At 38.5% G+C, this 576,716-nt stretch overlaps 3 protein-coding genes across 13 annotated transcripts; 1 reads left to right on the forward strand and 2 right to left on the reverse strand.

The window, feature by feature from the left end:
- Positions 1-16,651: 16,651 nt before the first annotated feature.
- Positions 16,652-90,082, reverse strand: PUDP (pseudouridine 5'-phosphatase). Its single transcript, XM_049834697.1, has 4 exons — positions 89,970-90,082; positions 63,196-63,414; positions 48,951-49,180; positions 16,652-17,060 (listed from the first exon to the last, which is right to left on the reverse strand). The coding sequence occupies exons 1-4, from the start codon at positions 90,034-90,036 to the stop codon at positions 16,884-16,886; spliced, it is 693 nt and encodes a 230-aa protein (XP_049690654.1). The 5' UTR covers positions 90,037-90,082; the 3' UTR covers positions 16,652-16,883.
- STS (steroid sulfatase) lies at positions 89,916-390,006 on the forward strand. 7 transcript variants are annotated; one of them, XM_049834686.1, is made up of 12 exons: positions 89,922-90,000; positions 90,739-90,909; positions 99,585-99,683; positions 114,688-114,831; positions 116,557-116,678; positions 119,372-119,494; positions 125,183-125,606; positions 134,225-134,361; positions 159,859-159,996; positions 171,705-171,864; positions 174,435-174,556; positions 201,931-205,275. In XM_049834686.1, the coding sequence occupies exons 4-12, from the start codon at positions 114,695-114,697 to the stop codon at positions 202,311-202,313; spliced, it is 1,746 nt and encodes a 581-aa protein (XP_049690643.1). In that variant the 5' UTR covers positions 89,922-90,000; positions 90,739-90,909; positions 99,585-99,683; positions 114,688-114,694; the 3' UTR covers positions 202,314-205,275. The 7 variants fall into 7 exon arrangements, 6 of the variants coding, with proteins under 6 accessions (XP_049690644.1, XP_049690643.1, XP_049690645.1 ...); XM_049834687.1 differs by lacking the exon at positions 90,739-90,909 and having other exon boundaries at positions 89,916-90,000; XM_049834688.1 differs by lacking the exon at positions 99,585-99,683.
- Positions 390,007-462,262: 72,256 nt separating this feature from the next.
- PNPLA4 (patatin like phospholipase domain containing 4) lies at positions 462,263-486,422 on the reverse strand. Of its 5 annotated transcripts, none has more exons than XM_049834691.1 (9): positions 486,294-486,422; positions 484,747-485,060; positions 483,902-484,028; positions 478,001-478,185; positions 474,209-474,303; positions 473,899-474,034; positions 470,421-470,486; positions 465,065-465,217; positions 462,263-463,097 (listed from the first exon to the last, which is right to left on the reverse strand). In XM_049834691.1, exons 2-9 carry the CDS (start codon positions 484,903-484,905, stop codon positions 462,966-462,968), a joined length of 1,053 nt encoding a protein of 350 aa, XP_049690648.1. In that variant the 5' UTR covers positions 484,906-485,060; positions 486,294-486,422; the 3' UTR covers positions 462,263-462,965. The 5 variants fall into 5 exon arrangements, with proteins under 5 accessions (XP_049690648.1, XP_049690649.1, XP_049690651.1 ...); XM_049834692.1 differs by having other exon boundaries at positions 486,157-486,422; XM_049834694.1 differs by lacking the exons at positions 484,747-485,060; positions 486,294-486,422 and adding an exon at positions 481,994-482,141 and having other exon boundaries at positions 478,096-478,185; positions 483,902-484,009.
- Between the last annotated feature and the right edge of the window lie 90,294 nt (positions 486,423-576,716).

Here is a 576,716-nt window from a genome sequence, read left to right on the forward strand (position 1 = left end):
AAACGAGGTGGAAGGAACTGTTTACTTTGGAATATTACATAATTGTTTTTTCATTCTTTAGCTTACAACCCCGTCCCCCCGTCCCCTTGGGTGGATCCCATCTGGCCCCACAGACCTGTGTGTCTGTCTAAGTGGTGTAGCTGGTCACTAACCATTTCCCCTTGGGTTATGGGGGCTTCATTCTGCTCCCCATCCCTGTCTTCCAGCTCAGGGGGCTGGGTACCCCAAGAACAGCTGGTCTTACTATTAAAGACCAAAGCAAAGAAGGCATTAGGTACCTCAGCCTTCTCCTCATTCTTTGTCACAATATTTCCCGCTGCATCCAATAAAGGATGGAGATTCTCCTTAGCCCTCCTTTTGTTGCTAATGTATTTATGGAAACATCTTAATGTCTTTTATAACAGTAGCCAGTTTAAGTTCTGGCTGGGCTTTGGCCCTTCTATTTTTGTCCTTGCATAGTGTCACAACATCCTTGTAGTCCTCCCGAGTTACTTGCCCCTTTTTCCAAAGGTCATTAAACCCTCTTTTTTTTTCCTTGAGTACATACATAGTATTTCTTATGTTGAATTATGAACTTTTTAAAATAATGGTATATGAACCTGATTAATTTGAATATGACATGGTGAATTTGACAATGTTTAGAAAGAGTAGTCCTCATCCATCAAACTTTTAAATATCATTACAGATGAGGTAGGCAAAATATTTTCCCCTTCTCATCAACTCTGGTATGACTACCTAATGCATTTTTTAAAATATATCTACTTTAATAGAAATAAAGTAAAGGGTTGGGAGATTTTTTTAAGCAAAATAAGAAAATTATCCCTGGAATCCTTGCTTCCCCTCCCCCTGGTCATGCTTTTCAGTTTTTGTTAGTATGCTATTAAAAGCAAAAGGATTAATATTTTTGTAGACCCTTTACGTCAGTGTTTGCAGTGAGATCATAATGGGGCGACCCTTTCATTTACCTTGTTATTTCTTTCTCTGTACTGAAAAAATGATGGTTTGTTTTTCCTGAGGGAGGCAAAATTGATGGCTATATTGCCACCACTGTTCTCAGCATTCTTGTGAGCAGGGGCATTTCTAAAATTCCTGTTTGGACAAAGAAACTCCACAAAACACAAATCCATGCAAATTCATTGTCAAGGCATTTCCTGAGATACTACATTGTACATATTATACCTTTCTACCATAAGAGATTTAAAGCTGAATCTAATTTGGAAAAGTGAGATTGTATTTTATAGTGAAAATTTTACAATACAATCATGTGTCTCTAATGCCCATAGAGAATGATGGTTGTCCAGGTAGCTATACTATTCTTTTTAAAAATTGCTGAATTGCTTTTGAGATTAATTCATATATCTGGTACTAAAAACGCATGAAGGATTATGTCTGGCTGGTTTTTGGTTAGTAAAAATACTTCACTTAGCAGACCTGGACATGATGTAAAAGGATGTTTCAACTCGATGTTTCAATGGGAGGAAAGACTGGGAACATTTTTCAGCAAGGATTAAACAGCTCCTAAAGCCTAATTCCGTACATTATAAGGCAAAGTAAACTTATTATGATCTTCAGATCTGATGTACTCCTTGACAGAGAATGAAATATTTCCCTGAATTAGGTTTTGCATGAATTATGCTTAAACTTAAAAGAACACAAAACCCAAAAAGACTTTCTAGTTCTGATTTCAACATTTCAAGAAATAGTGAATTCAATACATCAATTGACAAGTTGCCCTAGCAACAACATCCTGTTCCAAACATGCTTGCTTTCTAGTCTTAATTTATCCAGCTTCAAATTTAAGACTTCTAGCTTACAAAACTCCTGCTAGACTGAAGAGCTTCTCAAAGTTTCCTTTCTCATAGCAGTGGCACCAGTACCGAACCCAGAGGCTGCTCTCCGCTCCCGCTTGACATCTCTCCGGGCAGTTTTTCTGGGCAGACCCGGAGCCCAGCTGCTGGAGGGATCTACATTGCAAACGTGTACATAGATATTCTCAGTAGCCAACCTCCACCCTGCTCGGGCAGAGAGAGGGACAGGATGAGTCCCTTGGTGCTGCCTGCATTTGTGCAAGCGCTCCGTGTGTCTGTCTGTGTTACCTGTACGACTGGCAGTTTACCGAGCTATACTATACTGACCAACACATGTGGTGTGTGCGTGCGCTCTGTGGGCACGTGCCGGCTGGGAACACGGGCTCAGCATCACTGCTGGCTGGACGCGGGGGCACGGAGCTGCAGCTGCCTCCTCACTGCAAGATTTGGCAATTGCTAACCGCTGCATCTGCTTCTGCACCAGGGACTTATTTCCCACAGACCCACCCAGCGTGATCCTGAGTGTTTTCAGAGCCGTGGCTTGCCAGGACAGAGTTCTCCATCCTGTGGGAACGGACTGCGTTCATGAACGCTTTGCTGAGGAGCACAGTATGCAAACCGTGAAGCTCGTTCTTGACCAGTACCCAGTCATTCTTCTGCCTCCACCTGCTTGTTTCCTCCTGTCGTTTGTGCATCATTTGAAGACTGTATCAGTAATTATTCTCCCCCAAGACATTCATCACCTCACTGAGTATCTTAGAGCCAAAAACCGATCCCTGTGAATCAACCTCCATAGCCACTTAACAATGAGTCCCGCTTATAATTATATTGAGATAGATATTATTTAGATAACTTTTAATAGACTTTATGTATAGCTTGCGATTTTATTGTTTCACATTATTTATCAAGACACTGTGCCATATCAAGTCAGAATAGAAATCCAAGAATATTACAGCAACAGTATCTTTACAAGTCAAATTTGTATACGTCAAAAAAAGCCCTCAAGTTACTTTGACAAGATCTGTTTTCCAGAAACCTGTGTTGATTTGCATTAATTAAATTGCTCTCTTTTAATTTTTTATAAACTGAGTCCCATATTAGGTGACTAATATTTTTTTCCTCAGACTGATTTTATGATGACAAGCTTGTAACTAAATAGGTTATTCTATTTATTCTTTTTTAAATATTGGCACAACATTCATTTTACTTCCAGATGATTCCTGCATGTCCTCCATGTTTCAATATTTTTGAAAATCAACCTTGACAGCGTAGAGAACTCCTCTGACACTTCTGTTATAATTCTTTGATGCAAATTACATAGACATGCTGATGGTACATCCAAGTGAGAGGCAGAAAGAGCTTAACATCCTTCAGAATAACTTTTGTAATGGAAATTTTTTTATCATCGATTATGATGGGACTATATTATCTGGATTTTTCCCCCAGAAGAATAGAAATAGTGAAGTAAACTTTTTACTTTGTCCAACGAGAATCATTGTGTATTCATAATATTTTATTTTATTCTGTGTTCAAACACAGAGAAGCCATGCCCAAATGAGAAAATTAGCCACATATTTTCTTTGCCGATTTGCTACCCTGGAAACTTTGGGTCCATGACTTAGGACAGTGTGTTGAAACATCTTTGCCATTGTTTTGGGTTTGTGTGGTGGGGTTTTGATAGCAGGTGAGGGTCCACAGGGCCGGCTCCTGTGAGGATCTGCTGGAAGCTCCCCCGGCTCCAAGCCGGACCCGCCTCTGGCCCAGGCCGAGCCCCTCAGGGACAGTGGAAACACCGGTGGGAGAGCAGATTTCAGAGGGGAAACCTGCAGGGAGTGGGGGATTGGAACGGGAGAGGAACCCCTCTGTGGGTACCGAGGTCAGGGAGGAAGGCAGGAGGGGATGCCCCCGCAGCCCGCGGTGAGGCGGCAGGCTGTCCCCCCCAGCCATGGAGGGGAGCGGGGGCCCCCCAAGATGGCCGCCGCTCCGTGGGGAAGCCCGCGCTGGAGCAGGCTGGGACTGAAGATTGGCCCACGGAAAGGACCCACGCCAGGGGATTTTGTGAGGAACTGCAGCCCGTGGGAAGGGACCCACCTTGGAGAAGTTGGTGGAGGACTGTCTCCCACGGGAGACCCCCCACGGGGGAGCAGGGCCCGAGTGCGGAGTCCTCCTCCCCTGAGGAGGAAGGAGCGGCAGAGACAAGGGGTGAGGAACCGACCCCAGCCCCCATTGCCGGGGGAGGAGGGAGAGAGAACCGGGAGGGGGGGTGAGCCGGGCAGGAGGGAGGGATGGCAAGGTGTTCTAAGGTTTGGGTTTACTTCTCAGTATCCTTGATTTGATTTGATTGGTAGTAAGTTAAATTGACGTTGTTTCTTCCCCAAGTTGACCCCGTCTTTTGCCCGTGCCTGTCCTTGTCTTGACCCACAAACGTTTCTTTATATTTATATATTCTCCCCATCCCACTGGGGCCAGAGGGGGAGGAGTGAGCGAGCGGCTTCATGGCACTTTGTTGCTGGCCGGGCTTACACCATGACAGCCATGATGGGCACGGATGGGGGCATCCCCAGGAGACCTCCTGAAGCTCCCCAGTCACATTAGCCCACAGCCAACACATAGCAGGGGAAGGCACAGAAACATTAACTTCACTAAGCAGCTGAAGAGTTGCAATTACATTCAGCTCACTTCACTTTTTCTTTACTTTTACATTGTGGTTGGTCACATTTGCACTGGAACAAAACTGAAAAAGAAGCTGAATTGACACCGTAAATGAAATCCAGCCGATGGGTATCTTAACTTTTCTCCATTCACCCTAGACCTGAAGTATGCATTGCACCTACCTACAGTACAGAAAAACAACTCAACTGCATTGCTTCCAGTTACCCTGGCTTTACGTAGGCAAAGTGATTTTTTTTTTTTTTTGTTCTCCTCAGTCTTCAATACTTATTATTCTGAGATGCTAACTTCTTATTGTGTTGATCAGAGGGAGTACACATACTAATCCCAGGTGATTAAGTTCCATATTTGAAGGGATAAAAGAGAAAGAGGGATAAAGAAAAAAGGGATAAAAGATCTGTCTCTTCTTTGTGAAGAGAACGGACAGCTAGGGATTTGTGTATCTCGATTTAGGAGCCATTTTTTGTTTGCTATTACAGGTTTTACTATATTTTATATTAATTTTTAATAGTTTGTCTTTGTAAAATTTACAGCTATAACAAAAAATGAAATTATTTGGAATATGGGTAAAAGACAGCACTTGTGTAAATTTGACATTTTCCTTTCAATGGTCATTAAGTTTTGCAGGTACAGTTATTCCTCGCAGCAATGATCTTACAAAAAATGAATTAAAATTCTGTTGACTTAAAATATTATATAATAGTATTAAAGCAAATTTCCTGTTAAAAAATCCAAATGCTTCATTATTATTTTCCCCAAATTTCAAATCCCTGTTTGCATTCTGGCTTACAAATTTTTAACTTTTATGATGCAGAATTATATTTTTGTGTGTGTGTTTTGTGATTAACTGCATCTGCAAAGCTCATGTCTGCTGATTGTTTATGTCCGTAATCAGCTGTGCAATCAGACAACTAAAGGAGTTGAGTAACTCAACTAGTATACATGTACTTCCAAAAAAACCTGCAAGTACAAGAGGGGAAAAGTATTGCGCTATCATTAGTGAACTATAATCAAAGACTTCACTGCTATGCTTTGGACTTTAGAAAGGGGTGTAACTCTGTAATGGTGACGATTCTTACTGCAAGCATTTTGGATACACAGAAAGTTCTGCTTTCTGGTGTAAGGTACACTGAAGGTGGCCACAGCTCCCCAAGGGGATTCGGCAAGGTCTGAATTGCCATCTGGCTGCTCTGCAGTGATCACTGTCACTGACTGTATGCAGATTTTGCTCATAGTGGATACATTTTTCACGTCTTTCCCTCCACATAACATGACTAACGGCAGCTATTTTACCATGTAGAAGCTCTCCTAGCATATGATAGTCTAGTTATTCACCCTGACTGCACATGGCAAGTGTGGCCCACGCAATGGGTTGGCTTTTTATTTCCAGAAGTCCCAGTGTATTAGTTTTAATCTTCAACATCAAAAGTGATTTGTGTTCAGATCACTAGGGATAACTGTGCCAGCACACTGGGCTGTAAACTGAGAAATTGGAGGATGAGATTCACTGTAAAACAAAGATCTAGGTGGCGTTTCCCCAAAAGACCCCTTGTCGAGGTGACAAATTTTACCTTTTGACAAATAAATCTCAGGTTGTTTTTCATTTAATTACTAGAATGCCCTTTTTCCCTTTTCACATTTGAAATGGCTTGTGTTTTCCCTGGATACCTTTTAGGTCAGAATCTGATATCAAAGACAAGGTCTCCTGTCTAATGCATAAGTGCAAACAACTGTGGTTACCTGGAATTCATAGAATCTTTAGTTTTGAATGGATTGTCTAAAATTTTATCAGTCATTTCTTCAAGACATTTTATTTACAAAGACATGAGTTACTGAATAAAACAGATAACAATTTTTTCCTTTTTATACAGGTACAAACCTCAAATATTAAAAAATAATAATAATTTGGCAAGAATAATCGAAGGTTTTTTAATTATCAAGGCAAGTAGGATATTTATCCGATGAACATCCATACATTTGAAGAGAGCATTTATCTTAATGATTTTGATGTAAACCTAACAGAACTGAAACATATTGTCCCAAAAATGACACCTCAGCTGTGGAACCGAGAAGTGAAGATGGCATTTAATCCCTAATTTTACAGTCACATACATGTTGACAACTTCTTACCTTCAAAGATGAATTCATATGAGCTGTAGTGTTCAATCATGTCAAAAGTATTCACCTACTCTTAGGAATTTAGAACCCAGTTTAATCCTTGCATTTAACTTTTAGCACATGCTAAACCCAAATGTTTATATGTGGCAGGGGGAGGAGAAGAAGAAGGTAACAGGGGAGAGAGGGAGATGGGCTAAAAGGAAATCGCCTGCGTTTACTTATGTGATATATAGCCTATTTAACAGAGGATTTTATGAGCTGCAATTACCTGTACCTCTCATGAGAGACCTTTTTCTTTCATTCTAGCCATCACAGTCAAACAAGAAACGTGTGTTGCACCCTTTTAGTCTTATCACTACCACTGAATCAGGTAGGAAGTTGGTATCATGACTTGTCATAAATTGTCATAATCTGCAGTATTGTTTTTAAATTTTCTATAGAATTGTATGAACAATTCTACAGTACATGTTAATTTCCATCAATTAAGTGTCGATGAAGTTTGCCTAGTGTCATGGCACAAAGTGGATTGGACCCTTAGCTACAGAACAAATTCAGTGCAAAGCAGTGTTAGAAGCCTTCCAGTAAAACCCAGTCCTCGTGGAGTCAGAGGTTTGTCTAGTCTGTGATGTTCACTTGCCCCTAACCAGGGCTTAGAAACAGCATGTCTGAGAAAATACATTTTACTGGCACTTTTCTGAAGTGACTACTTTGTTCTGCAGTTACTTACCTCTTATAAAAAAATACCCAACAAGCCCAACCAAACAAACCACAAAACTAATACTCTTGTGAAAAAGACATCTTAGTAGCAACCCACAAGGCCAATACTGTGGTAGTAACTTCAGAATGGAAGGAAGGGTCTAAACAGAAAGGTTTGTAAATCATTGAATTAAGAATGCAGGGAGTTGTATAAAAATCATAGGCAGACTAGAACAAATAACTGTGATAGCTCCTGGTGGATGGTCCTGGTCACCTTTGTGAGAGGATATCTTAGACACTCAGTATGTAATCACTCACAGGTATACTCTCCTAAATGTGCAATCTTGGGTGTGGTCGTTACAGCAATTAAAAGCTGATATAATATGCATCCAGCTTATCTATGGAATAGCTAGACTGGGTATTGATACTACCATAGAAGCACAGAGGTAGAAGCAGCTGTAAATCTTAAGAGCACAAGTGAGGTAAATATTAACACAGTTAGCTTGCTCTGAAAAGAAGGCTGCTTCATGTTAGGTGCTGTTATTTGCTAAACATCAGATAGGTCGTCTATACCTGGTTCAGTATCACTGGAAAAGGGAATCTAAACCTCCCTGTGGGGTGCTCATACCAAGTGCTTAGTCCTTTAAGCAGTCTCTCTCTTTAAAGCAGAATTTATAGTGGAAAGGGTTTACTTCGATTTCCTGGGGAAGGCTGGTAATCTAAGTAAATGTCACTGAGAAATACCCTGTATTTTTAAAGCCCATGGAGTCTCAGCTTGGAAGGAGAAGAGCCAAACAGATCTCATAATCATAAATGTCTTCCATGTCCAAACCGATGACTCACTTGACTGAGAAGGCTTGGAGTCAGCTCAGGGGGCAGGGTGGTGGTCTGCTGCTTCCCTTCCCTCGCTCCCTCCCTTCCTTCCTCGAGCTAGATTTGGCTGTTCCCTTCAGCAAAATTTCACACAGGTGTGAACTTCACTAAAGGTAAAGCACTCTCTGCTGAGTTTTTAAGGAGTACTAATTTCATACCACATACAGCAATGGTTTTAAGAAGTGCAGATGACAGCTGGGCACCAGCTCCTTTCATCCAGATGTCAAAGTCCTTTGTATCAGAAGAGGTTTACAAGCTGCTCCTAATAAAGTTGAGTCTTTACTAGAAAATCAGAGCTGAAAGGACCTATGCCCCATATACAATTTCACAAACCACCTTCCTTCAACCATACCCACAAAATCTTAACAATAATTTGATAAAATAGCCATGCAATGTGTTTAGTACACTCCAAACAACTAAATTCATCTCCAGCCACAAACTTCAGTTACATTATGTGCTCTGTAACTTTGATAAAATCATTATTAACCAGAGTTATGTAACATAGGCTAAAGAAATATGACAGGATGAAATTATATGATTAATAAATTTCCTTACAGTAAGATTTGCTTTAGAGAGGGGAAAAAATCCACCGTGCTTTCCTGCCTCATATTTTACTGAAAAACATAAAGTCACTTTCCTAATGTGTTTGGTCTGAAGAAAGTGAATGCCATGGGTTTTCCAATGTTTCAGATGCAGCCATCGATAAGAACAATGTTGAGGGCCATAATCGATAAGTTTACAAGGCCGCAGTCATAGGCCACCAGGAAATCCATTTTGACTTAATCAGCTTTCCAATTTTTCAGGTAAAATATAGCACTTCTGGATCATATCCAAGCAATGAAGACACAGTATTGAAATGATTAGATACAGTTTGAACAGTCTTCACAATGTTTAAATCAAGATGGTATTTTAGCAAACATTAACACTTGGTTTTCCCCATCTTGTGTACCCCATTCCTCCCCTTTTGGCACTGCAAGGAAAACTGTGCTCTCCCTACTTAAAACTTAGGACATCCGTGTCTCTGGATGGATATTCTGCAACAGGTTAAATGTGTGAAATATCTGTATGTGATAAAACTGCTGTTTGCCAAAATTACGTTCTGCTACAGCAAAAAGACATTTCACAAGGTATAACACTATTGAATGATTTTCAGCATTTTCTGAAAAGGGAAAACATCCCCCCCCCCCCCCCCCCCCTTTTTTTTTTCCTCCAGTTTAGCACTTACCTTTTCTTTCTTGAGCTTACATACCATGGTTCAGTGCTTCAGGTGCCGAGTGTCTCAGCTGACTAAAGAGCATGAAAAGCTGCAGCTGGGGCAACCACTGAGAACAGCGGTTGTACTGGTATGTCACAGAGATACTTGTTTGCATTTCTGGCAATGTCTACAAAGAATTTTCCACAACTGAAAGCTAAGCGCATTTCACATATTTTTGTTTACCTCTAAAGTTCATATGCAATAGAGAAAACAGTGAGAACAGAGATAAAATTTGTGTATCTGAATTTGTTATGCCAAAGCAATACTTTGGTTAACAGCTAGAACAACTCCTTTTCTTGGTCTCGGGCACCTTCTCTGGGAGAATCGAAGGAGGCTGAGAATGGTTTGATCTGTGTGTATCTTCTTCTTGCCCCTGCATGTTTCTACCCTGCCTTTGGAAAAAGCATTAGGAATAAAACTATTTTGTGGAACTATCATATTTACATTCTTCCCCAAACAAGCTGCATCTTTCTACGAGGAGCCCGTGGGGAGTGTGTTGTTCTATCAGCTGTAGATCTACATGATCCCCTACTAAACATTTCCTTTTCACAGAAAGTAGGAGGATGATCTGGACAATGAACCTCTAGTTTGAAGTTCCTAATTCTTTATCATGTTTGAGTGTAAGTTAGCAGTTTTAGTTGCAGTCATACAGTGATTTGGGTTGGATACTATTACTATTAGACACATTGCCCACACCCTAGGTATGTAGGTAGTAGTAATCAAATGAATAGCAAGACATCCAGATGATACAGTGGAAACTCCTTTGTCAAATCTACAGGAACTTAGTTTTAAACCTCTGTTCTCCAGCTTCCAAAGTTCTTTAACTGAGGAGGAGTTGCTGGCTATATAGTATTACTACTTTCTGTGAAATGAGGATTAAATGACACCACCACAATACACTTTTTTAAAGTAACCATGATTATAACGGACTAAAGACATTTAAAAGTCCATTTCCAATATCCCCTTCTATGAGCAAATTGCTGTAGTTGCCATAGGGCTGTTGTTGACTTAAAAGAAATGAAGAATTCACTCTATCAATATGCAGTTTGTGCTGAAGATGATGGAGAAAAATGGTACGCAGCAGTTTTTTTCAGTTGTCTTCAAGCTGATGACATACTCTTCCATTTTGTAGTTCAACAAATCCAAAATTTTGAAGTCATAACTGGAACGATTTCACGAGTCTTACCAGCATCTGAACTGAGGCATCTACTGATATATTTCCTACATTTAGTTGTGCTCTGTTGCTCGTCAAAGGCTATTTACGCATCTTCTTTGATTCTGGATTCCAACTACTTCATTTTCTTTAGACCTTGGTTTTAAGAAATGTGCTTCAGGAGGTTGACTTTTATCTCTATAAATCTCAGTGCCTCATAACACAATGTCTTTGAATATGTTTTTGACCTCGGTTTTGCTTCTGTTAATGCAAAGATTTTCCCCCATAATTACTGATTTTACATTTTTGCTAAGGACAAGTGGAAGACTTGACTCTTCTGTTTCCTTTTCCTTCATTTCATTGGAGCGTTTGGTCCTAGATGGTTTATACCACAGGTTGCTGCATTTGCTCCAGCTCCTTTCCTCTACCATTTTGCTTTTCTTGATTAAATAATGTCCTCTCTGCTCTTTTTTGAATCAAAGGAACCTTGGATATTGACAGTGATCCTGTTAATATTTTGATTCATGTTCCGGTTCCACATTGCAGATATTCTGGGGAAAGAGAAATGCTTTTTACCTGCTGAGGCTTGTTTTAATCACGAGAGTGACTCAACTCCTGACATTTTGAATATGATGGCTTAGGGCCCATAGGTCAATGGGCTGAAGAACAGAAGAGACCAACAGCCTTTCTCATGCTACCCCCTGCCCTCTAAAATCTAGGGGGGTTTTGTTGCACTGAGCTACCTGGTGCGGACACAGCCACCGGCACACTTGGGGAGCCCTGCTGCCAGGGTACGCTCCTCAGCTCTTGGAAGTTCTGGTATGGGCTTCAGTTTGAGTTCTTATCCTCCTTCTAGTCTCTACTTTGATAAGGCAATTAGACCCACAATTTGTGAAGCATCAGCCAAAGGGAAGGTTAACATGAAGTGTTGACAACAGTCATGTTTCCCTTGGGACAGAGAAGTGTTCTGAGAGAGCTCCTGTTCCTCCACTCCAGTCTTTCCATTTATTTCCACGAATTTGGCAAAAACCCAGTTCTACCCTCTCCATGTCAAAACAGTAAGTTCAGTGAAGTTACAAAGTGGTAAATTAGAAACAAATAAAACGGAAATAAATTAATTAGAAAAAAAAGATTCCTATTTTTTCCTTTTATTTATGTTATTTTTGGTTATTATATTATACTAATATTAAAATGTTAGAAACAAATAAAATTCTCCTATGGCCCATGAAATTGTGGAATTTAGTGCCTAGCTAGCGATTTTGGTGTCTAAATTTATCAAGATAAAAAAACTCTGTGGATTTCTCTATGGATAACCAGTATCTAGAGCTAGTAGTAAAGCAGAAAATGTCAAGCTTTGTTCTCTAGTTGTTAAAGATACAGATGAATTTTAATGCAGTGGAAAATAATTTAATTTCTTCTTACTATGAAGTTTCTTGTGATTTTTCTTCTAATTTATCTGGTTTGGCTTCTGCTGAAGACATTTTTTGGAATATATGCACCATGAGCTTGATTCTGGGCAGAGGTTTCTGTGGTTTTTAACTATAGCATTCTTTAGAAAGACATCTAATCCAAATGAGGAATGAACATCTCAGCTTTTTCTGATCTTTATTTGTAGAAGGCAAATGCCAGGCTTCACAGAAATCAGACTGCATTTTGAAATTAATCCTGTTCCAATGCAATGAATTTTCACCTGAATATATTCGATGAAACTCCTGTTTATGTGAGTCTTTGCAACCTGGAAATTCTACCGAGATTAATCCCATTGGAGTTCCAGTAAAATGTAAAACCTAATTCACTTGTGAGGAAGAAAGGAGTTTAAGTTCCAGTAAAACACTTCATACATCACTAACTTGCCTTTTTTTTTTTTTTTTTTTTAGTATATTTTCATGGCTGACTATCTCCGTTTTGCTGCACTTATTGTATTTTCCAATGGTAAAATCTTGGTCATGAAGTTTTGCCTTTATTTTGTGGAAGCTGCAAGTCTTCTCAGGATGTGCTTGAACCACATAATCTATATTAAGCCAAATAAAACTAAACGCATCCTTAAAATTAAGCTGGTGCTTACTTTCTATGCTTAATAGAAATGAACTAAGCATGCGTCTAAGTATTTGTTGGGATTGAAGTCTGCTTGCTGAGTTAGAGGATAGAGTTTTTGGATTAGTTTTTAACAGTCCTCTTCATACAAACACAGATGGAGCATTTAAATGTCCTGATTGCTCACATGTCCTCATGATCTGTAGCCAGGATCTGGTACGGATTTTTTTAGTTCAGTCAGAACAAGACTTCATCTGGAAAGCAGCAGATGGAAGGAAGGGAAGGGATCCAAGTTTTTAGTCCTTTTTTTTTTCTTTTCTGAACAGATGTTGTTGAGATGATCGAGCTACAGAGCCACAAATCCAACCAAAAAGTGGGTAAAGAAATATATACAAACATATGTTGATATTTGGTGTATAGTTAATCAGGCAGGCTACAGGCACCTACTGCTGACAGAATATCCTCCTCACATATGATGGAGATGACAGGATTTTTAAGATTACTACAGATGAAGAATTTAATTTTGTGTACTCTTTTGCTTTCTCTTTCAGTCAGGAAAACAGCTAACCACAACACTGATACTTTAACAGTCAAATGGTTCAGCACAGGACCAGGAAGTTGGCCAACAGCAAGCAGTCAAGTACATGGAAGGGAATTTTACTAAAAGGAGGGGAAAGTTCTACCATATGGCTCAGGTTCACAGATTTCAGTTTGGTGCAATAATCTCACTGACAACTGTCAGGTGGGATACTAAATGCATGGAGGAATAATTGTATGGGATAGGATTTACTGATCGGTTAAGAAGTGATAGTTCCCTGACTACTCATTCTCAGCAGAAGATAAGATTATTAAATTAGACTTGCAGGATATACTGATCTCATCATGGTGGTCATGATAAAGTAATTCTGATTTTGTCAATGATACATTTATTAATATCTCTACATCTTTAAAAAAAATATTCAAGACTTTGATGACAGTTACTTCGAAGTAAACTGTAAATGAGACATGCTTAATTTTTATTTTTTTTTTTAAACTCCCCAGTTAAATTAAATATATGCAAAACTTTAAAAAAGTTTCTAATTACAGCTTATTAAAGCTTGTTCTACCTAGTAACTTCCCTGTTGGAATTCAGTAATTATGAACGAAGGGGATCCCAACAGGCACCTGTTTTACACTTGAAAGCTCAGAATTACTGCTCTACAGTAACACTTTGTGTTATGTAACGTAAGTCAAAGGAGGAATTATACAGCAGTATTTCTCTTATCTTCTCTGGAAAGACCAGAAATTGAATTCATATTGGATGGGACGGGTTGTTGTCACTGTACAAACACTAACGACTGCCATATCCATGGGCCTAAAGAAATAACATAATATGCAAAATACCTACACTGAAACAATATTTACCCTTTTTTCAAGAAAAAGCTTCCAGATCCTTAGATGAAAAGTATTTAACTGGAAACCATTACACTGTATGTACTAAAAATCTTCTCGTATCATCTAGGTCATATTTGACTGACCATATAGAATAAAATTGTCTTAATTTTTTGAGGTATGAACAGGCTACAGTAACAGAAAATAGTAACAGTCTACATAAAAGATGTAAAACTCTGGATTTTTTTAAATCCAGGAGGAAAAAAATGTATGGAAACTCACCCTGCAGGGTCTATGATTCATTAATTTTTATTCCTGACAAACCCCCCCTTAAACCTAAAACAGTTAAACACCAGAAATGCCTAGAAAAGATTTTTGTGAGGAAGATAATAGATAAAGAAATGATATTAAAAAACCCATGAGGTCAGAGAAATCTTCTCACAATACATGGAAATTCTCTTATTTGACATATTTCACATTCCTTGTCTTCATGGAGTTTGATATTTTACCAAGATTTTGGAGTGCCTCATGTACATTCAGTTCAAAATTTAGTTTTTAAAATGCTGAATGCAATAATTCTTTTTATAAAACAGTCATAAACTCTACATGATCTAGCTTTTTTAAGACAAAAGACATTGCTTCCACCATGTCATACATGTACTTGTAGATTCCACCAAAACCTGTCTACATCTCTAGCATTTTCTGAAGAGACCCTTACCCTTGTCCTGATGAAATGCCAGAAACAGACAGAAGTAAGAGGGACAGATAACAACATAAACATTTTGTGGAAATTATGATAGCCAGGAAAAGAAATTTTAAGTATTTAAACAAACCAAACCTACAATTTCTGTATTTTAAAAATAGATAGCAAAACCATCTGTAGGGAACTTGGCAAAAAAAGGGTTCAAGAATGTGGTAAGAGGTAAGAAAGTAAGGACGGCCTACAGAAAGCTATTTGGATATGAAGGAGTTAAGGCCCTAACTTTATCAGAATTGAAGCAGGGAGACAGGATAGATTAATTTCACAAGAATGAAAGGGAAGGCTACATGGCACATGGAAAATGAGAAGAGTATAAGGAAATAAAAGAAGGTGCAAAGCATTTCTGTTAAACTGTAGGATCACATAACCTTGTAGAGCTCCTAGCAGGTGATCACCGTGCCAGAAAAGATATTGACAGCATCAAACAGTAATGGAGATTGTAAGGGTCCTCTGGAAGTTGTCTCATTCAACCCTCAAGAAGAAAACAGAGTAAGAAAACACAGAAAGTACAACAAAACCCCTGCAAATAACTGGGGGGGAAAAAAAGACAATACAATAGAACGGGGAATAGATGGGCAACTATAGGATGAGGAAATAGATAAACATGTTGATATCAATAATGTTATAAAAAACAATGTAATGGGATAAAAGTCAATCCAGAACAGATTTCTGGTTAAAATCTAAACAGTAAGTCATACAAGGGGAAACAGAACAAGACTATTCCAATGCAGTTACAACAAATTATCCAAATAGTTTCACAGTATTCCCAGATGTATTGGATTTGCATGGCAAGTTTTTGCTAGTGGGGGGGGGGGGGCTACCGGGGTGGCTTCTGTAAGAAACTGCTAGAAGCTTCCCCCATGTCTGACAGAACCAGTGCCAGCCGGCTCCAAGATGGACCCACCACTGGCCCAGGCTGAGCCCATCAACGACGGCGGTAGCGCCTCTGGGAGAACGGAGTTCAGAGGGGAAAGAAAAACCTGTGCAAGAGCAACTGCAGCTGGAGAGAGGAGAGAGAATATGTGGGAGAAACAACTGCAGGTGCCCAGGTCAGTGCAGAAGGAGGAGGAGGAGATGCTCCAGGCGCCGGAGCAGAGATTCCCCTGCAGCCCGTGGGGAAGACCCTGGTGAGGCAGGCTGTCCCCCTGCAGCCCAGGGAGGTCCACAGGGGAGCAGATCTCCACCTGCAGCCCGGGGAGGACCCCACACCAGAGCAGGGGGATGCACAAAGGAGGCTGTGACCCTGTAGGAAGGAGCAGGCTCCCGGCATGACCTGCGGATCTGCGGAGAGAGGAGCCCACGCTGGAGCAGGTTTTCTGGCAGGACTTGTGACCCCGCAGAAGACCCACGCTGGAGCAGTCTGTGCCTGAAGGACTGCAGCCCGCGGGAAGGACTCACCTTGGAGAAGTTGGTGGAGGACTGTCTCCCGTGGGAGACACCCCACGGCGGAGCAGGGCCCGATTGCGGAGTCCTCCTCCCCTGAGGAGGAAGGAGCGGCAGAGACAAGGGGTGGCGAGCTGACCCTATACCCCAACCCCCGTCCCCCTGCGCTGCTGGGGGGAGGGAGTAGAGAAAATTGGGAGTAAAGTTAAGCCCAGGAGAAGGGAGGGGTGGGAGGAAGATTTTTGTTTATTTGTTTTAAGATTTAGTTTTATTTCTCATTACCCTACTCTGATTTATTGGTAATAAATGAAACTAATTTCCCCAAGTCGAGTCTCTTTTGCCTGTGACAGTAATTGATGGGTGATCTCTCCCTGTCCTTATCTTGACCCACAAGCCTTTCCTTGTATTTTCTCTCCCCTGTCCAGCTGAGGAGGGGGAGTGATAGAGAGGCTTTGGTGGGCACCTGGCATCCAGCCAGGGTCAACCCACCATTCCAGAAGACTTCATGATGTGCAGAGAACAAGGCTGGATTCACTTCACAAGATGAAATGCTGCTTTAATTTAGCATTTATCATTAGGACAAATCATAAACAGTCCAGTCAAATTTCAAAGGTACTATGTGGAAGACTTGGTGTTAACTGTAATTTTGTGCTCTAGTTTTGAGGAAGAGAGGAAAAGATGCAAAACAATCATAAAACCATAAAACCATTTAATTCCATTTTCCTGATCGCCAGTCAAATATATGCTCATAGGCATTGGGCACTAATCATATGCTGGTAAACCAAACAGCTCTGGTTTGAAATCCTCCATGGAGTTCAGCAGTAGTGTCGCTTCCTTTTTAAGATCCGGATTTAATTTTTCATCTGGAATCATAACCACTTGCATTCCTGCTGCCAGGGCTCCTTTGACTCCAAGTGGTGAATCTTCAAACACAAGACACTGAGAAACAAGGAGGTGAGGGGAAAAAATTAAAGAATAATGTTACTATGAACTTTTAATCTTTTGTTTGAAAAGAGAGAATGATCCCAAATAAAACTTGGTAGAAGAGCTAAATTCAATTCCTGGCTTAGACACCCCTAATTAGAACAAGGGCAAACCTCTCAATTCGAACATCTGCATAGTAATTAACCTTAAATTCATTTCAATTCAAAAAAACATCAACATGCATACTTAAATCCCAGCAACTGGTTATCCAGATGTTCCCAAGTGATTTGTTTTATAGGGATGGGTTTAAGCACAAGCTTAAAGTAAAGTTAAGCAAGTGCTTAAATACCTTTATAAGCAGGCAATTTAACTCTTCGAGACCAACTTTTACAACCTGCAAAATGGCAAAAGCAGTGCTTTCACTTACAAGCGTGGCATTGCCTACATGCAGAAGAGGGTGAAGAGTACTGCCTAGGTCAGTGTTAGGACTTTGGATGAGTGGAGACTAAGACAGAAGTCACTTGTCAGAGAGTGCTGTTGAATTCATGCTCTATTTGCTTAATTCTTCCAAAGCAATGGTGAGAAAGAAAACCAGCAGTTATATTGGAAGGTTACTTTCACAGAAAAGACAGTTTAGTCAGGTAGAAGTTCCATGTCTTACAATAGTCACTATCATTCAAGATTGCAGTTTGGAAGTAAAGTTATTAAAAATAATCAATACATTATTTATGTGAATTTTGTAATTTATCATCAGTTTATTTAATAATAAATATATAACATAAATATGTAACAAATCATCTAGTCTGAACTGTCATATAATAAAAGATAATGCTTCTGGAGTTCATTCCGGAGCATATATAATGAAGCACCTCTTCCTGATGTTACCCAGTCTTGAGTCTGAATTTTTGGTCATGGCCAATCCAGAGAAACCTTTGGCATCCAACCATCTGAAAAATTCTGATCTACGCTGACAAGCGGTTTCTAACACTTCTGCAATTCAGACTGCATTTATTGTCAATATTATTAGCACTGCTGCTGCTACTACTACTACCAAAATTACCGCCACAAGTAATTTAGCACAGATGTTGGGATGGTTAGTGCAATTTTCCCCACACCCTTCAGACAGTGCAACTCTGCCTTATCACCACTTTCTCTCTCATGCATTAAGCCCTTCTCTACAGTCACTATCGATCTACCAAATCCCTTCCTACATACCCAGGATGGATTTTCTTATCCTTTTCTTCACAACACAATAGACTGTGGCAACTAATACCGAATGGGTAAAAGTAATGATTTACTAAATTTAGTTTAACTTTTGACTGAATCCAGACATGACACACTGGGAGAACATACAACAGCATACTGTATCTTTTAGGCTAACACACAACTATTTCTCCAGGGAAGATTCGGTATGCACAATGTTTGTCTGTTCTGGCTGTGCTCTAAAAGAACCGAGTTGCAGCCTGCAAAAAACTTTATTATCTTCAAGGAAACATTTTTGCAAGATGTATTAAATGTCTGCACTATATATACCCATCTGTATCAGATGCTGTGGAAGAGGGAATTATCCCTTTCTTTCTGCTTTCCTTTCTTTTGAAAATATTGATTCTTGCCTGTCAACATGTCAGCAACCACTTGGAGTCTGCCAAGAGAAAGTAAGAGCTGCCTTCTACCTTGCATGTAATAAAGTAAAACTTAATTAATGATTTTTAGTGAGCCAAGAGAATCACACCAATCTCTTTTGTGCTCATTTCCTTTATACAGTCACTGAATTCCAGTTTGAACAATGGGCTGTTTTCAAATGTTGATCATTATCACTGTTATTAACTACAAATATGTAACCAGCTGATCCTGCAAAGCTTGGAACAACTGCTGTTAGAACGGAAGCACGGTTCTGCCTATAGGTTTTGTTCTTAACAATACCTTAGTTTGTGACCCTAAGCACTTTGAGTAAATGAAACCCTGACAGGCTTTGCCTGTTGAAGACTAAGCTTAAATGTTGCACAGAACAGCATTATCAAGGCCTTTCAGAAACCTTTTCTAATGCAGCCCATACAAAGAAATGTACTTCACTGCTCTGCCTTGAAAGACCTAATTGACTTCCATGATGTCACTAAGCTTACTGTACCAGACGAGCAGATGATTTTGGAAGGCAATATGCATAATGAAAAGCTTAACTAATTCCCTGGAACTAGAAGCAATTAAAACTCTTAATTACCAAAGAAGCCAGGCAAATGACCCATAATTACAGTGGCTTTAACGTTACAGGAAATAAGTGTACTAGGTCTTCCTCCAGTCTTTCTTGCTACTGACACTTACTGTCAACAGCACAGCAACATTTTTAATGGATGACGAAAAGATTGCAGAGGTTCACATACAAAATGGATTTATTAACTTTGCTGCACAGAGATGTTATAAACTGTTCACTGTCCTGGCCCACCCACATACTAAATTTAGAGATATGAAAGCAGCCAAGTTCTTCCCCGTTTTGCATAAGTATTGCAACATCAGCATCACTCCAACTGAGAGAGACAGATGAGATTTATACAGACTTCAGCTGAGATTCTGGCTGCTTCTCTGCATTATTTCTGTAACTTGTGTCATTGATCAATACAACTGGTATGAGATCTCTCAAAAGGTCATACTAATATAGGACAGTTTTCACTTTGGAATGAACTAGATGCTTAAAAAAGTAAAGTAGTAAAGCATAGTAATTTATATTTCACTCTATGAACCTGGAAAAAGAAAAATTAATCACTTAACCAAAGGAAGAAATAATTAAATCACTGCAGCACCTCATTACCTCATCTTCCTACATGAAATTTAAGAATATAAGAAAAGTGCCAGTTAGCCCTTGGTATGTACAGCAGGGCCTCCCCAACCTATAAACTGTAAATGTCTGTCTGGATGGAATATTTACGTAACTAACAGGGATATCCACAAGTGTTACTGCTATTAGTGATAACCATGAAGTCTGGAAGGACAAAAGATTAAAATCAGTTTTGAAATTAAGATTTTGAAAAACCTGTGAAGATAATACATATGCACAGGGAGGGCTTATCGAACAAATATCCTCGACCATGTATGACCCTACTGTATCAACTCTAAACCAGAATGAAGGATGAGACTAAAGATGGCATAATTTATACACATAGAATACATCTGCAAATTAAACACTACCACTGCATGTATGCACTCTGACTTAAAACAAACAAACAAAACCAACCAAAACCACCCTCCAAAAAACCCCAAATCAAAACACATTCTGGAGACAGAAGTGGTTAAAAAAATAAAGACTAATAATTTTATTCTTCCCTCCTGCTGAATGAAAGCAAAATGGGAAAACGGTGGAATTTTGAGGTTTCAAATCACAGGTTCAAAAAGGGCTGGTAAGACCTCGAAGAGGTTATCCGTCTGCTCATTCTCTAACTTCTGAACAGGACCACTCTCCTGTGCTTGGTGAGAAGAGACAGTAGAAGATTATTGCATCTTCTTTCCTCAAATGACACAGAAACATTTGGTATCAGAATGTGACACATTTTGGGGGGGGGGGGGGGGGGGCTTCTTATGGACTGCATATTATATGTCTGTAACTTCTTTACCTACCATTGATTTTTCTCCTTCATGATCAAATCAAGTGGTCAAAAGCGAGATGTGTTATTTGTAAAATTTGCACTCTGGAAACATTTGGTAACCTTATACATTAATTTACATATACACGCACAACGCAGACTTCTATAAGCATTTAAGGGCTAATTCAAATTCCATCTTATCACTAAAAAAATCCCCATTGATTTCAATGGGCACCAAAGTGAGCCCCAAAACAGGCTGCAGGAAGAAATTCAAGTACAGCCAGCTCATGTCGATTTCAGAACGACATTGCTCACCTCTGTGAACCAGAAGACGGTCAGGCCTTTCATTTCTACAGGTTACTTGTTGACTATTCACTTCCAAAAATATTTTTACTTTCCTCATTGTGAAAAACTAGCCCATACTCTGTGGTCATAATTCAAAACTCAGTAGTATCTAAGAAATAAATTATCAGTCTGAAAGATACTACTACTGCAATCACGTGTTTTGTTTTGTTCAACAACTTTCATCTCTTTTTCCTTGCTGACTCTTTTTTTTCAGATTTTCAAAATAATTTCACTACTGACCAACTGTGTTACTAGTGTGAGTGACCCAGGAATTTTCAAGAACCATAATATAAGTCAGAATACAACACAGATCCATCTATAACCCTTACAATGGATATATAATACTGTTTATCATTTATGGGAGGTGGTGGAAATGCACAAAGAGAGGAAAGACTGACAACTTCAACAACATGTCATAACACAGATGCTGGGCTATTTTTTAGGTAACTTGTGTTTCCTTTTTTCCTATGCTTTGATATACAAAGTATCTAGGAACAAGCAGAAAATGTATTTCTGGGTGACCCATTTACCACCAGAGTTACTGAAACATTATTGAATAAATGCATTTTAAGCAGCTACAGTATTTGCAATTTTGGCCTCCCACTGTGTTAACTCTCTAAAGAATTAACAAAAAACAGTAATGAAATAATGTTTCTCTCCTGATCTTTCCAGAAATAGTTCAGAAAAGTCTCAGTAGCAATAATGAATTACACTTCATTTTATTTTAAGGACATATGCCAATATGACTAGCTACGGATAACAGAATCATATTAAATATGCTGTTTAAGAAAGTCATGCAGCTTACAGCCGCACAACTTGGTTCCATTAAGAAAAATGAGGAGTAAGCCAAGATGTTTTTAAATGCTATAACAAATGAACAAACAAGCTGGAAACTTACAATCAAATGAATTAAGCATCAGAGTATCCAGAATACTAACTACCAGCCACCATTCTTCAGGATTCAATGATTCATATTAAGATCTGTTTGGAAATTATACGCACATATGCTTTTTAATTCAGATTTTTATAGACTTGCTACTAGGAGTATGTTGCAGACCAGTACAAGAATCAAATGATTTACCGGAAGGCTTGTAAGATAAAAACAAATTTAATTAGCATAATTAAAAAAAAATTAAAAAAGGAAGTATCTTACATATGCACATAATTAGATCACTCCGCATTTCCAGCTCTTTGCATAAATGTCGCTTTACATTTTGGCCCACACCAGTAGCTACCCTCTCACAAACCAGTTGACGGGACGTTATCTTAAGGTGGGCCAGAAGGAGTAAAACAGTTTGGATGGGGAAGGAGGAGGAGAAATTTCAAATGTCTTGCTTGTTTTGAAGACTCGACCAAGTGAAAGAAAGTGCTTCTGTGAGTGACAGTTGGACCCAGACACAGCGGCTCTGTGAGGCAGGGAGAAGGTCACATTTACATGCGGGGTTACTCTGATCATTCCGGATGGCTGGAGCACTCTTTTCACAGAGGACTGTGTGTTTAGAGGACAGCACACTGGGAACTTTGTATGGCAACTTGTGTTACAGGCCTCAAGAAATTCCCAGGCGTTTCTGAAACAGTGTCCAATTATCCCGGCAGCAGAAATCTAACTCAATCAACTGCAGCTCGGATTAGCCATAGAAGAGTATTGTTCTTTTACGGAGAACACAAGGCAAATACTCAAGATGCTCTCTACTGAGGCTACTCATACCACGTAACATGCTGGGGTTTTTTAGGCCACGTACCTCTAAAAGTGCCCTAAAAAGAAATCCTGTGCAATGACATAGATGATTTGTGCTGCCTTCCCTCCCACACAGAAGTACCTTTACTAAAACAACTGACTTTCTTGACATGTAATACACAACGTATTCAAGTAACTGCACCTTGCATGCAGAGCGCAGAACCGCAGGATAATTTACACCGGAAGGGATCCCTGGAGGCCATTTGGAAACACCCCTACTCAACGCACATCCAGCCAGAGCAGGCTGCTTAGGACCTCGACCGGGTGAGCTTCGAGTATCTTCAAGGATGCAGACTCCGCATGCCTCCTGGGCAACCTGTTCCCGTATTTCAGCACTCCTATGGTGAAGATGGTTTTCCGAGCATCTAGCAGGAGTTTTTCGTGTTCCAGCTTGTGCCGGTTGCCCACTGCGCGATCACTGTGCACCTTGGAGAAGAGGCTGGCCCCATCTCATGAGCAAACACATCAGAGATACAAACCAGGTACATCCAAAGGAGGAACCGTTTTGATGAATCCAAACTCTAAGTCTCAAACTGAAACTGGAAGTAGGTATCAGAAGTATTTCCTGAATAAATGCAATGACCTTTTTGCCACAGGGAACGTCTGCGAAGTTGCAGGCGCAGCACAGCACGCTGAGGACGGCAGGTACCTGCCTGTTCCGTGTAACTGGATGCCACCGCTTGCCCCGAACCAGCTCAGCAGGTGCTGCAGAAGGCAGCTGATTCTCATGGAGCAATCAAATTTCTTCAAGCAGAATCATTTTTTGGCAATAGTTTCTTTTTGTTCTATAATATCTCCTTGACCAGTGTTACTTTCCTACACAGAAAGACCAGCTTGCGTACTGAAATTTACCGTAATCTGATCTAAACATCCTAATTATTGTATAATCTTTGACAGAAGTGTTAATAACAATCCACATATGCTTCAGACATAAAGTCACTTCCTCCTTTAAACAGGTTTTCATTGGGAGTGAAAAAAAGTCATGGAAAAGGTCTTTTTTTTCTATTCAGTACAAGCTTCTCATTGAACCATACATGACACAGTGTCACCGGTCTGGAGCGACTCGGTGAGACGTAGCTGTGTTACACTTTAACTCTTCACGATCAGAAAGAAAAGTGATTTTCTTTCAAACTTCAAACAGCTGAAAGTTATCTTTTAGAGAATATTTAAGATTAATAGCATAAAACTCCAAGTGCGAAGCCACAAACTAGCACCTTACAGCAAAACAAACAAAACACTAACAAAATTATAATTTTCTACATATTTCAACTACAGAAAACAAATACTTATATTAAAAATGGCAATTCTCTGTTCTCAATAGAGATTTTCTAAGAGGAAGGTGGACAACAAAGTACAAAAGTAAGCTGGAAAAAATATTAACTCCTAATTTGGGTAAACACCTGAACTGAATCTTAAAGAACTTTTGTTGGAAATTGGCTTTTTTAACTTTTAAAAGAAAAAAATAAATAATTTTTTATGACATCTGAAAGAATAACTTCATAGTACATGAAAGCAGGAAATTAAAAGCTGGTTTTACTCCAGCAGAAACCAAACCCAAGAATGACTCCTAAAATCTTTAAAAAAATGTACTATCTTGGAGAGTGTCACACCCCATAAGAGGGTTAAAGAAATGCAAATCCAAGGAGGAGGAATAAACTTAAGATAATCAGCACTAGGAAGAACCACTGAATCTGAAATAAACACACTATTTTGAAAAAGGAAATAAATTATCATCATAAAGAGATACAAACGTGTAAAGCTTCAGATTCTGAAACACAACAGTATGAAGGTTTGACTATGGGTCAATTCAGGGGTCATTTTCTAAAACAGAATTACTTCAATGTTTTCATTTGAACTCACTGATATTCAAAGTACTATTTCCACTAAAATATGAACTTGTAAAATAGCAGTAGTATTAACAGTAATTATAAGATTACTGTTACATCCATGCAAGGATAATACATGCTTCAATTAAATATATTTCCATCACATGCCATTAGATTAAATTTCATGTACATATTTAAGACAAAAGCAAAAGTGACCAGATTAGCCAATTTTCTGCTAATCAGGCTCCTAACCTGTTCCTAGGAGGTAGTTTCAAAAGTAGCTGAGCCAAACTAATGGTTTGCTGCCAAGGAAAAGTGTTTCTTCCTTCTATTTCTTTAACCTCCTGTTAACTGGTGTATGTTTCCATCTGTCTCCTAGTGATGGGTGTTGTGTTTGTGTGTCCTTCTGTGGATCAACTCTGTAGCCTAATAGAAAACTATTCTCCTATCAGGCTCATAAACTGGAGAACAACCACGTAACAGCTGGGAGTGAACTGGAACACTCAAGAGGAATAGAAATCCTCCTTTTTGGGCAGTGTTTAAATCGCAGAGGGGTTCACCCCTTCAAAATACAGTCTTATTCCTGGCATGCCTTGCATTTGCCTAAAGCAGACTGTCAGTGAAAAATCACAAAATGGCTGTAGAAAGTTTTGCAGAGCCTGCTCTTTCAACACAAGCCCAACTGTGGGCAGGGGATTACAGTTATAAACATCGCAATTCCAAAATTTATTTTGCCACAGTGATCTAAAAATATCACATCTGAAATGAAATGCCTCATTACATCGATAATCAGATCTATTTAAGTAACCGCCCTCATGATTTCAAAAGATGATTTCTCAGCCTCTTAGTTGGCAAAGCTGCTTTGACCGTGCAGGCAAAACAGAGCTCAGAACTCAAAATTTCTTACATTTTCTCTACCTAAGAAAGTATTTCTCTGTGCTAAATATAGTACTTCTAAAGAACATGAAATCTACCACCAAAAGTAACAGAATTAATACTGAACACCATATTCTACATACACTATGTATGATATACCCCTTTTGAACTATTTATTATGAGAAATAATTAATTCAAAGGAGAGCACTTTCCTAACCCTGAATGAGGGATTAACTTTAAGTGCACAGCAAGATCTACTAGATTAATACAGTTATTACTGGTGAGAAAAATATATTAAGAATAGGAGGAAAATTAAGAAGAAAATGTCAAAACTATTTTTTTCTGAGTTCAGTAGAGAAGTAATCTCTTTCACAATCTCCAGCTTGTTTTTATCAGCTTGCTTTATTTATTTTAGGGAAGCAATAATTATCCAGGTATTTCAAGCTATGAAAACTGTAGGAAGGAAAGCCAGTGAATATCAAACAGTTTTATGGTACTCAATCATTAAAACAGTCTACTCTAAAAAATTTCTTTCCACTGTAAACTCCAGGTTCAAATATTTCTACAAATATGAAAATTAATACACTCTTAAAATGAATTCACATATAGAAAGTTATTTAAGTCTTAATCTCCTGTTGCAATATATTTCAAAACACTTCTGTCAAAATTACCCTAATAATATCATCTAGCTATTTAAAATACTGCATGGAAACGCTTTTTTTTTAAATTCATTGATGACCCACAGTTATCAAGCCGTACCTATTTTTCTATTAGACCAGCTCTACCAGATATGAGAACGGTACTAGCTGCCTCAACCAAAGGCTATCAGTTCTTCTTTTGACTCAAGCATGCCTACAGGCAGAATAACAGGTCATTTTCAGTGAAAGGAATAAAGGGCATAAGATGTAAAAGAATGTTTCAGATGAACAATGAAAATAGAAAAACATGCTTATTTAACTCTGTGATGTATGTGTGTGTATAAATACATGGTGTATATATGTGGTGTCTGTACAGATAGTCTTTTTCTCTGTAGCCTAAGGCTTATTCAGCTTAAGATATATTAGATTAGTAACGAACACAGCCATGACACTGGCTTAACATTAACATTAGCTTGGGAATACCAGCCATGGTATCAGCAACTACTAACTATGCTTGTCACACAACTTCTGCCATGAGTAACTTCTTTTGGGTACTCAGTTCTTCAAAGAAACAAGTTTATCATTATCCGGGTTCTCATCAGCTCTTTCTTAATACCATTTTTATTTAAAAACCCTCTCATCTGTGTATTTCAATCAGAAATAATGTCCAGATGTCAACAGGGTATAAAGCTGACAGATGGCAGACTAATTTAAAAGGAAAACTACCACCTATCTGCCTGTAAATCGACCTCTCATGGGCAAAGTCCTCAAAACACTGCAACAGGCCATATGCTTAAGTGAAAACTACTTGCTCATCCAACACAATAATGATTTTACATTAAAAGTAAGAATCACCACTTACCTAACGAATCCACTGATCTGAAGTATCCTGCCTTTGCTGACCTTCAACAGTTTGAGCGAGTCTTTGGAAAAGGGATGAGGGTTGATTTCCCATTTAAACTCAGTGCGTCCATTTCTCTGTGACTGTTGAAATTGTTACTCTAAAGCTTGCTGCCGTGTTATTGTGCTACTATGTTATGGATTGCCCACGCATAATGTACATATACACATAATATACATACACGCTCATACAGAAAATAAGCAAATGCTCCATAAATCTTATATGGACTCACAGAATCACAGGATCCCAGGATGACTGAGCTTGGAATGGACCTCCAGAGATCACCTGGCCCATGCCCCTGGCTCAAGTGGGGACACCTACAGCCAGTTGCCCAGGACCATGTCCAGACAGTGTTTGAGTATCTCCAAGGAAGGAGACTCCACCGCCTCTCTGGGCAACCCGTGCCCGGGCTCAGCCACCCGCATGGTAAAAAAGTGTTTCCTGATGCTCAGAGAGAACCTCCTGTGTTTCAGTTTGTGCCCCCTGCCTCTGGTCCTGTCGCTGGGCACCACTGAAAAGAGCCTGGCTCTGTCTTCTTTGCAACCTTTCTTCAGGTATTTACGTACATTAATAAGATCCCCCCTGAGCCTTTTCTTCTCCAAGCTAAATAGTCCCAACTCACCTAGCCTTTCCTCATACAAGAGATGCTCCAGTCCTTTAATCATCTCTGTGGCCCTTTGCTGGACTCCCTCCAGTAGCTCCATATGCCTCTCCTACTGGGGAGCCCAGAACTGGACACAGTCCTCCAGGTATGGCCTCACCAGTGCGGAGCAGAAAGGCAGGATCACCCCCCTCAACCTGCTGGCAACACTCCTCCTCATCAGCCGCCTTGGCCACAATGGCACATTGCTGGCTCACGGTCAACTTGGTGTCCACCAGCCATCATAATTATCTTTTCTTCTGAGAGTATGAAATCAATTTGCTTTTCTCTCCTCTTCAAAAGCGTGCAGCCACACTCACTGGTGCAGAGACAGATGGCACTGTAATGGAACTTCTAAATTTAAAGGTTTGAATGACAAATGTGCAAAAAACCCAGACAAAACATATTGCTAAGTGACCATTAGAGAAACTATGATAAGAATAGAAAACACTCCATTAGGAAGTGTCTCAGTCACCCCAATACTGACACAAAGACGTTTCTTCACAGTTAAGGCAAAGGCAAATTGCCTTCTCTGCAAATGCTTGCAGTCAACTTACAAGCAAGCACCTGAATGAGAGTTAATGTGCTTATAACACATACTTATTTTGGGAAAAAACCTAAGCGGTGTCTGCCTAAGCACAGGCCACCCCTCTTTTCTTCTTTTTAAAATCAAATTATGTGCACCTATATATTAGTAAGAGTACCACGGCATACCGCAAACAGTGATTTTACATCGCTCTAACCATCACAACACACGACCTGAAAGAAACCACCTCTAACACAGCAACACGATCAGTTCAGAAATAGACGCTGCCACAGGTATTGCCAAGAATCTGGATAAATTGACAGGCAGCAGAGTGCTACAAGCAGCATTTTGCTGATAACTTGGAAGCTTTGGCTCCCAGACAGTATATAAGGATTCCCTGGGGAAACCAGACTGCAACAGGTATGTCAAGGTGACAAAGTATCACTGCCACACAATCCACTGAAAGATATGTTCTGGCTACCATGTAAAAGATGCTGTGAGTACAAAAAAAAAAAAAAAAAAAAAGAGGACAGGGTGTCAGGTGAAGAAGCAAAAGAGAATCTCAACCACCATGGTTAAGTATACAGGAAATATCCCCCATTTTTTTCTGTTCAGAAATTGTAGTGTTTCCTCTCTATTACATTTACGAACTTTGCTAATTGATTTCAACTACTTCTACTGAGATACAGCTAAGATTCATTATATTCAATAATGAGAAAATTTATAAATCAGATAGAAGAGATGTCTAACGAGTGAAGACTGACATTTCCCATCCATACATAAAGATTATCTTGGGGATACGTGTTCAGGGTTTGCACGTCTTGAAGGTGTAGCTAAAGACATCTGTTTTGTATTCTTCAAAGGTTTGTAAATTCTAGTCTTAGCAAGGAAAACAATGTGAGAAAAGACACTAAAACTTCCATTTTTTCCACTGACCCTGCACCTGCAGATAAAACACTTCAATACTTTCAAAGCCATAGAGAACAGTCTCCTCACTGACAAGTAACACAGTAATTTAACAAGTAGTTCTATGGAATATCAAGAGATAATGGGTTAAAACCAGAAAGAAACAATTACTCTATCTAGAACTACTGTTATTATAATCTCAACTAGATAAAGTTCTAACTTTGTTACCAAAAGAAACAGGAAGAAAAATCTTACAAAATCAAGTGGCAATTGTCACTTTGACCTTCTTCAGATTACCAGCATCTTGCATCTAGATGGAGAGCAAAGACATTGCTCAGGACGCTCTAAATGCTTTTCTCAATCAGATGGTCTTGTGCTTAGCAGTGGCAGCGCTGCAGGCTGCCAGCCGAGGTTCTCCACTTCCACGTGTTTTCCTACTTCCCTATCAACTAAAAAAGTTCCTCTCCCTGCTATGGGTGCCTTCCCAACTACCCTCCTCAGAGAAAAGCAGCACAGCTTAGATAGACAGTTTTTAACTAATAAGAATCTTTCCTTCCAATCTTCTGTGACTATGAAACATCACATTACTAATAAGTCCAAAGAGCATCTATGGAGCATTACCACTTAAAATTGCCAAGTATGTTTCTACAGAGAGGGATCTGTACATTTTCATATCTGGAAATACATATATACACATATGCGCACACATACACACACGTTGGTTTATGCCATAGAAGAGCTTGTCTTTGCACGCTTCTAATTAAAGTCCATTTCTGACGGTTTTCCTGGCAAGGGCTTACAGCTGTACGTGCACATCTGTGTGGAGGTCTCAGTGCCGGCCCTGCCGTGGGACCAGTGGTCCCACGAGCCCACAGCGCAGCACCTGCAGCCAGGGCGGGTGTGCAAGACAGCGTGCGAGCACCAGCGAAGAGCACGCTGGACTAACTGGCAAGTCAGTGAAGTGGCCTGGAAGTCAGGCGTGTCTCTCCGGGCGGGAGCACCGGCAGCGTCGGCTCTCGGAGGGATGGGGTAGGCATAGGGTAGCCCTGGCCAGCCGCTGTAGAGACCGTGGCACCTGGGGCCGTCCAAGAGACCTGTCTGCGTGTGCACGAGACTCGCTGTAGGAGGTGACGGGACGAGAACAAGGATCCAGGACCATGGGATGGGCCGTGTCCAAGCCATCCGCTGCGTGGGTGTGGGTGGGAAGAAGGATCTGCGCCGAGCACTGGCGTGGGGCTGTGGCCTTGGGGGCTCACCCCTCCAGGTGCCAGCAACTGGGGAGGCTGGGACCCAAGGCCAGCTGGGTGCCTCAATCCAGCTGCTGGAGAGACCCTCATTGCACAGATGGATATGAACAGGATGAGGCCAGTGGTGCTCTATGTGCTTGGGCCAGCGCTGAGTGTTTCTGCTGCGCCGCGCTGCGAGGGTGGCAGGTGTACGTGCTTATATGCGTCTGTGCATCCTCGTGTGACGACTGGAAATATGTTCTCAGCCTCGCCACGGGATGGACTTGGGGCCGGGGAGGTGCAGCAGCCTCGCTGCTACCGGGCTCCTGGATTCAACACGTTTATTATATACAAATGCATATACGTATTATTTACAGTTTAAAATATACCTCTACACATATATTTATCTCTCTATACAAATATAAACCTGCATGCATTCGTAAAGCTAACATCAAACACAGTAAAATGTGAAGAATAGTAAGTCGGGAAGGGCTGGAGAGAAAAAGGTGACTTCCACAATACTTTGTCAGGACTGAACCAAACTCCCAGGATGATGGGGATTTGGCAGGAACTAAAACTGTTCTTCAATTCGATATAAAAGTACCACCAGCACAGCATCAAACATGTTATGGGAAGGCATTGATAAACCAAAGTTAGTACTCTTTAATTCTACATTATCTCATATTTCATTGTTATTAAATGTTCAATCTAATTCAAACGTATGCAATGACACTTTGCCTGTCTGAATAATATCTAATTGGAAAAATGCAGTGTGTGAAGTCATTGCTAAAATTCCTAACAAATTTAGCAAAATAAGCTGTAATTCATATTCCACACTTCCATGTAACATTGCTGATACATATTAAAGTATCTCCAACATGACTGAATTTATGTATCAGACACAGTACAGTGTACCACTGATATTTGTACCCTGTTTCCCATTGTTTTCTCCAATTGCTTCCATTCCAGAAACTGTTGCTGAATCTGAAGAAGACACACAGGAAAAATTAAAGACAGATTATTTGTTTTTATCCATCCCAGCATCCTTCTGCATTCTAGTGAAAATCTGTTTCTCAACAACTAACAGATAACTTTCCACTTCTTAAATTAATCATGACATCAATATCCAAGCCCTAAATACTCTTACGATACTGCTTCCCAAGCCTTTTATCAAAAGGTATCCTAGTCGAGTGTTACTGCAGTTGAAACAGGGTAGATTTGTCTCGCACGTCTGTGCATGAAAGTGACAAAATAGATGAATCCACAAGATCAATATAGGTCTAGGTTTGAAAACACAGATTTAAGTTCTCCAAATCCATAAGGTTATTGAAACTAGCAAAAGTCAACAGAAGGTTTGGCACTGCATTGTCTGCACCATGAACACGTGTACTTGTTGAAGAACCATGGCATTTTTAACTTTTTACCAATTAAGGTGATTTTTTTGTTTATGCTCTCCACAAAAAAAAAAAAAAAAACAACAAAAAACCAAACTGTGCAGAAGACCCATAAATAAAGGCATTTGCAAATAAAATGAGAGCCACAGCCAACTGGAATACTACTGAGGCCTTTGATGTATTTATAAGGAAATACAAAAAGGTGGTTGGTTGGTTTGTTTTTGTCAAGCAACACAAGCTTTTAATATCTCTAGTCATTCAAAACTTCCACTGAGATTTATTAACTTGTCAAACAAAAGCAATTTTACAACTTATACAACTGCAGTTCATTTCAGAACATTTATTGCTCTGTAAACAGAAAATCCAGATTCTCCTTAAACAATCTGTCCCTTTTCTTCTTGAAGTAAGAAGAAAAGCATGGTAGAGAAAGAAATTCTAAGTGAAACAGAAAAATATTCATGAACTTATTTCCACAATGATACAAAAAGCATAAAGTTAGAAATTAAAACAGACTTTTACAGTGACTACCTCTATTGAAAAAAATCTTTGGTGCCAGTAACTTACATCAAACAAAATCACATAGTGGCACAGAAATGAGAAACAGTTTAAATTAAAGGCAGCCATGATACTGAAAGGAGGATGGCCTCTGCCCAGGAGATGATGTAGAACGTCCCCCACGTTTGGGCAATACAGATGAGAGGGGAAGGGGAAACAGAACAGGGCCACAGCTCCATGTTTACGTTGTGTATTTTGTGCTATGCAACTCCCTAGCCATGAGTTAAAGCTAGAAGAAGTGTCAGGTTTCTGTATGCTCTTCCAATCTTTAAACACACAACAAAATGACAACTCCAAGGAAATCTAAATAATTGTGGAAAGCTATTTGTCTCATAAGTTAATCGTATCTGTTGAGCAGAAGCTTGACTATGAATTTCTGTTACTATTTAGTCTCAAAATTCTCAAATACACAAGGATTATGTTTGAAAAGTTCATTAGTTATTAAAATTAGGAAAGAAGAAAACAGAAGGATGATGATAAACTTCAGGAAGTCCAGCAGAGGGTCACGAAGGTGGCTGGGGCTGTAGCTACTTGCCCTATGAGGAAATGCTGAAGGAGAGCTTGGCTTGTTCAGCCCAGAGAAGACTTCACGACGACCAAACAGCAGCTGCCCAGTATCTCTCAGGACATTACTGAAAAGATGGAGACAGCCTCTTTACCAAGCTGCATAGTATGAACATGAGATGATGGTCCTAAACTGAAATAGGAGAGGTTCTGTCTGACTAGATATGAGCAGAGGAGGAAAAAAAAAAAAAAAAATAAAAAATCACAGCAAGAATTAAGCACTGGAAAATGTTGCCCAGAGAAGCTGCATGGTCTCCACCCTTGGAGGCTTTTAAGACCTGACTGACAAGCCCGGAGCAACTTGCTCTGAATTCCGTATTGACCTGCTCTCAGAAGGTTGGATTAGTTACTTTGCAAGGTTCATTCCAACCAGAATGACTTTACAGAAGAGTTAAAACAACTTATTAAGTATCATTAAGCATTCTTCTGCTTCAGTTTTCAATCCCTCAAAGCATTAAGAATAATTTTAGAATACTACCAGTATACTGCATATTGACCTTTTGCACCTACTGCATGTTAGAGCAATTATTACCTAAAAGACGCCCTGCCTGCCAGGCCAAAGTAAAATATTTTCTTTCTTGTACACTCCACTTCCTGGCATCTCTGCAATACAAAGCAAAATCAACAGATATATGAACAACTCAAAGATTTTTTTCTACCATAAAGTAAGATGATTCTATGATAATATAATCAATATTAACTTTAGACATTTTTTGATCTCTCAGTCTATGTCTAGACTATGAGGACATCCCGTTACCTGAGTCAGGGAGTGGGGAAAGTAGGTAGAATAAGGCGATGTGCCCAGATGGGAACAAACGGGGCAAGACTTGTCCCAGCAGAACTGCAACAGAAGGTATGGGAGAAGATACGATACTGTAGATCCTACAGTAGAAACTAAGGAACTAGGGTGGAAGAGCTCAAACGGCTCTGCGAGATGTTTAGAAAGGAGGGGTTTTATTAGGAGACTGAAACAGAAGGACTAAGATACCTACCTGGAACATCTACACCTGAACTGATTATCTAGTCTGCCTTTATGAAAGGAAACGTGATCCAGGGAACAGGTTACTGCTGTTTGGGAAAAGGGCCCCGTCTGACGGAGGGGAGGCAGCCGCAGCTCCATGCCCCCTGGTCCAAACAGTCGGGAGGCTGAGCACGTATCCCCAGCAGGCACACGCACACAGAGCACATAAATATATATATATATATATACATGGTTAGCCACACAGATCAACACAGTTACACTCGGCACTCACACGAGCCCACAGGCTTGTTCAGCTGGCTCTTCGCTAGCGTTCACGCACTTGCCGGCGCTCAGTCTGGCCACTGGCACTGCAGACCCACGGGCCAGACCCCTGTGACCCGCGGTCCCACGCTGGGGGCTGCTGGCCCCGTGGTTTTGCCCAGTCGTTGGCACCCGGACCCTCGCTCGCTCCAGCTGCCGGCACTGCGGACACATGGGTCTCTGCCCGGGGTCTGGCTCCAGTTGCTGCCCACACACACGGAACGGATGCCCTTCAGCCAGGAAAAGAGTCAGAAACGGAATTTGATAAAAGAGGACAGACCGCCCTGGTCAGGAGCGGGGCACGGCCAGACGAGCGTGTCACCTATTTACACACATCCAGCCCTTTCTATCCCCTCATCCCTCTATCTCCCTGTCGCAAATCCCGAGCGATCCCCAAACGCTCGTCCCCAGCACCCCGTAACGCGTCCCACGCGCCAGGCAGCGTCTCCCCTCCGTCCCGAAGGGGATCTGCCTTCGATTCGCCTTGATGGGTCCCACGGCCGGGCCGCGGGGCTGGGGCTCTGCTGGGACAGGCTGTCCCTCTCTCCCAGTCCTTCACCCGGGCTCCCGCCTGCCTTCGGGACTCGGTGCTCCCCTGGCCTGGGGGAGATGGGCCGCCGGTGGGCTGGTGGCTGTTGTGGTGGGGCTGGGAGCCGCCGGGCAGGGTGAGATTTGGGATCCCCCCCCCCGCCGTTGCCTCTCTGAGCTCTTTCACCAGTGTGCAGACAAACTTCTATCACACAACCTAACAGCTGCGTTCTGTGGTGGATCTTCCTCAGGTTCTATCCAATTCTGTGCAAGTTTATGCATCACATGCTGCTTGATTCCTAACATGCAAGACCAGGAATCCAAGAAGTTTCTTTCACAGGTCTTTATAACTAGGGCCTGGTATACCATACACTGTGCTAAATATAGAAATCAATAGGAGAAAAGGAGATGCTCAAATCAGACAGCCTATTTTTTTTCTTTCTTCTCGATGCTGCTATTATTCCAATGTTCAGTCTGATCCTGAAGCAATACAGCACAGCATGTCACAAGCATTATTATGTCTTCATACTGCTGAGTAACTGAAATCCTTTTATTAAAATACAGCGTTCTGTGATGGATTTCTTCATCCTTGGACTGACATTGAGCCTGAAGCTCTTACTAGTAATCACTTTACACAAAGCCAGATCACATACTCAACTCAGACAGAGAAGCTAAGGACTCAATTCACAGATTTTTAGAAATGGTGTGAAAGCTGGTGAGACTGAATTGTTCCTGCAAAGAATGGACACATTTCAAAATTTCTAAGAGAAACTACACTGAAGGATTTTTCTGAATAATCGACTTACTGCACGTTTTATTCATTCTTCATTAACAGTGTCTTACTAAAACAAGATCAGTTCCCCAAAACATCAGAAGAACATTATTCCACTAAATATTAATCATCTTAAAAAAATTTAAGGCTGTCATGTGCTAACACCACAGCTGCAAAGAAGATCTGTAAATAGTAAGATATCAGTAAAACAGTCTTCCACCAGCCTACTCAAAGTCAACCATCATCTTTCAAGCGTACTTGCTCTTCAACTGATTGCTAAGATGGTAAGTAAAAAAACCAAGTGACAGGAGGAAGGGACAGTAATAAATTGTCCAAATGCCTTAGAATTACTAGTTAATGCAAGACAGAATAGAAGATGAAACTCCAACATCAGTGTTTCTAAAGAAAACCTCTTTACTTTGAGAGACATGCCAAAGCACACATTTGCAGCTGACTTCTTTCCACTAACTTCAGGAGATTTTAAATTTAGACATGTAGCATCCTAAATGTTTGAAGAGTTTTTGCTGTAGTGTTAGCCCTGTTACATCATCTACCAATCCTCTTGAGACAGAATGCTTAGCCTCAAAAAAGTAAATGCTTTTACTATTTCAGTATATACATCATTAACTTATCTACTGTTTCCTCACTCTTCATCTACACTCCCTAAAAAATGTTTGGGGAAGCGTTAAGGACAAATGGGCTACTGCACACTATTAACTCTTCATAATTTATAATGAAGCTATACAGATTACTTAATGCAGTCACAAATTCAAGTTTTCATTTTCACCTTCATGGCACTGTATTATCTTACCCACAATTACTGTGTGTCTTGCTTTTATTTCCTTCTACTCCCTAGACATCATCTATCCTTTCACTTAATTGCGTTCTTTATCTCTTTCTCCCACTTTCAGCTGAATGTCTTATATCATGTTGACCTCTGTGCCTTGTACAATCTCCATGCCTACACTCTCCATCCTTCTTCAGCAGCATCTTTAAAAACACAGTCTTTCAGGAATCATTGGTACATTCTCTTCTTACTCCCCTTCTTATTGCTGAGCTATTAACTGAAATTTGTCTTGCTTAAACCACTTTTGCTCCTCGCTGGATCAAGGCAGCAGAGAATACAGTTAAAAGCTAACGCAGAGCTGGCTGATTCACTTAATTCTATCAGAAATTACTTCTGTTAACTCTTCACTCTGAGGAAAATTGAGGGATAATACTTGCTTGTCCTCTAAAATAGGAACTTGGAACCTTACTCACCAAAAAAGCCACAAGACTCATTAAATAAATGCCAATCATTGTGCACGTGCATGAAGTGATTAGTTTCTACAAACTACACCTGTACTTCTTACAGTCTTAGATGTTTTACATATATTTCATAGTGCTCTGACAATTGTCCAGAGCAGGCTCCGTGCCTATCATCCAGCATACGTGGATCTGATGCTTTTTTTCCCTTCAGGGTTTAAAGCGTACGTAAATATAAATATGATGTACACAGTGAGCAGCCGCGGCACACAAGCATCAGGAAGCTCAGGAGCATTCCCAGGTCTAGTAGTGGTATGTTAGAATAGTATGTTAGAATCATAGCATTATTCCTGACTCCTAGAACACCTGACTGCAGGACTCCCAGCTTCCCAAACTTCAAACACCTGCTCTACACAATATAACTCTTCATGGAGGTTATCATATGACCATTGTACTAGTTATTACTATAATTAAAAATATTATTATCATCTGAGGAAAACAGTAAAATAATTGCAAACACTTTTTGCTGAAGTTTAAGAAAAAAAAATAACCCTCTCAATGAAAATTTTCGGCCTGAAAAGTTAAAAACTCACAACTAAAAGCAGTTTTCAAAAGATATGTCATAGCTAACCTTAAAACTGCAAATGCATTCTACCTTAGATACATGATCATTCTTTGTAAAATAAAAAGTTCTGTTGGCATTCTCTTGGGATAAATGCATTATTGAAAGTGGAAAGCAGTAAGATAAGTTACGTACTATTATGCTTTTTTGCCCATGGCATTTTGTTTTGAATCAGTTGTATTTTGAGTCTGTAATAGCTTTGAAGCTCAGGACAATAGGCTGCAACCCCTAATGTTTCCACTGTTTAGTCTGAAGCTGCAGGATGCGATAATGTGCTCTGGCAAAGACAACTGAATGGATCACTGTGACCAGGTGTCTGTTCAGGAGAAAGAGGACAATTTCCTAATGGAAGAAAACATGTTCTGTAACAGAAGATATTTTCAGTAATGATGAAATCTCATCAGCTAGTCTTTGCTAGGCAGCAAGACCCTGAGGCTTTGAAGCAACTAAACTATGAAGTGAAAGAGTTACTAACATTAAAAACCATTTCTCATTACCAGGCTACTATTTTAGAAAGTAGTTGTAGATGCATTTTAGAAGAATTCTGGTCTTACTCAGGGAATTATTGACTAGTAATCCTTACCCCTATACTCGGTAAAATCTGCTGATGGCACAAAGTTGTGTTGGTTAGCTGGGATAAGAAACATCTGTAAGAAACTTGGAGTGACAAGGTAGTCTACCAGGTAGTCAAGTGTCAAATGAAATAAAATGGTCAAGAAATGTAAACAATACACACTAGCTGGAAAAAAATAAATGACATATGCATCTTGTAACCTTCAGTTTAAGTACTGGACATCACTGTAGACAGCTCAGTGAAAACTCAGATCTTGGGTGATATTGTATACGTGCCGTCTCATCTGGAATGCTAGAAGTACTGTATGCCACAGACATTATTCTATGTTAAAATGTTTTTGATAGGAAGGGTCTGAAGAAATGCAATCAGAGTGCTTATGAGGGGGAAAAAAACCCCCAAACAACTGACCCCCACCCTCATCACCACCACCCAGCCCTCCCCCCCCCCCCCCCAAAATCCCAAACACAACCCTTTCAGATGGTGAGAGGCTGAACAAGCTGTAAAGTGTTTTACTTATAGAAATAAAAAGGGATGTGATGAGTAGTACTTAAAATACTGAGTGGCAGATCAATTACTTCTTATCTTTCTTACTCATAACATAAAAAAAAGCTGACATTCAAAGACGTTAAAAGGTGAGAAATTCAGAACATATGCAAAAGATTTACGGAATTCATTGCCCCAGGTAGTCATCAGCATCAAGAAAAAAACCTGAATACAGTGAAACAGTTACTAAAGCCCCCCTTTAAAAAAGAGCCTTCAATTACTTGATATGGGAGCAACAGAATTTAAGTGGACAAATTAACCCCCTCTAGCTAAAAGGCGATTATTAAGCCTCTGGTATTAGCTGTCATCAGAGATGGTACTGATTAAGACGGACACTGAATCTGAGCATGAAGAGCAATTCCTATATTCAATACTATTTAGACAAAAATGAAAAGCTTGCTTTGATGGAACAGGAAGACAGCATTTCTACCACTGCCTGGAATTGTTTTCTACTTTAAATCAGAATCACTTCAGTCTTACTGAAGCTTAACTTGAACCATTTCCTTCTTGGCTTTGAATCACACTATTATTCTAAGATAAAGAGATGCTGGAATGGAAATGTTAAGCATCCTTTTTTAGCAGATAAAGCTGTCACTTCTTCAGCTCTTGTGTGTGCTACAAGGTCTTTTATCTTTATACCACCAGTCTATCACAATAATAATAATAAAAAATTCTCAAACATTGCTTTATGGAGTACACTTTGTAATCATCTTGTAAATGCACTTATTTTGTGACACAGCAATCAGCCTGAGCAAAATGCTTTGCCCTGTTTAGACTATAAATAATTTGTCAGTGTTAATTGATGGTCCTGCATGTAGGTTTTCTGCAACCGTGCCAAAAACTCAGGCTCTTACAAATTCTTTACCACACAACAGAATAAGCAGAACCCTACCACGAATACCAGCTCTCTGAACATTACCTACAACAGCATCTCCACAAAGAGCAAGCAACTTAAAAAAAGAAGCAAACAAATGAACTCTCTCTCCTCCAGCCTTACTGCATTAAAGCAACACATAGTTGACCTTAGGCTTTCAGAGGTTTCCAGGTCTTTCCATGACAATAATTTACAAAGAAACAACCAAAAAATACTGCTAACACTTCAATTCCTTGTTTCAGTCTTCATTCTTTGTCCTGAAACTGTTGAAAAGCATTGTTACAAGCTCTGGGGTGATTACAAAGGTAACTTGAGATACAGAGAGGATCAGTGCACTAGATCTTTTTGAAAGAGGATTTATTCGTGCTTGCTATAACCCAAAAGACATTAAAAACATTTTTTTAAAATTCTTGTTAATTAAAATTTAATTATTCAATGACTGCTCTGTTTGGCATCTCCAAAAAACGCTCAAGGTCTTGAAAGAAAGAAAAGATAACTCAGTGAGCAATTTATCATAGAAGAAGGATTTCCCCCCCCTCTTTTTTACTACTTACCATGCATAATTAATATGTGATAATACCCATAATGAGTTCCCTAAAACAATTAGCAACGCATCTCCAGTGACCTGCTAATCTGAATATAATGCTTTTAGAATTTGGAGGTGTACCAGTCTCTTTGTGCTTACACACTCACCTCACGTAGAAGCAAAGAAGGCTGCAGAACATAATTTCTTATTCTGCATCACATTTCATCAAGTCCCTTAGCAGCTACTTGATACATTATCAAGACAAATGCAAGGAAAAAAAAAATTATTCCTGCCTCCCCACCCCCCAAGTAGGGTACCCCAAAGACTAAGAACCAATTATAATCCTTCTTTCCTCTTCCAGACAGATACATTAAGTGAAAGCAAACCTTGACCAGGTTATTTTTCGCATGGAATTTCAATGAGTTTTTTCATCTCCATAAGACAAATACATCCATAAATAAACATGCACTGCAGTAACAAGGGCAACGTCTGGAACACTTAAGAGCTAAATTACTTTCAAGCCATGCAACATCTCATTTTTCTTCCACAAATATATAATAAAGACTGCCAGCATGGAGGGGGGGAGGGATGTGCACACGCAAGCACACATGCCTCAGGAGAAGAGAGAGAGAGAGAAAATCAACCATGTGAACCGAGAGCACGATAACTGAAAACAAACCAAACCAAACAACTTTATAACTGTCTCCTTCCTTTCATTGTCTTGTAAATATAAAATAGTGGCCTATTATGGATTTAGGGAAAAGGCACATGTGTATAGCAGATCTTCAGAAGTCATGGATTGTTAGATGTGGTGTAATAGCTCACATTCTCTCTACAGCCATGTCCATTACACTTACGAAGCTGGAAGATGAGCTTTGTAATCACAGACTTCATCAGCCCACCCAGGAGACACAAATAAGAGCTACAGGTTTAGACTACTTAGAAGCTGAGGAAGGTGCAGGATTCAGCCAACAGACTGTCCAGCAGCAGATCACATAAAAAGTACACTCCACTTGAGTGGTGTGATCTTCGCACCCCAAGCTGTAAGCTTCTAGTAGTATTTCAAGATGGAGGTGCCAACACATAAAACTCTACATTGTTCAATACCTACTTACTTTCAATTGCCTAACAGGCAATTTAAAGGTACAATTTATTAATAATTTATTCCTTTAAATTTCTCCAGTGTCTGTCTGAAATCAATAGCTTCTCCAGCGGGGCAAGGTAGGAGGGAGGTAAAAAAACCACATTCTGCTGTTTGTTATTTTTCAGTGCCCCACAATAGCAGGAATTCAAGAGCTAGGCCAGCAACACATACTAAATACTCAAATCACAACTTGCCATCCAGAAATAAGTCTTCAGTCACACTGCAGAACAAGAAAAGTAAAGGCTTTATAAATTCAGGAAAACATTCTAGTCAAGAACCTTCCTGAATAAACAGCTGGTGTACCATGTGGTAACTAGAGTAATCCCCAAGGAAACCCCAAAAATGGAAGGCTGAACTCCTCAGGTTGAAGAGTGCTCAAAAAGCTGTTTTCCCCAATTCTTTGAGGAAGTATTTCACACAGTGGGCAAGATAAAGGACGACCCTCTCTTCTGACCTGCTTTAAAACGAAAACAGAAGTCTCAGATCACTGTTATGTTCTCTGTGGAGTCAATTTTTCCTGACACTTTAGGAGCGCGCTGGGTCTACTTTTCCAATTATGCTTTACAGAAGATTAACTGCAAGAGATGTTTAATTCCTGAGAAATGGACATAGGCTGTTGAGTTTGAGCAATTTTCGATGCACACATGAAAGCAAAAAACCTCGTTTCTCAAAAAACTATAAAGTCAGAGAGGGAGGCTCCTACTGAACTTAGCACCTCATCTTGGTTAGAAGGCAGACAAGTGGAAAAGTCCCGTTCTCAAGCCAATAGATGTACCCTTTCAGATTTCACTTGCTATCACATCTCAACACTTCAGGGTATGCCTGCATGGAACAACTAAACTAATCTGGGTACACACAAATGATGCAACATGCTTCATTCACCTCCCAGTCACCCCATGTACAGTAACAGTAAAATCTGCCATATGTCACCTAAATTCGTCAAGAGACCGAACCCTGCTTTTGCTGCAAACTTAAGCACGCCGTGTGTACACGGGAGCAGTGGTTTCAAGCTCTTGTGGCACCGAACGAGTTGCCCAGCAGTCCCACAACCTCCCAGGGAGCATCGTCCCCACCAAACACACTTCTGCCAAGGAGAGTCTGCTCTGCTCTGCTCTCCTTGGAAGCTGGCCATTCCGCAGCACAGGACTGCGAGGCTCATGGGAACGCGGAGGGAGCACAGCCTTGCAGGTAAGGGACTTCAAATGGGCACTGTGCAAGTAGTGAGGAAACTCTCTCCAAAAAAGCCCAACAAGAAAACACACAGAACAGAAACACCCAAACATCTCAGACCTTCAGTCAGCGCACTAACCACCTGGCTACCCAGGAGCTGGCACCAACAGATCAGATGATGCAGGAAGTTCTTTATTGGCTCTAACCCATCAACTGCCTAATTTGAATTAATGAACTAAAATGACATCAGTAAAGACAAGAAAGTCAACTGGCTTCTTAAAAGAAAAGCCCAATTTCTGCTTTCTACCTCAAAACGCACCGGCAGCTAGAAAGAGTGGTGGAGCAACAGTGATCCCTCTGCATGCAGTAAGCAGCCGCTGGCACGTGCTGTATCTGGTTCTGTACAGACTGCAGTGTACGTGAACAACAGTCATCTGCTACAAACTCTTCTTCGTCCATCTGTCCCACTGAATGCAGCCTTAAAACGCTTTAAAAGTCAGGTGTATTACAACCGTTGTGATCGCAGGCTATACCGCTGGAAAAAAGCAAGTATCTAGCGATGTGCTAAAATAACTGGTAAAAATTGTGAGTCCAAGGAGATAAGTGAGCAGAGCTTGGGTGAATCAGAATGGTTTACACCATGAACAGCTGTTTAGAAGAGTGTTTCAGCTGAGGAAAGATCAGGAACATAGGCCTATTCAAAGGACAGACTAGAGCCAAGGTTGAAGAGGTAGCCATTGGTGTAGGTTTGAACTAAGTTGAAAAATGTCTGTGTATTTTTACATTTAATGCTTTTGTTATTTCTAAAATAAAATGCCTGATTTGAGAATTGCAAACATTCAGGAAAGAGTGCAAGTCAATTTATTTTTAAAATGGAAAAGGGGCAGATTTATGATGACTAAAATATGTGATTCAACAGCAGGGATTCCAATTTACAGCTCAGTACACCACCTAGAATGGCTGTTCATGCCTTTGTAACTTCTGTACCTTATTTCAAGTACTCCTAATAAATTCAACCACCAGGTATACACAAGGAATAACAGAAACATCACTAATAAAATAACTGCTTATCTGAAAACCATAATAAGTGAAATACATACACTACACACATGCACTAAAAGTGGTGCAGTTGAAGGCGGGGAAAAAAAAAAGTAGAAACAGGAAAAAAAAGGAGGGGAGAAGAAATAAAAATAGGGTTTGGCATGCTTTAACACAAGATCACAATAATAATAGTCACGTTAAGTGCTAAATCAGCCTTTTTTACCCTCTGTTTTCCTTGTACAACATAGACTAAAATTACAAAATGGTCATAATGTTCTGACTCTCTCTTACTCTTTCACTACATCTTTTGTAGCAAAAAAGTCTCAGAAAATTTCTCTTTGAACTTCTCTTTTCTATGACATAAAAAGTCCACTGAGACTCATAAATCCTAATGCCATTTAATCAGTCTGAAAAATTTTAATGAGCTCTCACTAGATTTGGTACAGAGATTATTCGTAACTATGGGATCAATTAATGAATTAGAAATGGAAGAAACTACAAAGAAATAGTGTTTTAAATTAAGGCGATGATTTACATCACTTGGAACTTTTTCAATAGAACAGATTGATTCTTCATAAGAGAGTTATGACCATTTGTATTACTATAATGTTTTCCTCTTTTTAAACAATGGATATAAATGGTATTTGTTTGTTTTTAAATTGTACTACTAGTAAGGTCCTTTATTTTAACAGAAAAGCCATAGGCAAACCAACCAAAATACTAGAAAGAAAAACCTTGACCCACCACATCCTCAAGTAGATAAATAATGAATTCATGTGGTTTTAATGACATGAGTATATTGGAAGTATGTATAAATGTTTGCATGGGAATGTCTGAAACCCACTGAGTTAGAGCCATATTGGAAAGAAATTCAGTACCATAACATTTTTGTTACTATGAAACAAAACTGGTTCAAGATAACATTGAAAAATTGTAGTTGATATATCTTATATACAAATACACACAGAAACACACAATCAGCAAGGTTATTATGAACTCTTTTAAAGCAAAATTTAATATTCTAATTTTTATAAATTCCAAATTGAACAATTTGAGCCCTTTTATTCAAAATGGAACAGAAAAATTTTGTTTAGCGAAAGCACTTTTGTTCCCTTCTTTTTTTTTTTTTTTCCAGATCAAATCTGTGAAATCTGTCACCGAATCACAGGATGACTGACGTTAGAAGGGACCTCTGGAGGTCACCCGGTCCAGCCCTCCTGCTCAATATCTCCAAGGAGGGAGACTCTACCACCTCTCTGGGTAACCTCTGCCCTTGCTCAGTCACCCTCGTGGTAAAAAAGTGTTTCCTGATGCTCAGAGGGAACCTCCTGTCCCTCAGTTTGTGCCCCCTGCCTCTGGTCCTGTCGCTGGGCACCGCTGAAAAGAGCCTGGCTCTGTCTTCTTTAGCCTCTCTCTTCAGGTATTCACATACTTTAATAAGATCCCTCTGAGCATTCTCTTTTCTTCTTCAGCAAACTGCCCCATCAACCAGGTCGTTAATGAAGATGTTAAGCAGGACTGGAGCCAGTACCGACCCCTGGGGCGCACGACTAGTCACTGGCTTCAACTAGCCTTTGTGCTGGTGACCACCACTCGCGGGGCTCAGCTGTTCAGAGAGTTTTCAACCCACCTCACTGCCTGCTCATCTGGCCCATACATCAACAGCTTCCCTATGAAGATCTTGTGGGAGAGGGAGTCAAAGGCCTCACTGTAGTCCAAGCAGACAGCAACCACTGGTCTCCCCTCATCTGCCAGGCCAGTCACTTCAAAGAAGTTTATCAAGTTGATCAAGCATGATTTCCCTTTGGTGAAGCTATGCTGCCTACTCCCGATTAATTCTTGTCCTTAACGTGGCTGGAAATGGTTTTCAGGATTAGTTGCTCCATCACCTTTCCAAGGATCGAGGTGAGGCTAAGTAGCCCGTAGTTCCCTGGGTCCTCCTTCTTGCCCTTCTTCAAGATAGGAGTGACATTTGCTTTCCTGCAGTCTTTGAGCACTTCTCTCAATCACCCTAATTAATCAAAGATTATCAAGAGTGGCTTTGCAATGACACCTGCCAGCTCCCTCAGCACTTGAGGGTGCATCCCATCAGGGCTCATGGACTTAATTCACGTCCAGTTTGCTTAAGTAATCCCTGACCTGATCCTCTTCCAACAAGGGCACATCTTCCTTGCTCCAGCCCTTTGCTCCGGTCTCTGGGACCTGGCATTCCTCAACTGCTACATTCACTACTTCAGCCTTTTTCATGTGCTGCGTAACCAAGTCCCCCATCTCATTCAACAACAGGCCCACATTTTCCCTAGTCTTCCTTTTGTCTCTTACGTACTTAGAGAAGCCCTTGTTGTCTTTAACGTCCCTTAGCATATATAGCTGAATATACCAAATTCCACAGTGGTGTCATCAATGAAACTCTGCAGCACATTTTAAAGTTTCCCTTAAAAGGAATGCCCATTGTAAAAATCTGAAACATAGTAAAACGTGAAACAACTTATTTTCCAAATTATGATCATACAAAGGTAGGAAAATAATAAAAAAAAACCCAAAATAATACTTTGGTAAGTTTTTTTCAATTGTCCAAATAAAATGTATGGAAAAGAACATAGTGTTTTGAACACTGTGGCCTGAAATTTCTACAATATTCAAGCACACATTGTTTCTACATGCGTAAGGCTCCAGCTGGCTTTCATACAAGTTGCATCTGTGTATTTGAGAGCAGAACTTGGCATATATTTAAAAAAAAAATTTGAATGTTAGTAAAAGACAGAATTTCTAGTATTTAATCTACAGATCACATTTTGATTACCTGACTGATTGAATTAATTACTCAATATGACAGTGCATTGCTACTAGTGTTGGAAGTTCATATGAAACTTCATGCATCACATGATAGTAAGACCTAGGCTGAATCTGCAGGATGTATCTTGTTTGAAATTCCTGTGCTGTGGTTTCATCATTGTGCTTATTAAGTTCCTAGTTAACCAAAGACTGCAAACCAGAAGGTCAGCAATTAAGAAACTACCAGGTGCACAATTATGACATCCTTCAGTGATAGTAAAGCAGACATCATATCCATTTTTATATCATTTTAGAACAGCCTACTTGTGTAAGTATGCGTGCACAGCAACAGTCTCAGGCTGGTATGCCACTACAGCTAAATTCTGGATTTGGGCTTCTATGGCTACACTGTATTTTTCACTTGGAGCAGCACTGAAGTTCTGAAGCAAATCTGAGAGTCCTCAGTTGCTATGTGATGGTTTGTTTCACTAAGTAGTTTTGGTGTGTACTAGGTTACTTTAGCAAGAAGCTGAAGTGGAAGTCCTCTCCAGGTGCCTATCAAGCAATCTCCAATGCTTAAGCAGACATAAAGCTCCAAAGAACCTTATATAGCTTTCAGCCAGGGATCAGAGTAAATGTAATCCAACAAAAAACATTCAAATCCCATATAGCATAGATGTATGGGCCTAAGCCCCAAATATACTGCTCTAATAATTTGTTTCTCTTGAGTCCAATTACTCGCTTATGCAGACATTACCTACGCCTCCTGATATTTTGCTGCAAACTTGCATGTTACTGATTTTTACCATGAAATCCAAACCTGTAATTTTATTAGTTCACGGCCTGGGACTAAACACAGCAGATGCCATCACTACGCTGCAGTTGGTCATGAATGTTTCAGATAGTTTCGCATGTACTGTTTTGATTTTTCTTCTTGGGAGTTCTGTGCTTGTGCTAAATTCACTACAACATTTGTGACGTTTGTAGATACGACAAAAAAAGTTCAGCTGAATTATCTGCACTAAGGGAACTCTGCTGTTAAACTTCAGATAAAGGAAAAGCATGGGTTCAAACATTTATGCTCTTCTTCAAAGAAAGGTTGAAGAAGATAACTATACAAAACCACTATGAATACTCTGAAATTTTCTTTGTCTAACATACCTTTAAAGTTTAAAATTGTTAACTGTAATGCAGATGCTACTATTACCTTCAAATATTTTTTCATTATTAATACAGCTAAGGCTACTCACTGCTGAATAAATAAAAACATCTACATTACAGTGTCACTGTTTTTGTTGTTTGGTTTTGGTTAGGTTTTTTTAAATGTTTTTGTCCTTCTTGATTATTACCAACTTATGACTTTTCTGAAATAGAGATAAATAAACTACGAGCTTTGGGAAAGCTTTCCCTCTGGATATTACCATTCTAATGAAGTAAGCTCCTCACATGAAGTAACAGTTGAATTTGTCATTAACACAGCTGACAATCAATTTCCTCATCTCTCCTTCAGATACCCGTTACAACCCAGCTTTATATAAATTCTGAATACTTTTTTCTCTTTTACTTTCAGAATTACAGAACAGCTTACAGCCACACCTCCATCCAATCGAAAAGCATGCATTAGACACCTCTTATCCTGTTTCAAAAAACCACACTATACAACATTAAAGGAACACATCCTGATTTTTTGTTCCCTAGACAACAGTTAAGCAAGAAAGAACAATTTTAGAAGAAAGCAACATTAAGCTGTGGTTTAAGCTTGTTTTCAACTCCTCTCATACTCCCTCCAAAACCTTGGGCTTCTTCCCAGTATTTGCTCTCAACTGAGTATTAACATGTTCGAAATTCGTAACTACCTGACTCTAAGGTGAGATTTACAGCCTTGCTGTTCAGATTCTTCAACATTTATATCATACCATACATACAAGGCCAACTCACACAAGTACCCAACATGTCCATACAACCGCCATCTGCATGAACATGACCATATGCATTTATTGTATCTTTTCTGAACATCTAAGTTTCCAAATGAAGTTGATGGCACACAGAATGTCAAGAGAACTTCCAACAGAAAAAAAGAAACCCAAATCAAAACCAGTTTGGTTAACACTGTTCATAGTACGCCACCGTGCATCAAACTTATTTCACTTTGTATTCCCAGGCAATGCAAATACCATTTAGACTCTGGGTGAGACCTTGAGGTATGAAAGGCTGAAGAATCTCAGCTAATCATTCTGTATGTATTTGTGTAACCATTTTTTCTTCAACAATCCTATCAAGAAAACAGTAATCACAGTCTAATCCACTTAAAGTTGTTTCTTAACAATTAGTATGTCATGCATTTTTCTGCAGTAATGAAACTCCAAAACTTCAAAACTTATGTTCCACTCAGGACAGACAAGAAGTGAGAAAAATATTTTAAGGAGAAAGGCAATTTAATTTAAAATACAAGTGAAGACATTATTTTAACTAACTCTCAATTTATCTTTCAAATATTCTCCCTACAGATTTCTATTTCAGAATCAAGTTTGGGAAGTTATATATAAGAAAGAAAACCTAAACACCTCTACTATTTGAGAAAGATTGCTCAAACTGATCGGTTTTAAATCAGAAAACAAGAATTATGATCTCAGAGATTTAGAATGCAACAGGAAAGAGATGGCTTAGGAAAAATATATGCCCTCTTTACAAAGAAGTATCTTTAATGTTTAGACACTTAAGAGGTAAATCAGCCACGAATGTATGAAAAATAAACTGATCTATGTTTAAATAACTGTTTCCAAACTTTGAGTAGTGAAGTTAAGCTTGCAGATTTATGCACAGAGAAAAATCATTACACTTCCTATTACTGCACACTACCATGTAGTAAATCAGACCAATCTGCATTACAAACATTATACGTAGTGGGGGGAAATTATGTTTTCCAAAAATCTCTTGCTTCAGCAGCATAAACACCTTTGAAAGCAGAGGCTGCTGATTTTTATAATATTTATATTAAATCTTAATCTAAGTATTTATCATGTTAAAAAATCCAAATATCCAAATATAGCCCAAAGAGAGTATTCCTAACTTTTCAGTTAATTTGCTCCCACCCCTTCTTACCTTCTCTGGAGGTGCAGGAGGGTGAAATCTCTTTGCACAAACTAGAAATGCATCAGGCTCGGGCTTGCCACACTTCACCTCAGGGTCATCTCCCAACACAATATGATGAAAAAGACCAAAGAAGTCTTTGTGTCTGGCTGTTTTCATCTGAAATGTCACTTCAGCTGAGCTGGTGGCAACAGCTATGGGTATGTTGTGTTTGTGTAAATGACGTATCAGCTTATCAACCCCTGCAAGACAAATACATACATTTTATTTTTATATATATGCATATATGTAGGTACCTACTTACAATGTAGTTAGCAGTACTTCAACAATGGTGTCTTACTGGCTATAACAAGCTATTTCAATCAGTTAGTGTAGAAGAAAATTCTTGCAATATCTGAAACGTTCCTTCTCCACACAAAAATCATGGCATATTCCTCAAGGTATATACTTGTTCTGTCATCAAATGATGCTTTTCTCGAAATACGCCAAAAATGGGTTCAACATAATTGCCTAGGTACACCCACCACCCACTAGAAGCTCCTTAAGCAATGTCCCCCAAATTACGTGTATTTATTACTTCAAACTCTCTGTAAGTGAGAGAAAAGCACACAGGGGAACATTTTCTTTTATACACAGAGTTACACTACTGAAAAGGGGGAGGAAAAAAAAAAAATCAAAGAAATATACTCTTCTCACTGAATTGTATAGTTTTAATTTCTGAAGCAGGTATCCAACTGGCTTAAACCAGCCCCTAAGAGAGCTCAGTTTCTCTTCTGCAATTACTAAAGCAAGTAACACTGGGCAGAGGAGGGGAGCTGTCAGTCACAGTTGTTAATACCAGAGCTTTATCTGATTTATCTTTATCTGATGCTGTGAACCCAGAGTAATGAACACCTCAAGCCTAATGGGTAGAAACTTCAATCTGATCCAGTCTTCTAGAGAAGGTTAATGCAAGGAACAGTGAGAACACAGCAGTCTGTGTAAGAGGGAAACATACTTCATTATTTGGTGCAAGTTTTGAGTTTCCTATGCAGAGGTTTCAATGCAGCATTCTAAATGCTGGATACCTGTCCCAGACAAAACAATTAGCAGTGTCTAATGAAGAACAAGAGCAGACACCCAGTCTTCACCAATTCACGCGAGAAAACCCCGCCAAATCTGAAAAATCATTTGGGCTCTGCTTCTTGGCAAGAACCCAAACCGTGTTGGACACCAGATATTAGTTTCAGGTAGCTAAGCCTCCGACTGACTTCCATCTCTTTGAACCCACCTGAGAACAAGTCTTTGTTTTCATCTTCCAACTATATGAATTTTTACCCCACTTTTCAAGCCTGGTTATACTACAGTAATCTTACTCCCTTCCTCTTGATTCACTGTCATACTTATGCCTAGTCCCTGCTCCCTCAAAGCATTCCTACTCCTCATGTTAATTTAATTCTTTCCTGTGCCACCCTGTCATCTCTAATTTGCATATCCCATGTGATCCAGCCTTTCTGCTCCATTTTGACAATTCTATAAACAACAACCTTATCTGCAGTACATTTTTCCCAAGTATAGTCATACGCCCAACTTTGAGAATTAACAATTACTAGTAAATTTGTGCATTAACTAACCCATCTATCTGGAAATATGACCTGTAGATGTGGCCCTCTGCAGATTTCTTCTGTATTCTCCAGAACCTAATCAACCAATTAGTAACTGACATTTCCAGCTCCATGCTTGTACTTGAAGACAGCCTTTAAACTATAAATACATGCACTTCTGTGATGTTAGATTTCCAGTTGGACAGAAGTAACAAGTGTTGTTCCTCATCTAATGTCAATGCATCCCCCATTTAAAAGCCTTCCTATGCCCCCTTAAATGGTTATACTAACAGTAAGCAAGTGCATTTTTTCCCAAATGATGCTACTCTGTCCTCTTACTGAAATACGATGCTAAATACAAGTTAACTTTTTATTCCAGATACAGTTTCTGTCTTCATTCTGAAACATGTGAACTAAGTCCATATTAAATTAATGGAAGTACTAAGATCTCTCAATGTAAAGCAGTAGCCTAAATGTCTTTTTTAAAATAAAATGCATTAATTCAAAGGAATTTATTCTAAATAATCTGCAACATTTAGCAAGGCTAGCATATCGTGTCTGTAGTAATATAAAGAAGTTGAAAGATTACACAAGAAGACTTTTCCTATCTTCTATGCCCTTGCTACGATATTGTTAGTTTTCTCTGAAGTTGTGGTCTTTTCAAATAGCTGATTTTCTTCAGTCCCACTGCATCACAGCTTCAGTTCATCTGTCACAGGGTATGTTTATTCTATGTTTCTATTGGAGGTAGCACTGCTGCAGAAAGGTTATTTCTTCAGGGTTCTCTCTTCTATACCCCCACCGCATCATGATTTCAGCATGTAAATGTGTGTGTGTGTGTGTGTGTTTACTTTCTCTTTTTCACTTCCCCCACTACAAGGGAGCTAAAATGCGGCTGTCCCTAATAGCTCCAGAGAGTAAAGACTTACATTATTCAGAAAGTGCACTTTAATAAAAATATGCTACTTAAAAAATGATTATTTGCGTATGTGTGGACATAGCAAGACAGATTAGAAAAAATACAAGGGGAAGATCAGCTGCATAGAAAAAAAATTAAATTGCATATGGAAGAATAGCTAGCATAACTTAACAAGCTCAAGACAGTAGCAGTTGAAAAATATTTTCATTCCAGGTTTGTTATTTCTTTGTAAAAGCTATAGATCAACGAAGTCTATTTTTGTTTGCATCAATTGCCACCAGTATAGCTCTAGACACTTTGCCACCACATCAAATTACTGACAATTATTGTACTAATTCAGCATGTAATTCTTCATTAGGAAGATAGTATCTTTCTTAGTATCTTTCTTGTGCTTTTTGTACAGAAAACATCAACAGAACGGGAAGTAGGAAACTGCTTTACAGATCTGTAAGAAACTTCCCCTGGCATATACTTTGTCATATTTTGTATATCCCTTATAGCTACACAGATATTTTTCCAATCAAATGAAGACTTCAGTTACATGAAAACCAACCAATTAAAAACTAAATGGCTATGAAGAAGCACGGTGAAAATTCCTGCAAACTCGCTAACTTCTAACTTACTTGTAGCTACCACGTAAGGGATTGATGCCCATCCATCAGAGAGGGACCCATCTGCTAGGATTCCTGGGACCATCCTCCACCCCTCCTACTGAAAGCTTAGACACATGCAGCAAGTTCTTTTTTTTTTCCCCCCTTTTTCTTTTTTCTTTGAGCATCTTTGATTAAAAACAAAAAAAATAAAGAAAGATCAAAAGAAATAAGGATCTCAGTTTTTCCAGCATAAGGATATGCTCCTAATGTGGTACACATGCAATTAACGATGTTAGGCAGTATAACATAAATTCTTCAAGTAGTCTTAAAAAAAACCAGGAATAAATATCCCACATTGCTATGCTTTATTTCCAAATGCACCCTTTCATTTCAAATAATCAAAAAGGTAAATACTGCTTCTTTATCTCTTAAAATATTAAGTTTTGGAATAGACACAGAAGTATACTATATTCTAAATGTAATAGTTAAACACCAGTGACTATTGGAAAGAAAAGGTGAAAAGAATTCTAAGCTGAATTTAGTTACAGAAGCTGAAAAGAAGAAGGATCAACTTTAAATGTCAGCATCTTTAAAACCCGATTAATCACAAATGTCAATGAAGTTAACAACTTTGGGAAAAGAAAAAGAAAACAAACCAAACCAACAGAAAGGAGATTTCTTCTGAGACCACAGATGCATTTAAAAGGAAGAGATCAGCAATTTTGTTCTTAAAGTTGCAGAAAAGCATGTATTTTATATTTTATTTTTTTTAAAAAAAGGAAATATTATTCCTTCATTAGACTCCCAATGTGGTGTTTGTTCTCCTTACATTCAGCTGAAACCATGGTGACTAATACATTGGATCAACTGACAAACTAAAATTAAGACTTATACCGAACAACAAAACCCTTGGGCTAACTGTCACATTTTCCTTTTCATTGACTAATACAAACATGTACAGCAGGAGTTCAAGAAACCAAATAACGCTACGCTAAAATGATCTAACGATAGTCCCTATCTAATTATTTATATGCTATAACAACACTGTTTTCTACATGATTTTTGTTTTTCAGTTGTCACATTTTATAATCAAATGGCATTATTCATTATGAAGTGAAAATTAAAAAGACATAACTCCTGAGAGCTAATTCAAATTGATGGAAAACAAAGGGAATTTTTATTTTCCTTTTAGCTTTATATAGACATGAGCTCTGTGTCATATAGAATACTTCAGAATGGTGAACAACACATACATTTTTGCTACATTCTATTTGACATGCTTTCACATTTTTGTATCATCCCTTTTCTTGTGTTTGTCTACCACTGAACAGAACACTGTTCTTAACTTATGCCACTTCTGGAACTCCAGATTCAGACCTATTTCATGTGAAATGCCTCCAGACAAATAATGAGATAATATAAAGCTCTTCTATTTTTTTCTAAGTCTCCAATCAAACTTTTGTCTTACAAAGCATTTTTTTATTTTTCTCTTTTCCTACAGTGAAGTTTTATGAACATGTTATAGTAGAGTATAAGAATGCTTTTCAAGATAGAGAAGAAAGTGATCTCCATCATAAACTGGGCAAACATATGAGACAGGGAAGAGGATTATTCATGCCGCTTCAGCACTGAACCATAATTTCAGTTTCCTCTCTTCACCAGTTGAATGATTTCTGGTGTTCATATTTCTGCTTGCAGTTGATTCATTTGAAGGCATAACTACACCATCATGCAGACAATCACACACTAAGCTCTGCCAGTACCTTAACCTGAAAATCCACTCTTTGATGGTCTTGAAAGCACAAAGTCGTACAGTCTTACAGCTTCAGGAATACACCTGGCTTGTGTGCTGCCAGCATAGGGCGCAGGAAAAAGGTCAAAAAAATGCCCAGGCCTACACAGACCGTCCCATGGTCTTTTCTAAAGTCTGTTTCAATCCTAAAAAGATGAACATAAGCTACGTAAGAAAAAGCCCTTAAAAAATGAACGGAATTCCCCAAGGCCTTATCTTAAGAAAAAGCATACATTGTAAACAGGACCACAAGAAGTTAATATCCTACAATTTATGAGGTAGCTTTTATGAAAGTTAAGCTTCAAAATCACATTACAGGAGCTCCTACCTGGCTGAGATGGCCTCAAATAAGCAAAAAGTGGTGCTTTTTTTGTGGCAAATCCTTTCATGAACATCACAGCGTACTATACCTTTCTTGCATCTCTTTAGTCCTTCCATGGGTGCCACCTAGGTACTAACTATATCTGATTTCTAATTAGTAGTATTTAAACCACTATGTAATCCCAGGAAGACAAACAGGAACTCAATGGACAATGGGGGGGAGCGGTGGGAGTGGAGGAAGTGCGCGTGTGCGTGCACGTGTATATGTTTTTAAATTTGTTCTTTGAATGCTAACATGTTCTGCTAGAGAGGATATTTAGCAGACACATCCCCATTTTTCCCACCCTCAAACAAAACCCAGACAGCTTGCAGGGGTTTCGGTTCTGCACCAACCATCATAGATAATATTCCTTCATAGTTTTCAACTAATTTAGTTATGGTGTTAACCAATTTAAGAATATTTGGGGCAGGCTGGAACAGACAGCTATCATATACATTAATACCTTATATTTTTCCAAATGAGTGTTGTCCTTATTCAAACAATTACAGTGTTGGACATCTAATAATTGGAGAAATAGTATAATGTAGGATTACTTTGGTTCGAGACAGTAAATAATGAAAAAAAAAGCAACCAAACCAAACAAAACACCATAACTACAGCACATTCCTTATACTAATTAAAAGCAAGCATCAAGTAGCCAATGATACCAGGTTATATTGTGAGGTTTCCATAGATTCTGCCTGTTCATTTTCAGATTTAAGTGAAAGTTTAAGCTAAACTATTACAAAAAGCTAAAGGCTACATGTACAGAAATTATAAAAGCTTCAGAAAGACTTAAAATGATTATTTTGTGTCTTCCTCTGCTGCTTTTTTAGAAAGCAAACACATGTGAACTCTTATATCATAGAATCGTAGAATGAATCATAGAATGGTTTGGAAGGAACCTTAAGGATCACCTAGTTGCAACCCCCCCTGCCGTGGGCAGGGACACCTTCCACTGGACCAGGTTGCTCCAAGCCCCATCCAACCCGGCCTTGAACACTGCCAGGGATGAGGCATCCTGGGCAAACTCTCTGGGCAACCTGTTCCAGTCCCCCAGCACCCTCATAGTGAAGAAAAAGCCCCAAAATAGCAAATGGGTATTTTAAAACTGATATGAAGATGACTTTCTATGCCCAAAAGCTTCTCCACAGTTCAGTTACTTTAATGAAAGATATTTTCATTTAAAACCTCTCTCACACAAGCCTCAAGTCATTGTGATTATAGTAACAGCATTACTGTTATCTACAACTGCTGTGTATCCATAGTTTTGGGGACTACAGAAATACTTTAGAAAAAGTGAGTTATTTAGGACATTTTACTTTAAATTGTGTTATCCCTCTTCCCAGTTATTTACTAGTTATTTGATTATTTATCCAGTTAAACTCCTGTGCTATTCTTACTTTTTGTCTGTATTTTGTAATCACAATATGTAATTGGGTCTCCAGTTAATTTTAATTGTTGAAAAGATACTCATTCTCCTTACTTCAATAAGCTATACTGGCCACTCTGATTTGAGAATTTATTCATGAGTAGTGCTAGTCAAATTTATTTTATTGTCAACTGTAATTACAAGCCAGAGGAACAATTCTCTCCCTAAACTTTTTGATAAGAAATGTGCTGCTTTGAAAAATGGGGTGTGGTATTGAAACATGGTACAAAGTTCTTTTTAATCAAGAAACTCCCCTGTATTTCATCGGCAACCAAATCTTTTCCTATGTATATTTTATTGTATCTATATATGCTTGAGTTTTCTTGGACTTTTTTTTAATGAGCCACTTACTCTCTTCCAAAAAATATTCATTTTTCTTTTCGTTTTTTGGAGCTCAGCTACACTATGTAGCCTGTGCTAATAGAACTATACTTGCTAAGTCTTGTAGCTGACATGCAGCATATTCTGCAGAAGAAAAAACATGGCTACAGGCTTTTTTTAAAGAATACTCTCTTGATCAACAGATTTTTGCCCTGTACACTGAAATTTCTGTTGGAAGAACTATACTGGTCACCAAGTGCTTTTTTCACATAGCTCGCACACAAATAATGAGCCCAAATACAACTTCACACTCTTTTTGCAGACTTTCAGCACTCCCTCTAGATCTTCATACCTATCTGTCACAGGGTTGCTCCTCATTCACCCCAGTGTAGCTTTCTACTCACACTAACAGCATGAGAACAGAGGACACCTGCCCTCTGGGGCACCAAAATCAAGGCTCTTTAGAAACCCATATTCAAGTCCACTTCATTTTGTTGTAATGTTACACAAAACAAGCTGTCTGAGAGCTTTCTGTGTGTATTTGGAAAAGATTTACTGCTGAGAAAGAACCTAAAAGAAACCAAAGTGCTCCATGCATTGTTTAAATTATGTTTAAATTATTGTATGATTTATGTCCAGTTGTGCACAAATGGAATTCTTAAGGATAAATATAGCCTCTGTATGAAAAGACTACTCCTCTTTTTCAAAATTATTTACAGTTTCTACACTGACTGTGGTATCAGACCAAACTTAAAAGCTCTTCAAGATTTCATCACTCTCTTTAATCAAAGAAAAGCTACCATTTCCACTCAGAGCTTTGTCAAGTTTATTAGATTTCTAGCCAATTCAAAGAGAAGTCTTTAGAATTCATAAAGGTGATCCTATGGTAAAAAACCTCAGCAACCTCCGAACACTAAAAGCACCCAACAACAACAAAAATAATCTCACGTAGAGGAAGCAACTGTCTGTTCACTTAAGTCACAAACTGATTAAAAAAATGTTTTTAATGTAGTCTGGTGTGTTACAACAGTTGCAAGCCCATCAGCACAGTGCTATTGATTATCTACACTTGCTCTCAATTCTGAAGTGAAGTCAGCATTGCTGCTGTGACGGTGAGAGCGTGACAGAGGTGGGGCTATCCATCATTTGGTGTAATTGCCATGAATCTGATCAGACTATGGAAACGCTACTCTCAGATCCACCCGTTTCTTTTTTGGTCTGAGATATTAAAAATGCTATCTGCAATGGTATGTTACCTTTTCACTGAGCTACAAAAGCAGAGGTGGAAACTAATAATCTGTTTACCAATTTGGAAGGTAATTGGCTATTAATAAAGAATTCTACCTTCTGATCTTACTGCTCTCTAAAAAGTACCAGAGATCCTTTATGGTGGCAGAGACTCCCTGTTCACCAAATTGATAATCTCATTTAGTCTGGACATACTGACACATACATGGCCATTCAAAAAATATAAGTACTAAATTTGACACAATTGAGAACCTCTGTCAGCTGTGTTGCTGACTTCCTGGTAAAAGCATTTTTGGGATGCAATCCTTTAGGACTTAATGCAAAGGCCAATGCTTGAAATCAGCCAAACAGACAGCATCATTCTGTATTTGCAACTAATTGACTGATCTCTAGGGGTTACAGGCTCACTGAGCCCAGCATGGACTCACTAAAGTTTCCTACCATTAAAACAATAATAGCAAGGAAAAGAAAAGATAACATGGTGGGAAGTCTGTTTAACTGTTAAGGGCACAACATGAATCATGGAAACAATAGCTAAGCAAACCTGACTGCTAGTTGAATGGAACTGCTCAAGAAAAAAATATGTATGACTTTTAGAGTGAGCTGCCATTGAGCAGCTGTTTTTCTTTCTTCTCTTTTTATGATTTCTGACTGGCTTCATTTGGTACTAAAACTGAGCTATGAAATTACCTCTTCATGTCTGCAAGAGACAGTCAACGGTACTTGAACTGGAAAATAGTTTGCACATCACATTCTGCACTGGCTGAACAGGAGCTGCAACAAAGAAATCCCAGTTATCATGAAAATGACCAAAGAATGGAAAAGATCTGAAAGGTATACACAACCACAGAATCCTTAAGGATCTGTGCTTTGTGATGCTGATGAGCCAAAAACCAGAGACTGCTATGAAAGAATGGCATTAATTTCATAACCCTGACATGATTATACTAACAGTTGGCAGCTACGTAACTTGGAGTTAGGTTTTTCTGACTCTGTATATTCTGGGTTTATGTTAAGCAAAAGCACACCAATACATGTATAGGTAAGCATACATATGCATGGTTTTCTTCTGCTCCACTTTTCACTCCTTATTCTTCTGACAATTCACTTCCATGCAATATAGTACTGCATTTGCAGAAACAGAAAGTCTAGTATGTTACTCTTGCAGATAACAATGTCTGTACTCTGACATAAATATTTAGAAAAGCAGCACAAGTGGCAGCCCTGTCATTCTGTCAGCGTTGTCTTGGATTAATTCCTTCCTCCACTGAAATCAAAACCAGTCTTCCCTAAGTTTCTTTCAGAACTAAAAATAAATCTCACTGTAAAAAACTCTCAAATAGTTATCAGAAAATTCCACATTAGAAATTGATATACCATCTTCATAGATGAAATCTGTATTTTGACCACAGCCTGATGTACTGAAGCTTGTCAGTCACTTCAGCTATACCGAAATAGTCAAAATTCCATCTTCAACCACTAATGTTTCAGAATTGTTGTACGTTAAGTGGCACGGCTGTGATACAGTCTGTCAGGCAAAGAGCTGCTTTGCCAATCGTATATTCATACAACTTCCACACCATCCTTATCCATTACTGACATACCTGTCAATTACTTGAGTGGGAATTAACAGTTATCATTGCTGGCAAAACGTGTATAGCTCATTCTGTGTCCAGAAACAAGTGCTCCTTTGCTTGAGTCACTTTTTCAAACATAGCTGGTCATCATTCACTGCTCTCCACCAAACCAAATCTGAACTTGGTTTTTTGAAAAACTGAAGAAACTGATTGAAAAATAGAACCTCACCTGCCTATTAACTGCCAAATGATGGCCAGAGACTCAGCATATCAGTCATCTTATTCCATTAATAAATATGACAATTAACTTTCACTTCCCTGCATTTACCTGTAACTATCTGAACGATCATTTTAGCCGGAGAACATTGTAAATTCAAAATGACACCACAGTCTTACATCTTAAACACCTGCATGAAGTCCATTCTTGATTAAAGAACATTAAGAGGCTGTAGAATAAATCCACAAGGATCACCTTAAATATCCTCAGAAAATACAAAAGCACAGAAGAAAAGTATCAGGTTAAAAAATCTGGTTATCAGATTGAAGAACAAGTCAGTCCTTAATGAAACTAAATAGTACGTAGCTGGAGCCACTTTTTTCTAGATTGTTAGCTGACATCAACCTGGTTTTCTCAAAATTCATGGCAAATTCAGCTTGTATCTCATATGCTGCTACCAAGTAAAGTACAGATTCCATTACTTCAGTGACCAAAGCTGCCTTTGCTCCCAACAATGGCCAGTGAACATGAAGTACTGAAGTTCATATCAATTCTGCTTTAGAAAATAGTCTGAAGAAAGTTATCACATGTATTTAGTTGAACTGAAAAGATAATCGGTTGAACAATTCTGGAGATGATAAAAATGTTTACTTGCTTGTCCCAGTAAAAATGTTGCTTGTTTCACCTATAATAGCCCAGCTTCAGCAAGTCCAGAATTCACTTTTTGAAGGCAGGAACAGCACAAAACTTCATGTTTCCTTCAGCTAATCTGTTCCATCACCTCTCCGCAACTCTGTTCAAGCCAGCTCAGCCACATTATCACAATCCTCAGCAAGCACAGAATATCCTCTTAATGGCATCTATGCTGTTATATTACAGCAACTCTTCTCTGTGTCTCCTAACATTTCACCCAATATGTCCATCTGGCATTTTCTGAGCCCAGACTAGGGTTTTTTTGTTTGTCTTGCAAAAGATACAGCTGCAAAGTTAGTCCCACAAGTTTGACATGAAAAATGAAAAACACATCCCTCCATCTTTCTTGTTTTCCTGGAGAGTTTAACTAGGCTTACAGTTTTAGGTGGATCTGTAAGTGAGAAAGATGCCATTTGAAAAATCTTGCATATAAGACATCAGAGAGATGACTAAAATTGGCTGCGCAAAATACTCAACTTCTTAAGCTGCCTAAAAGAATTACACCTTTTCTTTTTGCTGCCTGTTATTTATTCCTAACATATCACGTATTTTTAACTTTCATCCTCTTAAGGCCTTATGAAACCAGGTATAAAAAAGCATCTAAAAATTAAAACATCATTAATGCGCTGTAGAGATTGTCAGAACAAACAAGCGTGCATTCAAAAAGAAAAAACTGTAATAGTTAGACTTGTTATAGTGACATGTAGTTATTTCACTTCTAATACTTTTTTTTATTCCTCCCCCTTTCCTCCCTCCTCCCTTTTTTTTTTTTCCTTCATAAATTATTGATATTTGCTCCAGGAAGTTTAACACTGTAAAAAAAGTTAATAGCAATACTAGCTTTAGGTATTGCTTGTCTCACATGGCTGAGGATTCTTCTCTAAGCATTTCAGATGTAAATGTAATGGAATACAAAACCACAAGTTCACACCACAGGTAAGATTCATTCTCTTGCTTATCTTGGTTTAAGCTACTCATGTGGGCTTCCTGCATAATCACTGGCAAAAGACACGTATCTTCAGAAGATGATGAAACTTACCTGTTTTAGGATAACCTGAGAAACTATGTTAGGGAGTGTTTTGATTGTACAGAGCTCCACGACTGTGATGCTAAGGTCGACTGCTTATGGGCAGGTGTGAGGGTGAAGGCCAACAAGGCAGATATCGTGCTAGGAGTCTGTTACAGACCACCCAACCAGGTTGAAGAGACATGAAACATTCTACAAGCGGCTGGCAGTAGTCTCACAATCGTGCGCCCTTGTTCTTGTGGGGGACTTCAACTTTCTGGATGTCTGCTGGAAATACAACACAGCAGACAGCAAGCAGCCTAGGAGGTTCCTGGAGTGTGTGGAAGAGAACTTCCTGACACAGCGGGTAGGTGAGCCTACCAGGGGAGGAGCTGTGCTAGACCTACTGTTCAGAAACAGGGAAGGACTGGTGGGAGGTGTGATGGTCGGAGGCCGTCTCGGGCTTAGCAACCATGAAATGATAGAATTCTCAATTCTTGGTGAGGTAAGGAAGGGGGTCAGCAAAACCACTACTATGGACTTCTGGAGGGCAAACTTTGGCCTGTTCAGGAGACTGGTTGAGAGAGTCCCTTGGGAGACAGTCCTGAAGAGCAAAGGGGTCCAGGAAGGCTGGACATTCTTCAAGAAGGAAGTCTTAAAGGCTCAGGAGCAGGCTATTCCCATGCGCTGCAAGATGATCTGTCCAGGAAGATAACCGGCCTGGCTGAACAGGGAGCTTTTGCTGGGACTCAGGAAAAAAAGGAGAGTTTACCATCTTTGGAAGGGCAGGCAACTCAGGAAGAGTACAGGGATCTTGTCAGGTCATGCAAAGAGAAAATTAGAAAGGCAAAAGCTCAGCTAGAACTCAATCTGGCCACTGTCGTAAGAGACAACAAAAAATGTTTTTGCAAATGTGTTAACAACAAAAAGAGAGCCAGGGAGAATATCTCTCCTTTATTGGATACAGAGGGGAACATTGCCACCAAAGATGAGGAAAAGGCTGACATACTTAATGTCTTCTTTGCCTCAGTCTTTAATAGCGAGACCAGTTATCCTCAGGGTACTCAGCCCCCTGAGCTGGAAGACAGGGACAGAGAGCAGAATATATCCCCCACAATCCTGGAGGAAGCAGTTAATGAACTGCTACACCACCTGGACACTCACAAGTCTATGGGTCCAGATAGGATCCATCCAAGAGTACTGAGGGAGCTGGCAGAGGAGATCAATCTGGACAGGCTGGATCCATGGGCCGAGGCCAATTGTATGAGGTTCAACAAGGCCAAGTGCCGGGTCCTGTACTTGGGTCACAACAACCCCACGCAGCGCTACAGGCTGGGGGAAGGGGGGCTGGAAAGCTGCCCGGCAGAGAAAGACCTGGGGGTGCTGGTCGACAGCCGGCTGAATATGAGCCAGCAGTGTGCCCAGGTGGCCAAGAAGGCCAACGGCATCCTGGCCTGTATCAGAAACAGTGTGGCCAGCAGGAGCAGGGAGGTGATCGTCCCCCTGTACTGGGCACTGGTGAGGCCGCACCTCGAGTCCTGTGTTCAGTTTTGGGCCCCTCACTGCAGGAAAGACATGGAGGTGCTGGAGCGTGTCCAGAGAAGGGCAACCGAGCTGGTGAGGGGCCTGGAGCACAAGTCCTGTGAGGAGCGGCTGAGGGAGCTGGGGTGGTTTAGTCTAGAGAAAAGGAGGCTGAGGGGAGACCTGATCGCTCTCTACAACTGCCTGAAGGGGGGTTGTAGTGAGGTGGGTGCTGGTCTCTTCTGTCAGGTGGCTGGAGATAGGATGAGAGGAAATGGCCTCAAGTTGCGGCAGGGGAGGCCTACATGGATATTAGAAAAAAATTCTTTCCTGAAAGGGTTGTCGAGCATTGGAACAGGCTGCACAGGGAAGTGGTGGTGTTCAGGACGTGGTTTCGTGGGCATGGTGGTGTCAGGTTGATGGTTGGACTCAATGATCTTAAAGGTCTTTTCCAACCTAAATGACTCCATGATTCTATGAAACCCTCCCTCTCCATTCACACAGCTGGCTCAGACACCACGATTAAGTTTCAAGGTTCAGGTTAGGTGAGATTAATCCCAGCTGAAAGAACCCATGGGCTCATATGTTTGCCTGCACATTTAAAAGTGTATTTGTGCTTAAAGTCATACTACACTCATAGCCACAGAAAACTTGCTGAGTTATGCAGCTGCCAACAACAATTATAAAGAATGTCTAGTTTACAAAACAGAATTCATGCACATTTACCTAGTTTTTTTTCTTCTTTTAAAACTTGTAGAAAAATAGCTGTTCTCCAAGTAAACAAGAAAAAAAAAAATTCAGTACCCTTTAACAGGTAAAATTTCTCTTTAACAGGAAAATAACATGTAGACTTGAGTAAAACTTGCTAAAGCAAGAGTGATGAAACTGAATCTGTAAGGGGAACTGTTTTGTGGAAGGCAGATTAAAAACTTCTACCTTGGTTAGCATTTAAGTAATTCCATAAACAGTTTATAAATACTGAAGAGAAACATACCTGGCATCAATTCAGCTGTAGGGAATATCTTCTCCTGCTTTAATTTACTTTCACGTAATAACTCTTCTTTGGTTATTGGAAGATCCAGAACATCTCGAATAATCTGTGCCCCTTCTAGGGCTTTTTTACCCATGACCAAGGATTTCACATCCCAGGTATAAGTCTTTCCAAAACGCCCACAGATCTCTTCGAATACTACTGTATAGAGATGCTCCGTATCTGCCAAAAAATAAATTAAAAAAAAAGAAGATTAAAACCATGTATAGCCAGCTGAGCAGCCAGTCTTACAAGGAGGACCCCATAAATGGTTACAGAGTGAACTGCCAAGAGCCAGAGGGCATATTAAAGTGGACAAAATTGCCTCCCTTTATTTGCAGAAGGGAAGCCAGACTGCTAAGATCACCTCAAAGGTACCTAGGTATGTCAAGCTGTCACTTCTGTGTTAAGAAAAGGTTATTGAGGGTCACAACAAAGAACTACCTAGACCTGCCCTTTCATCACCTTTCTTTACTATACAGGTTAGAAAGCAGTGTCTTAATTAAAATACTCTATTTATTCTTTGCATGAGAAAGAAAAGGGAAGGAAATCTGGTACTTGGGGATGTCATTACATATTCCATGTAAATTGGGAAAAAAAAAAAAAGATTTAATTATTTAAGAGTGTCTTTGAACGGAAGCTTCAGAGTGCCTTCAAAGACACTACAGTCATTATTATAGCGCTGCTGGCACCTCTGCATTTACATGTGATTACTCAAGCAGAACACACCCACTTGTATTTCCAGGGGGTTTCTGGCAAGAGTAAACTTCAAGCTCAATTTTGCCAACGAAACTATCAGCTTCCATGTCAAAGGTGGTTTTAGTTTTCAAACTAATTTTTTTTTTAAATACAAACAAACAAACAATCCTTCCTGTCTTTCCCCCGCATACAAATCTTTGAAAAAGAAGGTCAATAACGTTTATTTTAACACTAAAACAAGGAAGAAAAGTCCTTTCAACTCTTGGCTTCAGAAATTTCAGCAAAGATCTTGAATAGTGGCTTTTCTACCAGTCTGTTTATCTTTAAGTAGTCTCCTTTGAAACACCAGTTACTGCTCTTAACCATGCTTTAATTTCTTTCTCATGCATGTCTTTGCTTTCTTTACCTCTAAAGGTATGTTTATTATTATCACTTTAGCTAGGAAAGGCAAAAGCAAGGAAAAAAAAGTAGTTGCTCTTACAGGATTTATTTAGAGAAATTAGAGACTTCACTTATCAACATGTCCTTTGCCACGTAAAAATATATTTTATAGGGATAATAAAATAATGAAATTAATGCGGACATTGCCTCAATTTCTGAATATATAAGAAGTATGCAACAGAGTTTAAGCTTTAACATAGATACTATGAAGAAAGACTGAAGAAAGAAGAGCAGAGCCCATGACTACAATATACACAAAGATCTTCTCTGCGGTCTGACAAATCTTTACTGCTTAATCACAGTAATCTGCTTGTCTTGAGATCAGCAGATGACTCCGATCTGAAATCAAATAGGAAACATAACGGCTGTTTCCTGTCATCGCACCTACCATCATGTGAACACACAGCAGTGCAGAAGACATGCTCTGCTGCCTGCCAGAGTGCTCTTCTCCACGTTCCCCTTCAGTAATTAGAAGGGACACTGAGGCAAAAGATCATCTAAACACCTACTGTACTTGTCTGGGCTGCTTAACAGGGCAAAAAAACCTCTTAGCTTAAAAATGAAAGAAAAAAACTCCAAACATCTGTACTACTCTTTGCAAATGCTTCTTAAGACAATGACACTTACGGAAAAAATTTAAGACTAATCTTGGAGACCCATAAAACACACAGAATAGGTAACACAGCAGAAACACAAGCAACTGGGCTTTGAAAAGTGTTAAGCTGGCTAATACCAGGAAGGAAAAAAAACCCCACACTAAAAAAATACTCCAGTTTGCTTAATACTGCCAGGTGGTAGCCTCTGAGCTGAGAAGGCAAATTAAAAATACGGTGTTTAAAATTTCACAGTTCTTTCTTTCCTTTTTTCTGATACACTGATTGTTCTTCTATATCTCAGATTTACCAGGTGAAAGACAAAATTCTTACCCTAAGTTTAAAATTGAAACTGAAAATTAATCCTTATCCTGTTAAGTAATACATAGCAAACTAAGCAGAAAAAAAAACAAAACAAGGAATCAAAAAGTGTAATGGTAGAACACGAAAATTTTCCTAAAGGTACCTATGACAATTACTTGTTAATCTATTTGAAAGTGAAAGACTCAGCTGTATTGCTAGAGATACTCAATTTAATGGCCTCCTGCATTTTAAATATCACATACCAAACTTGTGAATAAAATTTTCTTTTTCTTCTTAAAGAAATGCTTGATCATGTCCAGATTGCAGACCTAAAAATAATCTGTTATGCAATGTTGCAGTTTGCTAACTGAAGAGCACTCATGAACAAGTTTGAGTCAAATCTATTAAAATAGTTAATTGTTATCCTATTTGTTTTGTGTTACAACTTAGTTTTCTCAGTGCTGAGGGAAAAAAAAAACCCACAACACAAACAATAAAACCCCAAAACTAGTCAACGCACCAGATCACTGCCTACATTTAATTTAAATGTATGTTAGTCTCACATAAGTGTTTAAAGCAACATACATGCTTAAACAAGTAGGATGTCAGAAAGCCTTCTTTCCTTCCCTTTCCTCATTAATAACCCATTAAAAGAACTGGCTTACAAAACTTCCAACTTTTCTTTCAAAGAGATCACTTTCACACTGCCTGAAGTCATAGCATTTGGACCCTGGACATCAACTCGGTTGCAATGAACTTTATCATCGTCTCAAAATTCATGACCTCTTGTAAGATTCCACATACTTGTAATTCTTGAGAAACAATGTGACTTTAATTCTCACAATTGGATGACAAAAGCATCGATGTGGACATTTTACCTGCTCGAACAGACATGTTTCACTACAGCACATGAATAAAAACTGAAATCCAGGGAAAAAATTTACACCTGCACGAGCACACACACAGAGTGAAAAATCTTCAGTTGGAATCTGAGGACACCACGTCTGAAAAAGCTGGACTTCCTACATACATGCATAACAGATAAGGACATATGTTTCTTTTGATTGAAGACAAAGAAAAATCTGTATGTCCCCCTTATAATTAGACAGCAGTAAATAAATACTAAATAACGATACAACTTCAAGATTTCTTACTCCCATTGAAGTGGAAGAATCTCAAAAGAAGTCCTTAACAGACAGGAGGTAGGCTAGCTTTTTTGCTTTTGTAACAAGAAATGCACCACAGCACAACCGATTGATCAGAGCTTAAGTATAGCACTGAATCATAATTTCAAGCTACTATGTCTGCAATACAATAAGAAATTAAATCTAATGCACACACATGAATATAACACATCAATGAAATAAAATAAACAAGAGGAATCAGAAGTTCAATTCAAGTGCCTAATTATAGGCACCTGCTGGTATCTCAGACACCCTAAAATGTTCAAGACATCCACACACAACTGACGTTAAAAAAAAGTCATCTGGGTGAGACTCACACCTTACTGCATGAGCAGCCAGATGCCCTACAGCATCCCAAGTGGTAATAAATGCATAAATTTCAGCAAGTGAATCCAGCCCCAGCTGCCAGCTCCCATCAGGAATACAAGCTGAGCGCTCAACAGAACACCCGTGACAGTGGCCTGTTCTAACAGGGGGAAGGAAAAGCAAGACTTCTTAGTTCCTGCAATTTGCAGTAAATGTATAACCTCAGCTTCATTCTCTTCTGCCTTTCAAAATGCTCATCTTTCTAGCTCTTGTCCCTTGATATACCTTTTACATGGACATTATCAGCACGACATACTGTCCATCTACTCACTACATTTCACTGGGAATGAGTAATATCCATTCACTGGCCACATATCATCTTCTAATCATTTTTATAGCAACCCTTCTTCTATATAAAAAGCACAGCGAACTCCACTGATGCTGTTTACAGTGTGTAAAAGCCAGTCACAATAAATACAAATAAAGTGACAAGAATGACAGAGGCACTGGATTACTCAATTTGTGATCTGGCACAAAAATATGCTGACGCATATTCAGAAAAACCTAGACGTCACTTGGCATCAGACGCCGTGCATAACTGGAGTGTATGATCTGCTCAAATCACTGCAGAGTCAGAATAAGAAGTGCAGATCTATGTAGGTTGGGGGTACAGCAATCATCAAGGCAGTGAAGACAGCTTAACACAGAAGATTATGACTTCATGAATGAATATGGAACTTTGATTTTTTCAGAAGGTCATACACCTTCTTAATGTATTAAAATTATGTTATTATAATTCTAAAATAATCTCTAGTTTATCAAGGAGATAGGGTTAGTAGGCATGAAAGCTCTTCTGAGACATAGCTCATCTTAATCATTAGTTCTGAGTTCTTCTTTGTTTAAATAACCCATCTCATCTTTGCACCAAGCTTCCCAGACGAAATACACCTATGATTTATCCTTCTGCTAGGAATCTAAACAGAACTTTAATTGTGCACATTTAATATATTCCAGTAAGTCAAAATCAGATCCTGGACACCTAAACTCTGCAAGATTTTTATTCTGTTAGGGATACAGAAATGGTTAAAGGAAGAATTTTAATTCAAGCAATAGGTTTCTTGTGTCCATACCTGGTAGGCAGATTTCTGTCCATATGTAGAAGAGAACCATCTTCAGAATTCAATTTAGCCAAATTCAAACACAATTAGTCATTTTTACCAAGATTTTGGCCCAAGACTGAGAAAATCTCATTAGATTGTCACCATCAATACTGAATGAACACACAGATGACTATGATTTTGCTTTCCTATCACTCTTTCACAATATTGCCTTAATCTCTTTAGGGTATGCAACAGTATAAGAAGCCATACAAATTACTGAAACACTCATTTGGGGTACAAGAGATAAATATAATTATAAACCAGAACATAATTACAGAAGTGGAAATTTTTGCTTTGCTTTTTGCAACTCAATTGGTGGCATTTAGCACAGTATAAAGCGTTAACTTGCAAACAAATCTACACAATTGTTGAAATGGTGGGGTAATCAACATTCCAGAGAGTATTAGATGTTTCCTCTACTCATGGAGCTACAGTAATAGCAATGGCATTTACAGTTTCTCTCATTTCTAGATTTAAATGTAACACAGGCCTTTGTGTGTTTATTCTCCCACTATATCAACTGAACGGTGTTAAAGAACACAGGATTTAAACACAGTAATGGCAAAGCCAAAATAGTGACAGATTTTCCATCAGAAAGACTAACTTTCTTGAGTCTTGAATATCACCTGCAGAACTCAGTCAATGGTCCTCAGGCCCACCTACTTCAACAAGAGCAAAATCATGAACTCGCAGTTCCCTTCCCTCTCTCCCCATCACACAAGAGACACGGCTGATCAGCTCACTGAGCAGTTGTGTCAAGTCTGAGACTCAGGAGTATAACAGATGCTGCAGCACCGCATGAAAGCCAGGGAATGGATGCTTCTCAGTAAGGCGCTGTGCTTTAAAGAGATCCGTCATCAAGCCTGCCACTCTACAACCCTTCTCCTCACAGGCAGAATATGCTCTTAGCCTGTTCGATTACGCAGGTGAACCAATTCTTGAAATATCCATATAACTGAGGATATGAACTTCAAACAGCAGTACGTTCACCACATTTCCAAATGGTATGTGGACTATCACAGAGTTTAGGAACCACCACTGCCAAGATAAAACCCACGTAACTATCCACAAAACTTGCAAGATCCTGCTAGTGGTTTTGGTAAGCAGGAAAAACAAAAAGAGTGGGAAACCACTGGCATCTGAATAGCAAACTTCGAATGGAACAAGGAACATCCTTTCAACCCAAAGAATAATTCAAGATATTACTATCCACAGTTTATCAATTACAGCTCTGTCTCAAAAAAATTAAGAAGGAACAATACATTATGACAAACTACTGAAACATAAAAATACAACAGCGTTATAAAAAATGGTCACTGAGGGAACAACAGACTATGCCACTGAATAAAGCATAATTCATTCCCCATTCTTTTTCTATCTTTACCATTTCTTTCAGTGGGAATCTGAGACTTTCCCCTTAAGATATCAGCAAACAAGACAGACAAAACCAGTATAAACAATGCAAAAGACTAGCAACTATACAACTGTCACTGGAACAGGTCTGAAATTGCAAAACTTAGTTTAAGGCACACAGAACCACTGAAGAATTACAGCTGAAGGCTCCTGAGTTAGCAAAACAATCAGAAAAAAAGTAAAGAAAAATTTGAGTTTTATTTTTTTTTTAAATAAATGATCTTCAGTAGAAAATTATCTTGCTATTTGTGGCAAAGGTTCAGTCTTGCGGTTTATTCCCAACATCCTTCCATTCACACTTTCACTACTGTGAAAGCTAGTTTAAGAATGCATGACTATGGTTACCCATGATGGCTAAGAGGAGAAAAAACCCAGCAGCTTAACAGCTGACCTCAAAATCGCTTACAGCAGCTTAGCAGGAGTGGGGATAAGGAAGGCAGACAAGAGAAATTACTTTTTTGCACAATAGCTTACGTGTTACAGCACTAGTCCAGAAAATTAGACTCAGCCTTTCAATCCACCCTAAGGGCCCGAGCCTACTTCTCTAATATCCCATGAAATTTTTTTATGCTATGTTATATACATATATATACACATATATACATATAAACCATTTATATGCTTGTATATATATTTATGAAAGCATATAAACATATATTATTAAATATATACATACATTGTGTTTGTGTGTGTATACAGTACTGTGTTTTAAAGGCAAAAGCTGCCTTTTAAAGAATAAAACTCAGAGGAGTGCTAGCCAGTGAATACAAATCAACCTGGAGCCTGTTGACTTAAGGGCTCATTAAAGGGATGTCAGTTCAAACCTCTTAGCAAAGAAGGCCTCCTGAGCAGATGAGGAACAGGAATGTTCTATTCTTTGCTGTAGTATTCCTGCCATTCCTTCCAGATGATCTTGCTTATGAAGAAAAATGAAATCTAACTTTATCACGTTACAGAGACACCCACTTCAGCCACTGTCATAGGAGGAAATAAGCACTGCTTTCCTGCATGCTGAACCAAAATACTTGAGCCATGCCCAAATTTCAAGGCATGTGATGCTGATGTACCCAACCAGGAAGGCCAAACCTGAATGTAGTCTGGCCCATCAAACCAAAGGAAATGCTGCTGCAGTGTTCACGTCTGTATTCACCTTTTGACTAATCTACCCTCATAACCAGTATCACTTAAGTTCATCTTATTGTTACCTGGAAATTAAAGGAAGGTAAAGCCTCTATTAAAATAAATAGCAAGCACCAAATAATGGCTACTTCAAAATCATAAGCTAGTTATAAAGAGCAAATTATCTGGTAAACCATTTTACATGATTGATAAACCATAACTTCCAAAGATAAAGAAAAAATAATTATTATAATTGCTGAAAATTAAAATTACTGCTTCCAATTTAATTGAGTAATGATTTGCAAATCATTATATTTTTGATTAGCACTTAGAAAAATTCACTGAAATGATCCATTATTCATTTTAGTAGGCAGCAGGTAGAAGTCTGTTCTGGAGCTTTAATTTTTGCAAATCTGTTTTTTTTTTTTCTGTTGTACTAGAATATTAATATAAGTACACTCCAAGAAACATGAATATGCTACATGGTGATTACTTCACTAAGTCCAGAGAAACACACTGCCACTGGCTAACTCACTCAAAGTGCTGTCAGTCTGTTTGCCATTCTCTGATATGAAACGTCCTACCATGAATGCAAGTTATTGCTAACAGGCTTAAAGTTTGGTGCCCAAAAAAATAATAGCTGCATAGAACTGTTCCCAAATGAGTATCACATATTTGCCCCTCTGGGCTTCTATTACTGGGAGAATTCTTCAATGGCAGCTACAGAGGAAGCCAATTTCTCATTTTATATGCACAGAAACATTTTACTTCTATGGGGAAGGGAAGAAGCTTCTGAACAAATTCAAAAGGCTTTTAGTTTACATTAGTATAGCAGACATATCTTAACGCTATCTTGTACTCACATATGCACTTTATCATTCTTTTTAATGCCACAGGGAAGTGAAAGATACAGTTCACGAATAAACCATGCAAACACTCTTCTGATGTGGACCTGTAAAAAAATACTCCATCACCAATACAAAATAGCACATGAAAAAGTAAAGAGAAATCTGTATTTCAATTCCAGAGCATGAGGGAATCCAGCTTTGAAATACAGGCAATATATATGATTTCATTTAAAACATTCCAAAACTGTACTTATTAAACATCCGCTACGTGACAGCATCTCATTGGTTTAAAAATAGAAAAGCTATTGATTCACAGAAACTGCCCGATATGCTTTCTTAGGCATTCATGCAGGCCCTTAACCATTAAAAATAGAACTATGCAAACAGCAGTTGATATGGTACCTACACAATCCTGCTTGTTGAGCCAAAACCTATGGCTAACAGAGATGTAGCTTCTTAAAATGTGTATGAGAAGGCCCAAGTCAGGTAACAGTTACACTGTCATTATTAGCATATGAACTACTATAACAAGGCAACAGCATTATATGAGGACTGCTCTCATCCAGAGGAGCAACTACAAGCTCTAGGAAGAACAGCTTATAGCCTGTTCACAAGGAAGTTTGCCTTTCACCAAGGGGCTATTTCTTCTTCTCTATACATTGCCGACAATGCATGGCAACAGTTCACTGACCTGAGGAATGCAAAATAGGGGTTTAAAAGTTGTTTTGAAATGAGATGTTCCAGGGCACTTGGATAACACTACCACACAAGGTAAAGGAAAGCAAAAAGGTCATTATGTTATCAGAGAGCATAAGATTAAAAAATACATCTTCTTAATTAACACTGTTGTGGGTTGACCCTGGCTGGATGCCAGGTGCCCACCAAAGCCGCTTTGTCACTTCCCTCCTCAGCTGGACAGGGGAGAGAAAATACAAGGAAAGGCTCGTGGGTCGAGATAAGGACAGGGAGAGATCACTCACCCATTACCATGACGGGCAAACCAGACTCGACATGGGGAAATGAGTTTCATTTATTACCAATCAGAGTAGGGTAATGAGAAATAAAACTAAATCTTAAAACAAACAAACAAAATCTTCCCCCCACCCCTCCCTTCTCCTGGGCTTAACTTTATTCCCAATTTTCTCTACTCCCTTCCCCCAGAAGCGCAGGGGGGGCAGGGAATGGGGGCTGGGGTCGGTTCCTCACCCCTGGTCTCTGCTGCTCCTTCCTCCTCAGGGGGAGGAGGACTCCGCACTTGGCCCCTGCTCTGCTGTGGGGTGTCTCCCACAGGAGACAGTCCTCCACCAACTTCTCCAACACGTGTCCTTCCCATGGGCTGCAGTTCTTCACGAACTGCTCCAGCACAGGTCCCTCCCGCGGGCTGCAGTCCTTCAGGCACAGACTGCTCCAGTGTAGGTCCCCTGCGGGGTCGCAAGTCCTGCCAGAAAACCTGCTTCAGTGCAGACTTCCCACGGGGTCACAGCCTCCTTCAGGCATCCCCCTGCTCCGGCGCGGGGTCCTACCTGGGCTGCAGGTGGAAATTTGCTCCCCCGTGGACCTCCCTGGCCTGCAGGAGGACAGCCTGCCTCACCGTGGTCTTCCCCACGGGCTGCAGTGGAATCTCTGCTCCGGTGCCTGGAGCATCTCCTCCCCTCCTTCTGCACTGACCTGGGCATCTGCAGTTGTTTCTCCCACATATTCTCACTTCTCTCTCCAGCTGCAGTTGCCCTAGCACAGGTGGTTTTTTCCCCTTCTTAAATCTGCTCTCCCAGAGGCACCACCACCATCGCTGATGGGCTCGACCTTGGCCAACAGTGGGTCCGTCTTGCAGCCGGCTGGCACTGGCTCTGTCAGACATGGGGGAAGCTTCCAGCAGCTTCTCACAGAAGCCACCCCTGTAGCCCCCCTGCTAGCAAAACCTTGCCACGCAAACCCTACACAAAGATGTACTTTCTCCAGGAAAAGCTATAAGAAACATAAGCTTTCCCTGAACAGACAGAGCTGCTCTGTTTAACCCACAACCTAAAGCAGCAAGAATGGAAAAAATAGTCAAGAGAGGGGAAAAGAGTCACAAAACTTTATTCCTCCCTCAAAAAAACCCCAGCAAAATGAGACCAAAGAGGAAATTCTCTTCAGCATGCCACAGTTCTCTTCTAATACCAATTTCCTTATTCTCAGAAAGCTTTTGCTTGCCCAAGAGACTATATATATTTATTAAGACTCAGCGAGCTGCGAATTCAAGTTGTTTGGCTTTCAGTGTTACGTGTTTCTAAATCACTTTCTGTAATTCTGTCCAAAAAGTCAGTTTCCTATACAGTGGAAACATTTCAAAAGACAGAGTGACTTTAATAGAAAAGAAAAAGATTATTTTTCTATTGTAGTCTTGGACAATGTTCTAAACTTAATTGCAGCAATGTATCAAACATACTACCAGAAAAGAAGTGTAAAGAACTACAGATTAATAAAGCTAATCTCTTCCATCCACTCAAGAGCGCCTAAAATTTTTGAAGTAAATCTGATGGAGTAATTTCTCTGTGGTGATAACACTAAGAGAAGAAAACCAAACATCATCAATGCGCTTGATTTTCCACGAGAGAGGACATTTCATCATGGCTGACAGCCTACAGTCAAGAGGAAAGCATCAGAGCTACCGCAAGACCTGATCACAGTATCTCTTTAATAGCTGTATACCAAGAACTCCTAATCCTAACTAGAATCTAAAATACAAAAAAAGAATCAGACCTTTGAGATTCATGAGGCAAGTGTGATACAGCAAACTGAAAATTATGTTTTATGAGCTGTAATCACTGTTTGTTTTAAACTGTAATGAATCCTCAAAACCATGGTATAGATACCAATTAAAGGGACTTCCAACACCACGGGCTTGTCTGAAGTCGCATGACCACAGCCCTCGCTGAGGATCAGAGTAGAAGGCTGTTCTCACAGAGCACTGAAAAGCCTCACACAGTGACAGCGAAAGTTGTCCTACCTCCAGACTCGGCAGTGAGCCGAACTGACCCCTAAGTCAAACACAGCCTGCAGCCCGGAGCGGGACCACTCGAAGTTAGTGGACTGCCACGACTGATGGTACATGAGCTCTTTTTGGTTTGTAACACCATGGGCAGAAGCACAGAACTACTGGAAGACTGTAATTTGGTTTAGACTATAATCAGCTTGCTTATAATTGGCATGGTGAAATAAAAACTTATACTTGGCCACAGAAGCTTTTAACCAAGCCCCACTGAACCCACTGAGAGATAGGTATCTAAATCATAGAATGGTTTGGGTTGGAAAGAGACCTTTAAAGATCACCTAGTCCAACCCCCCGGCCACGGGCAGGGATATCTTTCACTAGATGCGGTTGCTCAAAGCACCATCCAACGCACAATGCTTCTGTGTTTCTGGGCTCAAACACCGTTTGCATTCCAGCACCTGAACTGCAGATGGTGTGTGCTGAGGACACCTCGTAGGCCAAAAGGAACTTTTCCTATTCTCAGGAAATTAAGCCAGTCTGCTACTCAACTGCAGTCGGACTGTATCAGTACTAGATCTTTGTATTAATATTCCCAATAAACTGCCACTAACAGAGTTCAGTACACAATAACAGTGGTTTAATAGGATTCCTTTTATTTTCCCTATGATTATTTATGCACTAATTCTCAGTCCTGCTGCTGAAGAGCTGTATAGTTTTCTTCCCAGTATATATCTGAAATTTTGCTGAAAATCTTTAGCCTCTCTGCATAGATGATTTAGTCTACCTAGTAATACTAGTATACACAATCACACTAAAAATAGAGATTATGTTAGCCTGTATTAACTGGAAAATCTTATCAGCATATTTTGAGTAAGGCTTCTGTTGTGAAAATTCTTGTACAAAGTTGTGTGATCTGCCCAAGAACTCTACCGCCCATCATACAAAGTCTCTACTTAATATGGCAGATGCAGACTGATTAGGAAGCCTGAAAACCAAATACAAATACAAGGCATCAACTATAGTTCCTGTAAGATGTGGAGGAGACATTTCAAAATTAAACATTTGATGCAAAATACCTGTGAAAGGGTTTCAAATCACCTCAGTTTGAAACCACCCCAGGGACCTTCACCTGGGAAAAAAAGTATCAATCTCTTAACTGCACACAAAAATTACTTTATGTTAGTGAAGTGCTATAGAGAACACTCAAACATTTGGTACACATCAGGTACCTAAAGCCAGATGTACTGGACCAAGCCCCAGATTTCAAGTAAATTACTTTACCTTTTAAAGCTTTTCTAAGAGTGGCATTTTCTGGCAGAGAGGAGGTGACTGAGAACAGATCTGCCTCTTAAGTTCTGCGCTTGGATCAAACTCACCTAGTATTATTTTAGCCCATTATGTCAATTCTAAACTAGCATAAGGTCAGCCTTCAAACATCAAAATCCATTTAACCTAAACTCTACAATCTCTTGTTTAAAACAGGGGAAAAGTAACAAAACAGTACCAGGGACGTTTTATAAAAAGACATAAAACTTACCCACACTACAATCCTGGAAGAATACAGTGATTACAAAAAGGTTCAGACAGAGAATCTCACTAACACGTCAGTGAACCCAATTCACATGAGGACTACAGGAGGAATAGAAAGCTGGAAGAAGACTCTCCAACAGCAGCTATTAAGGTTATATTTTCAGCTCTCTCAAAGGGGAGAGGCTGAATCTTATTTTGCTAGAGAGTGGTTCTGAGCATAATGGAAATGTTATGTTATGACTCTTTTGAGTGTGACAGCTTAGAGTTACAAGGAACACTGCTGTGTATCCTACTAAATGAAATAAAAAATATGTGTTCAGAGACTCGGAGAGTGCAAGAAACTTTAGTCCATCATTTCATTCTTCCATATGATTAATGTGCTAAAAATAAAAATAGATATTGTGAACTGAACTAGGAGTCATTCCATTTTCACTTAATCTTTCTTCCCTCCTACCTCAGTTCTGCAAGCTGAGGTCAAAGTTTACATTCTGAGACACAAGCAGCTTCACTCCCCTGTGGTTGGAATTTAATAAGCCTGACACAGGAGTTACTTTCCTAGGATGTGCTTAGTACTACTGCAACAGCGCTTGCAAAAGACAGGTTGGCAAAGCATATGCTCAATAAGCAGATAAGAGGAGACTTTTTACTTTATTTCCCAAAATAGCCCCAACTTTCTTCCCTCCATCCAAAAACTAAAAATAAATAAATAAATAAATAAAAATCCAGTAGCCTTTCTCTCACTAGCCAGAATTAGGTACAAATCTTCTGAAATAAATTAAGTCACAATGGTACAAGCAAGAGACAATCAAGCTTGGTTTCTGAATATAAACATGTTGGATAAGGTACACATTTCCATTTCCACAGTAACTAACCCAAACTTAGATTTACAAAAAATTTCTTCGCTCCATAGCGACAATTTGCTATCATTCTGCTTGTAAATGTGAAAATTGTTTTTGAAGGTGCATTGCAGGCAGCTTCATAATTAGAAAGAGGCAAGAACTTTAAGGAAATTAGGAAAAAAATTAGTCTCTCTGATTAACACCCGACAAGGTGTGGCAAAAATAATAGCTAGAAATTATTAATATAAGCATCACTTATGCAACTATATATAATAACTATGAAAACAATTATAAACAGCCATATTTAGCAGTATCCAAACAGAACTGACACACAAAATCTCCAATGAGATTTTTAGAAGTTACTAACACCTGAATATGAAATAACTCTGAAAAACGCCATCTGTAACAGACACCGTTCACTAAATAGCATCCCTGACCCCATTCCAGTAGTTTAATTCTGCTTCATCTAAAATCAAGCTTACAATCAGCAAAATAAAAAATGTCTGCTTCATTTGCTGAATACAGTGAACTGAGCCACTGGAACTTAAATGACTTCTAGACAAAAACATGAAGTCCTAAGGCTATACCTTTTGACATGTTTTGAAACTGTTAGAAGGAATAACACGTCCCAGGCGTACAGTTAAAGTTGCATATCCACTTAAACAGGGTAACTTATGTGTTTCCTAAATGTAAAGAAGAAAGAATTAGAAGGTATACAAGTTGCAATAATAATGGAACAGTTGGTCACCAAAGGCCCTTCTCTTCTGAGAAGAGGCCAACGCAGTATAGGCCGCATCTTTCTAACAGCCTCTGGCTAGTAGTTTTCAAAGAGATTGAAAACTTTGCACAAAAATGCAAATCTGGTATTCCATTAACAGGCTGAAAAGCCTTTTGGATTTTTCTGTTGTCTGAAGAGCAAATTAACTATTAATAGAAGAATCCAATTATATGAAATGTTGCAATCAAAGAAAACAGAGCTTAACACTGTTGAACATGGCTACGGTCTACCCTCTAAAACGTAAAGGGCAGCTTTAGTCACTGAGCTTGTCATAAGCAAAGAGGTTGGAGGGGTTTTCTTCTTGTGTTAGGTTGACATGGTTCATGGTGGTATTGCTACAGGGCTGTCGGCCTGTCATCACTTCTGTTACGAACTTGATTTTCTAGAGTTTTAAAGCTTTGCCAGTAGCAAATAAATAAAATGAAATTATACAAGAATTAAAGCTGTTTTCTTCAGGAAAGGGATATCTTCTGAGATTCTAACCTCTAACCTATTATTATTATTAATTATAGAAAATGCAGCATGTCTCTTGAGAATTTAAATCCCTTTCATGGACTGTCAGAGGAGCTTAAGTAGGTCTTGAACTACAAATGGGAAGCATCTACACTGTCAGTACTGAAGCCATTAAATTACATCATCATCATCACTCTGTGAAAAAGTAATTTCCTTGGTAGTCTATAATTGTCTCAAAGGCTCCATTATAGACAATTCAAGTGGGTAGTACATTTTTCAAACTTACAGCTACCATTGAGTACAGTTATACAATACCTGTAATCATTGACCTTTGTAAACTATTTTGTTGAGTATTTGATTTATGCTTCTGGGCCTGTATTACCAATAAAAACTTTCACAGCTTGGAGGAGAGGAGTAGGTACTGTTATTTAAACAGAACTGTAGGATTTTTTAACACCTGTATGAACTCCTTTACTTCCAAGCAAAGAGTGGTATCTATAAGGTACACCTTATTATACCTCTGATATGGTACACCACCTATGTATTGGGCGCCTTGTAACAACTCATGAGTACAAATACAATCTTTCTGAATGATGCATTTCCATGCAGTGCTCACCTCTAAAAAAAGAATGGCATGAAAGAACAAGGTTTTGGGGAAAAATTATTGATAAACCCTATCAAGTCAGCTGTCAGGTCAAGAAGACTTGGATAAGTTGAGGATTTCAAGACTTTAGTGAGAACAATTTCTAGGAAAATTATATCAAATCTCAGCTGGGCCTAAACTTACAGAGTTTTTTCAAAAGCAAGACTCTTTTTAATTAACAGCACAAGAAGGCTACTTTAAAGAAGGAGAAAAAAGACAAATGTAGGATCCAACCCAGAAAGAAGAAATGGCTATTGGAAGTATTCTTCCTACTGTAACTCTTCTGAGATATACTTAGGAATAATGTTAGAACATCAGTGAAATGTAATTCCTTGTACATACAATTAGAATATAAAGCAGAGAACTGTAGCTCACAATTTCAGTATGCAAGATGCTATGAAGAGAAAGGTAAACTAAATATCTTCAGAAGAGTACACCGAGGAAAAAAGTATGCTGTCTTCCTTTTCTTTATATACAAACACAGAAACATTTGGGTCAAATGTAATATTTGTTTTAGTCCCCTGAAAGCTGCAATTATAACAGAAGGAAGAAAAAAGAAAACATGTATCTATTCCATGTTGAACTACAGTATTAGAAAAGGGAATGGGTGAAGAAGGGAATAACTTCCATGGTTTTGCTATAAATTTTAGAATATGGCTTTTCTTTTTCCCCTCTTAGTAGAAACTTCTACAAACATATAGCCATTTCTCAATTAACCAGGGCAATGAGGAGAAAAAAAACATGCCAATATATAATTTAATCATCTTGTATCATTGCCTGGGGGAGAGACGGGGGGAAACATAGATTTACGTAGGTAGCAGCCTTAACCAGTATAATGCAGACAGAAACCAGCTACAAGTCCTGAAATGCCAACTCTTAAAGCCAAGAGCTTTGATTTGGGAAAAACAAGGGCCAGTTAATTTATAAACCATATATTCCAGTTTTATTGTTAACTCCTTCTTATGCAAAGAGACTTCTTCAAGAAAATTTTGACATATTTTTAAGGCATTTTTCTTTGACAACTTCAGAGTTACTGAGAAGCCACTCATTATCTTAATAGTTATTTTAAATGGAGGAAATCCTCTCCTTTGTATACATACCCACATCAAAAAACTTTTCCTGTATCTCTACAGCTTTATCCAGGATTTGTAGAGCATTGGAAATTTCCAAACTGGAGGAATATTACTTGAAAGATTCTGAAGTCCGTAAAACAGATACCTATAAAAAAATTTAGCATATACAGAGAGCCTAATACCACGATGAACACTTCACAAACTTTCTTCTATTTATGAAATATATTTTGAGATAAAGCAATACTAACATAATATATCCAAGGAACGATAACTGCAGAATTTAGACCATAGGCTTAGAAAAACCTTAACAACAAAAATAAACATAAAAGAAGAGAATTCCTAATGCTATGGCACTTCCCAAGATGCCATCAAAATTCAGAAGTTTTCTCAGAGACCAAGATGCCATATGAAAACTGCTGTACGAAGTATATTTGCATTTACGCATAAGTCCTGGCATAAACTCTTACATGTTGTTAACACTGCCATTAGTAAGTACAGTTACTTCTGTAGGTCCAATGTAATACATTTTGGAAATCATAGGCTATTTCTAAACCCTGGGACCTAGAAGCACTCAGGTCATGTTATTTCAAATCTTGTCCCAACATATGTGCAGACTGCCTCCTCTCTCCCCCATCCTGCTTTCCATAGGAAAAGAATGGTCTGGACAGCAGCAATGGTGCTACAGCAGACTCCAGAAAGCTCTCCTCTCAGGGCACTTCAGGGACCAGCCTGGACAGGGGACGTTCTATGTGACAGATCACAGCCGCCCAGAAATTTTGCAGTGGTGTAAGTGTGAGGTTTTTAGGACATGCAGCTGTTTCTAATAGTATGAAGACCCAGGTAATAGGCAGCTAAAACCACACCGAAAGTTCTTTAAAACTTTGCATATAATTAGCAGGTAAAACCAAAACCTTTTTTTTAATCTGTATGAGATTAATTAAAAATAAATAGTAGAACTGGCATTAGTATAACAAGTAGTATAAAGATGCAAAACTTTTTTTTTTTTAACCTAACCCATAGAACCTAGAACTTCAATTTTATCTTGTTATTCTACAGTGCTTCCATGTGCACACACTAATTACCTGTTCTCTGTCACAAGTTCCAAAAGAGGGAAGGGGAATAACTCACTTCCTTTCTGAAAAAGGCAAAGCCATGATAAACAGTAAACTATGCAAAGTCAATGGTGAGTCAAACAATTTAAGAAACTAAATTTTACAATACTGTACAATTTGCAATCAACTGCCACATAAAAAGTTTAAAGTTCTAGAACACACAAAACAAGAATAGCAACACTACTTCTTGCTTTTTACTCTTAGATTTCATTCATAGAAAATGAAGATGTTCAAATTAAATATGGGAGAAGGATAAATATCATAAAACTATGATCTACAACAATAATAACAATGCAAGTTAGTAGGCAGTGGAGTAGCAATTAGATATACTACAATACCTCAGTGGCCCAAATATTTTCATTTTCCTGATATATGTTCCCCATGAAACAGCAGTTTTAATTTTTAAAGACTAGAAATTTATTGCATTGTGATACGCTTCTTGTGGCTCCATCTCCCCTGAGCAACAAAGCAAAGAACGTGTTGTTAGTCCAATAATAATATAATGCTATAGAGAGAATTCAGTCGGAGCATAAAAAGATCCACCATTTCACATGGTTTAATTTTTTGCAGTAATAGTCTTGTAGCAGAATGATGACATTATCCAAGGTTATGTCACTTTAGGGGCATGCATGGGTCTACTCTTTTTGCCCTGAAGACACAGGTCAAAGGAGCTTTCTGTATGTAAATTACAAAACAAAACAAAAGAATCTTTACCATAGAACAATTTATTCAAATGGCATTACGTCTCAGTGTACTCATGCTCCACCTTAAACCCATTAATTTCTCCTGCTTCAGACCTTCTGATACACCATAATCCCAATTTTTTCATTAAACACACATTATCTTTCATTCCATTCTTCTTCCAGTACTAGTGCAAATTTTTTCCTCTTCATTAGAAGTGTTCCCAAATAAGCAGTACCAGCATCAAACTCATAAAACATCCCAATCCAACAAAGACACTTCCCTCATGGCTGGTCAGTAATCAAATGAGGTCTATTAGTTTGAATACACCATTTACATTACAGCCAAATGGACCGATTAAAGCAGAACACAATTTTAAAGACATAATGTTCAAAAAGATGCCCTAACACAAGCAGGCAATTTGCAGTATATGGCGACACTGTGAAAGAGAACCTGAGTGAACTAATATTTATGCACAGCAGACAATCAATGCCCAGGAGTGAACGAGAGGGCTGAGCTGCTTGGCAGCAAACCCAAGCAGTTCAGCACCCGCAAGCACAGGACTGCTGCAAAGGACCAGCATGTACCTATTCTTTGGAGAGCAAAGGTTACACAGGGGCTGCTGGAACTATTACACCAGGTCAGAGAACGCGTATTAATGAGCTGGGAGAATGAGACACCGTATAACGCCATACATATTATACAGTGACAAAGGTCATGAGTAAATTCCTATGGATGTTAGAAAGACTGGGCTGACAAATAATAAACTGGGCTTTCCTCTCAGTTGTCTTGCATTATCCCGAGACAAACTGCACATGAAACTTGCCGAAAAGAACGACACACAGGTACAGCAAAGGTGAAAACTAACAGCAGAGGAAAAAAGTAATATATGGAGTGCTGTACATAACTGTTGCCCAAAGGAAAGCTTTCAAGAACTAGAAATAAACCTGTTTCATCAGAGACACACAATCTGCTAGAAGTGGGACTTATTTGATGACTTTTACAAAAATACTTCATATACCTCAAAAAGGAAGGAGGAAGAAAAGTAAGAATACATTTTAAAAAGAAACCAGCTATTATATATAACAACAGCAAAACCATACCTGGGAAAGAGTAGTGTCCACTTAGATGCAATTTTTTCCAAATTACAGCATCAGATGTATTGCCAAACTACTATGGAAAATGGTATTTATTATAAAAGGAATTAAAAATTATTAAAAGCTGCACAAGAACAGAAAGCATACATAGAGACAGCAAGCGCAGATACTGTCAATAGGTGTGCAACCCTTCAAGAAGCAAAATATTGCCAAAAAAAAAAAGAAGAAAAAGAAAATTGTCAGCCATCAAAAAAAGAGCCACAAGAGACAAGCATTCCTCACTGGTTATTGAAGTAAAGGAAGTCAAAGTGAGATAAATAAAACAGGATGGTTTTCTCTGGTCTAAGTACCAAGAAAAATCTTGATGAAGGTTGGCTTAAGGAGCTTTGGGTCAGAACACTGTATTATCATTATTATTGTTAAGGGGGAGGAAAAGGATAAATCAAGGTCAGGAGTCTGTCAGAACCACTGTAAGATACAAAAATGATCTTGGTTAAATACGTCTCTGTAGTTTTGTGAAAGTAATGAGGATCAATACGGAGAGGTACAGAAACACATAAAAGAAGCAGCAACAATCACCAGCAGTCTCTACATTGTGTGAAAGAAAATCAGTTGTCCATAACAAAAGCAATAGATATTAAGTTTGAAGCCAGAAGGTATTTAGCTTAATTGTTTTTGTGTTGTTAGTTAACATAGTTCCTGTTCTTTAAAAGAGCAATGTTCACATTGTGAAAATTATCATCACCATTAAGGTCTTTTGCCAAGTGAAAAAAAAAAAAAAAAAATTAGTTTAAAATAGTAACAACCAACACCCCCCCCCCCGCAACATTATAAGTATAAATGCCAGTATTCAAGAATCAGATTGTCTCACAGAGAAAATACACCAGCAGAACTCACAGAGAAGAATGTTGCTGGTAAACTGTCCTACCCAGACAAATTAAAGTGTCCTTAAAAATTCCACTCTCAAAGAGTTCAATTAGCCAACTCACAACAAGGCTAGATGAATGAATTACAACTACTCAGAATAAGAGCTGCAGAGTTGGGCCCAAGATAGCATACAGTGTAACTCCTGCCAGTATACAGTATAATAAATCCAGGGCTGTTAATGTTGTTTTCTTTCTTAAGTAAAATGAAAATTGGAACGCAGCAGCTGGAAACAGAGTTCTTATAAGGGAAAATTCTATACATCTTTTCTTTGTATGAAATTCTATTCCTTTTATGACACCTTATTATTTACATTCAAAGCAAAGTAATTGCAACTTTATACACAAAACTATATACACAGCCAACAAATATAAAACCTTATCATCTAAAACCAGATTTGAAAATCTGCATTTAGGCACAGAAAAGAATTTTTATAAATGGTCAAACTGCTGTGTACATCTTTAAAATCACTAAATAGAACCTTTAGACTCCCAGCACCTTCAAAACATACCTCTCCGCTTGCTAAAGGTCCTCTATACAACTGAATGTGTGTAAAAGTCAGAAAATGAAAGCCACATTATTAACAGTGGAAATTTGAAATGTCTCGGGATTAATTTATTTAGCACGTTTTTTATTTTCTTTTAAAACCAAATGCTTTGGGTCTTATGCAACTAATAAAGAAATAAATAAGCACAAAAAATACATTGCATTTGTGTGTAACTTACGTGCAATATTAAAATCAAATCATGGATCTTTCAGCTTGGGAGCATTCCTTTGTTAACTCCCCAGGGAGAAAAAAAGATCATTGCTAATGCTGCCCATGGCATTTTGAAATGTGTTAACCGTTACAGAAATGAAAAAAACCCAAACCTGTTCTACAGATGCTGAACTATGCTCCAATTCTGAATTACTCTAACTGCAAACAACAAGCAATCACGTGGATGGACAATCTACAAATCGATCATGGGAATAACAGAAGTTAGACTCTACATTAGTATATTTGTTACGTCCTTGCCAAAATTTTCCTTGCTGTTAAATTAAAACGTTAGGTTTCAAGTATATGACAAATCTTATTTACTGTATTTATGGTTAGTTAAGTCTCAATGAGGAGCTGTTTTACTTATCTCCAAAATTTGCTCACGAAGCATCTATGAGGTATTTTAATCTAATAATATCCTTAATCTCATTGGTTTTGGAACAAAATACAAGTACAGAACACAGGGGCAAGACAGTATTTTTGTTTCCTTCTTTGTTCCCCCAAATCAGGTAGAAATGGAGAATGGCGAGAAAGTAAGTTTCCACTACCCAGAAGCAGAAAATAGGCTTACAAAATTGCCAGTTCATAGCCTAAGAAGATTAATTCCTGCACTTAAACCATAATAGAGGACAATCTAGAGAGGACTGATGTTTAGTTGAATTGGCGCTATTTGCTCTGATGCAGAAGAAATAGGAAGCTGTTTTAACCTCCCATTCACACTGTAAAATAAAAGACAGCACGCACGTAAGTAAACTCCAGCAAGGAACTCTTACCAGTTTTCTTGCAACAGCAATCTCCTAGGCAACTTGTGCAAGGAAACGAAAGTAAGAGTACGTTTTTGACTTCTGACCTTGTGACAATGGATAGGTAACACTGGGGAGAAAGAAAACATGCCCAAATCTTGTGAATCTCACAACACTGCAATGAATTTAATTGCAAGTTAATTTCTTCTATATTATAGACCAGAGATTACCTGTGTGACTAGCCATGCAGGAGCTGCTTAGAAGCGGCACACAAGAATCCGGCGGTCTCCTCCACACAAAGACAACAGCAGCTGCAAGAGCAGCAACTTCTGATCCCAGCTGCCTAAACTACTTCTCACCCCTCTGCGAATGGTCACAACAAGCTGGCATACCTGTGCCTGCCTATACAGTCCAACACGACTTTGAGTTATGGTGAAGGTATCTTGCAAAACTAAGCTGCTTTAGAAACCATCTCTCTCAGATGTGCTTGCATATACTGACTTACCTTATGTTAAGGATGTTGTTTCACAACATTAAGGGACACCAGCAAGGATAATAATTTACATAAAATGGTCACTATTCCTAACAAAAAAATTAAACAAAAATAAATACATGACTAAACTTTCTCTACTGAACTGTCGTGTTCTCTGCATGTTAATTAAGCTTTAGTTCAGCTTTAAGCACAATGCTAAGAAACATCTTATCTTTGCAGCAGTTTTCGTAAGTTCATTAGTCAGTTAGGAAAGGTTAATATTATACATGCAGCTTGTAAAGCATATAATTTCTAATTTAAAATATTTTCGGCCCCCTACATGTTTAAGCACTGATCAACAAAGGCAACATTCAATTCTATTGTGTTCTGGTGGTAGGGTAGCTACAATTGGCTACAATTACATAACAAAAACACTTGTCACAGCTCAAAATACAACCTACAAGTAAGTTGAGAAGATAGATCTTAGGGGCATTACTCCAGCTGTATGTTTTGTACAAATTCAGTAGATTTTTCCTTCTGTATCTTCAGCGTTTGTATGTTTTTACAAAATGCTAAAACGACAGGATCAGATATTAAACAGTACAACTATAACAAAAGTATTTATTTAGGTATCAAAGACCTGTAGTTTCTGTTCTGTTTTTTTTTTATTTTAGCCAGCTAACCCTGTACTCTGTGTGTTGGATAAGCGCACACATAAGTAGGTTTAACAGTTTTAATTATACTACATACTAGCAGTTATAACAGTAGTCTTCTGTAGGAAAAGACTAAAGCTTTTTAAGAAAACGTACAGTAGTACAAGTTCTGAGCATTTATTGTTAGGATTTGCTGTAGGAAAGCAAGTAGAAATTTAACACTACAAAAGGGTTGGGTTAAAAAAAACAAGTACAGCAGTACACCAAAAATTAAAATTTTGTTACTCCTTTTCCTCTGGTTTAGACCACGCAGTGAAGTGAGCACCACTTACAAACTATGTTAACTAAACCTTGCTGCATATGTATAATAAAGCAGGATGTAACTGCTGTACGCTAGCACAAAGGCTGTTTTTTCTATTACAGCTGGAGCTTCCTACAAAAAACAGTCCTTCAATTAATTTTACCTATTAAATAACAAGCCATCTAGAGGTGCTGTTCACATATTTTACTTACTAAATGAGAGCATTACTTTCCAGTGTGCTAATTCCCTGGCAACTGGAACAAAAGAGAAAAAAAAATAAGACTTCTTCCAACAGCTCAAAGGGAAAGAAAGTAATCCAAAAGGAGAAAACCTCAGAAGGGTGAACTGCACTGATTATAAGTGCTGAAAAAATGGCGTTATATAACACTCCAAATAATGATACAGAAGGACTCCGAATAAAAGGGATGAAGTACTTCCACTGGCAGTTCAGGGGGAAGAACTCCCCTATTGAAGGTAACCTGATATATCAAGGTGGGACTCAAGGACAATTTAATCAGTCTCAATTATGCTAAAGAGATGGGGGAGATAAAATCACAGAAGATGAGACTCAGCAACACACTCAGATAGCCTAGCCTTAGCGACTCAAGTATATGGATGCAGGTTCTACAGGGTAACACTTGGGATTGTTTCCAAAGTCAAGAACCTTGTAAGTGCCTCAGACCTCATTTAAGGATTCTACACTCAGGTATGAAGTATTCACAAACAGTTCGGAAATCTTCCTATCAGAAGATATCTTACATTCTTAATCAAAAGCAGGTATGTCAGCTATAGGAAGCAAGTTCATGGCACATATTAGATCAATTTAATGTTCAATTTTTTATCATTTATAGATCAATTCATATTTGTTCTATAAAATCAGCAAGGTTTAGGTGAAAACTTCCAAAAAACAGTCACATACATTTTCACACACTACTTTGCTGTGAAAATTATTGCAAAACCTAAAGCTTCAGATTTTGAAAAATGCAACCAGCTATGGAGGTACTTAAAGTTACAAAAGTGTAGTTCTAGATATCCAATACTGAAATTTTGTTTGTGATCTTTCAAAGGAAGTAATTTTATGCAGATTTCTATAGCTTCTAGAAGTATGTATGCAATTCATTTATCATCCTTGATTAACACTAGGTGACATTAAAAATTTCATATGAAAATTAAAAGGGATCTTATTTCTCATGTAGGTTTATACCAATATAACCATTTGTCTCATTCAGAAGACTTACAGCAGACAGATTCAGCAGAAAGCGTCTAGCCTGTGTGCCCCTTATTTCATGCATTCCCTAAAATTATTCCAAATTTCTTGAAAAATTTAGGAATCTTGGGGAAGTCCAAGCAGTCTCCTGACTGCCTTTTTGCCTCCTAAGGGTCACAACTCATCATGAAACAAACAGGTTCACCAAAAACTATGTTAAAAGTTGTGACACTCAAAGTATTTAGAGGCTGAAGCATACTACAAGTCCTCTGAAAGGAAGTGTACATTATGAAAATCATCAAGGTGGTGTCCCTTTTATGCCTCTGTACTGGAAGACGCTTAAGAGGATTTTCAGTTTAATTTTACACATAATTATAGCTGTCATCACAGCTGAAAGATCACTGAAATACAACACATTCTTTCTCTGCAGCTTTTTGAAATAGAAGAAATCACATCCACATTGTAGCGTAACAGTAACTAGGGGAATGGAAACACAACACAACAAATATTTGTAAGTGCAAAGGATGCCTCATATGTAGGGAAAAAAATAATTTATACCAGCATGCATAAACTCCTCATGTTTATATACGTGGTTTTTTTTGTATACCTATATTTTATATATAAGCAACCAAAATGCCATAATTTATGTCTGCTATTTTATTTGAATCCAGAAAGTGACAAAGTATCCAAGAATTATGGATCCATTATAATTACTTTCCCAGTATAAGATACAGTTCGTAATCTGGAGTATTTTTAATCCTTCTTCACTGTATGAATCCCAGGAGTTTGGAGACCTAAAACACAACTCAGAAACTCAATTTGTATTGGTTTTGCTTGTTTGGAATGTTATAGAAAGGCAATTTCTAAATATAGACAGGATAACATCTGAGACAAATGTCTTTAGTTCCTAGAATATTGGCCAAAGCTAAAGCACCTATCCTGTAAATGCCTGTGCATAATAAATTCACTTAAAACTGATACAGAAATCTTACATATCCATATCAAAGCCTAAATATTCATACCGCCTACCTAGACTGTCCTGTTCAGGGGGTTATTCTGTGTGAAGCACATTTTCAAATTCTGCTAAAAAGTGGTAGTAACTAAAAAAGCTTTCCTAAAACTTCTAAATAAGAACGAAATTAAAATAATTGGTCCTGGATTAAAAGAAAAAGAAAAACATAACTTCAGGCTATTTGAGACTCCAGTGGTGAAACTGAAAATGAAACTGAAGAAATTCAATCGCTGTTTTGCATAGCGTATTGAGAGAACAGAATAAACAAACAGAAACCAAAGGCTCTAAAACACTTGAAACTTTTCGTGACAGTGTGAGTAAAGCCATTTTTGTTTTAAACCACGATAACTGAATTGCCTTCACCTGTTGTAGGTGTGAAGGAGGGAAAAGCGCACATTTCTCGGAAACAGAGTAATTCATCAGGCTTCACAGCAGTCTTCCCAGAAACTGCAACAATTTGAGTTTTGCAGAAGGAAGACACACACCTCAAGTTCACACTTTTTTAAGAATCCGTCTACATCCAAAGCTGCTTCCCGTGTGATAAACCACATGGACTATTTCAAAAACCAAGTTACCTACAAAAGTACTCCATTATTCCCCAGCAGAAGGGCCTCATTCACGAAAGTAGTTAAGAGCAGACTTAAAACACTGCCCTAGTCGCACTGACTGTGACAAGACCCAATCCAGCTGTAGCAAGGGAGGCGAGAGACCGTAGAACAACCCCGCAAAGCCCAAAGTCTGCCGATACAAAAACCGGGAGGCGGCTATCCCGGTGGTTCCCAGACTTTTCAGTTGGAGACTGCACCTCCAAACGCTTAAAAAATGCTCTCCCGCACCCTGCGCGGCACAAGCAGCCCCCAGGGCAGGGGCCCGGCAGCCTCCCGCAGAGCTCCAGGCGGCCCTCGGGCTCCCCAAAACCGCCAACGCGCCCTCGCACCCACCTTCCCCGGCTTTTCACCCCCGTCTGCCCCACGCCTCTCTCCCCACAGCCACCCTCACCTCGCTCGGTCCGCCGCCATTAAGGGTAAGCGCCCTATTCGATCTCAGTCCCGGATTTTTTTTTTTTTTATTATTTTTTTTTCATCCAGGCGAAATTTGCCCGCGAAAAGCAGCGGGCTGGTAAGGACGAGAAGAAAGGAAATCAATCGCTTCCTTGCTGCTTTTAATCCCTCAGCCGGCTTTAAGCAACGCCGCCCGGGGCGCCCTGGCCGCTCGCCCGGAGCCAGCCGGCCCTGAAGGGGCAGCCCGCCCCGGCCCGCTGCCCCCCGGCCCCGGGAGGCGCCTCAGCAGAGAGGCGGGGCGGCGGGGAGGGGGCCGCCCGCTACGGCCCCTCACTGCCCGGAGCGGGACCGGGCAGCGCGGGGTCGGGGGCGGGGGGGGGGGGTCCAGGCCGCGGCAGGGGAGAGGGGTGAAGGCTACACACCCAGCAGCAGGCCGTCCATGTCAAAGATCAGGTGAGTGACCGGCCGCAGCGCGGAGGAGGAGGACATGGCGAGGCCGGAGCAGCCGGGAGCCCGCCTGGCAGCGGCGGCGCAAGCGCGGTCGTGGCGGCGGCAGGAGCCGAGGGGAGCGGTGCAGCCGCGGGGCAAGGCCGGGCCGGGCCGGGCCGGGCCGGGGCGGGCGGCGGAGCCGTGAGGCGGTTGGTAGCGGGTGAGGGCGGAGGGCGTTGGGGCCTTCTCTGTTTGTGGTGGTGGTCTTTTCTTACGACAAAGTCCGTTTCTCTTCGTGGGGCCTCGTCTGGAGGAGGACAGTTCTTTCTAAATCCCGTTTGGTGCTGCTTACGGGAGAGACTGGGGAGCTGCTGGCGTTGTGGTGTTCTGGACGGTGTTTCCTCACAAAACTTCTGTTTGCCTGTGTGGAGGTTTACCAGGATAATATTACTGCTGGATCACGGTTGGAGCCATAAACGAAAACGTACAAATCTATGTACAACTGTGAGGAAAGAGTAAAGTAGTGGTGTGAAAACCCATCTCCTCAGGGTTGCTGAGTGCGAGAATAGTTAATAGTGGGTTGTTTTGGGTGGGTTTTTTTCTGAAACATTCAAAAAGTTCTGAAGTTGAAGAAACAAGCCAACGTTCTTGAGACGAACAAAGTCTTCCTGCACGGACACATCATCTGATTTTGACTGGGCGCTTGTGGGGGAAGGAGGTAACTCTCCTCATCAGTCTTCCCTCTTTTATTTTTTCTTGCAGGTAACTAACCATTGGGCATCAAGATCGTTGAAATACCGGTTGCAGAAGCAGACATGCTAAGAGCTGTGACATACTGGCTTGGAGATTTGTACTGCTCTGCAGTTCTGTGTGAAGGCAGGGATTATTAGCTGCAGCTTCGCGTAAGGGAAGTCCTGTCTCTTTTGTCTGTAGGTAGGCCTCTCGGCAATTCATTTTTTTTCCTGACAGTGCTTTCATTTGAATTGGCAATACTTCACCATTTTAGCAAGTTAGCGGTGGTTGTTAAAGCCCTAACTGTAGGTGTCATACAGTCATATTTGAATTTTAGTGTATCCTCCTTACACATATTACCTACCCCCAAAACCTATCCCTTTGAAGAATCCTCACCCTATGTTTGTGAGAAATATCATAGACACAAAGTCCTCATACCTTCTCCTATCTTGGAAATAAGAAGACAAATAAAACATCCTTGGCCTTTACTGGTATCTTTTTAATAATAAAACTTGACTTTCAAACAAAGTTTTTTGAGTTTTGGATTGGTTTTCTGTTTTGATGGGTTTTTTTAACTTGTCTCATTTTGTAATGATTGTTTGATAATGCTGCTTAAGCCCTGCCTATGTAGGCTAAGAAAAAGAGAGAGCACAGTGCCTTAAATGTCTTTTGAAAAGTCATGTGTAGTCATGACATGCATCTGTTAGTTCTTGCCTACATTTAAGAAAATGGGACCTGTGCTTCCAGATGAAGTACTTTATTTTAACCTTACAATATGAGTGTTAAGAATGCACACAGCTGTTTTGTTTCTGCAGTAAACACTGTGCAACAAGTCAATATTCCAACTTGTTTCAGACAGCAAATGTGTTAGTTTCCTTAGTAGTTCACTTAGGTGGGAGCATAGCTAGAATCAGTAGAAAGGTAAAATCCTCAATACAGTATGTCCCAAAAAGTGTGACTCTGTTAAAAGAAATAAAAAAATCATTACAGTAATTTCAGTACTTCTAATGGTAGTATTCTGTTATTATAAGAAAGAGCATGTTTCCACTGTAAGAATGCATGCTGTTGCGGCAAAAAATTTCAAGACAGTAAGTAATGAGAATGTGTGGCAGTTGTACCTGAGGTGGATTCATCCACTTTGTAATTATCAAATATTCTAAAAAACCTGTCTTTAATTGTATTTGCTGGCATAGTAACACCTGTACTTGTTAACAAGAAAAAGCTACATCAGTCAGGTATCTTGATTCATTGTTCTAATTAGAGAAAGGTATTTTGATCACAGCTCCACCTTCCTCAAAAGGGGAGGTGTTTACTATTATTAGTAAGTAAACCACCAGTTCATCTCAGAAAACATAAGGCTTATGCAAAACTTTTGCATATTTAAAGTGAAAATAAATCCTGAAGACAACCTTTATGAAAAAAGCCCACAAAATTAAAGTGTAATACACAAGATGAACCTTTCAGTGTTAAGCGGTCTGTGTTGCAAATCTTGCTTTGCACATTTTGAGACTTGTCAGGTTACCAGACAGGCGGATGACTTCAATTTGCTTTGGTTTACTCTGGCTCATCAGTGATAATCAGTGTTATCTTAGCTTGATTCTTCAAAGCTGCATTCAAACACAGGAAAATCTTCCCACTATAGACAAACTGTTTAGGTTTATTCAGCATGACTAAGTCTTCTTACTAACGGAATGAAATTGGGTGAAAGTCCAAGCAGAACTTCTCATTCATGGTGGAGCATAGTTTTCTAGATGCTCAAGTTAAGTGAAAATGCTGATTTAAATTTTATTTGAGCTGTCTTAAATATTTGTCTCAAACATCTCAGCAGTAGTATTTGATTATTTTGGATTTTGGTTTTTTTTAAGGAGTGAAACATTGAGATTGAGAAATGTGCAATTGATTTTTTTGTTTATGACTTCTTAAAATTATTTATTTAAGCCTGTTCCAAGTGATGAGGACTTTATTTTAATAACTTTTGAGTTGTGGAAAGCGTACTGTGGTGGACATACAATGACCATGAAGACCGATAGTTAATTATATGCCTATGAACCTGATATGTGCTTATTGAGAAGGGTGAACTTGGCTTACTGAGATGTAATTGTGCAGGTAGACTTGAATCCTGCAAAGTCTGAAGAACACAGTTAATTTCATGTACATTTTAAAATGAATTTAACTTGCTGTCTGGGCATATACCAAAGCAGATGAATAGATCTTTGCTCAGTTTTAAATTTTTTGGTGTTACATGGTATGTATACATGCTGGATGTCCAGGTTTTTTAATGGATATTAGCTGCCTACAGGTAGCCTTTCTTACCCCAAACAAGTCTATTTTCTCTGGCTTTGTAATAATGTGTTAAAATCACTTTGGTTTTGTTCTTACATGTGTGATAAGGTGAAAATACTCAGGTGTGTATCCATAGAGTTGTTAAGTATGCAACACAGTGTTTACAAACACAGTCCTCATAACTTTTTAACCTTTGTATGTTTGTTTGGGTTTTCTTTACCTCAAAGCTAAAAATCACTGAAACTAAGCTCTTTTCCTGGAGAGTAAAAGCTTCAGAATATGCTTAAGTGTTTTCTTAGGCAGTACATGTGACTCAAAAATTTCAGTTTCCTATTTCACTACTTCATATTGTGCTCGAAACATGGATTCATTTACATATTTTTATACCATTGATAGGAGCATCAAGCACTATGTGTTTCACACAGAAATGACTGACTTTATTTTCTTGTTCTGCAGGCGCCTTGGCAAAGAGGATAAACAGATTATAATCCATTTTGGTTTGAATATTAAAAAAGAATCTAAAGGCTTGAATAAATCCAGTAATTTAAAAGCTTTCACAATGATTTACATGATCAGCTGTTAAACCTGCTATTAGTAACAAATTACTTGGAATGACTTAGAGTTAAATGTAATTTAATTCAGGTATCAGCTGAGATTCACAACAGTTGCTATAGTTGAGCCTATAAGCCCTCAGAAAATGAAATCCCTCCCAGTTCTGGATGTCACTGAACAAGAGCTTGTCACCCTAATAATATGAATTAAGTGAATTTTATTGTTTCAGTTCGTGTTTTTATGGTTGCAAAAGGAAAAATAAGCATATGTCTTAAGGCAATTAAATACCATACACCTGCTGATCTAAGTCATGTTTTATTGATTTCATAAGTCAAAAGGGGAGTATATCCTCTTTAATCAATCATGGGTCTTACAGCCATGTAAGAGGAGAGCCATCCATTTTCGGATTTTGATATTTGCCACCAATTACAAGTGGGTTAGTTACAAAGGCAAGAAAGATGATGTGTTATGCTTCAGGAGAATAAAGTGAAGATATACGTTGGTCATCTATAAATTTAGATGAGGCGCTATAAAAAGGTTCTTAAGCAGCAATGAGGGGTGAAATTCTAGAAAAGCCAACCAAGCACAGGAGAGGGAACAGGGGATCTAAGATATTTTTAGATGTCAATTGCTGTATTGATGGGATTGTACAACAGAACAAACAGTTTCTGAAGCTGGGAAACGAAGCCTTAATGCCATGCTTCAGGGCCTTTTTTTGTTTTGATTAAAGTCAGTGAGAATCATTTTCTCTCCTCTATGGCTTGTGAATTAGCTTTCTGACATAATTTTTTGGTCTTCCAGTAAAATATTGGCTGCACACAGGCAAAGTGTTCAGGTGATGAGCAGTGTCATTGTAATTGAAATCCTGGAGTGCTTAATGGGTGGGGTCCTGCTTAGCCTTAAACTATTAGAAAGATTAGGACAGAAGGGATTGCATCCCCAGATAAGATCTGAAGTGTTGTATCTTGGTTCCCTTTTCCTGTGTGATATGGGCTTCCTCTGTAGGATCATTTGCAACTTTTATTTATTTATCTAACTTTCCATTGTTGCAGGACCCTAAAATATTAGTTATACTCTTGGTTTTCTTTCTTGTCTGCATGTAAATTTTATGGCTATATTTTTTTCATTTTACTATAGTTTGATTGTTACAGATTGTAGGAAAAAATCTGTATTTGTAGTGCCCTGTGGAATACACATTCTGTCAATCTTCCTGAACAAGACATCTATCACTTGGTTGCTGGCAATAAGGGTGGAACTGAATGCAGTCACCCTTCCAGTAGTCCCTCTCAGTCTTGTGTTCCTAAGCTCAACTTCTTCAAAGGCTGCAGTAATTACATCTTCAGATGGAAAAGAGAGAAGGAATTGTGATTCTCAGGGTCACAAGGTCTCTAGGCCACTGATCCGTTATGTTCCACATTCAGGTTTCATGTGCCTATTCCCCACTCGGCATGCAACAATCAGTTGAATCTCCAGAGCTCATTCTGCCTGCTTTGTGGGTGCATGCCCTTACAATTCTGCATGTCCAGAAGGGTCAAGCAGAGATAAATGACCTTGCTGACAGCCCAGAATGTCTACATGATCAGAGTAAACAAGCGGTAAGCCTAGGTAGTGCAGGGAAACTGTTGGAGGCCAGCTACTGTACAGTACCACAACCTTCCTTTTTTTGCAGTGATTTTAGCAGTCCGAGTGTGTAGACCTATCTAGCCAGAGAAGCTGTAACACCATGCTGGAAAATATGAAGTAGCAACACTGATCAGGAAGCAGAAATGGTGGGAAAGGAGAGGAGAGGGGACAGTGCCAAGCAGAGTTAGCCAGTTGCTGCTTGAGTCCCCATTGCAGCTGAGCTGTACTACATGTATAGGTTGTTCTTAACTAGGGGAGTTGGGACCTTTTCTTGGCTGCAGGAGTTAGTGTAGCTCCCAACCAAGTCACAATTCCATTTTTGGCATTCCTCTCTTCCCTCCTGAAGCTACTGCCCTGTCTTCCTCCCTACATGTCAGCCATGCAAACATGCTGTTGTGGACAGCCAATGTCAAATATGCTCTGCGACCACTAGCATGTAGGGTGCTGACTAAGTTTTGGGTGAGGAAATAGTCCCTTCATTAGGTTGTCCACCTACTTTAACTTAAGCATATGTTTACATACCTTGAGGAATTAGGTTCAGTGTGTTATAACAAAATAGATGAGAAAAACGATGTAGCCTTATTTCTTATTTTATACTTTGAACTAAAATTTTCTTAGCAGAAGCTCAATTATAGATGCTTGTTCTCAATAAAACGTTTGTAAAACAAGAAACACCACTTGTAAATACTGATACAGTTAGGTATCAGGGATACATAGAAGGAAGCATTGTAGTCCCAGTGCTGTCAAGCCAGTGAGACCAAGATATTTTTTTTTTATTTTTTTTTTTCCCTAAGCCAGCTAGCTCTACCTACTAAGTGCATCTTGAACATTTCATCTTGGGTTCTGTAAGGTGAATGATGCTCACAGTGACCTCATCTAGAAAAAGTAGACTAATGCAATTTTCCAAAAGCTATTAGCAAGACTTCTAATATTAAGATGGCTGTATGTCCTAATTAAGTAGGTTGTGCAATCCAGAGACTAGCTGCCTTGAGTTGCAGTCATGAAATGAGCTAGAGTTAGACCGTATTCTTGAGTTGCAGAGCTCGGAGGAAAGCCTGTGTGCTTCAGGAAGCACGGAGCTTCACTCAGTATCTGTCACTCTTGTCACTGAATCTCTACCAGTGTCTTCTGGGGTGGTGTCTGCACTAAAGCTTTTTAAAGTTGGTAGAAATACGTGAACCCTTGTCCACTTGCAATTTTTAATATATTTAGCTGGATGATTGTTGCTTTTTGAAGCACTTGACAAAGGGTGGGGACCTGCATATTCATTTGCTTTTTCTGTCTTCATCACATCCAGGAAATATTATAAACTACATTATTTAGTACATCCAATGAAATAAATATTTCCTGTCTGTTCAAGCCCATCTTTAAAGAAAGATCCTGTTCTGTTTGTCTCATGAGGTAACTTAGACAAGTATTATTTGATAATCAGAAACTATGGGCTATAACGACTACAAAATCTGGATCTTTAGTCTTACATGGCATAGCCCATATGTTCTTCCAACTAAACTCCTGTATGTAACTCTTAACTGAAGTTAAGCACAACTATGAAAAAAACAAACCAAACCCAAATCATCAGAATCATTAGTCACTGAGTTCCATAAATAAAAGCCATTGTGACTTCCTCAGAACTGCAAAAAGTCCTCTGCAATCCACAGATTTCACAAGTTCATACAATGATTCTCCTACATCCTTCAGGATAACTACATGGCTACAGAATTTTTAGAGTGAAACTTGTCACTGATATTTTTGGACTAAGCTAACAAATGAATCAAGTTTAAACATCTTTTTTCAGTGAAGTTTTTTCAGTGAACATCTTTTTTCTTCAGTTGTTGCAGAATAAATATCCTCTAACATCCAATAATCTAATTTGTACAAAGTCCCTATACAAAGATATAGCAGGGCTGTATCTTTTAATTCTGGATATGTGTGACTTTCAAAAACACGTTCTGAAATTAGCTAAGTTCCTTGGGTTTTACTATGATAAGAGAAGTTAATATCTTTTGTTCTATTTTTAGCTCTGTAACTGGTGTATTTCATTTGAATCCCTGTTAAATACAAGTTTGTGTTAGCAGATTTATGTGGAAGCATAATCATTTAGATGTGCCCCAGCATTCAGCCAGGCTAACATAGCAGTGTATCATGTTTTGTTTTTACAAGGATGTATGTACTGTATCTGGTGGGTGAACAATTAGTGATGTGATTAAGTTTGATCCTAAACTTCTAAAGCTTTGGCAGAGATGTTTTGATGAACAGAGACAAAAGGTCTGCCTCACTGCAGCTCTGCCCTTCCACTAGATTCCAGTAAATCCAGTCATGCAGCCTTCTATCTCCTTTTCTTCCCAAACGCTATTTAAAAAATAATTTCCTTTACCAATTTGATGAATTGAACTCTGGTATACACATGAATGTTCATATATAAATGAGTAGTTACTGTCTCCCACTTGGTGACCAGAAGACCAAAGTATCTTAAAAAACAGTGTTTCTAACAGATTATGAAAGAAAACAAAGTTGGACTCTGTGTTCATATCCATGTAGGAAAAAAACAAACCACCGAAACACCTATTGATCAAAGCAGATAATATAATCCATTAAACAACACAGATCTGTTCCATATCATTGGAGAATATATGACTAGGTAACAGAGTACCCTATTTACCATAGCCTAAAAGCAGCCTCCCTGTTAGCATTTCAGTTTTCTGTCCTACTTATGCTTTGAAGTCACTGAGTAATTGTCACTTTAGGACCCTTTAGTGATTTCTAATCAAACATGGAGAAGAAAACCAAACAAAGAGAAACCCTCAGTTCAGTCTTGAGTGCTCATATTTGGATAGGAGAGGGGGAGGATGTTTGGTTGTTTGCTCATTAACTCATAGTTTTTTGCATAGTGTTTTAGTTAGAATGAATAGCTCTTTTTTACACTGCATTTTGGTTTTCCGTATGAGACACCTTGAATGATCATGTTAATTAGCACAGACAAGTCTTCTTTTCCTTTAATCCGTCTTTATTTTGTCGTCCTTGTTTTATCGCTTTCTTCTAATTTACATGATTACAAGTTTTTGAGTTAATGTTAATAATAATAATTGGTTTTAATAAAATTTATTGTAAGTAAATATTCTACATTTCTGAAGAGTTGCGGTGTATGTGCATAAGAAACTTGGTGAAGTACAAATATTTTTGCTTTGCGAATGGATGTTGCATCTCATCTGTTGTATCTCATACTGTTTATGCCTATAGGAAGGATTTTTTTCTCAGTACCTTCTAAAATATGATTTATTTAAAAATACGATAATCAAAGAGATTAAAAACTAGTGGTTATTTTAGGGAGGTTGACAAGATTTTTTAAAATTGTCTTTTTTTTCACTTGTTAATGCTTTCAACAAGTGCAAGGCAATAGATGCAGAGTTTTTCAAAGGTTTAAGATAGAGCTAGCATTTCCTATTTGTATTTGAGACAGAGCAAAGGTTGGCAATTTAAAATTGTTTCAAAGTTGTTACAGTACAATGTTATTCTAAAGTAGAAGGAGGAAAAATGCAGGAGAAAAGCTCTGAACAAGCTGTACTGATCAGTTTCTTGAACCACAGAAAAAAGGTAATTTAAACTTTGCATTTAGACAGCTGTTCAAAAACATTGGTTCAGTTTGATTTCTCCCAGTCATTGTTACCTTCAATATTTTGCCTGGAAAAAAAGTAAAATTTTATATTTAAGATGTAAGGCTTGGATTCTGTTAAGTTTCGTTGGCATCAGTTGTCACACATCTTTGGACATGCATCTTTATCTTCCTGATCAATTTTCGTTGTGAAAAATACATAAATTGGGGTGGAGGGAGGAGGATAATACATAAACTAGCTAGCACTTTTCAAGGTTTAACAAATGATTTTTCATGTTAGGGTCCTTGGACTTCCTGGGAGCAGTGATTTTCTGGGAGCACATACAGTTTCTAGGGGAACGCATAATGAGCAAACCAGGATGGGCTATGGTGTACAGTGTTTATATAGAGAGAATCTCTAAATAGTTCTGTACATCCAGTGGAAGAGTTTGAAAAACGCTGATCTTAAATGATGCTTAAAAAGTTGTTTTAATGCAGTTTCTCAGAAGTTGCTATGTAGATATTCCGCAAGAGCCCTTACCATGTGTACAGAAGGCAGAAATGTACCTGAGATTTTTGGCACTGCCCTTGTTTTCCAAAAATATGATCCAAAGTCACTAGCATTTGAAAAGCCTAACAGAACTTCAGCAACAAACATAAACAAGTGTCTTGGTTAGGCATGCGTATATATGCATTATGAAAACATGTTGAGATTATTTCCTACTACTGAAGGTAGTGTCTTATTAAGAAATATTATCGGTGTTGTAGAAAAAGAAGTTGCCTTTTTCAGTGTTGTCCTTCTCTCTTACCCTATACCTTTCTGTTTCAGTTCACATGACTGGACTTTGTACCCATTTACCAGTAATAAGTGTGCAGCCATCTTGTTTGAAAACTAGAGGCAGAAACTGACACAATTCCGTGCTGCAAGGTAAAATGCCCCTCCTGCCCCAAAGTTTGTCATTTATATAGTTTCATTGTAAACATTGAGGTTATATGTAGTTGGAGTTCATATTCTTTCACAGCTCAAAGCAAGTTCTTCATAACAGGAAATTAGCAATTTTGAGAAGTAATAACATATGCAGTGTTGTCTTTTCCTCATTAACCTTAATACAATGTATTTTATATAAGAACGAAAAAAAATGATGCTAATACTGTTTACTCTTGTCTGTAAGATACTATCAGCTGTAGTGGCAAATTATTTTGTAACAAAATGCACTTCATTATTAAGTATTGCAGTAGAATAGAACATTCTCTGCCTGCAATGGGTTAAAAAGGTGTAAGTTTTACTTGAATTGTGAAAGCATTTTGAACAAAAAAGAAAGGAGGGTGTTTGTGAACTAGAACATTTTCCAGCTGTGCAATAGTGGTTTTTCTCTTACCACTTAAGCTCTGGTTGTTTAAAAAGTAATGTTAAAAGTGTATGTAATTTTGATTATGGACTCTGTTTCAAGAATCAGATGGAAATTAATTCTTAAATAGTTTTGGAGGGCGTTAGGTTCTGAAATAAGCTTGTAGTTTTGAAGTGACTCTGGTTTACGTGCAGTGTATGTAATCTGACAAAATCTCTTTGATTCAAAAGTGGAAACCTGGAAGACTTAACTGTAACTGTTTAAGTGGTATTAATAAATATAATATCTTCCTTTGTAATCTAATACATATCCAACCTGCTAACTGGGGGTAGACACAACTACTGAAGGGCCAGTATCTGTAAGAGGTATCACTGAGATAGTATGGCAAGGAATAATAGAGAAAGAGAAAAGGTAAGGAAAAAAATTATCACTTCTGAATAGGTTGTATCTGCCAGGCTTATACAGAAAGACTGCATTTGGGCAACCACGCTGAGACAAGAAGGAAGATGAAAGAGGAGAAGCCTATTTAACCAAAACAAGTGTTGAACAGAATCTGACCCCGCATACTGCTTGCTATGCAGTTTTGTAATGACTCGTTAATAATATGGATTCCGTACATCCTGTTTACTCATAAACAAATCTTCTCTTCCGCCCTGAGGGTTCTCTCTAGGTGGATTTTAGTAAGTGCAGACCTGTATCTAGATGTTAAATCCCTGTCAGACCAGCAGCTGAGGCTGTCTTAATACCAGGAGAGCCACGGTAGTCAATAGGGAGCACTGTATACTGCTTGCTGGTGGAAGAACGTATGTTGTGGGGAGAGGAGTTGTGGAGGAGGCAAGCAGAGACGCAGCAGCATCAAGAGTAGTAGTGGTAGTCATAACAGGAGTACCTGGGCAGGCAGAATTGGAGGTGTCGAGGAGCTGCATCAAAGAGGTATTCAGTCTGAGTTTGTATCGATGGCACGTTAATATGGGATTTTTGAGTAGGAAGGGGTTTGGAACAGGGAAGGACATGGTTTAGAAAGATTAGAATTGCAGAAGAGTTTGCGGGGTGGCTTCTTGATTGAATGAGAGGAACTTTGGGGATGAGGAGGAATGAAATAAAATTAGTTGAGGGTGAGAAAAGGGGTGGGAGGAAGACAAGACATTTGAGATGGATTGTTAAGTTCTTAACAAGAATTGTGGCTATGGCACTCGGAGCTGTGAACATAAAAGTTTGAACTGCTTCAAGTTCACAAAGATAGTGATACTGGATTTTTTTATATCCTGGACAAAAGTTTTAAATTTGAGAGGTAATGGTGTAAAAATGGCCTCATCTTTTTTCTACCATGCTAAAGAATCAGCTGATCAGCCATACTCATAGGGAAATCTTAGGGCACAGAGCTCAGACAGACCTGTTTTCCTCTGACATTGTCTTAAACTAGCCAGATTGGTGGTTATATGGTTTTGTATGCAAACATGCTTTCTGCAGGAATCTCTAGTGTTGCAAAATTTATTTCATTAGAAGTCAAAGTAAGTAAACTAGAATGCTTCTTTATCCTCTTTTTTGTCTTTTTTTTTTTTGGTAATGTTTATATTCTGCACTGCTGACAGAACTGGCAACTATGATAAAGAAAATTAGAAGCTGTTGACATGGATTAGTCATTTATAAAAGTTAATCTTAGCTTTGTAAGAAACATCACGTCTCCAGTTCATATAAGTTATTATAATAGACAACTGGCTATGTTGTCTAATAACAGCAGTAAAGTATTAGTCCTGAAAAATGCATGTTGGACAGAGGGAGTGGTATGTTCTTTTTCACTAATGAACAGAATCCATCCTTTAAAAACATAAGGTTGTGTCATAGCTAAAGGCACAGAGTGAAGGAGAATGCCCTTTCTTAAAAACTTGTTTAAAGACAATCTGGTATGATTGAAAAAGCATGTTAGTGGTTTCAAACATACTTGCAGCATGCTCCAGTCCAGGCCAAAAGATAATGAGACCCCAGAGCTATTATTGAGAAACTGTTCAAATGCTAAAAGGAGGTTAATATGGGTGTACCACAAGAAAATGCGTACAGCAAGATGCCTTTTTGGAATACTTTTTATATTTATTTATGCTCTTGAAATGTATCGTGGTTTAACCCCACCCAGCAACTAAGCACCATGCAGCTGCTCACTCACTTACCCTCCACTGAGAGGGATGGGGTAGAGAATCAAAGAAAAGTAAAACTCATGGGTTGAGATAAGAACAGTTTAATAGGACAGAAAGGAAGAAAATAATGATAATAATAATAGTAATAAAATGACAATAATAATAATAAAAGAATTGGAATATACAAAACAAGTCATGCACAATGCAATTGCTCTACTTGCTGACTGATGCCCAGTCAGTTCCTGAGAAGTGATCCACCCCCAGCCCACTCTCCCAGTTTATATACTGGACATGACGTCCCATGGTCTGGAATACCCCTTTGGCCAGTTTGGGTCAGCTGTCCTGGCTGTGTCCCCTCCCAACTCCTTGTGCCCCTCCAGCCTTCTTGCTGGCTGGGCAGGGGAAGCTGAAAAATCCTTGACTTAGTCTAAACTCTGCTTAGCACCAACTGAAAACATCAGTGTGTTATCAACATTCTTCTCGTACTAAATCCAAAACACAACACTATACCAGCTAATAGAAAGACAATTAACTCTATCCCAGTGGAAACCAGGACAAAATGTCATACAAAGTAAGGTGAAAATGAAGTGAATTACTATAGTCTTGAGCTAATGATAATTTTCATTCATTTTCTCGTGTTGGGATTTTGCCTCTTAGCTCCTATGTGTGAAGGGATTGTGTTCTGATTTAACAGCAAAAATTTACAAGTTTCCTAGAGTCCCTATGAAAGAGAGAAAGAATGAACTAGACAAAAGAAGGGGAAGGGGAGGGAAGGAGCAAGAGTTTTCTTCTCACACATGGCAGAAGGAACCTGGATACTTTGTGGGTTACATTGCTGTTTTTCCTGTATTGCTGTAATGCAATATAAGCATTTCTACACACTTTGTTCAAGATACCTTTTCTCCTGCCAGATTCTAAGGACCCGTCTAGCCTCTTCTTGTATTGTAGGCAGATATTTTTAGTCTTAGAATTATTTGCTGTTTTAGATACCCTTCATTTTAAGACTTTCATTCTAATTGTTGCCCAATCCTATGATGTTTAAATTCTGTCCGTTGAATATTTTGCCAAGCTAAGTATATTCACAATTTATATTTTTACTTTTTTTTCTTGATGGGGAGGTAAGTCAGCTATTCCTTTGTATACTTACTGAAGTTAGTAAATTATTAAATCTTTGGAATTGGGATGAAAGGTTGGCTAATGTGTATGCCTTACTTTGTAAATGTCTTTGCCTTTTGGCTTGCACATTTTTTAGAAGATTCTGATCTATGTAGTTTGCAGTCAGGCAGCTACATAACCACTACATAGCTCATAATCCTTCTTTTACTGGTTGTACAAGTGTTCTTTCTAGGTTAAATATTTTCCTGGTTTGTAAGACCTCCTTATTTGATGATCCATGTCTTTTGTTTCCAAGTCTGTTTTCCAATAATTGTATTTGATTTTAAAGCTATTTTGTACTTTTAGGGTTTACAGTGATTAAAGCTAGTGGAGTATCCCTGCATTAACACTGGTTAGAAAATAGCTTACCACCTTACTGTTTTTATATATATATATATATATATATATATATATATATATATGTTTCTGAAGCTCTTTTTCACCATGCTAATTGGGGCAAAATAAAAATTATGAATGGATAATGCTATTATCTTTGTTCTAATATTGCATTAGATCTTAAAAAAAAATGAGGGATTTGGGGGTAATCTTTTAATCCTGTTCAAAATAACATAGTAAAAATATCTCCCTGCCCAAAAGAACAACAGAAGTCATTTGCTTTCCCCTTATAAATGCTAAATAGGCTATTTTTCTAGGTGTAAAGGTAAAGGAGAACAATTTCATTTTGAAATTGTGACATTTTAAAAAACTTTTTTTTTCCTTTAAAATTTCTTTTTTTTTCCACTAGGAATGATTTTGTCAAAAAAATTCCAAACAATTTTTCATGAGACATATTCATGACTATTTGCAGACTAAGGATATACCATTCCCTGAATACTAGTTGTATGACAGAGGTAACAAAAGACCTTTTCCTTTGTTTTAAAAACGGTAGAGAAGGAATTTGGTCTCCAATAAGCAGTTACACTTACTTATTTTAAATGTCTCTTACTTGTGCAAATGAAGAGGAAGGAGAAGCTATTCTTTAATGTCTTGTGAGCCTCCTGCTTACACCAGCAACACCGTAAATCAGCTGAGCTCAAACTGAATTGTTTTTTACTTAAAAAGCTTTTCCATTTCTATCCCTGGTAGAAGGCTCACATTTAGAATCTGGATGGATTGGATCACAGCAAAGAAACTTTGGGTTAGTGGTAATCAATGAAAGTAATTTGCAATTGGATCCATTCATCCCTTTTCATTTTAAGTGTGGTGGGTTGGCTCTGGCTAACAGCCAAGCACCCACACAGTCCCTTCCCTTTCCCCTTCCCCTTCCCCTTCCCTTTCCCCTTCCCTTTCCCCTTCCCCTTCCCCTTCCCCTTCCCCTTCCCCTTCCCCTTCCCCTTCCCCTTCCCCTTCCCCCTCCCCCCTCCCCTTCCCCTTCAGATGGGGGAGAAAATAGGAGGAGCAAGAGTGAGAAGACTCATGGGTTGAAATAAAGACAGGGAAATCACTTACCAAGTACTGCCGTGGGGAGTTTAACTTAATTTATGGCCAGGTAGGATAAATATTTAATTACTGATTGGGGTATTGGGAAACAACAAAAAAGGACAAACACTTAAACGTCCCAGAAAAACACCTTTCTCCCTGCTTTCCCCAGCTCACCTTCAGGTTTCTCTCCTCCACCGTCCTGGTGTCCCCTTCACACGTTCCCTCCAGACATCTTCTCCTGCCGTGTTTCCCTCCGCCGGTCCTTGCTGCTCACTTTTTTCCTGTCCTCTGGCGTGGGCCCTCCTCGGGCCGCAGCCTCCTCAGGCACCTACCTGCTCCAGAGTGGAGCATCTCCTGCCACCCCGGCCTTGTTGTTCCCTCCTCCGCCCGTCGCCCTTCTCTCTGGTCCTTCCTCCCCGGTGTTTTTTGCCCTTAAATATGTTCCCCCACGGTGCCACCATCTTGGCTCGTGGGTCTAGCTGTGTCCTGCGGCGGGTCCATTGCAGAGCCGGCTGGACGTGACCGTGTTTGACACATGGCAGCCCCCGGTCCCTTCTCACAGAGCCCCCCCCCGCCGACACGTTGACAACCGCAGCCAAGACATGACCATGAAAAAGTGGTGGTGGTTTCAGTAGCTCCGTAAACTCAGATAATCCGAATACAGGTAAAAGCGATATTTTGTTTTGAGAAACATGGGCGGTGTGTTTTTTTTCTTATACTTTAATGTTTTTTCTAATACATGTTCTTTCCAATAGTGTTTCTGGGAAAGAACGCAAAGGTTGGACATCAGCAATAGTCCAGACACAACCATTTCTTCTCGATTAGTTTACGTGCCTTCGAATACAGCCATTCTCAGTCTCTGCAATGGGACAGATAGAACAGCTCCTTGTGGAAGAAAAAGAGGGCTGCTCGCAGTATCCCTTCCTCAGTCAAATGGTCTGAGTATATCTATCTCGTGTGATAAGTACGCTATTACTTTCTTTTCTCCTACCCTTTATGTGATAGGACGAGCATGTGCATCGCTGTCCCACGATGAGAATGAACACGCCCCCGCAGTGTGGCGGGGGTCAGGGGAACTTGTCCGATACTTGCGCATGTGAGTAGGTGCGTTCCAGTGGCATGACCAAAATGTACACTATCTATGTGAATTTCTGGACAGTGACCATGCACGTTGACAGACTTGTTCTTGTTATACGTCAGAAGCCAAAGTGTTTTTTCTTCTGTGATGGGGACCTCATGAAAGAACGTAATAGGTTCTGTTTTGGTTGCTTTGTGTGTGTGTGTAGCCCTTAGGGAAGAGGGCAGCAGGGAGTAGGCTGTGAACCAGTCAGGCTGAGCTCGCCGTTTCTTGGTTGGTCACCTCTGACAACAGCTTCCTTGCAATATCATCTGGCTTGAGTAACAGTGGGGAATGTAATTTCTATTCTGTCAGAAATCTGTAAGAGAAAAAGTTTATTTGTCTGATCAGGCTGGTGATCGTAACCTGAACACAGGGTTGGCTATAGCTGACTTCAATTAGAGAATTACCAATGTTCCCATAAAGTAATCCTTGCTATTGGATGTAATTACTCTTATATCAAATATCTTTTGTTTGAGAGTAATGAAAGAGAAGATTGCTACACAGTCTGGAAAGGAAAAATACTTACATGCATCCCTTGGAGCAAAATTTTGCAACTAAAACTCATGAAGAGTTGTCCCTAGTTCTCAGATTTCAGTGGAGTTACAAACTGTTAGGCCAGTAAGGTCGGTAGAGCATGTTGTACTAACTGAAAAAAACGTAGTGGTGGTTTATTACACAAAGTTGTTTTTCCATGGTTTATGCTGAGCACACACAGGCAATTCACCATCAAGGTGGGATTTACTTCATGTAACTTTAATCCTTTTGTATATATCTAGTCTAAACTAGATGTGTAGGTTCTCTTTCTAGTTAGTGGAAGAAGATCATGAGCATCACTTCCAACATTTCATTATACCACTCTTAAGAAGAGATGAATCATCCTCTTAAGGTGCCTGTCTCTTCCTATTAATTAGGGAGGAAGCCTAGATAATTAGCTCAGACTAAATGCATAACTTTAAGGTGAATAAATGCAGATGGATTTGTTTGGACCATGAGTGCCTAGTTGATATGGGCCATCTAGGCATTTAACTTCTACGTGAGTAAAATTAATATTGGCTGAATGCAGCCTTTTCTCAATTTTTATATCTGGTACAGTCAGCTCTACTGAGAGCCCTTGAATGTTACCATAATGCAAGTTTAAATAACAATAGAGCTGTTTTAAAAATAATAATCCCACACTTTGAGAACAAATTAATGCAAATGCAACCTCTCTTTAAATGAAACGTCCTTTTGGAAGTAGTATAACGTACTGGATCATTTTACTGATGTGCTGCTTGCTAGCTTCATGTAGCAAAGAAAAACTAACTGGCCATTTCACTGCAATTTCTCTGGTAAACCACTTTTCTAGTCGAAGTGGTTGTAGATAGAGGAGAATGCAATACTGTGTTATGAAATCCAAAGCTTTGATCTTGACAGGCTCCAGGGGATGCCAGTGATTAATTCGGGGGAGAGAGATGGGGGTTTGGGGGTTTTTAAGGGGTTTTTTTCTCCTGTTAGGTTTCTTGTTTTCCTCAGGCATTTAAAACCTACCATTTCAGTGAAAAAGGCTTAGAAACTGCTTTCAAATTGAATGAAATGAAAATCTAGTGTTAAGTGGTTGGCCATTTGTCTTACTGTCCCTCTAAAGACTTACAGCTGGACTTACATACCAACCTTCACATCTGTGCACTACCCCTGTGAAGGCAACGTATTGGTGGAGTTCAGTGGCTTAGTCCAATGTTATGTGTAATTAGACTTTTTTGTTTGTTTGTTTTCCTTTTTTAAACATTTTGTGGACCATTACTTTGAATGTGATTGGAAACTTGGAAGAGACCAGTTTGGCTATAGTTTGGTGAAGGTGAAGAGACTGTAACCAGTCAATGAGAAGAAGCTATGATTTATATGATGGTGCAATTCAAATGGACATAACAAAACTCTTCCATTAATTCCATGTGTAAGACTCACAGTCCTGCAGAGCTGTACAGTCTTTATCTGCTTGCTTATCATAAAAACAGAAGTACAAAGTTTTAGTCACACAAGATCTTCTTCCTCCTGTCTGTTTGACACTCTTGAAAAAGGCAGTGTCAAAAATAGTCATTTCACACATCATCTAGCTCTGGTATATTAAAAAAAAACTGACTCAAAGCTTTCAAAACTATTAATTAAGCTAGATATCATGGATGAGTTTAGCTAAGCTCTCAAAGTATGTAAGCATCATGTTACATTGGTTAATATAGCATTATAAAGTTCTTATTCTAATAAGCATACACATTAAATCATACTTAGTAGTAGCATGTCAACAGCTTTACACATGTTGTCAGTCAGCATCATGTAATATTTACTGAAGTTGGTACAGATTTCAGAAACTAAGCTCTTATCTCTCTAATCATTCTGTTTCATCAACACCTAACAGTAATTTATTGTAAGTTTACGCTAAACACAAAATGTATGCAGAGAGATACAGACCTAAAATCCTTGTGAAGTGGTGAACTGTAAAGACAGAGCAGAGTTGCATCCTTCATACATGCTCACACAATTCAGTAATGTGCAATTACTGAATCTGAAAGATTTCTTTTAATTGTTTAGAACACTTGTCTCTGGTTTCCAAGAAATGACGTGACAGAGTCACTAGTAGTTACTCGTGATCAGCTTGCTTTTTGTTTTTTAAATGAAAAGATTTTTCTGTCTCAGGGTGGTGCATAACTGGCAAATAGAATGACCAGCTGGGTTATCTTGCGGTTCTCTTTCATTATATTGCTGACCGGAGCACATATTCAAAATTAAGTTTCAAATGAGCATTTCACTCACAGAAGGAATAGTGTGAAACAGTAATCATAGAAAAGAGTGTTAGTCTAATATGTCTATGTAATTATACAGGGTTTTTTATTACAAATAAAATAATGGCATTATATCACAAAATAGAATCTTATCTTTCATTCAGGTTATAATTTACTACCAGAAATAATGTTTATTATTTCTTACGAATGCCATTAAGTTCTGTAATTTACTTGAGATAAAACTAGCAAAATCTTGAGAGACCATTTTAAAAAGATACCTAAATTGAACCTATATCTGATGGAAGCTGTGTGGCTTCATCACTGTTTGATTCAGACCCAGTAATTATCATGCTTGAAAAAGAAACATGGTTATTTGTTCTGGTGTTTTTCCCATCTCATGTTAAGTGAAATTTCTGTCTTAGAGTGAGACAACTTTTAATAAATTAAATACAGATTTTCATTTATGTACATAGTTACCTGAAGATGCATATTGAAATCTAATGGCACTTTTCAGAAAAGCATTCTGGCTTTTTTACGGACACAGATAATCGGTTTACAGATACAGACAGACCCATCCCTCTTTGCCCATACGGTGAGACGGCTGAACACACATCAGTTCCAACCTGGGAAACAAATAGTCATCCTAATCTGGCACTGAAGATCTGAAGTGCCTAACCAATAGGTAGGATGGAAGATTCCTGTGTCACTTAAGCTTTTCCAAAAAAAAACCCTCACAAACTAATAAGCACATCAAATGTGCCTGGACCTGAGGAAACCAGAGGAGCACGTCTGACTGTGAGGGCTGGAGAGGATTCTGAGAAGGTATCTTACCAGGGTGGGGGAGAAATAACAAAATATTGAAAAACCAGCATTAAAAAAACAGTGAGTTTACACTATAAAAAATAAATATTAGGAGTAATCATATTACTGAGATTGAGTTACCAGTGATCAATTAGGATGCCGTAACTGGCTTTTTGCATTGTCTTAGCTTGGTGCAAATGCAAAGTAATGTTTGTCTGAATGAATTAGCATCAGGAGCAGGCCAGAAGCGTATGGTTTTGTTTCTCTTTTCGCAGTCATATGGCATAAAAGATGCAACAGATACGACTTAACTGTAAGAGAGGAATTAATTGAGAGATTTGAACAAATATTAAGCTGATATCAGAAAATTATTAATACTATACAATATTACTTTACCATTTGTTACAATTTAAAAACTTTTTTGTTTCTCATGAAGCTGAGGAATTTTCTCTTTGCAGAATCTTATGGAGGGCAGGCTTGTCTTCTAGTTTGTTTACAGTGTGACTTTTGTGACTCTTAGGGAAATTTTTGGACTTCTGGCATGGTAATTTTTTATTATTTTTTTTTCCACATACCACCTAAGGCTAGTACATCATTTTTAATGAGGTGAGTATCTTTAAATGTTGCTTATTTCATCAGAAAATACTATACCTTCAAGGATAAAGTATATTAAGCATTTTCTTAAAGGATTCTGTTACATTAAAAGAGCAGTTTAGAGATAAATTGCTTAATCAAACTGAATAAAAATGCTGGGATAATTCAGTTGGGAAGAGGGGTTTGAAAGAGTTTCATATTATTGTTCTTGTAAGACATGCATGTGTCTCTAGTAATCAGGGTAAGGATGAAACAACTAGCCATATCTTGAGTCAATTATCCTGAGGGGTGGTGGTGGAGAAAAAGACAACTCTTTGGCTTCTGTATGATCTGCCAACATTTTTTAATGCAGAAAAATAAAACTTAAAATAACTGTTTGGTAAATCCATTGAAATACTAACAAGGAGAGGATTATAGCTATTATTTGTTTTCATCCATTTGTTCTTACACATTTATACTTAATTTTTTTAATACAAATAGAAAATATGTATTAGAATCCCCAAAATGTAATTTGAAGATATGTAGAAAAAGTAGGATATGTGTGTATATGCACTCACATACATGTGTATATCAACACATCGACGTATGTATGCATGTATATAGGTTCATATGCAATGATGGAAATATTGTAGTTTGAAATAGCATGTGTGAAATCCAAATTCTTACATGGCTCTTGTTGTAGGAAATTAGGTACTTCTAAATCTATTCAACTTAGCAGCCACCTTGGGAAGAAAGAAGGTACTATTAGTCCTATTTTATCACAGCGAAAGTGAAGCAGAGATTAAAAATTGCCCTTATGTGCCCTACATGCAATTAAGGAAAAATGTTGCCACCTGAATCTAAAACGCAAGCCATCAAAAAGCTGAACCCTACTGCAGGAACATCTAAAGCATTTTGTGGAAGTAAAAAAAAATCAAACTTGTTCAATGCCAAGAACCAAAACCAAAGTTAATTCATTCAAAATGGACTAAAACAAATTCATGAAGGTAAAAAGATCCATGGAGAGCTACTGAGTACAGTGCTCTCCTGTCCAAAATACCCTAAATGCTGACTGCTAAAAGCTAGAAGGGTGCACTAGTAAAAGAATATACTTGCCAAGTTTCTTACATTCTTTCCTTAAGCATTTGGATTGGCTGCTGTTGGAGACCAAATACTAGGTTAAGTGGAAGCTTCATCTGATTTGGTGTAATCATTTTCATGTTAGGTCTGCACATGCCTGTCTTTTCACCACTAAAAACCCTGGTGTGACACAGACGAGCCTCAGCATTCTCAGAGCTTCATTCTTCTCACGTCCTTCCCTTTTTACTCCTCCAAATTTCTTTGCTGTTGTCCGTTCCACTCAATTTCATCCATCCAATTTTTCTTGCTTTCCAAGCACATCCCTTCCAGATGCATTAAAGTCTGCTGCAGAGAGAGTACACCAGAGAAATCAGAGTTGTTGGGATTATTTTTTTTTTTCTGTTTCCTTGTTGATTCCACTTCAGGGATGTGTTATCAGGCGGAGGCAAACAGCCCAATGCATGAGAGTGTCTACAGATACTCCTTCAGAGTGGAGGAGTATCCAACAATATTATATCGGAGGCATCTTTCAATAACATTTTTTTTGTTGATTTGCAAAATGAGAAATGGAGGTACTAAATGAGGCTAACTTCTGCAGGAATAGATCCAGCCAGTAAGAGTTTCAGCCACTTTGCAAATGACAGTGATCCAGTTGATATTGAGCACAGCTATTGTTAACTTTGCTGTTTAGATTTATTTAAAATATTATATGAAAAGGCTGTATAACATACACAGCAGAAGATTATAAAGTTTGACCAAGGTGATTAGTTTTCCTAGGTATTTTGGTGAATAGGTTGTTTTCCTGCTGATGTCTCTACACACACTTGAAATTGCTTTAAAATTCAGATAAATTGTAGTCAGCTAATTTCTAAGATATTTCACTCATTTTTTAGATTTCTTTCATTCTGGGAAATAAAATACAGCTACTACTCTGGTTTCCCACAGTAACTTTGCTCAGTAAAAGGAAAATTAATTTGCTCTGTTCATTAGTGGCTAAAGACCCCATACACATTAAAAAGACTACGCTCCATAGCTCCGTACCTTCTAATTAAAGCACAGGATGTTTTGTTTGTACCAGTTGAATTAAACCTTGGAGTTGCTGTTTGTAAAACTTGCAAAACCAGCTAACTTTGTGCCTTTAAAACGATGGGTTTGTTAGTGGCGGGAATATATATTTCCAGGTTTTATTCGGACAATGCGAAGCCTACAACAAAACTGAGGGCACTCGGTAATTCTATGAAATAAATGTGCAGGTCCTGCAAGCATCCATGCAACTCTATATAATGTCACCAACGTATATGTCACCCTTTTCAACATCCCTATTGCCAGGGGCCTTGAGACCCTCGCAGTCTGAACAGTGGAATAGGAACATGAGATAAGGCAGCAGGTTGTTCCTATCCTATGGGGTCAGCATGTTGTTCTCTTGCGAGGCGTGGGAAGCAGTTCACGCTTGTTTATCCTTTCAGGGAATAAAGGTACATCTCTCGCGCAGATTAGAAGTCTGTACTGTGGCAGGTGCTACCCAGCTTCATTAGTGTGGTAATTTGATGAAGCGTTGGTTAGATGCATCCCACCAAGCACAGCTGCATTTAGTGTTTTAGTCTTAAAAGTTTGTGTATGTTTTTCCCATGTCTGAAATGAAGTAGATTGCTTGCCATGGAGTAAACCGGGGAATGGTCTGTTGCCACAGTGATAAGGCTGGGATCTTTAGGTGTTGCCGGCTGAAGTCTAAACCAGAACTGTTGTCATCAAAGTGAGGTCAATGGGTTATAAAGAGTATGTTAAGCAGTAAAAATCAGCTAATATACTTAGTGTTTTACCTGTATGTGAACAAGCACTAAAGGAGTTAAAATCCTCTTTGCACCTATACTTTCTGACAGAATGGCAATAATGAAGGTTGGGAATCAGACGTCCCAGTCTGTGTTTGTTGATCCCTGCTATTCTGATCTCTTCTTACTTGTGTTAATCCCAAGTCTTATCTGCCCGGGCTATTTCCAATCAGCTCTCTTCATCTGTCTTAATCATAACTCCTCAGCTCTTTCATCCCAGACACTCCCAGTTCTCCCACCTCTTTTCCTCAATTTGTTTTCCTATCCACTGTCATGCTATCCCTTCCAGTTTTTTAAACCCTCTACCATTTCTTCTCATTTCAACCTGCGGTTCTCATTCCAGCTGGGTCTCAAGCTTCCCTTCTTGCTCTTTATTCAAGTTGGTGCAAGCTCCTCTAGTTCTGACTACTTCATCTTTGCTACGGATACTTTTACCCACCGCACCTCACTGATCTATGAATCTCTCTTGATGTCTAGTCTCTTTGTACCAGCTCTTCCAGTTCTGGCTTCTTTATCTTCTCTCCACTTGCTTTTATCTACCATAACTCACTGATTGACAAGTTTTTTCTTTCTTGACCTGTTGTCCCCATTCTCTCTGGAAATTCTTGTTTCTAGTTGCTTTTCCAGTTCTTTCACTTTCAAATTTCTACCTCAATCTTGGTTTCCTCCCCTTTCCTTCTTGTCCTGGCATAATCCAGAGTGCAGGTGTGACTCACGCCTCATCTGCATTTGAAAAAGGCTGCCTGCATCCAGGAAAGGTGGGAGTATTACTGGGGGCAAAGGAGGGACAGTCTTTTTTCTTTTTTTATGTATATGCCTGGCACAGTCGGTCACAGCCTAGAGGCACTCAATTTTAGCCAGGGCATGCAGTCAATGCAGTTTAAACAGCTATGACAAGTCGCTGTTTGGGTTAAATAGCATGCACATCTGCAAATACACTGTGCTTTTATCATAAAAACATATAATGGCATGTAGTATTGTGATGGCATGTAGTATTGTGTACAATACATTCTTCCTGTGTTAAGTTGGATACAGCATGAGCATTGTTTATTGAACATTGTGATACTATATCAAATATTTTTACATAATTTTTCTATAGGCCCTGACATTTAAAATGTTTGTGAAGAGCTTTTTCTTAAACATTCTTTTCAATAATTTCATAGTGCATCTCTTCACCCCTTTTTCCGTAATGCTTATTCTTGTCAAGAAACTCGAACTGGCTTTTTTTTTCCCTTGTTGAAGAGAAATTCAGTCATTTCCTTCAATAGCAGAATGATGAAGTTTTTTTCTGCAATGAACCTTGGAAATTTTGGTCCTAAATGATTTCAGTTTCTGTGTTCCTCAAATCACATTTATACCTAAAAAAAAAAAGCCTTATTTGCTCTTATGATTTACTGCTGTATCTGTGTATGCAAAAGTATTGCCACTGAGGTTTTAACTACTTGTTTGTCTTTTAAGTAAAGGCTTTATCTGTGTAAAGGGATGGAAGGAAAATTTAGCTATATATTAAAGATGCATTTTTATTTTCAAGAAATATGGGAGAGAAAATAATGTTTAAAAAAATCTCTTGAGGAAAAAAAAAAAAACAAATAAAAATATACCATCTAATTTTCTTTTTTTCTTCTACTATGCAATCCAGTGCAATAATAGGAGTAAATTAGCTTAACAGTTGAATTAACAAAAGTCTGTTATGTTTTCCACTTGTTCTTACACACCAGGAAGAAGATGAGACTCCTTTTATTTCTAGTAATTTGCCAGTGTGCCATAAACAGTGTCAAAACAAACAATCCCAATGTCATTTTACTGATGGCTGATGATCTTGGCATTGGAGACCTGGGATGTTACGGGAACAGAACCTTAAGGTATGACGATACATTCAGGAAAGTCATAGCTTTATGTTTAGTTTTTCTATGGATTTGTGAAGTTAAAAACCCCCAAACAGTCAGAGATTTGATTAGGTTCTTCATAAGTAACTGAAGTTAATAATCTTTCCAGAGAATAGAATATTCAATCTTTGTTTTCTTTTCTTAATAAGAAAAGAAGACTTATCTGATATATTTATCCTGATGAAAAGCTGCATCATAAACAGAGAATTGTGCAACCAACCAAATAAGGGTAGGTCTAGAGAAGCAAAGTATAATCGGTAATCTTCTTTTAAAATAAACATGATGCAACTTTGAAGCACTCATGATTGGAGATAAACTTGTCACTAACCAATTGGAAAGAAAGTGCTGATTTTTTCCTCCATTTATCTTCATGCTGTAGTCAATAATTCATTAAAACAAATGTTAATATACCTGAGTAATGCAGCAGTGTTCCCCAGTATGATCCTTACTACCAGCTGAGGTATGATGGTTGTGTAAACAGCGCAAGTTGTACCTAGTTATTGTGTTTTAGTGGTGCAAAGTCTTTGATCAAGTTAAATAAAACATTCAGACTAAAAGCACCATCTTGTCAAGTGTTAAATACTCTTGTTCCTGCTGAAGTTAGAAGTAAAAACTCCTTGTAATTCAAACTCAAAAACCCCCAACAACAACAAAAAAAAAACCCCAAACTCAAGTTACAGCTTAATTTTAAACAGGAAGAAAGTATATACAACACTGGTGCTTGGATCATTCCCCTCACAAGGACCAGAACTGCTCCAAGGTCTATGTTCTCTGATGTAACAATTCAGAATTAGACCTTTGGAGTATGAAGAAATCTCATCATACTGCTTGTTATCAGTAGGTGATGCTATAGATTGCAAAGAAGTCTGTTGTAAAATTAATGTTTCTGACTATTCAGACTTAGATGATGGGAGCACTAGTGTGCCTTGAGGTTATGGTCATTAATCTCCCAGGTCAGGGACCTATTGGAGCATGCTGCAGCTCCTGGTCAGTATGCATTCCTCCTTTTTTTTCTGTAGAACCAAGGGCACAGGACTTCTTCCTGCAGGAACCAATTTTCATCTGCGTGATGAGCCACGTCACAGACAAGTTTCCCATGCAGATATGGAAACTTGGATGTGCTCCTGGGTCTAATACTGCAGATATAGTCATATCAGACATGTAAGCATAGTTAATATAGAGCCTGACGCAGTCATAACTGTTTGAATCTCCCCTAATAACTGATACCACCGCACAACATTAACCCTACCCCAAAAAACTTCTGCTGGGGAAAGGCGGAAGTGACACCAAGTAGGGATTAAGGAAGTACAACCTTTATCCAGTCTCTTCTGAAGCAGAAAGGTCATGTAAGTAGCAAAATGACAGTTCTGGGTCAAGGAATGCATTAAAAAGGGTTGCAATACAATACATCCAGGTGTCACAGTTTATTACTGGCCATGAAGAGTGGAAGAAAGTGGGGAAAAAGATTTTTGGCACAATGCCATAGTGTCTCAATTCAGTGTTGACACCTAATTAAAAATATTTGAGATGATAGTATTTAGAATTGCAACACCACCATGGTTTTGATAATTTGCATACAGTAAGTGTTAACTTGATTTTCCTGATAGTTTTTGCCTCAGATGCCTTGATCTCACCATGCCCATTTCCAGATAATCATCTTTGTGTATTCTTTTATTTTTTTTCCTGCTTATGTTTTTCTAGGACCTCTAATATTGACAGGCTAGCAGAGGAAGGAGTGACACTTACTCAGCATATAGCAGCATCTCCACTTTGTACTCCAAGCAGGGCAGCTTTCCTGACAGGGCGATATCCTATCAGATCAGGTAAAATCTCATTACTTTATTTACATATAAATATCATATTTTATTTGCAGTAAACTGTATACATTTTTTTTCTCTGGCCTTTCTTGATATCTTTAGCATTACTGGATTAGGTACTCATTTCAGTGACTACTCAAGCTCAGCAGAGTACGTCAACATTTGAAATTTTCCCTTTATATGAGAAATTTTGACATTTCAGAAGAATTAACACAAAAATAAAGCTTTTTTTTAATTGAGAAAAAAGATTTTTTTTTTTTAATACTGAGAAAAAATATCTGATTGTGGTTATTTAGTGTAAGGAGCAGACAAATTCCATCAACTTCCTCCACTGTCCAAATGACCATGGGCTCTTTGCCTACCTCCCCAGTTGCATGCAGGCTGCTCCCAGGATGTTGATGTGCAGCCTGAGTGTTGAAAATCACAGAGATGCATCTAGAAAGATACAGTGGAAGAATGCAGTGCAAATCATTCTGCTTAGACATTTCTGTTTCTAGAAAACCTTTTGGTTTAGACAAATTGTTATTTTGGGGGGGGGGGGGGAGAGGGCAGACAGGAAGGACAGTTCATTAATTATGTCAGCAGCCCTTAAAAGTTCATTAATTATGTCAGCAGCCCTTAAAACTGGGAACAAGAAAGCAAAAAGTCTCCTTTCTTTCTAAGTATTTTTGTTCCATATCTACCCATACACAGTGTTAAGTATCCTAAGAATACGTGCATTTAATAACTTGTCTTTCTTTTAAAGTACCTGATCCAAAGCCCATTTGAGTCAGTGAAGATCCAGTCTGTTTATTTTAGTGTGCTGGGACCGAACCCCTTAGTGCTTAGCCATGCAACTTTAACATTCCCTTAACATCATTTTTAGCAAGGATCATTATACATTAATCAGATCACTTGTTCATTAGTGATAAAACATCCTGTCCTTGCTTCTGGGAATGAAAGCAAAGCAAGACTCTGGAGCCTACTTGATATGTTCGTGCTCATTCAAATCAAGTAACAAGCTTCTGCAAAAGTGCCAGCTAATATAACTTGCTAAATTTTCCACTACATTCAGCTGCAAAGGAAAATTTTATATACCTGTTACAGCTATATTGCTATTAATATGTAGTGTAGGTAAAGCCACAGGTCACTTTCCATTACGATCCTTGTTCTTATTTCTGAAAAATTAGCATTTGAACTGATTTTTTTCTTAACTGATCTGCCCTCAGTCATACCTAATCATTTCCATATAGGTGCAAAAATTGAACTTTGTCTTAATTAAATTACAAAATTGCTAAATACGGACTACTTCCAAGCATCATTGAAGAACTAGTAAAAGATTGTTACAGAAGATACTAGAATCATGATGTGGAAAAAATTTTAGAAATTTAAAACTCCTGCTAATAAAGCTGAAGAAAAATATACCAAAATGCAGTATTTGATAAGACACAAACTCAGAGAAAAGTAATGATAAAAAAAAAAAAATCATGGTTCTGTACTGTCATTTTGGTAGCTTAAGGGAATGACACTGATTTCAGTTATAAGAGACTGAAGTACATAAAAATAAATATAAGTAAATATTTAATAAATAAAGTATAGATATTTATACTGTATGTGAGTGAGCGGCTGCGTGCTGGCTGGGCTTAAACCACGACAGATGACTAAAAATACCTAAAGTGTTATCAATAAAACTAGCTGGGGTGAAAAAACTGAAGTCAACATTTGAAGGGTAGGTTGAGCTGTCTTTAATAAACCAGTTTAACAAGTCTTTTTCTCATCTAACCCCAAGGGATACCTGAGGGAAGATTCTGGTTGTCTACATCAGTCATGTAACTTTGGCACTGCAATCATCCAGTTGTGTAATTCAGTCTTCCTGAAGATATATCTGCACAGATTTGCATAGATACTCTGTGTTCTGTCTGTCTATACTTGGAGCCAACTCTGATCTGGAATCCTAGTAATCTAATTTTCATGAACCTGAGCTCTCAAGTTCCTCATCCTGAGAGTAATTTATAAGCTCACGTTTGTGTTCCTCAGGCTCTGAGTATATAGAAATTACTGTGCCTTATTTAGATGTTGTCTTGTTAGCTGATACCTGATGTTGCTTTAATGCACTCTGTGTGCATTGAATCGTGAATCGTGCACTGGAGCACTGGTCCTGTCCCATCAAAGCTGAGTGCCCTAGCCACTCTGTTTCCAGAATCAGACTTTCTCTTGCTCTTTTTTGACCTCATGGTATTTACATGCACAGCTGTAAGACTGCCCTATTTCAACTGCCTTCTCTCAAATAACCTTAAAGGCTTGTAGAAAACCACTTATGAAGAGAGTGGAAGTTCTGAGAGTGGAACTTGGGAATTCTCGCTTTGTCCTCAGCTCCATTCCTCCCCATGTACAAGAAAAATAAACTACGCAAGCTCAACTTCTTTCAGATATGTTATACCTTAGAACATCTACAGAATGGACTGAAGCTGTTATGTGATGGCTGCCCCCAAGGTTATAAGCAGAGAATTTTTTCTCCTCTTCTCAATTTCTATTGTTGATACAGAAGTGACCTCACTTAGCTAAATGGATGATTGTATCTGCCACGTGCAACATTTAGTGTCTGGTGGTAATATGTCATTTAAGTGATTCCATCTAAAGCAAAAAAGTGCATGCAGAAAGAATGAATAGGAATTGTTTTACTATATTACCCAAGTCTCATTCATTTTCATTGTATTTAGGAATGGCTGCCTTCTCACGAGTTGGTGTCTTCTTATTTTCTGCCTCTTCTGGGGGTCTTCCTTCTGAAGAAATAACTTTTTCCAAACTCCTGAAGCAGAGAGGTTATGCAACAGCTCTAATAGGTAAAATTGCATACATACGCAGCATTATTTTTCGTTCATTTCAATCAAAAGAACATTAGCTTTCCATATAGGCTATTAAGGGTCTGCATTAAGCTTCTTTCCCCCACAGCACAATGAGTTTATTTTTCTGGCACAAAGCTGAGCACATTCCCACGTGTATGTGAAACACTAATCAGGTAAGTATGCCTAATTCACTTGTGTAGTTACAGTCTCATTGTGCAAGGTACTGAAGAAACGTGATGAACAAATTTAAAATTAGTCAAGCTCTTGAAAAGTTTTCAGTATAAATAGGAGTTTGATTGCAACAGAGAGACAATGAGGGATCGATCACAGGGTACAAGTCAGCACAGTGGTGGGATTAATTTCACCAGTTTTCAAATATCCATAAAGTAGATAATGCAGTACCTAGGCTAACCGTCTGGATTCTCTTCTTAGTCATCAGAGAGAAGTCAGCATTTCTAGGAAATTTGTCTCATCCTGTGGTAGATGTTTAATATAAAAATGTGTTTCTCTCTCATTAAAAAGATAGTTCAGACAACTAACTGCAGCATAAATATCCAGTGGTGGGTAAAAGGAATCCCACTGGATGAATATAAACAGAATTGGAATGAATATCATAAAGGTATAACATTTAAATAATGTGATTATTTTTTTTCCTAATTTGGCCACTAACTTATTCCACACTGCTTCCATTTTAGAAGATTTTTGTGAAATACAACTTGTATTAGACAATGTATTTCTCTACTGGAACTGCCAGGAAATAGTTGTTTAGAGAACATCATACCAGAATGTTACTACATTAATTTAGATGATGGATGTACCCAATTTGATTTTTAAATGTAACAAAAGCTTGCAATTCTGGGAGTAATTTTTGTTTAAAAAATAAGGCTGTTTAGCAAGGCTTACAATTCACAGCACTGTTCAAAAAATATCTATATTATGTAGATAACTGATGTCGATGTTCCTGACTAAAAATCCTGCTTAGCTATACCCCAGTCTTTGAAAGTACAAAATACCTTGATGTCCTGACAGATTCAAAACAGAAAACCAGAAAATCTTAGCAGAAGTATATTTAGTGCAGGTAGTGCAAAAAAAAATAATTCATAATTTGTCATGTTCATCATGGAGTTAATTCCTATTGCTCCATATTCAATTAAAGACTGCAAAAAAATCATTTTTCTGTTTGTAACAAGCACTGTAATACAACTCATTTTCTGGGGCTGACCTAGTTAATGTTCTTTTTTTAACTACTTTCGCTGCAACATGACAGCTTGCCACTTAGATCTCCAGAAGTTATCTCCATGATGCTTAATGAACAATTCTTCCAAGTGGCCTGAATGATAGCTATGAAACCATAAGATGTAATATTACCATATCCTTAGAGTATAATGAAGGCTTCCAAAAATCAAGAAGTGCATTAAAATTAAGGATAAAGCATATGTAAATGACAAAAAGAAAAATTACATAGATTTGAAGACTAGATAGGCAGACTCTGATTCCCAACCAGCCCATTTTCTGCCTCTGCTGGTATTCTTATCACATCATATTGGTCTAGGTCAGGGAGTCTTTGCTTAGTTCAATCTAACTCAGCAGTTCCCAAACAATTAATTGTCAAATCCTGCGCCAGTGATGGATTGGCATAAGGGTAATTTGAAGCCATTCGGTTCCTCAAGCCTGTACTGTCACTTTTTTTTTTTTTTTTGTCAAGTTTCTCTCCCCTTTACTCTGTAAGGACATTTTTTTCTTCCCTAAATGCATTTTCCTTTCTTTTATAATTTTTTGCCCTCCTCTGAGTATATGCTTCCTCTTGCTTGATACTTCCCTAAATATATTTTAGCTATAAATCTACTTTATGTATACACTTTTTTACTTCATTGTTTTTCCCCTGTGGCACAAAAAAGGTGACATCCAATAGATCTGGCAGGAAGAGACACAGTCAGATCTGCAACAAAACCAAGTTTTCTCAAAAAACGCAGATGCGTTGAATATGTAATTTTTCACCAGTTAAGGATCCTGGAGAGTAGCAAGAAATGTTGAAGTTTTGTAGGAAATAGCTATTCATAATGCAAAAATTCCACTGAAGGTAGATGGGTATTATTTTAACTACTGCTATACTTGATTACAGTTGAGTAAAGGTCAACTTTTCCTCACTACTGTTATCCAGTGTGTTGTCTAGCATCCAGAGAAATTTAAAATCCACCTATGTAGCTTATCTCCAAAGTTTAAAATACTAATGGTTAAACTGGCACTTGTATCTTTCCTCCAGAATGAGGAGGAATGTTGTAATATTTGGACGCATCACAGTAATGATGTGTCCAATACAAGATCAGCTGAGTTTATGGAGTAGGATTAATAGAACAGTTATTAACAGAACAGCTTAAAATCTGACCGTATTAATAATATATGCATATATACTTTATATTATTATTGCTGTGTACTTTACATGAATATATTTCTTTGAGCACATAAAATATTTGTTTGCATCTTGCGTCTTACCATGTACCTGAAGAGCACAAAATCATACCAAAATAAATATATAACTGTATACAACTGGGTCTTCAGTCTGCTCCCTTTTCAATTGCCTGAGGGAAAAGTAGAGGAGAAACATGGATTTTTGCAGCCTTTCCAGCGTTCTGGGTTTTGAAAAACTGAGTTCCAAATGAAGTTTCTTGGCTAAATAGGACTTGCCTCTCATTTCCACTTGCCTTTCATTGCATTGCTTTTGCTCTGCAGAAATCTTAATTGTGGCCAAAGGAGAGGCAAAAAAGCCTAGGTCTCAAACTATTAAGGTACTCCTGATTTACAATTAGCATAAATTTCACTCAAAAGCTTGGTAGAATCTGCTGAAATCCATATGATGCTTGTGTGAAGTGTCCAGACTATGAAGCTTCGCTCGGCAACGAGGTGAGAGCATTTTGCAGTACTCTCAGATTCAGAAGGGCCCCAGAACTTAAAGCACATTACAATAATCTGCTCAAGACAGGGGTTATTGTCACAAGGAATGAAACAAAAGGTGTGTTGTAGTCCCAGTCATCACTTGCTTTTTCAGAGTAGTGCAGGATCTATCAAAACCCTCTACCTCGTCAGCCATTTGAGAATGGCAATTGTGTCTTTCCGTCACAGCTGCCGATATAATTTGAACCAGTGCTTCTGTTGCTTTTCCCAGCTAACCTGCTGTCGGCTTCGTTTGGCTTAAGTTGCTTCTGAAAAAATCTTTTTTTGAGACCCAAGTTCATTCTGACATTGAACAATGTGTTGTGCTTGCTAAAACCCTTTCGATAAAAATAGGTCCTATATTTTCGCCCGTACTAATTTGTTGTTGCAAGATTCTTCTGTCCTGGCTTGCAATGTCTAGTTTTATCCAGTTTAAAGAAAATTCTTTATATCATAATAAATTACCTTGAATGTATATTTAATGCGTTTGAGTTTCTTTTTCATATCTTTTTACTGAATTATTGGTGCTTTGAGATTAACAAATAACAGCGAAAAATTAAAAATTAAAGCTTGAAGATCATTTCTGTTTGTGATTATAAGCCTCTAATTTCAGTTATGTAACTTGATGAGAGTTGTTTCATGCTCACCTTGCTACACATCTGGCTTTACGATTATTCCAGAAAGACAGTCCTGTAAACCTAAGAGAAAACATTGAAGCATTTATTTTCCAAAACCTGTGTCTTTGCTTGCTGGGAAAGAAATTCAGAGTTGCAGTCTTAGCTAGCCCTTTATGGCACCATTATAACATCTAAAAATTCAGTATGAGGTCTGCATTGCTGTTTTTGTAATCACCCACAATAACATTCACTGGACCCTGTCAAAAGTAGTGACGGGAGCGATTCTGCCCGCAGAAAGCAGACTGCCGCCTCGGGTGAGGGGCCATCTGACAGTCAGTGGGAGAACTTCTGGTGGGGTGGGAAGGCTGTAGAGGCCTCCATTTCACTGGCACATAAGCAGGCCTGAAAGTGCTTTTTCATATCTGCTTCTGTGATATACAGAAGGTATTTCTAACCTAAGACCGTCAAGAGATGTACAGGGAGAACTGGACTCAACTAAGAATTCAGTTGGGCTCAATATTTCTGTGGTATTTTTCTCCACTTTTGCTGACTGGTGAACTCACGTTCACACGTTCCCATCCCATCCCTTAGTTCTGTCGTTTGTGAAAGAGAAATAATGACATTGAGCCCATTTACTAGGTACTATTTGAAAGAATCAGAACTGACCCCCGTCTCCACCCTCTTTGGTACCGCAGTACATGCATTTGTCATTCCCAAAGGCAGAAGTGCAGGATGAATATGCCGCTTTCTAGACCTGGGAGATGCTCAGGACTGCCTGCATCGGGACTCTTTCTTACAGATGTGTAGAAGCTGGGATGGTTCAGGAAAGGGGAAAATTCTATTTATGTTCTTTTCCTTTCATGTACTTTCTACCTTGTGTATCCTGAAGTCTCTAGAACAAAATATTTCAAATTTCTTTGGGCTAGGTTATGGAGTTGAGGACTTACTGGGTTTGTGGGGCTTTTTTGGTTGTTTATTGTAAGATCATAACCCCTGAATTACGCTGGTCATGTTTAGGTATTTGATTCAGAAAAAAATAAATAAAATTTGGCCCAGCAATATATAGTGTCATCTGTTTCATCAAGAGTGACGTGTTTTGTCAAATACTCAACACATTTCTTTGCTGAGACCAAAGAGCATAGCTCTAGCCATAATTTGTGTCAATAGGCTTTATGAATTTGAATTTTTTTAATTTATGCATTTGAATTTAAATAACAGCTACCAAACACTTAGGTCTGTTGCACTAAGCAATGCATAAACATATGGTAACGGGTTGTACCTGCATCATAGAACAAATTATCTATATATTTTCAGTAATCAGCATGAACATAGATTACGCTAGTATAATGCAAATCAGACTCACTGTTTTCTTGTGTCAGTCAGTGTCCAACATTATTGCAGAATTAGAGTGATTTCCTAGTGAGACAAAATGCTGTGACAGATAGTGTTTGGCAATACTTTACTTTGTTTCTTTTACTGTTGTTTCTTTTTTTATTTTTAGATACGTAGATATGTAAAATTATATATAAATATATATATATTAAAAAATTCTCCCTCGCTCTCTCTCTATATGTATATATTGAGGAGGATTGGCAATTTCAGAGATTCTGCACTCATTTAAATAATAAATGCTTTGGTAATTTCACTATTCTTGATTTATTTCCTGTTTGTTACTGTTTTCTTCTTTTTTTATTTAAAGTAGCCAAATGTGAATGATTTGCCAGAAACATTTCAGAAAAGATATTTTGTACTCCATATTGGCTCTTCCGAAGAAAGCAGTACCTGCTACAAAATGGCATTTGCTTCTGACTACCTAACTACACATGCACAGAGACTTCATTTTCAAAGTTAACCATCTCTCAGGGCTCTGTTGCTCTTCAGTGACCTGCTAGCCCACTCAGAATTTAATGGCCTCCATCAGGAGCTGTGCCAAACTATTTCTAACTAAAACGAAGAGGCAGACATGAAACAAAGTCTTTGATGAAGGCATAAAGAAAGATTAGATAGAAAATAGGAATCCACACAATAAATGCTGGGGGTGGGGGGTATCAGTCAGATAGTGACAGTTTCATGTTTGGAATACTTTATAAGTTTGATGATTTAACTACAAAAATACTCCCTGTCCTTCTCTTTGTAGGAAAGTGGCATCTTGGGATGAACTGTGAAAGCAGTAATGACTTCTGTCACCACCCCCTCAGCCATGGATTTGATTACTTTTATGGGCTTACCGTGACCAATTTTAGAGACTGCAAACCTGGCCAAGGCAGCGTATTTTTAAAAGGGGCTCAGAAATCCCTTGTCATCCCAATCCAAATCACTGGAATCACCCTGGTCTCTTTGGCGATAGTGCAGTACCTTGGCCTTCTCAAAGTACCTTTCCAAGCATTGGGTTACTGCTTGTTAATAATCGCCGTTTCACTTGCGGGTTTGATTTTTTTCTTTTATCATTTTCGACACTTGAACTGCTTCTTAATGAGGGACCATCAGATTATCCAGCAACCACTATCCTATGAGAACCTTACGCAGAGACTGACAAAGGAAGCCATGCAGTTTATACGAAGGTAGGTTTCCAACTGTATTATGAGTTGATGCTGGCATTTCACAATGACGATACTTCCAGAAAAATAGAAAAAAAGTGTGAACCGGTGGGCACAAGGAATATGTCATTGTATATTACCATCATTTTTTTTCCTTTAAAAGATGACTGAACTTAATTTCTTTAGTGAAAGTGGCTGGTTTTTTTCTATCAGATATGTCAGTATTATCTCTATAAAAATTAAAAACTATTTATGTTTACATGCTTCAGAAAATTTTTTCAAAAAACATCTAGGTTTTTTAGGACTTTCATTCTTGAGGATTTCATGTAACTTCAATATGAAAAATCTTTTGTGGTGTGACTTAATGATGTGAAAGCACAATGCAGAGTCATAACCCATGACTTTTCTAGAATGGGAAACTGTTCTTCATCGATTTGGTGCATCCATTAATTGGCATTCTTAAGGCCAATTTTTTAAGATACTGTCATTTTAGATGCCTCCATTTTTATGGCAGATTAATTTTGAAAAGATTTGATTTATAGAAGTTAGGAAAGAAACGTTTTTGTGAAAGCAGTGATTTTTTAATTGCCATCAGATTGGGTCACCCAAACATTGTATGTACAAAATCGTCCTAAGTCATTCTTAAGTTTTGCAAAGTTAGCTACTTTGGTGTCATTGTCACCACAGGGCTTTTAAGGGGATCAAATCATAAAAGTGTACTTTTCTATATTCTGAAATACAAATCAATATAATTGGAGCAAAAATATTTCATCCATTTAACGTCTTGAAAAATATGCCAAAGTATTTTTCTCAGTCACTTTTGGAACAAGTTGCACCATTTCTTAAAATAGTTAATCAAAAGTAAAAACATGTTCTAAGACATAAGAAGTCCCTTAATTACTATTCTGAAAAGCATGTACCAGGTAGTTACTGTGAATACATTCACATGCTGTCATGGCCGAATGAAAACTTATACCAAAGAATCAGAGGCTAAATTTCCTAGATTTACTGACTGCATGAAGCAGTCATCAAGACTGTTAGCAAGAAAAAAATGTTGATCTAAAATCTTGATCTCATAGTGCAATTTTTCTATCATTTCTATCATTATAAATACTTGATGTGGTTATCTCTGCTCATTACACCAAAACAAAATGGGGTTTATATCAAATTTCTTTAAGTGAGTAAGTCTTCCCAGCAATCAACATTCTCACGAGTATTTATAAATAAATGAAAACATCCTTATTTTCTCTTGGCAGTGGTGATAGATTTAAAGATCCCTTCTCACCTACATTCTAACTAATTTAATAGTGAAATATTTTGTTTACTACAAACCCACACACCCTGCTTTGAAAATTGTTGAGAGGTTATATGCTTAGTGACCAAGCATTTGGTGATTTTTAAAAGATTCTTGAGTACATTAATTATACGTTGGCAGTTTCTTCCGTGATTTGCAAGTATGTAATGTGTCTGTAGTGATTCATACTGTTTTGGATATCTCTGAATGTTTCATTGATTTCAGTGCAATGACAATAAAATGGTAGCCCCAAAACAGGTGAGTTCAAGATTGGAAATCAATGCTAGAAAACAAGTAACTCTTCTAACTTTATTAATATTCATAATGTGCACAGTGTTATTGTATAGTTTAGTCAGTGTTTAGAGCTGGCAAAACAATGTATCATCTAAGTCAGCATAGCTTTTTTAGCTCAGCTCCAGGTAAGTGGCTATACATCAGCTGGGCACTTGGCCCCAGTTCTCAACATAGTTTCCAGACAAAAGTCATGGTAAATTGAAGTCAAGGTTAACAGCACAGATTCGTAATTTACAATAAACTTTGTTACAGGAATGCTGCAATTATAGTGAGAATTATAACCCAGACAATTCAGAGTCAATGTTAAATTAAAGAATATCCAAGCACATTAAGGTATTGAGAAGCAATTAAGGCATTCGAGCAATCTTAACTATGCCCTGTAGTGAATTCGTATGCAAAGTGTATGACCATAAAACTTGCTCCTGGGGATAGGAGTAATTAGATTAATATTCACTGAACTGATCTCTCCCATATATTAGCGCGAGCAACAAAATCAATATTTGCTTTGACACACTGGTTCTGACATTATATAGTTCATACCTGTCAACTCCAGAGCACCGGTAGACCATTGCTTTTATGACTAGTCTGCTGACTTCGGCCATTTGTAGGGGAATAGCCATCAAGAGGCAACCAGCTTGCAGAAGCACTCAGACATCTGCGCTCATAAGTGAAAGGCCACCTGGTTTTTGGAAGCCACGGCTGCTCCACAGCATTCTTGTTCCACTTCTTTCAGCGAGCAGTCTCCCTCAACCCTCTTTTAGCCAAATGTTTGACTCAACACTTGATTTGTCGTACAGGCTTCTTTTGTTTAGACAATACGTAAGTAGCAAGCTCAGCCCTGTACGCCAGTAATCCTTGTGCACAGCTATACCAGAGTTCAAACAATTAAAGAATTCAGAGTCATTCACCTTAACTGGTTCTTAATACACATTTTATCATCGGACTAAAAATCATCAGCTATCATGCATGTTTTAATTGGTTAATGATCTTTACAGTAAATACACGATGAAGCTCCAATCTTCAGTAGGACTGGTACTTCCCATATAACCCTTTTATGCTATATTTATATACAATGTATATGGATATATATAGTTACATAACAATTACAACAGAAATATTTTGTCTATGTAAGTTTATTATACCTATTACCTTTATAAATTCTTCAGAGTTCAGGCAATGGACTTCATGACATTATTTTCTTTTCTAGCTATTTCTCAGTCGTATTGTCAACTTTATGAATTCTTACCATATATATAGTCATTAGATTTTCTGTTTTTCAAATCTTCTTATAATTTCTTCCTAGCTTATAGCTATGTGCTGTTACACTTACTTTGGTCTGGTTTTTGGAGAGGTGGTATTGTATGTGTTCTTCCTTAGTCCAGTATATGTGTATTACTGTTTTCGTTTGTTCCTAGGTAGACTGAAAGAGAGCAAATACGAGATTCAATGCTCAGAAATGGCACTGGAGAAGAATATATACAAGTGTCAGATCCAGTGTGTGAAAACAAATACTAATTTAGTTGCTCACCCTAATTGTAAGAGGGCAAGTCAGCTCAATGTATGTTAATTCTAATTAATTTTTCCCAAGAGCAAGTGTGCGTACGTATTGTAAACCTATCAGAACACTCTCTAGACATTGCAGTATATTCGAAAGTCAAATGGATCCTAATTATTTCATGTTAAGTTCAGTGTGGTTGTCACTCATACATCTTCTGCACATCCTTTAATGACCAGCTGCACTGACAATCCAAATTTGGAAAATGCCAGAGACTAGTTTCTAACATACCAGAAATTAACAACACAAAAGTACCACTCTATGATATTGAATGCCTCTCTGACAAATTCATATAGCTGAATACAATTAATAATAATGTAAAAAAAAAATCCTAATGAAATCTAACTTCTGGACAACAGTATTTCATACAAACATGTTTATATTCGAAAGCTATGGTGAAGATGAAGTTGAACAATTTTCATGCTTTTTTTTTTTCACTCATAGATTGTATAGCCATAATATTCAAAATTTTGTGATGACAGTTAATATTTTTTTTATTTTCTTTTTATCTATTCTATTTCAGTCCTTGAAACACTGTTACAACACATGTTCAGATTTTTTTTCATCTACTCTAGCAGGTCGTGGTTTAGAGGTTTTTTGTATTTCACTAGGTTTTAAGGTCAGGCAATTGGCATGTTGTGCTGGAGTTACAGTTCTGAAATCAGATGTTTTTATGAATCCTAAAGACTATTCCTTATAGTTTACAGCAAAATACAAATTACAGAGAAGAGTTTGTGTATCTTTGTATACACAGGATTATAAGCCATAACAACTCTGCTGGATCTTTATCCCTTTTTCTCAGACTGCTGCTTGTTCCTTTTGAACAAAAAGCTAACAGGAAGAAGCTGTGAATTCATATACTTTAGGGCCATCTGAAAATGAAAGATTTAAATAATTTAAGAATTATTAAGGACTTAACTAGTTCTGCAGTGAGTGAGAGACTACACTGTAAATGGAAAACTTCTAAAACGCAGCGGATGTGTATACTGGGCTCCAAAATTTTGCAGGGGAGGAGGATTTAGTAATGAGTATAATTTGTAGTAGATGAGAAGTGTCTTTTTTTCCCCCATCCTTACGAGAATGTACTTTTTGAAGGGGAGAAAAAGGCTTTATAGAAGGGAAATAAAAACATACATGAATCGTGTACCTTAAGCATTCAAAAGAAGAAATCGGCATGAAATTAGAGATGTCAAAAGTATCTTTTCTATTTGCGTGGAAGAATCATTTCACAAATGCAGATGTGGTAACACATCCTACTTTTAACATCTTCTAGAAAGAGTCAGATTTTCCATATTTTTACCTTTTTTTCTCTTTCTCATTCCATTTTCAACACCCTTTCTGGTTTTGATAAGTTGCTCCCAAGTGGTCTGGAGCTCTCTTTTCTGATTGTGTAAAATTTGGAAAATATGAGTTCTGTGGTTTAAGGTGTGTCCTTTAAAATAGTAACACAAATATTCATTCATGGATTCAGTCATGCGAGCAAGGCTTTTAACACTGTTGGCGGTCAGAACAGAACAAAATCCAGCTTGTAGGACAAAGTCCTGCTTTTATACAACTAGGCCAAGGTTTACCTTTTCCTTCTGCCGGAACAAGAAGGCTTAATGAAGTGCATTCAGCCAGTCCCACCCCAAAGAGCAATGTCTAATTTGTGATCTAATCTGGAAGTAGGGAGGGAGCCATGGGGAATAAGCGCTGAATTAATTTATCCACTTGGGGGGATATTGAATAGGAAGAATGTTTTTTAGTAAAAGGGCTACAGGGAAGGGAAAGTTAGGTTTGCATCTGCCTGTGTCGACACACTGTTGCATACTTGTGCTGAAAATGTGTCTTCAGATTATGTACTTCAGCATTTTTGTTTTCTTTCATCTTAGCTGTGACTCTGGGGTCCTGTGACTAGGTGAAAATGACATATTCATACACATTCAATAAGTATTATTAAATCATAGGTATTTATCCTTATAGGGAGTAATATATTTTACCCCTATGTCTATTTCAAATAGTTCTTTGCAGGCTATTTCGGTTTTATGGGTGAATTAGCTGGAATTTATAAGACTTTGGGGATTACAGAAACAATTGTTAACCCAATTTTAACACACCACAGTGTTTGCCTACCTCAGGCAAAGCCAAGTATTTCTGCTTTTATAGTCATTTGCTGTGAATCATAGTACCTTCACTGGTACGGGGGGGTTTAGTGGTCTGACAGGTTAAAAATACGTACTTTATGACAGAATGTGAGGATAATTTCACATCTAGCAAAAAAGAAAAAAAAAAGTTGTTCAGAAAGATCGTACTTGTACATCATATTAAAGGTTAATTTAGAATTTATTGTGAAAAAGTAGAATGGATCCCTGTGGCGTGTTCCCATCTCGTTTCCAGTACAGAATCATACTTGAAATCTCAGTTTGATGTGACAAATGCAGGCCAACAAATTTAGAGTCCCACCTGTTGCTCTGCTGCAGTGGTCTTAGATTAACATCAATGCACAGAAAAGCAAACAAAATTACCCAGGGAGTTTTCAATGCAGCAAGCACTTAGAGCAAAATTGGAGGAAAAAAGTTAAAAGACCCATGTCTGAAGCACAAAGTCAGATTCGTTGTAACTTGCTCTCTCACCCACTATAAAGCTGTGTTTTACAGCTCAAGCCTAAACTGAATCCTTGAGTAATGTAAAGACTGCTCACACTAAAAAAGAACCTACTACTATGTAATGCAGAGGAGTCACCAGCAACGTGTTGCTTTTAGATGTTTTCAAGATCAGTTAAACCCACATTAAAGAATATCTTATGTCAGATGTGTGTAATCTTTCTGGCTACTCAGTAAATTCAAAAGACTGTGTGATTCATGTTAGGATTAAAAAAATTTACTGTATTTGAGTAAGTGAATCTCAGATCATTTGAAACTGAAGTTCCCTGTGTTTGAACTGTGTAAAAGATAGTGGCAATACATTTTTGAAGGAGCTGTTTACTGAAGTGGTTCAGGAGTTAAGCTGTTATTGTCAAATTTCTCTCCTGCCTACTAGCTGATATTGTCATTCTGTTTTCAAGGTCACGGTAAAGGTAGTCAGTTATGATTCTCCTCAAAGAGTTTTGGCAGGAGATAAATAGCTGCCTGTGATCTTTTATAGGATATTAATAGGTGAGACACTTCTCCACCTGACAGCGAGCTGTCAATCAGAACCTGTCAATTTGAGTTGCAAAGAAGAGAATGATGTAGTGCCCTTCCATATCAATCATTGATTCGATGACTCTTCGTGGAAGTTAGATCTTTGTGTCAGTTCCATTTCAAAAAAACCCCAAACAAACCTGAATTATTATCTCTTGAAAATAACATCTATGGCAGAGGCTTTTGATACTCACTTTTAGCAATACATTTAGAAGTATGCACTACCTCTGTGACAGTAGAACAAGGCAATTTGTAGGAAAAGGAAATTGTGCCTATGCCATTATAAGTATAAAGTAAATTTTTGTGGTGTTTTACCCTAGAATTTGTATATTACTCTCAATTCAGTGAACTGTGTTTAAGGAAAAAGTCAAAGATAATCCCATGCAGTAAAAAATGCAAGTTGTAAAATAGAAATCAACTGCCTTGCAGAAATGTTCTTTAATGAAAGGTCAGCGTTACATTAATGTACATATTAAATATTAAACTTATAAGTATACATCTTTTTTTACTTGGAAGTGCTGATATTTTCAGTCTTTTAAATTGACTCAGAGGTCTAATGTTGTTTGCTGCTACAGTAATGAAAGTTTCTCATAAGCATGACCTCTCAAATAGCAACAAATACAGCTTTGTGGAAAGTGCATCTTTTATGAAAAATATTGTCTTTATTTTTTTGACTCTGTACTTTATAATACTTATACAGGATACATACAGGATACATGCACAAATATTTGAAGGGAATTCGAATAATTTTGTTTTCCTTTTCCACATGAAAAATGTTCTATTTATTCTGTCATTTTTTTAAAAAAGGAGAAATGTTTTATGAAGAAAAAGTCTCAGTCAGAAACACAATTATCAAACGAGTAATCTGGATAGAATTTTCCCATTTTGTGTTTAGGTACTGCTGCATATGCCAGTAAAAAAGAAAGCTTTAACCACGCAACTTTTGTAAAAACAGATCCAACCAAGGAGAGAGGAAAAATGGATAAAAAATATACTAGATTAAAACTAGTTATTTTTCCTTAAGAGTAAACTATTGATACCAGATGAATCCCTTTTAATAAAAGACTTTGGTTTCAGGTTCTAAAGGTTAATTTTTTTTTTTCATTTTAAAGAAATTGTTTGTGCATGTCTGTATTGTTCTCCCTTCTTTAAAGTGTGGATGAATCAGCTGCATGAGGAAATATAGTCTCCCTTTCATGTTGATGTGAATCACAGGTATTATCCACCACAGATTGGCAAGGGAAAATATGCTAAATAAACCCCCAACTACTCTGTAATTAGCTGTGTGCTGTAAGATGAGATCCAGACAAGTTTTCTGGGTAGTGCTTTTGTGATTCAACTGATACTTAAAATATGCATAATGTACTACAAGTGCTGTTAGAGAGTATAGCAGTAAATTTGGCTGGTACTGCACAGTTTTAAGTAAAGTTCTGTAAATAATGCATAAGGAAAAGTTCTTACTTGAGCTGTGCTTTCACAGCCTGCTGGAACTGATCATAAATATCATGTTGACAGATCACATGAACAGCAAAATTTACAGAGTCTGTTTATTGCCCTCTTTCTTTTGTATCAGTTCAGGAAATAGACTGAAGTCAATGCAGACTGTTCATTACTGTGACAGGAAAAATCTTTATGTTAGTAGATACTTTGAGATTACCTATTCTTTGGTACAACATATTTGTAGTGTTATGTACTGATCACATGCATACACACACAGAGGACTAAACGACAAGAGATTTGGTCAGATGGCTTAGTCCAGGATAAAGAAGGAGGAAAAGTACTAATATTTAACGTATTTAAAGTACTTGATTTAACATAGTTAATGATATTATGGTATGTTTGACCCTGGTCCTCATAATAGTGTAGTTGATCAGCTTCCATATGAATTTGTGAGGAAGGTGATTGTGTTTCACATATATATGTAGTTCTGAAGGTATATTTTTGAACAACAATTGTATTTGGGCTTTTAAATATGCGCTTGTAAAATGAAGAGAGGTGTTTGTAGCCAGAAACTGCTAGGTTCCTGGCTTTAAACAAGTCCTCTTTCAATATATATAGCAAACAGTAATTGGTTAGATTTTGTTGTTTATTTTTGCTTTCAATTCAGTATACAATTAAGAATGGCATTTTTACTCTGTGTGTGTGTGTGTGTGTGTGTGTATGTGTGTGTTTTCAGGATTACCCTATAATCAGTTACAGAATTCCTTTTCCTCCTTTTTTTTTTTTGTTTGTTTGTTTCGGTTTTGGTTTTGAGCTCTATTGTAGAAGATTTCTTTGTAGAAATTCTGTTACAAAATATACTAAGGGTTTGGAGTTTTGTTTTGTTTTCTTTTTCCAGGAACACTGATACACCATTTCTTCTTTTCCTGTCTTATCTACATGTCCATACTGCTCTATATGCTTCAAAAGATTTCAGAGGAAAGAGCAAGCATGGTTTATATGGGGATGCAGTGGAGGAAATGGACTGGAGTGTAGGTATGTTACATGTGCTTCTAACAGCAATGATGGGAATTCATGGAAGACTTCATGTCCACCAAATGCAGACTTCGGCAGTTTGGATGTCTATGGTATATCTGACATACTTGTCCTTTATACTTAGGGGAAAGAAACAGTCATTTTAAAGGCACAATAATCTGAACTCTTGTAATATCTACTTTATGACCAAATTTATTGTGACCTACAAATGCCTGCTCTCTTCTTTGACTATGAACAGAGTCTATAAAGTACGGACTTAGCAGAGATATGGACACCTGTCATGTCCCAGTTTCTCAGGATGACGACTCAGGTTTGCTGATTCCCAGGTCAGGATTAAGGCGAAACAACACCAGGGATTCTCTAACTCACAAAACTCAACTTTTATTCACTCACAACAAGAACTGGCATGAAACTATGTCAGTAAACTGTGTAACATTCTAACCATACATCATCAAACATATACTACAGGCCTTGCTTATTTGGGAATCAGTTCAGGGAAGAAAATAAGGAGAGCCCTCCCGTTGGGTCAGGAGGTTCAGAGCAGACCCCCTTGCTTTCTAGACTCGTTCTCAGAGAGGAGCCCAGGGGCGGCTGGATCCGCTCTTAGTCCCAGAGTTGGTCAACGGTATTTTGTCTAAAGGGATAAGGTGTAGGAATTACGGAAAAGGAAAAAGAAAGAGAGAAACAAGATAGAGAGAGAGGGAGAGAAAGATTTCAGTGGCCCTGGGTCCAGCATTGGTCCAGTCAGCCGCGGGGTCCGGTTCGGTGGGCACGCGCACCTGGGGCTTCAGTTTGTGTCCTTTTATCGTCCTTGCCCCTCCTTCGGACGGGCACTCAAACTCGTTAGGCTAATTAGGTGTTATGAGCTGTTTGTGAGCCTTTGGGACTTGGGGGTCGTTTGGGGAGTAACTTCCCCTTCCCTGCTTCTTTTCACCTGGGGTTCCTTGCTAGGCGGTTCCTTGTTAAGCAGAGTTCGTTGTTAAGCAGAACTTGCCCCGCCCCAGTGTTTGAGACATGAACTCTTTCAGTCCCTCACACCACCATAACTGTGGACATTTGAAGGAGAGTAGTTAAATCCAACCCTGTGAGCTTCTGGCTGCCATCTGGCCTCTGCAGGTTGTCCTCATACAGCAATATACTAATTCGTAAAGTAACAACATGATATAAAAATATTTTCAAATAAAGTGACTACAATATGCATTGTTGGCAAAAGTAATTTGCTGATTATTTTAGTGAGTTCTCCGAATTAGTGAAATCACTCCAGTGAGGTCTACTTCTGTTCATGAAGAATAGTCAAAGCCAAACAATTTGCCCTTCAGAGCCTTCCATTCTCTCTGAGGCTGGAGAGCAGCTGATCATTACATCTTTCAACAGGCTTCTGGTATCTCTAGATGTATTGGAGTGACTCTCTGATTCCAGAGATAATCACCTGTGAAAACAACTAACAGTTCTTATTTGAAAATAATCGTATTGGAGAATAGCAGCATTAGGAGCTAAAGATGAGCTTACACTCCTCCTTCCTGTGTACCCCAAGTCGATTCTGTTCTCAGTACAACTCAGTGCAAATTGGCTTTCTTAAAGAAAATGTTGCTTCCTTATGAAGTTGCTATAAGCAGATAGTCAGCTTTGGTACATACATATTTTTAAACTATGCAAGCATGTGCAATTAAACATCATGTAAGTTTCTTTGCATATTTTGCATCAAGAAGACTAGTTTCAGAAGCTACAGGACAAAAGGCAGCACAGCACATTTAGTGTTGCGTAATGTATGTAGTGCAGTATTTGCAAAAATGGGAAGAACCTTGTGGGAAATTGTGATACGCTTAGGAAGGGTTTTCAGTGTGGGAGACAACAGAAAAAAAACCTCCTTTGTAAATCAGGTTTTGTAAAGAGAGAGTGGCTTTCATTCCAGTTGTATTACACTCTGAATCTTTATCACTTCTGTTAGTGGCCACCAGCAGTTGGTCAATCAAGTACTTGCATTAGATAAAAGTATGCATGTGTTGTCATATCTGTTTGCATCCACATTGTAGTAAGCTACCGAACATTAGCTGGCCTTACTATTTTACTATTTCTTTTTCTGTTCCATGATACTTAGCTTATTCCAGCCTAATTGATCATTTGCTGTTGCCATTGCATTTTGCTTCCTCCTTCAGGAGAGTGGCTCCGGGGTTTAAACAAGTTGGAAACCAAGGCAGCGACATGCTGCTGTTTCAGGCTATTTAATGATGCAGAGGTGGTAACAGATTAAAAACCGGTGCTGTCTTCCAGAATGACCACAGGCTTTTAGGAGATGTGTCAAACAAACCAAACTGTAGGTCAGAAGCATATCATTAAAAAAGCTTGGGATAAATCAGAGGTACAAATTTAGTGGTGATAACAAGAATTTTGAACAAACTCAGAGGAGATACACAAGTTTCCTCATGTATTGTCCTTTACAGTTCATTAGAGGAGCATCAGGGGCGGTGGAGCTAGCTTAATCAGCAAACAGATCTTTGTCTGTCATTTACTAGTATACAAGCATCAAATTTTGTTTCAGCTGGGGATCTGGTTACTTGGTTTTGCTTAAGTCTTGTAAAACTCCTCTGTTGACAGATGGCATATTTGCTCCAGGAGGTAGAAAATGTGTTTAGTTCCTCTGTTACTTTCTTCTCCATTATTAGAATGATGGAAAAAAGTTAAAGGCTGGCATTTCCAAAGGAGTCTGAAGGAATAATACAGCTTCTTTTTCTTTTTTCCCAGTTGAAGGGAGTACTTATTTCCATTAACCTCCACTGAAAGTACCAGTCTTAATGCGTCAACTATGTCAGACAAAGTAGATTTATTCACTGTACTGCTGATGTCAGTAACGAGTATTTTCTGGGAATGCCTCTGAAGATGTTACAGTAGAAAAGTCAAACAAAATTGTCTGGAAAAGCTGAAAAAGTGAAAACTATAAGCTTTCCACACAGGGAGGTTTTATCATTCACTAGACAGAAATCAGTATTTATGCATAGATGAATGTAACATGCAAAACCAATAAGAACAAAATAGCCCAGATGTAACAGTATGCTGCAAAACCTTCTGATTAAAGACAACACAAACATAGAAAGTAAAAATGAGTGCACGGAAAACTGCATTATAGTACAACATCAGAAGTGTTTGGCATCTGGTAGGAAAAGAAACACCAACTTCAACTTAGTTCTAAAAGAAACTTACAATGTGTTTTCTGCTGACTGGGAAATACTGTGCTTAAAGCCTTGTGGATGACTGCAAAAAGAAAAAAAAAATAAAAAAAATAAAAGAGTAGAAGTCACAAGTAGAAGTTAGGACTGTCAGGTACCAGTAAGGAAAAAGTTGTATCAAGATTGGACCATGAAATGCAAATGAAATATTGTTCCTGGCTTGAGAGATCAGCTGGAATAAGAAAGAAGATTGTAGCTGCCATTTTTAAGAGAAAAAGCAACAGCTTTTCTAGTAAGACAGAGAAGTCCACTCAGACTGAAAATTCTAAATAAAAGACAATTCCATTTTCATTTGTTTATTTATTGAGAATCAATTACCTAACTGGACAATAATTCAATTACAAGGCAATCTCCATGCTAGGAGGAGAAAAAACTGTAAGGCACATGAGTAAAATACTCCTTTGAATATTTCATGTTTGTGGCTTCTTAAACCAATACTGAAGAGTATGATTACAGTCCATGTTAAAAATACAAAAGCTTTGGGACGATTTATGTCTACTGGTTTTGCATACTGACATGTGTATAACAGAATTCAATGTTTAAAGCATTCACAGTTACAATGTCACTGCACGTGACATGCCTTAGAGAGTTATTCTCTGGCTAATAACATTAATTTTCTTTCAGTGTAGGCTAAGCACCTTATTAATGCTATTAATTATAGTTCATATGAGAGCAGATGAAATAATCTTACAGTCTAAAAATGGAAAAAGAAATGATGAATGAATGAATGAATGCAATATTATCCTTTTCTTCCTTCCTCCCTTCTTCCCTTCCTTCATTCCTGATTGAGTATAGGAAGAGAAATGGATATGTTCAGAAATTGTTTTTGATGTAAATTGCATTACACTAATTTAATCCAAAACAGATCACTGCAAAGAGTTTTGGAGCCCCCTGTAGACTTGCATGCAAGCTGTGTAAAGGCACACAAATTCAACACCACTTTTGCAAATGGGTGTTTATTGTTCTGTTAGCAGTAGCAAAACTACGTATCAGTTCTTAATCCTTTGTGGAACAATCAGAAGTGAATGGCTTAAGTGTAGAAAAGTCTCAGGAATTGTAGTCTGGCACAAGCTAGGTAACGGTAGAGTGGGGGCCTTGTCTGGATATCTTTATTATGTGAATTTCCTGCAAGCTGAAAAAAACTTAACTGCCTCTCTGCCATGATCTTTTGATCTGTCTTAGGATCAAGTCGTCGCAAGAAAATATTACCATCCTGTGTCGTTAATTAGAAGAAAGGGAGTGGAAATAAATCCCAATGCATCTTACATGTAACTTGTGTTTGAAATATCTTAAAAAGGTTTGGTAGAGTTATATATGGAGAGAATAGCTCTGTCTCCCCAGTACAAGAGGGATATGGAGCTACTGGACAGTGTCCACCAAAGGGTCATGAAGGTGATTAAGGGACTGGAGCATCTCTCCTGTGAGGAAAGGCTGAGACGGCTGGGACTAGAGCTCTGTTCAGCCTGGAGAAGAGAAGGCTGAGGGAGGATCTTATCAATGTATAGAAATACCTGAAGGGACGGTGCAAAAAAGATGGGGCCAGGCTCTTCTCGTTGGTGCCCAGTCCAACCTCAATGATTCTGTGATCCTGTGAGATGCTGAAGAAAAAAAAGCTATTCACTAAAGTCAATTCATATTTTGAAAGAAAATCAGACATAACCTTTAAGAGTCAGCCTAGAGGAACCAAGGAACTCTTCACTGAAGCAAACAGAAGCAAGATACTCTCATGATACACTCCTCTACTCCTCTCTTGTGAGAGCCCACCTAGGTAGTACATCTAGCTCCAGGGTTCCCAGCATAAGACAGACATGGATCTGCTTGAGCAGGTCCAGAGGAGGAACACAAAAATGGTCAGAGGGCTGGAACACCTCTCCTCTGAAGACAGGCTGAGGCAGCTGGGATTGTTCATCCTGGGCAAGAGAAGGCTCCAGGGGGACCTTATTGCAGCCTTTCAATATATTAAGGGGGCTTATAAGAAAGACGGAGAGAGACTTTTTACCAGGGCCTGTAGTGACAGGACAAGGGGCAATGGTTTTAAACAGCTAGAGGGGGTACATTTAGATTTGACATAAAGAAGAAATTGTTTAAAATGAGGGTGGTGAGACACTGGACCAGTTTGCCCAGCGAAGTTGTGGCTGCCCCGTCCCTGGCAGTGTTCAAGGCCAGGTTGGATGGGGCTTGGAGCAACCTGGTCTGGTGGGAGGTGTCCCTGTCCACGGCAGGGGGGTTGGACTAGATGATCTTCGAAGGTTCCTTCCAACCCAAACCCTTCCGTGATTCAGTGTTGCTACAGTGATAACAATTTTTGAGGATGCTAATGATATCTGTAATAGGTTTTCCTTACAAAGAAGTACAGTGCCTAACCTTTTTTAACTGAAAGTAGTTATGTAATTAAAATCTTGGATAGCTGAATAAATCAAACCTTACCTGAGGAACATTTATGACTTGTTAAAGCATTTGTGATACTCTGCTAAACAACTCTCTGGGGCAATATGTGGCAGTATGAGCCTATAATGAAATACGGCAAGACAGAAGTAAAGTATACTTCATTGAGAAAGGCCAGCTAGGGTACCATCTAGTAGGACTAACTGAAAATCAGACCACTTTTCACACTATTTTTCTTTAATTCATCTGTTATCATGATTAAGAATCGTCTATAAACGTGTTATGTTCACACAGCACTTTCAAAGAGGAAGTGAAGGGCAAAAGCTCCACCAAGTCAACTCCAGATCTTTGTGGAAACATCTAATTTACTTGTTCCATAATTAGATTTTCCAGTGTTGTAAAAGAGATTATATCAATACGTATGTGCAGGATTGTGCTGTGGCTTTTAATTCCAACAGTGCCTAATCGTGAGATGATAACAACTAAATGCTTATATGCCTTTTATCTGATGAATGTGTGCATGTTTAAATAGATAATAGGCAATGTATGTGGATTGATGATGTCCTCTGCTTTTAACTTCTGTTCTACTCGGGAGTGATGTCAACCAAGGGTCTAAGTGAAAACCATTACAATTTAATAGGAACCATTTTTATTGACCCCTGTGGCTTTTTTCTCTGTTTTAGTAATAGATGTACCACTGCTCTAGTAATAGATGGAAAGAATGTTTTCAGAAACAAAACAAAAGCTACTTTTGGAAAATTGTAAAATATTTAGGAGACAGAAAACTGAACTGTGCCCACAAGGCTTTTAGTAAAGTTCTTGCTCTGGTGAAGGTATCATAGTCTAAAGCAGTCACAAAAGAAAAAGAAGGGTCTAAATGTTACAGGCAAAGAATTCTTGAGGTTCTGAAGCATGTTACAGTCCAATTTTTCAGTTCTTATATGCTTTCATAATAGCACGTGATCTGCCTTCAATTTCTTAGCAAAAGCATTTTCTTTCTCATTTTAAAATAATTATTTTAAACTTACAAGCCTGCCAGCTCTTAAACTTGACTTATTATTTTTAATTACAAAGTAATTAAAATATAATTTTAATATTTATTTCACGTTATTCTGCCCTGAAATTGTATTCCTAGATGTTTGGGTTTTTTTAATGTTCTTTCCTATATTGAGCAGTAACTATTCTCCTTCTCGGAAACAGCACTGTATTGGTAAGTTTCATCTGAAATCTATGTCTCTTCTTTTACATATAATTGTTAGTAGCTGTTATGGTAAATTCTTACATTTTTCTTTTACTTTACATTGTTTGTATGCTTTCAGCCTCTATTTAGAATCCTACTCTATTAGGATCAATCTAAAAATGTACCCCAAATCTTCTAAGAATTCTGAATTATGCTAAAAATCAAAATAATCATTATCAATATGAACGGAAAAATAAATTCCTATTGCTTTGAGAAAAAAATGAATGTGCTATCCTTAATACTTTTTTTTTTTTTCCAGAAAAAAATCTTGTATGCAGAGATAAGCCTAATTTATCATGGCTTTTCACCTGATGTAGTCATTTGTAACAGTGCAAAGTCGATTTAAAATATGAGCAAAGCAGAATGATGCTATGTTATCAGAAGTGGTGGATAAGCAGGCTTGTTTTATCCAGCTGTTGTGAATGTGACGTGAATTTAGCTGAGCCTGAAACCATAAAGATGGAACTAAAAATCTGGAGAGTGATGCCTGATGCTAATGGTGCTTTCCTTGACCTTGCTTTCCTGAACTTACACCAGTATACATCTCAAGTGTAGAAGGTTTATTTTTAAGCTTTTTGTTATCATTAAAGGTGTTCAGCAGGCATCTCTTAGGAAGAAGGTACTCGGCCAATACAGGCACTCTGTGACTAGAAGAGCAATTTCCCACCCTGTTCTGCCATCCTGCTCTTACCCTAACATTAAGAGACTGTTTCTTCAGCTAAGACAGTAGTTAAGCTCTTGAAGCACATTCATTCTTTAGGTCAGATCTGGGAAAATTGTCAATAAGGGTGCAGATTAAAGACAGTTGTGGTTCTGCCTTTTATAATGTGGATGCTTTCCAGTTACGATCTGGGCTAAAACCCAAACTCATTTCATATGTCACTAAGCAGCAATGACTTTCAGTCACTACTGAACAGGACTGAATTTAAGAGGTGACTAAGTGATGGAAGACTCCCATTTCCACTATGATAAGCCTCCTGAGCTACCTAATCCTCCTTAAGTACAGTTTCCTTTTTCTATATTACATCTTTGTACACAGCAAAGCTCTTTCTTAGAACATTATTTACAGGATTACAAAGCACATCTTAAGCAGCCATTCCTATAGCATTTTTTTAATCAGTCAAGTTTAAATAATGTCTTAGTAATGCACATTCCATGATGGAAAACTTCAGTGTAATGCAGCTTGTGGTAGTAGTGCTGGGTTGTTCAAAATTTGCTGCCAGCTGCTGAACAGATTTCATTTGCGTCCGATATTGCAGGAGTTAAATGGTCAGCACAGAATGTGTTAGTGCATTGTGCATTTTACTTTACAAAAATGTAATATAACTTTCAAAATTTTAAAGGCTTTCTATTAGTTATAAACCTCTGAAAATTGGGTCTAATACAAAACCAGTGAAATGACATTTAACATTGTGATCAAAATGCTCTAATCAGTGAAAAGATTAGCATTGCTCTTGAGACAAGCTAATTTCCATTAGTAGGAGAAAGGTCAAAGCTTGTTTTAGATAAGCTAGGGATACGAGAATCCCAACGACTCTCCAAGCAGTGAGGATAGGAAGTTCTCTAATGAAATATACTACCAACCTTTTGTCTAACTTTTGCCCCTAAAGTTTAATTTCACATATAAATGGTATGGTTAGATTTTGCTCTTTGCTTGAGGGGGGTGGGGAAAGTCATTATCAGTGGGATTAAGAACACAGTAAAGATTTAAGCCAAAATTGACCTGCAGGAATACAGTGATTTCTATATATCCTTGGATCAAAGTTGCAACAATGAAACTGAATGGGGCTAACTTTATCCAAATTGTAGACAGTCTCCAAAATACAGACTGGGAAAACAGTTTAAAGGAAGATACTAAAGATTTTGCTGGCGGAGTGCCTCTGCATAGCAACCTTTTTGGTACAGATACTGTAAAGCTAAGAGAAATTTCATTTGCCTTGTCCCAAAGAAACTCTACAGGAATACAGTAAGTCAGTTGCCTGGAACAAGGGATCAGGAGAGCAGACTTTGCTTGCTTTGGCAAAAGTGTCCCTGTTGTGAACCTGAAACCTTCAGCACTGACTTATGAACATGATTTTGCCATCCTTTTTCTTCAGCACTTGGACACTGAAAGCGGTATCTGTCTAGTATTTCTAGAGCTTGTAATCATGGTTTTAAGAAAGGATGCAACTGAGCTAGGAGGTGAAGGATGTTGCTGGCAGAAGTTGTATCTCTATGAAAGAAGTCTAAATGTGAAACAGAGGAGCAGAGAAACTAAAGATGTTAAGCATTTTTAATCTGGGCATTTACAACTTCCCACCTGTCGTGGTTTAACCCCAGCCGGTAACTCAGCACCACGCAGCCACTCACTCACTCCTTCCCACCCAGTGGGATGGGGGAGAGAATCGAGGGGAATAAAAAAAGTAAAACTCATGGCTTGAGATAAGTGCAGTTTAATAGAACAGAAAAGAAGAAAATAATGGTAATAATAACAATAATAAAATGACAATAATAATAAAAGAATTGGAATATACAAAACAAGTCATGCACAATGCAATTGCTCACCACTCGCTGACCGATGCCCAGTCAGTTCCCGAGCAGCGATCCCCCCCCCAGGCCAATTCCCTCCAGTTTATATACTGGACATGATGTCCCATGGTCTGGAATACCCCTTTGGCCAGTTTGGGTCAGCTGTCCTGGCTGTGTCCCCTCCCAACTCCTTGTGCCCCTCCAGCCTTCTTGCTGGCTGGGCAGGAGAAGCTGAAAAATCCTTGACTTAGTCTAAACTCTGCTTAGCAACAACTGAAAACATCAGTGTGTTATCAACATTCTTCTCATACTGAACCCAAAACATAACACTGTACCAGCTACTAGAAAGAAAATTGACTCTATCCCAGCGGAAACCAGGACTTGACCCATACCCCTTCCTTGTCCCTTCAGATAGTTTTGTGGTGAATTACCCAGTACCTTAATATAACTGATAGAGTCCATGAATTCCTACGAACACGTAAGAAGGCACAAGTGAACATTGTGAGGCTATGAAGTCAAGTACTCAAAGACAGGAAAAATCAATCTTCCTATGCTTGTGTCTTATGGTACAGTTTTGAAACGTAAGTTTACATGCCATTTCTTTTCCCATTGGAACCCCGTCTCCTCATCACAAAGTGCCTTCTTAATGAGCAGCTACTCAACAGTAGGTGTATTCCTCATTGTTAAATATGAATTCTCATGTTTTATTTAACACACACTATTGAAGTTCCCGTTTTGAAGCCAGATTTCTGTGACATCTCTCATCATTTTTTGTGGCATTACTTCACTGGAGTATATAACAGATTCGCAAACAAGCATTTTCACAAAGTCTTTGTAAGATAGGGGAATCTCATTAATCTGCTTCCCAGAAGAAAAAGTGAGTCACAGAGATGATGTTCAGATTTACCTTCTGAGGTACAGCTTTGGTGCCAGTCACCCACTAATCCAGCTCTGGATCTATAGGAAAGCATTAGGACTTTAATTCAGCTGGTATGGGAATGGGGAAGGGGGGGAAGCAAGCCATTTATTCTTTCAGGTCTTGATCCATGTTGGAGGTGGGAAGTGGTTAGAATGTGCACCTGGACTCAGGAACTCAGATTTTCTTCCGGTCTTGGGGATTAAGTGGTATTTTTTAAGGATAATTAAATATCTTCACCAATGTATAAACTATAATGATATGAACAGTTTCTGTGATGATTGTGGAAATGTCTTACAGCCTTTTACCATTTATTCATAGCTGGCTGCATCTCATTTAGCTGTAGAAAAAACCTAAAACTGACCATGTGCATTTCAGTTTCAGTGATGATACTGAGAATCGTAGAGGTTCTTTTAAAATCATCCCTTCAGTTTCTCGGAGAGAGACATGAAACCTTTTCATGCTTCTTTTGAAATGTATGTTAATTATTTTGAGACCATACTGTTAAAAAAGAGGGGAACTAATTCTCAGTGAAAACAGTAATCATACAATAAAGCTTATGGCAAAATCGATTCTGCGTTGTAAACTACTGTTCATTGGCAGGCTGGTTCCTATTAGTGAATTGCCATGCAGAAATTTCACACTGCTGAATCACAAAACTCCAATTCCAGGTGGTAATAAGCTCTTATTGATGAGGTTGGTAGACCTGCCTTTTTATTGACGAAGGCTGCGTTTTCTTCAATGGTGCATTTGACTGCTAAAACAACCACACTATATAATAGGCAGGCTGGTAATACTACCAAAGATTGTGATTCTTCTAGAAACCAGTTGTGTATTTTGCATTGCAGATAGCTTTTTATCACTTTCTATATAATAATGAAATATAATAATGACATAAATAATGAATTTTTTAAGGTTAGAGAAAGCACTAGAGTGATGATGCTGTGCCTAGTGAAAGACAGGCTGGTAAAGTAATACCTTTGCTCTTCTCCAGCATTTTCCCTCGCTACTTGATTGTAACATAAGGCATTTATGTTTCGATTTAGGGTGCTGTTTAAGAAAAACTGATACTGAATCTTTATTACGCTTTCCTACATGTTGTTTGGGGTTTTTTTTCATGTTACTGTTTGGAGGTGTTTTTGCATATTTCATTTAGTGTACTCAGGGTATTTTTTACTATTTTGAATGCTTTATTTTTGTTTTGTCTTTCTTTTGGCTTAGTTCTTGTATTTGTATACACACTTCTCTTTTTAAATCATTCCCTCTTCCTATCCACCCATGGAAGTTTCTCTATAGCATTTCCTCACAAAGAACACATTGTAGTAACCCTGAGAACACCCAACAGATTTTATGTTATAGTAGTAACCTATCTCAACATCCAAAGGAACACCTGACCCCTAAGGGCTGACGTGCTTGCTTGAAATGATGAAAGAGAGACTCCAGAATAATCAAATCCCTACCTCAGACCAGCACGAAGGTACTTTCCACACCTTCAGTGGATCTTGCAGCGTGCTGCCACCGCAGGAGGGGAGGCAGAACATCCTTCCCTCCCTTCCCTCCTTCTCCCTAACCAGCCTCCAGGGAAAGCAGAAAGAGGAGAAGCATCTTCTTTTTTCAGCAAGCGCCCTTTTAGCAAACTACTAGATGGACTCACCTATAATGCCACACTTAGTTTCCATAAAATTATGTGTGATTAATTTGACTCTTAGGTAGGACAGTTTGCATGGTTTTAAAGTACTGCTGCCATTTCTGTGTGATGAGGATAAAGGATTTAGGCTCTTCAGGCTCTTGTATTTCAGTGGATGAGATATTTGTGGGTTAGAAATTGATTTTACTTCCACTTCTGAATCAGACTAGAATTTAAAAAACAAAGCAGGCAAACAAGAAATAACACAAATGTAAATGTGCTTTAATCTTAAAGAAGAGAATGGCCTGACCCAGAAAAGCAGTATGAATTTTGTCTTCCTGCAAACCCAAAGAAAACTTAATGCCAGATGTTTGAAATAAATGAGTAGCTCAGGATGTCTCAGCATTTCTAGCAAAGTCATGGAAGATACTATTTTTGGCAGTGTGAAGAGTATAGGCATGTGTATAGTATATGGCTGTGTGAAAGGTATCAGAGTGCTTCTAACCCAGAGTACAGTTGATTTTGGCACCACAGAACAGCAAAGCACACATTAAGTAAGTGATAAATGAATACGTTTTTTTCTTTACAATTCGAAGAGATACAATTTATCTGTTCAATTTGGTGAATGAAAAATGGACATGAGCCAGCAATGTGCACTTGCAGCCCAGAAAGCCAGTCATACCCTGGGCTGTATCAAAAGCAGCACGGCCAGCAGGTCGAGGGAGGGGATTCTCCCCCTCTGCTCTGCTCTGGTGAGAGCCCACCTGCAGTTCTGCGTCCAGCTCTGGGGTCCTCAGCACAGGAAAGACATGGACCTGTTGGAGCAGGTCCAGAGGAGGGGCACGAAAATGGTCAGGGGGACAGAACACCTCTCCTCTGAAGACAGGCTGAGGCAGCTGGGATTGTTCATCCTGGGCAAGAGAAGGCTCCAGGGGGACTTATTGCAGCCTTTCAATATATTAAGGGGGCTTATAAGAAAGACGGAGAGAGACTTTTTACCAGGGCCTGTAGTGACAGGGCAAGGGGCAATGGTTTTAAACAGCTAGAGGGGGTACATTTAGATTTGACATAAAGAAGAAATTGTTTACAATGAGGGTGGTGAGACACTGGAGCAGGTTGCCCAGCGAAGTTGTGGCTGCCCCATCATTGGCAGTGTTCAAGGTCAGGTTGGATGGGGCTTAAAGCAACCTGGTCTAGTGAAAGATGTCCCTGCTCATTGCACTAGATGATCTTTGAAGGTCCCTTCCAACTCAAACCATTCTGTAATTCTGTGGTTCTATGATCTTTGTAAAATCACCACATTATACTGCAACTTGCAGAAACATTTAATAATGTCTAATGTCAAAAAGTATAAAAGAGCCATTGTCATTACATTTTTTCAGATGATCATTTTGTAAAATTCTGGTACTCCTTAGCTCTGACGTTTGTAAATCTGAAGTTAGAATTTCTTTTGTCAGCTAAGGAAGTCAGTGATTCAATTTCTTGCTGACAACTTGGGTCAATAAGAAACCTTTAATGAATGTATTCAAAAGTTTGCTATGGGTGTTAAATAGTAAATAGCATTGTCTTTAAAACAGAAACAAGGGATAAAGAAGTAAAATAGAGTACCTTGAGAATATCAGCAGCTTTGATAACCGATGTTTGAAAACAGGCCTGTTCTGTTTATAAAACTCTTTCATACATAATTGAGCTGCTTCAGTGGCAGCGAGGAAATGGATTTTAGCAAAATGTCTGTGGTAGGTCTGTTACCATCTCTGAACATGAGGCTTCTTTCCCTTTTGGTAGATTCTTTTCTTTCGCTACTTGTCAAAAGAGATCTTGGCCCACCCAGTAGTGTACATACAGAAATATGGTCATGATGCAGTGGTCCAAAATGAGAGCCTTAGCACCAGGTTCCTCTCTCCCATATTGATATCAACAGTCCCATCGAACTAAGTAGTCAGGATAACTTTAATGTGTTTCCATAGCTGCAATACTAGTTTTATCTTCCTATAAATAAATCTTTGCCTTCCTGATGTGAGGGAGGTGCACTTTCCTCTAAGAGTCGAATCTCGCCTTCTTTTCTTGTCAGCTCCTCATATGCCACAAGCAGATAATTTATTCTTTTTCTTTCTTTGCTGTTATTCTTTGCTAGTTCTTCCCAATGGATTGTCACAGGAGATCACACTGTATTTTTTTCCCTCCACTTGGCTGCTTTTCACTACTTGGCATCTCCTACAATGATCAGTCCCTATTGATAACAGCTTATTGGAACATCATTATTTAAGCAGTTCTGGAAAGACTAGTTTTTAAGAAGGAGGAACAAAAGTGTCATACAATTGAGAGAAAAAGGGTGATATCAATTTGACATACTTTAATATTACACCTTCTTTTCGAAGGTGTCTCTTTTTAGATGAGCTAACAGAACTTTTTTACTTAAACTTTCCTTTTCTATATAAACATTTCTCAGTTCCATGAAACTCATGTATTAGTTGTTCTTCCCGAAGAGTTGAAGAAGATACCTTCCTAAATCCAAAGAGAATGAGATTAAATTAAGATCAGGACCTTAATGTAGCAATATAGACTTGTTTGTAGTTGGCAGATAGCCAGGTCCTTCAAACTACTTTTGTTTTTTAAAAAGAGGCATTTTTTTAGGGACTGAGTTGGAAAAAAAGAAAGCAGTCACTCGACTAAGCAAGATGATAAGTACCCTGATAAATATCTGTTCTTTTTAACCATGCTGGGATACGTCTTCTGTTTGCATAGGTTCATGTAACTGCACTGAAGTCAGTGGAACTGGGCTGACTTGAAGTCAACAACTATGGGTGCTGTTTGAAAAGGCTGTGATTCTTTAAAATAATGGCACCACAACCTTCCAAACAATCTGGGTTTTTCGGTTGATTTATTTTTAATAAAAAGGGGAAAAAAAAAGTGTACACTTAGTTTCAAAGTTTAACCGTAATGTCAGAAAGATAGTAGACAAATGGTCCACCTTTCTAATATGTGCAGGACAGTGCTAAGTGCGTGGCTAGCGATAGCTGGCAAAGCAGAAGAGGAAAGCAGAGGTGGCTGCCAGAAGCTCGCAGGCAGGGAGCAACACCATACAAGTGTCAAATTCCCGTTAACAGGAAGGTAGAGGGAAAACCAAAGCCAAAGGTAAGGATGATGTCAATGCAGCTGAAAGTGGGCTGCAATTCTCCATCTGTCTCATGAAGTCCTGACTGGGGCCGAAGATTCCAACAACATAAAAGGATATGATTCAGGACAGAGTGAAACATAATGTAAATTCCATTGTATCTACCACAGTACATCCTACAGGACAAAGTTTGAACATCTTAGCATGTTGTTATGGGCAAAGTGCTGCTATGATGGCTTTTTTACCAGTATTATCTTAATAAGGCACAAAATTGACAGTCGTCCTTAAAAAAATCCCTAAAACATTTCTACAGGCCATATACTAAATACTCTTGCCAATTTAAAGCTGAGGTGGTCAAGCTCCACATCCCAAATTTCTCAGTCCACTTACATTTCAACTTTTGGGTGATTCTGCTGTAGTTTGTTAACCAATTGTTGCAATAACCCCCAGGTGCTGCTCATAAAAAGTAGATGGCCAAGTTAAAGAGAGCTTTGAGGACTTTCTTGGCAAAAAATACTAGAGAATAATATCACATTTCTGTCTCAGAATGTAAAGTGATTTTCTGTTGTGACATTTAATTACTTCCCTTGTTCTATATTAAATTTAGGAATACACAGTAAGAGAGTAGGAAATAATTGTTTTAAATAGGAGGCACTGGTATAATAAATACACTATCAGGAAACATGCAAATGCTCTATCCTACTGTTGTCGCATTTAATTGTTGAATTTTGATAACAATACGGTCAGTTGCTGAGTATAGCTAGCCATGCTTTTCCAGCACCTTGAAGAGCAGAAATCTGTTTGCCATTGTGTAATTCCTTCTCGCTGTATGTGATCCTGAAGCACCACTCCATTACAGAACTATTCATGTGAAAAGCGGAGATTTCAAACCTTTCCTGTTCAAGGGTGTCCATCTATATACGACTTCCTTAGATTTGATGTTATAGGTTCAGAAAGAACTAGTCCTTTAAAAAAATACATTAATAGGGAGGGACTAACCCTGTACCTACATCTCTATCCATAGGAATCGTGCTATTCCCATAAGTAAAAAATGTGCTGGTTGGGGCTTTTCACGGGTTATTTGCCATCTGTGCTTTGGGGAGTTCACCGTGGCAGTAACTCCTCTCTTCCCCAGATACTATCTATTTACAGTTAGATTAATTTATTCCTTGTATCTTTGTTAATATTTCAGTTGATCTGCGGTGGTGGTATGTGAGTGATCCTTTCTCATCTCAAATTGAGCCTTCAGATTTATCCTAAACCCCACATCTTGCTGTGATCCTTGTATGCAAAGCAGAGCCCTTCCAGGAATCTGTCTTGCCTTCACACAAGCAAGTCTTATAGGTCCATTTTTGTAACTTCCCATGACAAACCAAATGACACATAGCATTCATATTGTTGAACCTTTGTAAACTCAGATTAATAACTATATTAGTAATTTCATGTCACATATTTGCTTTATTCACGAGTAAGAATTAGGTAGAGAAAAGGCAAAGAAATGGGCCTGATGATCTCAGGGCCCTCCGTGATCTTACACCCCCACCATGTCTTGGGGGCATCAAATACATCTTGGTCTAAGCAGAGACCTCAAGTATTTTCAAAGCAGTTTAAAATGAGAGTGACGTATTTCTCTTTCCAGGCCTCAGACCAGAAAAAGGCAGATTTTTTTTTTTTTTTCTTGCAGACATCTGCTGTGCTACTGAATATTACTCTGAAGCTTCTACAAAAGCTCTTTCCAAATAGGCTGGGAATACTTTTTCAAGAGCACTTAGATGAATTAAGGAATCAAAGTCCCATTTCATAAGCTAGTGAGCAATCTTCTGAGCTAGTCATCTATGATCAATGAGGATGACCTGAAAAATTATTTGCCTTCCCTTGTGAAAGGATCCTCTGGAGTTTAAATCAGCATAGATACTGTCATATTGAACACACACATATACCAGAAAAAAAAAAAAAAAAAAAAAAAAAAAAAAGAAAATAAGAAGAATAATTTGGAAAAAAAGCTGACTCATAAAGAAAGATTTCTGGCCTTCAATTTATTTGTTGTTTTTTTACTAAGTTCAGGATGTCATCCAGAGAAGAAAAATTGGAGTTTACATTAATTAGTGGAAAAATCCCTTGAGGACAATTTTCACAGTCAGGCTTGCTTTCTTATTGGTATTAACAGTGTCTATACAGAGATTCATTCACAGCTAGCATGGTTTGGAGATGGTGATTGCACATTAGGCTTCAAGTGTCTAGTAGTACTAAGGCACAAAAGCCACTGAGTTGCGCAAAAGCAATTAGAGAAGTAGGTGAGTTAGCAAGTGTGGATGGTGATGGTCATGTCAAGGGGAAAAAAAAATCTTGTGTTTTGTGGGTGAGTTAATACACAGCTACTTTCATATAAGATTAGATTTGCACAATTAAAATCAGAAAACCGGGAAATGAAAATAATTAAGATTTCATGAGGAATATTAATTTGATCTTGATAAAATTCCTCTTAACTTCATGGTATATGATTATTGCAACTGTTTAAAACCCACTCCGAAATTCAGCAAAGATTAAAAAGTTTGGCTGTTGAAAGACAAGAAATGCATAGGCTCTAATGTCATCCAATTTTATCACAGTTCCAATTTTATTTAATGACAGTTATAAAAATGAAACAAACACACTGACAAATACTTTGAAATTTTCAGAAAAGTGCAGAGGATTAAAATGTGGGGTTAAATTACTTGCCCTGTTTTAAATTCTTTGTAATTCTTCATATTTTAATCTGGCAAAATGTTGGTATTATGCATTTGGATCTAAGAGCATATACATATTCAGTTTAAAACTGAGTCTGATGTTAATAAATGTTTAAACCTTTGAAGATATAGAGAAGAATTTCTTTTATCACTCCACAATTACTGAATCAATCACCATCAGCATATATTGGAATTATCAAATAGCTGAAGCCTTAACTTCACCTGACATTCTAATTCAAAAATGAATAGCATCCTTTGGTTGTCATCACAGTTTGCCTAGGTCCTACCTAAAAAAATCCTTTCCAAAATTTGAAGGAAGACATGGGAGACCTCAAAGTGGGAAACTAGAAAGTGTCTTTTGCATTATGCATCTTAGTTGTATGTGTGAAATGGCATCTTATTCTCAGATGTGTGCAGAATGAAGATGCAAATTTACCCAAAAAGTTATCACAGCTGTCATGCAAAATGCAGATTCAATGGACCCGCCTAAAATTGCATGACCATCTCTCATATTTTAGCATTTTAAGCAGGCTAAAAATTAAGATTTACATTAGAAATACATAGCCTTATGTTCAACAGATGTAAGGTCTAAAAGTGAATTTCAAGCAATACATTTATTAGCTAATTTAAATACTAATAAGGCGATAGCCACCGAATAGTTATACTTTTGACTTTAATGATCCATCATTAGTGTTGTAGTATTGATGTAAATACGAAAACCTTTCCATCCTGCATTGTCTATATTGCAGCTATACTTACAGGTCTTCACAACTTTCATGACCCCCTCTTAAGTCTGGGCTTTATTATTCACATGTATTTAGATATATCTGAAGTATCATTCCAACTTTCATGTTTACAAAATAATTTGAACCCTATATGAATAAGAAAAATAAGAGATGTGGTACTCATCTCTAGGAAAAACTTATACTTAATTATAAGTCAAAATTTAGTTTAAAATTTTAGGTTGATTTATTTGTAGCTGTTAAGCAGTGCATACCTAATCTGCTGTGCACTATGCTGAAAATTTATCCTGAGGGTCTGAAAGACACATTATAAGACTGTATAAACAATCACAAGCCAAATAAAAGTTTACAATTACATGGCAATCCAAATCCAAACAGAAAGCAAATTCACACTGATAGCTTAGCTGACCCCACACCAAAGTTGCTTTGTTTTTTTTAAAGACTGCCCTTCTCCCAGCGCTTACGCTTATTTTACTTGTCTCACCTTGAGTCTAGGGGAATCCAACAGAAGAGTGTTTGATGTTCTACAGACTGTCTGGACCTAACAACTACTGAGTTGAATGGTAGTTGGAGGTAGTTAAATCTGGCTCAATTGCCTCACCTTACCTCACTGTGAAAAGAATTCAGAATTTTGGGGGCCAAATTCATTCATCTTAAGATAGGTGAGCTGCGCATGGAAATGCTTCTTTTGCTTCACTGACTTTAAAAAATGTTTATAGTAACTATGTCAGCTATAGATGTGTACACTGTGTGTAAATCCCACCCTCTGCGTATCTACAATATGCACAGGTGGAGGAGCTTGATTGTGCAAGCACCAGAGTTTCAGTGTCGGACTTGTCAATCCTACCGTGTTTTGAACTGCCGACAGCGGCGGGTCTGAACTATCTTCCAAGCTGGGGAGAGGCTGTCAGCACACCACCAGAGACAGGAGACCCACGAGTGCCTTAGGTGCATCCCCAGAGTCCATCCTTGAGTTTAGTTTAATTTGAAAGGATTCCAGGTCATGAAATCCAAGAGGGCTTTGCTATGCAAATAGAAATATATCAACTGTCCGCGATTGGATTTACTGTAAATATGCACTCCTGATCTGAATTAAAACACTAATATAGATGTGCTTTTTCAGAACCAGATGCTACTTTTTTGGCAGAATGTCCTGTTGACATTGAAGATCCCACTAACCTATCGTAGGAGGAACTTGGCACATTTGAGATTCCAGCTTTGTACTGTAGAGAAAACTTCAGTGTGTGGGCTGTTTCCGTAGCGTAACTTGAAAAATAATGGTAGCACAGTACGACTGATTCAAGACTTTGCGCTGAATCTACACTCCACTTTCTTCCTGCAGGAATTATTGTACATTTTATAATTAGTTACGCATTTATCTTCTGGGCTAGTCAAACAGTTATACTAGCTAGTATTCATTCTCACCTTTGAGGTTCAAATGCTAATGCTTCCCCTGTGCAGAATCACCCATCGTCTTGGGTGTATATGTTCTGTTGACTGGCTAGATAATGTGCTGCAATATCAACCTATTGCTTCATCCCAGAATTTCCACTTTCCAGTGGTTGTGTTCTATCTCTGAATGTTAAACAAGTTGCATGTGGAGTTTATGTACTGTTCACCATATGTGCAACTACTTCTTGTATTGCTGTCAATGGTTTTATTATTTTCCATCTTTACCTCAAGTGTTGTGCTCAATGACTAGGTCTGAAAGTGATAATTACTTCCCCACTGCAGAGACAAGCTGATTTACATATTTATCAAGGGGAAACTGGATGGCTCTGAGCATACCACAGAAACATTTGCATATTTATAACCTGAATTGTACAAACGCTAAAATTAAGATAGGGATGTCTTGGTCTTAGTTACTAAGCTTGTTTTTATACAAAGGTTTTAGTCAGTGGATTTTGTCATCAGATCAGTGCATTAAAGAGTGAAGTATCTTTTTTTCATCATACAAAACCAACATAGAGATTAAAATGTTTGTTAGCTTGTGAATGATGGGGTGTAAAAGTTGCAACATTAAGTTCTCATGAGGTGAAAATCTTAGCCTTTGAGCCCTGAAGAGATGAACTGTGGAATTACCTTAATTTAACTCCTGTAGCAGGAAGAGGGTCCCAAGAGGTTTACTATGTAGTGCCTATATAGTTGGATGGCATCGATATCTTTTCTGGGAGAAATACAGGCTTCCAGATACTTAGGCATGTAGGGTTAATTTGTAGGAGTTTATGCCTGTATTCAAAGCACTCCTGGCTTGCCACTCACAGAGATGAACCCCTTCAGCTGACTACAAGTTAGTTGTGATTCTGGTTAATGATGCTATTCAAAAACAAACATTAGTATCAGTAGGGAATTCTGAAACAGCAAATAATAAAACAAACAAACAAACAAACAAAACCCAAACTGCCTCTTCTAGGCAGAGGTGTGGTGGCTGGTCTTCCCAGATCACTCTGTCCAATAATTGTCTCAAGCTTACTGTAACTTTCTGGATACATCAGAGGCATGTGAAAGTCTGCTGGAATGGGAAAAGAATATTTATATTATATTTACAGGAATTCCCTTTATCGTCAACTGTTTTGTCCTGAGACAGATCCTTAACCCTCTTTCTGAACCCTGTTGTTTCTTCAAATCTGGCAAACTGCTCTAAAGCTTTCCTCACAAGTAGAGACTATTTTGTCCTAATGCCTAGATTACACAAAAGTATTCTGTATTCTAGAGCTTTTTACTCATAATTTCTGCAAGACTCTAAATTATTTCAAATTAATACAAATAACATTTCTGTCCTATTGACTTCAAATGACAGTAAGCTAATTTATGGATCGAATGCATTTGTTCATATGCTTGCTTGACTAAACCTTTGAACAATTTTCCAAATCACTAACACATTTGTAAACACATCATTGTTTTTCAATGTTTGTACCTTGTTTTCAAATGAATAGTCATTTTTTATATATACTCCAGAAGTTACAGTCAGCGTTAGAGAGGCTGGTTCAGCTACCATTCATGCTGTGTTAGAGAAGTTGAGTAGTGGCATGGCACTCTCACTTTCCTTCTAAAGAACAGAGCCAATTGCCCTTACCACTTTCACATAGCTATTGCTCCATTGAAATTGGCATTTTCATTTTAAGAGTGGAACAACACTTTATAATTTAAAACTTGAAGCAAGAGTAAAGAGCAGAATGTAGAGCAGTCCTCAGTATATTTTGGAGGAAGCTTTACTTAAATTTTGGAACATTGACATACTTATTATAACAAGTAATATCTGAATGCTGTCCTTAATCTGGTTTGCATCTTAAAAAATACAAATGAAAGAAAACTGTCCAATGATCTAATGCCTTTGCTACAGTGTTAGCCACCTACATTGGACTATACATTCCTAGAACGGCAATAGTAGGAGAAACTTGATCTGAAATTCTAGTTGCTAAATAGCTTCAGAAATTATGCAGTTCCTTCAGTGTTAGATTGATTTTGTTGTTCAGAAATGTTGTCTTTCCAAATCTGTTCTGTTCAAAGCAGAAAAAATGAAAACAGTAGCATCCACAGGGATCGTTGCAGCTGTTAATTTCTTACAACATGGCTTTCAAGTGAGTCTTTTCAATAAAGAATCCTTCCATTTTTATTGATAATTTCCTACACTGGGGATAGCAGCTATTGTTGCTTGAACAGACCTACAGTTTTCCCAGTGTTTTGTCTCATTTATCCTACACTTTTGTATTCTGTGTAAACTCTTTACATCCAAAAAGTCTTTTAAAATTTGTATTGCTTTCTGCAACCGGCAATAGGACTCAAAGGGGATACTAAACCAGGTGAAGCCCTATTCTTGCAGTTCAAGAGCATATGACATATGATACCCTTCCAATCATATTTTATTGGTGAAGCAATACAGTTTTACCATCTTCTCTTACTCAGACATCATTTATCTGTTCACCACACTCATTAAAGTGTGTTGCTCATGTAGTTGCACGTCTAGCACTTTGGGTAGGATTGATCTTACTGTCCGTGATGTCTAATATGAAGGCATTTAGTTCTGAGCTAGTTGCCTGTCTTCTCTTTTCTAGTCAACTGGTAAAAAAAGCCTTTTTGCAGTTGTGATTCATCTCTTCCACAATTAGGCAGCAAAAAAAGGTTAGATGAAACTCCTTCTTGTTCATTAACTGGCATTGCCTGGGAATATTTATACATCAATTTTAACTTAATTCTAAAGTCTCTGTGAAATCTACAGGAATAATAAGAGTGGAGGAGTTAGAGTAAAAAAGGAATTAAATTGTTATAAGAAAACAGTAAAGGATGTTTTTGCCCACTTTGTAGTATTTGCTTCCAAAATTGATAAAATACTGCATGTGAAAGGTATCTGTTCATAGAGATCCACAATACATTCTTTGCATTTTTCTTCTGTATTGGTTACCATTTAGAAATGCTAATAAGTGAATGTATTGCTTGTGTTAACAGTAGCCACATCATTCAAATGCACTTTAATGGGGCTTATCTCCTGGTAGCACACACTTTATTGCTTATTTATAGTTTTCATTCTAGAAGGTGTCAGTGTTCAAGATGAAAATAGAAATGGAAGTTCTGCTTCATTTCTGCGAGTGCATTGTGATTGCCATTTTCTGACAATAGTGTTATTGAATTACCACTGTTAGTCCATCTGCACTGAAAAATGTTGTTGCTAAAATAAATTGCCATTTTAGCATTTGTTAATTAACCCTAATGTAGCCAGTCCTCTTTGTGTCTCAAAATCCAAATGAAGGAAATGGAAGTTTTACCACTGAGTTCAACAGGCTTTGGATGAGATTTTCTATGCATTTTATTGGGGTGTTTTTTTCTGAAATGGGTAACATTTGAGTGTCAGATTTTTTTATTTTTTCAGGCCAAGTCAAGCTACTCAACCTTGTTTCAAAAAAAAAAAAAAAAATCATAATGATGACTGCTTTATTTAATTATTTGTGATAGTGAGACATTTTTCATTGCTTCTTATTTTTTCCCAAATTAATTAGGAAATCAAAATGGCCATTACTGAACGACAGCAGATGTCTCTGATCACCAGACATCATTTAATGCAATGTACTGAGTGCAATTCTTTTTTTTATTTTCATTTTGTTTTATATACAGGATGAATTTGAAAATCCAATTTCATCAAAGAAAACAGTGTAGGTAAAAAAAATGCATCTGTGCATGTCATTGCACATATATTTCTTCATGCAATCCTATTTATTATTATTGTCATAGAATCATAAAATCATAGGTTGATATAGGTTGGAAGGGAACTCTGGAGGTCATGTGGCTGAATACCCACACATAATGTCCTAATCTATCTATATACTCCACTTTTTTATCATCATTGCCACCTTTCCAAGGGATATTATAATTACTTAGCAAGTACACTCTCCAAACAATCTCAGAAGCCAATGGGAAATTGCCTCTTTCTTTTCTGGCACTAAGTCCACCTGCTGCAGCAAGCGAATGGCTTGTCAGATGGATCTGCATGATTTTCCCTCAACCCACCAACTTTAAAATGTCAGCCTTTGTAACAGATTTTCCTCGGCTCTGTTGGGAAATTTCAACTCCCACGAGGTTTCAAAATTTACATAAACAAATTCTCCTACTCTTACATTTCTTCTTTGCTCCTAGTTTACAAACAAGACCAACAGGTATTACTTACTTAACTGCTGATGTGCCTTTATTCATGACCCAGTCATTTGAGCTGATGAGAAATGAAGACAGTCAACCCTTTTAACGAGGCAGTTTTAAAATGCTGTAACATTAAAAGACAAGTAGAAATAGTAGCAATAATGTGAGGTAACTACTCCTTATCCAGAAACAGAGCATAGCAACAGAAGCGATGATCTGAAAATCGTTAAAGGAGGCTCTGTATTTCAAAGTTCTTATCTGAACCTCTTTGACACAATAATTGGGTATCAGCTGATGAATTAATTCTTACTGGACAGGTGAGCAAATCAAAATTAACATTCAAATTGGACCATTCTTGGATGTTTAAGTAAAAAGAATAAAGATAAAATGGTTGTGAAGACAGAATTATCTTTATATGCTCTGAGATCCCTAAAGGACAAGGTTAAAGCTCATTTGCAGGCTGATGTAGAGAAGTATATTCTTATACTTTGGTCGGTTTCCAGGACCAATAATTTTAGATTCCTAATCAGTATAAAATTTGCTGGAGCAAGTTAAAAAGAGTGGCTTCACTCTCATTCATACAGAAACCCTCTTTAAAGAATTCAGTCTAAAGAGGTTTGAATGTAATTTACGTTCAGTGCAAAGCTCTCCACAGTGCCAAGGTAGTGTGAGGAGCCCTTTGTGAAAATGAAATGTGAGCCCATGATGCCTTAGAGTTACGGAGCATATCCACGTGGATGCCTCTTTTAAATACATGCGCACGTGTGTGTTTATTGCCTTGCACATTTTGAGTTTAGTCGATGTCTGTTCTTATTTGATGAGAAGTTAGGGACTAATTAGTAGGTTTGATAATGAAACCGTGTGGTCTCCAGAGGCACTCCATGCATTAACTTCCTTTTTTTTCTTGGAATGTCTTATTCTAACACTCACACTGAGATTTTTGCCATGCTGCCTCTATAGGTTGCTAGGCAGCAAAGCTTTACCCCCAAACTGTTAGCTCTATTCTTCATGCTGAGACTCTTTCAGATATCCTCAGCGGTTTGAATCTTCTTGCTGAGGGGTTTCCTTGATTGAGAGCAACTGCTTCCAAAGGTCACTGGCTCTCTGTGGATGAGCCCTTTTCTCTGATGTGCACAAATCTTCTCATTTTATACTTCCAAGAAACCCTGCAGCAATTGAACCATGGTCCTGATTGCAACAAGCCTTGTGCAATCGTCCCCTACTGTATGCTGCCTGGTGCCAATTGCTATGTATAATAATGTTTGTATGGAAAGTGATCTTAAAAAGACAAAAGGACAACAATATTTGTATGTGCCAAGACTAATGAAGAAGCCACTTGAAGTCATTCAAGCTGTTCTTTTTTTTTTTTTTTTTTTTTTTTTTAGGGCAGGTTCTGGATGTGCTGGAGAAATATAATCTGAGTGATAAAACTCTTGTATACTTTACGTCTGACCAAGGGGCTCATGTTGAAGAAATCTCCAGTTCTGGAGAAGTCCATGGAGGATACAATGGCATATATAAAGGTGAACATTCTCTCATGATTCTTAAAAAACTGTGTCAGAAACTATCATCTCCTTGGTTTTGCTCCAAAACTGTAATGTACTTTGTGGCCAACGTCAAAACCCCATGACTGTCATTCTAAATTCAAATGTAGGCAGTAATATAAGGGATTTACTCATCAAATACAACAGCTCAACCAGACTACATGCTCAGCCAGAGCTCTGTGGAGTTTTAACACTAGCAAATACATTCTTGAACTGGGCAGAGATACAGCTTTGGAAGGATATCAGTTCATAGTACTTTACTATAATGGCTGAATAGCAGAATAGAAAGGAAAAAAAGGTGGTTTGTGAGCCATCAGGAATTGTAAATAGGAACTAAATATGATGGAGTGAGTGGGATCACACAAAGATAGAATATAGAGAAGATGGGAGAACCAGCAACAGAGTCCAGTGTGTTCATTACAGAAAAAGTAGAAAAGTAAAGTTAGTTTAAAAAAAAAAAAATTAGAGGAGTTGGATTGAGTTTGGGACGGACAAGTTTGACAACAGCCAGAGGAGGACAAGATTTCAAGCAGAAAAGACTGAGTTGGAGAAGAGAGTTTTGAAACTAATGCATAACACCCTTACTGAATTGAAGACTGATTGGGAAATGGAGACACTTTAGTTAAAAGGACAGAGTTTAGTTGTATTCTTTTAGTGCAGGTCTTGTGGAGATCAGTACTCCAAAATCTGTTCTGTGGAGACTTAAAATGTGTTGAAAATCTACCTTACTGTAATACATTTATTTTCTCCCAGTGATATCACACAACAAAGCTGGAAGATACTGCTTTTGTTGCAATATTGTGATCTTGTAGAAAAAAATTCCAGCTTAGCAAACAGCCTTCCTCATTTTGTCCATTCCCATAATCCCTGGCATGGTGATCCCTTCAGTCAGCAGGAGTGTCATACACTACTCGATACCTTTGAGAACATGGTTCCAACATGGGGATAAACATAATTATTGTCAGCAATGTATTTTTGAGAAAAGCAGACAAGAAGAGATAATAGGATGAGAGAATGAAGTATGTAGAGATGAAGGAATTTTACTGCATAGATTGGTCATAATCAAAGATTATGATTATTCAGTCACAGACTGCTCATAGGCATTGTCAAATATGAAATAAAGGATTCCCTTTGACAACTACAGAAAACAGTGTTTTCCAGCATGCAAGTGGTGGACACACAGCATCAGGAAAATAAATGTCAAAATGTTTTTAATAATCTTCAATCTTACTGAAATAGGGTAGGAATGCTTGTTTTTATTATTTTTAATGAAATGCAGTGAATATTCTTGTCCTTTTACCGGAGGTAAAGTTCTTTCCATTTTTTCATTAGGAAGTGGCTGTGTGATTTGTTTTCCCCTCATATTTCCGGCGACAAGATGAAAGAAATCCAGCAGTTTATGGAAAGCATTTACCAAACTTGAAACTTTTAGTTGCAGAGAGAAAGAAGTAAATTGCCTTTAGGTATGATTTTTTTAAAAAGTAGTATAGCAGAACTACAAAATTACATAGTAGTTGAGTCTGGAAGACACCTCCCAAGGAAGACACCTGACCAAGAGCAGGGTCAGCTAGAGCAGGTTGCTCAGGGCTATGTCCAGTCTGTGTCCAGTCAAGTTGTGAAAATCCACAATGGTGGAGATTCCACAGCCTCTTTGGGCAACTTCCTCTAGTGCTTGATCTCACTCACTGTAAAAAAAGCTTTTTCTTATGTTTAAATGGAATTTTCTGTGTTTCAGTTTGTGCCCATTGCCTCTTGTCCTGTCAGTGGGCACCACTGAGAGGAGCCTGGCTCTGTTCTTTTTACTCAGGTAGATCCATGTATCCATACAGGCGGGTAAGATCGCGCTGAGCTTTCTCTTCTCCAGGCTGTACAGTCCCAGCTCTCTCAGCCTCTCATATGTCAAATGCTCCAACTGCTTAGTCATCTTCCTGGCCCTCCTTTGAACTCACTCCAGTATGCCTATGTCTTGTACTGGGGAGCTCTGCACTTGGACCCAGCACTCCAGGTGTGTCTTACCAGTGCTGAGCAGAGGATAAGGATTACCTCCCTTGAGTTGCTGGAAATGTTCTTCCTAATGCAGCCCAGGCTGATGTTGGCCTTCCTTGCCACACGGGCACATTGCTGGCTCACGTTCAGCTAGTTGTCCACCAGGACCCCTAGGTCCTTCTCTGCAGAGCTGCTTTCTAGCCGGTCAGTCCCCAGCCTTTGCTGGTGCTAGAGGTTATTCCTCTGCAGATGGAGGACTTGGTATTGCCCTCTGCTGAACTTCATGAGGTTCCTTTTGGCGCATTTCTCCAGCCTGTTGAGGTTCCTCTGAATGGTAGCACAACCATCAGTGGATCAGCTACTTCTCCCAGTTTTGTATCATCTGCAAAACTGCAAAAAGGAAGAAAGATAGACATATACAGTAAGCAATAACAATACAGTGAGGTTTTCAAGCGAGAAGACTCCACAGTTTTTAGTCAGTAGGTATCTGTCTGAGAAATTACCCTTATATTTTAAGAGAGCTGCAGAGGAAATGGTATGCAAGCAAAACAAGCAATGCCGAAGTCATGAGGTTACAAACTATCAGATGGGTCCCCTTGGGCTAACACCAGAGTGAAATGTATCTTGAACGTTAGCACATAGGCCTTGCATAGTGATTTAAGTAATTAAGGAACCATATGGTTACATATCTGTAGCTGTAGGCACAGCCTGAGGTGTTTTAGAAGGTCTAAAAAATACTTGCCTTCTAGAATGCCAGACATAAGATACAGGATAAATGACAAGGAGGAACAAAAAGACAAATACACTAGGGAAAATGCCTTCCTGAGGAACTTTGATTGAATGGAGTCTTTCTACAAAATTCTGTATTCATACATAAAGAATGGAGAACAATTTGAAATAGATCTTACCTGAATTAATAAAAAATCTGACTGATAGGGTTACTTGGGGAGCGATGGGTCTTCTTATTTTTAAAATGAATCGTGTGGTTTACAGTTACTACCTATAGTATGCTGGCAAATGTTGTAATACACTATGGTATAGAAAATAATCACTATATAAGAAACACAATAATTATGGTATGATAGACATTCTTAATAAAATAAAAAGAAATTAAAAGACCCATGCAATCACTTGAATATATTTTTACCATTTTAAAATACAATTATTTCTGCTTTATCTTCCACCTTCTCCATCTCCATATCAGTCCTTAATTTAGCAGGTGTATTATGCATAATTTTCAAAAGGGCTGAAGTGGAAATGATCAATTAATTGCATAATTAGCAATTTTCATACATAATAAATTATTCGTATTAACAGTCATGTACAATGAAAAGTGTTAGCGGTCTGTACATCTCTGGCAGATTTAATGAAAACGAGACCTGTGAACCCCTAAGTCTCAGGCACTGATATAACAATGTGCCTAAAAAAACAAAAGGACAATCTTGTGCTCATGTGTGCACGCACTAGGAATTTGCTTCATCTGATGAGTAGTTTACAAAACTGGGAGACATGCACGTCCTTTCTCCCTGTTTCTGCTAGACAATCTCCACAACTTATCTTTTTATATATCAGCACTGCATGAATGTGAATATGAATCAAGCCACTTCACGCTCTTGTCAGAGCTGGAGCAGTATGCTCAGCAATAATTGGTTCTGCCCTAAAATCAAAAGCTCTCAACAGATCTCCACAATTTGAACTCACTAATTTGTCTTGATATCCTGCCAAATGAGCCCCAATAATAAAATTTAAGAGGAGTTTGGAGAGTTAGGCTAGCACTGCAAGACTGAATGCAAAGAGGGGAAATTTCTATTTGAAAGTTTTAGTACTCTGGATTCTGACTGTGGAACAGTCACTGTAAATTTGGATAGCCCTTGAAATTAGAAACCAAAGCTAACACAATGTTTAACTAGTTGCTGTCAAACACAGTCTGGTTCATCTCTTCAGTAGCCTTTTTTAGAAGACATTATATAGTAATATTGAAGTGATGAATCAAAATCACAGCCTCTCTTTCTAGTGGCCTTTTTCTGACAGTTATCAGGAGCAGAATCCTGGGAGGAAGATGCAGGAGCTGTGTAGTAAATAAAGATCCCTAAGATCTCCTCCTAATCCTAGATATTATGACCTTGGTGTGAGATGTGAATCCTGACAATTTAGATTCTACGAAGAGTTTTAGCATGACTTATATACATTTTCATCATATGAAGATGAAATTCCACTTTGAGTCTTTGTTTTGGGTTTGTGTGGTGGGGTTTTGGTGGCGGGTGAGGGTCCTCAGGGCCGGCTCCTGTGAGAAGCTGCTGGAAGCTGCCCCGGCTCCAAGCCGGACCCGCCTCTGGCCCAGGCCGAGCCCCTCAGGGACAGTGGAAACACCGGTGGGAGAGCAGATTTCAGAGGGGAAACCTGCAGGGAGTGGGGGATTGGAACGGGAGAGGAACCCCTCTGTGGGTACCGAGGTCAGGGAGGAAGGCAGGAGGGGATGCCCCCGCAGCCCGCGGTGAGGCGGCAGGCTGTCCCCCTCAAGATGGCCGCCACTCTGTGAGGAAGCCCGCGCTGGAGCAGGCTGGGACTGAAGATCGGCCTGTGGAAAGGACCCACGCCAGGGGATTTTGTGAGGAACTGCAGCCCGTGGGAAAGACTCACGTTGGAGAAGTTGGTGGAGGACTGTCTCCCACGGGAGACCCCCCACGGGGGAGCAGGGCCCGAGTGCGGAGTCCTCCTCCCCTGAGGAGGAAGGAGCAGCAGAGACAAGGGGTGAGGAACCGACCCCAGCCCCCATTCCCTGAGGAGGGAGAGAGAACCGGGAGTGGGGCTGAGCCGGGCAGGAGGGAGGGGTGGAGGGAAGGTGTTCGAGGGTTGGGGTTTACATCTCAGTGTCCTTGTTTTGGTTTGATTGGTGGCAAATTAAATGGATGTTGTTCCTTCCCCAAGTTGAGCCTGTCTTTCGCCCGTGTCCATAAGTGGTGAGTGATCCCTCCCTGTCCTTGTCTCGACCCATGAGAGTTTCTTTATATTTTCTCCTCATCCCACCGGGGCTAGGGAGGAGTGAGCGAGCAGCTGTGTGGTGCTTTGTTGCTGGCTGGGTTTAAACCACAGCAGTCTTTCTGAATTCTTAGCACAGCCTAAATCATTTGGCAATGAGAACACGGTGCTTTCATTTACTATTTTGAAATGGGACAGTTGCAAATTTCATGGAACATCTTGAAGTTTAATATCGTTTTCTCAATGAATAGGATAAAGGAGGGAAAACTTATTATACTTCATCTAGGTGACCATTGTTTTGTATACTTTCATTATGCCTCTTTCCCTTTAATACCTCATTCAGAAGAGAATTGTCTTGTCAGTCTCTCTCATCATTCTTAACTGATTAGTTTTTCCTTGTCCCTAATTTCTTGTTATTTTCTTCTGTGAACTCTTTTTAACTGTGCAAAGAATTCTTCTAAAATGACTTCACAAATATTACCTTTTGGGTTTTGCCATGAAGTATCACTACCTGTTTATATACTTACTTTTTAATATTATCCATTTCATCCTATAGACTGCCTGTTGTCTTTTCATCTTGCTGATTACAGATGTGCATTAAGCATTAGTCTTTGCGTAGCCCTTCTTCTTAAGTATGCAGTGAAGGTTATGGTATGAATAACTAAGACCATAGACTCTAGTTCAGTTATTTTTTCTTTAATGTTCATTGTACTGCAAATATTTTTACAGAATTTGCACTTGCGTCTTGTTTCCTGTTCATCCAACTTGGTCTGAATCCATTATCTTTTCTTCTGAATTTGATCAACCTGTGATACTTTCTGTCATATGTGGATTGTTCAATTCCACAGCTCACTTCCTTTCCAAAATTGAAGTAAATGTATTAAAATAGCAAGGGACTTAAGACAGAGTAGCATCAAGGTACTTTACTACTGCCTTTTTTTGCAAAGTGTCACAGGGTGTTTGTTTTATCTCTTTGTTTCCTGCCTGTTAGTCAGATTTTGATTCATGACAACCTTTTGTCTCCAAAACCATGATTAATGTTCCAGAAACTTTTCCTGAAGGTCCTTGTAAAAGATATTTCAAAGGTTTAAATCTAGATACAGCCTCTAAAGCAAAAAAAAACCACAACAAAAACCAAAATCATAGCTGTTTTAGGAGGAATTTCTTTCCAACAACTCAAGATGTTAGTACTCCTAGATGCATACATGATAATGCATTTTTCCTGGCTACTTAATGTTTTGATCAGAAACAGTTTCTCTCAGAAACCTAATACTTCCTGTGGACCTGTTGGGCCAACAGGTCCTTTGAGTCATTTGGGCCTGTTAGTTCCTTTGGAAACTACCAGTTCGTGATACATTTTTTTGGAAAAATCTTTGTTTCTCTGTTTTTTCCTATTTAGCTCTTTATCATTCATACCAGATCTCTAAATGATTTATCCTATATTGGCATATAAGTTGTATCTGATGTATAATTTATAACCTATATGTTATTATGACTTATAACATATAAATTATGGTCCTTCTTATCCTGTTAACATTTTCAGATTGAAATATGGAAAACTATCTTCTTAAAACTTTCTATGTAATTTTTCCAGCAATTTTTTTTTAGTTCTGTGACGTTTGTCTGTTGAAAAGTGTGGAACTTTGAGGTTAGTTTTTTAAAATACTTGAGATCTCTACTTTAGAATAAGTAAATTAATAGAATAGGTAAATGAATAGAATATTCTCTCCATTGAATAAGCAAGCATCTTAAGTGGACTGGTCTAAAGGATTTGCCATTATATTCTTCTTTGGTACCATGAGATATTGAATCTCATTAATTTTTGGTAATTTTTATTTAGTTGTTTAGTGACTGATTTCTTGAACTAGCTTCAGTATGTTATAAAATATGTCTTCTCTGTTACATACTTTATAGCAGTAAACAGCGAAGGCATTAAAAAGGTTTCTCCACACTTTTTCTCAATATACTATTTCACTGGCACACACACAGACAGTAGAAGTCCTCCCGCGTTACCACTCATTGACATCTATCCCACTGTTACATATGGGATTTTCTATGGAGTCTCCTTGCATCTCTTATAATACTTTTACTGTCAGCTTCTTTTGGATACATCAATAAATATATTTTGCCTGTACCTTGGACCTGCACATTAGAAACATTGTCTTTCTTTGTATTTATGAAGCATTTAGCACAATGCATACAGGCACTTGGCTACTGTCATGCTGCTGGAGTGGGTCATGAATTCTGTTGCTAACGGAAATGCAGTCAAACACTGATAATGGCAAGCCTTTTGAACAACATTAATTTTAAGTGCTTTGTGTCTCAGAAATACGTATATTCATAGTTACCTTGTTAATATCCATGAAAAATAATGTTTCTTAAGGGCTTACACCCTGATTTTTTTATCTACTATTGGTCTGTGAGAGCTAAACAAGGACTGGAGGAAACAATTATCCAATATTTTATTTAAATTTATTATTTTTTTACAGTTTCTTCTATTGCAGTGATAAGTTCATTCAGCATTGTTTCTTGAAGCTATTAGTAAACTGTTTCCTATCTGTAAGTCCCAGAGAAATCAAGTTGACAGGCATTATGCTGTTGCATACTTAGTGATACTAGTTGGAATTTCACTTTTGACTTTGACGAGAGCAGGGATTGACCTTTTTTTCAAATGTACTGTATTTTTATATTCTCTCTCAAGTGATCCAGATTTTTAAATAATCAACCCATCTTTTAATTTGACTGAAACAGAAAATATCCCGAGAGACAATTTCATTTGATTGGAAGAAAGGTCAGATGAGAAGATGTCCAAATGAGCTATGTCTGTTACGTTCACCTGTACAAGAACAGCTCAGGTTGAAAACTAACAAAAGCAGTACATGAAACAGATTAAAATCAGTAAACTAAAGAGAGAGCTTGCCATTGAAAATAAATTGTTGTTTGATCACTTTATAAGGTAAGCAATAGTAACCAGTTTTGATCATTGATATTTGTAGCATAAAGTCCATTACAGATAGGTAGAATAATTAATTTCCTTGTATTTTTCTATCATGCAAGAGAATAAATTGGGTTTGGAAGCTTTGTTTGTAGAAGAATGTAAGAAGGAAGGAAAGGGTAGTATGGTTATGATCCAAGTGATCCAAGAATGTTATTTTAAATAGTTTTCATCATTCAAAATATTAAGTGATACACCACAGAGTTCCCGTGTATATATCATCCTTTGTAAAAGCTCTATTCCCAGAGTTAGGTAATAGTCAGTTTAAACCAGAGGGAGAAGAAAAAGAGATATTCTTTTAGCTAAGATTTGAAATGAGGTTAAAATGGAAATTTGACATCATGTTGTGGATGACTGCAGAGAGTTATGTCTGTACTTTGCCTGCTCCTGCAGATTTTTCAGGAAAGGTGAATGTAGGCTATTGTTCAATATAACACTGAAGGGTGCAACTACTCAGAAAGCATAGATAGCTAAGCATGAAAATACAGCCTGGGGTGTTTTATGCTGTTTTAAAAACATTTTTAGAAGACTTTAAAAATAATATATAGCTAGGTGGCCTAGATTTTGCCAGGCATACAGACTACTAGGTTGCTGCCTTTTCTCTGTTTCAGTGTTAAGTCCAAGCAAAATACAAAACTAGTGAATCAGATCCTGAAATATCAAGACATTTCATTTTAAATTAATGACCTTCTGTGGATTTTTTAATTTTCCTTCTAATATTTTAGCTGTTTGGATGTTTGCTTCCTGTTTCAAGCATTAGTAGTGAAACCTTGTTTTATTTTTTAAGGAAAAAAGAATGCAGATAATTTGAACAATGTTTAACAGCTAGAGTTTTAAAGAAAATGTATATCAAGGGATTTGTAATCATAGAATGGCATTAAGCAACTGTAGTGATGTCAGTAAACACAGTTCTAATAAAGATGAACACCACATAAGCATAGATAATAGAAGACAGTCTTCCGCAATGACCTGTAATTCCTGCCCTGGTTCCCTGCTATTCCTAACCTCCAGAGATATCAAAAAATTATGCTCCAATTAGTCTTTTGAAAGGAAAACAGCAGTCACTTCTTCCTAGACATGAGCGAGGAGATAGCCCTGCTGTGGAGTCCATTTTGCTTTTTGTACCTCACAGCAGGGAGGCAGAGTTTGCTGAGTGCTCCCTTTGTGCTTGGGTAATGTGCAAGTTTTCTGTCCTGTTCTGTAGTGATTCAGGAAAATTGTACTGTGAACCTAGGAGCTGTGAAAGCGATCCAATATTGAGGTTTCAAGAATTGCAACATGTATGGGAATGGGATTCACCACTTAGCTAGAAATTGCTCTGTCTTCAGATTACACAGGAGGCAACAGTAAAATGAGAATTTATTTAAACAATCCAATCTAGCTAGCGCTGTTACTAGGTTCAGACAGGTATACAGAAATAAAAAGAACCTCACACTTAAAGCTACCTCTGTTATAGTTCAGCTCAGTTTTGTCTGTCTGCACTGTCCAGCCAACAAGCTGCTGTGATGTGTACACAGAACTAGGATCTGGCTCATGAACTAAATCATCTCCTTGGCATAACTGTTCACTGAAAATATCTTAATTTGAGGATATCTGTAATTTTATGCCTGCATACTTTTCTTGTGTTTTTAATCAGATTTAACTACTCCCCCTCAACAAGATTTTCTGTGAACCATAGTTCAGTCAGGATATTAATCTTGACACTTTCCTGCTAGGTAACACATAATCCCCACCAAACTTTTAAAATCTTAATGACTGTTATACATGGGTAGAGTGATCTTTTCTACAGAAGATGCACACAGTCTATTGACATCTAACCTGGTCTTGACCCAAGTGTATTAACAATGGATCGGCATACTGTTGGGTGAACGCTTCCTTCTGCTAGGTGACAAGTGTTTTAAACCTCACCAAATAACACCTTTATAAATTAAATCTACATTTTCTTTAGATTTTTGTGTTGAAAATCATCTTTTTTACAAGAATGTAAACAAAAATAATCCATGCATCTTATTCCTCAGTTTTAGAATAGGTGGCCATGTGCTTTATCGTGAGAATGGAATTGCATTTGACGCAGTGGAAAGAGTAAATTTTTAAGACTGCTCTGAAAGACCGTCTTGTTGAGTTCTGAACTTGGCACTGCTTTCCAAAAACAACTTAAGCAAAGATTGTTGCTTGACGTAATGCTGGATATTAGAAAGTCTAAGTTTTCTGACGTCAGACTAGATAATTAAGTGTCCCTGACTGTTCAATATTATGAATTCTGATAAAGCCCATGAAAAAAATAAGCAAAAATCTGATATAACAAAGAATCACGAGCTAAAGTTTTTTCAGCCACAAAACTGTGTGTGTGTATATATATATATATATATATATATATAAAACGGGTAAAGATCTATGCAAAGGAATTTTCTTTCTTGAAGTTGCCACTTACCTGTATGAGCAGTGAAAAACCTGTAGAAAAATAGGTGGGTTCTGAACTGCCCAATACTGAAATAGAAAAGATCACTGAGGAGTCAGTAAGATAGACAGCATGTATGGTAAGGCCTGGGCTTGACACCAAAGATATTAGCATCTAGGTGGTGTTTTGAAGGTCTAAGAGGCTGAGGAGACAGAACTATTGAAGTACTTTGTCATAATACTTTGTTCTTTTGTGGGATTTTTACTTGAAAAAGGGAGATACAGGAAAAATAGGCTCATAGTAGTTTAGTTTGAACCATGAATTGCTGTTTGATTCAGTTGATGTTTAACTGCTGTTTAATTCAGTTAATTCCTCTTCTTTCAGACATTTATATTATATAAAACAATATCAATTTAGTTGTAAATGCCTGGCCCAGACCATGCTTAACTACATCCAAATCCCATCTGTTTACCGGAAATATTTTTTTCCAAGTGATATATTAATTTCAAAGATCAACCTGAAGTGCTGTACATAGTCACATGACTGTGGAAGATATCAATAATGGTACTTGTGATAGCTTTTCATACAGAGTTGTGTCAATCATATATTAAGTAATGGTAGAAATATTGTCATAGAATAAACACATTGTCCTTCTGCAAAGATGTCAGGAGGACTGGGCAGTGATGGATATTGTAAAAAAAAAAGGAAACGGCTGCAATGTTGTATTGAATACACAATTGATAGCGCATTTGATGCAACTGTGTTGTTTTAGAAGTCAAAAAGGTCTTCACGGCGTCCTGAGATCTACCATCACTGTAGCAAATTTCTTCCTAATGCGTTGAATTGGAGAATTCAGTAACATACTTAAGTTAGTACTTTCTTCTATCTAAAGTCATTAAGCACCATTTTTAATAAAATACTGTATATCCTCTCTGGGTTCATACCTCAGACATCTATGTATACCTTAATTTATTTTTGATTCCTGTTTTTTGGTTATATCTTCACATAGCTGTGTGGCACACTATCTAGACGAAATTCTATATGAAGATTCCTGCAAAGTGCCTTTTTATCTCCTACAGCTCTTATTTAATTTTGTTTGTAAACTAAATACATTTTATAAGCTCTAATACATTTTAGTAGATTTACTGTGAGAAAGGTACTGTTTGTAGGTGGAAATTCTAAACCTAGCAAATTAAAAATAAGATAAATACATTTAATGAAAAGATTCTAGCTAGACAGAATGTTTAATATTTGGAAATTGAATCTTGGGAGGGGAGTGTATTTTTCTAAGAAAGTGATTTCTTAGCAAACGAAACTTTCATTTTTCAGGTGGAAAATCAATGAACTGGGAAGGAGGTATTCGTGTGCCAGGGCTTCTCCGTTGGCCTGGAGTGATACAAGCTGGTGCCTATATTGATGAGCCAACAAGTAACATGGATATATTTCCTACCGTAGTCAAACTTGCAGAGGCACAGTTACCCTCTGACAGGTATGGTCTGTAGTTATCTCTGTTTTAGAGAAAGTCTTATGAGTGTTTTATACATTCTGGTGATGTCTATTAAGATAGAGGTGAGAATGAAAAGAAAAAGCTAGATTTTAAAGCACTTTTTTGTCATTACTTACAGTAGAATGTTGTCTCTTTTCATATTGACATACTGATATATTTTACAGAAACATCGTATGTAAATACAGCTTAACTTGCAGAACAAGCACCAAGCGGCAAGAAGAGAATACCACCAAGGGCAACATACTGTCAAATCAGGCCTAGAATTATTTACTAAAAGCCAAAATGAATGTATCAAAAAAGGCTCTGTTCTGCCTGAGTGAAAGTGGTAGAAAAAGGAACTGCAAGTGTAATTTATTTTAAACTTTATGAGCTCAACCTTGCCTGCTTAGTTTAACAAACCACATCAATTGCCAGCTAAGCTTTTCTCAGGTTTTTTTCTTCTTTAACCAAGTTAGTGAAAATAATTCCTTACAGAGTTTTGCAGCCTGATAAGAAAACCCACTGGACTTCTAAAATTCATAAGATGCTTTATTGACACTCCTACATCCCTGTGCTTTGTCTTGTTCAGGAGGTAGCCAGTCTCAGCAGCAAGGTGCCTCCACCTAAACTCTGTTGCCATCCAAATCCAGTAACTGGAGGAACCTGCTGATACACTTATGTGTTGAACACATCTACCACACACAAACAGCTTTTGAGCCCAAAAGCATCCAGCATCCATGTGGGGAAAACCAGTGTTGAGCAGAGACACTCTGCTAATGATGGTTCATTGAGTGCTTGAAGGAAATGGCAGGGCAGGACATGTGTAAGTTGTGAGAAATTAGTCAGGCTGGTCCTGTGAGATCCCCTACAAGCAGTAACTGTCAAACCTAAGCAGTTCAGATTGTTCTTAATGTGGGCAGATCTTACACACTTTGTTTTCATATTGCTTGAGTGAAGACTAAGCATCGATGGTTTATTTTGATCTCTTTGATAGAAATCCCAATATACTTGTGTAACTTCTGCTTGCAAGTTGCTCCACTCTAGTTCTTCTGTGTAGACTAGGTGCCATAATTACTGCTTCATGGTAGGTCATGGACTAGCATGAAGAATTTTGATCCAGCAGCTGGATTCCTATCACTCCACTGAACTCTTCCTGAGAAATAAGGGAAATGACTATGATTAGGATTCAGTCACTGGGAGGGAGCAGGTTAAAAAGGAAAGGGGAAGGTGCTCCTAGTTAAAGAAGAAAAACAAGTCATCAGGAAGAAAAGTCTCATATATCCCCCTGAAACCAGCAGTTGTGGGAATGCACTGGAGACACCCTTCTCCTCATCAACAGGCTGTAGAACAGAAAGTCTCCAATAGACGTGCATCTACCCTGCTCTCAGCTTTACAGTGAGCAAGCCCGCAGGGGTGAGACAAGAGTGCATTACTCAGGCAAGAAAACAGGACAAATTGGAAGTTGGAAAGACTGATTCAACAAACTCCCACAGACAGGGATGCACCCAGAAAGCAGAAGTTTTGGACAACATAGCTTTAGGAATTCCAGGATGTTTTCCTGTCCATCCTTTGAGAAGAGTCCTACTCAGAATGGTGCTGTTGCATACAATTGCTGCCAAGAATTTCATAGTCATATGTAGCTCATGGCTTAAAAAAGTGAAGTTAGTACCTCTCTTGTAGTAGTTACACTAATGAGAAAGGGGTTTACATGGTAATGAAAATTAACATAGACATTTTTAAACTTTTTAAAAGCTTCCAAAAAGTTTTTATGAGATGTTGCTCAAAATGCTTTAAAAAGAATTGCCTGCTGATCTGTATATCAGCAAAATGTAATTTCCTATAAAACTTCTTGTAAATTTTTAATTCACACCAGGTCAAAAATGCAGATTGTGATTTCTCCCCTGCCAGCTGATTCCAGCAATTCAAAGGCTTAATTTATGGAAACATTTAAATGCCTTGCTTATTGTATAACTCCATTTTGATGTAAATTGACTGACTCCTTAAAAGCACCATCAAAATTGTCCAGCAGCATTTAGAGTATTTTTTTATATATATATATTTCTGTGTATGTAGTTGATAAACACCTATTTAAACATAGTTCATTTTCAAATTTGAAATGACTTCTTCTGTCTTAAATTCTGGCATACATAATTTGCTGGACAGAGTTCTTACCGTTACTTCTGGGGATGCTAGCAGCAAAACATACATTTCTCTTGTCTTAGGGTTACTTTGGCCAGACTACTCCCAAACAGCTTGAGCATATATGCCTGGAGGACTGTGTTGTAGCAATTTATTCATGACTGGTCACTTTCTCAGGAAAAAAAAAATAATAAAAAAATATAAAAATGGGTTGAGGAAACAACCATTCCTAATGTCAAAATGTAAAATTAATGTTTCCTTAAATAATGTAAAAATCAAAGGGGAAGAGCACCTGAGGGTTTTTCTCCAAACTGACCAACTGGGGGTGGCCATTCAGATTTATTTTTTAAGTATTGGAAATGCAGAGTTATAATATCTTCTCAGTAAAATGAATTTTGGTTATTCTTCTGATTTTGAAATGCTTTCTTACTCAGAATTATTGATGGACATGATCTGATGCCCTTACTTCAAGGAAAAGTAACCAGATCCAAGCATGAATTTCTCTTCCATTACTGTAATGCATATTTAAATGCAGTGCGCTGGCATCCAGGAAACAGTAAGTAAACTTGCCTGTTCACATTTTAAATATTTCATATAATTTTTATTGCAGCTTGAAAAGAATCACAAAAAAGCCCTGGGCTATAGTAGCAAATAAATTGTTTAAAATATCTAGCCTTTATCCTTCCTTTTCACTTTTCTTTTTGCCAGAATGTGCCTATTCACCATTTTGCTGTTTGACATTAGGTTTTTTGCTATGCATTAATGATACATATCAATACAATACTGAGATCTGTGGTATCTGAAGCTATTTTTTTTTTTAAAACTTTCTGTCCTGGTTTTGGCTAGGATAGAGTTAATTTTCTTTCTAGTAGCTGGTACAGTGTTATGTTTTGGATTCAGTATGAAAAGAATGCTGATAACACACTGATGTTTTCAGTTGGTGCTAAGCAGTGTTTAGACTAAGTCAAGGATTTTTCAGCTTCTCCTGCCCAGCCAGCGAGAAGGCTGGAGGGGCACAAGGAGTTGGGAGGGGACACAGCCAGGACAGCTGACCCAAACTGGCCAAAGGGCTATTCCAGACCATGGGACGTCATGTCCAGTATATAAACTGGGGGGAGTTGGCCTGGGGAAGGGGGGGGGGGCAAATCACTGCTTGGGAACTGACTGGGCATCAGTCAGTGAGTGGTGAGCAATTGCGTTGTGCATCACTTGTTTTGTATATTCCAATTCTTTTATTGTTATTTTATTATTTTTATCATTATTATTATTATTTTCTTCCTTTCTGTCCTATTAAACTGTCTTTATCTTGACCAATGAGTTTTACTTTTTTCTGATTCTCTTCCCCATCCCACTGGGGGTGGGAGGAGTGAGCGAGCGGCTGTGTGGTGCTTAGTTGCTGGCTGGGGTTAAATCATGACACTTGCCCAAGAGAGAGTCTGTGTTACAGAATGAAGTAGTCAAGGTTAACTATTACATCTTCCTGAAAACATACAGGTAACAGGATGGCTTGCTAAATAACAGCACAAGCACAGGTGATGTCAGCCTGGCCATTTTTATTATTGGGATAGCAAAGTATAGGAGAATCGCTGAGTCAGTCATAATTATCCAGTAAATGAATACAGTATTGCAGGGTCCCTTTTCATGCTTTTTATGAATGATATAATTCCATTTTGTAGGCCAAGGGAAAAAGCATCTCCCACTGATTTGTTCCTTTTTACCTAACAGCTCACTGTTTCTGGTAGCAACCTCCACATAGAATGAAGTCAAACACACATTTGTCTCATCTCAGTTGACACTCAAAGTGATGACTTGTGCTACAGCTCCAAGATGATGAACCAAGGCAAGCTTTGGTGTAGCATTTTTTGGTTTTAATACCTTGGGAAAGGACTTGCTTAATAGTTAATGTGCAAACTTAAAATGAGTTGGAAACTTTATCTTGGTCATTTGTAGGCTGACTCTTTACCAGTCTTGGACTTTAAACTAGGAAAAGGGAAAATGTTACATACAACATTTATTTACCACTACTTTGCCTATATATCTTGCATTTGATAGTCATAAGGAAGAGCCAAGCAATTGGAAGACGTGGTTATCTAGTACCATTTTGTATCTGAGGTTGGATGAAATTACTCTGTGTCATGATGAGGAGCAGACAGAGCTCCAGGCAGGCAGAGAAACTGTTTTTCTCAAACATGCACCTTTACAAGATGACGTACACCTTGTCTGAGGAATGGGTCAGCTTTGTTGTTCACTGAAGGGGAGTTTAGTGGAAATGAAGGGGAGCAATGAGGAGGGATTAGTCAATTGTATTTATTTGAGGGGCAACAATGTAGACTGTGATTCTCACTTTATCCTTTCTCCAAGGCAATCAAAAGAGAAAGTCCACTCAGAACTGGGCAATAACATTTTCATAACACTGGCCTGTTTTTGTATGGAAAGTTGTCGTGGTTTAACACGAGCCAGCAACTAAGCCCCACACAGCTGCTCCCTCCCTCCCTCCCGGTGGGATGGGGGAGAGAATTGGAGGAGTAAAAGTGAGAAGACTCAGGGGTTGAGATGAAGACAGTTTCATAGGGAAAGCAAAAGCCACACACGCAAGCAAAGCAAACCAAGGAATCCATTCCTCACTTCCCATGGGCAGGTAGGTGTTCAGCCATCTCCAGGACAGCAGGGCTCCAGCACGCCTACCACTTACTTGGGAAGACAAACACCATAACTCCAAATGTTCCCCCCTTCCTTCTTCTTCCCCCAGCTTTATATGCTGAGCATGACATCATATAGTCTGGAATATTCCTTTGGTCAGCTGGGGCCAGCTGAAGCAGAAAAGGCCTTGACTGTGTAAGCATTGCTCAGCAGTAACGAAAACATCTCTATTATCAACACTGTTTTCAGCACAATTCCAAAACATAGCCCCATACTAGCTACTATGAAAAAAAATAACTCTATCCTCGCCAAAGTCAGCACAAAGGGGTTTTGATATACTACCTTGTCAGCCTACATTGTAGTGTGAGAGTAGGCAATAGCCAGATATTCCTCTTTACTCTCTTTTGTACCAGTCCCCTGGGAGTGCTCAACACTTTCTTCTTTCTTCCTTGTCCAGTCTCAGATCTTAAAAAGTGCCTTTTCCATGTAGACAATGCAATCATATTTATAAAGTTATTTCTTGCAGTCAGCTGAAGGTTTGCCCCTGTTTATCTCTCTCCCATGTGTTGTTATTGTATAAATATACTTGCATTACAGATGTACACACCTGATGCTATCTGCGTTGCTGTGGGTATTCATGTGGAAAAACAAGTATGGTTGGTTTTTCTTCTGATATCTCAGGAACTCTATATAAAGCAACCAATTAAGTTTAAAGTGCATTACATTACTAGTTAGAGTATTGTCTTCTAGCCTCCCACCACAGTTCACTCTTCACAGCTAATCTCAGGGTCCATCCATAGTCACTGTATCTGCTATCATTAAGTGATATTTTAGTATGGGAAAATGAACACAAGTAAAGCAGAAATATAATGCAATGTGCTTTTTTTTTTTTTTTTCCTGGAGAAGCGATTATTTCAAACATTTAATTCAAAATGTTGCAGAGCTTTTGCTTAGCAGCAAAGAACTAATTTAGAAGTATCCTATAGCAACAGTTCATTCCCTATACTTAGGAATAGATCCAGGAAAGTGAATGAGGCCATGTTCATTAAAGGCAGACTAGAAAGCTGGGAAATTGTGCAACTTTCACGTTACCTCAGCATGCTACTATTATCAGGACAAGGCTGTAAGTCCTCAGGGTTTGGGTGCAGACTGATCACCATGTATTCCATGTCAAATGTGCTTTATGGCCTAAATAAGTACCACATTCCTCCATGAGTATACACATTTTCCAGTATCCAGAAATGACTGTAGGATCTCTCATCTTTTAGTTTCACCTTGGCAGTGACTGTAGTCAGGTGAATAGCACTTGATTCACAGAGGACCGCCAGAAGCAGATACTTAATATTCTTAAGGGTAGTCCTGAAGAGGTGATATTCCTTATCTAAGAAGAATCAGGAAATTCTTGAAAAAAATGTCATCAAGGAACAGTTGTCTCTTTTGGTGTACTGTAAATGATCTTTTAGACTAGGAAAGACCTGTGTTGTTCTTGGTCTGTGTTCCCCAGATAGTTAAGAAGGTTGACTAACAGCTACTTTGGAACTGTGTAATAACTTATTACCTGCAGATTATGCCTGTACGTATGGGCCAAATGCTGACCAGTGCTGCCCTCCCACTAGACCTGAGGGTTAGCGGAAGAAACTGTGATAGCATGAAATGAATAACCCCAGCCATGTTCAGCATATTCTGCACTGCTCTGGTGATGGGCCCTTATTAGAAGGACCCAATTGTCCAACTAGTCTGAGACTACATTATAGACTGCTGATCCCTTCATTAAACATGTAATTTCTATGAATTTTAAAGATGCACTTTTTGAAGAACAAAGCAGCAACAGCCAGAAATTCATAGAAGACGAAAGCTTACAACTGTTAAGGAAAACGTTATTTATTTATTAACTAAAGTACAATCCATTCTAAATAAAGGGTAAAGGTCCATATATGGCATGTATGAACTTAATAACGCATATATTCTCATATTTCTTACTCTATTTGTTTTGTGTGAAGTCTTAGTTTGTATGTCAGCTTCAGCTTACATATTCACTTTTTTACCTAGACACTCAACGTGTAGGATTAGCTTTGATCCTAAGGATAAATGCATATACCAGGAAGTGAGAGGGAAGCAAAAGTTCTGCTTAACCATTTGGTCCCTTGTTGCCTCCATCACTCCACAGTTCCCTTAGTAACTTTATCGTTGCCATTGTTAGATTTCCACTGTGCTTCAGTCCGAAAACCCTATTTCTGACTCTTAGGCTACATATATGAAACAGGTAAATTTAGTGTCTGTCAAATTTATAGTACGTGCGCACCTTTCCCTTGCTTGCAAGCTTCTAGAGTCTGACTTAAGCAGGTGTATTTCTCGCATCATTCACAGGTCAGAAACTTCAGTGTGAACAATTACCATTTTACATTTTTATATTTAGAGGCTAAGCATTCCTCATAACCAAATCAATACACATCTTCATTAAGATGTATTACTTAGGTCAGTTATTGCATACACAATATACTTTCCCTTTCATCAGCCTTTTGAAGGAGCATTTAGAGGACGTGCTATGCAATGCTCTTCTCAACCAACACTTCAAAATTTGAGCCTTATCCTTTCTAGAGAGACATGAGGAAAAGAGTCTCTTTTCTATTTCCCTTTTCTTTCTCAGCCACAGTAAGCTAACACCACTTTTTTCTTCATCTCTCTTTGATTCACGTACATTTTGCCTGATAGTAAAAAATAATGCACATTATTCTTCACATTCTGAATTAAAAAAGGAATGAAATACCAGGCAATTTTCTTTGCTTATGATTCATGTCTTGCTCTCACAGACTTGTGCATGCTGACATTTGCTATCAGTGCCTTGGAGACAGCCAAGACATACAGTCCCGGTCCTTGGAGTATGATTTCCTGTTATTTTGAAACCTCATAAATATGTGTAATTTAATTGATCTGTTCAAAATACAGAGAGGAAGACATGCTAAAACAGTGTCAGCAAAGTACTGTGATTTCCCATTATTAATGCTTATTCTCCAGGCTCCCTGGTGTACCTTATAAGTACCAATATATGAAAGCAACACATTTGGAAGAAAAACGAAACCTTTTCTTTCTGCCTAGTAAGGTGTAATAATTTAGGGGGGTTTAATCATTAAACGTTTACATTTAAAACAAAGGAGGTGTGGGATCTGCCTTTACTTTTTTGAGCTGAGCCACCCAAAGTTTTATGTAGCTTTCTGTTGGTTGTGTGTGTCAGATGATGCTTTGGCCTGTTTTAAGTCTGATCATGTGTTCTGCTAGTGCAAGGAGACCAGTACTTGTGTATTTGCTATAGTTACAATTCAGCATAACTGAGTACTGAAAAACTATCAAGAGCTCTGTTTCCAGAACATTACTGGCATATGAATCAGTACTATTAAAAATGCATTGCTATGACAACTTAATTATGAGGAGAGAATTCATCAAATACAGAGCAAATCTACAGTTGAATGGAACTACTGCATCTTTCAGACTCCTCTGATTGTGTGCAAAATTTTCATTTGATGAGGAAACGTCTTGTAATCCTGTGTAATAAACATTGAGAAATGTAATGCAATGCAGTCTGTACTACAAATAAATAATAATCTTCACAGTATTTTGGTACTTCTAATAAAAATATCCTAATGTTTCTGATAAATGCTGCAATGACTTTACTAGCAGCACTTCACCTTTTCTATTTCAAGATGGATTTCATTATTCAGTGGTGAGTGTCATTCAGTAAACAATAGAAAAAGAGACTTGCAAAGGCAAGTTAAATTGAAGCACACCAGACAATAGAACCAAACTAGCTTATCATGCAAATATAATGACTTTTAAGGACAGTAGAAGTTCACTGAAAAACTCTAAAGAGAAATATTGCACTTTGCCTGACTTAACAAATAGGATACATTTCAATTAATGCTTATTCTGAGTTTGCTGTATGTTGTGATCTACTGCAATTACTGAAAGTAGTTCAGTCAAACTCACCAACAAGGGCTTCTTTCTATATTCTCACAGAGTTCATAGCTATTCTGACTTGTGGCTGTTGCAATGTCCTCCAGCATCCAACTGTCTGCGGTATTTCATGAGACATATTTTGTTCTTTGGCTAGTGATGATGGGATCTTCCCAGTCATGCATTTAGCCTTTTCTGCAGTTTCAGCTGTTACAGATTAAAAACAAACAAAAAGAGAAGGAGAGAGGAATATTTTCTGTTTTGCAGTTTTCAGGCTGGATATGTAGGATAAATTTACAGAATAGTGAGGTTTTTTAAAAGGTTCCTCCAGGTGTAGTTTGACTAAAGACATTGGAATCATAATAAAGAGAGGACAAAGCAGGAAAAATCTGCTCAGAAGAGCTGTTTTGTAACAACTTCTGGTTTGGACAGCTACAGCCTTTCTTGTGAAATGGAATTATAATGAGATCAGTTTCTGAAGAAGTGAAAGAAAGAAGAGGAATAATTTGCACTTTTCCTTACCTCTCGAAAGGATTATGATATGCACTCTGTAAAAGGTAATAAGTGTTACCTTATTAATTAAGATGGCTTGCATTATTTACAATGCTATTCTTAGCTTAATTTTTGGTAATATCACATTGAGTCTCAATAGTTAAAAACTGTAAACCGAATTCATATGCTTAAAGAATGCTAACTTGTGAACACAATATTGTCCTGAGAGAGAAAGTGCAGGAGACAGAGTCTAGGCAGGTAGCAAAAACTGGGAAACCTCTATGAAGCTCTACAGAACCAGCTTAATTTTTCTATGGTCAAGTTCTCAGTGTGAGAGAAGGTGAGGCTAGCAGTTGTCACTAGCAAATGGACATGCATTAATTTGTACCTGAGAGATATTTTGAATTGTTAGTGGTGACAATACACCTTTATTTGAAAATGCCAGCCCTTTATTGTTCAGTCCTCTTGGAGCATTTAGGAAACATAATCATTCAGACATCCACAAAGTAAATTAGCAGTTCTGTTTTCTGTGAAGTAGAAAATATTAAAGATACCTCTAAATATTTGGTATTTTAAAGACATCTCTTAATACTGCTTCTACTTTCTTAATATAAACAAGAAATTTCACTTCATACATTCTCTGAAGCCTCATAAGTAGGTTTCCACCCTCTTTCTCATGACTTTCTTAGTAAAAGGAGAACAATTTTTGTCATTGTGTTCTTTGCCATGCGGTGAATGAATGCTGTGGTGGCTTCATATGTAAACTGTGGGATGTGCTTGTCATACCCAGTAGACTCATTGGCAGAACCCATACCCTTGCCTAGGTTTTTTCTATTCTTTTCCTTGCTTCCCTGAGGAGCTTTTTCCATTTATGGTTTACTTGCCTTCTTTCTGGTGAACAAAGGACTTAGGATGCTGTTACAGATTAGTAAGGATTCACATCAACTCTGAGAATGCTAGCAGTTAGTTACTTGCTTTCATTGCTTAACAATACAAAGGAAGGTAAATTTAATCGAAGTTTGATCCAGGACTTTCTTCTTTTGCACAGCGTCTTCAAAGGGAGAGATAATACTACCATGTGACTATAACTGCTGTCAAGGAAACATTTTGTTTTCTTACAAAGAAATATCTTTTTTTAATCAAATCTTATCGTACCAACCTCATATCTTTTCTCAGAAAAGAACAGATGGGAAAGGATAAGAAAGAAAGGATAAACATTTGAAGGAGTAAGATTTGCCTATTGTCACAAAAATTTTTGCTTTATAGCTAGAAAGAATAGACTTCTTTAGTCATAATAAAATTGAGGTAGGAACACTTTTGTCTCAGAGAGCCATTCCCCCAGTGAAAGACCATGGTAAATGTCCTTTGACATTGTCATTATACACACAGACTTTCAGTGATCATATCATAGTGCTTTTTCTTCATATAAAAATAGCAACCATAACATACTGGTCTATTGAATCCAAGATATCCTGACCTAAATTAGTAATGTTCTTAGTGAACAGGGAAAGGTTGACAAGTTTCAGTGATCGTATAAAGGCAAAGACATTTAAAGTAGCTAATTCAGTATTATTTAAACTTCAGCTTGAATGGCTTGCTGTCAGATATTGTGTCATGCACTTGTGACAGTAGAAAAGAAAAATCTACAGACTTTTTTTCTGTATACTCCACAGCTAACACTTAAATAGAAAAAAATGTCTGAGATAGAACAACTGTCATAATTTTTTATCTATTTATAAATTTAGCAGTAGTCAAAACAAATATAAATAACAACAACTACATAAAAAAGTAGGTAAAAATGCACTGCAACTTTCAAAAATTAATTTCAGCTTACCAAGTAACATAAAAAGTGGGTCTTTAACAATTTCTGGAGCATTACACTTCCAAACATATCTTTAGTTCAGTGTTGGATTTGAGCCTGCAGCATTCTACATGTTACATTCAGAACATAGCGCTGATTCATCCTAATTTTAAAATTGGATTCAAATGGCATATGTTGTCTTAGGCAATGCTCTTCAAGGGAAGTAGTTAATGAATGCTCAACCTACATTGAGTATTCTGTGTGCCACAGCCTGTAACATCCTATTACTCCTAGAAAATAAAGTATTTGTTTATTAGACAAATTCCCTGGAAACCTGACTGTCACGAGCAAGGTGACTTCTCAGTATGCCATAAAAGACAGTGCCATGAAAGGCAGAAGAAATAATTATAGAAGAAAACAGTGGATGCTTGGAGGGTGGGTGCACTTGGACAATATTATGCTGGAGGCCAGTGTGCATCTGTGGATGATGTGCACTCTGTACTGTGTAGTTGGTTCTAAATGTACGTCGTGATCAGTACATTGAAAAGACAACACAACCAGAATTATTCAATAATCACTGTAAATGGCCTCAGCCTGAGAAAAGCTCACATCCCAGTACAAACAGTGGCCTTTCTGTTGATTTCAGAGCTTTTTATGTGGTCTCAAACTATTAGAGGACACATAATGCATGACATTTTTCATGTCTCATTTGTTAAGACATCCAGAGTTTCCTAAAACTAAAAGGAAGAAAAAAAAAAATCCAGCTTTTTAAATTTGTTCCTTGTTTTGTTGTTCTTGGTAGGGAAACTTTGTAGATGGATTTGTGTAAAAGCTTTTTGAAACTGAAAGAGATTGCATTTCACTAGTAGTTTTTTGTCATAGTTCTTTCAATGACATCTTAGTAGAAATGCAAAGTCCATGAAGTAGTATAGAAGAAGTTCCTACAGTTTATGACATTTTTCAGATTTATTCAGTTTTACCCAAAAAATTATTGAAAATAATATTTTAGCTGCAGTTCAGTCATATTCAGCAGAATAATAAATAATTTTTTTTTTTTTTTTTTGACTCCATGGTCTCCTAGATGTGGGACTCTAATGCAAACATTTGAGAGACTCACTCACTCACTCCTCTTCAACATTGGCATTTTAAAGCAAAATAGGTTTCTACCATTCATACTAGGAGGGGGAAGTTAGAAATTGTGGTGCAGCCACAATATTAAAAGTCAACAAGGCCATAAAAACCCCATAAAGTTCATGATAACTTAGCACTTAGAATTAGCGGTAGTGCAATAAAGAAAGGCTGACCCTTTTAGTATTAGTAAATATTAGTCATCCATAAGATAATTTTGTCATTACCAAGTGTGTGCTAATTTTTCATTTACAACCTGTTACCTGTCTGTAGTTTTTTAAATGGTATTGTATCACAGAAGCAAGCTTCTCACTCATCTCACTTGCTCAGTGAGAAAAGGAGAGTCTTCAAGACTCAGTAGAGTCTTCAAGATTAACTTAATTTTATTATCTGGACTCTCTTCAATGCCATAGGCTGTTGTGCAGGCAGGTTTTCAGTCTGAACCTCTGATCCATCCGTATGGTACTATTCAGTGACAAGTGGAGATTGAATCTCAGTCCTAAAAGCATTATAGTTACCTTAGTGTCAGTTCATATCTTTGATAGCAAAACTACTTAGCCAGCAAAGCTTTAGAGTTTGGGCTCAACAATGTCTTGATCCACTATGCTGCTGCTGATTCCAAACCAAATGTAATTCTCCACTCTAGCCCTTCCTTACAGAATTGTCATTTTGGAAGGTTTGAGTTGATTCACACCTTTTTCTTTTTTTTGTGAACAGACAAAGTGTCCCCCCATACCCAATTCCAAACTCTAAAGACTTAAATCTTCCAAAAGCCAGCACTGTTAATTAATCATTTGGTGGAGCTGCTAAAACACTATCATGATATGTATACACAAGGTTAATTAGAGAGAGGGAATAGCAAAATGTAAATGATCTCATGAAGATTTTGGGACTAGTGCTACAAAAGTATGAGGTAGAAATGCTAGACAAGACATTGTGAGTAAATAAATCTACCTGAGTGAAGAATTACGTATTCTCTAAAAATGGTATCTCAATGCTCTGTTGAGTTTCTTTTCAATACATTTTTCTCCAATTCTGGAATGCTGTGGAAAACATTAAAATTAGGACTCATTAGTTACTGATGGCCACAGTGTCTTAGAACTGCAAATCCTTTAGTCTCACTAGGGTCTAGGTCCACTTTTTTTCCTTCAGCTGGTCATGGAGTCACTTTCATGCACTTCCTTTACTTCTCCATCTCTCAAATTATCCCAACAATCAGCCTAGCAAATGGGGATTTGTTGCAACTACATTGCTGTTTGCTTTGAACCAGCCATTTCTTTTTTGTCCTAGACATGGTTAAGTTGTATTAAGGGAAAATGCAATTCCTGCCTATAGGATGTAGACTGTTGATATTAAGGCATTTATATAAAAATGGAATTTGCTGTAGCATTTCCTTCTCTGTTTTATGCAGCATACATAACTTAGAACCTAAACCAATGCTTTTTGCATGAAAGCTCCTCCCATTTTTTTATCTGCATCAGGTGCTCTATACGATATCATGTTTTTATTGTCTGATTTCTCAAAGCCTAATCTTCAAACTCAATTTTGATTCAGAAGTATTATATAGAAGTTTAAAGTTATGAATTGCACCTATAGACGATGATACTGACAGTTCTGTAATACTAAGTGGTAGATTGCTTGTAGTATGTATAGTTGACAATAATTTTTGGATTCTGAAAACAATGCAATTGCTAGTAAAGACAGTTTTCAGCTGTAGCCAGAGGCTCTAAGAGCACATATCTTTATGATTTAGAAACAACTGTAGCCCATGAGCGTTAAGGTCAGTTTTCAAAAAGCAACTTAGAAGAAGGCTAAAGATAAACAAACCTTTTTTTTTCTAAGGAAAATCAGTTTCATCGGTAATGACTATTTGCATGTATGTCGTGAAGGCATGAGGTTATGTGTAAGTATGAGGATAAACTTATCTTTCACAGAAGATAAGATGGTTTGAATTGTGCTGTGAAAGGGAATTTTTGCTGTAAAAGCTTGGAATTTGCTAAAAAACCTAAATATCATCTGGAAGAATTCATTCTAACAGAGCTGGTCAGCATAAGAAGACCAAAGCTAGAATCAAGCGAATGAGGGAGAAAAGAAAATGTAGCTGTTGTGTCATGCTGAAATTGAGGGTTTGAATAGCTGACTTTTTTAAACAAACATAGAAAGCACATAGAATTCTGTTTGAAGTTCTGTTTGCAATGGTCACTTTTAAACTTTGAAGGAAAACTTTGAGACTGCATACATTATTTTAATTTTTATTATCTATTTTTATCTTTTTAGTATGGAAAAATGTTAGTGATCTGATGCATTCTTTAGTTGTAGGAAATACTTTATGATACTTGAAATATAGTCTATAATGAAATCCATTATGAAAAATGGATTGTGATACTTGAAATACTTGGATTATGACATTTGGGTTTATTAAAATTAGCAACATTTACAGGTTATTTTAGAACTAAAAATATTCTATTGAATTATTCTGTTGAATATCATATTTTGACAGTTTCTAGGTTTATCCTTCCAAAAATCTTACAAAGTGCATTAAGAGGCTTATCGTAGCACAAGAGTGAGTACTGAACACAAATGTCTCAGTTTAGTTTCACAGTGAATGGAAACATAATCAGTCAGTGGATAGAAAAGCAGCTGGGGGTTGCAGAAATTGTACAAGTATACAGGTGGTTTGTTCATCTGCTTCAGTTCATTCAGCTCTGCCCTCGCAGAGCTGCTAGGTCATTTAGAAGTTCTGGTGATCTCAAGAATGCCAAGTAGCTCCCAACACTAGGACTATGTAGTAGCAACAAAAGGCTGGTTTAGAAAACCATGCTGGTGTTCGCAGTGAGGCTGTAATAATCAAGAAAAGGTGCTGATAAAAGCTTTAACTGGGTTTTGGAACTTGATACTAAATAGATTACACAATGTCTGTAGCTCCTGAGCATTATCAAAGGCCTCTTTTCTTCCCCCTTTGATACACCGAAATACTTCAGGTCTCCAATTAGGAAGTGTTTTAATTTCTGCCAGTGCTTTTAAATAGTTATGACACACTGATTTTGGGGAAAAAACCCACAACAAACCCACAACCAGAAGTATATTTGAATGTTTAGCAACTAACAGGTTGAACTAAAGTAAGCGTACTGCTCATATTTCACAAAATATTTTTGAGTATGTATCTTTGAAAGCATTTAATCCAATTATAAATAACCATGAGAAGTGTTCGTATTTTGAAGATAGAAAATATGCAAAAGTCAACATATTACTGTGTCTCTGTAATGCAGCTTACATGTGAAAAAGTTTATAAATCATTATCTCATAATCAAGTGAGAAAATTAAGTATATTTGAGTGCTGCAAAGGATTATTCCATTAGTGGGTACTCCTCAAACTTAAGATGTTGGCAAATAATTACCACTAACAAGGACAGTGTCTACAGGCACAACAGCCTGAGTGTTCCTCACAAAGTATTTCTTCATGTTGTCAAGCTTAATAAATCTGTGTTATTGCCACAGCATGGAGGGTTCAGCAACAGGTTTGTACCTCATCGACATGTGAACCTCAGTACTTGGCTGAGCCTGTCAATGCAGTCTCTGCCTAGGCACACAAGAGGAAGTTCCCGTGACAATTATACGTCGTCTTTCCTAACCAATTTCAAGCAATTTGTTCACTTTGTAAACTAAATTGACCTCAGATATATCCTTACCACTACTCATTGTTAGATTTTGTATTTCAGTTGCTACATATTTGGACAAGGTGTATGAGAATGCGATGTGTCTCAGGTAGAGGAGCACCTTTAGGAAGGCTTAAACTATCTGCATTCTTGGTCATCCAAGGATCTACATGGCTTTGTAATATGTCTATATAGGGGCATCTTTTTCATCCTCTGACAGATTTTGATCTGTTGATGGGGAGATGGTTGTGGAAGCAGACAACCTCTTCTAGATTTAAGTTTTTGGTCTTTTTGTGTTAGACAGACAAGAAGAAAGTAGTGATCCAAAGCTCTGAAGTTAAAACTAGACAGACCTGTGAGATTCAACAAGATAGGAAAACCTTTCAAAGTGAAGGTGAAGATCTGGGTGATAGGAAAGTTGTTTACCAAGTCCATCTGACTGGCCTGACTTTCATTTGAATGCAGTTTGATTGGGAGATTTCCTAATCTCTAATCCTAACTGAATTTCAGGTTCCTTTTTATGTCTACACAGCCTAAGTGCCAAGACCTCGGTTAGGAATACTGACTCAGTATTAGTAAAGAAACAGAGTTTAAGCCTGGGCACGTTCAGCGTGAATGCCAGCCAGTTAGAGACATCTTTGGAAGTGTACAAGAAAGTTTAGCAACCATGTAAACATTGCCTGAATTCGTATGTTTTAATTAGTCACTAGATTGAGGTTGTGGTAAACGTCTGACAGTGTGCAATCCACTATAGTATGAAGCAGAGTGGATTACTGCAAGCCACTGCTGAATGCTAAACCAAACCTGTTTTACAACTGAAAATCATATGTAATCGATTTTCTTTTCCATTGCAACAGATGAAGAATATGTGTATGGTAACTTGCATTGTGGACAATACCATAAAAATGCATAGAAGAAGGAGCCACGGTAGTGAATACAGTAGAAAAACATTCCCTGGTGTTTCCTGTTTCTGTTACTATTGTCACAGATCTTTAAGGAGTATTTTGACAAAGAAACCAGCTAAAATCGAGAAATGAAGACTGAGTTTGCAGAACTATGAATTAAAAATTGAATGTAGGCTTCAAAAGCCAAAAAAGCAACTACCAGTATGCAGATGTTTGCATTTCACAATATCCTTTGAGTGCTGTCATGACTTAACTGCAGTAAGGAGGGAGGGCATATATAAAATCTATGTCTTGTCATGTAATGCCAAAAGCACTTTCAGCAGTTTTGAGGAAGCACAATGTGTAACTAAATGACTTTAGGCTGCAAGCTGGTTTATATTACATTTATTTATATTACTCCCTAAAATAATGGGTTAAAGTCCTTAAAGTAAACCATAATGTATGGGAACATGCTCTTAGACCAGTAAAAAGATGTAGGATTTCATGCTCAAGGATGAGGCTGTCTTTGTTTAACTCATCTTTGTAACTGTCTTGTGTAACAGAGCCTGGACCTCATAGTGCAACAATAAATAATAATAAATGTTGGATTAAGTTTGTGACGTAAGTGCCCTCTTCAAAGATACGTTGAGGCTTGCTGGAATTACTACATTGAATTATACACTTAGTTAAAAATAGGAGATCAAGCCAAAAAGAACAAACATTGTCTCTACCATCTCATCCACAGCAGTGGTCTACCTACCCTCCTTCAACTGTGCTTCAGACACTGGAGAGAAAAAAAAAGACAAACGAGAATTCATTTTGCTGCTCATGTATCATGGGGAAAAACTCAAAAAAACCCCACCATTCGTGGCCAATTAAAATGGTCAACTAGAAGTTTTAAGTTAAAATCTGGATTATAGTAATTTCTAGGAAAGAAGTCAGACACTGCCTGAAGTCCTAGCAATTTTGTCTTTTTTACACATAAAAGTGTAAGGAGATGCAATGCAGAGAATGAGGTACAATGGCTGGAGTTTTCCAGTTCCATTGCTGCTTGCTTCTAGTTTGAGATGAACTCACTCCATGGCTGATTACATCTCAGCTGAGCACTTTGGATGTTGTGTAGGACTATTCTATGCTGCTGAATCTTTCTGGCAGGGCCAAGAGGTGGGAAGGGCTTTGTTCAAATACTGCACTCAGGTCCATGCACCACATAGAACAAAACCACCTGGATATACTAGGTAATATGTCATGTGTACATATCCATGTATATGCCAGAAGAAGAAAAGGCAGCAAGATTTTACTGATGGGATGTTCACTAATTGAGGAATTTATGCTTGGAGTTAGATGTTGCTAAGCAGACATGAGTTTAATCTTCAGGGAGGTAAGTTCTGAATCCCGAACACTGATTTTTCTACAAGGTAGAGTTGTCCTGTGAACAGGACACTTCCCTTAGACTTGGCAAAACTTGATTCAGGTTTCTTCTTCCTAAAGACCTTGAGACAGCCTTAGATATATCACTCACAGTGTATCCATCAGTATCAGTGTAGCAAAGAAAGAAAAGAGTTTTTACTAACTGTTTTGTTAAGCAACAGCACAGATCACTGAAAAAAAATAATTTACTCATTCTTTTTTCTCAAATAGTTTGAAGCAGGATATTTGATGGGAATTGAGGAGCATACATAGATCCTTGCTTAAACAATTAGTTGAGCACACAGCAGCTTCAGTCACAGATTCCATTGTACTTTACTAAATTTAAGCACAAGGTTATTATTTGTATTCTTAAGCTAAGGTAGAAATACATTGTTGAACTGAAGGAAAACAAGATGAAATCATGCTCTCAGGAAATTCACAGGTATTTTAACATTCACTTCAGTGTACCACAACTCTACAAAAGGTGTAGGAAATGCAACAGGTAATTGAGGAGCGAGGCAACCCAAATGAACTCTGAGACAATCATCTGCACCAAAATCTTTATTTAAGATAATTAAACTCCAGCAAAAGTTTGTGAAGGATATGTATTTGAAAAAGTTAGTAGATAAAACACTAAGTGAAAGGAGCGTGCCAATAAAATGTCTTTGTCTTCCGCAATAAAGGAAATGAATGATAGTAGCACAAAAGTTACAATAGAAGACACCATCCATCAAGAGAGCTCTTAAAAAATACATTGTAGGGAACAATTGTGCAGTGGCAGGGGGATGAATTAGATGACAAAAAGAAAATTCATTTGAAATATCTGAAATGAGTTTTTGTTCTTATTTGCTACAACTGGAACAGAGGAGACTGCATACATTAATATGAGAAAGACACTGGCATCACACAAGTAGAGTCAATGCAGATGTACTGTAGCTAGTGACTATATTTCAAAGGTCACAGAATGATCATTAAGGATGACTAAGACTTACTAAAAAAAGTATACAGCTGTAACGTATATGAACAAGGAAGGCAAACCTCTCTGTATCTCCTGGTTACATCAGTTAAATACACTTGAGAGGAGGACATGTTTAACCCACTATCTATGAACACTGTGGGATCTTCCATAAGCAGCACCCCCTGTGATATTTGATCTTAGAAAGCAAAATTGAAGATGGACTAGAGAATGCTGGAGAGACAAGAAGTTCAACTCTCTATCTTGCGGTGACATTTCACTCTAAAAGTGACTCCAACAGAACTGTAAGTGACCCCAGCCCTGGCAGTGCCTTTAATGATGAAGCAACGTCTTCCAGCACCCAAGCAGAGAGAGCAGAGCTAGGTGCTGATAACAGGGTCCACCAATAATTCCAGGCTAGGCAAAGTGGTGGTTCAGTTTCAAAGTCCATCCAGGGAGTCCAGTCGGGAGCAGGAGCAGAGACAGAGCTGGAAGAAAGGCTACGACCTAGGGCCATCCAGAGACAGGGCTGGGAACTGGCTCTCCTGCAGCACCGCTCCGGCAGGGACTGCTGGCCTTGGGCTGAGCTGAAATGTGAATCCTGGTCCATGGGCAGGGTGCACGGATGGGGACTGCCCTAGGGCTGGGCAGGGCCAGTGAGGCTCTTTGGTGCCTTCAAGGCTCTTGACACCAGATTTTTAGCAAATTCTGAGGATGGTGGTGACAACTTGTAGATGTCTACAGTGCAAACACCTACAGCTGAGCTAGCCTGAGCTGATCACTGTCGCCAAAAGAGAAACAAGCAGAATTCTTCTCACCCTAAAGCAGACTTCTAACAAAAGTAAGAAGCAGATCAGTATAGGCTGGTAACTAGCTTACATAAAGACCTCCACATTGCAGTGATCCAAAATTAGGTGAGGTGACCAGATTGTCAAATTGCATACTAAGTGTCAGCATGGTGATGAGCAATAAATCCTACTCAATACCTTGAATTTAAAATTAGAAATGCCTTGCCATCTTTTTCACAATGTGAAAAAAAAATATTATTTTGATAAGTGTCAGAAATGACACTATGGGAGTCTTTTGAAGTTGACTGGGAATTTTAGGGCCATGTCATTTAATTAGTGTCACTTTTCTTTGAAATCAGCAGAAGTTCAAATAAGAGCCTGTCTACAAATATGCAATAAATAAGATAGCCAGGTTAGACTGTGTAGTAAAATATAAAGAGTGAATTCATTTTGTAGTACAGAGCTGCATTTTAGCCATGCATCAGTGTCATGAAAGAACTGACAAGAATGGTCAGAAAAGAAAAACATGGCTGAGATGCAGATCCTGATTTGAGTTACACTGGCATAAAGATCTTTAAAATCTAATTAAGAAAGTGCCACTTGCTTAGCTTGTTCAATTTTCTTTTTAACACAAGACTAAAACAGTCATTTACCTTGTCTGTTAGCTATCAGGTCTATGAGAATCTTTTTATTCTTTCTTACAGGTGTTGTTGGTGATTGGGGCAGCTCTTAATGTGGAGGTATAGGTGTCCTTCCCCAAAATCACTTTATAAACTTCCTTAAGTCTCATTAAACCACATTCCTTGTCACCAGCCTTTGTCTTAATAGCAACACACAGCAGCAAAGTAATCTATCAGAGAAATTGTACAGAAACTTGTAACAGTAAGTAACAAGTATCCATACATAGACATATCTTTTACTGATATTTACACATTTGCATGTTACAGTCTACAGCAAAGTTTTTTCTTGCGATTTCCTCAACAGTAGAAGGCAAGTGCTGCAGACCACTTTTCTGGTTTTGCAGAAAAACACTGCAGGAAAAACACTGAAGTGTCAGCATAATGTGGATTTATGTCTGTTCTCCACTGGTTCAGCTACACAATCCCATCAAAGACTTAAATAGCATCAAGTATCTAATTCACAATATGTAGGTCACAAGAGAAAATTCACTTTTCCTTCAGTAATAACTCATGAGTCTTCAGGCTACTTACAGCACATTTTTGTTGGACAAAGAGCAGCCCCTTTCTCCTCTCTGAACTGTGTCCTTCTTCTGTTCAGTTCTCATCCTTTCCCCATCTGTTTATTCCCTTGTCCCTCCCCACTTCTGAGCTTCTAGTCTCACTGATAGTGAATCTCCTTTTGGTTCTCTTAATTGATCAAACCCTTGTGTGAGTCTTTCCCTTCTGCAACTGCAGAAGCTGTAATAAACTCTGACCCTCATCAGGGTTTTCTTGTCACTTGCCTTCTCTGTTTTTTAGTCTCACAAGTTCCTTTACTTCCATTGTTCTCTCTAGAGAAGTCTCTTACCTTACAAGTGGGTTTTGATTGGTTTTTTTTGGGGGGAGGGGAGTTTAAGATCTTTTTGGCTTCTTTCTTTGCTTCTGGTTTTCATCTGTGATGATATCAAGAAGACATACCTTTTTGCACTGCATGAAACATCTGAGTCACTTGTTACTGTTTCTAGCTGAAGTCCATTACAATCTTTTCATCTACTTGATTATTGGAAGGTATTTTGTTTCCGCTGCTTCCTAACTTGCTTTATGAGCATCACCTTCACCCTTTGTTTGCCCTCTTGTTTTTTTTTTTTTCTCTCTTTCTACCTGATCTTGCCCATTTCATGGAGGTATCACAATCAAGAAAAGCCTCCAGAAATCCCACGTTGTCTCCCAAATCCCTCATTTGTGTTCAGTGTTTCGATCGCAACAGCTGGGGGAAGCAGAACAAGCATCAAGTGTCATTTACCTAAACCATCTCATTAAGTATTTAAATTTGCTATCTTGATCCTCATCTCAGAGCAGCTGAATTTGGGTGACACAATATGGGCATATTATTTGTTAAGTGTGAAATAATGTAACTGCCAAAGGCGAGAAGAGCATTTTTTAGCTTGAACAGACCCCACAAAAACTGTTTATATCAAGCTCAAGAAAATTGACCTAATCAACTGATAGACATTTCTGCTAACAATACTTAGGTAGCAAAGTGTTTCCCCTGACAAATACTGTTAGTATTTTCTTGCCTCTGCTCTGCTCTGTGACAGTGGCAACTGAGTTATTGTTAGGCTCAGGCAGAGCTATTTTTACCCTTGGGCTTGCAGTGCTCCATGCCCTACCAATGGTCCCCTACGTTGGGAGAGAGAGAAATAAAGGGAAGGAAAAAAAATAAAATTAAATCCTGTCCTTTAAAAAAAATATTTACCCTATTCCTAATCATAGGAAGAACATAAACCCAACTTCCTAGTTCAGTTGGTTAAGTTGAAGTGGAATAGAGACCTTGTCTTCTTTTTCTTTCTGTTTTTTGTCTTATTTGTACTTCCCTTCTCCTGATTTAAATTGCAAACTAAGAGGCAGGAATGGCTGCAGCATGGAAGGCACAAGCCAAACCTCCTGTACACCAATCCAATGAATCATTCCTTATTAAAAAGAAACAGAAAAACAACCAACCAACCAAAGAGGCTCCCCCCCACAATGTGATTATTTGGAATACTTCATGCATGACTGAACAGTTTACTAGCCAAAATTATTTTGTATTAATTGACAGACCTGAAATAATCTTTCATCAAAACGATGCTGACCTCTCCATTTAAGTCCTATATAAGAACAGTTAAAATGTATTAATCTCATCTACAGCCCCAGGAGACCCTTCTCTGTTCTTGTTTTTAGTAGAAAGGAGATTTTAGCAAGTTATAGCACTTCAAAAGGGTAAAGCCTGTTTTTTTACTATGTTGCACACATGCATTCCTTAAACTGGAAATTAGGAGGAGAGAGCCAAGGTTCTTTCCCTTCTCCATCACTTACTGTCATCTGGAGAATAGCTGAAGATCTCTGCATCCATCTTGCATACCAGCAAGAGAAGAAAATATTCCCATTGCTTTTCTAAAACTCTTCTCTTCAAACTCAAATATTCATGCTGACTGGAGAACTGTGAAATGAAGTTTGTTTTTTGAATAGAGGTCCAGAATGACAGACTGCTGGATTTCTCTGAAATACTTTAACCTTCAGCAGGTCCATGTGACAACAGAAAACAGACTTCTAAAAATTTTCTTAGGAATAAATTTTATAAAAGTCCCTGCTGATCATCTTTAAAAGAACATCCTGTGATATGTCCTTTTGGTGTTTAGATTTAATTCAGGATTTTCAGGTATTTTTGCATTGTTTGAACATATACTCATTAATCACATTATTCTGCATCACAGACCTTCAGTAAACTTCTGCTTTCCATTTCCTTAAATGTATTGGTTCCAAATGATAGGCTCATAAGAACCCTAATGAAGTAAGTTTAAACTTTTCTATGCACCTCAAAACTCAACTTCCATCTTAAATGCTGGATGTTAGCATACCCCCAAGCTTTCAGATAATATCCTTTTTGTAGTTCTAATTGGCTTAATACCTGAACAATTTTTCCAACTTTTCTTTCTCATAAAAACAAAGGATGCAAATTCCTATTTACTTTCAGCTATTCACCCCAAAATTTAACACCATTTGTAATGTTTTGCTAGTTTCAGATTCTGCCAAAGACATGCATTTTCTAACAGTGGGACAAAAAATATTGTCATATACTTCAGATACTAAACTACACATACTATAATGTTTACAGTAAACACAAAATTAAGTCATTCAGAATTTTTTTTTTTATATTTAGGACTGGCTAATACTGAGATATTTGCACCATATCACTTAGAAATGGTTGCTTTCTTTAACTCAATTTTTTTACTCTGACAAAAGGGATCCCTTTGCTATGTTGTCATTTATGCTTAACTGATTCAATTTTCAAAATAAAACAAAAGGGTTTTTTTCAGATTTCCTAAGTATCCTAGCAGCTTTTTAAAAGATTAAAAAAAAATAAAAAATTAACTATCTGAAACATCCGTAAGGAAGCATAGCTCATCTTTGTCCTCAACTTTTTAAAATAAAATAAATGAATATTCAGTATTCTTTGGCAGTCCACAGAATTCCAGGCTACTGCATTTACAAAATTTCTACTTTTCACTTTTAAAGTGACTTTGCATAGTTAATTCTTTGTTTTTAGATGCACTTTTTGCTATTTAAAGGTTAAACATGTTATCACTTTTCAGATTAATAATTTGGAATACTTCATTAGCATTCAGTGTGTCAAGGGGTTTTTTGACATCCAAAATTTGAAAAATGTCTGGAGAATTTATAAACAAATTCTTGGGGATGGTTTTGGCTGGTTCAAACTTGTCTGAAAATATTTGCAGCAGTTGCTTAGGACTTCCTTTGCATCTTTGTCTCGTACGTTTTCTCAGTACCAGGAAAATTGCTGTCTGAATCTTGCAGATCTGTTCGTTTCACTCAGAATGATTGCATCCACTTTGTGTAAGAGAGTAATGATTGTCCTCAATTTATTTTCCATTAATAAAATGTGTTTCTGAAGGACAGAAAGAACAACAGACAAAACACACTTCTGAATAGGTTTCTCTCTGCTTTTTGCCATTTTTGGCAAAGTGGCTATGCTTTGCTAGATTCTTAAGTGTGTCACTCTCTCGCTTCTTAACTGTCTCTTACTGACTCCAGTGGAAAACCAGTACATGCAAATCAATACTATTTCTCTCACAAGCAATAAAATAAAGCTTTTCTGTTTTCAAGGACTTTTGAATATAGGTTGGAAATGACGAGTTGGGTTTTTTGTGCCAACATTATCTTCTGTCTTCATCATGCCATCGACTGCTGCTTGGCTGAACTGAAAATTACATGGACAATTCAGCAAGTAAATAGATTCTTCAAACAAATCTTTAGCAAGTGTCTGGATTATGTGCATCAGATTACTAGGGATGGAATTTTTTTCCAAGGCAACATATATTCTTCCATTACTGTTACTGTTAAGTAAGACTTCCAAATATGCGGCATAACATTGCATTATAGCACTTCCTCTTTTAGCAGCATAGTTTCTATACCCACAGATCTTCCCACTTGGGACTTTCTTCAACAAGAAAAGAAAACACCGTAAAACACTGATCAGTCAATTCTTTTTGAAGTTGATGATGAAGAATTCAGGAAAATAATTCTTTGTCAGCTGCTACCGTTCAGCAGATAATCTTCACTTTTGAACAGAATTCAGTGGAAGCTTCTCGTACCACAGCACTTACTCTAGATAATGAGGTCAGTCATGAGATTTCTGTCTTGACTTCAGCAGCCTAAGCATGGTTTCAGTGTCTTGTATTTCTACTCCAGCAGTTGTTCAGTATGATTATTAGATATCCACCAATGTGCAATCCTGTCTGGTTTAGAGGGTACTTAACACTGCAGTTTCTATCCCTAAGATTTTAAAATCACTGCTACTACTGGGTTTTTTAATGGTTTTACTTCAAATACTGTATGTTCTGCACAGTTCTTTATGCAAGCCTCTTCTAGCAACAACAGATTCTCATAAACTAACATTATGTCTTTGAATATCACTCAGTTACTCTCCACCTACACTGGGACATAATGTGCTTTTGACTGATATAACAATATAACGTTGTAAGATACCCAGGCACTTAAAACAAGTATCTAAAAAACCCACAAATTTTCACTGAAAGAACAATGGAGTTACATGTTTTTGAACTCAAGTAGCAGATTTTTATTATCTGTTTGAGGAAGTCACATAGTTATAAAAACAATATGTATATTTTCTTTATAGTAACCAAATAGTATTATCTATGTGCTATATATAGTTCTACAAGAATTTAGCTGCTGAAACCTTTTCTGAATTGTTAAATTATTGAAGAGCTGAATATATACATGCATGTGATATCTGCTTCATATAAGGTTAGCAGAGAACCTAACAATTCTAAGTGATTCTAAAGATATAGGAAGCAGGAAGAAAGGATTCAATCTAATAACAAGAGTTATCTGAAGAATGTCATTTTCCAGCAGCTTTCATCTGCTACTCTGTAGAAACACTGAAGAGCTTGAGTTAGAGTGTGGGAGCTCACCGGCTACAGAGCACACTTGAGATAAAGGAAAATTCTGTGGGCATTTTTTATTGGTACGCGACACCCAAAGGCATCTGAAGTCAAGGAGAGCCAGCTCCCCAATTTACAGTGAAGAACAGACTTGTTTAACTTGTTCTTCTACAGAAAGAAGAAACGAAATAACATGATCAAAGGAGACGACAGTAGCAGCAAACCTATAAAGCTAGTCATAGATTAAATTCAGTAAAAGTGAGGTCCAAGCAATAACACACCAATAGCTTCTATTCACTTCAAGAACTGCTTGTCAGAAAACACCATTTAGCCATGACTGTTTAAGAACAGTGCTATTTTAACAGAAATGACATCCCTATCCAGTGTGTCACTTCATCTTGGAAATATTAATGTATCTTACTGAGATACTTTTACGTAATCTCATGGCTGCTACCTGTCTGTTGGAGTTACGGTTGTCTGTATGAGAGGAGAGAGAGATGGGTGAAGGATAATAAAAGAGGAGTCTGTTAGGGAGATCGAACTCTGAGCAGTTATGTTCATAGCAGATTTGCTCAATCTAATTGCAACTTATTTTATTTTGAGACTATTTATATGTGCAATTTCTGTAGGTTTTGTTTTTCTTAACATGAGAAGGAAAGACGTATTCTGAGAGCTGAATAGGTGAAATTGTTGGACAATTCAGAGAGCTGGAGAATTGCAGGAAAAATGGACACTGAATAAAGTAGCTGTGAAGCCTTGGGACAGGATCTTCAAGGGTTCTGCAGGCTTAGAGCTTGCCTGCTGTTTTAGAAGGGACCTGATATACTTGACTGTGGGGGAGCCCTGACAATTTTACTACTAACTTCACTGAGGAAGAGACATATAGTTATCTTTTTATATAAAGAGAGTTTACTATCCAGATGCTTTGCAGAACAAAGGTATTGTTAATTACTGAGAGATTAATTTGATCCTTGTAGTTAACCCTCTGACAAAATGAGATTTTATATCAGCTGAGAGAGTCTGGGAGAGAGCTCTCTCTTTTTAATATCGAGCCTTATACAGTTCATCAGCTTTACAGATTAGAAGTCTGACAGCCCTTTATGTCTCCTAGTATATTACACCGGCTGCTCCACAGCCACAGACACTGACAGATATGCTTTAGTTTTTATAATGCTTAGGAAATCGGTGGTTAAAGTCTGCACTGCTGTTCCTCCAGCACCACATGAAGTTCCAGATTCCTCGCCGAAGCATCACTGCAGTGCAACAGATGAGCATTGCACAGTAACAGACTTTGCTCTCCCAGACCTCAGTGGTTTGTGCAGTGTGAGCGTGACATTATATAGCTGCGTAGCTGATAAACTAGCATCAGCTCTTCAAAACACTAGCGATGTGATTCAGACATGATGTGATGTCACACATGCCCTGTCCCCAACCCCACGCATGATTTTGCAACGGGCCGTATGCTCTGTATATAGCCAAACCTGAAGAATTCTTTGTTTGGTGGGGAAAAAAAAAAAATCATGGTACAACTTCCTTATTTCTTTCCTTTCCCCATGTCTTACCTATATGAGCTGCTTGTACTGACTTGCATTAATTCAGAATCCCCAACCTTATATTGCTATCTGTAAGCCCTTGAACTGGCCTGGTGTTACAGTGCCCAACACCAAAAAAAGTTGGCTGAAAATTTCTTTTCAATGATGTCACTTGGCACAGGAGTACCATCAAAGATAGATGTGTGGTAAGACAGCCTGACCACAAAGTTCTCATGTACATGGCCTTACTGGAATTTCTTTTAGTTGACATTTTAATAGCTATATAATTTTTTTCTGCTCTTCTTCTATCAAGGTGTCATAGTGCCCTGAATCAAATTGTCAGGTGGGGCAAATGTTGCATGGTCTACAAAGGCACACAGTGCACTGATTAATCAAGCCCTTTGGCTTTTTCTGTTCTTCATTGTCCATCTTGCCAATTAAACACTTTTAAAGAGCCTGAAGGAATGCTTAGTGTAGAATTACATACCTTCCCAGAATGTAAATTGTAAATCTCAGTAAATGAGAGGCATATTTCTGCTCTAGGAAATGTTCCACGCATAAGTTCAAAGAAATTTAAGGGCGAGTGTTAGATTTTGTTTGTTTATTTTACTTCTGAGAAAACAGCAAAGAATTCAAGTATCAAACCAACCTTTCAAAATGTTATTGGGAAGGTGTATGAAGGAATGCTGTGGTGCCTTGCCTTGCCTTGTCTTTTCCCCAGGAAGACTGTGCCATTGCTGCTGTCACAGCCAGAGCCTTTAAAGCCTGCCCCGTCCTATTGTCTGTGCCAGCAAGTCACTCTCAGCCTTTAAAGCTCCTTCCCCTTTGCTGACTTCCAAGCAGCATTCAGAGGGTTCTCCTAGTCTAATGTGTATAATAACCATCACCCCTCCGACCCTGATTTAAGTGCAGACTAAGTGAACTGGAAGTCTCCAGGCTCCGTCATTGAATTGGATCCTAAAGGTAAAATCTCTTATAATGTGAAAAATGCTGTGGGATAGAAGCTGTAAAGAGCCTTAAGGTCACCCACTGTCCTTTAAATTCATGCTATAGACTAGAACTGCAGCCTGTGACTCTTTAGTCTGCTGAAACACTTCTTTCTTTAAACCTGTTTTTATCTCTAAAATTGAGTGTAATGTAGTTACAGCATGGCATGTACCAGTTCATCGCTGCCCTTCCCACATTTTCTAGTGCTTTCCATTCTGTTGAACTGATGAATTGGTTAATGAATATTAACCACTGTAGTGCACAGAAATCTGTGACAATCTGTTACTAGATTAACAAGTTTTCTGTGAACTTAACAAAATTCAACAAAATACCAAAAAGAGTTTTTCTCCCAGTATTTTTAAAAAATGAGGTGATACAAAAAATGTTTTTCACGATAGCATGCTGAGGAATTTAAATTACTGATGAATATGTATTTCTGATGTCTGTATACACTCAAGTGGGTAGGTAGTCTGAGATCATAGACCTCAGCTCTTTAGTACCCTACTTTTATTAAAAATGAAGTACAGATTTTTGACTCTAATTAATTATTCTCTGGTCCATTTCTGGAGAACTGTATGCTTCCCTGGCTGCGGGAGGACAGTGTGCTTCCATGGAAGTGCCTGTCTGTTCCTGACTTCCCTGTCTCTTCTGTGATATTTGAGGAAAAAATCAGCCATTTTTTGTTTATTCCTTTCTTGTTAAGTATTTTCAGATTCTCCAGTGTGCCTTCTGTTCAAGAGTGCTTCTTGAAGGAACCGATACCTGCTTAGTCTTAATCCAGGAAACAATTAGTATTTTTAAACAGTGAAAATACTGACTGAAGTTACACTAGAGCAGAAGGTTCAGTTTCTGTACACAGCAAATTAAGCTGATAGAGAATGATTAATCTATAAATGAAGACCTTTGGTTCCTATTTTACAAAGCAAAATGTCACCTAAAAATTGCACTACCGTTACCAGGTGTTTTTTTTTTTTTTGGAAAAAACATCTAGAGGCCTAAGAAAGGAATTTATTATCCATTATACCTTTTCATGTCATCACATTTACTAAAATGAGAAACTGTCTCCAGGTGTTTGCAATGAAAACATGTGGCAGAGGACAATGGGTTAATACAACAAAAAAAGGAAGAGGGAAAAAGGTAAAAATGAAATTATTTTGATTAGCAAAATGAGAAGCAGACATGGCCCAACAGTGTCTGCATACGGCCAAAGGGCAAAGGTACATTTTAATAAGTCTTGCAGAAGACAGTGCAATGGCTTAGTAAATATTTATGCAAATCTTCTTAGCACCGTTTATGTAAAAATGCAAAGTTCTTTTAAGTCTTCTATGATTTAGTTAATCAGAATTCTTCCAAGGGAATGAAATGATCGTAATTATTTCATAAATATGTATAGCATGAAAATCGTCATGTTTTGCTTATTTTTGTTTTGCTCAATTTTGCTTTACTCTTTCAGTATATTGCGGTTCCTGTACAGAGCAAGGTTGTACCAAAAGACTGATTTCCCTTGGTGTAAATTAGAGTTTCGTAAGACTAGGGGACTTTTAATTTGTCTTTTTATCACCAGCTGTTTTGTGTCTGTAAATTGCAGGTGAATCTGTCTGGAAAGTCGTCTTCTTCACTCCAAACTTCAGTCCTGAAGACTCCAATGGTTGCTACGATTCCCACGTTTGCTTCTGCCATGGAGGATTCATCACACAGCACGATCCCCCACTGCTCTTCGATCTCTCCAGAGACCCTGAAGAGAAATTCCCACTGACTCCAGAAACGGAGAGCCGTTTCTACGAAATCCTCAGGGTCATACACCTAGCGGTAGACAACCACACCAGATCCCTGCATCCTGTCCCTGACCAGCTGTCATGGGACAACCTTCTCTGGAAGCCGTGGCTCCAAGTGTGCTGCTCCTCTCTCTTGCAGTCTTGCTACTGTGACTATGACTCAGAAGGGAGACTGCTAGAGGTGCATTCAGGATAAACAAGCTGTAATTCTCTTTCAAAAACTGGACCAAGAGAGTGTGGGTAGCTGACTTGCACCACTGCTGTACTAGGCTTCAGAAGGATTCGTTATGTAGGAGGACCTGTCTTCAAATGCATCATTGCAGTAGAAGAGAATTTCAGTCAAGAAAATGTGCCAAGAGAAGGAGGGCAAGACACACCTCTTCTGTCCTTGTAATACAAGAATCAGTGTGAAGCACATGTTGCTGTCCTCATTTACAAATGGGTAGGCTGTAGGTATTTTCTAGATGAGATCATTTTCTAGATCTTCAGATTCAGCTTTTTTCTTGCACAGCAAGGAATTTACCTGTAGTTTCTGTCAATTACAGCTACTAAATGCACACTTTCCTGTCCTTTTTGCTAAGTGTTATCCACCATCAATAGGACATAGCACCGAGTAATTGAAAATAGATAACAGTGGAGAGGTCCACCTGTGACTATAATTCGGTAGCTCAAAGATAGGTAAAGAGCAGCCCTGCAACAGCATCTCTGTCAACAAGCAACACAGATATGAAATAATAAACGGATTGCCAACAAGCTAACATTGCATGTGCCATAAAAATGTAGAGAGCTATGTAATAGAAGACCTTGCATCCACATTAAAACAGTGCTCCCTGGCTAGTGTCCTGCTGAATGGCAACTGCCTTTGTTTCAAAAGGAAACCGCTTCAAGTGCACCAGTCATGTTCCTGAGTGTGTACCATAAGCCTCCATACATATATATATGCAAGCAAAATTTGTAACCCCCCCCGAAAACCCCCAAATCCTTCAATCCCTGATATAGACACGCCTCTACGGTCATAATTCAGTTGCTAAAATGAAAGATTTGGTCCATACTTGATATCTGAGTTCCAGATTCACATGATACTACAAATATATCTTTCACAGTCTACCATGCCTGTTCTTCCACTGATGACAGTAGCGTGCATCACAAATAAATAAAATTTGATCTTCCTTTAAATATCTTTGCCATCATTTAAGGTCTCTCATTTTCTGAGAAGAAAATTGGGCTTGAGCACTTAAAGCCAAATATAACTGTCTTTGAGTTCTTAACAAGGCCTTGGGAAATCTACAGTACTTCAGGGCTAATTTCTGTATCCATTTTTATCTGCATCTTATTCAGGCACATTTTCTTTCCATTCTACAAGCAGGCAAACTCTTTTCTTTGGCAGATTGTACCAGAGGAGAACATACCAGCAAAATACTAAAATGATTTTATGCCTGATAATGGAAGATGACTTGCTCCTTATCAGAAAACACTAGTTAATTCCAACATTATAAGGTATTAAAATCCATTGGGTGCTCAAGTGATCTGTGATGATAGTAAGCTTCAGTCAGCCAACATGAAGGTTGTGACCTGGTTCTTGGGAACTATTGAAGCCTGTCCTGTAAAAAGACATTGTGATACATGGTATATTTCTCTGTCTGTAAAACCTAGGCTTTATTTGATTTTTCTGCTGCAGTTTCATTCAAAATTTCATTTTCCACAATATCCAGATGCCTGTCCTGGGAAATGTAGTACTCTTTCCTTGAGGTGCTATTTTTGATGTTTTACCTTGTGTTCATGGTTGTGTATCTTAAGCATGTGCTCTGCGAGCTCTCTGTAGGTAGCAAAGTCCTGTGTGTGCTGATAAAGTTGGTCTGTTCAGGTATTTCTCTGATAACCACTCAGGACTGTTTATGTTGTACCTGGAAAGCTGTCAGATGGTCATTCATGTGGCATAATTCTCTCTTTTCTTTATTTAATCACTGAATGTACTACATAAACTTAGGAAGAATGATCCCTCAGTTTGAACACAAGCACTCTTCTGCAGTGATAGCGGCTGCCTCTCGACATCACAGCAGGATCCATACATCCCAAATTTTTGGTCCTCACCATGTGGCCCAGGAACCCCTTGGAGCTGCGGCCAGGCTGCTGGCTGCTTCGGCGCTGAGCATCACGGCATGGGGGGATGCTCTCTTCAGCTCCCATAGCTCTGCTGCAGCTTACACAAACCTTTTCAAGCAGATATTCCTGCTGAAGCATATGGGAGAAAATACGTTGTGCGTTAGATATACAGCAGTAACGCAGACAAGGTGTTTGGTGTCATTGGATGTGTTTTGTTCCCATGGTTGCTGGGCTGTGACCTTAACAGGGATCTCAATTTATATGCTCAAGGACATCCACACATACTTCTTTTCATCAGGAAGATGCTATGTTGCTACCATTTCTTTTCTTTCTGCAGGTGCAAGAATTGTTTGTTCTGTTAGGCGCAACAGCTGTTCTGTGCTGCCTGACAGAGGTATCAAAAATGGTAATTTTTCTACTGCTCTGACTTCTTCTTGCCTGAATATGGCCTATCATACCCTCCTTGGCTTTTGGTGCCATCTCTCTAATCTCCTTTCTTAAAACATCCACACCCCTCAAATACTTTTCCACCTATTTCTTTGCCACTCTCTCCTACCGTTTGCTTGTCATATTGATCGCGATGGCTATTTTGCCCTCATCAATCATAAAATGAAAAGTTGTCTTTGTGGAAAGATTTTCTTCTAGGGCTCCTTGACTCTGCTAACCTCCTACTTATTCAAGGTCTAGCAAGGATTAACTTTGCATTACAAAATCTAAGAAAGTAAAACACACCCAAGGCACCCTGAATAATAAAAGTTATTTCTTGTTTGTAGCAAAAGCTTCATATTTTCCAAAAATATAGTTTATGACATCATTTAATATTTTGACTTAAGCAGTAAAATCTGAAATCCATTTTTACAATTGTTCCTTCAAGAAAGATTCTATTAAGAATAGGGCAGTATTTTTCATACTCTATGTTAATGCCATTTCATTTAATGCCTAAAATAAACCTTCCCTGTATTGCAAATGTATTACACCTTTCAGTACTGTACCTTCTGTTCTGGAGATGGCATGTCAGATCATGGTAATTAAAGTAGTCTTGTTTATCTGCAAAATAAAATGAGAAGCACAATATAGCATTTTTGTAATAGCACTGCCTGATCTAACAAGGAAAAGTTTTGTTTTTCACAACAGGTTATTAATGGGATGTACGTGATTCACAATTTATTAACACGGAATGCTCAAGGAGAATGTGCTGCTCTGGTACTTTGAGTCTGACTTTCAATCTATCATTTACCAAGCATCAGTATTGTAACTTGATGCCTGGTTGTAGAATATGTCAGTTTAAACTGGGAGTTAAGCTTCAGAGGGAAGCGTATTCCTCTGCAGTATTATTTAACAGTATCACATCCTAGTTTGTCACAGAGTCCCTGTATGGCCCAGAGCAAGTCATTTAACTCTGTTTCTCATTCCTCTGTGCGCAAAGAAGGATAAAAGTACTTCTCTCACTGCTGGGAATACTGAAAGAACAAAAAATGCTGAAAGTGGTAAGCTGGTAATGGTGCACTTTTTAGTCAATAAGGCACTTTCTCTACAGAAGGTACAGTTTAAGAGCTGGAAAACTAGGATGTAGGAGATCCACCTGTACTAGGAGGTATAACATACCCTTAACTTTTGCAGATCGGTTCTGTGCTTACTGTTTAGCACACGTGGGATTGGGGCCTGGAGAAGAGAGAACAGATGGCTAAAAAGATGTACACTGGGGATTCAGAGAGAGGTATTAGTCACATTTTTCTAATTATATTTATTCTTTCTTTTAGCGGACATAGGAGACTACATGGAATTATTTAAATAATATTTCCCCCTCGGGGACTGGATGTCACAGGTTCCTGGCTCTTAAAAATAGAGATACCCTGACTTGCCTCAAATTACTGTGTCAGAAAAAGAAGGGAAAAAAAAGGCTAAAGGAAAATACGAGCCTTTAGAGAGAGGTGTCAGCTCAGTGAAATCGAACTGAAAGTTTGCAGAGAACTAAGTGAATATGGTCCGTATCCTTCACAGCTCAGTGAGAATCATCACTTGCCAGCAATAGTTTATTTCACATTGCAATAATGTGAGATCTGGGTGTCCAGATTTGTGGACAATATAGAAAATTACACATAAGATGTCACCTGATATAGGAACAAATGGAAAAAGAAAAAGAGGGCAAACATAGCTACAAAAATCTTACGTTCTAATAGACTATCTAATAGATATATTAAAACGTAGGGGGTTTTGACTTACATTAGGACATGATAGTTCTGTGAGTAAGGCAGAACTTGCATCTACTCTGTCATTTCTCTTTCCTCTGGCATTGCCTGAGCAGCATCTGAAATACGCTCTGAGGAGCTCACTTTCAAGAGGAGTCCACCCTGCCCGAGTACACTACAAGCAGAGCGGCCAGCCGTGTGGGCAGGAGCAAAGGCTGGCGTAGGAAACCTCTGCACTGGGACCCACCAGGGAGCAAAAGGTTTCTGGGGGTTAACTTCAACCTGAAGACTGAGGCCCGTGGATTGCTGGTTCCTCTGGGTCTGTCAGGGACTGCAGGTGACCAGGAGGAGTGAGGTCGCCTTTGCGGCCAGTTGGACTGTGGTGTATTCTGGAGCAGTGTCCTTGCAGACGACACCAGGTTGGGAGGGAGGGTTGATCTGCTGGAGGGCAGGAAGGCTCTACAGAGGGATCTGGACAGGCTGGATCCATGGGCTGAGGCCAATTGTATGAGGTTCAACAAGGCCAAGTGCCGGGTCCTGCACTTGGGTCACAACAACCCCACGCAGCGCTACAGGCTGGGGGAAGGGGGGCTGGAAAGCTGCCCGGCAGAGAAAGACCTGGGGGGTGCTGGTCGACAGTTACCTGAGTATGAGCCAGCAGTGTGCCCAGGTGGCCAAGAAGGCCAACGGCATCCTGGCCTCTATCAGAAATGTCGTGGCCAGCAGGAGCAGGGAGGTGATCGTCCCCCTGTACTGGGCACTGGTGAGGCCGCACCTCGAGTCCCGTGTTCAGTTTTGGGCCCCTCACTGCAGGAAAGACATGGAGGTGCTGGAGCGTGTCCAGAGAAGGGCAACCCAGCTGGTGAGGGGCCTGGAGCACAAGTCCTATGAGGAGCGGCTGAGGGAGCTGGGGTGGTTTAGTCTGGAGAAATGGAGTCTGAGGGGAGACCTGATCGCTCTCTACAACTGCCTGAAAGGAGGGTGTAGTGAGGTGGGTGTCAATCTCATTCTCCCAAGTAGCAAGTGATAGGAAGAGAAGAAATGGCCTCAAGTTCTACCAGGGGAGGTTTAGATTGGATATTAGGAAAAATTTCTTTATTGAAAAGGTTGTCAGGCATTGGAACAGGCTGCCCAGGGAAGTGGTGGTGTCACCATCCCTGGAGGTGTTCAAAAAACGTGGCACTTCAGGGCGTGGTTTAGTGGGCATGATGGTGTTGGGTTGATGGTTGGACTTGATGATCTTAGACATCTTTTCCAAACTTAATGATTCTATTCTATTCTATGTCCCTGCTCATTGCAGGTGGGTTGGATTAGATGATCTTTGGAGGTCCTTTCCAACACAAACTATTCTATGATTCAGTGTCAGACTGTCAGGTGGAAATTTGCTGGGGCCTACAGGATGCAGGACCCCTTGCCTCTGAGTGAACACACCAAGCAGGCTGCTCCTGAATCATCATTCGGGAGGTGACTGATCTTGATGTGAAGCTTTGGGTCTAAAACAGCAACAGTCATGCATTTTGTTCCCTGGAAGACCAGAAAACCTGAGCCAGGCTCTAGGGACTCCCAATTTTACAGGCTACTAAAACTGAAAATAATTCAGGGAGTCCTGGAAACACCCTGATACATCATATGGCTTTTCCAAAACATTTTTATGTTCTTGGTAGCTTTTATTTACATCAAGACCAATAAGAATCTGCCTAAAACTTCACCTGTGCAGCAAACAAAGGATGTTGCAAATCGTTCTTAAGACTACCCACGACAGCTTTAACTTGCTAGTTCAGTACTGAGTGCAGTGAGCCTGTGCCAACAAAAGGTTCAGCAACTGCAGCTTTCTTATGCACATGGAAAGATGCTCAATTCCAGACTCCCACTGAAGCTTGCACTACGCTGGCTAGTAAGATAAAAACTGGCTTGATTATCCTCACATCTCTAATGTGACAGTACATCAAAGTTATTGCAGACCTTGCAGGATGTGGATTATAGGCTTTGCAATGCTTATACGGCATCTCCTGAATACTTAAAAAACATTCCTTCAATGTAAATCATGCTAGATTCCCTATGTAGATTAATGTTAGTCTTATCCATAAAAGAATGGTGCCACAGGTATTTTCCTTGAAAAAAAAACCACCCTGTATTTGAAGAGAACAGATTCAGCATATATGGTCAGCTCAGTTGTTACAAAAAAAAACTTCCACAGTTATTTGTTCTACAGTTATCAAATAATAAAGCCTTTTTATGCAGATAATATTTTATTTTACCTGATTTATGTGAAAAATACTGTGAAGTAGTTGAAATTCTAAGGCAGAGCTCTTCATTGTGATACTTATTTTAAGAGAATTTGATACCAAGTTGCTTTGGGTAGCAATATTTATTACAAAAAATTAGACACAATGCAGCTCAAAAGTCTTGTGGACTGAAGTTTGGCTGCAAGAGAATAACTTTGGTTTAATATGGTCTTAATTTCTCATGAATGAAAAGCCAAGCTATGAAGAAAAAGATGCCCAACTTTAAAAAATGATTTGCCTGTGCTGATAGTGATAAAAAGAATACTAGGATTTGTACCGTGTGTGAGAACTTCTTTCATTTTTTCCTTATTTTTATCTGTTATGTTATTTCTCCTCCTGCCAAACAGACAAAATATTCAGGTTTAGGAAAATGTGCTGATTGCTTTGTAATTGTCAACCTTACACTGTTCTATGTAATGCATTGGGAAGTAACTGATTAATGCCACTGTCTGGATAATTGTTTAAGCTCCAGGGAGATTGTTCGAGTAGGAATTTTAGATCCTAACACCTCCCTGTCTGATACACATGAAAAGCACAGTCATCCAGTGACATGTCATCACTCACCAAGCTTTTAAAAAGCATCTATTCTGCGAAAGGAGCTGCTTCATGCTGCATCCTTCTCCCCTATGATACTTAGTAAAAATAAAGGGAAATCCTCTCTGCTACTAAGATTTATGCTACCGACTGACAACCCTCTATGATTATCTTGCAACAAAATTCAGTCACGAGAGGCCATCCCTAGCAGCTAGGTGGCATTCTGCCCTTTCTGGAAATTAATGACAATGATAAAAGTCTTTTGCTAGAGCTCAGGCAGCTGCATTAATGCATACTAAATGAATGCTGCAGACACTTAGTTGTGCCCATCAGTTTTTAAGCACTCAATACCAGACTATGTAAAGGGAATGCCATCTTCACACTTTAAACCTGTGCTCGGTTTCAGGTATCTCCCGTGTTTCTCCGTTTTGCTCGCCAGATTCATGTTGGGGAATGCAGGTTCACTTTAAAAAGTTAGCTTAGCGGATTTTCCTAAGTCTGTTTTATGAAAATGTAAACCCTTTCTTTGCAAGAAAGGTTGTTACACCATACGATGAATCAAGGTGATTGTCCGTTGAGATCCAGACCTCGGCCTTCACAGATTAAAGCCAGGGTCTGGATCTTAATGGATGATCACCTTGGTCTAACGGTGCAACAACCTCTTCTCATGCAAAGAAACGGTTTGCGTCCATAAAACTGTCCTATGTAAACCCATAGAAAGGCAGCAATGTTGTAGGAGCCTCTTGAGGAACTGGAACTGATTAAGCCAAAGTTCCTCTTATGTCCTGAAAGCAATGCAAACTGGAGCAGAATTTTTGCTATTCATTGAAATGTTGCTACCAGGAAATCTCTGCTGATCAGAGACTCGTAAGGTACCAACCCTTTAACGTAAGCTGTGGCTTAAACTTTTATCCAGTGGATTCTCAGGGTACTGAACCTTCAGCTTTCCTGAAAGGAACCTGTATAGTCACACTAGACTGACAAAGCCAAAGGAATAATACATAGTCAGGTAGAATAAAGAAGCCTTTTAGGGGACACAGAGTATGTTTACAGACTGGGGCCTTGGGCATGCTTTCCATCTTCTGACACTGGCTACGAGCCCCAGCCACCATCTCATTCCATACTGGCTGGCCTTGCTCTGCTAGGGGAGAAGGTACAGAATCTGTGGGCCAAATGGAGATGGGCAATGCCACATGGTGCCTAATTTTTTTTAATTTTTTTTTTTTTAAAGAAGACTGTGAAGTTCATCAGAGGATGCATCTACAAGTCAGTTTAGAGGTGGCAAGGATGTTAGGAGGTTGAGAGATTAAATCAAGATCTGGGAAAGTGTACAGGCTGGGAATGAAAAAAAATCACTCTTCACCTTCTAGTTGAAACTGTGCCACTGAGTAGTAAACAGATCCAGGGAATCAAGAAGAGGGTAATATTCCCTAGCGGTAAGGGCACTCACCTGGGTCGTGATGACAGCTCTGCTATGAAATTTCAAGACTGATTAAGTATTTTTAATCACATGAGGTACACAGATCGCCTCTGGAGCAGAGAGGGACATATCTTACGGCTACAAAGTCACTTTCTGTCGCCGTTACTCGCTCCCTGACCCGGTGAGTGCAGGAGTCTTCCTTGCAGAGCGGCAAAGCTTGTAAAGGAATTGCAGAAAGCGCATTGTGCTGCTCCTTGCCCACCTTCTTCTCACACACAGCCAGCTGCTTGGGGATGGTTTGTTTTAACTGCATATCCCATCTAGAAAAACGTCGAGGAGGGAAGGCTTGAAAGAATTATGTCTTCTTTGATCCCAGGGTTTGAAAGAAAACTGCGCTTGTGTAGGAAGAACCTCATTCTTGCATTGCCAGGAATGCTCTGAAAGTAGGATCAGAGACCTTAGATGTCATAGGGAGGATGTATTCCCTGGCTCCAGAAGGATTTAGAAATCACTGTAGGTAGAAGTGTAGTTGTAGGTCTGAGATTTATCTTCTTTATTTAAGTTCGTACACCTACAGTGAAGATATCTAGAGCTGAGCTCACCTCCATTTCTACCTAGGAAAGAGGAAAACAAAATGTGTCTAGCCTAGCTTATATGGCGATGTGAAGATTATATCAGTGATGCCTAAGAATATTCTTTTTTTGCTTTTTCATAGATTAAAAAAAAGGCATAGGATAACCAGTATAAACAGCATAAATCTCAAGACATCTGTGTTTAGGGAGTTGAATCCCACTTCTGTCTCCTGGAATCTTTAACATCTTTTTTAAAACGTGAGGCATGTATGAAATGTAAATGCTTTCAACAGTACCCAAATCGAGATTTTCACAATCAGAATTTTGCAACTAAATGCTTAAGTTTCACTTAAAGCACTTTTTTAAAGGCTAAGCTTCTTTATTTGCTTGTTTATTTGTTTGCTTGGGGTTTTGGCTCTGACCTTCAGTTCTTTTTGTCTCTACCATGCTCTGCAAATCAGTGAAGAAATATCCTATTGAAAGTATTTAAAAGAAGTGTCATCATTATACAGGTCAAGCAATTTGTTTTTAAGGTCATATTAATCATTTTGTATGACAACATTTTAATTATTTTACTAGGGTGAGATATTTCAATTAGAATAGAGTTTTGTGAACAGTAAATTAAGATCTTTTCCAATTTACATTTTCTGTTAACCTCAATTATGATTGTGTTGAAAGAACTTGACTCAAAGAATACTGCTCAACTTCTGGGAAAAAAAATCATGACATTTAATATACAACTGTCAATCTCTATTCTAATGAATGTTTACCTGCCATGTAAGAAAGTTTACATTATTATATGCATATTGTACATTTTCCATCTTCTTGTATCTTCAGAAATACTTCTTAGCCAAGCAAACAAATAAACTGCTCTGAATTATGCATGAAAAATTATTTTAGGGCTCCATCTGCTAAGCATTGTTCAGAGTTTGTTTCTTAAGTTAAAAATGTTTGGCCTGCACTGTATTGGGTATAAAGGTAGTTGCAGCACCTTAATGGATTTTGTTTCTTAATATTCTGTATTATCACATCACTAAATACATATCTAGTAAGAATACGAGCAGCAAGATCCTAGTTGGGCAAGGCATTTGAACACAGACATTTGAACACAGCTGTCTCCATCATCCCACTATGTTCGGGAACTTTGCTGAGTGAGACCCTTCACCAACAGAAGATACACAGACTGAATCATGTATAATATTTTTCTCTTACTGTCAGTGTCTTTAATTTACTCTAAAACAAAAATCTTGTGTATGTTTTAAATGCCAGGTGTTTCCAACATTTCCCATTCCATAATTTCAGGCTGTGTCCATCAGATATTTGTAAGTTTGTCTCCAGCCTTGTTCTTTGTTGAAAATGCAATGCAAGCTAATATTTTTTTCTGAGTTCAACAACCAATTACTTCTGTTACTAGGATACTGTTTACCATAAAGATCATGATGGAGAATGTACTGGCTAAAAAAGATAATAAAAAACTAACAGAACAATGAAAAGCTTTCAGAGGGGATAAAGCCAAAGGCACTGAGGGTTAACTACTATCCAGGTATAAAATGTACCTTTTTACATGGGTCACAAGAAGCACCACTGAATCTGTTAGATTCTACTGTTAAAAACAGAGGACAAAAAATATTTAAATGAGAGATGAAAGAAGCATTTTTCATATGGAGTTAGAAGCAAGCTAAAACCCAGCATTAACTACCATCACATTGGCTTATGGCTCCATAGAAATAAAATGCTGTCGGCAAGACAGGAAATAATATAATAATAATATGATCTTATACTTGGATGGGAAAAGATCTGTTTAATTTAGACACCTATGAAGAGCACTATTATTGGGTGCACAGTGGAGGAAGTCCCTCTAAATACCTACTTCTCATACATATATTTAGTGCAGAAATGTTGATGCCTTTGAAGGTTTCTAGAGGAAGGTCACATTTGTGTTAATTGGAAGCAACAAAATTAAACACATAGGTTCCCCCTCCATATGTGCTGAAACAGAAGTTCCCAAGGCTAATTTTAGAGGAAGGAGCAATCCAGAAGTAGTGATTTTGAAGTTGTTGGAGATCTGGGACAGAGGATATCCTCCAGCATCATCAACAGCATTTGTGGGAAGACTTTTCTTATTCCCTGAATAAAGTGAAATAAACATTCAAGTGTGATTTTACCAGACTATTTTGGTCAATGTTATAATAGGCCAAATAATTAGACAGACAAAATAGGTGTAACATAAAACATGTTAATTTAAGAAACACGATGGCTGGCTGTAGGGATGAAGAAATTATTCTTTACTTCACCTCTATTCAAAATACTTGATGTTTGGACAAGTCTCTTATTTTCATTGTCTTCTATTTTTCTGGATGAAAGACATTAACAGGAACCGACTCAGGTTTGTTGGACTAAATGCTCCGATCCTGGACTGAAAATGTAATACACACATGTGCTTCTAGTTTTGTTTAAAACGCATCTACGCTTAGGGACATGTAAGTTTGTTTTGGTATGAATCACTAAGTCAGTAATTCTGCATTCTCTTTTCCCCACTTTAACTCTGCTCTTTACCTGCTTCCATTATGATGTAACATCATGATCCTAAGTACTGTCAAATAACATGTCAAATATAATGCCAAATATAAAGCCAAATAAAATACTAATAATTACTACTACTACTACTACCACTACTAAATAAATTTCTAAAGCCTCTTAAGATGTAGCTTCCAAAAGCAATAGTGAATAGCAACGCTTAGCAGCATAAATGAACCCTTGTTCAGTTCTGCACTGACAAGGTTAAACTGCAAACCAGCGGCTGGGTAAGCTCAGTAAAACAGCTCGTTCTATCTACATCAGCTACCCGGAATTCGGAAGTACGGCCCTATCCAAAACTGAAGTAATTTGAAGTTAGCAAATATCTGACTCAGACCTATAGCACACACTTTTGTTTTCTTTTTGCATGAATACTGTGAGCACACATTTCCCCACACATTTTTATGAATTATTGGCACTGTCTTTACCATAGAGAACAGACAATGTAGCAAGATACAATACACCCAAGAAACCATATATCCAAAGGATGATGCAGATTTCCTCTGATGGAAAGGACAGATAACTGTCTAAAGGGGCTGTGATCCAGATTGGTTTTTTCTGTTTCTAGCAATTCCTAATTCAAAAAAGAACACAATACGGAAATTAGCAAGGAATCCTCCAGAAAACAAGAAGAGAAGGAGATATTTCTAAAGATTTTAGTGTGTGAATCTTTCTGGAACATAAAATAGTGAAAAAGAAAGAGTTCAGAGTTGAAGCAGCTCTCTCCATTCTTATGCATTATTAACTGTCTTAACCAAAGTAACATGGGCATGTCAACATTCATTAGAAAATTCAAAGCATATTAATCTACTTAAGGACTGTCATATTATGAAGCCTACCCAATGTAACTGATTGTTTAGGAGACATAATTTGCAATTTTTAGTGGACTGTCTACAAGTTCCACTAATCACCTTACATGAAAATCATGCCTAGTGATCACAGATGAGTATGGTTCCTTTATCCATGTTTTAATATTCGTTCACATTTGGTTTTGTGTAATTGAAATTAATTGGAATAAATGTGTGTCAAATAGTTAAGAAGTCACTAACCTGATTTCAGCAGAAAGATTAATTTCAGTTTCACAGAAATGTCTATGTTTTTCTTCTATTTTTGTCCTGTGATCTCATTTTACAGTATATGACAACCATCATCTGCTCATAAATCCTGATTGTGAAAGCCTAGAATACAGCAAATAGAGGATTTATTCAAATTTTGTGTTAAAATGAGAAAAGGAAAAGTGATTACCACAATACTTATCAAGATGTAAATGCTGCATAGCTGACCAACTCATAGACACATACCATTGCTCAGACTGAGTACATTATGTGGCATGAAGATGCTGTCACTTGAAAGGTGGTCACGATGCTTACAGAAAGCACTTTCTCAGTTCACCACACCCCATGACCCGTAGGATTTCTGAGTATCTCTCTTTCTGTTCGACTGCTAATTTGCACAAAAGAAAGCACTTTGGCTAAGTGTCCCAAAACCACAACAATTCGTTTTTATTGAGGGCCATAATGCAATATCTAATTCCAGCTCTTTCTGCGATGAATAGTACCAGTAGTGAAGCATGCGCGGGCCACTGCAAAGGACGGCACTGTACAGGGATGATGGTTCTGCTTCGCAATTTCCCTCCTCCTGCAGCACAGTCAGCAGCACTCTAATAGTTAGCGCAGCAGCTGGCAGCAGCATCCAGTCCCGGCATGGTGATCACAGCGGTGTTTTCAATGCATTCGGTCAGTTCTGCAAACCTGGTTGTTCAAATTCAGCAATTATTTGATTTTGAAGTTGGGGTTGTTTTTTATTTTTTTCTCTTCTCCTTCCCAACCCCCCCCCCCCGAATCCTAAAGTTCTGCTAAGGGTAACACTAATCCAGAAGCAGTTTTCAAGTTCATATCTTCCATGTTTAGATTCTTACCCAGCCATGAACAATGAAGATGATTGATGTATCTTGAAGAGCTTTTTTGTCATTGTCACTTTGATTGGCCAGAAATGATTCCTAAGTGCAGTACATGAAAGGACTCTCAGCTTTCAAAGGGAAGTGTAGGAGGGGGTGAGAATGGTGTGACAGAAAAGTTTTTGCAGGTAAAAAATATCCATCGAGGTTTTGTCCTCTTTATGCCATTGTGATTTTGCTCATTTTCATCATCAACGAGAAGCAGTGTTTTCTAAAGAAGAGATTAATCACTTTAAGAAGTGATTAACAGGAGATATTCAGAGTGGAAATTCAGGGAAGTGGGGGAACGAGGTTCAGGAGTAAGGTTTAATCACTGCTTCAAAAGATAACACCCATGCAATTAAGTGAATCTGCTGCTAAGCTCCCTTAACTGGTGGACACCTGTAATAAAACACCCTTAAATAATTTTAATTTCGTATAAACCTTCTCTTCTCCTCTTCTCTTCTTTTCTTCTTCTCTTCTCTTCTCTTCTCTTCTCTTCTCTTCTCTTCTCTTCTCTTCTCTTCTCTTCTCTTCTCTTCTCTTCTCTTCTCTTCTCTTCTCTTCTTTTCTTTTCTTCTTCTCTTCTCTTCTCTTCTCTTCTCTTCTCTTCTCTTCTCTTCTCTTCTCTTCTCTTCTCTTCTCTTCTCTTCTCTTCCTTCTCTTTTTTTTTCAAGTGTGCTTCTATCAGGTGAAGTACTGTTAAACTCACAGCTGTGTAGTGATATTGATTGATTTTAAATCTTTCACTACACTGACATTCCTCTACAAATATGTCCCAGACCTAAGAAAGGGAAAGTAAGAAAGCTAAGGTGGAGTCAGCAAAGGACATATGTGCAGAGGAGGGGTTTGGATAGCCATCGCTAGAGAAGTAGCACACAAAACGCGTGAGGAGAAGACCTACCAGCGAAAGTGTTGAATGTGAGGGGAAGAAAGACTTGAAGATATGATCAAAGCACCAGAACAAAATAGCAAATACACCAGTGAAACAAAGCCGAAGTATCCACAAAGATACTCTTTTCACCAAACGAGAAAGCAGAGTAGTATCTCAGCCCTAAAAATTAAAGTGAACATTTCCATCAGTCCTTTGAATGCCACTTCTTATAAATAGACTTGGACTACATGGTTTCCCTGGCTACATAGGCTTCTTATCATTCAGGGGTATATAATGAAAATACAAAGTGGTTCATGATGACTGCATTCAATGACAGCAACTAAACAGTAAAAATTTTGGGGGAAAGGCTCTAGAGCTTTCTATACAATAAGGATTGTCTAATTTATTTAAACTAATTTATGATTAGGACCCCTTTGAAAGCAGGTACTGAAGCCATTCTGTGATGCTGTCCATTCAACTACATTGCCTTTTCTCATCTTTTTCTCAGTGTCCTTGTATCAGCAAGATTAAATAATACTGACAGTTAAAAAGCTTTGGCTTAACTTGCATAAGTATATCTGGAGATCCATGCCAGACTTGAGTTCATTTAAGATGTTGCTTGACAACCTGATCCTTTGAACTCAATCTGTACTTGATCTTGCACCTCTACGTTGCCATGGCTCCCAGATAAAATAATGTAACTATTTTACCCTAAAGGCACACCAACAACTAACATATTGCAAAGAGGTCTCCTTGGTTATGCTTTCAGTTCTGGAATACTGATGCACAAACTCTCTTCATGCACAAGCATGCACATCATTAAGTTTCCTTTATAAACCTTCAGAATATCCTTTGGGGTAAAAAAAAAAAAAAAAAAAAAAAGGAAAAGGGTATAACTTGAATCTCTAAAACTCCATTAAAGCGATTGTTATGATCTCTACCCTGTTAACCTTTATGATCTCATTTTCCACAGTTGCTGTTAAATTGCTTCCTGCAAAGCACCAGAACAGGTGACATTGACAATATATTCTTGATTTTACCCACAGTATCAATGGGTAAAAATGATTCTAATAAGTCTTCATCAATAATTATCATGGCCTAAGGAAATATTGCACCTATCTTTCTGTAAGATGGAAGAATGGTAAAGTGCATACCACTGTCACACAAAATGAAGTGCTCTTTGGAATATCATAAACAAAATACAACATAAAATAAAAATACATGTTATAAGTTAGGAATCTAGGAACATAAATGGACTCTTAATGTAAGCAGTTCACAGAAAAAAAAGGAATTTAAAGTGTAGCAGAAAAACATTTTTTTTATGAAAGGCTGGAACTGCAGGAGGTGATTGAAAGCTTTGCAATGTCATGTGGTACTTGTAAAGTCATGATTGCTAGTTATAGAATGTACATTTTAAATCATTTTTCAAATGTTTACCACACTAGTTTAGATTCAAACTGTGAGATATGTAGTCATGGTGGCAAACATTTTCCAGCAATCACAATATTTTTAAAGAACTATTTATAGTGAAGCAGAATATTCATCTGAAGGTGGGCAAGATATGAATATGGTACTAGGGGGTCATGTTGACTTGGTGAATTTTGGTTTTATTATGAAATTTTTGGTAGCGTAATTATAGAGGAAAAGAGGATGAAATAAACCTGGTTGATTTTTTTTTAAAATCTTAAATTAAATATTTTGACAAAATTATTATTCTTTCTTGAGCTATTCCTTTCCCTTTTTCTCCCTTTTGCCTTCTCCTCCCTCTTTTTTGTTGAGAGATTTGGTTTTAAGATTATGCAAATTTGGACTTTTTTTTCCTTCTCTTTCCTTTTTTGAGACAAACATGAACATATTTTAATGAAAACTTTATTTTTTTGACAAAAAACCTATCTTCCATTAGTAGAAAATATAAGAATCATTTTGCTGGCAAGTCAGTGTTGCCATTCCCCTGTTTTCTGTAAGGCACTGCTCTTGTGTATGCCCTGAAAGCATTATTGCAAGTTAAAAGGAAGAATATACATCTGATGCCTGCAATCTGGGATATAAATCCATATATCAACTCATAAGTAGAAAGGCATCATTTTTCAAATACTAAATACTCCCAGCTATCTGTGACTTAACTCTGAGAGCCAGATGCCATATGTTTTGCTACCAGATCTAACAATTTGTTGTGATGCAACATTGCTTAAAAAGACATTTCTCAGCCAGTTCAGATTTTTCTTCTACAAGGAATATAAAGTTTTGTCTCGACTAAAGGGTGAGAGGGTTTTCTGTGATATTTATTACTGCTCTGTGAGGTTTCCCTGCCCTCTGCCCCTGTGGAGCCTGCCCTTTTTTAAAAGTCTTCGAAGCATACATTTTTTCAGTGTTCAAGACGCGTCGTTTCAGTCAACATTTCAGGAGGGCACTCTGTTACTGCCAGAGCACAGATAGGTCCCATTCAGCTCAGTGTTAGATAACAGATTCTTGAACAAGATTACAGGAGCAGAGCAAAGCCACATAGCTAAGAAATTAGTCTCTATCATATGTAGTACTTTTACCACATCTATATCTTTGAATTTATTGGGTGTGCAATGGCCTCTCACATAAAAGGTACAAGATAACTAACAACCGTATTCTTCATCCTGGAGAAGTTAACCAGATATAGTGCTGATTCCTAATGACAAGAAGGAAGAGACTGTGGTGGAAGTTTTTTCTGGTTTTTCTGATGTTTTTTTCCCTGTGTTGGAATGCAAGTCTTTTGGCTAAAATACTGAAACAATAAAGGTGAAGTACCTAATTGAACCGTAACTATTCTGCATTAGTATGATACGTCTGATCTTGTAAAGAACTTCTGAAATTCAATTGTTTATCAGTCTGTGTGAGTTCCTTGCATCTATTTCATTCTAATTTTCACTTTTTGGCTGTTGGTACTGTTTAAACCAGCTTATTATGTGTAATCTCCTGCCCACATCAATAGTGATACACTTAGCATTAATCTTCTGTGTTGTGTTGAAAGAGTTCTGACTCTCCTGCTCCTCACCACAAGCTTGTTTGCCATCAATCAAACCATCATGACACACCACTTATATTTTTCCATTAAGTCAGACCTGATGCACAGGATCTCCTTATAAATGCAGCAGTAGGAATTCTGGAACTGCCAACTCCAGCGCCAGGGTTTCCCCAAAAGGGGAGATCCTTTCTCGACCCAGCCATGAAGGCTTAAAAAAGCAAACAAGATAAACCTGTAGGTTTAGAGGTTTTTTTGGGTTTTTTTGTTTTGTTTTGTTTTGTTTTTTTTTTTTCTTAATAGAAAAACCTGCCAGCCCTGTTCTATCTGGGACATCTGGAATTGCCACCTCTGTCATGTGGATAACCAGTAACTTGAGATGGGCAAATTTCTTCAGCCTGAAAGTCAATCTTGTGGCTTCTACTCCTTTCAACCATCACCTTCCCCTGCCGTTCCTCTTTCCCCCCCCCCTCCCCCCCCCGGATCAGGTCAGGTTTGGACACATTCTCCAACAGACAGAGCTGTATTTCTGGGGTGGTTTTGCTGTCTCCCTGCCATCCCAGTACTGGAGCAGGCAGCTTCGGGGATCTTTGGCCCATTCCCCTTCCCAAGCTTTTGGTTTTATATGTGTTTCACGTGTTTCAGATGAGACCCCAAGTGACAGAGCAGAGGAACGGGAGGGAGGGAAGGGAAGGAGAAGGTGGCTTTGAAGGTAACAGGATTTTTCTGTTTTGCCCTACTAACTGCTTGTAAAGGGTATCGGGTGATGCCTCTGACCCTGTCCCGTGGCCCTGGGTGTCTGCCACCTCCTCAGTGGAGAAGCAATACTTTGCAAAAGATCTTTCATTGGCTATGTATCACCCACAGACTGGAGAGAGACCGAAATATTTCTCACTGGCAGGGTCTTAAAATACTCGAGGTTGGAGTTTTCCCTTCACAAGGAACAGGCCGGCAGAAAGTAGCCACACTGCATTATTCCTTGTAGTCACACCACAAGAACTGGTGACTCTGAAGTGCCATGTTATATCGCTTGATATAACCCGGTATATATTCTAGGGGGTATTTTTGTTGCTTTATAAAACTTCGATCCTATGTTTGAAGGGAGATCAACCAAGTTAATCAAAGTATGAAAGAAACCTGAAAAGGAGGACAGGGAAAGAAGGAAGTGGCTTAAATAGAACCAAGAGGGAATAAAGAAAGAGTACTTGCTGAGGAAGACAGCTAAATGCTTCCTGAAACGTAAGAGTTTAAAATGCCAGCTGTAATTTCTTCCCAAAGGAACAAAATTAATTCAGACAGTAAGGGAGGCAATGCCAGGGCTGTGGTGGGTCAGGAGCCCTGTACAGTAGGTAGGCGTTGTGCTCAACAACCTTCTCCTCAAAAGGATGTTGTGGAAAAGGATCTGTGAAAATGAGAACTTTAATTACTAATTGTTTCTTATTTCAGTGGGATGCATTCAGCCCATTACACTGGGACGACCGGGTTGTAAAAGTTGTAGTCGCACTGGTGGTAAGCTTAACATGGGGGGAAACTGGATTTTCTGATAAAAGATGCCAGACAGAGAAGAATCATTTTCCAGCCATCTGAGGGGAGACCGTTACACATCGAATGCAAATGTTATTGTAAGTTTGATCTCAGTTGGAATGATGAACTTGTATGACAAACGCATGAAGTAGCAAGCAAAGAAGATTTAACGTTTACAGAATATTAAGGCACCTTGTTTCAAACAAATGGAGGTGTGGAGCTTTATCTTTCAGTTGCACGGTTTGTTACTGGAAGTGCTCAAACTAAACAACTGAGTGCACAACAGCTACTAGGAATTTGTATGCACAAGGTACTAGTTTGCATACAAAATCAGAGCAAAATGAGAAGGGTTTAAAAAACCAGACTCTTGAATGGTAGCCTAGAAATGGATGGCAGACTGCAGATGGGAGAGCATGCTGAAACAGAATGCTTGGATATTGCTAATGTTTCCAATACTTTTGTCCTATTTAAACACCTGTGTCATCTGTTTGCTGAGCAGTAGGAGATGCCCGTGATGTTGCAGCTCAGATTTCCAGTGGATACAAAAACTTGTGTAATGTAAGATGAGTCTAAGTGAGCGAGAGCTTGATTATATTGAGAGAATAATTAACTGTATTTACCCACATACATACTTCCAAAATGATACTGTCAGTCAGCAAGCAAACAAACTCTCAGTGAGGGATCGCAGCCTGCCAGATCCTGCTGCCTCTGGAGCTGAAGCTAACCAGAGGTCACTGCAGAGAAATGACTTTTCTGCATTGCCACATTTCCTTCTCACTGCAAAATCAGTTGCTTTTTAACAAAAAAGCTTGTAAGAATTTCCAGACGAGAACACATATCTTTCTGTAGTGGTTTAACCTGAAACCAGGACACTTTCTAATAGTGAAGACTTGTTTGAATGATAAAAAAAAAATATAATTGGTGCCATGAGCTGTTGCCTGCCATAGTTCTGGCTGGGAAGGAGATAGTCTGACATCAGGAGTTAGTAACTGCTATGAAGAATGGTTGGATTGATGCCATGGTGGCTCCATGTCTGTCTATCACTCGATCATTAAAAAAAGTAAGTGACAAAACCCTGGGTTTAGTATTGCTCAAAATAAAACTTAACATATTTTGATCTCCCTCCAGCAGATATGCTATTCTGTAAGCAAAATGTGGGTTTTCTTGGGGGGTTGTTTGGTTGGTTTTGTTGTTTTTTCAGTCAAAGGAGCGCCCATCTGCAATGAATATGATTTTTTGCCTGTGTGCTTGGATTGCAAATTACAAACCTCAGATTTTGAGATGTCTGACAGCTTTTCCATACCATCCAAAGCTCTGTCTCCTTGCTTATCTCACATGGCAAATTAATACTGAATCCTTTAATAGATGTACATAACTCAGATAACCTTGATGTGAGAATCTTCCTTTAATTATGTCAGATGTATCCAATATTCCCAAACTAGGTGGTAGGATGCAGTATGGTAACTTAAAATAAAAACTCAAAGAACGTTTCTGATGAATGAATATTGACTGCAATTTTGTGGAAATTAATTTAAAAGCACTGATTAAATCCTTCTTATGAATTGTTAAATAGATATTAATGTTGGTCTGCGTGGATATGCTCATGTAATCGTGGTAATACAATAGCACATACAATGTAATCTTTACAAGACAGAAAAAGTGTCCCAGAATCCTGTGGCCTTTTGGAGCCAGATACAGTAAAAATTCAAGAAAGAGTTTGTTGTACTACCTTTTTAGCTCTCACTTTTCACTGATCTTTCTTGTTTTCTGTGCCTATCTAATATTTTTTCTAGTATAGCAGCTCTGGTTTTGTCTTTACAGCATTCAAAGAAAGCTATAAGGAAGTTGCCTTATTTGAAGGAAAATATGAATATAAAACTGTATGTACATTGACTGTATTGCTTTAATTTTGAGTTGTTCTTTTGGTAATATTTGTATACATTTTGGAGGAGTAGTAAAAAGAGAAAATTCCATTAAAAAATCAGTTTTAATTTTGGTAATTTTACAGAACACAAAGTCAGTCATACAGCTCAAGAAACAAGAGCTGTACCAAAGCAACTATGTAGTGATGGACTTTTCCTGTTTAACATATTTCCGTGTTCAGGAGAGAGGACCAAATACCTCAGCGAGATTTAGGCACTGAAAACTCAGTTAATTGCAATTTAATCATATTTTCATCAATTTCAGTCCATGGAACTTTAGCATCTAAATGCCTTTGGGGATGTGGGTCAAAGAAACTCAACGTATTTAATATCTACATTCAGCCACACAGATTAACACTTACAAAATGTCTCCGGGATAAACTTACTCAACTGCAAATGAGCCATAATTTTGCTTTACGGCATTACTATGGAAGTTGCTTACCTTGATTAAACAGAATACTTCATCAAGTCATAGATTTTTATTTTGATCATATATGATTTAATGATGCTCTTACAGAATCACAGAATGGTTGAGGTTGAAAGGGACCTCCACGCGTCACCGGCTCCAACCCCCTGCTGAAGCAGGGCCACCTAGACCCAGTTGCTCACAACTATATCCAGGTGGCATTTTAATATCTCCAAGGATGGAGACTCCACAATCTCCCTGGCCAACCTCTGCCAGCGCTCAGTCACCCTCACAGTGAAAAAGTGTTCCCTGCTGTTCAGAGGGAACCTCCTGTGTTTCGGTTGGTGCCCATCGCCTCTGGTCCTGTCACTGGGCACCACTGAGAAGAGCCTGGCTTCTATATGCCTATACACATATATTCTTACACACATAAATGTATATATTTAAAGACACGCATATACCCACAATTATTATTCTCAGATTTATGCCTCTCGCTACCTATCTTGTTTGACATAGCACTGTAATTGATACAATTGTCTTAACTGGATATTTTAGAGGTTTTGTTATGGCAAGTGTAAATGAAAACCAGTTCTGATTGTATTCTTATATGCTTCATGTTTCCCATTTTCTCTAAGTAATTTTCCCCAGCATAGTATTAATTCTGGTTCTGCAGATGTGCCCTGTAATTTGACTTGTTTTCCTCCAAATGAAAAAGATATATACTTCTATTCTAGAGTTCAGTTTGCTTAAATAGGTGCCAGCTGAAGTAATGCATCACCTCTACTCTAGGACCTCTGTTTGGTTCCTGGATAAGAAAGAACAATTCAAGCTGGGCTGTTTAATGCAGCTTCTGTATTCCCTGTATAGACAGTGGAATGAGAGTCAGGTGCCTCTAAAGGACTGCACATAAATTCCTTCCCTTCCTTGAGATACCAAAACTGTAAAATTTTGTTTACCGCTAGATCCAATCTCTGTATGTTTTTTGCTTCTGGTTCGTGTAACTATAACAGTTTGATTCCTGCTAGGAAATAACCGTAGCTATTTTTTCAGCATCTTGCCATGTCCTGATCTCTATAGGCCTTTGTACCTTCGTTTATTGCAATGGTTCCTGCGTGCACTTTTGTCCGTGCTGGATTTCATGGAACAAACTGTTGGTTGAAACATGCACAGCTGAATCTCTATACAGTGTCAGTATATATTTACATGTTTTTCATAACCATCACTCATCCCAGGGACTTATTTGTATATTGCACTTTGTGGCTTTAAGATGTTTGTTCTAAATTTGCCCTCCAGATTGCTATTTTCATTGGTCATGCATTTAGAAGAAAGAACCGTAGCACATAGTAAATAGCAACAGCTGCAATGGCAACAGCGGCGACAACAACAATGCAATTTTACTAGCCATGCCTACAATAATATATAAGATTGACACAGATGTGTTACTTGCAAAGTGCCAGCTGCTGGCACTTCTTTTCTTGTTGACTATAAGCAAACGAAAAAGAAATGAAACAGATTATTTCTGTGACACACCACTTCATAGTTATTTCAGCAAACGTAAGGGCACATTTCATAGCTGAATATATTTTACCCTTGGATACATTCAATCTGTATTCATTTTAGAATTTACTTTGTTAATTAGAAAGGGTTATAAGATTAATAAGTAGTCATTGCTAATGTATGCAATGGACTATAAGCTTCAGTTGATGTTTTTTTTCCCAGAGTCATTAGAGATTAGTTCATACAAATCATAGTGAGCAGTATATCCTATCTTTCAAAGCTGGTCTTTATGTTGCTTTATAATCTCTGAATCACTTCTAAAATCCCTGCCAGAAAAGCCAACAAAACCCCAGCAAAACCTATCCTACCAACATAAAATGATACATTGCAATTTCAAACACTTTTATAGAAGAATTGATTTTCAAGGAATCCTTTGTAGATGTAAAATGAGATAGCTTAAAAACACACAGAGAATAATACAGCTTGTGAAAAGACCCTTATTTGTTAAGAAAATGTGGTGTTAACTACTTGGTACCAGTAGGCAGTCTATTTTTCTGGTTTCCAGGGCATTAGGCTGACTCTTGGCGTGTGCTCCAACCCCAGCCCACATCATTTTTGAGATTCATGACGATGACCCAGAAGGGCAAGGTCCTCTGCAGCTGAGCAAGATCACAGTGCCCAAACTTCAGGTGACAAGAAAGAAGGTCAGCCAGTGTCCTCTTCTCTGTGGTCACCCAGAGCAGGGGTTCACTGCAACGCGGTGTCAGGGTGGCCTCTAGAAAGGTGGTTAGTGATGAGATTCTTCCTTGCTTAGACAGGTTTCCTGATCAGATCAGTCAGACATGAAAAGAGGCCGCTACGGTCAAGCATTTCTTGATGTTGGAAGACAAAGGATCCACTACACCCTACATCCCTAATCATTTTACTACTGGCTTGCTGAACTAGTCACTCTTCCTTCTGTATTGACCTTTCCCCCACTGAAATTTGGAGGAAAATACTCCAAGATGAGGCAGAATACTCAGATGCTCTTAACATATAATCCGTGTGCAAGGACATTAATACATCCAGAGGTGTTCTGCCAAGATCTCATCTCCTCACCTCCAGTGCAACTGCAGGAGAAAGAATAAAACTTTGTCCTCCACCCTCTTACTTTTGCTATGGACAGAAAGGACAGGTCAGATGTTAGGTAGAGCTGGAATCTTCTTACATGTCAGTCATGCTTCAGTCACTGTAGTTTATCGTGACATTTTCTTAGGCTTCCGCTGTTGGAAAGAAAATGACAACTTTTCTAAATCTTTATAAATGCAGAGCCAGAAAAGAGATCAGAAGATCATCAGCTCCCTCTGCTACTTGTAAAATATCTAAAGATTTCCTCTGACATTTTTTTAAAGCTGAAAAAAATTATCTAAACCTATCCCTTCCCACCAAACATGTTGATTTCCATATGTAGACAGCACTCAGATTTTTTTAAAAATGGAAACATCCGTATGCAGAAACTTAAATATAGGTGTCACAGATAATATGAATCCCAACTCACAGGTCAGCTGCTTCAGAAGATAAAATATATACAGATATGTCCTTTTGTAGTCTCCCTCAAATCTTTGGTAAATTTGTTACTATTGAGAGCGTGTCTAAAGGGCATCTCAAGAACTATAGGTATTGCATGATTCAGGATTAAAGGTTAGATGAATTTTTCAATTTTAAGAAGTCATAGTAGTTTTTTGAATGGTTGCAATACATATCTTGCACAAAATTATGGAAACTGTAGGATTTTAGCTGCAGAAAATGCATGAGCTTTTTATTTTAAAATCTTATTATTTGAAGGGAAAAAGTCTCTAGGAGTCTTAAGAAAATATATTAAGCCAAAAAAAAAAAATATTTTCTACATAACTCAGATTCACCTTTGATCCTTTAAATTCTTTGATATCACAGAGTTAACTCAGTTAAGGAAATTAACATTAGTGACAAGAAAGTAAAAAAAAATATTTGTGTAGTAAATGGCATTCGATGCATAATTTAGTTCCTGTACTTGGTATACCCTGTATTTCATATTAGTAAATACAAGAAATATTGAAGGCAAGGGAAAAAAATCTAAGGCAATTGAAAGATTCTGTGGCACAATAATTGAATTAAACTCAGAAACAATTTTTGTTTTCCATTCACCCATCCTTTAGTCTGTTTATTGTCTTTTTTCATTGATAATAAAAACTGTACTAATTCCTGTATTTTTCTATGCAAACTGTTGTGGTGAAATATAAGCTCGGAAATGTATGAACATATTTTCAGAAATTCAGCAATGATCCATATGTATTTACACGTCCCTTTTAAACAAAACACTGTCCATATTTTGAAGGCATGAAAATCTATGTGCATTGTGATTACTTAAGTGTACCCACAACTTCATGTGTAAAAATAGCCTATATTACAAACATGTCATAGTTCTTTATTGTACTGTAACATCCTACTGCTTTATATAAATACAGATTATAAAACTGTTATATTAGAAATTAAATATTAATACACAATGCGCTTTCAAAACACAAGCCTCAAAATGCAGTTCATATTTCACTTTTAGTGCTCAGCTGAAAATCTTCATGACTTCTCAGAATAAATCTGAACAGCTACTAGATATTTTTGTTTATGACTAAAGGCTATCCACATTAGTCCGTGCTGACATAACAGTTAACGGACGGATTTTGCAATATAGTTTTGAAGCATCCAAAACTATTGTGATATGGTTTATCCCTCTGCAGTGCTATGTCACTGCGAATATCTAATGAACAAGGACAAGGAGCATTTTAACTGGGGTCTAAACTTCCACAGGTTTCAGTGGGAGCTTATAAAAATGATCAGTTAGAAAAGGTTTTATGCAATATTGAAAGGTTTATTTGTACATTTGATTGCAATGTGGTTACATGGTCATTTAAATAAAAACTTTCCATTTTGTATTGCAACACGTCTTAAATCAGGTAACTAGAATATTAGCTAGTTTACCTAGTGTTTGAGACACGTGAGGTTATTAAATCAGGTTTTCACAGTAATGAATGATAATCAAATCATGCCCCCAACTTTGATTGATTAATTGTTTTTAAGAACTTTCATTTGCAGTAGGCACCATCATACTGTTGTGCCACCTTTGATTCATTTCCCTTTTCTTCTTATACTCCCTTAATTGTTTGCATCCACTTACGTTTTTTATCAGATATCTTCTCTCGTTTCTTGCTGGATGATCTGCCCTACAACAGGTATATTCCCATCTCCTTCCTCTTCCCAGCTGCCAAATCAGCAAGGGAGCTGTAAATCATCACCAGAGTAACCCCCAAAGTTCTCACAAAAGCAAAGTTTCCGAAAATTGTGCATTTATTGAGCTCCAAATGTTAATAAAGGGGAAAAAAAAAGGTATTTGGTTCAGAGACCTTTCTCTGGTTTTAAGGCAGAGCTGCAAAGGAGGATCTCTCACTGGGACTACTGGTACTCCTGGCTGGGAGCAGTGGGTTGGGGAGCTCCTGGCAGCTGCTAAGTGACATTGAAGGTCTTGTCAAGTCTACAAGTGGAATTAGTGGAAAATGACATCAGTTTTAGAGGATGGCTCTGGGGGTATCAGGAATTGTTCTGGCTTGCTAGAAATTTGTGAGTGTTTCCTAAATATGGAGCTGGGTGGATGACATTTTTTTCCATATATCTTGTATTACGTGGATAACCCTACATCAGTCATTCTCACTTCAGATTTTCAGTTTTCTTCCCAACATCCTGCCTGAAAATATACTTAAAAATTGTAAGAATGAATATTTCACGTGGCCTCACGAATGGTCTAAAGTAATTTAGATGTAGTCTAATTGATCTGATCTGTATATTTAATACCCAGCTGGCATATTCCAGATGTTTTCCCGTCTATCTCTTACAGTGGGTACAAGACAAACCTAATTCTTTCTGATTTATTTCTTCTCTGTTTCTAAACTGTGTTGGGTTTACTCCAAAATTATGTTTGGAAAAGAAGACACAGACTATTGAGCTCTCATGCAGGTTTTAGGAGGAGCCTAGAGAACGGACATCTGCTTAATCATCAGCTTTAATCAGTGTCAGTGTCTGGTCAGGTGAACATTGTTTTCACTGCAATGATAGACCCACTTTATTTGTCTTTCACAAATAGGCTGTGAAGAAGAGCATTATCAGGTGTCCATTTTTCCAGATGTTAATGGTCAGTATCACCACAAGCTGTGCAGTTACAGAGGATTAAACTCTCATCCCAGATTATTTAAAAAAATCAGCAAGCCCACAATAGCTTGCTGAATGGCCATGCTTGAAAATTAGCATCTTTTACAAAAGCTCTGATATTAGTGCTCTGAAAACAGAGGTTGAAGTCAGTGGATAACTGCCTCAACCTACACAGGAATGTGCTGATTATTTTCAGTGCTTATAAGCCACGGACAAAAGCACCCAATCCTTACAATGTGATCCTCCTTTCTGGATGTTATGCATACAGGTAGTGTCATCTGAAGAAGCCAACTTCTTTCTCTCCGCTTTGACAAGATTATTTTATTTTTTTTAAACTACACCTCTGGGGAAGAACAACCAATCTGGGACATTATGAAGAGTAAAATTTCCATTGACAGGAAAAAGGCAAAAAGTAAAGCAGAAACCAGGACTATGCCACTCATTCCTCCATCATCCATCTGTCTGACAGTAACAGGAGAGATCCTTAACTACCCAGACCCCTAATAAAAGCTCATATACAGAGACTCTGCAAAAACAGAGAGAGGACTGAGGTGCAGACCAGCATCCCAGCCTTAGGAATTATGTTAAAGGATCCCAAATGCTACAGGAGAAACAGAGTTAAGGGAGGAACAGAATTACTGGGTTCACATTGGAAAGAACAACATTGAGTCTGAGATTTAGGGGCAGAATTAACTGTTGGGCAAGGAATGAACAGATGTAGGTTCATTAAAGATTTCTGTCTCTCTTTTGCTCACACACATACACACTTTTTCAATTTAGGTACCAATTATTTCTATTTCGTATTGCTGTTTGTTTTGCTTTTGCCCCAGCAGATATTTAAGATTATGAAACATGGAATGTGATCTTCTTTTTAGATAAGCTCACTGAATCTTAATGTCTCATATTTTCATGTGATTACAGAAGAGTTCTGATTGAAGAGAGTTCATCTCTGGGAAATATATGAAAAACAAAAAATGCATTACCTGTCTTTATATAACAGAAACCCACAGCATATACATTTACATGTATAAAATGTTTCTGCCAGAGGCATTTAAAATTATCATTTGTTCTTCTCTTTAATTTCATAAAAATGTTCCCATGCCAACACGGTATAGGCCTGTAAGAGAAGCTGTCAATGAAGGCTTGACTTGGCCACCACGAGGCAGAATGCTTTAGCGAGTGTACTTGTTCTTGAGAATCTATAAATGTCAAGACTGTTAACTATTTCACTGTGCATCAAAGCATGTCAGAAAAGAGAGAGTTCGTTCTTTGTAGAGGTGCTCAATCAACTGTGAGTGACAGCTCCTTTTTGTGCCATGGATTTATGAGTTTGGGAAGTGTACTTTATTTACTTTTTTTTTTTTTTCCCCGCAGTGCAGGAGCCCAGCAGTGCTCTGAAAGGCATCTGGCAGGATACGCCTGTGTTGTAACGAGGGCAGGTTTCATTCACCCTCGCTCAAGCTTTGCCCACTTGAGTTCGAACACGGACACGTGCTGCCCCGAGGAGGTGCACATCTGGAGCTGGACAGCTGTTCATCTGTGGTGGCCCACAGCTGGCTGGGGTGCTCAGGCCCACCCTTGCCGTGTTGGACATAACTACACTTCTTTTGGGGGAAAGAGCTACCAGGTAGGAAGCTTAACGAGGCAACACACTTTTCTGGTATCAGTGTTGGGTATTTCAACTTAGGACAAGTCAAGACTGAAGATGCAAGACAGGACATAGAAACATGTTTCAGATACTGCTGCAGTCCTCATCCAGCCATTTCTGATAAGGACGGTCTGTGAATGATAATTGCCCTCATTTAATCACTGTGCTAAACCAAAGTGCTAATGTCTGAAAAATATGATGGCTAAGTAGTTTGAAACTGTGACCCTCAAATAGTTGGAGAGCAATCTAATGAGCAAATTGTAGTTTGTCTAAGGACTAGGAAAGCTCTACACAAGACTCCTATGATGCTTTATGCAGGAAAATGTTCAAATGTGTCATTAAAAGATACCTATTGTGTACTGAATAGAGTGCTACTAACGACTGCCGCTTATGCACATACTGAGCATACAAATAGCATAATTGACTAATTAGAAAATGCATGTTGGAAGATGACAACCGGTGGGAAATGAATAGTGTACTGCATAAGGAACTTGTGTGAAGAGAAATTGTAGTTTTGATTCTTTATATTGGACTGCTGACCAAGGAGATCCAATTTTGTGCTGTTTGATCACAGTGCTGTGTATAGGTTTGTTAACCACCATAAGCGCCCCCAGATAAGGAAATCGGACTGACAAAATCTATATTGGGCTGGTCAAGCGCTAAATGAAGTGTTCCCTTAAGAAGATAGATTTAGATGTAAACTGTGGACCAGAGAGCGGTGGCCAGTGGAAAAGCATCTGCACCTGGTCTGACGTGAGTAGGACAGAGCTGCTGAAATGTCCTGGAGAGCTGGTAGAGGCCAGTGGGGCTGAGCAGTCACTAGCTGGTAGAACAGGGCCTTGTACGACCGACCAGTGACAACAATTTACATACCATCTCTTGGTTTTGTCCCTACGTGTTTTGCTACTTCACTGGCCTTTCCTTTCCCGGTGAGCAAACACCACAACTTTATACCAAGAGGTCTGAGCTGTGCCCACAGATGAGCTCGCGCCCTGACCCTCTGGAGCAGAAGGAGTGAAGTCATTCTGCCCTCATCCGTGCTCCTACAAGTGCCTTTTTCTTCCTTCCAGCAGCTTATCAGGAAACCTCATCGTTCAGATTTAAACAGGCCAAATGCTCACACCTCTCTTCGGAGGGTGCTGCGCAGCTTTCTATAAGCTTTATCCAGGAGCTTTCCCAGTGGCCAGCATCCCCATCACGTCTTTTCCATGCTCATCCCCACAATGATTCCTGCGACGCACCTTTTGCGTAGTACCACCCAGGCAAAACGACCCCCTTACCCCATTGAAAATACTGTTTCATCTTTCTTTCTTTGCCAGGGGCCGTGAGAGGATATTAGGAACAGGTGGTGGTAGCCAAAGTCTTAGATTTTGCTTTATTATTTGTGTGCATTTACAGCCTTTCTATGTGACAGTCTCATTTAGTTGGTGCTACAGGCAATCTCTGTCTGTAGCTAAAAATATCTTTAACAGCTGCACGTAGGGAACAATCACAGGGGAAGGAAAAGAATCATACAAAAGCAAAAGGCAACGTAGAAAGGAATTGGAGCCAGAGGAATTAAAGGCTGGGGTTCTTTTATTACCTAAAAGGACACTTATTTTGAGGAGCATGCAGAGTTTGCTTTTACTGATTCTATTTTTGTTGATATTTTGTCCGTTGCCATTGTTTGCTTAAAATAATTACTCAGGAGATACCTGGTGGCTGCAGGCAGCAAATTTTAACAAAGTAGCTCTGAAAGTGAAAAATTGGATTATTCTCTACAGAAGACAACTACTTTATACGAGCACAAAGAAATATCTGTGAATCTTGGCATTATATATTGGGATGTGTGACAAGTTCCTATAAACTTACAGACACAACCAAGAAATAGCGTGAAGAAAATATTTTTCTCTTTCTTCAAACCTTCAGCTGGAAAGACTGGGGGGGTAATCTCTTTTATCTCTTTTTCTGGTACTCACTGGAACATTCGCATTTAAAAGTTCTTTTCTGTCCTTTCTTCCCAAAGTCCTTGTAGCACTTATTATCTCACAAACTTTGCCTTATCCCCTTCCTGCCACCCTGTCACCACTTCAAAAATTGTTAAGCCAGGGCTGAGAAAAATCATTCTCTCTTTGTAATCCCGAAGTGGACACCTTAAACTGGCAAACAGAAACCAATTTATAACCCCTTTATGAACTATTCCTTCCTCTGTTTCCTTGCTTTTCCTTAGGTTTTCAGCTTCCTTATAAGTGTTTTGGCTGAGTGATTAGACAGAAAGTGCAGTATGGACCAATTTGTCACTGGACACCCCATCAGGGCTGGCTGACACCCCTGGTCAGTCTGCCTGTTTCAGATACTTGTCTAAATCCTGATTAATTTCCTCCTTCCTCCCACAGCTTTGAGATCATAATAGGAGCAGGTTTCAGGATGTCCTAGTTTCCTGAGGGATAAAATTAAGTATTTTCCTCATCCCAGAACAGTGTAGGATGGTGAGTAGGTTATAAGATTCATGTTGTCTCCACTTGCAAGGTGTTTTTACTTGCTCAACATATTGGGTCCCTGAGGAACTCTAATTGGAAGTATTATAGAAAGAATGACCTACTCAGGGATGTAGAAAATGATGTGATGTTTCTCATATCCAGCATAAGAACTTATTACAAGAATTTTTTCATAGTCTCCAATGTACAAACAGATGACCACTGTTTTCACAGTCCTTTTAGTCTCATATTGCAAGGGAAGAATAGCAGAAATCTGAGCAGCGTGTCACTGATACCACTGCCAGAGTGCCCACACATGCTCACACATTTTTCTCATCTTTTCCACTTATATCTTATCTGAATTATAGGAGGCTTTTGCTTTCTCTGTCCCTCAGTTTATACTGGACAAATATTTGTCTCCTGTGTCATAAAATCCCCCAGTAACTGAGATTCTATAACATACCTAAGTACTCTTTTCTGGTGCTTTTCTTCACTTAAATAATTTCCCTCTAATTCCAAAGAGAATTAAAAAATAAAACAAAACACCCACACAGACTCCATTGCTTTCAAGTAATTTTTATTTAACTCATCTCTGGCAAGATTTTTCTAACCTACATTTAGATGTCCATAATATAAATACCTGAATTTGACCTGACTTGCATTGGCTCCATCTACGGTCAATGGAGAAAAGGAGGCACTTCTAGACTTCTATTAATCTGATCTATTTTAGGTAATTAGTAAGATTAATCATGACCTGGAAGTTCCTACTTCACTCACTTAGCTAGACAGGGAACTTAAGGAAATTAATACATAGGGCTAGAGTTTTACATTTACTCTGATATGTCCCACCTAGAGAAGAACACAAGTACAATGCTACTACAAAAGCCTTATGAATTATTTCCGAATGAAAGTGTATCTTACCTATCTCAAACATCCGAGATTAATCTGGTATCTCACAGTCAGTTCAAGTATTAAAAAAAAAAAAAAAAAAAAAGAAAGAAAAAGTGAAGAGGAGCAAAAAATAAATGAGCATAAATTAAAGCTGCCTAAAGGTTCTTTACAAATACATCAAGACAATAGGTATTATGAGGCCAGAGAGTAGATGCATTAAAAAGTGAAAAGGTGAATGAAAATATTCATTATTCATATTATAAACGAAATAATGAACTCCTTTTAAAGAACCTAGGATTTAATTAAAAACTGAACTGAACTAAACTAAACTAATGGGCTTCTAGCTGTTATAATAAATGTGGAGGAAACTTTCCAAACATGAATGTTTTCAGAGACACAGCAGTGATGTGAGTGCCTCTGAAGTGAATGCTTATCCCCTTTGATTTACCCTTGGCCTCTACTCATCTCGCTGAGCAGCCATTCCACGAGGAGTTCAAGGCATCAGAAAGTAATGTGAAGACTTCAATCAAGTGACCCCCTGGGGAAGATTCAAGCCAATGACTGGAAGAAATAAGGAAAAAAGAAAAGACTGGCTTGTAAGTTTCCATTTCATGCTGAGATAAATTTGCTCACATATTTGCAAGAACACAAAGCAAAGCTAAAAGAAAGTTATAGTTGTCAGTCATGAAGTCAAGCACTCAAAGATTTTCCTTTTCTATTTCCTGTTTTTTCCCAGAAGCCTGGCTTATTCAATACAAAAGAGACAAGTTACTCACAGAATTAGCAAATTTTCAACATTTTTCTTTTAACTGAGTTGTTGAAAATGTGATACACTGAGGAAGACATCAGCTACAGTGATAAGAAGTCTGGTAAAGATCTCATGATCTCATAGTGAGGTGGACCATGCATGAAGACAAAAATCAGTAGTCTTCAAACAAGTTGAGAAGAATCGAAAAGTAGATGTTAGAGATACAGGAATGATGAAGTTTGATTTTTGCTCACGCTATTCTGGTAAAGCACCAGAAGGCGGAAAACCGACTACCTTCTTTCAAAGGCAATGAGGTCTTCAAACAGGCAACCTGCTCTCTAGTTCACAAAAATGCAGTACGTTCAGACAGACAGACTGGAGCTGACCATCAGGAGCCTGCGAGGGCCGGCTGCCCCACGGGAGGGAGCCAAGGGTGGCCATGGGGTCTGCAGGCCCATGCCCTCCTGCAGCAGGGCCCCATCCCACAGCACCCAGTGAGGGGGCACGGCCAGACTGGGGGCAGCGACTGGGACCAGAGCCCACAGCTTCCCGGCAAGACCACAGTGATGGGGAGGACTGAGGTCCTGCCAGGAGCCAGCCTGAAGGTCTCGTCCAGAGCATTGGCAGCCAAGTGTGGCAGCCTGGGATCACGGGAAGGGTGCACGCAGACCCCTGGCACACGAGCCACCAAGTTTTCACTGGTTTGACACAGCCAGTTGAGTGGACAAAATATTTCAGTTTTGCTGCAAAAGATCCTGGCTACCACCATCTTGATTTTCTCTCTTTTAGTATGAGAATGCCACCTCTGTGAGTAACAAACAGAGACAAAAAGAAAAATTGAGTGCAGAGCAGGCAAAGAATTTAAAAAATCTTAGTATTTACATAACAGCCAGTAAAAGAAAGTTGGAGGGCAGGGCATGGGAAACTGGTTACGTAAAGTACTGTGGAATCATCATAAAATCATAGAATCATAGCATCATAGAATGGTTTGACTTGGAAGGGACCTTTAAAGGTCATCCAGTCCAACCTCCCCCTGCAGTGAGCTGGGACATCTTCAACTCGATCAGGTTGCTCAGAGCCCCGTCCAACCTGATCTTGAACATTACCAGGGATGGGGCATCTAAAACCTCCCTGGGCAACCTGCACCAGTGTTTCACCACCTTCACCATAAAAATTTTCTTCCTTATATCCAGTCTAAATCTATCCTCTTTTAGTTTAAAAACATTATCCCTTGTCCTATTGCTACAGGCCCTACTGATATCTGTCCCTATCTTTCTTATAAGCCCCCTTTAAGTACTGAAAGGCTGCAATATGGTCTCCCTGGAGACTTCTGTTCTCCAGGCTGAACAACCCCAAGTCTCTCAGCCTGTCCTCACAGGAGAGGTGTTCCAGCCCTCTGACTGTTTTTGTGGCCCTCTTCTGGACCTGCTCCAACAGGTCCATGTCTTTCCTGTGCTGAGGACTCCAGAGCTGCAGGCTGGGTCACACAAGAGCTGAGTAGAGGGACAAATCCATGATTTGATACAACCCAGGATACGGTTGGCTTTCTGGACTGCGAGCACACGTTGCTGGCTCGTGTCCAGCTTTTCATCCACCAGTACCCCCAAGTCCTTCTCCGCAGGGCTGCTCTCAATCCCTTCATCCCTCAGCCTGTATTGATGCAGGGGGTTGACCCTGGCCCAGGTGCAGGATGTTGCATTTGGCCTTGTTGAACCTCATGAGGTTCACATGGGCTCACTTCTCAAGTTTGTCCAGGTCCCTCTGGGTTGACATCCGTCAGGCATGTCAACCACAACACTCAGCTTGCTGTCGTCTGCAAATTTGCTGAGGGTGCGCTTTGTCCCACTGTCTATGTCATCAATGACAGTATTAAACAGTACTGGTCCCAGTACGGACCCCTGAGGGACACCACTTGTCACTGATCTCTATCTGGACATTGAGCCATTGACCAGTACCCTCTGGATGTGACCACCCAGCCAATTCCTCATCTGCTGAACAGTCCATCCATCAAATCCATATGTCTCCAATTTAGAGAGAAGGACGCTGTGGGGGACCATGTCAAAGGCTATACAGAAGTCCAGAGAGATGACATCCGTAGCTCTTCCCTTGTCCACTGTTGTAGTCACTCCATCATAGGAGGCCATGAGGTTGGTTAGGCAAGACTTGCCCTTGATGAAGCCATGCTGGCTGTCTCGAGTCACCTCCCCGCCCTCCATGTGCCATAGCATCGCTTCTAGGAGGATCTGTTCCATGATCTTCCCGGGCACAGAAGTGGGGCTGAGAGGTCGGTAGTTCCCAGGGTCCTCCTTTCTACCCTTTTTAAAAATGGGCGCAGCGTTGCCCTTTCTCCAGTCACCAGGGACTTCACGTGACTGCCATGGCTGTTCAAATATCATGGAGAATGGCTTGGCAACTACATCAGCCAATTCCCCCAGGGCTCTGGAGTGCATCTCGTCAGGTCCCATAGGCTTATGTTTGTTCAGGTTCCTCAGGTGGTCACGAACGTGATCTTCTCCTACAGTGGGAGGCACTTTGCTCCCCCAGTCTCTGCCTTGCGGTCCATCCACTTGAGAGGTGTGTGGGAAGACAGGTTGCTAGTGAAGACTGAGGCAAAAGAATTGTTAAGTATCTTAGCCTTTTCCTTGTCCGTTGTTACCAGTTTGCCAGTCATGTTCACTCTGGGGATACCCTTGCTTTGACCTTCCTTTTCTGGCTCGCATATCTATAGAAGCCCTTCTGAATGTTCTTTGTACTCCTTCCCGAGTTCAGCTCCAGCCATGCCTTGGCCTTCCTGACTCCTGGGCAAAGCCCTATATGACCTCGTTGTGCTTTGAACAAGAATTTCAACTACACGAGTTCTGGAGGTTGCTTCCAGCCAACATTTTTATGATTGTTTTCAGTACACACCTCATAGCACTTGCCAAGGTTTGAGAATGAGAAGTGGAAAACTCATGCAGAATCTTCAGAAAAGCTTAGAAGAATAAATTTTTTCACAGGATAAAACTAAAAATGAAAAGCACTAAAATCAAGACGGATAGTAATGTCAGGTGCTTGCGAAAAGTTATACACATACATCTGAACTAGGCTAACTACAAGTACTTTTTCCTTTTTGTGAGCCCTGGATTCATGCAACTTCACAATTGTAAGGTTTGATTCAATCAGCTGATACTAGTTTTGAGTCAAAGACGTCTGAGAAGCACTGGTTTAAGTTAATTTTTATTTCCTACATTTAAAATAGAAATATGTAAACACAAAAGAGGAAAAAAGGTAAATACTACATATACTTCAGCAGAACTGGCTTCATGTTACATCTTGTTGAGTTACTGAAAATGGACACTTTTTTTAAGTGAAAGCCTGGCTGCATATTTCTGCAGCGCTCAGTGCTGAGAGGCAGTGAGGCTTCCTTGAGGCTGACTACTGGGAGTTCTGGAGTACAAAAATAACTAGAGAAGTGCACATTTGATTAACGAAAATAAACACCTCAGTAACTTCTGAACTGTGAATCAACAAATGAACACTACTTAGCTGTAAAAGATTGAGTTCTAAATGAAAAATATTTGCTGAATTTCTGATCGCCCAGGAGAAATTTGCATTGCAGATAAGTGACACTTTGAAAGGGTCATATCACTTTTTGCATGTGTTTCAACACTGCTGAAGCTTAATTTATGTACTGTCATTGGAGAGAGTGAAGTATAATGGATTTCTAATTATTCTAAGTTATAAAGAGCAAATGGAAGGTGGTCCAGTTTCTATACAAAGCAGAAAGAGAATTAGGAGTTATAAAGAGCAAATTACACAGTCATGCCCTATTAAAGTTTTCTTGGGAATGTGGCATTCCGATATTTTAAAAGGTATACATTAATTTCTTGATTCACTCTCAGGTTACAATGCTTTATTACATTTTAAAAATGGTTAACAAGGTTGCATGCACAAATTTAATTCTGGTTTATTTATATTCACACATACTTCTTTGCTTTTGAGTAAGTAGGTTGATGTGCCATACAAAGGCAACGAACCCCTGCTGATAGACTTAATTTTTCTGGCTTTTCCAGTTCCTCCACTAAAGAAAGTGGAAAGTTATCCACATACTTTCATAAAGCTCTTCATTCTCGGTTCATGTAATAAAGTACACCATTAATGGGACTTTCAAGGTAAGTTCTTTCAGTAACTGCTAGCAGTTAGGACGAGAAGTTAAAGGGGTAAACCGTCTGATAGGCTGGTTTTGGCAAATTTTTGCATTGGTGCGTTTTTGGATCTTTAACGCTTTTGTTCAGTGATACCTATTACAAGGCAGGTAGTAGTACTTTTCTACAACTCTTTCTCTTTCTTTTTCTCATTCTTCCTGGTCACTAAGAATGTGATCCAGCACCTATTAAGTCACCAGAAGTCTTAATATTTTTGATGTGGATTTAAACCACCACAAGACAGAGAGCATTCTTCCTCCCTATATCTACCAGAACTTTATCAGTAAAACTAATTTTCAGTATTCTTCCTTCTCCCCATACACACCTTTCCAAGTCTTCTGTCGTTGTTTAACCCCAGCCAGCAACTAAGCTCCACACAGCCACTCACACAGCGGCGTGGGGGAGAGAATCAGGGGAAAAAAAGTACAATTCGTGGGTTGAGATAAGAACAGTTTAATGGAACAGGAAGGAAGAAACTAATAATGATAAAAATAACAATAATAAAAGAATTGGAATGTACAAAGCAAGTGATGCACAATGCAATTGCTCATCACTCACCGACCGATGCCCAGTCAGTTCCCGAGCAGTGATCCCCCCAGCCAACCCCTCTCCAGTTTATATGCTGGACATGACATCCCATGGTCTGGAACAGCCCTTTGGCCAGTTTGGGTCAGCTGCCCTGGCTGTGTCCCCTCCCAACTCCTTGTGCCCCTCCAGCCTTCTCGCTGGCTGGGCAGAAGGTGAAAAATCCTTGACTTCTTAGTCTAAGCTCTGGTTAGCACCAACTGAAAATATCAGTGTGTTATCAGCATTCTTTTCATACTGAATCCAAAACATAGCACTGTACCAGCTACTGGAAAGAAAATTATCTCTATCCCAGCCAAAATCAGGACATCTTGCATGTCTCATTTTTCTCTTTTCATCCTGGTAGCCACTGAAGGCACATTTGACATGGGTTTTCATTACAGTATGTAAAATTGTAATTGTTCTTTGTTTAGGTTCCATTCATCTAAACATAGTCAGTTTTGATGAGTAGACAGTTCAGCTGAACTCTTTGAATAGTTGGAGTTTTAGAACAAATGTGGAGGTCTTACAAGAAGAGGTTTTCTTGGGAAATTCAGAGCTGTTCTGTTTTTGGTTCTGAAATACTGCAACAAACCCTGTTGGTGTTTCATCATTTGCAGTTCCATCTGGAACCCATAAGGAAAATTTGCATACATAAAAATAAAATGTTTTCTGAATATTTCAGACCTTCATTAAAGGTTTGGTCTAATTTCTGGTCTAATCACAGATGAAACTCAAGTGGTGTTGAGGGACACTTAAATTTGGACTGGTTTATATCTAATTTTCATCATCAGGATAACTGCCTCCTCTTGGGAAAAGGCAATAATTAATAACTCTGCTGCTTTTTTTCAAGATTATCTTTATGGGAAAGTGATACAAGAAATAAATGGATTGGATTCAAACACCTGTGATACCTTTTAAATAGGCTTTGAAGGGCTAGAAGGAATGAAAGGTAAAAAATCAAAGTCAAAATGTTTGCATGCACCTACTGTCATTAATTTATATGATTTGGTGCAGAAACTTCCCTAGAACATAAGACTGGTTATGGACTTCCAAACTAAGTCTCTATATGGCAGTGACAGCTATGCTTGAGCCATAAAGGAAATGAAATATATTTTTATTACTGTGTTAAAATTTCAAAATAGATTGGTTTCATTGGTTTTTATAACATTACTTTATTGTGTTTCACAGCAGAAAAATTCACAATGGGACCTTTTGAAGACCCCTGGTGTCTGGAGAGCTTGGGCACAATTTAGGGGGCTTGCAATTGAGCAGTCTGTGATTCCACAGAAGGAAACCTACTACTTCCATTATTCTGAGTTATTAGTGTTTGGTTCTAATACTTACACAATGTGTGACGCAGTTGGTTTCTTTTCTCAAATTAGATTTAACACTAAATGACAGCAGTTTCACCAGAAATGTCCCATATACCACAGAGACTATGGCCGTGTCTGCTATCAATAACATAAAGTAATATCTGAGCCGCTCCAGGGGCTACTAAAGAGGAAACAATATCTACAGTATCGAGTTCTTAAACCAGAAAAATCTAAAATGGCAACATCATAAAATCTACCTCTGTGAGTAATGGCAGACATGGATCCAAGTCTCAGGCCCAGCCTTAAATGTAATGTATTACTTCTGCTCCTGCCACTCCCTGGTGACTGCTACCGCTCTCTGCGGGGTGGAGCATACAAGCTACCCAAAATTCGTGTTTGCTGCTGTTGGCAGCCTGTCTGTGAGAGCAACAGATAAAATGGGAAATCAGGCATGAGCCATCCACTCTTGTGGAAGTTTTCCAGGGTATACTTCAACCTGCAAACAGGGATTCCCTGCTCTGAGGGAAAAGTGTGGGAAGATGTTTGCCTATTTAGGAAATAGTGCTGGAGTTTGGGCCTGGTGAAGTTCTTTGGGTTAAAGAAAAAAAATAAAAATCACTTGCTTCTAAGTTTCAAGATGATAGCAGGTAAGTGTAGAGAGGAGAAATTCCTGAGAACGTTAATGCACATTAGTGAAAAATGACCTTTTAACCAAAATGAATATTTTTTTATCAGTTTGAATTGTTTCAAGCAAAACTACAGAATCTGAAGGTTAATGTATTTATCCTCACTTCTGACTATTTTTGTCATTTCCTGCATTGCAAGTAAAAATATAACAATGAAAGAAAAAAATCACAAAAACAAAGCAAAACAAAAAAATGCAGAAAACTGGAAGCAAACAAGCAAGCCTCCCTGGGGAGCATGAAAACTCATCAAGCTTTATAGTGAGTTTTGAGAAAAAAATAAAATTACTCAAGGAAAAGTGCTTTATAAAGTTATTTTAACAGTCCTATTTAGAATATCATCTGGAATAGTATTGCAGCCATATTATATTCTTGTCAGCTGAAGCCCTACTTTTACTAAATGCAGCAAGCATTTACCTTGCAGGTGCATAGAGACTAGAAAAATAAGTACCAGACTAATGCAGTCAGTATGGACTATTAAAACCAGTAGCACCTCCCACACACATCGCAGCTAACCTCATAGAGGTGAAAACTATATTTCCTTATACAAATGTTTGTTGCTACAGAAGTAAAGCTGGGAGAGATCTCTGAATCAGATTGCCATCATCCACAGGTTTTAAAATAAGAACACTGCTGAATGATCAGCAACTTCTCTGAAGTCCTCACTTGAAAACCCTGAGCCTCTGTGCTGCAAAAAAAAGAAAAGGACAGCCATTTAAAAATGATCCCACAAAAGTGTAAAGACACTGTAGGTCCTGAATACTGTTCCTAGTGAAGACTTAGCTGGCTCGCAAACATGGGGCTATCCTATACGCAAAGGAGTAGCCAGGGAGAATTAGATATGTAATCCAGATTAAGCAGGTTTTCTGGAGATACTTAAGTGTGGTGGACATATATTTTCACCTGATTCCAATTTCCTTTTCTGATCTGGTGTTTCCCGGGGGGTATGTGACCCCTTGGCTATTGTTTTTTTAGGAGTAAGGCTCTCCTCCTTCTTTGTAAACTTTGATGGGAAAAAGGCCTTTTGATATGGGTCTTGCACACCCTTTAGATATAATTGGTTTACTGTGTGATGTGTACTGAAGACTCATGCCAGTTATAATTAGAAATCATCCAGCCTGGACCTGAGAATCTCTCCAGTGAAAGCCAGTACAGTTCCACTGACAGACGTAGTTGTGACAAATCAGTGTCATCTCCACTGGTCTTTGGTGTTACATCACTGTCATGAGGAGTATAATTTTTCTCTTTTTTCAGCAGGTTGACAAGATTTATTCTCCTTTAACTAGTCTCAAGCTAGTTACGCTACTTCAACTAATAACTGAGGGTTTTCTTACTGACCTCAAGAAAATTGATGCAAATTAAACAAGGGGAACATAAATCAAATTGTAGATGAAATCCTTGTGCCAGTTAGATCAACAGATTTGCTATGAACTATAGTAGGGTTGAGGTGTCCTGCTTTAAAAAAAAAAAAAAAAGCTTATGGAAAGAAGTCAAATAAAAAATATGTCTTAATCTTCTTTTTGGCATCACTGGAATATTAACTAAAGGCACCAGAGAGCCTTATGGCATATGATTGACAAAGTTTTTGTCTTTCTGCCTGCACTCTTAGAAAAAAACCCAACTGAATGTGTTAAGTCAGTTGCCCTTTGGCAAAATTTACAACATGATCTGAAAGAGCATTTATAAAATAACCAAGAGGATTTGCTGACCAAGACCAGTATTGCTTCCTGAATTCTTTTGCAGTTCTGATCAGGACAGAGAAACAGACATTGGGATCAAGAAACCATAATATCAAAGCTGTTTTCAGTGTGTTGCAATTAAAAATTCAAAGTGTGATGCTATTACAGGGGCTTGGTAGATTATGTTTAATCAATTGTATATCACAGTATGAACAGAGAACGAGCTTTAAAAATCTGCTAACTGAAATCTAGAAGATCTAGGCAATATACAAAAATATTTATAACCAAAAATACAGACAAAATGCCTATCAATTTGATGTAATCAAAACCTCATGAACAGAAACCCACAGGAAATTCACCAACTCACACTCACACCAGAAACATGAGAAGGCACACTGAAAGGTGGGATTACATTGACTAAAGAGCCTTAGGAACCCCTCCCTTCTTTCTCTACAGCACTGGGGTCAACTTACTCATTTGGGTACTACTTGGTACCACATCTGCAAGACAGACAGCGCTTTCTCTTTTGCAGCATTGTGTGTGTGAAACTGCTCTAGAAAGGGAGATAATGCAAGAAGACGACCCTCTCTGCAGCTCAGAAGGCAGGGTGGTACCCACCTTGTGGCGGTGGACAAACTCCAAAGCCTACCGTTTCTGCTACTGCTATCCACGCAGTAGTAGGCTGATCCAACAACAGTTCAGGGACAGTGACCCTTCTGTCAGTAAGATCTGTTCCTGTTTCCACTAAGTAAAACTTTATGGTCTGGGGACAACAAAAAGAGCCACAGAGCAGATTTCCAGGTGTTCTGACTCTTCTTGCCTTTCCAGTGGTGCTCTCAGTGGATTGGAAGTGATGTAGATCCAATTACATTTCTTTCACTGAGATTAGAGTGACACATGGAGGCAGCAGCATCAATCTTTCACTGAAGGGAAACACATGGCTGACAAAAGAGGGCTTAGTACAATGAAAACTCAAAATTATATGACAACAAAATATATTTAATTCAGAAAGTCTCTAAGAAGTTTCTCAGAATTAGGAAGCAACACATTTCCATTGCTTTAACATCATCCGACAATAAAATTCTGCATTAGGCTGAGAAATAGAAGAATTTAATCTAAGATATTAACAGAAATCTGGTTCTTGACAGTCTGCTGTGATTACATATATGTTAGGGAGCAAAGTCCTTGACAAATACCTCTGACAGCTAATTATTATTTTTCTTAAAAGTTTCCTTTTCAAAGCAAGGTCAGTGCAGGAAGTTATGTGAAAATGAATAAAAAGAATGAGCTGTCATTTGACAAAGTCTTTGCTATAAAATTAACAATATTCATTTCTGTCAAGGTTATAACAGCACAAATGTAACACATTACATAAGCATCTTGGTTCATTTCATGTTAAACTTTATAGCATAAGTGTCCACCCCCGAGTCCTACACCATAAACTGCAACCATGAGTATCATTTATGTACTTTAAAATGTGGAATGAATTGGACTAATAGGGTAACACATAGCCTGATAGGACAGAAGTGTGTTAGACACTGGTTATTTATGTTGTTGACATTGTCTATGTTAAAAATATTTAAAAATTCTCATCAGCCCAATGGATAGTCATATTTTAAGTGCTCCAAATAAAAGGAATGAATATTTTACTTTTCCATATGTCCGTAAAAATTATATATGCACACATACACACACATGTGCCATTCCTTCCAAATGCATGGTTTTAATTCTTTATTCTATAAAACTATTAACTGTTTTTCATTTATAGCTCTGTGTATGTATAAATGAATAAATCAGGTCAACTTTTACCCATAGATTGTATACACTCTTCATCAGTACCCTGAAGAAAAGAACAATGCTATTAGTAAGATGCAGAATTGGAATTCTGTATTTTTCTGAATTTTTGTGCTACTGTAAATTCTGTAAGGGAATAGTGTTATTAACAAAAAAAAAAAAAAAAAAAAAAAAAAAAAAAAAGCAAAAAAGTATGAATACCAGCAAACAAGATTTGGCAAGATTTCTCCTTCTCGTGGGTTGAAACTACGTCTGCTCTTCCCATTAACCCCTTTGATTTAACAAGAGAAGATGTGCTATACTTTCTGACAGCATCATGCAAGAAACTAACAAAGGGCAGAATTTCAACCCATCAATGAAAATTAAGTTGTTACCTTCAAAATAGTTTTTTAAAAACATGGCAAAGTACAAATTAAGCAATTTGACTCCTTTAAAATTGCATGCCTGACACATACTTCTTCATGTGGTACAAAACAAAATGAGAAATAATTTATTTCAAACTAACTGTGATAAAAAATTGATTAGTTTCACTAAATATTATGGCATCATATTATACAGAAATGTCAGAATGAATAGTTAAATACATACTACTTATGAATAAAGATACTAGCTGCTAACCCTCTGAACCAGCACATTTACAAAGAGCTGAAATCTTTTGGCATTGAAATTTTGTCTGGGAGATTCAGCGTGGCATCACCTCACTTACCTTAAGGTGTCTCCAGCTTAGGTGTAATGTTTAAACTAGAGTATCTAGACCTTCATTTTATTCTGTCAAGACCTGCTCAATGACATCCATGGCCTCCAGAGGTTTGTTCATTCCACTGTGACGCAGAATATACATTTGATCAGATAATTGACTCTTAACCTCATCTGACTAGCTAATCCCCTGTAATGGAGACCTAGACGTGTTACTGACAGGTGGAGGTCTATTTTGTAAATGCCTAAAGGTAATGGACCTACCACCCTTAAGGTAGCTGTCACAAAATCCTCCAAGAAGGGAGAAGTGGAATGCAGAGGAGACCAGTCTTTTTTCCTTTGTGGCAGTAGCCAAGCATCATTACATACTATTAGTCATCATGAGAGTGACAATTGAAAAAAATGAAAATACAGATGTCAGTTTGTTTTAGCGCTAGTGTACATCAGCCTCTTAAAGTAGGTCAACACCAGCATTCACACTTCCGACTGATGAATATAAGGAAGGGAATAAAATGAACGCTGCATCTTGACTGATGAAAAATAGTTGCAACAGAGAGAGCATAAGGAGAAGTTTCAGTGTAAGGCTGTATAAAATAATTATCTAAAACCCTTTTCAAGTAGTTTTTCTTGGAGAGCTTTGCATGGTGAACTTTCTTCTCTTTTAACTAGTGACAATGTTAAATTTAGGATAATACTTCACATCTCAGACAAAACACAACTGATCTTGTCAAGTAAAATAATATGAGGCCAGGAGCATAAAGGTCTGACTTAGGAATAGCAAGCAATTGGTTTTTGTGTTTCTGCTTTGTGCTTAAAATAGAAGATTGTGCTAGATTATAACGTTACATTTTTAAACAAATGCAAAAATGAACCAATTTAAAAGGAGAGCCAATATAATGGATTAGGATTGTATCAAATGAATGGTTATCCTGCAGGAAGCATTATACTGAAAATTAAGTAGTATTTCTTTCTCTAAATATATTTGTTCTGAGAAAATCTATAGCTTTAAATATAAAGAAAGCAGTAACAAAGAAAGGAGAATATGAAAAAAAGAAACCATATCAAAAAGCACTGCTAACATATTTAGGAAACAAGATATTTAGTACTGAGACACAATCACATATTGTACATATTTGATATGGAATTAAATATATATAAGTATGTGTGTTTATATGTGTGCATACTTATTCTCCTTTGGGATGAACCCCCAAAATTTCATCCCTTTGTTTTAAACTGTACGAAAGACAGATGATGGAAGCAATAAAGGAAATACATACATTCACAGAAGTAAATTAAGCAATGACTAGAACATACCTAGGCACTAAGTTATACTTTGTTTCACTGAGACAATAGTTTTTCCGATGGAGAAAAACCATCTGGTACTTCAGTAGCAGGGTTCTTGATGCTAGCATACTTTTTCAGACATCGCTGAATGACAGAGAATGAGCAGAAGTGACAGACTATTCAGAATCAATACGTACTATGTGCAGTGAAAACTAGCGCAAATTAAATAGAAGCACCCCTGCTACAGAGAAATCAAAGAAAACTCAATTGAAGAAGTAATTGCAGGCTTTAATGTTCACATTTGCATTTTGTCCACTCATACAAAATATCCTCCTGATATCCTATTCAGTCTCTGGCTGGAAAAGTATTGATGATTTTGGGGTGGAAGCTGGGTTCCATAGTTTGAAAGCACAGTTTGCATCCTGAGGAAAGAGGACTGCTTGTAAACGCAACTATATAGGACAGATCTACAGTTGTGCTTCTTTGGTGCTCATCTCTGTTGTAAGCAGAATATCAGAGAGGGAGAGGGACAAGTAGATTTCTTGGTCCTGAAATTTGTCTCCAATTATGATTATCAAAGATTTCTTATAAAGAATCCTTTGTGAACTGTATGGTTACATCTATACCATTTAATTAAACAATAAGATTGTTGTACTATTATTCCGTTCTGTTCTGTTCTATCTTATTCTAGGAAGAGTATCAAAACAGGGAGGGGTTTTGGTCTGAGATAGTTAGGAAAGGAGAAGAAACCCAGTATAGTGAAATGACACAAGTCCTTCACAGCTGTAGGCTACAGCCACTCTAGTGAATTGCTAGTTCCTCAGACCACTGACTGAAAGAGAGGCCAATGATCCATGGAACAGTCGAGATCTTTGCTAGTTAACTCCTGTAGCCCCTGAAACAGGGTAACCGTAAGCAAACTGACTGTTGTGAGTGGGCTCAGGTCCATGCCAGCTATGAACCATGACTGGGAACTGTTTAGGAGACCATCAGTGAGCAGTCTCTTCCAGGGACTAGAATGGACCCAGCTTTCCAGGTCTGGGGAGGAAACTATTCCAGGGACTATTCAGACAAACATACCTAGAGACAGCTTTCAGGACTTGGGAGTCTTCTCTGTTTGCTTTGTCACAGTCCCCCAGTCTGCTGTCGCTACCTTTTTGACCTTTCATCCTATCATCTGGCTTTCACATACTCTTCATGCATCCGCTCTCCTCCTCTTCAGCTCTTCTGCAATTTTTTTTTACTATTCCTGTTGCCTACTCACCCTCTCTGTGTGACTGTAAAATTGCTTCTGCTGCTACCGCTTGTCACCACTTGCCAACAATTTTTGTGTTTCATTCTTGGCAGAATTGCATCACCATGTTGGGACCTGGATGACCCTGTCCTGAGCCGCTCCTGTCTACACAAGTAGGCATTAGTCTAAAGGGAAGAAATGCTCCACCTGGCCTCATGTGAAACTGCTTAGGTTTTATCTATTATCTGAGACTATTTGGGGCAATTTCATGTTGCATCACGCTTGATGTCATGGCTAGCAGGGATGCACCTCACTGGAAACCTGTGTCCTGGGAGATCGTTAAAAAATTAACACTACAATTCAAAGCAGTCTAAATAAGCTGGATATCTGAGCAAACCTAACCAACTGGCCACTTTAACACTGATTAAAAAAAAAAGAAAAAAGGAATAACTCCTTTCTGTGTCACAGGTTTTGGCAGGAGATAGGCCCCTAAGTCAACTCAGCCGTAAGCAGAGGGTTGATGAGCATGCCGTGCAGTACAGTTGAAGCTATTATCTGAAACTTCACATGCTGTAACCAGCTGATATTTTTCTGAGATGGTCTGTGAGGTCTCTAAATTCCACCTAAATGGACCTTTGCGATCCTTATTTTTTTGGTGAATCCAATCGTATTACTGTGGTGAAAGAAATTATCCTATACCATAGAGAACCAACGCTCACAGTCAGCAGCAAAGCACAAGATAAAATATCTGGACTTAGGATTCAGTTCTTTTCTCAGCCCTAGACCTTATTTGTGGACTTATCCAACAGCCTGATTCATCAGGAACTGAGTTTTTCTTTTTGATTTCAATAGGGTTTGTTCTGTGTTTAAACTGTTAGATGTCCCATTTCATGTTATGAGCTATGTGAGTTAGAAATGGTAGCGGAGAAAAACAACAACCAAATCTTCAAAAAAGCTCCATCAGATTGTACCAGTGAACCTAAACTATACTGGGGATGCTGTTGAAATACACTGTCATCTTTGCTCTGCCTTCAATAAAAAGGAAGGCTTAAAATGAAAATGTGTTTTTCAAATAACATACAGAATAATTTACATGCAATGACATGGTTTTTCTTATCCACATAAGCCCATCTGTGCAATAGAGAATATGACAGAAATAGAAATTGGAAGGCAAGGGGGGAAAGATATCTATCTAGTACATCAACGTTCATATAGTAGGCCAACTAAAGTAGCACATGAGCAATATAAAATTCTGCCTACTAGCTGCCTGGAAGGGACTAACTGATTTGCATGAGTGACCAAAACCTTGTTATTCTTCTCAACGTATGGTGTAGGTAGCTGAACACGTTCTGTGCCTTGGCTGGTCCATTTCTGTATTGATTTTGAAATAATGTTGCAGCTGTGTGCCAGTCTTGTTTAAACTATCCTGTAAACCGGGCCCCTGGTTTCTTAGCAAGGTTTTTCCCACAGCATGCCAATATGGACATAGGAAAATAAAGTTAGAGGGGACCCTCCAAAGCAGCTTTCTTCAACTAGTTGCAATTACTTCCTAAAAAAGCCATAAGAGATCTCTCTGCTGAGCTTCTTATAGCCCAGACTGGCACCACTCTGTGGTAGTGTTTGTGGTTATCCAGGTGCAAATCCTTAGAGAAACCTCGAGGAGCTGTTCTTTATTAAACCACAAAGGTTTATGGTATCATTCTGTACCTGGTAAACTCCGTAAATCCAATTCCTTTGGCCTTTACCTTTTGAAGCCATTATGGGAGCAGCCTCTGGGTTTCACTCATTGCAGGACTAGCACATGGATCCGTTTGTACGTGACCTACAAGTGGCTGGAAATGACAAAAGGCAGACGGAATGGTATACTTACATAAAAGCTTTTGGCACTAATCATCCATTTGGTTCTCCGCGTCAAAACACAAATAATTTTTTCCTGTCTGTTACAAAATGTTTTCTGATCGCTAGGGTACGTATAAGTGCATTCCCAGAAGTAATAGTGCATGGTAGCAGCCATTCACCAATTCATAGCAAAGAGCATACAGTTGTTGGAACTGGGTGTCATTCTGAGAGAATTGCTGGTTTTGTTTGTTCAAGTTTTTTCCTCACATATACAGTATGTATGATCGTATCTTAACTGTTCAGAAACTCAAAGGACTGCTGAAGTTACAGGATCCTCCACTGTTCCTACTGTAGTTGCAGATTATAGTTTGATTTTTTTCTTGAAATAAGCTTTTCTTTTTGAGTTTGAAAACTGACTAAAAAGCTGTGCTTTTGTTTTTTCCTGCTGTGACTAGTTACCATGCCAAGCATCTATTCACAATCCCCTATACTTTACTCTGACATCAAATGGAGACCTTACATCTAAACTACCTGATTTCCTAGGAAACTTGTTTTATCTCATAATTTGAGTGCTTTCAAATCCCCACGCAAGAGCTACAGTTTGTACAATTTAGATTTTTGAAGTGTCTTGTGACCTTGAGGCAGATCTGCATTGCTATGTGGTGTTGTACTGCCATTGCAGGCAACTTTTAAAAGCCTTAAATTCTAAGAAAAAAAATAATTACATTTTAGCAATGCTATAGTGTTTTATATATTTATAGTTAAATATAATGCAAATAGATACGTTTTTTTTCCAGGTGACTGAATGTTTGTTTGTTTAATTGAAATGTTGTTCGCATCAACCCTAGCAAAACAAATGTAACCTGATAACTGAGCAAGACAATGGTGAGACAATAATGTGGACTTTGTCGTTATTTTCTGTGTAGTGAATAACATTCTCTAGTACAGGAACAATCTGCTGTCTAAAACCCAAAGTGTATCTTTCCCCTAAAAAACTCGCAGAATCCAGAAACTTAATATGAAATATCAAATAATAAGCCATATATTTTGCTTATACCTACACCTTTTTTTTCTCTTTTTTGAAAGTAATAGCACATGAGACCATATTGAATAGTACCCTGTGCCTGAGAAACCCATCTATTAGTTTATTTGTGGATGAGTGTGCCTCCCTACCCGTCACTCAGTTATTTCCTTATTAACCATTACATAATAACACTTCCCATTTATTTCATTTTTAAGTAATAAAAATCAAAAGTTAATATCTCATCCTCAAAACCAGAGAAATATCGTTCTGTATAATTGCCTAAAAATCTTAGGATAAACAAGGATCATGTTTTATTCTATAATAATTTTGGATGTAGGAGTTTAGAATCTGAACAAGGTTCTCCCCAAACAGGAGATTCAGATAAAATATCTTGTTTTCTTCCAGTTTCTCATTCTGAACATTGACTTGGGACCAATTATTTCAGGTAACAAGAATCAAACTTATACGCATGCAAGAAACAAATAAACAGTCCCCTGGATATATATTGAAATGCTAAGAGTTTCTCTTAAATAAGAGCATACTCATGGTGTTAATCATAGATAATTAACATGAGACAATTATACAGTTAATTGAAAGTGTATAGAAGCCTTGAGAAGTGGATTCCACTTCAAGGTTTTCCAAAACTCTCCTTGTGCTTTGTCTACCATTTCATAAAGTTTGTCTTGAAGACTGCAAGGCCAATTTTTAAATGTTTGTTTAGTTGAAAAGACTGTCCCAGCAACATTACTTTAGATCACACTTCTTGCTGTTCATGGATAAATTTTGGTCAGTAATATTTGTTATAGATGTAGATAAAAAAATTCACCATCAAAAGAGGTACCCTTAAAAGCTATGTGAAAATTATTCTTTGACTGAAACAGATGCAAGAAGAAAGATCGCTACTGAAAGATTTCAGTAGCATTTAGATTTCCAAAGACTGATTTATTTGGAAAAAAATATCAGTTTTGTTTTACCTCTGTTAGCAGATAAACAGTAACTTTAACTGAGCAGACATAACTGCTCTTTTAATTCATTTCCATTTTGTGTAAATTTTTGAGCTCTTGAGATGTCATATTTTATAATGCATTATCTAGTCTCATACTAAAAACTTAATGCCTAACCTTATCAGACTCCCTAAGGAAGACAGGTACAACCAGCTTTCCTCTTGGGCTCTAGGAAATGTACGTATATTGCCTTGATGTCAGAACTCTGACTGAATCATCAGCTGCCCACAATCTACATTTATCCAAAACTTCTAGAGTTTCAGAAAACATATTATGCTCACTCACATTATAAGACAAGATGAACCCAGCAAAGACTTCAGCTAGAGTTAAATCTCTCTGGAGAGATGGCACTTTATGGCATATTATTTTTGTAGTCGTTTCTAGATGGTAAGAGCTACACATTCTGAAAGTCCTCTGCTGTCTGGATGCCAGTACCAACCGATATGAGACAAGCAAATATGCCTGCTTGTTTTGCAGAGGAAAATAAAGGTTTACTCTTTTTTTTTGCAGATATCCTTGTCATGGCAAGAATTTGCTTGCCTGTTTGGTTTTTGTTTTTTTTTTTATTTTTTTTTATTTTAATATTTCTTATTTCATCGTGGCTGCAAAAATGAAATAGTAGGCAATCTGTTAGCTAAGAGATAGAGAAACAGCAGGATAGGTATCATGATGAACAGACAAAAATTTCCTGAATTTAAAGGAAGAATGCTGTTGGCCAGGATTTTCCACGTGATATTTTTAGAACTTAACAATTACTATGCAGTTCAGTGCATTATTTAAATTAAAATCTAGAACATATGAGCTTCAGCTCCTAAACACTGTGGCAGTCTTTGTTTAACTACAGTTTATAAGAGTCTCAGATTCCTACAGCATTGGAAATCTTTTTTTTTTTTGGGGGGGGGGGGGGGGGGGTGTTCTTTCTGTGTAAATCTCCACTGAATTTAGTTGATTTTAAACATATATGTGGAAGACATATTTCTTTTCTAGGATTTCAGACCTTACTGAAGGATGGAAATTCCTAGATACATTTTTTCAGTCACAGTGTTCTCATGACTTGCATTTCTATCTAAACTTGCCTTGGTCAGCGGCCTTTTTGTCCCTCCTAATGTTAACCTCACATAGTCTCCTGGATAATATTTCACATCAACCTTTTACACATATAGAGAGAAACAAAAACATGGGCTAAGTGACCTTGAAGCTTCCCGAGATTCTTTCACGAGTCCATTTGTTCAGTGTACAAGGGTACCTTAAACTTTTCCCATTCCTGTCTCAATGAACTCAGGTGAGGAGAGTAGCTAGTCTTTTTCAGAACAAAAATATTTCTTTTTGTCATTTAGGCCTTTTTTCCTAATTACTGATGAATACTTATGGAAGATGTGTCATTTTTGAGCCTCACTGCTGCTGTTATAAATTTTTCTGCCCCTTGGCTGCCACTGGAAGCAGATGGTAGGCTGACAAGATCTATTTAAATTCTGAGTGCCTTGAAGGAAGTAAAAGCAGTAAAGGAAGGTAATTTGAAGTGTGGTGAGTATAAATCATACCTTCATCAGCATAATTGTAAAACTAGGCTTTGATCCTGGAAGAGAAATTTCTCACCCAGGAATCGGTACTTGGTATCATAGTATATGGTGGTATTCCATCAAAAAGTCTCCAGTGCAGATCCTTTGCCAAAGACCCCAAACATCCCATGCCTTACTCCTTCCTGAGACTAAAGACCGTGGCTGTGCTGGGTCAGACCAACAGTCCCGTCAGCTCGGTATCCTCTCCTTGACAATGGCCAAAAGCCGATGTTGAGGGAAAAGTGTAAAAACAGGGGAATAATTTGTGATTATTTTCCCCCCACCCCCATACTTCACCAATCATAACTTATTTTCATCTCTGCCACCTATGGTTTATGTATTTATTAATATTGGAGTATTTTTCTTCCATGGGCCTGATAGGAACCACTGCAATCTGCTGTTGCAATCATACACCTCTTGGAAGGCAACCACTATCGCTTCTTTTTAGGTCTGTTGTATAGTGAACAGTAAGCGTACAAGATCTGAAATTCTCTGTGAAGATGCCCAGCTATCACCTTTGGCTACAAAGAGAAACCAGCTTTGGCTGGGTTTCAGGCATAGGTACTTCAATTAGTCATCTGAGGATATGAATTTTGAAGCTGACATTTGCTTTTAGAAGATAGATTACTGCCAAATGTTGAGTAGGCTGACGGGGAAGTCTACAAAAGAGATAGGAATAATATTATTTACTGTTATAACAGTTGGATATATGTCCCAGAAAGGCTGTACTAAGATATCAATTTTTTTCCCAAGGATATGACTGGCAGTAGTAAAAGCCACGTTGAAATTTGAAGTTCTTGCTACTAACAGACTGGCTCAAGCCTGAAATCAGAAATCCAGAAAAATTAACCTAAACTTTCCACCATTCAATGAACAGCTTTTTGCCTTTTTCAGACATTATTTAATTAGCTAAAACCCCAATATTTTCATTAATGGGGAAAGATCCAACAAGGTAAATAAACAGGATAACACACAGTACCTAATTCCTCACATAATTATGAATTTATAACATTTCACTCAAAGCTTAGGATTGTCAGTTCTTGCTGGGTAGCAAAGCTCAGTTTGAACCACACTGCTGTTATGGTATGAGTAACTTCTGCTCCCTGTTCCTTATGCTTACTCCAGTCATGCTGCTTCATGCTAACCATGCTAGGTAGCCCAGCAGAGGCACAAAGAGATTTTTATTTTGCATCTGAGCAACTGTGGGATTCTTCTGAATACAAAATACAGTCTGCTGCCACTCTGCCATTCTGATTTTGATCAAATGAAACACACAGAGACAAGAGTCTTGATTTCTTTCTAAGTTCTCACCCCTGAACCTCAGTGCTAAAGGCTATTACTTGAAGGTACATGCCACTTGTCCCGGGACTAGATTCCTGCACAAAATTACAATTAGAAATTTTCTTCCATTTCATGATAGGACTCCTTTTTTGATAGCTATTCTTGTCAGTCATAACACAAAATGAAGCATATAAAACTGACACTTCAGGACTATCTATTGCTCCCCTCACATTTCTTCTCTAGTCATGACCAGCACTCTGTCTTTTGGGGGTTTCTCTTTGAAATCCTTGTTAAAGAGAGCGGAGGAAGCCTGGAAATTTTGTCTTCATATTAGACCACAGCTACCAGGCCTACACAACAGTACTCTTCTTTGTTGCTACTTACCTGTTACTCTCTAGAGTTATTTTTTTTTTTTTTTTTTTAGGAAAAAAAAAATAATCAGAACACAAACATATTTAATTCATTTATTTTTTATACAGTTTGAAAACTGTGAACATTTATGATTAAGAAAAAAGATTAATAATATCTGGGAAAAAAATAAATAAGCATTATCATTATTAGTAACTCATAAACTGAGCAAAAGTAGCAACCTGTTTGCATTGGTTGCGTCTATAGGACAAGTGCTGCCCTACAAAAGGCAAAATCTAACCTGAGACCAAACGTGCTGGTGAAATAATCAGTGTAATTATCTGATAAAAATAGGGAAAGAAGCTGTTCCTTGATTTTCATATCAAAATGTTTTCTACCTAGATATATAACTGATAAGAGTTATAAAATAGCTAGAACTATTTATTTTTGCATTTTGTTTCTAAACATGAAATAAGGCAAATTTATTTTAATGAGAATTTTAGTGAGAATAAGAGAATATTCAAAAATTATTAAAAATCAGATTGAAGGGCCACCAAGCATTTTATAGAAGATAAAAAAGTAATATGTTTAAGAAGATAAAAACCTAATATATTAAAGCATATTTAACACATATATTACGTTTTATTACATAAGTACACATGTACATTTATAAGCAGTAAACAGTAACCTAGAGACCTTGCTAAAAGCTGGAAGAAACCTGGGTTAAAGAACTTGTTCAGTCGCTGCAATACCTTCACTTCCTACAGAAGAAAAAACATTTTACATACTATTAATTAAGTTAAAAGGTCAGAAAATCTAAGACTACAGCTAAGAAGATCAGTTGAAAAAGAAAGGTCAAAAATGTGTATGACCAAAGCACACATATGCATGTAAGACAAAAGTTTGTTTTTCTCTAGTGAAATGCCCTGAAAGCAGGGTCTCTGACATGTCTATACCCCGCAAAGGGAAGAGACTCAAGTTAGAACAAGTCTACTCCTGACCAAGACGTTATGTCCATATGATTCTGAGTAGAAAAGAGCTTCATACGCAGCTCCAGAATACCTCCGGTCAAACTCACATAAATGTGCATGTTTCAGAGTTCACTCCACAGTACAAGCATGATGTGGATTAATTTTCAAAGGGTGGGTAGGTCGTCTTGTTCAAGGAAAGAAAAACCTCGTTAAACAAGTTTTGCTGTTTGTTGTTGGAATTACAGAGTGGGATTTAAAGGCAAATGAAAGTCAAAATTTGTATCATTAAGATATCAAATATAAATTTGTCCTGTTGAAACCCAGATTTTTACAGGGACCTGGGTGCAACAGAACTAGAAACGGCATTTCTTCGAGGATGGTTCTCACTTAAAAGACTTTATTTTCTTTTGATGTAGTCATTACGTGAGTAAGCCATTGAAAACTCCAATAAACCATGATAGAATTAGGAATACGTCACAGAAAAATTCTTGAGTGACAGAATGCATTGCTTCAACTGGTCAAAGCACTATTTAGTTAAATAAAACTTGAAAATCTGGGGAAAATATATTGAGAAAGCAGCAAAGTTCTTGAGACTGCAACAGAGCTAGTTTGGCTAATAAAATTTTATGTGATTATAAATGTGCTCAGATTTACGTGTCAGGTAGTTTTTGTTGAGAAATAACTTTTTATTGGAAAGACTCAGTAAACAATCACGCAAATTTTTGTTTTGAACTGCAAATCTGGACTGTATTAAAAACAGGAACTAAAATAAGAACTAATGTGTAGAGCTACTTATAGCTTTAGCAGTCAATTATGCTGGCAAATTGCATCTTATTTTAATCCTAGTTTTAGGGTCAGAAGGCTACATGACCATCTACTTAAAACACTTTAAATCATCGTTTATTAAAAATATCTCTGCTATAAACTTCCTCAATTTTTCTAAGTCTGAATAGCTTCCTCTGTGGGCATATATCTTCTGAATTACGTTTTTCCATCATATGCACCATATTCTCTACATAGAACTTTTACATTCATAAGACAAAGTCTGCATGTTAGGTGTATTAAAACAGAAAGACTTTGCAGCTTCCAAGCCTCATTGTATTCTTTAAAATATCAGCCAGAACTATGCTTATTGCAAAGTAAACATGTGAAATATAATTAGGAGAATACTCCAAAGCTCTCCTCTGCACAGTTGTCGTTGTTGATTATCTTAAAGGAAAAAATTGTCTGGGTGGAAGAACTGGCTTGACTGAAGTCAATAGCAAACATGCTCTTGACAGGAATATGACCAAGATTTCCACAGAGTAAACTGTATTGAGGTAAGATGAGATTTTTTTGAAGAAGCCTCGACCCCCAATCTGTATGCTTTTGCCTAGTGACAAAACCAAATCTGACAGATTTGAAAATCTTATCCAAAAATCACAATTGCAACACAAACCTGGCAAACTCACATAAATACATTTAAGTGACTGTATCCCAGTGAAGGCAGATCCAACCCCAAGTTAAAAAGGAATAAAAACCTGTGTTGTGGTTTAACACCAGCCAGCAACGACGCCTCACACAGCCACTTGCTCACTCCCCCCGGAAGGATGGTGGAGAAAACTGGAAGATTAGAAGTGAGAAAACTTGGGAGTTGAAATAAAGACTGTTTAAGAAGTAAAGTAAAAGCTGCGCACAAACAAAGCAAACCAAGGAATTCATTCCCCACTTCCCACGGGCAGGCAGGTGTTCAGCCATCTCCAGGACAGCAGGGCTCCAGCACGCCGAACGGTGACTTGGGAAGACAAACGCCATCACTCCCAACATCCCCCCTTCCTTTTTTTCCCCCAGCTCTATCTGCTGATCATGACGCCCTATGGTCTGGACTATCCCTTGGGTCAGTCGGGGTCAGCTGTCCCGGCTGTGTCCCCCCCAACTCCTTGTGCCCCCCCCAGCCTGCTCGCTGCTGGGGTGGGGGGAGAAGCAGAAAAGCTCTTGGCTCTGGGTGAGCACTGCTCAGCAGGAACGAAAACATCCCTGGGTTATCAATGCTGGTTTGGTCACAAATCCAAAACACAGCCCCATACTAGCTGCTATGAAGAAAATTAACTCTATCCCAGCCAAAACCAGCACAACCTGCCAGTGCTTAATAACATCTAACTTTTAGGCCCACCGTCTAGCTTTGAGGCCTAGGCATCTCCAGTAGCTCTCATAAAAACTAGTCCCAGTTACATGAACTAGAGCCCTTTAAGGCAGCTAACTGAAAATACTGCAGGATAAATGCCCCTCCCTTACATCTCAGCACTTTGTTGAGCCTCAGAAAGGATCCTTTACACTCCGGGTTTAAAGCCTGGAATTTCCTAAAAGCTTTCTTTGAAAAATGAAGACAAAGGAAGCCTAGGAATCTGCTACACCTTATTATTAAACACCTCTAGCTCTAAAGCACTAGATTTGAATACAAGAAAAACATGTACACTTCCTTCCTTTGCCCAGGTTTTAGCTGCCCGTTCACTGGGTAGTTCCAAAAATCAGAGCCCATTCAGAGTGAAGGATGCTGTTAATTCTACGTCCTTCCTTTGAAGCCATTCCACTCTGCAAAAGAGCACAAAACGTTGAACATGTTAGAGATCAAGAGCATGTGCAAGATTGACTAGATCAACAATTAGGGCATTTATCTGTCAAGGGAAATTCAAAGGTTCCGGTTTATGGTCTCACACTTTTAACTTTCATCTGCACAGTCTTTCAGAATTAGGGATAATAGGACAGGACTTGCTTAACCCAGGAGAAATTACAGCAATTTTACAGTCTCTAGCAAGTTAACATTAGCAAATTGTGAGCAGAGAAAATGTTTATGAGATTAAATACATTGTTCAGTTAATGATCTTTGTTGGCAGCAGACCCAGAATGAAGACTGCTTAATGGGTGTAGGTAACTCCGGGTGACCAGGTCCATGAAAGACATGTGGTGATGACAGCCCTCAAGTGAAAATAGACATATGCATAATTTTTAGGACCTAAAATGTCTAATGGGGAACCACACCAGAGAGGATAATTCTTATAATTATAAACCTGTTATGTGAACTTTGCATAAGCAAACCTGAGAGACATAAAAGCACTTATTAGGAAGATTCTGTGAATAAACAGTAGCAATGGCTACGGTTAAATGTCTCTCTCCCTCTTTTTTTTTTTCTTTCCTTTTTCTGGCAGGAGCAATCTAATGATGTATTTTTTATATGCTTTGCTAAGACACTTCACAGTATAATTGCTGCTCTATGTTTCAACATCACAATAGTTGGCACCACTCCTAAACTTAGCGTCCTTTATGGTGTCCGAGATGTCCTACTATTTAAAATGTCATACTAAGTCTATTTTGTAAAATCAGAATCATAGAATCACAGGATCATAGAATGGTTTGGATTGGAAAGGACCTTTAAAGATTATTTAGTCCAACTCCCCTTATATGGGCAGGGACGTCTTTCACGAGATCATGTTATTCAAAGGACCCATCCAACCTGGCCTTGAACACTTCCAGGGATGGAGCATCCACAACTTCTCTGGGCAACCCGTTCCAATGTCTCACCACCCTCATTGTAAAGAATTTCTTCCTTATATCCAGTCTAAACCTACCTTCTTTCAGTTTAAAACCATTGCCCCTTGTCCTCTGACTACAGGTCCTGGTAACAAGTCTCTTTCCATCTTTCTTATAACCCCCCTTTAAGTATTGAAAGGCCCCAATACAGTCTCCCCAGAGCCTTCTCTTCTCCAGGCTGAACAACCCTAGCGCTCTCAGCTTTTTTCCAGAGGAGAGGTGTTCCAGCCTCCAGAGGCTATTTTCATGGCCCTCCTCTGGACCCACCCTAAGAAGTCCAAGTCTGCCTCGTGCTGGGGACCCCAGAGCTGGATGTGGTACTCCAAGTGGAGTCTCATGAGAGTAGAATAGAGGGGGAGAATCACCTCCCTCAACCTGCTGGGCACACTTCTTTTTATGCAGCCTGGGGTATGATCGGCTTTCTGGTCTGCAGGTGCACATTGTTGTCTCACATCCAAGTTTTCATCCCCCACTATTCCCAAGTCCTTCTCTGTAGGGCTGCTCTCAATGAATACATCCCCCAGCCTGTATTGATATGGGGTTTACCCCACCCAGGTGTAGGTCCTTGCACTTTGTCTTGTTGAACTTCATGAGTTTCACATGGTCCCACACCTGAAGCCTGTCAAGGTCCCTCTGGATGGCATCCCATCCTTCAGTGTATCAGCTCCAGTACTCAGGTGGGTGCCATCTGCAAATTTGCTGAGGGTGCACTCAATCCCACTCTTTATGTCATTAATAAAGACACTGAGCAGTACTAGTCCCAATACAGCACCCTGAGGGATGCCACTTCTTACTGATCTCTGGACACTGAGCTATCGGCTGAAACTATTTGGACGTGGCCATCCAGCCAATTCCTTATCCTTTACCTCTATTTGTCGTAAAAGCTTTGAGTGACTTCAGAACCTGAGTGTGGGGAGAGGGAAATCGAGGCCATCAAGATTAATGAACCTCATTCAGTACTGGGATGAGGAAGCAAAGACAACTGGTTAACCCAATTAAATGTTTTGAATATCTTAACTGCAGAGAATGCAAAAGTATGTTTCCCTGAAAATATAAGTAGTCATATTATATATTACACATAGTATGTGTGACTGTGAGAATGTATAGACAGAGAGACAGAGACACAGAGAAAGAATTACATTTAACTGCTTTTTTTGTATCATCACTTCTGTCTGTTGAAGAATAGATCTGTGAAGAGAGAAAATAGACCATTGTCTACTTCACTGAATTGCTGTTTGAGAAGGCAAGGGTAAGGAAAATTAGGGACCCTTTTACCTTACTCTATCTGTCTAATTCAGGGAAAAACACATCACTTCTGAGGAAAGAACTTGAGTATTTGAGTTCAAGATGTAATTGGTGCTCAAATATTTGCAGAAAGTTATGGCGAAATTGAGATGCAAACATAGATGTGGCATTTTGAAAGGATGGTTGGGAATGCTTTGTGTCAGCTTCATCATTCAAGTGGATTTTTAAAAGTTAAATGGTTTTGTATGCTTTTAGTATGCCTGTATGTAAGCCTGCATTTTGTGTTTTGCATCTTTATGTACAATGGTCAAGATCTCATATAATAGGATCTTGAAGTTACGATGCAAAATTCATATTTAGGCTCTTGAGAATGAGTCTTGCTTTTCAAGAAACATTCATTACACACAAACCAGTAAGAGATGCTGGCTCCTCACACCAAATATGTAGGAATCTAAGTAGCATTTTATGTAAAGTATTTGTAAAGCACTTTATGTAAAATAAATTTTAGAAAATTGCCTCTCTTAGAACTACAAAATGAGTTGTATACTGAAATCAGCCCCTCATGCTTCGATTTAACTGTTTAAAACCAGTGAGCTAAGAAAGTCAAAACTATGTAATGCCTATATAAGGATGCTTGTGCACTGTGAAAAAATTTTGGTAGTATGATCATATGCTATACTTAGAGCAGCATGTCTTTATTTTCCACCCTCTATATTCAACATATATTTCCATCCCTTATCCTGTGGTACCTTAATCAAAATTTCCTTCTGGATTTTCCTTTGGCACCCATCACTACTGGGTTTGAGAATGAAAACCTTTTTTAATGTATTACCCTGAATTTTCTGTCAAGAAGGGTGTTCCATTTTGCCACTGGAAGACAAGAACAGGTAAGATAAGTGTTCTGCAGGCTCAGGTGCCTAATTTGACATTTCTGGTACCTGTTATTTGCAGAACGCTTAGCACTGAATGGCACGTCTTATGTCCAAAACTTAGCTCCCACTCATTGTCATTTGCTCCTGTGACTGAGTAGCATGTCCGTCAGTTAGATATCAGGTCATCAAGCTGACCATTCAGAAAATAAGAAATACATAATAGTGGCCATCTGAGAAGAGGCAGATTAACTGACTTGACGTAGAAATTTTCCATAGAATCGTTCGGTTGCTTTGACTAATGAGACCTTTTCTCTCTGCTTTGCAATCACATTAGTCACTCAGTACGCTCTTTCTAAATTCAGCAACAAGCAAGAATCCTGCAATCAACAGCTTTCTTCACCACATAATGCTGACTTTTTAACATAGGAGATCTACTCTGTGCACCCAGTGAAGGAAAAGGAAGTGGAAAGGGAAAAACTGTATACGTTCAGTTCAGGTAAAGGGAGATGATGTAAAGGAAACCTCAGTTCAGTTGTATTTTAACAGATCGTAGTTATCTTGACAGATTTTAGCAGGGTGATGGCTGCAAAGCTCTACTCTTATGTACTTTGCATGGGTAAACAACATTTCTTAGTCTTCCTGAAAAGCAAGCTGGAAAAACACAAATGTGAACAAATTGATACCCATTTTTAGGCACAGAACTTAGGAGATATGAATCACGTTTCTCAGGTTTCTGTAGTCTCTCTGTCTCTCTCTCTCTGTGTCTTATTTAGGCAGATTGGAGAAGTTGGCTGCTAACTTAAGTGCCTTGGTTAAGTCCCTGAAGGAAAAAAAAAAAAAAGAGAGAAAAATACTTTGATCCTATATTTTGATAATGCCATTTTCATACAGCCATTATAATGAATATCTTTTAATTGTCCATTTATGCTACCATTTCTGCTGTTCATGGGGCAAAATGATACAGCTTCAGTATACTGTTAATTGATAACAATTTGTCCATAAGTATTGTTTTTCTTATATACAGTGCACATTGCAAGATAATTCATAGACTTTTTCTGGATACTTTTCATTTTTCAAAAGCTGATATATATCTGTACACTCTTCTGTTGCAGAACTGATGAGACAGGACATATCTAAAAATGAGACATCTAAATAATACAGTATGTTCAAGCACATACTTGTCTCCCACAGAGCCCCACTAATCTTATTTGCCAAAAGCTTTCACACTCTTGTCCAAACAATGAGCACAGTCTCAGAGCTGATCTCACCAGGCAAAAATACAATGCAGAGAAGGAAAAGAAAAGCAGCCTGATATGAACTGTAAGGATAGTAGGGAGTAAGAGGAAAGTCAGATAATGAGATCTTGGCAAACTATGGCAAATATCCCATGGAAAAAAAATCTTGCATTGCAAGGAGAGAAAGAATTCTTTTCTCTGTGCCTATATGATCCCAAAGAGAAACAGTTCTTACCGCAGGTCTCATTACTTAGTCTCAGCCCAGGCTATACTAAGACAAAGGTATGTGACTCTGATAACAGATGGAGACAAACATAAGCATAAAACAATTCAGCTGGTAATACAGTCACTCCTTTCTTGCTTCCTTGTAACAAGTTACAGTTCACAGTAGAGCACATATAAACATAACCCTGAATTTTCTCCTTTTATTCTGAGAGAGTCTCTCCTTTGAATTACTGATCAGGGGAAAAGCTCATTTTTATTTCAGAGATAAGATGGAGGAATCTCAGAGCAAGTTTTACACCTGTTTATGCTCAGGCTGCATAAGTCCTTGAGGAAGCCCAGGCTTTCAGCCCTGATGTTCAAAGAGTATCACAGCAGCCTGTGGGTCTGGGGGCCAACAAGAGGAGGCATCAGGCTGCGTGCTCTCCTCCTGAAATCCAGTCCTTCGTGCGTGGGAGTTTGGGCAACTCACTAGTGACTAACTGCTGAGACCCACATCTGGAATGTCCAAGGTGAGCGCCAGTGACCGCGGGAGGGGGCCAGGACCCAGGCATGGAGATCCGATGCACCTAGAGCCCCAGCTCATATTTAAGGACCCCGTGAATCTGTGGGTGTTGCGATCACAGAGAGCAAGGGTGCGTGCACGGCTCGTCGGTGAGCATCCGCCAGAGAGGAGCAGCGAGGCTGGGCTGTCCGTGATTTTGGGGAGTGCTCTGGGGTCTTATGCGGTATTGGTAAAGGCAGCAGTGCCGGTCTGCGTGGCTGGCTGTGTTAGTGTCCTCTGTGTGCTGTGAGTTGGGTGTATCTACCTCTCGGAGTTCGTCTCCGGCATCGCTGCTGGCTGGACTTGCAAAGGGGAGCAGGAGGGCTCGCGTCAGGCTGGCATGGGCGAGCCCTCGGGTCTGCGAGGACACCCCATCCAGCTCTCCTGGGCCAGCAAGGAGGAACCCACGGGGTCCTGAGCAGCGCTGGATTCAGCTGCTCCTTAACAAAGACAGCCAGGAAGGGTGCCAGGGAATGAACGGGATGCTGGCCTGTAGGCTGGTAATTCCCACAGCGATGCCCATAGCGGAAGAAGGAAGGTTGTTTAGTCTCTGTGGTTTCTGAAAAATGTTTGCTGTGTTTCCAGAAAAGGCACGCTCTGAGCAATGAGGGCTTTGAGGACTGTTCCTGTCGTCACATCAATTCTGAAACCTATTGAGGGAGATTCTGGTTTCGGATGCAATGGATCTGCCAAAGTTTCTCTGCTTGTGGATTGTGGACAGCCTGTGAAAGGATCCTGAGGTGGATGAACTGTGGACGAAACCATGTGTTTCTCGTTTTCCTAAATGTTCACATGAAGATTTTGAAACAGAAGAAGGCTGGTTGAAACAAAACAATCAGTATGCACAAGAATGAATTCATGCAGCCAACTGATGAAATGCAGAAACACAGTTACCATTGGAAATAACCATTCCGCTTCAGATTTTTCATACCTGCTCTTCCGTGAGCAGCACTGAGATAACTTCCTAAAGGTAAGCCTATCAACTAAAATCCATAACTCTAGTGGATGTGAAAATCAGATACGTAATAGATGCATTTTCTTGCAGCCCATTACAATTTCCCGATGATACCTTCCCAGGACAAAAGTCCTAATAAATTTTTCTCTTCCAGTTTCACTGAGGCGTATGACTTCAATCAACGTATATAATAAATGTATAAAATCATAATTGGATTTTATTAAGAGTCACATTGTATGTTCCAAATTTAGCCTTTTGTTACACTTTATCAGACTTGATGGAAAGACACTGAGTTTAAAAGCTTGCCAATTTTTCTAGGAATGTCAGCTGGTCTGATGAAAGAAGGCACCTAACACTACAAAACTCACCAGGACTTTAGAACATCTATCTGTTACAGTCCTGCTAGTTCTTTACATTTTGCTATGAATTTCCTCGTACTTGGGCATGCTTCCTAAACCTTGACCTAGAGCCTTGTAAGAATCTTAACATTTATCTAAAAGACAAAGTTTAGCCTTCATCAAAACTGGATTTTAAAGAGACACCTCATTAACAATCTGTGGAAGATGTCTTGAATTGTTAATCTGTGTTTGGCAGCTGTGCTGTTACAAAACGCACTGTCTGAGGGTTACAACACACTTGCTGAAGTGCAATACTCAGGACCGAGACATCCAAGGTTTAGTTCTGCCTTCGGTAAATCTCATAGCCTGCACATTCAAGTGTTTGTGGTAGGCTCCGAGTCATCCATTTTCCCTTTGATAAATGTGACAATCATTTTCCTTCTGCAGTAGAGAAATAATTATGTTTAGACCTGGTAACTGTTGCCTGCGGGATTTTTAGCACCTTTGTTCACTGCCTTTGGAGTTTACAGGCTGTGTGGCTGATTACATCTCTTCAGGAGCTGAAAAAAGCTCTTGTGGAAAGGCTTCATACAACTCTCGTGAGCTGCCTCCATAAGACCATCATTTATCTTTATGTGTGTTTAGGCAGGCTTTTGCAGGTGAACGGGAGCCAATCCTACTTAGATTTTGAGCTGACTGGAAGTGGTGGGGGTGCATTACCGCATGGCTGAGCCTTAGTAAACATACTGTCTTTTCAGCAGGATTTAGCACTATACCAAGCACTATGGTAACTGCATAGTATAAACATCCATCTGCCTGGACGAAGCAAGCATTTTGTAAAACAACCCAGGGACTTGGTTATTACAGATTTGTATACAAAGTCAGTTCACGTTTATCCACTCATAAATTTATTTCTGTTGCTAATTTTTCGTCTGCTGGTGGGAATTACATACACCAGTACAGTCAGTAGCCTAAGGTTCATGGGTCTTGATTTCAATGCCTTCCTATACCACAGATTTTTTATGTGGTCTTGGTGAAATCACTACCTTTAGGTTCCTCTAGAAAATGGAGAAAGTAATTTGATTCTGCGTCTCAAGGTAGGAAGAAAATTTAGGTTTTGTGAAGGCTTTAGACACTAATGTGAGGGAATTCTTCTAATCACTTAATAGACTTTTATACACTTTTGTTAGTATCCTTCTGAAGAATGTATATTTTAGGCTGCCAAAAGTAATGGGAGGAAGAGAGAACAAGCTAATGTTAAACAAATCTATAGGAGAAAGTGAATAATCATGATAGTAAAGTGTATAAAGGTATCTCAGCGGTGGACTCCATCCTCATATACACGGACGAGCAGGCACATGGCCACGGCAGGATGATGTGACACAAATGTGTGTGATGTATCAGACAGTGGGGAAATGGTGGGAGGACAGAAGCTGAAATTCCTTGGCTCCTTTTACTCCGTACTGTATATGCAAGCCTCCTCCTGAGTGGAAGAGGCCTTGGGCAAAATGCTCATCTAATACAATGTTACCACTTCTTTTGGATTATATTGGATATTGCTAAACATCACTGTTTGGGGTTTTTTTGTTGTTTTTTTTTTTTAAATTAATTTAGTACATTTTTTCCCCATAATGGTTGAGTGTATGATTCTTACTCTCTTAGTTTGAAAGCTTTCCTAGTTAATCCATCCACTATATTAGTTGTAAAGATTTGAAAAATTCTCATGTATGGAAATTATTTCTTAAGGATAACACTATAATCCAAACAATCCTTGGAAGTACAACTTATTATTAATCACAAATTACTGGTTTTTATTTCTCTTTGTTTCCATGAAAATGGTAGAATCCAGCTTTTTTTGTGCAGTCACATTGAAGAGTTAGATGCAGTATCTTGCTAAATTGAATATAATTGGTGCACATCTTCTGTCCTTTTAAGACTCTCAGAAGAACAGTGTGCCTGTCAGACACAGTCTGTGATTTGTGAACTAGACTAATTTTGTTTCTCATTAATGGATTTTCTTCAGTTGTTAATTTAAATTCTCTAATTACTGTCTTCATTTTTTATTCCCAGGGAAAAATAATATTAAAACAATCTTGGCAATTGCCTAAGACAAGTTTTCTCTCATCTCCTTTGATTTGTGGCAAATAAAGTGATACTTTTTTCACCTCTTTTGAACAATGCCTTTTTGCCACTTCAGATCCATTTTCTTCCTTTTGCCTCTTCTCCTTTTACCCTATGTTTTATTCTCTATCTGTGCACTCCTGCTAAGACTTCTTCATCTTTGTTACTAGGTCATCCATCACAGCTGCCAGCTATTCCACCTTTTTTTGGCAGCTGGTCTCCATCCCCTCCTTCTATTATTAGATACTTTTCCTTTCTCAAGTGCTAGGCACTCTCCACACCTAATAGCTAACATGCTCAGCAGAAGAAAACATTATTATGGCTTAGATTATTTTCCTGCAAAACAAAATAAGCATCATAAACCCCAGAAATTCTTGGTTATTCCCATAGCTGAATTTCTAACAAAATATGTTCTTAAAAAAAAAAAAAAGAAATAATAATTACAGTACATTTTTGAGAAAATTAAAAATATCAAATCATAAGAACAGAGAAAACTGCACCTATACAGGTAGAGTTATCTTTGGACAAATAGTTACCTGCATTCCAGCAGGCAGAATGGCTATTCCCTTTGTCATCCACTCAAATCTGGTCATTAGATGTTGAACCCAAAATCAAACTCTTCAAGACAATCAACAGAAGAAAGTGATTTTAAAACAGAAAGGACAAAGGGGAGATTTTTCTTTGGCAGCAAGACACTCAAATTCAAAGCTCAAAGTGTCATCATTTCAAAATGTAGCATCATTCAGAAGCTGCTATAACTCAGTCTGTCTTGTAGCCAGTGGTTAGCTGTCGGTTATTATATTGCACTACAGGTTAAACCTCCACTTTTACCAACTCTTCCTCCCTTGAAAAAAACCCTTTAACGTCAGGAGCAGTTCCATTCACTTTACATCCTTTTGGCTGTCAGCCTCAAGAAAGGGGCATCTCTTACAAAGTGTATCCTACCCAGCAAATGAAATATGCGCTTTATCATCTGCCAGCAGACCTCAGGACCTTTGCTACTCTTCCATATACATCAGGAGAAAAAGAAAAAGAAAAAAAAAAAAAAAAAAAAAAAAAGTCCTTCAAAGAAATTCATGTTGGGTGACCATTTTGTTCTGCAAATAGAGGTAAATAAAGGGATACGAATTGCTGCTTTAAGAGAAAGGCAATGTGAAGCTCTACTAAGGCATAGGCTCTAGTTTGTCACTCCTGTAATCTAAGAAAATGGCTGTCAAAGATCTTTATTGCCATAATTTATGTATTTTCAAAATTTCCCCTTTAGCTACCCATAACTTCTTATAATCAGTTTAAGTCTGACATTATTCAGAGTGCTGCTGCTTAAACTGAAATGAAATTTCCTTTGATATTTCTGCAAGTTTTTATTTTTGTCTACTGGTGGAGGATCAGGGAAGATATAATTGCATTGCTAGTATTTAGTGTTCTGCTTCTGATTTACCCGATTTACTGCGTCCATTTGTTCCTTAACTTTATTAATGTTTTTTAAAGAGCAAAGAAGGAAAGAAAAACTGCCAAGGGTGTTGCCAATATTCCTTACATTTTTCATCAATGTTAACCTGTTTTCCTGAAAATGTTATTTGTCATTATTCTTTTATGAATTTAGGGAGCCAAAGGAATATATTATATAATGAAACTTTGGGGAGCAAGATTTTTCTTTCAGCATGGCTTGACCTAGATTTGCTCATACCAAGAAATAAAAAGTAATGCATGTCCTCTCAAATATGTCTGCGTTAATCTTAAACATGAGGAAAGCTCAAAATGGAAACAAACTTAAGAAAAATTTAAGTTCCTCATGGCAAGGTTGGAAAGACTATTACAAAACAAACATCGAAGGAGTGTGCAACATATCTGAACCAAATCTCTCCCAACCCTTTTCTAAGCTTTCTCTAGGATGTTTTTCTCAACCCTGAACAGCTCAATGATAGCAGATGCCTACAGTGTTGCCTTTAGAGGTAGGACGAGTGTTTAGGCTCTCTTATCCCACTCCGTCCCATTTTAACGTTGTTGTGATGTCACTGTATGCAAATAAATCTTCAGAGCCATTCACTGCTACCTGTCTTCTAACCCTAGTAATACATGCAGGCTGCTTCATCATGTTACTTATTTGATTATCTCTGGTCCTCTACAAGAATCCGGGTTAAAACACAGTTTCAAGTCCATCCAGAATTACACAAAGATTCCTCAATATGTTAATACTGAAATATGTTCAATATTTCTCAGCTCAGATTTGCTTTGCTATTTAAGCCATCTATTGAATTAACATGTTACCTGACTTTTCCCTTCCTGCATTATGATTTGCATTGAGAAATGTTTCCTAGTCTCATAACAATTCACTGACTACATGTCATAAAAAATATGAGATAAAATAACTGATAATATTACAATTTACATAAATGTAAATAAAATCGTAAATCATTGATAGTATTACAATATCACAGTACCTTGCTGAGATGACTTTGAACACCTCTTTGCAGTATAACAATAATATTGTTGATTGATTTAGGATTTGGAACATCTCTTTTGCTTCATAACTTTTTCAGCTTTATAGGTTCAGCCTGCCACGGAATGCTGTAAGAACAAAGAGGTTCAGAGCCTGCCATTTCCAAAAGTAGTTTCGGTTTGCAGTGTCTGGGTGCCTGTGCAAGTTTAGCTTGATAAGGCCTAAAAGATAGCCTTATATCACTCTTTTCTGTTAAATTAGCTTCTGGGTTGAAAACAAGTTGGCCACCTCTTTACAATAAAACTGCCTGTGCACTGCCATTATAGCTATTAAAATATATTCCAATGACCTTTCATTAATATTAATCTTGCAAAGGAAAAGTTGAATTTTATGAACAGTAATAGAAAACAGTTGCAAGGCAGCCCAGTGGACTGGTAAAAATTAAACATGCATGAAGCATTCCTCCAGATGCCATGTAGTCCTTGTATATACCAACACTATATCAAGGTTTCCCAGGTCTAATGAAAAGAAATCAATGATTCATGAAACTTGTAAGCTGGTTTTCAGAACAATGAGCAACATTTCTCTCACTTTTCTCTGTGGAGACAAAAAAAATGCTGGTTCAGGCACTGCAACACCTTTGTACTGAATCCACGCAGAGCACCCAATGCACGGGCTGAAGAAGTTCTGACGAGACAGGACAAAGAAGAAGATGCCTGGGAAATTAAGGGAGACCTTTATTACCCTCACAGCGTGTGTAAGTATGTGGCTACATAGGTGGGTGGGTGTGTGCGCGTATCGTACGTGTAAAGGAAGGTTCATTCTTTTCCTTTGTGGCACTCTACTTTGAGCTCTGTAACAGAAGAGTTTTTAGGATGCTCGCACAGAAGCCAATAAATGGCTTTGGGTTTAGTTTGGTGTAGTATCGATAAAGACAACATCATTTAAATTCTGGCAGTTCATTAACTTTCCCTTAAGACTCATGTGAAAGCGTTTTCCTCCTCTCTGCCTCTCTACACGTTTGGCATGACAAAATAATGTATAGCTTTGTTATTTAAGGTTTTACAACAGCAGTGTAAATCTCCCTGTTAGCAAATACGTGAAGCTGCTTGATTGTCTCATTCAAGAATTCTTTAAGCAACAACTTTAAGTTAAACTAGGAGCTTAAGGCTATAAATAACTTGTGCAATACTGTGGCACAGATAAATCAACAGTGCCACTGTCCTTGGTAATTTTCTGAGACCTCTCACTGTGACATTTTTATGGAGATCTAAATTGCTCATATATTCTTCGTTTTACTCTATGTTTTTAAAGTAAATTTCACTCTCTGTGAAAGCAGCCAGATTGGAACATATGGACCTTTTTTTTTAAAATATAAAATCTGATAAGTAATGAGAGGAAATAAAATTCTCACATCTGACCTACTGCCATGATTTGCCCTGATAATGAGACCCTCTGAATGATGAAAGCAAATTGTTCTTCAGTCCCATTCTGTCTTCTTTTTCTTTTGTACTGAGAAAGCCAACCAAGTTGTTAACAAATGCAAACTGTTATAGTACTTTCTTTTTTTTTTTAATTCATTTTCTGATGTGGAGAATTGGGCCACTGGAAACCAAACTGAGATCAATGCTTTTCAACATGAAGCATGAAACAGCCTTCTGAAAGTAATTTCTCTTATTTAGCAGTTTGAGCTCAGTAGTGGAAAGCTGATGTCTACTTTTAGAAATCTGACCACTACCCCTGAAGCAGTCATGCAATCTCTGACTTTAAACATAAAAACATTTCCAGATATAAAGATTGCTAACGAGAAGTCTAACCTTATGTGACACAGCCTCTGAATGCTGATGCCATGTCTCCGACCACCACTTAGAATACAGTTACACTGATAAAGTGTCACTACTTCTTAAAAGAGGCAGCTGGTGCAAGGACATTTTTTCCCAACTTGTGAGATCTATTCTTGTCCTTCACTGAAAAATTAGATAAGAATTAATTAAACATGATTAAATACTATCCCACTTCCAGATAATCTGTTGCCAGCTACTTATCCATTCTCCAGATGTGAGGTGGGGATTGGATGTTTCTCCCAGATCTGACTGACAAAGCCTGCAAGGATTATTTTTTGGAAGAAGTCTGCCTTTCTTTGCAGTGATATCCTAGAATCATCTGAAGACCTGGCTGTGAAGCAGATGGTCTTCAGTCTCTCTAATTCTCTTTCCAGGGCACATTTCGGCTTTGGCTTTTGCTCTTTTTGGTAGGGCCTTTGTTTACTACAGGAGGGGAAGAGTTCCCTGGCCCACAGTGTGTGAAGCAGTCACCTACCAACCTGTAGTAAGGGATCGCAGAGGACTACAGTCACTGGTTTTCAGTGGCATCTCTCAGACCTGTGTTCCTAGTTAGATAAATAATCAAGAAGTCTATGCTGAGCTCTGTGAAGATTTTAAACCTTTGTGTAGATGCTGAGGTGTTATGTGCTCAGAGAAACCACTGGAATGGAATCAGTGCTCTGGCCTTCATTTATTTCCATTTTTATGGACTACTTTACCATCTCTTTATTAGCAAGTGATTTCAATGTTGCCCATTCATATCTGCTACCCTGAGGACAGCAAGATGAAAAATATTCAATGTTATCTTTTCTCTTTAATAAGAGAAACTGGATATTTTGTTTGTAAGCGGGAAACAATCTCAGTCCCAGGTTTCATTTTGCTGTGCAACAGAAAATATGTTTTGATATAGAATAGAAAACACATCTACTTTTACTATTTTCCCATGAAATGATAAAATGTATGATTTGATTTTTGGGGAGCTTTTGAACAGGTGACAGCCGTAATCTGGACTTTAGGGTACATAACTGCGATCTCTAGTGTTTAGAAAGACTAAAAGAAAGAAAATTGTATTGAAATATAGATAACATGTGGATGGCTAGAAATGATTTGCATTCACCTCCTGAAGTGATTTATAAGTTGATGTTGCTATAATTCATTTTTTTCAGGAGCAATGGGAGCAATGGGTTTTAGTGGTGTGTTCTTTTCTAATGCCCAAACTAAGAAGTGTACCATCGAGTGCAAAATGGCTTACCAATGTGAATTATTTTCTTGTAAGTGGTATCAGCTCTAAGAAAACATGCAAGCCAACTTGACTTATAAATAATAGCATATACAGCAGAAATACGAAAGGCTATAATGCAAGGAATGCCTGTTATTACTCATTGCAAGCAAGCAGTATTTAGCTGTTGTGCTTCTGTGGTCCTTAAGGCTGGTTGTACGACACTTACTAAACTGTCTCCACAGTGTCTGTGGAAAATCTCATCTTAATCATAAGTTTTGCTCTCTGGATGTACGGACCTATCAGGACTTGTGCACAGCAACTTGCACAGTTAATCACTTGTTTTCTACCCCATTTCATCTGCCTATGTGTCAAATTCCCTTTCCAAAGTGTCTTAGAGCTGCAGCTCTACCCTGTTCACGGTGACTCACCAAGTCAAGTCTCTCCATGCCATGCGCAAGCAGTGGGATTTGGACAGGTAATTTCAGTGGTACAAGCAGCTATGGCTGCACAAAAATCCTTTTAAGCAATCCAGCCTAAGCTCTTGAATAACACACCATGAATTTCTGCCCAAATGTCATTATGTTAAGACTATCTAAGCATCATGTGAAAAATCTGTCATCGATAACTTACTCCCTCTTTCCCTTACATATCCACAGTTAATCGAGTGACTGTGGTTTTCAGACAGAAAATGTAGGCTTTTCAAGATAACAGGCATTTAGAAAGCATTACAGTCTACAACAGCCTTAAAGAGCATATCCCTAAACACTGTAAAATGTTTCAAGTTCCCCTTCCTGCCTGAGCCTTTCACAAGCATCTAGGAGAGAAGTGGGAGGGCGGGGGGGAGAGAGTGGAAGTACTATTGAAAACATTTCAACTTCAATCAAAGATGACATTAGATTACATTCATGAGAGGAATATGCTGTTGCGTGAACATAAGCATAAAGATTTTGCAAGTATTAGCAATCTCTGGGGTTGCAAAATGCACTTTCCTTTATGGCCACTGCGTAATGGCATGTTTGCGCAGATAGGTCTTACCTGTAGACAGCAGCACACCCGAGGAATCAATATAGTTAAGAAAGAAAAACACAAAAATAAAACAGACTATACTAGTGACATGCTAAATAAGTATATTTTCAAGACCTAGCTCTTAGTTGGTTTTAAAAAAAGCTCTATTTACCATAAACCCAACAATATTATTACAGGATCTGAGTTCAGTTCAAGTTATAGACCAACTGTTGAACCTCACTATCTTTAAATTCTTCTCTCATTCTCACTTGTGCAACTACATTGAATAAAATAGGGTCATGTGGTCCTATTTTCTATTCAGATTCTAAATGTATGAGTAGAAAATAAAACCTCTCAGTGCATTTGAGGACAAATCTAGGCCGTAGGGTCTTTATTGTCTGCTGATTCTTAGAAATCTCAAGATTCAGGCTGTAAGTACTACTCTTTCTGTTTAACTACACTCACTTCATTTTATTTCATTTATCCACAAAATCTTTTCAAGATTACATGGTAACCTCCAAAGACAAAAAGCCTGAAGGCTAAAACTATACTAAATCCATGGAAGAAATAGAAAAAAAGGTGTTATTTTATATTTTAAGGGAAAAAGAATTCTGACCACAGTAGGCTAAAGTTACAAATTCTCGGGCATGTTAATGCATTCAGGTGATAAAGACATAGTTGGCAGTGATGTCTCAGTACAAAAGATCATTTTAATGGTAGATATGATCGCGATGTTGGAGATTTTCTACATTTGCATCGATCTTTAAACAGTTCTTCTACTTTAATAGTCAGTAAAGATAAATTTAACATCTACCTTTTCTGTTGATATTTATGTATTAATTTCTGTCTAATAAAATGTTATAATCTGACCAATGTTCCAGTAGTTGAAAGTTCTGATGTTAAAGTACTTTTTACTACAGCTCTGAATTTAGTAGTTTATAACCTGCTGTTCATTATCACTTCACGACTGCTAAACTGCATGAGACAGACTTTTTATTGCTTGTTCTATTGACAAAAATGCACTACAGATGCCTTATATTTTAATGGTGTTTTAATGATCATTGTAACAGTTATCATGCCATGAATTTATGGTCAACACAGATTGCCTCAGCAGTATAATTAATAAGCACACAAATACACTTGGTGAAGAGACTTTCAGACTGCCATAGGAGTGGTCACTTACAAATTTCAGCACGCTAAACCAGAACTTCCTTGTTTCTGCTTGTCATACATGGAACAGTTTTCATAATAAACTTAAGTGAGTTTCAATTCCGGTTCAGTTTCTCCCTATCTTACCTTTATCAAGCTTCCTCAGCATGCTTTTCACCACAGAGTCAATTTTAAATGTACAAAAGCTGATCCTTGCCTTCTCCATGACACTTCTTACAAGACTGGCATATAAGATTCCTACAAAGTCCAACGTATTGCAGCCCAGTTTCTTCTGCAGGTTACACACAGAGAGCAGCTTTGGTCCCACGTTACGAGATTGGACTGCCCGACCTCCAGAGGTCCTGCACCATTCTCTGAGTCTGTGAAATACCAGAACACTAATGTGCAAGTGCTCTCCTGAGTGTGACAAAGAATGAAATTCAAATTCCTACAGATTTTTTTACTTGGGTCCTGAACTTTGATTAAAGCTTTCCTGTGGCATCTGTAAGATCTCTCCATGTGAGCTCACTGAGCTGTTCAACAACTTGAGAGTTTCCACTGTAACGTCTCCCTCGGAACAAGCAGAGGAGATGTGTTTCCTCAGCGTGGCTGCCTATTTCACTGGACGGTTCTGAGTGTAATTCCCAATGTGAAGCTTCTGTTGAGTTTATTTGGATACTATCAGGTTCAACAGCTGGCCTACCCAAAGATGCATCAACTTCCTCTTCCCCCAAACACCGACATCTCCTGATCACATAAACCTCATTCTCTTGAGAAGCCTGGATAAAAATTGAAAGGGAACTAAGAGAACCTATTCAAAAGTATCTTTAATAAATGAGTCTTAAGAGAGAGAATGGTGCTGTCTAAATTGCTTTTTATTACCTACTGCACCTCATGCCTAGGAATGGGAACTTCAAAACTTAAAATTACTAAGGATTGCCTTATTAACTGGCAAGCAGGTGGCAATGGAGTAGAATAGTTTATGTTTTGTTATAGCTCTAATCAATGATTAATTTGAATGAATTCAGGGCAGAAGGCAAGACCCATTTATTTTGTTTAGCATTTGATTAACTGTTTTTGCTTGGTTCTCATTTTGTGTTTTAATTTTCCATAATCAGAGCACTTAGCTGTCAGGATGACAGGTGATTATAGAAACTAGAAAATGAAATAAATAAACCAGTCACTTGGGTTTATCTGTGCATCCCTGGGATATCTTGCCTCAGAAAGTATCGCCTTCTCCAACACAAAGAACCTGGAAAGATGAAGCATCCCAGAACAGGCACAGTGTTCATTGCTTCTCAGAGCTACTGTTCCACGCTACCTGCAAAATCTGCTTTATCCTTATCCGAAGGTTGAGGCTTTTCTTTAAAATAACAAGTGGCCAAGTAACTTAAGACTAGCATGAAAATGAGAGACAGGATTGTCACATAGTCCAGGCTTTTGACCTGTAGTAGTTCTTCATTTTCTTCAAAGCAGGGTTTTCCAACCTCACCAAGTCAGGGGCTTTTTATTATAAAGGAAGGGAGAGGATGACTTTTGTTTCTCAAAGGCCTTCATTCTAGCAGAAGGGGAAGACTTACTTTCCTTTCAAGCTTCTGAAATGGAAATGTAAACATTGGCCAGGGACTTTGAAGAGTGAAAAATCTATGTCTACAACTGCTTAGAGTTATTGAATTTGAATAGTCTCAGTGAAATGTTTTCAATTTGATGAATGATAAGGACACTTGCTTAGAATTGGTTTTGGTACATTCTACTGGGACTGATGTTCTTCTTTTTAGATGGATGTTCTCTTTATTCCAAGTTTTGGAAGGACGGGAAAAATTTTAGTACTAGGTACACTAGGCATAAGTTAGTACAATTGTTGACTAAGTAGACTACATTGAAGAAAAATGTATTTTCTCTATCCATATGCTCCTACAGGATTTTGCATCCATATTGCAGTGACTTTTATGGAGACTGGGACTCCATTGTGTTACATAGCACAAGTGTACATATTTAGAAGCATCATTTTATAAGACAAGAAGAAACATTTATAGCAGTATTAATAGAGTATTACAGGAAATTACTACTTTTCCTTCTGAGATGGCCACCTCAGCAGAAGCATATCAGAAAGAACAGATATGAACGTATATACAACCCTTCTGGAATCTGACCAAGCCTAAGTATAAATCACCATCTCCCTGCAGACTGAACTCATCTGTTACCCTTCTGCTTTCATAGCACGGTACCTGCTGTTGGAATGCATTTCATCCCAATTCGGTTCCTTTCCATTTATCATCTTTGTTCAGATTTCCCTGCAAGGAGACTCACTGCGTTTTAGTAATGCCATCTATGGCAACGCCGCTGTCTGCAAAATGGTCAGGTATACTGGTATGAATCATGCAGCAAAGTCATCCTAGGCTACATTTTGGTTTGTTAAGCTTTTACAAGAAATCTTGTAAACTGTTTCCATGGCAGTTTTTTCCTGGATGCCATCTACGCACAGTAGTCTCTCCAGAAAGAGATCCTTGAGTGTCTTGAATGATTACATTCCTAAAAGAATACATTTGTTCTGATACAATTTCATAGAAATAATCTCAGAGGAAATTTAACATTCAGTAGAAAGCAGCTGCCTGTGCCCATGCCTTTTGTTAAGGGTGACTTTGAACATTTTGGTTTCCTAATGAATATGGCTAGCATCACAAGGCACCTGTGCTAGAGGGTGTGCTTGTGATAGTACAGCAGAATGAAGTGCTAACAGAAATTCAGGTTCAATGTTGTTCGTGTTGCTGCCAGTAGCTGTTTGTGACAGATGGCTATTTCTGGATATTTGTGTTATGATTCTAAGGGGTTTTGTTTGTTGTGGGGTTTTTTTGAACTTTTTTTTTGCACTAGCTGTATGAATAAATTTTATCTGTGTTTCTAGTCAAAGAGCTTCCTAGGGGAACATGGAGAATCTGCTCAGACAACCTCATCTACACATTGACTGGGCAGAATTAAAGCCCTTTAAAGCTGATTCGAAACTGCTGCTGGAACATCTGAAACCGAAGACACCGCTTTCAATAGAGGGATGATGAAAAAGGGCTGACCGAGGCTTTGTCTGCGCTGCCTTTGGTACACAGGCTCAAACTCAGGCTTGATTTTGGACAGAAGGATGGTTCCAGCAAGCTCTGCCAACAGAGGCATGGGCTGTGCGCGAGGCTTTCCTCTGACCCATCTGCAGTCCTTCCCTGCCTGAGTCCCCTCCTGGGCAGCCTGTTCCTTTGCTTCACGCTTGGTCCGGGTTCAGAGGCAGATGTTCGGTACAGGTGGTCAGTGGATTGGGCTTCAGCAGTCGGCTCCAAGCTACTGTTGTAGAATAGATGCAGCCTTGTAGCCTTGGCATACGAGAGAAATATTAATTGTTTAATGAACTACATCAGTCAAATATTGTATTAATAATGGATTTTAAAACTAGCCAATGAGGCAGAGGGATGAGTTAATAAAAGTTATTGAATGCCTCTGACTGAAGAATCTGAAGGCTGTGTGATAAAGCAAGCAAGAGGTGGGCAGAACTTTACAGCCATGCTGGAAGGATACTTCTTCATTTTGTCTTCGGGTTTCCAGGTCATCTTTATTTGTACCAGTGTTAAATGGCAGGATGTTTATGTGTATCCAGTTTAAATTCTTATTTTTTTCTCTTTGAAGCAGGTTGAGTTGAATCTTACTTCAGAGTTAATTTCAGGTGGAAAATAATTTATAACCAAAATTCTTCAGGTGCTGAGGGACGATAAAGACAGTAGGTCAAGGACAAACACAACAGTAGATTCACACATAATGTGTTGCAACCGTAGTTTTCAGGTAAAGGTGAAGCCTACAGAATACAAAATTGATTTGTATAGTACCACGTCAAACTGCAGGTGAACCACAGATAAAATCCTATTAGTATAAACATATGACAGAGAGGATACATTAACTCCTAGGTTTTTAATTATAGGGTTTCTGCACCTGGACAATGAGCAAAGGCAAATGTTTTGCTGGACGGGCAAAAACAGATTTAGTGAACAGATTTATATGAAATAGATTTAGTCAGAACCATTCTTTCACCAGTAGAATAAATTATTCCATTAGCAAATGCTCACTCACATTTATTATGTACAAATTGTTATATCATCAATATGCTCTGCACCAAGCATTAATCTACAACATCTTGTTAATAAAAATTCTCCTCCACTGGTACAGTACTACAGATTGCAAGGAACATCAGTCAGTAGTGATGGTTTACAAATCAAACCTAGTGGGGCAAAGCAGTTTAGCAGTGTGCGTCTCATTCCGTGGCATGTAAAATCACCCACATGCAACACTTGAGCTGCAAACATTTCAGTTTGCCAAGGGTGATTAAAAAACTTCAGTAATGTATACAACACATGCTTACTGCACTACAGCAATACTCAGCACCCTCATATTTAACTTCATGGCAGTTGATAGGGCATAACAGTGAAAAAGTGAGATGACATAACTGAAGTGCAAATAGCTGGAACAATTTGCTGCCTGTATTCTGGCAGGTTGTGGAATATTTTCCAACCCACCAAATAATTTCATTAATGCATTTAAAGGTAAGCTGACCAAAGTCCTGGTTAATGTACAATTGAGAAAACTTCAGAATTAGCTTAATTAGATAATATAGTTCTTTCTATTTCAATCTTCTGCAGTTTTAGGATATGAAGTAAAATTACTGATCTTTTAGTGAAGCATTTCAAACGTGCATAGCTGCATTTTCCACTACGCAAAACAAATCTTACATACTTGTGCATTCTAGTTCAGCTCACTAATTCAGGAACACTTTCATATTAGGAAGGATTCCGCTGTCCATCTGTGAATGGGAAGTCCTAGCAACTTTTCCCCGTAGTAGGAAAAAAATTGGATTGCCAGTTCATTTTTCTTTCTTCTGCAATTTCATAAATATCCATAAATTATTTTTGGCATGACTCCAGGGAGTTTCTAACACATAGGAGAAAGCCCTTCAAATAATAATTGGACATAGCTTCACAATGATGCGGCAATAAAACATATTTGGGATGGTAAACTTTCTTTATTACTGTTTTCAATTCATAATGTGGCAGCAGTTTGCTACATGACACAATGTTTTGGTACCATTCTCTTTTGTTGTCGGTGTAGGTGTGCAATGGGTGGTGGCCTCCTACAAGCCGATAATTTGAAAGAATATCACTCTGCTATACACAAGGTCCTTTAGATATTGGAGTATGATGATTCCTTTCATTCCAGTCTCTTCTGGGCTTTCCTAGTTACACAGTCACTGTTTATGGAAGACTGCATATATGGGGGTTTGTGTCTTCCTATTTCTACTGATGATTTAGGTTAATATTTGAGACTCTTTCTCTGCTTTGAGCCTTTCACCAAATTGGGCTGTAGGAGCAGCAAATACATATATCCACTCATTAGAATTTGATTCTTTACAGGTTTTGACTTAATCCAATAGACATTTGGGAAGGGATTTAACATGCAGTTTAGAACATTGATATTTAACTATTTACAACACAGGGTGTGAGTCACTTAAGCTTAGATACCAGGTGGTTTTTTTAAGATCATGTAGGGAACCCCACCTGGTCTATAGGAAAAAAACTGGAAAGTGTAAGTCTCCTAAAGGTCCTGCGCTGCATCTGCCAGACTGTGCAGACTTCATGGTTGGCACTAGCCCCTTATGTTCCAGTCTAGATACCCATATGTTAGCTAGAAGCTCCCATCACACCCAACAGAGATCTGGTAAATACAGTCACTGGATTATAGAAAGTTATTTAACTCATCGTTCGGTAGATGCTTGTATTTCAACCGCATAGCTCTTCTGAGTCTGTTGGATTCAGCTGAGCACAGATGTTACCAGAAAGTAGCACTATTTTGCTTTACGTTATACTGGGGCAGCTGACTTGCAGTCCTTGTTTATCTTCATATTTTCAAAAGGAAAATTTTCATCATATGTACCTGACCTCTTCACTTGACCTTGCTTTTAATGTCTGTTTGTTGCAAACTATTAAGCAGAATTCTGAATCTTCAACAGAATTGCTTTTCTAGCTCTGGTTTGAATCCAGTCAGGATGCTGTTTTCTTTTATATGTCTCTTGGAAATACCCTATCCCTACTTTATTAGCCCAAATAGCTGGATTTGCATGTTTTTACCAGCTTTGTGTTCTTTGCAAATTTTCTAGATTAAATTGATGCTGGTTCTTCTATCCTGTGATCTGAGTTTGTTATTCTGGGACATTGATTTGTACTTTCAAAATGTGTGGAAGTAAGCAATGTGGTTTAATATCTTGCAGATGTTTCTGGTTTAAGTTGGAATGTTTCCTCTTTCATTTATGGCAGGTTTAATTAAAGTTCTTTCCTTTGGTCCAATCATCATAAAGTTGTAATTCTAGGGTATTGCTTGAGCTCCTGTGTCACGTTTCAGGGACTACTTAAAAACGTATCTGTCCATTTATGGAATGTTGGGTTTATGTTTTACAGCTAGTTGCCATTTATGATTTCAGAGCTGATGGCTGCTGTTGACTCCAGTTTCTGTGTATCATCCTCAGCTTCCTTTTCGTAGAACAGGTTTTTGCAGCTAGAGCCCTTATTTACGTTTCAGGTGTTTTTCTTCTGACCTTGAAGCGTCAATAAACACTGTTTTCTGTTTAAAGTATGGAAACATCACTTCAGGCTTCTCTTTCAATATTTTTTCTTTCTTATTCCTGCTTTAAGAAATTACATATTTGACCATATGTTGCTACTTAATTGCTTTTTTTACTTTTATATTAGCTTTTTTTTTTGCTTGTTAGCCATAGCTAGTGATTTAAGATGATGTATAAACATTCATAAAGAAAACCAGCCAGTCGTTCACTTCCCCACATTCCTCATGCCCTTCTCAATACATGCAAGCATATCCAGTGCAATGACAAATAAACTGTTCGTTTGAGATGGGGGCAGGGCTTGCTTATGTTAGTTTTTCTGCTCCATTACTCAACTGGGAAAAGGAACAAACAGGTACTTATTTACTGAGTGGTTCTTTGCTTGCACCTGGTATTGGGGTTTACTCAAAGCCTCCAACGTGATGGAACTGAATCCATTTCTATTCTGTAGAGCCCACTTTACAACGATAACGTTGGGCTTCCTGGGAGTAATTTGTTAATCTGTAATGTTCATATTTCAGTTGTCAACAGTAGCGGCATTTGATTTGTGGAAGTAAAGTACTTGGAAGGCAAGAAAGGGAGGGGACAAGCAAAAGGGTTTTTTGAAGAGAAAGTGGGGATGATGCAAAATGATCATGGAGAAAACAGCCCTTTCTTGCCCTTGCACTTTTTCCAGGCTATATATAACAATTTTATGTAGTAATCCTACTGGTAGAAGTTTAGAGAGAACCTGACTTACGGGATCATAAAGTTCAGGAGTTTATGGTGATTGATAGAATAAAATAGGGATGCTAATTCATGATGTGCAGTGTGGCATAACTCCAGAAGAGCAGGCTGAGGGGCGGGATGCAATACAGTGGCTGGGCAATAAGCCAATGCACAACATCATTGTAATTGCAGATGAAATAATAATTATTTGTGATAGCTCGCTAATCAGTGAAAGCATGGAAAAGGCTGCTGACAAGCGCCATCAAGGTAATTAAGGTGAAGCATTGAATTTGCATAAATTTACACTTTGATCATTGTTCACAAGATACCATCTCTCGAAATAGACTTGGCTGGTTTCAAGTTGAGCACTAAATCAAAGCAAAGGAGTGCAATAACTGCACAGCATCAATAATGCTTACAAAACACAGATGCACCTTACATAGGCAATTATCTAAAGAATCTATTGTCCTTAATCAAAGGATGATACTCAAGTCACTTTTTCAAATTACCAGATAGTCCTAGTTAACATATGCCTTTCTAGTTGTAGCTCTTTAACGAACACAGAAAAATCCTTAAGATGAGATCTCTGGAAAATACACTTGATTAGGCACCTTGCTCAAAACCACCAACCCGTTAAATGAGGACTGCTCAAACTGCAGGTGTCATTCCCCATGTTATTTTGACATACGTGTGCAAGCTGTCTTGGAAGCATGTACTTAAGCAGTTTCTTTAGGAGCTGCAAATGTGATAGCGTGATGATCTCAGGCTCCAGGTCACCACCTCTGACGGAAGGCTAAGCCGTAGTTCTTCAGGTCTCTGTGCTGGTTTCCCGAGTATCAGCTGCCAGGGTGATCCTGGTGCTCAGCCCTGCTGCCACAGCTCCCCAGTCTGCCTTAGCTGCAGGACTGGGATTCGTTTCCCTCTGGGAAACAGCAGTGGGGTCTCTTGGCAGCGCAGCCTCCTAAAGGAAATAACAGTCTATGTAAAACAAAGGACTTTGGACTCTCAAAGCAAGCATGCAAACAACAAAAATCTAGACTGTGCACATCTATTCACTCTTCCCTAAGGTTTATCGCTTCCTGGCAAAACCCTACTGAGACTTCTGGAGTCCCTCTCTCCGTCAACCTTTCTCTCCAGATAGTTTCTGACGACTCATTCCCTGCTCTTCTTACTATGATTTTTAAAAGCTCTTTACTCTTTTGTTCCAGATGTAGTGGGATCATCTTATTAGAAATAGTTTCTAATTTTATTAGAAATTAGATTAGTTTAAAACTAATCATATGGTCAATCATAATTTCTGAGTATTCTTATTTATATTATATTGCTGTTTGCTCTGATTTTAACTAACACCATCCTCCAGAAAACACCATCCTCCTTCTCCTCCCTTGCTGAACATGTAATATCCATGCTTCTAAGTATTTCAGTATCAATATATCATAATGTAAAAATTCCATATATGTCATGTGGGTAACTGCATATACACATGAAATAATAATTTAGCTGCTAAATAATTTTAGCCGCCCATTCTGGGAAATTTTTTTCTTGCCTCCTTGGGTTCTCACCTCATCCTCCATCTAGAGCAATGCTGCATAAAATTAATAATCAAGGCTACTATAATTGTAGTCTGCTGTAAGGTTTTTTTACACCTTATTTATTTATTACCTTTTATTTTATTCCTGTCTTATGTACGATTTTTTCCTAGGGAAGTTGTAAATCATGTAAATCATGTTGTCATGTTTAAGCTTTTTTTTTTTTTTTTTTTTTTTTATTTTAGCCATGCAAATTCTTTTGCCTAGATACAAAATTTTAGTAGAAAGAAGAAAATGTATTTGTCTAGTACAGTATGTGCTTGGCATGTTTTTATATTCTACTTATTTAGAAAGATGATCTCTTAAAGCTGTCACTCTGACACAGACATACAGCACGCAGAGTTTACTTTTACAGTACGGCAGTAAACACATCCACTGAGGTACCAGAGATTTTTTAATAAGACAGATCTCTCAGCATGCTACGTTTGTATTCCATGCAATCTTCACGCACCAATGTAATTAATTGATTAAGAGTGAGTCTCATTACTGTATATACAAGCATTCCATGTGCAATTCTCCTGGTGATGCACATACAATATATGACTTAAAAGCGTCATCTGTTCTGTCATTGTTTTTCTCCTGTTTACTAATAAATAAATCAAGCTACTTTACAGAATACCAGAGAGTTAGGACAGGAGATACATACTAAATGCTGAAGCTGCCTTCCCTATTATAAATCTGATGTTCTTATCTCATAAATGTAACTCATAAGTCATTTCTCAGCTGAAACCAAAAAGTTTTGTAGAAATTTGATAGCACTAGAATCCTTTTGGAATTTCTGGTTTGAAAGCCTGGCCCCAGTAAATCAGTAGCAAATGCATACTGATTGCAGCATGGCCAAGGTTTCACCCATGGTATTCTGAAGCTTTTCTTAAAAATTCATTTGGCCTCTTGAACTCAGGATATCTAGTCTTGTTTTGCTACTGGAATGAGATGTGGCAAGGAAAAGAAAAGGAGATAGTATAAAATACACATAGCAAAAGTGTGCATATTTTTCATAGGGATTTTTTAATGAGGGATTAGTTACATAGAAGATTTGGGGATTAATTAACTAATACTTAATTAAAGCAGGGTTCTAAAATGGCTTCTCTGTAAACCTGAAAGTTACACTGAAGGAGAAAAGGTGGATTTTTGTAGCTACCCAATAACATCAAAAAGAACGGTGGAACAAGAGGAAAGGAGACTAGAAAAGTGGGAGGAGGTTGTTGGTGTCTCTATTCATTTTGTCTGTAAGAGACAGAAGTCCTAATTTGACTAGCTCATTTATTGACCTATATTCACAAATTGTACTCTGAAAAGTCATCTATTTGAGCAGTAAGGCTTCCTGTAATACAGGCTGAATAAAGAACCAGAGTGTCTTGTTATGCTCCTACTTACTGCTCTCTAGAGTGGATATGACTTACTGAGAGGGGGGGGGGAACACACATAAGAAAAAGCACTGATACTGAAGTCTACTCTCATTAATTGCCCTTGTTTATATTATTGTTCTCCTAGCTGTGTTATCCCCACTCTTTTATCATTTTCTGTGCCCTGATATTTTTACTGCATCTTGATTATATACACACTTTGCTCTTGTGGCTGTCTTAGAGTAGTCTTGAACACAGTCACTTAGAGTTTCACTACACTGAAAACAAGTTTTCCTAGAAGACTAACATGAAAAACATGATTCTTTAGAATAACATCCACTTGTATTTTGATTTTTTTTCCCCCCCCCCCCCCAAAAAGCATGTAAAATAGAGCCAGTATTTTGGGGGAGAGGGGAGGAACCCTCCCTGTTCTAAAGCTTGTTTTTTATTTAAAAAGCAGCTTCAACAGAAATTCTAAGTCCAGATTATAATGTGGGTCCCTTTTATTTTTTCCTCCTACCACCAATTTTAAGGCTAAACTGAGCCTTAATGAACTGCTATTTGAAGCTCCTATATAATATCAACTATAAAATTTCACCTTGCAATACCTTCGTTGAATCCAATAATTTTTGGATGAATAAGTACGGATTTTACAAAGATAGTCTTAGCTCAAAAACTTTTATGAAGGTGCCTCCACCACTTCTCCAGGGAAGTTTTTCAAAAGGTTAATCACTGTTAAAATATGTCTTTCTTCCCTTTTGAATTTGTCTACCTTCAATTTTAGCCCTTGAATTTTTTAATGCTTTTGGAAATTCATGGTCAGATGGTTCTGCAGCATGGCCAAACACTAAATCTTTGTCAAGGTCATTGCTTCTTCCCAGGATGCAGTTCCCATTCAATAATCTTTTGTCCCTCCATATTTATGTCTTCTCATCTGACTTTAGGAAAAATGGTAGTGACAGAGCCCATTATTCCTCTTTGACTGTGACCCTCTTAAAAATGGTTTGTCTCAGTTTAAAAATGACCCCTGTTATTATCTATCACTTCACCAGTCCTTGGTTGTCTATAAACCTTGATAGAGAATTGTTGATATTTTCTTCACAGCTCTGATGGAGACATTGAGTTGCATTGGATTGAGGATTAATTCTTGAGGCTATATATTCATTCTGGGATTTCCTATTAGTGATTACATTTTGATATCCATCAGTTATCACTTTGTCATCTATTGACTAGGTACTACACCTATTTTGAATAGTGCTAATTCCTTTAATCAGAATGTTGTGTGGTAAACCTCAGTTTAGCTGACTACATCAATTTTCCACCAAAGTTTAAAGCTCAACAAAAACCAGTTCTTTTCATCAGAACTGACTAAACCAAAAAGGTATATAGTTTCAGGAAAAATCTGTGGTTTACAACAGTATTTGTCTTATTGTATAGAACAGTCACAAGCTCAAGTGTACTGTTTGCGCTGAAACAGTAACCAATCCCAACAAAAACTACCATGATCATGCCACTGTCTAATGTAATGTGTTATATCATTCTGCGGTCAAACACACTCCATAACTTTGCCTGATTAAATATGAGAGGAACATGTTCAAGTGTGAGAATATATTCTGTACAATTAAAGGTATAGAACGCACAATATAATCTGTAGTTCAGAAGCAATGCCAGGTTGTATTCTGTACATTGATGCAGAGACTGCAATATTCGAGAAACAATATCTCCTTATGTTAAATTTCACAAATAGAAATGAAGTGGCTGTCACTCCAGGAACCCTGGTGACATTTTGTAACTGTTACTTCAGAAAACTTGGGATTTAAAATAATTTTCTTTCCAGCAGTGCCTTCTATTGGTGGCACATGTGTTTCATGGGCACGACTATCTGCAGAGTTGTATCTGAAAGTTAAAGACACAGCACTTTTCATTTAAATCCTCTTAAATAAAAGTGATTTCAAAACTGGTTTGGGGTGAAGCTTTTGCTTACATATTTATTTTGTTTATTATTTTTCTCATTTAGAATTCTGAGTTAGAAACAATATTAAGTTTTTCTCCATAGGTCAAATGTTTTTTATTTAGCACATGTCAGTGATAAGCGTAATTGTTACCTATCTGGCTCAAAAGTGTCTCTTTCCTTTCAGCCCGAATCCAGTGTCAGGAGCATTCGTACACTCCAACCATGAATTAACTAAACATGTGTTTCTGTTTCCCATACCTTAAAGGTGGCCTGTAGAACTATATGAAGTACATTTCAAAGGCAGCGTCAGTACTTGTCTTTGACAGGATTCCTTAAATCGATACATACATGACAATATAATCAGTAAAACTAGTTAAAATTTCCAGAAAAGTTGTTTTTCAGTGGTATACTGCAACTGGAAGGAATTTAAATAGGTATGTATAGATTGCATTTCTTTTAATCCAGGATTTATTTTTTAAAAATCTTATCAATAAGAGTGTGTTACTTGTTATTTTGAATTTTTACTATACTATTTTATAATTAAGGAAAAAGTCAAAACAAACCCAAAATTACCATTTCAGATTCACTGGAAGAGTCACAATTACAACTGTCAGCATACAACAGAATGAGGTTAACAGAGGTATTTCCACAAAACTAGGGAAACAAACCTCTCAATTTTCTGAACAATTACTGGGGATATATATGCATGTTATGACGGTGATTCTTCATCCCACTCTTTAGAGGAGCTCAGTTGCCTCAATTTACTAGAGAAGCATAGGGAAATTCTCAACACTAAAGTTAACCTTTAGGGAATGTTATATTTCAAACTCCAATACTTTTATGTAGGAATGTAGTATTCTTTCCCTCACCCACTCTGGTTAACTACAGTAACCACAATGTTAACTCTGTGTTTGGTTTTGATTTTCACATTCTGGGGCCAAACTGGTCTAATTGGGCTTCAGACCCTTTGATGAACCACAGCATAGAGAGAAAACTCACTCCTATGTACAACCTATGGTGGGCAGTTGGCACTCCCACAGCTCAGTGAAGATCTCCTCCGAAGGCCCCGTCTTCTCCGCAGCCCTTGTGAAATGAACCTCAGGTTCAGGTGCGTAGTATAAGTAAGTGACACAGTTAAGGGTTTAAAGTTTATTGGGACAAATGGAGGGAGAAGGCCAAACCTGGGCAACAGTGTGGAAAGAGACATAATTAAATAGACTAGGAAAATGCTGGCTTTATGTTGTCTTTAATAAAGATTTCAGGGAAAACCAGTGATTTTTTATATATCTATCTGAACAACAGTAAGGGGTTAAATGGGCAACTGTGGTAATGCTGCAATCAACAGGAAGCAGGCCCTTTTCCTAGAATAGTAATTCAAACAACTGTAAAGCTATTTCTAATTTTATAATTGATGCCAAACATAGCTAAAAATAACTGTTATCCCCAGAAAATTTGTAAATGATAAGGTGAAAGGAACATTTTTGACATGTGAAGCAAATACTTGCATTCAACTTCCACAGATTTCGGTCGAGAGTTCTGTCACCTCCAGTCTTCAGGTGGTATGAGTTGGGGCGACAGGTTTTTGCTTCTGTTCTAGAAGAAAATACCATCTCTCAGATGATCAGTGAACCAGATTTTTATTTAAGTACAAAACATTCATGGTCTATCAACCAGCAAAATAACTTTAAATTACCAACTTGTGTAAGTACTTTGCAGAACGGCAGTCCTAGTATTAACTGTTGTTCTTAGTACAATGGGGATGAATAGCTAGCAAAAGATTAGACCTATTTACCTATATTGGCTCCTGTTTAGAGTGTCATTGCTTTTGGTAATTTGAAGGAGAGAAAGAAATAAATAAAATGCAAGTGATAGACTTCTGTACAGGAAATACTCAGCAGGACAGAAAGTGATGGCTCTGAATATTTATTTTCTTTTTCTCCCCTGGAAGAATATCCAGTGCCCATGGTAACAAATGAACCAGTTTTGCTATCAGTCCAAAACACTAAAAAAAACCTCAAACCAAAACAAAAACATGACAAGGGTTCGATATGGATACTGCAAAGTGTTAATGAACGACACAATATGACTGTGAAAGATTTATTGATATATGAACAGTCAATGTCAGGAAAATATGACTGAAATGACAATGATACAGAAGAGATAAAATAGCCATATTTAAGAGTGATGAGATGTCATAGCTCCAGTTCATACAGGGGGGGGAACTACAAATAGATAAAGATTTTTGAAGCGTTGTGAAGACTGAAAGGCCACAGATGTGCTCTGCACTTCTCTACCAGCCAGGTGGAAGGAGTGGGTGGAACAAAGGTACACAGAACATTAATTTCCAAGTTGTTAATTTTAGTATAGATGTTTTGTAGCCATTGCACAAAAGACATCATTAAAAAGCAATTAATGTTAACACAGTGTTTTGTTTACAGTAATAAGATTGCTACATACTGAACAACAATTGGATAATTACACCAGTTGTGATTATTGGTTGCACAGATGGGAGGGTTTAAAAGCAAATTAGCTGATCAAATTCTGTTATTGAATTTTAATTAACTTTTGGATATTTTTCTTCGCTGTCTGAAACAAATAATCCTTGTTACTCAGTTTACTGTAAGGAAGTAGGAGCTTTTATAACTTTTAAGCGTTTGTGGGGGAAGATGGGCTGGTTTAAAATCTTCAGTTAGTGAAACTTATTTGTGCTTCAGCTTAGTCAGCCTAATATACACCACTGCTAGTGAGGATGGCCACGTTTGCTGTGAGAAACGTGTCAGAGACTAAAGAAAAAAAAAAATATCACAGACTCACACAGAATCACAGTATGGTTGAGGTTGGACGGGACCTCTAGAGGTCATCTTGTCCAATCCTGCTGCTCAAACAGGGCCACCAAGAGCACGTTGTCCAGGACCATCTCCAGATGGCTTCTGAATATTTCCAAGGAGGGAGACTTGACCACCTCTCTGGGCAACCTGTGCCAGTGCTTGGTCACCCTCTCAGTAAAAAAGTGTTCCCTGATGTTCAGAGGGAACCTCCTGTGTTTCGGTTTGTGCCCAATGCCTCTGGTCCTGTCACTGGACCCCACTGAAAAAAGCCTGGCTCTATCCTCTTTGCATCCTCCCTTCAGGTATTTATATACATTGCTAAGAGCCCACCTCAGCCTTCTCTTCTCCAGGCTGAACAGTCCCAGCTCCCTCAGACCTTCCTCGAATGTGGGGTGCTGCAGTCCCTTAATCATCCTTGTGGCCCATTTGCTGCCTTTGCAGCAAGGGCACATTGCTGGCTCATGTTTGACTCGGTGTCCACCAGGACCCCCAGGTCCTTTTCTGCAAAGCTGCTTTCCAGCTGGGCAGCTCCCAGCATACACTGGTGCCTGGGATTGTTCCTCTCCAGATGCAGGATTTTGCACTTCTCCTTGTTGAACTTCATGAAGTTCCTTTACAGCCCCTTTCTCCAGCTGTTGAGGTCCCTCTGGATGGCAGCATGAGCCTCTGGCATATCAGCCACTCCTCCCAGTTTGGTGTCACCTGAAAACTTGCCGAGGGTACACTCTGCCCCATCATCCAGATCGTTAATGAAGATGCTGAATAGGACTGGAGGCAGTATTGACCCCCGGGATACACTGCGAATCAGTGGCCTCCAACTAAACTTTGCACCACTGGTCACCGCACTCTGGGCTCAGCCATTTAGTCAGTTTTCAGCCTACTTCACTGTCTGCTCATCCAGCCTGTACATCAACAGCTTGTCTGTAAGGATCTTACAGAAGACGGTGTCAAAGGCCTTACTGAAGTCCAGGTAGACGACACCCACTGCTCTCATCTTGTCTACCAGGCTCATCACTTTATCAAGGAAGTTTATCAAGTTGGTCAATGATGACTTCCCCTTGGTGAAGCCATGCTGACTACCTGATGATTTGCTTGTCCTTAACATGCCTAGAAATGGTTTCCAGGATTAGCTGCTCCATTACCTTCCCAGGTACTGAAGTGAGGCTGACCGGCCTGTAGTTCCCTGGGTCGTCCTTCTTGCCCTTCTTGTAGATGACACCAAATTGGGAGGGAGGGTTGATCTGCTGGAGGGTTGGAAGGCTCTTCAGAGGGTTCTGCACAGGCTGGATCGATGGGCCGAGGCCAATTGTATGAAGTTCAACAAGGCCAAGTGCCGGGTCTTGCTCTTGGGTAACAACAACCCCACGCAGCGCTACAGGCTTGGGGAAGAGGGGCTTGAAAGCTGCCCGGCAGAAAAAGACCTGGGGGTGCTGGTCGAGAGCCCGCTGAATACGAGCCAGCAGTGTGCCCAGGTGGCCAAGAAGGCCAACGGCATCCTGGCCTGTATCAGAAACAGTGTGGCCAGCAGGAGCAGGGAGGTGATCGTCCCCCTGTACTGGGCACTGGTGAGGCCGCATCTTGAGTCCCGTGTTCAGTTTTGGGCCCCTCACTACAGGAAAGACATGGAGGTGCTGGAGCGTGTCCAGAGAAGGGCAACCCAGCTGGTGAGGGGCCTGGAGCACAAGTCTGATGAGGAGCGGCTGAGGGAACTGGGGCTGTTTGGTCTGGAGAAAAGGAGGCTGAGGGGAGACCTGATCGCTCTCTACAACTGCCTGAAAAAGGTTGTAGGGAGGTGGGTGCTGGTCTCTTCTGTCAGGTGGCTGGAGATAGGACGAGAGGAAATGGCCTCAAGTTGCAGCAGGGCAGGTTTAGTTTGGATATTAGGAAAAATTTCTTCACCGAAAGGGTTGTCGAGCATTGGAACAGGCTGCCCAGGAAAGTGCTTGAGTCACCATCCCTGGAGGTATTAAAAAAGCATGTAGACAAGGCACTTCAGGATATGGTTTAGTGGGCATGGTTGATGGCCGGACTCAATCTTAAAGGTCTTTTCCAACTTAAATGATCCTATGATTCTAAGATAGGAGTGACATTTGCTTTTTTCCTATCTTCTGGCACTTCTCCCAGTCACCATGATAGATCAAAGATTATGGAATGACATCTGCCAGCTCTCTCAGCACTTGTGGGTGCATCCCATCAGTGCCCATGGACTTATTCATGTCATTTGCTTACGTAGTCCCTGACCTGATCCTCCTCCAACAAGGGTCCATCTTCCCTCCTCCAACCCTTCCCCCTGGTCTCTGGGACCTGGCATTCCTGAAGGCTGGTCTTGCTACTAAAGGCTGAGGCAAAGGAGGCATTCAGTACCTCAGCCTTTTCTATGTCCTCTGTAATCACATCCCTTATCCCACTGAACAATGGGCCCACATTTTCCCTAGTCTTCCTTTTGTCTTCCATATACTTATAGAAGCCCTTCTTGTTGTCCTTGATGTCCCTGGCCAGATTCAATTCCATTTGTGCTTTAGCTTTCCTAACTTAATCTCTGGATGCTTGGACAATGTTTCTGTATTCCTCAACTTACTTGTCCTTGCTTCTACCCTTGGTATGCTTCCTTTTTGTGTTTGAGTGTGTCTAGGAGCAGCTAGACTTGTTCGTCAGTGCAGGCCTCCTGACATTTTTGCCTGACTTCCTATTTGTTGGGATGGAGCTCTCTTGAGCTTGGAGGAGGTGATCTTTGACTATTATCCAGCTTTCTTGGGCCCCTCATCTCTCCAGGACCTTACCCCATGGGACTCTTCCAAGCAGATCTTTGAAGAGGCCAAAGTCTGTTCTCCTGAAGTCCAGGGTTGTGAGCTTGTTTTTCACTCTCCTCCCTGCCCTCAGGATCCTGAACTCCACCATCTCACGGTCACTGCAGCCAAGGCTGCCTTTGACCTTCACATCCCCAGTAAGCGCATCATTGTTGGCAAGTATGAGGTCCAGCAGAGCACCTCTTCTCATTGGCTCTTCTGTCATGTGGAGGAACTTAGTGCCAATGCAGGAATCTCTTGGATTGCTTACTCCCTGCTGTGTTGTCCCTCCAGCAGATATCAAGGTGGTTGAAGTCCCCCCCGAGGACCAGAGCCTGCGAACATGAGGTTGTTCCTATCTGTTCCATATGACCATGAGAATGGTGCATATGATCTAGAGATGTTCCATATGACCTAGAGAATTTCCCTAGCTTCAGTACTCTCCATCCCTTTTAGCTCCTCTTGCTGTGCTCCAGTGCATTTAAACTCTCATGGCTGCTTTAAAATTTATCCCTGCTATTGGAAGCATAAGGACCCAAGAAAGGGGAGAACTGTGTTTTTTGTGTATAGGAAGATGCATATAAATAGTGTTATATGTAAGCCCAAAAGAGTTTTCATTAATTTTGCTAATGCATTAATGTGTGTGTAGCTACAAAAAAATGCAGTTATAATTCTTGTAAAAAGAACCTTCCTGAAAGAAAAACTATCTTCACTAGTACATCTTCTGGATTGTGTATCTTTTACTCTCTGTGAAGATGTCTCATTAATTTTCCCTTGTTATGGCTGTCTAGTAGAATTATTTGCTTTCCAACAGTGTTTACAGACCTCAGATTAGGTCATTCCCCCCATTGTGTCGAACACTATGCAGAATACAAATAAAATCCCTGGATCTTCCAAACCAGGAGGTCTAACAGATGAAAATGTGTATTATTCTAAAAGCACTAAATGATCAAGAGTATTACTGATTCCCCTCAACTTCTCATTTCTGTATTATTTCAGTACTGCAAAAATATAATATTCTTAAGAGAACTGTCATACCAAAATAGGAAATTGCTCATGCTGAGACCTGGTTTGTGTCTTTATCATGACTTTCTGAAATGAGAGGTTTGTGAAATAGGACAATTAGATAATAAATCAGATAAGAGAATGCTTATTGTCATTATTACTAGAGCAATACATTTTAGACATAAAACAAAACTGACAATTTAGGTAGAATAAATACTTGTCTATATTATAGCTAGCAATAAGAAATGCACACATTTGAGATTTTATGTACAATACTAATTGATTAATATTTCATAAGTTTATTGGGCTGCCAAGCTGGAAGACCTTCTCAGTGCCACAAATATGCCCAGTAGTGATCAGACAATTAAGGCAGCTTATGTTTTAGCAATTAAACATTATCTATGTGGTTCTAGCTACATTCATTCATCAGGAAGACTTAAGTATGTGTTTTTGACTCCATAAATCGTCCATTATTATTTTCAGTAGCAAATATGGCTTAGAATGAGTGATACCAGAGCAACTCTTAGTGGTTCAAAAGTGAAGAAACCAAACCAAACCAAACAAACCAACAAAACCAACAAAAAAAACCCACCACAAAACAAAAGGCCAAAACAAATTAAAAGTAACACAAGGTTTTACTTACACAAAGTGTCAGGCTTTGGAATAATTTTCCATACTCTCATGCAACAATTGTTTCTCTAAAATGCAGCTTCTAGATGAAGTTTTGGCCATTGTCTGTCTCTGCAAAATGGCCTTCTGAATGAAAAACTGTAAGCAGTATCAAAATGTATGAAAAAAACATGTCTTCCCCTACATGAAACACTTTCAAAACAATTTGGTGTTAAACAAATACTCTAGGAAGTGTTGTTATCCAGGAGAAGACACAATCCTCTCAGATATTACTCAAGTTGCCAGTTAATGAGTGTCTCATTTGTATTATTACATCATAGGTGTTCCCTGTAGAAAGCCACCAAACCCCAGGTTTCATGGATCGTGAGCTTTACATACAGAACAGTTCGCTAATACCTGTTACGACCATACCAGCAACCCCAGCTGGAGACTCAAGAGGAGATAGTCTGTGGGCTGATTAAAAGTGGAAGGATGAGAGCATTTGTTCAGTGCAAGATACTCAGCTATAAGCAAATCTGTCAATGCTGCTGTGCAGCTATCCCAACTCTGAGCTCCAAATGGCAGGTTAGGTAGATAAAAACAGCTCCAAAAGACAGAGGAGGTCTTTCTTTGCTCTGAAACTTTCTTTACAATAGATGTGATATGAATAACAGTGATGATAGCAAACATTAGAAATACTTTCTGCGCAGTGTGCAGTGTGTGCGGAAAGAGAAGGCAAACACTACTCCAGACAGGTCCTGTGCTTGGGGAGGTACGAGCCAGAGTTTCTCCTTCACCTTTGGCTCACCAGTTTACTTTCCATACTGGCAAGGAATGGAACTGGACTTGTTAGAGCAATAGCCCAAGGCTTCTTAAGGCGTAGTCTTCGCTGATGTTGCCATACGGTCATTGAAATAAATATGTTTCTGACACTGAGCAGTACCTTAAGAATTGTAGCTAACACATTGTCATTTAAATTTCATAACACCCCCTAGAAACAGAGGAATAATTTTGCATTCATTTTTCCAGGATGCAAGCCTGTATATATGTAACTTACAACTAGCTTACAGAAGAATAGGAGGCAAAGTGGCTGCTGTTCATGTTGGCTGATTTCTGACAGACAAGGAGAAGAACAGGAAACCTCTGTTGGTTTAATATCAAAATATATTTGAACAATACCACCATGAATCCCCAGAAAAACAAAATGGCGCTTTAGTAAAACGTGCCATATAACATCAGTTGTTAATAATATAAAATAACATTTTTTTCTTCTTTTGGTTTCCAAGTTTTTCACTTCCAGTTAAAAGGAAAAAAAAAAAAGATGATGGTGCACTATAAAATTTCAGGCAGCTTGAGGGCTAGCAGCTAGCCAGACACATTGAAACACAGAACAGTAACAGGCATTTATATTTAATCGATCCTATTGAGCCAAGAACAATATTTTAGAGAATACCTCCATTGTTCTGTGACAGAGGTGTTAACCGGGTGAATGGGATCAATCAGTGATGAGATGAAATGTAAATTGCTGTTAATGCTCTGCTACCAGCTGAGCAACTAAAAGAGAGAACTGAGATGAAATGGGCATGGTTACCCAGCTGAAAAACATTCTGGTCCTGCTGCTGCAGAAGACTAATATATTCGCACCGATTTGCCAGGCAGAAAAAAATTGCTGAAAAACTGGCAGTGGTACTGTTCCTTCATCATCTGGAAAATGGGAACTTTCCTTCCCTGTCATGAGGAATAGTGGGTGAATATGGAGCACTTCTGTAATTCACCATTTCAAGTACTGTAATGTAAGCATGGAAATCATTAACTCCAGTAACTAGAAAGAGGGAGAGCTCAGAGGTCTCCTTTCATCATAGATTCCAAATAAAAATATCTTGTCAAGGAACATAACAAAATCACACAGACACGTGGTTTTCTCAGGTTCTGGTGTGCCACCGGAGAGCTATCAGTCCCAGTCTCCATCATCTTGCCATGTCCCACCTTCTGGAGGTTATGGCCTCTCCAGTCTGCCAGTTAATCTGCTCCATAAACTTTCAATCAAAATAAATAATGTGGCAGTGGCCCTATCGAAATGTTCTAAACTAACCTGGCTTATTTTCCCTGAAGTAGGCTAAGGAGCAACCAAATGAGTATATCAGCTGGCAAATCTGAGGTGACGGTCATCCTCAGCCATTCAGTGTCAGGGACGATAATCAAGTGATGGCCTGGGGCTGATAAACTTCTTTCATGGAGTAGCTGGAGCCAAAAAAACGATGTGTAGTTGCAGCTTAATTAGAAATGTATCAAATAAAAAAATAAAATTAAACCAAAACCTTTATAAGGAAAATTGTGTGTGTGTCCACTTTACAAATTAACCCCAATAGATGAAATATTGAAAGCAAACAAAATCTTATGTCTGAAATCCTAATCTGATATTTACTGGGAACTGAAAAGAGATCTATCTTCATGGAAGCAGGTGCCCTCAATATCACCTAAGGGGGAAAAGATTTCACCATCTATGATTCAGTTTAGTTTTGGCCAATATAAACAGCTTTTCTGCAGAAAAGATGCTGAACTGGATGGATGGTAGATCTATTCCAGTACAGCATTATTTATCAGCAAATGTAGTAATCGTGAGGACACTCAGGAGAAGGCTGTATCATATCCAAGACAAGTCAAGGATTAACCATTGAGGTGTCCATAGAAAAATGAGATAATCAGTCCTCCAGAATGACAACAATAATTCAGTGATAGAAGATAAATATCTCTCTAGTAAAGTTGAAACAAGAATTAAGAAAGAGTGAAAAAAATATATTTTTTTAGAGATTCCTAAATTTATTTTTTGAGAAAGAATAAGTTTCAATCATTTAATTCTTTTGTCAAGAATAGCTTGTTCTTCAGCACAAGGAGATTAATTCCAGTAACCAACTATTAGGATAACTGAAAGTGCAACGTCTCCCATAACTGAATAAATATAGGCAATTTCTGGATTTCTTTCATTCCTAAATATTTAGAACCTGTAGCCACTTAAATCATAAAGCAATGGTGCTGTGTTCTTATTCGCTTTGTCTCAAATACAAACGGTAATGTACAACCGAACAGAAGGGAAAATGGGGGCAGGCATGTATGTGCATTCAGAAAATGATCGGCTAGAGATGTGACTGCTATCGGGGGGGGGGGGGGGGGGGTGTTACACTAAAAGTCAGGATTTGAACCTCATCATATTTAGGCTTAAAAAAAGGAACACAGAATCAGCTGTATGAAGTACATCCATTGCCCATTTAGTGTAGTATTTCTGTAACTTTCATTCTGCATCCTGGTTTATGACTGCCCCAGACATCTGAGGATGTGCCTACTAATGCAGAAGGCAGCATACATCACAACACGGGAAAGAAACCAATGGAAGCAGCTTAGTAAGATCTATTCACAGTCATCTGCAGTTTCCTAAAACTAAACTGCGTGTTGCACAGTATTTTTGTCAACCACTTAGCGTCATTCAGGTTTGCTTAACACAGGCAGTTTTCCTCTAAGAATTTGCTATACAGCAATAAGCTGTCTTCTAAAATGAATTTTATTAATGAATGTAACAAAAATCAGAGCAAAATTTTAAAATAGAGCTCAAATGCTCAAATATATGTAATTTGAGTGTAGATATTCTGTCCAGATCCATCAGGAATGTTCTACTAACATTATATGCAAGCAAAAGTCTCTGTTGACAGGATAACAATTATGCAACCTATACTGTGGAAGGCTCAGAATATATCATGCATGACTGGTGCCACTCTATCGATCACACTTTCAAAGTAATGTCTGCTATAAACCATTAGATACATAGCACTGGATCTGTAGCTCATTATACATTTATATTTTTATATATTTATATATATAAACAGTGTATACTTACATATATACATTGCAAATGCATGCAATAGACAATGGATTAAACATTGCAGACTCTGTTATTGTGGGGTCCTGTATATCCCTGACTTTCCTCACTCCTTTCTCCAGGAGTAACTTACTTGCCACAGGGCACCAATGCACTAGATTAATAACAAACCTAGGTATCTTTTATCTCATTACCTGAAATTCTTTTATCTAAAGAGGAACTAGAATGCAATTAAACAAAAGGTACACAAGACACCTAAGGAAGTTCTGTGGGCTAAACCAGTTTATCAGAGTAAGATGTTGTTTTCACAGTGATTTATGCCTCAGAGCAAGCACTGAGACTACTTCTTGCTGTGCTCACAGCCCTTTAAGGAGACAAAAGAGCAAATCTGCCAATCTAATACTCAGTTCTGTGACTACCGTGCATTGAGAGTTGTTGCATTAGATACAATTTCACAGCAGTTTCCAATTTCTGTTTTATGTAGCTGTTTAACTTTTTTTTTGTTATCCCTGGCTTGCTATTAAATACAATCCAGAAGCTATATTTTAAAATAAAATACTTGAAAGGAAACATTTAATACAAATCCCTTTTGTTGTACAAATGGAAAACAGTCAAACTGAAATAAATGCATACTCTATTGAAAATAAAGCCAACTTCATTGTTTGTCTGTCATAACACTTTATGAAGGGAGAGAAGAATGGAAGCCTGAGAATATCAATTTGTTGCTATATTGACACACTTTGTCACTGTAGTAACAGGATGATGTTTTCATTTTTTTTTGCTAATACGGATACATAAGATTTGATTATTCTTATTTGGATTGGGACTTGGTGGGCTGGGTCAAAGAAAGCGTACCCCCCCAGTGAACAAGACTGGCAAACTGGTAACAACAGACAAGGAAAAGGCCGATGTACTTAACAACACTTTTGCCTCAGTCTGCACCAGCAACCTCTCTTCCCACACACCTCTCAAGTGGATGGACCGCAAGGCAGAGACTGGGGGAGCAAAGTGCCTCCCACTGTAGGAGAAGATCACGTTCGTGACCACCTGAGGAACCTGAACAAACATAAGCCTATGGGACCTGACGAGATGCACTCCAGAGCCCTGGGGGAATTGGCTGATGTAGTTGCCAAGCCATTCTCCATGATATTTGAACAGCCATGGCAGTCACGTGAAGTCCCTGGTGACTGGAAAAAGGGCAACACTGCGCCCATTTTTAAAAAGGGTAGAAAGGAGGACCCTGGGAACTACTGACCTCTCAGCCCCACCTCTGTGCCAGGGAAGATCATGGAACAGATCCTCCTAGAAGCGATGCTATGGCACATGGAGGGCGGGGAGGTGACTCGAGACAGCCAGCATGGCTTCATCAAGGGCAAGTCTTGCCTGACCAACCTCGTGGCCTCCTATGATGGAGTGACTACAACAGTGGACAAGGGAAGAGCTACGGATGTCATCTCTCTGGACTTCTGTAAGACCTTTGACATGGTCCCCCACAACATCCTTCTCTCTAAATTGGAGACATATGGATTTGATGGATGGACTGTTCAGCAGATGAGGAATTGGCTGGGTGGTCACATCCAGAGGGTACTGGTCAATGGCTCAATGTCCAGATAGAGATCAGTGACAAGTGGTGTCCCTCAGGGGTCCGTACTGGGACCAGTACTGTTTAATACTGTCATTGATGACATAGACAGTGGGACAAAGCGCACCCTCAGCAAATTTGCAGACGACAGCAAGCTGAGTGTTGTGGTTGACATGCCTGACGGATGTCAACCCAGAGGGACCTGGACAAACTTGAGAAGTGAGCCCATGTGAACCTCATGAGGTTCAACAAGGCCAAATGCAACATCCTGCACCTGGGCCAGGGTCAACCCCCTGCATCAATACAGGCTGAGGGATGAAGGGATTGAGAGCAGCCCTGCGGAGAAGGACTTGGGGGTACTGGTGGATGAAAAGCTGGACACGAGCCAGCAACATGTGCTCGCAGTCCAGAAAGCCAACCGTATCCTGGGTTGTATCAAAAGAAGCATGATGGGATGTGATTATATCCCTCTGCTCCGCCCTGGTGAGAGCCCACCTGCAGTATGTGTCCAGCTCTGGGGTCCTCAGCACAGGAAAGACATGGACCTGTTGGAGCAGGTCCAGAGGAGGGACACGAAAACAGTCAGAGGGCTGGAACACCTCTCCTGTGAGGACAGGCTGAGAGACTTGGGGTTGTTTATCCTGGAGAAGAGAAGGATCTGGGGAGATCATATTGCAGTCTTTCAGTACTTAAAGGGGGCTTATAAGAAAGATAGAGACAGACTTTAGTAGGGCCTGTAGCAATAGGAAAGGGGTAATGCTTTTAAACCAAAAAAGGATAGATTTAGACTGGATATAAGGAAGAAATTTTTTATGGTGAAGGTGGTGAAACACTGGTGCAGGTTGCCCAGGGAGGTTTTAGATGCCCCATCCCTGGAAACATTCAAGGTCAGGTTGGACGGGGCTCTGAGCAACCTGATCGAGTTGAAGATGTCCCAGCTCACTGCAGGGGGAGGTTGGACTGGATGACCTTTAAAGGGCACTTCCAACCCAACTAGTCTATGATTCTATGACTAAAATTACTCAACTGTTTTTTGATTTAGGAAAAGTTTGTACACCAGAGCAGAAGAGTAACTATTGGTATGTGTTACGGCTGACTGTAAGTAATTTTAGAGCATATATAATCACCACCAATATGCTTTCTCTATTTTCCTCAAGAAATACTGCTATAAAATCACCCATTAATTGAAAATCCTGAGTTCACTGGTTGAGATCAAAGCTTTCTCCCACAGGTCCTAGTCCGCTAGCTTGGCATGGAAAAGGTACATCTGTTTCTACAGTCAGTTTTGAAATGAGAAAGCAATATTTTGCATTGTATCTGGCCATTTTCAGGGCTCCAGCTGAAATAACCATTCATAACAAGATGAAGGACTGGCCTTTGGAATGAATCCAGCATGAGATGTGAATATAGGCCACCAGAGCTATTGCTATTTATTGCTCCTCCATTTCACCCCACTGAGCATACTGAGATAGCATCAATTAATAATCTATGCTGAATATAAAACGTCTCATACCACTTACATCATAATAGTTTTATATCATGTTACATGTCATTAGAGTCGACATAATGATAATATCCACTTTGTAATAGAAATCATTTTAATAGAAAGAGCATTAAAACAACACAGTACATGAAGGAAGTGTTATTGGGTGTATATTTGCTGCAGTATCACCTGGAAGGCAAACTATGAACATTTGGAAACTGGAAAGTAGCAACAGTAACACAGTTGCTTGCCTACATTATAAACTGGCCAAACAACATCACAGGATGAGTAGAAGGCTGCAAATATGACTATCCTGACTCTCTTTGCTAATAAAAGCATGATATCCCTTCTGATTAATGACTGTCTTACTCTCTTAAGTCTTAACTTTTTCCTTTAGTTTCTTCTCTTCAGATTATTTTTAAAATATTAATTGTTCATATTAATATTTTCATTATTAATTCTTATGAAGCTGCATAAAATGCATAGAAATTGTTAAGTGAATTTGTGAATGAAGAAGGATGATGAGATCTTGTGGTTGGACTATGTGATATAGAAGATAAATTTTCAGGGATCCCTACGAGGAAAGAATTTTTCCATGTTAAAAAACATGCAAGCCAGGACTAGACTAAGTCCTGTCTATCACATTAAGTCTGAATCCTACAACTCATTTACCATCTTCTAGGCTGTGTAGGCAGTTTTGCAAGACTGAATGTCAAACTGTTATCTCAAGAAAAGAGAAAGAACTTGTTCTTCTATTTCAGTCCTTCCCTTACCTGCCTGATGGTGTTCAGTAGACTTTAATGAAGATCTTTTATATTCGCCAGACATGGTTCCTGTGTAGCTAGTCTAATTACTTCTGTTACGCATAGTGCAATGGTGTTATCTCTGCTACTGCAAAATAAATAAAGAAAAATAAATCTAATGCTGTTGGAAGAGGGTAATTTTTTTTTTTTTTAAATAATTGATTGGTTGATTTGTAATTCTAATCCCTCATTTCTTTAATTTGTCAGTGTAACAATCCAAGCTCACAGGCTAATCGTTTGGTTGGGAGGACTTCATCTTGTCTTCTGGATTAAGAGGCAGCCTTTTATGTATAAACTATTTTCATGATACTGAAACAAAAGTAGAAGGTCATTTAACTATTTAGGCAAATAATATCAGGAGGGACAACATTTTCATGCTTAGAGGATGATTCCTTTATACTTGACGGGGTCTTCAGGTCTCGCACAGCAGCTTGCGGTTGCTCGTAGGTTACGTGCCAACCGCTGCACGCAGAGACCTGGGGGGACTGAAAGAGCAGTGATGGGCAAAGGAAACCCCGTAACACGGTGAGGGGAAGCGGGGCACCCAAATCTGTGACTCCTCAGACGGTCAAAGACTGAGGAGCTCCTTGCTGTGGGGTGAAATCCAGAGGGGAGTCAAGCAGCTCTCCCCAGAAATCCTGGCAGACTGAAGGGGCCTGCTGACTAACGGGGGACGGGGCTTCTTACGGGATGCAGGGGGAAAAGCACAGCCTTGCACGCCGATAAATCTTACGCTACGGCTGGTCATGGTAGGTAAGCATAAATCATCAACCAATACACGTCAGATCTCCGTGGATGCAGAAGGCGATACAAATTACGCTGACGGTTTGCCGCTATGTGCTAACTTCAGCCCTACCAGACCCAGCAGTGGGATGCGAGGGTTACTGAGGGTACTGTGGTTACAGCTTGCTGTAACTTCTGTCAACCTGGATCTAAAAACAGCTTTAGGACAAACAGCCACTTATCTCTGTCTTTTGTGAGGCAAAGAACGATAAATATCTGACCGCTTAAGCGGTTTTATGTTGCATTCAGTGTCTGAATGTGTGCATTTATGCCTTCGGATTAATTTTGTGAGCTTGGCGCTATAAAGCACAGAACAAAGGCGGTATTAGAAAGCGCTCAACACCTCGTGCTGAGCATGTCCAGGTGTCATTTCTCTCTTCTGCCCTCAGAATAACACAGGCCTCTGCAGCAGATCCGCCCAAATGACAAATGGGTTGGTTAGTACTTCTGGCAGTGAATATCCACCTGCCTCCCTCCCCAGTGGAAAGAAAAATGTTTGTAGTTTAGATTCATTAGGTAATTCTCATGGGTTTTGTAACACAGGCTGTATAAATATACACAAATGTATACAAATAAATGATCCTGACGCACCACTTCTTTTGGAATTATTATTTTTAAATCAATTAAAAATACTCTGTTTACTGAGTTACTTCGTACACATTTCCAAAGCCATAGATACAGAACTGAAACTGCTATTTTTGGCTTTGGCAAGGTAAAAAAAAAAAAAGCTTGTTTTGTTCATAAAATAAATGGTACTCCCACTCCTAAATGCAGGGCACTGGGAGTATGGGGATGGAGGAGCTAAGCTTGGAAATCTGGATGCAGTTTCTTGCCCTTAGCGCAGATACACTATGACCTTTACACATTGGCACAGTAGTACAGGATTGTTACTATGCATTTTCTGAAAGGCACTCATCTCTCTTTCTGCCTACTGAAGAACAAAATAAAGTCAGAAGTAAAATACAGAAAAAACCCCTAACTCTGCTAAAATCCAGAATGATTTGTTTTGTTGTTTTTTGGGTTTGGTTTTTTTTTTTTTTTTTCAGTTTAAGGTATATCATTACATTAATCTGTTTATAGCAACATTTAGAAGCTACACCCAAGATCAGAATAGAAAGATGGCTGATTGATTGTTATACACTGATTTTTAATTATCATTCATTGCAACAGTAATTTAAGTTCATTAGAGCATCAACTACTTAATGACTAGATATATTTGAAATACATAGATGATGGTATGGAAGATAAAAGAAAGAACCAAAGCAAAAAGAATTTTTTTTTTCCTCCTGGGTAAAATAAAACTTACTTTTATAATATATTGTATGGGTGTAAAGGAGTTAAAGTTATAATTTTGTCTAGTATACATGTACTTATATTACATTGCCTGACTTCAGCTGGTTCAAATTAGTTAGGAGTAACAGATGGAAATCACCCTGGGGTTAATATCTCTTCCCTTCTGAACTGCCAACTTCCAGCAGGTTTTTTATATCCTTAATTTTGCTATGCTACTGCTTGGAAATTCACAGTGTAAGCATTTTTCTTCTTTTTTTTTTTTTTGTTTATATTCTTCATTATACATCAAGGGTACCTTACGCCTTTTTATTCATTATATTCATCATAACTATGGTGGTATGCTTGTCCTCATGAGTCTGCTGTTTGATTACTCTTACAAGCATCTGCTATCAGTTCTGCATTTCTCACAGCAAGTATTCTGAACATATCTGTCTGTTCTTTGCAGTTCATCCTTCATACACTATTCTGATTTTCACTAAAACCTTACCAGAAATCACAACAGTTATTTTTATGCAAAATGTTAAATGCTTAATCTGCTGTATAAGATATTAAATGTGTGCTTAAGGTATTAAATGTGTGCTCTTATACTACATAAGTATGCAAATCTTTATAAGTGGTTGATAATGTTGTACACGAAGGAAGTGAAATGTTTCTACAATCTAAATAATCTGCAGAAAAACAGGAAGGGATACACTGGAAAATCCTATGCCTATTTTGTAGCAGGGAGACTATAAAATAGTCAAGACTCCATTTTGCCACTATCTGACAGATACTTAAGTATTTGTTGAAGTTAAAGTTAATTTTAAATGCATGCATTTGCTTAAGTACTTAAATATGCTGCCCAACTTCACCGATTATAGCAGAAGCAAAAATTGAACAAGACCTAGTTCATTGTACACATCTTCAGACTGTCTCTTCCTATTAAGAAAACCCTTCTAGATAGTAGTCCTGTAAAGCCTACAGAAAACATCCTGAGGTGTAAAACCTAGTTCAAAGCTACCATACAATATCTCATCAAAATAGATCCGTTTTTGTGTGTGTTGTGAAAAAATAAGTATACTTTAAAAATATCAGGATTACTATCTCTGTGTTCCACTGGAAACATACAGAAAACTGCACGTCTCCGATAAGCTTAATCTTCAATATTATTCTTCTCAAAAGAATTCACCATTCCTGATATTGTGTATAGCGCAGGTTTTACTTAAAACTGTTCATTAAAAGTCTATTCTTTGAGTTGCAAAGTTAAGTGCTCAAAACAGCCCCATGGAAAATCAGGATTATGCACAATCAGTACAGGCACTTTGTGTGGCCCACAGGAGCCCAGCTACAGATTCAAAGACTCTCTGTCCCCAGATTGGAGCATGACCAGTGGGACTGAAATCTTTGAAGATTTCAAATTTTTAAAGCAAACGAGTCTTCAGAGGGCATGTGTGTACTGCAACGTTAAAAAACAAAAGTCTTTAAATTTGACCTACTTCTGCAGGTTTTCATAACAGAAAAAAGAGTCACATTTCCTATATGGGCCCTCTCTCTACTACATTTCAAGTCCTTTTACTACAGCAGAAAAAGGACCAGAATTTTCAAAGAAAATGTTGCCATTTTTTTCCTTTACAATGGTGGAACAAAGTATTCTCCTATATTTTAATCCCTAAAAATGCCTGGACAGCTTTATTCCTTTTTTTTTTTTTTTTTTTTATTTTTCCTTTTCTTTTAATCAGCCTACAGGCTGGGAAATTTCAGTCCAGATGGCTGAAGTTTGGCAAACTTATAAACAAACAAAATCAGGGTCTTAAAAATGGAAGTGATGGGCTATGTTACTAATCAGGCATTCTATATTTATTTTGCCCAGCTGCCTCTTTTCCATCTCCAAATAAAAATAACCAAGAAAACAGAAAATTGATTTTGTTAAAAGATTATGGGTTTGGGACTTTGTTTGGGGAGAGGGGTTAATGAAAACCTGTGCATTAATATCTAAACATACTTTTAGGTAACTATCTTCCCTGAAAACTTCAATCTTCTTTCCAAAATGCCTCTAAAAATGTCGTTGTTTGAGTTATTCTAATTATGCTAATGTTCTCTCTGTAGGTGTAAATGTTTGACGCTATGTTCATTCTAAAGAGTGAGCTTTTCCATTTGCTTTTACAACTCACTGTCCAGCTTCAAAGGTTTACCACTTGTATCCAAAGTCAATGTCAAGACACAAGAAAAAGTGATGTAAAATTGGAATGAAAATGTCGGTGACATTTTAAACTTTCAGTTCTTGGTTTCAGATGACTTGTTTCATCATCTTCTTATATTTCTTCTTTACATTTAGCACTTGGAACCTAACTGTATCCATTCTGTAAGCCGTCCATCAAGCACCCACTATACACTGACAGAGACTATAACTTTTCCTCAGACCTGAGTGCCTTGCTGTTGGTTGGCTCCATGCTAAAGGCACTTTTGATATTATGGTCTTTATTTGAACTTTTGAGATCTGTGTTTGCTGGAGAAGATTTACACTCTGCATCTGAGATGTGGTAATATGGAAAAGCTGGAAAAAGACAGCCATGGAGCCACAGCACCATCAAGTGACAATTGCCTCTGTCACTATAAAGTCTACTTCACTGTAAACTCCACTTCATGAGCACATGCAAGGTAGCCTCACTTTTCTCTCTCACCCTCTCTCTGCCACAGGAAGTGAAAAAATACCTTTGTAAGTCAATAACGACTGGTTAAATAATTAAATTGAAGCACTTTTTTTCATTATTTAAAGTGGAACTTTCTTCTGTTAAGCCTTTTGTACTGTGTTTTTTGGAAATACCATAACACATTCAGCTCCAAGTATATACCACAAGGCTGCAATCAGGTGACTGGGCTTCCTTTCCAGTCACTTTTGCGACACAAGGTAACGTTGGGCAAAGCATTTAGTATTTCTGTGCTTTAGTTCTCCTAAATGGAGTGTGGAAATTACTAGCTGTCCCTGCTTTAAGTGCAGATATACAAATGAAACATATTATATCAAGGTCTTATATGTCTAAATCTTTTATCATATTTTGTATTTTTCTGTTTCTCTAAGAAATTCCCGAGGGCTCAAACTGACAACATTACCTGTGTGATCATGCAGACACAACCATGGGCATTCACAGGAGCTTTCTGAAGGCCACACTAGCACTTCCAGTGGTTCCCATGTTCCATCAACTCTACAAAGTAAAGAATAGCCTGTACACCGGGAAATCATCACAGGAATCACAAGACGAACATTAGTTCTTCTTTTATCAGGCCCCAAAGAAGACTTGAGGACAGCACAGGACACGGGTTTGGCTTGTATGCCGAGTGAAAGGCAAAGGTGATTTTCTTCTTCCACTTCTCCCACAGTCTGGAGTTTCCTAGCACCTACTCTGATTCCCCATGCAAAACCACCCTTGAGCTGTGCTGTCTCAGGCCAGCCAAAGAGGCCTTTGAGACTATGCCTTTTTTTCACATACAGTCTTTCTGTTCAGAACAAAGGACAGGAAAATGGGGAAAAATTGGCTTCATGTCTACACTGAGATTCTTACAGGTGGAATGTAAACCTAAATTGACACTATCTTCTCAAATAGCATAGCTCCTTCATAAATATTCTGTCATACGAATGGAGAAGTATGACAGGATGTAACATAGGTGTTTTTACTGCCCCAAATTATTATACCACAATATAACCTAGAAGCAGGTTTTATTGAACATTAATACATCATATATGTGTATACAGAGAGATATATAAAATACGTATACATGATGTATATATATTTACATTATAACAATGTATCAGGGGATTTTTCACCTTCGTTACTCTTGTGAGCTTCATTCTCAAACTTGACCACTTAATAGTGTAACAATAAGTAAGGACATCAGAAATATTTCATTCAAACACCAGAAGTAGATTCAGGAACTGGATATATGCCACCATTTATGCTCATCCTACATTCTGGAGAAGTCAAAGTGAGACGGAGAGTAATTTGAGTTAATGGCTGTTAGACTCTCTGTAAGTAAATAATGTCAGACGTTAACTGGCTTCCTGAGGCCAAAATCTGCAATTCTGTTAATGTCCCAGACAATCTGACTGAAGTCACTGGGTTCGGTCAGAAACAAATGTAGCCTTTCTCTTGCTTGTAGGTCCCTTGTTCTTGCTAGATAACTGTGGCTTGGAACCCCCTGGGGGAACATACACAGCTCCAGTCGGATGGATGTGGACTTTCAGATGACACAAACCCCTCAGTAAGACCGTGGATGGAAACAGGACTTGTTTAAGCCATGGCATTGTGCATAAGGTTTTGCAAATGTAGAAATGTTAAGATGTTGCCAAAATATGGAAAAAAAAAAGAAAAATCTCTATCCCTTGGGAAAAATATTGATGTAATGGTGGTAAAAGTGACAATATAAGATAGAAGTACCCAGATTCCAACAACTCTTCGTGTAGATTTTTGAAATACGTGATTCCCCACTATGTTCAATCTGCCTGTACATCTGGTCCCTGAACATGATTTGTGATTTTAATATGGTTGGTGAGACATAAGCTAATATGTTTTTCTCTGCTGGAGCTAAAGCATTCAATGTAGGAGAAAAAAAAAAAAAAAAAGATTAGAGAGGGAATCTCTAACAATTATATGAAACAAGAGACAGAGAATTTCCTGTGACAATAGCCCAGGGAAATACAACGTGTCTTAATCTTGCTGCCCACAGGTCACCTCGACATCTCCATGGTCTTTATATTTAACAGCTGAGTGGAATGGAGGGGACTTCACTGTTACAACCATTCTCCTGCCTGGAACTTCATCCTGGTTTGATGCTGTTCACTTTTTAAAAAACTTACCCATTGAGCTTTTTCATTAAACTTTAGTCACAGCAACAATAACAATAAAAAAAAGTGCAAACATATAAAAGGAAGGGTTTTTTTCTAAAAATGCCAAAGTTGTTCTGGGAGTCCACTAATCACTGGCTCTTCTACAAGGCAGTCTTAGCTGTCAGTGTCACAGCATTCACAACAATTTTCCATTAAGACACCTAGTATTACTTGTCACATAGCAGCCAAAGGTTTGCAGTACTGAACAGTTTCTCTAGCAGCTGTCACTGTGTTCTCCTCTGGCATTTGTATCACTCTGGTACTGTATGTAGTGTGAAAGTTGTAATCAGCTTGCCTTCATTTCATTTCCTCTGTCTGAAGTCTTGTATATACTGTATGTAACATGCCATTCTGTCTTAAAAACACATCCAGGAACTTCCCACCACAGACACCCAAAACCCAACCTCTTAGATGTCCTCGTTTAATTATGAAGGGTTCAGCTGTTGCTTGCTGAGAATATCAGAGACAGCATCAATCAAAATGGGAAAGTAACTCTCTGAAGTTTTAAGTGGTATCTTAAATGATAGACTGTTACTTTTCTTTTGTACAAGGGAGTTATTTTGGCTTTAAAATGTGAATCCGAAGTTTTGGGTTGGTATGTTTTTTCATGTCTTTTCCTACCAGGGAGAAAGTGGGTTAAAAATTCTATTTAATCCTTGGGGAATAAGGCCCATAAGAGTATTTTTATTGTAGTGTGATTGATTGCCAGTTTCTTCAGCTCTTACGAAGATGTCTCTAGAGATGTGATATTTGATAGGTACTTATTTTTATAAGCCAGAGCTCTGAAAGGGCCCACAGGGAGCCAGGCACATTTTTCTCGGTGAATTTTTGAGTGGCAGGGTGACAACCTCCTCTGCACACCACATTCCAGCTCTAGGGCTTATATATTGTTCCTTTTTCTGAATGCCAAGCTCCATATAGAGCTAACTCCAAGAACGATGTGGGTACTGTGACAGTGGGTTTTGGACCTTATTCTTGAAATTGTGGCTCAGAAAATAGAATGAAGGGTGCTACATTCAAGTTCAGGCCCAATGGCCTCAGAGTAGAGCTGCTGTGCTGAGACAACAGAATATTCCAGAGACTGGGAGGAAGCTTGAAGCCGCAGACTCCCCACCGCTCCGTGCTCTGAGGAGAGGTGCAGGGTGGTTATTCCTTCCATGGCTTGGAGACTCCTTTCTGAAAGTAGGCATGTGTGGCCTCTCCTGTACTGATCGTTCCCTTGTAAGGTGGGAGTTAAAAACATGATGTACTCCTTCTTTTACCTGCTTGCCTGCCAAACTCAGGACACCCAGCCTTCCATTTTTAGGATTGCCTATGCATTTTATCCCCAACCTTACGTATCCAAAACGCACAAAAAATATAGGAGTTGGGACTGGATATCAGACCTCCTTTTTTCATTCCCTTCCTCCCTACTTAGTATCACAGAAACACTACACAGTGATAGATTTCAAAAGTCAATTTTCTTTAATGATAGCAAAATGTAACAGTCAAATTGAACAGGAATGTTATGTTGTATTGAGATATAACAGCCAGATTGGACAGGAATATTAGGCCCTTAACACTGTGACAAACTTATTTACAGGTTCAGATGTCAGCTGGAAACTATCACTACATGAGCTATCACCATGTCTAAGCTTAGAACGATGACTCGAAATGCAAAATCACTCACCGATAAGGCGAGGCACTCAACCCCGGGGAGTTTCCTTCGATGGCGTCCTGATCGAAGGGAAGAGTCTCCCACAGCAGGCCCGCTGCTCTGAGGAGGGCCGCCTCGATTTGTCCTCTGGCGAAACTCCATTTATACCCCAGTCGAATCTCATCTGTGGTCATAGATGGTCAGCGGTCCGGAAACTTCTCTCGACCGAGGCGTTTCATTGGCTGAGGGCCTTGTCTGTCAACCCAAGGGCCTTGCCTTTCCTGTCCCTCGACTGAGGTGTGTTCGTGATGGTCGTCACTGGCTGAGGGGTGTGTGTGACCGTGACCACAGTCACCACGCGGCCGGGCGGCTCGATCCCCAAAACGCTGCTTCTAGTTTTAACACTTTTCTTTCAGCGGTCGAGGTGTTTCAGTCTCTATCAGGGCGGGTGTACCTGCCACACTTAGTGCCTGGGGTCACACTCCTTTTCTCTGGCTACTTACATGATTTTCTTGTGGTATTTTGGTAGAGCTGCAATGCCACTTATTTTGTACATCCTCTTCCCCAGAACAGACAGTCATGTCCTTAAGAAAGGTGAAAAATATTGAATTTGATCCCCCCTGCAGGGAGTTCTGAAGCCTCCTCTCTGTGCCGTAGAGGCACATTCAGGTCAAACCTGAGGTTTTTAAATAAACCTCTTGCTCCTCCCCACTTTACTCTGTCTTGGTTCACGTTACGCAGTGGAACATGCAATATAGACGCCTGTTGGATCAAACAAAGGCTATTCCAAAAGAAAGCTCTCCAAAACTGAATGGGCTTTCATTCAGTATGCTCTGCAAACAACCTGCTTGAATTTCTCAGCAGAGGAATGTCCTCTTTCAGATCTAAACATTGCTCTTAACTTAATTTGAGAATGGGTTTTTCAGTTCTCTGACCTTTAAAACCAGAATACATTTCCCAGAGCAGCAACTGACTTTATAATTATACAGTAAAAAGAAAATAATTCATCTTAGGAAAATCATCATGTTTATTAGGTTCTAGCTAGCAAAGGATAATAATTTAGTTGTATGTATAATTATATTTATCTTAGGCAAGAACACAGCACTCACATTTATCATGGGGGGATTTTCTATCACATTTGGAGTACAAAGAAGCTAATTAATTGATTACAGTAATAATGGGAATAAAGGAAATAAATTGTCCTGCAGAAACAGAAGTTGAAGTCTGAATTTAGTATTCCTGCAGTATAATTTTTTCATATAATACCTATGTCTATAACACATACTTGAAAGCAAAATGTTATAAACTGAACCATGCAAGATGATCAGCATTTTTTGACAGGTCCCGTCTAGAAGTGTAATGGTGCATTCCCTTGGGCTAATTTTATACAAAACAGACAGCTAAAGAATGACCTGATGTTCCTGTGGCATATGATTATCCACAAAGTCTCTAATTCAATGGAACACTCAAAATCCAAAGAAGTATAGTTAATTAATAACATTAATGTTATTAATTAATTAATTGGATTACTAAACTAAGTGAAAAGTGCTAATTTTATTCTACTGTTCTGAACTCTGTGAGAAGTGAGAAGGTTATTATCATTTAGGAACTGTTTCAGATTTTTCATTTTCTTCCAACACAAGATTTTTGTGTTGATGATACTGGGAAAACAGGAATTCAACTGTAAAGTAAGGAGCTTGGGAAACAGAAAGATTGAAAGAGGTTGCACAGCTAAGGTTTTATAAGGAAAGATAATTAGATTTGTTCATTAAATAAAAAGGACTTACCTTTCTAGTACCATGGGATTATGCTACTAGAAAGTAATATGCTACTGAAAAGAGCATATTTTACCATTAAAACCAGACTTAAAACTACACATTTGGCAAAGATTTCTTTTAAAAGTGACTAGTAGTTTTACATATGTTAATATCTAGTAATATCTTCTGAGTTATTGTAAATTAACATTCTTCATAGAATGTGTCAGATGTATGTTTTTTTCAAAGTTCAACTCCTTAGTTTGTAGGCTCTTCAAACCTGAATCACAAAGCTGAAATTATATGAACCTTTAAAATTATATCTGGTTATTATTTTACATTTTATTTGTTCATGACTTATGCTGTTTGCTCAACATTTTCTTAATTGAAGCATGCAGATTTCAAGGATAAATCTGTCACCAATTATTAGAAATAACTTCACTTTCAAAATACACTAACAACCCCTCAGCCCTTTTCAGACATTTTTTGGTCTCCAGATTTTGAGTCCCAAAACCTCTGAAGGCAACCTCTATCATATCCAGCTCCTTCTGCCTCTGTTGGTCAAATGGCTGCATGAAAATGTGGAGAAAATCTTGGTCTCATCCTGCTTTCCCTAATGTAACAGTCTGCGAAATTATAAAGGGAGAGATGCTACGATACACATCGTTAATAACAGCTTTATAAATCTACATTGTAAACTCCTTGGAAGTAAGGTGGAGATCGTGAAGTTCTCTGGAATTTATCTATCAATGACTCTGTGCATGCAAATCCGTAACTAGAAAGGTGACCATTTTATACCACCCCTAAAGTTCTGAAGTGCTCTATAAGCATTTCTTCAGCACAAGGTTCTCAATACACAGAGATTTCAGAATGCCTGAATGTGCTCATCTGCTGTGTTTTCCTCCCAAAGTGATCCAGTGGAAATGATCCATAGGAAAAAAATATCTTTTTTTTAAGGAGGAAAACCAAAATTATTACTGCTCCAAATTTCTGAAGCTAAATGTGTGAAAACATTTGGGTCTTGCTGCTGGTGTAAGTCGCCTTTGGATAATACTCAGTCTGGGTTAGGTTGGTAAAACCTGGCCCTCAAAGAGAGGAGCAAACCATATTCAGCATTTTTAAAGCATCATTTTGATGCCAGGTGACAACGGCTCCTTTCAAAATGAGAAATAGAGGGCTGTTGTATTGATCTTTCAATAGAGATCAGCCCTCCTACAGTCGCAGAGTCTACAGCAACAGCTCCTGCGGTACCAAAAATGCTGAAAATGACTAAATGTGTCTCTGCGTGTTCCTTCTCGCCCACGCTATTACCAAGCCATAGAGAGGGAGGACAAAGAGTGAACTCCATTCAAGGTAATGGGCTGAGGCTGTTCAGCTCATTACTTTTCCTGTTAGCGAGCGTATCGCACGCCTTCTTCACGGAGGGCTGGTGCTTATTCCATCGGCAGCGCAGCACAGCTTGGTGGTGCTGGCTGTGGCGTGTTTGTTCCCCGGGCTATAAGACCCACATCTTTCAAGTTATGATGGGATACATATATATTTACTTTTTTTTTTTCCCTCGTGACTTCCAGTAGGCGGTAAATTAGGCTCTACCAAGACGGACAGTTAGTTCACAGGAGTGGGGATGGGGGATTCAAATCAGCAGGTTTTACTGGCATTGCTTAGACTGTGTTGGTTTGTACCGACGGAGCTCTTGACACTAACTTCTGAGATCAGTCTCGTTCATCAGTTAAATACGTTCAGATAACATTACCACTATATTTTTTATATTTATTTGTTTCTGGTTTATGCTGATGAGGTAACTGTTTCCTATGGACTCATTCCACTCTAAAATCCAAGTGATGCCATAGTAAGTACATATCCTTTTGTGCCACATTCAAATCAAGATCCCATTATAGAGTACTTTCAAAACTATGAAATACTGACATTATAATTTTTAGCCAGTCAGATTTCTTTTTCTCAAAACATAAGTGTACAAATGCATTTTTTGTAGCCATCTAACATGTATTCTTTTCTATTTCTCTGGACAATTCAACATGTCATATTTCATTAAAAAAACAGGATCACCCTTCCAGCTGTGGTTTATGACTTTTAATTACCATAAAAGATTATGGAAATGCAATAAATGTATTCAAAGAACAATAACAACTTAAGTGTATTTAAGGGTAAAGAAAAACTTCCTGAATTTCAAATGTTTGTATTTTGGAGTAAGTTTTGTTGGGTTTTAGTCAACAAAATATTACACAATGGCAATACATCATGTGAATTGAAATCCCTGCCTGGAAAATCTGATTTTCTACTATGGAAGTTGAGGTAGAGGTTTCCTAGAAGGACAGGTTGGGAAGGTAAAGGAAGGTACCTGAGTACTGGAAATGTCCCAGTGGAAAGGTAGCTAAAGAAAAGATTTACTTAGTGAACTCGAATAAGAAATAATGGAAATGACATTGAGTAAATGTGCTGGGTTTGGCTCAGCAGTAACAAAAATATCTCGTCATTATCAACACTGTTTTCAGCACAAATATAAAACATAGCCCCATACTAGCTACTGTGAAGAAAATTAACTCTGTCCTAGCCAAAACCAGCACAGTAAAAAAGACAAACGAGTGTGTTCTTTCCTACCACTGTCAGCAGAGGAGGAATGTGAAGTGGAGAGTAAGGAGGAACCAGGCTGCAAGAAGTATGAATCAGTATTGATCTCAGTAGATACGTATTAATTTACATTAGCTAATATTCTGGCCCTAATCTAAAGTGGAAGCAGATTTATATTTGTGAATGACCTTGATTAAAACTGGACGCTTTACACTTGTGGTCACCTCCAAGCAGGGTCAGGCAAAGCCAGCCTCTGGGCTCATGACACACAAATTCAATTTTACCTTCAACTTGCAGTTTGGTACCTTCATGAAAAGTTCTTCTGAAAAATTGTTCTCAAGCCCAAAAGCTGACACATAGGACGGTGATAGAATACCAATGATGACCTCATGAGGATATCTACATCAGCCCTTTGTCTGGGGTATTTAATGTCCCTGGAGCCAGAGGAAAGGCAACAGTTTCTTCTCCTACCTATGCAATAATATCAAAATTCTCTAAAAATACCATCAGTTTGTCTTCATAGGCTCTGCAAAGGTCTTGGGAAAGAATTACTCAGATGGGGGAGGGAGGGAGGGGGGGGCTCAGTTTAAAAATATGTTCTATGTTATCCCAAATTTTAGAAGTGTTTGGTTTAGTAATTTACATTTCTTCCATCATTAATCAACCAGTTCAACACTGTGAAATATCAAACAGTTTCTGTGACACAAATTGTACATAAATTGTCTGAACTTATCTGAGAAAGAGAGGCACAACCACCTAGTGTGTCAAAACAAAATGTATTAGTGGGAAGAAAATCTCTCTCACCCTAGATTTGCACTTTACCAAGTTTCCAGCAAAATACACCTATAAGAGAATTACAGTAAGTGGTAACAAATTGATAAAGTAAGGAATTTTAATAATGAGTAATTCCCAATTCCTGTATTGTCCAAGCATGAGCCTTAGTGAGGACTTTGAGCCACAAAATAATAATGATGAAAATATAAAACTTCAATAGCAATCAAAGATTTTACATGATACTGCTTTAAAAATCTAACAATCTTTAACAAACATATATAATCTTTACAGATATATGTAATGCATTATTGTCACACTTCAGTGAAACCTTTTTTCTAACATGTTTAAGCAAAGACTGGTAAAAGGTTTTCTACTTGGATGTCCATCTAAATTAGCTTCAGTTGGTCTTTGCTGAATTAAACAATGCAACAGGGTGAGAAATAACTCACCAAAGAAGTTTAGCCAGGTAAATGAGATCTATAATGTTTAGGTGTTTTTAAAATGTTTTGCAAAATTACCATGCTCACAATACCTTTATTTTTTTACAGTGTTCTTAAATTAGAACTAAAATGAGTCACTTAAAGATGCTATAAATGGACTGGGTTACCAAATTTTATAGAGGCTTGGAAACATGTCTTCTCAAAATTGATGTTTCATTCAAAATCATGTAATGGATTAAATCAGTTAATCACAAACACCAGAGAAAGCACTTAGAGCTACCAATAGTAAATAGAAACATTTAAAATGCCATTGAGACCCACAGAGGTGCTTAAAATGTTTAATACATTCTCACAATAAGAAACTGAATTTGTAGAAAGAAGTAGGTTCAGCGTGACTTCGCAACATTTAGAGAATTATTTCATACATTTCGTAATAGCCATTCTACACTGCAAGTTCTTGACAGAAAAACTGTGACAATTCTGCACACATTATTTACTCTGCCACAACATTGGCTCTCAATTAAATATCCTAATGCCTAAAGTAGAGGTTTAGCTTTTTAAGATGACTGCTTGTGTAATATCAAATCAAGGGCTAATTCATGTATGATTTTTAAGAAACATGTGCATGATCAACCTCACAGTTTGCAGGTTCAGCTGTCAATATATATTGCAAAACAAGCAAGCACTTGAGCAGGGTTTAGGGTAAGCATTTGTTCTTCCAGACCTTTTTTCTCCTAATGTTCTTTTGGAAAGTGAATACCGGTACAAATGCAGGTGCAACAACATTTCAGGCATTCAGGAAAACAACAAATGTTTATGTGTGTCCCTCTGGAATTCTTTGGGAGAAAGGAGCGAAAGCAAATAGAGAGTAATTAGAAAATCACCTTATAAAGATGAAAACAGAAGTCTAAAGAGGAATGAAGAAATTTGGAATTCTGTTTGCAACATCAATTATCACTCAGAATTTTCTGAATTTGTTAGAAAGATTTCACATTCCTGATTGTTTGGTACCAAAGCACATCCCCATCCATGTTAGTCAGCAAAGAGTCCCAAGGGTGTTATTACAATTTGTATGGCTCACTAACAGAAACAGATTGAAACTGCAGCTAGTATGCTCCTGACTTCTCAAAACTAATGTTTCCTTTTAATTTAACCCAAAAGTTTGGAAATATTGCCTAGGCGATCCCTATTTTCAGTTGCCTATTAATTATTTTCTTCTTAAAGTGAATAGGTGTCAGGGACATGCTGGAGTAATTCTTGACCTTTAAAATCAAAAGGCACAGTTGATTACTGTAAAGTCTAATTATCCCTTACAGGGATATTCACAATTGCTAACTTTGCTTTGAAGAAATTAGGATCCTTGGTGCATACTTAATGAAGAGTGGAAGGTTACTCCAGGGGCTAAATTAGACTAGGTGACTAACTTTTGTTTTTTCTACAACCTTGATAGGTTTTAGCAACACACTTGAACAACTCCAATTTCGTGAAGAATGAGGCCCAAACACTCATATATATTGCTGATTTTTAAGACAGAGAGACAGGGCGCAAGCCTTTATCACTATCTGACCTGCTGGCTTTGTCTACTACTTTGTCTAATGCAGACCAGGATACTATTCGCCTTCTTTGCAGCAAGGGCACATTGCTGGCTCATGTTTGACTCGGTGTCCACCAGGACCCCCAGGTCCTTTTCTGCAAAGCTGCTTTCCAGCTGGGCAGCTCCCAGCATACACTGGTGCCTGGGATTGTTCCTCTCCAGATGCAGGATTTTGCACTTCTCCTTGTTGAACTTCATGAAGTTCCTTTACAGCCCCTTTCTCCAGCTGTTGAGGTCCCTCTGGATGGCAGCATGAGCCTCTGGCATATCAGCCACTCCTCCCAGTTTGGTGTCACCTGAAAACTTGCCGAGGGTACACTCTGCCCCATCATCCAGATCGTTAATGAAGATGTCAAACAGGACTGGAGGCAGTATTGGGTTCATTAGCATATCTGTTGCAATTTATCAGTAACGTACCAGCAGTGGTATTATGAAAATATTACTGGAAGTACTTTGACCTGGAAATATTTCACCTTCTGGATTCTTACAATAACAGTCAGAAGCAGTACTCAGAAATTCCCCATACTGAGGAATTCAAATGAATGAACTCCAGTAGTGAAAAGATAAAGAAAGAAAAAAAAAAAAAAAGATTAAAAAAAAGTAGCAAAGATAATAATCTGCAGGTTTATTCAGTAATCCAAACCTTGCATCAAGCTAAGCCACTTATTTCAAGTGACGTGTGTAGATCCATGAGGCTTTGAGGCCAAGCTCATTTATGTTAGACACTGACACACACAGACTAATAAAAGATAGAGAAAACGTGAGAAAAGTGAAGAAATCATGGGAGTAAAGGCAAGATAGCTGTCAGTACAGCTTCTGTCACCCAGTGCATTTTCTGTCACCCAGTATTATCTGATGATTATAAGCATAGCACTTTTGTTGTTGTTGTTGTTAATTTGAATTATGCTCCAGTTATGCTTAAAAGCTACAGAGAAGAACTACTGGTATCAGCAGAGCTTGGTACTCTCCACAAGTTGAATCTAAACAAAGTCAAAGACCCCACACTTGTAGATTTTTTTTCTAATTTCCCAGTATAAAAACGTGTTGCCTTTAAGTATTGCTCCACTTGGTTGTTCGCTAGAAGACTGTAATACATTCCACAGTTATCAAACACATTGAGACTGACAGAGCTGACTATTGATTTAATATAACCTAATGATATGACACTGTGATGAGAAAAATGAAACTATGATGAAGAAGGCTATATCATTAGCTACCTAGAGATACACAAGCTTTTCCAGACTTAGACCCACAGAGGGATGCCAATAAATAAAAAAAGCAAACAGTAGTCAGCATTGATAACCAACTAAATCTAAATTTAGAATAAGCTCTCAACTGATGAGGAACATGACAAATACTGTGATCCATAATGCTTTATTTTAAAAATGATTAGCATACTGAGAAGAAAATGAACAAAAGACGGCAAAACAGAGGCAGATAACTTTATGAGAAACATGGACAAGTAGAAAAAGCCACACTCCCTCCATGCTCATAATCTCAGAAAAATTACGTGACCTAGTTCATTCTGTACTGCAAATAAGAGACCATAATCAGGCTAGACCTGGGCCCGACTTGATTATGAGAGTTGTGCAACTGTTCACAAGTCTGAAGACATGGCAGTCTACATCGTGTTGGTAACTTAGGTACTTGAGAGACTAAAGTCTTCCTAACTGAGGTATTAAATCTGAGCTCGGTGGGTTTTGTCCCTGTGCAACGCTTCCATTTAGATTGTTTGAACTGGCATATTGATCTGAGAAGTGGGTGATTTTATCTGCTGTGTTCAGATAGATGATACCCCTCTCTCCTTTCTAGCTCTGCCATCTTGTCTAGTATGAAACAAAGTTATTTAAGACTAGATTACATCCCTTCTTGAGGGTGCTGTCTGAACCAATAGCTCTTCCCAGCAAGATGATTTAAGAAGATTACTCAAGATTTTCTTATTAAATTTACCACAGTGGACTATAAACAATAAGCATAATTGTCTTCAGTGAAATCTGGGGTGAACTGGTTTTCTGTACAGGACATGAACCTGACACAGGTTAGGTTGCAGTCTAAGCTGTTATTCTTTTTGACCTAAGCAATTAAACTGAAATATGGAATTTTTTGTAAACCAGTTTCCTCCAAAAGAGAAGCTGCTGAAGAATGGCCAAACTGTCAGTTCCCTGAACAAAGGAAAAAATTCCCTTGCTCGTGGTGCCAAACTCCTTTCAGCCCACATTTAACCTAAAAGATCTCACTGCTGTGCCACCAGGGCTTTTCTGATCAAATCTGGACATTCCCATCAGGATCTCCAGTGTCCTTCCCTTGTGCCTTGCCTCCACCCTCCCCAGAGCTGTGCCTCGTAGTCTCTATTGGATTTAGCTGCAGTGACTGCGAAGGTTTTAGGCTCTAGCTATCTGCTCTACTCCTTCACCCGGCAGCATCTCTTGCCCTCAGCTAGTGCAGCTAAAGCCTGAAAATAAAAATGTAAATGCAAATTGGTGGCCAGTTTAAGTTAATATGCCAAGTTATGAACTAGTACAGTTTCTGCAATAACAGCCCCCAGAAGAAATACAAAGGAAAAGCTCGAAGTAGTAAGTTCTTCAGTAACCTTGGCTCTGTGATTACGTGATTGCATATGAATACATGATCAGTAGCCTCACACACCACTTCTACAAAAACAAGATAAGCTGCTTTTGCCCATGCAAATAGCATGGTGTAGCAGTCTCAGGAGCGTGTCTTTGTTTTACCAGGATTTATACTTAAACTCAAATTAGAGGCAATTATTGGTTTAGCTATACCTAGTCCTATGAAGAAATTTAAAGAAATTTTAAACCAGGAAGTAAACGTGTTAGCCAGTATCAGTTGTGTATAACTTAACCCACAGCATTATTATTCTTTAAACATCAACATGTAGTGAGTAGTAATTTAGGAGGAAAACATTTTGTGAAGACCAGTATAATATCATTTCACCCTTCAGTAAGCAATATAGCATAGCCATGAAGATTATTTACATACTGACAGATGGTCTGATAATGCCCTTCCCTCCCTGCCTATCATCTAGGCTATGCCCACACAGCCCAAGACTACTTGCACAGATCTTATTATTTAGCAATCTCAGTAGTTTCATATGGTCAGAGGTGGCTTGCATAGCCTCCATAAAGTTTGCATGGCCAAAATTTTATTTGCATCGTTGTCCTGGTTTCGGCTGGGATAGAGTTAATTTTCTTTCTAGTAGCTGGTACAGAGCTGTGTTTGGGGTTCAGTATGAGAAGAATGTTGATAACACACTGGTGTTTTCAGTTGTTGTTAAGCAGTGTTTAGACTAAGTCAAGGAGTTTTCAGCTTCTCCTGCCCAGCCAGCGAGAAGGCTGGAGGGGCACAAGGAGTTGGGAGGGGACACAGCCAGGACAGCTGACCCAAACTGGCCAAAGGGACATTCCAGACCATGGGACATCATGTCCAGTATATAAACTGGGGGAAATTGGCCTGGGGGGGGGGGATCGCTGCTCGGGAACCGACTGGGCATCGGTCTGTGAGTGGTGAGCAATTGCATTTTGCATAATTTGTTTTGTATATTCCAATTCTTTTATTATTATTGTAATTTTATTATTATTATCATTACTAGTTTCTTCCTTTCTGTTCCATTAAACTGTTCCTATCTCAACCCATGAGTTTTACCTTTTTCCTTCTGATTTTCTCCCCCATCCCACTGGATGGGGGGGAATGAGTGAGCGGCTGCGTGGTGCTGAGTTGCTGGCTGGGGTTAAACCACGACAATCACGCTGCAGGCTTGGTGAAGCACAACGGTGTTGTGATCCCATCTCCCATCTCCCAAGTGTAGCCATATGCTACTTTTCTCCTGGTGTAATCCTCTACAAATGGTTTTATCCCCATTTACCTTATGTAAGAATATATCAGGTATTAAAATAGCTTTTGTAGCAGTGGACTTTTCTCAAATTGTTAATCTACTCAATAAATTGTTACTCCCCTTTTCAACTCAAGCAGTTATGACAGCACAGTATTGCACTTCATTTTATTCAGTGGGCTCTGGCATCCCATAACTGTGACCTTTTTTGTGGACATGCTCATAGTTGTCAGGAATTATGACTTGTAGTGATCCACAAAAATGCTATTGCATTGTCTCCTGATAATGTAGAGTAGCATATAATGTATCATTGCTGTAATAACAGCCTTTGATTTATTCAGTTCTCTTCCACTGTTTGCAGTTGGGAAAACAGCAAAACAGAATACAAATGTATCAATTTGTAGCACTTTTTTTTTTTTTTTTTTTTTTTTTTTGTGAAATGAACTGGTGTCATTGATGCACGCTGTTTGCTTCTCTAGATACCCTATTATTTGAGTGTATGTTCAAACTATGATTTTTCTCTAGGTGTAAGGACACCCATAGAAACACCTCCTTTCCAGACTACTCTGCACTCTTTCCATCAAATCTGACATTATAAATGTTTGAACATAAAAATCAATTGCATGATACGTCTAGTGCTTTTCTTAGCCCACAGAGCTACTATAATTCATAGCTGTAAGTCAAGCCAGGTAAAACTATTTAAAATTACTAAAGATATAACCTCCTGTAAAACTGCTATAATCCTTCCCTGCAGGTTATTTCAGTGTAAATTTTCTGTAACATACGGATGCTCATCTGATCTTCATGCGCCTGAATATTTTAGAAATGAGGATGACTGTACAAATAAGGGCTGAGATTCAAACATTCCATTGACTTTTTATTTAAATATATTTTTAATATAAGTCAGGCAACTTTATCTAACCCTTTATAAAAATTCTTGTATATATCCCACAGCAATTAAACCACAGAGAATGAACTCCTTTTAAAAACATTCAGTAACGGATGAATGCATTACCTAAAGTTATTCAGAAAACAAAATATGTGATAAACAAAATTTAAAAGGTCAAAACTGAAATGAAATACTTGAAAGGTTATGAATAAAACAAATTGTTGATCTCACTCTTCCTTTGCCTTCATTGTGACAGTTGCATGCAGAGCTTCAAAATTTTGCCTTTCTGTCACCAACTTGTTCTTCTAGATCAGTGTGGGCATTTTGTTTCATTAACAACTTCACTGATTAACAGCTTCAAGTTTTGCAAAAGCTTCAAACGTGGCAGCCTTCATGGCCCTTTTTTTCCTTCTATTGCACAGAGATCTGTAGTTATCAGCACAGTGTTTGAATACATCAAATGCCTATATTTTGTGGGTGTCTTTGGGGGTGAGAGTGAAAGATCACAGCTCCTTTGCCAGGTGCCATCAGTTAAGAGTCTTTCTTTCTCTTTCTCCTTCAAAGCACGTCACAAGGGGCAAAAAAGATTAAAGTCTCTGATGCTCTTCTTTACACATGTAAGAAAGATGCCTCCTATCTTCAGATAATTTTTTTTTCTTTTGTTTCCTTAATTATTATCTTCCTGTGGGAAGGCAAAGCAATTTTCTTTAAAATAAATAGAGCACAACAGTAGACTTTCCCCCCCCCCCCCCCCCCCCTTCCTTTTTTTCCTCTTTAAGAGGCTGTTTAATCAGATCTGTGGAAGTGATGGGGGAGTATGGTAGTCTCTAACCCTGCAATTATTTTAAGTTTTGTTGAGCCTATACACAGCTATTCTCTGTCTTCCTCAGCGCCCTTTACAATAAGACTATTATGGCAAAGAGCTTGACTGCATTGTGGCTACTCCTGATGTTTACTCATAAGCTTTTGGGAAGGGATTGTGCCCCTCTATATGGCACTCGCCAGACCACCTCTAGATACTGCATCCAGTTTTGGGCCCCAACACAGCAAAGAAGTGGTCAAACTGCAAGGAGCTTGGGGAAGCCCCCCACGGTGGTGGGGCTGGAGCACCCGCCCCATGAGGAGAGGCTGGGGGAGCTGGACTAGTTCAACCTGGAGAAGGGACAGATTTGGGGGGATCTAACAGACCCTCGCAGCCTATGAGGGTCATTGAGCTTGCCCCAAGAGGCTGAGCCATCTCTGTCCTTGGAAGGATTCAACTGGAGCAAGCCAAGAGTAGCCTGGTCTGATCCCAGCCCTGGCCCTGATTCGAGCAGGGGGCTGGGCTAGAGATGCCCCAAGGTCCCTTCCTGCCTGAATTAACCGGTTCTTCTCTGCTTCTACTTCTGATATGAATTACACATCACAGATAACCACGCAGAAAGCTTCATCTTTAAGCTTAACATCTTAAGCGTCTTTAACAGCGGCAGAAGAGCACGGTACTGGAAATGTCATTCAAGGCACTAATTGCAGCTGAAAGTGGTGAGACCAGGAACTGCATGTCTGAAGAAGCAGAAATGCTGTACAGTAAATAGCGAGTTTCTGGGAAACCGGGAAACCCAATCAGTGCCGTGTTTCAACCACAAAAACTGGATGCCAGGAGCACGTGAGGTCTGATCTGCTTAATTACAGTGCATGGCTAGACCATGTCATGTAATCTCCCTTCGGTGGGAACATTGACACATATTTCATAGTAGCAAACAGCAATTGATGTGTTAATGAGTATCACAGCTGCAGACTGAACATGCCTTCTGAAGCCAGGTTGCCTTATTCGAGTTGGGTGATGGTGATGACACCACCTCTGGGAAGCAAATCGTTATGCTTCTTGTTTTCATGTCTTTGGCTGTTTATTTTTGAAAGTGTAGGGAAAGAGGGAAGAAATGTGGAGCTGGAGAGTTTCATCTTGTGGTGAATATGCTGTAAAATCTTGATAAAGAAGAGATTTTTGCCCAAAATGTGAGAATTCATATTTTCTGCATAGCTTTTCCTTGTTTTCTTTTTTGTTTCATACATTATATTTTTCTTCTGCAAAAATATGACTTCTGTTTGGTTATGCTGAGAGGAGTGTGTAGAGCTCAGAGCAGACGGTATTGTTATAATTGAACTTGCTTGAAACCATGCCATATTAATGTGAACTGATGAGGAGAAAATGATATTTGTATGCCATGTAGCCCTTTTTCAGCCAACATGGGTGAAGTTTGGATAAGTATCCCTAGTAGAAACCATTGCAAAGATTACTTTGCATTGATGCAAATTGGATATTTGTCTTACTTTTTCTTTCCTAATTCTACTGTGCTGCACAATGTGTCTTTTTCTTTTTATCATCTTTTTTCCACAAGATACTTCCTAAGTCCTCCATTTTGGTTCATTTCAGATGCCATAAATCAATGCACAATAGACAAGAAGTCACTGCATGTAAAATATATCTGCCTGAGTGTATAAGTCTTTATATGTTTTCACTTCAATGATTAATATATATTTGATCTGAAGCACATTAACTAGTGTAAAAGTAATCTCAAGTGTTATTACTACATGTATTTTTAATTGCATTTTTCTTCAGTGGATTTCTGAAGTACTTTAAAAAGGAGGTCAGTATCATTCTCCTTATTTTACAAATGAGAAAAAAAAGAGGTGTCTACAAGGAAAAAGATATACCACAAACTTGGAATTAAGTAATGAAGAAAAACGCCTCAAGCCCAATATTGACATTTAGGTTGACCACTCTCTAGCACTGTCTCTCCTGTAGGTTCCTAAATTTGCTAAACGTCTCCCTGGTTGGCCTGCAAGGTCCCAAGTGCTGAAGTACCTGTTGCAGCCACAGAAGAGGACAGGTTTCCAACCCAGCACTCCACTGCCACCCAAGAAGCTTCTGATTTAACCCTGTGGAAGAAAGCTGACTAGCTGGAGCCCTGGCACTGGCACTGGACTGGTCGAACGTGTCCCAGGGGGACACCCCACCTGCCAGACACACAAATGCAGTGCATTAAAGAACGTCCCAACTTATTTCTTCAAATCCAGCCACTTGGGCCACCACCAGTTCAGAAGTGATCAAGCAAGAGAGGCTTAACTCCAGCCTGGTGGTTACAGCAGCCAGCTGGGAAGTACGAGGAACTTTGGGATTCTCAGTGCCAGGACTGTTTCAGTGACAGTCCAACACAAAGTGCAGAAACACTGCTGGTATCAGGTGAAGATCTTGTGTGACATGTGAGAGTCAGGCTCGCTGGGCTGCCGCATGACTCCTTCATTCCCAGCCCAGCTGTGACCTGACTTGCACAGGAGGCGGAGGGAAATTCTGCAGACTTCTGGTGGAAGAGAGTGCTTTGCTTTGCTGGCATCTTTAGATGTTGTTTGAACTCAAAAAAGCTTATATTATGGTCTTCTCACTTCCTCAGAGGGCGAATACTAGTCTTTTATGGAAACACAGAAGGAAAGCTATTGTTGCCATAATTTATAAAAAAAAAATGCTCCTTTAGGTACCCCGTTCCATAGGGTCTATCCCCAAAACTAGGCTAGCTGACCCAGATCACCAGTGAAAGCAGGCACTTAAAATACATTTTTATTCTTTAAACACTAGATTGAAGATAAATAGACACCTACCACAGGTGAACTAAACCCTCTGTTTAGGGATGTCTTTTCTCTCCGTTGACTTTATACAGACCTTTCCTTGGGAAGACTGTATTGCAATCATAGTGACTTTTCTCTCTCTGTGGTATATTAAGCACGTAAAAAGTAGGTGCATCTGTAATCTAAGACGAAGGCAGCCTTCCAAATTCCATTTCAATGTTTTCCAGTTGTACAAATCATATATAAATAATAGTTTGATAAGTCTTTCAGAAAAAATAAACTCCAAATGTATGCGTGGTGCCTAGACCTTACTATCCTTTTAAAAATGAGTGCCAAAGAAACAACAAATAAACCCCCAACAAAACTATTCCAGTGTTTCACCCTTAGGCACCAATTAAAAGGATTATTTCCTTTGGTAGTACTCTGAATACTACTAAAAGTAGTGATGGGAAAGTTGAAAGTCTCTGGCAAATGCAGTTTGGCAAGCATCCTCCACTCACTTTCAAATAAAGGCTTTGTGCTGGCAATGTGGAGTGCACTGCAAGAGGCAAGCACGCCTGAGAAACTGAGGCAATATTCAGGGCATGGCTATATACGTTTTCTTCCTAAAGACATTTTCCTTTTCTGCCACTTTTAACATTCTATGTTACCATGCTTTTTCATTTCTTCCTTTACAAGTGGTTGTGAGGCCACCACATACCAGATCCCTGCAAGCTTCAAAAACAATCACAGTTTTAGTGATCTGGTTTACAGGGTGTCCTAAAAATCAGCATGATTTAGGCAGGGACTTTGATTGTTGAAGGGCTGTAGGAGAGATGAGGCAGAAGGAGGAGAGGAGCTTAATTAACTGGTTTTACCTCCTTCTAAAGAAAGCGTGGTGAAATGATCTCGGAAATTTACCCAAGGTAGCACTGAACTTGGAGCACTGTTTGATTAAGCCTGTTCTCAGGTGTCACACGTGTCTTGTAAAACACCCCAAACACATTAGTGTTTGCTAGAAGCAGCATCACCTTGAGAAGATTTGGCAGCCTTTTTAGTAGCATTTAGCCCTACATTTATAGTTTTTCCTATTGCAAAAAAATACCACAAAAAAATCTATTTAACAGAAGTTAAATCAATCATTTCACTATTGCTTATTAAGGGATTAGTACGTGTAGCCTACAGCTCCTCTTCAGAAGTGTGGCAAGACACAGAGGCTCTGCTCTGTCACTGCTGCCCTTTGTGTTGACTTAATATGGCCTCATTATTTCCTTGCATGCTCTTTTTTCCATACCTGTGTGTTTTTCAAGCGGTTATCTTTAGTTTATTTTTTGATGTTCATCTAGTCAGTATAGTGCCTGACCTTTCGTTATCTACAGGCACAGCCTCTAACCCTTGGCCTTGCAGATTCCCTCAGTGTGGATAAAAAACCATTCAGTTCTTATCATCATGCTGACCTACCTGCTGGAAAGGAGTGGATAAAAACAAATAAATGAGTGACTGAATTTTAGCTGTGCTTTCGTCTTAAGAACACACTCACCTGGACCATCATCGGTGATAAGCAAGCTATACCAGTTGGGTGCTGAAATATATTTATCTGTATAGAAAGTCTTCTTGTAAGAAGTACAAACAAAATTATTCCTCAGAAGTCATCATTATTTAACCGATAAAGTTGTCATGCTATTCAGAGTAAGACTGTCTTTCCTTCTTTACTGAGTTCCACAAAAAAAGTATGGTTCTGATTACATTTTTACAGCTGGTAGCTGGTCAATATGGAGGTTAATGTCAGAAATCTGTCCTTGCAGTTAGTTGCTTATCAAACAAAATTTAATAGCAAAGGGATGAAAAACAAAGGTAAAAAACAATGAAAAAATTTAGCGAATAGTATCTGCAAAGTTTTTCATTATCATAGATGCAAAATAGGTTCTCTATCTGTTTTAGTTATGATAAGTAAAAATATATTAAAATTTATGATAGATACAAATATCACTCATTACCACTCTGCGTAGTAATGCATAGTGATAAAAGTGGCAGAAACTGAAAAGGTCTTTAGGAAGAAAAAGTACGTGACCATGTCCATGCCCTTAACATACCATTTGTACGTGGTAGAATTGAGTTTGAAACTTTCACCTTTGTAAATCCCTATTACCTTATTCAAAGTAAAATCCATGGTAGAAGGCATAGAAATGTTGTTTTGTATAATGTTCTTCACAGAAATGAATTTTTCATGACAAGGTATTTCATATTTTTTGCCTAAGGTGTCTGGGTCATCTATGTTGAGTGACTTTGGTTTGATGGTGAGTGACTATGATGTTTCTTTTAGTGTTAATTCCTCCACGGAGTGTCAGACCAAGATGTCAAAAAATAATGTCAAAAAATGTCAAACGAAGGTGAGGTGGAAATAAGCCTGGAAAAAGTAACAATTGCAAGCTCATATTGTAGTGTTTTAATTTACTCTATGGAAACGCACTTTTTGTATGAAATGTAAGTGACTTTACCTTCTTTAAAAGCTACAGCTTCAGACACAGTCTGATGCTATAATGAAGTGTTGTCATATAGATTAATGGAAAGTTTATTAGTCTAGTCTGAAGCTAAATATTCATTCATCAATTTGGAAACATCTTTTCATGTAGTCATGTAAACAAATAGTAAAACAAAAATGTATGCCTCTGATTTTCCTTGTATTTACAGTAAAAATGTGTATTTCTGCACATCCTGAAGTAATATGGATATCTACTCTTCTTCCCACCAGAGAAAATCATTAATAAATACAAAACTCTTCAAGCACTTACAACCCACAGTGTTTGCAGCCTCATACAGCTTTTCAAATAGCAAATCTATTTTAAGAACAACTTAATTTTTTTCAAATTAACAGATTGTCTAGTGTTATCAGGAACTGAAAACTGGGGAATACCTAAATATAAATTTTAGAAGCTAACTGTATGCTGCTGTTTGAAATCTAGAATAAAATGATTAATCATCAGAATGTTTCTTTGAGGTAGATGACAGATATGTTACTATTACTGTGGCCTGAAGAAGCTAAAGGCAGATATGGTTAATAAATACAATGCTTTGAGGATAGGACTTCTAGCAACTCTGTTAAATTACAATTAATGTTTTTCAAGATATTTGTTCTCAGACTGTAAATAGAGTAATAAATAATTAAGATGGATTTTTTTTTTCAATCTTTAGCTTTTTGTGTACTATTTACTTCATATAAGCAGTCAGTATAGAACATTTTTCTTAACAGATTGAAAAAATACATGAACAAGCTTTCATTTAAAGAGAAAAATCTCCATAGCATTAATAGCAAAATCACGGACTCTGTTATGAATTTCAGATAAAATTCTTACCATTTATCATTTTTGCCTTAGCCTTGCACCACAGAACCATAAAGAAAATCCTATATCCCTAAAAGAGGTGCAAACAAAATAAATTTAAATATTATTATATAACAGTATGACCATGAATTCATTTGACAGATTTCTGTGGGTTGACCTATTGCACCTTATATTCATCACGTATCAGAGTCTCTGTTTTGAAGGAAACCGAAGGCATCTGTTACCAGAAAATCAGAAAATGCAACGATGTAATCATTACAATGTACATTTCAAATTGCCGCTTGCATTGTTAGCTCTCAGTGCCTTCTGCTAGCATAAATGAGGGAGGTCTCACTTCCATGAAAAGCAAGTAAACCTTCCTCATCGGCTTCCATGCTGTTCCCCTCTAGCCATGTCAATCAACACATCCCAGTTTTACCTAATGATGAGAACTAATGATTTATCTAGTTAGCAGATCTCTGAGTTTCACTGTATATACCTCGTACTATTTATAATAAGAGTCCTCTTCTCAGCATGGAGATGCTTCTGGCACTACCGTAATTTTCAGCGTAAACTTGTGGGTTTCCTCCCATCTGGTGTCACAGAAATATGTGTGATCATACTGAGAAACTGCGATACTTGGCATCCCTAAGTTTGCTCATTTTTTTCCAAGCGTGTGTAGGTCACTCTACTGCCAGATAGAAGGAATGAAGTCCCCTTAACTGAAGTCACGGCAGAGTTGGTGCGTGCTTATGGCCTAGTCCACAGGATATCCCCGCTTTCACTCAGGGCACTCTCATGGGTCTCATCTCCGGGTGCTCTGCAGAAGTGCTAGACGTGAAGTGACTCGTGATCTGGGAGTTTTAAACGTAATTGTTCTTTCCTGGCACACGATCAGACCTAGACATATGAGCTCTTTTAGAAGAGCTGCTGGGGGATGCTCACCCCACGTATTCATGGCATCTGTTGGAGACTGCTGACTTACTTTCTACTTGCTGAAAATCCCAGAGTCCTGCAGGTAGTGAAACACGTCCCCTGAACAAAACAAACTGCTAGACACAGACTGATTTTCCCCAATTTTACCCTCAGGAAGTCTTTTCAAGACAGAGAGAACGATGAGTTTGACACTCTTAGTGCATTCGAGTATCACAGCAGAGATCTGAGCTACTGATGACTAAACCTGGCAGAGAATCAGGAACGGCAGAGCCCCCCCCGGTGCAGCACCGAGCCCAACGTAATGAGCCCAGCTGACAGGCTGATGCAGCAAAGCTGCTGTCAGCATCTTTGCGTGCTGCCATCCCAGGCTATGCAGACCCATCGCTTTGAGCTGGCTCTCGCCTGAACTTCCACCCTCCCTCGTTCATTTTTCGTGACTTGATACACAAGTTCATTTTTCGTGACTTGATACAGTGCTGCACCAAGAACATCCTACAGCTATCTCGAAATCCAGAATTTTAGGCAATTCAGTAGTCGAGGGGATGGAGCTCTTAGCTCTTTGTTGGCATTGCTGCGGATAGCTGACTTCGTGGACCCATAGAAGGGGTTTGCATCATGTGCTCCAGATGCCTAATCGTATCTGATCATTGCTTGAACAGCTTCAGCTACATCAAATAGGAATACCCAGCTTCGATCAGGTACATCTAGAGTGGAACAAAGCGCGCTAACTTCTCAAGTAGCTGTCTTCTGGGGGCTCAGCAGATCTTACTGATTTAAGCAGTGCTGAGGTTACATTATTGGCCATTCAGGAGTAGAAAACTTTTTAGATATATCTAGCAACACTGGCATTGTCAACAGATGCACCAGCCTTTATAACTTTATAGAAGTTATAAAGTTTCTCAGCTAATCTGATTTTCAGCCTATAGTTTTAGCAAAGCTGAAGGCCAGGCAAGTCCAAATAAAGCTGGACTAGAGACAGCTTAATTACTTTCTGCCTGAGCTGGTACACAGACAGTAATTTTCACCCACACTCCTACAGAAGAGCCACCCCATAAAACAACACCGTCCTTGGAACCGCCCTCTGTAACCTCTCAGGCGAGATCCACAGGTGATATTTACACCATGTTGCAGAGGACAGAAGGTTGGGTAATACTTTGTTGCTTTCTTTACTTACAGGATATGCAATTTAGAATGTTCCTGATTATCACAGGATGGTGGTACTAGGTTCAGGCTATCTACTCCAGGTAGTAAGACTTTCTAAGTATTACAGGACTGGAATCAGGTATACAACATCAACACAGCAGGCTTATTCTTGGATGTCACAGTGCCAGCTCTCTACTCTAACAGTCTGTGTGACACCTGGAGAAGACAACCGATCACTGCATGTACCTGGAAGGGCAGAGGCAAATGCACCAACATATGCCTAAGCAATTTCTAATATTTACCAGAATTGCAGAAAAAATGACTTCTAGAAATAGTATACCATCCCACTACAACAGTCACGATATATCATTTTCCTAGACACCTCAAAATGGCTACTGCAGATGTGTAGAAAGCAGTAAATCTTGCAGTTTCAGTTCTGTCAGTGTTTCCATAGCTGCAAGGACTGACCGTAAGTTCTACTCTTGATTCATTTGCCATATTTATTTTTTTTCATTTCTGTTATTTAATAATGAATATCTTAAAAAATGAAGCTTGTCTTTCCTTTCATTCCTGCGTCACCAACTGCTTTTGCAGACTCTTGCTCCCTACTTTTGCTAATGTATGATCAACTTTTTTTCTAGTAAGGACACGGTATTTGTGAAGTCACCTAGTAAATCTGTTCACATTGCTCCTTCTCTTCAGCCATGAAATGATTGCTTTTTCTTCTAACAGCTCATCAGGTAAAGTGAGATTGTATAAAACACAAATAGAAAAATTAGGTCGTTTGACAGCATATTTCATTGCCAAGTCCCAAAAAGGTAGATGCCTCAATATAAGCTTGTGTGATTGCTTGTTCAGTGATAAAATAGACCTCTTGTCCTCTGTGGACCTCTCCTGATGAGATCTCTGGGACGCTCTGGAAAAAGTTACTTTTGAGTCTTCCATCGAGATGACATCTCAAGGTGGTTATCTTAAAATACAGCAGGGCATGTGGTAATGAGAAGGACCTGCTCATTTCCTTTCACCGAAAAGAGCTGAGGCTGACCAATGCACCTTTACTTTTGGTCAAGATGAAACTAAATATATGATTGAAAATATGCAAATCAAAATCAGTGTATTAGTTTTCACAGGTTCAGGGTGTCTGTATCAGAGAGATAACATGAAGATAACTTAATATCATTACTTCCAAGTAATTCCGCATGAAAAAAAAAATTGAAATGCACTCATCTATTATTTGATTTTATCAAAATTGTTTACTAAAGAGATAAGCAAAAATATGTGATTATAAAAGTCTATGATTTTTTCCCCTTAACTGATACTTTAATCTTTTCTTCTCCAGTAAACTGTTGGAATACTGATTTCAGATGTTTTTTTCTGTGCCTCCCCTCTCTTATCATCACACACTAAATATTTAACAGAGGAATAAGACAGACACACAAATAGAATAAGATTATGTTTTTGTCTACTAAACCATAGAGGGATCTCAGGGTGCCTGAGAAGAAAAGAAAACTAGAGGAAACTACAATCTCTTCAGTAGATCAATACACAATTGATGCCAGCACAGCAACTTGGAATTAATGGACAGAAGACTTTTATAACTCTGTCTTCCATTTAAAACACAGTAGATCCATTTTTGCACAATAATCAAACCCAGGAAATTCAGCCTTGAAACCAAAATATCTTCAGCTGAACATTTCTCTAAATAAAAGCCACTCAAGTGAAATTAATTATTTCCACACAGCCAAGGGGACCTGGATAATGGAGCCCTTGGGATAGGTGCCACTCCTGGAGGAAAAAACCCTGCACATTTGTTAATGTAGTCTGAGCAGCATTTTTCACATGGGCTGCTTTGAGCAGCTCTGCAACCTAATGAGGCACCCTGTGAAACGTGTAGTGATGGGCAGTTCAGAAGGTAAAAAGGAGACTTTATACACCTGAAATTTAAGCTTGAAAGCACTCTTTTAACCTCAGTGGATACAGGTGGCCAACTGTTGGCAGATTCATTTATTCTGCTCCATTCTTTGTTATATTCTCTGGAAAGTGCTAGAAGTGATGTTCCGTTTGGTCTGTTTGGGATTCTGCTTGAAAAACCCCAGACAAGAAAAATGGGCTGGAGGGCCAGCACTGTCATTTACAGGAGCAGGGCTGACATTCTCGTAATGTTTACCCCAATCCATAAACAATTGGATTTAATAAAACCCAGCACTTTTTTACCTCTTCTTTGCGTCCCTGCTTCCTGTGGCTCTGAAACAGACAAATTTCATGCATACATTTTTGGTCAGAAGCAACATGATTTGGGTAGGCAAGACTAAGCCTAGTTTCCAGACCAAAGCCACCCCGTGAAGACAGAACTGCCATGCCATCCTCTGCATCCGAGAGTGGAGATGCACCCACGGCTCTGCTGCTCTTCCCAGGACACGCGGTGCTTGGAAGCATCACCTTTCCAGCGATAGGTGTGCCCAGTTTGCTTCTCTGGTTCAGGCATTTATCCTCGTAGCTGGCTTCTCAGCAAGCTGTCGCATCACTGCCATAACTGCAGGATCAGGGAAATCCTTCCTGACTCCAGCTGGGATTTTTATGGCTCCTTTCACACAGTGCAAAGAGGTCGATGAGCGTCTGGTTCTTAATCTGTAACCACCAGTCAGCTGTTGAGTCTCTTCGTATGTGTCCTCAAGCTTCATTTCTTCATGTAAAATGGGACTAACCTTACTTCTTCATAAGAGTGCCAGGAGGTCTACTCAAGTATCATACGTGCCTTGTGAAATCTGATATAGATGAAAGAATTTCAATCTGTGATCCTCCATATCTCTGACTCACTCCAGTGTTCTTTCAAAGAGGATCAGAAAATGCAGAAACACCTGAAAACATCAAGTTGTGATCTTAAAAACACTAGTAATGCAATACGCAACTAGTTTGAAGAGCAGTACTCTGTATATTTTGAAAGAAATAAAAATACAGAATTTGATGCTTGTGGTAACTGGAAAACTTCTGGAGTTCAACTCAGAGCTGAAGAAAAAAGGGTAACAGATAATTTTCAAAGTTAACCTTTGACGATGTTTGTTCTGAAACAATTTAGTTAACGTCAGACTAAGTGTTATAATATGTAAAAGTTTTGCTGATACTATTTTTAAAGCATGTAATTTCCATGCTATTAGATCTCTCTTAAAAGAATATTTCTGTGTTACAGTTTCTTTGCTCTTCTGTGTCATCAAGATTCAGAAATGAGGCAGCAGTGGATTTGGGGGGATTGGAAAAAGTGGTAGGCCCATAACTTCACCCTTTTCTCCTGAGCTCTTAAATCCTCTTCTCAAAGCCCAGATAAGTATACAGTATATTTTATCAGAAAGAACATGAAGGTTTTGCCTTTAATTGCGCAATATTGAGAAGGCAGAGAGCCCAATATGTGCCAATCATAATGCGATGCGGATTTGACCTTCACTGTCATGGAAGCAGGCAAAATGGTGATAAAAAACTGTGTTCCACCTCTCTTATACAGACTAGAGATGAAATTAATAAGAACTATGAGAACAGTAAGACTTCTACAGGGAGACCTTAAACACAGCAATGTTTTCCCTGTTCAGGGGGCTTCAAGGAAGATGAAGTCTTTTATTGATAAATACTGTAAAAGAACCATGAAAGAACAAATACAGAAAAAAATAAAAAATGAAAACTTCAGATGGAAAGAGAAATTTTTTTTAAAGCCTGTAAAAATAGAATCGTGAGGAAAAAAATGCAAAAATTAATTTCCTGTTTGAAAAAGTAAGCTGTGACTTGGTCAGTGCTCAGTTAGGAGTTTGATTCGATGATCCCAAGGTACTCAGTTTAGAATGTTTGATAAGTTCCAGAAAAGAACCACACCAAACAAATTCTCTTCTTTTGTTAATTTATTTTGATAATTTCTTGCAGAAATTATCTTTGATAACTGGTTTCATTAATTTTAGTTTTTAATAAAGAAAAGGTCTGGCTGTATTCCATTGGAAATACTGCAGTTGTAAAGAAATGCAATGAAAACACACGTCTTTGAAATTGTCCTTATCCTTCTCTGCTATGACGATGTGCTATATCACTCAGTGTATTCAACCAGAAGGATACCTTTAGTTTAGTATCCTTTGAACATAACTCGGAAATATGTTCTTTAATGTAGAGATATGTTTGATCACAGAATGAAGATGTATTCTTTTTCAATTAAAAATCTGAATACATGTAAAATTATCTGGACTTTTTATTGTTGTTAAAATAATGGTAATTCTCTGCATGCATTTTTAGCTTTTCCAGTTAGAGTTGAACAGAATAAGGTTTTCATATTGAGAAACCTTGAGATTGTGAAACTTTTCTTATTCTGAGACTGAAAAAGTGAAACTTTCAGTCTTTCAACAGTTTCTTTCTTCTTTGGGCATCAGTTTCTTTCAAAATTTCTTATGAAACAACAAATCCTCCTTTCGGTCTCTTTTTTTCTTTTTATGTTCTTATATATCACCCAGGGAGACAAGCTAATAACTATCACTTCTGCTAAAATCTATTTTTAAGAGTAAAAATAAATTAAGCAGCAGATTAAACATGCATTAGTATTGGAACCAAAGAAAACATCTCACAGAGCCAAATTTTCATAGAAGATTAGTAACTCTTTTCCTTTTGTGTTTTAAATTACTTTAATTTGGAAGAAAAAGATTATCAATATTTATTAAAGGCAAGACCTTAGGAAAAATGCTGAAGAACCATTCCTCATACATCCTATACTATGGGCTAAATCAGTTGTACTATAAATTGTTTTACAAGTTCCACAAAAGATTTGTGTTACCTTGTGCTGGACACTAATTTATTTCTTTATACATCACTTCTACGTTTACAGCGTCTTTAGGGTTCAAATGACGTTAAAAAAAATCAAGTCTCCTATCCGGGCATCCGTGACAAAGTCTTTTGTGTTAAAACAGGGGGCGGGGGGGAAAGAACCATCTCATAACATGCTCATCTCTGAGAATGATCTTATTTCCATGTAAGAAATTAACACATGAAAAGATTGTATTGCCTTTTACCTGATTTACAGGAGCAAAGGCTTTCTCTTATTTCAAAGTCAGTTCATTGCCTCTTCAATTTTTTTCCCAACAATGTTCCCACTTAGGCAAGCCTCTCACAAGCCTGGCTCCTTTCCACTTGCACCATGAACTTACCGACAATCTTTTATTACAGCATTTCTAAGAACCTTTGCAAGCGTGCTTCTTCCTATTTTACAGCATTTCAGAGAGCCCTTGTGTTTTTTACCAACCCATAGAGGATGCTTCTCTTGATTGCCATACAACTGCTGGGGCGACACAACCTGCTTATTTGCAGTACTCTGAGGAATGCTACTATGAGTTGGACATTTGTTGAAGCATTTCCACACCTTGTTTGTTTGAAAACCCACTCCCAAGGAATGAACTCTTACCACCCACTTGTCTTGAAATCGTCCTTAGTGCAATTAAAGCCCAGGTGAAATGCAAATAAAAATATGTATTTGCTCTACATAAAATGAGAATAGTTATTTTAAACACTTACAGAAGACAATGAAAAAAAAATAGAAGGAAAAATTAATCTTCATCTTTTTACCTCAAATTTAAAATGAAAAGACTCTTTCTCTCTGAAATCAGCTAGTTTGCTCCAAATGTTTTCCTGACAGTCATCCCATTGAGAATTCCTCCCCCAGGTTACTTTACGTCTCAGGTTGCACTTACTGAGTACACGTATGGAGTACGTTCATTTTGTAGCTGTTCACCATAGCTGAACTTTCCAGGAAATCTAGGTATATTTAATCTTCTTATTAATACTTCCTTTTTATAATTATTTCTTCCTTATTCAGAGGCAGGCTTGACACTTTTCTTACTGATTTAAGGACTGTATTTCCTCTTAGGAGATACATAATACCACTCATTCAGACCAGGTACCTTCTCATGTACCAGACTCACCAACCAGCAATTCCTTTACTCAGCAATAGTAAAATTCTTCCTTTGCTTTGCCCTGGGTGACTCAAGGTGCACATTTCATTGTGAAGTGTGTCCGTGCACTGAACTTTCATTTCTATCAGTATGAAAGTTCACAGAATCTTTGTATTAACAGCCAAATGGGATAAAATCATATAGCTCATTACTGGTTTTTTTACCGAGGTCAAATATGATGGTAATTAGCTAACAAATATAACTGTGAAAAGGCTGTCCCTTCTTACATCTTCCAGTAGGACTATTATAATGTTTTCATATAGTCTGAAATAAGTAACTTATTAAGGGTTTCCCTTGCACTCAAGGTGCTACTTTAGCTGTTTCTTAAATGTTTTCATAATGTGTATAAACAATTCATAAAAATTTCATGCCATATGTGTATTTTGGTTCTTTTTGGATACTCATAATATTTGCCTACAGTTTTTGTACGATTTTCTGTTCAAATATAACAGTTTTGCTGAGCAGCTGGACAATGTTTAGGTCAGTGATTCTTTTGCCCAGCTTAATCAGTCACTCATACTGTTCCTTTTGGACACAGATTTCTCCTTTTAAACACTTTTTTGTTTCATGTCCTTCTGCTTCTGTGATCCATATTTCTCATTTTAGTCAGTTTGTTGTAACATCGCCTTGTCTTGCTTCCAGCATCTTGCTTCATTCTGGGAAATTCTTACATTTTTTTAACAAGTCCAAATAGGAACAGATCTGGATTAGAATTATCTTTTTCCAGTTTGTGGCTGCAATTCCCACTGTACTTTTTTACTGGTTTAGGGATTTCACAAACCATCCAAAATTACAAGGCCTAATTTAAACTTCTTCCAGTCACATACGGCATTCCTCAGAGTTCCACCTTCATGGCAGCTGCTGTTAGCTGCTGCTCCACAATGCTCATTTTCTTCCTGTCCCTCTGTTTTCAGTTAGACACTTTTGTTTGTCGCTCAGCTGCTCCACTGCTAGTACAATGTGCTGTTCTTAATGGATGATGATGAAAAATTGCAAATTAGTAAACTGTAGCGCTGCTGCATTTTTATTAGAGAAAAAAAAAGAATACAAATGAATAAACAATGAAGGAACTTGCCCAAGAAGCAAAGGGATCTTTTGCTACATCTGTACTGCTAAATAGAAGAGACAAGTGACATGAATCATGTTTAAGTTCATGTCCAAACTGCTTATAGTTAGCACCATCTAAAGCAGACTGGCCATAGCCGCGTCACCGACCAGCCCACTCTGGACCCCATATGATGCACATGTGACATGAAAACAGAATAATTTCCTGTTTTCCACCTCCAAATATACTACAAGAGTTTATATGCAGTACACAAGAGAAATTATTTAAAGACGTGAAAGATCGTAGTTGGGGACATGGATGGAGAACATGTAGGGATGGCTGCAAATGCAAAAGCTTCTGGGACAGAGTTGGAGGACTGCAGATGGAGCCAAATCCAGCACAGGAGCCAAATCTAGCACAGTTTCATCCCTCGGCAGCGGCCCCTGCTTTGAACTGGAAAAATGCTGGCACAGCCAAATGGAATGCTGCCAAGTGGGGAGAGAGGTGGCCAAGAGTTTGGCAGCCTAGGCAGTAAGGGACCGAGCCCTTGAGCCAACTTCTTGGCCTGCTTTTATTTAGCTGTGTAGGCAGGACCCTTGGCAGGCTGCTCCTTCTCGCTCTTGGTTCAAAGTAGAAAATTGCTTTTTCTTAAAGGCATCACTCGTTAGTGGGCTACAAGGACAAGGTCCCTCTCAGTGCTGTCTCCCTCTGGACCCATGCATCCTCCACTGTTCTCTAGGCAGTGGCCCAGCCTCTACCCAGCAGCAAAGAATATCCAGGCTATTTCTTAGCCTGACGGTTTTCACTAACATTCAAAATGTAGAAACTGTGGGTTATGACCATCTCTGAGGGTATATCAGATCTTCTGCTTCCCGGGTGAACTTTATAACCCTGAAGCTATTATGAGTAAGTGTGAAATAACAACAGTACACCACTTTTCCCTGAATGCCCACCTTTACAGCTCAGGATAATAACATGTTCTGGAAGAGGCACTCCTTACTTATTTTTTATTTCATACAGTTTTGGGGTTCCTTGTTTAGCATACAGACTAATTCTGGGGCATTCTGAGGCACAAAATTCTTGCTATTTAATGTTCAAGGAACTTGAGATACCTAAATTTGATCTAGTGAATTGTCACTTTCAGAACTATGTACATCAAGCTCTCGGGATCTTTTTCACTAGGGTGAATGGGTTTAGATCTTCTTATGAATTTGGGCCTCCTAAATGTACTAGAGTTACTGGATAGGTTATAGGATATTAACTATATGGCCTTTTTTGCAGGGTCATCACCTGAAAATGACTGGGTTGAAAATCTTCATCCTTGACATTTAGAAAATTGAAACAATTGTTATACATACTTGGTAGTTTTGGTTTTCAGCTTACTTGACCTTACATACAGATTATTGGAGCCACAACAATGCAGTTGTCTTCGCTGTACTTGTTCTAATCAGCACTTCAACTTGGGAGATGTGTGACCAAAACAGAATGTAGGAAATTAGTTATTCATGCAAATATTGCCACTAACCCCAAACGTCAATATGCCCACTGATTACATGGAGAAGATGAAGAGCTTTAGTGTTTATTTATAAGTCCATTTACACTTCACGTTTCTGTTCAGTCCAGGGTCATGTTTCAATCCCCAACAGCAGCTCAAAAAAACCCATCTCCATTGCTCAGAAGTTTAATTACCCATAAATTGTCTCCTGTGTGGCTTTTACGATGATATTTAAAAAATAAATAAATCTATTTTACCCCATGCATAAACACCTCTTGTCTGTGCTTCTTTAAGAAAAGCAAGGACAGGGAATGGAAACGCACTCTTCCTTCAGTCTGAAATCTCATTATTTTTAACCTGACTGACATCAGCAGGATAAAGAAAAGATTTTAAAAGCATGTTTAGCTTCACTGCCAAGAGGGTCTTAAATCATAAAATCTCAGAGACTCCCTTCTTTCCTCTATTGACTCTTATTATCATGTCAAGGTGTGAGTTGCTACAGCAAAACACTCACAAACCATCACCTGAACTGTTCTTGAAAATGTTTTTCAGTGTTTTTCAGGGTTTACCAGGTGGTTCATTGTGTTGCAAGTGTCCTTCTTGAAATTCAACTGTGTGACACTGGTATGAACCACTATATGGAAGTGGTTCAGGCTCAGAAATAAAATGCTGTTAAATTAACTGCTGCCTGTGCAATTAGCCGGCAGGTAATTTATTTTATTGAAGCTGATTTTTTTTTAATATGAAATTTTTTGAACCAGGCTCTGTCATGAGTGCCCCCAAAGGCAGGTTGTCTCTTGGCAGAAAGACAGCAGGATCTGTGAAGTTTGACCACATTCTGACAGTCATATCACACAGCTCCCCATGAATAAATAAAAGAAGCTGTGGTTTCCTCTTCATGAAAACCCCTTTTTCTTTTCATGAGGTGAGTGAGGTCTAATTCATTTCATTATTTAAACTGGCCTATTTTTTGTCTTGGTTGCTGCTTAAGTCCTTTGTTTTTACCCCTAGATCCAAGCAGTCCAGCCAGAAAATATGCAGAAGATAATTTATGGCAAAGGGAAATTTTCAAAAGTCTTGGAGTGTAAATCTGCTTGATACCATTCCTCAGTGTCTGGGAAAATGACTTCCTGTTTTTAAGAATGAAAATAAAGCCCTGCAACTAGAGGCAGTGCCAAGATCTTCTTCATATTAGTGGGTTTATATATCTTGCATAGCTTGGCAGCCCCAGACTTTCTCAGATTTCAAAGAATTTGTGGTCTTACACTGTGACATCCTCAGGTTGCACTTCATTTGTTAAATTTGTCTAAAACCCAAAGGTCTAACTGCATAGAGCTGATAGGGGGTTACAGCTATTATGGCTCTAATTTATTTGTTCATATTTAATACACCCTTCTTTTCAGTAAGATTCTTATTTAATGTTCTGATCACTATGATCTTTCTCTCCAAGGACATGTTAATGAAATGCATTACAAAAATATCTAATCTTCTTTAAAAGTGTAAGGAACAAACTACAGAAGCTTTCCTCTTCCCAATATGAAGGGCAAGCACTCAAATTTAGTTTCTTCTTTGCATAAAATGCCCTATGGTCAGGCAATGTTACTGGGAATTTACATGCTCAAAGCCTGATACTCAAAAAGAATGATTAACAAAGAAAACTCAACCATTATGTACATATTCAGTATTGCTGTCACTAGATACTGTTACATTTGTTGTCTTTATATTTATATTCATTATGTGCATGGTTTTCATGGAAACTGCATTTCTATTATGTTTGTAAGATATTGCAATATCATATACATTTTTAAAGTGTAATTTTCCTGCTTACTTGTATTAAATACCTAAAGCCTAATTTCAGGCTTGTTCTTCGAAAAGGAAAAGTGTGGGGAAAACCTGTATCCTAATATAGGGAAAATAATGAGATGAAACACAGAGCATTCTGCCATGCTGAATGTTTGCATCGCAGAACACTCCCTGATCCTGAGAAAAGCTAAGGAATTTGAGGTGTGGTGAAACCCAGACTACTCAGGTTCTCCTTGAGGCCATAAATGCAGTGCCTAAACTGAAACTCAGTCAATTTGACTTTTTTTTTTTTTTTTTTCCGCAGAAAAACCATAAAATATTGGGCATAGCAACAAACCCAGCTGTCCTATAGGTGAGTAGTTATTTAATTCTGATTAACCTGTATTTTATTCTTTTCTATATTTCCATCATACACACCATGGATTTCTTCTGATATACACCCTAGATCCCTATAATTAATTTTGCAACATCTTCCTCCAGTTCCTCCTTCTGTTTTCTTCCTCTGTGAGTTGGTTGTTTACAGAGAGCTGTGCTTGTGGGCAGCTCCTCTAATAAGTTATCCATGTACAGTTAATGATTTTTCTTCTGTTTTTTTGTTTTGGTTTTTTTTTTTTTCCTTTTTCCCTGGATTATTTCTATCTCATAGTGTCATGATAGCTAGGAGATCTGCCTAAAATCCCTTAGCAACCTTCCTTACGGCATAATTCTCCATCTCTGTACTGGAGTAAGGTAAATGTCTTTTCAGAAAGACAAAATCAAGGACAGGGAGTATGTCCTTATATTTTTACATGGAGAAAACCATGTAGAAATATTATTTCAATAAGACCTAAATTTGAAGCTCAGATAGTAATTCAATAACTATGATACTATGCTAAACAAATTTGTGCATACACATAACAAATCAGAGATATGAACACTTGACATTTAAGGCAGATTTTACTCTATACATCATTTATCATGTTCTCATACTTAACAGTTATACCTTTTACGTAAGGGAGCATTTTGGGAGACAGCCAATACTGGAATTATCACATATCATGCAGTTGGCATTGAAAAGAAGATCAGTGAAGGCCCCACGATGTGTTTTCTGCATAATGAGACCCCATGTCACAGCCAATGAGAGAGTTAGTCATCGTTAATTGGTCATTACTGATCACAGGAATAGTCCTACAAAGGTTTGGGATTAATTAGGATCATCTACAGTACAGTAGAAGAGAGAAAAGTAGAAATCGGTTTCTGGACAACGGATTTAGTGTTATGCCGGTCACATTTTCATTACAGACCACTAATCCTATAGATTGATGAGACAATTTTCTTTGGTGTTGAAAACTGATCAGCACTAAATTGTAGTAATTGATTGGATTGATTTTAGCAAAAAGCTTATAAGCTTTGAAACTTCTTTTTTAAATTCCCTCTGTAGTCAGCCTGGCCTAAGACTATTAATCTTTATAGTAAGGTGAAATACTACTCTCTTAGGTTTTCAAAAATGGTTTTTGTTTAGACCGAACCTGGTAACACTGGAGGCCACAATCATTGGTTTTAGTAACAAAAGGGAAAAAGGGAATTTAGAAAGTATTTCTGGTTTACCGGCAAGCTTTCTTATTTGTAATAAGCAGATTTTTAGGGAACCAGATACAGAAACCATACCTTTGCAAACCTTTTCTGGTTTCCAGTGAGATTTCCAATTTGAATCAATATTACATTGATTACTTCTTTGGTTTAAGCTTATTAGTTTCTATGATACTCATTCAGATTTCTGTTTCTGCAGGCTCAAGAGAAGCAGCATCTTATCTCATTCCAGGATTATGAGATTCAAATTTAGAAGGCTGAATACTTTTTAATAATAATTGAATGCCACAAAAGAGTTTATTTTGATGGGTTCTCAAAGCTTTTGGGTTGCCCTTTTTCTTTCATTAAAAAATCCTTTGAATACTTTTCACTTTCAGTTTAGCTGCAATATAAAATCATTTCATTACTTTTTTATTATTATTATTGTTCAGAGAAATTCAGTTTGGTTTGTTTTAGGAAATGGGCTTAAACTGGTATTCGTTTATCAAAATGTGGGGATTCGGGGTTCCCTTTTAATCTTCTTCAAAATTATTTTCATTATTGTTGTAACTTATTTTTATACAAACAAAGCCCAGGTATCAAGCAGGACACCACTATTTTGTTGTTGTTGTTCGGTACAAATGAAGAACAAACACACTGTTTCTTGCCTTAAAATGCTTACAAACTTTCCAAACAAACCCTTCACTTGATTCCGTCCTGTACAGAAACCAGGGCTGATACAGAAACAGTGTGATGCAAACCCACAATTTCTGGGAAGTTGCTTGAATTCACGCAGTATCTGTGGAGCTCTTTAAATGATTAGGAGTCAATGTTCTACAAATCATGGGATTTGGGGGGATTTCCGATTTGAAAATAGTGTGTCACGTCATTATTTCTAAAAAAAGGCAAACAGGCTGATTTGGATAACTGTGAGCCACTCATTCTTAACAACAGTCCTGGAAAAATGCCAGGAAAGGCTAAAGGCTAGAATGAGCAAGTAATCAAGGAGTGTTAATGGAATGTTAATGATTATGCATCTATATATTAATGAATATGGATGTATATATAGAATTTTTGATTTAAAATAAATCTGGAGAAGCAATTTCTTTTTAATGGTATTTTTTTTATGTTCTTGTGCTGACACAGAAAGAGGATTTGTTAAAAAAAAATAACTGTTGGTATCTTGGAATAGGGTAAATCCCATATTGGAAATCAAATCTCTCTAACAGGATGGTCAGTTGCTGTCTGGATGGTGACAAGAGTTCCTGTAAGGGTCCTTACAACAGCACCTTCAGCTGGAATGGGTGACTTATCCAGGACTTGCTCTTCTGCTCATGCCTGAAAATCCAGCTGGACTGTAGTCCTACTGCGCCAGAACATGCATGACCCATCACTGTTGAATATCTTAATCTACATTCAAGAAGTCTCTTACTTGTCTTAGCAAAGTACAAGAAACTGTCCTATGTGACAACTTCTGCATCCGCAGGAACAGTTTCTACTGACCATTTACAAATGTCTTATCTGTTCACAACCTGAACAATTTGCAGCAGAAAGCACCCGAGAGGAGGGGTCCATAGGGGCCAGATTCCCCACCCAGGGTGTCAATCAACACTTTTAAGAATACCACTCGGTTTAGGCACAACAAGAACTGCCTGGAGAGAATCTTCAGGACAGTCTAAAAGTCCCACAAGAAGTGCTCCTGCACTGATAAGTTAAATACTTGGTTGTGAAGGTGGCTGGGGGTTCAGTCACTTAGTCACCGGGTTTCAAGCCAGTGCATTGTCCCATCTAGGAGAATGACTAGCAGACAACTTCCTGACCACCCAGGGAATTAATGACTAATTAAGGTGGACACACAGCCACAGGCTTGATACCCAGGTGCATCACTGTTATGACTAATGAACAAACTTGAATTTCATACTTATAACTTAAGTTCCATAGTTCTTGCCATAGTGCAGTCCACGGTATTGCCATAATATAATTAGTTCTGTAAGTCATTATACTGAGTCCGGCCTGAAAATTCTGATAACAAGTGCATTGCTACACAAAATCAATGCAGCCTAGAATAAATGCATTAAAACCAACAAACAAAGCTGTTTTAATGATAGATCACAAGCTTTCATTCCGAAATTATTGTGTTTTGAGAGCATCTATTATGATTATGCACAGATTCATGTTATATTGGAAACTAACTGGATCAATATTTTTCTCAATATTTTTGAAATAAATAATAAAATATTTGTTGGTAAATTGTATATAAATGTTGGAGGAGAAGTATATAAAGAAGAGGGTAGATTAGTTATACAAGCATATTTGATCATGTACTAAATTAAGCTCATCTGAACAAATTGCATTTTAAATAGAGCTTTGACATGATTAGCAATTCCATGTTTAAGAGGACTAGAAATTCGATCTTTGTAATATAATTTTATTCTGATTCAGAACAAAGTCAAGATACTTCAAAGCTTCCAGCTAAAGTTAATTGCCACTGCCTTCCCAGTTCCAGGAAACTATTGACTGCCTCAGAACCAGCAACCCAAATAGCAGCTGTGGCTGTGCTGGAAGTGAAGCTAAGAACTGGAAATTTCAAGGCTCTTAACCACCTCCCCTTCTGAGAACTTTCAAAGAGGTGTACTGGAAGCCTGAGCACCTCAGTGGCCTGCCAATTTGAGGAATCAGGCGGAGGTGGTAAGAATTTCTGAAATAAATCAGGGATTTTGTCAACATCATAGCCTTGCAGGAGGTTTCAATATTGATCAAATGACAAACTCCAATGAAAGATTCTTTTTTGAAATGTTAATGAAGATTGATGCGATGCCAGACATCAAGGGAGGGATTCATCTGACAAATTTAGACATCCACAACGTAGGTATCTGCCTGTGTGGGTAGATGTCTAGATTCAGTTTGTGATCAGTGGGACAATGTGACCGGATGAATTGTATCAATCAGACATTTCCATGGTGTGATTTAGATGTTTAAGGCAGACATCTCTCAGGTGGTGCTTCTGAACCATGGACAAAGGCTCGTATTTTAAAAAGCACTGGTATATGATAAAATTAACATATCTAAGATTCTTAATCAATGACTGACAGAGTACAAGATATATATGAGGCGCTCTAATAGAGAGAAATGAGAGTTCTTGAGTACACTAAGGGGGAATTTCTTGGAATAACAAATTAGAGTAAATAACTTCTTTGAATGGCATTATGGAGATCAAAATCTGGATACTATGGTCTCTTTTGTTCCGGAGTTCTTGTCTCAAAAGGATGTTGAAAAATAAGATTGAGTTCAGAAAAGAAATGCAGCAGTATTTTATGGTTTGCACTGTTAAGGTGGATTCTTGTCACTTGATGTGATACTGGACCTTAATGTGACAGTGCTGTGTAGAAGAGGTCCAGTGAGAGTTCACTGGAAGTTTCTATATATCTGTTTATTGACTGTAGAAGGTTCAGTGTGCTTACCTCAGATATTAAAGCTTTTATTGTAAACATCCCAATTAGGGAATAAATACTATACAGTTTGACTATTAACACTGATTTTTGCCTACAGTTGTCTGTTAGCAGTCTCAGAGCATAGTTAATATGTGTGATTTTACCAGCATTGAGGCTACAGCTACTAACAAAGGGATAAACAAAAAGACCTTGTATAAAGCTTGTGATCTTTTGCCTGTCAATTTGTCTGTGTGCCTACAACAATGAAATACTGTTAAATATTAATATTAAATCACCAGAAGGGACTTGATAGAGCATTGTAGATCAAACCAAACAATACAATCAACCAAATAAACAATGAGAAGTGAGTATTTTATCAAAACAAAGAAAACACAATTTTAGCTTATCTATTCTAATAGGAGTTAATTAAGGCAGGTATCGTTTTGAAAAAAAAAAAAAAAAGATATATTTTATAATAAACATGGATTAAATACTTCCGTGATATTTTTTTGCTGTCAAGCAGCTAAATAACTGCTTTTTTGTTGGAGAGGTGTTCCCTTTTGATGTCACTGTCAGCCAGTCTAAGACACAGTCTTTGGTGTCAAATGTGACAGCTTCTTCCTTTCTCATCGACCTTGAGGTTTTGAGTCTCTGGTCTTTTTGTTGGGTTTATTAAACAGGAGGTCATTATCCCTGAGACCATAAAGATCATACTTAGATTCAGCAATATAATATATAATAAATCTACCCAGATAATTTTCTCCCACAAGCTATGCCTTCTATGTCAAGTCTGGAAATGTTTTCTCATTTGGTTTTCAAAATCTGCCATTCTATCCTGCATCTTGCCTTCCTCTGTCAAACTATATGTGAAATGAACCGGAACCTAGCAGCTAGATTATTTACTCTTTTTTAAAAACATTAGGCTGAATCTTTGATGCAACAGGATTCATGTGTTTTGTTGCACTTCACTTTCACAAATTCTCTTTTTCAGTGTGAAATATTTTATGTTAATTAAAAAAATGCATTTGTTATTAATGATTGGATGCATCAGTTTATCTTCTTTGTAAAGAGATTTACTTGGTAATTCTAGGAGTGGAGAAAGACACTGAAGTTAATTGCATGAAAATCTCTCTACCTGAGAATTAGAGAAATGTTATAATCCTTTGACTACAGCAAATTAAATGTCACCCTCCAGAAACTGTAGGGCTCCATGCTGTTAGCTTAAGAATTCTGTAGTTGTAATTTATTAGTATTTAGAAAAACTACTAATCAGAATATGATTAATTGTAACTTAAGTGTATGTGATGACACTAATGCGTGATTTGATTGCTTCTGGTAGTAATCCCTCCTTTTTTATTATAAGTGGATTTCATATTTGAATAGGTGTTTCAAATGCCAAAAATTCATCAACAGTAGTTTCTTATTCTGGTCTTCTGTCCCTTCTGCACCTTTCTTTCATATTTACTTACTGTAAGCAGAGATAACCCTAACAGGACATACCAATATGTGGTAGACTGATTCCTAGAAGACTTTATTTGCACAGTATGAAAAGACATAGAATCATTTCAATCCTACTCTGGAGATATGAGAGTCTGGACAACTTGTGACAGGATTAGAGGCTCTGAGATAAGAAAAGGAGTTGTACCTCTAGTGCTAACTGAATAAGGAAGAACTTAAAAATCAACTTTAAATGCTTGTGAAGGCATTCAGGCAATGGGCACCTTAAAAACAATTTTTTGCCATGTCTGCTGATGTGTTCTAAATATGAAGCATTAATCAAGATTAATTTATTCCAAGCCAAACCCCAGAATTCTGCAAAGTTAGTGGTCTATCACTTGAACAAAATATTTATTATCTGTTCATTTCTGCCATCTTTTGTCAGCAATATTTGAGTATTTTTTTCTTAACCTACACTTTTCCAATAACCTTGTTACAATAATACATTAGTGTCTTCTAACTAAACAAAAAATACTCCAAATTCCTCATTCTCTTCCATTCTACTATAATAATATTTTTATTAGTTTTTTTGCTACAGTTAGTCTTTACCATATCATGCAGTATTGTATATAGACACCCAGCATAGCCTGTCATCCACTATCCTCTGCTTTACATTGATCTGAAGAGTCTACAAGCGAAGGCAAGTGACAGCAACAGTTACCACAAAGAGGTCTAGCAATGGAAGACAATAACATGGCAGTATTGCTCTCTATGATAAGGAACCACAGGGTTCTCTGCAGTGTAGATCTCTGTATCTGAACTGGCCACTCAAGATCTTTTTATAGTGAAAGAAGAGAAAAAAGAACTGTTAGAACATGACTTATCTTATCCTAAGGCAGCTGTAAAAACCAGATCACTTTAATTACACGGTAATTTTTTTTCTCCATTGATTGTAGAGAACATTTAGGATAAGTAGCTCAGATGTAAACATCAATAGTTGAATGAAATTAAATCCTACCCCTTCTGTTCAATCATTGGCAAGTCTACCAGAGACTACCTAAGAAATGTTTTAAGGAAAACGTTGAATAGACAATAATCTGGCTTTGTGGAAAGTTACACACATATCTAATTGCCGTATGGAAGGCAGCACCAGTGTTTTGAGTTGAAAAATTCCTAAAAGGATGGTGAAATCCAGGGCAGAGACAGAAACTGATTTTATTGTTACAGTATGGGGAGACAAATATCTGGGAAACATCATACCTAATGTTGAAAACAAGTAGCTGTTTAAGGAAAAGAATGATGGAGTAATGATAAGGAAAAGATTACTGAAAGCTTTGTGGAAAACCATTTATGTGATATGCAAGGATCTGATGAAAGACCCTTCAAACATTAAAACAATAAAGTATATTCCATACTGGGGGGGGGGGGGGGGGGGGGAGGAAAAAAAAAAAAAAAGAAAGATAAAACAGAAACAAAATCAGAAGAGAAAAAAAAACAGTTTGGAAACACTTAGCATGAATTTGATTCTTACTAGAGAGGTAGCTAGGGATCATAATAATCCAGGGAAAACTGAGTGGTTGAGGGCAAGAAAGTCTCTGAAGAAAGAAAACAAGTTTGAGAAGAAAAGAAGGCATGAAACTTCTGCAGCAGTTCTCAGAGACTGGTATTTATCTCCTCTAGTTTTACACCTGAGCTAATCAAATCAGAAACCTTACATAGGGATTCAGTGGAAATAAACAGGTACTTTTATTTGTCTGATCTACATAGGATGTCTGGGATAAGTTATGTTACAGATATGACATCTTTTCCTAATGACTAACAGTGTAGAAAACCACATGGTAGATATCGGAAGTTAAACAAGTTGTAAACAGTTCATTGAGGAAGACATGAAAGAAAAGAAGGATAATACAAATGCCTTATAAGACCATAAGATGTTTGCAATTCTCTTTCCACTAGAAGCAGTCTGATGGTTAAATACCACTCTTTGTAAAGCTAACAGAATCATAAATGTGTAAGATGAAACCTGGAACATGTTTTCGATGAAATATTACCCCTCCTCTTTGATACTACCTTCTGATAAATATAAATGGAAAAAAATGAACAAACAAATAAAAAGCTTTCAGCCAGAAGGCTTGGGTTGGCTGGGGGGGGTTCTATTTTCTAAATCAAGATTGCTCTTTTTCTCTGCTCTTTCTTTTGGGGATTTTGTTTCCTGCTACTGATTGTAATGGGACTTTGTGGTATATATATCAAGTACTTTTCCTGTAACATTTAAGAAAAAAAAGCAACCCTCTAGAGCTCTGGTAGGAAATTGTTATAAAGCATTTGAAGATACGAGAAAGACTTTGAATAAGGCAAGACATTTGTTGAAACTTCAGGAGTTGATAGATTATAAAAGAAAAGCATATTCAGGCTCAGGGGGTTATTAGAATATCTAAGAAATCATGCTGGCAAAACTTCTGTAGCTGTATTAATCACCATACTTCAGCAGAAAAGACATGGAATAAGATAAAAAGAATAAATGAGAAAAGGGCCAAGTGTTTTGCAATACCTACTTTAATTAAGGGTGAAACTACTGTTGATTCACATATACAAAAATTTAACATGCTAAGTGGGAGCTCTGCTAATATTACTGGTAACTGTAGCTTGATTTTATCTGCATCAGAAGAGCTTTATTATGTGAGTTTTTTTGTTGTTCAGATTTTTTCTATTTTTCCTTTTGAAATATGCAATTACATTCTAGAGGGCTGATATGAGACTGCTGGTGTTGTAGTATAGGTATTCTGGTTAATTAAATTGGGTTATTTACCTCCAGTATTATGATTCATGAAATTTAAAAAAATGCAGAAGGTAACAGTTGTAACAATTTACTGAACTTAATTAAAATTGTTTGAGGAAATAAAAAAAAGGAATTTTAACTTCTTTGGACATTTCCAAAATTGAAGTATTTGTTGGGTTTGGGTTTTGTCATTTGCTTGTTTGTTTTCTTCCTTACAAAAATGTTACATATTTAAACATGGAGTAATATTTTCTGTGTAACAAAATCATATTGCATTTTCTATGACACAAATTCTTTGTTACACTATATAGCTCAGTTAAAAGCATAAACAGTTGATAGATTTTTATAGCATTTTCTAAGTTCCTTTTAAGGTCTTTATGTTTCCTCAAGAAAGGTTTGTCTGCTTTGGTTGGATTCATCTATCCTTTTTTTCAGAAATGTACCCATATATGTATGTTCATCATGCAGCTGTTATGACATAAAAAAAACAAGTTAGAAGTCAGGATCCTGACTTTTCAAGGTACTTGAATCATATGCAGCACTAGGTTTGGGTTTCCTAGGAAAAAGAAGACCTTGCTTCCTCCTTGTCAGAAAGTCTTTGTGCTTTCATTTTTTTGTATAACCTTGCTGTTCTCTGAGGCCCCAGGGAACCTTGAAGCTAATCCCTGTGAGAGGAGGAGACGATAGCATTGCCTTTGCCTTTCCACCTTCACCTGATCAACTGCTTTGCCTGTGAAAGATAGCCAGAATATATATTAATGTTAATCCAAGACATCACAGAAGTCCTAAATTCCTCCTCGTAAATTGTCAAGGTAGAGTGCAAACAGCATGTCACGTAATGTTTGTTGCTTAACATATTTTTGTCATTATTTTTCTCTTCAGCAGTCATCTCAACATTCTTCTTACTGACTCAGGGCAGGATGCAGCCATGCTGTGGGTAAAGGCTTCATATAGTTGCTCAGCCACTTCTCTGGTGAATGAACTAAATTATGCTTCTTGATGGGCTGTGGAAAAGTGGGAGAAATGCATTCCTTTCCCTGCCCTCACCTTGGGCAAATCTGTTATTTTAATTGTATGTGAATTTGCATCAGCAATGTTTCAAATAAATACTTCAAGATTCAAGTGTCTGTGGTTATGCACAACTAAAACTGCATAATGATGAGTGTTTGAAAGGCAAATTTTCTGTCCCAGGGGAAAATCCAATCATTTCAAATTTGATAACATTCCATGTCTGATGGAAAATTTAAAATGCTGACATTTCCAGTAATAACTAAATTTTAGAACTACAAGATCACAGGATGGCTGAGGTTGAAAGACAGCTAAGGAGGTGTCTAGTCCAACCCCCTGCAGAGCAGGGTCAGATAGAGCAGGTTGCTCTTGGCTGTGTGCAGTCAGGTTTGCAATACCTCCAAGGATGGAGACTCCACAAACTCCCTGAGCAACCTGTTCCAGTGCTCGGTCGCCCCCTCAGTAAAAAAGTGTTCCCTGATGCTCAGAGGGAACCTCCTGTGTTTCAGGTTGTGCCCACGGCCTCTGGTCCTGTCACTGGGCACCACTGGGAAGAATCTACCTCCATCTTCTATATTCCCTCCCTTCAGGTATTTATACATTTCAGTGAGATCCCCCTCAGCCTTCTTTTCTCCAGGCTGAACAGTCCCAGCCCTTTCAGCCTTTCCTCATAGGAGAGGTGCTCCAGTCCCTTAATCATCTTTTTACTGGACTCTTTCCAGTAAGTCCATGTCTCTCATACTGGGGAGCCTAGAATTGGACACAGCAGTCCAGATGTGTCTCACCAGTGCAGAGAAGGGGGAAAGATCACCTCCCTCAACGTGCTGGCCATGCACCTCCTGACGCAGCCCAGGGTACTGTTGGCCGCCTTTGCTGCAAGGGCACATTGCTCGCTCCTGATCAGCTTGCTGTCCACCAGGACGCCCGGGTCCTTCTCTTGTAGAGCTCCTTTCCAGCCAGTCAGCCCCCAGGCTGTACTGGTGCCTGGGGTTGCCCCTCCTCAGGTGCAGGACTTGACACTACCTCTGGCTGAACTTTGCAAGATGCTGGTCTGCTCAGTTCTCCAAGGCCTGTGTGTCGGGGCAGCACAAGCATCTGGTGTATCAACCACTCCTCCCAGTTTTGATTAATCTGCTGAGAGTGCACACAGACACATCATCCAAATCATGAATGAAGGTGTTAAACAATGTTAAACGTTACCCCAGTAAGACCCCTGGGGTATGCCACTCGTGACTGGCCTCAGACTGCTGCTGATTACAAACCTTCAATGCCAGCAATTCAGACAGTTTGTAATCCACCTTGCCATCTCTTTATCTAGCCTGTACTTTATCAGCTTGTCTATGACAATGCTACTGGAGATGGTATCAAAAACCTTGCTAAAGACAAGATAAACAATACCCACTGCTTTCCTTTCACCCACCACGCCAGTCATCTCATCACAGAAAGCTACCAGGTTGATTAAGCAAGATTTCCCCTTTGCAAATCCATGCTGATGATTCCCAATCACCTTCTTGTCCTTCATGGGTCTGGAAATAATTTCCAGAAGAATTTGGTCCATCACGTTCCCAGAGACTGATGTGAGGCTGACAGGCCTGTAGTTCCCTGAATCCTCCTTCTTTGCCTTCTTGAAGGTAGGGACAACATTTGCTTTCTTCTAGTCCTCAGCAACCTCTCCCAATCACCATTACCTTTCCTAGATAATCGAGAATGGCCTCTCAGTGACATCAGTCAACTCCCTCAGAACTTATGTCTGTCCAGTTTAAATGTTCCCTAATCAGATCCTTCTCCAGCAAGGGTAAGTTTTCTTTGCTTCAGACTTTCTCACTGGTCTCAGAGATCTCAGATTCCTGAAAGCCAGTCTTACCAGTAAAGACTGAGTTGAGGAAGACATTGAGTACCTTGGCCTTCTCCATGTCCTTTGTCACCAGTTCCCCTGCACATTCACATGTAGGCCACATTCTTCCTAACCTTTCTTTTGCTGCTGATATATCTGTAGAAACATTTATTTCCCTTCAAGTGCCTTTGCAGGTTCAGGTGGGTTTTGGCTTTCTTAACTCCATCCCTGCTCAGACAATGTTTCTGTATTCATCCCAGATCATTTGTCCCTTTTTCCACCTCTTGTACACTTCCTTTTTATGTCTGATTTTTGTCATAAGACCCTTGTTCATCTATGCAGGCCTCCTGACAAATTTACTTGACCCCCTGCTCACCGGGACAGACTATTCTTGAACTTGGACAAGGTGATTGTTGAATACCAGCCAGCTCTTCTGGATCCCTCTTCTCTCCAGGGCTCTGTCTCATGCGATTCTTCCAAGAAGACGCATGAACAGGGCAAAGTTTGATCTTCTGAATTTCATCTGAAATCCAACCATGAATTTCAAACATCAACCATGCTTATCCAGGGTTGGGATCCTGCTTTTTCCGCATTCTTCAGGAAGAAGGTTCTTGAGGAAGATCATCTTCTTCCTAGCCAGGTGCTCTATAGCAGACACCCACAACATCACTGATGTTAGACTGCCTGATGATCCTGACTCAGAAGCTCAGCTGGCTTATCATCTGTGCCAAGGCAAAGCTCCACGCATCCACGCTCCCCTGGCACGCACAGGGAGGCTCCCCCTCCTTGCTGTCCCTGCCCAAAATGTCTGTGTCCATCCAGGATAATTCAGTCTGGGAGTGACTTTAGCAGGTCTCTCTCCCAACCCCGGCTCAAAGCAAGACCAGCTCTGGGCTCACACCATGCTGCTCAGGTCTTTCTCCAGTCCAGCCTTGAAAACCTCCAGAGAAGGAGACTACACAAACTCCTGGAGCAACCTGCTCCACTGCTCGATTCTCCTCATGGTGAAAACCACTTTCATTTCAATTTGCAAAAATAAGATACATCATTTTAGTAATATTTTAAACTTTAATTTGATAAATACAAACATCGCTAAAATATTAATGAATCATATTAAATAAAATTCTTATAATAAATTATTTGAAATAAATAGCTTTCCACAAAATATTTTAAATTTAATTCATTGATTTTCTGCCAGACGATTGTCCAGCTGAAATTCTTTCCTATCAATATAACTATAATTGTTTCCACCAATAAGACCTGTGGAATATGGTCTTTTCTCTCTAGAGATTAATTTTGTATGGTTAAACATTGTAGGTTTTTACCCCTTCACTTCTCCATTTGGGGAAAAAATTAATGCTGTTTTACAGAAGAGGATTTCATGGCTCCATGTGGTGGCTGATGCATTATTTTTACATGCTCTTTCTCATTTTGTTTGCTGTCTTCCTTTAAGACTTACGATAAGTTCAGATGGATCCTCCCGGAGGGAGGGGGCCAGAATATGGGAAATTCCTCCTTTCCTGGGGAGCAACCGTTCCTCCTGAGGGGAGAAGGCAGCAAGGCGCAACACATCAAGGCTTCGTAGATCAGATGGAGACTGATGTAGTCCCATCAACAGAGTGTTTCTTTGCACACCCTGGCTCTGACAAAAAAAGAAACTTCCCAGGAAGCAGACTGTGCAGACATTCAGTAAGCTTCCTTTTAAACAAGATATTTATTTTTGAGCCCTCTGATGAACAACTGAAATAGAATCAATGACTTTCTTATCACTAGATCTTTCTTAAATCCACTGCCTTTCCATCTATAAATACATACTATAATCAAGGAGGTAATTAATCCAGTGTACCCGTGAAGCTGTTCTTGCAGCTCTGTACAGACAAATCACCTATTTCCAGAAACAACTATAAATAAATGAGCATTTTATAGCAAGTAGATAAATTTTTTAAGGATAATTAGGCATAAAAGACATACAGACAGACGCCTCCTGCAAGGCAGTTTTTCAGCATTCTTGAAAATCCATCTGGATGCTTAAGTACATCTCAAGTCACCATGACTACATTTAAATCCCTTGAAAGCCTGGGTCCTATGCACCAAAGAACTTTCTAAGGGGTCAACACTCCAAGGGGTCCTATAGTGCAATGCACAGAAAAATATAAGCACAGTGAGAATATAATTAAGCTCACCAAAGTCTTGAATTGCCCTTCGGAGGATCTGACCTTTTTCCTTCAGCATAAAGGAATCCAAGAGCAACTACGATCCCAGCACAGGTGCTGAGAACATTTGTGATGTCCAGGCCTATGGGACCTTTGCAAGACAGAATCACCATTACTTGTAAAGTCATTTACAACCTGCACAAAGAAGCAGAGCAGCAGGCAATACACACCGGGGAGGGCAATGAGAGTATTGCACTTGACTCTGGCCATCTGTACAGACAAGTACAATACAGCACAGAAGTACATAACCTGTCTCAAACAATAGCCAGAGAAGTGAAATCTCCAGATCAGCTCATTTACCATACGATAGATTAGCATTTTTTCACCCCTTGATGAAGTCGTTTGGTGGCTAGGCTTCACCCTTAGTGCAGAACAGCCATGTTGCTTTACGATCTACAAAAATGAATATATATAAGACACTGAATAAAAACTTAGTTCTTTGATAGATACAAAGCAGTTTCAGCAGAATTGATTGGACTACCTGCAATATTAAAGAAGTGTCATTAAAATCAGCCTGTTCCCTGTATGGGAGTTATTACATGCTGCATAAAATCCCATTTCTCCTCCCTTTCATATGAAGTCATTGAAGCCCAAACATAGAAGTAAATAAGCTACTTGGCATCAGTGAAACATATCACAAAAGCTGCTTTATGTGTTTGAACACTTTGAAATTGCTGGTCTGGTGAATTTAATATGCCCACGACTCTAGAGCAAGATTTTGTCCTTTAACAATCATAGACCTTTTTATAAAAATTCAATTTATTTGTTACTATTAAGAGCTTGCCAGTCCATTTCAATAAGAAATTCATCAATTGTATTTCAGCTTTACACAGTCTCTTTTTGTTCTGAAATATAGACCTTGGCATATGTAAGCAGATAGGGGTTTGAAGATTTGCCAGCCCTCATATCATAAGCATAACACTTACATTTCCTTTTGTGGAAGGAAATGGTTTATGCAAAATGACAGTTGTGAAGTTTGCACGTTACTAACAGCTTGGTACATCTGACTGAAAGAACGTCTTTAGTCTAGCAGTAGTAAGCCTCAGCAGTCCAGCAGGAGAAGGTTTATCTGTGCCAGCTTTAGAAACAGGGAAAGTGCTTTTTTTTCACCTCAGGTCAAGCATTTTAAGGATATATAAACTCAAGATTTTACTCTACCTCCCATCCAAATACATAAATGCAGGCACTGCATCCTGCTGTCGACTTCAACCCTACCGTCTCCCTTGCGCTGCACTGTGGGACACAATGCTTGGTTATCAGCTCGGAAGCCAGAGGACTGTGAAAGGACACGCTGAAGGCTGTAAAAGAAATTCATATATTTGTGTGCCGACACGGACTGAAGGGGCACAGAACAACAGAAATCTCTGTGCATCTGAAATAAAACACTTCTCTAAATTATTAAATTCAGTTAATTCAGCTTACACAGCACTACAGCTAGACCTCAAACTCTTGTTCAAATTTTCACTATACTGCTTCTCATTGTGTCATATAATTTGTCATTGGGATTTCACAGTAACCAAGTGAAAATAAAAACATGCCTAGAATTATGTTTGGCTAATACCATCTGAAACAAAAGTTCCACAGCATACCAGTATGCTTTCTGAAAGTGATTTTCTTAGGCGATTCAAGCTATCTGTACTGTTTTCTCCTCAAATTAAAGAAGCCTTGCCTGGCTTCCGTTCAAGTTAGCACACTGGGATATCTCTGTGTACCCTGGAAAAGTTGTCCCATTGACCTGGTACCAAAAACCAAGTAGCCCTGCAGGGTGACTATAGCGCAATTCCCCTGAGCTGCATTTATGCAAATTCAAGTAACGCAACATACTGTGCAATGAAGCACAAGAGGAGTAGTGGCACGGGAACAGTGCTGCAGCCTTCTCTCAAATTCCTCCCTCCACATCATCAATCTTGAATGAAGGCAGAGTTTTCTGTTATGATGAACTGATTTTACCCCCTGAGAGGTTAAGAATTAAGAAAAAATGTCAATATAAAAAACAAGGACAATGTCATTAGTTGGTGGAGGTCACTGTAGTTCTTAATTGGAGACTGAATCTCATACATCTGATTCATCACATTGGGAATATAAGACAAAGCTCCTTTTAAGTATTTACCAGTAAAACTGCATTGACTGATTTTGATTTTGTAAATGTCAGTAGAGAAAAATAAACAAACAAAAAAACCACAGCAGGAGTGTTTATAAAGATTGAAGTTGTAGGCATGGGCAAATTTCTTTCACTCAGTAGAGAAATGAACCAAATTGAACCCAAATGTCATTTTAGTCAGGACCAGAACTACTTGCTGATTCATTTCATATCAATTTGGAGGATAACTTGAATGGGAGAAAACAAAGGGACTAGTGATGCTCTTGAAATAATTTTTTAATCTTTTTCCTTAAGAAAAAAGTCATGGGTTTGTTTCACACAATGTCAAAATATTCATTTGCTTAATGAGGAAAGCATGCAGGATTAAGTAAACATTTTATATGATCTAGGTGGCAATTTTTCTGTTTCACTAAGAAATAAAACCAGAGTTTGAATCAAGGTGAAGCAGACTGAAAGCCTCTGAAAGGGCAAGCTATAAACAAAGGGGGTGATAGGTTTCAAAGAGTTTTTTTGTAAATAATAGTCAAAGGTCAAAATGCATCATATGTGCAAATCCCAGTGGAGTCGACGTGTTGTAACTGATGGTCATACACCACTGACATCTTCAGATACACAACAGCTCAAGTCAGTCCTCTGATTTAAATGAGATTCTGCAGAGGACAGGGACTCCAGAGGAATGGCTACAAAGGGAAGAAGAATACATGTTTGGGGATCACAGATGCTCAGCGCTTCATCTTTTAAAACATTTTTAATATTTCAGCCACCCACATGGCAGAAATAGTCTCTGTTCAATGGGACTTTTCTACTAATTTTTGCCATAATCATTGAACTTCAAGTACTAGTAACTGCAATTCTGCTTCCCTCATTTTGTCATTCTCTGCTGCATCAGTGCAAATCTCTGCTCTCTTCATCGGTATCCGTCCTAGTCCAGCTTTCACTATCACAGTTGTTTCCACAGCAAGACTATTTCTACTTGAAGACTGTAAGGCTATTCCTGCTTTACATAAAATCAGTGACAAACGTGAGATTATATAGGATTGCAGGAATGAGTGAGAATGAGTAACGTGGAAAATCCATAACTTTGTCAGAAAAGTCTTTCAGGTCAATGATTAGATAACAATCTTTTGCCTGTTTCTGTTGCTAGTTTTAGCTATGGCAAAAACTAGAAAGAAAATAAACTTACAAGGAGAATCTTGCCTTTAATTCTGATTTACACTAAGATTTCCTGCATTTCTTTACCAGTGACTAGAAGTGGGAGGTTAATGAGGAAAATTGTGAGAATGAGGAAAAAGAGTGGATTGATGTCAAATGCCTACTCAAACGCTTGTGTTTAATCTATGCTAAACACTTACAGAAACCAGGACCAAGTTGTAGATGAGTGCAGACAAATGAATTGCCTAGACATTGCTGAAAAAAATTATGAAATTAAATGTATGATTCTAGGTTTCTTATTTTGCAGTGCAAAAATGAACTTTTATGTCTTCTTACACATAAATACACACATACATAGGCATACACACATACACATGAGGTTTTCTGACATTTATACTCAGTTAAAGAAATGAGAGTTTTAATGACTAAGAGCTCCATTTCCTATCAGTTGCTGCTGCAGAGGTGCCTGAGCCAGATAAACCATGAGATATTTTATATGGAACTAAAAGGGTAGAGACTAATGACAGTAAAAATTTTGCCTTAATTCTGGCCAGGGAATTAAACAAGTTTCTCCTGGATGTGATTAGCTACATTTAAAGAGGGCCTTTAGAAAAAAGGGACCACAGATTAATATACAAATAGTTGCTCTGCCCAATCAAATAAAATTAATGCAGTTTTATTGTGGTCAATATCTTTAAATCACTTAAGCACAGGCTTGACTTGTGAGGTGTGAGACATTCAAGTAACTAATGCCAGTGAACTGATAAAGTTTCACTAGAATAAAAACTATGTAAGCAACAAAAAAAATATTCTCTAGTATACTACACTCAATAAATGTCGTACAAAAGGGAGTGAGAGGCACTGGAGAGACTGCAGAGAAGAAGGAGACTTCTAAAGGGCTCTGGTGGAAATCTTTGCAGATACTGTTATTTGTGAAATTATATGGCTACACGGGAAATTACTAAAACATCAATTAAATTGGCAATGTCACAAGGTCCTTTCGTGATCACATAAGGTAAAGTTATTCAAAAAAAAGGCAAAGAGTGTCACAAAATCTTCATTTCTGTTCCTAGAGAAAATGCCTTCCCCCCCCCCCCCCCCCCCCAAAAGGCCTAAATATTCCTCAACTAAGTGGTTTATTAAAACTCTGGGTTATGCTATCTCAGAAAAAGAGATTCAGAGAGTATCAAAAAAGTAGCCAAAAACTTTGATTACTGTAATATTATGATATAGGCTACTTAAGGTAAAAGATGAAGTACATGTCATCTTTTGTGACCTGAAATGATTAAGAACAAATGTTAAATGGAACAATCACATTTTGCATCCAGTACAACTTACTGAATAGGAATAAATGAAATGGATGTAAGCTTTTGCTTATTCAGATGCTCTCAAACTTTGTTTTGGCATATTCAGAGATAAAAAAGCAAGGATGACGTTTTTGCAGTCATTCTTTCTGAAAATAGAGCATGTTTACTGTGAACAGAATGACATTGTTTGCTAACTTCTGTAATGCTGCTCGTGCTTGAGAAAGGAGCAAACATAAAAGGAAAGTGGAATTGTGTTTTGGTTCAGAGAAGTGGATTAGCGATCTGGGTAAATATGATGCAGTGTTTGTTTAAGGGATTTCTGATCTATAAACACATGAGGCTAAGTCCTGTTCCTGTTGAAGGCGATGGGATAATTCTCCCTTGACATTAGTAGAACCAAAGATTGGCTCAGCACATTTTCTCACTCCAAGAGAAAACTTGACTGGAATGACTGTTTTCACAACTCAGCTCTTCTAGAGCCCAAAATTGTTGTTGTGAAGAGCGTGTGTGAGCTCCCCATGAAAACACTATATAGACTTTTCCTCTGAAGAAACAAATAACCCAAGTCTGAATCCACAGTATTTCTTCTCAATATTTACTGAGTAGATTAGTATCGTCCTATCAATAACAGATGCACAGCCTTTCTGATGTATTTCCCTAAAAAGAATCAGCTGGTGACATATATTAACCTTTTAAAAGACCAGGCACCAAAACTACAGCTTCCACTGAAACACATTTTTTCTGCTATTTGCTTATTTCCTTATATAATTTTTCTATTTGGTAGAGAAAGAAAGAGAGAAACAAAGAAACATACAAAAAGAGGCCATATTTTATTATCTGAGAGATCTATTCTTGACCACCTTCTTTAACTATAACTAACATAAAATGATTTTCTGTCCTTGGGAAATTTTGTCCCACCGCAGCATTCTTAGAACATTTTGGTTTTCCAAGTGCCCTTTTATTCCTCTTCAGTGTTTTTTTTTTTTAATTAATCAGACCCACTATATCAATCGTGTCTTTACGTCTTATCTGGTGACTGCTAGCATTCCTTTTCAATCTTCTGTGATGGACTTTCTCAAAAGGTTTTTTCAAGCCCAGATAAACGTCAGCTTGCTCTCCTTTATCTCTGTTACCTGCCAAGCCGTTCTCAAATGCAGCAGCACATTCCACAGTCATGTCACTCATTGTGTTTTATAACGTTGGCTTGCAATCTCTTAACATATGTTCTGCCACGCCATATCAATGAGGTCCATGAATCCTGTGAGGAAACAGAATTTAGTACACTTTATGGAGCTAGAGCAACACAGCAGTCCAGATTCATTATGTTTAGGTTAAAATAAGTAAATAAGCTTTATTTATACAGGTTGGTGGCTATTTAGGTTTTCTGACTATTGGTGATGTCAAGTCTTTAGTCAAAACTATATACTACAACTATTAGAGAATTAATTACAGTTCTAGGAACATATAGTATAGTATATTTTAGTAAACAGTTACTCAAAATCCTGACTCACCATAATTGGACATGTTACCACCTATTTCCACAAGGCAAACCATACAAATTCTCAGAGATTTTTAGCATTAATATGTAGCAAAACCAATAAAGTCAGCTGCATAAAAAAAAAACCCACCACCTTTTGTCACTTGTAATAGGGCCCTGGATTCAAATTATAATAGTTTACGTACCCAAAAATATAATAACGAACCAAGACAAGAACAGACTACAAACGTAGCTGCTGTTCCAAACATACACTGCCAACAATCAGAGAGACATGATCTCAGTTGTTATCCTGGAGTTTGCTGAAGGCCTCAGGCCCTTAGTTAGGGTCACCTTCCACATCCTGAATTCATAAATGCTACATCAAGAAAGGATATAAAACTGAAGTATATCTCACATAGTGTAGCCTTGGAAGAGAAAAAAGTGTGGGGGGGGTTACGGTAATATTGTGAAATTATGCCACAAAATTAAATTCCAATATATAGAATTTTGCAGCGTAAGTACATTAGTGTCCTGGTTTCAGCTGGGACAGAGTTAACTGTCTTCCTAGTAGCTGGTACAGTGCTGTGTTTTGAGTTCAGCATGTGAAGAATGTTGATAACACTGATGTTTTCAGTTGTTGCTCAGTAGTGTTTAGACTATAGTCAAGGATTTTTCAGCTTCTCATGCCCAGCCAGGGCATAAGAAGTTGGCAGAGGACACAACCAAGGCACCTGACCCAAACTGGCCAACGGTGTATTCCAGACCATGGGACGTCCCATCTAGTTTAGGAACTGGGAAGTGGGGGCAGGGAATCGCCGCTCGGGGACTGGCGGGGTGTCGGTTGGCGGGTGGTGAGCTATTGCCCAGTGCATCATTTGTACATTCCAATCCTTTTATTACTACTGTTGTCATTTTATTAGTGTTATCATTATCATTATTAGTTTCTTCTCTTCTGTTCTATTAAACCGTTCCTATCTCAACCCAGGAGTTTTGCTTTTTTTTTCCCGATTTCCTCCCCCATCCCACTGGATGGGGGGGAGTGAGTGAGCGGCTGCGTGGTGCTTGGTTGCTGGCTGGGGTTAAACCACGACAATTAGTTAAAACATTAGTTGTATGAAATTCACCCATATTGTGTGAGGAACAAATTCATCCCAAAATTACTCTACCAGGCATGTCCAGGGAGGAAATGGAATTCTGATATTCACACGCAAACATCTCAGCATCTTTTTTTGGCCAAGACTGGCTGGAACCTTAAAGAAAATGTCCCTAGCAGACATTGTTATGCATAGTTTTAGAAACAATGATTCAGCATTCTGTGTGTGTCACCAGGTCTTACATAAGTTCAGGCATGTAGATATTTTCAAGTATTTAGAAGCCATCCAGAATATATGTTATGAAGCACCAAGGAGAGTTAACTTTAGAAGAGGAGGGAGAATGGAAAGGGAAAGAAGTGCGGTATTATGGATGCAAGATCTGTTTCACAGGGAATGCTGATTACAGAAAAAGCATTTTAGGCCCTCTGACCATAAAGAGCAGTCAGAAGAAGCAGCTACTCAGAAATAAAAAAGAGATATAAAAATCTAAAATGGGTACCCAAGGTACTCACTGCTAAAATGGGAGCCCTGGGTACCCATGCAAACCTGGCAGCACAAGGAATAGAAGGATAAGCCTCGTGGCAAATTTTAGACATGATAATTACTCATTCAATTCAATGTGTTCAGAAGCAGAAAACAAAGGTGGCGCAAGTGACACCAGTACATAAAAACCTGTGGGAGGACAAGGCAGCCAAGGGGGCAGATTGGGTCCTGGGAAAACAAGCATCCCAGGACTTCATTACCAGACCAACAAGACCACCTGGTGTGGCTGAACCCTAGCAGCAATTGCCTTGAAACTCCTTGATCCAGGTCTTTTTTTTCCTCTCTCAGGCTGTGTTTTATTGCTCAACACCTTTGCACAGTATGGGTGAAGATTAATGCTACTTTGAGCAGAGATATTTGGCATACGCGCCCCACGTGGGATCCATGGAGATGTTTGGCGCTGCAGAGTCACTGTGGCTGTGTGTGATGTGGTTCTGCCCTGTGGGCCCTGGGGCCCATAGAATCATAGAATCATTTAGGTTGGAAAAGACCTTCAAGATCATCGAATCCAACCATCATCCATGCCTATGAAACCATGTTATGGAGTACCTCATCTACTCCTTTTTTGAACACCTCCAGGGGTGGTGACTCAACCACTTCCCTGTGCAGCCTGTTCCAATGCTCAACAACCCTTTCAGGAAAGAAATTTTTTCTAATATCCAATGTAGGCCTCCCCTGCCCCAACTTGAGGCCATTTCCTCTCGTCCTATCTCCAGCCACCTGACAGAAGAGACCAGCCCCCACCTCACTACAACCCCCCTTCAGGTAGTTGTAGAGAGCGACAAGGTCTCCCCTCAGCCTCCTTTTCTCCAGACCAAACAGCCCCAGTTCCCTCAGCCGCTCCTCATCAGACTTGTGCTCCAGGCCCCTCACCAGCTGGGTTGCCCTTCTCTGGACACGCTCCAGCACCTCCATGTCTTTCCTGCAGTGAGGGGCCCAAAACTGAACACAGGACTCGAGGTGCGGCCTCACCAGTGCCCAGTACAGGGGGACGATCACCTCCCTGCTCCTGCTGGCCACAACATTTCTGATAGAGGCCAGGATGCCGTTGGCCTTCTTGGCCACCTGGGCACACTGCTGGCTCATATTCAGCCGGCTGCCGACCAGCACCCCCAGGTCTTTCTCTGCCAGGCAGCTTTTCATCTTTCCAGCATGGGGGTCAGTGTGTCTCCCCACGGGCACAGCCTGCCTCAGGGGACAGCAGATGCTGGGCCTTCAACTTCACCCCCTCCCTTCTCGGCTCCTGGGAATAAAGAAAGATGAGTCTGCTTTGTTGTCCGTTTCTATAAGCAGGAGCCATTTCTGTGTCTTTCAAAATCTTTCCTAATATGACATAAGCCCATGTTCAGGGAGTCAGACTTTTTGACGACGTTTCTTCTGTTACATGCTGAGGGATAAAATTAAGAAACACTTCATGACAATGTTATGACATAGATATAGGAAATTGTAACAACATTTTCATCAGATTTTTTTTTTTTAATTTGATTTTTTTTTTTTAACATGGACTCCTCCACAGCAGCTGTTGTAGGAGGCTTTAAGCTGAAAACAGCCACAACTTAAAATAGACTTTTGCACAGAAGAAGCCATTGTTACATTGGCAAAATGGTGTGGGAAGGGTCAGGTGTGAAAGTGTCAATGTTACATAGTTATTCACATTCTGAAGGAATATCTAAGTGACATTTTTGGTCATAAGAACACTTTGGTAAGAATAGAAAACAGGAGTTTCTAGACTCCAGCAAGTTAGTTAAAAGGCTGAAGAAAGAACTTGGAAATGTCCAAGTGTGCTGTCATATCTCTTAGCAAAAAATAAACAAGGCATATTTTAAAATCTTTCTGTTTCTCATAGAGTGAAAAAGAATGGGAATTCTCTTCAAAAACAGGATAAAGATTTGGTTTGTGAAAGCATTTCTATATGAAAGTATGCGCTTTTTGTGCTTCTGACAAAAAGATCTTGCTGGATATCTTTAGTTTGACAAGAGAAATTGTGAGCATTAGCATGAGGGATAGGTTTGTGCTAAAGATAAAAGATAAAAAACCTGTTCACAAAAAATTACAAGAGCTAAAACCCCCTTTTACTATAAATAGTTTAATGCTGCAGAATTTTCTTGCCATCCAAAAAAGATTTGCAAAGCTTAGTGTGACAACACCATCCAGAGTTTAAATTCACACAGATGAAATCAAACAGCATTAGAAAATGGCTGAGCATGGTGATAAAGTGACTGTAAAGGCAGGCTGGCAGAAGAGCACTTTGCTAATAATGAGGAAGATCCCCTAGGTGCAAACACACTAGGCAGATTATTGGCAACAACACACTCCAGGCATATAAATAAAATTCCTCTGTCACACCTTTTGCTGCCAAATTAGTACAGCCACTATACAGTCACTGATTCTTGCTTTTCTTTGCAAACTATAACTTACTACCATCACTAATGGTAAAAAAAAAATCAAGCTATGCTTTTTTGTCTCTTTGTGAGACTGCTTTCTCACATTAAATAAGAATTAACTGATACAGTTTACACAGGAGGTTAACTGTATGCCTCTGTTGTGTCAACATCCAGCAAGCTACTAATGGTCAGCTTGCAGTCCTCAGAAGTATAGGAATACTATGAGTTGCTTCTTGGTTCCAGCTATGTGTCAGGTCATGCTTTTAACTTACTTTCTATGGATTCCAGGGAGAGAAATACTGGATACAGCTCCACCTGTGGAAGTCTTCCATTATAAATCAGCCATGATATATCTCAGCCCCTGAGTCCATCCTAATGTTTTTGTTTGCAGAGTATGTCTCTTGACTTGCAGCTTATTCGACACTTTTACATTCCAGAGCCAAAACCAATATGGTGTTATTGTAGTTTACTGCTGCTGCCTAATTCACCACTGCACTGATTTCAATGGGGTCATGCTAGTATGGAGCTGCTGCATTCAGAATTATTACATGAGTTTTTCAATGTGCATTGCAGCAATCTATACTCCTAGCACGTGTTATTTTTCTCGCATTGGACAGAGAAAAGGATTCTCTAATGAAGTATAGCATTGAAGTCTTCAAAAAGACTTCTTTTGATGGTGTTTCCAACAAAGCAGCAACCGTATAAACAGGAAGAAACCCTAACATTTAGGTTACCAATAAGAAAACAAAAGGCACCTTTGAATTAATATCTACCCCTACTGATTTGTTTCAATCTTAGCTATGAGGAAAATTGTGCATGCCCCCATATTTTGTGCAGATTGCTAAATGCTTTTGCTCAGTAATCCTGGTTTTATGTCATTTCATAAACATGAGAAGAGTTGTTTACTTATTGCTTATTTAATTACTGATTACTTATTATAGTTGCAGGTTAGTTTAAGAGGTAATAATATCATATTAGCACAGACAGGTTTCTTACAGTCTCAGAGATGATGGAAGAGAAGCTCCAGTTACCCAAGTCACATACTATAGAAGACTTTCCACACTTAGTTATTTTACCCTGACACATACCATTTCTTCCACCACAAAACCTGACCACAGCCATGCTACTATACTTTCTATAACATATCCGAAACTGTAGCTAGTAAGAACTGAAAAGCCCTCGCAAACATCACCGCTTTTATATCACTGAAATTAAGCAGAGGTCATGCCCTAGATAACATTTCCCTGCAAGTGGTCTGACTTCTCTCATCCTTAGATTTTGTGTGCATCCTTGCAATTTTTTTTATTCTGAATTTTTTTTATTTCCTGTATTCAAAACTCAGCATTGTCTTGTAGCAATTTGCAGTGTTTTAAGTCCACCCAACTCAACAGTCTTCAGACATTACAGCTAGACAGGCAAAACTCTGCCACTTGTTTCTTCCCCATGGACAAAGATAAACCACAAAATGCATTTGGTGGCAATCATTCGCTTGTACTTCCTTATAAAAAACCTTGTTTCTCCTCATCCCAAATTATTAATATGCTACAATACATCAGTTGAGGAGAGGTCAAATCACATACAACAGAGGAACAATCATTTCTTCTGCTCTTAGCAAGACCTGGAGGACTGAGTTTGGGTAGCATGCATGGAAAGTGTAGTGTTTACCTGGAATGGCAAATGGTTACTTTGGCCTTGGCACCCAGACAGTGATACTGATCTACCAAATCACCAATACATCTCACAGACTGGAGCTCTTTTACAGCCACAGATGAGCTCCTATGTAATCCTCAGGGAAAGGCTGCTGCCTGGACACATAGCAAATACGAAATTTTATCTGCTCAGGACCAATGAGTTAAAAAGTTGAAGTATCGTAACAGCAGGGTTTAAAAAATGAAACAGCAGAATAAATTAGTACTTATTCATCCACGGAGAATGACTGAAACAGAAAACAGTTTTACAAAAAAAAAAAAAAAAGTGGTAATAATATTTCAGAGATGGAACTGAAGTTGTATTGGGCAGCATATAAAATTGATACAACTGAAAAGACTCTGTGTTACTACCATGTGTCAGTGTTCCTCATGTATCCTAAGCTACGAAGTGCCACACAAGTGTCACACACTCTGACAAAGTGTTAATCCATTGTAAATTTGATGTGAGGTAAAACTAGTTGAGGTGCACTACCTTGGAAGGATACGGCAATGGATGCTGCATCTGAGCTGAGCAAAGGTATTCTTGCATTTCGATACAGAAGGTTGACAGTGCCACAGAAAGTGTCATGTACAAACATGAACCTGAAGTTACAAAGTGCTCTCAGAACTTTAGGATGAAATATGTCACCGTGCAGGAACATAAGTAAGTATGACACTTCCTTATTTTCATGCTGGGCTGTATAAAGTAGTTCAGCATAGACTTTTGAGGCTCTTTATCCACTTCAGATCCTTCCAAGATTGTTTATATCGTAGATGAAGAGATAAAGATTATTAGAATTATTCTTCTTCTGTCTCAGCCACCTGTAAATATCTGGTATGCCATTATTTACACACAAAAAATAAGAGTAAGTGCAAGATTCATCAGTTTCCTGCAGTGTCCTGTCCCACTGGAGCTCTGGGGTCACCACGCGAAGGAATGAACGTGCCCTGTAGGGCTTCTGACCTCGGGAGTGCTGCTAACTGTAGTTTGGTGTTTGATTTTTTTAGGGAAGGGAGTAGGCTAGCATTCGCTGGGAAACACTGTCACATTCACTACGACTGAACTACAACTGTCGCAGCTGTAGCAATCTTCCCATAGGCAGGAGGAGAACACAGGTCAGCAGGGTGTACTCGCAAACAGCATCTTTTGACTGCAATGCAGAGGAGAGAGCAGTTACTATTAGGATGCTTATTTCTGTGTTTAAATAAGAAAGGGGCCTTAAGGATTATTTCTGATTTTCATCTAGTTGCTGTTCAAAATAAAATGCATTAATACAACTTCTAGTTTTCCTTGTACCCAGGTCCTTCAACTTCAAACTACATATGACCAATAGGTTACAGAAGCATGCTCACCCCCCTGCGAGCTTAATACTCCCAGCTGCATAAGAGCTCAGCTTAACAGCAGCCCTGAGAAGCGTTTATCCCTCCTCACAGCTGTAAAGCTAAAAGCAAGGTTACTCCAGTGAGGCAGAAAAAAAGTGTGTCTGAACTCCCTCGCATAGACCAGGGGACAGGACAAAGGTTCGCCTCTGGTCAGTGGGCTTGAAAGACAGGTGCTACCACATTTACAAGCATATTTTTAAAGAAAATAATAAAATAGCCTTGTTCATTACATTCAAAGCAAATTTGCAGATGACAGTCTTCAAGCAAGTTTCTGAGCTGTAATTCCCAACCGTATGGAGGCAGCTCCCCTGCAGCCCTGAGTGAGTCACTGGAGACTGGGAGACACCAGTACAGCCTGGTGCTCAGCGCTTCTTGTGGGCTAACGCTATCCAGCTCCTCCTTACTTAGTGTACAAAGTTAGGGAAATTATTCTTCTGCGAAACCTAATTTTCATCACAGGACATATCCAGCGTCCTTGTGTTTGAGACTGGGTGCTGAATTCCAGCCCAGGCCCTTTTGCGTTATGCTTTAAGGGTAAGTTGTGTATCCTCTCGCTGTGAGAATCTGTGTCATGTCTTGTTTCTAACCCTCAAGTGCCTCCAAAGCATTTCCTTGTTTTACATTACACTGTTTTCCTTATTTTACATTTCATGTTGGAATTTCCAGGTTTTTTCTTGCAAAACTTTCGGTACTTGGTTTCTTTTCCTGGGAAATTTAACAGAGAAGACTAGTCCCCTGGGGAAAAAAAATCGTACGGAGTATGCCCTCTTAAAGGCAATTTCATTTATGATAATCACCAGACCATCTGTAAAATTTCATCCACCTCTACACTCTCTGCGTAATGTAAGTGTGATGACATCTTCTCAGCACATTACACCCTCAACTTCTCCTTAATTTAAAGGTTCTGCTTATCTTATGAAGGGCAATGATCTATATCTAAATTTTTGTTCTGCTTAAACTCAACTTCTGTACTTAAGTCTTCCTGCATATTTCATGGTGAGGTATAGAGGTCTGGTAAGGAGATTTATACTCCTGACACACACATTTGTTGAGGAATAATTATATGAGCTGGAATCCTCTTCTGGCTACACAGCTCCCTGTTTTCAGTCGAGCACTTTTTCCAGTATGTACTTAATGCACAGCCCCATTTTGTTATTCACGCTCTCTCCAATTCTCAGGCGGAGCTTAGGCGCTTCAAAGTGTACAGAGCTGGTCTCCTTAACTGCAGCTTGCTCTTTACCTTGCTATTTGGCATACAAGACCTCCTTACTTGGTCAGACAAAAAGCAAGCTTCTGCTTATTTCCCATTCCCATCAAATATATCAAAATGCTATTTTGGTATAGGTATCAAATATAGCTTGTGAGGCTGAGTAGTAAGCAGATCTTGCTGCTGTACATGCAAATAAACATGTCCCTATGTTTCCCCACAGGTAGAAAAGAGGAGTTAAAATAGGGAACCATCTAGACTGAACTTTGATTTATCTTACCTATATTCTTGTTTGCAGTCAATCACCAGCAGCTTGCCCTTGTTACTGGTGTTGCAACTGTGCTCAGGGAGAGATCAAAGTCCATTACAGTACCTGTGCCCCTCTCACCCAGAAGAAGGCAGGATCCGGATCAGCAGCAAACACAACTTCTGCCCCCCAAGACAGCCTGTCCTCAGTATCTTCCGCTGGTTCACATTGTCTCTAAGGAAACTCTGGATTCTGTATTTATGATCTCTTTTCCATGTTATTTTCATTTGATGACAACAATTTGCTTGTTATTTGACAAATGCTGAGTGAAAGCATATTATAGACTGTGGATGAGCTGGGGTTATTGTTTGAATAGTAGGAGCTTATGATTGATATTCATGCTGTGTAATTAATCTCCTAAATCGCATGTTTCTTTTCCCCATCAGACAATTATTAAAACCTATATAAAGCTTTCAAAATGGCTTTACGAAATCTTCCTGTGTGAATGTGTGTCTGAGTGAATATTTGTATGCAGCCTATTCACATCACAAATATTCACATCACTTTTTTTAAACAAAAGAAATATCCTCTTAGAGATTTTGAATTAATATTTCTGAATACATTTTTTTTCATGTTTTCCCACCTTCAATTCAGATGGACACTGGAACTGATAAGATGACTAATACAAGATAACTGTTTCTGTATTTTCCTCCTGCAAAAATCTTCATAGGCAAACACATATACAAATATGCACATAACTGCCATAAGTAATTTATTACAAAATCTTCCTTGACATCCAGTTTCTCTTCTTCCTTATCTCTTCACAAGCCCTCCATATTATAAGTTGTTTTTTAGAGCAATTTTAATATGAATTGAATGAGCAGTTTACCAGTAAACAGGAAACTATAAACATATTGCTGTAAAATGAGAATTGTCTATTGATAAATCAAAGCATTATGCATCTGACCACATCCCAAGAGAATCACTGAAGCAAGCTGCCTCAGCTAATTCAGTGAATTAGTGATGTTTACTGGTTTGCAAAAGCCATCAAAAAAAGAACAACCAGCATTTTTTCTCTTTTTTTTTCATCCTTCCCTGGTTCAGCACATTTAAAATGGAACACAGGGAAAATTCCTTCTCATATTTTAAATTTTATTCCTCTCTTTTGCTGCTTATTTGCACCCATAGATATAGGCTATGCATCAGTAAAGATTCTATCTGGATTTTTTTTTTAGGTCAAATGCATCCTGTCACCTTTCCCCTGTTCCCAAGTTTAGCATTCAGCCCCCAGCGTGACGCAAGTTAAAATGAAACCTCTGAGACTCCAATTTTCTATTAAGTAGGTACCTTTTAAGACCAGTAGAGGGAGATCTAGTCCTCTTAATTAAGTCTTATTTAGTAGTTTCCTAGGGACTCCTGGAACATCTATTTCACCTCTTCCCCACGCCCCAAGGATACATTTTAGTGGCTCTGAGCTCCAAATGAGAACAAAAAGTCCAGTACTGCTCACCTGGACCTTGCCTACCGGGCTCTGAGCTTTATGCAGGCAGAATAGGACTCTTTTCCCCCAACCTAGAAGAGGACCCTGATTTGCAGCCAGAGGCTGAGGCAAAGAACTTGAAGTGGTCGTGGTTGCTGCTTCCCCGCCAGACATTGCTTCCTGCCTCCCAGAACAAGTTCCGAGTATTAATTGGCAAGAAACGGTGTCAGGGAGATTTCAGATTAAATGGGAAGGTGCTTAGCGAATTCAGGATCCGATAGGGTTAGAGAGCCAAAGTAACTATTTTGGGATCTATGCTGGAGTGTACAGCCTGTCCAATCTTGTCTCCTTAAGCAGGGAAAAAAAAAAAAACCCAAAACATTTTAATGTTAACTCCTATTATTGTATATTATTCATTTCCTCAAACACTTAGTCCCACATAGAATGCTACTACCATAAGGTCCTCTATGGAAATATTACCAGATGTAATAAAAACCTTAAAAACTCATGCCTATAGAAGAGTAACTAAACTAAACAGCTGACAACTAACTTGCTACCTGCCTATGCTACCCTCAATAGCACACTTATCCTGCAGGTGATGTGAAAAACTTGTTGGTTGCACAGCATTTCTCCCTTTCCATAATACTTCTGCTGGAAACTCTTTGCCAGTAGTGGCTGTAAGGTCCATGTTCATACTAACACAACAGTTTCGTCATTGTTGCTACGTATTTTGGCAAGTCAAAAACATTTTTTACTCTATTTGCATAGAGCTAGTTGGGTTTTGTTCTTGTCAGCATATTCACTGCTGTTTATATAAGAAGTCTTATTTAAGTTGGCCCTCAAGCAGAACTCAATAAAGAGGAATAAGAGACTATGATGCAGTCATAAATACTGAAATACACTTTAGATGGGATGAAAGCCTCCAGCTGGGGTCCAAGGAAGCAAAACCTCAAAGCTGGTTAGACAGTTCATCAAGCAGCACGCATAGTCAAGTAACAGGGTTGAGAGATTAAATAAAATCTATAACTGTAGCCCTTGTATACAATAAAGTCACAAAGCAGAGTCAAGGTCGATCAAGATTTCCTCTCTCTGACATAATTTCTCTATGTAGCTTTTCCCTCTCCTTCTCCCTCTCCTCTCTCCCCCTCCCTTACTGCTGTTATCTTTGTTTAAAGTGCTTAGCTCACTGTATTGGCTCCAAGTTTTGTCATGTATTCAGCACTTCAAAATGCTTCTGCAGTAGCAATGAAAGTGCTCAATTACCAAGTTCAGATGAGAAGAGGAAGAGAGGAACAATGAGTTTATAAAGAATTGATTATACTTAACGTTATACAGGCATCTAATGCTGGACAGAGAGTGAGTTGTGCTCTACGAAGGCAGTACAGAGAAAATAAACAGAACAATTTTAGCCAGGAATTAAAAGAACAGGATCAGCTCTCAGATGTGGTAAAGATTCCTATTTCTTCTCTTTCTCTTATGGATACAGTTAGCCTCAAAAATGAGAATAAAAGGCCCATTATTGCCCACTGGTGGTGATATTCAGACATGCCAGCTAACAGTAGAAAACCAGTATTTTCCAGGTTGCCGTTATTGAAATGTCTCCATGAAATGAAGTAAAAATGCTGCTACTAAGAAACTTAGGCTCAGGCTAATGTCACACAGTTTATGGCTATGATTTTTTAATAATGAATCAGTTGTCTTAATGTGTTTGCAGACCCATGCGTGGCAGGAATATTATCTCCAGAGACCACAAAGTCCATTACTCTAATAGGAACAAGCAGAAGGAAAATACAGACATTAAATCTACATCTAGATTCTAGAAAAAAATACTGCATTTTTCCCTATTTCAGCTCCTGAAACAACAGTTATTAATATAATCTCAGGACAAAAATACCCCTATATGCAGATTTCCCTTCTGCCAATACCAGAGAGAGGTTATAGGGGTCTTGCTTCTTCACAATCATCCATATTTGTCTGTGTGTGTGTATATATATATATGTATGTATCATAATCTGTTTATAGCACATGTAGTGCTGGTAAATTCCCAAAAGTCATCTATTTTTAAAGTTTCAGGAACTTTATAATCTATATACCAGAGTTACAGATTATATTCAAGAACAGATTAAATCTTTGCAGCACTGTATTTATTACAGCTATGTTCAGAAACCAATTTCTCTTCTGTAAGCACAGTCTTACCAAAAAATAAATGAAGATTATGAATAGACTACAGATTCAGCAGTCACAAACACCAAACTGTGAAACTACCTGATAAATCCACTGCTTATAGGACTTTGATATTGTAATACAAAATGAGTTTCATTGTTTTACCTGTCAGCATTATAATATGATAATTGATCAGATGTTTTTACAAATTTTGTTTATTTGACTTTCAGTGAGGTTCAACCTACTAGGTGATTTAGGAGCTTGTAAAAACATGAAATTATGTTTACTGCTGAAACTCTGGGTTTGTATGTTGATACTCAAATATTTGAAATCTGGACTGTGTGCTTTTTGTCTCATACAGTTGTTTGCTGAAGAGTTGTGATATATGCAAACAAAAATATACATATATAAGATTAAGTTCTAGAGAATTACTAAATCTAAATTAATTATTATATTAATCTTCTCTTTCAAAAAACCCCCTTTTTTGTTAAAAGAAAATTTTGTTAAAAGACTGTAGTTAGGAAATAAAAATTAGTCATCCTCTTTAGTAATCATCATATTGAATATTTTTCATTTTTTAGTATTAGTTCTTTCTCTGAACATTTAATGTTGTCTGTTTCTGAGAGAAAATCATGAACTGTGATTTATCAACCCTTCACATTCCAGGGTATGGTTCTGTGACACCACAGTAGGGGTTCCATTTCCTTTTTAACATATTTTTAAAATGTCAGGTACTGTAATCTTGAAATGTAACCTACCCATTTAACATAATGGCTCCATCCAATTTTTAATCAGTCCATTCTCTGAAATATCCTGTTAGGATATTTCTGAATAAATTCTCTGAAAAATCCTGTTAGGAATAATGGAGTGCAATTTCTGTGGACTGAAATTATGGGGCACATGATCAGAGTTCTGCACATGAAGGGCTTTCAGAAATAGCCCTCAAGGAGAAGAATTTCAGCACTGAGTTGCACTACTCAGAAGATCCCCTTCTAACCAAGCAAAATTGCAATTCTTTTCTTGTAAGGCTTAACTACAGTATTATGTTCCAAGAGCTGATCATTCAAGTACAGACAATTTGAACAGAGAGCTTTAAAGTGAAAAGGCTGTTGAAGAATAAGACCTGTAAAGTGAAGGTGAAACAGCTAAGTGGAGAACTCAGTATTTCTAGGACCAGCAACAGAGTACCCTATTTTCTTTCTGGCCCTGGTCCACTTCAGAATATTGGTGAACAAGCAGCATTGCCATTACATAGCCTTTTGCTTTTATTCTTCTGGAGTGAGCCAGAGAGGCATATGTGGGCGGCAAGGGGAGGGCGAGAAAGTGTATCCATGTCAGAAACAAAAAAGTTACACTATATTTTTCAGTCTCAGCAGAAGAAAGCAAAATAGAAAAAGAATGGCCTAAGAGCATTCAAATGAAAACTAAAGCTGGGTAGAAAGATTGTGCATGAGCTCAAATATCCACACAAAGAGCTAGGTAAAGAAATTACATCATTGAGGTACTCATGATTAAATATATTTTTCCAGTTGTGAATAAAGGGATTTAAGCAAACAGAACTTGATAAGGAGTCAGGGAAAATAAAGGGTAGTTCAGCCAAGCCTAAATCAGCAAGTGTTTGGATTACCTTCCCCAAGATACCAAAAGTCCAATAGTCTTCTGAACACTATCATCAGGAGTTAGGTCTTCTCCCCCCAAAAAGGTGGCAGGATCAATAGCCTAACTGAAGCGCATCTACACCAATGCACATAGCATGGGCAACAAACGGGAGGAAGCCATTGTGCCGCTGGAAAACTGATATAGTTGCAATCATGGAAACATGGTGGGGTGACTTGCACAACTGGAGTGCTGCAACGGTTGGCTATAAACTCTTCAGAATGGATAGGCAAGGAAGGAGAGGCGGTAGGGTAGCTCTGTGTGTTAGGAAGCATTTTGATTGTCTAGAGCTTAATGATAGTGATGATAGGGTTGACTGTTTATGGGTAAGAATTAGGGGGAAGGCCAGCAAGGCAGATATCATGGTAGGAGTCTGTTATAGATCACCCAACCAGGACGAAAAGGCAGATGAAATATTCTATAAGCAGCTGGGAGAAGTCTCACAATATCTAGCCCTTGTTCTCATGGGGGAATTCAACTTACCAGATGTCTGCTGGAGATACAATAGAGCAGAAAGGAAACAGTCTAGGAGGTTCCTGGAGTGTGTGGAAGAGAACTTCTTGACACAGCTGGTGAGTGAGCCAGGGGGTGAAGGCACCCCGCTGGACCTGTTGTTTGTGAACAGGAAAGGATTTGTGCATGATGTGATGGTTGGAGGCCAGAGCAATCTTGGGCATAGTGATCAAGAAATGAGAGCTTTTGATTCTTGGAGAAGTAAGGATGGGAGTCAGCAGAACCACTACCTTGGACTTCCAGAGGGCAGACTTTGGCCTGTTTAGGAGCCTGGTTGACAGAGTCCCCTGGGACGCAGTCCCCAAGGGCAAAGGAGTCCAGAAAGGCTGGACATTCTTCAAGAAGGAAATCTTAAAGGTGCAGGAGCAGGCCATCCCCATATGCCAAAAGATGAGCTGACAGGGAAGAAGACCAGCCTGGCTGAACAGAGAGCTTTGGCTGGAAATCAGGAAAGAAAAGAGACCTTATGACCTTTGGAAGAAGGGGCAGGCAACTCAGGAGGACTACAAGAATGTCATGAGGTTATGCAAGGAGAAAATTAGAAGGGCCCAAGTCCAACTAGAACTTAATCTGGCTGCTGTTATAAAAGACAATAAAAAATATTTCCATAAATATATTAGCAACAAAAGGAGGGATAAGGAGAATCTCCATCCTTTATTGGATGCAGGGGGAAACACAGTGACAAAGAATGAGGAGAAGGCTGAGGTACCTAATGCCTTCTTTGCCTTGGTCTTTAATAGTAAGACCAGTTGTTCTTGGGGTACCCAGCCCCCTGAGCTGGAAGACAGGGATGGGGAGCAGAATGAAGCCCCCATAATCCAAGGGGAAATGGTTAGTGACCAGCTACACCACTTAGACAGACACACAGGTCTGTGGGGCCAGATGGGATCCACCCAAGGGTACCAAGGGATCTGGCAGAAGTGCTCACAAAGCTACTTTCCATCATTTATCAGCACTCCTGGCTAACCAGGGAGGTCCCAGATGACTGCAGGTTAGCAAATGTGACACCCATCTACAAGAAGGGCTGGAAGGAGGATCCAGGGAACTACAGGCCTGTCAGTCTGACCTCGGTGCCGGGGAAGGTTATGGAGCAGGTCATCCTGAGTGCCATCATGTGGCACGTACAGGACAACCAAGTGATCAGGCCCACTCAGCATGAATTTATGAAGGCAGGTCCTGCTTGATTAACCTGATCTCCTTCTATGACAAGGTGACCGGCTTAGTGGATGAGGGAAAGGCTGTGGATGTTGCCTACCTAGACTTTAGTAAAGCCTTTGAGACTGTTTCCCACAGCATTCTCCTGGAAAAACTGGCTGCTCATGGCTTGGGCAGGTGTATTCTTCACTAGGTAAAAAAACTGGCTGGATGACCAGGCCCAAAGAGTTGTGGTGAATGGAGTTAAATCCAGCTGGCAGCTGGTCACAAGTGGTGTTCCCCAGGGCTCTGTGTTGGGGCCAGTTCTGTTTAATATCTTTACCAATGACCTGGATGAGGGGATCGAGTGCACCCTCAGTAAGTTTGCAGATGACACCAAGTTGGGCAGGACTGTTGATCTGCTGGAGGGCAGGAAGGCTCTACAGAGGGATCTGGACAGGCTGGGTCGATGGGCTGAGGCCAATTGTATGAGGTTCAACAAGGCCAAGTGCCGGGTCCTGCACTTGGGTCACAACAACGCTACAGGCTTGGGGAAGAGTGGCTGGAAAGCTGCCTGGTGGAAAAGGACCTGGGGGTGTTGGTCGACAGCAGCTGAATACGAGCCAGCAGTGTGCCCAGGTGGCCAGGAAGGCCAACAGCATCCTGGCCTGTATCAGAAATGTTGTGGCCAGCAGGAGCAGGGAGGTGATCATCCCCCTGTACTGGGCACTGGTGAGGCCGCACCTCGAGTCTGTGTTCAGTTTTGGGCCCCTCACTGCAGGAAAGACATGGAGGGGCTGGAGCGTGTCCAGAGAAGGGCAACCGAGCTGGTGAGGGGCCTGGAGCACAAGTCTGATGAGGAGCGGCTGAGGGAGCTGGGGTTGTTTCGTCTGGAGAAAAGGAGGCTGAGGGGAGACCTGATCGCTCTCTACAACTGCCTGAAAGGAGGTTGTAGCGAGATCGGTGTCGGACTCTTTTCCCAAATAGCAAGTGAAAGGATGAGAAGAAATGGCCTCAAGTTGCAGCAGGGGAGGTTTAGATTGGATATTAGGAAAAATTTCTTTACTGAAAGGGTTGTCGAGCATTGGAACAGGCTGTCCAGGAAAGTGCTTGAGTCAGCATCCTTGGAGGTATTTAAAAGACGCTGTAGGTGTGGCGCTTAGGGCCATGGTTTCGTGGTGGACTTGGCAGTGCTGGGTTGACAGTTGAACTCGATGATCGTGAAGGTCTTTTCCAACCTAAACGATTCTATGATTCTATCAGCTAGCTCCTTACTGCCCCTCTTACTTCACTGTGATTGCCATGGTGTCTCCATTCAAATCCTTGTCACTACAAAGACCCTGCTCTGCTTACTTTCTCCAGTCACCCTTTACAGACTTTCAGGGAAGAATCAGTGGTAAACAAGATCACTTCCCTAAACCTTTGTAGTAATAGGAAACCACTGCTGGCCAATCTCCTTCTTTGCTCCCTCCTCATACGCCTTCTGCAACATTCCCACCTCTGGCTGCTGCTGGTGCAGCCTAGCCACTGGCACCAATAGTGCACATCAACAGAGCATACCAAGCGTGAGCAGGAACACTATTTTACATCTAAGAAAACCATAACAGCATATGAAAAAAGTGACCTGGACTGTCACAAAGACGACCTGTAAACCAAATGCTCATAAAAAGTTGTCAGCAGAAGGTTTTTATCCAGACAGCCTTCCACACAAGCTTTGCCCACTTGAAGTTTTCCAATATTCTGGGCTTTTATTTACTCAGCAAGAAGTGTGAGTAGTGAGGTCCCCAGATATAAAATGATTTAACAGTTCTCTAATTATCAGCTTTCTTCTAATCCCATATAACTAGAAAGAATGTAGCACTGTCCCAGAACCATTTATTTTAGTGACAGCCTGTGAGTGTACAGCAGTAAGAAATCTTCTCTGTTAAAGAAAGCATCTTTCAGCATTTGATATTAATACTCACCATATATAATCTGCCATAGTCCTCTACACTCAATACTCACCTTCTTAAATTCTGTACCACAGGTTGCTCTGTGTGTGTGTGATTTTTAATACAAGTATTATGCATAATTAGAACTGATAAATAAGAATTGGCAATTAGAGGAGCCTTAAGCAATTTTTCACCCTATCTGAACAAAAAGACTAAACTGCAAGTGACAAGCTTGTAAATTAAATATCTGAAAATATAAAAACTTTATTAGAAGTGTGTCATTTGTGAATCGTTTAAGTGGCATATAATTAGATATGCAGTCACTTTATTATGGTTTATTTGTTCCTGGCTCATAAAGACTTTTTATCATGAAAAGCTCCCTGACTGTGACATTTACTGTAAGAGTGGCCATGAAAGGAAGTGTTGAAACTTTGCCACTGAAGACTTGTAAAACTACTTGAGAGAAATTACATAAACAAACTACCCTAGAAGATGCTTGCAGGAGTTACGTCTGGAAGTGGTACAAACAATTAATTTCTGAAAACAAGCTTTCCGTCATTGGAAAGGAAGTCTTGCTTTCATTCTTTTTGGTTTAGTTCATTACACAAATCATTTAACTTTTCCTTGGAAATGAAAGAGAACTAGGCTTAGCCAGTGCACTAATGACTAATTGTATTGGGTTTACGTGGCAAGGTTTTGGTAGCGTCAAGGCTGCAGGGGTGGCTTCTGTGAGAAGAGACTAGGAGCTGCCCCTGTTTTGGAAACAACCAGTTCCAACCAGCTCCAAAATGGACCCGCTGCTGGCCAAAGCTGAGCCCATCAGTGATGCTGGTGGCACCTCTGTGATAACGTATTTAAGAAACGGTAAAAAACACTGCATAGAACTTTGAGAAAGGAGTGACAAAATGTGAGAGAAACAACTCTGCAGACACCAGGGTCAGTGAAAAATGAGGGGGAGGAGGTGCTCCAGGCACTGGAGCAGGGATTCCCCTGCAGCCCAGGGAGAAGACCATGGTGAAATAGGTCATCCCCCTGCAGCTCATGGAGGACTGTGCTGGAGCAGACAATCCACACTGCAGCCATGAAGGACCGTATGCCAGAGCAGGTAGATGTGCCTTGAAGGAAGCTGCAGCCTGTGGAGAGGAGCCCACACAGGAGCAGGCTCCTGGCAGGACCTGTGGCCCTTGGGGGACCACCTGAAGAACTGTCCCCCAGGGGAGAGACCCCACGCTGGAGCAGGGAAAGAGCATGAGGAGGAAGGAGAGGCAGTGACAAAGTGTTATGAACTGACCACAACCCCCATTCCTCATGCACTGCTTTGAGGGTTAGAGGTAGGAAAGTTGGGAATGAAGGAGTGAAGTTGAGTCCGGGAAGGTGGAGGGAAACTGGTTTTAGCTTTGTTCTGTTTCTCACTATCCTACTCCATTTTTAATTGTCAATAAAATAAATTAGTCTTCCCCAAGTCAAGTGTTTTTCCTGTGATGGTAATTGGTGAGTGATCTCCCTGTCCTTATCTCGACCCACATGCTTTTTCATTGTATTTTCTCTCCCTGTCCTGCTGAGGAGGAGGTTTGAAAGAATGGCTCGGTGGGCACTTGGCAGCCAGCCAAGGTTAGCCCATTACAACAATGTAAAGTTTGGGCATATTAATCTCTAGCTTGAGACTTGGGGATGAACTCACTGACCTCTTCTGATCTTTTCCAATTTAGCATGGTTCAATACACAGAATGAAACTGGCATTGCCTAAGATGAACTGGATTGCTTTTCAGATCAGCAGCCAGCAGAAACCCAGGCAGAATTGTAGGTGTAGAAAATGTGTAGTTTCTAGTTTTATCTGTTCTTTCCAACTTCCTTCCTTTCCTCTTCCTCTGTCCTCTCTGACACCTTCCTCCACACTTTCCTCTCTATCCTCCAGCCCATCTCCAGGATAGAGGCATTCCTTTGTCCCATCTCTGTCCCTGTCACCTCCCTTGTGTCTCCAGGTGCAGAAGGAGCTCTTGGTCATTCAAGCACAAAAAGGAGGAAAAGGCAGTAGGACAAATGAAAGCTCCATGAGGGCCAAGTTCAAGATGACCCTTGCTAAATGAGTCTTCTTGAGCTTCCCTCCAGATCTGTTTGTGAAGAACAAATGCAGAAACCCTGCAGAAATCACAGCAGATTCACCATACTGTGCAGATACACTGAACTAGATAATGAAAAGCTATTGTTAAAGGCATTCGTACAAAACAGCATAACATCATAGAAAATGCTATCTCAGGTTAGATCAATAGTGTCTCACACACAGATCTGCCAACAGTCTGTCCCAAAACTTCTGGAGCAACTGAAGTGCCCCTTAATGCTTTATTGTGAAATACCATGCCCAATTTTTTGTTTCTACCTAACCAGTGCAACTGACTCACCCTGAATGATAAAGAAATAAATATAATTTGCATTGTAAATTCTTCTCAAAGCAACTATGGATTTAAACATATACCAGTTTTCTACACAAATGACTCCTAGATTTCACAGTTGTGTTTCACAGGAAAATGTTTACCAATTTCTGTTTGTCTTATCCCCCTTTGCAGTCATCTTGCAGCTCAGGGAGCACACTACAATCCTGCCAAGCTCTGCTTCCAGCATTGGCCGCTGATACTGTTCTGAGCAATTGTATATTACAGCAGTCCTTGGTGTTCTGTAAGTTAAACCAGTTTCCAGAATTGCAGTTTCCACATTGAATAGAACATAATATTTTGCACGGTCATCTTTGATTACATCAGCCTGTTCCAACTCCTCTGTGCTTATGGATATACAGCGAACCATACCTAAGTCACCATTCTCTTCCAGTAAATCCATAACACATGGTCCACACTCCACAGGAATGTATGTGCATTTCCAAACAGTCCTGATGAACCTTAACAGCTATAATTTCACCATTTAGTAGAGGAAACAGCTGCAAAGCACTAAGTAGTGACTTGATATAAGTTGTCAATAAGATCTGCAATGCAATCAGTCTGAGCAGTTAAATTGGGAATGCTTTCCTCACACTCTTGCCATACCTGCGATTAGGTGACAAAGGCTCTCAGAGGTGTAAAATGAAAGCGAAGCACTCTGTAATATAAGACATACGTGACACAGAAAATAGTGAAGAACTGTGTCAGCTACTGACAGAATTAAATGCATTCAGAAACATCGTGGTTCTTTTCATCTTTTAAAAAATGTAGTTAATGTGCTTATGGGCATGAGCCATGCTACAAACTCAAGGAAATAACGGGGAAAAAAAAGTGACATGTACCCCGATCCCTGCCAGTGAAGAAATAAGAAGTTTAGGTTATCAAAATTCTTATGATGCCTCACATTGCAACTTCAGCCTTGCATGATCAAAATCATTAGGGCTGTTCTTCCATAAATCACAGATATGAAAAAAGCAAACCCTTCCAATTATTTTCACTACATACATGTCTCTCCTGATGCCTCTACATTTTTCTTGCATTATTTCAACATGTCAGTTGCATCTTTTCTACCTTAGCTATAGTTATTTGCCATTTCATAGATGTTATGCTTTCAGCTTTCTCCAGTAGTTTGTTGGGATATTTTAACAATCATGTACTTTGGAACAGTGGAATAGCTTCCATGTGTTTTTTTTAAAGTACACTGCAGCATTATCTTCTATGGTTCTATGATGTTTTGCTTCCATACACACTTTATATACCTGCAATGTTCTATTGGTATTTACAATTTATTTCAAATTAGTAACAGCTGCTATATTAAAGTATTTATTTAGTTCCTTTTACGTGTCCAGGATGAAAAGTAAAATTGGATTGAAATCTGATTTTGGATTCTTTGTGTTGCTTCCAATCTGAATCATTGGGGTTTTTTTGTTATTGTTTGTTTTTTTATATATTATTCAGCTACTTTTTAGTCTTACTGATAACTTTAGTTAATTTTCAAAGTGAGATATTAAACATTAATATTATACATTAACAGTTCCACCAAAGTCTTAGAATGATAAAAATAAATGGAGGGGGAGTTTATTTAGGTGCATAATAACATTTTTTAAAAAATGAAGTGAGGAGCAGAGAGTTCAGAACTGGGAATTGATGTGATTGAGTCACAGCCCAGAATCCTATCTCTGGGACTTGAATTATTCCTTTTAGAAATGCAAACCAGGTCACATTTTCCTTTCCTTTTAGTACTACACTGGTAGTTTGCTGTATGCTAATATATAAGAACTCAGAGAAATCACTTTAAAAGCATGAGATTTGGAATCAGTTCACTCCTTGGCTTTGTGGGTTTTGAACTGACTTCTTCCATCTCCCAGAAGAGATCCTATTCAACAAGCTATGGGTACATATGCCCCTCTTGTTCTGCAAGGAAAGAGAGGAAGAGTTAGTTTAAGGTCAATGATTACAGTGAATCCTACATTTTGCTCCTGGTACCTCTTATGCATTTTATTCAGATGACTTCATGTAGAATACAGAAGAAAGACTTGGTCATAGAGAAGAACAGAAAAAGTATTAAAAAAAAAAAAAAAAAAAAAAAAAAAAAGAAGTAAAAATCTACAGAAAGCCTGACAGTTATGGTGATGGTCCTAGCCAGACTCAACTTCTGAGACTGCTTACTTCTGAGAACAAAAGCTCTAACCTCTTCTATCCTCCAGCTGGGAGTCCAGACAGAGGATTGTAGGCACTGTGTTCTGCTAAACCCTCTTCGACAAGTTGATTTTATGTATGCTTATCAAAAGGAGAGGAGAAAATGAAGGGTGCAACAGTTCTTCCAGCCAGAGGTAGTTCTGGGCTTGTGCCTATGTGATTTTGCAGGCACCTAAGAGCTGACCATACAGACTTTGCATCTAGACAGCTGAGAATTTACATAGGGGATGGGGAGGAAGGAGCCTCACAGCTCCATTTTTCATGGATCTTAATAGAACTTGTTCTTGTTCAGGAACCTCTGGAGTGAAAACAGTCATGGTTAACATTGTCTAAGAAAAAGAGAAAAAAAAAGTTCTGACTTTTAGTAAGGCTCTTTTTTTTTTTTTTTTTTAACTGAATTGCCATCAACAAAGTACATTTGGTTTTCCCATGATTAAAGATTAGCACAACGATACTTTTTTTCTGTCTTCTGAAGCCTTCAAGAATCAGATAAATTTAAGTCTTCTAGCTGGTTAACTCTATTTCCTCTAAGTTTCTTTCTCCTCTGTCATGAAACTTGCTGTACAAACACTTTCCCATAAGGTGCAACTGATGTATAAGCCAAAAAAAAAAAAAAAAAAAAAGAAAGAAAAATTTTGATTTGCTGCAGTCCCTTCGGGTTCTAGGTCTGCATATCCACATTCTGTCTTAGCTCACACCAGTTGTTGGGTGTTCATAATTGATTCATAGACAGCTAAATGCTGAGGGATCTTGCATCCCCACTGCGAGTGGGGCACCCGAGGTAATGCCCTGATGTGCAACTTCAGGCTGGCTGCAAGGCAAATTCTCATCAAAAAGAGCCCCTCTTCTACACTAAAATGCACTTACAGTCCACTTCTCAGACAGAGGAGTAGTCTTTAATCCATATTTTCTAATCTCCCTATACACATATAATGGAAAACAGTCCAACACTGAGGTAATTAGGAAAATAAAATATTCTGTGCTTTACTCTGTGACCTGTGACAAGAACAAAACAATACTACCAAGCATAAAATCCCCTGATATTCTTCATGCAAAAGGTCTTTGTAAGAGTCTCTTTGTGTACACACAGAAGTCTCCAAAGCCTGTGTTACCCACCCTCCAAAGAAAGAGTAATTGCAGAGACCAGCTCAGTCAATCACACTGGAATACAATCTCAGTACATATGCATTGGAACATTGTTTCATCCAAATTATTTTTAGTACCTTGTTCTGTCTCTTTTAGCTGTACATCTACACCTATGTACAGCTTCTCTTCTGTGAAGAGAAGACATGGGTAATTTCTGCAGTAAACTTTGTACATGTCTTTCACCTGTTCTGCTCCCTCTCTCTCAAACATTCTTACTTTTCATTTTATTCAAGATAAGATATATTATTGTTATGGGTTTGTGTGGCAGCAGGTTTTTTGGTATGGGTGAGGGTCCGCAGGGCCGGCTCCTGTGAGAAGCTGCTGGAAGCTGCCCCGGCTCCAAGCCGGACCCGCCTCTGGCCCAGGCCGAGCCCCTCAGGGACAGTGGAAACACCGGTGGGAGAGCAGATTTCAGAGGGGAAACCTGCAGGGAGTGGGGGATTGGAACGGGAGAGGAACCCCTCTGTGGGTACCGAGGTCAGGGAGGAAGGCAGGAGGGGATGCCCCCGCAGCCCGCGGTGAGGCGGCAGGCTGTCCCCCCCAGCCATGGAGGGGAGCGGAGGCCCCCAAGATGGCCGCCGCTCCATGAGGAAGCCTGCGCTGGAGCAGGCTGGGACTGAAGGACTGCAGCCCATGGGAGACACCCCACGGAGGAGTAGGGCCCGAGTGCGGAGTCCTCCTCCCCTGAGGAGGAAGGAGCGGCAGAGACAAGGGGTGAGGAACCGACGCCACCCCAAATTCCCCAAAGGTGTTCTGAGGTTGGTTTTACTTCTCAGTATCCTTGTTTTGATCTGATTGGTAGTAAGTTAAATGGATTTTGTTTCTTCCCCAAGTTGAGCTTGTCTTTTTGCCCGTGCTCATATGTGGTGAGTGATCCCTCCCTGTCCTTGTCTTGACCCATGAGCATTTCTTTATATTTTGTCCTCATCCCACTGGGGCTGGGGTGGGAGGAGTGAGCGAGCAGCTGCGTGGTGCTTTGTTACCAGCTGGGCCTAAACCATGACAATTACTCAATTTATGGTTGCTTCAGAATGGCATAATGAGAGAGTATATGCATTTCTTATTTGGATTATTACACAAAAACAAACCAACCTGGGCTATGTTCTCCTCTCAGTTATATTTTTAAAGCCACACTCAAGTAATGAAGAAGCAGATAAAAAAGATGTTGCATTATGCGTATTTTTCCTGCACTGTCCTCCTCATCAGTGATGGCAGGAAGATATTTTATATAAGCAAAGATAATATTTGATTGATTGGTTTAGATGTTTTAATGTCTAAAAAGATTAATTTGTATTTAAATAAAATATCCATAGCAATACCATATAGCTGAGTTTAGAGTTATTTTGATTCATTTTGTTTCCTTTGGGAGTGTAGTTATATCATCTAGTCACAGCAGACATAAAGAAACTCTACAAACACCATTAGCTTTAAAGTTATTGCTCTTATTGTCTATCTTTCAAACATAAAAAGCTATATTAGAAAGCCAGACCACGTCAAGCATTTCTTGTATCTCAGAATGACATATAAGCTTCTAACCCCTTCTAAGCTTACATAAAGTGCTTTGCACTTCAGCTGAAAAGCCCTACTGACTTCTTATTTCACCAAGTATCAGTTAGTCTTCAATCAATTACTAATAAAGGTAAAGGCTTCTCGCTTCCTAGGCAAAAGCCTAATATCTGATTTTTGGGAAAAAAAATACAAACTTATTAGGAGTTAGATGGAGTTGAATGTATCAGTTATAACTGCCTGCACGCATTATTCTTATGATGACAATTTTCCCTTGCATAGATAATAATTAAAGAGACACAACTCCGTTATCTGATATATGCAACGGATCAACCCCTACACAGTTTATGGGATGACTGTACAAAGCTTTTTCATTAACCATTTTAACCTTTATTTTGCAAAGAAAAATACTAGGATCTCAGTGATGGTATCCTAAGCATTTGCATGTAAAGACGACATTTCAAAATCTATAACGATTTTTTATTTTTTATGAACTCCATATATATGGAGTATATACTGTGATGCACACAGACACACTAGGTTTATCCCTCACATTCTATGTTCATTTTCTTTAACAATGACAGCAATCAACTGACAGCATCAAACCTTTTTTCATTAAAACTAAGCAGGTTTTTAACCCCTTTATTTTCAATTGTTCACATGAGTTAAGAATCCATTTGTCATTTTTTTAATCTATATTACGAGTAGATTGAATATCCAAATTATGCTTCTTGGTTCAAGTGTTGGATAACATTATTTGTCTTTCTATTCTAGATAAACCCCTTGTAAATAGCTTAAAAAAATATGTTATTAAATCAATTTGGTGTTTCTAGTTACCACACAGTTTTCTATGTTTCAATGTTATATCCAGTTAATCTGTCTTGTAATTCTGTTAAGGAAAGTAGTTCTTAACACTTTGAAAATCTACTGTGCTAAACCTACTGTATTTGATTTTTTGCTTACTTCACAGACTGTAACACAGTACAGCATATGGAAATGAATATTGCCATTTGTATTTTTGGTCTTGAACTATTATTCTTGCATCCCTACTGAAACTTAAGGGTCCCTAATAACAACTCATAATTTTTTCCTTTCTTTAATAAATATTAGTTATTAATAAAGATATAAATAATAAATAATAATAGATATTAAAGAGAAAAAATTAAGATTGTTTTGGTTGTTATTGTCATTTAATCAATGAATGAAATCTTTTCGATGACTTTTCATTGTCATATTTTATAATCTCTTCAGTAAAATATATTGGAAAAAAAACCTGAAAAATCCTAGGAAAAAAGCCTTTTAGTGCAAATTATTTTGCAGTTTTATTTTGAAAAATAATTGTCTTCAGATATTGAAAAATACCTTTGCTACACTATAAATTTATTCTAAAAGTCTAGACCAATCACTACAGAAAATTTATAGTCGCCAGAGAACAATTAAGTTAACCTGCTGTTAAGGGCAAAAATCAGCTACAGAAACATAGACAGCTAGTGATATTTTCAATGCTGTGTGGTATGCAGTTGTTCATTCCAGAAGAGCATGTGTCCGCAGTAAGTTCTATATCATCTGACAGCCACCTAAAATAGCTCAGATTCCTTCACGGAATGGTTGAGGTTGGAAGGAACCTCCAGAGCTCATCTCATCCAACCCCCTGATCAATCAGAGCCACCTAGATGCCATTGCCCAGGACCATGTCCAGATGGCTTTTGAATATCTCTGGGGATGGAGACTCCGCCACCTCTCAGGGAAAACTGCCAGTGCTCAGTCACTCTCATCGTAGAAAAGTGTTTCCTTGTGCTCAGATAGAACATCCTGTGTTTGTTTGCACCCATCACCTCTGGTCCTGTCACTGGGCACCACTGAAAAAAAGCCTGGCCCTGTTTTCTTTGCACCCTCTCTTCAGGTATTTGTACACATTGATGAGATCCCTCTGAGCCTTCTTTTCTCCAGGCTGAGCAGTCCCAGCTCTCTCAGCCTTTCCTCATAGGAGAGATGCTCCAGTCCCTTAATCAGTTTAGTGATCCTTTGCTGGAATCCCTCCAGTAGCTCCATGTCTCTTGTACTGTGGAGCCCAGAACCGGACACAGTATTCTAGGTACTTAGTAGTGGCCTCACCAGTGCTGAGCAGAGGGGAAGAATCACTTCCCTTGTTCTGCTGCCAACACATCTCCTAACGCAGCCAAGGATACTGTTGGCCTTTGCCACTGGCTCACATTCAACTTGTTGTCCACAAGGACCCCCAGATCCTCTTCTGCAAAGCTGCTTTCCAGCTGGTTGGCCCCCAGCCTGTTCTGGTGCCTGGAGTTGTTCTTTCCCAGGTGTAGGACACTGCATGTCTCTTTGTTGGACTCCACGAGGTTCCTGTCAGACACTTTCTCCAGCCTGTTGAGGTCCTTCTGGATGGCTGTTCAATCCCCCTCTGGCATGTCCCACTCCTCCCAGTTTGGTGTCACCTGCAAGGGAGACTTACTGAAGGTACAACTCTACCCCATCATTCAGACCATTAATGAACAGTATTGGACCCAGCATTGATCCCTGGGGTACAATGCTAGTTCAGCTACCAACAAGACTTTGTGTACCTGATCACCACCCTCTGGGCCTAGCCATTCAGTCAGTTTTCAGTCCACCACGCTGTGTGCTCATTCAGCCCATATCTCATCAGCTTCTTCACAAGGAACTTAGGGGAGACAGTGTTGAAAGCCTTACTGACGTCTAGGTAGACAATATCCACTGCTGTCCCCTCGTCTACCAAGACAGACATTTCATTGTAGATTATCAGTCTGTTCAAGCATGGCTTCCCTTTTGTTAAGCCATGTGAACTATTCCTTATCACCTTCATGTCCATTATTTGCCTGGAAACGGTTTCCAAGCCTATTTGTTCCATCATCTTCACAATCTTCACAGAAGGGACTCTAAACAGGAACTTCTAGGCTAAGAGTAGCAGCTAAAGAACAGCATGATTGTAGCACTTGCACTAGCTTGCAGTTCTGAGAAGAAGTTCCACTGACTTAATTGGACCTATGGTAATTTTTACCAGTTGAAGGAGGTTTCAGTTGTGAGATTACTGCTGAGTGAACCCATTAGTCCTCCTTCTGCCTCAACTGCCCATCTGTTAAAACAGATTAATATTTCACATTCTCACAAAGATAAACAAATTTTCAGATGTTTTGATAATGAAGCCTCTAACTATCAGATACTTATAAAAGGAGAGTGAAAGGTAGTATCAAATTCCATAAAAAACAAGCCAAAATAAATTACTGAAATTCAGTTCCTACTAGACTGTTGATTTTATTGATACACAGAGAAACACATACAAAGACGTTCATGCTCCTACATTATAAATCTTGTTTTACAAAGTATTCTAGAGCTTTCTAATTAAAAACTCCTTAAAAGTATAATGAAATATTTATATACATCTAATCTTACAGGATTTCACTTGAATTCTCGTTTTATTTTTCCTCCTCGTACTTTTTAGTGATATTTTAAAAAAATATTTTGGCTATACAAAAATTAATGATAATTTAAAAAATCATATTGCAGGATCACATCGTGATGCTAAGCAAAACACAAAGGAAACACATTTTACAATGACTTGATTATAAAAATGTCATGTATCTTTTCACAGATTTTGTAAATTTACACAATATTTTTCACCTTGGAAAATGTTTCTCAGCTCAAACTGAAGTGATGCACAAAGTAAAGGTATTATATTTGCCTAAGTTAGCTGTACAAATATTTATGATAACCTCATACACATCAGAGGCTTGTGAATACATTTCTTGCCACTATAGTGTTACTACACTAGAAATTAATGAGATTGCCTCCTGCGCAGAGTCCACGTAAGCACTGACTAGATTCTACTAAAAATATAACTAGAAAAAAGCAAGGCCTGTATACAGCAAGAGGCACCTTTTTTTTCTTCTTAAGGCTGTTAGAATTCAAGAATCAGCTACTGCCACATCCTTTGTTTAAGAACTTAATGCCCATGATTTAGGGAACTCCAAGTATTTCTCCTAAAACCAGCATTATTTTCTAATTAATCATGTATAGTCAAAAACCTGTGAAATAAATCCTTCCTGGTGCAATTTGCAAGTTCAGAAAATATTCAGATCTCAAGGAAGTTGCATTACCTTGATCTAGCTTCAGCTTCTGATAAAGAACTACCTCCCAGATGATTGCATTTTTGCTCTACAGTATTTCTTCATTTAGATGGCAGTTTCATCTGCAAAATGCTATATGCTTTTTTTTTTTTTTTTTTTTTAAGTTAGAAGAAATCAGTTTAAAGAGAGAAAAAATATTCCAAGGCCAACAGGCATCTTTTGTGGGAAAAAGGCACTTCAGAGTTTAAGAGTTTCACAAGTTGGATGGGTCACTTAGGGGTGCATTCCATCTTGCCCTCATCTATCACGCTGGCTTTCTAAGTCATACAAAAATCAATCTTAAATCATGCCTACCCAGTAGAGATTGCAGATTTCAAGGGCATAAAACAAGCAGACGAATATCATTCACAAATAGCTCCACTGGAGGTCAATAGAAAAGCCATTGCCTTAGGTGTTAAGGCCAGACAGGTCCACAGACATTAACTGCAGCATCGGTAAATAGAATTTTAGAACTAGATTATATCAGGTCATTATCATTTGATTTCATGTCAATTCAGCTATACTATAATTCCATGTTTTGGAAAAACAAGCTATTTCTTCTTTCTCCAGTAATTTACAATAAATTTTTCTTACATACACACCACTGAGTATTCGCTATTTACTAACTAATTTTGGATCCTGGTATTCTGCACATTTGTGGCAGCTAATATCTTGGCACTAAATTTGTTTCATACTTTTAAATTCACTTCAGTGGAAAAATATTTTAGATATATTTGTAATAATTTCACAAACATTACAGCCATTTCATCTGTTTCACATTTTTGTGTTGTACCTGCTGGTAAAGCTGATACTGCAACTTAACCTCCCGCAGTATACATTTCTAATGCTCAGGGGTCCATAGTAGTGAAACTATCAGACCAGGAGGAGTAAGACAGACAACTTGGCTCATGCAGCTCACCAATACATGTGCAACCACTAATGATACTCCTATCCTGACCATGTTAGAAGATGGTGAAAACATTAGGTGGTTCTTGCATTCATAGTCACCCCCTGGGGTACGCAAGAGAAATTAAAATTAGTCTCATAATTAAGAAAATTAAATCAATCTTCAAGTGTCAGAAAAACTTTCAGGCTTTCACAGGGAAAAAGTTAATAAACAAAATTCTGCAGCTGATATTGTGAGTGCTATTACACTTACCAGTAAGTCAAAGCTTTGGGAAAAGTCCATTTGGACAAACAGAAATATGTATGCAAAAAAGAGATGGTGATCCACAAGCTTTGATCAATGACATAGAATGAACTTTTACTAATCTATTTTAGAATAAATAGACACAATAATGTCTGGTGTTTGGTGATCCGTCAGGGGATTATTAAAATTAGATTTTTTTGCAAGATATTCTGTGATAGTTTGGTCCATTTCTTTCCCAGTTCTTTGGTGTGTTCCTTATAAAGTTTCCTTTACCTCTTCCTGTATTACCTGGGCCATGTGCCATAAATCCTCATAGCCTTTTCAAAGTAATTTTCTAAGAAACCATATTTAACAATGAAGCCAAGCAACTTCTTACACTCCCCTTTTTCAATTAGAGTATGTTTTCTCTATTTTTGTGAAGTCTACAGTGAGTTTTTCCACCAGTAAGCATGTCCATGTAAGCTCCTTGTGCTGAACCAATAGAAAATTCCTTGTTACCTTTGAGGGGTGCAAAAATAATTGAAACAGAATAGAAGAATTTCAAGAAATAAATCTTTAGGTCATTTGGTTCACCCTAGGTAGTTGTGTTTCCTGATCTCTAGAAGACACTAAAGCTTTATCAAATTTTGTATAAATCAAGGGTTTTTTTCCTGTTTCTTCCTTTCCCAGAGTGCAAGTAATTTTTTGTTAAGAATTTGTGGAGATTTATCCTTGTTTTAATTTTTCATTTTATTCCCTAAATTCAAGGTTTGTAAATGGTACCTGTTTAGCTTATGGTGCTAGACTGGGCCCTGCACATTGCACTTTGCAACAGAAGGAAACATGAAATGAAATAAAATTTCGCAACTTCCTCATTTTTTGTACTTACTTGGTTTATACAAGTGAACCTGGATACATTCAGATGTTTGAATCCTTTGGATGCAGGTATGACCGGAATGAAATTCTTCAAAGGCCATCAGTACTTTTGAGTTTGCAGGTTTGCATTTGACAAAACTCTGGTGGAAATGTGGAGAATATAGAAGTAATTATGTATCTAAATACGGGATTATGTCTTTTTGACTGAGTGCAGAATTTGGCAATGATTATATTCCCCAGCTTTGAATCAAGTTCATTATTTTTCATATACAATTAACATATTGATATAGAATGCCATTTAAATGATCTGTAAAGGCTAAATAATACAGGAATTCTGTGGCTGTCTCAAAATTAGCATTAATCAGTTCTGGACATAAGTATTTAAGACTGAAGTGAAAATGTTCTGTTGTATGGAAAGGCATCCACACATCCCTAACTCTGACCTGAAACAACATTGTAAAAGAATCTGATTACCAATATTCATGACTTAATGTTATTAATAAAAATGTTATCAGGGCATGTGATTAAAGAATTAATAACTATCTTCTAAATATACTGGAGGCTGTTGGGTTTTTTTCTCTTTTTAATCGCCTGTCCATTATTTAAGACAAAAAGAAATATATATAATCTCCTTTTGGGTTTTTTTGATAAATATATGGTCCTGTTAAAGAGAAATTGAACAATGATTGTTCTTAATACTTAACTGTATACAAGTGCATTTCCAAATCAATTAAAATATCTTCAGTATGATTCAGTAAACAACTACTTCTCTGTCATTTAAACATTCATCCACCACAAGAGCTATGTCTATGCAATCAGTTCATTAGAAAAGATGTTGTTATTATTATAGACTATTATAAGACCATTTAAGTTTCCTGCTTTTCTAAGCCATTTGCCTGGCAATGGAATATCTTAAGGCTCTCTCTGCATGCTGAGGCTCCTTCTCAGCTGGAGACTTAGGCCTTTTCTGAGCACTCCCTGCACCCTCGTTGTACCCAGGCTTTGTGGCCATGGAAGGAAAGGTGTCTCGTGTTGGTAAAAAAATGCACAAAGGTAACACCCTTCAAAACAACATGGGGGGAAAAGTACCAAAGAAAAATTATGTTAACAATTACAAAAAGTAGCAGAGTATTGTAATCCTTTCAGGGAAACGTAAAATTTTAAAGGGAATGTGGAATAAAAAAAGCTGTCCAGATAAAGACAGATGAAGGAAAGACTGAATATGTAGTTTTGATGGCCATGTAATGACCCACACTCTACCCTAAAAAATGATCACTAAGGACAGCATTAAATAGTACATTCATTTTAAGCATAATAAGATTTTAGAAAGCATTTAGCAGTCTCAGATGTGGAACGTTATTAAATACTACACTCTGCCAGCAGAATAATGACTAATATTATGAAGGCTTTCTCTGAAGATGCAGGTAGTACAGTCAAAGTAAATTTACACTTAATGACACCATGTTTTTAGGGAGGTTTCAAGAAAAGGAGTTTGGTACACAGGTTCTAGTGATAACAGAAGTATTTCACCGCTAAAAAGCCCTGCTGTCTTTTTTGTGTGAAACATTCCCCTGCAAATAATTTTTTCACAATAAAAGTCATGGTCTAAAATGTGTCATTTGTACATATCTAAACTTACATATTCATATATATCTCCCTTACATAAAATTAATGAAAACGTTGATACTTCAATATCCAAAACTTTTCACATAACTAGAAAGGGGAACTAAAAATGGCAAATACATGAGTTAATACAGAGCTGAAATTATAATCTTAGCAATGATTAATTATTAGATTTTTCAAGTGGAAAAAGGTTTTTTTAAGAGTGAGCTTGTAAATCTAAAAAAGTTACCTTTAAACAGCAAGTAACTATCCCAATTGGGGTAGCATCTTTATTCCATTGAAGTCAATGACAAAAAGCAATTACCCTTAACTTCTAAATTGAAGCAGTCAAATTCTACTATATAGAGTTGTCTTATTAGATTTTTATAGGACAGTAGTGGTTAAGAAACTTTGCTTCGCCTCTGGTGTCTCTTTCTTTTTCTTTTTTTTTCCAAATTTAAAAGTGGCTTTGTTTGCTTGTAAAGCAAATATTTACTACATAGTAGCAAGGTAAATGGAGCATTGAACATACTGCAGTTTGGTACTACCTGGAAAAAAATATAGTGATTGACAGCTATGTACTTTTTTCTGTAAAAAAATCATTAACAGATGCAGTTATGTCTAGTGTTTTTGGTATCTGCATAGTATCTATTTGTGAAGCTAAACACAGAGCTTAAGAAGGTACAATATCTTTCCAGCTGTGGCATGCTGAGAAAAGAATCAAAAAAGTGAATATAAGACAAACAAGGGCTAAGAAAGACTTGGGGAAAAAAATACAGCACTGATCATTTATTGAACTATATATACTATAAAAAAGTGGAAACTAAGCTCCAGTTTCCTGCCAAATTCTAATCCCCTCAATAAAATGTGCAATTTCATTCTTGTAAAACTGAAACATGACAAAAAGGCTATTTAATGACCACAAGTGAGGTAAGAGCTAAAATGAATCAAATTGAAATCAAGGTTGTTTGTCCCACACTTCTGACAGACAACTTTTACAACTACTAACTTTAAAAAGCCAATTAATTAATGTGCTGTTGCAAACTCTCCTTTGCCTTGAAAAGACATGCCAATGTTTCAATTTTGACTGGAATACTTTTCCAGCTGTAAAATCACTCAGATTTTTTTCCCCCAGTCAGAAAGCCATTGGCATTCACCAAGCAGAGAACAGAAAATCAATTTTTTTGTTCAAGATCATTCAGTTTGACTGTTTAAATGGAGACCACTGACCTTGAGATACAAGCCTGTGTGCAAGAACCTCATATCATTCAGAGCTCAGAAGTCATCTCATCTCCCTGCAGTAATTTTTAAACAAGTGTGCTTAAGCTTAAATGCTTATGCCCTCCAGCCAGCTGTGGGCAGAAACCTACCATGAAAGTTTTACAGGAAGCAAAACAAAGGAAACTGAACGCTAGAGTACATAAATGTTTATTGTCAGTTTTCTTTGGCTATTTTGTAAGACCTCCACTGGGACGGCAATGTTTTCATTTTGTCTGTGCTGGAGTGTCGTGGTTTAACCTCAGCCAGCAACTAGGTACCACGCAGCCGCTCCTTCACTCACCCTGCCTCCCAGTGGGATGGGGAGGAGAACTGGATAAAAGTAAAATTTGTGGGCTGAGGTAAGAACAATTTAATAACTAAAGTAAAATAAAATGTAATACTAACAGTATAATAATAATAAATAATAATAAAATTAATAATAATAATAATAAATAATAGTAGTAGTAGTAATAATAATAATAATAATGAAAAGGAATGTAAAAAAAATGCCAAAACTCCCAAAACAAGCCCCCCCCCCCAAAAAAAACACAAGAAAATACAAGTGATGCACAACGCAATTGCTCACCACCAGCTGACTGATGCCCAGGCAGCGATCTGCCCCTCCCAGCCAACTCCCCCCAGTTCATATACGGAGCATGACGTCCTGTGGTATGGAATATCCCTTTGGCTAGTTCGGGTCAGCTGTCCTGGCTGTGTCCCGTCCTAACCTCTTGTACACCTGCTTGCTGGCAGAGCATGGGAAACTGAAAAATCCTTAACTGAGGATAAGCGGGCCTTAGCAACAACTAAAACATCAGTGTGTTATCAACGTCCTTCTCACACTAAATCCAAAACACACCGTACCAGTTACTAGGAAGAAAATTAACTCTATCCCAGCCAAAACCAGGACACAGAGAAACAAAGAAGAGAGTAAAATACTGGCCTGATCACTTTCGCTGTGCAACCTACAATACTTGGACAGATCTCTTAGGTCATCATCATGTTTGGGCAATTTATATACGTGGCTGCTTTCAGAGATACTGAATTAGTTTGCATGTAGATGAATCTACTTCAGAAGTGGATTTTTTTGTTATTGTTCATGTATACAGAGGCCTATTCCTGGTACCACCTATGTCAACAAGAACAATTAATTTCTTTATTTCATCTTTTTCTGCCACAAACCCCATGAGGTACCTGCCCCTTGTTTTGGGTTTGTGTGGCGGGGTTTTGGTGGCGGGTGAGGGTCCACAGGGCCGGCTCCTGTGAGAAGCTGCTGGAAGCTGCCCCGGCTCCAAGCCGGACCCGCCTCTGGCCCAGGCCGAGCCCCTCAGGGACAGTGGAAACACCGGTGGGAGAGCAGATTTCAGAGGGGAAACCTGCAGGGAGTGGGGGATTGGAACGGGAGAGGAACCCCTCTGTGGGTACCGAGGTCAGGGAGGAAGGCAGGAGGGGATGCCCCCGCAGCCCGCGGTGAGGCGGCAGGCTGTCCCCCCCAGCCGTGGAGGGGAGCGGAGGCCCCCCAAGATGGCCGCCACTCTGTGGGGAAGCCCGCGCCGGAACAGGCTGGGACTGAAGGACTGCAGCCCGGGGAAAGGACCCACACCAGGGAAGTTTGTGAGGAACTGCAGCCCGTGGAAAGGACCCACATTGGAGATGTTCGTGAAAGACTGTCTCCTGTGGGAGACACCCCACGGTGGAGCAGGGCCCAAGTGCGGAGTCCTCCTCCCCTGAGGAGGAAGGAGCGGCAGAGACAAGGGGTGAGGAACCGACCCCAGCCCCCATTCTCCGAAGGTGTTCTGAGGTTGGTTTTACTTCTCAGTATCCTTGTTTTGATCTGATTGGTAGTAAGTTAAATGGATTTTGTTTCTTCCCCAAGTTGAGCTTGTCTTTTTGCCCGTGCTCATATGTGGTGAGTGATCCCTCCCTGTCCTTGTCTCGACCCACGAGCTTTTCTTTTTATTTTTAACTCATCACACTGGGGCTGGGGGGAGCAGTGAGCGAGTGGCTTTGTGGTGCTTTGTTACCAGCTGGGCCTAAACCAAGACACCCATCAAGGGGAGTTCTGCAGGGACTGTTTTGGGGCAGAGGAGCGCTGAGCAAGTAGGATCACACATCACATCAGGGAGTGCAGCTCTGATAGGATTCATGTGATTTCACTGAAGCAGAGGACATGGTCTTCTGCAGAGTTTAATTCTGTTCTCATTTATACTTGTATAAATCCAAGAACAGAGGTGAAAATAGAATTCAAATAGAGTTATCTTATATTGGATCCTTTCTACAGTTACTACATGTATCACTCAAGACCATATGTGGATGCCCTCATTCTGAACACATTCAGTTAAAACAAGTTCTGAGATCTGAACCATTTTACCATTGTAATAAAAGTAAAGGGGAAAAAAAAACCCAACTGCAGTACAAGCTAAGTAAACCCCCTTTTCTTTTCCACCTCAGTGAGGTTTTAATTTTAAATCTTGGCCAAGGACTTACAGGAGTTAAGTCATACATTAAAGGCTAACTGTTAATGATATCTGAAGAATAATTATTGATCTTGGAGCTGAATTGTTCTTAAAGAAACTGATCACAAAACAAACACCAGGGTTATCTGAAGATATAAGAGAGTCAGATACTGCATTCATGATACTTCATTTGAATATTGATGTCTTAGTAGCAATGCTTATTCTAAGCTGCAGCGAGTCCCTGATTTTAACCCCAAACACTGCAGATGGGTTATATGCAACACATGCCATTTTGCACTCAATTTTCTTCCACTGACTTTAATATGAAGTCTGAAGTTTGTTCTCTTACTTGGATTGCTGTGAAGAAGTTATAACTTTACCAAAGTCCAAAGTCACGCTTCACAAAGAAAAGAAAATTAGACTTGTCCTTTGTTACAGCTACAAAGCAGTAACACAGGGAAAAGAAGCTAATACAAAGTTTTGTTTTGCTCTTCCCTGTAGTAACCTATAGTTTTCTTTTTTTCAAAGCAATTTCTGTATGATGGAGTTCAAACCTAAGTTCAGCTTCAAGCTGTGTATTCTAGTGCAATTCCAATACTGCTGGCACTTCTGGAAAGCAGCCCAGGTGGGTTTAAGCATAGTATACTGTAAAAAAAGTAATTTGCCTTGCACACTGTATGAGATCAGGTATTGCTGACCTCCACGAAAAAAATTTAATATTTATACAATAGAGTTTATTTATCTTTCCAATTTTTATTATAGAGATACATAAGTACAAATTCTTCACTAAGACAAGGCTAACCTTCTGATGCACAGTTAAAAGAATAAAATATTTGTAGACATGTAAATTGCTCCCTTTCCACTGTATGATTTGAAGTTCCTTTACATTTGAATGCAAATCTAGAGTATCACTTTGAAACACATTTCCTTCACAAGCACACTGTCTTATGCCCACTGGTTCAAGGAGTCATGCTACTCCCTGGGTTTTGTTAGAAACAATGCTTTCCAGTACAACAGCTATAAAACCTGGGCAAGCTATTATTGTCTGTCCACATTAGCTTGCCTTTTTTGCTTTGAGGATTGTTTCACTACAAAACTGTAAAACATAGGGTTTAAAAAGAGAAAATGTTCTAGTCTAACACTTCAGATCCTGTAGCTTAATGAGGTAGATTATCTAATGATGATACAGCATCCTTAAATTTCATTAGTAATCTGTGTGGTTTTTGCAATGACAATGTGTAAATATATTTCATTGTATTTCAAATCCAAAGCCTTTGTGCATATCAAGAAAATATGAAAACTAAAGAAAAGCATTCAAATAGAAGGGGTAAATTTAGCAGATTTTCTTTGTTCTTTGGTGCATGTCTATAAGTGAATACATACCTTTCAGTGTCAAAGCAATGCTCTACAAACCCAAAGCATGTGAACTATGAAGATTTTCCACAGCTGGTTTAGTTTATGAGAGTTGATAATAGCTTCTTAGGAAGAGGAATTCTGAGTAGGTTGCAGACTGCAGGAAAGATGCCAACACAGTGAAAGGATTTGAAATCTTTTAACACCAGGTTGTGAAAATAACCTGCATGCTTTTCCCAGTACTCCAAATCAATGCACTAGGGAAAAAAAAAAAAGAAAGAAAAAAAAAAAAAAACAACACCAAATCAAACTTTAGGTGGAGGCAGGAAGCTGGAAAGAGGGATTGTGTAGATTGGCAGATGTCGGCTTGAATTACCTGTTCGCATACCGATGAATGTTAGTAGAAGAGGAGGTTCTGGAGAAACAAGAATAGAGCTGTAATTCCTTTTCTAAGGGGGAGTAAGGGAAAGATATGGCTGACAGGTAAATGGGAGACAAAGGCCAGGGTTCAGTTCCCTACGTATAGATAACTAGCGCCAACTAAATTCACCTTTGATGGCTAAATGTCCTCTGTGTGAGCCTAGCAGTTACCACGTGTGATCTATGGCAACTTTCTGAAACATTTTTGAGGCCAGACTGGAAATCCTCTGTTGCCTGAAGTGACATTAGAAGTCTATGTCTAGAGCAGTGAATCTCATCCAGAAAGTAAAATGCTACTTCTTTTCCATGCCCTTCTTTAACATTTCCAAGCAAGGAGATTGGCATAAAAAGCAAAAAAAATTAGATCTAGTTTTTCCTGCCAGTCTTATTAGCCTTCCACACCCATCCCTGTCAAGAAGCATGGAAAGATTGTCAACTTGTATGAAACAGTAAAATAATTACAGTAAATTTTTCTCTTTATTTATTTTGTGTTTCAGCAGCCCTTCTCTGACCCTAAAACTTCTGCTTATCTTTATCCCTTACCAAGGCAAAGATCCCGGCACTAGTCCTAGGGAAGGTTGTATGATCTCATGACAAAAATAACAGTTGTGCATAACTGAAAATACTGAAAACACTGCAAACTGTGCATAGCTGAAAAACTGAAAACTGATTCAGAAAGGGTTGCCATTTTGGATACGGTTTTGAATGAAATATTGACTTATTTTCATTTTTGCATTTGTTATTGTAGCAATGCAAAGCATGTGTAGGAAAACCTACAATGTGATTAAATCCAATAAATCCGTTACAGATGCAGCCACATAAGATAACTGGCAAGAATATATATGATGAAACAGAAGTATGTGGTCATTTCTATCTGAAAGGAAGTAGGCTAAAATTTAAGATAATGTGGTATTAGCTGTACTGGGGGATACAAGCAGAAAGTCAATATAATACACTTAAAAAGGAGTTTGTGAGTAACTAAATACTGCTATCTCTTGATTAGCACAAATGTTTTTATACTTAAAAAAAAACAGGAAAGACTACTGCTTATCTGAAATAAAAGATATTTATAAATATTCACATAATGAGTAAGCAGACCTCAGCCTGGTATGTTTTCTTACTTTACATTCATGTCCTATAGATTTATCAGTATATTCTGAAATAAATTTTAACAGGCACAGTATTAAAATGTACATATAAGAGTCTTGTTCACAAAATAAAAGACCATTCTTATGAATAAATGAAATTTCTTATGAACTTACACCCTCTACTTCCTGTGCAGCTAGAGGTTGCTCTTTGGTACAACTTTTTTCCAAATGCTTAATTTTCAAAAACATGTTATGAATCAATTTATCTGTCTTGATTCTTTTAATTTTAATACATTTTAGATATCCTGCTTAATGCCCTGCTGTGCGTAGTGGGTTTAGGATTGAAAGTGTACATTAGGGACAACGACGAAGAAAAGGTAGAGAGGTGAGCTCAGCTGTGATAGCCATACACACATCAGTCAGTATTTATCAGACAATTCAGTCTCAGCAAATGAGCTGTTCTTCTGTGATTGCTCACACTTTTTGTGCTCTTTTTGTTCCTTTTGGTTAAGGAATTTGATCTGGAATATGCTGTTGCTATTTAAAGAGGCTGTCCAGACAGATTCAAAAAAGTTTTTTCATTAATATGGAGAAAGAGGCATATGTGCATGAAAAGTGGATTGCAAGCAGTTAAAATAATTTTTGCACCCTGCAGTTGGCGTTGTAACCTGTTACAGTGCCCTCTCTACATGGCATTTTACTCTCAGAGTTTTATCTCTGAGTATGGTCACAACAATTTGGGCAGGCTTGATTGAGTGACTAAAAAACAACGCACGTTGCATGTGGCTGTCAATGGTGGTTTTTACTTCAGGGCTTGAGTTGTTGGTAATGAAACTAGACAAAGGACCTGTACAGGATCAACAACAGCCAAGTCTAGCAGAGTGACAACTCTTGCAAGAGTGGCATCAGAGAGGTTGTTTTTTGATGTTGCTGCATATGTTTGTCAGAAATGGTCATCTTAAAGGCAATCAGAAGTATAATTCTGGAAAGTGTAACAGTAAGAATGGCAACAGCAAGAATATTGCAACCTTGAACAATATGGACATAAGCAGTCATAAATTGGCCCATAAAGCATGACTCCCATCAACACAGACCACAGGGTAGCTGAGAGTTGTTTCACCTCTTCAACCTGCCAGACTGATGAGACAAGTGGGAGAAATGTGTCATAAATTCTAGGCATTGCTATAATTTTTTATATTCACTGAGCACAGCAATCACTGGCTATATTGACAGGTATAATCAAAACACAATGAAGTGAAGAAGGAAATCCTTTTCTCAAAAACAGGGTGGATAGTAACAAATGGCAGTAAGAGAATACAACTGATCATTGATTCATCTAGCTTTCTATTCCCTGGAGACAAAAGTGCTTTACAATAAGAGAGTCACTGGAGTCTGGTCCAGGAGAGCCTGCCTACCGAGACTCCCAGCTGTGTTAGTATGTAAGTCAGATTTCAGAGTAATACAACCAGAAACCAATCTATTCCTATTATGATCAGTGGTAAAAGTCTAACAGTGGTCAGAGCATGGTCTCCATTTTGGTCTTCTCTTTTTTTGCTTTTGTATCCACCGTCCCACATTGGAAATCAGCATGTTTCATATAATAAAATAGCACTGTAAATAGCAGATTTGACAGAGGATTGTCCAATGTCTGCAAGAACAATATAAACAGAGCACATCCCCAGTAAAACTGGACTTTCCAATTGCAAAATGGGGACAAAGAGGGGAGGTTCTGCTTGTAGTGAGAAACTTGATGATACAATGAACACAACAACCAATTAATGAGCATGTTAATAGCTGGTTCCAGAGAATGATTTCGGGGTTTGGGACCAACACATGTAGGTATGCTTAGTATCTCCTGATAATGCTCTGTGCCTAAAGCCCTTTCTAGCACACAGCATGCTTACAATTCATCTGCTTCTCACAAAACCAGTGTTGCAAAGTAAAGTGGCAATGTATCAAGTGGTAATGAAAGCTAATGCCCTCCTAGAGATGGCTGCTTCTGCAGATTTATAGATGCCATAAAGCCTCGCTGCAGATAAACTCACAATGACTATGTTTACCACAGTTCAAGGGTCTTCAAACATGGATAGGCTGGGACCTCCTTTCCCCAAGAAACATCATCTGTGAATCGCGTGTCAAATCTTCAGTGTAGATAGCACAGTGTAACCATCACAACCCCATAAATCCCACAGTTCTTGCACAACAAAGGATTGTAGACACCTTTGTCTGGGTCCTGAGCTCTCGCAGCATCAAAATAAACTACTCATCTGGCTGGCTGAGTACTGTGAGACTCTGAGGGGTAGTCTAATACTAGCATTTTGCATAATCTGTGTCAAAATGGTAATGATCCATTTCACTTGGTTTGGAGTCAGGACGATGCCTTCCTGTACTGTTTTGGTCTGCTGGACAACGACAGCAATGCAGCCTGGTTCAAGCTGCACAAAGAACTCCAGCTTGCAGCCACTAAGCTGCAGTATCAGCTCAGCCTCATAAACAAGGCTTACACCTGCATGGCTAGAAAATTGGTTATTCTAGCCATTAGCTATCCAAGACAGATTTCACAGCCAGCAGTAAGTACGCTTCCCATTCACACAGCAGAAAAAGACATTACTTTCATTTGTTTCAATGTCCTCTGCCATCCCCTGTAGAAATGTTATTTTCTTATAATTTATACAGGTGAAAAGGCTGGAAATTAAGTAAAAGAAAACTTTTTTATTTTTTCAATCAATCTTTCCCTAGCCAAGAACTGAAAAAAATGGTATTTTCCTTTCCTCCAAACCCCAAAACCTTCAAGAAAAAAAGGCAGAGGTTCTCATATTCTTTTGTCCTCATATGTTCTCCTCCGTTTTAACTCAGTAAGTTTGCTCCAGCTCTGGGAAAGCTACCTGCAGAGACCAAGGGATGGGCACATGCCAAAAGAAGCCCCTATTAAACCCAACAAACTTCTGTAAGAGGTAGCCAGTGGTTTTCTTTGTACCTTTTGCATGCCAGTTCTCTCCTTCAGACCTTGGCCCTGAATGATTCTTATGCTTCTATGCCCCTTTTCTTCCCAGGTGCAGCCTACCTGTCCCCACAACTATAGCATGTGTGGGAAAAAATACTTTGTTCCCACCAAGGAAAAAGACCACATAACACCTGACAGAATAGCAAAGCAAGAGATACAGACCAAGAACTAAAAACCACACAGGAAAAAAAATATAAATAAATAAACAAACCAACCATATAACTGCAAACAAGCTAATATGGCTAGTAAAAACCAAACAGGAAAAACACATGGCCATACTGGATTTCCCACCACCCCTCCAAAAAAATGAGCTAATACTGGGTTAAAAATACACAAAACCAAGAACCATGGCAAATCAGTTCAGAAACAGAGACAAATGTGAGGGATGGGGGCAAAAGAAAACCAATAAAAATACATGAGGAGCCTACATGAGGAATCATGCGGCCATGGTTATGCTGGGGCATGCAAAGACTCTGCACTTTCTCTTTCTTTTTCTTTTCCTGCATTGCCACGCCACCTGTTCTTAGTTACATCTTCTTTGGTATACCGATACAACTTTTCCAGGAAGCAAGGGTACATATCTTACTTTTGCGGTGTGTTTAAGAGGCTGGGAATGTCTCACCTCAAACACACAGTCATCCTGAAGTGGTTCATGACATTCGCATTTGGTCTGAAGTCAATAGCCAATGTTTAGCGACATTTATCCAATTCAGAAGCTTGTCTGCTGTTTACATTTAAGGGTCAGATGGACATAGTTTGCTGATCTGCAGGAGAACACATTCCAGCTGAGACACAGTGGTGACTCAGCAAAGGGAAGGGGGACATTTTTATTCCTCCTTGATAGAGTTATTTACTATTTAGTTAACTACAGCTGACTCAAAGTCTCACAAAGAAACGTTTGCATCTAGGAGGAAGTAAAGCAGACCTTACTTTTAATTTAAAAGAACAGAGAGGCTGTCTCCTGATTGAAGAAAATGGTTTAGGATTGAAAGACTGAATCTGTCTGAACCTACAGAAGTCTTTAGAGGGAAGGCTGGTCAACAGAGCCACTCAGTTTGCAGGTAAGGAGAGCCTGAGAACTGGAAGATGAAGGATATGTTCAGAGGCCTGCTTCTGGAGGTGATTTTTAACAGAGCATCTCTGAAGGACCATTCCTCCAAAGAAGTTCTCTGAGAGAGGAGTCTAAACCAGCTCTTTCTAATAATTGCAGCCTTATATGTAGCACACAAACCCCAACACCTAGGCTGCCATGCTACCTGGTTTGAAATGAGTACAAGTCAGCTGAGCATCAATGACTTCTTTGATGTGTCCTTAGTTAATTTATGCATCATTTTTCCTCTTATTTCTGCATCCAAATCCTTCAGACATTTGCATCTGTTTTGGATGCTATGACTAAACATTATGGGATCAGGGTTTTTTTCCTGTGCAAATTGCTCTGGATGCAAATTCTGGCAACAAGAACTTGCTTCTAATTACCCATCCACACTCAAAGGTGTCCTTTTTAAAATCAGTTTCTTGTTGCAGCAGGCAAAACTCAGGAAGTCCACTTGGTCTTTTTCTATTCTTCAACATGGTTTCCTTTAAGAATCAAACAAAAGCACTATGGAAGCATAAAATGGGAAAGAAGATTAAACTGAATGTTGAAAAGGTGAAGTAAACTCATGGGGACCTCATCCAGAACACCAGTTTGGATTAACCAAATTAACACAAACCATGTTACAGTAAGAGACTACTAGTCCTTTTTGCTGCCCAATTCCAACCCCATGCAGGAGCAGACCCAGCTGCCAGAAAGTCCTAAAACTGTCCTTAAAAACAGTATTTACACCTTCTATGCATTGTGACTGTGACCACCTGCTTTAATACCCCTAGGTTTTGGAATGCTGCCCTTTAAAGTACATTTTGTGTTAAGAGATTTGCAAATATCACGACAATAATTTTAGGGGGGAAAAAAAAAAGCCACACTGAAATGAGCACCAAAAGTGAATACATAGACCAAAAGTCTCATTAAATTCAGGGGTTTTTTATCTTTCTTCACTGCTAAGAATCAAGAAATACATGTATCTAAACAGAAATTTTATCCTTCCTAATTAGTCTGATCCTCCCAACTGATATTCTGTATTAGCTTGCACATTATCTCAGTTTGAGTGGTGACTATTAGTTGATAATTTAAAATACTTTTTAAAATGGATCATAGAGCCTTGTCATGCCTTAAGCTGGAGATATTTTGGGTTTAGTCCAAGTAACCCTTTTTGGTTATTTAATAAAATACATCTTTTTTTTTATCCTTGTGGTCACAAGTGATACAATGGCAACTGAATAGTCAAAATTAATTGTGCATGTATGGAGACATTTAACTAAAGACCAAAGAGTGCTCAGTTTTGTATCTGAATTACTTTCTCATGTCCCTGGGTTTAAATCACACTCTCAATAGAATTAGAATACATTTACAATACATTTTCAATCGTATTTGAGCACAGAGACTGAGCTTCTCAGCATCTTTAAGAGAGGGAGAGAGACAGACAGACATCCTAATGCAGTATTTAAGTTTATACAAAACAAGGAGATGTCTTAGAAACATTTTCCTCTTGGCGAATTTGTTATTATTGTATTTAAACATAATTATAATGTATTTTAACCTTTTACTAGACTGGTTGACAAGTTAAGGATTACATCTTTCTAAAAAACTATATCTATTTGTTACAAAACCTGACAACATTAAAAAAATAGTATAATGTTCATTCACATTTCAGATCAAAAGCTAAATGCTGTTCAAGATTTGTCAGGATTATGGGTAAAATATTTTTGCAAAGAATTAAATTCAAAAGGTAAAGAGTATTTTTAATTATATATCACCACTAATTTTTTGTGTGTATAAAAAGGGAGTGAGCACTATGTTCAGTCATGTGCTCATGATTATGTATCCATAGGCCAGCACAGTACAGTCATAATCATTTAGGACTGTATTTTTACAAATGCAAACATAATATATGCAGACAAAGGCAGAATGGTGAATGGAAAAGTAAACCTGCAAACAAAAACATGGTAAAGATGACAATGTGAGAAATTACGAATTATGGTGATTTGTAAATTGCACACAGAACTGTATTCTTCTTACTAAATTGATACCCATAATTTTGCATGCAACTGAATATTTGAGAGAACTGTTGAACATGCTGTCGTGAATGAGATTTTGTTACATGGCTTTGCTTTAGCAGCAATTTGGGATTTATTAATATTTTTTAGATAGATCACAAGGTTAGGTTGTATAATTTTAACAGTACTTAATCATCAGCCAATTTAACAGAGTGATTCAATGGATTTTGTTACCATCAAATTTGCAACTTAAAGATTAGAAAATGGCAAGGATCACCCGAAGCTTACAGCAGGGTTGCACACCCAGAGGTTAAATCAAATCACACATGGCACAGACAGATAAAACAGTTCTGTACCAAATCACACACACAGACAGGCAAGTAGTTCCGAACCAAAATGCAAATGCACATGCACAGATACAACAGTTCTGAACCAAATTTTACCATCCCACCACCACACACAGAGGTTAACCTGTGGTTAAAATTTCCCTTTCCTGAGTTTCATGAATTAATCGCTTTTATGTGCCAGCATTCCTCAACGGATGGTCAGTGAACCTCGCAAAATCAGGCCTTTCAGTCCTCGTGAATTGCGGATGGACGAGGTTTCAGCCCTTGCAAAATCTACCCCGAGAGGCGTCTGTCCCAGCTCAGGGGACACACCGGGTCACACAGCCCGCTGCGGCCCCGGAGAGCTCCAGAGGTCTCACCTTGGATCGCTATGTGTATCGTCTCGAGATGATTGCCTTTGGTCGTTATTTTACACTCTGGCCGCAATTTGTGCTGAGTCAGCCTGATACGCAATTCAGGCAGCAGACGGCCCAGGTGTGGCCAGGGGGTGCCTGGCCCCCAAAAGTCGCTGTGCTTGCAACCGAGATAACAGCACAACGGGAGGGTTTCCCGAAGCACGAGTGGCTTATCCTAAGATCTCAGAGTGGCCCGGCGGGGCTGCACCACCACACATGCTTTTGTGTAAAAATCTGAATATGAAAAGAGATTCTGCAGAAATACTATATGGCACAGGGAGGGACTGATGAGTTGTACGCAGCAAATAGTAAGGTGATGGTAAAATGGATAGTCATCTGAACTTGTCTTACATTTTGGAAAACTTCAGTGTGTACCATTCAAAATATGCATGTCACAGTTAAATGTTATGCAGGGATCAATTGCAAATGTATGCGCTAACATGAGAAAAACTGAGGATGGCCGTTAACTTTTCAGTGCCATTTTTCAGTTTTTATTCTGGCACATATACGGTGTCAATGTTGCTGACTGTGTGAATGTGCTCTGGTAAATATCTGTACATATCAGACTAGCAGAGTACTCTGATGGCAGCTGAGTAATAACTGGAAACTCTTGTGCTAAGCAGAAATACTGGTTTTATTCTAATTTCTGTCCCATAATGTAGGAGACTTATTTCAAGTTTGGAACATTTTTTAATGTTTGAGGAATTCCCCTGCATTCTTATTTCAAAAATGAGGGGGAAAAAAGGCATATTTTAAAACAAGAGTTGCACTGGCAGTTACTGGAGCATACATGTACTAAAAACTAAAATCTTGTTATTGGCAAAGAATAATATCTTTAGTAGATCCTAACTAAACGAGGAAATGTAGGTCATCTAGCACCTCTGGGTAAAGCCAAGATAGGCAAGAACATGGAAATAACCTAGGCAGACTTTTGTGACACATGTTTTACTCGCCTGGTTCAGCACAAGAACGGCTTTCCACTGTGTATTTTCTGTTCTGGAAAGGATAAACAGGCCAAGACTTGCCAAGAACATTTCTGAATAAAACCACATTTCCTTGCTTTTATCTTCTGCTGAGAAGTGTATAAAGCCAGATTATATTTTTGTAATTTAACAGTTATTAAATAGTAAATGTACATATTTCCAAAATTTAGGCACTGCAATGTTAGTTTTTAATAAATAACAAAAAGAGTAAAGTATTGCTTCAATAATTTTCAGTAGTAACTGAGTCTACAGTTGCTAATTATTAAATACAACCTGAAGAACTTGGATGAATTTCTAATGTAAGACTACAGCATTAATATTGCTATTTATGAGTCTCATAATTTTGTGAGCATGTTTTCTCTTCTGAATAGAACAAAACCTTAAATTTGAAAACAATTGCAAGTATTGTCGCAAGTATTCAGGTTCATTAAGATTGTAACAGAAACCAGAACTATCATTATATTAACAACTAAATTGCCTCAGGACCTCTAGCTAAGATGAGCCATAAAGTTCTCATCTTTGGTCTTTTCTACTAATTAACTAATTACATATTCATTATTATCAGAATGCTATTTATCTTTTCCTCGGAAAGAAATATCTTCTCAGTTATTTTCACAGGAGGAATGTAATGAGCTCTTCTATTACTTTTTCAGCCAGGCTACCCATCCGAAGGCAAATAACCATCCCAGTACCTGTTTGCTCCTGTTGCTCCCCCTTCTTTAAAAGGGAGGAAGAGTGCTTTCCTTCCTGACTCTCTCTTTTATCTTGAATTCATGTTTCACAGTGATGCATTTTAGCTTTTATAGCTCTGACAGAAAGGAAGCTGAAATTGAAAGAGATTGATCCACTGGAAGAAGACTACTCCTGTTTATCAGATTTATGCCTCACTTGCATTACCTCTGAATTACTCTTTTTGCACTCCACAGATTCACTGGAAAAAAAAAAAAACAATAAAAAAAAACCAAAAAACAACCTTGCTTCCCCCTGCCAATACTTCAACACCTTCTTTCTCTTTCCATGTTTCCTCTGTGCCTTGAGCATAAATATTTGTAAATCCATCCCTGGCAGAGCTGCACAAATCGAAAGGCAGAGTGATGCTCTGGCAACGGTCCTTCAGCGCACCAGGACCTATATGCCACCCTTCCAGCATAATTTTTAACCGCCACATCTTTCCTCGGGAATAATTTTTCAAAAATGCCATTAGAAGTAACATTTGTGATATATTTAATCTATAAACCAAGCAGAATAGTCTATGTGATGGTCTTTTCTGCCTGGAGCACCATTATCCAATGCTAAACAGTCTCCAAAGCAGAATAATTAGTGAATCATCATCTGACAGGGCCTTACTGCTGTGACCTGCAGGCATGAAGCAGTTCAATAAAAAGAAAGAAGCATTTTAATTCCTTTTCAAGTTCTACAAAAGATCTGGAAATGCTTGCTGAGATGCTGTATACATCTAGAGGACAGTTGCCCCTCTGGAGATGCTGGTATGGTGTAAAAGCAACCTGAAAATGTCCTTAGACATCTCCCTGGGTAATGACTCTTTGAAGATCACAGGTATTTTACAGGATAAAGCGATAGGAGGTTTGTCCACACAAATTCAGCTTCCAAACAGCTTTAAGCTTTTGTCAGGGTACCTCAGGGCTGGTGGGGGTTCCCCATGGTGGGTCAGGGCAGGGCCTGGCACCCAGGGCCCGTCCCACCCCCCAGGAGCCGGGGGCACCGGGGCAGCCCCAGCCCCGGGCATCGGGCACCTCCATGGGGACGGGGACGGGACAGGCCGAGGCCGGGCTGGGACATGGGCCCACATGTAGGCCCGGCTCGGAGGGCCCCATGGCCGGGCAGGGCAGGGCTGTGGGGAGCCGGAGTGTTGCTGGGGCAGGGGCTGACGGCCCCTGACATGGGGTCTGGGGTCCTGGGCAGGGTGGGGGGAGCCCTGAGGGTCCTGGGCAGGGACAGTCAGGGCTGGTGGTGCCCTCATGGGCCTGACAGTTCTAATATTTCCATCAGCTGCGCTCTAAGAAGTACCTGAATAAAAAAGAAAGATTTTGTGCCAGGATCAGTATCCGTGAACTAAAGTGTCTACTGCTTCTTGAATTTTATTGCTTTTTAAAGCATAGCATCATCCAAAAAAAACCCCAACCCAATAAAATTTAACAAACTATCCATAAATAAAGGTAGCTGGGAAAGAAATCATAGTACACAGCTTGGGTTGTTCTGAGACATCTTTCTGCCTTTAATGGTCATTTGTCTATAACTATTGTAATTTGTTCAGAATTGATATTAAAAAGAAAACATACCACTCCTTCCTTCTCCTTCAGAGACCAAACTATCCCCATTCAGAGTTTTGTCATGGAGAAATAACGACAGGAAAAGCACCCCTAACCTTGAGGAAGGTCAAATCACGGAGAATGGAGTGTTTCTTTCCAAGAATCAATATTCTTCCTATGCCTGCACCAAGGGCTAACTCCTTTTCTTCTTGCCTAACAGCGACGTGCAGGGACCTGGGCACTGATGGTGCTTAGCTAAAGCAGTACATGACTGGTCTGAAGAGAAAAAAAGTGGTACACTCCAAAAAGAGATATCGAGTTAAAGGCAGCTTTCGGAACATACTAGCAACTGAACAGGAAGAGGAGCAGGGAGTTATGGATGTGGTTGCACAGCTGGCTAAATGCAAGATCTAGCTGTATGTTTGCTGTCTCCACACGGAAAGTAGGCAAACAGGTCTCAACCTGTTTGTTCAACACATGCATTTCCCAATAGGAGAGCACATTGGCACAGCTTCTTCGCATGCCACGCTAGCTGTCTAAGGATTTCAAAAGTAGGAAAGAGAGGGTAACGGCAGCTTCTGAATTTCCAGTGTAGTCCAGGTCCTAGAAGACCAGAAAGAGAGCCTGTTCTTCTGAGATGAGGAAGCTCTCCCAGACACCTGTGACTTTTGACAAGAAATGAAGTCCAGTTCTACTCCATTTTCCAAAAATGCTTCTGGGTACTTTTCCCCAGGAAACAATTCTGTCTGTGGATGGAGGAGCAGCTCTGAGAAGGGGGATTGTAATGAACTATGATTTCCAACGCAGGATTGTAAGTTTCCATATTGGCCAGATGTTTCTAGACATGTCATTTTCAGTGTGTTGCCTGCTGGGACACCTAGTTCCCCTCTTATACTGTAAAGAGAAATTAACTATTTATTTTATGCAATGTTCCCCTTCAGTCAAATACCAAATCAGTATTTAAATATGGTATCATGCGAGCAATAGAATAGCATAAATATCATATCCTACTTTCTTCAAGTTACAGTTCTTCTTAGAGGACTCCTATTTAAATGGAGGCTGCATCGTCCATCTGATACAAAAAAGAAGTGTTGGTTCTGTGCGTGATGCACATTTAAATTTAAGGAATACAGATAAGTGTTTTGTTCTGTAGTGTAACAAGAAAGGAATGTAAATCTTGATATGATATCCCTGATAAACACATTAGCAATTGTGACAAAATAAATCTTGATAAAATGTACCACTGGAGAAAATACTGAAATGAATGAAAGAGGATAAGAATCAGTTCTTACATATAGTAAATGGATAGTAATGTACAAAATCTATGATCCTATTGCCAGATGCAATGTTTATCAGCCAACAAAACCAGACACACACAAAGCTGTTCATTTAAAAACAAACAAACAATGTCCTAGCAAAGTTATTTACAGTTATCTAAAGAAAGTACAGCTATTCTGGAACAATTCTATAATACTGCCTTTAGAAGACTGTTAAATAATTCACAAGCATATTATTTGTCAAATAACTTATTCAACATACTTTTCAAATAGAATTTTCTTGGAACATTTTGCTTTCACCAATGCTTAGCACTGTTTATGAATTTTCTGATACCAAAAAGCACTTCTGAATTCAAAACTATTTATCACATAAGGTTCTTATCAGTTGGCTACTGGCATGAAGGTTCAGGAGCATTATAGGGAAAAAAGGTGAAAGGCAGCCTATCTGTTTGGCACTCAACTCATGCAGTCAAGAATGTCTTCATCCCACTGATGGCAGTGTGGACACCTCCAGGTAGCATACATGGATAGTGCAGCCTCGGATGACTGCTGTGCCAAGAGCTAATAAATCTTTGAGATGATACTGAGAACACAAAGACAGATTCCTGAGTCTGTAGCTGTAACTATGACTAAAGTTTATCACATTCTTTAATGTTTTTTTGTTGACAGTATTTCCCATCACATTGAACAACAGCTGGGAATCACTGAGACATGGTATGTTCCTTGTTCCTGACCTGGTTCCTTGACTCCTTTCCTAAAACACGGCATAAGTCAGGCTCTTTATTGAAATATTCCCTCTGAGGGAATGCTGAAGGTGCTCCCTGATCCTTGGGAGGGAAAAAAAAACCCAACCCTCAATAGTGCAGACCCAAGAATTTCTGGTTTGACTTATCTAAATGGGAAAGTTCTTTAAATATTAAGAGCCACAGCTGTTTTCCAAACTCGTTTCCTGCTGGTCAGATTTCTTCTGTCAAATATAAATCTTTCCTCTGTGTTCCAAGGAGTTCAGAGTACTTGCATGCTGTGTGTTTGTGAACTGAATTGGTTGTTCCGGGCATGGGAGAAATTCTTTTCTTCAGCAGGCAAGAGGAAATCTAGTCAAACCCTATTGAAGTCAATGGGGCTACTGCAGTGAAATGAATAACAATGCCAGAGCCATATATTGTTGCTCTGTCAATTTATTACTTTTATCTTTTCTGTTTGTTTGTTTCTTTGTGAACCCAATTATTTCATAACCTTTGAAAGAATAAGCCTCTTCAGAGCACACAGAATATCACTTTCTTGTACTTGATGGGATTAATGTTTTATATTTGCACAGAATTACACTGAATTACTTATCCTCTCTTGTAAAATAAAAAGGTATATTGGCCCCATTCTCCAAGATTTTATTTTTCTTCTAATCTTGTTCTTTTTGTATGTAAATGCCAGAACGTAGTTCAAAATGAAAGATGATTAATGTCATTTGTGTACATCTGAGATGCTCATTCCTGCATGTATAAATGAAAGAGAAAAATCAATCTTCCAGTTATTTTGTCACCAAATTATATGCCTAGTGAAATCAAGGGTAAAAATAGGTTTGAAAAAGGCAAAATGAAGAAAGAATGAAACTATATTTAGGCAGGAGAAGAGGTAGGGCAGCAAAAGTCTTCTGACAGAAGTTAAGTGACTAGCAGAGTGTCTCTTTACATGGTGATAGAGGAAAACATTTAGTAATTCTAGTCTGTTCTGTATTTTTCTACAAAAAGACCACTGAGAAGGCAACAACTGTCCCTGGAAGGTAAGGCTGAGCCCAGAGAGTTCCTGCTACTCAAAATGTAAAACTGGAACCTGCAAAAATGGCGGCCTATTGCATTTAGGAAATTATTAGCAAAGAGAAGGTTCAGTCTTTTCACATAACAGATGATACACTGGAATGTTTTTTGTGACCTGCACAGGAACAAGGGGAGCCTGGAAAATCTACTGCATTTCATAACCTGCACTCTCATGTTAAGGAAAACAGGTGCAAAAAAACACAGCACTTTTAATTTCCTTAGTCTTTTTCAATTATAGGAAAAAACTGGCATCATTCTTCAAGTATTTTTCATTTTTAACACAAAAGTAATCTCAATTTTAATATTAAGAAAAGGAGAATAATCTATTACAACTGTTCCTGTTTTTCCATCTTTTATTATCAGAAATAATAACGTTGCTTCTCATTTTCCCATACCATTGAAGACCCAGGTAGATCTATAGCATCACTCTCCTTATAAAAGATCATGTCTGTCTGTGCTCTAGTCTAACCTGCAACATGTTTCTGCATTTTATTAAAAGCTTTGATCTTATCTCACTGTAAAATTTGAACAACAAAACGAAAACAGACTGCTAGCAGAATCTATTTATCAATAATAGTAGCCGCAACATATTTTATATGATACAGTTTAAATCTTCTTTGCCAAATTTGAAAGATTTTGCACCAATCGAAGTAAACCAGTATTTCCAAACATTAAATAATGTGAATCTATTAAAATGCTTTTTTTCTGGTCCATGTCTTACCCATCTTTCACATGTATAGTAAAATTGTTACCCTTCTTCTCTCTACAGTATGGAAACGTAGGTACCACTATAAATTAATCCTGTCAAGAGGGAGAGATGAGCAAACACCTTGAAATTCACAAGTTCATGGATGCACGGCTTGCCAAATCCTAAATTAAAAAACAAACAAGACCCACCCCCCACCCCCCGCCGAACTCCCCCAAAATAAAAGAAAACTGGGGCAGTGTATTTTTTTTTAACCTTGGAACTCCAATCTTTTACTGAGCAAAAAAACTTTGAAGGGGATTATTCACTTTAAAAGAATCTCTTTCTCATAGCTGTGTAATAAAGGAGCCCTTATCCTTTCAACACAAAGGACTGTCTTCTGCTCTCATTTTCACATTGACACGTCTGGATCTGTCAGAATTGCCTACTGGTAAAACGACAGCATTTGTGCCAAAAACTGACATTCTGACTATATAGAAAATTGTTACGTACAGATTTCACTAGATGCAAGTGTGAGAACATGAGTTAGCAGGAAGAGCTATGGGTGTAGCAGGAAAAGATAAAACAGTTGATGTGAAGCTTCTCTTATCTTATGATGTGCCATTTTCTGAGTTGTTTTTCCTGCTGTACAATACCCCCTGCAAACACACACACACAGTGTCTTTATCTTCCTTGGCCACAAGGTGTGGTTTTTTTCTTTTTCACAACTGGTGAAGAAAACAATTGTTTAATATATTTGGTTTAAAACGTGTTAATTCCTAAAGATATTTTGAGTTAAGACAGAATTCAGTGAATGTGTAATTTACACCACTTCCCAGAGCTTGCTTTGGGAGACAGATCTCCTTTTAAGGGATGCTTGTTTCAGAAGCAGAGTAAAATGCCACTTTCAGTACCACAAGGGAAAGATTAATAGAAAAAAAATACAGGAATTATTATATTATTAATGTAATATTTTTGATTTCCCAAACAAATTTGAGTATACAACATAATACAGACAAATTCTTGACTTTATGGTTTCAGCTGCAAGGTCTGTTGTTTTATTCAAAATGAAGGCAGTGGACAGGGAAGAGAAAATTACATATGCAAGTTTTCATAGGTAAAGGTTAAGAAAACCCTTTGATAACTTTGAGCAAAGACAACTATTTCCTGTTAGATCTGCTTATTGTATCTGAGTTAGGAAAAAATGTTGTGTTTGCTAAAATATTTCTGGGGCTTCAAAATCTTTTCTTCTGGTTTTCTGGGGTTTTGTTGTTATGTTTTGTTGTGGTGGTGGTTTTTTTTTTTAATTCTGTGTTACTTTTCTTTTTACCTCTTATATTTTGTGTTCCAGCTGTCAAATTCAGAAGCCTACTTTTAACACTGTCATATTTGATAATCACAAAATAAAGGTTAAAGGCATGATGAAAGAAAAGTGCTGAAACACCCCAAATTTGCTGAACTTACTTTGGTTCATGATCTAAGGATCTGCTCTTACTAATCTTGTACCAGCACATTCTCAACAGCTACTCATCCAGCACATCTCAGAGGAATTGAAGAGCTAATCCTTAATCCTTTAAAATCAAAAAAAAAAAAAAAAAAAAAAAAAAAGACAGAGAGAAAAAGAATACCAAGCTTCAGAAGACTTAACATAACTTTCACTAGGTTAAGGATTTCGTTAGGTTGATTTCAAAAGATCTTTACAGTTTCCTAAATACTATAGAAATAAAGATATAAAAACTGACTGAAAATTGAGAATTAAATCCTAGACTTGCTGAAAGCAGAAGAAACATTTCTAGTGACTAACTCAGGGAGAAACCTTACAGTTTTCTCAATGTTTTCTGACAAAAAAAAGGTGTCCTTCCATACAGTCCAAACTTCTTGTAGGTGAACTAAGGAAATCTGCATTCAGTATCAACCTAATAACAGAAAATAAAACATCCTCTCCCTCAGAGTAGGTAGGTGTTTCAGTTCAGGTTTTGTATATCTCTAAGCAATAAAAATAACAACTGTATTTTTCTTCATGTCACTTGAAAAAAAGAAATCTGTTCAACAGGGATGCTGCATGGTTGTACTTCTATGAAACTGAGATAAGGAGGAAATTGTAATTGTAGGAGATCTGCATTTGAATGTAAGTCATTGTGTGACTGAGAATGACTGAAACATAACAATAAAGTGATATGTTTTCTACATTCACTTACCTACTGAATTTGAGTGTTAAAATATTCGTGGCATCTTTTGTGAGGCAAAGTGATAAAAACCTTTCAGTGACTGAGATGGGATTGCCTGGGGATTTAATTTAAGAATCATGTAAAGTTGGATCTAGTTTTTCAATAAAAACTTGACAGATATTTCACTGTTTTTGTTCTGCAATGGTGTCAGATTTTTTTTGTAATGAAGGATTATCTCTGCTGATTGGCACTGGCTGAGGACCACTTCAAACTAAAAACTTTGAAAAGAGGATAGATTTTGCAAAACAATTTATGAGATTTCTGTTGGTACACTAAGATGGCAAGGACTGATGTATTCAGGTAACTCTGCTGTTCTTCCAGTCAGTAGAAGTAAGGAAAGGTCTATCCCAGTAAAGTGTTTTGAAAAAGACCACTCAGTGGTCTCGTTTTGGAGCATAACAGGCCTAACACAGAATCTGTCTGGTGGAAATTCTTGCTGAAGCCCCTCAAAAGCCCACTGCCTTCTGTCCACTCTTTCTTTCTGTGCATGATTTCTTCTCACAGCCTGCAGTCCTGGACAAGGGCTTCAGGGCCACCTGAAAATTCTAGCCTTTGCAACCAGCCCAACAGCAGTGGGGAGAAACCGAGTCAGCTGTAGTCAGAACCAGAGACTGTGAAATAATTTTCTGTATGCAAGCTCTCCACCTCCTTCTCATTGGAAAAGTGTTCATTTTTTCTTTTCTTTCTCTCCTTCTCTCTCCTTCTCTCCTTCTTCCTCTGCAGCACCTGATCTTCCATATTCATACACTTCAGCAATTACACACTAGCACTGCAATATGTTTGATATGGCACACTTTAGCCAGTTGAGAATTTTCTGCTTTTAAGATTACAGTACTATGGTTTCTAAAATACACAAAGCAGACAAACAGTGGTTCTATGTTACTACTAGTGAGAAACAAACGACCAGTTTTTGTTATCTCAGTGACAAAGTTTTCACAGTAAAGATATTCAGAATCACTTTAAGTTGATTTGACAGATTGCTTTTATTTCACGTGTTGTTTAATTTTTTTCTAATATCTTCTAATTGTTTTTTCTTCACAGATCTGACTTAGACCAGGTCAACAGCTCTCATGAGTATGTCTCCATAACAAAGGTAATACATGGGAGCGGGAAGGAGGGAGAGAGAGAAGTGGGGAGGGATTCAAGATCTTTTTCTTCAGCCAGGCATGATGTGTATTTCCTCTTTGCATTTACTGAATGTTACCAAACTTCTAATGCTACATCTTTGTTCCTTACCTATAGAATATTCAGTGGTGTAATATTAAGATTTTAGGCCATAAGAGTTTGGGATAGTCACTTTAGTAAGAGCAATGCAACAAGGCATCCCCCCAAGGAAACGGGACGAAAATTTCATGCCACACTTCCCTGTCCCATTCTGCAATAATACATATACTATAAAAAGACTATTTTAGATATAGATTGTTGCATATATAACAGGGTATTAGCTTCTGGGTTGTGTATTTCTATGCATAATTTCAATGCAAAATTGGGGAAGATAGCATGGATTTGTAATAATTCTGGGTGTTTTGTTTTAGAGAGATACAGAAAATTATATTTGGTTTTAGTTTGCTTGGTGTGTATCCCCCCCAGAATGAATAATTTCAACAACATAGGGAGATTTGAAGACTAACAACATATTCAAGGAGAATTCCCATTTGAAACAACAGCTTTAAGATTGACTGCTGCTCATTACATCTCTGTAATGTGACAGTATTTCATCAGTGATATAAATATCTACAATAACTATATGTGTATACTTAAGACTATAGGAAGCTTTTATTTTTAAATGTTACGTTTACATGATTTATTGAATTCATTCTATGCACTGATTTTTTCAGTACAAAAAAGTTTCGGGTTTAAATGAAGAACATTTCTTCGTGAGGGTAAATCAACAAAGATTTGATACAACAGTAAGAAACCAGACTTTCTGATTTATATTTGATTAAAAAATATATTGTGGCTAGTCCTCACTTCTAAATAAACTATCTAACCCTTGAGCCAGCAACCTGGAGTCCTAGCTTATCCAAATCCTTCCAAATTACAAGACTTTAAAATTGTTACTGACCTATTCCCAAAGACATATCTTATCAACATTTCAGAAGAAATACAAATTTTACTTAAAGATCTTAGGAATTTTGCTTTTCTCAGGGTTTGTCTCCTTAGTGATAATGAACATATCTCCCAGTGAAAGCTGTAACATTTTTGCATACCGCCAGGAAGAACTTAAGATAAATTTTCCACCATCATGAACACAGTTCTCTGTATGCTTCATATAATAAATAACCAGTGAATAGTCCTTGGATAAAGGCATATTTTTAATTGTGGTTTAAATCACCATTCTTCAAGGAAAAAAAAAAAAGAAAGCAAATCAACATCATGTCATTGTTTTCATCCATGTTTCAAAAAAAGTAGGGTTAGTAAGTCCAAGTACTTGACATCAAATTCAGTTAACTTAAAATGTTAATTCTTAGTTATTAAAGTTGAATGTCTATGGACAGACTAAAAGCCCTTACATGTGATAATAATCCCATGCATCTACTTTTGGGTCAGCTTCAGAAGAAGCAGATGGCATGAAAGGAAAAGTTTGTGCAAGTAAAAACAAATATTTATGAGGTTCTCAGAAATTTACATTAAGAAAAATGGTATAAATTTTATAGCAACATAATGAACCTAAGTAGTGAGACATCAAGTTAAGCTTTCTGCTTCCTCTGCTCAAAAAACTTTATGCATCATTGTCCTCTGTTGTTACAAGCAGTTGTGTATAGTGTCATTGCCTTCACACACTACACAGCACAGGGAATATTATCACTGGTGGGAAGGGAATACTCAAATATGTGTGGGATATGAAACAATCTTTGCTGCAGACACATGAAAACATCCACATTGCTCTTAGACAGATACAGTAATTATTGTATACTAATGAAAGTGGGGGGGTGAAAATTGATTTTTAAAGCTCGTTTCACATTCATATATGAGGAGGAGTAAGTGCTCTAGGAATATTGAGTACTAATATAATATTAATCTTATTTAATATTAAGATTAAATGGTGGTTGTAGTAGCCTGAAAATGATCATTCTTCAATTATACTGTAGTATCCATGGCATGGCACATTAGTAAACTCAGAAAAACATGCTTGTATTTTTTTTTTTCTAGGTAAAAACCAAAACAACAATAAACAAACCTATAACAACATTATTGCCTAGTAATTAAATGATGACAGTATTCCCAAAGGTACACAATTCTTCTAGAAACAGGATTTCTGCCAAGAATGCCTTGGAAGCCTTACATAGCTTCATAGGTGGTGTTTGCCAAGCTGACGTGATTTTTCTCTCACTGAACCTGTTTCATTAATTTGATGTGTGAGAAATAAATATTTGCTGTGCAATTAACTGGAGATTATTATGGTCTAATGGAACTTTCCCATACAAACAGGTGCTCAGCCTTTAGATGCATAAAAAGCACATCAGCACTTGGTAAATAGAGTGAAGCTGTGGGGAAATATTGTTAAAGACATTTAGTCTGTGAACAAAATTGATGCGCATGTAATAGTATTGGATTTGCTTAATTGAAGTAGCATAGAAAAAATAACAGTTACCATGTGTACAGATATATTTGCCAAAGCTGTTGAAATTATATTGAAGGTACAGCCAGTAAAAGTAACAATCTTTTTTTAATAAATATATGTGCCCTTGTTCTCAGTCTTATATACTTATCTTGTACATACAATATTTTGTAAAACTAATTATGTCACTGTATGTTCTGATAAAACAAGAAATGAAAAAAGAGACAGAAAATGATGGGCTGAAAGTCATAGTACTTAATAGCCTAGGCATTTTTGGTCTATGCTATAGCAAAATAAATAGATACCTTCACTGCATTATCAAGACTGCAAACCGCTGCAAAGGGAAGTCAGACCTCTTGCTCCTATACGTTTAACCACTTCCCAACGGAGGAATTAGATCTAACAGTACTTTTGATGGTAGTACAATACAAAGCCCATAGTTCAAAAGTTATGGGGTCTTCAACTAACATAAATAAGTAAGTAAATAAATAAATCAGTTAGTTTTTAGTTAGTTAGTAAGTAACTAAGGGGAAGCCCTGGATGGTAGCTTCTCCTAACATTGCATTTCAGAAACAACACATTTATAACAAGAATAGTGCAGCATACTCAAAGTGAAAATGTACGAATAAAACTGAAAAACTACAGAAACCGAGAAAGTATCAAACAGATAAATTGTAATTAATTCTACCTCTAATATACATGGAAATGTTCTGTCTACAGCAAGGTGGTTTAGGCATTCAGTTAGGACTTATGATCCACCTTTTTTAAATTCTCCATGCACTGTTTTGTGTTTTACATTCAAGTTTACACAACAGGTGCAAGACTTCCTACAGTATGAGCTCTTCTCGCTGTAGGAACTAGCAAAGGTAGTTAAGCTCAGTGTTGATAAACAAGGAGGAACTATACATCTAATTCAAGAAAATAAAGCTAGAACAAAGGTAGCATTGAATCTTCATAAATATTTCTCCTGCAACAGTACAGAACACTTAAAACACAAATCTAAATACATGCATCTAAATCCCGATCTTTATCTATATACACAAATAGATATACGTAATAAAATGGGTCAAAAGGAAAATTTTTTTGAATACCTTATTTCTGAAAACTCTCCAAATGTCCCTATCTTTTTTTTAATGCCAGCCACCAGTACAGGAAGTTCCTTGAAAGTCTCTAGATCCGAGAACAGATCTTCCTTACCATAGAACGAAAGTTCAAACATCTTGGTACAATGTCATCAGAAACAAGATACAAAAGTACCTACTACATAATTCTTGAGAATTACTTTTGTATGGAGACTCACTTGTTAGTGCTGTGAGGCAAGTTAGAATGCCAAGCTATGTTAAAATATCAAACTGGGTAATGAATAGGCTTTGAACCTCGATCTTAAGGCTCAAGTTGCTACACAATCTTTACATATTGATTATATTACCAGTGTTCTTTAATATAACTATGCAATTAAAACTAAATGCCTTAAGAGAACATTCTGGCTGCAAAAGTCACCATTCAAAAACAAAGAAACAACAAAATTTAAGATATTGCACTGTAAACTTGAGAAAGGAATAATGTTTATTTTCATTCTCACTGCTCAATAAGCAAACTCCTTTCTCATTAATTCTGCAGTGACCATCTTGTGTGCTGAAGGCCTAATGGCTCAAAAACACGTGTGTTAATTTAGCGAGATCTACAGTCTTCAGAAAGCTTACCCAAAGTGTTTTGGTTTGTGAACAAATGCTAACTCAGATAAGACACAGATCTATATGTTTGAAGGAATCTAGAAAGGCAGAAAATTTCTATACTTTATGAAGTCTAGGTCTTTTAAATTATAGATTAGGTTTGTTCTGAAAAGTACCTAATGCATACATGGCAAATGTGAACACACTTAGAGAAGAAAGTATAAAGAGAGATGAAGAAAATTAGTCAGGTGAATGGAGCAGTAGTAGGAAAAGAGGCACACTGCATGGCTTAGTAACATTAGAAATTATGTTCAACACAGCAGCTTAGTTGTCACATGCCTTTTCCCACAGTTCCACACGTTACCAGCCACAGGTGGTTCCTCCAGAAATCTCTTTTTAAACTACAGTATAGAGCATGTTAAAATTAAAAGCTTTTATCTGAAGGTAGTTCCCACATACTTCCAATATGTAATCTCATAGCACAGGGAAGGAAATTTAAAGAGAAAATTATTGGGTCTGCATCTCAACATCAGAGGTGACATCATTTGTAAGGCAATTTACAGATGCTAGTTTTCCTTCCTCTACTTAAAAATTTTGGTAATATCACAGCAAGACTTAGTTTCTGGTCCTAAGTGTTTACAATCCTTTTTCCCTGGTGCTTTTTCAGTGAGGCTCTCCTGCTTACATACTCTGGCATTTTAGGCAACAGGCATGCCTCAGTGTGAGTGGCCAGTTTCCTAGTGAGCAGCTCCAAAAGAGCGTTTCCTTTCCTGGCATTAATCTACTCTAATCTCAGCCCTGAGCTGAGGTCAGCTGCAGGACCAGGGCTGGCTTTCAGCTCTGCAGAAAGTCCTAAGGAGAAAGACTCCTGGCAGAGTTCCTCTGTGAGAAGCGGCAGAAGAGTGGCATCCTCCCTGAAAACCAAATATTGCGGTAAGTGATCTTCCAGACCCACAGGTGGGTAACAATAACCTTGACGGGGTTTTATCGTCCCTGTGAATGGCACATTCAGTTTTGCTGATGTTTCTGAAACAAGTCAGGATTACAGTGCTAGACCTGAGTGCAGGGTAAGGTCCAGCAGTGAGCAGAAAAGCTGTTGATTCCTGGGTCAGACCTCTGTGAAGACAAAAAAACACGCATGTGACTTCACCCCGCCATTAAACCAAAGCAATAACATCTCTTCATAGCTTCTCCACAACCAGAATCTCAGCCTGAAGCTACTTGCAGAGCAAAGAGCAACCTCACAGCAAAGCTACGTTGCAAATGATGCAGGAGAGGTGCAAGGATGTGCAGAGCTTAGAGGGCACCTGCGTCTGAAACAGTTCTTGCTGAAAAGGAGAAATGGGGGATTGATTTGCTACAGCATTTGCCACAAAATATTACAGTTTATAACTGGTAACTGAATGTCTTCACTGCTAAAAGGGCTATTAGATAAAGTGGAATAGATAATACATTGTTGTTAGGAAATATAACACGATTCTCCTTGTAACAGTATGCTGCCACATGACACAATGCAAGCTTTTGTGATTTTGCCCATTATGATGAAGTAGCCACAAACCTAATGTTCAGTCTTAGCAAAAGAGAAATCCTTCACAACTTTTTAAGAGAGCCTGCCCTGCTAAGTGTAAAAACAATTAGCCTAGCTAAAGGATCAAAGGAAGGCCGCCTAATTTAGGGCCCCATGAGTGTCATATGGTTTCTTTGGTTAGCACTGTCTCTTTTGAGGGTTTCACAGACAGGTCTGTTTGCTTTCTGTTTACATTTGTCGCCATTGGGAACTATATACCTCTCATATCTGAACTGCTAATAGTAATAAAACAACATAGCTGCGGGCAGACTGCCAAGTGAAGAAGGCAGTAACAGGTTGTGTTAGAAAACATTAGGGCTGTTGTGGTGATGTCAAGAAGAAAAGAAATATTAAAATAAAAAGTAGTAAAAAACCCCCGACAATTGTTTATAACCAATTACAATAACATTACACCAAGACGGGTAATGAGCAGAGGGTAAAGGGATGAAGTGAAATTAAGGCTAGTGCAGATTTCTTCAAAAGGAAGGGGTTTGGAAATTTTTTAGCACTTGCTGAGTAGCTCTGGCAAGTCACTCTCAGAAAACTCCTTGCACTGAAAAGGAGAAGCTTATCTTAAGACATATCAAATCTTGACCATTTAACCCTTCCTTTCTAGTTATCAAAGTCAAATCACAGATCTCTAATGAAAAATGCTACTGCATATCTAACAATATTTGAAAAGTTTGTTACCACTTTTCCAATTTCATCACAGCAGAGAAAGATGGAAAACATAAAAAGACACTTTAAAACATTAAGCTTCCCCTTAATACACTGCACAGATAAATGACACAGAGATGAAATTGAACTTGCTACTTCTTTCTTCAGCAGTGGGCGCTGGTAATTTCAAAATGTCCTGTCAGTCCTCCATCATGCATAACATTACACGTCACACACTCCTCATCTCACTTTGCTTCTCCTTCTCCTTTTGCTTTCCTAACTTTTTTCTTCCCTTTCCCTCTCCCTCTCTGCCTCTGCCTCCTCTGACTCTCCAAGTCCCTTTCCCTCTCCCTTTTCCTTTCCCTCTCCTTCTCCCTCTCCCTTTACCTCCACAGACAAACAGACTGGAAAGGCAAGATTGCACACACACACACACACACACACAAGAAGTAGGAATTTATGATATAGAAATAATTTTTCACCATTTAACTATGCTTCCACTTTTTCAGTCTACATATATCTGGATTGACCTCCAAAATGAAAGAATCTCAGGCAACAAACCCCTTTTAACATCAAGGGACAAACATAATCACGTAGCAGGAACTGTGTTCAAGAGTCGTACTTGTCATTCAGAAGTCACTAAATCCATCTGGATTTACTACGCCTCTGAACTATTTTTTTTACATGAAAATCAGAGCACCTTGGTGACACTTCAACATACCTCCCATCAAATAATACTGGGGCTCACACTATTTGTCTAGAAATCGCTAGTCTCAGCTTAAGATCAGCTGGAGTCTATATCAATCTGCTGTTGTAGATTTTGGGGCATACACTTAAACCAAACAATTATGAACAGGATCTGCAACTTGACTTTAAAATGCATAAACCACACAAGAAGATAGTTGGGCCACTTACTTGCAATTTATCATCTTGCATTTTCATTAAAAGACCCTTCCGTACTGAACTAACAACAAAACTTAAATGAGTTTTGTTGCCTGTCAGCAAGTGTGCAGTAATGGAGACAGATGCTGTTCTGACCTCTACTTATTAGGATCTGACAGCTGATTTAGATACCATCTGCCTCCCTGTAGGGATGTCGCCTGAGAGTGACGTTACTGATGCATCGTGATGGCCAACTGTTGCCATTTATACAATACTTACAGTTCAGCAAATGGAGGCAGAACTTGAATGAAAAAAGCATTCTGCTACTACACCTGCTGCAGAAAACTTTGCTCCTAACCTGACTGGCTATATAAAGTAAAAAGTTTCTAAAATATTTCTCATGTGAGAAGAATATTTAATTCAAGTTTCAAAGACAAAAATGAAACTGTTTCGTTTATCACCACAGTGATAACTTAAAGTACTACGGACTCACGACTATCAGCTGAAGACTTTTAAGAATTTCCTGTCACTCCTGATGTAAGTAACTTCCTAAAAGTACTGACCTTTTCCCTTACTTTCAGACCTCTATCTTGCAACATGGATATCTATTTTTTTTACTGTTTCTTCTTTACTACTCTAAGTAAATGGACATTTCTTAAATACAGTCCCTGCAGCACTCATCAATGCTCTTTTGAGAGCTTAAACATTACAAGTTAACTATAATGTGAACAGTTTTAAACTTCCTAGTCTCATACTTGCCAATTTAACAGTCTCCTCCCATCCCACAAAAAAAAAAAAAAAAGAAATGGAAAACCTGCCAATTTTAAATAGATAATAGACTTAATGACAGTGTCAGGTCTGTTAGAGTACGGCCTTTTGGGAGAAGGCAGACTTAGGCTATTTTCCCTTGGCTTTGCTCCAGTAGAGGCTACCCATGATCTTCAGATGCCATCATAACACTAAAAAGACAATACATCAAGAGACATAAAAAGTTTTTCTCTCTTGCATTGTATTAGTAAATAATAGAATGCAGTTGCTGGTCTGAAACCCCTAGAAATCTACAGAATGAAAATAGGAAACAAAATTATTCCTCCAACTTTACAAAAGGTAAATTGAGACTCATAAGTTTAAATGGGTTAGTAAAGGTTATGTATCAATTTGTTCCTTAGTTACTTCCTTATGATGAAATGTCCCTATATATCTTCCACAGATAATTATCCACATTTCTACAATATAAATCTGATTAAAGCAACAAGAATAAAATTAGATGTTTTAATTAGTATATGCCTGTAGATCTAGTTCAATATATGTGGTAAATAAAAGCAAACTAAGCAATGCAGTGTGCTTACTGTAATCTAAATATAGTACAGGTGACAGAACTGGATACATTTTAATAACAACATAATGTGTTATGCCTAAAAAACTAAATTGAAATTACATGGCTTTAATACTAGGTTTGTTTAAATTTTCAAAAATCAGTATAATGAAAAAGCTAATGATGTAAGAGACCAGAATAAAAGAACTACGTCCAATTCCATTATTCTTCTCACAGTTGGCTCCTCAAACAGGACACAATGATCTTATACAAAGTACAAAATGGAATTGAAACAGGGGAAAAAGAGGAGGGGAACAGAAGTGAAAGGTTGTCTACATTTATCTTTCCCAACCTCCTTAATCATCCCTCACATGATTACCCTACTTGCCATTGAATTGGCCAGCCACCTTCCATTATTAAATGCTGTTGAAGAGAATGTCAATAATGCCCAAACTTCCTTTTCTAAAGCAGGATTTGCAAACCTCAGAAGAATCTGCGCTTCGGCTTCCGAAGCACAAAGAGAAAGGCTGCTGCTGTCGGTGATTTTCTACTTGTGGAAAATGTATGCGTGCTCATCACAGACAGAACAAAGAGATTCCGCAACAGACACGTAAAACCCAATCATTACGTTTTCCTCTCAGGTTCACCCCTTCAGGACTACAGTGTGGCTGGCCACAAAGGCTCCAAAGTTGTATCAGCTCTGACTTTGAAACTGTTCGCCTCCTCTACAACAAACATTATCACATAACAGAGAACTGGACCTTCAGCTTTCTGGTGGATGGAAACAGGAGAGAATGGACAGAAATGTGATGGTTTCCTTTTTGGTTAGTTCCATTGACAGAAGCACACAATACAGTCTGATAAGTGTAGACACCTGCAGGCGTTCTAAAGATGGCCTTGCTTCAAACAACAAAGACTGTTCAGAATGGTTAATAACACTGTGAGATTTACTGAGATGGAAAATTACTTTGTTTCGCCTCGCTTTAAGTATTTTAATTTTTTTTAAGCGAAAAACATTTCTCGGTTCATGTGGTTCCAAATTTAGCTTCAGCTAGCCAGAACAGGGAGTTGTGTATGGCCAGATCTTCAGTTACAGTAAAGCACTTTCAGACCGAAACCTGGAGCCCCGCTCCCGCTGTTCCACTGCAGACCTCCCGGCATCTGCCTCTTAAAATCTCCGGCTTGCAGCAACTTCCCTTTTGCTGAATGAAAGTTGTGGTGGGTGCTTCTGCTGAACTCAGTCACATCGGCCCACGTGGCTCTCGGATCTCCAGGGGATTCACTTACATAGAAAGAGACTTTGTTTGGAAAGACCATGCAGTGTTAGAAATGGAATAGTCAAGGCAAGACTCTTGGCTTTCAACAGTCATTTAGGACCTCAGCAAGCTCAAAAGGATTTTTGTAAGCTCTCTCTTTGACTCATGTTCTGAAACTTTGCCTTCAGTATGCTTCAGGTAACTACATGATATTTGCAATATTGAGCCTAATTACATATTAAACATTTACTCTGAGTCAATCATGGGCCAATAAAAATGCTTCCCTATGGATCTCGTGGTATCACTTCTAATGGTACTTCTCATTGGAGTATGTTCTATGTATTTACCTTTTTAAATTTCTGTTTTAAAATTAAAAGGAAAAAAAACCCACTAGCGTAGCAGTAGAAAGCATTAGGGGGCTTGTGGTTTTTTCTAGGCTTTGAAAAAAAAACACCAGTAAGCAAATTAAAAAGAGGAAGTTTTATCTCTCCAGTCACTATTGGTGGTTTAACACACACAGCATTTTCACTGTTTCAGTTTGACAGTGTAACATATAAAACATTTGCTGATTAACGTAAGAACCAACTATTTTGCAGTTTAATCTCATGTGTGTATAAGAATCTGAATTATCACTCTTGCTAGCCCATCTGTTTCCCTGATTGCTGCTGGCTTCTCCACAGGGATAGAAAACAGTAATTTAGTTGCTTCATTATTAACACCTGTGATTATCGCTGGCTGAGAACAAATATGCTGGGTTTGTGAAAAAGCCATACTAGCTTTCAGATCCTTACTCTTAGAAGGTCATTCAATGCTGGACAATGGTGGAAGGTTGCCACCACTGGAAACTAGATAAATTTATTAAAGGAAAAGACAAAGGCTGGCTGTGATAATATAAGCTGCCTTACATCACCCTGCCAATATAATCTAGCTCTGGCCCAAGTTTTTCTCCATCATTCAGGGTGGGGGTTTTTTGTGGTGTGGTGGGGTTTTTTTTTTCAATTTATGGATCAGTCTCAAGGGAATTAGCAAGAATTTACTGCCATGAGCTCCACATTCCAGATATTTGGACAGCACCTGAAGTTCTACATTGAGGGAAATACAGTGCCCTGAGGGCACTCATTCAAGTAACTTTTTAAAAACTCATTTCACATTTTTTAACAGTAGGATCTGGAGCTCCAATTTCTCAAAAGCCAGCCATTTTTCTTCTTCATTTCCTTATAATAAATAAAGCATATTTTCTTCATCAGATCAACAGCCCTGAAAGGAGAAGAAACCTCAATGAATTACAAGGAGCCTCAGGCAAAAAAGAAATGTGGGTATTTATTCAAATGTTAGAATTACATTTTTTGGACCTCCATCAAATAGAAGATCATTTCTGACAATCTAGTTTACTAGTTTACAGATAAATCACAATACAGGATCAAAATAATATTAACTTTACAATTAGTTTTTCACTATTGATTGCAAAATTATTGTTAGGAATTGGAGCCTTCAATTTCATACAGTTAACTAATCCTCATTAGGTAATTTCATTTGTGCAGCTGTGAAGAATATCAAAGAGTCTTACAGGAAATGTTCTGTCTGGGTGCTGGGGGCCACTAATCTAAAGATATGTAAATAACTTAGTGTTTTTGCATGTATCTTTAGGATGCTCTCTTCCTCTTTTTCATATTCCCTTTAATATTTCCTTCTTCTGCCTCCCCTCTTTCTGACTTATATCCTGCACCTCGAGTTGTTTGTGAAGATAACTAAAAAAAAAAAAAAAAAAATTAAGTAAGATTTTTATTCATTGCTAGGTAATGAAATTAATACTTTCTTAAAAGAGGAAAATTATCAGGTTCTGTCAAAGGAATTGCTCCAAAGAGAGTGAATAGATCTCACATTGAAACTGATGTACAGTGTAGAAAGACTTCATCATAGTTTTACTGTTCCTACCAACCGATGAAGAACATTTACATTAGGCTTGATACGTGTGTTGCTTACTTTTGATGTGAGAAAGCACAAAGACCTGTTGACTTGGCAGTGAACAGAGCAACTCTTGTAAAGGTTTCATCTTTTCTGTTGGAGGGTTCAAAGGGTAGTTCTGATAAAAAATTCTTTTGTATCTCATGTAAGGGTTGTCTTATACCTGGCTTAGGCTTTTCTCTGGCCAGCAGGACTGTGAAGTGTAGGAGCATCTACTCCAGAGTTTTCACTGGGGTGGTAGCATTCAGGAGACTGAGACTCTTAAATTGGCTATCGCACTCTTAACCAATTGTCCTGGGTTCAGCTGGGATAGAGTTAATTTTTACAGGAACCTGGGAGGTGGGGGCATAGCCGGGGCAGCTGACCCGGACTAGCCAAGGAGCTATTCCATACCATGTGCCATCATGCTCAGTATAGAAATGGGGAGCGGGCCGGGGGGTGGTCTCTGTTTTCGGTGGGGGAAGTGGCAGAGCGTCAGGTCCCGGGTGGTGAGCAGTTGCACTGTGCATCGCTCTTTTTGTATACTTTTTCATTAGTGCCGTTGTTGTTGTTGTAATCTCTTTGTGTTTGTCCCAGTAAACTGCCTTTATCTCAACCCTCGAGGTTCCAGTTTCTTTTTCTTTTCTCTCCTCCGTCTCCTCCCCATCCCACCGGAGGGGGCGGAGGAGTGAGCGAGCGGCTGCGTGGTCCTTTGTTACCGGCCGGGTTGAAACCACGACTGTCCTTTTTGGCGCCCAACGTGGGGCACGAAGGGTTGAGATAACAACAGATCTGGCCAGAGCGTGTTGAAACAAATCTGCCAAACGCATTTCTTAGATAAATAGATGTTAGTCACAATGTTGTTTCATTTGTTTACATGGTGGCGTTTTGTAAGCTCTTATATGCTCTATGTATTGCCTGTAGTTGCGTATCTCATCTCTGGGAGAGTGATTGGGATTATCATTTTGCTGTACTGGGCAATGTCGACTTATGAAATGATTACATCACTGGTCATGAGGTTAAGCTGGTATCTGTATGAGGCAGTGATAACATTTCCATACTTTGGGCGCCTTCTGTCGGATTTTATTGGTAATTACACCCAATCCATGGGGAAATTAGGGGGGGATACCTCCCCCCGTCCGTTCACCTCCCTTTTCTCCTTCCGACTAATTACAACAGCTTTTGAGAATTTTGAATATCCTTGGGATGCGCAAGCCAGTGTGCTGTTAGTGCTATGCCTCCTGAATATGTTTCAGGTCTTCTTTATGGATACAAAAAGGCTCTTTATGAGTACCACTCGGAGATCTCCCCCAAAGCTGGATACTCATGGGTGGCACGGCATGTGGCAGGATATGGGCAAGTATCTAGAGAACTTCTCACCGCCAGTGACTTGGAAGTTCACTCCCGAACAACTACAGAACCCTCATGAAGTGACAGAATATTTGAAAGAAAAATGCTGTGGCTATTCCAAAGACGTACAACTCGCCTCACTGTGCTGGGCCCTGGCCAGTATCTACCAAACACTGCTTGATACTAAGCAGCACCCTCAGGGAGAAAAGATGGAAAACAGAACAACAGGCACCGTGGCTACCCCAACCCCGACAACAGACACCGTGGCTGCCCCTACCCCGACAACAAGCACCGTGGCTGCCCCTACCCTGACAACAGGTACCGTGACTACCCCTACCCCGGTGACAGACACTTCAGCTAAACCAGAGAACCAACCTGTGCCAGTATCAGTTGCCCCTGTACAGAAAAAGAAACACACAAAGAAATCAGTTCTCTTAGCGAGAGATGAAGATGAACCAGAGTCATCGCGAGAACAGGAGGTAGAGGCAGAACCTGAAATAATTACCCGATCTCTATCCATGAGTGAGTTGCGTGACATGCAAAAAGATTTTAGCCGCCACCCAGGTGAGCACATTGTTACCTGGCTGCTCCGATGCTGGGATAGCGGGGCTAGTAGTGTGGAATTAGAGGGTAAGGAAGCCAAGCAGTTGGGATCTCTGTCTAGGGAAGGGGGCATCGACAAGGCGATTGGGAGAAAAACACAAGTCCTCAGCCTCTGGAGGCGACTTCTGTTAGGTGTAAAGGAAAGATACCCCTTCAGGAATGAAGTTACATGTCACCAAGGCAAGTGGACCACCATGGAGAGAGGTATCCAGTACCTGAGAGAATTAGCCATGCTGGAGGTGATTTATAATGATCCAGAAAATGCGCAGTCACCCACAGATCCAGATGAAGTCCAATGCACACAACCCATGTGGCGGAAGTTTCTACGAAGTGCACCACCAACCTATGCCAACTCATTGGCAGTAATGTCCTGGAGAGAAGGCTATGGACAAACGGTGGATGAATCGGCTGTCCAACTCCGGCAATACGAAGGGAGTCTCTCTTCCTCCCTACGGGCCTGTGTCTCAGCTGTGGAGGAGTTGTCCCTAGAGTTCCAGCAATTCAAAGTGGATCTGTCCTCCTCCTCACCTGTACAGGCCCGCATCGCAGTTATTGGCAGTAAGCGTTCCTCTGCCCAAGAGAGAGGAGAGAGAAAGTACACTCGACGGGGTAACCTGTGGTTTTACCTGCGTGACCATGGAGAGGACATGAGGAAGTGGGATGGAAAACTCACTTCAGTCTTGGATGCACGGGTACAGGAGTTGCGAGAAAAAGCAACCAGAAAAGAGAATTCTTCTTGGAAAACTGCTGCTCCAGTTTCCCGTGAGCAGTCCCCCAGACACAGTAGATGGGCTGATCTCATTTCTGATCCCCTTGAAGAGACTTCTGATTTACGTGTGCAGAAAGTGAGTAACAGATATTCTAACCAGGATTAGAGGGGCCCTGCCTCCAGCCAGGTGGAGGAGAGGGACAACTGAGTCTACTGGACAGTGTGGATTCGATGGCCTGGCACATCAGACCCACAGGAATATAAGGCTCTAGTGGACACTGGTGCACAATGTACCCTAATGCCATCAAGTTATAAAGGGGCAGAACCCATCTGTATCTCTGGTGTGACAGGGGGATCCCAAGAGCTAACCCTATTGGAAGCTGAAATGAGTCTAACTGGGAATGAGTGGCATAAACACCCCATTGCGACTGGCCCAGAGGCCCCGTGCATCCTTGGTATAGATTATCTCAGGAGGGGGTATTTCAAGGACCCAAAAGGGTACCGTTGGGCCTTTGGTATAGCTGCATTGGAGACGGAGGAGATTGAACAGCTGTCTACCCTGCCGGGTCTCTCCCAAGACCCTTCGGTTGTGGGGTTGCTGAAGGTTGAAGAACAACAGGTGCCAATTGCTACCACGACGGTGCACCGGCGACAATATCGCACCAACCGAGACTCCCTGATCCCAATCCATAAGCTGATATGCTAACTGGAGAGCCAAGGAGTGATCAGCAAGACTCACTCACCCTTTAATAGTCCCATATGGCCCGTTCGGAAATCCAGTGGGGAATGGCGACTAACAGTAGATTATCGTGGGCTGAACGAAGTCACGCCACCGCTGAGCGCTGCTGTGCCAGATATGTTAGAGCTTCAATATGAACTGGAATCAAAGGCAGCTAAGTGGTATGCCACAATTGACATTGCTAATGCATTTTTCTCCATTCCTTTGGCAGCGGAGTGCAGGCCTCAGTTTGCTTTCACTTGGAGGGGCGTCCAGTACACCTGGAATCGACTGCCCCAGGGGTGGAAACACAGCCCCACCATTTGTCATGGACTGATCCAGGCTGCACTAGAAAAAAGGTGAAGCTCCAGAGCACCTGCAATATATTGATGACATCATCGTATGGGGCAACACGGCAGAAGAAGTTTTTGAGAAAGGGAAGAAAATAATCCAAATCCTTTTGAAGGCTGGTTTTGCCATAAAAGAAAGTAAGGTCAAGGGACCTGCGCAGGAGATCCAGTTCTTAGGAGTAAAATGGCAAGATGGGCGTCATCAGATCCCTGTGGACGTCATCAACAATATAGCAGCTATGTCCTCACCGACTAATAAAAAGGAAACACAGACTTTCTTAGGTGTTGTGGGTTTTTGGAGAATGCATATTCCAAATTACAGTCAAATTGTAAGCCCTCTCTACCAAGTTACTCGGAAGAAGAACGATTTTAAATGGGGGCCTGAGCAACGACAAGCCTTTGAACAGATTAAGCAGGAGATTGTTCACGCAGTAGCTCTTCGGCCAGTCCGGACAGGACAAGATATTAAAAATATGCTCTACACTGCAGCTGGGGAGAATGGTCCTACCTGGAGCCTTTGGCAGAAAGCACCTGGGGAGACCCGTGGCCGACCTCTGGGGTTTTGGAGTCGGGGATATCGAGGATCCGAGGCTCGCTATACTCCAACTGAAAAAGAGATCTTGGCAGCATATGAAGGAGTTCGAGCCGCCTCAGAAGTGGTTGGTACTGAAACACAGCTCTTCTTAGCACCCCGACTGCCAGTGCTGGGCTGGATGTTCAAAGGGAAAGTTTCCTCTACGCATCACGCGACTGACGCCACGTGGAGTAAGTGGATCGCACTGATCACACAGCGAGCTCGCATAGGAAACCCCAGTCGCCCAGGAATGTTAGAAGTGATCACGGACTGGCCAGAAGGCAAAGATTTTGGAATGTCACCAGAGAAAGAGGTGACACGGGCTGAAGAAGCCCCGCTGTATAATAAACTGCCAGAAAATGAGAGGCAATATGCCCTGTTCACTGATGGGTCCTGTCGCATTGTGGGAAAACATCGAAGGTGGAAGGCTGCTGTATGGAGTCCTACACGACTAGTCGCAGAAACTGCTGAAGGAGAAGGTGAATCGAGTCAGTTTGCAGAGGTGAAAGCCATCCAGCTAGCGTTAGACATTGCTGAAAGAGAAAAGTGGCCAGTGCTCTATCTCTATACTGACTCATGGATGGTGGCAAATGCCCTATGGGGGTGGCTACAGCAATGGAAGAAGGGCAATTGGCAGCGCAGAGGTAAACCCATCTGGGCTGCCGCACTGTGGCAAGATATCGCTGTTCGGATAGAGAAGCTAGTGGTAAAAGTACGTCACGTAGATGCTCATGTACCCAAGAGTCGAGCCACTGAAGAACGTCAAAACAACCAGCAGGCGGATCAGGCCACCAAGATTGAAGTGTCTCAGGTGGACCTGGACTGGCAACGTAGGGGTGAGCTATTTATGGCTCAGTGGGCCCACGATACCTCAGGCCATCAGGGAAGAGATGCAACATATAGATGGGCTCGAGATCGAGGGGTGGACTTGACCATGGACACTATCGCACAGGTCATCCATGAATGTGAAACATGTGCTGCAATTAAGCAAGCCAAGCGGCAAAAACCCCTGTCGCATGGAGGGCGATGGCTGAAATATAAACAGTGGGAGGCCTGGCAGATTGACTATATCACACTCCCACGAACACGCCAAGGCAAGTGCCATGTGCTTACAATGGTGGAAGCAACCACTGGGTGGCTGGAAACATACCCTGTGTCCCATGCCACTGCCCAGAACACTATCCTGGGCCTTGAAGAGAAAATTTTATGGCAACACGGCACCCCAGAAAGAATCGAGTCAGACAACGGGACTCACTTCCGAAACAACCTCGTAGACACCTGGGCCAAAGAACATGGCACTGAGTGGGTGTATCACATCCCTTATCACGCACCGGCCTCTGGAAAAATTGAACGATACGATGGACTGCTGAAAACTACATTGAGAGCGATGGGGGGTGGAACTTTCAAGCATCGGGATAGACATTTAACAAAAGCCACCTGGTTAGTTAATACTAGAGGATCCGCCAATCGGGCTGGCCCCGCCCAACCAAGAGTTCCACATACTGTAGAAGGGGATAAAGTCCCTGTAGTGTGCATGAGGAGTATGTTAGGAAAGACAGTCTGGGTTAGTCCTCCCTCAAGCAGAGGCAAACCCATTCAAGGGGTTGTTTTTGCTCAAGGACCTGGGTACACCTGGTGGGTGATGCAGAAGGATGGGGAGGTTCGATGTGTACCTCAGGGAGATTTGGTTTTGGGAGAGAATAGCCAGTGAATTGGGCTGTATGATATTTAACTGCTAAATAACCTGCCAATGCATGTCATTGTATCTATAGTGTCTATATGCCATATCAAGGGTATTATTGTGAGAATTATCCAAATGACTACAGGATGGACTTTTGAAACTGAGCCAAGTACAACAGCGATAGAACTTGAACTGGCACCCACCAATTTCCTCAAGATCAACATCTTCGACCTGCAGACCAGGGGCATGAGTTGCACCAAATGTACTAGCCACAAGTTCCAGAGGCAGCGTACAACAACCCAACATCTCACACCATCTCTCTCTTATCCTGAAGAACTGTTACAACAGATAGAGCCCCAAAATCGATGGGCACATTAGAGGGATAGCCCATAGGCTAAAGGAACACCATGTGTGTGTGTGTGCGAGGTCAGGGGGTGGAGTCCATATACTTATATATAAGACAAGGAAAGTTGTAGTGGTTGATTGGGAAAAAAATGTAAGATCTGGGCATGATGTAGATGGTATAGAATAAGGGGTGGATAATGTCCTGGGTTCAGCTGGGATAGAGTTAATTTTTACAGGAACCTGGGAGGTGGGGGCATAGCCGGGGCAGCTGACCTGAACTAGCCAAGGAGCTATTCCATACCATGGGACATCCTGCCCAGTATATAAATGGGGAGCGGGCCGGGGGGTGGTCTCTGTTTTCGGTGGGGGAAGTGGCGGAGCGTCGGGTCCCGGGTGGTGAGCAGTTGCACTGTGCATCGCTCTTTTTGTATACTTTTTCATTAGTGCCGTTGTTGTTGTTGTAATCTCTTTGCGTTTGTCCCAGTAAACTGCCTTTATCTCAACCCTCGAGGTTCCAGTTTCTTTTTTCTTTTTCTCTCCTCCGTCTCCTCCCCATCGCACCGGAGGGGGGCGGAGGAGTGAGCGAGCGGCTGCGTGGTCCTTTGTTACCGGCCGGGCTGAAACCACGACACCAATGAAAAGGTAAGAGCTGGGCAGCTGAAGCTCAGTCCAGATAAATTCATAATGTAATTGGTATGGTAGATGATTCAAAACATAAAGCAAAGTGAATATTTCTCTGGGAGTGCATGGTTGCCAGTATTTTTACAGTCAAGCAGTGAGATTTTCAGCCCACTGTAACATCATTTTACACCACAGTTATATCATCATTGTGCAAACAAGATGCGCAAGCAGGTAATTTTCTCTTTCTTGTTTTTCTGTTTTGTTTTCTGTGTGATAACGTCCTACTGCCTGAATACGATAACTCCTGTCTAAAGAGATATTCTCACTGGTTTACTGGGACTCTTGTGTTTACAGTTTTGAGACGATCTTACTGCAGGGCACCCTAAATGTAGTTACACCTCAAGCCAGCTTAGAAACCAAAGCCAATATAAAACTCTGTGGCTTCTTTATTGAATTGATTTATCAGTGGGAATATATAATATGACGATTTTGTGCTTTGCACTTGCTGCCTTCTGATCTCTGCATGGATTTTAAAGGTTTGATATTGATCTATAAAGACCAAAATAGCTTGGTTTCTGCTTATTTGATAAACTGTTTCCCTTCTATGGTACAGCAGCAGACAGTAAAAAGCACCGCAGCAAAATTTCCTTAATTTAACAGTGTAAATAATACTTCCAGGTCAGAGGGCCACCGTCAATGTGATCTCCATCTTTAATGCCGAAGAGAGCAAAGGGAATGAGGATGGAGAAAGAAAAACAAAGGAAGGGTGTTTTGACTCCATAATAGCTTGATTTGTACTGCATTCTGGTGCTTTGTGAAATGCAAAATTTCACTTTGATAAACTGAGGAAGGACTGCAGCTTTCCATTTCTTATACAAGTGCTGTAAAGCATCAGGAAAAAGTATGTTCATTACAGCATTTTTGAGACAGTTCAGAGCTGACCATGTACATTAAGAATCCTCTGAGCATGTGTGAAGGATTGGGGTGGGTCTATATATGACATCTCAGAGGATCACATATGATTAGTGAAACTATGGAATTATCCCTTTTGGGTATCTCCAGGATCAGAATGTTGAACCGCTATATTGGTTTTGGCAGAAATATTTTGATTCATGGAGCCTGCTGGAATTTAGTGCCACTAGCCTGCTTGGTTGTTTGTTAAGGATTTAACTACTATTTTGGATCTTTCTGCACTGGATTCAGGAAAAGAACCCCCAGGAAGAATAAGTCATCTCCATATACTGTAGAGTCCTATCAGCTGGTCAGCTGAAATGTCTCATAGACTCCACTGCATGTACTGACTGCACCTCCATTGACTATTTTGGCAGCTCAAACACTCCTTATACATGTCGGTAGCTAAATGCAGGGGTTTTAGTCTCAGGCTTATTCCACACCTACTCGGAGAACATGGAAGAAACCTCCAGCAAGTGGAAGCTGTGCTTCATCACAGAGGAAAACCCAGTTCTGCCTGTGGACGTGTTCACGGAGAGCAATGAACTGCCAGCAGGTTCCAGATTCCTCTGTGCGGAAAGTCTCATAGTCCTGATCTCCAACTATTCTGATCAAACCAGAAGCCACCCAGTAATGTTCATTAACAGACAGCTTTCTTAATTGCATAACATTTATTTTTTAAATCCAATCAAACTATTTTCCTCCAATGATCTTCATTTAAACAGTAATTAGTTTTTCATTTATTAGCAACAAAGAACAATCCTGGGGTCTGAAATCAGTTGACTTCGTAACGATTTGCTCTAACTCCAATTTTCAAGCTGCAGATCTACCACTGACATGTGCTGTCGGGAATTCTGTCCATACCTGCTTATTGAAAGGAACACTGCATAAATTTGGTCTCCAGATTTCAAATGATTAATGGCACTTTTAATTTATAGTGGTTAGTAAAGAGATGTATACACATGGTAAATGTTCTGGTATTGATGGAATTTCCTCTCTTGGCTATAAGAATTAGGAACTGCTAAATCATTAAACCAAGCTTGTTAATTTGGTCAAATGAGACTACATACTCTCCCCATATTTCATCTGTGATTTCACCCAGCTTCTCTTCTAATTGTGAACGTAGGGTACCATTAAAGTATTTGCTTTTCCCTTTTGAATTTCATTTTTACTCCTATTTTGTTCTGGATATCATTAGAAAGGGTCCTGTAGTGCCTTTAACTTTCTACTAGGCTAGACAATGCATTGTTATGGAGACACCCAGCTGGAGTTTACATACTTTGCCTTATCTGGGGAATATGCAGATTTTCTCTGAAGTTTTCAGGAACAGCCCCTGGTCATAAAGCAGCTTTTGGAGGCCAAGTAGGTTCTCTCAGTCTGTGCTATCGCAGTAGCCCTCTCACACCTTGTATGTCTGATTAGAAAACACAGAGAAAACCTGAGGCCATATGCACTAGTCGGCAACAAATCACGTCCTCCATCATCGGCCAGTGCGGGATCCACTACGTCGGGGTCGTTCTGGACACATGCTTGTCTCATCTTTCTCCAACGTCTCCAGCCTTCCCAGAGAAGCTGTTCCAGAGGTCTGCTGTTCTTTGCCATTAGGAAGCTTTTTTATTTTTTCTCTGCTTTGTTGGACTCTAAATTTATGATGAATAAACCTAAACAATAAACTGAATCCAAGTTATGCTACTTGTCTAAGGTATGCTAGGGAGATGCCTACTTTAAGCTGTTCTGTACTGTAAAGTAGCTATTTTGGGGTAGTTGTCAAACTATAAGGTACTGTTTTATTTCACACAGTCACATTCACCTCCAGTTTTACAGACCTCATAAAATGTTTGATTGCTTCTCACAGACAAATACCTCCAAATAAGGACTGTTGAAGAGATATTACTGTCTGAGATTGATTGGTTCTTCCCTCATGTCTTGTTATCCTTTTTCATTACTTCAGTTGGAAATTGGCACAAAATTTATTTTCTCAACCCTTGGTGACACCATCATACCTTTTCAAAACAAAATGTGTATTTGTTTTTCATTTAGACATTACCTAACTGTGCCTCTCCTCCAGGCTGCAACCACAGAGCACTGAGGCAGCCATTCAGTTACACTCTGAATTCTCACCACTCACATAAGTCTTAACATAGTGGAAAATAATGCTGCTAACGGAGGAGCTACAGCCTATTCATTAAATCCATCCATCTTTTTCTCCAGTCCTATGGAATGACAATAATCAGCTGGAATCAAGGCCTTTTTTACTATGTATTGTCATTGTTATAGTCCTGTATCTAATCCTTATTTCATCAGAAAATTAAAAAGATACTTTTCAGGTAATCAGACTGACATTTCTAAATTTGCTGAAATTATAGTTGAAGCTGTGTTGTGGTTTAAGCCCAGCTGGCAACCGAGCACCAGGCACCCGCTCACTCACCTCCCTCACAGTGGGATGGGGGAGAGAATCGGGAGGGTAAAAGTGAGAAAACTCGTGGGATGAGATAAAGACAGTTTAATAGGGAAAGCAAAAGCTGCACACAAGCAAAGCAAACCAAGGAATTCATTCCCCGCTTCCCACGGGCAGGCAGGTGTTCAGCCATCTCCAGGACAGCAGGGCTCCACCACACCTGACGGGGACTTGGGAAGACAAACGCCATCACTCCAAACATCCCCCCTTCCTTTTTGTTCCCCCAGCTTTATCTGCTGATCGTGTCGTCCTGTGGTCTGGAATATCCCTCTGGTCAGTCGGGGTCAGCTGTCCCAGCTGTGTCCCCTCCCAACTCCTTGTGCCCCCCCAGCCTGCTCGCTGGTGGGGTGGGGGGAGAGGCAGAAAAGCCCTTGGCTCTGGGTGAGCACTGCTCAGCAGGAACGAAAACATCCCTGGGTTATCAACACTGGTTTGGTCACAAATCCAAAACACAGCCCCATACTAGCTGCTATGAAGAAAAAACTATCTCTATCCCAGCCGAAACCAGCACAAGCTGGTAATGAGAAACCGCTCAGGACTGACAGAAAATCTAACTGTGATTGTAGTTATGTGTTGGTAACTGTCTGATATTTTCATAGAGCTGATTCGTATTTTCATCACCATGAGATGGTCCTGAAATAGATCTACACATTTATCCCCTAATCCTGAGATATCCCAAAGTTATGCACTTCTTTTTAAGATTTAGAAGGTCATTGTCCAATTCTTAACTTGTCTTAAGTCTCAAACCTTAAAATTCTTCTCTGTCAGCCATTTTATGCACAGGAAGAATATAAAATATTTAAAGATTAATATCTCTCCAGTGCTAGAGTAAAAGCACTTTTTATGCAATAGAGTAGTTCCTATTCTATGCCATAAAAGAGCATTTTTAGATTTCATCTTATTTAAACTCTTCATTCTTTAAAATCTTTAGCTATGTTTTCTTGGCCACAAGTTTCACTCATGTAGCTAAGTACAAAAGTCATCTGATTTCGCTTCATGAAAGCACTTATGCCACGTGCACATCACGCCTGTGGGACATAGTTTCTTCTCAAACATCTTTAATGAATAGAAAAAGACTTAGCACATGCTTATCATTAAGTATGAACATAAATCTTTTGGTTAGCTGAAACTCAAGACTCTTGCAGGATTTCAGCTCATTAGCAATTTTCTCTAGTATTTTAGAAAGAAAATATATACTTTTTGCCTTGTATATGAGTAACACAAACTTCAAGGCAATTAAAAAGGCAATTTTTAATGGCTTTAGTTAGTCACAACTGTAGGCAAGCCTTTCTGTTTGCTGAATACTCAGCCACTGAACCAATGCTTATTTACAGCCTGAAATTCTACTTAGTAGTATAGTTCAGCACTATTGTTATTATTAAAACCAAGTTAAACTTTAGCTGGCCCAAATTTATTGGATCAAGATACTGAGAAAAACACTGAGTGTAGAATAACTCTATTGCTATCTGATTAATTAAATTAATTTTCAGGAAAAAAAACAAAACACCCTGTTTTTTCTGATACGGAATAGCTGCTTAAATGTACACATGAATTCCAGACTAGCTGCATTAGATTACTTATGCTTGTCTTTGATCAGTTTTCTCTGAATCAGTAATGTCTTATTCAAGTCAGTACCTTAAAGGGGTTTTATCACTGTTGTTCAAAATGTTACAGATAAAAATAGAGTGTTATCTGAGGAGTTACTATCTAGTAACAGGAAATTCAGAGAGTTTGGCACTTTTTTTGTTTCTCTCTTCAACCTGATTAGTATCAGATGTGATCAATAAGAAACATCCAATTAGATTTTCTTATATTCAGATGTTGATAAAAATAATGAAATACATCTGTTTATCTGCTGATAACAAAACGAGGTAACACAAATGGGTTGTTTTCTGAGCGTTGTACTTTTCAATGAATGTGAATTAAGAGAATGGAATTCTTTAACACATAAGTGCAAATAATTAAAATTATTAGAGTATACAATCAGTGATTTAAGATCAGTTTAACAAATATCTCTAAAATTATCACTGAGGAGTTGTCATTAAATAGTGTCTACTGGTAAGTCGGAGGGTTTGGTTGTAGCCTTAATGCCGTGTAAGGAAGGTGTGATATACCTGTACCCCTTTAGAAAGCAGTGACTCTGAAAAGATGCCTAACATTTCAAGAAGAAAATCAGCTGACAGTGACCTCCGAGCAGGACGTCTGTGGAGGAATATTCTTGCATCTGTAAACAAGATAGAGGGGCAGAAGAGGAGGAATTTGATTTTAACCGTGAAGGTCGGCTTTAAAGCATACCAGTCACAAGAAACAGAATCAGATACTTTATTCCAGGATGGAGATGCCTTACAGCAGGAGATGTGCATGCATTTTGGTGGGTTTTTTTGTTTTTTTTTTAAAAGAATATCAGGACATTATCCTATATAATATATAAGTACCATCTTAAAAAAAAAAAAAAAAAAGGAGGTAGTAAAGGGCTCTAGAAGAGCTATCAAAGCTGTTTCAGTGATAAGAAGCTGAAGACAGCTCAGAATACAAATGAAGGCACAGCCTTTCACAGTGACAGTGATTAGTCATCACAGCAGCTAATCATTCAGTTGGTTGACTATCTCTCAAAGCCTTCAGATCAAAGCTGGATATATCCACGGAAGTTACCTTTTAGTCAAACCCAGACATTCAAATCTGTAGGCAGTGTAGCTGGATGACCACAAGTTTTAGTTAAACCCAGCGGTAACTTTGCTGGATGAAATGTAATAATCTATACAAAGGGGCTACAAGGATATTAGCTATTCTAATGGGGTCCTGTAAATTCAGAAGTTATGTATTAGGAGGGTAACTACATTGTCTTCTTTGCCATGTTGTAGTATTTGGCAGCTAATGTTCATGTATCCTGGACTGCAGGTTGATAATTAGACATTCAGCATAATTTCAGCAAAGAGAAATGTTTCCTCTGAACCATTCCTGTGGTATATTTGATTTGTCTAATTGGGCCAATATTAGATAAAGCAAAGTCATCTACACCCATGTGGTCTTTAAGGTGTGAACGGGACTTTGAGCAAGAGCATCAGCTTTGGGTGTCTATTGCAAACTCTGTTGTATTACATTGTAACCACTGCTCCCAATCCTGGTTTTTTGGGAGTTGGTTTTTAGGTGTGGGGTGGTTTTTTGTTTTTTTTTTCAGATGGGCAGCTTTGAGTAAATTTGCCACACGAAACTGATCCTCCACCTAGTCATCTGAAGAAAATGCTCAGAATGGACAAATAGTCCCAGTGGAGTTCAATTTGAAACTATGATATTAGAAGCTAATACGTTGCAGTGTCCAGGATGTGTGATGGTAGAAAGGGAAATAGTTACAGTGAATGAAACCACAAGAACCTCCCCTTAGAAACAAGTTTAAAAACATGTTTTTAGGAGAGCTTTAATTTGCTTTTCAACTACCTGCTGAAAGTTGTCGTGTCAGTAGTCTTGGATGAGGTTTTAAAACTTGTGCGTTAGCAAGCCCAAGAAAATGATGCAGCTTGGTATATTAATGATGATATCTTGCTTTGCTCACTTTGCAGGTAAGTAGGGGGTTTGGTTGTTGTTGGGGTTTTGGGGGCGGGGGGGGGGGGGGGTGTTGCTTTTTTAATTTTACCCCAGAATTCTCCAAACCCTAACTGATCAAGGAAGGCACTGCTAATTTTTAATCAAGGATGAAAGTGTCAGTTGCTCAGTTTTATTTTGTAAAGTCTTTGAGCTGCTGTTTTATGGAGGAAAGCAAAAATGAGAAAAAAGTATAAAAGTACTTAAAAGAGTAGATAAAAATCAAAATTACACCGGAATGACACCAAATTAAAATTACATCTGAAAGAAAATGGAGAAAAATATATGTTCATTTTTGCATATTAGGAATCTATACTGACATTTTTATATATAGGTCAACTGGCCAACAGGTTTTTTTATAAAACTGGGTCTTGGAGTACTTTTAAAAGTGTATGTATACACTTACACCAACAAACTTAAAAGAAAAAAAAAAAACCATAAAAGTTATTTGGGACTAATTTTTTTATAGCCTGATGAAAATGCAAAAGATATTTCAGATAAGAGCATCTGTTTCTCTTCACAAAGTTAGCTACCTCTCCTTCATTGACTGAGGTGAGACTGGTTTTCTGTGGGTAGTGAAATATTGCTATCAATGTGATGTACTGATTTTTTTTAAGATATTTATTTTCACCCAAATGAAAGATGTGTCTCAGCAACTCCTCTGGATTATTTCCATTTTTAAACATGTTTCATGTTAGCTTTCAGGACTCTATTTCAAATATAGCCCAGTCATTTCTGAACATACATTTCTTAGTATATAAGTTCAAAAGTCTAAAATGAATGACTATATAAATATAGGAGTAACCAGCTGTTTTAAAACATCTTGTTGATTTGTTCTCATGTTTTTAAAAGCAAGTTTTGTCTGCTTTTAGTAATGACTTTCCAATTTTTTATACTCTGTATAAAAATGCAGATGTAAAACTTAAAAGACAAACTCGGTTTCATTTGAAAGCAATTCCATAAATACAAGAACATTTGTGATGGAAATCTAGTTTTATGTCCTCAGATGGAAAGGAAAAGATTCATTTCACACAATTTTTAATGTGTTTATCTGAACTCATTACTCTATGTGAGAAAGAGGTGCTTTTATAGTTTAAAAAAAACCCCAACATTTGATCTGCCTCAACCTTTATTGTGGGATGAAATTGATCCTGCCTTTAAGTTACGATTTCCACTTATTGACTACAAAGGGAGAGTACACTTAAGTCTAGGTGTTTAAATGTGGATGTTTAAAGTGTAAATAACTGAGCTTAAAGCAGAATAATTTATTAGTTAAAATTGCAAAACTCAAATGCAGATAAAGTTGAGTCATGTAGGGCGCTAAAGCGCGAGATGAGACCTGAAACGGGTGTCAAGTGGGGAATCGTTCTGTTATTCAGAAGAAATTGTAAGAGTTCATCACTACGCTGCCTGGAAAAGCCCCTTTTAAGTATTCACCAGTTGAGGATTGCCTAAGTAAAGTGCACTCCAGTGGTCTCCAGACTTTGGCTCGTGCCATCGTGCCTGTGGTGCGGGAGGAAACGCGGACATCGCAGCCTGCCAACTCTTAGACTGGTTAGTGATTGCCTCTGGAAGAGGGAATGTCTAACTGCGTTATCACTTTAGCCTTCTGGATCTTTTGCAGTTAGTATCAGATTTGTTTCTTGAGGTGTATTGTCTTGTTCATGGTGGGTTTTGGTGGGGTTTTTTTTTTCCTTTTAGCTCTTCAAAGCACAGTAATAGATTTACTTCAGGCATGTTCCCAGTCGTTTTGCTCATTGCTGCCTGTTTATGTGCATGAATTTTCTCTCAAAATATCCGTCATCTATGGATTCATCATCTTGCTGCATTAACTGTATACAGTTATTTTATGTGCACATAGTATCCATATAAGGCTTAACTTGAAAAATCAAAAAAAATACCTGAAGACTTTGGAATGTGATGTCAGGACTACCAAAGCTGAAAAAATATGGAAGCTGAAGATTGTTCTGAGATTGCATAGAAAATATTCCAAGCAGTGAGTCTGAGCAAACTTGAATAATCCTTATATTTCGTTTACTACAAGCATAGAACTTCTTTTTTCCTAAAGTATTCATTACTGTTGGGTTTATTTCATTTTAATTTTTACCCTGTTTAGCTGTAATTGTGTTTCCTCGTTCTCCAGTGTCCCTGCCCATAACAAAGGGCATGCAAATATTTAAATAATGAAGTATTAAAATAACAGGATAAAATTAACAGAGCATTAACATTACTTTTAATGAATGTAATAATGATCTTTAGTCTCCTTTGGTCTAATACAATTTTAACATAATCCTGGCTTTTTTTGTGATATTAACCTCTAGAACAATTGAAACAGCCATTTTCCCCCAGATTTCCTTCAAATTCACAGCATGGAAATAAACTAATGAGAAGATGTGAAAAGTCTAATAATGACATAACTATCTCATACTGTAAATTGTATCTGTGCTATTGGCAATATGTATTTCCTGGTAAAACTGCTTCATTAAAAATACTATATGCACATACACAGCAATTGTGAAAAAAGCACTTCAGTTTTGCACGTTGATCAGAATAAAGGTATTTTCAGAGCTTTTTCAGTAAATCGTTGCCAAATTGAGTTTTAGTGTCATCCTTCATTTTCATACAAACTTTAATATGCCCAATGATTATCAAGTCATTATTAACTGTGTAAATAATGTATCTGACAAACTTTTACAGATACAATAAGATTTGAGCCAGAAACTATTGTATGCATAGGAAATACAAAATTTAGGTGGAGTGCAGACACTTGCAGAACAACATTTTGAGTTTGTGAAAATAGGTGTATTTTTTCTAGAACTTTTTGCAAATTGAAAAGATTGTCTGAAATTTCCCAGAGCAAAGCTTTGTTACGAGGGCATCCCAAAAGTTTACACATAGTAGGAACCGTACACAAATTTAATCTAGTCCTCTGCTCTGTTTGCAACTCCTACTTTGCAACTCCTACTGTTTGCAACTCCTGCACCCGCAGTTCTTACAACCTACATGTCGTTTACTGAATACGTGATCTTTAGGCAAAGTTAATGACTATCTTCCTAACTCCGTTCTGAACGCTGACTGCAGTGTTGGTTTCTCGGAAGGCTGTAGCAAAACTGTCGCTTGCCTCACTCGAGCGCCCCTTTCGCTATACGTGCCTATAGCTGTGGCTTTCTGTACATCGAGGTATTGGCTGCGCCCGCGTATTCAGCTGGCCACGACAACCCTTCCCAAGTTAGAGAATACCTCTGTTTATTAAATGTACTTTATTTACACCTTCCAGCCAGCAGTGGCCCGGGGCTCTCGGTCCTGCAATACCCTGAAGATGCCAGCGTGCTCCTTAACTCCACGGTGTGGCTGCTGTGCGTGTTCGAGTACCCCAGCGAGGAGAAGGAGGAACCAGTCGTGTACTGGAGGAGAGGCCCCAACTGCCACAACCAGCAGAGCCTCCAGTCCAGCTCCAGCGTGGGCAGGTCTCAGGTGCACATTACAAAGAACACCCTCAGGGGATTCTCCATCTTAAAACTGAGCAACGTTGACGAGAACGCCAGTAACTCCTATTTCTGCGACGTGACGCTAACACACAAAATCCAGGGCAAATGTGGAAACGGCACCAGGCTGACCGTGCACGGTAAGGAGCATCAGGAGTGACAGAAATGGGTCTGAGGCGTGCAAGGTGAATGAAATCTTCCTTCAGCCTTACTGTCTTCTCTCCCACCACTCGCCTCTGCCAGGAGCAGGGTGGGAAAAAACTGGGTCTACAGTTGTATGAGTAGGGGAGGGAAGGCATGTCTTTTGTTTGAGCTATTCGTACAGCCGGACAGACAGACTTGTCGGGGACAGAGACTTTGGGTCTAAACCACTTCACTGTGCGGTAGAACGCTGAGTCTATATTTTATCTATTCTAAATATTTTATGCATTTACATATATAGCATTAATTAATTTATTTTATATATATATATATAAATACTTTTTCTGAATATTCTCCACAAACTTTTGCTGGCTTTTTGCTTTACTCCATACCAAAACAAACAAACAAACAAACAAAAACAAATCCCCGACAATCTTTCATTATCTTTTATAATTTTATTCACTCTTTATAAGCCAATGGTGTCTTTTGAAACACGTAGTTCATGCTTCCTCTTCCAGTTACTGAAAAATGAATAGTAAACTCGCACACAGCAGTGTGAGGGTTTTTAGAATGCGTGTACATGAAAGTGGGATATGTGGGAGTGAAAATTCTTTCTGTTTGATTGTAAAATCATTCTCATCGCCTTCTAACTCTTCCCCTATCCTCAAATTATGAATCCAGTTTCTGTAATCTTGCTGGGGACGTGACCTCGGTGACAGAGATGACACACTATTTGAGACAAGCCAAGTTTTCTCCATGTGGACTTTCCAGACAAATCTGGCTAGCAAATGCTAAATGTTGCGAAGCGTCTAATTCTAGATTTCAGATTATGTTTAACAATTGTCCAATGCAATTCTTCCGAGTCCATAAAAAATGACAGTGGTCCATGAAATTCTTTTGACTATTGCCATAAGTTTGGTTTGGTTGAGTTTAAAGAAAAAAAGGAAGAAAAAGTTGTCTGAGACTTAGTAAGATAACTGTCATTTCAGTTGGCTTTTTCAACATTACCTAAGCGTGTGCTAGATAATGAAGATGTTTTCGGGTATGCCACTTTCAGAAACTGAGAATTTTGCTTACTATCCATTTCATAAGTAGCTTACAACAGGTTCAAAAATCTCATGTCTGAAGTAAAAAGAAGACAACAGTTCTCTCACGAGAAGCTTAACTTTTTAGCCTGAAAAAACAATGAAAGAAAACGTGATAAAAATAGGTAACTGTGCTGCCCGGTCAATCCTCACTAATCCTTCAAATGGTATCTTCCCAGAAAAGCAACTTTATTTTCTTTTTTCAAATATGTACTTTTCTTTCTCTTTCTTTCAGATTTCAAATGCAAAGACTGTATGAGATCAGAAAAAACCTGGTGGGGTTGGTTCCTTCTTCTTGGATATACCATCTTTATCACCACAGTTACCATAGCTTTTGGTGTAAGTAATAACTTCAGAAATAAATGCTACAAACCTAAAGATGGGTGGCATCTTCTGACAGAAAGAAATGATAAGCAGATTAGCCTGAATATGCACCTGTAGCAAAGTAAAAAGTCACTCTGTTTTCTGTTAACTAAAGCATTAGAGGTATAACCCCGTCTGTGAATGTTTTCAGGGCATGGCCATGAAAAAAAAAGCAATCTGTGACATATAGGGAAATTATATCTGTGGGGTTTTTTTGAGCTTGCTGACAACTGGGAAGCTATTTTCTGTGTTGCTCGCTGATCTTGTTAATTTTACCGGGAAACAAAAAAGAATGAGACAAAAATCGCCTAAATGATTAGCAGTTTGAAACACATCCTGTTCCCTCCATGCTTCTGGGCTCCAGCTCCTAATTTCACAAGCTCCCCTGGACACACATCAATGTCTGCTCATCTTTTGTCTTACTCATGTTCTGACCAACCAACCAGTCATGCCAGGGTTTTATGCCCACTCCCACCCACTAGTCAGTATGGGCCACTGCCTGACATTTACTTGGCCAGCAGTGCAGCACCCTGGCAACTTGAATACTTGAAAATATTTTGCAAGAGAATAAGAAAACATTTTTTTGGATACAAAATTGTCTAAGCCCAAGGTGAGTTCTTATGACTCCCATGATACTTTAAAAATTCTCCCATCTTTCCTAGTTGTGGCTCTGTTCCTTGCTTCAGGAAAAACTTTGTAATAATTTTAATAAATTGTTTTTTATGGAACCAAAACCTAAAGAGCCAGCTATTAATGAATAGCTCTACTTTGATCCTACTTAGGAATATCCTTTATGTAAATGAAACGATTTGGAAGGAAATAAACATGAGCTGAAGAAATCTGAGCTATGCCATAACGATGCAAATGAGCATCATACTCTTTGAAGGCATGGATGGCATGGATTACACTCATGCCTAACTCCCAACACTACAACGTGCTGTAGTTACATTTACAAGGTCCTTACTTGCAAGTGTAGTTCAAAGATTATCATTTATAGGAGACCTAAAAAATTCGTTGTGGTTCACCAACATCTCTCCTCAATTTTGTAGAGTCCCAATATTGCAGACTCCCTTAATAGTTAATAAACACAGTTAAATTGGATCAAGAGGGAATAAGTACCAAACTTAACAGGCTTCGAGGAAGAAAACTTTGCTCTTGAGGACTCAAGGTGGTTTTAAAACAGTGGATATTTTAACTCCAGAAAGACTGATCTTTCAGGTAGCCAAGTCCAGATCGAGAGGCAGGATTTCCTTCACCTTGTCCTCTCAGCTTCTGTAGTTTAAAGGGACTACTGAAGTGTCCCCGAACCTGGCATGGTGGCATCTGCTGATACTGCCACGCAGCCAAGAACTTCACGATTGTATTAGACTCAGCACTAGTGACATAAGTTACAAGCCTTACACAGACATTTACGGTATCCGATTGCCCTTCTAGGTCAAGTAAGGTTTGGGTTTTGTTTTAACAGCCAGTTGTTAAGTACGGTTACCTCAAAGCCACATCAAACCCAGAAACGTTCACACAGTTCAGGCAGGAGAAGACAAGGTATGCCAATTTGGGGAGACAGTAAACTCACGCCAGAGAGAGACACGGTAAACAGTCAAACCTTGCTAAAATACAATAGCAGCAGAAGCCTGCCAAAAGCTGTTTCACGTCTGAATAGACAAAATGAGCCAACCTAGCCTCTCCTAAAATGAGTCACTGTGAGCGCAACTACCAAGCAGCAGCAAACTCTGCTGGGTCTGGCTGGGATGGAGCTTTGCTTTCTTCGCAGCAGCCCGTACGGTACCTTGTTTTGGATTTGTGGTTAAAACAGTGTCGGTAACACAAGAGCGTTTTGGCAGAGCAGTGCCTGAACGACGTCAGGGCTTTCTCTATTTCTCACTCTGCCGCCCAGCGAGCAGGCTGGGGTGGGCGAGAGGCTGGGAGGGGGCACGGCCAGGAGAGCTGACCCCAACTGACCAAGGGATATCCCAGACCACAGAACATCATGCCTAGCGACAAAAGCTGGGGTAGGAGAAGATGAAAGGGGTTTTTTTTTGCTTCCAAGGCGACCGTTGCTCAGAGACTGGCTGGGCATTGGTCCGCTGGATGGAAGCTGTGAGTGATTTCCTCTGCATCACTTGTTGTTTTGTTGGGTTTCTTTTTTTTTCCTTCTTCTTCTTTCCTTCACCTGCTACATTATCTTTCTCTTGACCCCTGAGGTTTTTTGCTTTTGCTCTTCCTGTTCTCTGCCCTGTGCCGTTGGTGAGGGAGGAGCGAGCGAGCGAGAAGCTCTGCCAGTTCTCGGCTGCTGGCCAGGGTCAACCCATCACACAGACTAAAAAGGCCGAGGCTGAAATTTTCAAAATTAGGAAATTTAAAACTTCCTAAAGGTCATTTCTGTACTAAATGACAAATGCTTCCCATCATGAAAATGTACAGTGTCAAAATCAGAGTGTAAACTAATGACGGCAGTATTTAAGAGGAAAGGGGAATATTTATTTTATTTAGTTATTTTTTTTTAAGAGGGACTAGAAAACTCAAAGGCCCTTTCGCCCTTTCAGGCCACTGCTTAAATACAGTGTGTCACGACTGGTTAAGTCCTTCAGGGAGCTTCTGTACAGAGCTGTTAACCTCAAGAAGAGGTCTGACCTGCCTTTTCTGAGTCTAAAGTCCTCTCAGCTGTTCCCTTGCTTCTTACTTCTGCCAAACTTTTCCTGTGCTTCCAAATCCAGCCTAGGGCACAGCACTGTGCTATCCCAATGACAGCTGCGTGACAACTGGGCCCCTTTTATGGAGAAGCCATTACAGCTGTCACTTGGGGATTCTCCCCAAAAGAAGACACCCATCTCATCCACTCTCCAAAAAATTTGTTTATGCTACATAAGAATAAAGAATGAATGAGAATGTCTCTCCCCCCCCATTCCCATGCTCTATTTTTTCTAAGGTAACAGTATACATGCATCTTCAACTACAGTATTGGGAATTGGAGAAGTATAAATGAAATCACTGGTATACAGCAGGCGTACTTTCTGCCTATTTCTTGAGTACAACATGAAACGATCCGTAAAGGCTTAGAATTCAGCACATATGAAGAAAATTCACTGAAATAAATTAATTTAACACTGTTTAATATTAGTTCTCACTCTTACTTTAAACCTAAACATACCATAATTGTTCTGTTTTATCGTAACAGTCCACATCTGACCATATTCCATTTGTTTATTAAGTTAGAACCAGATAAGCTGTAAACCAATAACTACTTAGGTATTAGTATCTTAGCTAACATACTACTAACATTTATTGATAATAATAGTGAATAATCTGTCAGTTCATGAAGGTGTAGTTAAAATTAGTATTTTCATGTTTTGTTTTGACTGTGTCGCGCATAACAACGTCAGAAACAACTGAAAACAAACACTGGGTGCTATCTCAGTAAAGTTGGGAATACATTCTCTAAAAAGATGGGGTATCTGATGGAAACATTTTTACTGCTTAACAACATATTTTGTGGAATATTGCAACAGATTCACCAGTGCTGTAAAAAGTGCAAGAATGAGTCAAGAAATTCAGGTAGCAGTGCTACCCTGCCAAGTGAATGGAATTATGCCCAGCCATCCAGACCAGTTAATAATGGGTTTAATCAAGAATATGAAGATATGTCACTAGTAAGATCTTTCAGTGACATTGGAAGGAAAATGATATGAAAAACAAGGTGCGTGCAGTTGTAAATGTAAGATATGAGCATGTGTGATGTGTGCTACTTCTGTCAAGGTAGAAAAGAAACATACACACAAATCAATTAACTTGGAATGGGTTTTGTTCAGGGTTTTTTTCATCTGTTCATGTATTTATTTCAAACTAAAGAAGTTATCACTCTATGCAGCTACAAATGAAATGAGCTTTAGTATATGTAACTATCATGGAAATACTGTAAAAGCTAAAGGTATCAAATCTTTTTTCAATGCCAACAAATCTGTCCATACATACTGTTTTTTTTCTACTTCAAACACAAGGACGCAGTTGAAATTTTGTTTTTTACCCAGGTTAAGGCAGCTTCTTTACTTTTCAAATGCTATTCTGTAATACAGTGTCCGTCCACTGTAACAACAGATTTAAAGAAGAGTTTGTCAGAGGGGAATTCCTCACATGCTCCCCAGTGCACACTGCCCGACCTTATTTTTAACTACTTACACATCCCCCACTTTTACAAATCCCTGCAACTTCTTCCACTCTTAGCTATTTCACCAGCTATGCCACTCATGTAATGCATACTGGGTACGTGCATCTAGCAACAGAATGAAAATACTTAATGTGTTTTTAAAAGTTGTAACTTACATGTTTTCTGAAGAAACATCAATTACTGAAATCATCTTGACATGTAGATAGACTACACAGATACAGGTTTACTGTTGTAGGGCTTGTCCTTACTACTTATGTGCCATATCTAAGCTTGTAATATAAACAATTTTGATTTTAAAAGTGTCTTTTAAACTTGTTTTAAAGTGCTTAGAATACTTGTGGAATCTATGTAAATAACAATGATAGAACTAAGCTGCATAGAAAGAGCTTATTATAATTTGCATAGTAATGAAGTACTTGAGGAAGTGCTTCCTTGGAACAGTTACGTGTGTGTGACAAAGAAAATTAATACTTTGACAAAGTAAATGGTTGAAAATTTTTTTTTTTCTTTTATTCCCCCAAATCTTGTAAGCTGAATCATGTTTCAAATTTGCTTAGCACTGAAGATGAGAAAGGAAATGTTTCATAGAATAAAATGACAGCCTTATACATTAATTGTGCACTAGTTGTAAAAAGTGAATAAACTGTTCACTCAAAAGGGGACAGCAAGTCTTATAGTTGGCACTCAAGGCTGGACGTTAAGAAGTGGATACAAGCTGGATTCAGCTTCAACTTCATCACTAGCCTCTTCTTCTAAAATATTTCCTTATTCTATCAGTAAAGATGCCAAATAAAATAATTTTCATTCAAGAAATTGATCCGAGCATTTGACTCCTTTTGGTGAAAGTGCTGGCTAATACACCTACAAAAAGTGAAATGTGACTTTCAGAGGGACAGACAGACTGCTTGAGCATTTGGAGAGGGGAGAAGAATCATGAAGAATTTTTTTTTTCTCCATTTGGACAGTGGGAATTAAATAATGGTCTTCCCTCCTTCTCTACCCAAACTGGGAACTGACTGCACCTGCAGACATACATATTTAGGTTTCCAGAGTCAGTGACTCAAATTGTGGATGTAAATATGTAACTAATTTCTTTTCCAGAGAAACTACCTCTTCAGAAGCACGTCAAATTCCCTATTTTAAGAATCTTTAAAAATAAAATCCTTGTTGCATAAAATATGTCTAACTCTTCATTTTAAAGTTAAAGTTATAAATTGGGTAAAATATTAAGGGGTTAAATACAGGGAATGTTTATACACTTTAGCATCGAGCTTTAAAGGAGAGAGAAATAGCCATTCCATCCTTTAAAATGCGAGGTGTGACATCCATCTGAGCCAAAGATGCAGTTTTGTGAAAAGAACTGAAGGCAGCAGTCGCTGAACCAAAGTCACCTTCAAGTACAAGAAGCACAAAGAGGTCAACGCATTCAGTGGAACCTTCCGGCTCTGGCATTTTGGCAAAAACGACAACAATTCGTACCTAATCTAGCAGACATAACTAGAAGGTGCATTTAAAAAGCATCTCATTGAGATAACTCACATACCGAATGAGGCTGTTTTCTTTCCAGTTTAGAACACCACCTCCACTTCAGATCAATGGCCCTTCAAATGAAGGTCAGCGTGATTTCTGCACTTTTTCACATGCTTCTCAGAAACAGCTGAGCTAGTTTCTACAAAGTGTTTCCAAAGAAGTTGGACACAAACTTCCAGTCTGAAAGGTTAAATATTCAGAAAGTTCTCGGGGACTGAAAACAAGTAGTAGGTAATACGTTCCATCATCTAACACCAACAGCACGGGGATAATAAAAAGACATTATTTGTTATGTTGCAGTCAGCTAGGTCAAGGATTTTTATGGCAGCTTAGCACAGAATGAAACATCAGGACCAAATTCAGAATGAATTTAGAACACAAAAAATTCTTCATATTAGATATGTGAAATATCACTTTTTTTAATTTATACCTGGTTTCTTTTTTTTTTTTTTAAAGTGCACATTGTAGTGTTAGGAACGTTAATATTTATATGAAATGCTGCTCCTACAGTAAGTCACAGAAATGCAGGACCATTGGTTGGAGGGGACCTCTGGGGATCATGTATTCGCCTACCCAAGCAGAGTAAGATAGAGCTGGTTGTCCAGGACCGTGTCTGGACGGCTTTTGAGTATCTCCAAGGAGGGAGACTCCACAAACTCTCTGGGCAACCCGTGCCAGGGCTCAGTCACTCGCACAGTAAAGAGTTTCCTGATGTTCAGATGGATCCTCCTCTGTTTCAGTTTGTTGCCCACTGCCTCTGGTCCTGTCCCTGGGCATCACTGAGGGGAACCTGGCTCCGTCTTCTTCATTCCTTCCCATCGGGTATTTATACAATTCGGTAAGATCCTCCCGAGCCTTCTCTTCTCCAGGCTGAACAGTCCCGGCTCTCTCAGCTTCCCACACATCAGATGTTCCAGTCCTTAATCATCTTTTGGGGCCTGCAGTGGACTCACTCCAGGAAGACTGTAACTTTCTCATACTGGGGAACCCAGAACTGGACCCAGCACTCCAGAGGTGGTCTAGCCACTGCCGAGTAGAGGAAGGATCACTGCCGTTGACCTGCTGGCAAAGCTCTGCCTAACGCAGGGCAGGATGCTGTTGGCCGCCTTTACGACGAAGGCACGCTGCTGGCTCGTGGTCCGTGTGTTGTCCCCCGGTACTCCCTAGGTCCTGTGCAAAGCAGATGCAGGGACTTGTGTGAACCTTCGCTGAACTTGATGAGATTCTCTTCAGCCCAATTCTCCAGCCTGTCCATGTCCCTCTGGACCACGTGTATGTCTTCAATTCAAAATGATTTGAAACAAGAACCTCGAGTTCATGACCTAAAATATGAAGGATGGAGTCTTCGCCCTCTGGGAACTGCAGACAGAACTCCTGCTAATTTTAGTTGGACTCCAGTTTACCGTCAGATCTCTTGAAGATATACTCTGACAGGAAACACGTAGACAAGCTAAAGGAAAACAGTAACTGAAACGGTAACTTCCAATTACTTCATCTGCTATTAAGGATTATTAAATATATGCTCAGCTAGGAGTTTAACAGTGATTATAGGTTTCAAGATGTATTGTGTATAAATACATTTAAAGTGTGGAAAACTGGACTGAAAACACTTCACAGAATTACTGGACCCCAGGTAAACATACATAATAGCATGCATGCCATATAGTTTCCCTAGAGAACAGAAAGGAGATTGGGAAGTGATTGAAATTTTCAGATGAAGAATGAGATAGGAAAAAGGATGGGTGTTGATGTTATATGAAGAACTGATCTTGAAGGAATAAAGCACCTGTCTAGGCATCAGACACTCATAAAGTACCTACATCTGGATGATGAGCACTACTGCCTAGTCTAGTAGTCCCAGCCAATTACTATTTGTATTAGCCAATAAAATAATTGTTGCATACTTACAGTGATCTTCATTTCCAATCTCCACACACAAACAAACATGACCAAAGGTTTGAAGGTCAGAACAGAGTTCAGAGTCTTTTTAGAAAAACAGGAGCCGTTAGAAAAGGCAGAATCACTCCTGAATGTCCTAGACAGGGCATTGATATGTTCAGATAAAAATTCATTGCACTTCTGAAACTTGGAAAATTATGAAATTCAAGAATGCAAGCATTAATTGAATGCAACATCCCAATCACTATCCAATTTCCGCACAGTAACGAGTTCAAAGACTCTTCTGTTTCAAGAACTGAAGTGATGCTCCTCAACAACTCTAAAAAGAGGGGAGGCTGTCCTGTTTGCCTCAGCATGCAGAGACTGAAGTTTTAACTGAAGACTTGGTGTAAACTGCCTTTCTAGGCTCTTTTGCATGACGTGAGGTAGAGGGCATGCCTATACCAAAAGCCTCTAGCTGCAGCATTTCCTTTTCAAACACCCACAGCATGCCACATGCATTTATTAAAGGTCTCAAGAAGATAACAACTTTGTTAAAATGAACAGCGTGAAAAAAACACAACAGAAAAAGCCACATTCGGATTGTTACCTGGTCCAAGTATATTGGAGTAGGAAGTTAAGACTGTAGCACAAGTTTCAATGCATCCAAGAAGCCAACTGTTGTGAGGCTCCTGGACTGTGACTGCAACACGACTGTACTTCGGAATAAAATTACCGGGATCACCAATTCATGAAAAAAGCAGCAGTAACCTCCTTGCTCATCAAGAACACCTCTCTTCTGCGTTCCCTTCATCCCACAAGTGTCCCAGTAAACATCAGGGTGGATTCCGGGGTCTTGGTCCCAACTTCACAGCACTCCGGGTCTGGCCCCGCTTTCTCCCCGTGGGATGAGCTCTTGCGTTTGCTGCCTTCTTAGGGGAAAAGCTGAGCTGTTGTCGCTAGAGAAAGTTCAGGACACCGGCTGGGGACTAAGCTTTCTGCTGTCCGATAGAACACGTACAGGTCGCTACACATGAACAGGGGTTGGACAAAGGAAACCAGGAGCGGGTCATTCATAACTTCATTAATCATGGAGAAGACTAATGGTTAAAGACAGACTTCCGTGGCTCTTTAGGGTACTTCTAGTTTTTTCTTTCATAGTTAGTAGCTTTTCTAGAATTTATTTGTAGCTTCCTGAGGAAAGACAGAAACTTACTGCATTCGTCTGTTCTCAGAGTGAAACTCCAATTTTCTAATCTCAGTAGGTGTCATGCTTATCAAGATTATAAATAAAATGGAAGGCATGAAGTCCTACGCAGCTGTCCAATTCACAAATCTGAGAAACAATCTTCTTAATGCTTCTCTGTCTTTCTCTAGTACAGTTACAATTGCACAAGTTGTCTCCTTTGTAATCACCTAAGACTGATTAAGAAAAACATATTTCAAATTTGACGTTATATATCAAAAACAATGGTGGTAACTGATCTGACTAGAGGAGGAACAGTATCTGCATACAGCTTACATTCTCAAACACAAGTCTATTCTTTGGGGAAATATGAAATGATTTGAAACAATAATGACCCCCTGATCAAACAATACCTAAATCATGTGAGACACTTCTCTAGAATGTAACAGGATCTCAGACTAGTTTCTCAAAATCAGTAAAAATATTTCAGCATAGAAGGACCTGTGCTGCCTAAAACACTCTTTATTATCTATAGACCAAGAGGGAAAGATACAGATGCAGCACAGAAATGAACTATTCTTAATAATTATCTCTTAGGATTTGTATGTCTTACCTGTTTAAATATAATTCTGTATGGAATAATTAAATAAGAAAAAAATACCTTAGCATATCCTTAGCATAATCTGAAATAATAATATCAGAACAGATATATTAACGTTATGCTTTATAAAAATATGTTCATCCTCAGGATAAAATATTACCTTATAAAAATATGTTAATCCTCAGGATAAAATATTACCTTATGCTGTCTCATCTTCTAGATTTGACTGTGTCTGTACTAATGTTTTTCAAAAGAATCTGTGAAATCTCAGTTTAAAAAAACCCAACAAAATAATGGTCTCCCAGACAACATGGCTAGCAGAGCTAGTAATGTTTCAGCAGAAACGGGACCTTTTTTTTTTTTTTTTTTTTAAATTATAATCACTGTGTGCAATTATCTTCATTGTAACCACTTATCAACAGCATCATGGTACAAAGTAGGTATGAGTTTTAGCAAGTTTCATTTCCTTTGGCTTTTTAAGATACTAATAACACTTTTTTAAGAACAGTTATGCAGCCTATTTGTGTAGAAAGTCCATCAGAAGATGAAATTCTGACAAGCGCAGGTTCTGCTTTCAGCCACACAAGGACTACACCTAAAACACCTCTAAAAGAAGAGAAACAACAGAATCTATTTAAGAAGTATTCTTAAAATTACAAATTCTTCTGTTTCACTGTGGTTTGTTTTGACAAAAGAGATTGCTAACCGATTTTCAACTCCACTTATTTAGGACTTTTTGAAAGAGGACTCCCTACTACCTTAGGCTTTTGTGAGAAACTTAAACAAGGTGGCTAGGATCCTTTTTCAGCAGAACTGATTTATGATGTTCTAACAGAAAATTCCAGCTACTAGTCAGCATAACTAGCCAGGAAAGATCCATACCAAACTGAAGAACTCCCAAAGTCGTAAAAAACCCCTGAGCTTCTGCCATTCAGAAAAGAATATTCACTCCTTGAAGAATACAACTACTGTTAATAGACAATGAAGTCTAAGATGCTCTGATCTTGTTAGATTTCTGTTTCTCTTTTAGACAGAAAATATTTAACCAATATAAATGTAAAAGTATAATTGCCCAGTAAGACTATATATAGAAGGGTTTTAAAACAGAAAAATGATTAGGTTGGGAACATAAGCAGCCATATATATTCTAACTAGGAAAGCTGTGACAGGGTATGGATAGGATTAGTGCTAATACAGATGGAAACAGGTAGGAGACTATCTAAAAGGGATCAGATCTTTTCCCATGAAACAGACTGACCTAAATAAAGGTATTTATTAGCTTTCCTAACCTAGAAGCCATCTTTGCAAACATTCCTCGGTTACCCCTCATTTGTGTAGTGAACACGAATGGCACATACATGCCGCAAAAACAGAAATATTCCCCACATCCATATGGTCTCCTCTGTTCTAGATAATTTTCAGCAACACAAACTTTGCTATTTTAATCAGATATGGGACATGCACTTAAAACTAGAGATTTTAAAATGAAAGTCATGCCCAAGCTCAAACACTGAAATAGTGAGTCAGTAAATACAGACCTAAACACAAAACTAAATTAGGAGGCTTTGAAGTTTACAAAGATAAAAAGGAAGAAATCATGACCAATTCACACAACTACAGAGACTAAACCAGAAAGCAAACAGACTTACCTTTAATAAGGTTATGTCCCTATTGTAAAAAAGCTACTTTGCTTAGAAAAAAATGGGTTTTCTTTAAACTTTACATCTGACATTTTCAAGGTGATGCAGTGGAGGGATTGGGGGAAGGAGGAAGTAAAATGGATGGTATTCACAACACCTGAATGCTTAGAAGTAGCCCTGGCTTCTTACATGAAACAAAGAGACTATGACTATCCTCCCAATTTACATTTTTGCAAGTATTTCCCAAATATGCTAATTGATCAATACCCCTTTTTTTCAAACAAGATGGCATTCTTCACACAAACAACATGGTCTTAAACATAGTTGGCTGAAAATAATGCATTTGTGAATGTGCTTCACTATGCTTCATTAGGACCAACTAAACAACTGAGAAAACAGAGTTGCATCCTTTTGCTTTGGGTAGGTCATACAGCATCAACAAACATTTATATAATGGTAGTAACTGAAAAACCTCGAGTCTTGCTATGCATGCAGCAGTATCCCCTCTGAACACTACACTAGTTTTTTGACTGAACAGATTTCTGCTCTCCTTCAACTTTTAGGCTCCAACATACCCCCCACACACACACTTTATCTTATCACAGTGAACGCTTTACAGCTTATGTCTGCATTAATATGATTTTATTCTTCCTGAAAAATCTTATATCATCCAATCATAAACTTGTGAAGGTCAATTTCTAAAGCACTCGACATTAACCTGTGGTTCTTAGTGCTCAGTAAACACGATACTGCATATGTTCCCGTGGATGACACTACAACATGCTGAAAGAAGTCAGATTTTTATGGATTGAAAAGCATAGCAAACCGTGACAGTGTTGATGCTCAAAAGCAACATGCATCCGCAGTAAATAAACTTTGCATTTAATAACCTTCTCCTTTAAAAGCAGCTCTTAAAAAATGGCATTCAGATAAACAAGCTTTGTATAGGCTCACTAAATATATGCGGCACCACTATTGCTCAGAAAGGTAACCGATGAGAAGATGGACGCCCTTTCTGAAAGCTGGTGAGTAGCTCCAAACCCCCAGAACACTAAGCGAAACAGAGCTGTTTCAAGTTTCCACCAGAACACCAAAACAGGTATTACCATCGAATCAGAGACTTAGGCCATAGCAGATGAGTGTGAAAGAAGAGAGTTTCTTAATAGCATTAACTTCTCTTTCTATTCATGGTGAAACTTATCCTCTGCATAAATGAGTATGGAAGTGAGCCAGGCACAGGTGCCTTGGTAGCATAAAGGTAACTTATTTCAGTTTTACATGCAAAAATGCTGTCCTACAGATCTGGAAATCATGCATACTATCCTGTTTTCACTGTATACAGAACCTCATAAATCTAGAAAGAGTTGGTGTTCTAAAATGAAAGTAAGGTGCTTTACATCAGCAGTTTGTTGGGGTTTTTTTCCTTTCATTATCTTAACTCCCTGCCACAGAAATCCTGATCTGATGCAATCTACGTACAAATATAAATCTGCTGAAGAGGCTTTCAAACAGCTACAACAGATTTATTTTTTTTTTAATCTTATTTCTCACCGCCACAGATTTTCTGTTGTTTTGGGTGTATTCTATAATTTCATACATGTTTAATTACATCTCCCCCCCATCCCCTTTTTTTTTTTAAGTATTAAGAAATCAACTTTAAAAAACACACTTAAACAAACACTGTTTGCTTTTAAATAAACAGTTGTGGATTTTAGCACTTAGGCATTAAGACTGAAAATCCTGAACTTGCACTTAAGGTGGTCAAGCACAACGTGAACGGTAAAATAACAAGATAACATGAGTCTGAGTTCATTATCTGCTGACTCACTTCAACTTCTCTCCAACAGACTGGTTTTTTGCAGATATTTAGGTTGTTATAGCATTCCAAGAAATTTATAAATGAGCTCTTTGCGGAAGCTTCAAGAAAATACATTTATTCAATTTTAGCAGAGAAAGAAAACATAATAAATATAACAATTTCTTACACCCTTCTTTACAAGATATTTTTACATTCAAACATCACACTTCTGGTAGAAATTTCAACTAGTATTTCAAATTTTAAGAGACCGCATTCACTAAAAAGGCAATAACTTTTAATGTTAAAAATACATATATCGAAGAGTGCAAATGTTTTACTTCTTGTGGCTAGTGCTAAGTGTTCAAGTCCTACTTTAGAACACTGCAAGATAAGTATTAGATCAGCAATACTGCAAACATCCAATTAGCGCACACAACTATTACATTAAGTGAACAATACAGACTGTAATTTTTCATGGTACAACATTGATTTGTCTCTCAAATAACACTGAAAAAGACTTTTCCAAGTTTCTGTAACTATGACAACACAAGCTTTTTACAAATACCACACTCAAGTCTTCAGCTGAAGCAAAATGGGTCTAAGCTTGAACCCCCTCAAACCACGACAACTACCAGGCAAGTACAATTCCTACTGTGACGTGTTTATACAGGTCTTTGGAGTGCAACTGGTACTTTCTTGGCAGAAGCAGATGCAATTCCGTTGGGATTTTTAGTTTCATAAACAGGAATTGGGACAACAATCCCTGAGGTTCTGTAGGATGTCTGTAGCTATGTTCTGACAGCTATCAGGTTTTGTTAGTTTTCTACGTACCATCTATTCAAACCAGTTTTCTTTCAGTAAAAAACGTACAGCATCATCAAATCCATTTTGGTACAATAATTCCATTTTCTCCTGGTTAGGTGGGAACAAAGCTTGATTAAGTCTTACTAGGTTGGCCAGAGACAGCTGCAACAGAGCAAGAAGCTATAAATTAGTTTATTAAAGCAACTTATCTAGACTTGACTGTGCTGCTATCTGTTCTGTCACTCGTTTCGTGTAGCATATGTAAATAAAAAAGACCAGCATGGCTATGTCTACACCAGTAAATTAACCATGTCCAGGTACAAGCGTCAAGACAAACTGGCACAAACTAATATACACTATCAAACTCACAGCCTCCAAGACAGCTTGTCTGCCTGTAAAACTTCCCAAAGTTTCTGAAGCATTTTAACTTTGGAAACATTCCCAGAACCGCCTGGCAGTGTTGGTAGCTGGCACATGCTAAAGTTGTGCAAGGAAATATTTTGACAGCTTACTAGTGCAAACAACCACATTCTTGGGAACATTCCCAGGCAATGTTTAACATGTGAGTATAAATGTAGTTTGTATTATCAACAAATTAAGAACTACTCAGCATCTCAAGTGGTCACTTTGATGGTGTAAAAAGACTTCAGAACTTTGTTCTTGAACACAGACATTATTAAATTGTTTACAACAAAATTAAAAATATAATTAGATTTAATAATATTCTGAACCTTTGTATGATTCATTTAATACTTTAGTCACATACTTTATTACACACAATTTTGCAAAACCAACATCAAAATCATCTTTGTTATTGGAAGTAAGCAATTATTCAAAGTCTGACACTAATAAATGGAGGAAGTTCAAAGAGACAGAAAACTGTTCACATTCCAGTACAGATAAATGAAGATATTCAACTTCTCATTTTATGCAGATTACAGTATTGCTGAAAAAAAATTATTCTTAGTGCATGGTTTTACAGCTCTAAAAGCTAAAGGTGCTTCAAACAGAATAGTTTAAAACATTGCCTGAGATTCTGCAAAAGTCTGCACTTGCAAGACCCTAGAACCAGTGTACCTCTGAATTAATTTTCTATCTCTAAACTTATCTAATCACCAGCTTAATTTTCCTCCTCTAGATGCACTAGATACAAATCATGACCAAGAAATATAGAGTAAGCAATTACATATATTTTCAATGTATGTGAAATCAATAATCTCATCATACTTTATGATCATTTACCAAGTACTACCATGCTTAAAATCGCTCCGTGAAACATTACAAAGATTCAGAAATTTGGTCCAATTTATGATAACATTACATAACACTGACTTTATTCAAATTAAGAAAACTTATTAAGAACTGCCTAAAAGAAACGAAAAACAAGTACCAAATATTGTTAATCTTTATTTTTTCTTTCTAATGTAATTTCTTGACAGCTAGGCCTACTGCTATTCAATATTTTCTTTCATGATGTCAAAGGAAGCAATACTGTGGTTAAAGCTCATGAGACAAAGCTTGCAAAGACAGCAATGTCAATGGTGAAAAGGAGGCCATAAAAATCAGTCTTAGCCTATATTTCAATATACAGAAATGTTTCAGTAACATCTAACAAAGTAACTTCTGGAAAAGTGTTGTGGTCACAAATATTCATGAGCTCTCTTGTGCAATGAGGTGACAAGTCATTGTATATCATTTAAAATGTACAACTTAAACTTTTATTTTAAATTCAGTTAGAGCAGCTGATTTCAACAAGTATGAAAGTATGTTCTAGAGTTTCCATCTCCTGAGGTATTCTACATAAGTCTTAATTTTTTTTTCCTATAAACACTCTGCCTAGCCAAAGACAGCTAATATTTAAAGCAAGCTTAATTATTTACCTTTAATAGCCTCTGATAATTTGCTCAATTTTGTACTAGATCAATGCTTTTCAACCTTTCCTCTTTATTCTACATTTTTCTTCCCTTATGTTTAAGAAAAAGTTTACCCTCCATTTGCAAAATAGAAAATGCCAAAACGTTACTAAAGTTGATATATAAGCACAAAATAGACACTTAAAAAAAAGTATAACCTTAACTGCACAACTACCTGTTCTTCTTCTGAAGTTATTTAACAAACAAGCAACTCACCATTATATCTTGTTTTGCAAATTTAACATAAAGATCTACACGTCCTTTATCTTGTGGACAGATATCTAATCGACCGCTGAAAGGAGAAATCGTCACAGTTCTTCCAACAGGCAAGATAGGAAGGCCATTGGTAAGGCCACCATCAACCCACTTCTGTTGGAAAATAGAAATATTTTCAAAATAACCTTAGTATAATATGATCATAACTGAACACTTCATCCTTCCTGTCCTTTACTATAATGTGTAAATACGTGCGTAATGTATTTATCAAGCTCCTGATAAGGCTTGTTAGTTAATCTAATAACAAAATGCCCCGTACAGAATTTTTCTCAACACATACATGAAAAGATAAGATTGTTAATATTACACGTGAACCATATCAGACAATGTATACTCCTCTGAAACATTACTCTGATTCAAACTAGGAGCCGGACAATCTGTATGTGCAGGTCAACTGACTGAACATGCTAAACAAAACATGACTCCTCTCCTCTTCTTCCAGAGCCTCTTGTCTTATATATACAACACAAGACAGCAATAGCTGGGAATTGGAGGATAAAGGTGGGAAGGAGCTGAACAATGATGGCACATAGGAGGGAGCAGATATTAAGTCTGCTACAGGAGTTGAATACAGGAAAGAACGCGAAAGAAAAGACAAAAGCAACCAATTAATTTCTTGCAAAGCCCCACATATTCCTTGGTTCTAAAGGCAGGCTAGGGGCACAAGACTGATCTTCACAGGGACCACAGCCATATTCTATTCCAGTACAAGCAAGGACAGCTCTTGCCAATATATTTTATACATTCATATTTCCTTCTGTGCTTACATGCATAACCCAAACCTCAACATCAGTCTATTGACCAGATGCATTCACTGACATTGTACATGAGGTCTGGTGATCAGATGCAAACGTAAACTGAATCACCAAACGTAAACTGAATACTCCAGGATATCATCTTCAGGTTTAACAATAAAAAAAAAAAAAAAAGGCAAATTGTACTAGTATTTCTCACCACTAATCAGGCAGAAGACTGCTTTTCTGCTGTAGGTGACACTACATGTGACCATTATGAAATGGCAAAATAATGCAAGTTTTCCTACAAAATTCCTGAAAACACCACAGGAATTTAGTCACAAAAGTAAACAAACAAAAAAAACCCCTCCCACAAAAAAGTATACTATTGGGAAGTTGTTTATGACAGCTAAATTAAACTTGTCTTCAAACTTTTGGCAAGACACTAGCTTTCAGTGTAGTGACTGCTACACAGGAAGCATTATCTCAGGTTACAGTGTTTGCTCTTCAGAAGCCCCTGAGATTCTCTGAGGTCTGTCACTTTGTTGCGTAGATCCCTCTGAGCTGTTTATGCAACCAAAAGACTTTGTTGTCACTTGCCCCTCCTTCCACCGTCAACTCCCATATTTGGCAATACATGGATTTACTCTTTTACACATGGATATATAGCAAGCACCATTCTTTTTTGTGGGGGTGGGGGTGGCGTGTGTGTGCTTTGTCCTCCCACCCTGCGCTCTTCTGCACTCTCTCAGATGAATTTTATGCTCCTGAGCTTAAAATACAAGCTACAAAGATTCACATTCAATAGTTTCTATGGCCCTTCTCACCCTATTATTTCATAATATGCTTTAGAGCTTGACTCTTGAGATTAGCTGATGTCAGTACCCACAATCCACCACTGAAGTCCTTCACTTTCCACAAAAATCATATTTATCAATGCTTAGGATAGAGATTGTTTTGCCTTAGAAAAGGAGGCCAAAAAAACCCCTAAAAAACATTCCAAAACCATTTAAAGCTATCTTTCAGATTTCGCAAACTCCCTTATAACATTGTTGTGATAACTGTGAGTAAAGCTGCAACATATGTTAACATTTCTACCACCAAGGCTTTTTTGTGTTTGTCTATAAATAGTAATTTATTATTGATTTATATGCAATGTTCCTTGGGGTGGCTTTTTGTGGTAATTCCTACAGTGAAAGGAACAGCAGAGTCCCTGTCTAAGCCACATCAAAGACACCATAACAGATGACATTATTAATGTCTTTCACAAGTCTAGCTTAGTACTTTTACCACCTAAAAGTTCTCCCACTTTTAAAAATTCTGATTACTTAGGTTTTTCCCCTCTCCTCTTATGTAACTTCCATATTTATTTAAAAATCAAAACATTTACCAAGGCAAGGGCAATACTTTTTATTAAGCACTATCTTTTGTAAATTCTTTATTCCTGGCCAACACGCCCTCTGTCATTTTATTTTCTTTCAAGCATTTGGGAGCAACTGCTTCTCAGTCAAAAATATTTTAGCTCCACAGTCCCTCATGTTATATAGTTAAAATAAAACATTTATATGCTGCAAATAAAAGGATAAGGATGTAATGTCCCGGCTTCTTGTGATTCCATTAACCAATTCTTGAAAAATGCTTCTTAGCTGATGAGGCAAATTCCTGGTAACTTCTGAATTAGTTTCTCTTTTGTAAGTACAGTGCAAAGACAGAGAAAGTTCTGAAATAACATGCAATGAAAAGCAAACTAGACAATGAAACTGAGGATGTCGGTTGGACCTAACAGAATCTACCCATTTACCAGTACATGGTTTTTACAAACCTGTTCTGTAAGAACTACAGTGACACAAACTACAGCCTCATCATCAGATACAGTCAACTTCAATCATTTGCAGATCTTTATCTGGCTTAAATATTAACCTTGCCCAAGATTCAGAGGAAACCAAACCAACTTGAAGAAAGATAATTTCACATGGGGTAAGTTTGCCCTGATGTTACTGGAAGCTTAGTCCAAGGGCACCTTAAATCCCCAACCCAGGTAATAAGATAGCCCAATCTGGTTATGGCCATTAACAGACTATAAATTCTCAGATGTTATCTTACAGTCCCTTTTCCTTCAGATTATTTTTAGGCTCATCAAACCAGAAGAAAACATACTATGAACAGATTGATGTTATGTCTATGCTACCAAACAATTTAGCTTACTCACCCCAAAAGTCTAGCCTCCAAGCATGCACACTACAGGTATGTTAGCTAATCCCAGTCTGAGCCAAATGCTTCCCAAAAAGTATTCTTCCTTAAAAGAAAACTACAGTGCAATGCTGCCATCAGTTTACCCAAGGCTCCACTCTCTATAAGCAGTATGGACAAGCTAGCAACAGGTTTGACTATGTTCTGATACTATTATAGCAAAAGTGCACCATACTCTCTTGTATATCGTGCATCACGTACCTCAATACTGAAATACATTCTAAAAACACTCCCAGATGACCTGGTGATATGTATGCAGGTGACATATGTAACCCAGATAAGATACAGATCAACTGTTCTGAAGCACAGATAAGGCACTCCGGGTAGCAGGGACTAAGCTTGATTCCATGCTGCCGTGGACCATATGGCTGAAGGAATTTACTCCCTGAAATTAGTGTAAATGCAGACAGACAGAACATTGGACTGTTACAGTAAAGCTTTCAGGAAACTTGGAATGTGATGCTAATATGATAGATGGACCCACAGAGCCAAATCAATATCCAATCCATCTTACAGACTTCAGTGCTTACCATGGCTGGATCATGAGGTTACGTGCTGTGTATCTGGCTCTACACTGCATGCTTTAGGGTCCCTATCACCCACTCAAATATCCTCATTACCCACTATTCCAAACCAAGGAAATACTATTGCAAGAGAGATCCTAAGGTTTTTTGCTCTCACCCTGCTCTAAGTGTTTTGGACTAAAGAATGGCAGTCACGTGCATTTACAGGCAACAGTTTTCTTAAAAATAAATAAATAACTAAAATCCCCAAACCACAAATGCACGGTTTTACAGAGTACGAAAAAAGTCAGCGCAGACATGCAGAACTAATCATTCCAACAAATAACAATAAATGAAAGCAACCTCATTCCCAGAAACTGCCTTTTCTGAATCTCACTTAAGGAGAGTAGCAAGAAGCCTTAGGAATGACAACAAGCTTTCAAGTAACAGAAGAACCAGTGTCTGTGAAACATTCATTGATTTCATTTTTGAATGCAAAAAATAAAGTTAGGTAGAAGAACTGTCCACTAGGAAGAGACTGCAGGTGTTTCAGTAATTACTACAATACCTATGCAAATCATAATAGCAGTGTTCATACAGTAAAATGGGTTTTAAATAAGTTTTGGACAAAACTCTGAGCCAACTTTTCAATTTCTTAATTGAAACAAAACCACAAGAAATTTAACGACACTTCCTTCCCTTTAAGTAATGGCAGAATGAACCTAAAACATCCATGTATGTCCTTTGAATTGCACAAGCAACATGTAAAGACTCCAATCAACAAAATTTCCAGACCCTGGGAAGCTGCAAGCAGTCTCCATTTAGCTCAATCAGACAGGCAATACTGATTTAAACCCTTCAAACATTTTAGCTGATACGTATTGTAGTATACATAATTCTAAAGCTGACAAGCTTTCTGATGTAATGAACTCCAACTCCCTCTTGCTAGAGACAAACGCACATGGTTTTGTGGGTTTTTTTGGCAGGGTGGCTGTGAGAATTATAGATGTTATAAAGGTATCATCTGGATCCCTACGAAAAAGTAAAGGAAAAAGTATCACGTAGTATTTCTCAGAAAGAAAGAAATGGCTATTTTCATGCTTCTAGTAATTACTAGAAATTACTGACTAAACAGTCAAAATTATTCTTAAAATGTTAATGTATTTATGTTAACAAAGACAAAACTCTTGAAGTTAAACCAAGTACAGGTAACTGCAAAAAGGTTTTCTTATAGTAGTGTACACCTCTGAAAACTTCATAGCTGTGTGCTATAGGGGGAAAAAAAGTTTGCTCTTTAATGCTTGTCCAGAGCTAAGAGATTTGAAGGTACCTGGTAAGCATGTAATTCTGTACAGAACATGAGAACAACACATACGTAAACATGCACATGTACTTCAGCAGCATTCAATTTGCCAAGACCTCCCTTATCACTCCTTCCATTAAAAAGAAAAGCAGAATGGTGGACCTTTAAGTTGCAAAAACCATTTTAGAGTTGGTAACACAGCTTGTCATGAGAAGTATCTTTACTAAGAGAAGCTTATTCTCATGGTAACTGTTAGACATTATCTTCAGGAAACAGCTTCATGCTACAGAGATCATTTCAGTCTCAGCAGCCACATTTTTTGAAACAACACACGAACAAACTCATGTCATCTTTCAAGGTGTTAATTTACAGTATCAACAAAAACAATAATTATGCTACAAAATATGGTACTGCACTTGCCTTCCCTTAAGATCACATAAGTACATCATAAATTAAGAATGCTCTTACACACACAAAAAAAATGTTGGTAGTTAATGAAAAATTACCTCTCCTTTATATTCCACTGGCTTAATTCCTGCATATACTGGTACAAAACTACTTGCTAGCAGGACCTAGAGAAAAGAAACCAGAAAGAATAAAGAACAAAATTGAAAAAAAGGCAACAAAGTAATTCTGAACCAATAAATATTTTCATACATATTTATCTATATTAAATAATACAGCAGTAATCAGTCAATATTAGTTTTAAATAAAACCACTGTCATCTCAAAACGTCTTGTTGTGGTATGTCAAAATGTGATTAAAACTACTCAATAGCATTTGTTTTTTTAAGACTTGACAGTGACAACTCTCAAAACAAACCACCATAAATTAACTCATTCATTAGTGTGATTCAAAAGAGTATGAACTTAGTCTTATACAATGTGAAGTAAATCTATGATTTTGCAGAAACTAAATATGCATACGCTGAAAAAAATGCAATATAGAGTATTGCCAAAAAAGCTGACCATATCATTCTGCTGGCATATTTATATAGTGTTTACTCTTCTAATAAATCAGATTTTCTAAGAATTCAAAGTTTCCAAAATACTATAAACAGCCTGAAAATTCATATCCTTATCAGTACTGATACTTCGCATTTAATACATTCAAATATTAACAAATTACTACTTGCCCTATTGTAAACCTACATTGCTGTCTACAGCAGTTCTCAGTTTTTACTTTTTTTTTTAGACCAGGACACCTCTTCTGTTACATACAGATGTGCACACACACATACCTTTCTATCCACTCACAGCAGTATCTATGAGAGTGTGTGCGTGTATTTACATACCTACGTGTCCACCCATACATACATATACATGCAATCAGTATACAGCATTTCAAAAAGAAGGGGAAGATGTGTGGATAAGGTATAGGATGTCAGAAATTTTCATGTAGCTAGATGTGGTGAATACACATGCATGTGCTTGAATGGCGGCATGAGAGATAGATCTGTGGAACAGAAGCAGGTTACAGACTGGAGTATATACTATGTGAAAGATGATCAGGTGCAAAAAAAACCCCCACAATCCATGAGGAGTATGGAAGAAAATGCCTAAGGGTATTTTGGTGGAATTGCATTTATTTTTACAACGAATTAATCTACTTTCAGTATTAAACACTCTCATCCCCTAACAAGTTTTAATTAAGACTCTATACGAAGTCTTTAACTTTCAGTTCAAGAACGCTTTTCTTGCCTATTTCTCTTCACAGTGATCTAGAGCACCAGAGCTTTGTCTGAGCTCAGATAAAAAGGCTTTCTCTTCTTATTTTCCAAATGTGAAATTGTAGCTATTTCACTACCAGACAGGCCTTTTCCTCACAAAAGCATAAGATAAGGTCCCCCTTGAAAACACTCCTCTCCAGATTTTCAAAAGTGACAACCCCACAGGTTCCCAAGTTCCCAACATCAGCTTCTTCCCCTGCTCAATCCCCTTTCTACTCTCTTGTTCAACTCCATCTCAGTAACTTTGGCCCTTCTGAACTAAAAGAAATGGGGACAAAAGGTTTAGTGAAGGAAAAGAGTCAAAACCAGGGGACCCCGGCAAAGCATGAATTCTTTTCAAGACTGAAAAAAGCAGTTTGCCTTCCTTAGAAAGTCACTTAGATCTCAAAAGCAAGGCGAGAACAGACAAATTGAAAATGTTAGTTCTTCAAACATTTCCCTACTACTAACAGACCAGCGTGGACTCCTATTCTTTGCTCCCACCTTTCCAAACCAAACACAACAGTGCTCGGTGCCCTGCTCCCTCACAAATGTACAAATCATGCCTCTCTTCACCCTCACCTCCAGTTTAAGAACTGCAAGTCTAGGAACGCTGGTATGTGATTGTCTTCACACACGTAAAGACTGTTTCAAAAGAGGAAGATTACTGACTGCCTTTCCACGTCCACTGGGAATAGCAAAAGAAAATAAAAGCTTAAAATTGTAGCAACATATATTCAGTTTAGCCATTATGAAAAACTTTGGAACCATAAGGCTTGTTAAGCATTGAAACCAACTGCATATGGAAGTTGAAAGATTTCTGGCACAGGGCACAGTGTTTTGTTGTTATTAAACACTGTTTGCCCAGCAGTATCTTTATCCATGCCTTGGGTATAACAGATTGTGTCTAGGCATAATACAATTACATAACCTAACAAGCTCTATCCTCCATACTACCGGGGCAGCCACCAACATTCAGACTGTTGTATAAATGATACATGCATAGATGAAGGATGCACAAAAACATGTATTAGGACATGCACTGGAAGAACAGACAATATGAATATGTTCCAATGAGCAATTATTTGGAATTTCATTACTATTATTCCAACCCATTCTACTGCTAGTATATGGAACAAAAGAATAAAATAGAAATGGTTAAGTCAATGAAAGAACTTTTGAAATACTACTAAAACGTATGTATTTCCAAGGTCATCTTGACACTTCTAATCATCTTCAGGTTAGAAGACTTCACTGCAAAAAACCATAAACCTACAGAATAATAATCTCCATGCTTGTCACTGCTGGCTACTGTGGCTAGAAATAACAGTGCATAACTTGAGATAATCATGCAAAGATAGTTATGCAAAAAATTTAAGCCCTACAAATTTTGAGAACCGATTGACCGTGTAGAATATAACAGCATCAAGACTTTAAAAAAATGATACTTTAAAGGCAAACTTCCAATGCATACTTCGAGATTTTTGCCAACAAGTGTGATTTTTTTTCTTTAAGTGTTAATTATAAAGAAGCTCTTATTTACTCTAAGCATCCACAAGGACAGGGATAGAAGGTATTCTTCTTATTCTATTTCCTCCTTTATTCTGTTATATCTTATGATGTCCTCCACTAGATATAATCAACTACCAGATAGAACATTTGCTTTACATGCATCTGAATTCCTCCTACCATTTCATACCAGTTTATGTATACAATCCTGATTGAAATTTTAAAAGTGGCATTCAAAAGAAGAGATGGGCAGTAAGATATGCTTTCCAGTGACAGTTAAAATGCAGTTTATATATGGTACTTAACAATACGTTATACCTATTCCCCACAAGGACCTGTATAAAGCGTTGGATTTTTTTTAACTTCCTTTTCTTTACTTTCTTTTCTGATGAAATATAATATAAATGGTATCAGTGAAGTAGGAGATGTAAAAAAGACTCAGTGAATTGTTACAAAATTTGGAGATCCTCTATTTTATTCTTATCTACCATAACCGTTAGTTACCCTGCTACTTTTTAAACACACTTTGCGTATAAGGTAGTACTTTAAAAACAGATGAAGGAAACACACACAAAATAAGTTTTAGCAAAATTTGTGAAACTGTAGGATCAAATTCTGCTTCCATCATTTATGTTGTAGTTGTAGCACCACTGGTATTATAAGTGATTGAGTAAAACAGTGATTTGTTGTACAGCTAATAACATACTCCTAAGCCTTGAAGAAACTCAAGCATTTTTATTTAAAGCAGCAATATTCAATTTCATTACCTTAATGAGGTCCTCCCTGGAGGCAAAATTTGAAACCAAGTGATTTTCCCCACTTTTGGTGTTAGTGACTGACACGTAGAGCCGGTTCTCGGCTATCTCATGAGCATTAGAAGGAAGAATAGACTCTATGCCTTCCCTAGAGTAAAGAAAATGCTAAACATTATTCACCATCATTATTTTAAAACCTTGCAAATATGCTGGGGGTGAAAGAGAGTGCCGAGTGCCCCACAGTGTAGAAAAAATATGCACACTCTCCATTTTCACTCAGCTTCATACAAAAATGATCTTACAGATGCATTAAGATAGGTACCTAAGTGTTTTCATAAAATCATAACCGGGCGTTACAGCACCAAAGTCCAATTTTCTAACTTCCTCTGCAAATCCATAGGCAAACTGCTTACATTTCTGGAAATTAAAAATATATACCATTAAAGATGTTTCAGTTATGGGAAGTATGTTCAACTGTGGTATCTAAAACATACTAGTGGCTAAAGCTTTAATCAAGAGAGTTATAAGATCAGACTGAAATATTTTCCCATATGTGCTTGATTTGTAACAAGATATGCATAGCAAAATGTAGATCCTTTTGTAAGAACTAATCTGTAAGAAAATGAGATCCTTAATAAGAAAAAAATAAAAATTAATAATAATAAAAAACCCTCACAAGAATACCACTTTAAAAATCAAGGAAAGTTAAAGGCTATTTTTCTATATATTACCACTGCTAAATAATAAGTCCTCTGAATCATGCCATTACAAGAACAATCATTTGTATTTCAAGTGTAATGCCACCTTCTATTTTAAAGACTACTTCAGTATGAAAACCAGACACAAGTACCTTAAGGTGCCTATAAGCATTGAAAAAATTACAATTATTATAATTTCTTCTCACTAATGCAAAAACCATGCTACTAACAAATACACATACTTAATGAATACAATACTATGGAAGTATTTAATGAATGGAATACTACGATGGATGACACAGGAAGACAAGGCACTGCAGAAAACCAGGCAACAGATTCCACTGCACAGGGAACCTCTTTTACGCAAGCTGAAATACCTGGCATTAAAGACTGCAGGAAAATAGCTTGAAGGATGAGCCATAAGAAGTCTAAAAAGAGAGTAACGGAATTGGTAGCATTTATTTTTTATCAAAAAGAAACAATGAATTATAATTCTGAATGCTTAAGACTCACTATTAAGTATTCATATTCCTTTTTTTATCCTTTCATGCAGACTTCTCTAACAATCTTAGGGACTTGGGGAAAAAACTAAACCCAATCTTATGCAACTTTCTGAAATTGGTACTCAATAAATATATTATACCCATATTCACCTATATAACCACATGTTTACAGAGTCAAAGATCTGTCTATAGATAGCTTGGGGTTCCTGGCTTATTAGCTTCCTGCATGAAGAACAAATATGGTGCTAGTAACAAAATACATGATTGATGTGACTGGAGAAAGAAAAAGCCTACATAAAAAAAGAGAAGAAAATGTGTCCTACTGAGGAGGAAGGTACAGGATTTAAACCCTACATAGAAGCACCTCAGAACTACTACCTTTATAATGATGATACTTTAATAAAGTGATGAGGAGCTAAGAGTAACAGGGAGCTGGATGAATCCAAACCTACGTGAATGACAGAAAACTACTTTCCATATTACAAGTACTAAGAATAGACCATACCTAGACTCTCAATTTTTGCTGCCAAAAAGGACAACTTCTTACAGCTATGAATTGTTTACAATTTTAGTGCTAGAAGCTTTAAACACTACATCTAAATTTTAAATAGTGACTTAGAACATGTTTAAAAATTGCAGCTGCTTGTATTGAGTTAAGCAAACTTGGTATCAAACGTGATCAAGGTACTTTTTAAATAAACAGGTACTTTTCTATAAGTCTATAAGCTTCCCTAGAACTCTCAAGTCCCATGCTTTTTCAACAGTGACAAAAATCCAAGATATGACAGAAAAACATTTGCAAACTGTCATATTAGAATAGCAACAGTCAAAACAAGAAATTCTCAACGTTACATTCTCTCAAGATAAGGAAAGGTTGTATTAATGCTTTGAGACTAGGAGGTGGAAAAAGTCCTAATTATAGCTTGTCTAACAGAGCCATCTCTGGGGAGAGGAGGGAAAAAAAAAGAAAAAAAATAATTAACGGATGTTAAGAGTTATATTTGTGGATAGAAAATATTTCAAGTTAGGAATGTAATAAAGGTAGAAATATAATTATCCTGATATGAAAAGTTAATTCTGTTCAGTACATAACACTGCCTTTACTTAAATTCCATGAGAATTAGGAAGAATTATTCCCCCCCAAAACAGCTCTCAATTTTCCATGTAAACAATACAACAGAATGACTAAAAAAGTATATTAAAAAAATTAAAAGGACTAAAAAGTTCATGAAATGTTTTTCAGTTTGTATTAGCATGACACACTTTCAAGGAAAAATCCATCAGACTCAATGTAATATAGGCTTAGTTTCCACAAAAAATAAAACCTGTTCTAATATTTTTACTTTGAAAGATTTTTGGAAGTTGCACTAGGCTGGGAACAAATGCTCACACCCAGAGCTTACAATAAGCAGAAAAATTTCCTTGGCTAAGAAAGGCTAGCTGCTGTGCTCACCACAGAGGTCTAGTGGAAGGTGTCCCTGCCCGTGGCAGGGGGGTTGGAACTAAATGATCTTTAAGGTCCGTTGCAACCCAAACCATGATTCTATGATTAAAGTCAGAGGTATTCAGGCAAACCTGAAACTGAACTACTAGTCAGAGGCTACAGAAAAGGACTAACCCCTGAACAGAATACAAATAAGGTTGTCTTCACAACAGAGTGGAACTTGCCTAATACCAAATCATATAAAGAATGCACCTGGCAGGACAGGGGGAGGGTGGAAAGAAGCCAGGGAAGAACTTACTGCTGAAAGCAACAGAAGTATAGCTAACTCTGCAAGTTAAGTTCATATTCCAGCAGAAACAAACAAGCAACAAACAAACAGAAAGATCAGTGGCAAAGCGTGGTATTGGCTGGGACTATTATTTGAATCAAATGCAGATGCAGTGAAAGTTGTAATGAGCAAGGCTCAGAGAAAGTTACCTGATGTTCACTGGTCTGAAACGTAAGTGTACTTACAACAAAAATCTAACAGCCTTTTTTTTGTCCCACATAAGTAATGCTGTTTATTATAACGCAGTATATTAAAGAAATATTAATATATGTAGAGGACTAGGCCTTGCCAAAATGTTAAGGTAAAGTCTCTACAAGCACTTCAGGAGGGCATAGCAGGCTTAACCTATGGGGAAACACAAACAAAACCCAAAGAACAGCTAATGCTCTCCCACAGAACTTTTAAGAGGGTAGTAATTGAACATAACTTTGCTGTCTCTACATGACACTACATTCACCTTGAGAAAAGAGTGGCATCTCTGGAGAAAAAAAAACCCAAACACACATGCATGCAGCATGTCAGGACAGAATACTGTGAGGGGTTAATCCTTCCTGGCACACAGTGGGGCTACTGCTGTTAAGTTGTGAGCTGTCCTGAGTCTAAAGGAGGTGCACAAGCCACTTCGGGCACTGTCTAATGAAGCACAGACAGCAAGGAAAAATTTGAGCCAGTGTGTGGTGTTCTTTGACTTTATGAACATACATTCCATCCACCATTTTCACCTCCTTTCACAAAGGATGAAAGGATGGTGCTATGCATTTGCTTAACAAAGCCTACCTCTCTCCAAGAAAACAATGATTAACTTCGTAATGTACAGTGATTTAAGTGCATATACATTTCGGTATATTAAAGTATATCTGGTTGCACACAACTCAACATTCACGCACATGAAATTTATATTTATATAGCTTAAAATATGAAGTTCATATGACAGATTTTTGTCATAAAGAAACACTTGCTTCATAAACATTTTGCCCATGAGTCACATGTGTTGTTAATGAAAACATATATGCAAGTCCTGTTCCTTTACAAAAGGCAAGAAGAAACCAAAATATTTTTAAAAACTTAATGGTAAATGATTATATCAAAAAATATCCTTCGAAAATTATCATGTCCTATACCTACGAGTTTATTAATTTACCTCCATATTTTCTGGTACCGCTAATAAGACAGTGGCAGCCAATGATCCCGCAGAAGCTCCCGCAAAAGCTTTCACAACTTTCAGTAACTTCTTACCATGCCTGTAAAAAGCAGCTGCTGCCCCCAAGTGGTAAATACCCAGAAAACCACAAGCTGCAAATGACAGATTGATGTGTTTCATTTTTGCTGTGGAGATAAAAGTTTCACAGTCAGAAAAAGGATCAGTTAATTTTATTTTATAATATACATCTATTCTTTTGACACAGAACGTATAATATACTATATCTACGTAACAAAAAGCAGTTTATTTAAGAACAGTAAAAACTTTTGATTACCAAATAGATCAGAGAAGTAGCAGTTAGTTTAGCATATCCAAAATTGAAAACAAGTCTAAAATACGCACAAGTCTAAAATAGCACAAACCCCTTTTTCAATCGAGAAATATATATATCTATCTATATACAACATAACTGCACATTTTCATCTAATTTGTCAAAGAAATACAAAATAAAAGTAGCTACTCAAACATGATAAAAGAATGCTGTTGGAGAGCAAACACTGTTAGCCACCTAGAGTAAAAATTTAATTATAAAACTGCTGGCTACTGTGTCATCACACTCTCCTTACATACACACAGCCTTGAACCCAATATAATTCTCTAAGAAAGCAATTTTTTTCCTTCATCTTTGGAACTCATTTGCTTACTAGTATTATTAGTAATCATTACTAGACAAATTCTTATTTAAAGTAATTTCTGATTTAGGAAAGAAAAATACACAACATATTGTTGCCACTATTAAATAAGAAGGAATAAAAAAAATCCAAGTAAAACACAAAGCACTAAATGTATGAAAACACACACACTCAGGGTGTGAAGGATAGAATTTAAAACTAACAAAAAAAACAGGAAGCTTAAATTCAGATTTGTTAGGGGTGGTTAAATAAAATGTAAGGCTGTATATTTATTAGGTCTTCTGTTTCTGCAGATAACTACAATTATGAAAGCAAGATATTCCACAGATTATGTTGTACAGATATACAAGATACTGTACAGATTATCTTAGTACTGAATTAAAAATAAACTCCTAGTATATTTGGGTATGTCTCAATATGAATGGGACCAAAAAATATAAACAGCACACGCAGGAATATACTTGATTTTTCTGGTTTGTAATGAGATAGCTGATGATATGTTTGTTTTGGAAATAATCTACAGACACTGTGGTATCAGTTCTGATGAAGAGAGGCAAACGTACAGCAACAGGTTTTGGTTTAAGTTGCCTCTTCAGCTTGGAAATGGAAAAATCAGTAAAGAAGAGGATAAGAAACAGCTTTCAAAACCACTAGATAAGAAGACATGCTAAACTCAGCTGCTTTACCTACAACATGATTAAAATCATATCATGAATGGGTCTAACCAGAATTACTATTTTCCTAAAAAACCCACCAACCAACCAACCAAAAAAAAAAAACCAAAAAAAACCAGAGAAAGCGAGCATCTCCTAGATCTCAATAGTGCCAGGCCAGACTGTCTGGTTCATCAGTCACTCTGCTAAAACACTATGCTATCATAAGGTAACGTATCAACCTGCGCTTCAGCCCCTTTACACTGGAAACACTTGCATATCCACTTGTAAGTAGGAATACCTCTCACATATCTAACAGATTTGTACTGATAGAAATGATTTGAGGTTGCCTCTTGCTATGACAATGAGAAAAGCATTTGCAATGAAGCAAATGATAAATCGTGTTACTAATTTTAAAAAGAAAGCATCTTTAAAAAAAGAATCACCGTACTGCATAGAAGTTAAAAAAAAATTACTTAAGATTTTACTGGAAAACAACAAACACAAGTCTACTTAAAAAAATAAAAAAATCCTTGAAGTGAGTGGAAGAAAACTAAAACAGACTTTGAAGTTTGATGCCATGATGTGCTTCCTTTCAGGCTAGTTAAGCTCACAGGAGTTTAACCAACTGCTGCAGCTGTTTCCATGCCTTCTACAAATTAGGAGCAAAGATGCATTTGCATCACGGGCCACTGACAAAAAGGTGAAGTTGGTTAAAGCAACTGCATTATTAATTAGGAAGAAAAGCAAGCGTGGAAGAATTAACTCCCATTTTTGTCCAAAAGAGATTTCAGGCTCAAGACACTAATAATGTGAAACATTATATGAAATAAGGACCGTGTTTACGTAGTTGATTGGTCACAAAATAAACAAGCAAAGTAAAAGCTCACAAATCCCAAGAATTATGTCTAAGGGACCTAGGAAATGTAACTAAGAAACGCAAGTGTAACATAATAAGGTTATGTAGATAAAACCAAACATATGTACACTTACGTACACATAGATATACACATCTTGTAAACCTACAAGGCTCATCTACAAAGCATTCTAAAAGGTATCTCTCCCTGCTGGAAAATATTTAGATGTTCACAAATCAAAAAAAGATGAAAACTAAAAAGAGTATCTGAAGCATAGTTACACCAAGAAATTTTAGATTAATTTTTTTTTTTTTAAAGAAAAAAATCCCTACAACTCTAGAAGACAATCACATTTCATTGTATAAAGATGTGGCTGGTACACTTTCTCTAAAGTGAGAACAAAAGAGGTTATGTGAACTGAAGAGATGATTTGAATATCAGATCAAAAACTGCTGAAAAGATCCTGACTCAAGTCAGATGTCCATGCCTTCTCTCACAAGGCTTCATGAGGAAATCTTATTTTCTTATATGAGCTTTAATCCTATCTAATTATCAATTACTCTGAGGAATCACTGTTCTCTGGAGTGTCTGGATACATGGCATTCAGTCTTTGACGAGAGTTAATTTCTTAACACTTAGATCCTATACTTCTCTTCCTCCTTCTTCATTCCCCTACCCATGAGATGGAAAGAGAGATTATTGGATGAGTATTCACATCAGTTTCTTGACTGACAAAAGGATTCAGAGAGAGACGAACATGCAAAAAGAAAAAAGAACACTAAGATTTCAAGTAAAGGAATATTGTTAAACAATGCTGGTAGTCTCATACACTGTTAAGACTGTTAATTTCAAGTCCAAAAAGATGCAATGAATGCAACCAGCAAGCAGTGAAAAAGAAATTTTTTTAATTTTTTTTTTAAACAGAAGTACTTGATCCACTGGACTTGTATGGCATGCAATACAACACTGTTTTACAGATTCCCCAAGAGAACTTCAAATGAGAAGTAACCACAGCATGGCTGTGTTATCAAGACACTACATTTTTATTAATTACTATCAGTTCCCAGGTCTACGTTATGTATTTGTCACATATACATGAAATTGAAAAATACAGAAATGTTAATTGGCAGATGACGTTCATGTTCAAATAACAGATCCAGTGGTTACATCTAGCTGCATGACTGAGAAACTGATTTTTGCACATACATGTAACAACCCTACAAGTGGGTAAATAATGAGAAAACATCATTGAATCATAGAATAATTCAGGAGGTCTCTTGCCCAACCTTCTTCTGCTCAAAACAGGGTCACCTATCAGATCAAATTGGGTTGCTCGGGACTTTTTCCAGCTGTTAATGTAAAAATCGTGTAATGTTTAGCTCCTACATGATAGCTAGTATCTGTTGCCAGGTGAAACGAGCAGGTCTTCTTTCTTTTGTTCAGAATACTAAAATCAGTACAGTATTTCAAATAATCAGCCTTATAGACAAGAAACAACGGAACATTAATATCTTCATTCAGCACTATGCATCTACCTGCTGGGAGATTCTGTATATTGAATTGAAACCCTCTTAAAACAGATCTGTAACAAAGCACTTAGCCTACAAAGGTGATAGAGATGAATAAGAATCATGGCTCTATAAGGAACTATCTGCTTGAAAGATGCAGTTAAGCAATGTTGTTTCACCTTGCAAAGGAATCTTTCAGTAAGAGGAAAAGATAAGAAAGCATTCGTTAGATGAATGTCCTGTAAAATCAGAAAAGCAAGAAATAGGAAACCAAGATACTCACTTTTATAAGAATACAAACTTTCCCGTTTCTTTTGATTCTTGCAAATATGTCATGGCAACCCTTGATTTGCAAGTTAGAATGGTGTATTTCAGAGACAGTATGATTCAAAAATGTCTTTTGCTTTGATGAACTGGTAGATCACTGCTCTCTTGATCAAAAAGAATAGTAGGGTTATAACAACTCCCAAGAGGACATACAGAGAAATTTAATTATGTCTACAGTATTACTATTCCCTGCCAATTTCTTACAGAGTACCAGAAATAGGAGCACAGTCACATCTGGACATAGACCATTTTTTCAGCTGCCTGAGCAAACAGCAGAAATCTTGCTTGGTATGAAACACCTGTTCCACAAGACTTCAGAACAAATATTCTTAGAGGGTTTAACGTAAGTTTTGACCATTAAAAATATTATCTCTTAACTCGAAGTTATCATATTGGCATGTCTTAAGAAAAAAAATTCAATGAACCTTAAAAGATGCACAAGTACATTTCAGCTGGATAGTGCACACACTGTAGAGATACAACATAAACAGGACATAGCAAATGCTTTTGCCGCTACTTTCCACAAAAGTTGTCATCTCACATAAATGGCAAATTTCAAAACATAAAGATTTTAACTGGCTAAAGGGATAGGTACCCTTCTGTTGTCTACAAGAAAAAACAGAAGCATTAAGAAAAGATAAGTACAAGAAGAAACTAGAAGGACACTGGAGTTGTTAAATCTCATTATTTTACAGATAATGCAGGAGCATTCAGAAATAAACATAACCCTAAGAGTTGTACTTAAAAAATTCTCCCATCTGCAGAAAAAAAAAAAAGAAAAAAAAAGAAAAAAAAAAAAAAGAATTCACTGGTGATTAAAAATTCACTGAGGGGGGCATTTCTGCTTACTCAGCAGTATCTCATCCATTTGTAATGCAAACCTACAAGAGAATGTATGTAAGGAGACAAGCCTGTACAGCAGAATTATTATACGGTACAATATAGATTTTTTAGGACAGGTACTGTCTTCCTAATTGTCATGCACAAGAAATAGCACAACAGTTTCTCACACTGCTGTTTCCTGAGCAATATAATTATATAAACAGTGTACAATCTCAGTGTCTTAACCAGTCATAGCTACCTCCCTGTCATCCCGTTTGTAAACAGAAGCTGAAAGTGCCCAAAGCAACTGACTAAAAAGCCTTTACAAACAAAAATTAAATATCCATAGAATGCGAATGACCAAGCACCCTGAAGCACAGGAGCCAAAATGTATGATGCATAACAGCACATTTGAGGATTAGTTATTAGCTAGGAATGGCAAAACAAGCAAAGTTATGGAAAGAACTGTTTAGCTAGGCAGCATTGCTAAAATAAAGGTCATAATTGTAACTACCAATTTACCTGAATCAGAAATCATCACCCACACAGGAATGTTTCATTGTCTTCTCACATTTATAACAGAAAAAAAAGTTCACTAGCATCACAGACCATTTGTAGCTTTCAGTGAATACTCAAAAAATTGATTCTCCTAGTCAAAACTAGGCTCACACAAAACAATAACCCATCCAACAGACTGTACTCTACTTAAAAGTCACCACAGTTGCTAGCAAGAAAACCGGAAAACTAAGTTTTGCATCTATCCAGTCACATGGAATAAGCATTGTAAGAGTTTGATAAAGTTGGAAGTACAAAATAATCAGTACACAATCCAATCAGCCAAAGAGATATTTAGGTAAGTTACATGAGTCTTTGCAAACTATAATAATTGTGTATAAACCCCTTAAAATTAAAAAATAAACACATCATATGATACAAAACTATCAAATTAGGAGTTTAGATCATCTTGACCATTAATACAAGATGTCTAGAGAGGACAGGGAAGGCTGACTTCTTAAGAAGAGGGTGGCAAAAGGTTCAATACCTTCTAATGAATGTTGGCTTCCATCAGATACTCCACTGGGACTTTTTCCAGCAGCTATTTTAGTTCCCTCTGCACTAGCAGCCATTCTTGTATCTACTATGGATCGTTTATCATTTACCTTGGAAACCTACAATCATACAGTCAAATATTACTATTAAAAAGAGAAACAATAGGCAGATATAAGATGAACATTATTTATCCTTAAACAGATTAGTATTTCTCAATTGCTTAGCCCCCACTAAACTAGTTGAAACCACAATGTTCCACTATTTATACATGCAGCAATTTATATTTTAAAGATTAACATGATTAGACATCTAGAAAAAGAAAAACATTGCCATTTGGAACTGTCAGTATCCAAGATTAGCCTTAATTTTGTGTCCTTTCCCACTATTTTTATTTATATACACATTTTTTTTTATAATCAAACTCTTATGTTTTTATCCTACCATACCAATCCAATAAAAATTGACTTTTTCACCCTTTTTTTGTGCAATATTGTGTTAGTAAAGTTTTCCAGAGAACTGTGCTACTCTTCACTAAACAGCTGTCACTCTAACTAATAAGCTTGTCAGTTATCACACAGTATTGTCTGAAGTACAATTTGAAAAAAATAATGTTCCTCCCCAACTTAGAACTATCAGACACAAAAAGTTCATTTTGAAACATTGATTCTCCTGCAACTTGTTGCTGCCTGCCCCTTTACCCTGATACACTAAAGGCATCTTCAATTCATAAATAAGGCTGCAAGATGAAAAGCTTAGCTCTGTAGATTCTACAAGAAATTCTATTATCACTGTATTGATGCACATCACTTATACCTAGAGCACCACAAAAATACTTACCTGGAATTGAACTCTGTTACATGGCGCTCTTACGGTGCAATTGTTTAGAATTCCAATCCAGAACTGCTGAGTTTTTGGAAACATGCAACTACACCATCTGCCTTCTTTCAACTGAAGCAACAATATTTGAGAACTACAAAGACCTTTAGCAGTCCACATTTTCTTAAAAGTGATGCCTGGATCCAGATGATGTGGCAACCAAACTGATACGCTCAGAAACTGGTTTTACCATGGAGTTACAAAGGACGTATGAATAGATGAGCTTGGACACCATAGAAGTACACAGTAGAAATTCCCTCTCTTCTAAACATAACCTGTTTAAAACAATTAAGTGAAAAAAAAAGGAAAAAAAAAAGTGTAGTTGAAATGTAGTTGCACATCAAGGCCCCGATACTGCAACAAGGCCTTCTTCACAACCCTCTCACTTAAAACAGATGCATTAACAGTTGATTCACTTGCCAATAAAGCAGTTCTAGGCAGAACTTTTGTTCAGCAGCTACTCTCTCTCTCGCCAGCCTCCATCTGTCACTGTGTTGTTCACCACTGAAGTAAACTGTTCATTTCAGAAACAGGAAGGACTAAAAATGTTAATAACGCAAAGAACAAGTGAACAAACTGTCCCTTATAATTAACAACATGAATACACTGTTCCTTCTACCTCCGCTGAAAAACGTGCAAGGAGTGTTCCACCAACTTCAAACCAATTGTTCACAAAAACAAAGCGCTGATGGACAAGTTCCTAGTACAAAAAGCTCAAGCATGCTGTGGTGCAAAGCTTGCCTTGTAATCTTCTATGCTACAAGGATATCGTAGGAGTGACTCACAAAGTCTGGTTTACACCTAGCAAGACTTTGACCATAGAGAACAACATATGGAAATGCACTTGTTCAGGTGAAGAGCAGGTTAGCGCTCTGACTACCAGTGCAAAAAAGCCCAGTGTGATTCTGCGTAGACGAGGTCTCAGAGGTAAACTACCAACTTCAGATTTAATCCCCATCAAGCAAGTCGGTTTCAGGTTTTCTGCTTCATCTTGTGTGCCATGAGATGAGGCCTACAATGCAATTTGTTTTTTCTTCCCTCCACTTTCGCTCGGTAAATAACCGATATAAACAAGCAGAGGAGCAGAAAGGACGAGACAGAACGTTTACGTGTATACGAAAGGCCAAGCGACAACTGAAGCGAACACAACGCTTTAAGAAAAGTCATTGTGTCCTTCTAAACTTGTAAACTCCCAACAGAAGGGCGATTTTTAAGCGGGCCGCGTCCCTGCAGATCTGAAGCTCGCCCCCCCCAGGGCCGCCCCGCAGGCTCCTGCCTCAGACCCTCCCGGGAGGGTCTAACGCGGCCTACGCGAAGCGCCGGCGGCCCCCTGCCCCTCTCGGCGCCCCGGCCGCGGCTGAACGGCCCCACCTCCCTCCTTAACGGCCGCGGAGACAACTCCGGCGGGGAGCAGCGGAGGCCGCCGGACGGCTCCGTGTCGGTGTCTGTCCCGTCCCCCCCGCTCGGGGGGTCGCGGCGGGTCCCGGGCGGCCCCAGCCCGGCCTCACCCCTGAGGCGCCGGTCGCCCCCGTCCGCGGGGCGCCGCGTCTTCGCGCCGAAGATCGCGAGAGGAGCCGAGTGTGGCGGCGTGGCTGCCCGGCCGGGGACGGGACGGGCCGCGCTCCTCCTCTGGCGGCCTCCCGAGGGAGAAGGGCCGCGGGCGGCGTTTCCTCACGCCGTCAGCGGGAGACGGGGGAGAGGGGGCGGGAAAATGTCCGCCCACACACATACACACACACAGCGCCGCCTTTGTGCCGCCCCCGGCCGCTGTGTGGGGGCTTCTTGTTGCTGAAGGGGTGTCCTCAGGGCGGCAATAAAGTTTATTTTGTGTGTGTTTTCATAAGGTGAGCCCGCTCAGCCTCCTGGCAGAGGAGTACCGCAGCCAGCACGCAGATTCAAGATGGAGAGGGATCCTGTCGCCAACAGCGGGTGAAGAAAACTGGGGAGAGCAAAGGCGTCTGAGAGAAAAGTGCAGATGGGTGGACTCTCTCAGGGGTCTGACTGGGCTTTAAACTAAGCTAGCTGGGGAAAAGAAAAAAAAAAAAGTCAGATTTCACACAGATTCAGAGCCTCCTTCACCTCTGGCATCCGTTATTCTTACCTTTTTACTGGTATATGGGAGGGGCTGATGTGGATTTGGGATAGGAGGTGCAGCCTTTGGGGGGGGGGGGGGGGGGGGGGGAACCTCGACAGGTTCTGTTGTGTAAAGTGGTTGCCCACAGTTTAGTCATCTTTTCAAGGGCTAAAAAAGCAATAGGTGCAAAACAGAGCTCTGCTATTGTATTACAGCAGCCAAACCTTCTCATGGTAGAGTTACTGCCTTCTCTTTTCATCACCCTGCACTCCTTCCCCCTACTTACAGGGTGGGCTTTTAAATGACAAAGCCAAACAAGCCTTAGTGGTGGAAAAAAAAAATCTTGCTTTAGTTACAGGATTCTAATTTGTAGTGGGCAGTAATATAATTAGGACCACACATACATCTAAAGTGATACTTGGTTGACAGCTATGACAAGTACAAAGGTCACAAACAAGGCAGGACTTCCAAATGTGGACTCAAGTACATTAGCTTCTTGTTCCTTCTGTACTGTGTCTGATCTATTAATGAATTGGAGAATGAGTGATGTAGATTAAACTGAGTTGGTGAGAACTAAACCTTTAATCAAGGATAGTTCCAAGTATAGGCAAAGCAAGTCATTGCCAAGGACAGCAAACAGAGATAGTGTCTCTCAAATGTAGCAGCTGGCACTCATGTCTCTTTTGCCCTTTTAGAAGAAAGTTATAAAAAAGACTTCTTTGGCGCCCTGTCTCAACTCAGTATTTTCCCTTGAAGCATCATACCCTTATCCTTCAAGTGTCAAAGCTTATCTGCTGCGAGTTCATGTTTAGATAAATTTATCCATATTTAACATTTTTATAGCATGACACATCTTTTATTCTTTGCTCCTTCAATAGTTTTTCTTTGTAATACTCTGCCATCTTCTTAAGAATAAATTGTAAAAAAAAAAAAGGGCTTACATGGGTTATATAAACATTGCAATGGTTTTACAGCATGGTGTGTGCCAGAATAGGTATTTTGGAGCACAGATAGATAGTTAAGTTGCAAGTTATTTGGCAGTGTATGTAAAATCAGTTCCCTAAACTACAGCAGCAAAAGGAGCATTTGGTAATACAACTTTAACTTTGTTACATTTTTGGTCAGCACAATTAAATTGGTTAGTGTTGCGACTACTGTAAGGTGTGTCTGCCAGTGAGACTGAATTCTTACTTCACAGATTGAGTCCAACATGGAAAATGAGGAGACATATAAAGAAAATCATTGAGAGTGAAACTTACCTTGAAAGTCTTCTTTTATTACTGACAAAGCTGTTATGCATATAATTCACAAGTGTATATCTTTACAAGTTATGTCTTCTACTGACTGTCTCTTTTCTATGAGCTCTGCATAATAAATTTTCATGGGGAAGATGGAAGACTTGTTATGGATAGGTGTCGTTAAAGAATTTAATGCATTTTTTGCAACATTAATTCAAATTGGCTTTCATCCAAATGCTGATACATGGATTGAAAAGTTCAAGAAAATGTAATGATTTACTGCAGTATATTAAGATCTGAAGAAATGTCTAATGGTGTATCAAAAGGAAAGGATAAGCTTTTCTTATGGGTTAAAGCATGAGCATATAGGTTACTGCTGAGCAACAGGTACTCAAACCTACAGGTTTGACTGGTAGCCACTTAGAACTACCTCATTTCCTTACCTCTTTGCCACAGTCATCTCAGTGCTAAAAAAAGAAGTGTGACTCCCTGTCTTGAAGTCTGTTTGGACATCTGTGCTCTAAGGATACCAGGCCCATTGCTGATACTATACAGCTCCATAACCATGGCTGACTTCTGAGGAAATTGCTGAGTTGTTTAAGGAGAAAAAAAAAAAAAAAAAAAAAGGCTGTCAGAAAGTCTTAACAGGAGATTCATGTGAGGTGAGAAAGGTGAAATTGCTGACAAGGTAAGACAAAGAAAAGCACTGACATGGGCAGGTATAAAATCATAAATTAAAACCAGGGTGTCAGAAGGTGGCACAACTGTGGCTGTGCTCCAGGGAGCTGAAGGAACTGCCCCTTCTCCTCCTGACTCTTGCCTGCCTGGCTAGCAAAGACTCTGCATGTGTCTTATAAAAGGTAGTGAGCATATTAATACCTAACCTAGTAGTGATCATTTGTGTATAACCAATAAATAATTTTTTTACTTCTAAGCTGGGTATATGCCACTTGCAGAATCACCTTGTGCTTGGCTAAGGTGTCCAAACAGAGACCCAAAGAAGAATGATTACAGGAGATAGAAGTTCACAGATAAAGAAAGCGTAGGAATTGTGCCTCCAAAAAATGAGCTCAAAAGAACAGAGGTGCTTCCAGATACAAAACAACTGGTTTGGGAGGGAGACTGGTGACTTCATAGGGTGGAAGCAGGTGGGGAATTAGGATGGAAATGTCTAGCTACAAAGGAACTGTGGGAGAAAAGTGTTAACAAAGGTGAAGATGTATTGAGGCTCACAAGAGAACAGTAGCAGGAGGCTTTCAGAAGGCCAGGTTCAACAGCTGGCTTAGAAAGCAGCTGTGATACTAATGGCCAATTTTATGAAATTAAAGTTAGCAACCTCTAGCAAAGATCTTCTCTCCAAATGATATAGACATAATATTGAAATATTTAATAAAAATGGGAAAATAAAAACAAAATTAAATTTGCCTTGTTGAAAGCAAAGTGAAAATAGATCCAGTGCATCGAGTCATGACTGGAACCTAAGGTGTACTTCCACAGGGAACTTTTGGGAAAAAAGTACTTTTTAAAAAGTATATATTCTGTGAATGATACCTACAAGAAAGAAAAAAAAGACAATTTAGTTTGACTGTAAATAAATCTGAAGCTGAAATGCAGTTTGGGGCATCAGATGGGAATATAATTTCTCAGAGCAGGGAGTGCAGTTATTTTTTTCATTAATTGCTTTTTCCAGCTCTTCTCCTGATTCTTTTCAAGTCTATGGGAAACAAACATAAGACAGTAGAACCACATCTTTGCTAGTGAACTTTGTTAAGAAATAGTAACATTACTAAAGCCAAGGCAACAATGAAGGAACAAGTCCACAGTTAAGAGTGGGCTTGAATTTCATCAAATAGGTACAGCTTGCATTAATTGTTGGGTTTGGCATTGCAAATAATGGAGTCAAATTCCAGTAAAAGCAAAATAGAGAAAGATTTTTGATCAGTGGGAGAAGGAGCTAGATGCACGTACTTGATGTTTGAAGTTCCAGAAAGCTATACCACATTTGATCCTAACATGTGATGAGGAACAGAAAATGGTGTTCATCATAATATCAATGTCAGAAAAACACCCAAAGGTGATAAAGAAGGAAGTGGATTTAACTGCTGCTCAAGAAAACAAGTAACTTTCAGTTACAATAGTAATTACTGTGGCATTGTATTATTAATTGCTACTTACTAGTTTCTGACTATTCTTTTGTTTATATACTGAATAATTGCAGAGTCTACCAGTATTTGAAGCCAAGTCTCTCAACAGTATGTAAGCAGAAGAAAACCATCATGATCAGCTGGATAGACATTGCATCATTAGCTTGAATGTACTTCAGAAATCTAAAAATCTCTTATCTGTTAAATCAAAAACTTTAAGTGGTGAATAAGCTTTTATCACAGAGTTGACTAAAGGGGGAAACCCCCTAAATTGCCCAATTTAGATTGTCCTTAGAAATGCTTAAGAAGTCTTTTATTTGTCATATGCTACAAAATAAGAAACTATCTTAAGCTGCAATTTAGAAAGCTGGAACATAGGTTACCAGAAGTCTATTGAACAATGGACTTTCCAGGTGCAGTCCTGTAATACAGCCTCTCAGATGGAATCGCAACACATAAGGTATGAGACAGTTCTCCTATTTACTTGATTTAAGGCAAGAAAATCATTCAAGGCAGAAGGCTAACAGTCTCAGCCTTTCTGAACAAAAAGGTACTATACAATATAGTATATAGGTAGTACACAGTAGTTGGATAGATCTGAACCTTGCCAGAGGTTCAGTCCAAGCCTGAAGGAATTTGAGTTTAGTTGCATCCAACAGCGCGTGCTAGCTTTATATCATATAACTTGCAGGCTGGCCAGCCTGTAGTTGATTTCAGCAGCAGGCGAGGCTACTATTGACATAGTTAACTAAACAAAAATTACTGTAAAGACTTACTGACATTGTGTCATTTAAGGCTCCTTAAATAAAATGGTACAATATAATTTACGAGGAACACATAACACTAATTTTTGTGGTTGTATTGATTAAAGTTTGGCTTGATTTCTGTCTGTTCCTTTCTGCCCCCGGTTTAGCACTTGGGTGCCACTTAAATTTACCTTGATCAAGCTAAGTAGACAAGGTGCTCTTCATTTTTATTCCCTTGAAAATGACTGTGCTTTATCTGGAGCATTCTTTTAATTAAAACTGAGTAACAGCAGCTAACAGAAAGACCAAGGGTAAGATTTCCCCTGCATTGACTCACAGTTGCTACACAGTCCAGAGATGACATGTTCAAGTTACTTATAAGTATCAAAGAGAAGATAGTTCTTTCTCAGTTTCCAAAGGCCTCATCTATCTAGAATGAGCAGAGTAACATTATTTAAATGATGCATTTGATCTGATTTTGCCACCTAGATACTCCACTAGGTCTGCCTTTTTGGTGGATGCCAGGTGCCCACCAAAGCCGCTTTGTCACTTCCCTCCTCAGCTGGACAGGGGAGAGAAAATACAAGGAAAGACTCGTGGGTCGAGATAAGGACAGGGAGACATCACTCACCCATTACCATGACGGGCAAAACAGACTCAACATGGGGAAATGAGTTTCACTTATTACCAATCAAATCAGAGTAGGATAATGAGAAAATAAAAATTGAATCTTAGAACACCTTCCCCCCATCCCTCCCTCCTGCCCACCTCAACCCCACTCCTGGTTCTCTCTCCCTCCCCCCAGCAATGGGGGCTGGGGTCGGTTCCTCACCCCTTGTCTCTGCCGCTCCTTCCTCCTCAGGGGAGGAGGACTCCGCACTCGGGCCCTGCTCCCCCGTGGGGTGTCTCCCGCGGGAGACAGTCCTCCACCAGCTTCTCCAAGGTGAGTCCTTCCCATGGGCTGCAGTTCCTCACAAACTGCTCCAGCGCGGGTCCCTCCCCGGGCTGTAGTCCTTTAGGCACAGACTGCTCCAGCGTGGGTCCCCCACAGGGTCACAAGTCCTGCCAGAAAACCTGCTCCAGTGTGGGCTCCTCTCTCCACGGGGCTACAGGACCTGCACAGGAGCCTGCTGCAGCATGGGCTTCCCATGGGGTCACAGTCTCCTTCAGACACCCACCTGCTCAACATAGGATCCTCTACCAGTTTCAGGAAGATATCTACTCCCTCATTAACCTCCATGGGCTTCAGGTGGATATCTGCTCCCCCGTTAATCTCCCCAGGCTGCACGTGGAGATCTGCTCCAGCGTGGAGCTCCCTGGGCTGCAGGGGGACAGCCTGCCTCACCGTGGTCTTCCCCATGGACTGCAGGGGAATATGGGGAGTGCCTCCTCCCCTCCTTCTTCATGGACCTTGGGGTCTGCAGGGTTGTTTCTCTCACATGTTCTCACTCCTCTCTCCAGCTGCAGTTTCTGTTGTGCAGCAGCTTTGCGCCCTTCTTAAATCTGTTCTCCCAGAAGCACTACCACCATCGCTGATGTGCTCAGCCTTGGCCAGTGGTGGGTCTGACGTGGAGCTGGGTGGCCTTGGCTCTGTCAGACATGGGGGAAGCTTCTAGCAGCTTCTCACAGAAACCACCCCCGTAGCCCTCCCGCTGCCGAAACCTTGTCACGCAAACCCAATACAGCCAATACAGCGTGTAACGCAACTGAGGTTTAAGAGAACACACACACGAAAGGAACACTGTAGGTTATTCATTTTCTGGGTAATACAAGAGGAGGATATTTAGTTGTTACAAGTTGGAAAAACATCGCCACCCCCACAAATGGCCATTACTTCCCAAAGGACCTCATAACTTTTTTCTTTCTGCGACTTTCCCTGCTCAGCCCCACTTGCCCCGTGCCTGTTGGCAGGGGTAGGGGTTTGGGGCGATAGCAGGGAAATCACTGGGGGCTGACGCGCAGGCTCGGTGCGTTTCCTACCCTGGCATCTGTGGTCCCCGTCTCTCTCCTAGAGTGTGCCATGCCTCGGTCTGATGCAAGAATGAAATCAGAATCAAAGATTTACTGAGGGGTTATGAAGTTCTCGTGGAGATGGACTCCACTACCCCTACAGTAAGAGCTGGTCCTGGATACCTTATTAAACATGTCAGTACAAACATTTCCTCCAAATAAGATCTGCTAATATTTTATGTGCCCTTCATCAATTAATCTGAAAATAACATTATTTTCTGTAAGTTGTCTCTGAGAAAAAATCGTTAATTTCAGGAACACCTCAGTCTGCAAGTCCATTTCATGTGTGTGTGTTGTGAGTGAGTGATTGAGAGTTTGTGTAGGAAGCTCAAGTGCAGTTGATACGTTCCAAAATCATTTAACTAATCAAAGGACCATGTGACTGAAATCAGTTGCCTTCCACTTTATCCCTTAGTTTAAAAACCTTTTTAAATTTCTTATTTCCCCAACTAGAATAATTTGCATGAAAAAAATAAGTTGGAAATGGAAGACAGTGATCTCACCCATGCAGAGCTATTTCTTTTTAATTTTGCTTTTAAACTTTTTTTTTTTTTTTTTTAAGCTACACTGTGTCAGTTACAGAAAGTAACTCCTCAAAGTGAACTTTCCAGTGTAAACCATATAAGGTACCTGGACCCAGCTCTTAGGAGTTTCTGTAATTAAAGTCTAAACGGTAGGTGGCACTGCTGTTTGTCTAGTCTTTATAGATCAATATTGTCAATTTAAGTGGCATTTGACTTTTCCAGTTGCCACTTCCATAGTACCTTTGATCTCGCCAAGGAGTCAAGCAGAGATCTGAAATGCAAATCTTTTCTAAATAAAAATAATAAAAAGATATGGTCAATATTGCCAAGGTACTAATTTAGTGAAAAAAACATCAATTAAAAACCCCAAGAAATTATTATAAATCTGCAAATATAAAGCAGATCTTTGTCTTATGTTGCAAACTGTCTTTAAAAATTTCCTGGTAATCTTATGACCTATTGAACAAAACATAGGAATATTTAATTAAATTAGGAGCAGTCACAACACAGGTAGTGGTTTTGCTTTTTTGTTCTTTTTCTATTCTGGTTTTGCTTGATTTTTTTATAGGTGAAGCCAAAGACCTACCTGACAATGAAGATTTTTTGTTGGGTAATCTAGACTTGTTCTTGGTTCTTTAATCTCCTCCAGATAAAGCTGGGGGTTTTTTTGCATCCCAAAGATATGCATGTTGTTTGATATTAAGAGTTCTCTTTCATAAATGTCCATATAGTTCATAACAGGCCCAGCAATTTTTTTCTTGTTTGTTTTCATATAAACAGACAGTTTCATGTTTTCCCTCTCAGTTTTTGACATCCTGGGTGGGATTCGTCAAAGGAATGCAAGCATGGGCTGCAGTCTAGACTTGGATATTTGAGCTAGTCATTCTAAGCTGCCTCACTGGTCAGTGAAGAGAAATAAACATTTTGGAAAGGAATTGATTTCAACCCAGAGTAGACTTTTAAAATATGTTGGATGAGTCATTTTCTAAAACTGCTTATTCTTCTTTATTGACATTGAGGAAGGTCTAAGAAAACCACCTCAGAGGTAAATGATTGAAGTTTGGCAGAAGGAGCCTCTGTCCTGGCAATGGTGTAGACTCACTTGGCTGCCAAATGCTGAATCCACCATCACTTGAAATTCTGAAGCGAGAGGAATTCCTGTCTGGAAGCCAGAGCAAAACCTGAAGTCCATTAAGTAGAAAATCCAGTCAGAAAAATGGACACTATAGAAGGGGAATGGCACATTGCTGTTAAATCACTCCATCTGCTCGCAATTTGTCTCATTTCATTTCCTAACACATTATTTCAAGTGTCTACTTTTCCACTCCATCTTTTTCCTCTTGTCACAGCCTGCGTGGATGCCTGTGTTCACGTTCACAGCTGCCATGCCCATGAACAGGTTGCCCAGAGAGGTTGTGGATGCCACATCCCTGGCAGTGTTCAAGGCCAGGTTGGATGGGGCTTGGAGCAACCTGGTCTGGTGGAAGGTGTCCCTGCCCATGGCAGGGGGGTTGGACTAGATGATCTTTAAGGTTCCTTCCAACCCAAACCATTCTATGATTCTGTGATTTTGTGTTCTTTTCCCTACCACTTCCTCTGAAAACTCTTCTGTAAATGTCAGTTTGTTGTTTCTTCTGTTAAATATGAGTAACTGAGGTTCGGTGCAGGAATGAGAAGAGATGTGTTTGTAAACAGTGAGAGTGCATAATCATCACTGTTGACGTGTAGGCTACCATTCCTTTCTGAGTTTCTGTTCCATATGCAAGTAGTTAGGTTTTTTGCATCTTTCACAGTCCCTAACACTTCAACTTTAGCAGACTGATAACGTATTACATTTTTGCCTGATTCTCTATGAAATTATCTTTTTTTTTATCCCAGTCCTGTAGTACCTTTGCAAAAATAATTTTTATGTGGATTGTAAAAGATTTAAAAGTTTTTATACTGTTGATAACTTCCCTGTACTGCATAATGTCTTGTATGTGCAGTTACCAGACGTCATTATTTTTCATCTGTTTTTTTATCTTCTTGCCATCTGCCCTCTTTTGACCCTTTAGCTCACCTTCTCATTGTTTTATCTTGTCTTCTTTCTATTTCACATGCTAAACCAATTGAAAGTATGTACAGTGGCAAACTTAATGTGTATGCTTACATCATATGTCTTTATAAGTATTTCCCATGTATCCACTACGTTTAGCATGCAACATTTCTAAATATAGTACTGCTGTAATAACATTTGTCTTTCGGTGACTAATTAAGCAAATTACTACTGGGTTTATTTTTTGTAATATGCTTTCTATCAATTTATTAGTCTTTGTTAAGCTTTTGTCCACATAGGAACAGTAAAGAAAATTTATCTAAATAAACTAATGGTGTGAATATGAAGTGGATTAGTTAGGCCCCATTAACTCTTTGTAGCTACTGATTCAGAATTAAAAAGGTCATAACTGAGTTTGTAGACATAAAAAATGTTCAGAAGTTAAAATAGAGCTTTCAAAACATACTAAAGTGTTTTCATCTTTGTTTTCATCTTTGTTTTCTGTTTCTATGCATAGCTTTGTAAAAATATAAAAAAAAAAGGAATTGAGAAAAAAGCCAGACTCCTTGAGTAAGGACATAAATGATCACTTCAGATGTTTTGGACCACTTCTGATGTCCATATGACCTATTGTCTCCCCTCCCTGTGAAAACACAGCTTCCTCTTTCCATGCAGGCAGTATGTGATGAGTCGACACAGCCTGAAAGTGCTCACAAATTGCATTTAGTGACCAAAGTGACTTGTCCTATCTTTCACCAGGTAACACACCTCAAGAGCAGATGAGCTCTTTGTACTATCTACAGATACTATTAGCTACACCATCACTAACATTTAAATGTCTCCTTTTTTGGCTGGGACAGTACTAGAATGCAAGAAGAAAGTTATTTGTTGATTTACTATGACAAAACATTCTTCTTTATCTAAAAATAACCTGTTCACAAGAAATTGTGGCAATTTCAGTGAAAAGCAAGAGAAAATTTGCTGAGCAGGGTAATAGGAAAGGGCTTGGTGAGGCTGAATAAGAGATTATGTAGACAGGAGGCAATAGAAGACAAAATTGTCTATATTCCAATTTGTATTTTGATCTGTTTTGGCACATGCGGTGTTGGGTAATTTTTTAAAATATCAGATCTGTCTGTTCTGAGTTCTGCTTTAGCTCCACAACTCCTTCAGCTCTTATTTTGCTTTATATTTTATGCCAGTTAACTTTACTAGCTAAAATTATCTCCATCACTGTAAAATGAGCAAGAGACATTATTGGAATGGTACTTGGCAGTATCATTAAAAGCTATTGAACAACATTTGCATAAGACAAACACTTGCTGATTAAAGCTCCTTCTACATTATGGTAGTACAGGTCAGATTTAATTTGTACTCTATGATAGACATAGAGTGAACCTATAAATGTGAAGAGTTTGCAGCACCTTTCCCTAGGATTCTACCACTGGTCTGGTATAATGACTCACTTTTATAGTAGGTATCTGCTTAAATGACTTGGAGATCTTGTAATAGACACAGGTGTGTCAGTACAATATATTCATGCAAGAAATAGTTTAAAAAGGTGGCAAAAGTGGATGTAACTTTTCAGTCCTTCAAAACAACCTGCCTGAAGTTCATGTGCTGAAGGTTTTGTGTATGTCCTCCACTTTCCAACCAGGACTACAAAATAATAACCATTACCAGACTCAAAGGAATTTAGTGAGGAACTGAAGGCAGAAAGAAGAATTTGTGAAATATCAACGGTATAGTAATGTTTACTTTAAACTATCCCATATCTCAAAAAAGTGGAAAGTTGAATCTGCCACTCTCTAGAACATCTTCACTAACCATGACTGCTGTAGTAACATTTTCTGACAGATTTGCTGAATCTTCCTGAGTGATAAAGGTGAACAAAGTGTGATTATTTTGATAACATTATCTACCAGGAGATCAAGATTTTACCCTGACAAAGCAGGGGGGTTGATGAAATGTTATCCAGTAATACTGTTTTCTGCCTGACTGAAGATATCCTGAAAAAAGTGGAAAGCTTGCTTCTGGGGAATATAGGGAAGATGAAGTTATTACAGTCTAAATAAGACTTGTATGAAAAGGATAAAAGAACTCTCTGCTTCCATCAATTAACTTATGTTGTCAGTGCTAGTGTCTTATAAATATTTCTAAGATGTGAATTATAGACATAAAAATTCCTGTTTGGTCATATCATTTTCCATCTCCCTAACATTTTTTTTTTTTCTTGGTACGTGAATTTAATTCAGTAGGCATTTAAATAGCTTAGCTCCAACAGAAACTGTGGAAATATACCTATCCTGAAATAGCTAAGTGATGAAAAGCTCATCTGAGTTGAAATCTGTTCCAGATGGGGCAGAGCTGGGTTTAGAATAAAGACCATTGTCTAAACGTGAAGTCACACAGGGGGAAGGCACGCTCTTCTACCAGAAATACCATCCTGAGAATTTTTTCTAAGTTAGTCTTCATTTGGATGGTTTTGCTTCTATAGGTAAAAACAAATGGTTGAAAAATTCCCGTGTCTTTGCATGGCAATCCTGTCTGACTATATTCTCTTGCTGTGTATCCTCAGGAGCCTTCGCACGAGCTTTGTAGATACTGCACAGGCAACCTCGTAGTGTTTTCCACTGCAGAGCAGGGAAAGGGTCAAGTCTCTCTGAATCCAGGTTACATGTGGCAACAAGCAGCAGGAGCTGCTGTCGAATGATAAGTCTCTGACTCTGCTTCTTGGGAATCCTAAGTGGGAGCAAAGAGGTCTGCCCATGAGCAAGGACTTCTCACTTCTCAGCCCAGACCTTTCTCGTATCACAGCAAGGCTCGTCACCTCTGGGAAGCCTGGGGGAGACCGGAGCACTTTGGGAACAACAAAATAATTTCAGAGTGCAGGAATTCCTACAGGTGAAATTCAAACTAAATATATTTCTTTCCTTACAAGCACACTTAAAACATATCACGGTACTTTCAGCATAATTTGTTATTTTATGACAGATTTTAAATGCTATAGGTAGATCATGGTGACTTTTGGCATCAATGTGTTCTAAGTGTATGGTATCTGAATATGGCTTAATATTGGGATATTTTGCTCAGTCACCCTTTCTTATATTTTTTCATATTGATAGTAGTCTAACTTCCAAGTAATTTTATCTATTAAATTTTTGTTGCAAAAAAAGTCCAACTTTGGAAACTACAGGTGAAATACACTATAATAATAACCTTCCAGAACTGAACATAATTTCAAAAACTGTATTTTAGGGAATTCCCTATTGGGTTTGATCATGACAAAAAAAATCTCCCTAAATATTCAGCAAATTTATTAATTAGTAAAAATTGCATTAAAATTTAATTCTTTCATAATTTACAAGTCAATGAATAGATTTCCCCAAGCATTTATTCAACTGGAGCGATAATACTAAGTGGAATGAGCAAATACTTTTCTGGAATCATCATTAGAGATGGGTGAAAATTTCTGAATAATTTGAACATGAACTATTGAAAGCATTGCATAAGTTCAGATAGTTAAATAAGCATGAAACTAACTCTTTAAGCAGATATATTTCATTTCAAGCTTTTTCTTTGTCCTTACTGGACAAAGCATTTCTCTTTGCTGGAAGTGTTAGTGATAACCACCACCACCCCCCCACCCCACCCTCAATTCTCTTCTGCCAGCATTGTGTTGTGAATAAATAACTCCTGGTAGTTTTAAAATACATGACAATCTTCATGATCGTGATCCTCATGAGAAATGCCAGTTCCAGATAAAGATGCTTACAGAATACACAGGAGAATTAAAGACAGCTCAGTTTTAGAACCCCTGATGAACATCGTATACAGATTGGGAATAAAAGAATGTATTTCTACATATTTTTAAGAGACGTAAAAGCAGCTTTGGTTGCATGTCTCCATTATATATAAATAGGTGAATACATAGCTCCTGAATTTGGAAGATGGGCTGTCTCTGCTTCTCTCTGACTGCATGGGAATCCGCAAGACCTGAGGGAGAAGGGAGTTGCATTTTTATTTCCTCTTGATCAGTCAGTGCAACTGACAGGGAAAAGTACATCTTAAAATGTTTTAGTAGGTACACAGCCTTCAAATGCATATTAAGGCTCATTGAAGCATTGTGTTTCTGTAAGCAATATAAAGTTTAGTTTATCTGATAAATAATAAAACTGTAGCTTTAGAATTATACTATATACAGTAATCATTCTTTGCACTTTTGCACAAATGTGTGAACTTCAAGAAAAACCTCAATTACACTTAATTGGCCTTAAGGCTTTCAGAAGTGATAACTGACCTTAAAGATTCTGAAGGCATAAATAGCTCTCTGCCCTTGCAACCAGACTAAACCACAAGGTAAACCTGTTGTCACTGGAGAAATGAAGGCAACGCCTGTACTGTTGTAATCTGCGTGAGACCTTCATGGACAGAGGCTGTGATGCCTCTCTGTTTAAATCAGTGTATATGCTGACTGATGTTTTGATAAGAGTTAGATGAACCTCTAAAAGGAATTAAATTTTTCAATTGCTGTTTGTTTACAATTTCATAGTTGCCTTGATCTGTATATGTGACCCATTTACTGGTTTGATTAGCTTTAATTATGACAGTCCATGTTCAGATGCAACTGGAAGTTTTTGAAGTGCAAGCTGTCAGATGGTAAACTGCTGTAAATCCATGTCGTGGTTTAACCCCAGCTGGCAACTCAGCACCACGCAGCCTCTCACTCACTCCCCCTGCACCCAGTGGGATGTGGGAGAGAATCAGAAAAAAAAAGGTAAAACTCATGAGTTGAGATAAGAACAGTTTAATAGAACAGAAAGGAAGAAAGTAGTAATGATAATAGTAACAATAATAAAATGACAACAATTATAAAAGGATTGGAATATGCAAACCAAGTGATGCACAATGAAATTGCTCACCCACTCACCAACCAATGCCCAGTTAGTTCCCAAGCAGTGATCCCCCCAGGTCAGGTTCCCCCAGTTTATATACTGGACATGATGTCCCATGGTCTGGAATGTCCCTTTGGCCAGTTTGGGTCAGCTGTCCTGGCTGTGTCCCCTCCCAACTCCTTGTGCCCCCTCCAGCCTTCTCGCTGGCTGGGCAGGAGAAGATGAAAAATCCTTGACTTAGTCTAAACACTGCCTAGCACCAACTGAAAACTTCAGTGTGTCATCAACATTCTTCTCATACTGAACCCAAAATGTAACACTGTACCAGCTACTAGGAAGAAAATTAACTCTGTCCTAGACAAAACCAGGACAATCCACCATGTGGCCATATAGACTTTGTGCTACAATATATCAAGTTTATTCAGCAAAAATCTGTGACATTATTGCAACTATCTGGGGCAAAAATCTTCTTCTTGTATATTACCTTTTTTTTACTAAAAGTAATTTTGGTACTTTTTGCTTCAGGCTTTTTTACTGCAAAAGGATTTTGCTTATCATCTTTTAGAGTCTGATTTATTAGATTTTAAATTAAGATTGACACATATTTTGACAGTTTCTGGATATTTATGCTTTCAAATCAGGTGAATTCAGGAGGAAATGATTCTTACCTTGTAATCATGAGTTGTACAAAATGAAGAAATTTGCATATGCTTGGCTCAATCAGTGAGGGGCAAATATCCTCAAATGGGAAAAACTTCTATAATTTTAGCCTGCTCCTGGAATAGTTCAATCTGTGTGGTAATGTTCTTGGGATAAATTTGATTGCAGGATTGCGTATCTCCCATTATATTTCCCTTTTCTGTACAATTGATCTCTGCCTGCCTAATTTCTGTGGTTTGGAATTGAAAGACTTTCATGACACTGTAAATTTGTAAGACAAAAGAAAACCACATTTTTGAAGGAAAACAGAACTGGGATTCAGTTGTAACATTCAACATATACCGATCTGAAAAAATACCCCCTTAATAAGAAGGCCAACTAACAGCAGAAATAACAGCAGTTATTTCATTTTCTGATGTCAGAAATTGATCTGGGTATGACACATTGTAGGACTGTAGTATCTTGGACCTTATGCTGCAGTAGGAAGGAAAGCTGTTTTATTTCAGAACTACAACCTTAGGGCTACATCACTGGATGTTCTGAAAGGGTATACCTATGCATAACCTTTACTGAAGTTCCAGTTTTCTCTTCTTTCCTATTTTGAATAAAAAAAAATGATATAATTTTAAATTAAATCAAAGAAAGGATATTATGGAACTAGATTCCTAATTTTTATGAAAGTAACAAACTCCAAAATGCCAGTGCTGTTTGATCACTCTAGAGCAAGAGTTCTACTTATGCCAGTTATTATCTTTGAGCTGCCCAATCTCAATATTAAGTATTTATAAAGCTAGAGTGAAACATCTTCTTAAGTGTTTGATTAATTTTTAGCACTTTCAGTCAGAAAGTGTGGATAGATGCCTTCAGACTGAATTCAGATGAATGTGCTGCATTTTTTGCTAGTTTATTTTAAGAAATGTAGGTAAGTATCTTTCTTCTTTCAGCTAGGAATGTCAGGAATGACACAGCCTTTGAGCTGTTTGTAAGCAACAAATCAGGACATACGACTTATCTGGATGAAACTTCATCTAGCATTTTTAAGAAAAGCATTAGAACTTCATAGAACTTGGTTGTGATAGCATGTTAATGCCCTCATTGTTGTAAGTTCACCTCATACTCTCATCTTTGAACATGAAATGTCATCACTGATGTTGTAAGTGTTTAACAGAGTAAAAGCAGAGGTTAGCCTAAGAGATGAAAATAGGGCTAGCTTTTGGATTTCTCTGAAAAAAAAAGGGCTATATATTTTTCTGCACTGGTAAAGAAGCAGATCTCCATGAGTCAAGCATATGAAAGTAAAAGTCACTTCAGCTCTTCTTTCAGTACCACAGCCACAATCTTTCGACTGTTAGGAAAATCAAACACAACCAAATTAGTCTGGAGTTTAATTTCTAGTGTTAAGAATCTTAAGCAAGTGTTTATGATCCAAAAGTGGTTATAATCTTAGGCAACAATTTACATGTATATTGTCAGTGCTGCAGAGGGAAGCTGTTTCACTTTCACCCACATGAACTTTAAAGGATTTAGTTTCAAAGACTTCCAGGATTACAGCAAAATATTAGTGCTGTGGTTAATTATGTGTAGTTGCTGAACTCAGACATAGCGTCTGGTCCATTTTTATTCACTGATTATAGAAGGTTATTAATCTAGGCTAGATTCATCATGCTTTTGCTTTCAACCTTTTTTTCCCCCCAGTAAGTCGTTAGTTATTTGTCCTCAGTTTCCGAGTACTTTCAATAATATACAGAAGTGGGAGAGACTTCTTGCTCACAGGATCTAGTTCCCTGCAAGCTGAAGCCCATAGTTAGAGGTTTCTGTAAAAGTTGCATAGTTACGTGCTGCTGTTGAAAAGGGAGTCCCTCTTTCTCTTCTTCCTAACTCCATCACTCACAACCCAGTCCTGCCAACCAAAAAGAGAAAAGGGGTTTTTTTTTCAGAAAAAGCTGTTTCCTATTCCAGAGGCATAGGTTAAAATGACTGTGTATTCTTGATCGCATGTAGTTCTATGATTCATTTTACAATATTTAAATAAATATAGTTGTAGTTTATTTCTATGGATTAAGAATTTTTTCATATAATACCTTCCATTTGATTTCTCTGAGTAATTCCCTAAGCAAAAGTGTATGTATGCTGTCATTTCTTAGGCAACAATTTTAACTGTGTTTTATGTACTGATTGTCATTGTCCTCTTAGTCTCATGGAACTTTTACAAAGCCAGTGTAACTCCTTCCCTGTATCCATTGTATATCCATTAATTCTGCCTATTCGGTGATTTTCTTTAACACTTAAGGCTCTGTATATCTAATTGTATTCACACATTCTTCTCACTGTGAGAGAAGATTCCACTTATCCACCATTACTTCTCAAAATTTGCACTGAAAACCAACACTGTTTGCTTGTTATTTACTGTATACGCTCTTGAATTGCTTTGCAGGGAGAAGGGGATCGACATCTCCAGGCAACAATCAATGCCATTGCCCTTTAGACATCTGCCACGGGATGGGTTGCCTTGTCCCGCAGGCTGCAGAAGGATCCTTGAACAAGTTTCAACTAAACACCTTCTTTTCTGATACTTAGCATGGTGTTTGTCTGAGTAGGTAGCCAAAGTTCAGTAAGAAGAATCAAATTTAGAGACATGAATCACGAAAAGCATTAAAATAAGTTTTGCTTGCTAATCTCCTGTGTCTCTGCAGCACTGAACAGAAATGATAGTTGGGCAGCCTTTATATTTAATTCTGAAATTTTTGTACTTGTGGTTTTTTTAATGTGGTTTTATATTCTTGTGTAAGAGTACTTAGATAAACCATAAGATGAGACATGGTTGTTAAACCAAGTCTGCAGCCAATTCTTTCCAGAATTTCCAGTTCTCTGCAGGCCAACAAAAAATTTCTTTTGATTTAACCTTCTGTATTTGCTTAGCAAATAATGCACTGCTTCAAGTATGTCATTTTCTTTAATTATGCTGATTAGAATTTCCATTTTAAAAACCACCTTATATGTGATACACATTAAATTAACTAAATAGATGGATTGACCAATACTGAAAACTGAACTGTGACCAAACAGGTCATTTGCGGGCATCCAGTTTGCAAGGACTAAGTCATACCCAAAAACTCACTAATGACCAAGGTATGTAATTTGATCGCAAGATACAGCAAAACCTTGGGTACTAGCTAGGTGTAGGAAACGGCCACTTCTTTATAGAGCCTAAAGAAAAATGCTGTTGTAATAATGTCCTCATCTACTATCTTAAGACCTATTGTCTTTCAGTGTTTATAAACACTTCTCCATTAATGACAAGAAGAAAAAGTGTCTGAAGTAGTGATCAACAAGACATCTGAAACGGAAGGAAGAAATACAGAAATAAAAGAAAGGTGAGTAGAAAACCACATGAAGCAGATGACTCTAGAAGAAGCCAGAAGTTAGGGAAAGTACATGTGACAACTGCCCTCCCTGCCCCCTCTCCTAAATATTACACTCTTCTGTTTCTGAAATACACATCCTGAGTGAATCTGTCACTGTCAGAAGTGTTAAGGAGAATAAAATTCCACATGGATGTTTTGGGTTTGATTTTCAAGGTAGAGATACGGCCTAGTGGAGGTATTAAATAGTTCTGAACTGAAGGACATGCCCATATATATGTATGCATGTGCATTTATGTGCATCTATATTTCAGTAGACATATATGTTTTTTACTACTGTAACCCCTCGTGCCATAAGCTGACATCACTAAATGGGAGGTTGAGCTATATCTGTTTACAGACATTTCCTTACTGAGACTTCCGTCACCTAGTTTTATGAATGCCTTGTATTTTCAATTCCAAAGTCTGCAGCATATATCTAATGGGTAAAAAAATAACATTTGACCAACTTGATCAGTCACAACTAATTAATCAGCTGCAATAGCTATTTATAAAATTGAAGGAAAAAAGTTTACAATCAAAGCCTTAGAGCTAGAATGTGCTCTTCTACTCCTCCAAGATTATAATGCAGTGCTGCTGAAGACCGATAAAATTAGCAGAAACTACTTGTAAATATAAAAGTATTTTGGAATATTATTTATTCATTTTTATAATCTATAATATCTTTACATAGCTTCAGTTAGAACTGAATTACTTTATTGAGATTGCATGGCAAGGTTTTGCTAGCAGGGGGGCTACAGGGGTGGCTTCTGTGAGAAGCTGCTGGAAGCTTCCCCCATGTCTGACAGAGCCAGTGCCAGCCGGCTGCAAGACGGACCCACTGTTGGCCAAGGCCGAGCCCATCAGCGATGGTGGTGGTGCCTCTGGGAGAACAGATTTAAGAAGGGGAAAAAACCACCTGTGCTAGGGCAACTGCAGCTGGAGAGAGAAGTGAGAATATGTGGGAGAAACAACTGCAGATGCCCAGGTCAGTGCAGAAGGAGGGGAGGAGGGTCGCCGGAGAAGGGGATGCCCCTGCAGCCTGTGGTGAGCCCGGGGAGAGAGGAGCCCACACCGGAGCAGGTGGGTGCCCCCCAAGATGGCCGCCACTCTGTGGGGAAGACCCTGCTGGAGCAGGCTGGGACTGAAGGACTGCAGCCCAGGGGAGGACCCACGCCAGGGGAGTTTGTGAGGAACTGCAGCCCGTGGGAAGGACTCACGTTGGAGAAGTTGGTGGAGGACTGTCTCCAGTGGGAGACCCCCCACGGCGGAGCAGGGCCCGAGTGCGGAGTCCTCCTCCCCCTGAGGAAGAAGGAGCGGCAGAGACAAGGGATGAGGAACCGACCCCAGCCCCCATTGCCGGGGGGAGGAGGGAGAGAGAACCGGGAGGGGGGTTGAGCTGGGCAGGAGGGTGGGATGGGGGGAAGGTGTTCGAAGATTCAATTTTTATTTTCTCATTATCCTACTCTGATTTGATTGGTAATAAATGAAACTAATTTTCCCCAAGTTGAGTCTGTTTTGCCCCGAGGGTAATTGATGGGTGATCTCTCCTGTCCTTATCTCAACCCACGAGCCTTTTGTTATATTTTTCTCTCCCCTGTCCAGCTGAGGGGGGCAGTGACAGAGCGGTTTTGGTGGGCACCTGGTGTCCAGCCAGGGTCAACCCACCACAATTACTATTCTCTTAATTTACTCTAGTACTAGTTATATAGAAGCAGCTTCTCTGGGAAAACAATTTACAGAATAAAGGCATCAATTTATTAATATTTAGTTACATATTTCAAATTTGTGGATGGGGCAACAGGCAAGGGACCATGCCTATACACTTGTCTATGTTACCCTTATGTACTGCAGGTGTTGTTGAAGCTTCATGTGTCCGTACATTGAGACTGTGTATGTTCCACAAAAATGGAGAAACCACTGTATCTACTCCTTGCCTCAGCTATGCCCTATCTGGTGTGAGTATGCTGTAATTACTTCATGGAGTTTCTGCTTAACATCCTTCCAGAGTTTAACACAGTAGGAAACATGACACTTAACTAATACAATCAAATATTACCTGCCAACCACTGTGAAATCTCCTTGCTCTCTCTCTTTTTTGACATGCTTCCTTAATCAAGCTACTAGTCTGTGAAAAATTTCCACAAATCCCTCAAATTACCTAGGTTTAACAATGCAGTTGGAATAGACCCGTAATCACTCTAATCTTACCAACGTAACTGCTGTTGAGTGGCATCAGGCCCCCACCTGGGTTTCAGAGGTTCGCATTGCCTCCTCGGTCTTTTCAACTGTCTGCTCCATAGCTCCCTGTCTGAACCCTGTCAGAGAGGTATGAGCTTCCATTATTTGTCAAGTATGTTCTACAATATAATGGTAATCACAAAAAATCAGTTGTCTGGGTTCATGCTTAACATAAATTGGTGTGGGTGGGTAGTTCACAAAATCTATCATAGAATCATAGAATGGTTTGGGTTGGAAGGGACCTTCAAGATCATCTAGTTCCAACCCCCCTGCCATGGGCAGGGACCCCTTCCACCAGACCAGGTTGCTCCAAGCCCCATCCAACCTGGCCTTGAACACTGCCAGGGATGTGGCAGCCACAACCTCTCTGGGCAACGTGCTCCAGTGCCTCACCACCCTCACAGGGAAGAATTTATTCCTAGTATCTAATCTAAATCTACCCTCTTTCAGTTTAAAGCCTATCACTACATGCCCTCTCCAGCTTTCTTGCAGGCCCCCTTTACGTACTGGAAGGCTACTTTACAGTCTCCCGGAGATCTTATGTCATCATCCTGAAAGACTTAATTTACTTTTTCTGTTGTGTTCATTTAAGAAAAATAATAACAACATGCAGCTCATTTAAGACTGAGACCAGAGGTTTTGCATTCAAATTGCATTAGAGGACCGTCATATTCCTCTCCAGTTTAAACTGTTTGAGACTTAGAGAGTATAGGTCAGGGCACAAATTTTCACTAAACTCCGCAACGTTTTTTTCCTCTGTCTTACACATACAGTCTTCTCCATCCAAGATACAGTATATATCAAGTTTCTTTTCCCTCAACTTTCCGTTTTCTACTTTATAAGTTTGTTCTGTGATTCAAACAATATTTTGCAATTAGCAAGGATTTTGTAAGTCACGCGTTTCTCAGAGGAGATGCTCCACTCAAAGAGCTAAAGAAAATGCTATGGAGAAACAGAGAAACATACCTGCAGGGGGCATTGCAATACAAAGAAAAGGAGCAATGAAAGCTGTTGGGACTTTTTCCAAACAGTTTGTCTGATAACATTTTATGACATCTGACTGTCAAGTTTGAACTATTTTTTTTTGGGGGGGGGACTTCTTTTTCAGAAATTGGCAAGTTGTTTTGAAGATATTAAAGAACTTTTCTCTAGTGTTTTAGAAGTCACATTAGGAAGATTTAAATTACATGCTGAAGCACATTTTTCAGTATTCTTGCACTACTGTCATTGATGAGGAGCATTGGGATGATAGTATTAAAATGGGATATAAAATGCAAATGATAGTTTCTGTAAGTATACAAAAAGAGTATGCAAATGATCCATTAATAAAATTTCAAATATCCTCACTAATTTGGTGATTCTAATTAGTCTGTAAACATTATGAATCTCTCGCTATAGTTTTTTATGGCCATAATTATATTTATATAGAGGAAACAAGAAATGTCATCTCAGCTGGCCAGCAGTTCTAATATAAAATGTTAGCTAATATGTTATGCACATACATGAGAGTGCTGTTGGATAACTTGTCACTCTTCATAGAATTCATTAAATATATTTTTCTTTAGGTATTGTCTGTAGTAGAATTTTACAAATTTATAGCCTATAATGAGTGCAAACCAGTTGATATGTAACTTGTGCCTCACAGTTAATAGATGGACTCTTATAGACATAAACATTGGGAATTATGGAATTACACTCCTAAGGTGCCAAAATATGTACATGGGATTCTATATACAAGCAGAATATCATGATCAAATGGCCTGATACAGATTTCATTGATTTGTCAACACTGCATCAACCATTCTCTGCTTCTCACTTAGGGAAAATCTTTCTCCTTAGAAGCAGACAAAAAAGCTGTAACTGTCAGCGAAAAGGGCAGGTGACCAGACCTGAGAGCTGTCACTGGGAGGAAAAAGATGATGAGATGGATTTACTAACCACTCAAAAGGCAAAGACTATCCAAGCTCTGCAAGTACAGTAGAATGGCTGTAGTAGTAGCTGCAGCTTATTTTACTCCCTTTCACTCCTAAAATGACATTTTTTGTGTCTCTTCCCTTTTCGCACTAGCAGTCAAATTATAATGACTTATAAGGTTTAGTTGCAGTGTGATTTATGATAACAGAGTGCTATTCTTTCAAAATGGAGTCAGTCATCTCTGCAAATTTGTTTGTATCCAGTTATACCCAAGGAAAATGGAAGACCTATTTTGATGGTACAGTAATCATAGATTAGAGGCTTAGCTGACTAGAGATCATTTGATTTCCAGGATTTATCAGTAAACTGCTTAGAAATGTTATTGATTTGTTGGCTGCTTCTTTGTAGTCTTAAAGCAAAGATTTGACACCATGTTCCTGATATTCTGCATTTTCTGATAAATTCTCTGCAGTGCAATAACCATTGTGTTCTTGCAGCAGATCCTTATTTCTATCTTAGTCAAAACTGAATTAAAGGCCATTAGAATTCACTTACTATATTGTTTTCCTGCATTAATATTACAGTAATTTTCATTGCACTTTCTGTCACATTGTGAAGAAGAAACCAATGATTTGGTTTTTACCATTTTCTTCTCTCTTTGACAATGTTCTAGGAAAAAGAAAAACCGGCATTGGAGTTGCATTACTGTTAGGCATGGCAAACTGCTGTAGCTTCATATAATCCCCACAAAAAGGAAAAAACATTATCCACACTAACATAGTGACGTTATCTATTTCAGATGTGCCTTTCATTTATACAAATTTCTTAACTGACTTAACTTCCACATTTTTTTAAATGATTTGTGGAGTTTTCTTACAGATTTCCTCACCAGTTTTTTTCAGGTAAGGCTGTATTCTGTGTGTCAATACCTCTTTACTTAGTCATCCATATTCCATTAATAGCCCTCTAGACTGAAAGCAGATGTATTTTTATATTCTTAACAGATCAACTGGTAAGTCTCATAATTGTAAATGTTATGATGATCAAAAGTAGGTTTCTATGATTATTTTTGAGGTACCATTTCCAAAATGAGAAAACTGAGGAAGGAGAAAGATCTTGATAGCATTTATCAAATGAAAGATAACCAAATAGTAAGCAATATAAAACAGCTTAATTCTTAATTAGTTAAAGATTTGTTTGCTTCATCTGGACATCACTTGTTATTGATGTAATAATGCTTATGCTTGGAAGGGCACAGATACTGCTAAGTTTCTTAAGATGACAGAGACAAGAGTCATCACCTCTTGACACATATTTGTTATAGTTTCCCTTTTGGTCTAGGAAGTGTTAAAGGTCAGGGCTCTGGTATTCAGGTTGAATCCCAAGAATTCATACTTGAAGTTTTGGCTTAAAATACATTTTGTTAATTTACCACAATTTGAAGCCCTTTACAAGTCTTACATGAATGAGATAATTATTTCTTTTTTCATGGGGAGTTTACAAGATCCAAAACATAGAATTTTATGGACAAGAGTGACAGAATAGAAGACTACAAACATATGTCTGTTTATTTCCATTTTTGTATCATTTTGAAGGTTTTTAGCTCATCTTTTCTCCTTCCATAGTAGAGAGCTGAAAAAGGCATATAAAAAACCCCAGCACAGTAAAATGAAGACAGAAAATATGCATCTTGTTATCAACAGTGTTTACCTATAGTTGTAAGTTACACAACAGATTCTTCAATATTCAAATTCCTTTAACTGGAATGACATCTGTTTAAAAGATATACAGGTCAGGAAAGATGATTGGCTCAGGACAGTTATAAAGTAATTCCTTCGTTACTGAATGCATAAGAAATCTGAAAGCTCATGTTGTAAAATTGTAATGCCCTTGGTTAGCTATAAAATATTTGATCACTTGATGTAGAGCCAGATATGTGCCTTCCTCACTCTAGTCTCAAGTGGTAAACACAAAAAGGCAGCTGTGGATTTAATTTTCTAGTGAGAAGTAGTTTATTACTCCTAGATATTGCTCTAGTATTATCTAGACATAGAGTAGTGATGTCAGAAGGCAACTTTGGGAATAATCGGTTAAATTTTTAAACCTGGAGTTAACGAATCAATAATAAAAAAGCCTTAATACTGCCAGTGTTTTGGGACAGGATTCTTTAGTACCAGCACACAGAAAGATCTCTTCCATTCAAAAATTGTCTCTTATTCTGTGCTGGGTGGGTTTGAGGTATGAATCTCATTGCCATTGTTTCCAACACCTTATTTTGTAATTTCCATACCATTGCTATTGCCAGGGACCCAGGAATTAGCCACAGTGAGAAAAACTGATTTTCTGTAGTGTTTATCACTGACAGCACTTTGAAATAACTACTCCGCCTTGGTCGTAATCCCACAATCTGGTCAGATCCTTAGATCTGCCACTCTTCTACTGCTGTAGAAGGTAGCTTTCCTTCCCGAGGTAGAGACATAGCAACTTCTGTTTGTTTTCTTCAGCTTTTCTGAGAATTCAGGACAGACTTGAGGCTGGCAAAGGGACCCTGTTTGCCTTCAGCCAGTCAGCACACTGAGTCTTTTACTTCCTTGTTACACTGGATTGCACTAGGTGGTGGTGGAAGCCAAAAGAATATTCTCTATCTCCATTTTGTATTAGAAAATAGCCTAGTAACTTGGCTGAAGGGAAAAAAAAACATAAAAATAAAAGGAGCATTTAAGACACCCACAAACTTTCTACTGAAAGACTTCATGTTGCTTTTGTAAACTGGCAATAGAAGAGGTCTTCAGGATGTGATAAAGTCAGAAGATCTGACGAGGAAAGGTGAGAACTATGAAAGGCTTGACAGGGATAGGATATGTCAGCTCATGAGAAATAGAGAAATTCATTCTTCATCCTAGTCTCTGAGCCGGGTGTGGAATCAAGGAAGTGAATCATGCAAGAGACTGTCAGGTACATAGCTGTTACAAACCTCTTGGAGAAAGGCACTATTTTGTAGTTGAGTACTGATGAGAGAGTGAAGTATAGATATTCATGGCAAGCCAACCTCTGGTATCTTAGACCACACCAGAAGGTAACCCCAGATTGCACAGTTTTTGACTACTTATCTCTAGGCAACCAAGCCCTGCAGTCCATCAAATTCTCTCTCTTTCAAGGGGAGAATAAATAGATTATTCCTTATGTATTTATTTATTTATTTTTTTAAAAGCCTCTTCATTTCTCTGCTCTTGTTTTCAGTTTTCATTTAACCCATTCCTTGGTGTACATAAAGCAAGATCCTTTCTTCCCAGATGAAGTATTCCCTGCTGAAAGAGCCTACTACCATGGTACAGAGCAGTAGAAATGCTTCAGAAGAGCACTGGTCAGGTCCAGGTCCAAGCACCTACAAAGTACTTCTAGGAGATCTGAGAGGCTGTTTGGCGAATCACTTTTCAGGGTAGTAGTGATTCTTCCATTCCATCTCATGGAGCAGCAAAAGAAAAAATAACTTGTGACCAGAAAGTTAAAATGCATATTACAAGGAGATTTCATAATTTAATATAAGACATGTAGGCCTCCCTCTTAAAAATATTACTACCTACCTCAGAGGAGACAAATGAGATTTCTCTCTTTCCTGGAATATATAGTCCCTTATTGGCCTAAGAGCCTATTCCAGGAGCAGAACTAAATTACAATCACATTTCCAAAACACATTTTCAAAACATACTAAACTGTAAAAAATTTGTAATATTTGTTTTGTATGCAAAGATTTTCTGTACTATCAACAAGTCACAATTTTCATGAGGTAAGAGCTGGCTTATGACAGGCATATTGTGAATAATTTTGCCTGTCTATGACAATGTTATATATTAAAACTGCAACTATTCCCTCAGATGGTGAGGGACAGCAGCAGAAGAATGTAGTCTGTTTGTGGTTATGGATTAGGAATAGGGTATTCAGGATGATCAACAGTCACACCTTTGCATGAACAGTGTCATCTTTCAAATCTAATTTTCAGGAAGACTTTTTGTTCAGAAAGGAGTTAAAGCCTACTGATGACTAGAGGCAGACATTTTGGCCGGCCCAACTCATAAATGGCATTTCTTGAGCCTAAAATTATGAAAGTAACAGAATTAGTTGTATTACTTGAGATTGAAATTAAGAAAAAAAATCCTTACTTTTTTAATCTTACAGGGATTCATGTTATAAAAATCTTTCACGCAGAGAAATTAATTTAGAGAAGTGTTATTTTCATTGCATTGTCCAACTTTCTAACAGGCTTCTCGGTCTAATGACCTGATTAATATTCTTCATTAATGTTGAACACGTATCATACATACGTGAGAGCTGAGAAAGAAACTTCTAGTTAGGATATGGCTGATTAACTTTAGACGGTTAGAAGTTTAGAAGCTGAACTGTAGGAGTATTTATTTTCTGAGATTTTTACAAAATAAAAGATACCATGAAATTCCAAAGATCTTAGGTTCTTATCGACATTTAGGCCTTTACAGGCTTTGTTATTGAACGAAGTGAAACTGCAAAAGATGCGAAATGTATTAGGGACTTAAAACTTCTGCATTCAATGCGAAATGTATTAGGGACTTAAAACTTCTGCATTCAAGTGACACCGACTCTTGAATTGGCTGTCAGATGTCAAGATTTTTTGCCATCTTAAACTCAAGTGGACGTATCCTTACCATAATTTCTGCTCAATACAGAGTAAGCAATTTTGGTAAATAAAAGCTGCATCCGGCCAAGAGATCACCTGTGGTTTAACAGGACCAATGTTAAGAACCCCTACGTCCACCTGAAGTCTTTTTCCAAAGTGCTGCCTTAGATTCTCAAGGCAGTATCCTGAGCAATAGCTTTGGTCCCTGCGAAGTAAGGAAGTCATCTGGCTGTCATCAGAGGAACGTCACTGAGGTTGGGTGGACTGTTCTCTCTCATCCACTTTTAGGTTACCTGAAACACCCAAAAAAGTCAGTTCCTCTCATCAAAAGGCATATTTGCCCAGTTTCTTTTCCTAACGGGTTTTATGATTAGGGTGCAGCCAAGGGAGAGAATTAGGAGCCGAGGGTGGCCGCAGAGCCAGCAGGTCTGGGCCCTCCGTAATGAGAGCCCCATCCCACAGCACCCAGTAAGGGAGCAGATCTGGGAGGAGGATGGTGACCAGGACCAGCCCAGAGCCGTCCATCACAAGCATGGTCTCTCTTTCCCTGCATGTAGTCTCAGTTTGGTGGTGTGAGAGTTTTCACAGGGAAAATAAAGTTCTGTGATTCACCAAGAGTTGCACCAGGGAAGAAGAACCAGACTGCTACTTCTTCATGAAGTTTTTTCCCAATTGTTGACATTGGTAATTTTAAAAAATCTAAGCTAAATGTCCTAACAACTAGTCAAGGCAAATCCGAACCCTTTTCCTAGGAAGTCTGCTTATGCTGTTATTAAAATTATAAAGTTGTCATGGGGAAATTTTGAAACAAACTTTGAGGACTTCTGCTAGTGTCAAGGCCTCCTACAGTAATTGGCACCGGTTTATTAGGAATGATGTCAGCCAAGATTGTTTTGCTAACCATAGAGCTTTGATACCTGAGAAAAGGTAAGAAAAAATGTGTAATTTGAATGTTCAATATTAATAAGAAATTATGAATTACTGGGCAGATTAAGATTTTCAGCCCTGGAAGCAAAAGCTGGCAAACATTTTAAATCCAGTTGCAAACGTGCTTTACTTGAAATTTGTAATTTTGTAAGATACATTTTCTGCTGTAGTTTCTGATGACAAAGAATGGAGGGATTTGTTCCTCAATAGAAGGTGAATTTTTTTTTAGTTATAAGGTAACTGGATATTGTGCACAAAAAATCAATAGTGTGAATCTTTAAGGAAATTATAATTGATTCTGATATATGTAGTTGTTGAGGAGGTTATCACCAAAACCAGAAATGCAACTGTCAAGAGCACTGAAGCTCAACTGAGAGATCTAGGGTTCTCTGTAAGGAACCAAAGCAAACAGTGCAATGCAGTCCAAGTGGCAGAAACTTACTGCATGTCATTTATTGGTTGGCTTTGGCATGGTGGTTGGCCATAATCCAGTCTTACAGCCAAAAACCAGTGAATCCAAGCCTATTAACTGTAACTGTATTGACATTACGAGAAGCTAGAAATGTATTGCAGGATCCAGAAGTATTGCCGGTTTCCCGGCTCCAACGGTCTCCATCCCTAGATGCAGTCCAGCTAAATTCTGAGTCTATCTAAATAAAACCTACATAAGCAGTAGGCTCTCATAATCACATACACTGGTTTTCTTACGAAGGAAAACAAGTCATCCATGCCACGTGCTGTGACATACATATGATCTGAGAACCAGGTCTCGTGATCTGGGAAATTTTGTGGCATGCTCTGGCACATAAGTGTTGTTGCAGACAGAGAAGCCAGTCTTCTGCATCTGATTCTTGGGAAGCTAGTGGTTTTGATGGATTTCTTAATAAGGAGTGGAGATTAAGATTCTGATATTCAGTATTTAGTTAATGAAAAATGAATTTTTCAGTAGATTTTTCAGTCTAATTTTTATTTTTTAATTGTCATAATTCCTTCCTGACTTCTTTCTTCTGCCAAGCCTAGTTCAATCCTGCAGACTTCTTCTCCCACCCTACCTCATTACTATATCAAACAAGATATTTATTCCTAGTGTTCAATAACTGTAGCAGCAACAGTTCACTTCTAATTTGTAAACTTGATTGGACTGCAGTCCTGAAATCTGAGGTCCACATTATTTTTTTATGTTGTATGACAGATCCAAAATCTGAGAGAGACAATAAAAGTAAGTGTATATTTTAACTGATCCAATAGATATAATTTTTTAAAAATGGCTTTCTTTTAGGGAAAAGCATATTATTTGAACTTCAGAATGTCTGCCTATTAAATACATAAGGGAAGTATTTTTTCACCTTAAACTCATGTATATATTTCCCCATATTTTTCTTACATAAAGAATTTTTGTAGTTGTACTAATAACAATGCTTACTGTAATAAAATATGAATAATCCATATCCAAGGACAAATAATGAAAGACTTCTTGCACTGTTAGGTATTTCCTCTGCACTGTTTTTAATTTTCCTCTTTTTAAATACTTACAGCTTTTTATGTCTTCACAAAGCATGAGAAAATGTCATGTCCTGTTTGAAAATAAGATCGTGAAAAAGATTCTTGGAATAAGTATGCAACTCAATTTCAGTTCCAAAAAAAAACCATAAAATTTATCTGCTCTGTTTCTCTGTTTTACAAAAATTCTTGAGGGAAGTAAGCAAAATGTTGTTTGATTGTGTTTTGTTTAAGAATATCCCACTGAGGAAAATGTTATGTTCCTTGCTTTTTTTTTTTTTGACCACCACCCATCACCAAACCAGAGCCAAATACAAAATTTAAGTAATGCTTTGTTGTTGGTGTTTTTTTTTAATAGGTAAACAGACTCCATCCATATGACCTCTATTTAAATATACAAATGACCTCCGTTGCATTTTCTTTGGTATAAGGAATGCTTTCTTCCTTGAGACCATTTTCATAATTTCCTAAAAGCTCTAAGTTCTTAGATTTCTAATTCTTCCATTTTATATGGCATCCAAGTTAGTTGTACACCTGTACATTTCACAGCACATGCACTCTGACACATTCTCAGAAATAATTTTTTGATTGCTTATTTACTCACATTTGTATGTTGTCTATATTTTAGTTAGAGTTTCCTGTGAAATACTATGTGATATCTTTTTGTCCTGAAACTAAGAATAAATATATTAATGTGTATATATATATATATATTTATGGCAACTTCAACTCTATAACCCAAGTTCTTTTCTGAATTCTGTGAATTAGTCTTTAACTCTTGGTAATATTTTCAGGTACTTCAGGTATACTTGCTATATGAGCAAATGATGAAACAAATTATTATGGGGAGAAAAAAAGGCACCTGCTTTACGAGAGAGTTCTGGGTTTGGGTGTTTATTTTTTCTTACGAAGATAAGAAATGCTTGGGTTATTCTGTGATGCCTTCAGGGCTTATGCAACCTGAAACTTATGTTACATGTATTTGTTGTGAAAAATGTTTTATATACATTGTGAAAATGATGTTGTCCATTTTAGAGAAGTGTGTTTGCATGATAGCCCTGTATTAGATCTCTTATTTTTCAAGAGGTGGCATTTCTAAGCAATAGTGGTATGTTGAGTCTTTGTTGACATCCTAACGTTCCTGAAGAGCTAATCTAGTTCTAACATGGGGTTACGTGAGCCCTAGTAAGAGTGGAGTTGGTGGAATCTAGGGGTGGACTTCGCTGTGCAGGAACCTCCCAAATTCTCATGCCCTCATGACCTCCAGCCACTCATGCACCATGGCTGTTCTTGGGAACTTGCTCACAGATGCAGCAGCCGTACTCTTCAGGTTGGTAACTCTTTTTTCTCATGACCTGTTGACCTTTGGGCCTTCATGCGTTATGAGTATCCATGGGAACTTGATTGGCTGTTACACTCACACAATATTTGGCCTAGAAGATTTCTCTGACTACTGTTGAGTGGTATGATGTGTTCAATACCGAATATTGACTTGCCTTTCAAAACAGAATTATACGACAATGATAGGATTAATTTTATCATATTTAACATGTTGATTATATAAGATGAACTTAAGGCAATCTATATTCTAAAAGTTGGTGTTTTCTTAAGCAGCATTGAATATCCCTGCTTACCTCCCAAGAAAGGGATGAAATTAGCTTGCAATTTGGAAGAAATAAGACTCAGCAGCATACTACCATGAGTAAAGCATTAAAGAAGAAAATAATTTGCTTGCTTTCCAATTTTTCACTCATCTTAGTGAATATTATGACATGGGGAATGAGCCATGCTACACTTTCAATAAACTTTTGTGTAAAGATATTACTGCCTTGGGAATGTTTAAATCAAAGAGTTTTAAAGAAATAACAACACATATTTTACACAAATTCTGAGAGGTGTACCATTACTACTGCCTATTGTGAAGTCATTTTAAAATCTGTACTTTTCACAAAGTATTTATACTATCTGCAAATTGTTGTAGGCTTTGTTAGTCATCTCCATTTCATTGCTTATTTTCACTCCTACAGCATTAATTACAGACCACAATATCCATGCAATGAAACTACAGTAAGGCAAAAAGGACTTGTTTGGGGTTATTGACCCCTGATATGTAGACTTGAGCCTTACTGTTTCTCCATTCCCACTTGTAGAAAAGGTTTTGGATGTAAACAATTGCTAATGGTATTACCAACAAATACATTTCCACACATCATCTTGTTTTGGCAGATGATGTTTGATTTATGCTTGCAAGACAAAAGTTCTGTGTTTTGGATTAAGCAAGAGAATTAAAGATAAGATTATAGCCTTCAGTGCTATATCCTGCAATATTGCAATATCAGTTACAACTGTCTTATCAGTGTAGGAAAACACGTGTGTGTGTGTTTGTGAAACACACTTGTTTCAGAAATGAAAAACACCTTCTATTTGAGAATACTGATAGTTTTCTAGTGTATTACTTGCCATTACCAAAAAGAACACTTAAGATCTGAATCTGAAAAAAAAAGCATTGTGTGAAATATTCATTGAAGAAAAAGCATCTTGTACATTAATTTTTCTCTCATTAGTGTCATTTGGTTTCCTACCACTGTAGTGTTTCATATAGAGTCTTTCGTCTAGTTTCTGATCTTGAATGTTCATTGTGTTAATGACAGGCAATAGATACCCATTAAGGATGTCAGTGTCCTCAGCAGAATGAGGCTTAGTCATTTCAGGAAAATGAAGAGGATGGAAAGCACAGATGCTTGAAAGTGTTTTTCCAGAATATAAAGGAGATACATCCTTGTTGTCCCGATCCCATCTTCAATTCCTTTGAGGAACAAAAAATATTTAGGTGCTGATGTCTGAGGATTTCGGTCCATCATGTACAGTGGAAGTTTTCCACTGCTTTTCATTGTGAGCAGGAATGTGTAAAAGGAAGTGTTGGGAGGAGTGGGGTGTGACGATGGAGACTAATGGAGTAAGGAGAGATATACAATAGGGATCCAGAGCCTAAAGCTAGTGGACATCCATTGCAATTATGATGAATGACACCAGTGGAGATCTTCTATTTTGATTCTTAGGCTGTAACGAAGCACATGAAAGTGGTTGAAAAAATTTGGCTACTGTATATTTTTGTGGTTATCCTTTAATTTCCTTTTCTTCTTAGATTTTCTTTAATATTAAACTTATTGTCTTCATTTAAATCACAGTTCTTTAAATGTTGAGGAGAATAAAGTTGTCCAAGAAGCTTTAGGAGACCATTTTCATAAATATTTTATATCTGTGTCAGCCATCCTAATATATGGCTAACAGGTGGCCACTACATGGCTGACGTTCTATTTTAGATACCTGTTTGTTACTCTCTGATTGTCATTTAAATACTTAAAAAATCATGTGATGTTGCTCCAAGTTATTATTTCAGGAAGAACTCACCAAGTGGAGACAAAAATATTCAGTAAAAAAATTGTTGAGCTCCTTTAATCTATAATCATACTCTCACTCCTAGTATGCTGAAAAGTGTTTAAACCAATAAAACACAAGTTTCTTAAGTAACTGTTTCAATGATGTGTTAACAGTCAATGGCTGCCAAGTGGGAAAACTGTGAAAGTGATCAGACTTTGTGTCTCAGGCCTAATAAAGCTTCAAAGGCTAACCACATTATTGAAGTGATGAGGTGTTTAGACTTTAAAGCTGTACTCACAGCCTTCACCATCATTCTCTGTATTAGATTTCTAATGGAACTTTCTGTAAAAAAGGACCGTGAGGAAGCCAGGTTTAAAAAAAGATGAGTAAGAGAGAAGTAGGTAAGGGAGACATCAAAATATAAGTGATTTAATCAGAAAGTATGTGGACTACAGATTAATTTTGATATGAAGTATGGAGATTGATGATCAATACCAAAGAAAGTAAGAAGGTTATAGGGACACACTTTGGAAGTAAAGCATTGCTTTGTAAATTCTAAGGATGTAGCACAGCAATTACTGCAGTTAATGGTTGCTACTCCGGCAGCTCTTAACATAAAACAAGCTCATCAGAAGCTTTGCCAGATAACCTCTGGCTCTTTACATATATTTTTGAACAACATGTGTAAATTATACTTCATGTACAACTCTATCAGTGGAACATAAACTGTGCAACTCTATAGCTACTGCTTGCTAAGCTGGTAGATGTTTTCACTGCCAATTTCTAAATTGTGAAATTGCAGTAAAGGTTAGTTCCATGTCAAAGTTGTTATGTTAAAAGCTCCCTTTAACTACTTGTCACGGAAGATTTTGCATGAAGGGAAACTTCAAACAAGATTTGAAATACATCTAGAGGCTCTTTCTAAGTTAGACAATTCAGAAACATGATGTTTCCAGTTCTAAAATTTTTCTCTGTTGTTGTCCATGTCATTCCACACATAGTTGGGTTTAAGAGTAATTTACTGAACAATCACTACTGTGCCAAAAGGGTGGGGATCACATACCTGAGATAATTTTAGAATATAGCTCCTTTATTATTAACTGTAACAAAAGAAGCAAATAACTCAGGACAGGCTAAAAAAGTGATCAGATTTAACTCAGCTCCACGCAGCGTTTCAACCATTTTAATTGTTGAAAAAGCAGAGTGAAATAGCCAATACTGCTCTGCAAGTAACTGCAGCAAGTCTTCTAGTAACCTAAAAAACTTCTAAAGCTTTAGCCTGTATCTGTTCTCTACACTACTTCTGTGTCTGGGGATATGTCCAAAAAGTACAAAAGGGTTCTTGAAACAATACAAGTTAATGTATAAAATTGGCACAGAAACCTTAAGACCAGTCTGAATGAAGAAATAAGGGAAATGTCTGGCTAAAGAAGCACCAGAAGGTAGGAAAAGGGCTGTAAGGAGGAGAGGTCCCAATGGCATCTTGAATAGGAGGTCACCAAGACTCTGGCACACAGATGTGCTGCTTCTCAGGACACCCAGCTCTGAAAATAACAGCCTAAGAAAAGAGAAAGCCTAAACCAAGCCAATTCTGGACAGACTCAAGCCATTAAAAGATGATTGAGGGAAGACAAAGAACAGGGAAGGAGCCAAAATACACCTAGATAAGTAGAAAAAGGACAGTGAGTAAATCCTAATGACTCCCTGCCTGGGGCAGATGGAGATACAGAAATCACAGTCAGGGTCAGCTCATCGGAGGGTACAAAAGTCAGACAAAAAGCTTAGGTATGCATGGGGTTGCATATCTAAGCAAGACGCAGGAACCATCAGGAGGACTCAGTAGCTGGCATCCCTTGTCCCTCCTGCAGTCACAAGGAAATCTGGGCAGAATTCCTGGGGTCTTGGTGTCTGCAGCATGGGCAGATGTCTCCTTGGTGCTTGTGAGAATGTGAGTATGACAGTGTAACTGAGTGCATGAAATCAATCTTGTTTCAGTGTTTTTATAAAATAAAATTATCTTCACCTTCCATCGGGTCTCACTGAGGTGTTGCTGCAGTGATATGGCTAGTCCTGCCTTCCTAAGCTTACTCCATCTCTCTACTGTCTCTTACTGTCCAAGGTCTTTGATGCAGAGAAAAGTAAAAGAAAGTCTGCATATTTCTCCATTGTCAGTTTCTGAAGTGAAAGAGGTGCTTATAGAGCATAAATCTCAGCAGAGTCTGTAACTGGCATCATTTCTAGCGTGACCTCCACAGTATTTGCTAGACCTTGCAAGAGCATGTGATTGAATTTTGGAAGTGAGAAAAAGACAAATGCAAAGAGCAGTGTCTAGTACATTTTTTTTCTTCATTTCTTCCCTGTCACCCAGTAAAGCTAACTTACGTTTGATGCTCTGCTGAAAATTTTATGCGAGAAGCCTGGTTGCCCTTTGTGAACACGTGTGCTTATTAATTTGAAATAAATAGTCCCTCATAGGCTCTGTCTCCTGTTCCTATCTTCGCTTTTTGCCGTCTGCCTCCAGCCTTTCCTGACTTTCCAGACTCCTTTCCTGACATCCCAGTCTTTCATTTTCCCAGCCCTGCTAACAGATCTGTTCCTCTAGAAATACTGAGGTAAAGATGTCAGGCAAATGAAAGAGAAGAGCAAAACTTTACTGAAAATGTAAAATGCAAAACAAAAGTTTGAGCACAGGTCAACTTTGCAGAGCACTAACTAATGACAGATGTTGCACTTGCTGGAATCAGCGGTGAGCATTAGCGTTGCTTACAACAGCTCCTGCTCCTTCTGTAGTGAGGACTGTGCATTTGCAGACTCCTTCCTACATGATGGCAAATTATACCTTATTAAATTGGGTGTTTGTTCGCATTTCCCCTTCCAAGACTGTGTCCTTTTGCTTTGCAGTCACCCATTCTATCTCAAACCTCCTCCAGTTTGCTATTTCTGCCTTAGCTATTGTATATAGTACACATTGCAGTCTGGCTTCAGCTGAGACTTCAGCAAGAAAATAGAAGAGACTATTGTTCTCTTCAATATATGATTACTGGACTGCCTCCCTCTCTTTCTTACAGGTTCACTGCTTCTGTAGGGGTCCAGTGGGGAGCATGGCAAACAGAAATTGCAGAGTGCAGTCTCAGAGCAGTTAGCATCCTAACTCTCTGTCAGGATCGGCTCACATCTGAGGTTTAATTCTGGTTGCCATTTGGTGGGAGAGAATAAAGCTCTTTGGTGTCGGGATGGTCGAGAGACAGAGAGTCTGGAATAAAAATAAAAGGAGCTATTTCTTAAGTGTCTTTGAAAAGCCGTATGAGTGGTTTGATTGAGTACCAGGATGAAAAGGTCTTTCTGAGTAGTGGTTCTGGCTCAGAGAACGTGGTGGTGGGTGAAGAAAGCCTGATCCTGAGAAATGGTTCTGGCAAAGAGGGACATGGCATGGGCCAGCATCTGCTTGCAGGTTCTGGGCTTAGAAAATGGAAGAGGAATAAGCAAGAGACAGAAGAATGATACATACTGGCTGCAGAATGTGCTATCAGGTTAAGCATGCTAATGCGAGAAAATCTGTCTACTCAAAGTTATTATCATACATTTTCTTAAACAAATTTGACCCAGTTGGCTACTTTTCCCATGAGGCCTCAGCAATTTTGATGTGGTCCAGTGAATCTGCATTTATTGTAACATTTGACCATAGCCTCTATTTCAGTCCTTCTTAATGATTATCACATATTAATTATTTGACAATCATCTTAACCACACATATTTCTCGCCTGATGTGATAGCAGGAATGTACTTACTCACACTCAAGAGACTAAGGTGTTAATATATATACTATAAAACACAGATCAAGAGCTGTGAGCAAGAATCAGTCTATTTCAGCCACTGCCTTGGCACTTTGCTCATTTCTCCCCTTTTTTATTCAGGTCAGAATCAAGCTCTGAGCCAACCCTAAATTGTACATAAGGTAACTGTGGTCTTATTATTCTGAAGATGTGTCTGGATGCTGGTCAGAAGAAACATGGTCCTAAAGGGGAGCTAGACTTATAGTGGAGCCGGGAACCTTAAAGATTTCAAATACATTCTACTGAGCAACTAAATACATGTTTGATATACGTAGCTCTGTAACTTATAGACACCCCCCGTGATCTTCAAACAGTTACTATAAATAAAACTTGGTATTGATAAGACATACCATATGGATATGTTATAGAAAGGTGTTTTATTGTACTTCTCTGTACTTTCTTGTTTGGCACTCTTCTGAAACTTCTTGCTTGTGGCTGTCCACACACCAAACCACTGACCACGTTCCAGCAGTTCTGCGCTACGTACCTTATCTTTATTATCCTGCTCTGCGATGCAAATAGAGTCGTATCAACCCACAGTTGTCATATCCACCCTTTTCACAGGTGGAGATTTTCAGGGTTTAAATACCAGGGTGCAGGACCATCAGAAAGCTATTTTCAGCATTTCAGAAAAAGAGATACCAAATTGTTGTTCTTTTCTAAAGCCCATTGTTCAGGATTTCTCAGGGGGGTGGTTTTTTTTGTGGTATTTTGTTCTTTCTTCCACAAATCTGTATTTTTGTGCATACTGTCTGAAGAAAAAATGATGTTTACATTGAGAGGTTAAACATAGTTTTTCTTAACTGTTTTGAAAGCACGCAGACACATGAAAAATAGTGTTCTTATGATACACAAATACCTAAAATATATCCAATAATGATAAAATACGGTACAAAATCCACTGATCTGATTTCAGTTTCCTATGTATATAGTCAATACACATGCATATTTATGACTGTTTACAGGTAGGGTATAGCATGCAATTAATATGAACTTTAATAAAATATGCTATGTATTATATATATGTATGATTTGATACACTTTTGCACCACCACCCCCACCCCCCATAATGCTATAACAATGTCAATAATGCTATAAATATTCAAGATCAAATTGAAATATAAAGAAAAATTGGGAAAACTTTACTAAAAATACTAGTTTTCATCATAGTATTTGTACATTTGAGTTTAACTTTCTAATAAATGTTCTTCATTCATTCTAGAATGACTACACATGAAATAAAATTAAATGGCTCCCTGTCACGTCATATTCCTTCTGCAAAAGTCATTCCAGAACTTAGGTAATTTCTTCCAGAATTTGCAGTAAGATATTTTGAAAGTCTGCAATGTTTAAACTCCCAATTTTATCTCAATTTCCAGCATTAAAGTAACAAATACTACCATAGAAAGAGCATCGCATTTCAAGCTTTCACTAAACAAGTTTTCTGAATGCAAAAGTAAAAGCTACATTTTAAAATACAGGAAAAGTCTCAATTATGAAACGGATAGCTTAGATTTTAAAGTAAAATAACAAGTCACAGTGAAGATTTGAGATTTCAAGAAGTGAACTTCCCTTCAAAAGAAAGTAGACAAGAGAAGATTCAGGAATTTTGAATTTCTTCTGGAGTCAACAGCTGTTGAAAAGAGTGCAATAAAAGTTTTTTTTTTGTTCTAGTTAACAACTAAGATTTTTAATAATCAGCTCTGTTTTTCTTTTCATGAAGGATGAATGCTTGGTCCAGATCGTACTGATATTAGTTGATATATTTCTCAGCTGAGTTTTGGTTTAGCTCGCTGAACTAACATAATATTTCATAATGGGTCCAAACAAAAATGAATGGAACATCCAGCTTGTTAACTGAGCTAAACATTTTTCATTCAATTACAAGCTAGTTTTTATAACTATTATTTATGTTAGTTAGAGAAGTACGTGTATACATATGAAGGAAAATATTTAATCCAACCTTAATAAACTCCTCTGAGCTGTGTTCTGGTTCTCTAAGAAACTCGCTAAATTACCTTCTTCCCCAGCTCAACAGAGGAGTCAAGCACGACAAAAGCTGTAAAACACTGATAGATCAATCAGTCAGGTTTAAAATGTTACAGCGTCAATCATTAATCAGCCGGTTTAAGCATGGCACATTATTCTTTTGAATGGTAAATGTTGTTATCAAGTTAACCAAGGCATTATTAGATTATTTATTTTCACTTATTCAGTTTAGGTCTCCCATGTGTTATTTCATAATCCCTTGGGTGTGAGAGGAATTTAAACCTAATTGTGGCTTATTTAGTTTGTTTATAGAGCTAACACTTTTCACTTCTGTGTCTCTACATTACCTGTTTAAGAAATTACTGTTACGTGAAATTCCAATTAAAAAACCAACCAAGTTTAAAACAAATACCAAAATTATTACCTGCAGTATGTTACAACCTAAATAGATAATGAAAACCATACTTTTTCAGGTACATTTTTGTGGAAACAAATTATTTTATTTTTTAAAGCCAAATTTTGCTGTTGCCCACACAACTTGTAAGCTTCATGAAGGTAACATGTATATGATAAATATCAAGATGTTTTTATTTGGAATTTTCCTCTCAAATATGTATACAATGATAACTAAGTAAATAAGCTTAAAAGTGTGTAGTTTGACTGTGTCAACTATGTAAGATACGAAGATGCTGATAAATTTTGTGGACAAGTAATATAAAATTCCTTCTTTTAACGAATTGGCTTATAGTTTTAAAATGAACTTGCATGACTGCAGCTACATTTTTGATCTTTTCACTTTTTGTTGGCTCGTTTCTGGAAAATATCCATTTAGAAGGAAGTATTTCCCTGAATATGTATGTTTTCTTGATCCCATGAGCACCAGTGTCACCACTTAGACATCTAATTACTTGGCAATTAGTGCATATATATGCATATATAGTTGTGCACTGATATAATGCAGTAAGTATGCATTATATATGTATACGTATGTGTCTGCACTAATTATGCATTATATATATTTTACATATATATACATGGTATATGTATATGATATGTGTATATATGGTATATATATGTATATGCATGTATATATGTGCATGAGAAGCTATATAGATTTGTGTGTGTGTATATATAAATATAAATGTAGAAAAATACATAGCTGAGAGCTTAACTGCCGTTATAATTAATTGCGGAAAACAGTGTATGAGACTTTTAGACTGCAAAGTTTTCTTGATGAAAAGCAGTCTCATTCATAATGCAACCTTTGTTGTTAACTTTTGTATGATTCTTTCTGAAAATGAGTTGTTTCCTCTTGGTGTAGATAAACAAGGGTAAGTATCAGAATGGAAGATAATATTGTTGATACTTAGTGGTTACAGAAGCAGCCAAGACTTTACTGCTTTGTTATTTACTAGTTATTTCTGTTTAAAGTAAGGGAAAGTGCTGAGCAGCATAAAATGGGTCTTTATCCAGGTGTAGAAGGTCCCTTTCTACATATAAGGGGAAGAAAGGTAAATACATGTACTGCTATCCTCAATGCCTCTTCCAAGACAGGAAATTAAGATGCTCCATCCCTGGAAATATTCAAGGTCGGGTTGGACGGGGCTCTGAGCAACCTGATCGAGTTGAAGATGTCCCAGCTCACTGCAGGGGAGTTGAACTGAATGACCTTTAAAGGTTCCTTCCAACCCAAACTAGTCTGTGACTAAGAGCTGTACATCTGTCTGGACCACAGCGTGGAGCACAGCTAAAAGTTTGGGGCTGGCGAGAGTTTCTGCAGAGACCTGCACAGGCTGCCCGGCTCCTGGTGGGATTCTGGGCACTGTGGGCCATTTTGGTGGAACACAGGGATGGAGATAAACATGCATTCAAGGCATCCACCCCCAACATGTACTGTGAATTTTCTCCCGAGCTTCTTGCAGATGTAGGTTAGGATCTGTCACTGTAAACAACAGATGTGAAAAGAACATTTTTACTTTTGGAAAATTTCTGTTAATTCACCCATTGGGTATAAAAATCCCGAGTTTGTTAAAGTGTTACTGCTTTGAACCACACAGACATCTTTTTTTCAATGGCTTTCCAGATTTCCTTGCTTTTTAAAAAGATTTTTCTTCCTAAGGCAAACAGCAGAGACACCTTTATTTCAGCAAGACTTTTTGTAAGGGTCTGACAAGGTTGAGTCTGTCACCAAACACTGAAAAGAAAGTGAGTTTTGAAGAAAGGCATTCTTATGTGTCCTTTTTTATCTTCAGCCAGGAAAGTTTTAACTCACATGGCAGTATTAATCTTTTCACCAATGTAGTCTAACAAGTTTGCTAGTCTAACCAATAAACTAAACGGGCTGAAACCTAGTCTCTGGCAGCAAGGCCAGCTGGTGTGAAATGGTCTGTATCCAAACAATTAAACTCTGTTAGCCTCCAAAAGAGTGGTGGCAGGCAAAATAATTATTGGGAATGGTCCCTTGAATGTGCTCATTCCTGAACCTTGCACAGAAGTTGTTTGGGAGAGTAATATTTATTTCATTTAAGAGCCTGCCAGCACTCTTCTATCAATAGATGTTCAAGTCAGAGGACTCAAATCTGAGCTCTTGCTTTAGTTAATTTACTAGTACAGACGTAGGCACAGAACTGCAAAGACAGAATGTAATATTGCCTTTAAAGCTAACTTACAAAATAATGAATTCCACAAAACAATAATTTCAGTAGTAAAAAGCAGAGGTTGATGATGAATTTGGGAGGAGGCAAACTGCTGCTTTGGTTTTGGCTGGGGAAGTTGTGTATGTGTGTGTTTCAGCACTTATCTCTTTAAATAACAAACTTTAAATTCTTCCCCTGTGGGTGTTCAATGTTTTACCTGAAACAATGGGCTGCTAGGATGTAGCAGGTACTTTTAGCCAAGCACTATGAAAACTTGCAAACGCTACCTGTGATTATTTTTAAATAATCCATATTCAGATCCCATTTTGCAGTGTCTTGGTTCTTTCATAATCTTCCATTCCATTTCAGGAAACTATCTATTTGAAAAATGTTATAAAAAGCAGTACTAAATAACATAATTTTCCTGAAAGAGAGCTGGGTGGATTTTAACGTAATTAAATCAACTGCATAGTTGCTTGCAAAATATGGATCTGTTCCCAAAGTATGAATTTCAGAGAAAATGCCACCCCTCAAAGAAATCAGTTATCAGACTACATTTTTTTTTTAATATCCAGAATATCAGAGTCATCTGAAAACTATTCAAGTTCTGACTGAGCTGTTAAAAAGAAGGCATCTTGTTATCCTTTATGAAAAGCATTTTGCATCTAAGAGGTCAGTTTAAATTTCTCCAAGTGTTGCTAATGAAGCAAAACTGCTAGCGATCGCACTTTGTTTTTTTCTTTCAACTTCTAGAATGAGGACAGAATACAGATGAGTCAAAATCACTCCACAGTGTGTCGGACACGATTCAGCCTGCAGTGGCAAGAGAAGTTTATCTTCACTTTCGTAGAGGTGATGCAAATCATCTTGACACTTCTGACGTGAAGGGAAGAGGAGAGGAGAATTTCCCGGCTAGCATTTCTCTGAGGAAGCTTCACGCTTAGCCTGACAGAAGGTCCCACCAGCCCTGAGTACCACTACTGCTCAAAATCCTTCCATCCCGCTGGAGTGCCCAAGTGCTTTAGATGAGGACTCAACTCCCTCGTAAATAAAAAGAGCCTTTTTCTTATTTTTGGCTTTCCAAGTGATAGCTTAGTTTTGTTTTCCCTAGTTCATTTAGAAGCAAAACAGTTTCTTCAGTAAAGCCATGGACCTGAATTCCAGACATTTCTCCAGCTAAATATTAAAATTGAAGTTGTTCAGTAGTTGGTGCCCATTGGGCTGGATTTGTGTAGGATCCTCATCCGGCTGAGTCCTACATAATGACAAGGTTTCTGAGTCTCGAGGTACCTTTTCCTACATCTTCTTTTGCACAATGGTGATCATGAAGCTTGATTGCTAGAGGTAGGTATAGATTATATACCAGAAGGTGGAATCATCACCGTAAAGATTAGAGTTATTTTATTTTATAGATATTTTTTGGTTTCTTCGGGTGCATAAAAGTTTAAATCCTTTTTTCCCCAGAGTCCAATCTTTGGTTTGTTGGATATGAATTTACTTTTGTTTCTTTGGATTGAAAACCAGAGGTCTTTTTGCTTTCAAATATGTAGTTATAAGATTTTTTTCTGTTCTCTTCTGGGAGGGAGAATTTGTAGCTTTATGCTTTTTTAAAATCCTTAAAAAATGTGATTGAAATTTTTGTATGGCAACAAAAACAAAGGATACATACAGCTTTCATGCATCATGTAACTACCTGTTAATTTATGTGAACTAAAATTAAATATTAATTTCACCTCTTACCTAGAAATGTTTACAGACGTTACAAATCTTAAGTAATACATTTTCCTTTTGGAAGAAAGCATTTCTAAATCTCTGATGCATTTCCTTTTGAAATCCTATACAAAGTACTTGGCAAGGGCCTGTATGGTGACCTGGAATCCAGATCCCTAAATGTTTTCAAGCCTATTTCTGTAACTGGATGCAAAAGTCTAAAGCGATGGAAACGGTAACTTGTACCACCCATGAAGTTTTAGCATTGTAAATTATGCTATTTGATACTGTGTTGCACGCCAAACTACAGTGAATTATTGTGTGTTTATACTTTACCCCATATTTTGTTTTCCCTGCCACCCTGCTACCGTTTGCCCTGGGATTTCAGACCTCTTTTCTTACACCTCTGCTGTAAATATTTGACCTCTCATTCTCTCATTTGTCTGTTTTCTCCCGCTGAGTCTTTTCCTCTTCTCATAAAAGTCAGCTGGGGAGATGTCAGGCCGTTGAGCGATCGCCTGTCAGGGGCAGATAACCCAAATTGTGCTCTGCAGCGCTGCCCCTCCGCAGGTTGGGTCCCGGCGGAGGATGCTGCCGGCAAGGCAGAGCGGGATCTCCTCTGTTACTGGAAAGGACAAGGGGCTTTCTGCAGCCAGCTCTGACCCGGGAGGGACTAGTAACCAAGGCAGATGCCGTAGCACCTTGTCTGGCTGGTTCAGTGTAAAATTTGCTTGGGACACTGGCTCTCAAAATTTGTCCTCCCCGAATGAAAACACTTCCCGCCTTTGAGGAATATTAAGAATCTTTTGTTTCCCCCATGCATTCACCTCTGTTGCATGGGAGGATGTTTTGACCTTTAAAAATCAGATTATGAAAACAACAGGCCAATAGCCTAGAGGACTTCTGCAATCCATACGTGTTTTCAGTCTGCTTTTTTTAATGAAACAGTTGGAAAAAGAATGAAGGTGAAGGTTCAGATAGTTTTTTACCAGCTTGAGACATTAGATCAATTTCAGGAAGAATATAATCTGCAGTAAATGACTCAAGAAAGATACAGTACTATACAGCCGTTTGCAAAGGTATTTTCGTTATTACAGCACATAGGTCAGAGATCTGGTAGAGATAACACAATCAAACAAAAATTTAAAGTAGTACACATGGGGAAAAAAACCCCACAAAACAAAGCAAAAAAAACCTCTCTAGAAACAAACAAAAATTTAAATATTTCTTTCTTTTGGTAGCATTTGTTGTTTAACAGCATAACTTTAGCTGAACTAGTCTTTAAATGGTCAGGATTGATTTAGCCCTACAATGGTTGTCTCCGACCCTTGCGCTGCCTGCGTAGAACAAAATGCACGTGACAGCTGCTGGTGAGGGCTCCGCTCTAATTGCCCTCAGAGAACATCCTGCCACAGATAGTCCCCCAGTTTAGCTAAACTCTTTGAATGGCCAAGATTTTACAGTTCTGTTCCAGAGCTGGCTTCTGGCACATCTTGTTTGTATGATATTCTCTCTGCCTCCTTTGAGACTATCTTTAATTCCCAAGATCAGAGAAAGCCTCTTCTTTTTCCCGTTACAGTGACTCCTTGACTTGCCTTAAAATTAATGGGTCCTGTGCTTTTATCATGCTGTCTTTGCTTCCCTCAGTAAATGACTGGGGATCCAGATTTCATTTTGTTTCTATAAGCTGATTCTCTTCTGTAAGACTTGTTTCCTCCAGTCAACGCCCAGGCTTGGAGCACTTGTTACAATTGGTTGTCCTGACTGGTCCATAGGATGCCTGGCCTGTTACTATAAATTCTTATTACCTGCCTGGGGCAGCCACTGGTGGAGGCTCCTGGAAAAAAGCCATTTGGATCCTTTACTTTTAGTATTTACCAGACAGTTATTCTTTACTGCTGCCATGTGGGAGCCACTTCTCTCACGTCTTGGCTGAGATGGGGGATATCACCAGCTAAACCATTTATCTGAGTGAAGTGAACCTTGCTTCACTTACCTGAAGAGAACAAGATAAATATTGATGTGTCAGACGTACTGTATTTTATTGTAATTCTATCAAAGTGAGCTCTTAGACCCTGTAATACAGGTACTATGCTAGTAGTGTTTTCATGATCTCTAAAGATCTCTAAGACTATTTCTACATAGGCTTTTATGGAAAATTTAGTTGTTAAATTGGCTGCAAGCAGGCATATGCTTTCTTCCCCAAATTAAATAGAGACATTGAAAACTGAAAATAGAAAGTTATCTTGAAAACAAGTGTTCTATTACAGCATTCAGCAGAAACCTGCTTACAGCTCACGCCAAGATCTCCGTACAAGTAAGGCTTCAGAAAAATTGATTACATAAGTAGTTATTATGTTATGATCATTTAACAAAAAGGGTTGTTAAATATTTCTGCTAAATGCAAAGTTGCTTTGCATAATAAAGAGAAGTGCAGCTACAGACCAATTCATTTTTATGTAGCTAGGGGAAATCATTAAGATTAGAACTATGGAAGATTAGAAATCCGTGGCAAATTCTGGATCTAAATGAACTGCAATTTAGTATGTAGCGCTCAGTGCTTTATGAATGTGGCAACAGAAATTTGCATCGTGAAGAAGTCTATAAGCAAATTATATGTTTCTGTATTTATCTTTATTCATACTACTAGTTTCCCTTGATTATTGAATCAGAAATCTACAATAAAAATCATGAGGCTTAATTAATCCACTTCACTGATTATAAACTGTCAAACAAGATAATAAGTAAAAGGAATTCTGTCAGTTGCATTTTGTTGCAACACATGTGATAAGTTCTAATAAATATAGAAGAGTTCTTACACAAAATGCATTTTCCAGTGTTTTGAACTCACTTAGAAGTCATTAGCTTCAGGCAACAGACAAAAATTGCTGAGTAGGCTTGGAAAGCAGATAATCATCATCTATCTGGGCTTCATTCTACTATTAGATTACAGTCAGCATGAAAAATGAAAAAACATGAGGAAAAGGCATTTGACCATGAGACCTGAATGTTCATCGTTTTAATGCCAGCTGAGGAAATTCTGGATGTCAGTAAACTGGAGGAACTTTTGGTGTTGTATTTGATCTTATTTCTTCAATCAATATAGGATTTTTTAAATAGTTGCTTCCAACTTCATGGCTACTTACATCTCAATTAGCCAGAAGAGACGATTAAATGGACATGCAGCTATATGCAAAAGTACTTTTTAATTCTTTTCATCTGTGAACCTTACTCCAGGACTAAACAGGAAACAGGGACTGGGAAAATTAGAAAATTAGTATCTTCAGTTTTGCAGAAAATTAAGCATTTCACAGTCATGTTTCATATTTCATGAAGAAAAGAGAAGCAAATTCCATATTGTGGGAGGATACTTTTGCTGAAAGCAGTGTTCAGTGCTAAAATGTCAAAATGCCTTTTGGGGCACAGCCACTGCTCCACCAGGGAGAAGAAAAACAGCCAACATCTTCACTGAGCAGCTGTGGCCAAAGTGGAAAACAGTAATAATGGACTGAATTTATGAACACATGGCTTACTGCATGAAGTTAATCACAAGTTACAGGTATTGTTACTCACAATTCCAGCAGTTCGCATGCAAGTTTTTTTAACCCTCTCCCTCAAAAATTCTTCCTGGGTGCTCTGAAAGAGTCAAACTAAAAATAGAAATTAAGAAATGAAAGCCTCTAAAGGTTCAGAAAAGTCTTCAGAAAAACTCCGTATGAGTGTCCTCTGCCCTAGCGTTTGGGCAAAGGTGGAGTTTAACCATCACGGTCTGCTGCCGCAGGCCTGAACGCTGGACACGGCTCGATCCTTGGCTGCACTCACAGCCCAGACAGGCCGTGCTGGGTGGACTGGACGAGCTGGTCCAGAACTCTTGAGCAACAGCCCATGGTCTAACTGAGTTGGACCAGCCTGCTGGTGTATGTTAGAGAAGCCCAAGGCTTATTCTTATTGATATGGTGTACCATTTAACCTAAAGACTCAAAGATCACCTGGAGATCATTGGAGTTCATAACCCAGGTTCCCTCAGCCCATTACAGCTGGGAAAAGTGACATCAAGTTTTTTTCCCAGCAGATTTTTCCCAGATCTGTTACGTAAGTCTAATACTTCCATTGCCAAGTGTGTGAAGTAACATGTTGCTTTAAATTTGCAGAGCTGCAAAAAATTAACCGGAACACAACTAAGAACTGCAATAAATTGATTTTTCACTTTGGCTTTTGAGGTGCCGACCATAACGGGTGGAAAAAAGGGTAGCTATCCTCATACAACTTGCATGTCTAAACCACAGCTTGCTCAGCCCGCTGGTTGGTGGTTCGCCCGCTAAAATTGTTCATTGTCAGTAGAAACTAAAGAGCATAAAGTGCTGCAGAACATAGAGTTTGCTGCAGCGTGGCACTTTCTGAGCAAAGTTGCCCTCCCAAGCCTGGTGGCCACAGCTCCAGGCATCCAATGGAATTCCTGTTAAAGTTATCTCTCAAGACGAAATATTCTATGCACAGACTTCCTGAAGAATAAGCAGCCTATTCAGACTGCAGACTTACTGCACCATGTGTGCTTCATTAATTATTATTATTCATGTTTTAATTGTTATTATTTTACAGTACCCAAGAGGAATCTAGGGGTTTTGTCATCTGTTAGAGACACAATTAGAAGAACTAGGCTCAAAGGAGCAGCAGAGGCAGATGGTATATTGGCAGTTAAATTTATAAAACTCTTCTCTCAAGTCTCGCCAGCAAGCAAAATAGCTTTTTTCTTCTTCTTTTTTTTTTTTTTTTTTTCCATTTGCTTTCAGGCAAACAGTTTATTTCAAGATGAGTTTGCTGTAGTTGAGAGGGTAGAGAGGGACGTGATTGGGTCTGTCAAGATTTTTGACATTCATAAAAAAACCAAGAAACTAAAATTATTTTGACTAAGTCAAAAATCTTTTATTCATATGTTCTTGCCACAGAGAAACCTCCACTAGTTTCTAAACCAAATAATATGTGCCATGTGTCCAGCTTCTCTCTTCTGTCCATCACGTTTCTAGTTAACCTTGTTAACTGGGTTAGTGGAAAAACACTGGTGTAATGTAACACAGGCAGCGACCTGCCAGATGACCTATGCAGATCAGATGAAGAATATCAATTTCAGGGTTGATTGGGGGTGTGAATAGGACCACTACTGCTAATAAAAACTAGGGTTTTTTTATAATCACACTCTCACAGCAAAGCAGTAGCCTTCCGAGGTACCGGGAGCTGATCTGAACTGCAGGTGAGAGTGCAAGTGCTCACATACCAGAAAGAAAAAAAAGTTTACTGAAAGGGCAAATAGTAAGGCTGTCAGAGAGCTAGGATTACTTGTTTAAATGGCATTTTGGGTCAGGAAGCAGCTGGTCTTAAATAAGCAAATACTGCTTAGAAATGAGTATTGTGCTCTGTAAATACGGTGATATACAGGATTTAAAGACCAAAAAGATATTGCAGAGTTTTCCAGTTTTCTGCTGGTAAAATGTGCAACCTGTGAACATTTAGCTAAAATTTCATTACGGTTCACATGTATTACGTGAATGAAAATTGTCCCCAAAATGTATTTTTGATGTAGTTTGAATACCCTTAAGCTCCTGGCAGCGGGCCAGATTCTGCCAGTTTATGTGTTAATTTTGCAACACTCCCATTTCCCATGCAGAGTATTTGAAGGTTCTGCTAAGCTGCATGCTGAAGTGCTTGTTTTTCAAGGACACATTATTTAGCTATACTTGTATGGTCTCCTCCTCTCTCTAGCACCTACGCAGAGCAAATAATTTATTCTGAACACTTTTACCCGAGCACTGCACGGATGGGTGAAAGCGTGGCCAATCTCACTCTCCTCCTGCTGCCTGCACACTGTGGAGGGGGGCCAGGCACACTCATGAGAATGAGAATCTTTTCTTACTAGCCTCCAGTGAGTTCACCAGACCTGGTGGAAACACATGTGTTTCAGATATTTGGGGGGGCGGGGGGGGGAGGGGGCAAGAAAAAAGAAAAGATTTATGAGTTCTGCCATACTTTCCAGCCACTTTATAGAACAACTGAAAGTTTTCAAATATTCCAAAATGTAAAAAGGAATAGCTTGTTTCAGAAAAATAAATCAGTTGTGTCTTTCCCAACCAACTCATTGCTCCGGGCAATGGGAGGGATGTGTGTTACTGGTGAAGTGATTAGTTTGTAAGTCCCGACAACAGAACCCCAATGTTATTAGTACATTACTCTGCTTGCTTTCTTCAAAGAAGTCAAAAGCACAATTAGCTATGCAGAAACATAGATAGTTCAACTCCCTAGCAAGTCTACATACAAACATAATTAGGAACCTGGGTCATTACAGGTCCCTAGATTCTATAGTCCCTTTCATAAATTCATCGTCATCATCTGAAAACTGGCATACATTTTGTCTGTATAATTTCTGTGCAAAAGCTCTCTCTCCATTGCCTCCCAGGTTGTTGTACCCATGTTACACATTAGCTTAAATAGCTCGTGTTCTGCCCTGCTGTTTATACCTGTCGAGTTGTTCTCAGTCTTCCCTTTGCTGAAGAACCTTTCATTTTTTTCTATGTCTTAAGTATAATTAAAGGAATTATTTAGGCAGTGTGTTAATAATACATGATAAAGCGGGGTAAAAAAAAAAAAAAAAAAAAAAAGAAACCCCAATTCTATCAAAATTAGTATGCACAGTTTGATTCTGGCTTGTGTCAGGCACACAGCTCCAGGAGAGCTCCCTCCCTGACTGGATGCTCTCCAGACGGTTGTGTTAGCATTACGTTTTATGGGATCTCATATGCTGTAAATTGCTGGAGCCTGAGCACAGTGCTAGCACTGCTTCTAGCTCTGGGCTCTGAGGCACGTTCTCCCCAAGCGCACAGCTCACATCTGAAGCCCTTCTGTGAAGTCAGGACCCTATAGCTCAGTGCCTAGGCACAGAAATCCTCGTGGGCTGCCCTGCTGTGGAAAGCAAAAGCATGTATTGCGGCATCAAAAGTCACATCCGTACACTGTAATTTCATAATATGTCAATTTAATAGCATGATATCAGCTGGAGACCACAAATGGTGCATAGAAAGATTTCCCAAATTACCACAGCTTGTAGGAAAACACTTGACAGCTTGATTATAATACATGATTATAGGCTAGAGCAAGTTTCGAGATTTAGAACCCCACCCTAAATATTAAAAAAAAAAAACCCCAAACCTTAGATTTTTAGCAAACTTAATTTAAAGACTGTGAGATCTGTTGCACAGATATGAATTTTTCAATGAATAGAATCAGAGAATGAATGGAATAACAATTCTCATTTATCCCAGTTTGGTACAAGCTACTTTCCCTCTGTTGCCAGTAAAGAACAGAACATTGAGTAGCTAAATATATCTGCACCCTAAAAAGGATCAATAGACATCTACAGATCCTCTATGGGCCTGACGCTTTCGCTCAGAGGCATTGTTGACAAGATCTTCCCTTACTGCACAGAAAATAGAGGGAAATAGAGGATTTCTTCTTCTTCCCAGGTCTTGAGAGAAATCTCTGTTCGTTAGAATATGAGCAAATGGGAAGGTGTGGGGGGGATATTCTGGTCACTTCATATAAGATGAGTGAGGAAAGGTGTGCCTCCCCAATGGGTTTTAATCACCATCCTGTTGGAAGGAAATGTAGAATAAGTGCTGCTGGGGGGAGACTGGGTGCTACTGGGGGGAGACTGGGTGCTGCTGGAGCGGAGGGAGGCAGAGAAGACGTCTAGGCTTGGCCCCAAGGCATGGCTTCTCCACGCAACAGACCTTTGCTTCTTTTGCACTGGGCAAGAGTTTGTGCAGAGCTTCATCTTCACCAGTGTTATCAGGCACATTTCCAATGCCTGCATCTACACCGAGAAACAAATCAGTGAAAATCAGAAAAGATCCCTAGCCCAGAAGCCAAGAGGTACAGACAAGCTCGTGTGCACTTTGCTGACAGCTAGTCTCTTCTATGGTAAATTGCCTTGCAGTTAATTCTGAGTTTCCTTCTGGAATTTCCCACTGGTGAGACTATTTTTTTTATGGTTTGCTGGGGTTTTTTTTTAGTTCAAAGTTTTGGGTGTAATGTAAGAATATGTAGCAGTGATATTCCTATAGCGTGAAACTGAGAGGCGGTATTGCGTGAGGTCCTGTGTGACATAAGTGCATCTAGGGGCAAACCCTGCCGGTTCCTCCAGAGCCAAACTCTGCTTCTGTCTCTTGCTTCTTCCATGCTGGCTTTTGGGATCAGTTCCCAGGGTGAATTATTTCCAGAACCATAAACTGGAATTGTCTTTGAGAGGGCTAACCAGAGCAGCCCAAAGCAGCAAGGGAGCTAAGGACTAGCAGGGTGGACGATCAGAGCTCCTGTGTCCAGGCTCGCGACCTGTTTTGGCAGAAAAACATGTCCTTGTACTTGCTGCCCTGCATAACAAACACACATAACATAAAACCAGGCAAGGATTTTAAGAGCTGATCATCAGTTTCACAGCTGATATTAAAATGCTCGCATAACTTCAGACTAAAACAGGAACTTCTTCAGAGATTACCTTTCCGTTAAAGCTTTGCCTAAGTACAAAAGTGATTGTTTTTCAGGACTCTGTGGCTGAGGCTCTTCTCATCTAATTTTACATGTGTATATTTAGCCTATTCTTCTAGATTTTATATGTAATCAATGAGGAAAAACAGTCAAGTTTAGAAGCACTATTCACTTCTAGGTGAGACCTAGTGGAGACATACTGCATATTGCTGCCAAGGATGGAGTCAAACATTTGTTTATAATGAATCTCTTACAGTCTTCTCTTTCCTGAATTCTATGAAGTGAAAGGCTTTTATGGTATAATATCATTAAGAGATTATAGCTTAAATGAGTATTAATGTAAACCTAAAAACCACTTTCAGTCCTTTCATAATTTGTAGTATTTCCCCAGAGATATTTCTGATAATGTTGCTGATCTGTACAGAATATTTAAATGCAAAGTACACGCTAATCTTCTGCAAGAAGTGCTACACACACTAAGATAAAAAAACCCCAGACCTCTGAAAAAAACCCATCTGGATTAAAAAGGAATGCTTTTTTTTCAACAAAATGTAAGTCATTATAAAGGCAGAAGCTTATATCATGCTTGCAACGCATTCAAAGGATCATGTACTTTTTTTAGCACTTCATGTAAACTACTTAAATTCTTGCTTTCAGTGAATAGTATTAGTTTTGTGGCGATGCATCGGGACTGCCATAAGAGAACAAAACATATATGATCATTATTTTGGGGGTATTTACATGTGTAATAGGCATGGATACATGTGTATCCACACCTATCATACCCCAAAGCTCTCCGAACAAATTGGCAACAGGATGCGACAGCCTCAGCTGCCTCAAAGATGGGCGTCATGGAAAAGGTGTCTGGAGGAGGAGAGCGAGACCTTATGGATGTCACCTCTGGAGGGAAGTGTCTCATCTGACACCCGAGGGTCCGCGTGGGAGGGAGGGGTTGGGAACGCCTTGGCTGGCTCTTGAAACATATGAGACACCGGAGAATCCGGACGAGAGCTACAAACCCGCATGACGCCAGACTTCCTTAATTCTGATAAGGTTCGTAAAGGCCAGGGATTTACAGCAAGGAGGTAATGAAAGAAGGAGCAAATTCTTGACCTGGTTAATAGTAAATAAACACTCAACTGCTGTGAGTGTCAGCTCTGTGCCTGAGAGCTCCAATAACTGTTTGATCTCTGTAAGATTAGGGAGATGAGGAGTTCACAGGTGTGAGGTGCATTACCAATGTTGCTTTAGTACCAACCGTAAGTTACCTCGGTCTTTATTCTGTCTCATTTGCAACTAAAATAGGAATATAACAGTGACTGATCACATAGCTGTGCCGCTTATTCACCCCTTTTCAGTCAAAATGTGCTGAGTTATTCAGGATTTACTTTTTAAACTGCCTAAATTAAACCAGCTCATTTTCCCCAACCCTGGGGATCCCGAACATGTTTCACTCAAAATAAAATTAGACATTTTAAATAGCTCATCCAAGCAATCCAACTTGTTTCACCTGAGCTGTGCAAAGGAGCATTATCAGCATAATGGTAAAAGACTGTGTCCAACAGCTGGGGAACAGCTGGCAAGCGGCGACCCTCTCAGTGGAAACAGCTGTTTGCAGAACACACCTGCCTGCGCCCCTGTTTCACTTCCCCTTACATCCCAGGAAAGCGGCCTGGGGATGTGTACGCTGAAATGTTAGCTACCTCGGAACGAGGCGCCTGGAGAGGTGAAAATTCTAGGAGGCAATGGTAAGAGAGGCAGATGGTGTCAATTCATTAACTAATTGAGGTGTGAATGAATAAACTAGGTGTATGCCTGTCTTTTGGGTGCTATGCACTAATCAGTCAATTTAGATGAGGTAGCTAACTTTTAGAATACGAAATTAGCAAAGACAAGTGTCGCTCTTCAGATATCTTGATTCTGTTATTTGTATCTCTAGATGTGAAATGCCCATAGATATCTGATTACGGAACATGTTTTCTCTGAAGAAATTTGAGTTTCAAAAAGTCCCAAAGATATCAGAAAGATAGGCTACGTTTATGTCATCTCACAGCCAAGCCAGCAAGAATTAAGGACGTTTTAGAGTTAAAGGTAATCTCTCGCTATTCTCTGATCTGGACAGACAATGGACTCATAATTTCTTGGAGTCTTTGAAATTGGAGTGTTTGTTCCAGAGAGACTCTTTAAAATTATGAGATCCCATTTTCTGTTTTTAAATCTCTACATCCTGCAATTCTAAAACATAAATTAAGAGTTGTACAGTATGTCATTCCTATATTAATGTCTATATTTCAATGTGTGTACTTACATTTCCTGCGGTTGGATCACATATTGTATTTTATAGAATAAAATAACAAGAAAGTTTGTATGTAGAGTGTTGTAAAAAGGCTATTAATGGTTGCACATTCTCCATTGTGCTAGTAGGGAAATAACTATAGCAAAAAAAAAAAAATATTTCAAACAACAACAAAAAGATGGTAGTCAAGGAGTGAGTTTGTAGTCGTTTTTGAATTTTCATAAGTACATAAGAAACAAAGATGTAATTTATCTGTCTTTTAGAAGTAAGAGTAAAATGAAGGGTTTCGAGAAAATATTATGTTGCAACAAAAAGATTTATTCAAACTTGGATTAAAATAAGTGTAATTTTGAGTGTTAGAAGGGAAATGATCTTGCCTTTCTATGCAACATTACGTCCAGGTCTAATGCTCAGTCTTGAAGAACATTAAAATACAATGAGAATTCAAAGGATGCTCACAACTTTTCTTGAATTCAGGTTAGCTTAGTTTTTCCATTTATAGAAAAGGAGGCTGAAAGGTGACATATCGGCTGGTGGAGGATTTTTCAAGTTTGATGATAAAAACATGACAAAATACAGTTGCTGGAAGTTGAAGTTACAAAAAATTAAACTTGAAATAAAGTGTCTCCTAGTAGCATAGGAGTAACAATGCAGCTAAACACCAAACATCGAGGGAGAAGGTGTACTTACCATCAGGGACTTTAGAATCAGGCTTGATATAATTTGAAGAGTATTTATTTAAAAGCAAATTTTTATTTTCTGTGTGGTTGTGTTTGAATGAGTGTATCTAGGGCAGAAAGGGGAGGGAAGAAAGGGAGGGTTGTGGGGATAGTCCCTTTTGCTTTTAAAATCCATGAATTTCATCCCTTACCTTTATAGGCATTAATGAAGACCAGAGCACCTGTATAACACTCTAAGTGCCAAATAACATTTTGCTTTAAGTTAGCAATTACAATTAAACATCATTCTCTAAAGCTTAATAATAATTCCTTTCCCCAGCTTTAGATGAAGAGAAGCTTACATAAATCTGTTGAAAAGTCGGGGGGGGGTTCCCTCTAGAGAATGAAATATCAGCTATTGTCAAGAATGAGACAATTAACAGCATAGCCCCATTCTTTGAGAGGTTACAGAGAATTTTAATTTTCAGATGGCTGACTAGTGTTAAATGATTACAGATCACCTGATTTAGGGTTGCGAAGGCTAAACAGTTTTTTGATTGCCTTTGTTTATATCATAGATCTTGGTGAGGTCATCTGGGTACGCTTTGCCTGTACCTCACGTGTCCATTGCCTTCCTCTTAAGACTTTGGGCAAACACTGGTCTCATCTGTGCCGCTGATGTGAAGCTGAGTCCACTGAGTAATAAAATGACTTTGTGAACTTGTTTAGACATAATACAATCTTCTGGATGAAACGGAATGATTTGTGGTGTTCAGTAGGTCTGGCCACAATAATTCTTAAAGTCCAGGCAAGCTGAAAGCAAGGCATAAGAAAGTATACAGTAACAGCTGGCTACCCCCAAATTGTTGTTCAGGAAGAAAATTTTAAAAGTCCAAACCATCTCTTGTCACGAACAAGTAACATTTCCTTACCACCTACTGCACCTTGTTATTTTTGTGCTAGGCTTGTGCAGACCTGCTGGGAAGGAGTGATGGTAACGCTGCTCCTGCCGCTCCTCTTTTGGAAGATTCTGTTTCTGGAAATAAATGAATTTTTAAGGGGAAAAAGATCTTACAGTCATTCTATTTAAAAACTACCAGCAGTAGAGGGGTTTTGCCTCTGAATATCTGGGAACTATGAAAGAGACAATACAGGGCTGGCTAGGTCATTAGTTGGAGCTGGGAGGGCAATATGTACGAAGACCAACATCGTGCCTCGCTTCTCTAAAGAAAGTGATAGTAACTCAGACTCTTCAGCTGTGATTTCTGAAGTGGTTAATCTTCTCCCTGATGAGGTTTGACAAGAAATTAATGGACTGACTGAATAGATTCTTCTAGGTCTGTAGAATGAATCTTTCCTTTTCCTCAGTGTTTTTTCCTTTTCTTCTCTTAAAAGTGTCTGTCTGTGTTGAAGCCTGTCTGACACATGGGAGTAGACAGGTCTATTTTCAGGTAGGTGCCAGATCATATGGTGAAAGATGTTGGAAAGGACAGTGACGGGCTGTATGAAAGAGGCAAGCCACCCTCTTGAAAATCAATATTTATCTTCCTCCTTTCGTAGTACCAGAGATCAGTATTAGAAGGAGGAAGGGAGCTGCAAATCTGCTGTATGTGATTACATGCAAAGAGAAAAGATCTCTGGAGATGAGGAAACCAGCATCAGCTCCTCTACCGAACCCAGTATCGGAGTTTATTATTGAAAGCATTCCTCCCGCACTCACTGAGGTTAAGATTTCACCATAACACTCAAGGCCGTGCTGGCTGACCTGGTACTGTTCTAGGAAGTATTGTATTCTTACTGCATTTCTCTCCTGAGACGGGTAATAAGTTCACATCCTGAAGGAGCACCTAAATCTTTGTGCCTCTAACCTTCTGTCAGAGCTACCTATGGCATGGGTGAGAATGTGAGGGGTTTAGCCTAATGAAGCACCTTCTGCAGGCTCCCAGCTCCAGGTCATCTGTTTAATCCATCACGGTGAGACAAATGCATGAGCCATTTAGTACAAGACAGCCTCGGCAAGGCTGGAATAACGGGAGGCTTAACCACGCCGTGACCGTTCCTGTGTGGCCTCCGATGGCTACTTAAGCGCAAAGGGGGAGGTTTCCGTGCTTTTTGGAGAAATTAATGCTGCAGCACTTTTAAATTTATATGCTGGGTGACCTCTCAGATCAATAAATTTATGTATAAATGAGACAGGGTTTACCAATGAGCTAGTCCCTCTTGCCTGTTAAATCTATATGAATGTCAATTACAAAATATGTTGGCCGCAACATACAACCACATATGTGTTAGCAGAAAAAAAAAAAGGAGGTGGGAAAGTGTGAATTGTTCCCCCCCCCCCCCCCCCTTTTTTTTTGTGAGGCATATAGCAGAACCTTCTGTCTGGTGAAAACAATGCATTTAAAGGACTGTAAAAAGGTTACAGCTTAAACTTTTGTTTGAATGCCAGACCACAGAGAAGTGAAGCAAGTTTCCCCACTCCCTGATGAAGAACCATGAAGAAATACAAACGGTTGCTGTCAGTGACTTCAGTAACTGGCCCATTTTTGAACACAGAAGCCACCTTCGATACAGAGAGTAGCTGATAATAATTATTGCTTAGTGCAGCTGAATTTTAAACAAGATTTGGCAACATAATAGGGAATTTATTTATTTATGTATTTATTTCATTGCTACTTACATGAAGAGGTATCCATTAATCTTAACCATACTGAAGTCAAAATGACTTATGTCATCACTTTAAAGGTCTGAAGTTTCAATCTGTGCTATTAATTAGCAATGTATTTTACTAGCAGTACTTCAACTAATATTATTTGCTAGCAATAGGTACTTTAGCCTCTAGAAAAAACTGTATTTGCCAACTTTGATTTGGCTAGTAACTTTCAGTTCGCTACATGATGCTTCCAATCTTTGTTATTAATTATCCATGAGCAGTCATATGAACACATATTTTTTTCATTCAGCAGTACTTGAAAACTGTAAAAGTCATATAAAGTTCATTTTAGCAGTACATCTCATGTTCTCGTGTTCTTTATCTGTGATGCAGATTGCTGCTACAGCTCCCACTGAGATGAATTTGTCCTTAGCTGGAATTACATTGGCTCACTCTGCTAGCTCTGGAAGTCCCCAAATTAAGGCCAAAGGATGATCAGTATGATGTCTTTTTACACTCAAACCTCCTACCTACATATGAAGCAACCAAAAAGATTTACAGCTGCATGTGTATGTGGCAGACTGCAACTAGAATTTGTCCCTAGTCTGCTCTATGGCTTCCCCCCCCCCCATCCTTTGGATATAGATAAAAGATTCTGGCATTTCTTTGGTGAAGCAAAAAGTTATTTCTGGTAATTTCCCAGGCATACGGCCTATAACTGTTTAGTAATATACAAAGCTTAACAATTTAATGGTTTCGTTGTTCCCTGTTCATTTCAGAACCAATTCCGTGTGTTCTAAAAAGTAATACTGTGACACCAGTAATTAATCTCAGAATGACTGTGGCTGCCAATGCTTGAATAGGCTAAAATTTTTTGAGCATAGATGGATTTCAATCTCTCCCGTGTTGAAAGCTGAGAGTTAATAGTAGGCTTCCACTCAAAAATCATATCTTCACAGGGACAGAATATAGATAGGTATCAATGTCTTTCATGCAGATACCCTTCATGCAGACTGACATTATTTCTCTATCAACATAATTAAGCATTGCAAAGTAAACAAAACAAGACAAACACTGTCTTCTTAATTTAATTGGATCCAGAGGCTGTCATAAGAAAACAGTAAGACATACAGAAGTCTTCTGAAATAGTCACATCCAATTAATTGAACTGTGTATAGATGGGAAAGGGTCAGTCATAAAAATTAGGTAGGTGATGTGAGTTATGTTCTTATAATAAGATGTCAGAAGGCAACATTTACTTTGTCCTGGTAATTGATTATCACTGTCCTCCCCCCACTTCCTGACTAACTTGGAAATACCTCGTAATGAGAATTTTACTAGATCTTAGCACTCAAAGGACTATTCTGGAAGAGCTATCACGTTGTATGATCCAAAAGATTTCTCATATCAGAAATCAGAAAGACAATCTACTGGGGAAAAACACAAAAAGCCAAAAACCAAACCCCAAAAGAAATAGCCCAGTACAGCTGTTTAAAGACATCACCATACATTGAGATAAACACACACATATATAAACATACACATTATAAACAGTGAAACCACTTAAATTGTCAAGTTAAATGAGAAAAATGAGAGTTTATTGGATTCTCTTCAACAGTTGAGAGCTCCCACAGTTGGCTTTATGGACCTCAGGCAGGGGAGGGAGCAAAGAAACACTGAGCAATTCCCATTAACCATTTAAATAGGAGCTGGTGTGAGAGTGCTCTTCATTGCACAGAATTAGACGTTTCACCCGTTTTTCTCCCCCTTCATGCCCTTGTTTCCTTACCTTCCTTACGAAGTGGAGCCGTGACCCGTGTGTGGAAGAGCTCTATTCTGCACTGCCAAGAACAGTGGAACCTTGGTCCACGGCTGCTCCTGTAGTAGAAATAATAGATCATGATAATGGCCCTTGGCTCTCTACACTGCGGAGCAACTGATTTATACCTGCTGCATCTCTCTGTGAGTAATGCCTGACTTTAAAGGGAGGAGGTGCAGGGCCTGGAGGCAGTAAGGACGGACTGCTTCCCGCTGCAGTAAGAAAGTCCTAATGGCCCTGACTGGCTTCACCAGGGACCATTCTCACTCCCTTGCTACAGCCCAGGAGCCCTCTTTCAGCTCAGGCTGAGCCTCCGTTCCCTGCTTGGGCTGTGCCGCTGCTGCCTCCACACCAACGTTTGCTGTTCCTGACTTGTTGGATGGACTTCTTGGGTGGAGACAATGGATCTGACTTGCCTATGTGAATTTTTCTGAAGGTCACTGGACTGCCGGCACAACCTGGTATTGTCAGCAGCCCTGCTCTGCTTGCCGTGCTCAGGTGCCACGGGGCTGAGGCTTTCTTGGGGAGGGCTCTGTCCTGCTGCTGGTTGGGTCACTCTGGCTTCTGGCTCATCTGCCTCGTGGAGCAGCCCCTCTCCTGGAGGACGTTAGGGATCCAGAGCACATGGGATGTGGCTCCCCCACAGCCGACAGGGCTCTCGTTAGTGACCCAGTACATCATTGTCGTTGAACGTCAGCAAAAGGTCCTTTGCATACCAGTCTACTGAACACAGAAAAAACGGATGATAGTAATAGCGGTGTAGCTGTGAATCACCGCATCAAGTTATTTCTAGTTCATTCATGGTAAAAGAACAAAAATTAGATAGTCCCTAATAGAGTTGGACCTGCTTAGAGAAAAACATACCCAACTGCAGGGTCTGGAGAGAGACTGGTATCATTCTCTCTCACAAGAGACATCTGTCTAGAACGGGACACTAGCTGATCCGTTTGCAGCCATTCTGATTAAAATTGTCCTCTGTGACCAAAGGAGAAAGAATGTCATTTCTTGAAGGTCATTCAGCCCCCAAAGTCAGCTCGGCATCTAACACTGCCTGTGAGTGGATATGGGGCCTGACTTACTCCAGATGACTTGTGATTGCTTCACGCAGTGCTGAAAGTCAGTCAGAGTGATCACGGCCACATACATTCACTAAAACTTCAAATAAATAAAGTCTGACCCACCATATACTCACTTATGTACAAATGACTTTGAAATTCTCTACCAATGGACTGCTGAATTAAGGCCCTGCTTCAGTAAATAATTCCCTTTTACTCAACTTCATTGCCATTGGTATATACCATTTTAATTATTATTTTCAGAGCAATTAGTATAACATTTTTCCCAATCTATGCTTTTAAGAAGAACATACGCTCTTCAATAGCTGGCTTGGAAATAGAAATATGTCTATTATTAATGCACAGTGTGTGCTACCACTACAAACTACTGAGTAATGCTAAAAATTTCCTAAGGATTCATTAAAATTCATTAGAACCATGTGTCCATGGACTGAAGTGTAAACCTAAAGGGCAGCATGACACCCCAACCATTTCAGAAATGATTACCTAGAGAAAGACCAGAAAGACAAAGGCCTTCCTTCATTACTAAATGGCCATGGAAATTCTACCTACCTCTTGATGTTTCCACAGAATTTCTCTGGGACACTTCTGAATGAAAAAAACTGCGTAAGACTGAAATATAGGTACTGTAGATGAAGGAGCGTAAATCTATTTTTGTTCTTGGCTATAATGTTAATTTAAACTCTTAATGTTTCCATCTCAATTTCTATGTTGTTTTCCACCTTAATGTGACCTTGGCTTTCCATATAAAGATTACAAAACTATATTCAATTTCAGCTACATGTTTATTAATTCATGCAGTCTTTTAAGGAAAACCTGTATAGGAACAAGATTATTGTAGATTTTATCTGCATCTTCCCATTGCCTTATATAAAAACATAATTTCAAATCATATAATTTAAATGTGTTTAGAAGAAATAAATGGAACATAACCATCCATTCTCAGTCATTTGAAATGGAATGAGGGTTTTTTTTCAGCCACTAGGCATCACGCACAGTATTGAGCAATATACTTCATTCCCCAGGCCAGGAGCAGAACATCAGAGGACAATATTCTCAAGAGTCCCATAGTCAGGAAAGTGGTTCCTTCATGTAGTTAGAACAAAGGGAACTTGAATATTCCCAACTAATCTGCAGATTCCATTGTCAGTAGTCTTAAATTTTAGTCTATGTCAAACAAAATTCCGGATTTTAACATACTCCTAGAGGTTCTGGGGTTTTTTTTAATTTTATTTTGCTTGTTTCATGCAAGGCTGAAATCACATGAAAAACATCAATCAGAGAGGGAGATGGCAGAATTCCAAATGTAAGTTCTTGCTATGAGAAGAATTCATTGTGGCCCCATCTTCTAACTGCAGCTCTGATTCCTTTCCACTCTAAACAACCCTCACTTAAGGATTGGTTAAATGTGATTTAAAATGCTGCTTCTTTTGATCAAATGTAATTTGAAATTGCTGCATTTCCTGAACAGACAAATTTCTCCCAAACTTCTTCAGAAGTCTTAGTCTTTAAAATCTCTGTAAAATAAACTATTTTTACACTGATTTATCCATAAAACAAAATACTATACTTCTCTGCTATGTGATTATTTGGTTTGTACAGTCTGTATACAATACATCATTAAATCTACCAAACACTGTGTGCACTGTTCTTAAAAAGTACTGCACAAAACAGCTTTGAAAACGCATGTCCAGGAAAGAATATGAAAACTGTCAAAGGCAGTTACACGGTTTTTATAGAAGTCCAAAGTTTGGGGGTTTGTTGGGTTGCTTTTCCCCCAGGGATTGATTATCAGAATCACTTGGCTTCTCCAGCCGATCTGAGATGACTTGTATCTCATAGGCTTCTCCCCAAGGTGGTGGGAATTTGTTACTCCTACCATAGGTATCCAAGCTACGTTAGATGCTGCAGGTCTCTTACCTGGCATCCACCTGCACAAGAGTGAGGGTGTCTCCTAGTCCTGTTATATCTGTCGACCCTATGTGAATGTCTGGCACCGTGAAGATCTGAAATATCACTGGAAGATCATGTCCTTAGACAACTGCTCCTGGAATGGGGTGAGGGGAGCAGGGCAGCCCGCTGCTTTCACTGAAGTCTGGATCAGTGCCTTGGTTAATTAAAAAGCCAATTCATTTTTTAATGAAGCATTTTAAAAAATAGTTACATTTACATTTTTTTCATGTCTTTTATTTGAATTAGTATATCATTCTATTATACATTTGTGGCACCATTTCCTAGCGGCTTCTTTTGGAGACTCTGACCAGGACTAGCTCATAGTCATACGAGTTACGCTCGTCTAAAGGAGGGGCACAGATTGTGCCATGACGATATGGAGAATCAAAACGATATATGCTGTTTTCAGCAGAGCAGCCCTTGCCCCAAGGGTTAGGTGACTCTGGGCAGCTCCGTGGGGGCTTTCAAGGGGGCAGGTGGGTCATTTCCAGTGGGACTGGCACTAGTCTCCTCTGCTACTGCTCTCCACATCTACCAAGCGTGCCGAGGTTTGTCGATGTGTGAATATGTTCCTCTTTTGAAGAGGAAGATGCACCTTTGGTGAGGGCTCACCATTTCCAAGGACGTGAATTTGATGGAAATCGTCTGCTCCCTCACTCCCTTTGCAGAAAAATCTCACTCCGGATTATTGCCGTTCCCTAAACCTGTGCTCAATGGTCTTCTCACCTCACTGACAAAAGATTGAGTGACAGGAACTGGGTTAAGGTCTGAAAGAGAGAAATAGAGATGGGAGAATTCGACAGACCAGCCATCCAGGTGACTTACTGATGGAACAGATGCAGCAGTATACATTTTAATACCACGTGGCCTTTGCTGTTCTGCTGTGAAATCCATTAAATAGCTTTCTTTGGTAGCAAAATAGCACAGATTTGCACCGATATTTTTGAGTGAAAATGCAAACAAGCTATCGGTTGTATTTCCTGTGAAAAGCAGCTTTACATTCTTGCAACAAGCACTTAGGGATGTGTAGTATTATTTGTATAGTGGTCCTCATCTGTATAGCATTAATTAGGTATGCAAAATATGATTAGCATGCAAAATATTAGGTATGGAAACCATGCTTTTATTGTGGTAAGCACCCACAAGGAGATCCAGGCATGTAATGAGCTATAATAAAAACCATATAAGGAAGTACTATTGATGTGTGATTTCTAACAGAGGGTTAGTGAGTTATATTTCCAAACCAGAAAGACAGCCTTTCTCTTGCTGTTCTTACCCACCCACCCACTCCCACCCCCAGTTCATTTAATTTTGGGAGAAAAATGGTGAGATCTGCAGGTAACACCAGATCTATTGAAAATAAAGAGATAGTAAAATAAATCAGAGCATCCGAGTCCTTCGAGATTTATAAACTGTCAAGCAACGTGTATTTTCAGGGCTTGCTTTTTTACTAGCAATAGTGTTGCACATTAAGTGTGAATTCTGCCTTTTAAATATAATTATGAAGATGTGAAAAATGATGGAATTCAGTAAAAAGATAAAGTACCATCTCTTAAGATCACTTTGGCATAAATCTAAGGTTCTTGTTAGTCAAGAAAAAAAAAGTGTCTCAGAATGAAGAAGAAACCCTCAGAATTTTACTAAAGAGTAATTGTAAAACTCTTCCGTCAATCTAAAAGACAACATTCTTTTGGCTTTGTAAAATTGTTCGTGTTTAAATATGTCCTGGAAAAGTGATAGGTCTGATTTTTTTATTTGTCATCTTTTCCTGTTAAACAACCAACCAACCAAATGAACTTATACTTTTTATTTGTTTGTTTTATCATGAAGGTGTAGCCTTAATTTCTGGAAGAGGGGTAAAAAGTGAGCAAAGACATAGCAGCTGCTTTCTGCCTAAAAATACACAAGATTTTTCTGAGATGGTCTTACTAGCACTGCAAGGCAAAGATTTTGCTCAGTTCTTTGGAATATAAAAGTGTGAAATTTAGTATCATAAGGAATTTCCTACTAATACACCCCCCCCCCCCCCCCAACACTGTAAATTATATCCTCTCATCTTCCATCAGAATTAATGAAAGATGAATTGTTGTGTTTATATGGATATTGCTGTGAAAATTGAATTAATAACATCATAAATTACCATTATTTTTAGGACATAGTTTTCTTTGTATTCACAATGGAATAGAGAACCTGTGCAGTTATAGAGCAACCCTAAAAAAGTAATGTAGTCTCGAGAGTTTTCACAGAGGGATTAGCCTAGATTTACTGTAGCTGACAGCCCAGTTTGCCACATAGTTTGCAGAATTAATTTTCTTTGTCAGCTATAAAAAATTTTGCTGATCAAGACTGCCTGTGTGGTTTATAACTAACAACTTATAACAAATGTTTCCATGTTTCAGTATATGATACGTAATAAAGACCCAAGTTCACTCAACCAGTGCACATAATTTTAGATCTTTTAATCCCATTACATCTTTTACTAGTGTCTCTCTTGAGCAAGAAAGATATGTTGGCACTCAAGCCTACTGACTTTTATTTTACTGAGAATTTAATGGATCTTTTTTCCAAACTGAAATAAGGACCAATAAGGTTTTTATGTTGTTGTTTAAAACCTCTCTGGATTCATAAAATGTGATGTCATAGGATTACTGCCCCTTTAAAAACAATATTTACATTAGATTTTCCTCCTCAGCAGATAATCACACTGATTCCGAACGATAGGAAGGCAGTGCAGGAAACTCTTTCTTCTTTTTCAGGACAAGGCGGGTTAGTGTTTGCTTTGCTGGAACGTTGGAAGGTCTGTATCTGCAGAAATAAGTAGTTCCACCTTGAACACAAGGTAGCATCTGAGCACGTCTAGTAATTCATATCGGCTATTATCTCCTTTCTAAATGTTGTATTATAGACATAAAATTCTCATCTCACAGAAGATGCAAAACTATGCATCTTTAAACACTGTTTTTCAAATGGTCTTATATTCCTCCAGTACTAATAATCTTTAAACATAAAAATTGAAGCAGGACAAGCCTTATCAGTCAGCCTTCCTGCCATCAAGTACTTTTTTCCTTTCCCTATGCCAGACCTCCTCAGCAAGCATTACTTGCTTTAGTCCGAAAAGAACAGATTAATGTTTTCACTGATCCATATGGCTTAAAGGGTTGGTTCAGGCAGCTGCAAGAAAAACTCCTCAGGCTGAAGCCTGATTTCCTTCAGCACACTGCATTATCTGTGGGAATTCCTGGGCTCCTCTTGTGTCCCTGATCCATGGTTTTGTTTAACATCCTCCTTTCCGTGACCCACCACAAATGTTCGTACCACCTCTATGCAAGCCTCCCACTCGTCTGAAAACACACACATGTTCATCTCTGTCATCATTTCGGCATTTTCGTCTGAGGCGATGCAGGTGTTTCGTTATAAAGAATTTCTGGAGGGGGTTCCACAGGTCTGAAATGCTCTTGCAGAGAGCACCTCATGCTCTCTTAATCTTCCTGTTTATAACTTTAATTGCGTTTTACTTTGCCTCACAATCACTGGCCTTTCCATGCTGGAGAATAATCGGTCTTGCCTGTGAGTGTGGGAGGCTGAATTTGGTAGGGTTTCCCCAAACTTCTCTTAACCTGTGCCTATCAGTAAGCGCGTGTCTACAGATCATTTAAGCGTGAAGGTTTGTGCTGACCCTGCTTTGGGTTTAGTCCTAGAAGTAAAGTATATGCTAGGGGAGACCAGCAGAGAAGTCTTTTGTTCCAAACATTTTACTTTGGAATTAATCTTTTGGTCTCTTGTCTATTGGAGCACTGTAATTACCAAAAATTATACAGTTTATGCTTATAGCTTATGTGTGCAGATCCCTTGTTTCAACATCAATTTATGTTCTTATTGTATGTGTTATAACATTACTGTAAAAACATCCTTCACATCATGTAAGACTTTTGTAGATGGCAAAGTGAATACAAAATCCTGTGGTTTTCATCTGGACGAGAACCCTGTTAATAAAACAGTAAATATAGAACAAGATAATAAGGAAAATATTTCTGACAAAGTATAATGCAAACAGCTTTGTATGCCAGATTCATGGAATAACAATTTACCTAAAAAGCTGTATTTCCCACACTTGCCAGAATTCAGCCCCAATGCATGTTGAGCGATAGTCACAATGAAATACCTATTTTTTAATAGTTAAAATGAAACTTTATAAAATGTAACAGAATGATTAAGGAGAATTTCCTTGGGATCTTAGATACAGGGCAGTATCAGGGATTTTTTCCTTTTCAGTCTACTGTTTTGTCGAAGATAGTCTAAGGGAAATACTTAACATTTGTCAAATAAAACCTGAACTTACTTTTGATGAGAAGGCAGAGATTTTGATCCATTAGGAAAGAATATGAATGTTCTTTCTAAGTGAAAAAGAATGGCTGCTCCAAAAGATACTGCTTACCATAAAGTTGCCTTTTTGTTACTTGACACTGTTTAGCAAATGTCCATACTGGGACCCATCACTTTTAATAAGGATGCATTTGAGAAGATGAATTAAGTCCCAGACAGAAGAAGTAGGTGAACTTGTCCTAACTGTGGGTGGTGCAGTAATTAAAAGTCAGGGAAACTGCACTCTCTGACAGTTCATTAGACAAAACAGTATGTGGAAAATGTCTTGTCATGTCTAATTGCTACAGCTGCTTGGATTTCTCTGTTATACTGGGACATCAGCTATTCATAAACCAGCAGGAGGAATTAATCCGAGGAAAGATGCACTTCCTAGGTTACAAGTGTCCTTCTATGTGATCAATGCCTCCAGTCTTTGACTAAAAGCTTAACTCAACTAAGAAGCATGGCAAATATAACAGTAGAAAATCTATATCTAGTGATAGTGTTAGAATTAGTGAGTTGAGCCAGCAACATTACTTAGGAGCGTAATGCTGTCTGAGTGGGATTATATTGTGTTGTCTATCAAGATAATTTTTACATATACATTACTAAGCAGTTCCAGATGTGGAATTTGAGCTAGAGCTACTGGTGCTGCAGCCTTGTTTCATCTCACAGTATGTAGAGAAACTACAGTTTCAGTACGTAGGTACATGATCTTACAGTGTATCGGCAGAAATATATCGCAGGCTTTCTTTCATTCTTTCATTCATATGTTCCATTATACAGAATATTAGGATGCAGTTTAGTTTTTCCGTAATAAAATGAGAGGCAGTTCGCAGCAGGGCAGCCTTTGGGCTTGAGTTTGTTGCAGTTCAGGCATTTTGGGTGCAGCACGTTGTGCCCTAGCCGAACACTTCATGGGTAGTTTCAGACAGCGCTGGGATTTCAAGTGAAGCGGCAGGATTGATGAGAGACCAACTGAAATCACAGTCTAATTCATGTCTGCAAAACTGATTTCTGCTTTCCAACAGCGTTTGATATAGCCCTGGCCCTGCAAACATTTGTGCGTGTATTTATCATTATCGGCATCAGTAGATTCATATCTTTTGATGGAGCTTCATATTAATCAGGTAATTATTGAATTCTTATTGCACCAACATTCATCAGTAGTTAAGGGCTACTGGGAAATTCATACAGGATCTACCTACTTCAGTCTTTAAATTTCCTAATCCTAAGCTTTTGCTTCAGGGACCACTTCAGCGCCGAGAAGCCTTTCCAGCTGGTACGTGCACATACTGCCTCATGCTCTGAGGCATCTGCTTCAGCAGGCTTGAGTTTACGTGACATAGACGTTATCCACGGGAAAGGACTTTTCGTAAGGGACTTGGAAACATGCTTCTGGACGTTTATGGAATACGGTAGAAGATGCTTACATGTTGCATTTTACTGATGGTATTGCGCAAAGTTGAAAATAATGATGACGATGACCATAATAAGAATAATAAATAATAATAAACCAGATCCACAGAGCTTCACTATGACTCTTGAAATGGATTCTTTTGTATGAAATGTAATAAGTGAGATGGTAGTTGACTTGGTTGATGGCTACAGTGTCTGCAAGTAGTTTTGCACAAGTAAAACTCATGCAAATTGTCCATCTTTTACACTCAGAGTCAGCAGAGCATTATGTAAACAGCATCTGACTGATCTGCAGGAGGTATTTGCACTCTGACACGGCGGATTAGTTGTGGTCTGGTGCCGCTCCCTGCAACTAGTGCAAGTGGATGAAAAGCTTACACTATCGCTGCAAAACAGAGGTGCTGAGGAAAAGAAACAGGAGATTATATACTTTGAAGAGATTCTGTGAATGCATGCAGAAGAAGGAACTTGGATACAAAAAGGATGATTTTCAAAAGTATTCAGCATTGCTGTAAAAATTCTGTTGATTTTAATAGCAGCAATACTTGGGTGGTGCATTTGAAAAGACTGACTTTAAGGAGAAGGAATTAGATCTATGGCCAGTGGTGAAAAATAGCCTCCACCTAAGGAATGGTTCAGGGCGCAAGCCCAAACTTAGGTACTCTGATTTATTCTCTTGAGGAGTTTTCTCTCTCCTTCAACTTTAAAAGATAAGGCGAAAAGCATTCTGAGAATAACATTAAAAAAAAAAAAAAGTTAGTGGTGTGAATCACCTGAGTGCTTTTTGAAAACATTGTTTAAAAAGCTTTATGCATCACTGTATTTATGTCAAAAAAGCTCCACCAACTTCAGTTGAACTCTACCAACGTATGACAGGGATATATTGATGAATCAAATCCTAAATTAAAATTACTAAAAATTTGTAAACTCTTCTTTGTTTCTACACAAGTATAAAATACAAGGGTGGAAAGAACATTGATATATCTGACTGCCTGTTTTCTTAGAGAAAAAAACTAAGTGGAAGTGAATAGGTGTGAATTCTTCAATTAATTAGGAGTATGCTGAGTTTAACATTTACCTTTGGGGCAGTAAATTTAAATGCTGTGTAAATTCTGTCGCACAGTGAAGTTGCTCCCACGGAGGTCAGCTCTGTCTCATTAAGTCCAGCCTAGCTGTGCATGATCAATCTTGTGGCAGAAGAGATGACTCAGTTAACTACAGCATCCCTGGTATTATATAGTGATTCATAAGCAAATCACAAATCACATTATACATAATTTACGATCTAATAATCTACACCCGCCACTTAGCAGCCATGATCAGGAACTGAAGATATGGCCTATACTTTTTTCCCCCAGGTATTGGTTACTTGATTTTTAAAGCAGTTCTATGCCACTATTCTTGCTTAACTTTGTCTCTAGTACCTCTATTTTGGCTATTGCACTCTAACACACAGAAATCCTCTCTCTCTTTGGATGTAGAGGACTGTGCACAGGGGTGCAACTTACTAATTTCAGTAATTCTTCATTCTTCTGAGTTTATTTTTTTAAGTTTTGACTGTATACTATCAGCATCCAGAAGTGAAATCACATTTTTTTATAATTATTGATTCTTCGTAAAAATCAATAGATTGTGTTAGTCCCTACCGCAAGGCTTGGAAGGAGGGTTGCAACTTGCAGATTGCAAGCATGAGTTTAAACTTCTCAACAAGACAGCAATTTAACCTTTTTGTTCACTCCTAATCTTATTGCAGGCCCCCCGAGGCTATATTTACCTTCAAGGCAAGTGAGGGTTTTGAACATATCAGCAGGCAGAATTAAACAGCCCTCTACCAAAGGAGCAGGAAAAGGAATTTTGAAAGGGTTTCAGGTTTAGGGTGAGACCCAGACTACCGCGTCCAACCTGTCACTCAAGTTCTCCTTACAGTCCCAAGGTCAATCACTCTGACCAGGATAATTTGGTGCACAACTGCACTTTACTTTTAACACTGCTGGAGATGAACATCTTTATTCTTTGCAAGTTTTCCTTAAAAATACCAGTGCTTTCTATGTACCTCTTAGTGGTGAAATTTAGTGGGACTTACACCGTCATTAATTTTTTCTTTTCTTTTTTTTGGGACTGGGAACAATACGTAATTGGTGGGCTGAAAGATTTAAATCCTCTTTTCATCTAAGTACCAGGCACCACCAGTCAATGCCTACTGCAGGTTTCAAGGATACTGATACTTTTAGATTCTTAAAAAAAAAAAAAAAAAAAAAAAAGGAAAAAAGCATTATTAGCAGCAAAAGCAATTGCTGATACAAAGTGAGTATCTTAATAAAAAACGAAGAAATGTAAATGTACCCAGATTCTGCAACTGGATCTGCACTGACAGATTCTGGCACCAGGTTTCAAAAACATGGGTCTGACTACAGAAGCAGAACTGGAGTGGAAAAATCCAGACTGCAAGTGCAAACACATGGATCCCATTTACATCAGCTGGAGCTACATTCATCTGTAGGTGTTCTAGGCAGAAAGTGTGCTACATTTTATAGCTGCAAAATATTCAGCTTTGTACAGGCACCCTCAATTGTGACACTTAAGTACCGCTGTAATAATAAATAAATATGAATTATAGAATATAATGTTGAAAAATATATACGTATATAATTTCTCACAAACATCCTTGCCTCCTTTATTTGAGGTGAGAAAACAGAAGATTAAATTTGGCAAAATCTGCCATGACTGCCAATTTCTTTTATAGAGAGTTAAAGAATGGGACAAAACTGAAATGCCTGGAACATTTAGCCTGGGCAGGGGGAACCAGCGAAACACTGTGTGGCACAACCCTGTGCAAATCAGATCTAGTGGTGTCCTTATGCTATACAAGTAATAAAATAACTCGTGTCTGTTTAGGTAGAAAGAAACTGCTATCAGAAATGTACATTTCACATTAGGCTGCGGAGAAATTATAAATTTTGTGTTAAATGTAAATAGCAGATAAAGACGTAACTTAAAAATACCAAAAGACTCAGCAGAAATCCTGAACTATGGTTTCCTCCTTGCATTTACCGAGAAGTATGTTCTCCATTTTATCTCTTTTTCTGTCAAAAAGATTGAGAAATGATCTTTTAATGTTTTTATTTTTTTATTTTTTTAACCTGGCTATGTAATTCTGAAATCTGTAAAAATAACATAGTCCATAAAAGTAAAACAAAACTCACTGTATCTGTTACTGTATGAAACAAATAAACTTAATGGGAAACAATTCAGAAAATAATTTATCTGTAATTTTTATAGTAGTTTAATTTCCTCTTTTATATGCTATATTTTCCTCACTGTTCACTGTAGATGAGATTCTGCACCACACAGAACGTCTAAAATAAGCTTTATTATTTTAAGCTTCCTTTTTCATTGGTATTGGAAAATTTCTTTGGCTGCTCTTGATTTTCATCCCTCTCCCTTTTTTTGGATGTCTGAGCTGTGTTTTTCTAGCAACTAGTGATTTGGGCATTTTTAGGCATGCCTATCTTAAGACCGCTCACTTTCCTAAGTGGGGCGATCAGTGAATTTTCAAGAAGAGAATAACAAGAAGAGTACCTGGAATTACAGGTCATTTACGAGAATTAAATCTTATGATGGTATTAAGTTGTTAAGTCATTTTGTGAACACTTCATGTGACCGACATCACTTCTGTGTGGGAGCTGGGAATTTAAAGAAAGCCATGTCTTGTCACAGGATTCAAAATTAAAGCAGGAACAACTCCTGTGCCAGATGAGTTGAACCAAAACTTTTCCTGCAGAGGGGCTTATGTCCAGGTCTGAATACCATTGCTCACAGCTCTCTCTCTTCCTTTTTTAAATGTCATGTTTGCTTAACCCAATGGCTATAAATGCAATAGGGTGGGGTTTTTTTGCCATGCCTTCTTTTACCTCTAAATTTCTGAAACTGATAATTCTTAGAAAGCCATGCCCAGTACAGCATGTTGGCTGCTCAGATGAAGATAACTCCCAACACATTATTCATAAAATAATTTATAAAATTATTACAAAAATAATTTATAAAATAGAGACTAAAATAAGCATTTCTTTTGAAAATAAATGTATTTGATTTTTTTTTTCCCCAAAAAGGTTATATCCTGTTTTAATATATATTTGCTTTTTATCCTGATCAGGTCTGACAGTTCCAAAATCACTGCTTTGGTATACTGCTCCATATAAACTTCCGACCAGTCAGGTACTTAGCTTTTCAAGTGGGCTTTATTCTAATTGGACAGGATTTCAAACACATGTCAACTGAAAATTTCAAACTGAGGAAGCAGTTCAATGTTAGCGAACAGCATGTCACAAACATGCAATTGCTTTGGGCCAAGATTTTTTAAAACAGGTGCCTAAAATTTGTGTCTGAAGTCCATATGCAGGTGCCTAAGTAAAGAAGTACAAAGCCTAAAGCAATACTGACTGTCATTATCTAGTCTAAAAATTTGGGTATTAGACTGTAGCTGTTTTTTCATTATTCTGTTGATGATTCCTATTCCAATCTCATCAAATGCCAGGTAGGCTTCAGATTCTATGAATTAAGATCCCTTCAAAAAATGTGATTTTTAAATTTTTTTAAAAATGGTTTTGCAGAGTTCACCATTCTCCTGTTGCCTCCTGGGACACATCTCATATAATGAAAATTACATGCAAGTGGAGAGGGTGGAGGACATTGTTGAAGAAAAGTGTGGGGAAGTGTTAGTGGGCAGGAGGTAGTTACAGCCAACATGGTAAGAGTTATCTAAGCAACTCAGTATTTTCAGATTGTCCTTGCCCTCTCTTTTTCTTCTCATTCTGATCGGCTCTGTTGACTGACAATGTTGGGGAAAGGCAACTTCAACAGTAAGCCAGTTAGTTGTTGAAAAGGAGGGGAAGGGAGAGAGATTTGGTATGCAGAGTTATGCAAGTGGAATTGCACTGTCTCCTGGAAGGGTTTTTTTTATCCTTGACTTCGTGCAAAGCAGAGTTAGAAGGGGAAATGGCATTAAAAATTTGCCAAGGCTAGAGACAGAGGTTTGCATGTTATTTGACTCATTAGAGAAAATTCAGTAAGGTCATCAGCAAGGCACCACTAATGAAACACTTTATAAGATCGCATTCAGCTGGTGGTGGACAATTTTATGCAATTCCCCAAAGCTGTAATCAGAATTGGGACTTGTTTTGAATACACAAAAATAGATAAAGTAACTCCTAAGCTCAAAGGAAAGACAGGGTATGGAGCAGAAAAAACATGCAAGTCGTTAAACATGGTGAAGAGTTGGCAGAATTCCGTTAATTATCTATGTTCTATATGAGCATAACCAAAACCAGCATTAAAATTTAATTGATTATAGAAAAAATAATCAAATTCATCAGCCAGCAGCAAGTTCTTTGATCTTTTACAAAAGTTTTATTTTTCTAAAAGCATTATTTTGATCTCTAACAGCAAATAGCATCTGCTTTTTAGATTAATGTCAGTATTCTGTTTGTAATAATAATAATACTACAATATAAAAAAGGAACTAAAGAAATAATCATCTGCTTAATTTTATTCTTATCATTATATAGCACACTGCTTGTATTCGTATCAGTATATAATAATAATAGTAACATAACAGCAATCTAACAATATCCTTCAACATAAGTAACTCCCTAGTTACTCTTTTTATTATGCATGAGAAAGCAATGTCCTTGTAAACTGGGTTGATATGGATTTGGAAAAACGATGGGACATACTTTTGCAGATGCCCATGTAATGTATATTATTCCTTTTCCCAAAGCATTAGGATTTATTATCTCCCAATTATCTTGTATTAGTGCCAGTAATTCTTTTGCAAATTCCTTGTCTCCTGCTGAGCATAAAGACATTATAGAATCTGTGCAGCATTATAATTCACCACATTTCCGAGTGCTTTTTCTAAATTATTCTTAAATGTAAATCAAAATGTGGAAATAAGATTTATGTACAAATTATAAATTTTAATGGAATAAGCTTCCGAATTGTCCACCCGAACTTAACCAGTGTTCAGTTATTTCCTTAACTATGTCTAGTTTTTAGTCTCTAGGTACTCTTAAACAGTTTAACATTGTCAGGAAAGTATTTTATTTTCCTTTCATAACTTGGCTGGATAATCAAATTCTTAGCCAAGAACAATACAAAGAACCTCCAACTGTTTCTGTCATTCTTTAATTCACTGCATTTTGAGAACACCGATTACCAGCCCTTTGTTTTTCATTAGCCCCCAACCTAGATGGTTCAAACACAAGAATATTGATGCAGAACAGTGACACATCTCTACAGTGGGAGAATGGAAAACCAAATTTCCTACCCCGACCCAGCAGGGGTACTTCGACAGCCAACACTGTGTATGTTGTAATGACGTGCTTCAATAAACAACTCCAGTTTTCAGAGCTCACCCACATACTTGGCTCTTCAGCTGCCTGCTTGATTCAAGCAGAATCTTTCTTCTCTTTCCCTTTGCTCAAACTGATCAGGGTTTTCACTCTTTAGAGTGGAGCAGCGTGTAAATGCGTGAGTTGTTTATCTTTCCACTGGGAATGGTCTGGACCCCGTCTCCTCCTTCGCCTGTCGTGCTGGTTCTCAAAGATGTGACACGTAAGAACAACCGTACCACATCAGATTAAAGGTCCATCTAGAGTAATTCTTGATGAGACCTGACATCAGATGCCTGGGAAGACTGAAAGGATTCAACAAGTATATGGCAATACTTTCTCAGGATTCTTGCAGTCTACAACAATTTGAAAGTCAGGATTTCTTTCTGAGACAGAAAGTGCATCTTTCTGTTTAGTGGTTTTGTTAGAGATTTCTTTCTTATTTTCTTCCAACCATTTTTTGAAGTAAGATAGATTTAATATCCACAATACTGTGGGGCAGGAAGCTTTATGGCATAATGACATGTTGTATGAAAAACTAGATTTTATTTATTTTGGACTTGCTTGATTTAATACCCCCTTGTATTTGAGCGAATGAGGAAAAATTGCTTGTCCAACAAGCCCGGTTCCCTTAACCTCTCTTCACACATGATGTGCTCCAGCCCCCAGCCATGTTAGCAGACCTTCACTGGACCCTCTCCAGTTTATCAATGCTGCTTTTCCACCTGGAGGCCCCAAACTCATCAAGTTGCTCCCGTACAGTCCTATAATTGCCGAGTAGAGGACATCAGACACATGGGGTATAGCACAAGTGTTGAGAAGTTGTTCAAAATCCAGCACCCTTCAGGCAGTCACAGGTGAAGGGCAGATGTGCGTAGGCTGCTGAAGTTATACTGCTAACAGAAAAAAGTCAAAGGACCAGTTACTAGTCCAAAAGTCAATGGTATAATTAATTTACAACCATAGCGCTGTGAACTAGCTCACTCTGGAGCAGACTGGCTTAATCCACACGATTTAGCCCCTGACTGAGTCTGTTTAGTGGCTCTGTGGCCCTAAACTGAAATTGCTCTTTTGTGTGATTTTTCATTTCAGAGTGCCCCAAATAATTTCAGGGGTTTACTATGGCCCTCCAGAGTGGTGTTTTTATAACACAAAACTGGGTGTATGTATGGCACGAAAAACTGTGTTTCTTAAAGGTCTAGAACTTCTCTGTTACGTGAATTATTTTACAGTATTTCTAGCTGTTAGAGGCAAACAAATCAATTTTTACTCACTGTTTGTTACAGGTACGTATGAACTGATTGAGCTGATATGAAGTGATAGATACCTTAGCCCTTACTGCAGATTAATGCATCAATTTTCTCAAGTAAATTGCTGTTTAGGCAATATTTTAGGGATTTAGAACATGTACTGTAAATGAATAATAATATTTTTGATAAGCACCTTTCATCAAAACTATAAAAGCTTGACTCAGTTTTGTTTGTTGTATTAATTGTTGATATTAATTGTTAGCTAAATCATATCTCTTACTTATGAAGAAATGGTTACTTCTCAGTCTTTACTTAGGAATAAGTTAACTTCTATAATTGTCTCATGGATTTTAGACAATGACTTCAGAAAAGAAATAAATAGATTTAATCTTATTATTTTCTTCTGATACAATTCAATTCCACCATATCAGTGTATGCAATTTTATATAGATCATCAAGTGTTGAAATCAATGGGGATGGACACCCATGTAAGTCCCACTGTTTTGTGGCTTCTCAGTCCACTGCTCATGTACTTTTAGGCTATACTTGTTCCCCTTTTTACTTTTAGAAAGAAAATAAAACTAGGAAATGCAGGCAATGTGAGGCAGAAATTCATCCTTGCTTTTTTTTTTCTTTTTTTTTTCTTTATTTTTATTTTTGGCTTCTTACATTTCAACAAATAAGCACATAATATTACTTTTCCAAAAGGAAGAAGTCTGTCTGCCAAGTTTTTTTCATGCTGACCAGACTGCTGTTCCTTGACCCTAAGGAAGCTAGGAGAACTTCTCGTTTGGGAGCTTCCCTTTCACATTGGCCATGTGGCTTCTGTTCTATGCACTTTTTTTTTGTCCAATCTGTATTTTAGTTTTTGTAACTTTTGGGGACTGAATCCACCAGTGTTAGGAGAATGCAAGTTTGCAATAATATAGTTGCTTGGGAGAGTGGGATACTGCAAGCACCTCCGCTCTTCCCAGTGGTTTTACAAAGACTATTCATTCAAGTGCAGGTCCTACAGCACAGGTCTTCAAATGTCTTTGCTTAGTTTAATTCCAAAAGAGCGTAAAACAGATGCTCAAACTGTACCTACAAATTCAAACACGTTTTTTGTTTCAGCTACTTATTTTCAACACGTCGATATTTTTGACAACACTTACCTGAACATTTACCCACGAGCTGACTATGTTCACTGTGCTGGAACGACTCCACTTCTCCAACATACTGAAACTTCCTATTGTAAAAGCAATGCTTACCCGCACATAAAAAAAAATTACTTGTGATTTGTTTCAAAGCAATGAAATGGAACATAAAAGGAACATCTTAAACTTGACTATGTCCAGTCCTCACTTTGTAGTAAACTGCTGCCAGGAAAAGAAAATACTTGGCTCTGTGCAGAGCAGGAGACAAAAGGAGGACAAGAACAAAACTATAAGGCAGATGTCAACAATCTTGCTTCATTTTCTAAAGGAAGACGCTTAGATATGATGATGATGATGAGGAGGAGGTAATTACTTTATGTAAGATTAGGTATTATCTGGTGCAGGATGCCACAAAACTCCATCAACAAGTTTTTGACATTTCCATACTTCGATGCACATCCGAAACAATATCCAACTGCAACTTGTCAAACAGAACAAAATCAGATGCTCCATGTAGGCCAAATTTCTAATCTTTTTCTGACACAATGTAGGAGACAGGATATTAGTAATTTAATATTTTAACTTTGAGTATTCCATATTTTACTTAGCTAAAAAAAGAATCTTGTGATTTATTTGCAGTTCTGATAACAAATTGCTACATATCCTCATCATTTTTTTTTTAATTGCTTTTAGTGCCAGTTCCAAGTTTAGTCAAACAAAAACTGCATTTCTAAAAGCAAAACTGTACTCTACTGCTAATCCGTTTCAATGCACTCCATCCTATTAAAAGAGTCAGAGGAGTCTCAGTATTAGCTGATAATTAAACAACAATGACTTCAGAATGTAAAATTTAATGACCTGGAATCCCATGCCTATTAAAGGCTACATGTTTTCTTTAAAAACTCTCAGGTTACAATTGCAAACACATAGATTTTCAGGAAATAACAACAGCATCAGAGAGAATTTAGTACTCTCTGACATTTGTACTAACAAGTAAGACATTGACTGGCAGGTGTTTAAAATCGTTGGTCAGGTAGTCGGTTCATAAACTTATTTATGGTCAGAGCCTGGTGATGAGTCCCAGAATTCATTAAATACTAGTAAAATCCACTTCTTGGAACAAAAGACATTTCCTAGAGTTTAGTCTTGAGAAAAGCCAGAACAACATTATACTTCATATAAGGTCAAAAGTTTTTTAAGAGTACTGGCAGGTTTGTAAAAAAAAATGATTTATTTAAAACCAGAATGCACTATTACTCTTAGGCAGTAACTCTAAACACAGTCTAGGTAAATTTTAATGTTTGATGGAGGAAAAAAATACACTCCCCCCCCCAAAAATCCCAGAGGTTTAAAGCTGTTGATTTGAATCAAGTATTGTATTTTCATCTGATGTTCAGGCTCTCTCTGTTAGGAAGACATATTGTCTAGAAGCTAACTTCTACGGTGGTTAATTATATATTTAAAATGTTGTCTGGGAGGTTATATTGAGACTAGGCATATTTGTTTGTGACCTAAATTTGTACCTACATTTTGTGTTAAGAAATGATAACTCAGAAAATATTGCAAGTGAAAGTTGTAAGTTAAAACAAGCAAACTTTTCTGGTTTTGCTCATTGATAGCTGGCATTTCCTTTTTTTCAATTGGGAATAAGACTCAAAATTTTGAAATGCAAAATAAAAACCATGATTTTTTACAAAGGATTTCACTTTTATGTGTAAGTATCTGCTTCTTTCCTGTTACTCTATGCAACAAATACCAATTTCCTCCTCTCCAGTACATCCTGGGTTTCTATGGGTATTATTATCATATGGATATTTTATGGGTAATATTTTTGCCTGAGATTAATTAGACAGTTTGAGGTAGAGAGTAGTTCTGGGCTAACAGTGATTTTATTTCTGCCAGTACAAACCTTTGGTATGTCTATGTTGAAAATTGACTGTCCCTTAAAAAAACCAACAGTGTTCTCACTGAGATTATTTTTAATATTTTGCTTGTGGTCTTGCTCCACTTGTGACCCTTCAGAGCCTAAGAGATCCAAGAGAAGAAGAGCAGAGAAGACATTCTTTTTAGCTGGCCAAGTGACAGCAAGGAAACAAGAGGAAAAGACAGCCGGCCTGGGGGCACCAAGCATCCAGAACCGATCTTATTTACGACAGCTGGGAAAAATGTGTCAATCCATCACATCAGCTCAGCAGGAGAATTTTACAGCCAGGAAGAAGGGAAATATACCACTGAGTGAGTTTCTGAAAGTTTCAGCCAAGTACTGGTCTTATTGACTATTTGCCAGGTAACACAGGATACTTATCTATGTTGCTCATATATCCATTAAATAACATTAGTAGTTAACTAGGACTGTTAAATAACTAGTATTACTAGAATATTTGTAATATTGGCTAAAAACATATCATGGTTCTTATCCAAAGTTTTTGGTGCTGATTTTTTTTTCCATTGCCTGCAAGGAAGTTTCTGACCCTCCTTTTTTAGTATCAATAATGGCCTAAAACACAATTTCAGAAGAGAAGTCTTTCTCTTAGTCTACCTTGAATTCCCTGCTTACACATCACGTTCTAAAGAGCCCCCTGCAGTTTGCAGTTGTCTTTTTAAATTCCATCTCAAGAAATATTTCTAAAAGGATAAAAAATTTCAAAAGCTGCCACAGCAATAGGTTGTACTGGAAGCCAAAATGAGAGTGCCAAGCAACGTGTCTGGGCCCCTGGAAAGTGGATGAAACTTTAAAAGGAAATACACCGGTAGTGATTTGAACTGTGAATTATGTTGTGAATAGTGCTCCCAAGATTTGAGTACTAAAAGCGTTCTTCATCACTCTCTATTTCCCTATTTCTTAGCTTCAGAAAAAGTCTATCAAAGCTTACAGAGACCTAAAAATCCAATTTATTTGCAGCACTTAATCACAGGAAGGGAAAAATTTACACTGGAGTTAGCAGAAAGCCGTAGATTTTCATCTGATGAAGTAAGAAAAGAGAGAAGAAACTTCAGAGCAGGAGACCTTGACTCCCTCATGTAATTTTTCACCATGAGAAAGCATAATGTTCGTCACTAGTGTCACCTAAATTCCACAGCTCGGTAACATTCACAGTACTGATCAGACAAATCATAGTCTTAGCTGATTATTTACTTCCATTCATGTGATGAACATTCAAGCACTTATGACTGGATAATTTAACAAGACATCCTGTAATAAATCCTCTCTCTGAAACAAGAGCAAAATACCAAAAAATCTAGTCTCGTCATGGTAATTAAACAGAGAGATGCAAGAGCTAGGATCTCCCCCTTGCATAAGATGTCTAGGCCGATGATAAAAAGAAATACACATGGTAAAACCTTGCTATTTTACAGAGTTTGTATTGGAAAGAGTTGTTGGTCACTGAAATGCATCTTGCTGGCATCAGTTTAAAAAGAAATAATAACCTGCAACAAAATCCACAGTGTTGTACAATTACAAGCCTAAACCTGAAGAAAAAGCCATTTGACGTTCTTTGGCATAAACCAGCCATGCTGCTGAAAACTGCTTTTACACTTTTATTTCACATAAGCAAAGCAGTTAGAACTCACAGCTATTGAAGTCCTTACATATAAAATACACATCTGTTCTCAAACTGTCATATACAGTACATTTCATTGCCTGTTTTACACACCTTTGTTCCAGAAATCAAAAAAATAATGTCAGGTTCACATTGAAATAAAATTCACGTTCCTTAGTGACTAACGTATATAATCGCCTTCCAGAACAAACATGAGGAATGTTTAAAAACAGCCTTTCATTTTAAATAAATAAGTGGATTAAGGCTAATTGGAGTCTTATCAACCAAATATTATCTACACACAAGGGACTGAGTCTCTGTCTTCCTTCAACAGTTTTTGCTTTAAGTTAGATATTCTCTAAAACTAGTCTTCCTTTCACCACATCTCAAATCTCTCTGCCCTATTTTTCAGCCATTTCCAAAGACTTTAGCCCAACTATTCTGAGCCCATACTTGCAAGTTAAAGAACAACATAGGCAATATAATGAGTGGCACCATAAAGTTTTATCAAAACCATTTGTTTAATACATATAGAATATGTACTTTCACTACAAAATTTAATTGGTGTTAATTGAAACATTTTTATCACGGTTCTAGAAATCAAATACAGTTTATTAGAAACAATTATTGTATAATAAATAAGGCTTCTATAGATAAACAATTTAAAAACTTAAATGATGAATTTTTTATTTTATCTCTTTTATATTTTCAAATTAAAAGTTTTTAGATACTGGGACCTGTCCTGTATTCTTAATTTTGAAATTGTCTTGACAACTTTGAATATTTTTTTTTCATATTTGTTGTATTTATATTAAGAAATATAAATTTCTTAATATAAATTCAGGGGTAACGCTAACCCTTTCCCAGAAACTCTTTCAGGCTCATTGAATAATATTTTCCAACTAGAAATGTTTTGTCAAAAGGCCTTGTTCAGAAACATTAACGACAATGAACAAATCTTTATCTACATCTTATGGTCCTAAGGACTGTAAAAATAATTTATATTCCAGCCAGAGTTTGAAAAATGTTTTTTTTTTTATTAACTCCTAACTTTTTTTTTATATGGGAGAGGATCTTTTCCTTATTGTTTTTCTTCTCATCTTTCTTTTTATTTTAAATTTGATTTGAAGTGAATGCAATCAGAAATAAGCGAAAGAACATTTTCTCCTCGGAATATCAACAAAGTGCAGGCCCAGGTCACAGCATCGTTTCTGAGTTTCAAAGAACTCTGCAGATGTTTTAGACACAGATGAAATAATCATTAAACTTTCTAATCATTTTCCAGAGTGTCAGACTCACGCCAAGTCTTTGGGTTCATCAGATCATTAACACTCTGAAGTATCCTGCAGAAATAACTTCAGTTGTTAATGCTCCATAATTCAGCTACCAGGGTAAGACACATCTCCAAACTGTCGCTGCAACTACAGAGAAATGATTAAGCAAATATATTTTGCCTCTTCAAAAATGCAGCTTAATGTTCCCTGAGAAGCTTGACATTACACAGCAACCTTAAATGCAGTCGGAAAGATTTTGGCTCATACTGCTTTTCTTCCTCACTTCAGCACACGCACTATAACTAAGGGAAAATATGCAAGTGGAGAAGAACAGCATGTTTGCTGAAGAACCAATTGCTCATTTCTTTAGAATTCAAGTTATCGCCTACAAAGGTGATTCTCTGGAGAGAAAGTACCATAGTTAAAGGTTCTGAAATATGCGCACGATTATTGTCAGAAATGACAGGATGAATATCTACATTTTTCGAAACGGAAGGATTCTGTAGAAGGTTCTTCTTTTCCAGCCTAGGTTGCGAGGCCATGTCCTCCTGTCTCCAGAGTGCCGCTAAGAGAACTTCCAGGCCTCTAAAAAATGTTCTTTAAAGGCTTTTGCTCTTCTCACCGGCTGCTTAGGCTATAGGTAAAAAATTGATAAAAAGAATGGAATAGGCTCACTCTTCTCTAGCCACCTCCAGATGACATAAGAGAAGAAAGGAGAATATGGGACCGTTAAAGCTGAATGCGATGAAAGGCTGGGCGCCTTTGAGGCTGGTCCAGGGAGCAATGCAGTGGCCAGAAAGCTGCTTCCCTTGGAACAGTCTTGGCTGAGCAGATCTGAAGACAGAGCTTTCTGTGGAGTTTTGTTCCCTCTACTTCTGCGTTTTGAAGATTGCCTTTCAGAACACATTGTAAATCACTCATGAGCAATGCTAAAGCCAAAACAGAGTACCGGGGGGGGTGGGGGTGGGGGGGGGTGGGAGGCGGGAGGGACGGAAATCAACCTTAGCCATCACTCATCTAAAAATTTCTCTTATAAATCCTGCACTGGAAGCGATCATTATTTGGACTTTGTTACTGTGTTCTACACTGAGAAACCCATAATCTAACAGAGGAGTTTATGGGGTTTATTTTACCCCAATTCACAGCTTCTGGGTTTTGCATTCCTGTTCTAACCTCTAGTTTCTTAAGGAAAAAAAAGAACAATTTTGAGAGATTCCACTGGAAAATACAGAGCAGTTATCCAGTTTATTCCCTGGTCTTTTGTTCTATGCTTAACACATTGGTTTGCAGGTTTTAAGAGTACAGCAATACCAATGCAGTCTTCGCTGCTCTGTCCATAAAGCCAGAGAAAAAGCTATCCTTGCTGAACATCTTTTCTGTACCAAGCAGTGTTTTTAATTAAAAAAAAAACCAAAAACCAAACCTAAAAAATAAAACCTACATTTCACTGCAACACATTTTAAATGACTAATATATACTAGAATTCCATACCAGAAAGAAATTAGACACCATATGTAATTAATTCAATAGAATTTCCCAAAAGCAACTTCAGTTTTCCCATTGCTAAGTGGCATTTTCACAAATTGAGTTAGGCAACAGCTTGTAAAAATATTTGGCAGAAAATGGATTTAGGAAAAAGTTGTAAATTAAATTGTTGCTCTTAGCCTTTTGAGCTCATCTAGAAGTTGACAAAGATTTATTTAATTTTTTGTATAAATGGGTATAGATAAATAAGATGTGAAATGATAGCCTTTCCATCATGTGTGAGATCCTTTTACTTCTCTACAGCTGTGTTTGGTTTACAGTTCAAGCAATTGTATCTGTACGACCCAGGATACCTCTATCTCTCACCTTCTATCTGGTGTTAATAGGAACAGACTTCATGGTCTGAAGCTTACGTTTTTTCTGTAGAAATACAAGCACAGGGAATTAAAACTAGGGAGACTGTAGTAAGAAGTATCTTTTTGCTATGGATGAGATCTGACCCTAAAGAAGCAAATGCCAAAATTGCAGCTGGTTTCAGCGATACCAGAATTTCAGCCTGGAAGTAGAATAATGAAAACTACAACTTTCTAAATCTCTCTAGAACATCTCCTGAACTGTCCATGTCATTTGCCCAAGATCCAGAGCTGACAATTCAGCCTGAAATTGTTAATAATTTTAGCTTTAATTTTAATTTTAATTTATTTTTTAAGCAAACACGTACGTGAAGGTGGGAGATTATTTATTTTACATGACAAGCTTGAGTGGCAAGTGTAGAGCTGCCTTCATGCAGCCTCTGTGACACAGCGGTATATCATTCTTAAATCATCACTAACTCTTCCAATGAACTCCGCACAGTGCGGCTTTTCTTTGTCTTGCTGCTCTGCTGGCCACCCTACACCAATGCTCACACTGACACCACGACAAACAACTTGACTTAGCAAAGAACATCCCTGTATGTCTGCTCACTCTGTTACCCATTTTAAGTTAGGAATGATGGAGGCGTGGCTATAAGTAATTCCTGTATCATGCCCTGGAAAAATGACTCCTTGGGCTCGGCTCATTTCCTAGTAGACATAGTTTATGTGCTAAAACCACCACCTTAAAAGCCAGTAATTGTTCCTCTAAATGAAATTGGCAATTTCATATAGAAAAGCCAATTACTAAATTGACTAAGCGATTTTCATTCTCATGTCATCTTTGCAGGTGGTCCTTCCAGGTCTTGCTTGAGGTACACTGGAAAAGCAGCCAGAACTGTTACTCTTCATGTGCCTTTAGACAAATCAAGATTAAATGTCCTTCTTTGCCAATCTTGCACTTTTTCCGCTAAACATAAAGCTAAACGTTGTAAAGGAAAGACTTATGCAGGTGCCAGTAAATAAATTTTACATTTCAACATTTTAATTTGCATTGGCATGGGTTTTTGTTTGAATGTCTTCTTTCCCAAGGACAGCAAATTGAGACAACCTCACTCTGGAAAGAAACAGTGATTTAGAAATAACTTAGAGAAAGTAGGAAAAAGTAATAAAATAAGTACAAAACTAAAGTCTGAACTTGAAAATTTACCCAGATTTAGAACTACATGGGAATAGTAAAAAATATTAAAAGGATTGAAACTTTCATTCTGTGATACTATTTCAAACATTACTGAAATGTTTGTAATGAAAAGGGGTTTGTTTGTTTCTTTGCTTTTTAAGAAAGTATTTTCACTAAAGCTGGCCAGAGATCTTAGATTAATAATAAAAAGGTTTTTTATGTTGTAGAGGAATAAAAGCAACCTTTTGAAAGTTTCCCCAAATAATTGTGGCAGAATATCCATTCTGAAAGGCTGGGCATTTTATTTTACTTTTTTCTTCCTTGAAGTTAATTGTTTTCATCAAAATTTGTATTTACATGTGAAACATTTCAGATTTTATAAAGAACACATTTTGACAGGCAAAAAAACCCCATGCAAATTGTTGAAAGAATTGTCACCAATTTTGCTTTGGAGTACACTGTAACAAACTACTATGATTCAGTGTTTCAGTGAAGAATGTATTCTAGCTAATATATTCCCAATGAACTATTTTTATTCCATGAAAGCAGCGCTTCCCAAAATGAAAAAGTTCCCATGGAAAATTTTCAAACATTTCCCACTTCAGAGTTTTAAAAACTGAAAGCACAGCCAAATGTCCCATTCTTTTTCTCTTTTTTTTTTCTTTCTGTTTTCCTGTCATAGGAAAATCACATCTAGAGAATGGCAAAATGAAACCAAAATAACAAGTTTGACTAAATAAGTATTTAGTAAAAATAGTGACACAGTATTTATAAAGGGTTGTTTTCTGTATTACCTTCACGTATTTCTTGAAAGTGATAGAATATATGGAAGGGAAACTGGCTGTCTGAGAATGGAAGAAGCTCAGGCTACCGTTTAATAACATCAGGGATGCTACGAGGCAACATTCCTTCTTAGAATGAGATGTAGCCAAAAAAACCAGATGCGGCCTTGATTGCCCACTTAAATTAAGTACAGTAAAAATGTTGGGGTTTGCTGTTTTGGTCTCTTGATTAAGCCAGTAAAACTGTAACAGTGCACTGACTTGCTGATATTCCCTTAACTAAGGGACTGACAATGAAGTACTTAATATTATATTTTTGCTTATTTTTCCATTAGTAAGAGTAACTAATTAAAAAAGAAAGAAACTTTGTGAACTTCTACAAAACTAGCATTTAAAATACTTTTTTGTTTGTTTTATACCTCCGTTGATTTTATGCATACTATTTTCTTGTGTTCTAAGGAGTTGAAGGACTTTTTGGTGTGGGTTTTTCTTTTTTTTTCAATAGAGAGCTTTTGCACACCAGACTGCATTCTTTCCACCCTGCTGCAGCTCTAATTCCTGTTCATTAAAAAAAAAAAAAAAAAAAAAGGAAGAAAGAAAAAGAGAAAGAGAGGTTAAAGAAATGGGGCTTTTACTTCTTTGGAGAATTTAACACTTTCTGATATAATTACCTTGGTTAATAAAACATTTATTTAGAAAATGAGATCCAGGGCTTAATTTTCCTGGAAACAGTTATAAATGAACATGTTATGCAGCAATCTCACCAATTATGCAAGAGGTACAGAAACAAACACACAAGAAGGAACAAGCAATAACTAATAAATGCTTAGGAGATACGAAAGTGAGGTACATCATGAATACCATTTTTTTGACTTCAGGCAAAAACAAATGGTATCTAATTTCTCTTTATGTCTTATGTAACTCCCAAAGATGTCAACGGGATTTATTTGCTTATACTAGACACAGCAAACAGACCACTGTTTGTGTTTTATACGCTGGGGTTTTTTTAATGCATTTCACGTGTAATTATATCTAAAATTCTAGAGCTTATTTACTCTTTAATGCTCCCTGTCAGCCATAGAAACATTTGCTCTGGTTTAAAAATAAGTCAAATGATGCTCATACCTACTTATTGATTAGGATTAGGTGAATGTTTAGAGTTCCAGTTTAATAAGTCATCTAATGGTAAGGGCCTATGTACAGCAGTTCCCATAAAATTTTGATCCTAAATGGGAAAAAATAATACATGATCAGTTCCTCCTGTGGGTGATGGAAAATTTACAGATTCATCTCTCCTTTTGAAACTGGCATTGCTGTGAACTGCATGGAAAATGATCTCTTTTGGTTTTGCATTTTACTCAGAATAAACTTAAGGTCTGGAACACAAGCTTCCTGATGAACCGTTTGTGAAATTCAGAAGGGATGAGGTATGAGGTTTCAGACAGCAACTATAGCTCATTTCTTTGAGTTGGTTTCCTCAACTAATGTCTAGACACATAAAGGAGACAGCTATTGAAATGCTGAGCACTGCACTGATTAACTTTTAAATGACTTGCTGCCTAGCTTGAGATGGATAAACAGGCTACAATGAATGGAGAGAATAATGACCAAAACTGGAATCCATGGGAGCCAGATTGTTGAGCAGGGAGTTGTTTAAAAATACCTAGAAGCAAATGGTGAGGATCAGTGACTGACTAAAGTCCCTTTCAGGGAGTGACATCAGGATCTGCAATTAAGAGTTATGCTTCAAGGATTTCAGCATCGCTGTGTGTAGGAAGGCAGCAGTTGCCTAACAGGGCAGGATCCTCTGAGCTACAGGGGTTGTGTCTGAACACTTGTAGAGAAGGTGGTTTTAGAGGTCAGTTTAAGTGAAGTGTTAGGGTGGCTGAGGACACCAGAGTGCCTACGGGGGTAGGAAGGTCCTTTGACGATTCTCCAGTGGCACTTGCGTATCTGCAGGTTGCCAAGATCCTTTCCGTAGATTCCTGGCTGTGGGAAAGGCGGAAGTGTCTTTCTCCAGTTCAGAATTCACAGCTCCGGGTTTGATCCTGGACTTAACGTGGCTGCGTCAGACTTTGAGAAAATATCTCTGTCCCGGTCTTTACTTCATGTGGTTGAAGTGCAGGAGAGCCGTGTCCTGTTTGTCAGTGTGTCTGAGATGGCTTTAAATTCACAGCTCTCACATGTCCACTCATCTGCGGGGACTCGGGCACGTAGAAGTTACGATATTTATTGGGCGTGAGGGGAATGTTAGTGCCCATGTACCACTTAAGAATTTCAACTCATGTGGAGCAAGGATTGAAAACTGGACCTTATTTCTCTCAGGTGAACTATTGTATCATTTCTACTCCATCACTGCCTCAGTGAATACCTAAAACTGAACACTGAAGAGGGACTGAGAAAGTATCTAGCGTAAAAGCGTGAGTGTACGTATGTGTGTGAGTACAATCACAGACTTGCACAGACATTGCCATGAAAAGTTGCAGACGTATTTGCACATACATCTGTGCCTGTAGAACTCCTACAAACAGATATTTTCTTCCATCTTATACTTCATGGAATTACATAGCTTGGGGGGAAGGAGAACCAATGAAAAACCAACCAACAGATTTTTTTTCTTTTTTAAAATCAGCCTGGAAACTAGTCGGAATGGGATTTCCAGAAGTGCTCATTCTTGATCTTCTGCATTTACATCTGATGGGGCCAATATACCTACTGATCTCATAGGGACTAAAGTTTGCTTGACACAGCTTTTTGAAAAGTTTACTTTAACACTTCAAAGGTAATGCAATTCTTCCTAGCCAAGAGGGCAGGGACTTTGCTGAAAAAGTCCAACGAAGCACTAAAGAGATTCTCCTAAATTTATTATCTCAAAAACTTTGGTCTTCCATCTCAGGATAATGAATAAGGATCTTACTGAAAAGATTGACAGGCAAAATAATATCGATGCTTCATAATGCTTAACTGACAAAATCATTATCTTGTCCTTGTTAACAGATTAATTTTCACATCATCCTTGTAGCATGACAAAAGTCATTATCTACGTTTTACTGATTGTGATGGTTATAGCCCACGTTTTCCAGAATGCTTCATTTTTTTGAGATATCAGATTCTGGTCTGTTTTAAAAGAGATGATTTTCCACAACTGTTATAGTCTTGAGAAACTTCAGGCTCTTCTGCTACTATCCAAAATGTTTTGGATATTAAATTAATTAACAGTTGAGAATGTTAATGTAACAATTGAGAAATTGATTTAATATGTCTTTTAGGATCATAGTTAAAGAATTAGGAGTAAAAAGATATTAGAATTCAATATGGTATGAATTTCAAACCCAGCTGCTATAAACTGACCCTGTCTTTTATAATGTAAAACATGACAGAAGGAAACAGATTAAATTATTAGGGGAAAAAAAAAATCATAGGATTTCCTCGTTTAAAAGGCGAAGAGGTGGTGACACATCATAAGGCTGCGTACACTAGTGTTATAGAGCAGGGTCTGCAATCTAAAAATTGTTGTTATGGCCAGGTTGTAGATGCGTACGTATCATATCAGCACGTATCATATCATATATACACTAATTGTGCCATTGAAGAGAAAAATGGTGACCAGCATAGGTAAACAAACAAACAAGTACAATAAAAAGTAATACTCCAGATAGCTTTAGCATTCACATGCTTATTATTCGTGCATTTTCTGAAGTTTTGTAACATCAGGATTTATATTTCTGAGAAGGCATTGTATCCAAAGCTGTGACATTCCTTTGTAGCAAACAAAGAAAATTACTATCTCTTGTTTATCCTTCGCAGCCTCCAAATTTTGAGTAATAAGAAAATAATCATTATCATATGACTCACTGTTGAAGCCAAAACATGTACTTCCTAAATTTAGTTTGGCTGGAGGATCCAGCTGGGAGCGGTGATAGACACACAGTTCTGTTCGTGCTGCTCTCACGCCTCCCTAGTGCTTTTCTTAAACTCCCTGAGTACAGTGCATCTGCCCTTGCACAGAAGCCTGTGCTACTTACTCGCAAACCTCTGCCTTTTTGGTTTTCCCTCTCATTATCGCATGAAAAATTGCTTATTTTTCTTTTCAACCTCCCATTTGTCCCTTGTGCCGGCAAGAATTGTGGCCATAAGATTCTGGGGGGGGGGGGGGAAGCAGTGGTTTGGACAATGAGAAAAGGGAATCATAAGAAAAAAGAGAAGGGAAAACTCAGTGATGCCATTTCCATCTTTCTGTTCCTTCAAATGAATAAAATAAAACTATGAGAATATGCATTAAAGGGAATATTAAATGTGGACTTATATATACATATGGGTTCCTGTGACATCAATAAGCTATTACTTTTATTGTAAGTGTAGGCTGTTCTTAAAAAGTAAATAATAATCTGTTAAAAAATGCCATCCCTGTGACAGATGAGGCTTTCTCCTACTCCCAGAATGAAAGTCATCCTGCCCAGTTGCAGAGCATTTTCTCAGGACACGTCAGTGTAATACCATAATTAAATCAACACATGGCATAGCTGGCAGGGCCATATAGAGAGATGAAGGTCTCAGTTGTGCTCCCTAACAGCGAAAAGGTAAGTGTGGGTGACAGCCGTAGCAGCAGTACGTTTCACAAATCCCTTAAGCAATTTGGGAGCGAAAATAAGGGCTCTTTTATAGATGGCTTGTTTCTAGTGTTGCTTTTGTTTGGTTTTTTTTTTTAAGATTTTTTTTCTTTCTTTCTTTTTTTTTGAGAAAAGCTCTGTACAGTGTCTCATGAGCACCCCATGAAGAGACAGCTGCTGTTGCCGTTACGATTACTTTTTGTTGTTGTCATTGTTGCTGTTCTTCATTTGGTTCTTATTGAACAGAACTGACAGTTTGATTTCACTTGCCTTTTAAATGAAAAGCTTGTCCAATGTATCCCACAGGAGATATAGTTTAATGAATCTGAAGATCTGGAATTCCCCAGTCTTTACTGTCATGAGTATTTCATGTCTAATTTGTAGAAGTAGGCTGTAAAGAAAGCAGAATAAACAAAGACAATAGCATATGAATTCAGAGACTCATCTGATTCGTCTTCACTCTGAGGAAGACTGTGGCCATGGAGACCTGCTCTCGGTATGGAACAGGCAATCACATTAATGAAAACAAGCGAAAGGGAAATACCGTGTTCTTATGGGAACCAGTCACAAAACTTTCACTCATTTGAGTTGGAGTACGATCTTCCTTTGTTAGCCACGGGTACTATTTGAGAGACAGGCATAAACTGAAGTC

The sequence above is a fragment of the Accipiter gentilis genome, chromosome 31, assembly GCF_929443795.1.
Source record: "Accipiter gentilis chromosome 31, bAccGen1.1, whole genome shotgun sequence".
Lineage (NCBI taxonomy): Eukaryota > Metazoa > Chordata > Aves > Accipitriformes > Accipitridae > Astur > Astur gentilis.

Bases quoted from the DNA above. Each gene is read 5' to 3' on its own strand.
- STS (XM_049834685.1), top strand. The intron at 125,607-134,224 runs GTAGGTTTCCAA...TTCTTTTTCCAG, and splicing joins GCCATGCAGTTTATACGAAG to GAACACTGATACACCATTTC. The intron at 171,865-174,434 runs GTATGGTCTGTA...TTTCTTACTCAG, and splicing joins GCACAGTTACCCTCTGACAG to AATTATTGATGGACATGATC.
- PUDP (XM_049834697.1), bottom strand. From the start codon at position 90,036: ATGTCCTCCTCCTCCGCGCTGCGGCCGGTCACTCACCTGATCTTTGAC. The intron at 63,415-89,969 runs GTGTGTAGCCTT...ATTTTTTGGCAG, and splicing joins CATGGACGGCCTGCTGCTGG to ATACGGAGCATCTCTATACA. The intron at 49,181-63,195 runs GTATGTTTCTCT...TTTGTCTTGCAG, and splicing joins TACAGCTGAATTGATGCCAG to GGGTTGATAAGCTGATACGT.
- PNPLA4 (XM_049834691.1), bottom strand. From the start codon at position 484,905: ATGTGGACTGCTAAAGGTCTTTGTAGTTCTCAAATATTGTTGCTTCAG. The intron at 484,029-484,746 runs GTAAGTATTTTT...GTATGATTGTAG, and splicing joins GTAACAGAGTTCAATTCCAG to GTTTCCAAGGTAAATGATAA. The intron at 470,487-473,898 runs GTAATGAAATTG...TCTTTTCTCTAG, and splicing joins CCAGGGAGGACCTCATTAAG to GTCCTGCTAGCAAGTAGTTT.